Raw genomic sequence first — 576,716 nt, 5'->3', positions numbered from 1 at the left:
GGCAACTGTGGTGGTTTGCAATAATTAAGTGAATTTAAATGCTTTCTACAGAAAAGGGTGACTAAGAAATCGGCATTTGGAGATCGTGCAGCCTGTGTTCCTGCACCTTTACACCTCGCACCACAGTGTCTGCATCCGAGTGCTGCCCGGTTGCTCTTACCGACTGTTACACAAGGAAAGATGGAACCGTGCTAAGGGTTTATGGATATGGCACCCTGGCAGAAGACTGTCCGCTTTTTATTCCTGTGTAAAATCGCAAACCGTCATTAGAAATAATAAAATGGAACCATCAGCTGAGAAAGCAGCGAAACTAAATCCCCCCCCCAAAATAATATAAAATTATATCGAAGTCTGACGAAGGACGAAGCCTATGATTGGATGTCGCCTTAGCTATTGTTATGACTATCATTTTTTTCTTGCAATTTGGAAAACTAATCAATCTGTAATTGCGATCCCATAGTTTTAATGTAATCTAGTTTCAATTTTTTATACATTTATTTATATAAAACAACATTAGGCTACAAACTGAAAATAAACCAGTAGTATAATTGACAGTGAATGTTATGCAACATTGCATATCTTTTTAACAATAGAAACATAAGTTAGACTAGTTGCAATTCTATTAATAGTATATTTAACTCCCTGTAAAATTACTATCTAAAAGTAGATTCTCCTTGAAATTATAAATGTTTTGCATTAATAACTGTACTAAAAGAAAAAGCCACTGCTGTATCTAATCTTTTGTCAAAATGGATAATCGGGCCGGTAAAAACCAGATTTAACCAGGATCGACCAGTCCCACCAATTCTAGCTCCTAGTGTAAACATCTCTGGCTCTGCACACAGCCGGTTTTACTCTGTCTGTGAGTGCAGTACAGTTTGAAAAGAGTTCTCCGCTAGTCTGCAAAAAAAAAAAAAAAAGAAAAGAAAAACTGCTGATGTAGACTTTTTTTCTGGAGTTGTGTAGGATGTATAATCCACAGACAACCCCCCAGGCCACTTGCATTTGAAATTGGAACACATCCGGCCGGGCCATCTCGTTTTACACTTGTAAACCAGAGGGACAAGCAAGTGGTGGGGAGGGGAGAGATGTTGCGAGACGCCTGCAAGCTCTCGCTGCCTCTGCATAAGCAACAAGTTCTTGCTTTTCCTCTTTGCTACCATCTCAGGGCTTGATTTAGTAAAGCTTTTTTTGGGGGGGGGGAGGGGGGAGCGTTTTCCCCCATTCTGTGTCTACGGCAAAAAAAAACCCCCAACAAAGTTCAGTGGGTCAAGCTCTTAGATCGCATCTGTGTTCTCGATTGGGTGTAAGGAAAAGCGGGGTCCTGTGCGTATCTCGTGCCAGCAAAGGCCCGGACGTGCGGCGCTGCACGCGGGTTCCTTTCGCTTTTGGGGGAGGGGCTTCTGGCACGTCTGCCTTTCCAGCAGACAATTAGGTAGCGACAAGTCAGGACCCCACCCCGCCACTTCCCGGCGCGGGAGCATGGATAACAGAGCACTACAGCCTGGGTACTCGCCTGCAGTCATGGGGATTCGCCTGGGTGGAGGGAGATTTCTTTTGAGAGAAAACCAGCCATCTGATAAAGAAGTAAACACATCGATTGATTTTGCAAACTACCCAGGGCTCTTATCTATCACGTTCTGTGCATTAAATAAAACGAAATGAACGATATCGCAGGCCCCAGCTCCAGATTATGAGGAGCTGTGTTGTGCAAGTATAAAACATCCTCATTATTATTATTTATTAATTACTATTTAATATGCCGCATTTCCATTAACAAATTCATTAAAGCGGTTCACAAATGAGTAACATAAAATTCAAAACAGAGATTAATTCCTAGTTTAAAAAAAAGACAATTTAATACAACATCCAAACACATTTTAAGACAAAAAATAAAAACATAATTTAAAATCATTTTAATAAACAGAGTACAATCAGGTCCATCCTGGACACCTTCACTGTGTAATCTTTGCTATGTGCTTGTTACAATAGGCAGACTTTCAGCTTTCCAAAATTTCAAATAATTCCTCTCATTTCGAATTGATAAGGGAAGAATATTTTACAAGTAGGGAGCTGGATATTAGGGTTGTACTTTTTTTTCATGTCAATTAGTGCACACTAAAAAGAAATGAAATGAAAAAAAAAAAAACCCAGCAACTAATGAAACGAAAAAAAAGGTCTGCCTATCAATACAGCATAGCAGAAGGCAGACTGTGCAATATGTTCTAACCTTATCAAGGCTGGTGAAGGAACTGTTTGTTTTATTCTTGTGTATGTATTATTGTAATCTGCACTGAACAAGGTGGGGGATTGCGCAATATAAGATGTTATGAATAAATACATAATAAATAGATAAAGCCTTATAAAGTAAAGATATCATTCAAAATTTGATTTTGTAGAATAGTGGAAGCCAATGAAGTCTATATAAAACTGGGGTTTCCAAGGAAAACCTTATTTCTCCAAAAAGATGCCTAGCAGCGGTATTTTGCACCAGCTGAAGATGTCTCTGTAGTTTAGCTGTACAACCTAAATATAAGGTATTGCAATAATCAAGGTCAATGAATGGACCACCGTTTCCATATCTGATTTATCCAAATAAGGTCTGATTTGACAGACAGCTTTAAATAAAAAAAATGCATCTGTTACAAGATAGGAGTTTATAGTTCCTCTGGTTTTTTTTTTAATTTATGTTCTACCTTTTAGCCACCTCAAAGTGGTAGTGGGGGGTATTTTCTCCTCTCCCCAGGAGGGTGACAACCTAATAAATTTGTATTGGAGTAGTAGAGATTTGAACCTTCACCCTCTTTGGTTAGCAGCCTGCTGGTCTAACCCCTAGACTAGTCCTTTATTTAAGGTAAAGCAATCTGTTACAAGTGAGGGATTAATTCCGCCTCTGTGTACAGCACCCTCGTCGTTAGAGACAGAGCCGGTGCTTCCACGGGGCAAAGGGTCGCTTAGAGCAGCAACATTTCAGGGGGGAATGGCAAAATCCCCCCCCAGCACGAGGCCCAAAGGGGGGCTGTGCCACGGCCAATACCACCAAAGAAGTGAGTGCCGTGCCGGAGCTGCTGCCGCTGGCAGGAGGGAGCCCCGTGCTGGAGGTAAATCGGGGACGAGGGTTCACGATCAAATGTTCACTTAAGGTGCGCCGACCCTGGTTAGAGACAAGTCCTTTCCTGATTGCTTGCCTATGCAAGGCAGATTCCTTTTCCTTATTGACTGCCTGCTCAGTATTTGGCTCCGTACTCTCTTCTTTGTCAGGCCAATGCAATAATATATGTGTTAAGAAACACGCACTGGACTTCAGTGCACAATTTTAATGCACAGATTACAATTTCTTTGAATGTACATAGAGGGGCAGATTTTTAAAAGCCCTTATGCACGTAAATCCAGCTGGATTTACGTGCATAAGGGGGTTACGCGTCGCCGGGCCTATTTTGTATAGGCCCGGCGACACGGGCTTGAAAAAAGAGGTGGGGCGTGGGCGGTCCGGGGCGGGGGTGTGGCCAGAGGCCTCCATAGGGCCTCTAGGCCAGGGGATCGCGCGCCGGCACTTGGCTGGCGCACACCACCTACACCTGCCCAGCGGCAGGCGCAATTTGCATAAGAAAGGTATGGGGGGGTTTAGGTAGGGCTGGGGGGCGGGTTAGGGAGGGGAAGGGAGGGAAGGTGGTGGGGGAGCGGAAGGAAAGTTCCCTCCGAGGCCGCTCCGATTTCGGAGCGACCTCGGAGGGAACAGGGAAAGCCATCGGGGTTCCTCCAGGACTCGGCGCATGCAAGGTGCACAAGTGTGCACCCCCTTGTGCGCACCGACCCTGGATTTTATAACATGCGTGCGACTGTGCGCGCATGTTATAAAATCGGGTGTAGATTTGTGCACACCGGGCTGCACACACAAGTCTACGCCCGCTCGTAGGTACTAAAATCTGGTCCAGACTGAATGCATATTTTAACTTGGAGGTATGTGTGGAGAGTTGACAGTTGGGAGTGGAAATGGAAGTGAACCCTTTGGGCTTCTTGTTGCTTCTCCTTATTTCAGCTCCCAGACCTTGAACGCCCTGTTATGATGCTGCTCGTGGAGCCCATCCTGCAAGCAGTCTTTCACCTCTTCACTGATGCCACTTCTCGCGGCCCAACACTGCTGTGTGCGGCAGGAGGGACCGCCGCCGCCAACTTCCTCCACCTTCACGGCCTGGGACGCCGCCAACTCTGGGGCCTTGCTCTTCGCGGCGGGAGTGCCGCCACTGTAGACTCCGCCTCTGCTTCCCCCTTCGCGGCTGGGAAGCCGCCACTGATGCTCCTCTTTGCGGCCCTGGCACCGTCACCGACTTCCTCCACCTTCGAGGCAGGAATGCCGCCACCGACTGCTGCTGCCTGTCCCCGGGCCTCAGTTCAATATTTAAAGGGCTAGCAGCGGGAAAAACCCGTGGCCCCACCAGATGACCTCATCAGTCGTCGCCTTCACCAGCCCTATAAAAGGGCTCTCTTCCACTTCCTCAGGGCCTTCAAATTGGGTCTCATAGTTGTCAGTGGCTGTTCTCCGGTCAAGGTCCTCCATGGTGTCCTTGTGTCTAGATGGCTTCTCATTTGATGTTCCATATGTTCCTGATGTTCCTGATGTTCCTGATGTTCCTCAGCATTGACTCCAGGCCATAAAACATTAATTAGATGTTTATGTTATCTTTTTCACACAGTTCTTACATGAAATCTAATATTAGAAGACCATGAAAGGACTTGAGAACCACCGCGGACTGGGGATGAGACTTGGGAGTTCTAGGGCCACTGGGGGAGATGAGGACCAATAATTATAACTAATAAGGATGGAAAAAATTCCTCTCTCTCCATATCTAGGAACTTTTGATTTCCAGTCATGCTGAGCTTGTCATGGATTAGTGGGGCAGCATAAATTTTCTTCACACAGACACACACATACACACGCGCACACACATATACAACCTAGGCAGGCTCCCATTCACACACACACAAAACCCAGGCAGACTCCCATTCATGCACATACACATACACACACACGCGCACAACCCAGGGGGAGAGAGGTGGGTTGCTGGTGGGCACTATCTGTCAGCACTCAAACAGAAGCAAACCTACTTATGTAAAGGCAATGCTACAAATATTATATCAGGCCCTAAAACACCAATACACCTCCTACTAGGAAAACAATAAATCTGGCTGCTATACAATTCCTATAGGGAAACTACATACTAACAGAATACCTCACTTCAGTCACACATGCAGAACACAAACTGACCTTCACTAAATACCAAATAAAGAGATCACAACGTATAATTAGAAATATACAGACAAAAATTGAACTGGAAATCACTATAAGCCAGATTCTGCATGCAGTGCAACAATGGAAAAAAACCCAAACCTGAAGCATCATTCCTCATAAAACATACAACAAAATCAAGAAATATAAAACATCAATCATAATAGTAAAGCCATACTAATAAAAATAATAAATATTTTAAAGGAGATGGCAAACAGAACTTCCAATAATGAAAAAATCATATAAAAATTTTTAAAAAATTTCTCAAACACCAATAAAGTATTTAAAAACAACAGACACATCAAATAACATCTAATAATTAAAACTAATAAGGATTAAAAAACCACCTAGTCTCCATAACTAGGAAAGTTTGATTTCCAGATGCCCTGAGATTGTCATAGATTAGTGGGGAGGATGTAATTGGAATTGGAGGGGAGGGGAGGTACACGTTGCATACACAAAGTCTAGAGGATGTGAATGAAGAGAAGAGGCATGGGGGTGGCTTGCGGGAATGATGGCTACTACCTGGAGATAATACCTTTATTCAATAAACATACACACAGTTAATGCGACTCCAACATTGCTCTATGCTTCAACAGCAAGAGGAAATGTGGAAAATAGGATTTGCATTCACAAAAAAGCGGGGAGTAGCTTGCTTGTTATGGCGGTTCCTACCCCAAACCAAATAATGCCTGATACTTAACTTTCACTGCATATCCAACATAGCTCACTGCTTCAACGGCAGAGGGAATGAAGAAAAGATGATTTATATTCAGACAATAACCAACAAGGACTGAATTACATAGCCTGCAAAAGCAAATAAGCATGGGTGTAGCTTGCTTGTTATGGCGGTTACTACCCCAAATCAATTAAGCATTATACTTCACTTGGAATACATATCCAGCACAGCTCACTGCTTCAACGGCAGGAGGGAATGAAGTAAAGTGGAATTATATTCAGACAACCAACAAGGACTGAATTGCACAGGCTGGGTAAACAAAGAAGCGTGGGAGTAGCTTGCTTATTGCGGCAGTTAATACACCTAACCAATTAAGCTAGATACTTCACTTAGATGCAGCTCCAGCACTGCTCTCTACAGCAATGGTAGGGGTGGAAGTGAAATAGAATAAAAAAGTTACTAAGGGCTAAGAGTATCAGATAAGTATGAGAAAAAAAAAAGAAGTGTGAAAGCTTGCTGGGCAGACTGGATGGGCCGTTTGGTCTTCTTCTGCTGTCACTTCTATGTTTCTATGTTTCATGCTCTCTCACATACACACATATACTGGCTTGCTGACACACTCAAATGCTGTCTGTCACAAACACACAGGTTCTCTGTCAATCGCATGCACACACATACTCTCAGTCACATGTTCACAAACATACATGCACTCAGCACATGCAGACATATGCTCTCACACACAACATACACATGCTGTCTCACACCACACACGTGCTCTCAATATGCTCACATGCATTCTTTTGCAATAACCTCCTTCTTTAGCCCCTTCAGGCTGGGAAAAAAAGAAGCATCATAGGCTGCAGGAGCTGCCGCTCTGCATCCTGGTGCTGCGTGTGTGTATCCTGGCTCCTTCTGTTGTCATTCTCAGCCACGAGTGGGATGGGCTCCGCTCACCACCCCCAGGATATCCACGTTTCTCAGCTGTGAGCAGGATGAGCTCTGCTTGCAGCCCACTGGATATCCTCGATCCTCGGCCACGAGTGGGAGAGGCTCTTCTCGCAGCCTGCTGGGTTTCCTTGCTCCATTGCGGCTTACGTTCCCTGGGGAGAGGGGCTGGAGAGCCAGAGAGGAAGTGATAGCGTCAAAGTTGGGGGTGCATGGCACACCCCATTTCGAAATTGGTGGTGCCTGCCTGTGCACCACTGTGCACTATAGATGCCTCCCAACTCATTTAGCTCACTCGTTGCAGCCAGGGCACTAGGACCTCTCCTATAACCCTGCAATCTTAGGATCTAAATATGGTACCACTGTATAATGACTGGGACTCTTTCTTCTAGCAGCTGTAAATGTAGCTTTTGCAAGACTCCCTAATCTGGGGACTGGAAGATGACGTGACCTAGAAATCAAACCCAGGTCCTCCTCACTGAGGCTGCCCCAGCTTGTTTATTTTTTTAAACACTGCAAGGTTCTTCAAGTGCCTTGGGATCTGTCCTGGGGCTGTTTTTGTTCGATATTTCCATGTATGATATGGGAGAGGAGTTCGTGGGAAAGGTCTGTCTTTCTACAGTGGGCACTAAGATCAGCACAGACTGGACATCCCTGAGGGAGCAGGCAGAAGGAGGAGGAATCTAACAGGCTGATGCAATAAAGTGTGTTCAGCTGAACGCACAGTTTTACCCACACTTAAATGCACATTTTGTGCAGGTAAACATTACTGCCGATGCAGGAAGGAGTTTTACCTGCACAAAATGTGCATTTAAAAATGTGTACTCAGTTCAGCGTCCTCATATGGAAATTCAATGCAAATGAGGGCATTAAACAAACTGGTTAAAAGACAGGAACAGAGAATAGGATTAAATGGTTTGCTTTCACAGTGGAAAAAGGCAAACAGTGAAGTGCCTTAGAGATTTGTACTTGGACCGGTGTTTTTTAATATATTTATAAATGATCTGTAAATAGGTACGACAAGTGAAGTGATCAAATTTACAAATGACAGAAAATTATTCAGAGTAGTTAAATCACAAGCAGATTGTGATAAATTGCAGGAGGACCTTGCAAGACTGGAAGATTGGGCATCTATATGGCAGATGAAATATAATGTGGACAAGTGCAAGGTGATGTGTATAGGGAAAAATAACCCCTGCTGTAGTTACACAATGTTAGGTTCCGTATTAGGAGCTACCACCCAGGAAAAAGATCCAGGCATCATAGTTGATAGTACTTTGAAGTCAGTGTGCTGTGGTAATCAAAAAAGCAAACAATGGGGGAGCTATCTTGGAGGAGAGACGCGCTGGGAGAGCTGTAGCGCGTTTTGGAGCCGCACGGCAGAGAGGGACGCCGGACGGAGGAGCGCCGACCAGACCCCGCCTATCTGACGTCATCAAGGCTCGCTGCCTCTACTTAAACCAGAGGATAGCGGTGGCAGGCGGGAGCTATCTTGGAGGAGAGACGCGCTGGGAGAGCTGTAGCGCATTTTGGAGCCGCACGGCAGAGAGGGACGCCGGACGGAGGAGCGCCGACCAGACCCCGCCTATCTGACATCATCAAGGCCCGCTGCCTCTACTTAAACCAGAGGATAGCGGCGCGCCCCTGGGAGAATTTTTCTCCCCTTTTCCTTTTACTTGAGTGCTACTTGTTTTCTCTAACGGAGGAGGAGAATCTTGGATGGGAAAGAAGCGGAAGGCCAGGATGGCGATCTCCACACCAACTCGAGGAGATATCATTGGACCAATGGACCAGCACCTCATAAGGAGGGTAAGTCAATCCATTAGAGAAATCATCCCAGATATCTCTTTCTCCTCAGGGGCATCCGTTAGTCCCGCCACAGACCAGTCCCCTAATGTATCCTCTAGTAAAGAGGGGACCAGTAAAATCTCTGATCCCCTAAATACGGATTTAACATTGCCGGAACCCAGAGGGCAGATACCAGGAATGCAGGAAGGGACTTCTGTAATTATTGAGAGGGGAAGTATGCCGGAAGGCAATTTGCTTGAAATGAATGATGAAGCAATTCCTCCGGACAACATCACCCTGGTAGATGTATGGAGGGTAGTCACCAAAATGGAAAGGATGCTTTCCCTTTCCATGGCTCAATCCACCAATTTGGCAGTGGAAACCAGGAAAACCTTGGAGGACCATAATAAAAGAATTGTACATTTGGAAACTTCCAGTGATTCAAGTAACTCTCAAATGGCTACATTACAAGTTGTAAGTACTGCGTTTATGAAAGACTCCTTAATAATTTTCAAAAAAATTGGAGGGTTTTGAAAATATATTGAGAAAAAAATAATTTAAGGTTCTTGAACTTTCCTTGTATTAGGTTGTTATCTGCTCAAGAACTTTTTAACAAATATGTAAAAGAAATTTTGGGAATAACTAAGGAGTTGGTGGTGTCAAAGATGTATTATCTACCTGCAAAAAAAAGAGATGTACCGAACCCTGAAGGAGGGATCGATACTTTGGTACCTATTAGCCCCAATTTGACAGCTTTTCTTGAATCATCAAATGATGACATCCAAACAAGAGCTACTTTGTTAGTGATGTTTAGTTTGGAGAGCGAGAAAAATCTGGTTCTCCAAAATTATTTTAGAAATAAAGAAACTATGTTTTGTGGTCAGAAAATGCAAGTATTTCCGGACGTTTCCAAAGACACCCAACTGAGGCGGAAACAGTTTTTGAATTTGAGACAGAGAGTGTTATCCCTAGGGGCATCCTTTCATCTTAAATTCCCATGTAAGTGTTTAGTCACTTTTCAAAAAAATAAGTTTGTGTTTCTGGAACCACCTCACTTGGAATCTTTTCTTTTAGATAAAGGTGGTTAAGCATGGTAGCCTACCCTCCTAAATGAGGGAATAACTGGTAATATAATAGGCTTTCTCCTAGAATTTCATGTTAGATATGAAAATTTTCCTTTTAATTTTCTTTTTTGTAACTCCCCGTTAAGTGGGCTGGATATTGTTCTCGCATGATATTTTGGAGGTAATGTACTTATGTTTATGTTCTTGATGATGTGAATCAATATTTTCTTTTTTCTTTTTGCATTGTAAAATGATGAAGAAATTTCAATAAACTATAAAAAAAAAAAAAAAAAAAAAAGCAAACAATGTTAGGAATTATTAGTAAACGAATGGCAAACAAAATAGAGGATGACATAATACCTCTTTTTCGCTCAGTGGTTAAACCACACCTTGAATACTGTGTTCAATTCTGGATGCTGCATCTTAAAAAAGATATAGTTGCACTGGAGAAATTACAGGGAAGGGCAACTAAAATGATAAAGGGCTCCCCTTTCAGGAAGGCTAGAGGTTAGGGCTGTTCAGCTTAGAGAAGAGATGATTGAGGGGGGATATGATAGAGGTCTAAAAAATCATGAATAGATTTGAATGGGTAATTGTGAAATGGTTATTTACTCTTTCAGATAATACAAGGACTAGGCAGCACTCCATGAAGTTAGCAAGTAGCAGCACATTTAAAGAAAATTGGAGAAAATTATTTTTTCTCTCAACACACAATTAAGCTCTGGAATTTGTTGCCAAAGGATGTTGTTAAAGCAGCTAGTACAGATGGGTTTAAAAAAGATTTGGATACATTTCTGGAGGAGATGTCCATAAACTGCTATTAATCAACAGAGGATAGCTACTGCTTGTTGCTGGCATTAGTAGCATGGGATCTATTTAATATTTGGGTACTTGCCAGGTGCTTGTGACTTGGATTGGCCACTGTTGGAGACAGGATACTGGGCTTGATGGACCCTTGGTCTGACCCTGAATGGCATACCTTATGTTCTTAGGTTCCCAATGCAGAGAGGTGCTGGCTGAGTGAACATTTTCTTAATACTAGAAACTTTACTTCTTGTCAGAGTTGGAGTAAAATTTCCAATGTTGAATTTGCTGCAGGTGTTTCTCCCCCCACCACACACACACACACTCCCGTACTCGGGAGGACAAGCAGCAGAGACTCAACAGCAAGTTTATTTCTTAAATCTAACCATGGCCAGATAGCCATCTAGGAGCACCAACAACAGATATGCTCCTAAATTAGCAGCAAGCAGCACAAGAAAAGAAATGCTCCTATATGCTCTCTCTCGTTTAGCCCCTCCCCTCCTATGTTAAAATGCGTGTTCAGCCTGCACTGACCGCACATATTGACTGGGTGTACGTACATTTTAACTCCCGATGCATTAGCATAGCATTAGCTTACTGCAACAGGAGTTAAATAATTTTATTACCCGAGCGCTAAAATTGTGCACTGAAATTCAACAGGCTCTTAACGCACAGATGATTGTATTTGCCTGTAAGAGAGCTCAAGGACAGGGGAGTTATCGAGGGCTTGGCAGTAAAGTTTCCATGCAGAAAAGTGCACTGCAAGGCTATGCATTTGGGGTGCAGGCATCCAAGGAAACAGTATGAGATGAAGGGGTGATACAACGATCTGCACCAAGCAGAAAAGAGATCTCTGGAAAATCAAAATATTCAATACAGTTTAAGTTAAAGCGTCATATACAACATCATAGATCATATGGCTCGTATTCTCTGTTCGCATTCAGTGGTTCAAGCATTCCTCATGTTTCAGCTTTCATGAACCATACTCTTGTATCCAGATGCCTACTTTCTGGTACCCCCTTCTCCCACACCCAATTAATCATGTGATTAGCCAAGAGACTAAAGCATTTTTACAGTTTCTGTCATATTTATTTCACTCATTTTTTTAAAATCTCCTTTTATCTCTTTATTTTCCTGCAGTGTCCTGTCCTAGAGATTCTATTTCCACATTGTGTTAAAAAAAAATTCTCAGAGCTCTAGGGCTAATAATCAGTGAATTCCTTTTACATCAATCATTTATCCTACGCATATTAAACAGTCTTTTTTCTCTTGTTTTTTTTTGCAGTATCTTACACTTAAAGGCAGCCATGCACAAAGGCACTTCTCTTGCTTATATGACCCACAAAGTCTCAATGCTGGGGAAGTTGCAATATATCTGCATACTTTTTCCAGCTGCCTTGGTGGTTGACGACTTCGGAAGTTACCACAACCCACCTCAGGCCTCAGCTGTTTCCACCCTGCTTGAATTCAGCGCACGGTCTAACATGCAGGTTAAAACTGTTTAACTCCTGATGCAGTAAGCTAATGATATGCTAATGCATGGAGAGTTAAGATGTGTGTTCAGCACAGGCTCAGAACACAGTTTTAACTTGGGAGGGGTGGAGGGAGGCTGAATGGGAGAGGAGAGGAGAGCATAATCTTTTGTTGTGCTCCTAATTTGTCCAGCTATCCTGCCACGGTTAACCTTAAAAAAAAAAAAAGCACTCTTGAGCCACTGCTGCTTGTCCTCTCGAGTGGGGAGGGGAAGGGGGGGGGGGGGGGAGCCCTGGAGGTGGATCCAGCATTAGAAACTTTACTCCACCTCCGACCAGGAGAAAAGTTTCCAGCGTTAAGAAAATGCAGGTTCAGCCTGAACCTGCATGTAGCACATGAGACCAGTAGATTTGCTCAGGCCGATGCAATAAAGTGTGTTCTGCTGAAAGCACAGGTTTACCCGCACCTTTTGTGCAGGTAAATAGTACTCCTGGTGCAGCAAGGGGTTTTTTCCTGCACAAAATGTGCATTTAAAAATGTGCACTCAGCTCAGCGCCCTCCCATGGAAATTCCCTCCCGTTCCAGAGAGGTTACTATTTACCTGCACAAAATGTGCATTTAAGTGTGGGTAAACCTGTGCTTTCAGCAGAACACACTTTATTGCATTGGCCTGAACAAATCTACTGGTCTCATGTGCTACATTCTTTACTTCACCTGCCATTCTGTCTTCTGCTCTGTCTACTGCTATGGAGCTTCAACGTTTTCTTCCTCTCATCCAGCCATCTCCACTCTCCCTGATAGCATCTCATCCTCGTCATGGTCATCACACCTCTACACCTCTCTTCTACATATTCTCCTGTGCCTCCTCCTCCTCTCGGCTGTGGATATCATTCCCAATTCTGGTTCTACAAAGCAACTTTCACCCAATCTGTGCACATCAAACCATTACCCTTCTAATCATATCCCTCTTATTCCTCTCCTCCCTCCCTCTTCTCTTCCTTTCTCATATTCTCTGTAGAATGATCACTCTATTTCCAACAAGCTTGTCTACATTCATGACCTCTTTATCCCTCTTACTCTTCATCTTTTCAGTTGACTGAGACTTGACTTTCCCCTGAGAACTCAGTTGCTGCTCTCTGTCATGGAAGACATTTTCTCCCATACACCTCACACAGTAGACTGACGTGGTGTGATGTTGGATTATTGCTGTACCCCTCCTGTTGGTTTCAACTCCTTCCACGTTAATCTTGCTCTTCCTTTCTCACTGCTTTTGATTCCTGGCTTTTCTTCTTCCTTGATTCAACCTCCCCTCCCCTTATTCTTGAGGACTTTAACCTCCTTGCCCATGACCCCTCTGACTCTTATGACTCAAAATACCTTGCTTTAACCTTCTCATTTTACCTCCAGCTCTGCTCTACCACCCCTACTCACTAGTATGGCCACTGCCTTGACCTAATTCTTGCTTCCAACTGCTGTCTTTTTTCTCCACCTCATTTCTTCCTCTCTCAGACCATCATCTGATAACTTTCACACTAAACCATCCTCCCACCACAGTTTAATCCAGTCATCATCAACATCTTCAAGAATCTCCAGACTGTCAACCCTTGTATTCTTTCTCTCCACTACTGTCTCATTCACTACATTGTTTGAGTCAGTTGATGAGGCAGTTTCTCTTAAACACTGTACTCTCCTCTGCATTAGACACTCTTGCCCCTCTCCTTACCTGTCCTGTAAGGCAGTGTTTCCCAACCTTTTCAAGCCCAAGCTTCACCTATGATAACCAAGGAGCAAGCAATGTGGACATGGAGAGGGCTCATGTGGTCAAAAGAAGAGCTAGGCCAGCACTGAGGGCCCCATCAGGCTCTCTTCCAAATTTGAAAACAAACAGGCCGATACAGTAAAGTTCGCAGGAGAGCAGGTGAATGCCCGCTCTCCCGGCGCGCGCACAGGCCAGTGTCCTGTGCGCACAATTCAGTAAACCAAAATATTTAAATTAGGGTCCGCAGTAAAAAGAGGCACTAGGGACACTAGTGCGTCCCTAGCTTATCTTTTTGGACAGGAGTGGCGGCTGTCAGCGGGTTTGACAGCCGACGCTCAATTTTGCCAGTGTTGGTGCTTGAGCCCACTGACAGCCACGGGTTCGGAAACCAGACACCGGCAAAATTGAACGTTCGGTTTTCAACCCGCGAGCCACGGGCTTTGAATTTTTTTTTAACTTTTGGGACCTCCGACTTAATATCGCCATGATATTAAGTCGGAGGGTGCACAGAAAAGCAGTGGCTTTGGCTTCTATAATCGACCACCGGCTTCGAGATAAGGTGAAAGAACTCAAGCCTACTAAAAGACTGATTCAGAAGGAGAATCGTGCTAAACTTGCACTTTGGGTGGTTCCAGCAGCTCCTATTGCTAGTGGAGAAGAACCATTGCAACTTGGTTGCAGTCATTTGACTTCAAAAGAGAGAAGACTTCGGAAGAGGCACGGCCTATGTATGTATTGTGGCAAGCTGGTCACAACGTCCCAACATGCTCTATTCGTCCGGAAAAACGGACGGGCCTAAGTCCTGCAGGAGGACTGTTCTTAGGCCTTACTATGCCTTCTCCTCCACTCTCTCTACCAGTCTCCCCGACTTGCGGACCATCTACTATCCAAACTCTTGCCCTTGTGGATTCGGGGGCAGGAGGCAACTTTATACTTCAATGCCTGGTGAAACATTTGAGGATTCCCCTCGTTACTTTAGAAGCTCCACTACTCTTGTCTTCCATCCATGGAGAACCTTTGCCCGGTGATGTGACTTGTCGTACTGAACCAGTGACTCTTCGCACCAGAGCCCTACATACGGAGACAATCCCCTTCTTTGTGTTAGAGAAGGCCATGCACCCTACCGTTCTGGGGTTACCCTGGTTGCAGATGTATCAGCCTCAATTCGACTGGTCCTCCTTGGAACTCTCCTGCTGGGGTCCAGGTTGTCATGGCAGATGCCTCAAGGAATTCTCTCCTGTTCTCTGCATGCCTACAACTTCAATGATGGCAGGACTGCTGCCTCAGTACGCATCATTCAGTGATGTGTTTTCCAAAGAAGCTGCTGACATCCTCCCTCCACACAGATCTAACGACTGTGCCATTCGGCTGAAACCAAATACTGAACCTCCTAAAGGACATGTCTATCCTCTCTCTGCAATAGAGAACAAGGCTATGTCTGAGTACATTGAGGAGAATTTACAAAAAGGTTTCATTAGACCTTCAAAGTCGCCAGCCGGCGCAGGATTCTTCTTTGTGGGGAAGAAGGATGGAAATTTATGTCCTTGTATCGATTATTGAGGTCTGAGCAAGATTACGATTAAAGACCGCTATCCCCTGCCTCTAGTCTCAGAGCTGTTTGACCGGCTTCAAGGGGCCAAGATATTTTCGAAACTTGACCTGAAGGGGGCCTTCAACTTAGTCCGGATTCGCAGTGGCGATGAATGGAAAATGGCTTTCAACACTCGAGACGGTCATTTTGAGTACTTAGTAATGCCCTTCGGCCTGTGCAACGCACCCACTGTGTTCCAGAACATGATGAATGACATTCTGCGGGATTTGTTGTACAAGAGTGTCGTGGTGTACCTAGATGACATCCTGATATTTTCTCAGAATTTGTCTACACATCTAGAAGACGTCAAGCAAGTTCTACTAAGACTCCGAGAACACCATCTCTACGCCAAACTATCCAAGTGCGAATTCCATAAAGACTCCGTGCCTTTTCTTGGCTACATTGTGTCTAAAGATGGCTTCCAGATGGATCCCCAAAAATTAGAAAGTATCAAGAATTGGTCCCAACCTACCAGCCTGAAGGCCCTGAGATGATTTCTGGGGTTCAACAACTATTATAGAAGCTTCATAAAGAGCTACTCTTCTTTAAACGTGCCCTTGACTGCCATGACCCGGAAAGAGGCCAATGCTTCTAAATAGTCTGCAGAGGCCATTTCCGCATTCGAAGAATTAAAGACTGCCTTTTCCACTGAACCATGCCTACATCATCTGGACCCCAACAAGCCATTCATCGTAGAGGTCGACGCCTCTGACATCGGTGTGGGGGTTGTTCTGAGCCAGACTGGAGATTCTAAGTCCTTACGACCCTGCTCTTTCTTCTCACAATGTTTCTCTCCGGCAGAGAAGAATTATGGGATCGATGACAAAGCGCTCCTGGCTATTAAGTTGGCATTCGAGGAATGGCGGCCTTGGCTCGAAGGCGATCAACATCAAATTACCGTGTTTACGGACCATAAGAATCTAGAGTATCGCCACCATGCGCAACATCTTAATCACAGACAAGCTAGATTGTCCTTATTTTTCAACCGTTTTGACTTTGTGCTCAAATATCACACCGGAGACAAGAACACCAGAGCTGATGCCTTTTCACGCTCCTTTCTCTCGGAGGATATTCCAGAGAAGCCGCAGCACATAATCAACCCGAAGAAAGTCATCTTGGCAGCTACTCATTCTGTGCCCGCTGGCAAAACTATCATGCCAAAGCATCTCAGAAAGAAAGTGCTCCATTGGGCACATGATTCCAAGCTGGCTGGCCATCCTGGTCAACGCGTACTCTGCTAAAGCTACAGAAGTATTATTGGTGGCCAACTATCAAAGAAGACACTCACTCCTATGTGGCATCATGTACCAACTGTGCCAAGCACAACCCTGCTTCTGGTCAACCGTGGGGATTGCTGCAACCGCTTCCAGCTCTGGAACAGCCCTGGATGCATATCGCTACTGATTTTTAGTTGATCTTCCCCTTTCTGGAGGTATGAATACCATCTGGGTCACAGTTGACCGCTTCAGCAAGATGGCCCATTTCGTGGCACTATCTGGCTTGCCCTCAGCCTCGGAACTCGAAAAGCTCTTCATAATTCATATCTTTCGACTCCACGGCCTACCGAAGCACATAGCCTCGGATCGAGGATCACAGTTCATGGCAAGATTCTGGAAGGCCCTGTGCAAACTCTTCGATATCTCTCTAGATTATACATCTGCCTATCATCCTCTATCTAATGGCCAAACAGAACGGATGAATAGGACCCTGAAACAGTTCATTTGGGCCTATGTGAGTTATCATCAAAATAATTGGGCCGAACTGTTACCATGGGCTGAATTCGCCATTAACTCTCATCCAGCAACATCAACTGGATTAACACCATTTGAAGTGGTATATGGACGTTCTCCATCTCCGCCACTTCCACTGAAGCTCTCAGTGACGTCCCCAGCAGCTCAATCCACTGCTGAAGAAATCCATCAATTATGGACTCAGACGAAAGCAATGCTACTCAAAGCGAGTGATCAAGCCAAAAGGTTTTACGACGCTCATCATTCCAAAGCGCCTGTCTTTCAACCTGGTGACAAAGTCTGGCTATTCACTAAGCACCTTAGACTGAAGTTACCCTCCTCTTGATTTGCTCCTCGCTATGTTGGACCATTCCCTATTCTCCAACTTCTTGGCAATGTTACCTACGGTCTGAAGTTACCACCTGGATTGAACATCCATAACGCTTTTCATGTTTCACTTATGAAACCACTTATCATCAGTGAATTCTCTTCCAAATCTCAGGAACCATCTCCTATTAATGCAGAAGATGACCTAGAATGCAAGGTCGAAGCCATTCTTGATGTCCGCAAACAAGGCAAAACCTGGGAATACCTTCTCTCATGGGAAGGTTTCGGCCCCGAAGATAATTCTTCGGAGCCGCTGGCTAATATCCTTGACAAAGAGATGCTCCATCAGTTTCATCTCTCGCATCCTTGGAAACCAAAACCTGGTACCCGCAGAGGAGACCGCCCTTTGAAGGGGGGGTACTGTTGCAACCGTCCCTTTCCGACGGCTTCACTCCGCCTACCTCTCTTTCTTTGCTCCTCATGCTGCGGATGGACGCCTGGCTACCGCGGCATCTGCCTGCCGTCCTCTCCGGCGTCCCCGGACCGGCTTGGGCACTGCCTTCCGCCATGCTCCGCTTGTACCATAGGGCGCGCGTGCCGTGTAGCCCTTCTTCTTATTTCCTACTTGGCGCGAACCTCCAGGACATCCCCCCCCCCCCCCCCGTGATGACATCATGCTGCTCGGATATTTAAAGCCTACAATGTTTGCTAGCCTTTGAGTTAGCAAGGGGGAAATCCTACAGGAATCCTAGGGATGGGATTCACTCTCCGAACCCAGCTACTCTGCCTCTCCACTCTCTATTGGACTCTCTAACGCTATCAGGGTACCCGCTCCTCGGGGGCCTCACTTGCTTTCCAGGTCGCTATCAGGAAACCGGTACTCACTCCTTGAGGGCCCATGTTCCCTGACTCACTGCCTACTCCTACCTTCTCTTCTGCCTGGAAGGATTCGCTAATCTTCAACATCAGTGAGTACTACCATCTTCACCTCAGAACTGTTCCCTGGAACCAGGCACTCGGTCCTCGAGGGCCTGCCTCCGTTCCAGCCCCAGTGCTATCTCCGTGGAGCTGCTGCATGAGTACATCATCTGCAAGCCTCCCAGCTCTCAGGGTTCAGATACTCGCTCCTCGAGGGTCTGCTCTCCCTACCCTGGAGATCTCCTTACTGGGGTCTTGTATATTCTCCACTGTACTCATTCTCTCAGTTCTTTCCACAACAGCACTGCTACCGGAGGAGTCGCTGTTCCAGCACCTGAGGGATACCAGCCCTGCCGGGCTATTCCAGCTGCTCACTACTGCCACCTTTGGTGGCTTCCTTACACAGTCTAATAAAAGATCAAACTCTATGTTTGTGTGTCCTGAGCTAAGCCTGACCTGTGGCCCTTCACGGGACTTCCCCCGTGGGCGTGGTCAGCTGCCACAGTGTCCAAGGGTCCACCCAAACCTCACGGTTTACAACAGGTACACACCCAGACCATGCCCATACCCCACCCCTTTTTGAAAATTTCCGAGCTGTGCGCACTCTGGGAGATGTGCATGTATCTTGGTAGCTTTTAAAATCTGCTTGGCGCGTAGAAGCCCGACATATTCGTGCATCCCCTAAATGATGCATATGCTGGACTTTTAAAATTCACCTTTAAGTATATCACATCCAGCAGTAATCTCCAATCTAATTCTTTGGTCACCCAGTCAATGAAATTCATTAGGTTTGTTTGACATAATCTTCCATTGGTAAAAAGCAATGCCTTAGCTCCTGTAACCTACTAGATTGAAGATGTTCCACTATGCTTTAGCTTAGTAGTCATTCCATTAATTTACAAACCACCACAGAGGTCAGGAAGGCTCTGTATGTATGACAAGAGAAGCTAATGACCTTTTCAATCTCACAGGGCTGTAGCAAAACTAATCCATTAAAATTTCCAATTCTCTGTATGTTCCAGAAGATTTTGGCAGAAGAAATCTGCAGGCACTTCACAACTGAAGTCCTAGCTGATAGCAACAACATTTTAAAATTCTGTCTTTGTCAACTTTTTTTTTTGATGTTTTATAATTTAAAAACATGGTGGTAGAAGTAAAGAGAAACTCCCAGTCCCTGCAGATGCACAACAATAATTTGTTTTTCGCTTTGTTAAATGTTGCAGCCAGGCACAGATTTCTAGTGAGACAGAGCTGGCACCAGCCTAAGGGTGCTGCAGTGAAAAAGGCTCCCCCACCGCTGTCCTGGAGGCCCTCTTTCCCAGGCACTGCTCAGCCTGGGCAGTAGTATCCAATTGGCCCCACCCATTAACTGCTTTGGGGCTCATGGGCCAAAAGTATTGAAAGCACTGTAAAGTGGAGTCATCACTGGACCCCTCTGGCATCTTTAAGGGGATGGATTGTGTCAGGGTGAGTGGCACTGGGGAGAGAGGGCTGCAGGGATGGGGAGGGAGGTGCTCTTTTCACCATGGTGTATCTTAATAGGGGGTCTCCCCTACCTCCCCCAACTCACTCGGTCCCTTGCCTAGGGGCACCTACATGGTAAATCCACTTTTGATTGTGGCTCTGAGCTGAGGTTATCTGAGATGAATCAGATGGGTAGTTATCTGATTAATAGATCCCTTTGCCTTGGGGCCAGCACTTAATTATACACATGCACATGGCCCTTAATTCACAACAGCAAGCTAGAAATGCAGGGGAGCAGCTATATGTTTCCTAACCCCCCGCCATATTCTTATAATATATTTGCCTTTTTCAAGGCTGTTTTAATTGATCGCAGTGGAGAAAAACCAGACCTAGAATGCCCTTCTAAACAGCTTCTTATCAGTGCATAGCACTGGAATAGTGTTGAGACATTTCAGGCTGAGCATTATCTGCCCTTACAACACTTTTTGGGTAAGTGGATTCCTTTGTCCTTGTGCTTTGTGCAATGCTGAGCAAGGCGCATTGTGTAACCCACAGGTAAAGCACTCTCTGGCCTGTCCTTATCCTTAAGGTGATCCGAGAAGCTACATTTCATTCCACTAAGCAAGACTTTTAGTAAAGTATTCTTTTATTTTACAATTTAATGGGGCACTTCATGCTCAAGGACCATGAACAATGGGGGCCGGTACAATAGACGGCAAGGTGCACCAGGAGAGGAGTTTGAACTGGAGGTCTTCTGGGCATCTGGCAGGTTCTGCAGAGGTAAAGTGCTGCTGCCCTTGGGTGACCATGCACAGCCTGTCTACATCAATTCTTCTTCTTATTATTATTATTAAAATTAATCATTTATACAATGCATGCCAGATGTATGTAGTGCTGCACAGAGACACATAATAGACGGTGCCTACTATTTAGAGCTTACACTATAGTCAGAATGGACAGACAAGACACGCTGCAAAAAAATGAAAAGAGACTTTGAGTTATGACTGCATGGCCACAACTGAGAAGAATTAATGTAGATGGCTGTAGGTGGGATTAAATTGACAATATTAACTGGATATCATCAAATATAGGATGACTACTTCTATGCTGACGGCAGCCAAATGAACCATATATGCCAACCTCTGCTAAAAGACTAGCTGTGGTGATGTGCTCTCCTGCAGATGCAAAGTGATGTCAGAAAACAGTATGAACCCTTCCAAGGAAAAAATATATTGTTTAAATATTCTTCGTAAAGATGGTGGTGCTGTTTGTCTCTCTCCTTCCTCCGCAGCTGCACTCCTTAGAAGAACATGTACAACAGGAAGTCACAGAGAAACCAAAAATTAAGATAAAGTACACTTTTAGCATAGACATAGATATGTTTCATACATTTTGAAAAGTGCTATACATTTTGATGTGGATATCTGTCTGCCTGTCTGTCACAAAAGCTGTATAGCTCATGGTATTGAACCAGTGTTTATTGGCCACTTTTATTTAAATGCTAGTACTAATAATAGATCTAACTGGAAGGGTCATAAAACTTCACCTATACATATAATGCACTTAGCCGGATGTGCCTTCTCTGTTGCTGGGGAGTGGTAGTGAACTTGCACTCTCTTCTTCCCTTAATTTTGCTAGCATATGTGTGATTGAGTGAAGTGGTTGGCTGGTGAGGTGTACATGTGCACCTCCCCCCCCCCCCCCCAAGCCACCTGGACCCTCCCCATCGCCCCACACTGAGATCTGATTGTGGGCCACCGCTTTCTCTCCCAATGTGCTGGGCCAGGCTGGAATGTGCAGCCTTCTCCCAACCAAATACGCTTTAACAATGGACCTCCTTCAGCCACCTGGACCCCTTCCCCCAGTACCAAAATTCAATTCTGGTCCTTCCCACCAAACCAATTGCATGAAGAAACTCGCCAGAACCTCTCCTCCACCCTAGCCCTTACTCCATCATTATCTGGATCAAAGGCCCTCCAGCTGGCAAGATCCACCATCCCCAATGGCAAACCTCTGTACCAGTCCCTCACTCCCACCAAAGCAGATTGTACAAAGGATCTTGCTGGAATTCCAAAATGGCTGTCGATTAACCTGAGCTATGCACCATTATCTTTTCAGGCAGTAGTCTGCTGTACAACAAAATGGCGCCGGACTTGGGTGACCAGCAGGCATTTTGCAGTGCAGGAGCAGCCAGGCAGGAGAAACTAGGGATTGCTCCTAACCCAATAGATGCAGATCCTGATGAGTTAAGAGCTGGACTGGAGGGAGGGGTCCTGGAAGACCAGCAAGTTTCTTTGTTTAGTTTGGCTTAGAGGGAAGGGTTCTGGGGGTGGACTATGAGTTCCTTTGTTAATTGGAGTTAGGATGGGTAGAGGGACAGGGATGACTGTGTTGAGATTGTTGGGAAGCTCAGGTTGGTTGGGGTGGGGGGCAGATTGTGCTGGTATGAGTTGGGGGTGAAAGTGTGTGCTGGAGTCAGGATTGGGGGGGGCTGAGTGTTCTATGGTTGGGCTAACAAACACGGGGTTGCAGTGTATTGGTGTTGGACCAATGAGGGGGGGAAGGGAGTGCTGGGGTCTGGCTGTGGGGAGGGTGGTCAGAGTGTCATAGAGCTGGGTTGCTGAAGGGGGAAGAGATTGCTGTAGTTAAGCTAGTGAGGGGGGAAGAGCCTGGTGAGGTTCTGCTGGGGAGGAGGCTTTGAGTGAGCTAGAGTCAGGTTGTGGAGAGATGGTCGCAGAGTGCTGGGTTAAGTGTGTTCAACTGGGTTAAGTGGGGTCAAGCCAAAGATGGGGGACAGATTGTGCTGAGGTCGAGCTGGGTACGGGAGCCCAAAGACTGATGGGATTGGACAGGGGAGGAGGGAGTGGACATGACCAGACCCACTGCGACTGGGTGTGCACACCATGCACTTGCATGGGGAAGCACACCTGGGGAGACAGTGGCAGCAGGAGAGGATGTGGGACTGCCAGGCATCAGTGGCCAAAAATGAGGAAAGGCTATGGCAGTTTTCCTTCATAGCTTTCTGCCCCCCCCCCCCCCCCCCACATACACACACATTGCAAGAAGGCTGGCAGGGCTGAAGGAAAGACTAGCCCACAGGGCTGTGGTGGAGCTCTTTGTGTGTGTGTGTGTGTGTGTGAGAACCTGTGTATATGTGTCTGTGTGAGAGCTTGAATGTGTATCTGTATCAGAGCCTGTGTGCATGTGTGTATGTGTAAGTGCCTGTGTACATGTGTGTGTGTACCTGTGAGAGATTATGTGTCACCTGTAGGCTCTCACCAGGCATTCACACACACACACACACACACATAATGTGTTTGTTGGGGAGAGGGAGGGAGTGTGTGTGAGAGCATAGGAATGTATATGAGAGATGGAGTGTGTGAGAGAGTATGTGTGTATGTATGTGTGTGAAGGTAAGGTTTGTGTGGCCCTACCTCCCCCAATGCACGACAATGTCAGAGTGACTTGAAATCAAAAGTTCCCAAGTATGGAGAGCAAGAGAGTTTTTAATCCTTACTAGTTTTAATAATTGGGTGTAAGTTGATGTTTCTGCTGTTTTGAATATTTTATTGTTTTTTTGGGAAATATTATAACATGTTTTAATTGTATTTTTTTTATTCATCAAATGTTTTGAAATATTTTATTGGTGTTCGGGAAATTTTGGATATTCTATTTGTTAACTGGTTTGAAGTATCTATTTTTTGTATTACTACAATTTTACTATTATGATTGATGATTTCAGATCCAGCCCAGCACCCGAGCTCTGCTCGCAGCACCTCGCAGCAACAAGAGACATCAGCGGGGGCTCCTAAACGTGCAGGAGCTCCTTTCTGGGGGCACGTGTGATCAAGCAATGCCTCCTCTTCCTTGCTACAGCGTGAGCCCAAAGTGTGGTAATTAATGGGCAACATGCAGGGTATGAACAGGTGGGACCCGCTTTGCACAGGACACACATTGCACAGGGCACTTCCTCATCCTCCTCGTCATTGAGTCCGTCCAATCTGTCCTATCCCCAGGCCGAGTAAGACGGGAAGAGAGCGTGCGCTGTGAGCACTGGATGTGACTTATTTTGAATGTTGGGAGCCGCAGCAGTGAAGGAACTCTGGCAGCTCCAGATGGCATCAAAGGTAATTAACTGAGCCGGCTGCCTGCAGCTCACACAGCTCTTCGCTCTCTTGCCCTTGTATACAGAGGGAGCTGGTGCATTGTGGTGGAACCGCGTGTGGTTTTTCCTCCTCTCGCCCTTTGTTTTAAAATTTGGAAAAGAGACTGAAGGGGCTTTCAGTGCTTCCCTAGCCCTTCTTTTGGCCATTTGGGTCCTGTCCATGTCTGCATTGCCTGCCTCGCGGAGGTTAGTGCTCCACACAACATTGTTGTTAATGTAGCTGTGCCTCGGGAGTGAAAAGGCTGGGAAACGCTGGCCTAGACCATGCACAAAACAACTTACTTATTATAGCAAGAGACCATCATACTAAGGAGCAATGTGAAAAAGAGAAGCATTGTGTCTTAGCCTATTTTGGCATTGCAAATCACTCCATTCATAAACAGTTGTAGCTCCACTTCTTAATCCTAGGTCTCCCATTATTTTATGTTTTTCAAACCAATTTTTTTTTTTTTTTGCAGTTAAGATAATATTGGCTACTTGGCGCATTTATCAAAAGCAGGCACTTAACTTATGTAAGAAATGCTGAAGTGTCTTTCAAAACCGCCAAAACTGTCTTCTGTTTTTAGTCCCAACAAGCTCCCACACTTCTCAAGGTTTTTTGAGGGTCTGACTTCATGCTAACATCATAGACTTATCTTTATTTGCATTGCTAATTGTAATGCATTTGGTGGTGTTAGGGTAAGTTGCTGATAAATCTTTCCGTTTCATAATATCTCATTTTCTGATATATCCAGATTGTTTATGTACATGGTGTTCCTGTATTTTCTGTTATCCCTGCGATAATCTCTATTTGCAATTCTGTAAAAAGTATTACAAATTCATTTTCATATTGTGTAAGCAAGTTATTTCTCCCCCATTCTCGTCTTTATTGATGTATTTGTTGGTTCTGGGATTTACATGACCCTCTCTCTTATTTCTTTTGGCTGCATAGACCATCCTTCCGGGGAAGGTGATGGCCAAAACAGTAAAAGAAGTGAAGAAAGCCTTGAAAAACACAGAGGATCATTAAATGTGAGGCTAGATGAGTAAATCCTGAGATTGGGTAGGTTCTGAAGAGTTGTATAGGGAATCAGACCTGGTTCTATCATTAGTCAAACTAGGCGGTTGCCTAGAGCACTAAAATTTGGGGCAGAGGATAGGGTAACAAAAAATGCTACACCCAGAGCTCAACCAGCAAATGAGATAAAGGTAGGGCCAGGCTGGATACGTGTGTCTGGCAGGGTTGCCATGGCTCTGCCAGTCGAAAAATGAGGGAGGGAGCTGCTAAGTTGCTTGGAAGGTGGTGGTGGGGGGGTGGTGGGGAGAGATTGAGGCTGAGAAGGAGAAAAGGAAGCCAGGGAGAGGGAAGACTGAGGTGGAAGAGGGTTGCTGGAGACGGCAGTGAAGGAGGCGAGATGGGGGAATAATGAGGCAGGGGAGAGGAGAAATGACTGAGCATTGAGTGTGGACAGCAGGCATAGAGAGAGAGGGGGGGTGTGTGATGTTGATGTGTTGGGTGAAAGGTGGGGGGAGGATCCTGAGCAGGGAAAGAGAGAAGGTGCTGGCTATTGTTGACAAAGGGGATGCTAATGCTGGGGAGGGGGGATGCTGAAGAAGGGTATGGCGGGGGTGGGGGGGGGGGTGGTGGTGGAAAGAAAGGCGGTGTGCCAGAATCCCCAAGGAGCACTGTGCCACAGCCACTCATAGTAGGTAAGTCTGGGGGTGGGGGGAGGTAAGGCTGAAGGTTTGCCTAAGGCTCTTAATGCCCTTGCTCCGGCCTTGTCAGGAATGGGGAGGCTAGATAAGCCTTGAGGTCCTTATCTGTCAGTATCTTCCAGACTTCCATGATAGATGTAAATTATGAATATGGCACAAGCATTTGAAAAGCGGATCTTCATCAGAACTCTGTGCCAGTATCGCACTAATACACATAAAGCAAGAATACAGCAGAGGCTGATGATAAAGGAATTCAGGGAGAAAGATTTAAAAAAAAAAAAAATAAATGTAAAAAATCGATGGGTGGTCACGCTTCAAATTATGTGAAAACAAAAAGAGAGAAGTCTTCCAATTCAAAAGCGGATATCATGGAGCCAAGAAACAGGTCAATTAATATTTTGAGCAGAGTTTAGTGCTGCTTTAAGGTCTATTGCTATGAACTAGTACTTAAATTCAGGGTTAGCTGTAACTTCTCAGGAAGGAGCCGCACTGATGCATCCATCCTTGCTTTTGGGCTTCAAGCAGCAATGGCGGAGGGACTGCACTTTACCTCCAGAACAGGCTAAAGTGAAACACCAAAAAAAGAAACAGGGTAAGCCCCAATATCCTTAGAGACCTCCTGAATATTCAGTACCACCACTGAGCTGCACTCCCGTTTAAACACCAAAGGCCGCGTTCACACCTGCTACTGCCTGAAGAGGTGGGCACTGCCCCAGCGGTTTGCTGTTATGAAGAAAAAATAGGATGCCTCCTCCCTCCATATAAATTATATTCTCACCATCAGTAGCCAGCTAAATACACAGCACGGGCATGCTCACAGTGCTTGACTTTTTATTATACTTTCATTTCAACAAACAGAAGAAAAGGTAGAGGCAGATGAGCCATTGCCTTAAAATTCTCTTTGAATTAATTATATGCGTGGGCTCGCCGAGGGCGGCATTAGCACTGGGCACACAGGGCCAGCGCACCATGCCTCCGAGTCCCTTCCTTGTTGCCCCGAGTCTGGGCACATTTCCTTGCAGGGCTTTGAATTATTACACAGTGTTACTGAGCTATGCCAATTTGTTTCGGTTACAAAGAGATGACACCCGAGTTTGAATAGTTATTTCCTTAATGGTGAGTGGTAAAGGGTAGTATTCTAGTTCTCCTGTGACTCCTTTGTTGGGGGAGTTTCTGTGAACGCAGGGTATTGTAGAACTTGGGGTGCAGGATTTATATTCTCACTAGCCATTGATCATTTTATGTATATTTTAAAATTCATTTTTATTTTTGATTATTTTTATGTTTTATTTTATCCTTGTAAACCGTTTTGACAAAAATCTATTTAAAAAAAAAACGGTATATAAATGCTTTTAATTAAATAAATAAATAAAATAAATATATTGGGGTTCTGTCCTATCCTGCATGAACCCCAGACTTCACTCCCATAGAGAAGGACTTTATTGATTCAATGCTCTTGAATAATTTTAGTGGTAGCTCTACCAGATGGTTGAAACTGGCCAGAGGTTTCTTTGTTGCATACAAGGTCCTTCTGTCCAGAAATGCTGCTGACGTACATGCCCAGCACTTTGCGCCAGTGATGCAACATGCTTGTAGTGGTGCCCCCTGCTTTATGTGGGTGTGTGTGTGAGGGGGTCCTGTTCCTGTATTCACGGAGGTAAGAGATGGGTGTGGGGAGAACCAAGGGACCCCTGCCGAGATCGAACGAACAGGGTGGTTTACCTGTCATAGGTCATACAGGATGATTCCCTGATGACAGCTGCATGGGGATGTAGAATAGAGATCATTTAAAATTTAATTTTTAAAAGTGTGATGTCCAGTTTAGTGTTTTTACAGGATTGAACTGGGGAGGGGAGGAAGCTGTTGATCATGATGAATTAAAAATCAAACTCTCTACAGGAGGGAAGGGTACTGAAGGGTACTCAAAGGGTACTGAAGGAACTCAAAAATGAAATTTCTGATCTATTAGTTAAAATTTGTAACCTATCATTAAAATCATCCATTGTACCTGAAGACTGGAGGGTGGCCATTGTAACCCCAATATTTAAAAAAGGCTCCAGGGGTGATCTGTGTAATTATAGACCAGTGAGCCTGACTTCAGTGCCGGGAAAAATAGTGGAAACTATTCTAAAGATCAAAATCGTAGAGCATATAGAAAGACATGATTTAATGGGACACAGTCAACATGGATTTACCCAAGGGAAGTCTTGCCTAACAAATCTGCTTCATTTTTTTGAAGGGGTTAATAAACATGTGGATAAAGGTGAACCGGAAGATGTGGTTGTTATGAATCGCGCTGCCCGCGGGTCTCCCCATGAGCAGGCACTCACCCCATGCTGCCACTGCTTCCCCGACAAGGACGCCACGGTTGGGCCTTCTCCACGCGGCTGGAGCCGCGGACTTGTTTCACCACGCGGCCCGGAGGCCGCCCCGGATTGTCCTCTTCACCGCGGCCGGAGCCGCGGACTTTCTGCCTCTCTTCGTGGCACGGGACCGCCGCCGACATCAACTGATCTTCGTGGCATGGAGGCTGCAAGCCCCGGGCTCAAGTAGCGGCTGGAGCCGCCCCCGGGGCCTCCTGCAGCGGCTGGAGCCGCTGCCGTCATCGGGCCTACACCTCAGGCCCAGCCCTGCGTCTGCGCGTGGAGTCGTCAGTGCAGGCCGCTGTCTGCGGTCCTGCACAGCTCTTCCTGCTTCCTTAGGCACGGCGCACGCCTCTCTGCTAGATTTAAAGTGCCAGGCACAGGAAGTGTGCTGGCCCCACCTAGGGAGCGGACTTCCTGCTCAGCCCTATAAAAGGGCTGCTCCGTCATTCAGTCTTCACCTTGCATCGGAGTTGCTTCACTCTGGAGGCTCCTGCCTGCCAGAGCTCCGTCAGGTCTTCTTTGTCTTCTCCAATGAGTTCTTGTTGTTTCGTCTCGACATGTTCGTGCCTGAGGTCCCTGTCCTGGTGTCTTGCTTTGATCCTCCGTTTCCTGATGTTCCAGGTTCCTTGATGTCTTGTTCCTGTGTCTTCATCTTCAGCGCTCTTGAGCCTTTTGGAACCTGTTAGGCTGGGGGTCCCTCGGATGATGTGTGCCCGAGTGTGGACTAGCCTACAGGTGGACTGGTGTCTTGTGCTCCTGAGCCGTCATGCCCTGCCAGCCGTTGGTGGAGCTTCGGACGACATCGGCTCCGTCGTTGGAGTTCTGCTTCGACTGGATCTTTCCCTGCATTTGTCCCACTCCCAGCGTGGTCCGTGACCAGTCTCCTCAGGCTGTGTAGGGCGCGCAGTGGGACAGGGTGGTCCACGACTCAGTCCCGCGGGTGGACTGAGTAGGGCGCCCTGAGAGACAGTGCCTATGTCCTTCCGCCCAGCTTCTCGTCTCGTCTGGACTTCGTCAGTTCCTCATCTCGTCTTGGATGCCGTTGCATCACTCTTGGTATCATGTCTTGTTCCTGATGTCGTCGCATCGACCCTGGTCCGGGATGCCGTCGCATCGACCTCTGGTCCGTGATATCTTCGCATCAGCGTTGGTGTCAAGTCTTCATCCGCGATGCCGTTGCATCGATCCTGCTGTCATGTCTTCATCCGCGATACCGTTGCATCGATCCTGCTGTCATGTCTTCGTGTCAAGGCATGTCTGCCCTCGACCTCAGGCCAGGCTTGCTGCTCCATGCTGTTCCACACAGCAGGTCCGAAAGGGCTCGGAATGGTCGGAGAACCATTCACATTCCAACATCATCTGTTGTTGGCCTTGGGAGCTTGCAGGCCTGGCAAGAGGGTAAGACGTCAGCCATGGTGGAACACGCCATCAACCCTCGGTCTGGTCCTGGATCCATCTGGGGTCGGGCTGAGGCCCAAGGGCACACTAAAACACCCCCACGTAACAGAATGCAAGGCCTTTTGAGGCCCGGTCCGTAACAGAAGTGTATTTGGATTTTCAGAAGGCGTTTGACAAAGTCCCTCATGAGAGGCTTCTACGAAAACTAAAAAGTCATGGGATAGGAGGCGATGTTCTTTTGTGGATTAGAAACTGGTTAAAAGACAGGAAACAGAGAGTAGGATTAAATGGTCAATTTTCTCAGTGGAAAAGGGTAAACAGTGGAGTGCCTCAGGGATCTGTACTTGGACCAGTGCTTTTCAATATATATATAAATGATCTGGAAAGGAATACGACGAGTGAGGTTATCAAATTTGCGGATGATACAAAATTATTCAGAGTAGTTAAATCACAAGCGGATTGTGATACATTACAGGAGGACCTTGCAAGACTGGAAGATTGGGCATCCAAATTGCAGATGAAATTTAATGTGGACAAATGCAAGGTGTTGCATATAGGGAAAAATAACCCTTGCTGTAGTTACATGATGTTAGGTCCCATATTAGGAACTACCACCCAGGAAAAAGATCTAGGCATCATAGTGGATAATACTTTAAAATTGTCAGCTCAGTGTGCTGCAGCAGTCAAAAAAGCAAACAGAATGTTAGGAATTATTAGGAAGGGAATGGTTAATAAAACAGAAAATGTCATAATGCCTCTATATCGCTCCATGGTGAGACCACATCTTGAATACTGTGTACAATTCTGGTCGCCGCATTTCAAAACAGATATAGTTGCGATGGAGAAGGTACAGAGTAGGGCAACCAAAATGATAAAGGGGATAGAACAGCTCCCCTTTGAGGAAAGGCTGAAGAGGTTAGATCTGTTCAGCTTGGAGAAGAGACGGATGAGGGGAGATATGATAGAGGTCTTTAAGATCATGAGAGGTCTTGAACGAGTAGATGTGAATCAGTTATTTACACTTTCGAATAATAGAAGGACTAGGGGGAATTCCATGAAGTTAGCAAGTCGCACATTTAAGACTAATCAGAGAAAATTCTTTTTCACTCAACGCACAATAAAGCTCTGGAATTTGTTGCCAGAGGATGTGGTTAGTGCAGTTAGTGTAGCTGGGTTCAAAAAAGGTTTGGATAAGTTCTTGGAGGAGAAGTCCATTAACGGCTATTAATCAAGTTTACTTCGGGAATAGCCACAGCTATTAATTGCATCAGTAGCATGGGATCTTCTTAGTGTTTGGGTACTTGCCAGGTTCTTGTGGCCTGGTTTGGCCACTGTTGGAAACAGGATGCTGGGCTTGATGGACCCTTGGTCTGACCCAGCATGGCAATTTCTTATGTTCTTATGAAGGGGAGAGTTTATGAGCCTGTGGCCCTAGCAACTCCCCTGAGGCATACACTGGCAGCTATGTTTCTGGAACTCTCATAAGGAACAAGAACATGTCCAAACTACTATTTTCAAACTGTTATTGATTTTTCAGATAAGACCTTTAAAAGCTGAATACTTTTCGTTACCACAGAGGAGAGGAAAAGTAATAAAAATACATAATTGTTAATTTAATGTGAAGGATGCCTAGTTAAGCTTCCTGCTGTAAACGGGCTGCAATCTTATCTCAACTGATGCAATTATTTTGCTGATTAAAAAAAAAAAAAAAAAAAGCCTGAGGATTTTCTTGGTTTGAGAAAGGGGTAGTGAGTTTCATGGACGCCCTGATGCAATTTTGTCTATGGTTGCAGGCATTGCAGGAGAGGGCCGGGCGCTAAGACCCAGACGAGCGCTAGGTTCCATTCCTGCACATTACGTGCGGCACTCGCAGACTCAACCAATTCCCATAGTCAGAAGAAAATACGGTGGGAGCTTCTTGTTCCTTCCAATCGTGTCACCGAGGGATTTTCAATAGCAGACTCCTGAACGGAAAAGCTACTCCACCCCCAGCCCCTGTCCTCGCAAACAGCAATCTAGTTATTATAACTTGTTTCTGGGCAGGCAGCCTTCCTACCTTCCGGTGTAAATCTGTAATGCTTTTATTTATTTATATATTTGATTTATATTCCTCCTTTCAGGCACTTACCCATTGTGTGTAGATTTATACTTGAACAGACAAATGCATACAAGAAAAATAGGCAATAGTTTTAAATTCATGCTTACTCCTTATATAACAATGCAGCTATTGTCCTGTCATTTTGTCGTGCTTCTAGATTGCACTTCTATGGCAGGGGTATTAACTTGTTGTGTATATCAGATCAGAGATATTTGAAACAAAAGGGTTTTTACAAAGCGCTCTAGTAATTCGGCTTTTTTTTTTCATAATGAGATGGTTCGATGATATAAGCGATACTCTGAACTTATTTTTCTAACCTCGTAGAATAACAACCAAACAACTCTGGGGAGGAGGAGAGGAGTGAAGAGCTCTATATTAATTACATTTCATGCTGTTTGTACCTGCAGCTAAAATGTTTCCAACTGAACTATGTTTTGTTTTTTTTGGGGGGGGGGGGGGGGGCAGATCATCTGCAGAAGGGCATAAGCGGCAACTGAAGTCAAGTATTTCTACATCCCAGCGCTGCTGTTGTGTTGTTGTTGAAGAAAAACAAATGTGAGAACAGTGCCATTCGCGGATGAGGGGGGGCGGGTGAGGGGAGAATCAGGTTTGGCACGTCTTTGCAGTCCTGCTCGCGTGCCCGCCCTCAGCTCTGCTCCTGTAAAGCAATAAACACGCTCCCTCAACTCCTGGGCTCTTTGCATCACCCGGAGGCAGGAAGGGGGCGGGGTTCGGCGTTGTAACCAGGCAGGATAGAACGTTCCGAACGTGCTCCGGGCGCTGATTGGCAGAGCGGGGCGCGCTCCTCCCGGGGAGCGCGGCCTGGGTGAGCGATGGTTTGACGGGGCGTTCCAGGCGCGGGGCCCCAGCGGCTGGCCTATATAAGAGGACGAGGTGGGCAGGTTTTGCGTTGTGTCACTGGGTATCGGGAGATCGCCGAGAATCGAGTCCAGGATCGGCCGGGCGCTCGTGGGTGGCAGGTCCTGCACTGTAAGTACATCCTGCCGGCGGGTTTTATCTTACAGTTTAACTTGAAGATATAAAGAAAAAGAGAGATCGGAGGTTGCCGTGCTATGGGGTTGACTCTACGCACCGTTGCAAGGAATAGTGGTTCTCTTCGTGCATCTATGCGCACCGTTGCAAGGAATAGTGGTTCTCTTTGTGCAAGTAAAAATAACGATTTATTTTATAGTGAAAACAATGGGGAGACTATTGATTCGCTGATACTGGGGCAAAAAAAATATTGTCTTTCTATATTTTCCGCAGTTTACTCCTTTGCGGTTTCTCAGCGCCTCTCATCACTGTCTCTTAAGGAGCTTCTCCGTCGGTTGCGTAGCGTGTGCTGTCCGTGCTCCGGTCATGACTGACTCGGCTTTGGCTTTTCTCTTTGCAGTACTCCTCCTTGCACTTGCTCTTCAGAGGCTGCCGGCAGCCATGCAAGCCCTGTGGGGGAGCCTCGCCACGTCTCTGCCCCCTTCGCCCACTCGGGGAGATGACCCCTCGCTGCAGCACTTCTCCTTCGATGAGCGATGCCAGCACGATGGGAGCCTGCTGAGTTCCGACTGCGAGTCCCTCGGCGACTCGGACGACGGTAAGTGTGCCCGGCTAACTGAGTCACTGGGACTTCCAGCACCACTGGGCTGGCATCTTAAAAGCATCAAACTGCCTTGTTTCTTTGCCCTGTTTCCAATTCGAGTGTAGTTCCTTGTTTTTCCTTGTCTTACATTTTGGGGGGAAAAACTTGCACTTTTTGTGGCCCTCTTTACAGTTTATCAAAGGAACTCAAGTTGGGCTTACATTTGTATGTAACTTTCAAGGGGCTTGGATGAGCATTCCCCAGTGTAATTAGATTTATAACACTGATCATGGATAAACAGGAAGAATGTGTTTCAAAAACTTAAATGCGAATATTATCAGATGTTAAATAGAGCAGAATACAGCCCTTTTTTTTTTTCGTTTCCTTTCGTTAGCTTTCTCTTGTCCAGCCAGGCTCCTGGCTGTACAGGATTTGGGCTATAGCAGCATGAACCCTTCATACCTTAGTTCCCCCCCCCCCCCCCCCCAATTTGATGTTTGCATCCCCTGACTACTTAGGAGCCATAACCTCAGCTCCTTTCAGGATCTGGCTGCCATGGACCCCCCTCCCCTGCCAAGTCTGGCCATTAGGTGTTGCTTTATAGAGATGGCTCACATTAGGGACTAAGAGTCCTGCCTCTGCAGTATCTCCAGCCCAGCTGGCCTACGGGCTGATACAGTAAAAATGCGGGAGAGCAGGCAAGCGCCTGCTCTCCCAGCGCGCGCACAGGCCACTCTCCTATGCGTGCGATACAGAATTTTAATTAGTGAGCAGAAGACCTGATCATGAATAGAAGCTGGGTACAGCATTTGCCACTGGAGCCATTGGGCTGGCTCTAGAAAATAGTTTGTTTTGTTGTTTACTTTGTTGCCAATTAAATGTTCTAAATTTTTTTGACTAGTACTGATACCTCTTTTTTTAAAGTAAGCAGATCCTGTTGAAGCACTATTAGGGGTAGATTTTAAAAAAGCGCGCCTTCGCGTACTTTTGTTGGCGCATCAGGCGCCAACAAAAGTACGCTGGATTTTAGTAGATACGCGCGTATCCGCTAAAATCCTGGATCGGCGCGCGCAAGGCTGCCGATTTCGTGTAGCCGGCGCACGCCAAGCCGCGCAGCCTGCCGCCGTTCCCGGAGCGGCCTCGGAGGGAACTCGCTTTCGCCTTCCCCTCCCTTCTTCTATCTAACCCACCCCCCCGGCCCTATCTAGACCCCCCCCCTACCTTTGTCGGGGGATTTATGCCTCCCGGAGGGAGAAGTAAATCCCAGCGGGCCGCTAGCGTGCCGAGACGCGACCTGGGGGCGGTTCCGGAGGGCGCGGCCATGCCCCCGGGCCGAAACCACGCCCCTGGGCCCGCCTCCAAACCGCCGTGCCGATCCGACACGCCCCTGACACGCCCTCCCTCGAAAAACCCTGGGACTTACGCGAGTCCCGGGGCTCTGCGCGCGCTGGTAGGCTTATGGAACATAGGCGCACCAGCGCGCAAGGCCCTGCTCGCGTAAATCCGGGCGGATTTACGCGAGCAGGGCTCTTAAAATCCGCCCCTTAGGGTCTTACATGAGATGTTATAAGAGCCATTGTTGGGTGAGGGAAGAGGCTAGGTGACCTGCAACTGATTACAGATTTACCTGTTCTAGCAATCTTTAAATGTGTATCTCTTGGATAACGTTACCGACAGTTATCAAGTTAGTATGCAACTAAACTGGTCACTTCGTGAAACTTCTGTTGTAATTTGCTTAATTGATGTTCAGATAATGGTGGGCTGTCTTCTTGGCATCTAGTAACATTTTAGCATATGACATTGTAAAAGTGATCAAACCCCATCCAGGTGTGTAGGAGTAATCCTGCTTCTGTGACTCTTGCAGATACTGACCTTCTGGATAAGGTTTCTCAGACGGACTGCGACCTGTTAAGTGACCCTGAAGATGAATTGCTCTGTTCCCTCCTGCTGAAGAGGATCCGCCGCTGCCTAGCCAAAGCCAAGATCAGCTCCCTGAGGTGCTCCGGACTGCTCATCCCAGACCAGCTCCTGCAGCTTGTAGGTCAAGAACTGCTACACCTGGCCTTTAGTGAGCCCTGCGGCCTGAGGGGAGCGCTGATCCACCTCTGCGTGGCACACAGGCAGCAGTGTCACGAGGTGGGCCAGGTGACTGTGGAGCCCTCCGTGGTTCCCACCTTCCAGCTGACTTTATTGCTGAGGTTGGACTCCAGGCTGTGGCCCCGGATCCAGGGCCTCTTCAGTTCTAGGCCAGCTCTTGTGCCAGGATTCATGGTCCTCAAAAAGAAGCTGTATAGTTCAGAAGAGCTTCTGGTGGAGGAATGTTGAAAGGCTAGTCAGTATGGGAAAAAAAAAAATAAATAAAAAATAACTGACACGACACAAGTATTCATCAGACCGGAAGCTTCTCTGCTGAGACAAATGGCTATGCCACAGATTCAATATGATGAAAAATGTGCTGCTGTTAGTGAATCTCAGTGGGTCTGAACTGTAGGAGGGCATAGATAGTAAGGATTTGTGAAGTATGTGGTGCTATAGTAAAAGGGGTGTCAAAACTTTTTTGTTTTCTTAAGATGTGGCAGCTGCTACTGTTCTACTCTGGTGTAGAGCACCAGGAACCTGTGTTTTTTAAAGAACGCCATGTTACATGTCGACTGGAATCTACAGTGTTTTTAGTGAAGAGAGAAACCAGTGGGCTAAAGTGGAATGCTCACCGCGTCTTCCAAGCTTAACTCTGTTGCTGAGAGAGTGTGCTACAAATACCAAGTGATTGGTAGCTTTTTGATAACTTTTTTTTTTTTTTTCCCTCTTCCCCCTGAATGATTGCAAGGAGGTAGATCGGAGCTAGTGAGAGCAGCCGGCCTGCTGCTGGGGTGGATTGAGCTTGATCTTTTGAGCTGACAACTGCAAATTTTCTCACTTTTAGCCAGCCTCTAAAAGGGCTGGGGCACTTCTAGCAGCTTGACCAAGCCAGAGCAGCCCCAGACTATGCACACTAGCTGTCATAGCACTATTCCATGTCTAGTCTGAATGCTTGCAGAAGGGGGAAGAGCCAAAAGCACTACAGTGCACACAAGAGGCCAGTAGCCAGGGAAAATGTCTTCTAGCAGAATCGACTGCTAGTGTAAGCATTGCACAGGAGTTACTTTTGGGGAACAAGAGCTTCGTTTTGTTATAACAAAGATGCATCAAGAAACCTGCTGCCTTTTATTCATGTTTCCTGAATGATATAAAGTGCTTCCATTGATTAACACTTTACATAAAAATGCTTGATGTTCAAGTATTGCAATCCACACACTGTGGCTTTTTTATGGTTTCTAATAAAAAGATGAAACTTAAGCTATATGGTTTGACTCCTAATTTATGTCCTACTTCAAAGTATTACTTGGTTTTGCCAGGGTGTTTCTGGCTTGGTGTACCTTAAGGCCGGATCCGGTATGCCATGAAAGTCACCAATACCCCGTGCTCAGAGCAGAGCCCAGGCAATAAGTCAGCTGCGGTGGCCCACATGGAGCTGATTTCTGAGAATGTGTAATCATGCATGCCCCTTAGCTGCAGCTTGAGCCCTGGACAATGGTGAGCAGGCATAGCTCCTCCCTCTTCTGCCACCTTAAGAGCTCGTCCAACCCTGTCTTTCACTCAGGCTGAGTGAGAAAGAGAGAATGGGCATTGATCATGGGATGTGACTCACGTTTTGGGAGCAGCACAGTGGAAGAGATCTGAACCAGCTACCCATGCTACACCACCTTTTCTCCTTTCTCCTGTACTTCCATATAAACTATGTTCCATTCTGGTGGATTCATAAGTGTCTCTGCCCCCCCTCACTCCCTTCTTTAAAATTTGACAGACTGCTGGTGGGTCTTCAGTGCTTCCCTAGCTCTCTTGGCCATGTGAGTCTTCATGGTCTGCTTGGAGGAGATTAGTAGGCCACACATTTTTAGGTAATGTAGGTGAGCCTTGGGCTTCAAAAGTTTGGAAAACAGTTAACCCTCTACTTATGGGCAAGGTTTTATTGTGACTATTACAATGACAGAAAAGTACCATTCTGAGTCTTCAGCACCTACAATGGCAGGGTGTGATGGACAGTGCAGAAGGACCATATCCTAAAATGGTGTATGCTTGTGCCAGGGCTCTAGGTGAGCAGGAGCTCTACATCTCCTCTCCAGGCTTCTACTTAAGGTCTTGGCACTAAAAACTTAATTCCTATAGCAAATTATCTAACAGTGCAGTGCAACAGGATCTTTCAGATTCTATTAATGTTTCTCTTTAGAAGAGGCTTCTGTAACCTTCAGGATGTTTTGTGCTGCTGCTTCAATAAAAGCTATTGCAACCAATGTAGCTATATGCTTGATAACCTCCCCGCCATGTTTCCAAGTAATATTCCTGTCTCTAAACTTATTTAAAAAAAAATACTCACTAATTATTTGGTGACTATAAATTTGCAGTAGGAACTGCTGGGCTGATCCTCAGAGCTCCATCCAGGCCTTGCTCTCCCCTTGGGGTAGGTCTGTGCCAGGGTGTACATCAGAAATAAGACATTAGGCATCTGACAGGAGGCATGGTGTGGATGCTTCTGAGGCCATTGGAGTTGGGATTTGAATTGGTGGCCTAACAAATGAGAGGCTGTGTGACTCCTTGACCATTCTGAGCCATTTAGTCCCCATACTCTTGTATGAAAATACATCACAGACTGGGCTTGGAAGGAGATCCTTAAAATAAGATGTGGACAGAATAGAATTACATACCTCACACACAAAAAAATGGCATAAAAATGTAAGCTATACCCTGGTTGCTCTTCCTTATTGCAATAGCAAAAGAGTAAATAAACTATTTTTTTGAAAGTTATATTATACTGCTTTAGCTACCTGGGTGGTGATCAGGTGGGAGGAAGGCTAGATACTCATTTTTTTTTAATGGAAAAAAACAAATGATATTGGTGGCAGCCACTCTACCCATGCAGTCCAGGCCTGTTGGCTTTATGTGGGCAGACTCTTGTCCTCACTTTGTTCTTATGGCCAAGAATCCTTACTGCAGTCCTTTAAGGAAACTACAAGAAACAAGCAGCTCTTTCTCCTCCTTCCTCCCTGATAGAAGTAAAACAATTCTCTTTAATTTCTCTGTTGCCATGTGTGGCATCCTCCAGATATCTCAAGATTCCTGGAGTTCTGCCATCTTGAAAGAACATGCAGTAGCAGCAGCCAGTGATTGATCAAAGCCATGTAAGCACACACACACACACACACACACAGAGGAATGGGTTCTTCCCCCAGGCAGAAGGACTGATGGATGGGAGCAGGTGACCATTGGCTGGGCAGGCCACATTGTAGTCAGGTGGCTTGCACGAGGAGGGCAGCACCCCATGGTGTGTACCAGTGTCTGTATCTGGGCTGCCAATGATAATCTCTAGCGAGCAGGAAAGGAAAACCGGCAACAGCTAAGCCAGGTTCAGTTCTCACATTCTATCTCGGACTTCTTTATAATTCATACCCCAGGAACTGAAGCGGATCTCCTGCCAGGTCCCCTAGACGGGGGTTCCAGCTAATATGGTAAGAAATCTCTAAATGAAACACAAAGGCAGTGCCCATTTGTAAACCATGTGTAGCCTAACCTTCAAGGATGCAGATACGGCTATGTTTCGTACACACTGATCTGTCCTGGCCAGGCATTGTTCCGGCCAAGAATTTGGGTTCCTGGAGCAATCATTACAAGATTCCCAGAATAGGAGCCTGGGCCCCTGCGGCTGCCACTCCAAGCATCAAAACAGGAACCCGAGCCCCACCAGTAGTTATTCTAAGGAGATCCACAACTCCCATATTTCACTTGTGTAGAAATGTGAGTAAATCAGTCACTGACTGACATCATTTGTTTCTATTTCCTTTCAGTGGGTCAATGTGATCTTGAGTGAAATATTGCCAATTAGATGATTATATGTCTGTAGAAGCCAGGGCTACTGACTGCCCCCCCTCTGCTGTCTACCGCCAGCTTTCGCACCGGGAACGAGGAAGAGGGGGTGTGCAGTTTCCCTTATTCACGGGGCATAGATCAGGGCTCATCCTGCAGGTCAATGTGTCCAGTTAACAAGTCCACTAACAGATTGTTGGGCACACTGAGGTACTCAGTACAACTAGGATATGTTAGTTACACATTCTCCGTTCAATTCTCTTCTAAGAGTGCTGCTTCATCCATAAGAAAGCAGAGGAAGAATAAATACTTTGAAAGGACGCCTTACAGCTGTATATGCAGGAAGAGGTCTCCTGCTGCTTACGGCATATGATCGGGGGGAGACCTTGCTGAGGGGAACAGGCAGGAGAAGCTTGGATAGGAGACATGCGCTCGCCCCTCGCTGCTGTGAGACTGAGGAGGAAGCCGAGGCCCCAGACCGAGGAGTTAACTGTTCGTAGCTGTTAAAGCTTTGCTGCTCACTCCGCGCTCCTTGGGCCGTAAGGAGGAAAAGGCAGACCTGACCGACACCCTCGAGGGGAGTCAGCCTGTCTGCTTTTCAGGCCATCCCTCATGCATATGCAGGAGATATATTTGCATGCACTATCTCAGCTACATGCAGATCGAGCTCCTGCATATGCATGAGGGATAGCTTGAAAAAGAGACCTGCCAGTCGCTCTGGAGAATTGCTGCTGCTGCTTGATATCCCTACTTTGGAAGCTGTGCAAATCCGTTGTACCCTGGGGATTTATGCAGTAGAATTATCGACCGGGTACTTAAATAAAAATTGTCTAAACAGGCTGATCTACTCCTGCTTTTGTTACTTGGCACGTAGAGCTTTATCCTGGTTTTTTTTTCCCCCCCTTAGAGGAATCAAGTCTATGCATGCACTCAGGTAAAAACCAGGAGTGGAGCAGCCTTAAAAATAAGGGAGCCAGTTGTTAACCCTGGATTTTGGAAAGGCCAGATCATTCAATGGGATTTTCCGGCTTGGCTACCCTTGATGTGTAAATCAGTCCGGGTTGTATTTCTGCGCTGCTCCTTAATAACCTGGGGTGGAGCTCACAGCTCATTGCTCCTAGATGGCTATTTGAAACCGCCTCAATGCCAGTGAGTGCCTCCTGCTCACGGTGGCTGTGGTTTTTGTGGGCGTTACAAATGGATTGCTCTAGGGGTCTGCATCGAGGGGAACCTTTTCCCTCGCTGCCAGTGGCTCTCCTACAAGTAAGGAGGAGGGGCTGAGCCAAGTCCTGATTGATGGGTATAATACTTATCCTACCTGGCAGTAAAGATATTATAGTAGTAAAACAATAAAAATCACACACACACACACAAACAAGGTACATTGTATTTTTCTTTCAGCTATAACTGAGAAAAATATTAATTACATAAATATATGTAATAGAAATGTGTTATTTGCTTGAAATGTAATGAAGAGAAGGTAAGTTACAAAACAGGTTAGGTTGGCTTAAGTGAAGTAATTGTTTACTTAAAATAAATATTCCTATTCCCTAGTGTCTGTGCCAATGCGAACATATATTTCTAACCTATGTTGACTTGACTTGTCCAGCTGTGGTGGTGCAACGCTATCATACAAGGCTGCGTGTCATTTCAAAACCTTCTCTTTAGCTGCTCTTATGTAATGAAAGGAGAGCCTACTGCAGTGTTTACCACTGCCGGCTCCCCGTGTCAGGTGTCACATGTAGAGCAGCAGTTCAGCACCCAGACCTGAAAAGCAGACTCGAGGAAGAAGGTTTTTATGGAAAAATCTTTCTGTAGCTATTATTACACACATAACTTCTCAAAATAAGAACAGCATATGTACAATTAGTACCAGATCAGCTCAAATCAATTCGTCCTAGTCCCCTGAAAACCCATCCAAGCCCATAATCCTCCCCCACAATCCCACCCCGGCCTTCAGGAAAGGGGGAACACCTTTGTAAAATATAAGGAATAAAATGCATGAGGCGAGAAAGGAGACTTAAGAATAAGACAATCCCCAAACTGATGTTCTACAGACTCTAGTTAGCTAGGGTTGCCAGATGGCCTCAGCTCTTCGGGGACAGTCCTGACTGATGTCCAAATCCATAGCAACAGAAAAAAACTAATAGCAGTTAAAGGCCATAAGGCCTGACCAATTTGCTCGTCTCCATCTCACCTAGCACAGACCCTAATCAGTCCTCGGCATTTCAGTTCTTCTCGCCCCCAGAAATCCCCTTGCTTGTCCCACGCTTTCTTGACATCTGACACCTTTATTGTCTCCACCACCTCTAATGGGAGACCGCTCCATGGATCCACTGCCCTTTCCGTGAAAAAAAAACAAAAACACAACAACTCAGCTTGCTACTGTCTTTCCCCTTTCCTGTCATTCTCAAGCTTTCCTTCCTTTGGAAAAGTCCTGCCTCCTGTGTATTTATTCCCAATACTAGGGTTAAGGTACACAAAACAACTTTCCTTGGTAGTTTCCAGCCTCCTAAACTCTTTAGGTGATGGAATAATTAGTAATTATTGGTGTTTGATTGGGACAATAAGGATTGATTAAAAAATAGCAAGATAAGACCCTGCTACACATGTAAAAGCTTTGAATGTTAGACAAACTATTTTAAAAGTAATATGTGACGCGTGTGAATACTGGCAACCAGTGAAGCTCAGCTAAGAGTGTGGTCACATGATCATATTTATTTTTGCCCAAAATCAGTTTAGCAGAGGTATTTTGAACTAACTGTGTAACCTTTGGATGGATAGTTGTAACAATGAGGCTATTAGCTATTCTCCCCGATTAAAAAAAAAAAAGTGCACCTCATGAGCACATTTTTATTCTCAGAAATTAAAGCCTTCTCAGAGCAGGCGTTCATGTTTGAGCAGCCCAAAAAGTGTACAGAAAAGCAGAAAATATTGCTTTTCTGTACTTCCTATGACTTAATATCGTGGCAATATTAAGTCGGAGGAACAAAAAGGAGGACAACCTTTAAAAAAAATTTTTTTTTTTAAATGTGCAGGCAGTCAGGTTAGGAAAAGGAATGCTCAATTAACAAGCTGGTAAAACTGAGCATCTGTTTTCCTAAATGACTGACGGCCGACCTTCCCTGGGCACCTGCTGCTGAGGAGATGCTAGGGGCACACTATTTCCCCTACAGCCTCCTTTTTACTGCGGCAGCCGATTTAAATATCAAATCGGGCGCCCCAGAGAGGTTGATCGGCGCGCGTTGGGAGAGCGGGCGCTGCCACCTTGTCACTCTGTTTGACCACCTTTAGATCATCCGATATGATAACCCACAGATCCCTCTCTTGTTTAGTACGTTTTGTACTTTACCTTTGGGTTTCTGTTCCCCAAATGTGCCCAAATACATGAATTTGTAGTTCAGATTTACCTGGAGCCATCTGGTAACCCTCATTCAGTGCTTCCATTTTAACCTCTCATTGACAAGCCCCAGAGACTGAAAATGGTAAATGTTAATTTTGTGGATTAGCTCAATACATCGGCCTGATAACCAATATACTAGAAGAGTATCCCTCCTAAAGACAGAAAGCTGGTAAACGAGGGCAGTGAGAAGGTCCCTTAAGGATTAATTATTTGGGCAGTATGATGACTAGCAATGGCAGAGGCAGCCATGAACTGTCTCCCATCAGTGGATGTCACGGAAACCTAGACTGAAACACATATACTGACTCACTCCTGCTTCAGACAGCAGACTTCAATGAGGTGGCACATATTCTAAGGCACCTAGCACCTGAATCTAGGGTCACGCCCTTCCAGCTCTGTGCCCAGCCATGATGTCATTGAAACCTCTATAACTTGTTCTCTGAGTCACTATGAGTGCAGAGGGAGATCACACCACCCACAACCATTCCAACACATCAGCTGAAAAACAGGATACATCCGCTTAGAAAGGAGGTGGAGCTAGCTACCCTGTTCAGTCCAACACTGATGGCCTTTTTCTAAAGCAAGATGTCGTCTTACATAACAAATTGGCAGGAGGAAGTGAAGTATGTTCCTTCTCCTAATTTTTCTCTGAGGCATTTGGATAGTGGATATTCTGTTAGCGAAGATGTTTTTATGTTATTTTGTGTCTTGTTATTATTGATTGTTTTAATGTTGATTTTATGATGTTACAACTTTGTAATTTGCCTAGCACAATTTTTTTTCCACTGTAGGTAGAAAGATAAATGCATAAATAAATATGTTCCATTGTCAAATCTATAATTGTAAAATACTTTTATATATACTGACTCAGTTCTAATCCACAATATCTTTAAATCAAATGTCAACACAGTTACTCAAATAGCCATACTGAATAGCTCATGTGCAGGTGTGTTAACACTGTGATATATAACCAACCCCCTCAGTTTCTGCAGTAAGAATTAGAAAACTCAATGGCAAAGTTTCTGAAATTCTGTAGCAAATATGTGGAACACTTGCATCATTTTGTACAGTAATTAATATACATTGTATTTTACTTCATAAAAATAAAGTTGTTTTCCAACACTCATGTGTCTGTATGTTTATTTATTTATTTATTTAGGATTTTTATATACCGGCATTCGAGACCGCAGTCACATCATGCTGGTTCACATAAAACAGGAGTGCATAATAAACATAAACTAGAACAGTGGTGTGGAAAAGGCAGTTACATGTAACAGGGTGATTAGAACTTGGTGGAGAAGGAAGAGAAAGGACAGGTTATTAATTCAAACAAGGTTAACGATAGTGGAGATAGTGGAGATAGTGGAGATAATGTATGTTGAATTTTGGGATGATTTTCAAGTGGAAGGATAAGGTTCTCAGATATCAATCTATTGGGGAGAAAGATTGCTCTATGCAGGGAGGGGATCTCAGGAATGGGGAAGGGGAGGGAGAGCTAAAAAGAACTGTGAATAGGAATAGGGAGTGGGGACTAGGAAAGGGAGAAGAGGAGGGAGGATAAAAAAATACTGCATCCCATAAAACATGAAATACCAGCTGGCATTTTATGAATATGGGATTTTGGCATGCAGCTGTTTTTGGAGTGGTTTTTTGTTTACCTAGGATGATAACAGTATGAAAGGTTGTCATTTATAACCAGAACACATTTTTAGAATGACTGGGTTTTTTCCTCCTTAATTATTGTTTTATCAAAAGTTTAAAAGGCTTTCTTCTTGTTTAATTATATATAAAAATATATATTTTTTTCTAATAGTGGATCCTTCAGTTATGTTGTGCCTATCTCACCACCCCCATCACGCCGCCTCCTACCGGCTCCAGTCAAACTAGTTTGAGCTAGGATGTAGGGGTTGCTCTCCATTTCTCTCTATGCATGAATAGCCTTTTTAACTCGGTGAAGTTTAAGCATCCTGCTAATGCAAAATGTCACTACTTCCACTGACTTAGACAAGATCATATGGCACAGCATAGAAATCACCATTATCAGATAGATTGTTCCCCGATTCCAGGGATGATATTCAGATTACCGGTAGCAGCTGACCTCGTGCCGTCAAACATTTTCTCTCTGAATTTTTTAGAAGAGTATTTTATAAAGCAAACATGCAGTACTGTATGTGTACAATACTATACTGCACCCTCCCCCCTCCCCGAAGCACTACTGCCCTGAGTCGTCAGAATATTACTCTGAAGTGAACTCCATCAGTCTTTCCACGCAAAGGTCCACCTGGGCGCGTCCATGCCTGTTGGTAAATTCACTGCTTTTAGATGAAGGCATTTCTAGATTAAAGCCACTGTGACTGTGGCACACTTGGACATAAAGTCCTTGACAGGCTGCTCCCATCCTCCACCCCCCGTTCTGGGAAATTGTCATTTTTGGGGTATACTTGATATTTTGAAAAACCCAGATTTGCACCAGATTGGATATAAGTGTTCTTCTGTTAAGAGGCACAAACTGCAAGTACCTCTTAGAGGGAAGGAGGGGAGGGCAGCCAGGGAGGAGCTAGGAAGAAAAGTCAAACCTTGACACTTACATCGCTCTCCAAAATTAAAAGTCCAGAGCTTCCAATTTTGCCAAGTAATCGAGCAGCAAGTGGGGATAGAGGAGCTAGAGAGGAAAAAAAAAAGAGATCTGCCTGTGCCCATAGTGAGAAAATCCCCAACCTAATCTCTCCTGCCCTTACCCCGATGTCCAAGCACTGGGCTGGCACGCACGTGTCCAAGGGGCTTCCTGGACCACGGATACACAGTTTGACTCGAGCCGGTAGGGGGCGGCAGGACGGACGGGTTGCTCATCAGTGAAATATCCTGCCGGCAAGTGCTGAGCTGCCACTGCCGCCGCTGCCACGGCGGCGGCTGTCTCTTCTCTTTCGCTGCCGTGGCTGCTGCCCCTGGCACCCTAGGCCCCCCCGTCTAGTGCTTCCGCCGGTCCTGCTCATACCTCACCCCCAAGCTGCTATTTCACCACACGCCGGGAACAGCTATTTCTGCGCCGGGTCAGATATTCTGAATTATACCCCCCTCCTCAACTTATCAGTGACTGCTCCAGCTCAGCGCTTTCTGGTCCCTCTGGCTCTTCACCTATCCCCTTTCCTGCCACTGAGTCGGCTGTAAGCAGGAGAAAAGCAGCAATGCCTCAGACTGTATCCTGCTCCTCTTCTGCTGGGAGCCAGGTTCATGGTTTAGGCTGCACAGGACATAATAAAGATATTTGTGGTGTCTCACATGGTTCAAACCCTGAACCTGGCTCCTGGTAGCTGGGGAGGATGAAGTAGCCTGGGGCACGGCTGCTGTCCTTCTATTGATGGCCAGTTTGGCGGATGGTAAGGGGGGGAGGAGAGGGGGAGAGAGGGGATTGGCTGGGGAAGAGAAGAATAAAAGGGAGTGGGAGGGAGCGAGGTTTGTGCATGCACTCACCTGGTCAGTTTCTCGCCCTGGCCTGGTTCACATGGGACGGATCAGATTTTGCAGCTCCTGCCACAGTTGTAATCGCAGAAAACCAGGATTTCCCCCTCATCCCCTTTTCCCCGAAGCCATTCCCCATTCTCACCCTCACCCTCTCCTCCTTCCCTTACCCTCTGCCAAGATGGCCATCAATAGAAGGATAGACAGATATCTAACTGAGCATTCGGTATAAAAATGAAAACTGACAAAATAATTGAGGAAGATATTTTTGGGAAAATTTCACCCAACTTAATCTTTCCTTCCAGTACCTAGGGGAGGGACTATTCAGTTTCTTCCACGCTGTTTCTCTTCTCCTATGGCCCTTGACATGCCTCTCTCTTCCTAGTGCCAGGAGAGGGAATCCTCCAGGCCTGTACCTACTTCTCTCTCCACTTTGGTCCCAGAGAGTGCACCCTCTGGGCTTATCCAACTCTGCTATCTTATTAGACCTCAGAGAGGGGATCCCAAGCCCCACATTCACTGTCTCTCTCTTCTTGTGGCTCCAGGTTAGCTGTTTCCCTTCTTCCAGGACCCAATGAAAGGATAAGAATATAAGAAATTGCCATACTGGGTCAGACCAAAGGTCCAACAAGCCCAGCATCCTATTTCCAAAAGTGGCCAATCCAGGCTACAAGTACCTGGCAAGTACCCAAACACTAAGAAGATCCCGTGCTACTGATGCCAGTAATAGCAGTGGCTATTCTCTACGTCAACTTGATTAATAGCAGTTAATGGATTCTCCAAGAACTTATCCAAACCTTTTTTAAAACCCAGCTGTACTAACTGCAGTAACCACATCCTCTGGCAACAAATTCCAGAGCTTAATTGTGCATTGAGTGAAAAATAATTTTCTTCAATTAGTTTTAAATGTGCTACTTGCTAACTTCATGGAGTGCCCCTGGTCCTTCTATTATCCGAAAGAGTAAATAACCGATTCACATTTACCCATTCTAGACCTCTCATGATTTTAAAGACCTCTATCATATCCCCCCTCAGACATCTCTTCTCCAAGCTGAAAAGTCCTAACTTCTTTAGTCTTTCCTCATAGGGGAGCTGTTCCATTCCCTTTATCATTTTGATTGCCCTTCTCTGTACCTTCACCATTGCAACTATATCTTTTCTGAGATGCAGTAACCAGAATTGTACGCATACTCAAGGTGCGGTCTCACCATGGAGCGATACAGAGGCATTATGACATTTTCCATTTTATTCACCATTCCCTTCCTAATAATTCCTAATATTCTGTTTGCTTTTTTGACTGCTGCAGCACACTGAGCCATCTATTTCAATGTATTATCCACTATGACGCCTAGATCTTTTTCCCGGGTGGTAGCTCCTAATATGGAACCTAACATTGAGTAACTACAGCATGGATTATTTTTCCTTTTCTGCATCAACTTGCACTTGTCCACATTAAATTTCATCTGCCATTTGGATGCCCAGTCTTCCAGTCTTGCATGTCCTCCTGCAATTTATCACATCTGCTTGTGATTTAACTACTCTGAATAATTTTGTATCATCTGTAAATTTGATTACCTCACTCGTCGTATTCCTTTCCAGATCATTCATAAATATACTGAAAAGTACCAGTGCAAGTACAGATCCCTGAGGCACTCCACTGTTTACCCTTTTCCACTGAGAAAATTGACCATTTAATCCTACTCTCTGTTTCCTGTCTTTTAACCAGTTTATAATCCACGAAAGGACACCGCCTCTTATCCCATGACTTTTTAGTTTCCTTAGAAGCCTCTCATGAGGAAATTTGTGAAAATTCAAATACAGTACATCTACTGACTCACCTTTATCCACGTTTATTAATCCCTTCAAAAAAATGAAGCAGATTTGTGAGGCAAGACTTCCCTTGGGTAAATCCATGCTGACTGTGTTCGTTTAAACCATATCTTTCTATATGCTCTGTGATTTTGATCTTTAGAATAGTTTTCACTATTTTTCCCAGCTCTGAAGTTAGGCTCACTGGTCTATAGTATCTTGGATCCCCCTGGAACCCTTTTTAAATTTTGGGGTTATATTGGACACCCTCCAGTCTTCAGGTCAATGGATGATTTTAATGACAGGATACAAATTTTAACTAATAGATCTGAGATTTCATTTTTGAGTACCTTCAGAACCCTAGGATGCATACCATCCGGTCCAGGAGATTTGTTATTCTTTAGCTATCAATCAGGCCTACTACATCTTCCAGGTTCACAGTGATTTGGTTCAGTTCATCTGACTCAGGGCTGACTAGGTGACACCAGAGCCTGAATGAAGTGGCCATTTTTTTTTTTTTTTTTACAATGGCTACAGTAACATCTACCAAACAGAATTTTTTGTTTGATCATTTTTAGATTGTACATAATTTTAAAAAAGACAATAAGTTCTACTCAGAACTAAAGGAGCCTGCTTTCCAGGCTATGCAACTGCCAGCCAGTGGTGGCCTTACTGCTGGGGTAGCCTGGGAAGTTCCTGTTGCTTGCCTGGGTCTGATAAGCCCCCACCATCAACATGGCCCATTTGCCTGGAAGTTACCCCTGCCTTAAGGGTAACTGAAGCCTGGGCCTGCTGCCTCCAACCCTCTCCCCAACCACCCTAGCTGCTGAAGATGGGGTCTGCTCCCTTAGAGGCCCCAGCACCACTGCTGAAGTCACTTCCTCCACTGCTTGCTTGGGAACCTCTGCTGCCTGAGGGAGAGGGAAAGCCATGTTTATCCCTGGTTATGAGATTTTTTATTTTATTTATTTATTTTATTTGTAAATTTTTCTATACCGTCATTTGGCACTTGCTGTCACAACGGGTTACAAACACAAGTACTTTGTGACCTGGACTGGTCACCGTCAGAGGCAAGATGTTAGGCTTGATAGACCTTTGGTCTGACCCAGTATGGCATTTCTTATCTTCTTATGAGAGACAGCCACAAGGACACATTTTTTTGGTGTGGTGGGAGGTGTTTTGTTACCCATAGAAAAGCATGGCCAATATTTATGGTGGTAAGATGGAAGATGTTGTGTTGGGGCCTCATAATGCAAACTATGGTGCATTATTGAAGTGAAATATATTGTGAAAACTGTTCATTTTATTCTTGTTTAGACTAGGCTGGTTGGGAATAAAGAGAATATGGGGGCCACATCCTTGACTTTTACCGAGGACCCTAGTGGTTTGTGGATATGCATGGATCCAAGCCCAACCCACCCTGTCACACACACACACACACACACACATGCACACTGTCTCTCTCTTTCTCTCTTCAATTTCATAAACCTTCTTTCCTTTCAGAAAATAAGTTAAAAATACTTTTTTTTGCAAAACTATATCTTTTACCGTTCTGAAAGTCATGTCAACCATTTGCATGGGGCAATGGACCATGCCCTAACAGAATGTTCTGTCAGATAGGATGAGGACTGTATCTTCTACCACTATCTCTCTCCAGAGTCCCAGAGAGCCACAGCAGCGCCCCTTTGAGGACGATTGCTAGAATAGGCCTGTCCTTCTCACAGTTGCACTCCTCTTTGGCCTGAGTATTTGGCGCTTTCGGAATTTGGCTCCTTAGGCAATTGCCTCTGTTGCCTAAAATCAGGCCTGGGAGTGGATGAGAGGGAAGAAAAGAAGGTCCTGATGCTTACTCCCAGACATCCACCATCTCTCAACTTGGCTGTTGCCTACTGTAGTTCAATCCCTGCAGGGTTTGCTGGTTTCCCACCGTTCCAAAGAGATAACAAATTCTGTGCCAAGGGTCAGATTCTGCAGCTCTTGCCCCAGCTGCGGAATCACCGGAAACCAGGGGCAATGGTTATAATAGAGATCACACAAACTGAACCCCAGTCAGGGGTGCAAAGTTGTCAGAAAGAAAGCTAACAGCAGACTGAACTATAGTAACAGGAGTAAGATGCATGAAGTCATTCAACCATTCAACACAATATTGCTAAGATCATTTTTTGGAGTACTTTGTCCGGTTTTGCACCCCAAACTTCAAGTAAGATATGGAGAAACTGATGAAAGTCCAGAGAAGAGCTAAAAAAAAAAAAAAAGGATGAGGCCTGGATACCGGTAATATCATCCACTAGAGTAGGCTGAAGGGGTTGGATTTGTTTAGACTGGGAAAAAGAAAACTGGAGGAGGTCTTGATAGCAGTCTACAGCAGTGGCATAGCCAGAAATTATATTTTTTGGGGGGGGGGGGGGGCAAGGTTAACATGGGTGGGCAGTTGACATACAGGTCTAGGCCCTACTAGTTGTACTCTTATCAATAAATAATGCCTTAGGGGGTCATTTTCAAAGGAGTTACGCATGTAAATGTGACATGCTATCGTAGCAATTTTCAAAAGCTATTTACTCGAGTAAAGTGCACTTACTTGAGTAAATCCTATGGACAATTCAATGGCATATATTGTAGCAATTTTGAAAAGCCCACTTACTTGAGTAAAGTGTATTTACTCGAGCAAAAACCAGTTTTGCTCAAGTAAATGCTTTTTAAAATCTACCCCTTAGAGTGCATCTGACAAAGGATTTCTTTTTTTTTTTTTTATATATAATTTTTATTAATCTTTCCATTTTACAAAAGAAATACACAGTTTTGTATAATTAACTTGTGTATAGAAACTTACATTTAAATTTAAACAAAAACATAGTTTACATTCTGTGCATTCTAGAAAAAATAATTCACTAGTAATTGCAGAAATTGGTGGACAGAAATTTGAGCAGGCTATACCAAAGAAAAATCTCAAAGATAATGTGTCTGATCCATATCTTTCTTAATCCCCCATATTATACTAGGAGATACTATAGGACTAGGAGTCCAGGAAAGCTCGTAGCTGGTCAACCTGATTAAAAATATATCTATTGTTTTGATAGAGAACAATACATCTACAAGGGAAACGTAAGATAAACTTAGCTCCCCGCTGTGTAACTTGTTCCCTCAATACTAGAAATTCTTTTCTTCTTAATTAAGTATTTAAGGACACATCAGGAAAAATCCTAATAGGATAACCATGAAAATTTAAACTCTGATGTTTAAAATATAATCTAAGAATTATATCTCTTTGTGAAATGTCTGCAAATTGGACAACTAATGTAGCTCTTGATTTTATTTCAGTATCTGAAGACTTCTCCAAGAGTTCTGATAAATTTATATCCTCTTTCACCTCATCCTGGTTCTGTTTTCCTAAACCATAATTACTTTTAGCTTGAGTGACATAGTATATTCTGGATATCACTGGCAAAGTTATTTCAGTGTATTTCAATATATTAATTAAATAACTTTTAAACAATTCTCGGGGCGAGAGTAAATGTGTTATAGGAAAGTTTAGAACTCTTAAATTACTTCTTCTAATCTGATTTTCAATTTGTTCCAATTTTTCTATATGAATCTTCTCTGATTTAATCAAATTTAATTGTATTTTCTCCATCTCTTCAGTTTTTATACTCAGACTATTCACTGAATTTTCTACCTTCTCTACTTTTGTTTGCAGAGTTTTATTAACACTCAATCCCTCTTGTACCATTGTAGCTAAGTCACTAATTGATTTCTGCATAGAGATAATCAAGTTCCCTATCTCTTCTAATGAAAATTTTTTAAATGTAACAACAGGTATCCCAGCCATTTCTTCCCCCCGAACTCCCTCCGTTCCCTTCTCCTTAGATATCACCACGGTATTCAAGTCCTCTTTCTGATTTTTTAAGAACTGAGACCCAGAGGCTATGGGTGAGTTTATTTTATATTTATTGCAATTTATAAATACACATCATGTAAAAAGTAACAGAGGTTTAACAGAAACATCAGATCCAATTATTTAATACAACAAATATAAATGTATTCTTTTATGAATCCTATTTACAAAAAATGCAGAGAATATCATAACTACAACAAAACAGCATTAATCATAATAATCATCATAAGAACTTAAAATTTGCAACAGGTGCAGGACAGAACTAGGACCTGCAAAAAAAAATAAAATTCAAAAGCTGGTGCCACCTCAGTGCCAGCAAAACAAACCCCCTACAATGCCAAACACTTTGTGAAGTAAGACAAATCCTTACAAAAATAAAAAAAAACACCACCTATAACCTTCCCATGCATTACCATAACAGCAGAAACTCTCAGGACTCAAACAGCAGCAACCTTGTCTACAAAAAGGCAGCAAAGGCAAGAATTACACCAGGCCCTATAATACAGTACGTACTGTAGTGAGCATACAGAACAAGCCGAACTGCTACAAATCCCTACTGAAAAACTACACACCAGCCAAAATACTGCACTTCTGTCACACATGTGCAACACAGACAGAGCTTTACCTAATACTGAATAAGGAACTACAAATTAGATACAAACATGCAGACAAAACTGAAATGGAAAGCCTGAGAAACCAGCCTCAGCCCCTGGAATACTAAAGAAACAGAAAATACAAATATATAAAAAATGCACATTCCCAAAGATGGCATATTCCAATTGCTGAAAGTCAAAATAATTTTTTTTTTACCTTTGCTGTCTGATCTTATTTTTCTAATTGGTTGGTCCCAGTCTCTTTGTTCCCCTTGTTTGACTTTTGCTAATTCCTTTTTCAGGGTCTCTTTTATTCTTTCTGTTTCTTCTCTCTCCTCTTGCCTTCTTTCCTTCCTCCTTCATACATACACAGAGATTCTCTCTCACATGCACTCTCTCACACACAGGCTTTCTCTCACACAGGCTCGCAGGCTCTCTCTCACATACACACAGGCTTCCATTCACGATCCCACTCTCATATGCTCTCTCTCACATGCAGGCTCTCACTCACATGCAGGCTCTCACTAGCAGGTTCCCACTCCCACATACACTCTCTTTTACCCAGGCTTCCACTCCCACACACAAGTTCTCACTCTCACACGAAAGTTTCTTTTCCCCCCCACACACACAGGCTCTCTTACATGCTCTCTTCCACATGCAGGCTTCCACTTCCACATGCTCTCTTTCACACCAACTACCTCTCACACCCACATGCTTTCTTTCATACATACACACACAAGCTCTCCACTCCCATGCTCTCTCTCATACATACACACACAGGCTTCTCACTTCCATGCTCTCGCTCATACATACACAGACACAGGCAGGCTTCTCACTCCCATGCTCTCTTTCATACACACATAGACAGACTTCTCACTCCCATGGTCTCTTGCATACACAAGGACAGGCTTCTCACTCCCACACACTCTCTCTCACTCTCTCTCTCACACACACACACACAGAGGCTTCTCACTTCCATGCTCTCTCTCATACACACACACACATAGGCTTCTCACTCCCATCTCTCATACACACACACACACACACACACACACACGCTTCTCACTTCCATTCTCTCTCTCATACATACACAGACAGGCTTCTCACTCCCTTGTCCTCTTTCATACACACACAAGCTTCTTACTCCCATGCTTTTTCACACACACATGTATACACAGATACTTCTCACTCCCATTCTCTCTCTCTCTCTCTCTCATGCATACACAAACCCACACACACATACACTCTATCAAGGACTTTCCCTTTCTTCTGGGTTTCCTTGATACAAGACATCTTCTCTGGCCGTGTGTGCTGAGCTCTGTGATGGCACTGAGATGGTCAGGCGTCTCTTAAAGGGCTGTGCGAGATGAGCTCCATTACGGCCCTGCATTGGTCAGGCCTCTTCTTGGGCCACGCATGATGAGCTCTGCGACAGCCCTGCCATGGTCAGGCCTCTTCTCTGGCATCGGGCCACGTTGGTTGAGTTCTACAATGATCCTGCGACAGTCGGGCCTCTTTTCAGGTGTCAGGTCACACAGGATGAGCTTCACGATGGCCCTTCAATAGTCAGGCCTCTCTTCTCGGGCCACTCAGGATGAGCTCCGCGACAGCCCTAAGAAGGTCAGGTCAGGCTTCAGGCCATGTGGAATGAGTTTCGCGATGGCCCTGTATCGGGCCTTTCTTCTCAGGTGCCAAATAACTATAAGTGGGGCCCACCCATGGCTATGCCTCTGGTCTATAGATGCATAAAGTGGGAGGAGGATATGAGGATAACTATTCACTGTCCACCTCCACAGAAGAAAAATACAAGAAGTAATAGGTTAAATGCCAACAGGAGAGATTTACATTAGACATGAGGAAACGTTTTCCGACACTTAGGGCACTGGAGCATTGGACCAAGTTGGCGTGGTGGAATCCCAGAGACTGGTGTGTACTGTTTAGGAGATCAGATACATAGCTGCTAGGATGGTTTAGGTTCAGTGGATCCTGCCTTGCCACTAAGCTTGGGGACAGAAAAGCAGGGAGAAAATTTAAAACTTACATTTTGTTTTAGATGTCTACTGCATACGTGTTGAGCAAACAGTTTTCATCTTTGCGTCTGATCAGCTGCTTGCAGTAGGAAACAGAAGAACTGGTTTTTTAGCTCTCAGGGTTATATTTAACTCTGTTTATAAAGAAGGAAGCAGCTCTTCTAGGTGCCTTTGTGTTGCTGCTTTAGCTGGGCTGCACAGCAGCATCTGACTGATCAGATATCCTGAGGCACTTGGCAGTGAGGAGCTCCAGGCCCCTCATGCTCAGCTTCATGTAATGGGAACTTGGACAATCAAAGGGCAGTGGAATCTGACTGGAGTTCAGAGGTCAGTCCTGGCTTAACTCTGTCAGTCAGGGCTTAAATTAAAAAAAAACATGAATCTAATTTTTAGTGTTGCAGCACATGTGTTACAAGCCTAGTAGGAGTCATCCATAACTCTGGAGATCAGATTTATGGATGACTCAATCCTGGGAATCAGAGTTATGATTGATTGGACCCTGGGAGCAGTGTTATGGATGACTGGACCCTGGGGAGCAGTGTTATGGATGACAGGACTCTGGGGAGCAGGATTATGGATGACAGAATCCTGGGGATCAGAGTTATGGATGACAGGACTCTGGGGAGCAGGATTATGGATGACAGGATTCTGGGGATCAGAGTTATGGATGACTGGACCCTGGGGATCAGGGTTATGGATGACAGGACTCTGGGGAGCAGGATTATGGATGACAGGATCCTGGGGATCAGGATTATGGATGACTGGACCCTGGGGAGCAGGATTATGGATGACTGGACCCTGGGGATCAGGGTTATGGATGACAGGACTCTGGGGAGCAGTGTTATGGATGACAGGATCCTGGGGATCAGAGTTATGGATGACTGGACCCTGGAGAGCAGAGTTATAGATGACTGGATCCTGGGGATCAGGATTATGGATGACTGGACCCTGGGGAGCAGTGTTATGGATGACTGGACCCTGGGGAGCAGTGTTATGGATGACAGGATCCTGGGGATCAGAGTTATGGATGACTGGACCCTGGGGATCAGAGTTATGGATGACAGGATCCTGGGGAGCAGTGTTATGGATGACAGGATCCTGGGGATCAGAGTTATGGATGACTGGTGCCCGTAATAAAAGGAAAAGAATTGGGGACAGTGGGACGGAGAGGATGGGTAGTATTAACAGGATATAGGAAATGTCATGAACAAAAAAGCGTGTTGCAAGAGAAATTAGTTGAACTAGAGCGAGAGATAGACAACCTCCTCAAAGATAATGTTATGCTTAGGTGTCACTTAGAGACGTTTAAACAGAAGGCAGAACATTATCAGACGGTGGCAGAACGAGCCGCTATGTGGGTAGCACAATACAAATATAGAAAACGAAGAGGAAGTGTAAATCATTCTAAAATACGAGCATGTATTATGAAAGATGACTGGGATCCAGAGATATGGGACGGGGACATATGGGACTCTACGGACAGTGAGGAGGAGGCAGTAATACCCCCTCCCCCCGTAGAGCAAGCCTGTCCCATAGTCAGGCGTAAATTAAAGCAGACCAGTGATGGTAGAGCTATAGAACAGGAGGGTACACAAGTAATGGAGGATTTCACCCAACAAGAAGTAAGTGAGATATTGGATCACATGGGGCAAAAACCAGGAGAACCTATTGACCACTGGCTAGTGAGATTATATGAATTGGGGGCTGGAGACATTATGATTGATCAAAAAGATGTTAAAAGATTCACTATGATTTCTACCGATCCCGAGGTAAGGGCAGCTATCAGAACAGTAGTTTGGCAAGGGGACATGACGGACTTGTTTCGAGTAGTTGCCGCTGCCACTAAAACAAGGTATAGCACTGTATTAGATTGGCCCATCAGTAACAAACCATTATATAATATGCATGATATCATACAGCGTATCAAAGAAATTACCATGCAAACATGGTGTCTGAGGAATTTGCAGGGAGATTTCCTGGACTTACCCCTGCCCGGTACGGTTTGGGCAGAGATTATGCGTACTGTAATCCCGGCACACAGGTCCATTATGTTGACCTTGCTATTAAATACGGCTGGGAAGAAAATTGGAGATTTGATTCGGGCAATCAGAGAGGTCCTAGATTTAGGGATACAAGAACGCAATGATAAGACTTTCACATTTAAAGGCGAAGTATGTGACAGAGGAGAAGGTATTCGAAAGGGATACAGGGATCTCCGAAACCGAGATACGGACGCACGGGTGTCAAGAAGAGATATGTTTGCAGCATTGATAGCTGCCGGAGTGGCTAAAGAGAAAATAGATGGTATTCCAACCAAAGACATGTATAAATTGTATCTGCAAAAATGCAAGGGTAAACAAAAGAACCTATGCTCAGAACCTATGCTCATGTTTTTACTCATCAATAAGAAATTTCTCCCTCCTCCCCCCCTCCACGAACAACCTTCCTTCCCCCTCCCCCCCCATTAGCAAACCTCCCTCCCCATGCACTAGTTTCGCTCTAATAGTGCATACTGCTACTGTTCCTAGTTATGTTATGTTATGTTATATTATCCAAGTTGTTCACTCCCTTGTTCATTGTAAGACATATGTTGTCATTGTTTTCTACTTGTTATAATGTAAACCGGATTGATAAGTAATTCTGTTACCTGAACTTCGGTATAAAAAAAGTTATAAATAAATAAATAAATAAATAAATAAAAGAAAGTTTACGCGGAAAGGGAGGAAGACTGGGGAAAAGTGTTACTAACAAAGATGAACCAATTGTTGCAAGAGAAAAAAGAGCAAGAGGTAAATGCTACAAACCCCTTCATAAACGAGTCTGAGTCCGTACAACCCAGCGCCCCACCTCAGGAGGCCAATAGTACCAGACTGTATCCGGACTTATCCTGGGCACAATAGGAAACAGGCCATACCCCCCAAATCGCTGCCGTCACCGTGGATAATCGCCCCCATATTGGGGTAGAAATACAATGGCGAAATGGGGCACAGCAGGTGATGGCTTTAGTAGATACGGGGGCGGAGACCACTTTAATACTTGGAAATCCCAAGAAACATGGGGGGCAAAAGGTAGAATTAGCGGGTCTCAGAGGAAAAACTGTGATAGGAAAACAAACCATAATTTCTTTAGTCGTGGGAGGATACAAAATTCCTCAAGCTAAGGTAGTAATTGTACCCATTAAGGAATATATAATTGGGATGGATCTGTTACAGGGACTTAAGTTGAATACAACATGTGGGCAAATGGTGTTTGGAAAGGCGCCAAGTAAGCAAGTAGCATTTGAAAACAATAGACCAGTATATCTATCCAGAACAATAATAGTGGGTAGAACTGTGGGACCAGAAATAGCTTTGCCTAAAACAAGGGGTCCGGTATGCCAAAAGCAATACTGTATACCTGGAGGACATAAAGAGATAACAGAAACAATTAAGGATTTACAGGAAGCGGGGGTGCTAATTCCAATCACTAGCGTTGGAATAATCCCATCTGGCCAGTGAAGAAATCAGATGGTTCGTGGAGAATGACAGTAGATTACAGGGCTTTGAACAAAAATACGGACCCTCTGACTGCCGCGGTCCCCGATATTGTAACATTGGTAGAGCAGAAACAGCAACATTCGGGGAAGTGGTACGCCGTAATTGATTTAGCAAATGCTTTTTTCACAATTCCTATCTGTAAAGAAAACCAAGAACAATTTGCCTTCACGTGGGAAGGACGACAGTATACCTTCACCAGACTACCTCAGGGATACTTACATAGCCCTACCATATGTCACCGGAGGGTGGCAGAAGATTTAGAAAGGTATGATTGTCCAAAAGACATACAATTAACTCATTACATTGATGATATATTAGTACAAGGGGATACAGAGGAGCAAGTAGCGATAGCTCTAGCACAAGTAGTAGAAAATATGGAGACTAGAGGTTGGAAAATTAACAAGAATAAAATACAAGGACCTAGCAACATTGTGAAATTTTTGGGGATACAGTGGTCGAATGGTAAAAGAGAAATCTTACCAAAGGCAAAGGATAAGATATTGTTGTTTTCCCCGCCGCGGAATCAAAAAGAAGCCCAGAAGTTTAAAGGGCTATTTGGATTCTGGTGACAGCACATTCCACATTTGGGGCAGATATTGTCCTCATTGTATAAAGTCACTCGAAAAAAGGAAAAATTCGAATGGGGACGATTACAACAAGATGCTTTTGATCAGGCTAAGGTCGCTATCCAAACAGCATTAGACTTATGGCCTATCAGGGAGGGGCCAGTAGAATTACAAGTTTCATTTTCATCTTGTCATGTGGACTGGAGTCTGTGACAGAAACAAGATGGTAAACGAGTACCGTTAGGGTTTTGGAGCAGGAAATTACCTGATGCTGCATGGCAGTATTCAGCCTTTGAGAAGCAGTTACTAGCATGTTACTGGGCTTTGTTAGACACGGACCAATTAACTCAGAACCATGAAATCATTATGCGCCCTTTAATCCCAATTATGCAGTGGGTACACAGCACCCTGCATACCCATCAGATAGGGTATGCGCAAGAAGCTTCCATTGTAAAATGGAAATGGTATATCCAGGACAGGGCGAAATCAGGCTTGGCTGGGCACTCCATGGGCACTCCATGAACAGGTAGCGGAAATTCCTATTAATCAAGAAAAAGAACAGATAGAAACATTGGATATTCCTCCTTCTCCGGTTACTACCGGGTTACCATTCGACCAATTACCCAAAGAACAGCAGTTACATGCTTGGTTTACAGACGGTTCGGCTAGAATGAAGGGAACCGAGCGATTATGGAAGGCTGTAGTGTATAATCCCCATACAAACGAAGTAAGTCACGAGGAAGGGAAAGGCAAATCTAGCCAGTTTGCGGAACTTTATGCTATATGGATGGCTTTACAAAAAGGGGAAACGGATTGCCACATTTATACTGACAGTTGGGCAATCATAAAAGGAATGACTCAGTGGATGCCAAAATGGCATAAAGATCAATGGAAGATATATCACCGCCCGGTATGGGGTGCTGACATTTGGCAAAAAATCTGGGCTGAGTGTCACAAAAAGCATGTTTCAGTGTTCCATGTAGACGCACATGTGAAAGATGTTTCTTTATCTAATCTGTACAATTCCATTGCAGATAAACACGCAAAAATCCGAGCCAGTATCATGACCACAAACGAGCAGGAGCTATGGAAATGGGCACACGAAAAAAGTGGCCACTTGGGGGCGGAAGCTACTCACAGGTGGGCCCAAGCCAGAGGGATACCAGGATCCCTCCCTGATTTTCAAAACATACTCACACAGTGTGAATATTGTCAGTTAAAACATCCAAGGTTACCACAAGCTATTGAGCAGGGGCATATCCATCGTGGTTTAAGTCCTGCCACTATTTGGCAAATAGATTTTATAGGCCCTTTACAAAAATGTGGAGGAGATGTATATTTATGTACGGCAGTAGATACATTTAGTAGAATCATGATGGCTGTGCCTGCACCAGAGGCTAATCAGAAAGCTACGTTAAAACTTTTAAATAAAATGAGTCAGTATTATGGAATACCAAAACAAGTTCAGAGCGATAGAGGCACTCACTTTACTGGTAACTTAGTACAGCAATATGCTAGACACAACTACATTGAATGGATCTTTCACATTCCATATTATCCACAAGCTGCCGGCCTTATTGAGCGTATGAATGGGTTATTAAAAAATATGTTACGCTCTCTTACAAAATCTGCCACCATGAAGGGGTGGAAATCTGTATTGTCCACAGCTCTACAGCTGCTAAATAGTAGACCTTTAAAAAAGGACGGAAAGACTCCTTTCCAGAAGTTATATAATCAGGAACCCGCTTCTACTCAGATCCGAAATATCATTTGCTGGGCCACGGCTTCGGGAAATGTTGAATTGCCCCGCCAAAATAATTATGAAGCTGCGGGATATGATGTAACCAATCCCACCGCTATAGTGAAACCTCCCCATGAATCTTTATTGTATGATTTACAGATTGGGTGCAGCATCCCTAAGCAACATTTTGGATGGCTGTGTATTCAATCTAGTTGGGCAAAACAAGGCATAACTGTATTGGGGGGAATCATTGATTCTGACTACCGTGGTCCCATATATGTACTGTATCACAACTTGACGAATAAAGAAATTTACGTTCCTGCCCAAACCAAAATGGTACAATTGATTATTATTCCCTAAGTAACAGACCAAATGGTATGGGGAATTCCCAATTCCACTCCCCGAGGATAAGGTGCCTTTGGAAGCACCTCCAATCCAAGTAAACTACATCCAAGAGCTAAAATATGGATCTTCACACCTCATAGAGAACCTAGGAAAGGTGAAATTTTAGCTGTTGGCAAAGATGCAGTACTGACTGTACTATCAGAAGGAGATGAACATTGGATACAGGTACCCAGTATCCGATGTAAACTAAGGGAATAACTAACGATGTGTTCTCTCGCTACAGGTTGGCTTGCACCTCCCGTTTATGGCAATCAACCTCTTTGCCATCATTGGTATGGTGCACACCCTATATCAGCCTGTAGAAGTAACCTCCAGATGGGGGACTATCAAGTGGAAGAACAGCACCTCCTCTCGGACGCAGGATAATTTCACATGTACAGCATACGATGCTTGTGTGGTTTGGAACATCACCACAACTGCAAAAGTAGTGAAAGCAAAGACAACACGGGACAAACCACTAGATTAACATTATTGCAAATTGGATTCCCGACCCCGCACTAATGCAACAGTATGTGCAGAAGTATTTGCATTTAAATAATGATTTGGTTATAGAAGGGTGGAATGCCACTTGGGAAATGGGATATAATCTGACTGCATTTGTTAATTGGACACAATCCCGTATGCAAGCTTTGTATCTACAACAACAGATAGAGAAGATACAAACCAAATTATACATGAGTATTTCTCCTATTTGGAAGGAATTGTTCCAATCATATGTACCATACCAATATCCTGTAGGCTGGCTGCCACAGCCACAGTATACGATATGCGACACAAATTGGTGTACAGGCCGAATCACGTTTTATAATGCCTCCAATACATTAACAGATACTGTATGTAAACTTACATCACTTCCTTTCCCAGTCTATCTTCCTGAAAGAGGAAGTGTGCTAACACAAGTTTTGCATACTAACAATTGGATACGGACCACCAATAATCACACTATTGACAATACAATATGTACCCCTACACTAATGGGATTGGCTTGCCCTTTAATGTATTCCACATTACCCGATGATTGCTCGTTGCAGCAACCTTTGGCACACTGTAGCCTTCTAATATTACCTGATAATGTAACTGGTTTCATAATTCCATTCCTTGAAACTGTATGTGTATATAATTTGACTTTTACAGGATGTCTCTATAATGTTACTTGGTTTACTTTTGGTTTTCGACAATGTTATTTACCACCAATGGACATCGCTGATGCGCAATTGGGGGTAAAGTTGGACTTATCATTCTTTAAGACCCCATTGTTGGATCTGACTAAACTGTAAAAGGTATTGAATACCTCAGATTCATTGAAACAGACCCTGAGACATGTGGACATTGCTGTAACTGGTGCCCTGCTTCGAGCGGACTTTGCCAAGGAACGCCTACTACATTTACAACAACAATTGATAAAAGACACCTCTCATTCTTGGTGGGATGTGTTTTTCAGACTTTCCTCTACTGCCACAATGACTCTGAATTTGATTTTTCATCCTATCCTTATTGTAATGTGTGTATGACTCCTGTGCCTAGTGGGTACATGTTATCTTACCTATCGAGTGCATAAAATAGCACATTAAAATAAATATACCACTACAGTGGCTTCGTATGCAGTGGTGCCTGCATTGGAGAATGATTGATCAAGGGTGGAGTGTACGATAAACATGTTCTTATTAAACAGGTTGTGCAGCTCAGCTTTCTGGCTCCCTGTCAGGAATAAGGCGGTCTGATCAATCGCCTACATGCCAGGGACAGGATGAGTCCGACTGGGCAGTAGCAACTGTTGACACATAACATGGGGGGATAGTGATGAATCATTTCTCTCTCGCACGCACACTTGTTTACGGCACAGTATAAAAGAGCAGGACTTTCCAGTGTCCGGCGGGAGTAGGAGATATTGCCTCTATAGACATATAGAGTGCTGGACACAGAAACCCCCCTTCTCGCCTTTGCTGACCTGACGACTCCTCGATACAAGGATGATGACACGAAGGGTGCTGGATGGCATATGCAATCATGTGGTATGTAGATAACTTTCTGTAAATAACGTATATTACCATGATGTCACATTAATAAATGATGTCATAGATATTGTGTCAGAGTACCTTACTCTCTCATTCCCAACACCGCCGCACCAGAAAGTTACCTCCATGCACACTTTTCTTAATTTCCATCCTCTAGCCCAGGGGTGGGCACTTCCGGTCCTCAAGGGCTACAAACCAGTCTGGTTTTCAGGATATCCCTAATGAATATGCAAGAGAGAGATTTGCATGCACTCTGCCTCAGTTGTAAGCAAATCTATGTCATGCATATTCATTAGGATATCCTAAAACCTCGACAGGTTTGTGGCCCTCGAGGACTGGAATTGCCCACCACTGCTCTAGCCTTTAGGGATCCACAGTCCCTTTGAATTCTTTCACTATTTTCATCTTCACCACCTCCTCTAGAAGGGCATTCCAGGTATCCACCACCTCTCCATGAAGAAATATTTCCTGATGTTGGTTCTGAGTTGTCCCCTCGAAGTTTCATTTTGTAACCCCTAGTTCTACTGATTTCTTTCCAACGGAAAAGGTTTGATGTTTGTGCATCATTAAAACCTTTCAGGTATCTGAAGGGCTGTATCATATCACCCCTGCACCTCCTTTCTTCCAGAATATACATATTCAGAGCCTTCAGACTCTCCTCATAAGTCTTCCGATACTGACTCCACACCATTTTTGCTGTCCTTCTCTGGACCGCCTCCATCCTATCTCTATCCTTTTTGAAATACAGACACCAGTACTGAATGCAGATCTCCCGGTGAGGCCTCACCAAAGGGCCTGTACAAGAGCATTATCACCTCCTTTTCTTAGTGGTTATTCCTCTCTCTATGCAGCCCAGCATTCTTCTGGGTTTAGCTATCGCCTTTTCACATTGTTTCACCATCTTCAGATCGCCAGACACTATCATCCGGAGGTCCCTCTATTGGTCCGTGCACATTAGTATTTCACCCCCTCAATCACATACTGCTCTTTTGGATTACCACACCCCAGATGCATTTCTCTGCACTTCTTAGCATTGAATCCCAGCTGCCAAATCTTCGACCACTCTTCAAGTTTTCTTAAATCACTTCTCATTCTTTCTACTCCTTCAGGTGTGTGCACTCTATTGCATATCTTAGTTTCATGCACAAATAAACAAGAGCAAGACTTAAAAGAGCAATGATCAGAGGTAATCAAACAGTGACTCTAAGAATGTGATGCACCCAAAACACATGGTAAGATAATAGCATAAAACTACTCAGAGTGTGCAACACAGTGAAGGTAACATTATCATTTCAAGCAACATTATAAAATGAACAGTGCAGTATCACACGTAATATTTTATTTATTTTTAAATCTTTTGCACACCGCTTATACAGAGTGAGATCTAGGCGGTTTACATAATGTAAACATACATAGTTAAAAACGTAAATAAATACTCTGATAAAAAGTTTTCAATTACAACATAGAACCGGGTATACATTTAAAATTGATAACATAAAGAGAATATCGATTAGAGCATGATGTACTGAACGCAATGGAACACAAGTGGGTTTTTAATTTTTTTCTGAGTTCCTTGGGATTGGTTAGAAGTCTTAAGGTCACTAGAATAGAGGTCCAAAGAGATGGACCCACTACTGAAAAAGCTCGTTTTCTTGTTAGTCAAGCCTAGCTATTTCAACTGTTGGGATCTGAAGGAGATTTTTATCAGCTGAACGTAGTTGGTGCGGGGGTTGCTATAATCATAATGAGGTGCATAGCCAGATGGCAGAGGGATTATGGATTAAACTGAAAATCAACCTCAAAATTCTGTAGTGGATACGTTGACAGCAGCAGTCATATTATCTTAAAGGCACACAGCACAATAGGACCAATGTAATTAGCTGAGCATATTGAAACTGTACTGAAATTCAGCACACAATTTCTTGATGCATAAGCTAATTTTTTTTTTTTAACTTTCAATGAAGTAAGATAATGGCATGCTAAAGCATTGTGAGTTTAAAAATTGCACAAACCAGAAAAATGTGTGCAAAGAAAAGGCTTAGCCCACAGCAAAATACAATTTATGTGCATGTTTTCTATTCATAAAATACTGACTACAGAACTGTAACTCTTTCTTCTGCTCATAGACTAACACCAATGCTGGAACAAGTAAATGTTAATCAGTTGTTTACTCTTTTAAGAAGTGCAAAGACCAGGAGACACACAATGAAGTTTAAAACTAATAAGAGAAAATATTTTTTTAACTTAATGCATAATTAAACTCTGGAATTCATTGCCAGAGGATGTGGTGAAAGCTATTAGTGTAGCCGTGTTTAAAAAAAGTTTGGACAAGTTCTGGGAGAAAAAGACCATTAATCATTATTGAGGTAGAGTTGCAAAAATCCACTGCTTATTCTTGGGATCAGCAGCTTGGAATCTATCTAATCCTTGGGATCCTGCCAGGTACTTGTGACCTGGATTGGAAACAGCATACTGGGCTTGATGGACCATTGGTGTGACCCAGTATGGCAAATCTTATGTTTTTATGTACTCCATCTCTAACCAGGATTACAATTTCCAGTGCTAAAAAAAACCTGAGATAAGCCAGTGCATCTCTCTGCCTTGGGAGGTAATAGCTAATGCCTTCATTTGCATGGGATTTCCATGCAAGGGCCCTGAGTAATGCATACAGTTCTACGCAAGCTTTTTTTGTGAGCAGAACTCCATTCTACATAGGAAGTAAAGTCTGCGCACATAAAATGTGTGCAGAACTGCAGGTAAAACTGTGCCCACTGCTGAGTCCTCCTTATCACATCATAGCTCTCTGCTTCAACGGCAGGGGAGAAGAAAAACTGATACTTCACGCATATCCAGCATAGCTCTCTGTTTCAACGGCAGGGGAGAAGAAAAACTGATACTACACGCATATCCAGCATAGCTCCCTGCTTCAACGGCAGGGGAGAAGAAAAACAACCAATAAGGGCTGAATAACACAGTCTGGGTAAAACAAATAAGCATGGGTGTAGCTTGCTTATTGCGGCGGTTACTTCCCCTACTACCCATAACTAATCAAGCTTGATATTTCACTTGGTTGCAGCTCCATCACTGCTCTCTACATTAATGGTGGGGGTGGAAGGGAAATAGAACCAAAGAGCTAAGAGAAACAGATAAGTATGAGAAAAAAAATGTGAAGCTTGCTGGGCAGACTGGATGGGCCGTTTGGTCTTCTTCTGCCGTCATTTCTATGTTTCTATATATATAAGCCCAAAAACAGTAACATTAATACACTTCCTCCTTCCTCTCTTCTTTCCTCTTAACTGCTCTAGACATATGTATTTCTCCCACAAAGCCTGTTCCTCTCACACATCATCCTTACTTTACCTCCCTCCGAAAAAGAACACAAGATTCACACTAAGGGCCAGTGCATGGGTATCAGGCACCCTGGGTGAAACTTACAGCCTTATGATCCCTCTCCTTCCCAGTCGTGCCCTCCTCACACAAACAAGTACAAATTATGCATTTATAATAATAGATAATACATGAAAAAGGACATTCAGTCTTTTGAGGTAAAAAATATCACTTACAACATGTATATTATATTTACATGCACTGTTGAGGTGCCAACCAGAAAACCCTGCAAAAAAAGTAAAAAAAAAAAAAAAAGACACTTGGAACCCACTTGGAATTAGGTTTATTGTAATGCATGTTGGATGTGGGCTTGATCCTCAGAAAGCCAACAATAAACAAATTACAATTACAATATAGTAAACCTCCCATACCAAAATAACACTAACTGCCAGCACTCAAACTGCGACAACCCTACCTATGAAAAGGCAACACTGTAAATATTAAACCATGCCCTAAAACACCAATACACCTCCAATCAGGAAAACTGAAAAAAGATAGGCTGCCATAGATTCCTACACAGAAACCACACACTAGCAGAATCCCTCACCTCGGTCACACAAGCAGAACACTCTCATCAAATACAGAATAAAGAGACCATAAGGTATAAATAGAAGCACACAGAAAAAAACTGAACTGGAAACGGCAAGAAGCCAGACTCTGTGTATAGTGTAACAGTGGGAAAACTATTCCCCATAAAATTTCCAACCATGCTGCTACTTCCTGTGGTGGGGGGCACACGGTGTCTCCTCCTCTTACTTCTGACGGCCATGGCATGGCTCCTCCTTCTTCCCATGCCACACCACATCTTCTTCCGGACCACACAGGTGGGAAGAAGGAGAGGCAAGTGCCATGCTGTCCCCAGAACTGTGGTGCTCTAGATAGCCACCTAGTGCTTCCACTGGCCCTGATAAGCAGCCACCATAAACAGTATAAAAAAAACCCCAAAAATAAAAACCCGCCTTATTCTAAAGATCGCTATCCAGATTCAAATACATGTAAGCTAGGAATTTATTTAATTTTTTCTTTCCCTGCCTGGCTAAGGTTTGAAAGGAAGTAATGGCTGCTCACTTTCCTGTTAGTTACAGAGGAATGCAAATATCAAATATTCTTTGAAAGACGATGGGAAGGGCAATGAACTGTGTTTTTGTAGTGGACTGTTAAATCCTGAGAAGATTCTCGTTGATGCCCCAGACAGCCCAGCAGGGGGCCTGCTTTGACTGCTAGACCACACGGATACCAAGCAGACAATACTGTAAAAAGAAGATACAGAATGAAACTTTCCATGAAAAACTGATTTAATTCAAAAGGATCTATTATAGGCTTTTGTATCAGAGCTTGGGTGGATGATACTTACCTGGAGCCAATGAGGGGCCAGGGATTGAAAACTAATGAGCCTTTCTAATTAAGTATAAAAGGTAATGATGCCTTTGTTTAAAAACAGAGAGAGATAGGAGGGAAGAGGTCACCAGACGAGGCTGTAATTCCAGTTTTCAGCTTGCAAGCCGCTAGTAACAAAGGAAGAGGCAGTTTCAGGTGGCTGGAAGCTTTCTTGTACTCATTATTTGATGAAAAGTACTTATTAAGCAGTCCTGAGACACGGAACCTTTTGTTGTTTTGTAGGGAGGGAAAAGAAAGTGATTTTCCGATATTTCCTGATTTTTTTATTTCAGGCTGGATGAATGGGGTACAGCAGGGCTTCCCAAACCCTGGTCCTGGGGACGCCACACAGCCGGTCGGGTTCTCAGGTTACCCACGATGAATATGCATGAGATATATTTGCATAGTGATTGTGGATAACCTGAGAACCCGACCGGCTGTGGCGTCCCCAGGACCAGGGTTGGGAAGGCCACTGGTGCACAATTAGAATTTGTCCAATTAAGTGGGAAGGAAGGCTTCCGAAGAGTTGCTGTGAGTTAACTCAGGACAGAGAGAAGTTTTGTGTGGAGAGCTGGAAACAATCTCTTTCCCCACAGCAGCCGCTGCTTCATCGCTCGTCTTCTGGACTGCAAAGAAGTTTGTCTAAAGGGTCCAACCAGCACGTGAGATTAGACTAAGAATTTATGCAAAGAGTCTGGTCAGATGGTAGGTGGGAATTCTTCTTGAACTGAGCTGGAGAGCTAGAGCAGGGTTTAGTGGTTTTCTGTTACAACTTACACAAAGCTAATATTCTTAATTTTCCCATCCTGATAATTTTTTCCTTTTACTATAAGACTGGGTGCGTGGTTCTGTGTCCTTCCTATAGAGTGTAAGTTGTATAAATGGGCATGCCCTGATTCTGTTTGCATTATTTGTGTGTTTATTTTACCTTACGAATGTTGTTTTTGTTTTCTGCTTCAGCCCCTCCCCCATCCTTGGGAGAACCTTTAGTTGTAAAGGGGGGGGGGGGGAGATTCACCCGCCCTTTCTAAATGACACAGCTGAGCGGGGGAGTTATTTATGTGGCCCCCTCCCATAAATGTTTTATCACAGAACCATTACCCTTGCCATGCTCCCAGTCCTGCCTTCTTTTTGTTGAGATTTTGGCTGCACAAACATTTTGTGCAGCAAGAGTTATACAGAAAAAAAGGGGAATATATTTAAAGGGCCAAATTTTATGCAGGTAAAAACCAATTTTACCAAACAAAAATCCTTTAAATAGGGCACTGTTTCTGTGCCTCTAGATCAGTGAGGGTGAATTCCAGTCTTCAAGTGCCGCAAACAGGCCAGGTTTTCAGGATATCCACAGTGAGTACGCATGAGAGAGATGTGCATGCAGCTCCCTCTCATGCATATTCATTGTGGATATCCTGAAAACCTGGCCTGTTTGCGGCCCTCAAGGACTGGAGTTCACCATCCCTGCTCTAGATCCTAGTGTTAAACTAAGCCACAGGTGTCCAACTTTGATCCTCGTGAGCCACAGACAAGCCTGGTTTTCAGGATCTCCACAATGAATATGCATGAGGTAGATGTGCATGCACTGCTCCTGAGGGAATTCTGCGTACAAAAACAAAATTCTGCAAACTTTTTATATTGGTCAAAATAACACAATTTACATTACAGTCTAAGTAATTACATTTTAAATTAATACAGAAAAAAGTTGTTACTTAAACATGCAGAATTTTCCTAGAAATTCACTGTAAGAGTGTCCCTTCCACTCGCTCTCCCTACTCCCCTGGCTACTTTGCCATCTCAGCCCCCAACTCCTCCACCTGCCAGTATTCTCCCCTCCACCTCTAGGCTCAACCACTATTGCCAGTCCCAGGCTCCCTCTATCCCTCCCTCTCTCACACACATGCCCCCTTTCTCTAGTACACATACACACACCCTCATACAGGCTCCCTCACTCTCTCACACACACACATCCCCTCATAGAGGGCTCTCTCTCTTGCATACACACCCACACAAGCTCCCTTTCTCTCACACATACATCCTCACGCAGGCTACCTATGTCTCTCTCTTATGCACCCCTTCACACAGGCTCTGTCTCACACATACACAGGCTAGCACCCTCACATACACACGATCCTTTTTTTCATACATGAGCTCCCAATCTCTCTCACACACACACACTCCTTCACAATCTTCTCATATAGGCTCCCTCTCTGAACTCAGAGCATTCCCCCCACCCCCCTTATCTCCCATGCTCTCTCATACCCTCCTGCTCTCTCTCACCCTCCCCTCATATAGGCTCCCTCTCTGAAACCCACACACAAGCATCCCCCACCCCCTTATCTCCCATGCTCTCTCTCTCTCCCCCTCCCCTCTCTCACTGGCATGCTGCAAATGGGAGCCTTCCATCTTTGCCGCGAATGGCGTGCTCAGGCCTTCATCTTCACTGCAAACGGAGCGCATCCCGTGGCACACACAGGACATGCTCCGTTCGCGGCATGACAGGGTCTCTGCTATTTTCTGCGCAGAAAATGACAATTCTGTGCGGGGAGGGGGGGGGGAAATTCTGTGCAAATTCTGCGCTCCACAGTAGCGCAGAACTCTCCCAGGACTAATGCACTGCCTCCATTGTGTGCAGGGCCAGAGAGAGCAGGAATTAGGCCCCGTGCCAGCTAAGAAAAGTAGGCCCCTATGTAAGGTTCTGATGTGATACTTAAGAGAAACCGTTTTCTAAATTTCCCAAATGATGATTATTTATTTAAGAAGGCTTTACGAGCTTTTTTGTTAGCAAATTCTTCAATTACTATTGACATTTTTATTTATACATGTTAGAAATAGATATATTTAGCTTTTTTAAAAATTTTGCCCAATAAAAGAAGGCCCCTTGAACATTGTAGGCCCTAGCCAAATGGCCATGCTGGCACCCCCTCTCTCCTGGAGTGATTGTGTGTAGCTAGACCTCCTGCATATTCATTATAGATGAATTGAAAACCAGACCTGTTTGTGGCTCTTGAGGACCAGAGTTGGCCACCCCTGGACTAAGTGTTTGTCTTGGTTTGTTTAGCAGTGGGATGACTGCATCAAGTTTCCAAACAAAGGCACTGGGGTAACCTGCGTGGAATGACCAGAGCTACAAAACAAACTTCAGAGGGTGGTGGGGGCAGATATTTTAGACAATGGCTTTGTTAGTTTTGGTAGCTGGGTGTTTTATTAGAAAACTTGTCAATAAGACATTGAGGAGACCTAGGTGTTGGATTTAGTGCTGGTTTTGTAAGAATCAGAGAGGAAAATGACTGCTACCTCTGGACTGCAGAACACACTGATAAACAATTTATGACTTAATCCAGGACTGATAACCTAAGCCAGAGAAGTTTGTTTGCTGCTCTCCCCTTCTCACTTTGCCTTCTTGCTCTCCTTACTATTGATCAAGAATCCCAAGCTGCGCTTATCCCAAGAATCCACTGCTTTTTATTCTTGGGATAAGCAGCTGGGAGTCCATCTACCCCTTGGGATCCTGCCAGGTACTTGTGACCTGGCTTGGCCACTGCTGGAAACGGGATACTGCGCTTGATGGACCCTTGGTGTGACCCGGTTTGGCATGTTCTTATGTTCTTAATTGTTCTTGAAAGGTGATTGAACTCTGAATGTTTCAGACAGATTAGCCAATGGTACCATAGCTAAGGGTGAACCTATGATGATTGCTGTTGCTGCCCATTTCAAATTTGTGCTGACTCAAACATTTTTGGGCAATGCTTGCACCCTATGTATAGGCAGCTGTATCAGTTTTTTGCTCCAGTGTGACTCACACTAGTAGATGAAGTTACTGCTGCTTTGTTGCACCCCAGAGAGAGAGCTGCACATTCCATTACCTTTAACTGCTTTGATCTCTCATACAGATTTCACTCTCTTAACAGGCCGATGCAATAATGTGTGCTCAGGCTAGCGCATAGGTTAACTTGCGGGTGGACGCGCGTTTTGGATGTGTGTCCATAACCCTTTATGCAATAAGGGGATTAGCGTGTCCAAGCCAGCTAATAGCTCTTATATGTATGTAAATCCAATGTTGATGAGGCTATTAGCTATTACCCCCTTAAGTAAAAAATAAATATGCGCTCGACGTGCACATTTTTACACTCAAAAATTAACACCAGCCTTGGAGCTGGCATTATCTTGAGAAGCCCCAAAATTTAACAGAAAAGCAGAAAATACTGCTTTTCTGTAGTTCCTCCGACTTAATATTATGGCGATATTAAGTTGGAGGAACCTAAAAAAGGAGTAATGTAAAAAGAATTTTGTTTTTTTAAATGTCTTACTGGCGGTCAGGTTAGGAAAACAGAAGCTCAATTAACGAGAGTCAATTTTCCTAACCCATGGCTGTGCACAGGTTAGGAAAACGGATGCCCAGTCACAGCAATGGCGTCAGTCAGAGTGTAATTATAAATTCATAATTGTGTTTCTGAGAAAGGGAGATAACAAAACAATATAGTCCTGCCAAACCTGAAAGTGATTTTCTATTTTATGGTTTTGATGTGGCTTTGGCTGTCGTAGTTTCAAAAGTGAGCAATTTGAGCACTCTGCTCTCCCAGTTCTTTAAAGCTCCCACCCATACTGAAAGTAAAGCGGTTTTATCTATAAACAACTTACGGGGTTTGGAAATTAGGCTTGGGAGGTCAGTATAGCACCCAAATAACCAAACACTGGGAATAAGTGGTAGAGGCATCTGAAATAAATCACTTATATATAGGACTTTATTCGTGTCCAAAAATGAAAAATTTGGGGGCAGTCCCACATTTCCTACAAAGTGGTGATGTCTTTTTTTTACTTTTATTAGTTTTCCCTACAGTCTTTTTCTGGTAAGAGCATATGAACTATCAGTAGAGGCTGGCCTCCTGGCTCAGGTCATATGGCTGTAGCAGCAGATATGAGTTTGTCTGCTGCTGGTTAAGGCTAGGAAGGACTCATGTGCTCTATGGAAGCTAAGTCCAGCAAAGGAGAGAAGGCACTTGCTGGCCATGTGGTGTCACTGAAGGCTAGCCTCAGAGAACACTGCTCTCCAGTCTGGGCGCTGACAAAGGGACTTGAGGGACTGGGCATATCATCTGGTTTCTGATTTTCAAAGGGAAATCCATGGGAAGAATCGGAGCTACAAATTCATGCATGCAATGGAGCCGATCCAGGGCTGGATCAGCCTGTTTGGTTGACCTGGGTTGAGGTGACAATCCTCTGTGAGCACAGACCAGGTTTTTACCCTGGTGAGAGGTAGACCTGGATTTCTCAGTAGGGACCCATTATGTATGTGCCTAGGGCTGCAAACATTTAGAGGCAGCGGGTTAGCTAAGGCTTGCTGCCTTCCATCTCTGCTGAAACTAGTTTGGGAGAGAACAGCCCTCTGCTACCCTGTAACAGCCCCCTTCCAGGAGGTGGGAGTGGGGGAGGAAGCACCAAATGTGCCTAGGGGCAGAAAAATCCTAAATCTGTCCCTCAGGCACTATGGAGTCTGTGCACCAGTGCTTCCATTAGGCAAACTAGGTGGTCACAGAGAACGTCATGATTTTGGGGGCAGCAAAATCCCACCAGTATGAGGACTGGAGGGCTGCTGTACCAGAGCCAATACAGTCAAAGAAGGGAGTGTAGTCCTGGAGCCATTGCTATGGGTAAGAAGAGGGAGTGCTGGGCTGGAGCTATCGCCAATAGATAAGTAAGGGGCTGGGGAGAAGGATGAATAACCAAAGGTTTGCCTAGGGCGCCAAATAGGTTTGCAGTGGCCCTGCTGTAGGGGCCTCCTAATTCATTATTCAAAAGCAGATCACAGCAGAAACTCAAAGGCAGCAGAGCTGTGACGGGAGAGCACAGCAATCTGTACTTCAGGGTCCTAGTGCCCAGTGCTTTCCTGGTGAGTGAAGCATTGTACTCTGAGTCCAAGAGAAATCCTGAGAGCCAAGTTCAAGTCTCTGTTTCCGACTCTGCGTAACCTGAAGCAAGTCACTCTGAGGACAATTTTCCAAGAGATGTAGCTGGATAGCTGCCTTGTTACCTGCTTAACATATGCCCCACTTTGCAGCTTTTAGCCAGATTGGGAAAAAAAGGTGTTCCTAGGGAGGGGGTTAGATCAGGGCAGGGAAACAATGCGCACAGATTTGATTTTTACATCTTCGTGCGGTGTCTTGCCCATGTTCTGCCGTCCACAGGAAAAGCAGGTGCAACGTGCTGCACCTCTCCAGGTCTTGGTTGGTTTGGTTGTAATTTGGTGAGAATACCGTCAGCACCTTCCTTCTTCTGTCACCTTTTCACGCAGGCAGGAATGTGCTGACAACTTGCCCTCTCCTAAGGGGGCTGCCTGTGTATTTTTAACATCGCAGGGTGGGCTGGGACTCTGAGATGCTGTGTAAACCCAAACCATCTTCTTCCACTCAGGTTTCTGAGAATTGCAAACCAAGGCCTATAATAACACAGTTGCAGGTATCTCTCTCGCTACAGTAAGTAGTTTCCCACTGGGCTAGTTATTTGCTGCAGTGAGAGGGATGGAATTGTGGGACTGGAAGACCAATTTGTTTCTGCATTACTAGCCATCTGACCTCTTTTTCAGGCTGGCATTGTTGATGATGTGGACTTGCAGTGTGCTGTGGTGGAGGCATGTTGATGGTGTAACCCCCATCCCCGAATGCAGACTGCACTCCAATGGAGCCATAAAGATTTTAAAGTCACTTTGGGGCTGAAACCACTCTCGGCTAGCTCTTACAAACCCCAAGTTATGGATTATTTGTTAGTGGTGGAGGAAAGGTCTCCCTTTTTCAAGGCCCAGAGTGTTGGGGGTGATGTTCTCTTAACTCTACTGTCTCTTGGAGAGGGGATTCTTCTTCTTTACTTCACTGGGTTCTGTTAGTGCCAATAAATACATTGAAATAGTAGATGTGATGTCCAAAATTACAACTCTTTACTGAAGATGATTCAAGAGGGTAGATGGCACAATAACTCATTCCTTAATATCACTGTGACTTTACACTTACATTCTCTTCCCTCAGTCTGTGCTTGGGTCTCTAATATCAGAACAAGGGAGCATCCATCCTCCAGGGCTTGGGCTACTTGGAGTTCCTAGTTGGGCAGGGTATCCCGGAGTCGGGTAGGAAAACCCCTTCCAAAACTGGTAAAATCGCAGTCTCTGCACAGAGAGTCTAATCCTCTCTCTCCCCAGGGGCGTGAAGACTCCAAAATGGGTGTCCTCAATGTTCTTAAACTTTGTCCTTTCTCACTGTTCGATGGATGTCCTTCTATTCTCTTTCTCTCTTAGATGAATCCCTGATGGGAGGGATCCCTTCTGGAATAAGCAGCTCCAGCTGTTCCTGGCCCCAGGCAGGCTACGGAAGCAAAACTCTCTTCCTCCTGGGTAGCCACAAAAAGTCTCTCTCCCCAAACTCAGAATGAACTCCAGAAGATGCTGGAGTGGGTCACCACATACCGATATTTCCTGGGCATGTCACAGCAGGGCAGGTCTTCCCTACCCAGGGCCCCCCCAGAAAGAGGTTTCCCCAAGACCGCTTCTCAGGTCCTCTTTAAAAAAAAAAAAAAAAAAGTTAAAATTCCCCCAAAATGACCTGAGACCACCACCCTGCATCTAAGGAGTGGGCTGCAGGAATTAAGTCCCCGACGTTAGGTGGAGCCCAAAACTTCAGGTAGGCCAAAAAATTCTCACTCAGAAGAAATAACTCTCCAACTGCCTCCAAAACTCTGAAATTATACTGCAGCCCCAAGCTCTGAGGAGAGATCTGCTCATAAAACCTCACAAAAGGGATGGCTGATTCAGGGGCTGTCTGAATGGATCCTCCCCTGATTCTACTTTGCTAATTGCACTATCCCTAGCTCAAAGGAAATCACCCAGGGCACTACTAATAAGAACATAAGAAATTGCCATACTGGGTCAGACCAAGGGTCCATCAAGTCCAACATCCTGTTTCCAACAGAGGCCAAACCAGGGCTGCCTCTTAGAGAGTGTATCCTTTTGGGTACCTTAGTAGGGGCAGTGGTGGCCGGGGAGGGGGGGATGGGCATCTAATCCTATCCTATCCCTCGCCTCAGGCAGCAGATTTCTGCTGGCATCAGTTACCAATAAAGAAAAGCTCTGCTCCTGCTCTGGGCTTGCAACAGTCTGAACTACCTCCCACAGTCTATCATCTTCATCATCATCATCATCAAAGGCTGGCTCAATGTCACACATGTTAGCATGTCAAAGGAGATGTCTTGAGCCTGGCCTTTATTGATGATGTCAGGCTGGGGAGGCAGCTCAGAGAGTTGTCACATGGCAGCTGCACATTTTCTGATGCACCACCAACTTCAGCCGTCACCCTACGCCCCTGGTGTATTGCTGGTGTATGGTAATGTTGAGTGTTGATGCGGTAAGCTGGCATTCAGGTGTATGTTGATGGCATGGGCTGGCACTTCTGTAGCAGTTGTCCGCATAATTCATCCTTTTTTCCCCAGCTGTCTTTTGCTGATTTCTATCCAGGGGAGAGCACAGTAGGTGCTACTCTATCTTAGAATGTAAGCTGTTTTACGGCAGGGTTTCTTCTAATCTATCTAAAGTGATATTAATCCATTGTATTCCTGCATGTGTATATATACCTTGTAGAGTTCAGTGCACTCTGCCAGTACTGGATAATACATTATTATTATTATTATTAAGAGGGAAAAACATACATATTTTTACTTTATATATATATATATTTAGTGTTGGCATCTGATTCATATTAACATGTCAAAGTTAAGCTAGAAGCCACCAGGAGCAGTATGAGTCAACAGAAATAATTCTCCACTGGGAAAAATATGGTGCAAAGTATAACAAATCTTTTCACAAATATCGGTGAAGATCAATAAATCCATACTACATTTATTCAAGATGGAATCCCATTTTGAAATGAATGCTTCATGTTTCAGAAACATTTGTGGTTTTTTATTAATATGGAGTCCTCTCGGTACTCAACCAGAAAGAGCAGGTAAATCTGATCTAATAAATTTCTTATGCAGCTTTAACAAATCGCTACATGTAGATTCAGAGCCAGAATTATCAGCACATTGAAACAAAGGGGTATTCTTGGTCAATAAAGAAGATACATCAGAATCTGAATAACTAAAAACAGTATCCCAGTTGGTAGCCATTATTTCCTCAAGTTCAACTATATATATATATATATATATATATATATATATATATATATATATATATATATATATATAAATCTATAGGGAAAAGCAAATGAGGTATCCAAACACCAATAACTCAACAGAAATAATTCCCCAATGGGAAAAATATGATGCAAAGTATAACAAATCTTTTCACTAAAATATAATAAATGTTATTGTCAAATTCAATCTATGCAATATTTTATGAAAATTTACAAAATGTTTTTTTCAAAAAGCTTTTATAGAACCGCAATGACAATCAGGCTAAAATTTCACACCAACTACAAAAGGTATACACCACAACAAACTCACATTCAACCAATCACACTGCAAACCCATACAGTACATTCATCCTATACATAATGTATATAAAGTATACTTGAGGAAATATGGCTACAAACTGGGATACTGTTTTTAGTTATTCAGAGTCTAATGGAAAATGAAGCATTCATTTCAAAATGGAATTCCATCTTGAATAGATGTAGTATGGATTTAATGATCCTCATTGTTGAAACTACCTGCACTATTGCTAATGAGGTTAATTTGGAGATTTTTATAAAAATTGAAGCCTTGAAGGCATCAATGGATATTACTTCCTTTGATTCTAAGCTTGCTGAATTAAATCGCTCTGTGGAATCTTTGAGATCAGAACTAAAGCAATTTAAATTAAAGAAATTTGAAAGGAATGAAGGTGACTACACACAGGGCTATATTTACCCCCTGGATGTCGACATCTTGTCACTTGAAAACAAAAAAAAAGGTTGCTTTCTCTGATTCATCTTCCAGTGGTTCTTCCAGAGATGAAACATATTCTCATGAATCTGCACAACCCTCCCGTAGATCACATGCATGTGATTTTTTAGATTCTGTTCACAGAATGTCATGGAAGTTGAAAACACGCTCCCATTTGTCCAGAATGCACAGTCCAGTGCAGTTTCAGAATCAGCCATGGTGGATGTGATAAATTGTGGCAGTTTCGTTAATTTATCTTTTAGACCTATTTCTCATATTGAATCTAGCATTTTTAAGCAGAGGGTTGTCTGAAGTTGGCCATAGAGGCAAAAACTCATAAACACTTTTTAAAATATATCCGAAGCAAGAAACCGGTGAGTGAGTTGGTTGGACTGTTAGATGACGGAGGGGTTAAAGGGGCTCTTAGGGAAGATAAGGCCATTGCAGAAAGACTAAATTAATTCTTTGCTTCTGTGTTTACTGAGGATGTTGGGGAGCTACCAGTTCCAGAGATGGAGATGGTTTTCAAGGGTGATGAGTCAGACGAACTGAACCAAATCACTGTGAACCTGGAAGATGTAGTAGGCCAGATTGACAAACTAAAGAGTAGCAAATCACCTGGACTGGATGGTATGCATCCTAGGGTACTGAAGGAACTAAAAAATGAAATTTCTGATCTATTAGTTAAAATTTGTAACCTATCATTAAAATCATCCATTGTACCTGAAGACTGGAGAGTTGCCAATGTAACACCAATATTTAAAAAGGGTTCCAGGGGCAATCTGGGAAACTATAGACTAGTGAGCCTGATTTCAGTGCCAGGAAAAATAGTGGAAACTATTCTAAAGATCAAAATCGTAGAGCATATAGAAAGACATGGTTTAATGGAACACAGTCAACATGGATTTACTCATGAGACACCTAGCCTAACAAATCTGCTTCATTTTTTTGAAGGGGTTAATAAACATGTGGATAAAGGTGAACCAGTAGATGTAGTGCATTTGGATTTTCAAAAGGTGTTTGACAAAGCCCCTCATGAGAGGCTTCTAAGAAAACTGAAAAGTCATGGGATAGGAGGCGATGTCCTTTTGTGGATTACAAACTGGTTAAAAGACAGGAAACAGAGAGTAGGATTAAATGGTCAATTTTCTCAGTGGAAAAGGGTAAACAGTGGAGTGCCTCAAGGAGCTGTACATGGACTGGTGCTTTTCAATATATATATATAAATGTAATTTATATAAATATATAAATTATTCAGAGTAGTTAAATCAAAAGCTTCAAATAAAATAATAATAAATAAATAAGCGGATTGTGATACATTACAGGAGGACCTTGCAAGACTGGAAGACTGGGCATCCAAATGGCAGATGAAATTTAATGTGGACAAGTGCAAGGTGTTGCATATAGGGAAAAATAACCCTTGCTGTAGTTACACAAAGTTAGGTTCCATATTAGGAGCTACCACCCAGGAAAAAGATCTAGGCATCATCGTGGATAATACTTTAAAATCGTCGGCTCAGTGTGCTGCAGCAGTCAAAAAAGAAAACAGAATGTTAGGAATTGTTAGGAAGGAAAGGGTTAATAAAATGGAAAATGTCATAATGCCTTTAATTCGCTCCTTGGTGAGACCGCACCTTGAATTCTATGTATAATTCTGGTCGCCGCATCTCAAAAAAGATATAGTTGCGATGGAGACGGTACAGAAAAGGGCAACCAAAATGATAAAGGGGATGGAACAGCTCCCCTATGAAGAAAGGCTGAAGAGGTTAGGGCTGTTCAGCTTGGAGAAGAGACGGCTGAGGGGGGATATGATAGAGGTGTTTAAGATCATGAAAGGTCTTGAACGAGTAGATGTGAATCGGTTATTTACACTTTCGGATACTAGAAGGACTAGGGGGCATTCCATGAAGTTAGCAAGTAGCACATTTAAAACTAATCAGAGAAAATTCTTTTTCACTCAATGCACAATAAAGCTCTGGAATTTGTTGCCAGAGGATGTGGTTAGTGCAGTTAGTGTAGCTGGGTTCAAAAAAGGTTTGGATAAGTTCTTGGAGAAGTCCATTAACTGCTATTAATCAAGTTTTTTTTTTATTGGCAAGATGAATGAAAAAATAAATACACAAATACAATTCTGTAAGGGGGGGGGGGGGGAGGGAGGTTCTTGGACCTGAGAAGGAAAAGAGAGAGTAATGAGAGGGAGAGTTCTTGGATTTGGAGAGGAAGAGAGAAGGAGGGGAGCTTCTGGGATCTGGTGGGGTTGAAGACAGTTTGTGGAATTTGGATGGGTGAAGAAGGATATCAAGGGGGGGGGGGGGGGGGGAAGAGAGAGGTATCCCTAACCTGGCTCCAAACCAGCTCTGCCTTACCTCCCCAGCCTCTCTTTTCCACTTCCTCCTGGTCTTTTCTTTCTCTTGCTTCCATTGGCCCTTCCAGATTCCCCTCTTTCTAACCCCAACCCATCCTTTTTTTTTACCCTCTTCCCAGGCAATCCTCTCTCTCACCCTCACATCCCTTCCAACCCTCCCTCTCCCAGCTGGTTCTTTCCCCTCCCTCCCTCCCCTCACATCACATCACTCTGGGCTGACAGGAGGAAGGCAGTGGCACTTCAGGTTGCACCGTTCTTTTACGCTATCTGGGGGCCTGACTCGCATTTTGAACTGCCAGATGAGTATGGGGGATGAGTGGGCGAGGAAGGCCCATACCCGCATGCCCAGTCAGGTGCAGCTGCTGGGGCTCCTGTGATTCCAGCCCTTGCCGTGGAACTGTGGGAGAAGTCCCTCTCTACACCATCTCTCTGACCTAAGGGATTTAAGGGTCTTACGTAGCCGTGTCAGACATTTTGGCAAGAGCTGGCTACCCCTATTGAAGAGGACGGGCCTTCAAAAGTCCCAGAAGACATCGTCAGCAGGTTTACGAGAATCGGGACCGAATCAACCTGCCGTTATTAAGCTGCTCAGCCAGCCCTCCTATATTAAAAATCATAATTCAGTGCTATAGAATCACAGTGTAGATTTCCCGCCCGTTCTCCCTCGTTCCACCAAAAAAAAAAAAAAAAAAGAAGAACCCGTTGTGTAACTCGTGTAAGACACCATGCGTTACACAACTGCAGAAAAGAAACTAAAAAGTCGTTGAGCTCAGCACCAGCGCTCCTTAACCATGGCACGGGAAAAAGTACAACGTGGTCTGGGAATGGGGGGATTTGCTCAGACAGAGCTTGCGGTAGAAGCCCCCGCCCTGCCCCGCTCAGGCGTTGACCAAACGGAACCTGCAGATGGCAGTAAATACCGGGGCACACAGAGCCGAGCCGGTTAAACTGAGCCCCGATCAAAGGATTAACCCAGGGCAGACACAATCAAACGGAAGATAAAGCAAGTTTGCTTACCGTAAACGGTGTTTCCGTAGATAGCAGGATGAATTAGCCATGCTGTCATGGGATCTGTCCATCAGGCCCAGGGGGCGGAGCTTGATAAAGCAGAGGTTAGACTTTTAGTCCCTCTGCGGCTGCGCGTGGGTTCCCGCGCAGGAAGTACAGATTCTCCTCAGTCTGTGATTAAGCTAAGGTAGTCGAAGACATATGGACTGCCAGGGAGGAGGGTGGGTCAGCATGGCTAATTCATCCTGCTATCTACGGAAACACCGTTTACGGTAAGCAAACTTGCTTTTCCCGTCGATAGCAGGGCTGAATTAGCCATGCTGTCATGGGAGTCCAAAGCTCCCGATCACGGTTGATATAAGTGGTAACTGTTCGTGATCATATCATAGTGGCAGTCCTTGAGGATCAGATGATAAGGAATGGAGTACAGCCTGCCCCAGCTTTGCGTCCTGAGTGGTTTGCTGATGGAGGCAGTAATGAGCAGTGAATGTGTGGAGAGTAGTCCACGTTGCTGCTTTGCAGATATCCGTTGGTGGGACATTGTTAAGATGAGCCCATGAGGTGGACCAAGCTCTGACTTGATGAGCGTTAGGCGTGGAGGACAGGGGTATGTTGCTAGATCTATAGCAAAACTGAATGCACTGTACAATCCAACTAGAAATGGTCCGTTTAGAGACCGGCAGACCCGGTGCCTTAGGGTCAAAGGAAAGGAACAACTGTGAAGGTCTCGATACTGCTTGTGTTCTGGAGAGATAACACTGTAGTACTCGTTTGCAGTCCAGGGTATGAAGCAGCTTTTCCCTATCATTGGTATGAGATGGCGGAAAAAAGGTTGGAAGCTCAATGGTTTGGTTAAGGTGAAAGGACGAGACCACTTTTGGTAAAAAGGAGGGGTGTGTCCTGAGCACTACTTTGTGTGGGTGAGACTGAAAGTAAGGAAAGTAGTGTACCAATGCTTGTAACTCACTCACCCTTCTTGCCGATGTTACGGCTACAAGAAAGACCACCTTCCAGGTTAAGTATTTGGGATGTGCTAATTCCATTGGTTCAAATGGGGGAAGCATTAGACGTTCCAAAACCGTGTTAATGTCCCATGGTATGAGTGGTTTGGATGTAGGTGGACGTATCCGATAGAGTCCCCTGATGAAACGTGAAAGGAGTGGATGAGTGGAGATATTTGCATTGTTACACAACGTATGGTAAGCTGCTATGGCACTGAGATGTACCCGAATCGAAGAGGCAGCAAGCCCAGTGTCAAAAAGCATACATAAATAGTCCAACAGTTTGTCTGGAGGGCAATCTTTTGGATGTAACCCGTTGTTTGTACACCAAACAGCATAACGTTTCCATTTATAATTATAATTACGTCTGGTCGATAACCTCCTGGATTCTAAAAGAATGAGTTGTGCTCGTTCAGAGACGTTGTAATCGGTGAAATAGCTCCGTTCAATAGCCATGCTGTCAAATGAAGAGAGGCATGCATGGGGTGTAGCAATGTCCCTTGATCTTGAGCTAAGAGATCGGAACGTTGTGGGAGATGAATGGGAGGCTGCTGCGACAGGTGGAGTAGAAAACTGTACCACGGTTGACGAGGCCACGCTGGAGCTATTAGTATCAGAAAGGCCTTGTCCTCTATACATTTCTGAATGGTCTTGGAAATGAGAGGGATGGGCGGAAATGCGTACAGCAGACCTTGCGACCATGACAGCAGGAACGCATCCTGCGCTTCCCTGTAGTGGCTGGGCCGAAGGGAGCAAAAACGTGGAACCCGTGCATTGGTTTCCGTAGCGAAGAGGTCTATTGTGGGGGTTCCCCACTGTGTGAATACATGTTGGGCGACTTCCATATGCAGAGTCCACTCGTGAGGGTGGAATACTCGGCTCAATCTGTCGGCTCTCGTGTTGTCCACTCCCGGCAGATATGTTGCTTGTAGATGAATGCAATGGAGATGAGCATGCTGAAATATCAACAACGTTTCTCTGCAAAGGGTCCAGGATACCGTCCCTCCTTGTTTGTTGATATAAAACATGGCCACCTGATTGTCCGTATAAATCATTACTCTGTGGCCTTGTAAGTAACTCTGAAATGCTAAAAGCGCTTTCCTGATGGCTCTGAGTTCCAATAAATTGATTTGAAGTTCGCGTTCGGACGGAGTCCAGAGACCTTGTGTCTCGTATATTTTATTTATTTTTTTATTTATTTAAGGTTTTTCTATACCGGCATTCATGATAAGATCATATCATGCCGGTTTACATATAACAGGGGGTGGTATATGGTATATGTCCAGATGCGCTCCCCAACCTTTTCTTGAGGCGTCTGTAGTTAGAACTAAGTCGTGAGTGGGAGTGCGAAATAATGCCCCTTTGTTTAGAACAGTGGGTTTCATCCACCATAAAATGTCTTGTCGCATGGCTGCAGTAATTGTGATCATGCGTGTAAGTGGTTGGGCGTGTTGTTTCCATTGACGCTTCAACCCCCACTGAAGATGGCGCATGTGGAGCCTGGTGTTGGGCACCATGAAGTTGGCTGCCGCCATATGACCCAAGACTACTAACAATTGTCTCGCCGTTGCTGAACGAATCCCGCAGAGATGGAGGAGAAGAGGTCTGAAGAGAAGTTGCCTCTCCAGTGGAAGATAAGCTCTGCAACGAGTGGTGTCGAGTTGCGCCCCTATGAAAGTTAATTTCTGTGTCGGCTGGAGATGGGACTTTGAAAAATTCACTACCAGTCCGAGTTCCTGTAGAAAGGGTATTATCACTTGAAGCTGATTGAGTAAAGCGTCCTTGGATGAGGCTACTACGAGCCAGTCGTCTAGATATGGAAAGATCGTTATTCCACGTTTCTGTAGATGAGCCACCACTACCACCATGCACTTGGTGAATACTCTGGGGGCCGCTGAAAGGCCGAAGGGGAGTACTTTGTATTGATAATGTATGCTCCGATGTTCGAAACATAGGTATTTCCAGGACTCTGGATGGATTGGGATGTGAGTGTAAGCATCTTTGAGGTCGATGGAACACATCCAATCGTTGGGTTGCAGTAAGGGGAGAATGGTCTTTAAGGATACCATCTTGAACTTCTCTTTCACAAGAAATTTGTTGAGCTCTCGTAAGTCTAGAATGGGGCGATGTCCTCCCGTCTTCTTTGGCACAAGGAAATATGGGGAATAAAATCCCTGGTTGATCTGTGCTTGTGAAAGTTTGTTGATGGCTCGCATTTGAAGTAGAGAGGAGATTTCTAACTGCAGTTGAGTTTCTGAACTCGGAGACCGAGGTAGGGGAAGAACCGGGAGGTTCGGTCTGTGTTGAAATTGTAACTGATAACCAGTTTGTACTATCTGCAATACCCATTGGTCGGACGTAATGGATTGCCATTTGGGAAAGCAGGTCTGAATTCTGCCCGGAGGAGCATGGAGGGAAAGTGGTGGCTGCCAAATCAAAAAGACTGTGCAGGTTTCGTAGTTGTAGTGGAAGATTGTGGTTGAGAACGTTGGTTACGAGGGCGTCCTCGTCGTGGCTGTTGAGTTTGTTGAGACTGCTGCTGTGGCCTCTGATAGGCCGGATAGGTAGGAGGTCTATAGGGCTGGAAAGACCTATAAGGTCTGCGGTTATAGTTTGGACGGCGACTAGATGTAAAATTGCGCCTGGGGTACTGAGTTGAAGTAGAGGACTGTAGAGACTGTACCGCGAGTGCTTCATCTTTTAGCTTCCCCACCATTTCCTGGAGTTTGGTGCCAAATAGATTATCTCCAACACACGGAAGATTCGCCAATTTGTGATGGACATCTTCTCTTATGGAACTGGAACGAAGCCATGCGGTACGTCTAGCCGCTATGGAAATTGCGGACGCTCTCGAGGAAGTCTCCATGCCTTCATATATGGAGCGTAATAAATGCCTGGTGCACTCCTCCATATCATGGAGGGTCTGAGGGGTAGTAGTGGCTGAAGTGGTCAAGAGACCTTTAGTCGCCTGGATACACTCATAAAGATATTGAACCATGTAAAACTGGTGGTTCAATATCCTAGTACTCAACATTGAATTTTGAAAAAGCTTTCTTCCAACTTCATCTAGATAGCGGTTATCTTTATTTGGCAGGTAGGAAGCGTGAGATCTCATTTTCCGAAACCGCTGCATAGCGGACTCTACCACAATGGAGTCATGTGGAAGCTGTGGAAGAGCATAAGGTGGTTCTTTCTTTATACAGAATTTTAGGTCCGATTTTCTCGAAACAGATGTAATGGATTGAGGTGTTTCCCATGATTTTAACAGAACTTGGTGAAGCAGTTCATGTGGCGGTATAGCCAGAGGTTCACCGGGAGTCTCAAAAATACGAAGGAGACCAAGGGTTTCAGCCCGAGGGTCCACTTCCTTCTGCAATGGTAAGTTTAGAATCTTTCCTATCTTCTCCAAAAACCTTGGATATGTAAGATCCTCTGGTGGAGAATACGGTTCAGAAGGTACATCCAATGGGTCCGAAGGGAACCCCGTTGAAGAGGACGGTGAAAGAGATGGGGACAGCGAAGGAGAACCACGATGTGTATGGTGTCTAGACGAAGGTGATAGACTGTGACTTGAAACTGGAGACTGTAATCGCCGCTGATGTGAAGCAGTTTTCACTGGAGATGCTGATATAGCCGGTGCTGGTTCATTCTGAGCAGGCATCATAAACGCGGATTCTATGGTTTCATAGAAGCCAGTCAAAGACTGTGACAGTTGGAAAAACGCCTCTTTAGCGTGAGATGGCATTGTCGGCCTTTGATTCGCACGGTTTTTCGGTTGGCTCGGAGGCGATTTAGAAACCGGGGTAAGAGATCTGCTTCTAGAGAAAGAGTGTTGAGAAACAGAAACAGAAGTTGTTGACTTAGTAATAGACTTAGAGCGAGATGACGAAGTCGACGAAGAAAATTTCCCTTTACTGGCTCCAGATATTCTCATATCAGAAGGGGAATGATGAGTATGAGTTTCTGCACGGTGTTAATGAGTTCGAAGAACTGGACTACGACTTCTTTTCCGTGTATGAGACGAAGTTTTGGAAGGAGGATGAGAGCCAGAAGAGTTAGCGGAATGAGATGATTGACGCTTCCGTTTGCGATGGACTTTGAGAGATTTTACTCCATGTGTAGTGTCCTCGGATATGGACTTTCCGGAAAGAGAGTACCAATCCCTCCTATGGGACTTCTCTGTTACTCTTATCCTGCGGGTGGAGTCTTTTCCAGGGATATCCATCCCCTGTATTATTTTGTCAGATTCAGTTGAAATAGAAAGATCCTGCTGCGCCGTTAAGCCAACAGGATGTAACGCTGATGGCGCAGTAGATTGACAGGGCGCCATCTGCGCCGAATCTAAATGTAGCGCCGGTCGCGCCGAAGTGGAATGTGAAGAGGACTGCGCTGGAGAAGGTGTCTGTAGCGCTGTCTGCGCAGATGTTAACATAGCCTGCGCAGGAGGTTGCTGCGCAGTGTGCGCCGACTGCGCCGAATGATGCGCTGTCCTCGTTAGGTCCACAAACGGTACAGTCTGCGCAGTGAGGGACCGAGGCGCCGACCGCGCCGTAGAATGCTTATGCGCCTTTAATTTTTTCTTTTCCTGCGCCGCAGTTGCCGGCGCCGTCTTGTCCTGCGCCTTAGTATGGCGCACATTGCCATGTGCCGACTTACTTGGTCGGGTGGCGCGGTCTGCGCCATGTTTGGCATGCCTGGAAGTAGACGGTTGCGGATTTCGGATAGGTGACCGGCCTCTTTGGTTTTTTGGGCTCTGACCCTTATCCGATACATTATCACACGAAGTGGGTCTTTTCTTCTTTTGCTGGTTGGTCTTCACCGGTCCCGGTGAGGACTGAACCTCTGAAGGATCAGAGGTAGTAATTAACTCTTGAATGCGGTAAGCTCTCTGTCGTAGCGCTCGAGGCGACATTTTTGCACAAAACTCGCATTCTTTTATTTTATGGTTAATGCCGAGGCAGCGATAGCAGCGGTCATGACCGTCCGTTTTTGCCATCACTCTGCCGCATCGGCAACGTTTAAATCCCGATTTTGACGACATTTTTGTAGACAGTACAAGCTCCGCGTGCGTTCTGGCGCGCGGAAAGAACAGACTGAGGAGAATCTGTACTTCCTGCGCGGGAACCCACGCGCAGCCGCAGAGGGTCTAAAAGTCTAACCTCTGCTTTATCAAGCTCCGCCCCCTGGGCCTGATGGACAGATCCCATGACAGCATGGCTAATTCAGCCCTGCTATCGACGGGAAAGAAGTTGTACTGCCAAGTCCATGAAAGGATTAGAGGGATGGGGGGAGGGAGCCGCTCGTGCAGCTGCTCGAGAGCAGGGCTGAGCGGGAGGGAAGTCTCTGTGCAAAGGCTGAGGAGAGACCCTACCTCACAGGCTATTGTTATTCAATTCGGGCATAAGCCTTGGGGGGGGAGACTGGTTGCCCCCCGAAGATGATGTAACGGTTTTTAGTGCTTCTGTAGCCCCTGTGCCCCCCAGCTCGTGGGGCTGCTTCCAAGTGCTTTCCTGACAAAGGGGGAAAGTTACAACCTTTTAAGGCTGTTTGGAGGTCTTCTGACACCTTGCAGCAAGAATAACATGATACAGTTAAAAAAATAAATAAACCTTTAGTGGAGTACTATTGCAGATGAAGAAATTCAGTAGAGCGTGCCCTGAAGTACAGTGCAGTCCATGTACAGAAAGCAAAAAGAGAGTTGATGATCTAAAGCATGTACAGTCTTTCACTTCATGGTTTTCTTCCTTAGCTACCCACTAGATCTGAGGTACTCTTTGGAGACGGGACTCTCTCTGGCTTCTCCCCACTTTGGAACCTGCAGGATCCTTGTAGTCCAGAAGTTGAAGTGGGACACTCTCCTGAAGAGAGACCGGTTTCTGCTGCCTTCTTCCAAATAGCAGCTCTTATAGCAGATTTCCTATTCTGACTTCAGGGCCGCTTTTTGGGGTGGGTGAGCCAAGCAGTCGCCAGTGGTGCAGTCAGCTCAGGGGTACCCTGAGCACGGTGGTGATGGAAGACAGGCCCAGCCCGGCTGAGGTGGATCCCATCCTGCTGCAGCCGAAGAAAGGAATGGGGGGGGGGGGGGGGGGGGACACGTGCTTTTCGCTCAAGGTGACATTTGCCCTAAATCCAACCCTGTCTGATTCCAACTAAAACCCTCTCCATAACCCTAAAGACAAACATTTATAGAAATGCAAATCGTATAGGACTAACTCCCTTTTCGCTATTCTTCTTTTCTTTTTTTGTGCTCTCAAATCTCGAGATTCCCCTTGCACCCCGAGAAATCTCCCTCCTGGAAGCTTGGGGACTCTGACCTTGAGCCTCAGCCACCTTCCGGGGATGGAAGGCTGGATGAAAAATAAAAAGATAGCAGCTGAGATGGGCTAATCAGTTTTGTTAAACACACTCCTGCAAAGAACACCTCCCAGTGGGGATTGCCAGGGAACACTATTCACTTCTACTCTCTCTGACTTCATACATCCAGAGTCTGTAAAGACTCTGATGTGTATAGTATGGATCATTTTGGTGACCCCCTTGGATTTAGCTCATGCTTTTTCATTGGTAGCTCAAGGTGTGTTACATTCAGGCACTGTCCTCAGATGGCTTACAAGCTAAGAGCCTGATTTACAGGCCGATACAGTAAGGACGCGTAAGAAAGAGTGCGGCAGTGCCAGGCACACCCTCTTTTGCCGCGCTCACAATTTGGTTCACATACCGCCCGATACAGTATTCAAATGAGACGCAAATGCAAGCGGCGTCCAAAGCGCGTCCATGAAGTGGTAAGCGTGCGCAATCCATTTTACTGTATAGAGCGGTATACAGCGCCTATACAGTATCCTGGGTGCGATGGTACCTGTCATTTGAAATGTCATTCCACCAGGAAAGTGGATGGTTCTCCTACAGACCCCGCTGCCTTGTGCGCCCGGCTGGACGTCCAAGCCGGCAGTCCGAGGACGCAGCTTGGACATCCAGCCTGGGTGCTCAAGGCAGGGGGAAGGCCCATGAACGTCTGTCGGCATTGAAGCAAGTACCACACACTAGTTACTCACCAAAATACTCTTTCTTCATGTGCAGCACCAGCTCCTCCTCCAGTTCCAGGGACTGACCGCACAGGCTGGAGCGTGGACTGGCCTGCAGCGGGCCGGCGCCGTCAGCCTCAGGGTCGCCCGGGGCCCTGTAGCACGAGTCCGAGTAGCTGGAGCGAGGGCCGACGTGCTGCTGGTCGAAGCCCATGCCGATGCTGCTGTACTGGTTGCTGCTGGGCTTGCTGCCGCTGTCGTAGCCGGTCAGGGCGCGGCGTGCGTTCATGCACCTTCCCGCTGCCTTGAGCGCCCGCCTGGATGTTCAAGTTGGGCACTCAAAGCAGCAACTGTTTTCGTTGACACATCTTTCCCCGGCTCCATTGATGCATTTGAAAAGAGCAGGAGGCCCTGGAGGGGATTTGTTTCACTTACCTCCAGCCATTTCCAGAGCAATATTTCAGTTGAGGCTTCTGGAGCAAGGGCCAGCCGGGCGCTTAGGTCGCGGCGTGCGTTCATGCACCTTCCCGCTGCCTTGAGCGCCCGTCTGGACGTCCGAGGTCACGGCGAAGGGTGTGTAGGGATTAGGGCCTGAAACAGGAGCTCGTGCCCACTGCAAGTCAGCGGCGACAAGGAGCCCAGACCCACGAGAAGGCCAGAGGAGCCCCCGGAAACGGTGTCCGTTGTTCCCTACGGAACCGAAGTACTCTGACGTTAAGCGCGGTGGTGCCAGGTTGGGTTACTTTTTCCCCCCTTGTGCGAGAAGCATTTTTTTCTGTGGATTGGGTTGGTTTGGGACTGGGCAGCTAAGTTCTAGCAGTCCTCTTTGTTGCTGGCATGTGGTGCTTTTTTTTTTCTTTGCTGCGGGCAACTCAACCAGCAGTTAGTGATGACTCTTCGGCCGGAGCCAGCAGCCGGAGCCAGTGGTGGCATAAACTGCAGTGTGACAGAACGGATTCTGATTCAGAGTACTGCTGCTGGGCTTCAGCCGGCGCTCAAGGCTGCGGGAAGCTGACTGAACACCACACTAACGCCAGGGTCAGGTTTGCAGGTTAAAGACGCGGCAAAATAGCTGGTTAAAAAGGCGATAATCTGGGCGCACGTTACTGTATCGGAGGGAATAGCTATTCCGATCATTAACATATCATATACATGCCGCGGGCGGAAAGGGATACGCGTCGATTTCAGTAAGCGGTAAGGACGCGTAAAACCGGATACTGAATCGCGGGTTAGACATACGCGTCCAAAATGTGCGTACAAAGCGGGTTAGAAACAAGGTAACCGCGGCCGCACTTTACTGTATCGGCCTGTTAGTAAGGCTTTTCTCCCGGTCTTCTATAAATTTGCACCTGAGGGCAACAGAGCGTGACGGGACTTGTCAAGGAACATTTTGCTAATTCTTGCTTTTCACACCAATTATTCAAATGTATCCCCTTCTATCCGGGAACAAAACTTCTGAATTCAAGACTGAGAATGCTTGGGAAGAGTCACACTACAGTGGCTAGAAGTTGCTCTAACCTACTCAGAGCTGCAAGGAGTCAGTACACAGTTTGGGTGAGTTTTTTTCAATTTTATAAAAAAATGCCCGTCTATGAGACCAGGGAGAAGGGACTGGCCAGGGAGGCAGCCTTGGACTATAGAGTCCTGATCCTGGCAGTGGCTCCTGAACTGAACAGAATATCACAGTAGCAGCTGGTTTGGTGGACAACTCTGCCAACCAGTGGGCACTGAATGATGTGCTCTGCTTGCCCCCCTACCTCTCTGGATTATGGTTTGCATTGGAAGGCTTAATTATCCCTATGCCCCGTAACTCTTATTTGGGATTTGAAGGACTGAAAACAGGTTTTTGTTCTTTGTTTAAGAGCAGCTATCTCTGTACAGTGATACATGAAAGGGGACAGTTTCAAAGGGTTAAATCTGCGTGTGTAGTATAAGGAATTGAATGAGTAAATCAGTTGTATCTGTGTACATGGTTCTCAGTTGCCTGAGAGCATGCTGGTACTTTCACAATGTTCATATTTTCAGCTGCATTAAAGCCAAGCGTTCCACAGGTCTGTTTCAGGGGCCTGGGTGGAAACTGTGCACAAATGTAAGTTTAAAAACTGTAAGCGTAGCAGGCGAGCTGCTAACCTGTATGTTTGGCACTTTCATTCCACACTGCTTATTTTCAGTGGTATAACATGCGAATGTATGCAGGGACCTTGCAGTCAATATCCAGCACTTTGGTCTGGCCAAGTTCAGGACTTAGCTGGACAAACAGTGGGATTTAAAAATTCCTGTGCACTGAACGCCTCTGAGATATCTGGCTATGGGGGGGGCCTAAGATTAGCCAGATAAATTTGCCCGGCTAGCTTCCCAATAGCAGCACACCCGTTATCCAGCTAACTTACTCGCTCTTCACCCGGTTGAATGTTGACCCTCTTGTGTTTAATAATTGTCCAGGTTTGTCTGGGCTGTAAAGTGTGTGCCCTACTGACGACTTCCCCGAAGTCTCTGCAGACCTTACTGATCAGGCACTGCCAAATGGCCCTCTGTTCTGGCAGACTTTAAACCTTGCTTTGCATTTCTTGCATGAATATCACCTCTTGCTGATGTTGCCTAAACCTAATGGGATTTTGTTCTTTTGCTAGAATTATTTCTCCTCCAAGGTATAGATTTAGGACTCTTCATCAGGAATTTGCATTTTGTCTCTTGGCCACCGACCTCCCTAAGCTGTATTGTCCGGCTCACAGTGTGGAGTGCTGCCTCTGCCTGGTCGCTCCTCTGTATAAATGGAGTCTTTGCTTGCCACCTTCTGTTTGCTAGCTGCATCGTCCCACATCGTTTTTTTTCTCCTTTCAAGAAGAAATAGCAAATGTGAAAGACTTCCTCCTTTAACAATATTAAATTTTTTCCTGCTCTGTGCTGAACCTATAAATACAACTTAATACATTTAAACATTTTGGGGCAGGGCTGGTGTGATCCGATATTCCTCCCTATGTGAATAATTACTGTTCTTGCCCCCCTGTCTGCCCACTCAGTGTGGTTCAGACCACAGGAAGGCTGCAGCGTGCCTCACATTCAAAACCAAGGGTGGCAGAATCCTGCTCAGCTTGGAGAGAATGTTGGTTTGTATCGGGAAAGGCAGGGGTGGCTCAAGGCAATCTGCTGCCTGAGGTGAGGGATGAGATGGGCCCCCCTCCCCAGGGGCGGATTGGCCTATCGGGGGATCGGGCATCCCCCGGTGGGCCGGTCACACTAGTCACGTGGTCTGCCAGGCGCGGCCGTGACGGAGCCGCGCTCGGCAGACCACGTGGTATCTCCTGGGCCGGCCTGGGCAGCCAATCCCCGGGCCGGTCTTCATCGGGAATCCGCCGCTGGGCCCCCACCCCCAAGGTCAAAACAGTGAGAAGGCAAAGGGGGTGGGGGTGACCCCTTGGAGTCTGGCCCTGTTGGTAATTTGAAATGCTGGGGCAGAGGGGGAGACAGGGATCAGGGTTCCCAGAGAAGTGGCAGATAGCGTCAGCGATAATATTTCTAGGAATCTGGCAACCCAGCCACGCTCTCAGGAACCTTACCGCCTGCCTCCCCATGTTTCCCCAGCATCTGTGCACTGGGGAATGGGAGATGGGTGAATAGTGGGGGGTATGTGTGTGGCGTCCTAGGTGATCCTTACAGCCTTGTTCCCTCTTTCTCCTTCCTCCCCCCCCCCCCCTCCTCAGCCCTTCCCACACACAATTAAAAATTATACATTAATAACAGAGCTTACATGAAAAAGGACATCAAAATACGGTTTTTGAGGAAAAAATTCACTTACAAAAACTGTTTATATCTACATGCACTACTGTCAGAAAACGCTTCAAAAAGGACACTTGGAATTCCAGTGGTGTTCGGCCTACTTTAACACGTTTGGGTGTGGGCTTGACAATATAGTAAACCTCCTATACCAAAACAGCACTAATTGTCAGCCTTCAAAATGTAACAGTGATGCCTTCCCATGAAAAAGGAAACACTGCAAATATTACACCAGGCCCTAAAACACCAATTCACCTGCTATTAGGAAACGGAACAAGCCAAGCTGCTATAGACCCCTACAAAAGCAGAATATTTCAGCTTAGTCACATGTAGAATGCAGACAGATCTTCACCAAATACCTCATTATAGAGCCACTCCGAGGAGGGGGAAAGAGACCATGAAGCATAAATAGAAACTTGCAGACAAAAACTGAACAGGAAACTGCAACAAGACAGACTCTGTATGTAGTGCAACAATAGAAAATCTGAAACATTTGCATTCCTCACAAAACATTAAACAAAATCGAGAAAAAAAAATATACTAATAAAAAGAATAAATATTTTTTAATACAGGTGACAAACAGAGCATCTAATAATTAAATATTTTAAAACATTTCCCAAACATCAATAAAATATTTCAAAACTGCAAACCCATCAAATAACGCCCAATAATTAAAACTAATAAAGATTAAAAATATTCCTCACTCTCCATATTTGGGAATTTTTGGTTTCCAGTTACCCTGAGATTGTCATGGACTTGTGGGGGAAGGGGGTACCCACAAACTATCTCCTCTCTCTCAGAAGCACACATTATAACATGGACATGCTCTCTCTCACATACTTTCCGTCCCTTTCACTCTTACATGCATGCTCTCTCTTACACTCTCCCTCCCTCTCCTACTCACACACATGCTCGCTGTCTCATGCATTCTCTCTTATTCACATACATGCTCTCCCTCATACGCTACCAACTTCTCTCTCCTACTCACATGTATGGGCAGAGGCATGCTAAGTGGGGGGGGGGGGGTGCCAGCAACTGTGCAACCAATCAACCTCGTGACGTCACTTGGGAAGAAGAAACATTCCAGCCAGGAGCAGGGGGCTGGCAAGGAGCCCAAGCCCTGCCGGCTGAAGAGAATAAGAAGCATTCTCAGCCAGGAGGCACCGCAACTGCCGGGGGATCACATCCTGCCCAGCGGCCCAACTAAAGGAGGCCCCGTGTTGGCAGGGGATCAATCCTGCATGCCTGCTAGAGAGAGTATGTGTGCGTGTAAGCATGTGTGTCTGAGAGAGGAAGTGTGTGTGTGTGTGTGTGTGTGTGCAGGAGTGAGTGGGAGCCAGCATGTCTGTATGCCTGATAGAGAGGGAGCTAGTATGTGTGTGTGTGTGTGTGTGTGTGTGTGTGTATGAGAGGGTGGTAGTGAGTTTCTGGGTGTCTATATGTGTGAGAGGGTGCCTGTGTGCGGGGATGGGAGTGAGAGAAAGGAAGCATGCGTGCGTGTCTGCATGGGTGAGACAGAAATCTTGTGTGACAGATACAGAGAAAGCGTGTATGTGTGAGAGGGAGAAGGAGAAAACGTGTGTCTGTCTCTTTCACTCACACACACACACACTCACACTCTCTCTAGTTCCCTCTGTCTCTCACCAAGCATGTATGTGTGTGAGAGACAGAGGGCGCATATTTTGTTTGTGTCTCTGTGTGTGTACTCCCAGTTAACGACAATCTCAGGGTGACAGGATGGGGAGTGGGGTATTTTTAAAATCCTTATTAGTTTTAATTACTGGGTGTTATTTGATGTCTGCTGTTTTGAAATATTTTATCGATGTTTGTTTAGGAAATTTAAAAAAAATGTGTACAGGAGCTTCTAACTGAATATTATTCTAACTGAATATTCATCAGCTGTTTTAGTGATTTTCTGCTTTTCTATTGTTGCACTGCATACAGAATCTGACTTGTAGTTTCCAGTTCAGTTGTTGTCTGCATGTGTGTGAGTGTGTATGTGCGTGTGTAGATGAGAGATAGATGGAAGAAGCATATCTGTGTGTGAGAGAATTACAGAGAAAGTATGTGTGTCTCTCTCTCACACACACATGCTCCCTCTCTCTCAAAGCATGTATGTGTGTGTAGGAAAGAGAGGGAGCATAATGTGCGTGTATGTGTGCCCCCAGTCTACAACAATCTTAGGATGACAGATATGGAAAGCAGGAGATTTTTAAAATCCTCATTAGTTTTAATTATTGGGTGTTATTTGATGTCTGCTGTTTTGAAATATGTTATCAATGTTTAGGAAATTGGGGGGTGCCAAAGCACTAGCAGTATCCGCCCCAGGTGCCAAATACTCTAGGTACGCCTCTGTGTATAGGCAGTGTCTCACGCGCTCCCTCCCTCACACATACACACACTCACATCAGGGTCTCTCTCTCTCTCCCACCTTCCTTTCTGCCGCTGCCTGCTGGATGGGCTTTATTTCTTCGGCTACCAGCCCTCTCTCTCTCCCTCCTTCTTTACTTTGGCTGTGATAGCCCCACCGGGCCTCTCCCTCTCTTCCACCACTGCTGCTGTGTGCCCCCCGCCCCTCCCTGCTGGTAATGCCAGGCCTAATTCCGCCTTCCCTTCCCTACTCACCCACACCCTCTTTCCCTTTCCTTCCCCTCCCACTCAACTTCCCACACATCCAATGCTCTTCCTCTTCCTACTGCCATTCTAGGTTGTCTTTCTGCTGAGGGAGGAGATGGCCCTGCCGGCGCACAGATCTTCTTTAGGTTCCCTCCCTCATATTCATTCCCTTCCCACCTTTCCCTCTCACTCTGTCCCCTCCCTTCATTTAGGTCTCATATTCCATCCCTTCTGCCTTCTTTTCCCTTCTTCATTCACTCCACTCTCAATCTTCTCTCATTCACTCACTTCACCTTCCTTCCTTCCTTTCTCTCTCATCCGGTCCCTTCCTTCCTCCTTAACTGGGTCTTTTTTTTCTCTGGCCTGGCCTTCCTGCCCGCGGCTCTTCCTCAGGGCAGGCCTGCCACTTTTCTTTCGTCGGAGGGGCCTGGCCTGCCAGCCTGAAAGAGGCTCTTCTCCAGGCTGGGCTCGACGCTTTTCTTTCATTAGTGGGGTCTGGCTTTCCCCGTCCGTGCTGAGCGCCACTGCTGTGGGACGTACTCTTTCCGCCGGTAGGAGGTGGGAACCTTAGCAGCATGCCCATGAGTCGTGCCTCCCTTCCTTGACGGGCAGGGAAATGAGGTGGTGGCTGCAGGGTTGTTTTTGAGGGGAACACTTGCTGCCTCCTCAAAATTTTGTCACCTGAAGTGACCGCCTCACTCTGCCTCATTATAGAGCCACTCCGAGGAGAGGGAAGGAACGTGTAACCTGCCTTAAAATGGAGGAAGGAAGGGGGGGGGGGGAAGCCCAGGGGAAAGGAAGAGGGAAAGTCTGTGCAGCTGCAGCCCCCTTCCCCCCCCCACCCCAACTCAGACGCTCCCAGGTATGAGGGTCACAGGTCCGAGCTGGGGTGGAAATCAAATCACAGGAGTAAAAGGAGGTTTGACAGGGGAATCGGGAATTCACGGGGGTGGGAAATCAGAGGTCGTGGTGGCAAGTCAGAGGTCAGTGGAGGGGAGGAAGGCAAAGGGCTGGCTCTTTATGCAAAAAATTAAGTTGGTGGCCCCCTTTGCGGCAGTTCTGACATAGATGTGGCATGGCTCTGGCACAGTATATCCCTCTCTCCCACTACCCTCTACTTAAAGGGTGAGCAACTGCCTGGTTTTGAACCGAACGGTCTGGTTTTTCCCTCCGTTGCACGGTGTGAAATCCAGTCAAGGCAGGCAGCACGGCTATAACCCGGTCACCAGGCTAGGGACCAATCAAATTACCACGTGCTCCTGGCTGCCCCACCAAGCAGCTGGCTGGTCACGTGCAAGAGACAAAAAAAATGCCTGGGCAAGCTCAGGCTGTAGGGCATGTGCGTCAGAAACAGGTGATTGACAGGGGTCATGGCCCCACCTGGCCCACCAATCAGAGTGAGTGCTGCTGCAAGTAATTGACAAGGCAAGCTGCCCCGGCCCCTGCCTGCAACTTGCTCACTGGAAGTTACAGCAAGATGTAATTTCCACTGTAAGCAAGTTTGAAAACCTAGCAGTTCATGGTTGCCCTTTGTGTTTCACTTTGCCGTTGCCGCTATGTCTCACCCTTCTCATGGCCGCTGCTGCATACGTCTGCTGTTAGCTCACTCGGGTGCTGACGCAGCTGAACTGTCTCAGCTGTCAACGCTGTCATTTCTCTACCTGCTGCTGCTGGTTGTGCTGTTTGGTGGACCACAAAAAGGAGAAGCAGCCATCTTTTGGGTGCCAGTAGCACTTCATGCACATTCTACAAGAGCACAAACATCTTCCTGGGCAGAAGCATCAACATCTCTCCAGGAGAAATCTGCAGCACTGCCATATGGTCATCCCTGCACTCTTATGCTAACAATCTATAGGCTGGATATACAGGCAAAGGAGGAAATGGCCTGCAGGGTCAAGGTTCTTAAAGCAGCCTTATCTCCCTCCTATCCAGCCTAGGGGGTAGGTATTGTATCTACCAACTGTAATGGATTGATCTAGTAAGAGGAAAAGGAAGGTAAAATTGTTATCAACTGATAATTTTCTTTCCTTGAGTGCTGCTAGACCAGTCCAAGCCCCACCCAGGTATGCAGGGACCTTAAGCAGCGATACCTAAAGCAGCCGACTCTCTCTTCCCACTCCCGAGAAAGGGAATGATTTTAAAGATATATAAATTTAAAAAAAAGGGGCAGGGCCTAGGCTGGTGGCTATGGGCAAGGGCTTATGACTACTCCTTTTATAGCCCAAAGTGAGATCATGCTAAAGGAATGTGACCTCGGTCCCCAGCAGCTGAGGAACAGGGAAATCCAAGTGTAATGTACTATACTAGCAGGATGCAAGGAAAAGAAATCATCAGGTAAGAACAATTTTACTTTCTTTAAGTCTAAGGAACAAGATGGATCACTTCTGGTCCTCACTTTCCTGGTGTAAACAGGCAGAGCAGATATTAGGGAGCCATAAAAAAAACCCAGCAGATTGTATAGTACACTGTCAGTGGGGGGGGGACGGGGACTGGTGGAGAAGTGGAGGCAAGCTACAGTCCAGAAAGGAAGGGGGTGAGCTAGGAGGAAGTGAGTGTGCCATGTTGGAGGCTTCTAAGTGAAGTATCTGGGCTGAGTTCTGAGAGAAGCAGAGTCTCCTGCAGAGTTGGGGTGGCGAGAAGGCTTGGGAATGAGAAGGAGTTGCTGCAGGTTGGCAATATGCAAGAACGTTACATAATGGCACAGCAATGCTGGTGTAGGGGGACACTTACTGTTTCAGTATATGAACAGCTCCCTAACAGAAGTGTGTGTGTGTGTATATATGTAGCTGAGAGAGTATTTGTGTCAGAGAGAGAGATCCCTCCAACCACACTTTGCCTGAGCTTTGCACTCTAGATCCAGCACGATAGCCACCGCCTGAAGACAAAGGTCCTCTGACTTTGCTCAAATCAACCAGTTGTCCAGATATGGGTGAACCAGGAAACCCTTCTGCCGAAGAGCTGCTGCCACTACGACCATCATCTTTATAAAAGGTCCTTGTTGCTGTTGCCAACCCAAAAAGCAGGGTGCAAAACTGAAAATGATCTCAGAGGATCATGAACCTGAGAAACCTCGGATGAGCCAGGTGAAATGGAATGTGGAGATATACCTCAGACAAATCCAGAGAAGCCAAAAACTCCCCTTTGCGCACTGCAGCGATCACTGATCTCAATGTTTCCATTCAAAAATGAGGTACCTTGAGCGCCACATTCACCTTTTTAAAATCCAGAATCGGACAAAAAGCACATCCTTCTTTAGGACCACAAAATAAATGGAATACGTTCCTGTTCCCTGCTCCTAGACTCGTACTGGAATGATGGTTCCCAACAGACATAGATAACTGATAGTTTCTCGAACCACACGTCTTTTCAGCTCTAAGTACAAGGGGCCCTTATGAACAAATCTTTTAATGGACGTGAAAATTCTAAAGCGTAAACCATGCTCTATGACATTTAGGACCCACTGATCTGACGTGATCTTGGCCCACTCCTCAAGAAAAAGTGCTAACCGACCTTCAATTCTTGGAACAGAGGAGAAGACCAGCCTTGCTTCATTGGGAGGATTTGGAACCGGAGGCCCTCTGACCTCTACCATTTCTGGTTGGTCTCCAGCCTTGAAAGGACCGATTCCAAGACTGCTGCCTCCTGGCACCTTGTCTCTGATCTCCCGAAGGACGAGACTGCCAGGAACGTCAGTTCGACTGAAAATGAGCCCATGCCAAAAAGAAACCTCTGCTGACTTTTGGCTTGTCCTTGTGCCCTTTGGTCTCTCCAAGAAGCTTCACAAGCTCCTCCAAGGCCTCACCAAAAAGCAGCTTTCCCTTAAAAAGGGAAGCAACCCTCAGCTGAGACTTAGACCAAACATCTGCAGACGAGTTCCTTAACCACAGCAGTCTTCTAGCGGAGACCGCGGACATCATAGATAGAGAGGAAGTGCATACGAGATCATAAAAAGCATCCACACTGTAGGCTACCACTGCTTTCAGCCTCTCGGCCTGCTTTGTGTCCTCCGGGGATAGCGACCTATTGGATTGCAATTGCTGTACCCAGCGCCATCTGGCCCGGAGCATAAAACTGCTACATACAGCAATGCAAATGCCCAACGCAGACACATAAAAAAATCTTATTGAGGTGTACCTCCAACTTCCTATCCTGCATATTATTAAGCGCCACCGATCCCGCTACTGGAATTATTGTCTTCGTCACTGCTGAAAACGAAGCATCCACCTTCGGCATCCGCAAAAAATCCAAAGTGTCTTCCGGCAACGGATACAGTTTCTCCATGGCTCTGCCAACCTTCAAACCAGTATCTGGAGTCTCCCACTCCTAAAGCACTAATTCCTTCACCAACTTGTGGAAGGGGAACACCTTTGCTAGTTTCCTCAAGCCCAGTATGACTGGATACACTCCTTCATGGTCCGAATCAGCAAGAGGTTCCTCAATACCTAGTTCCTTTAGGACACATGGTATTAAGGGCCACCATTCCTCCCAGTGAAAAAGACTGATCACCTTGGGATCATCCTCCTCCACTGAGGGTGCTTGATCCCGAGCATCATCAGTATCCATGCTATCCAAATGAGGATCCACCCAGATGGATCTCCAGCCCGAGGATCATCAGTCTCTGAGCTCTCCAAGCTTTAATCTGCATTTCCTTAATGCAACTGTCACGCCAGCACCCTCTCGAACTCTGGTCACCCCACCAGATCAAGCCAAATGAGGCCTCTTGGCCGGAACTGGCTCCTGCAGGTCCACTGACTTGGGAAGGCGATGTCCAGCTACCCTTCTCGCCAAAAAAGCCTTATGCATAAGCAGAACAAAATCCGGGGAAAAATTCCCTTAGTCAACTAAATCATGCTCCAGGAGGGCTTCCTCCTCCTCCCCCAGCAGAAGATCCCAGAACCCCCAGGGCTCTGAGGGTCTTCAATCTGCCAGCGACAGCAGCATGGTCAGGGCAGCATTCTTGCAGGCCCTGTCGGACACGGCACGGCAGCAAAAGTGATGGCCATTCCCACCGAAATTGGGATCACACCTTTGGGCAGCTTGGCTCCCCCCACACTCCCCATGGAGGATGGCTGCCTTTCCAAGGCTCCCTTAGCGCTCCCCGAGCAGCATTCACCCCATGAGACGCAGCAGGAGCAAGGGCTGGCCAGAGAAAGGTATGCACTTGTCTCTCCACACGCCACGCCCTGCCCACCATGAGGCGTGGCTGTGAATTTACTTTTTTTTAAATTTTTAAATCGCCACATCAGCTCACCTGTACCCAGCACTGCAAGAACCTACCTCAAACATGCCCAACATCCCCGAAGCGGTAAGCTGCGATCCCTGGCCGAAACACCCGACCAGCACAACAAAAAGAAATTAAGGCCTGTTCCAGTTTTTTTTTTTTTTTTAAACTTTATACAAAGAACTTCCCTTTAGTGGCTGCAGGTTCTGGCTGTCCACCTGTAGGAGGAGAAGGAAGTGGCTCCACCAGTTATCTCCCCCATCAGCAGGTCAAAGATCCAGACCCAGGGTCTCCCAACCCCTCCTGCTCATCCACTAACTTTTCTGCTTTTTTTAATATCTTCTCAGACTGCAGGATTTGCACCACTTTCCCTCTGCCGGAGACAGAGAAATGCTGATGGACTGTGGGTGGCACAGCAGGTTAAGTGACAGTGTCAGTAAAACTTTCTCTGTCTCCAATCTACTGGAAGAGAGCCAAAACCAGAGTCTGGACAGATTTGGGTACGTACAGGGAATCTGAAGATTTTTGGCTGAATTCTGTCAGGCTCCAGATCACATTGTATCTCCAAAGGTTTGACATGGTATACTTTTGGGAGCTGCTGCAGCATGTGCTGCAGGGAAAGCACAAGAGGGAATCAGAGAAAGAACCTGTGGGCTGGTTTTGAAAAAAAAAATGCCTCGGGCTGATATTTTCTTGCAATCCACCCCTGGATTTTGAATTATCAGACTGTATGAAAGACTGTGAATAGCATCAGATGGGTCAACAAAGGGGGTAAAATGAGTGTGGACTACATAGGGATAACTGCATCATTAATAGAGAAAGCAAATTCTAAGCATACTATCCCTTTTCTAAAAATAAATGGGCATCACTTTGTCAGCATGCTGAAGTCATAAGACAATAGATCACTTATAAATGCAAAACATTACTCCGTTTCTTCCCAGCCTGAATGGCTATACCCTTTGGAATTTAATAGGTACTCGTAAGCCAAATTGGCCACCACCAATGAAAGGATGCTGGGCTCGATTAATCTTTTGTCTGACTCAGCATGACATAGTTTATGTTCTTACGATCCAGTGTGAAGGCTCGGGAGAAGAAGGGAGCAGAGTCTAAAGGCCCATATGGTAAGGGGAAAGCAAAAGAGTTTGCCAAGCCTGCATAAGAATGTTTGATTCATGGGATGATGTGTTCCCAATGCCAGAGAAGATGCTGTGTTGTCAGCAAACAAAATTGCAAGGGGAAATTAATGACAAATAAGATATTGATAAAAATGGATCTAGTTCAATTTTACTACTGGACAAGGGGCAATGCTTCTAAAAAAATAAGGTTGTCCATTTCAACAGGAGAGTAGCCATGCCTGATGGCTCCCCAAGAGCCATGTGAGAAGTAACAAAAGAGCTTTTGCATAGTGGCTCCCTGCTGGGAAGGAAAAACAAAGCAGACTATCGGGCCGATACAGTAAGGTGCGGTAGAAAGAGGTGCATTAGGGCCGGGCACACCCGCCTTTGCCACACGCACAGTTCGGATCACATACCACGCGATACTCTATTTAAATGGCATGCAAAGGCACGCAGCGTCTAACGCGCGTCCATGAAGCGCAATCCATTTTACTGTATAGGCACTTTATACAGCGCCTATACAGTATCCTGGGTGCGCTGGTACCTGTCATTTCAAATGACAGGTACCAGGAAGTGGATCACAACTTTAACCAAAAGAAAACCTAAAAGCCTAAAATCCCCTCCTCCCGAAGCGACTCGACATGTAAAGTATTGTGAATAAGTGTAACCAAAGTAAACTTACTTTTTCTTTCAGCTCTCTCTGCCCTCCTCCGGAGGCGCGCACCGCGGCTCCCCTGCCTCCCGGGGGCAGCCGGCGGCGAAAGCGGCTTCCAGTGGCCCCCGCCGGCGAAGACGGACGAACACACGCCCGTAGTGCATGGGCGCTCAAGCCAGCGAAAGCACATGAATGGGCATGCGTGACGTCACGGCGTACGTTCATATGCTTTTGCTGGCTTGAGCGCCCGTCAATTTATTCACAATATTTTACATGTCGAGTCGCTTTTTGCCTGCCTTGCTTCGGGAGGAGGGGATTTTAGGTTTTTAGGTTTTCTTTTGGTTAAAGTTGCTTCGGGAGGAGGGGAGAGAGGACTGGGGCTGCCCCAGAGACCGGCACCCATGGACGCGGCCAGGGCAGGTGAGCGGGGGTTGGGGGAAAGTTTGCCGTCTACCCTTACCCCTGCCTCTAACGCAGGGGTAGGGGGTAAATTAGCAGGTTAAACGCACGGCTAAACTGCAGGTTAAAAAGGTGATAGTCGGGGCGCACGTTACTGAATGGGAGGAAATAGCTAATCCGATCGTTTACATCTCATATACATGCCGCGGGCGGAAAGGGTTACCCGTTGATTTAAAGAAGTGGTAAGGATGGGTTAAAAGGGATAGTGAATCGCAGGTTGGACTAACACGGCCAAATTGTGAGTAGAAAGCGGGTTAGAAGCAGGGTAACCGCGGCTGCACTTTACTGTATTGGCCTCTATGAAAGCTCCTTAATGATAGGCAGATGGAAAGTAGTAAGACAAGGGCTATACAGGATGGCTTCCTAAAGATGGTCAGATAGGAAGCAGTAAGGTGAGAGGATGTGTACAATGGCTCCCCTAAGGAGAGAAGTCATATTATGACACACTAATGAGACCTGGATGGAGAAAAAGACAGGAGAGGTGTGCATAAGAGCGTGATAATAAAAGCTGAAGGGAGGCAGTAAGGCAAGAAGCTATGATCAGAATTGACTTGGCTTGTTTATTGTTCCTGCTTATCATTATTGTAATTTTCTTCTTCTCAGCTGTTGCTACTTCCCTTAATTGCACTGGATGGATAGTAGGGGTGTCAAACCTCTGACCCACAAAAGAAAATTATTTCTTACCTGCTAATTTTCGTTCCTGTAGTACCACAGATCAGTCCAGACCATGGGTTATGTCCCCTTCCAGCAGATGGAGTCAGAGGAAAAACAGTAAGGACTGTCCCTAATAGGTTGGAGCGCCCTCTGCGTCCCTTCAGTATTATTTATTTATCGAGTTGTATATAAATTTTCTTTTCCCTGTACGTACCCGGATCAGTCCAGACTATGGGATGTACCAAAGCTTCCCTACTTAGGGTGGGCCCCTGATAGCCCAGCTCGAATGACTTGAGCTCCGAACGAGCCGAAACCCAGAGCCTGGACATTCAAGCGATAGTGTCTGGCAAAGGTGTGCAGTGACTTCCAGGTAACCGCTCTGCAAATCTCTTGTGGAGAGACCGCCCGGCTCTCAGCCCAGGAGGTAGCTTGTGCACGAAGGGAATGAGCTTTGATTTCCAGAGGAGAACGACCAGTGCCGATGTATGCAACAGAGATCACTTCCTTCAACCAGCGGGCAATAGTGGTCCTGGAAGCCTTGCATCCCTTCTTGGGACTGCCCCAGAGAACAAAAAGGTGGTCCGTGACGCGAAATTCATTCGTTGCTTCCAAATATTGGATGAGAGCCCGCTTGACATAGTCGTCGAAGCTCCCTAGGACTGTCGTCCAGGAAGGAGGGCAGTTGCACCGACTGATTCAAATGGAAAGTGGAGACCATCTTGGGAAGGAAGGAGGGTACCATGCGTAAGGAAACCCTTGAATCCATGAAGCAGAGAAAGGGCTCCTGGCCTGAAAGATCTTGAAGTTCGGAGATCCTACGAGCCAAACAAAGAGATACCAGGAAAACAGTCTTGAGCGTGAGATCCTTAAGAGAAGCCTTGGCAAGAGGCTCGAATGGAGAACCACCTAGAATCCGGAGCAACAAATTGAGACTCCAAGAGGGTCAACAAGGAGTGAACCAGAGGCTTAACATGTTTTACACCCTGTAGAAACTGAATTATGTCTGGATGGGAGGAAAGGAGAACTCCATCGAGATGACGTACCAAGGCCCCAAGGGCCGCCATCTGAACCTTCAATGAGTTATAGGCCAAGTCTTTCTCCAACCCTCACTGCAGAAAGGAGAGAATGTGGGCAATGGAAGCAAACACAGGGGTACACCACGCTTCAAACACTTTCCAGACCCAGACATATGCAATGGATGTAGAGGTTTTTCTTGACCGCAGGAGGGTAGAAATAACTGCTTCCAGGTAACCGCATCTCCTCAATCTGCACCGTTCAAAAGCCAGGCCACAAGACAGAAGTGATCTGCCCGGTCGAAAAATACTGGTCCCTGTCATAGCAGGTTTGGCAGATTGCCCAGGCGAAGACGTCTGTTCACTGTCAGATTGACCAAGTCTGCGAACCACGGTCATCGAGGCCATTCTGGTGCGATGAGAATTACCGGACCATGGTGGAGTTCTATCCTCCGAAGAACCTTCCCTACCAGGGGCCATGGTGGGAACACGTAGAGGAGCATGTTTTGTGGCCAGGGAAGAACCAGGGCATCCACTCCTTCTGCGCCGTGTTCTCTCCTGCAACTGAAGAAGCGGTGGGCTTTCGCATTCCTGAACGTCACCATGAGGTCCAAGTGGGGGGGGGGGGGGGCCCGTCGTCATTGTTGGACGAGTAGTTCCATTGCTTCTTTGGAGAGCTCCCACTCCCCTGGGTCCAAGTGTTGACGGCTTAGGAAGTCCGCTTGAACATTGTCTACTTCAGGGAGTGGGTACAACTTGTCCATCGCTCTACTAACCCTGAGGGAGGCATCGGGAGTATCCCACTCTCTGGACAACAACTGGAGCAGCATGGGGTGGAAAGGAAAAGTCTTCACTGGGGGATGGAGTCCCGCCAAAACCGGATCCCCCTTCCTGCCTGTCATGTTGGATCCCAAGGAATCCTGTGGGGCCTCGAATTCCAGTTCTTCCAGGACATGAGAAATAAGTGGATCGAGCTCATCGCTCTGGAAGAGCCTCAAGACCCGGGGATCGTCCCCTTCCGTGTGGGGGCATGGAGCTGGGTCATCCAGGTCTGGGTCCTGAAACAGATCCTGAGGAAGGAGGGGGATTGGAGCAGGGGGGTGGGATAGTACCCATACCCTAGAGGAGCCCTGTGGATCTCCTGAAATTGGAGGGACCCTGGCTCCAGTAGTATCGAATCCTGAGCCCAGACAGGGTCCAGCTCCCACGGGGTGGGTGGAAAAATCTACAGGCCCCTCAATCCTGCTGACCTTAGGGTGAGCTGGAGCTGGGTCCTGCTGCTGTGCAAGCCATGCTATATAAGCACTATGAAGCAGCAGCACAAACTCCGGGGTCCGAATTGGCATCAGGAGGTGCAGGAGCTGAAGGCTGCAAAAACCAAAATGGCCACCATTCCCGCTTCGGAGGGGAACGGGGCCGGCCCTCCTGGAGGCGGGTGCTTGAGCGCGAACTTAAGCGTCCCGCTGGCCTCAAGGAACCCTCCCCGCCGGGGAGGCACCTCGTGCATAGGCCCTCCCTGGAGAGCCGCGACCCGGGCTCTCCACAGGCCGAGCATCGCGACGAGCGCGGCATGGAAGAGAGAAAAATATCCCGAAGACTGTCAGCAGCAGAAGAGCAGGTAAACCTGCTAGACCGAGGAATGGCGCCTCTCTGACCCTGCTGCCCTGAGGAAACAGCATCTCGGGGCAGCCTGCTGCTACTGAAGGGGGAGAGGTTGGACCACCAACATGCACCCCGACAGCACAAGACAGTAAGTATGAAAATTAAACCTGAAAGGAAAATTTACAGAGGACTTACCCCAAAGAAGCAGACAGAAAAGCAGGAGAGAAACAGTTCCTGACAAAGTTCTGTCTGCAAGCTTTAAACTTTTTTTTTTTTTTTTTAATTGATCCATAGGAAATTAGATAAAAAAGGAAGTAGAAAGTAAGAGAAGACAAAAATATTTTCTGAGGAAAAAACTACTGGGGAATTGTAGGTGCCCTGTTCATCTACTGGAGTCAGAGTAATACTGAAGGGATGCAGAGGGCGCTCCAATCTATTAGGGGCGGTCCTTACAGTTTTTGATCTGACTCAATCTGCTGGAAGGGGGACATAACCCATGGTCTGGACTGATCCAGGTACGTACAGGGAATGCCTGTTTTAGTCGCTTGTTGAATGCTGCCCAGTCACCATGATGTGGATCTTCTGTTGCAGCCAGAGTTGCCAATTCAGTCCCTCAAAAAACCAGCCACTCTTCCAAGGGCCATCTCTCTCTTCCTTATAGAGCATCTCTCCCAGGAAGTGGGGCCAATCCTGGTACTAACTGTGGCTGCAGTAGATTGCAAAGGATTGTAGGCCAGGGCCTGAGCTAATACTTATATAAGCCAGTTGTCAAAGGTGTGTAAGAGTACATAGTAACTTGGTCACCATGCTCCTTCCGAACCTGCTGCCACCAAGACCAGGACATGTCATAAGAAAGAAGGTCCACAGGCAATAACTTCAATGGGTGATGTGGTCAGATAATCACGATTAACAATAAAAATTTGAAACATCACAAATAAAGCACCATTGATAGCAGTAATAGCTAAGAGGGCTTTTAATAAGGGACTTTCACTTCCTGTCATCAGTAACTGAATAAGGCCTTACACCAGCCCCCGCTCTTCATGCATTGTGATTCCATCACTCAGAGAGACCTGGAAAGAACTGTTTAAGGTTGTGTTTCTGAAAGATGTGAGCTGCTACAATATCCTGTCCACATGCACTACACTGCAATCAGACCAGCAGATCAACAAATCCATTCTATGCAGAGAATTCAAAGGTAGTTTGTCCAATTACACAGTAAACCTGGAAAATGAAGGCGGTATGTTGTTAAATACCTCTTATTGACTGATAAAAATATTATTTAGATTTATGTAGTAACAATCATTGTGCATTTACTTTAACTTGTGAAATACTTTAAAAATAAAGTAAAAAGGCTTTATCAATCCAACATGGATAAGCCTATACTACAAACAGCAGTGCAAGGAACAGAAAGGGGGCAGAGAACAGAGCTTAGCCTATGGTACAGGCAACGGTGCAGGAAGGGGATAGGCAGGTTAGGAGCTGAGCTGGGAAAAGTCAACACTACTTCAAGTCTCAGCTCTGCTTGGATTCTTAGCATGTATTTATCTATAAATAAAAGTAAAAAAAAAAAACACAAAACCAAAAGGGAAAGCTTGAGTGCATAAAAAAACAAAACAAAAAACCAAAAACCCCAGATCCACAACCCAACCCTGCTATGCTCATATGTTCTTATGTTCTTAAGGCAAAATACTCCTCACAGAGAGCCAAATCCAGATCTTTCTGATGGAGGACATGAGAAACCAAGACTCCAATATATCTTTAAAACCTACCAAAAGTCTCTCTCCCAGAGGAAAAAAAAAAAAAAAAAAAAGGTTCAAAGTGATTCTAACTTTATTAAATAACGTTGGCTGCAAGTGTTTTAAAGATGACAGATGGGATGGTGGCGAGAAGCTGGTAGCTCCCCCACATAAGCAGAATTCACATATCACAGCTGAATCCAGGTGGAAAAGAAATCCTGCTAAATAATTTAATTCAATCCCTGCATAGTATTTAAAAGTACAACATATATATATTTATATACACACATACTGCTATAAATTAATTCTAAATAGATTTTTCCTTTTCTTTCCAATGTTTTTCCTTATATAAATTTGATTTTTAAATTTTTCTTCTAAAATCTTCTGATTTCGGTCTGTTTCGCCGAGTCCTGGAGTGGGTCGGAGAAAGCATTCCATGATTCTGTCAGTTGCTGCCAGTGTCGCTGTCTGTTGCCATGGGTTATGGGTTCCTATGCCGAGCAAAATGGAGTGTACAAATCTAGCAATGCTGGAAGGAAAGGCAGGAGGAGGCTGAGCCATCGATCGCAGCCCTAGAGCAGCTGGGCCCAGCTCACATGTCCAAATCTGGAGCCGCAGATTGGGTTTATATGTCTTTTAGTTCATATAGATAAAGTCTATCAAGACGGCTCAATGCACTGCACCAAGATTCTTCAGCTGGTCTAGGAGGGGAAAAAAAAAAGTGACATGCTTAGTTTGCTTGAAAGATATTATTATATTTGTTGGATACCCTTTACCCCAAAACTTCCTCCATAAAAATCAGAGGTCAGGTACTTAGTGACATATGAGAACGATGATAAGGGGAGGAAGCGATGAAGGCAGGCTCGTCAGGTAAGACTGGATTTGTATGAGAGAAGGTGAGGAGCAGATGGGTGCTAGAACAGAGAGCAGAAAAGGTGCAAAACAGGACAGGGTTGGATGAGGAGGGGGGGCAGGGATCCCAGTTAAGGTTGAGAGAAGCAAGGGATTACAGGTGAGGCCGAAGCCTTTAAGAGGGATACATCATAGAGGGAGAGGGGCAGAAGAAATGGCATATGGGACAGAGCAGGAGCGCTGCACAAAGGGTGAGGAGCAGAGGAGAGTAAGAGTCGGTATGGAAGGATTTCAGAACAGTTGGAACAAGGAAGAGAAGAATTGCAGGGAACTTTGTTAAAATGACAGTCCATACAGAGCTCAACTCTCTGCAAACTGTTCATAGCTGGGGGTAAGGTCTTGTTTTGTGTGATGAAGGAGAAGGCACAACAAATATCTGCAGAACCTCAACCAGTTTGGTTCCCCACATAAAAACAATATTCTTTCTGACCCACAAAAAGCAAGTCACAGCAAATAGCTCCATCCGTTGCTCTAAGAATCTGACCAAACCTGAAAACCCAATAATAGCATAGACTTTCAAGAGCTCATCCAAACACATTTTAAAACTGTTTATTGAAGTGTCTACAGCAGTCTCAGTCAAGAGGATATTCCCAGATGTAACCACACACAGTGCAAAGGAATCTTTCCCTTTGAAGGAGCTGAGACTTATTTCAATAGCAAGGGAAACAGAAACAAATGGAAGCGAAGGAAAAGGCTCACACTGCGAACTGGCTTCAATTTAGGACAGTGATTTCAGAAAACAGACCCTGGATATCATTACTGCTCGAGCTGGGCTAATGCAGTGGTCAGAGGGTGGATGCTGGGTGAGCTGTGTCACTGTGCTGCTGTATAACTGGAGGAAAGCGCAGGCTGCCATTCCTGATCACTTGCCTGACTGTCAACCAGACTCCTAACATTTTTGACATCCTTAACCTTGCTCTTGTGAGGCACATCTTATTTACCCCTTTCCTTGCCAAATTTTCCACTGTTTGTGGCTTTTCTTAAGCACATGCTGGTGGGTGGAAACAAAAAGGTACTTTTAGAATCCATGCATTTGCGGCATCCTCCGTTACAAGCAAACCAATGCTCCCCATCAGACTGGGCCTGGGACATTACTGCCCTTTCTACAGGGGAGCCAATGAGTAGTAAAAATGTTTGTCTGGATTTTTGGATGAGGTATTTTCATGATCCTTTTAGAATGCAGCGGAATAAAAGAAAATTCACTAAAACACACTGAGGTCAATATTCAGTAATCCGTCCAGCGACAAATAGCACAATATTCAGTGGGGTAAGTTTCTCACTGGCTAAAGAACCCGGATAACTTAGCCCTTGGCTGGCTTACAGAATACTTGCTTAACTAAAACATTAAAATAGTGCCCAGCAGCCCTTAACCCTTTACTCTTTCTCCCTCCCCATCAAGAAAAATTGTTGCCCACTCCCTCCCTCCCGACCCCTTCCCCCCCCCCCAAACACTAATGTACCAGGCAAGAAGCAAAGGGCTGTACCAGAATTTAATATTCATAACCACACTTTCTTCCTGTTTCTTTGAGTTTCCAGCTCAACCAGAGCCTCCATCTACTGGTTTCAGCACCATGAGCATTATTTGCAACTATTTTATTTCTACTACTTAACATTTCTATTTATGTAGCGCTGTACAAACACCCAAGGTTTCCTCTCCTTTTTAAACTCCCATAAGAGTCCTTGGCTCTAACTGGAACCCTGTACCTGTGCATATCAAGCCTGGCCACTAGGTGTTGAAGTTGCGTGATGGTTGGCACGGCCTCATTCCTCAGTGGCTGTGGAAGCTCTCTCTGCAGCTTATGTGGCATTCTTGAAAACATGGTGGCAGCACACAAAGGTTTAGAAAGCCGATTAAAAGAAAAGCCATAACCTTCTTTGGCCTGTACATATTTTCAAAAGTTCCAAAAGACCAATAGTAATGCTCACCACTAATCAAACAAACATGAGACACTCTTAGGTCACTATTTGTTGACGTCTAACTCTTTCACTACCAAGATATTTGTAACCTCTGATGCAACAGGATTTTTTTTTTAAACCATTTATTGATGTAGTTTTAACAAATAACAACATTATATTAATATTTACAAAGAAAAGAGGTGCTTAGAAAAAGTAATAATTCTACAACAGAATCATGGCAAATAGTCAATGAAACTGCGACATCTTACAAACCCTCAATAATGGAAGGAGTGGAAAGAAATATGAAGAAGCAATGCAAAAACATTAAACCAGTCTTAAAGAAAAAGGAGCCCTAGAGGGTACAATTTGAACTAGCGCTCCTCATTAACAAAAGCTAAATGGGACCAACTGTAGTACCCAAAGCAATTTTATCTTCAAGAAATATTCTCAACTGTGATGGGTCAAAAAATATAATGCTCGTTTTTTTATACTTCATGAGACATTTACAAGGAAAACGAAGAAAAAATTCACCCCGCATTTCAAGCACATCCTGCCTCATCTGCGGGAATTGTTTACATCTATCTTGAATATCAAGAGATGCACCTGGAAACACCAAATTCTTTGACCCATAAACAAGATTCTCTATATTTAAAGAAAAGCCGCTTAACAGAATTTTTATTCAACTCAAAATCAAAAGATATTAATAAGGTGGCCCATGAGGCAACCTCGTCCTGCAAATTCTTTAGAAAAGCAGACTGTTCTAAAGTGTCTATATTCAGTTGTTCCTGCACAGTTTCACCTGTGCCTCAGGAGCAATAACACGTTTTTTTTGAGAAAGGTAAAATATCTTATTTAAAGGTGGTAGTGTTTCCGGAGGGAACTTTAGAACCTCCAATAGATATTTCTTAAACAGTTCCCTTGGATTAACCAGAGAGGTCTGCAGAAAGTTCAGAATTCTCAAATTCAAAGATCGCAGTTAGTTTTCCATCACTTCCAGCTTATGTTGTAATTTTAAATTATCCTTTTGTAAGCTTTCGCTGTTAGACTGAATCAAGGTTATCCTTCTTTCACAATCAAGAACCTTCTGGAAAACGATATAACTGATTGCTCCACTCTCGCTATATTCGTTTTATTGTCTCTCATTAGAGATTAGATGCCATCAAGCCTCTTAGAAATATTAGTTCGCATGGTACTAATTGCTGCCCAGATAGATTTGAGAGAGACCTCGCCTCTCACCCCGTGCTCACTCTTCTCCAGAGACGGGGGGGAGGGGGAGGGAGACAGAGGCACTTCTGATGTTCCAGCATCTTTAAGGGGGCCTGGTGCTGTGGAAATATCAACCCCTAGCGTCACTCCAACTTCCGAATACACTACATTGATGGGGGGGATCCAGCACCAAAGGAAGCCAACAGCTCCGGTCTCGGGGGAAATCAAACGCTGCTCCGGGCTGATGGACACCTCAGACCCGGAGAGAAGCTTCTCTCCCTTCCCCCGACAACAAGAGACCCTAGTCATGGAATGGAAGCAGTAAACTCAGAGGTAAAAAAAAGGCAATTATAGATTGTTGTGAGTAAACTGCAGGGAGTTGAGTTGCCAGGGGATGAACTCCCCTCTTCCGCTTCTTCCCCCTAGTAATAAAATCACCAGAGGAGCTCAGAGTTTACGCGACTAGTCTCTAGGACGCCATCTTGGTTCCCTCAGGAATTTTCTTTTTAATAAAACTTTTAATCCACAACATATTCCTTCATTTTCACCTAGACAAACTATATCTCATTTCTTTTTTTTCCCAAGAGCTTTCTTTTGAAGCAAAACTTTTGTGGAAATCTGCTAACATCCTTCTGTTTCTATCTGCTCACAATTCCTCTGCAACCACACCAGATGTATGAAACTACAGTGGTTTTCATCAATAAAGTGCCAGTTCCAGAAAGATTGTGTGTAGCAATACAGGAGAAGAAAAAACCCAGTCCTCTATCTTTAAAAACTCTAATTTCATCTCATTTCACAGACTATCATTTGCGGCAGACTGCCTTATTGTTCAGGCAGTGATTTTCATAGAAGAAATAAGCAGAGGGTAACACAGCAACACAAGATGTGGGCAGACAAGGACCACTTGGTCCACCAAGCCTTGATGCATCCCTACTGCTCCCACTTTCTTTTGCTCTGAATTCAGTGCCTCGACAAGGAGGCATCCACACACACACCATTTTCTGAAAAAGTACAGATTTAAAAAAATTACCTGAAACATTTTTCTTCCTAATAGTTTCGTAGCTAAAATTCTTCTTCCTAATTGTTTTGGGCATTTCTTAATATTCAATAAACAAATCTGAAATAAAACCTCCCTCAAACCTGAAAGAAAGGGAAGACCATAGTATTTTTTTTTAGTAGTGATGCCCCAATTCAACAGGAGTTATGAATACAAAATCTTGGCTGGGAGAAGAACTATGACGGCTTCTTGAAAGTAATTTTTTTCTCTTCTGGGCCAGTGTGGCCATTTCTGGTTTTCCTCTGTGATGGGATTTCTGTATTGTACAATGCTAGTTTAGTTAATTTCAGTTGATTAACTGCAATTTCTGTTGCTATCAGGACCATGATAGGGGTGCCCAAATATAAGCATTCATATTTCTATGAGGTCAGAGAGACTGCTTAACCAATTTTCTTGCATGTTCAGCTGTCCTGTGATGCTAAATCGGTTAGGGTAGCTAAGTGAATCTTTGCCTACCTTAGAGCCTTACATGTCTCCTGAATCATTCCAACATATTGTGTGTTTTTCTTGGACACCTGATTGTCACTAGCTTGTTCTGAATCAGATTGTACAAAGGTAACAAGAATCGAGAAGACACTAATTTCTTTGACATTCACATGCAGGGATTTTTCCAGTGGAGACCAGATTTTGCTCAAGGGTGGCTCCACACCCAATGCGAATTGCATTTGTGTATTCTGGGGTATCCTCCAGTCTTTGCCTTTTTTCTAGTTTCGTTCTGGATATCCATCAAACCAAGAACTCCCTGATGCTGTGCCTGAGTCTGGGCCAGGCCAACTGTGTATCGGTCAGTACTGCAGTATGTGGATCTTTGCCCAGTGTGCCATCTCTATTGTAGAGACCATAATATCCAGAACCTACATGTAGGCTCTTGAACACACCACAGTGTTTGCTGAACTGTTGGGTCTCTGCTGACAATACAGATATCTTGCCCTTTGGGAGCTTGATGGTACAGAATCACACTTCCAGGTGAGTCAGGTCCTGCGATAGTTCCAAGGAGCAGGTCTTCTAGTTGATGAGCAATTCAACTTTTTATTTTATTTATTTTTTTTAAACAAGGCTGCTACCCTGTTATGATCCAGCTAGATTTTCATTCTGATGTCACACAGATATGGGAAAACAGACAGACAATTTTCTGAGCCTTGCAATGGTGAATACTTATAATGTCAAAAATGAGACCAAATGGAAGGCCTTGTTGAAAATGCTGTTCTCTCTGAGATACCTTTGAAAGCAGTTTACTACTGGCATATGCATTTAGACATCCTGGTGGTCCAGGGGACAGTGGAGGTCTCATAAACTCCATGCTGAGATGGGGCCCTTGCACAAATTGTTCAGCTTTTTCAGATCTAGAATGGGGTGATAACCCCATGATTTCTTGAAGACCAAAAAATAACAAATAGGTTTCCTCCAGAAGTGGAAAAATGACTCACATTACTTGAGTATGAAAACAGTCACTCACAAGACATAAGAACATAAGATATGCCATACTGGGTCAGATCAAGGGTCCATCAAGCCCTGTTTCCAACAGTGGCCAAGCCAAGACACAAGAACCTGGCAAGTACCCAAACATTAGATAAATCACAAGCTACTATTTCTTATTAATTAATTATAGCAGTTTATGGATTTTTCCCTCTAGGAACTTAGGCAAACCTTTTTTTAAACCCAGTTATACTAATCGCTGTAACATCATTTGGCAATGAATTCTAGAGCTTAAATATTCACTGAGTGAAAAAGAATTTTGATTTGTTTTAAATGAGCTACTTGCTACCTTCATGGAGTGCCCCCTGGTGGTCCTATTGTCAGAGAGTAAATTACTGATTTACTTTAACTTGTTCAAGTCTTTTCATGATTTTATAGACTTCTATCATATCCCCTCCTCAGTCGTCTCTTCTCCAAACTGAACAGCCCTAACTTCTTTAGTCTTTCCTCATAGGGAAGCTGTTCCATGCCCCTTATTTTGGTCTCCCTTCTCTGTATTTCTGTATTTCTCCAGTGCAGCTATATCCTTTTTGAGATGTGGTGACCAGAATTGCACACAGTATTCAAGGTGTGGTCTCACCATGGAACGATACAGAGGCATTATGACATTTTCCATTTTATTTGCCATTCCCTTCCTAATAATTCCTAACATTGTTTGCTTTTTTGATCACCACAGCACACTGAGCCGATGATTTTAATAAATTATCCACTATGATGCCTAAATCTCTTTCCTGGGTGGTAACTCCTAAGATAGAACCTAACATTATGTAGCTACAGCAAGGGTTATCTTTCCCTATATGCATCACTTTGCACTTGTCCATGTTAAATTTCATTTGCCATTTGGAAGCCCAATCTCCCAGTCTCGCAAGGTCTTCCTGCAATTCATCACAATCTGCTTGAGATTTAACTACTCTGAATAATTTGTGTCATCCGCAAATTTGATCACCTCACTTATCGTACCCCTTTCCAGATCATTTATAAATATATTTAAAAGGTCCCAGTACAGATCCCTATGGCACTCCACTGTTTACGTTTTTCCAGTGTAAAAACTGACCATTTAATCCTACTCTGTTTCCTGTCTTTTAACTAGCTTGCAATCCACAAAAGGACATCACCTCTTATCCCATGATTTTTTTAGTTTTCTTAGAAGCCTCTCATGCGGGACTTTGTCGAATGCATTCTGAAAATCCAAATATACCACATCTAGCAGTTCACATTTGTCCACATGTTTATTCACCTCTTCAAAAAAAATGTAGATTTGTGAGGCAAGACTTCACTTAGGACACAGCAAACATGAATTTATTGTGATTTTATTCTTTATAACAGTCTCCATGATTTTTCCCAGCACTGAAGTCAGGCTCAGTCTATAGTTTCCCGGATCACCCCTGGATCCCTTTTTAAATATAGGGGTTACATTGGCCATCTTCCAATCTTCAGATACATCGGATGATTTTAATGATGTTACAAATTAATTGAAATAGGTCTGAAATTTCATTTTTTAGTTCTTTCAGAACCCTGGGGTGTATACCATCCAGACCAGGTGATTTACTACTTTTCAGTTTTTCAATCAGGCCTACCATTTTCCAGGTTCACCGTGATTTGGTTCGGCTGATCTGAATCATCACCCATGAAAACTTTCTCTGGAATGGGTATATCTCCAACATCAGCAAAGAAATCATTTAATCTTTCCACGATGGCCTTATCTTCTCTAAGTACCCCTTTAACCCCTTGATGACTCCCTCGTAGGCTTTCTGCTTTGGACATATTTTAAAAAGCTTTTATTGTGAGTTTTTGCCTCTATGGCCAACTTCTTTTCAAATTATCTCTTAGCCTGTCTTATCAATGTCATATATTTAACTTGCCAGTGCTTATGCTTTATCCTATTTTCTTCTGATGGATCCTTCTTCCAATTTTTGAATATAGATCTTTTGGCTAAAATAGCCTCTTTCACCTTACCTTCTATTATGCTTTCAAGAATCCTAACACTATGAAATATTTTGAGGAAGACTTTGAAATTCTCTTAGCCATCCCTTTCAAACCACTATTTAAACTTATAGGTCTGACATGGATTGTATTCAGAGAATGTAAAAATTCTGATATTGTTCGCCTACTAGAATCTCATCAGTTTCAGTGGATCAGAAGTTGACATATTTATTGACCCTTCCCTGTCTATGTTATCTCTATCGGGGAAGCAGCTATCAGAGAAAAAGGTCTGTAGAAATGAGATCATGCTCATCAGGAGAAATGAAAATTTTGCCGTTAAGGAACTCCATCCTAGAATATCAAAAGAAGAACTGTCCTGTCCTGGAAGGATGCCTATTTATCATCTACTGCATTCTTTCCAATCTTCTGTAGCTGAGAACCAAAAAGTACATTTCTTTTAAAAGGGATACTCAGGAGATGACTCTAGGAAGAGGCATTTGGGAACCAGTATTTAAGCCAGGGAGCAAGTCGGCCATGACCTATTGAGAAGAAAGAAACTGCCTCATTCTTTAAGCTAACCAGAAACCTTGATGATAGGTTCATAGTCTGTAAGACCAGGAATAAGCCTCATTGAATTCATCTCAGCTCTTCTATCACTTGCTGGATGTTCTGTGACTTATTTAATCATTACCCTAGATACAATGCATTGTTACTGATTTCGTATGTCTTCTTTAAATTAACACTGCTTCCTTTCTTTTGCAAGTGGTATCATTTAGTGAGATGACCCTATACCAGAATGATAGTTTTCTTTGTAATCCCTGCTATCAGAGGGAAGAGGCCTGAACCTTATCTTTAGTTATTTAAAAGGATTTATTCTCGCTCTATCCAAAGTTCAAAGTGGGTTACATAAAAAGAAACACAAAGTTCCTGTACACATAAATCTAATAACAAAGCAAGCTAAAAAGGGAAAAAAACAACTCTATACCTGTATGAGGAAATGCAGACTGATTTAACAGGCTGGAAGCCTGTGATGATTGCTTGCATGTGGTTAATCGTAAATTCATTGGGAGGGAATTCCACAGGACTGGACCTCCCACTAAAAAAGCTCTCTCGTGATTCTCAGATAACACCAGGCTGAACACATTGATGGAACCTCGTGAAGCCCACAGTCAAATGACCTAGAAGTTTGCGGAGGGTTATAAAGCCACTGCATCACTGAATATAAGACAAAGTTAGCCAGATAAGCTTATCTGGCTAATTTACCAAGCTGCACAGTGGCTCTTTTGTCTAAGCAAAGTCTTTTTTTTTTTTTTTTTTTAATAATTCTGATTACCTGAATAGGCCACTGAGTTTTTTGAGCTGCATGCTCAAGAGTTTTAGACAGTCCACCTCTAGCTCCAGCATTTCCAAGCTGAGAGCAATGACACCTTCCAAATTAGAGACCTCAGCTTATGACCTGTTTCTGCTCTATGACTGAGGTTTCCAGGGACTCCTGGGGAAACCTGGCCTTTGGAACACTTCCAGCACTTGCATCTGAACTGATGTAGGTAATGCTTCTTTTCCATTTGGGATACTTTCCCTGACTTAGGGAGTCCCAAAGATCACAATATTCTCAGCCTGTCGATTCACTTCATTTCACTCTCACTCCTCCCTCATCGATTCGTCCCTTCTCTTCCCCTCACTCATTCTCACTTTGTCTATCAGGGCTGGCAGGAGTGGCAGCAGCATTTGGGGCACAACTGTTGCTTTGAAAGGTGTGGTTCAACGTGGCAAGCAGGCCCCGTCAGTAGAACATGCAGACTGAGGTACCACCTTTCACTTCCTCCTCCTGCCGGCAGAAGAGTGTGGGAAGGGGGGGGGGGGGGCAGGATTGTGTGCACCCATGGCCTTACCGGTCAGTCACCTCTGGTTTCCTACAATTCCCCAGGGTCCCGCCAATTCTGCAGCAAGGGATGGATTTTACGAGACCCTAGCAATAAGGTTTCTCCTGTTGATGATATCGACTCCTCACCTAGCTGACTAATAGCTTGGTTTTCTAATTATTTTCATTATGTAACATACTTAAGTACCACTTTATGCTTATACCTTGTAAACTGCCCAGAGCTCTAGAGGAGGTGGGATATACATTTTTGAAATTATTAAAGTAATAATTGTTTATCTTTCAGTTTATATTCTCTATTGGTGCTTATGACTGAATACTGAGATTTATTCCTGGTTTTTGTTTTTCCTTTGTTGGCCATCCTGCCTTCTCCTAGCTCATGGACTTAGACTTTTGAGTACATTTCTCTGGAAGGGAGATAAATTAAGCTCTTTGAGATCCCTATTCAGAAGCATTTAGCTGGATAACTCAAGAAATTTTCAGCTAAGTAAAGATGTGGGCACTTATCTGGCTAGAATTTAGCTGGATAAGTTAAGGGCGTTCCAGGAGTGTAACTGGGAGGAGCTGAGTTAGTTAGATAACTTATCCAGCTAGTTCTGGCTGGCTTGTAGTCCTGTCCTAAAGTAAGTTTCTCTGGCTAACTTACCAAGCTGCACAGTGGCTGAATATGGGCTTCATCATATATTTCTTTTTATCTCCATTTATGTTTAATGATTATTTTTCTTGGAAGAATTCCAAATTTGTATAACATATAAATATAACATAAAAAAACAAACAAAAGCTCTTTATTGTTTCTCCTCTTTAGCAATTCCTACTACCAGACCTGCTGTCACAAGTCCTTCCCCTAGGGAGACACCAGCATGGAACTGGGCAAGAACTGAATAGCATGAGGAGGGACAAGGTTCAGACAGGCAATGATGCTAACCAATTTCCTATTGTTACTTTTCTACCCATCCATGTCAAGAGGCAGTACTCATTAGTACTGAGTGTTAGGGACTGTAACAGAATCTGTCATATTATAAAGAGGGCAGCATGCTCTGGAAAGAAGACGCACTATAAGGTTCATGCAGGGCAGGTCTTTCCATCTGCTACTGCTGCTGCATGTAGAGGGAGTTACTGTCAGCTTACACAAACAGGCTCCAGCAGGAGAAGGGGGGTTTCACTCAGTTCTGGAAACGTACCTACATCTTCTGAGCTGCTGGCTCCAGGACACCAGCTTTCCAGCATCACACGACTATCAACATCTCTACTCAGCTTGTACTGATCTAATGCTCAGTTGTAGCTTTGGATCTCTTTAGTCAAAAAGACACACTTAGATCAGAAGGAATTAACCTTGCACTGAATTTGTGCTTTGTTACAAACACTAAATGTTCCTACTTTGAAGCTCAGAGTGCGGTGGCCATACCTAGCCATGGAGAGAGGCTTGGACTTCTGAAAGCCTATTGCAGCTGGGGGTTCCCATCCTCTGTGCTCTCTGATACAGGTCCGAATCTCCAAAATAGCGGGCTCGGTATAGCAAGCCTTCCTCTACAAATAGAAAAGAAGAAACGCAGTGAGACATCAGGAACACATATAACACTGCCTGGCCACGTAATACATGTCTTGGTGATAATAACCAACTGTTTAACTGTTTATTATTAAAAATACTTATAAACTGCTTAAATCAAATAAATCATACTAAATAGTGTACAAAATTATATATACATTATAAAACACAATAAGACCAAAACAATCAACATAAAAACAAAATGTCAAAACATACAATACTTAATCAGGCTAAAGAATAATCAAGATGTTGTATTCTCAAATGCGTTCCGAAATATTAAAACCTTTCATAAACAACTGAAAGCTTTTCTATCAGGAATAAGAAGCAGATGGCTGGGTAATGCAGTCCATAAAACAGGGCCTATTAAGGAAAATGCACTAAGTTGAAAGAAGACAACCAGAGACCCATTGAGTCCAGCATTCTTCTGAGTACTTAGCAGTTCTTTCTATGTGCATTAAACAGCAAATCAGGAGAGTGCACATACAGAAACATGATGGGGAAAAAAAAAAAAGACCATGTAGCCCACCTAGTCTGCCCATCCATTCAATTTCTGTAGCCCTTACAATTCCCATCACGCCCTCAGAGAATCGATGAGGTTGACATTCAAAAGTTATTTAGACAGATAACTGAAAAGTTATCTAAATGGCAAAACCGGCATCTTGAGAGACTTATACGGCTAAATTCTAGCTGGATAACTAGCTGCATAAGTCGGGGGCGTTCCTGGGGCAGGCGGGAGGAGCAGAGTGAGCTGAACAAGTTAAACTAGTATCCAAGTTAGCTGGTTAACACATGCACTTGATCCTATTTATTCTTCTGCATAGTCTTCCTCTGAATTTCAAATCTTTTTGTCATCCTTTGTAAGAAGAGGATAGCTTATTCCAGGGTATTTTTTATAAGGTAGCCCCATAACAAATCTATACTGCAGGACAGAGTGTAAGCCTTTTCATTTCTGATTCTCTCTTCTTGCCACGCCCAGTGCCATTCTTAGACCTCTCTGTTGTCCGTTTCCGCTCATGGATTGATGTTAGCAACCAAGTTTGGTGCTGATAACAGTTTTGTTGTATACTCTGTACATTGATCATTTTACACTATTTGCTTTGTATTTTATAATTTGGTGTAAACTGCTCAGCACAGTTTTTCTGATATAGGTGGTATAAAAAAAAAATCTGTAAATATTTATTATTTTTTAATTTAAAATATTTATATACCGTTTTACCAATACAAGATTGACCAAAGCGGTTTACAACAATAATAAACATAAAAAAAATCAAAGGCTCAAAAAAATAAAAAACACAGGTAGAATAAAAATACAATCTGTATCGTGATCAATATAAAAAATAATTTTAAAACTATATCATAGGAAGAATACTATAAATAATTAACTACTAAGCAAAAATTAGAGCAGATAGAAAAGATATACAATCATGATAATCAAGATTGTTAAAGATCCTCCTAATATTAAAATATTAAAGTTAAAATACCCACATATATAAATTAGATTAACAGCTACTGGGAGGGGTCAATCTTCCCAAATGCGTCCGTTAAAAAGTAAGTTTTTAACGCTTTCTTAAAATCATTTCTGCTTGATATTTGTCTTAAAGGATCAGGAAATGAGTTCCAGAAAATGGGGCCAGCCACTGAAAAGGCTCTTTGCCTACCGTAGTAATATTTAAAGCAGCCATTTTTACTGATGGTATTTCTAGTAGATTTTTTGCAGCAGATCTGAGTTCTCTGGTAGGCTTATATACTTGTAATGTAGAGCATAACCAAATGGAATCTGAATTATATAGTAAAGAGTGTATTATCATGGCAATTGTATACCGAATTCTAAATTTGACTGGCAGCCAATGTAGTTTTTGTAAAATTGGGGAGATGTGATGCTTCACAGGAGTAGCCGTAAGAAGCCTTGCAGCCGAATTCTGGATCAACTGAAGGGGTCTGATGACAGTTTCAGGTAGACCCAAGTATAGCCCATTACAATAATCTAAACCTGAAAAAAATCAGTGCTTGCAGCATTGATAGATAGTCGCGGAAAAACAGTAAAGGGCGAAGTAGTTTTAATACATGTAATTTAAAAAACGAGTTTTTAACTGTTTTTGATATGTGTTGGGTTAATGACAGGTTAGAATCAATCCAAACACCTAAGTTTCGTGCTAATTTAGTAATTGGAATAACATCTTTGCCTAAAGTTATATTTGCAGGGGGAGCGTTACTGGGGTTTTCTATATAGCTAAGGAATATTATTTCTGGGGTTTTTTGTGTTCAATTTTAAGCGATTATGGGCCATCCATTGTTCTATAGTTTTGATATAGAGTTGAATCAAAGAGAAAGTCTCAAACCAAGATGATTTATAGGGAACAAATAGCTGGCCACTGTTGGAAACAGGATGCTGGGCTTGATGGACCCTTGGGTCTGACTCAGTATGGCATTTTCTTATGTTCTTATGAATATCACATGTGTAGATTTTATATTGCACATTTAATGATGATAAGATTTGACAAAGAGGTAGAAGATATATATTGAATAATACGGGAATAATGACAATCTCTGGGGTTCACCTGTTGACTGAGTGAAAAATTGTGAAAAACAGGAACCGATGTTGATTTGACAGGTGCGACTGATAAGAAAACTTTCAAACCAATTTAATACTGTAGAGTGAATTCCTATGGATTGGAGATCGGAAATCAAAATTTTGTGGTCCAGCGTATCAAACGCTGCCAAAATGTCTAAGAATATTACAATGAAGTCAGTATACGAGTCGAAACCTCTTAGAAAAGTATCAAAAGAAGGGTCTCGGTGGAGTGCCCCTTTCTAAACCATGTTGGTTTGGGTTTAGTATATCATGTTCGGCTAAGTAATCTTTTAATTGGTATAAAACAACTGACTCCAAAGTTTTTGCTAGTGAGGATAATGAAGCTATTGGTCTGAGGTTAGAGAAATCCATAAATGAAGATGTTTTATTCTTTAAAATGGGCAGTACTGATGTTTGTTTGAGTAGGTCTGGGAATTTCCCTGATTTTAAAGATTGGGTAATTATCTGGCATAAATGATCAGAACAGATATCGGCAATGTTTTTAAACAGAGTGCCAGAACAGGGGTTTATTGGGAAATTTGATACCTTCTGTTACTTATAATCTTTTGAATAGCTATAGCTGTAGTAGTGTGAAATTCTGTATAAAAGTAGTCCTGATAAGTTTGGCTTTGGCATTTATAGATATATATTTGTATTGAAGAAAGGGAGCCATCTGTCCTAATACTCTATTTGCTTTAACACATCTTGTACTAATTTCTTTAACTTTCTATCTTCTATTTCGGTCACTCCAAGATATTAAAATTCATTTCTTTGCATTGTATCCTGTTTACCGTTACTTACAAAGCTTCCTTTTTCTTTCCTATTGCCATCACTTCTGTTTTATCTATACTGAGTCCCATGTTGTGTTCTTTACATCATATGTTTGACTTCTTCAGGTGGAGCGGATGTTGTTCATGTCCTGCTACGAGAGCTAAGTTGTTTGCAAAAAGTAGTTCATTAATGGTATCTTTCAAAGGATTTCCTTTTTTTTTTTTTTTTTTTTAAACAGATGTAAGGGAACCCCTGAATTTGCCTCTTTCTAAAGTAGATACCCTTGATAGTGTAGAGTCAGTGGTTTCAACAGACCCTTCCCTTGTAATGTCAGTGTAGAAAGCAGTATTTAGAGCGATTTGACACTCCAAGTGGGAGGTATCTTAGATTCAACAAAACTGCTGTGCTGAAGCGAGTGCAGGGTCGGTACCGTTTATAATGTGGAACCTTTCATCAGTAATTCTGCAGTGGTTGCACTCACTCTGTTGCTTTTCCTTCCAGCAGTTATTCCTGAGGTTAGCAATGTAATCATCTTCCACACTGCGTTCCACATTCTTGAGGTTTGTACCCGTGTATTCCTCGGAGAAGCTGTCTGCAACGTAAAATGGCACCTTCAAGTTCTCCGTCACTCTCCTGATCGTGTGTCCTACAGATCTGGAGCAGAAAGAGAATACACTTTCATTATTTCTGGCAATTACATTTTGTGCCAAGAATGAGCCAGCCTGAAAGCTCAGAGTATCTGCAATGATGCATTTGAGACAAAACAGAAGCACAGAGCTGAAGTAACTGTGCTGGTCCTGGGTAAAACTAGATTCTTTTATGGATCTAGCATAAGAACTGACCAAAGATGATGGTATGCTTAAGTTTCATGACCACAGAGGTCCTTTTCTTTAGATGTCATCTGAAGAGGTTCACATTGAAAGTTCACATACAGCATCATCTCTGCACACTTTATGTTGGAGCCATAAAGGGAAGCATGAGAGTTTGGAAAAAATATTTTTGGATTGGGTCCTTTAGATTTGGATCCAGCTTTGCCCAGGACTAGTACAGTTACTTCAATTCTGCAATTCATGGCTGAACAATTGGTATAGGAAAGAAGGTTTCAGTATACTGGGGACTGGGGATGTACCTGGGAGGATAATCTACAAATCAAATGGTTTCCATTCATCCATGAAGGGCACTATGATCATTACCCATTGGTTTTCCTTACTGGCCTTTAAACTAAGTGATGGAAGGAGGTGGCAGACTGGTCTTCCCCACAGACAAAAACAGGCAAGATTAACAAGGAAAGTCCCAAAATAATTAGACAGCATCAACAGGAACTAGCAATTAGAGGAGACATATCTGCCCACGTAGTTAATGGAAAGACAAGAAGAAAACAAAAGAAAATAAAAAGGAGGGACAAGGAACATGGTTATGGAGAACTGTATGTGTGAATGTTCAAAGTCACAGCAACAAATATCACAAATGTGGCAGAACATCATTTCAATGTGCTTATAATCACTGAGAGTCTTCTTGGTGTAATGGAAAGCAGAACGGAGATGTGAACATCCTAGGCTATATTCTCCTCAGAATAGAGAATATATATTCTCTCTCAGAATAGAGAAGATAGTAACAGCTCTCAGAGAGGACAAAAGAATGCTTCTATAAGCTACATGTTCTAAAACAGCTCAGACACCTGCTACACCTTCATGATTACCGCTCAGTCCTTCAGGCCATACTGTTCTCAAAAATGGATTACTGCAACGCTTTACTCCTCGGCCTCCCTGCCTCCACAACAAAACCATTACAGATGCTCCAAAATGCGGCTGCTAGAATCTTAACCAATTCAAGGAGAAGAGACCATATCACCCCTATCCTCAAAAACTTACACTGGCTGCCCATCAACTTTAGAATCCTGTTTAAGACCATGACCATTATCCACAAAACTATCTACCTTCAATCCAACTCAAAATTCCACTCAACCTTCACTCCTCTACAAGACAAATCAGAATGGCATATAAAGGATCTCTTCACGAACCCCCTACTAAATCTTCACTTCACCCCTCCATTCGGAAACGTGCTTTTTCCACTGCCGGACCCTCTCAATGGAATTCATTACCACCAGAGATTTGCCAGGAACAATGCCCTTTCATCTTTAGAAAGAAACTGAAAACCTGGCTTTTCAAACAAGCCTTCCCCTGACTGGCCACCCCACTAATAAGGGATTGTACATTTATTTATTTATTTAGAATTTTTATATACCGACATTCTCGATACACATATCAAATCAGGTCGGTTTCCATTGAACAAAACAGTCGCAGTTAAGGCGTTACATTAAACAGAGTTTCTGAACATAAGAACATAAATCCATAAATCCTCATCCATAATTACCAGTCAGAACTATCCTGTTCCATTAAGAACCTCTGTAACTCTGGCTGCTTTCTTGCTCCTAACCTGTAATAACGCAAGCCACCCTGTCAGTTCCTCAGCCCTCCCCCTTTCACCCACCACTCGGCCTTTTTTCTCCCTCCCCACTCTTCTCCTCCAAGTCACAACTCCATCTCCGTTCTTGCGTCACCCGGTATGGATTTAATCACCCTGAAGAACTGTTTGTTTTGAGTACCTATAAGGTCTCTCGCCAAGTTACGTTTATAAATTGCTTATTGTTCACAATATAGTAGCACTATGTTAAGCTAATTCTACCTTTCTCAGTTGTCCTGTTTTCATCTCCCTGTTTTTTGTAATTTTCTCCTATATCACTGGTTATCCCTTGTTTTGCTGTAAACCGGTACGATAAGATATTTGTCTTGAGTATCGGTATATTAAAAGATTTTAAATAAATAAATACATAAATTTATTGACTGTCTGACAACTGCTCTCCTGATTTGCACATTGCAGCTTTTAACTGTATTGTGTGGAGGTGTTCCTGGGTGGGGGGAGGGAAATAATGCACTCAGAGTGTAACAAAGCCTGTCTGACATCCAGATGCTTCAACTCTCTAGAATGAGGACCTTCAACTCCACATCCGTAAAAGCCGGAAGTTCCACCAACTGATTCAGATGAAAGGCAGAGACCATTTTTGGCAAAAAGGATGGGACCACTCGAAGCAAAACTCTGTAGTCAGAGATGCGCAGGAAAGTTTCCCTACAGGATAGGGCCTGAATCTCAGACACCCTCCTGGCCGAACAGATTGCCACCAGAAACACCATCTTCAATGTGAGGTCCTTCAAGGTGGCCCTCTTAATAGGCTTGAAAGGTGCTTCGAACAAAGCCCAGAGAACCAAGTTCAAGTTCAACCGAGGTGATGTTGCTAACGTGCCCCGGTATATAAAAAACCTTTAAATAAATAAATAAATAAATAAATAAGTTCCAGAAAGGACATAGCGGATGAGTTGGCGAATGCAGGTGCTTCACTCTGCAAAGAAAATGCGTAACGTCAGGATGAGCTGCGAGAGAAGAGCCCTGAATTTGGCCCCGCAGGCACCCCAAAGCGAGATCTGGGCTTTGAGGGAATTTCTAAAGCCCATCTTGCAGAAAAGAAAGGATATGGGGACCGAGGCCTTCTGCAGATCCACCTTCCGAGGCTCACACCAGGACTCAAAGACCTTCCAAACACCAACACAGGCTAGAGAGGTAGAAGTCTTCCGAGCCCTTGGTAGAGTGGAAATCACCTCCTCCTGATATCCCTTTTTCCACAACCTATGCCTTTCAAAAGCCAGGCTGCAAGACAAAAGCGAGCTGCCTGATCGAAAAATATGGGACAGTTGAAGAAAATTCGGGAGATGACCCAATCATAGAGGTCCCTCCACGCACAGGTTCACGAGATCTGCGAACTATGGACGGTGAGGCCACTCTGGAGCTATGAGAATGACTGGGGACCAAGATTGGAACCTCGCCGAGGCTTGTCTGTTGCCCACATTCTGAGCCCTGCTCTGACAAAAATGCCTCTGTCCCCGAAACCGACAGCGGGTGGAGAAGAAGGCTATCTGGCCTTTCGGCCTGCCCTCCAGCAGCTTGTGGACCTTATTTTTGCCCAAATTCTTGATCAGCTGCTCCAGGTCTTCTCCAAACAGGAGCTTGCCCTTAAAGGGAAGATCTCCCAACTGGGCTTTAGAAGAGACATCTGCCGGCCAATTCCACAGCCACAGAAGCCTCTGGGCTGACACCATAGTTTGCGACGACATGCGAAGGAGGTCATAAAGCGCATCCAACCCATACGCGACTGCGGCCTCCACGTGTTCTGCTTGTTTTGCTTCTGAAGGAGCAAGATCTTTGGCACTCTGCAACTGCTGTACCCAGCGCAGGCTCAGCCAGAGCATGTAGCTGCTGCAGACTGCAACACTAATGCTCAGGGCAGACACTTCAAAAATCCTCTTGAGGTAACCTTCCAATTTGCGATCCTGCAAATCCTTCAAAGCCGCTGACCCCACTACAGGAATAGTCGTCCTCTTAGTAACTGCGGAGACTGACGCATCCATGTTAGGACTCCGCAGTAGCGCCAACACGTCCTCAGGCAAGGGATACAACTTATCCATAGCCCTGCTAACCTTGAGGCCTGTCTCTGGAGAATCCCACTCCCGGAGTATCATCTGCCTTAACACAGCGTGCAAAGGGAAGGTTCAAGCAGGACCACGCAAGCTCGCGAGGACAGGGTCCACCGTGTCCGGACTTGGTTCAGCGGGAGGATCCGCAATGCCCAGTTCCGCAAGGATGTGGGGAATCAAGGGCACCATTTCAACTTTCTGAAATAAGCGGACCACCTTAGGATCGTCCCCCTCCACCGGAGGGATCTAGTCTGACAGGGCGCCAAAATCCGGGGCATCCAAGGGAGAGATGGGGACCACCAGTCCCACCCCCTGGTCCGAATCGTTGGAAGTGATCTCCCGGGCAGACCCCCGCACTCCCAGGGTCTGTAACCGACGAATCTGCATCGCCACCTGCGCTCTTCCCTTCTAGGGATCTTACACGGTGGGCTGATAGGCCCCTGTACAGGAGAGGGTCCCCTTTTGTCCCAACTACTGGCCAGGAAGGCCTGATGCATCAGTAAAATAAACTGTGGGGAAAACATCGTGGGCCATGCTGAAGTATTCATTAAAGAGTCAGGATCCACATCAGGAGAGCCCCCCCACGGCTCCTCGGGCCATCTCGGGGCTGGAATCGGCTGGGGAGAGGGCCAGAGGGAGATCCCCTTCTCCCAATGCTCTGCTTTCCGTGGTGTGAAAAGCATCCAAAATGGCCGCCGTTCCTGCGCTGAGCAGGAACGGATGAATCAGGGCCTCCGATGCAGTGAGCAGCCTCCTGGCGCTGCGCTGATGATGATCTACTGCCGCGGACCCGCCGGAACTGTCTTCCCCGCCGGGGAGACACCGGCTTCAAACCCCTGAGGTTGCTCAGCTGGAAAGCAGATCGCTGCAGCTGGAGCACCGGCTTGTGTGCGGCATGACAGAGAGAAAGAAAGGATGCCACAGGGCAGCTGCCAGCCGGCCTGGGGAGAAACAAAAAGAAACAAAGATCCCTGAGCACCCTGCTTCAGAATCGCTCCTGCCCTACCTGCTGCCGAGGGAGAGCCCAAGAACCTCCCGACGCCGATTCTCTATCACTTTTTTTTTAACTTTTTTTTTGTCACAACTTTAACAAAAAAAAAAAAAAAAAAAAAAAAGATTCCAATACTTTCCTGAAGAGGCTGGTAGAGGCAGCAGCAGAGGAGAGAAGGGGGGAGGGAGCTGGACCACTAGCTATCACCCCGCCGGCAGATACAGGGAGAAAGATCGGGGTTTCCAACCCCTATTCGTCCAAATGCCTACAATCAGGGGGGATGGTCCCACCAGGACCTCACAACCCCCTGGGAGACTCCAAGATGAGATCAAATCCTAAATCCCTTTTTGTTTTTTCTTGCTTGGATCTGAACCGCAGGTTTTGCACCACCTCCATCTGCTGGAGAAAGAGAAATACTGACGAGCAGCAGGTGGCTCACCAGGTTAAGAGAGTTTTTCTCTGTCTCCATCTGCTGGAACGGAGGCAAAACCCAGCAGTCTGGACTGATCCGGGTACTTACAGGGAATTGGAGCTCAATGATCCTGTGTGCTGAAGTGACTGCTTCCAAAAACATGGCCTTCCCGGTTAGGTATTTCACATTACAAGATCACAGTGTCTCAAAGGCAGCTTTTGTCAACTGGAATGAAACCACGTGACGTCCCAAGACATAGCTGGAGGCCTGATGGGAGGCTTCAAATGAAGCAGGCCTCACATAAACCGGACAACCAACAGCTGTAAAGAGATGGGTCTAACTTCCTCATTCTGGTGAAGTTAGTGTACTCCTTAGTGAAATTGGGTCTTACTGAGTTGGTCTAGATACCAGAATTGGACAAATGTAGAAGGTACTCAATTGTGTGTGTGTGGAGCAGAAGAAAAGATTTAAGGCCTTCTGCTCACACCAAAAGGCAAACCCTCTTTTAGTGGAATCCTTTCTTGAAGCTAATCCAAGACACAAGACAGATCAAGGGGTTGCAACCTTACTGTACCAGCAAGAGATGGACAGTCTGATTATTGCCTTTTATTATATTGTACTTTCACCTTTTATTATAAAATGCTTAGAGTTTGTATGTTATGAAGGAAGGCAGTATATACATGAAAATGTTATATTAAGATACAACATATCAGTAACCATAAAAATAAATCTCCATATCATCACTGGTTAAATCCACCAATCTGGCAGGAGGGGAAAAATGAATCAAGCAATCGTAACAAGGAAAAGAAAAAAAAACCAAAACAGGCAACTGCTTTTATTTACAGTAAGTTGGGGGGGCCATCATTCAAACTGTACTGACATGTCTAAATACTGCCGCTAATTGCCCACACTATGTAAAATTATCTGTCTGTACAAGAAAGATTTAGTTGAATGGCTGCACTTTTATGATAACTGAAAGAAATACTGAATATGTCTTTTCTTAATTTCTTATTTTTACTTTTGTTGAAAAATAAAAATAATCTGAAAAATAAGAGCTTTTATAATAACAGGGGAAAGGACAGAGAAAGAGGCTGAAGGGAAACCCATCATAATTAATTAATGACATTCATGCAAAGCCAGGCCGCAGCAGCCAAAGCTAAGAGCAGAAGCCAGACAGGAGGATATCATACTACCTCTGTGCGAGGCATCTGGCTGGCCTCACCTAAGCACAGGATTCAGTTTTAGACACCTATCCACAATCAAATATTAGGAAAGGGACAAAGAACAGCCACTAAGCCAGTGGTCTTCAAACCTTTTTTGGGCACCCAGCGAAAGAAAAACACTTTAGGTCAATATTCAAAGGGTTTGTCTGGCTAACTTTTAGAATTAGCCAGGCAAAACCGTAATGTTGAATATTTCCCCCAAGGTAGTGCTGGAGGCATCCCCATGTGCAGTTTCACTTTACCTGGCTTAGCTGGATCAAGTTAGTCGGGTAAGACTGGTCAGAAAAATACCTGTCCTAAAGTGATCCAGATAACTTTCCTGGATAAGCAAAATGCTTATCCAGGAAAGTTTTTTTGTTTTTTTTTAAATTTAAAAATCTTGTTACCTGCTCTTCTCTATTGAATATCGGGTTAAAGTTATCCAGGTAACTTTACCCAGATGATTTTCCCTCTTAAAGAGGGAGCCTCCAAAGTCCACGGATCTTTCTTACTCTTTGGCCTTTGCAGCAGTTCTCAAAGGGAAGCAGCACACAGGTATTTTTCCTTTGAACATGGAGCACAGTTGAATAGAACCAGAGTGAAGAGGAGTAATGGAAATGGAAGCAAGTCAGATTCTGCCCCTCGTCCTCATCCCTCAGTCCCAGCGTGTGTATAATGGCAGTGGTGGGGGTTACTCACGGTCGTATGCTGAGGCTATATGGGGGGCTGGAGACCATCATCTGGCTCAGAGCAGACACAATGATCAGGATCAAAATTGGCATCAGCTGCACAAAAAGACCAAGGCCACCCTAGGGGAGGAAATCAAGCACAATCAGACATCACTAACAAAGTATGGTTCAACAAAAGGGACATCACATAACAGGACCTGTCAAAATTATGCCTCAAATCCATCAATAGCAACGGTGGGCAAACTATGGCCAAACCCGGCCCAAAGGAAAATTAGTTCTTACCTGTTAATTTTCGTTCCTGTAGTACCACAGATCAGTCCAGACTGTGGGTTGAGCCTCCTTTCCAGCAGGTGGAGACAGACTAAAACTTGAAGGATATCCTATATGAGGACAGAACCTATGCTATAACCCTTCAGTATAACGAATGTCAAAGCAGAAAATAACAAAACCAGAGTAGGATCAAGCAAGCAACCATAAAGCTCAATAGAGCAACGGTAGAACAACGAACAAAACAAGTTATGCCTAACTGCTCTTGCATATACTTGGTACTTGGACCACCAAAGCTTCCGGTGTATTTGCTCAGAATTGTTGCACAAAAGGACGTCTAAAAGAACTGCAACCTGCAAGAACAAGCTTCGAGAGGACAGAAAGAGAGAGAAACAGGGAAGGGCGTCTGGACTGATCCGTGGTACTACAGGAACGAAAATTAACAGGTAAGAACTAATTTTCCTTTCCCTGTACGTACCCAGATCAGTCCAGACTGTGGGATGTACCAAAGCTCCCCTAAACCGGGTGGGATCGAGACAGTCCCACTCGAAGCACTGGTAGACCAAAAGAACCAAAGAGCGGAGCTCGCACAGCCAGGCGGTAGTGTCGATCAAAACTAGATAAGGACGTCTAAGTGGCGGCACTGCAAATCTCCTATGGAGAGAACAATTAAAGATTCACCCAGGAAGTAGCTCGAGAACGCTGTGAATGAGTCATTAGATCCTCGGGAACCGCCCGAGCATGACAAAGATAAGCCGAGAAGATCGCTGCCTTCAACCAGCGTGCTATAGCGGACTCAGAAGCCGGCTTACCCCGATTGGACCCACTTAAGAGGACAAAGGATGGACCGAAACAAGGCGGCCAGTGGTAACGAGGAGGTAGCGACGTAGTACTCGTAAGGCATTAAGGTAACAAAGAACGTCACTAGTCGCAGGGGAAACGCGGGGAGTTCCGCCAACTGGAGGACATGGAGGTTAAAAGAACCTGCACCAAGAAAGAAGGGCCCGTACGAGGGATACCCCGGAGTCGGAAGGACGTGAAGAGGTTCCCGACCGGACAGCGCTAGGATCTCCGAACTCTGACGAGCAAAGGAGATAGATACCAGAAACCAGTCTTAAGCGGAAGAGTCTACAAGGTAGTGCGACGGAGAGGTTCAAACAGTGCCACAGAGAGGGCCCGAAAAAGACCAGATGAAAACTCTATGACGGGCAAGCGGCGGAGATGTTGGACGCCCATGAAGCAGAAAATCGCAGCCGGGTGACCGCTCAGTGGCGACCTTCCACCCGACCCAGGAGAGAGCAGAGAGGGGAGACTTAAATGTGCAGAGAACGAGAGGAAAGACCCTTGGAGAAACTGTCTTGGAGAAGAAAAGACTAACGAGATCGGGGCGGAGTACGCTGAGAACCCAGACTCCGCACAAACAGCCTCAAACATGTTCCAGATACGCACGTAATCCAGAGAAGTCGACCGTTTCTGGGCCCGCAGCCAGGAGGAGAAGACCTCCTCCTAATAGCACTTGCGCTGGAGACATCGTCGCTCAAAGGCCAGGCTGCTAAACAAGCGGGATCGGCCTGGACGGAAAATACGGGTCCCTGACTAGGGAGCCGAGGAAGATGGCGAAGCCGCAGAGGTACGTCCGTCGCTAGATCGAGAAAAGAGTCCGTGAACCACGGCCCGCACGGCCACTCGGGGGCTAGCAGAAGCACGGGACCCAGATGGAATTCTATTTGCCTGAGGACTTTCCCGACCAGAGACCATACACGTAGAGAAGGAAGGCCGCCGGTCAAGGGAGAGCCAGAACCTCCACGCCCGCCGAGCCGTAGTTCCTGCAGCGGAAAAACCAAGTTGCCATGGTATTGCGAAGAGTCGCCAAGAGGCCCAGGTAGGAGGGGACCACCTGTCGATAGAAAATCCATGGCTGTATCAAAGAGTGTCCACGTCCCGGGAGCGAGCAACTGACGACTAAGAAATCAGCCTAAACACTCCCCTGCCCACGGAGTGGGAGACCGCCGGGCACTGTAGATGTCGCTCGGCCCAGGCGAAGAGAAGGCTGGAGTCCAGGGCCACCAGCAGACTGCAGGTGCCTCCTGGGCATCGGATGGAAGCCACGGCGGTGGTGTTGTCTGATAAGACTCGTATCGCCTCACCGCGGATGAAGGGAAGAAACTCCAGAATAGTGAGGAACATCGCCCGAGCCTCCAACTGCTTGATGTGCCAGGAAGACGTAGCTGCTGGCCAGATCCCCTGGGCATACTGGGAGAGACAGACCACACCCCAGCCCGAGACACAGGTGACCGCGGTTACTATCACCCACCGAAGGACTTGGAGGGGCAGTCCCGGTAGCAAATGAGGGAGGGGAAGCTACCACAGCAAAGCGGCGACGGCAGAGCCCAAACAACGGAAGGACAGAGTGAAACCGTGTCGCCACTGGCTGCCAACAGGACAGCAAAGAGGTCTGGAATGGTTGCATAGAGGAAAACCCAAGGGACTAAGTCGACGGTAAGGGCCAAGGAGCCCGAGATCTGCAGGCAGGCACAAGCCATCGGAGAAGGCAGCAAGAGCAGACTCTGAAACTGGTCGAACAACCAGAGGACCCGCGCGCAAGGCAAGAAGACCTTGCCTACCCGGGTGTCGAAGTGGGCTCCCAGGTACTCTAATTCCGGGAAGGGCTGAAGATTGCTCTTAAAGAAATTTAGTATTCACCCCAGAGACGCAAGAAGAGCTAGCATGCGATACACCGACCGCCGGCAAAGAACCTCCGCCTTGGCCCTGATGTGCCCAACATCTAGATAAGAGTAGACAAGGAGTCCTGCCCGGCGGAGAGCTGCTGCCATCAACACCCAGACATTGGTGAAGATGCAAGGTGCCGTCGCGAACCAAAGGGAAGTGCCCGGAACTCGAAGTCCCGGCAGAGGGCGCGAACGCGAAGAGACTATGGCAGCCACGAGAAAACAGAAAATGGAATATGCCACTGAAAAACGAGGGGGACGAGGAATGCCCCGGGGCAAGACGGCATCACAGGGTGCCCCTGCGGAGAAGCGGGACCTTGAGAGCCTGGTTGACTCTTGTGAGGTGTAAGATTGAACAAAGAAAATAGGATAGTGGCCTGCGGCAAGAACGCTGTCTGGAACCGGGGCCTCCGCGCCCAGACACAGAAGCTTGGCGGGGGTTTGCTCCACCGTGTGTTGCAGGGACCGACCGCACGGGGAAACAGAAAAAAATCCCGACAAACTCGAGGAAAGCAAAGACGTACCCGTCTCTGAGAACGTCGAGGACCCACTGGTCCGACAGGATCTGAACCCAGTCCGCGGAGAACAGGGAAAGGCGACTGCCCCAGAAGGGGACCGAAGAATGAGGTAAGGGAACTCCAGAGTGTGTGCAGGCAGAAGGATTGAGCGCGTGGGCTAACCCTCGCGAAAGGGATGGCGCCCACAAGAATGCTGCGACAAAAACTGCGATCAAGAAGGAACAAACCCCCTGAGGAGTCACCGTGCCCACGTGGGGTATACCGCCTCTGGCCCCAAAGCGTGGACGAGAGGGTATAAGGGACCGGGATGGGTTCGGACGGGCCACCGGGAGCCGACAGCCCTTACTTTCCCCTAAGGAATCCCTAGATTCTCAAGGTCCTGGACAAGGAACAGCTTACCTTTGAACGGCAACGTACCCCACAGGGCTGTGGACGCCGGAGCGGCCGAACAGTGGCGCAGCTAGAGGAGCCGTGTGGCGGACATTGCCGAGGCAATTGCCTTTGGCTGGAGGCGGATAAGGGTCGAATGCGCAGCCTCTGGCCACGGGAGGTCCCGGGCGCAGAGGAAGGTTGATGTTGACCCCATCTGAGACCTGCCCGCAGCAGGAAACTGCAGCAAATAGAGGAACACACCCCCGGCGCTAGAACATCAAAGTGCGCTTCACAGGAGCCTCGGCCGGGCGTACCGGGGCCGCTTGAAAGCCAGGAAAAAACCCTCCTGAAACGTGACCGCATAAGTAGCCCATGGAAGGATTATTGGGGGTTGTTTTTTTTTTTTTTTTTAACGAAGCATGCCATCAGGAGGGGGAGCTTGTTCAGGGCCCGGCCAGGCCGGGGAGCCTGCCAATGCCTCAGGCGCAACTGATTGGGCGTGGGAGGAAGGGAAAGGCGCTTGCCAAAAACCGGAATCCCGCCCGGACCGGAGCACCAGGAGTGGAAGGGAGCTTACGCGACCAGATTGGCTATAGGATCCGGGAGTACAGGATCCGCCAGGGGGTTAGGGAGGGGGGCACCACCGGGACCCCCCCGCGCCCCAAGGGACCCCGGGGGCTCCGTAGCCGACCGAACTGTCAGCGACACGGAGTGGGGAAATGTTATTTCATTTATTATTATTTATTTAAATTTTTTTTGTAATATTGTTTTGTCCCGGGTGGGGGGGGGACCTTCCACCTCCTCCTGCAGGCTCGCTAAAGGGGAATTACGCAGGAGGAGGGAAAATGCACATAAAAAAAGAGCCCAAAATATCCCGGGTGGGGGAGTGGAAGGGGGAGGCGAGGGGGTGACAAAGAACCCTTCCTGGGGGGCTGAAATCAGGGGGTTGCTGCAAACAGAATCGGCCCCCCAGCCCCAGGGAGCTCCGAAAATGGAGCAGATAAAAAATCCAAAATGGCCATCGTTCCCGGGCTTCTCGACCCTGGAACGGCCTTGGCCAAGCTTTGGGGAGTCGATCCCCAGGCTAAATTTGCCTTCCCTGCTGAGGAGGGACCTTCCCCACTCGGCAGGGAGGCATAGGAGAAGCCCCCTCGCAAAAAACTCGATGGGGGCTGGTAGAGAAGAGGCAGGCTGCCTGCTGCGGCAAAGAGAGCGCCGCTCTGAAGGAAAAAAGGCTGCAGAGAAAAAGTTTGATTGACAGCCTGGAGGCCAGGAGTGAAGCTGGGGGGAATCTTGCTGACTTCCTGCTTGTCTGGCTGCCGGTTCAAGCCTCCTGAGACCAGAAAAAGAAAAAAAAAATACTGGTCTACTGCTGCAAATAAGCTGGAGGTAGGGGAATACCTGCAACTTATAATAAAAGTGAAAATTCCTCTTCTAAATATTTATTCACTTTTTTTTTTTTAAACTGAGCGCAGCAGTCGGGTTCTGAACCCTCTCGGCAGCCGGGGGGGGGGGGGGGGGGGGGGGCGAGGACGAGACCCGGAGAGACTCTGTCCCCACACCTGGAAGCGGGACGGACTCAGGCTATGCAGCGCACAAGGGGCAAAGCCCCCCTGAGACCAGCAAAAGCCGGGAGACGGAACCGTCTCCCACAGAAGAAAAGAAAAAAATCACTAAAGAAAAAGTTCCTTTACTACGACGGAAAATAAGAATAAGTACTTGCTTGATCCTTGAGGAAAGAAGAAAGAAAGGCTGACTAGCCTAAAGCAGAGAACGAAGGGTGAGCTGCTAACACCTGCTGGAGACAGACGAATACTGAAGGGTTATAGCATAGGCTCTGTCCTCATACAGGATATCCTTCAAGTTTTAGTCTGTCTCCACCTGCTGGAAAGGAGGCTCAACCCACAGTCTGGACTGATCCAGGTACGTACAGGGAAAGACAGGCTTTTTCTTTTTCTGCCCTATTATCTCCGGCCTGCTGGCGCCTTGCAACAATGTCATCAACAATGAACTAACAACGAGCACCAAATTGCTTATGGAGGATTCCTATCAGGATTGAATAAACCAAAATTTAAACCCTCCAATCAATTTTCTAAAGCAAGTATATAGTCTTCCTGATTCCAATAATGGATAACCCAATTTAAGCAATTTACATATGAATGTGTGGAAAAAAATTTTTTTTGGAAAAGAGAGGAACGTTTCATATATCGTTGTCATAAATCCCCAAAAGGGGTAATATGATTAAAATTATATTCATGAACGGACCTCCCCCATCCGATATTTTGAAAAAGATGTAATAACACCAAGTGTGAATATTTCTAGTACTTTCTTATGAAATCTTCAATATTAATGACGGTGAACCAAATCACTCCTTCAATCATACAACAACAAGTATAAATGTCCCGGTAAAATTATGATGATCCCAGAAGGTATTTGATAATACTTAAATCACTTCTGAATGACCCCGCTAGGCATAAAGTATTTTAGAAACCGGCTTAAATGCAAAGCTCCTTCAACATCCCGACTTATCTGGTATAATCTATGGATGACCGCAGCTACGTTTCAAGTCCGTCCAGGGACCTTTCATCAGGGAATTCGTCCTCCTTCAATCCTCGGTCGGTGGGTGTTGAAATAACTGCCTGAAGGTTGACCCGGGTAGAGTCAACCTGACTCATGTTTGAGACCTCATAGAAAATCTTCAGGCAATTATTTCAACACCCACCGACCGAGGACTGAAGGAGGACGAATTCCCTGATGAAAGGTCCCTGGACGGACTTGAAACATAGCTGCGGTCATCCATAGATTATACCAGATAAGTCGGGATGTTGAAGGAGCTTTGCATTTAAGCCGGTTTCTAAAATACTTTATGCCTAGCGGGGTCGTTCAGAAGTGATTTAAGTATTATCAAATACCTTCTGGGATCATCATAATTTTACCGGGACATTTATACTTGTTGTATGATTGAAGGAGTGATTTGGTTCACAGTCATTAATATTGAAGATTTCATAAGAAAATACTAGAAATATTCACACTTGGTGTTATTACATCTTTTTCAAAATATCGGATGGGGGAGGTCCGTTCATGATTATAATTTTAATCATATTACCCCTTTTGGGGATTTATGACAACGATATATGAAACGTTCCTCTCTTTTCCAAAAAAAAATTTTTTCCACACATTCATATGTAAATTGCTTAAATTGGGTTATCCATTATTGGAATCAGGAAGACTATATACTTGCTTTAGAAAATTGATTGGAGGGTTTAAATTTTGGTTTATTCAATCAACAATGAACTGACATTGCTGGCCTTTGTTGATAACATTGACCTGGGTGTCGATGAACAGCAGCAACGTCCCCCTCAGAAGTGTAGCAGTGAAGGGGGGAGAGAGAAGAGCAGTGCGGCACCAGCATCTGCCAATTAAAATAGGTGCAGTGTGGTCAACGGGGCAGAAGAGGAGGAGCATCGCAGCCCTGCCAGAATCGGCTGCATGCTGACGGCTAACAAAGGAGGCCTGTGCGGCCACATCCCATCAGTGGCTGAAGTAATAAGAGGCTGGACATCAGAGCCACTGGGAATAAAGAATTGAGCTTGTCTCGTCATCTATGTCGACCCTGTGCTCCTGATCAGACTTGTGAATTTTTAATACCACGGGGCCTGCAGAAAGGAGCAGCAGCAGAGCAGGCTATTGCAGTATCTATCAATCGGTTCCTCCCCAACAGAAATGCAGACAGAATGTGTGTAGGAATGAATGGGACAGAGAGTGTGTGTGTGTGTGTGTGTAGGAATGAATGGGACAGAGTGTGTGTGTGTGCGTGTGTAGGAATGAATGGGACAGAGTATGTGTGTGTGTAGGAATGAATGGGACAGAGTGTGTGTGTGTGTGTGTGTGTGTGTGTGAAAGGAGCAGCTACAAAGGTAAAAAGTGTGCAAGAGGCATGGTCATTGTTAAAAAATACCATTCTAGAAGCACAGTCCAGATGTATTCCACACTAAAAAAAAGGATTGGAAGGAAGGCAAAACGATTACCGGCATAGTTAAAAGGTGAGGAGAAAGAGGCTATTTTAACCAAAAGATCTTCATTCAAAAATTGGAAGAAGGATCCAACAGAAGAAAATAAGATAAAGCATAAGCATTGGCAAGTGAAAAGTAAGGCATTGTTAAGACAGGCTTAGAGAATTTGAAAAGAAGTTGGCCGAGGAGGCGAAAACTACAGTAAAAACTTTTAAAAATATATCCAAAGCAAAAAGCCTGTGAGGGAGTCAGTTGGACCATTAGATGATCGAGGGGTTAAAGGGGCACTTAGAGAAGATAAGGCCATCACGGAAAGATTAAACGATTTCCTTGCTTCGGGTGTTTACTGAAGAGGATGTTGGGGAGATACCCGTTCTGGAGAAGGTTTTCATGAGTAATGATTCTGATTCACTGAACCAAATCACAGTGACCCTAGAAAATGTGGTAGGCCTGATTGACAAACTGAAGAGTAGTAAATCACCTGGACCAGATGGTATACACCCCAGAGTTCTGAAGGAACTAAAAAATGAAATCTCAAATCTATTAGTAAAAATTTGTAACCTATCATTAAAATCATCCATTGTAACTGAAGACTGGAGGGTGGCTAATGTAACCCCAATATTTAAAAAGGGCTCCAGGGGCAAACTGGGAAACTATAGACTAGTTAGCCTGACTTCAGTGCCAGGAAAAATAGTGGAAATTGTTCTAAAGACCAAAATCACAGAATATATAGAAAGTCATGGTTTAATGGAACAAAGTCAGCATGGCTTTAACCAAGGCAAGTCTTGCCTCACAAATCTGCTTCACTTTTTTGAAGGGGTTAATAAACATGTAGATAAAGGTGAACCGGTAGATGTAGTGTATGTGGATTTTCAGAAGGCTTTTGACAAAGTTTCTCATGAGAGGCTTCTAGGAAAAGTAAAAAGTCAAGGGATAGGTGGCGATGTTCTTTCATGGATTACAAACTGGCTAAAAGGCAGGAAACAGAGTAGGATTAAATGGACAATTTTCTCAGTGGAAGGGAGTGGGCAATGGAGTGCCTCAGGGATCTGTACTGGGACCCATGCTTTTCAATATATTTATAAATGATCTGGAAAGAAATACGACAAGTGAGGTAATCAAATCTGCAGATGATACAAAATTGTTCAGAGTAGTTAAATCACAAGCAGATTGTGATAAATTTCAGGAAGACCTTGTGAGACTGGAACATTGGGCATCAAAATGGCAGATGAAATTTAATGTGGATAAGTGCAAGGTGATGCATATAGGGAAAAATAACCTGTGCTGTAGTTACACGATGTTAGGTTCCATATTAAGAGCTACCACTCAGGAAAGAGATCTAGGCATCATGGTGGATAATACATTGAAATAGTCTGTTCACTGTGCTGTGGCAGTCAAAAAAGCAAACAGAATGTTGGGAATTATTAGAAAGGGAATGGTGAATAAAACAGAAAATGTCATAATTCCTCTGTATCGCTCCATGGTGAGACCACACACCTTGAATACTGTGTGCAATTCTGGTCGCTGCATCTCAAAAAAGATATAGTTGTGATGGAGAAAGTACAGAGAAGGGCGACCAAAATGATAAAGGGGATGGAACAGCTCCCCTATGAAGAAAGACTAGAGAGGTTAGGACTATTCAGCTTGGAGAAGAGACAGCTGAGGGGGGATATGATAGAGGTATTTAAAATCATGAGGTCTAAAACGGGTAAAAGTGAATCTGTTATTTACTCTTTTGGATAATAGAAGGACTAGGGGGCACTCCATGAAGTTAGCATGTAGCACATTTAAAACTAAATCGAAGAAAGTTCTTTTTCACTCAACGTACAATTAAACTCTGGAATTTGTTGCCATTTAGTGTAGCTGGGTTTAAAAAAGGTTTGGATAAGTTCTTGGAGGAGAAGTGTATTCCCTGCTATTAATTAAGTTGACTTAGAAAATAGCCACTGCTTTTACTAGCATCAGTAGCATGGGATAAACAGTTTTTGGATACTTGCCAGGTTCTTATGGCCTGGATTGGCCACTGTTGGAAACAGGATGGTGGGCTTGATGGACCCTTGGTCTGACCTAGTAAGGCATATTCTTATGTTCTTATATGGAGAGACAGATCATTAAGTACCAAGAGATGTAAACAGGGATCAAAAAAATGTGGCAGAAGAAAGAAATAGTCCCAATTGTCTTGGGTGAAGCTGGCCTGGTTAAAAAGACTTCCATGCACAGCTTGATATGTTGCCTGCATATTATACCCTAATGAGCACAATTCTTAATACTTCTTATGCTAATGCTCTTAATACATTTCTTAAGAGCAGTAGCAGTAAATCAGAGATTAAGATTAAACTCTACACATCCTGGATTAAGAGAGGTTCATTCCTGTCATGGTAAGCATAAATACATTTGAAGAGTCTACCCTGAGACAGGTCCAGGTATACCATCTATTAAGTACTCACATCTCCTTGATGCTCTCTCCGATCTTGTCTCTGATGGTAGGTGTAGCGCATCCTCCCGTTGCTGTACACATGGACGTTACCTGTCAGCAAAAAGACCATGTTCCATAATCAGACAGTCTGGATAATAAAGTTAGCCAGATAAATTTATCCATCTAACTTTGCAGGTTTATATAATAGTAAAGCCCCATTTCCTGGCGTGTAGCCAGATGGACTCAGAACGAATGGGATAGTATCCACGTGCTAGCAGTTGGAGACGGATCTGACGTCAGCACGGGGGTATATATATCCCCACAGGAAGCGTAGCAACTCAGTAATTTCTGTCTCCAAAGCAGTTTGGAGTGCCTGCACGCTAGTTGAGCGTGCTTTCCAAGACTACTTTAATTTTTCTCTTTTCTTATAATTCTAGATTCTACTTTCTACAAAAATATCGAGCCCCGCACTCCTGCGGTGATACCTGAAGGTCACTCCCCCAGTAGAGTTGCCCGGGGTGATTTCCGTGATCCCCCCGGAGGTGAAGTCCTCGGTCCGGCCGAAGCGCGGCGGGGACATAGCCCCCGGGCGAGGTCCGGGTGAGGCATACGAGGCACCTCGGTCCCGGCGTGGACGAGGTAGCGGGTGCATATCCTCAATCGCGGTGGTGAAGGTATTTGCCCGCTCTCCCCGCAGCCGGAGACCGCCTGCGTTCCAGCCGAGAAGCGCCGAGGTTCAGGTGAGGCGTACATCTCGTGTTTCGGGTCTCCGAAGGAACAGAGGATCGGCGGCGTGGCACGCCAAGGAGGGCGCCATTTTGTGGACCTCGTTCAGGTAGGGCGCCGGTAATAGGTGCAGGTTTATTCCTCCTTGTGCGTATATTGCCTTCTTCCTGTCAGGTATTGCCACCCGCATATTGCTGAGAACTTATTGAATGCTATTCAGACCGTGCTGCGGCCTGTATATTACTAACTGCATATTGCTGAGTGCATATGGCCTAACTATTGAGCGTGTGTTGCTAGACCGCCTACTTGCTGAGAGCATACCGAATGCCATTATTGCTACTTGCATATTGCTAAGAGCTTATTGAGCAGCAGCTTATTAAGGAGCACCTGTTATATTAAGCCCCTATTGCTGCCGCATACTATTGAGCGCCTGTTCTATTCAGCGTATATTGCTGCCGCATATTATTGAGCGCCTGTTCTATTCAGCGTATATTGCTGCCGCATATTATTGAGCGCCTGTGTATTGAGCGCCTATTGCTGCCGCATAATATTAAGCGCCTATTGTGTTAAGCGTATATTGTGGCCGCTTTTCATTCAGCGCATACTATGGATCAAAACGCCTCTGCGTCTTCAGCGGGTGTGCCGCCTGCCTCCGGCATTAAAGCCCTCGGCCTCTGCTCTGCATGCCAGCTTCGGGCCACACACAGTGAAGAGCCAGACTCCCTATGTGCCCAATGTGAAGAGGCCGTGGGACCCTCGGGCCAGGACCCGTCTCAGCCGCGATTTGCGGACAGCTCCCCAGGGGCTACCCCGGATTTAGCGGGCAGTCTCGACAAATCGGGAATCCCGGGGGATCTTGTACCCCGGCGATTAGAGGCTGCTTCAATTTCCTGGGTGGATCTTTTTAAGGGGATTCATGCTTTTGTTCAGATGCAGACGGCTTCCTGTCCAGGCCCTGTGGTTCCTGCTGTTCCAGCTGTTCCTGCGGTTTCTGCGGTTCCGACGATGGCCGCGACCGCGGCGGCTGCTCCGGCGGCGGCCCCGGCGGATCCTGTTCCTGGACCCTCACGCTCTTATCGTGAGCGGGACCTCCCGCCGCTGGACAGCCCAGATCAATCAGACCAGGAGTTTTCACCAGACGAATCCGAACTCCCGGACGAAGGGGACCTTCCCCCAGGGATTGAACCATATAGAACCATGAGGCGGTTCTTCCCTAAGGAGGATCTCTCCGACCTGGTGTCCCAGTGTCTGGCGGAGTAGGATATTACAGGTCCCAGCGCTACGGTACCCTCTGTGCAGAACCCCCTGCTGGAAGGTCTTTGTCCTACAGCCCGCCATTTTCCATTCTTGCAAGCAGCACAACAACTGATAGATTTAGAATGGGCGGCACCAGCGGCTTCCTTTAAAGGGGGCCGGGCCCTGACGGGCATGTATCCATTGGCACCGGCTATCCAGGACCTGCTGGCGTGCCCTCAGGTGGACGCCTTGATTAGCGCTGTGGTCAAGCGCACTACCATTCCAGTTGAAGGGGGGACGGCCCTCAAGGAGCCTCATGACCGGCGACTGGACGCCATTCTGAAACAGACCTGTGCTGCGGGTCGCGACCTGTGCAGCAGGTCGTGATCTGCAGCTCTATCTTTGCGGATCGCGACCTGCTGCACAGTGGTGACGCGTGCCTGTTTGTCACAGGTTAGGAACAACGCTCCAGCAGCAGACATGGAGTCCGCTCTTTCCTTCCTCACGGATGCTGCATCTGACCTGGTCCGGACAACAGCTAAAGGGATCTCCTCCTCCGTAGCCGCCAGGAGGCAGCTCTGGATCCGGAGATGGTCAGCTGATGCGCCTTCAAAGTCGCGCCTTACCAGATTGCCCTTTAAGGGCTCTTTCCTATTTGGCAGCAACCTTGATAAACTGGCCAGTACATGGGGTGCCTCTCCCGTGCCTAGACTGCCGGAAGATTGGTTCAGAAGGGGCCAGCGCGCTTTGCCAAGGCCCTCCAGGGGCGGGAGTTCCCAGCGCTTTGTTCCCTACTGGGGTCGCTACCAGGCACCATGTCCTCAGGCCAGGAATCAGTCCTTTCGGACCAAGCAGCGCAAGAGGGGAGCAGGCCGGGGCTCGGGTCCCGGCCGCGCCTCCCAATGAGAATCCGCCGATTCATCTGGGGGACGGGGCCATAGGGGGCAGGTTAACCCTCTTCTACCCCAGATGGGTCGAGATCACGTCGGACCAGTGGGTCCTCGCCATTATCCGGGAGGGATATTATCTGGACTTTCATCATCTCCCTCCGGACAAGTTTGTGGAATCGTCATGTCCCAAGCACAAGAAGGCAGCATTGGAAGCTACCTTGGCGAGGCTCCTGTCCTTGAGAGCCATCATCCCAGTACCTGCCTGGGAAGTGAATTCTGGACACTATTCCATTTATTTCATGGTACCCAAGAAAGGGGGCACCTTTCGGCCTGTGCTGGACCTCAAATCAGTCAATCGCTACTTACGGGTGCCGAGGTTTCGCATGGAGAATCTGCGCTCCGTCAAGGCTGCAGTACAGCCAGGAGAATTTCTCACGGCGCTGGACCTGTCAGAGGCATATCTGCATATCCCGATCCATCCGGATCATCAGCGCTACCTACGTTTCAAGGTTCTAGGCCGCCACTTCCAATTCCGGGCTCTGCCCTTCGGGTTGGCCACGTCCCCACGGACATTTACCAAGGTGGTCGTAGTGGTGGCAGCGGCACTCAGGCGGGAAGGAATTTTGGTCCATCCCTACCTAGACGACTGGCTGATCAGGGCGAAATCTCGAGAGGAGAGCCTTCGGACAACCGACAGAGTTATCGCCCTTCTGGAAAGCTTGGGCTGGGTAATCAATCTCAGCAAGAGCTGCCTAGAGCCGTCCCAGTCTCTGGAATACCTGGGAGTGCAATTCGACACGCAGGCAGATACAGTCAGTCTCACTGCCAAAAGAAGGTTGAAACTTCAGATGCGTATCTAGTACCTGATGGGAGCCAGTCGGCCCATAGCGTGGGATTATCTGCAAGTTCTTGGTCTCATGGCATCCACCCTGGAAGTGGTACCTTGGGCAAGGGCCCATATGAGACCCCTACAACACTCCCTGCTCTCTCGCTGGAGCCCTCGTCTACGGAACTATTCCACGCACCTACCTCTGCCTGCCAGAATCCGGACACAGTTACGGTGGTGGCTGCAGTCCGACCGCATGAGCAAGGGGTCAAGGATGTCTTGTCCCACGTGGACGCTGTTCACCACAGATGCCAGCCTGAGCGGCTGGGAAGCGCACTGCAAAGGACTCACCGCACAAGGGCGGTGGCGCGGAGAAGAGTCAGCGTGGAACATCAACCGTCTAGAGGCTCGGGCAGTCCGATTGGCATGCCTTCGATTTGCGCACAGACTGAAGAACAGAGCAGTCAGAGTGATGTCCAACAACGCCACCACGGTGACATACATCAACCGTCGGGGCGGAACCAGAAGCCGGCAGGTATCTCTGGAGATCGCCCCACTGATGGTTTGGGCAGAGGCGAATCTTCGGGACATCTCCGCCGTTCACATCACTGGGAAGGACAATACCACGGCAGACTTCCTCAGCAGAGAACGTCTAAATCCGGGAGAATGGCAGCTGTCACCCACAGCCTTCCAGATGATTGTGGATCACTGAGGGATCCCGGACATGGATTTACTGGCGGACAGGTCCAATGCTCAAGTACCCAGATACTTCGGCCGCAAGCGCGATCCGTTCTCCCACGGAATCGATGCCCTGGTTCAGCCATGGCCTCCAGGGACTCTGCTATACGCCTTTCCTCCATGGCCTCTGCTGGGCGCTATCATCCACAAGATTCAGGAGCACCGGGGCCTAGTTCTTCTAGTGGCACCAGACTGGCCAAGAAGACCCTGGTACGCAGACATGAGAAGACTACTGGCAGGGGAGCCTCTTCCCCTGCCTCCTCTCCGGGACCTTCTACGTCAAGGTCCCATCCTCCACGAGGATCCAGCTCAATTCTCTCTTACGGTCTGGCCATTGAGAGGGCTAGATTAAGAAAAGAGGTTACTCGGAGCCCGTGATTGATACACTTCTCCGAGCTCGCAAGTTTTCCACGTCCCTCACCTATGTCAGGATCTGGAGAGTGTTTGACGCATGGTGCGACTCTCATGGCACCAATCCACATGTGACCACAATCCCTATTGTGTTGGATTTCCTGCAGGATGGACTTCAGAAGGGTCTCTCCCTCAGCTCCATCAAAGTTCAGGTGGCTGCGCTGTCTTGCTATGGTCCCAGGAGGGATGGCAAGACCATCGCCAAGCACCCAGATGTTTCTCGCTTCCTGCAAGGAGTCAAGCATATTCGTCCGCCACTGAAGTGGCCTGTGCCTTTGTGGAACCTCAACCTTGTTTTGGATTTCCTCGCGGTATCCACCTTCAGACCCCTTCGGGGCCTGTCTCTCCGTTCTCTGACCTTGAAGATGGTGTTCTTGCTGGCTGTATGTTCAGCCCGCCGCATCTCAGAGCTACAAGCACTGTCCTGCCATGATCCATTTCTCAGAATCACTCTGGAGGCTATCCATCTTCGGACGGTCTCCTCCTTTCTACCGAAAGTGGTTTCACAGTTTCATCTTAACCAAACCATATCCTTGCCTACCACGGCGGGTTTGAAGAAATCTGAAGAAGGGCGTTTATTGCGCCATCTCGACATTGGCAGATTACTGCCCAGATATCTGGAAGTGACACAACAACTACGAAAGACGGACCATCTGTTCGTCCTGCACAGCGGGAAGAAGCAAGGTGAAGCGGCCTCGCGGCCCACCATCGCCCGCTGGATTAAAGAAGTTATCAGAGCAGCTTACGTAGAAGCCGGGAAGTCTCCGCCTCTACAAGTCAAGGCTCATTCTACCAGAGCACAAGCGGCATCCTGGGCCGAATCCAGGATGCTGTCGCCTGCAGAAATCTGTAAAGCGGCGACGTGGTCCTCCCTCCATACCTTCTCCAGATTCTACTGTCTGGATGTCCAGGCCAGGGAGGACTCAGCATTTGCGAGGGCGGTACTACATGGTCCTCAGGCAGCCTCCCGCCCAGGCTGGGAGTAAAGCTTTTGTACATCCCATTCGTTCTGAGTCCATCTGGCTACACGCCAGGAAATGTTGAGATTACTACCTGATAATCTCCTTTTCCTTAGTGTAGACAGATGGACTCAGCATCCCGCCCAGCTGCCTGTGTACATGGGTTTCACCGATTCAAGGTAAGCCATGTCTTCTGTTCCATAAGAGCGTACACTCTACCTGGTGTCAACGCCTTCCGGTTGTGAATGCTGGCGGTCTCCAGCTACTATCAATCGGTCAGGGGAATCCTGTTTTCACTTTTCACTGAGCGTCAGTACACACATCCATAACAGCTTTTGCAAGGAAGATTACTGAGTTGCTACGCTTCCTGTGGGGATATATATACCCCCGTGCTGACGTCAGATCCGTCTCCAACTGCTAGCACGCGGATACTATCCCATTCGTTCTGAGTCCATCTGTCTACACTAAGGAAAAGGAGATTATCAGGTAGTAATCTCAACACTATTGAATATAAACGGCTATCTTAAAATTAACTGGCTAACTATAGCTGGCTAACTTTAGGACAGCTCTTTGGCACGATCAGCTAAGTCATCTGGCTAGCTCTGAATATCAGAAATAGGTGGATAACTTAACCGGTTAAGCAAAGTTGCTTACCTGTAACAAGTGTTCTCCGAGGACAGCAGGATGTTAGTCCTCATACACGGATGACATTATCAGATGGAGCCCCAATGTGGAAAACATATGTCAAAGTTTCTAGAACTTTGACTAGGCATGCCTATACTACGCGTCCATGCTGTGTCCCTCTTCAGTCTTGTAACATAGAATTACAATTAAAAAAAAAAAAAAAATAGGAGAAACCCAACTCTGCAGGGTGGCGAGTGGGTTTCATGAGGACTAATATCCTGCTGTCTTCGGAGAACACCTGTTACAGGTAAGCAACTCTACTTTCTCAGAGGACAAGCAGGATGGTAGCCCTCACACATGGGTGAATCCCTAACTACAGGCTGCTCCCCAACACAAAAGGGGACCAACAGACATCCAACCAGATGCCAGTAGGTACAAGAACACCAGTGCTATTGGTAACAGAGGGGGAGACAGCCTGAACCCAAACAATGGGCCCTAGGCAGGAGAGTTGGGTTCTACATCTCAAACAGGTTCCAAAGGGTTGACTGACTGAACCTACTGTTTCATCGGCCATCCCTATCCAGACAGTAATGAGATGTGAATGGGTGAGAGAACTCCACATCACAACCTTGCAGATCTCCTCCATAGGAAATGCTCACAAGTGGGTCACAGATGCTGCCATGGCTCTAACAGAATGAGCCTTGACATGACTACCCTGCCTGGGCATAACAGAAGGAGATGCAATCTGCTAGCCAATTGGATATTGTCTGTTTTGTAACAGCAAAACCCAAACTATTCTTGTCAAAAGAAATAGAAAGTTGGGTGGAATGTCTATGAGCTTCTGTCCGCTCCAGATACAAGGCTAAGGCTCGCTTGCAGTCCAAACTGTGCAGTGAACGTTCACCTTGGTGCAAATGGGGCCTGGGAAAGAATATTGTCAGGATGATTTACCGGTCAAGATGGAAATCCATCACACCTTAGGCAGGAACTTAGGGTGCATGTGCAAGACCATCCTATTGTGATAAAACTTAGTATAAAGTGGATAAGTCACTAAGGCCTGGAGCTCGCTGACCCTGCACGCTGATGTGACCGCCAGCAAAAATATAACCTTCCAGGTCAGGTACTTCAGGATCACAGGTGCGCAGCAGCTCAAAATGAGCTGTCATCAGCTGAGCAGACACCACGTTGAGGTCCCAAGACACAGCAGGAGGCCTTAGGGAAGGCTTTAATTGAAGCATGACCCGCATGAAATGAACAACTATAGGCTGTACAGAGATGGGTATACCATCTACACCTTGGTGGCATGCGCCAGTTGCACTAAGATGAACTCTAACAGAGTTTGTTTTTAAACCAGCCTCCGATAGTTGTAGAAGGTAATTAAGCAGTTTTTGTGTGGGGCAGGAGAATGGATCTAGGGCCTTCTTCTCACACCACATGGGAAACCTCCTCCACTTCAGTCCAGAGGACTTTCTAGAAGCCACCAGGATCCAAGTCACATCCTCTGAAAGATCAAGCAGCTGCAGAATTAACCTCTTAACATCCAGGCTGTGAGCGACAGGGCCCAGAGGTTGGGATGCTGCAGTCTGCCCTGATCTTGAGTGATGAGATTTGGGGAAGTCCCCAGACTGATCAGTCTCCAAAATGCCAACTCCTGTAGGAGTGGAAACCAGACCTTCTCGGCCAATGAGGGGCTATAACAATCATAGACCCTTTGTCTTTGCAAAGTTTCAAGAGAGAGAGTCTTTGCCACTAAGGGAATCGGAGGATAAGTGTACAGAAGACCCTTGAACCAATGATGAGCAAGGACTTCTGAGGCTGGATTGCCATCTGATCTGTATAGGGAGCAGAACCAAAGCACCTTCCTGTTGCAGGGGGACAAACAGATCTATAACCGGGCTCTCCCAGAGGTGGAATATCCAATTCGCTACCCCCTGGATCCAGGGACCACTCGTGGGGGTCTGAAGGCTCAACTCGGCCTGTTCACTACCACGTTCTACGTCCCAGTCAGGTATATGGCCCTGAGCACCATCCTGTGGGACAGGGCCCACAACCAGATCTGGAACACTTCCTGACTCAGGAGGTACGGTCCCGTGCCTCTCTGCTTGTTGACATACCTACCTGTTGTCGGTCTGGATTAGGACAATTTTGTTCGGTAGTTGATCTCTGAAAACTCATAGTGTGTACCTGATCGTCCAAAGCTCCAGGAAGCTGTTTTGATAAGAAGGTTCCTGAGCAGACCACAAACCCTGGGTACGGAGTCCATCTATATGAGCTCTCCATCCCAGGATAGATGCATCTGTGGTTAGCAGAATTTGAGTAGGGAGACTCCGGAACAAGATCCGGATATTCCACAGATTGGAAAGTACCTGCCACCAGGACAAGGAGTCCTGGAGAGATAGGGTGACTCTGTTGCAATCCTGGAGGCTCTGCGTGGCTTGGTGCCACTGTGACTTCAGGGTCCACTGGGCTTTGTACATGTGTAAGTGTGCCAAGGGAGTGATATGGACGGTTGCAGCCATATGGCCCAACAGCCTCAATATGTACCAGGCTGAAACCTGCTGGCTCTGTTGAATCTCTGGTGCAATGATTGCCAAGGCGACGGCCCTCTGACAAGGCAGAAAGGCCTTGGCCTGAGTATGTCTAGCAGTGCTCCTATGAAGTCCAATTGAGGCGATGGGCTGAGATAGGATTTTGGGTAGTTGAGAACGAACTCCAGTGACTCTAGTACCCGAATGGTCAAGCGCATGGAACTGATGGCCCATGTCTGAGACGTGCTCTTGACCAGCCAATCATCTAGATACAGGAAGACATGCACTCCCAATTGTGGAGATGCGCCACCACATTGGCCAGGCATTTTTGAAAACCCATGGGGCAGACGCAAACCCAAATGGCAACACCTGATACTGCAAGTGCTGTTTTCCAACCACGAAATGGAGATACTTTCTATGACTGGGGAAGATCTTAATGTGGGTGTATGTATCCTTTAGGTCTAGAGAGCATAGCCAGTCCCCTTTTTGCAAAAGGTGAATCAAGGAACCCAAGGAAACTATCTTGAATGGGGCCCCTAGGTGCTCAGCCTTCATCCAGAGGTGCAGGCACTGGTAAACATGGACAAGGAACTAGAGGCCTCGATGGAGCTTCATCCTCGAAGGAACCGGCAATGGCCACCATATTGGTAAGGAGAGGCCTCGGTGCCCCACCAGGCGCCTGTGCCGTCCCGGGAACCGGGAGGCACAGAGAGGGACCCAGCAATGGAACGATACCAAAAACCACAAAAACCGCGATGAAGGTTTTCCACTAGACCAGAAACAGCCAAAGTGAGCTCACTCAGACTACGAAGCTTACAGCTCCATGGAAAAGAAGAGACTGGAGAGGGACCCCATGTAGACGTGTGGTATAAAGCATGCTAGGAATGCTCAGTGTGCCTAATCTTCTGCATCAATGCTCCATCTGATGATGTCACTCATGTGTGAGGACCACCATCCTGCTTGTCTTCGGAGAAACTCAATTCCTCCCAGTTACAACCCCAGAACACCCCTAACTTATCCAGTTAAATTCTAGCTGCCTACCTTATTAGCTGTCTAGAACTTAGCTGGATATATGCTCAAATCTTCATTTCGTCAGCTTTTTTGAGTTACCTGGCCAAATGCTTTTGAATATGGGCCTCTAAGTCAGTGCCTTCCACTGCTCCTATTCAAGCCATTCTGCTTAAAGTCCTTTAAGCAGAATGGCTTGAATAGGAGCAGCAGTGATCCTTCTCAGGACTCCACCAGAATTATACTGGCCTGCTCTTTAGTTTTACTCTAATGAAGAAATGAATATTTAAAGGAGACCTGTCACATACTGTAAACATGCAGAGTAGTAAAGGAAACCCATTCAGCCTGCTTGTACCTATCTGTATTTGATGTGTGGTGTGAGATCACAGAAGCAGCACAACACAAGGTACACCTTCCTGTGCTTAGAAACGCACGAAACAGACCAAACTGGAAGAAAAGAACAAAAATTCCTTACTGGAAGGGAAGCCACCACCAAAGAACATATTGAAAAGATCTTCAGGAGAAATGTCGGCCTCGAAGCCCCGGTGGAAATCTGCGTGGCCGTGTCCATGTCGGGCTCCTTGGACTTTCTCATCTCCATATTGGTCGTACTGCTTCCTCTTGTCTGGACTGCTCAGCACTGCATAGGCGTTCCCAATGGCTGTAAGAGTGCCAGCGTGGGATCAGTTAGTCATATAGAAACATAGAAATGACGGCAGAAAAAGACCAATCGGCCCATCCAGTCTGCCCAGCAAGCTTCCACACTTATTTTCCCATACTTATCTGTTTCACCAACCACCAAGTTCAGGGCCTTTATTGGTAACTGTTTGATTAAAATATAACAGTAACGACTCCACTCCACACAGTTCAACTCTCCTACTCAGCACCAGTCTATGTGCGCAAAACCTAGGAAACCTGAGGTTTGCAGAAGCAGAGTTTTAATCTTCTTCCTGCTACTCACCTGATTTCTGACCCATTCTAGCACTCTGTACTTTACTTAAAAGGACAAACATGATGCTCCTCTTCCCTACACAGGGGGTAATTTTCAAAACCATGTGCATGCATAAACCCAGTTTTATGTACATAAATGGCTGTTCTAAAATGGACCCAGGCTCCTTGCATGTAAATGGATGTATGGAACCTGATTTTGTATGACATCTTATGTGCGCTCCGGGGGGGGGGGGAGGAGTTGGCACTTCAGTGCATACTCTGATTTGAAAACGTACGTGTAAATCATGCCCTCTGAAGAGGAGGTGTAACTTTACACCAGTGACTGTGTGCACATACTCTGCCAATTACCTAAGGATTTTCATAGTGAATTTAAGTGTGAACGTTAGCTTTGAAAATCCTCAGTACCGTCTTCATGTAAAATGCACGGGCAGGATGTTTGACAATTACCCTCATAGTGTCCAGGCTACTTAAGGCATCAATTTAAACAACTGAAAACCTCTTTGGCTAACAGGAAGGTTCCCACAAATACTATCAGGTAGCTCCATACATTATACATATACAAGAAAAAGAAAAAAAAAGTACAAAATACTTTTTAAATCTTTCTCGCTTCCTGATAGGGCAAAGAGCATAATAGCATTTTGCTAGATTGAGGATTGGAGGGATGCTTAATGAAGAGGATAATGGTGAGAAGTGGAGAGGAAACAGGAGGTCTATATTCAGATACAGCCTGGATAGCAAAGTTACCTGGATAAACGTATCCGGCTAACTTTGGAGGTATAATAGTGCAGATACACTATTGAACATAGCCAGCTCACTTTATGTGGGAAATTTTAAGCAGTTATTTAGTTTAAGTGAAGAACTTTGTATCACGACAGAAATTAGTGGGGCAGAGAATCACTAATGTTACTTATTTGACATAAAGCCTATATATTCTGAGAATAAATATGCCATTTACAGAGGGCTAACTATGCAGATATCAGGGAAAACAGGACAGTGGCCACACCAAAGTGTTTGCTGATGTGGTATGGACAGACAGCTGGGGCCTCAAGAACATATGGGAGTAGCTCAGAAAACGAAGGATAAAGGTCAGCAGAATCAATATAAAGAGACCTAGTTCAAGCTAACGGAAATCAGAGAAAGAACAGATCAGAGGAAAAGTTTTTGAACATTACAGTGGTTAATGAAGTGCCTGTTGAACTGTTCCTGGTTTTCCAATGTTGTGCTTCTATCTTTGTATTTTTGAAAATGAGAAATAAAGAATTAAAAAAAAAAAAAAAGACTCAGATTGGAAACTGTGAGAAGTATATTTGTATATATTCATTAATGCAAACTCTAATCTTGTATGCTTTTATTGCTTATTCTTAGACTTATAAGTAAAACGTCTGTACTTATAAATAAGCGTATTGTCTATTGAATGACAAAATAATCATCAATTTTCCTACCCACTACATTTGGTAACGAGATGAGACTGGTGTTTGTTTCCTAGTTTGTTATATTACTATACAGTAAGTAAGTGGCAGTGTGAGACAAAAAGAACGTGTGTCCGTTTTCCTGTTAATATTGGGATCATGTGTAAGTTTAGCAATGCTCCTGCTGACCAGGTTTCTGATACTGTGTCTGGCTGGACCATTCACAACAAACCGAATGCTGCAGCACAGTTACTGAGCCAAACAGACAGCTGAAAAGCTGAGACAGAGTTCTGACTTGACCTCTGAAATAGTTACCTGCCTCTCCCGGTATAAGTCAGAAGGGGCAGGGACTGTTTGAAGGCATGTTTGATGCTTTTGGCTGTCTGCCGCCATTGTTTTGTCAGGATACACTTAAGAAGGGTGAGTGACACACAGCATCAAGTGGAAGAAATGCTGTGAACTCTGCTTCAGATAGGAAAATTGGTTCTTACCTGCTAATTTTTGTTCCTGTAGTACCACGGATCAGTCCAGACCATGGGTTGAGCCTCCTGTCCAGCAGATGGCGACAGACCAAAACTGAAAGTGTATCCTATATCAGGACAGAGCCTACCCTGCATCCCTTTCAGTATAAACATTATCAAAGCAGAGAACTATAAAGATAACCAGTAGAAGATCAAGCAAGCAACAAGAAACTGATAAATTGAACAATTGAAAGAACTCTATATAATTGCTCTTGTGTAGATATCCATTTTCATCTAGTAGATGCTGCCGGTGCCTTAAAACTATAATAGAAAGTCAAGGTATCAGATTACCTGCAGAGGAAGAAACTTCAAGTGGAAGGAACAGACAGTGCACAGGAGGGCGTCTAGACTGATCCCTGGTACTACAGGAACGAAAATTAGCAGGTAAGAAACAATTTTCTTTTCCCTGTACGTACACGGATCAATCCAGACCATGGGATGTACCAAAGCTTCCCTACATAGGATGGGACCGAGACAGTCCTGCTCGAAGCACCGGCTGTCCGAAGGAGCCAAAAACTGGTGCCTGCACATCGAGGCAGTAATGACGAGCAAAGTTATGCAGAGATTTCCAAGTAGCTGCCCTGCATATTTCCTGCAGAGAGACTGACTGACTCTCCACCCAAAAAGTAGCCTGAGAACGCAAGGAATGTGCCTTTAAGCCCTTGGGAACCGATCGGCCTTGACAGATATACGCTGACGCAATCGCCTCCTTCAACCAACGAGCAATCGTAGCCTTAGAAGCCTTGTTTCCCCTATTTGGTCCACTCCATAGGACAAATAGGTGATCCGAGACTCGGAAGTCGTTTGTAACCTGGAGATAACGCAGTAAAAAACTCGTTTCACATCCAGGCGCCAGAGATCACCCCCAGATGTACTCGCTATGTCTTCAGAAGAAAAATCAGGGAGCTCCACCAACTGACTGATGTGAAAGGAAGACACAACCTTCGGCAAGAAGGAGGCAAAGTCTTGAGGGAGACCCCTGAATCAGAAAACATAGGAAGGGTTCCCTGCAAGACAACGCTTGGAGCTCAAACACCCTCCTGGCGGAACAAATAGAAACCACGAAAATGGTCTTCAGCGTCAAATCCTTGAGAGTAGCCCACCGGAGAGGTTTGAAGGGCACCTCGCAGAGAGCCTGAAGCACCAAGTTAAGACTCCACGAGGGACAAGTAGACCAGACAGGCGGATTCAAATGCTTGGCCCCCTTGAGGAAACGAACGACATCCGGATGAGCTGCCACCGCGTAACCAACAATGCTGCCTAAAAGAGACCAGAGGGCGGAAACCTGCACTCGCAACGAGCTGAAAGACAACCCTTTGGAGAAGCCCTTCTGGAGGAAGCAAAGGACCTGGGATACCGGAGCCTTACGAGCCGGCACTCCCAATTCAGCACATACATTCTCGAAAACTTTCCAGACCCGGACGTAAGCGAGAGAGGTAGACTGTTTACGAGCCCGCAACAGAGTGCTATAACTTCTTCTTTATATTCCTTCTTTCTCAATCTCCGCCGTTCAAAAGCCAGGCCGCTAAACAGAAGCAAGCCGTCTGATCGAAAAATACGGGACCCTGCCTGAGAAGGCATGGAAGATGGCCGAGGCGAAGAGGGCCATCCGTCACGAGGTTTACCAGATCCACGAACCACGGTCTGCGGGGCCACTTGGGTGCCACGAGAATGACAGGTCCCCGATGAAGTTCTATTCTTCTGAGTAATTTTCCCACCAGAGGCCAACGGGGAAACACATAAAGGAGAACGTTGTGAGGCTAGGGAAGGACCAGGGCATCCACTCCTTCCGAACAGTGCTCCCTTCTGCAGCTGAAGAATCTGGGAGCTTTTGCATTGCTCAAAGTAGCCATCAGGTCCAAGTGGGGAGGACCCCACCTGCGGACGATCAGATCATCGCTCCATCTGACAACTCCCACTCGCTGGGGTCTAGACACTGAGGACTGAGGAAATCGGCTTGCACATTCTCTTTCCCCGCAACGTGGGAAGCTGCCAAGCGATCCAGATGACATTCCGCCCAGGCGAAGAGCTTGCTGGCTTCCAGGGCCACCAGACGACTTCTGGTCCCCCCCCCCCCTTGCCGATTGATATAGGCTACCGTAGTGGAGTTGTCCGAGAGCACCCACACCGTCTTGCGACGGATCAGAGGAAGAAAGACTTTGAGAGCCAGATGGCCCGCTTGGGCCTCCAGCCGATTAATGTGCCAGTGGGATTGAACTGGGGACCATTATCCCTGTGTAGCATGGGTTTGACACACCGCTCCCCATCCAGAGAGGCTGGCGCCCATCATGACAACGATCCATTGAGGAGTCTAAAGGCATCCCCTTCAGAAGGTGCGCGAGCGAGAGCCACCATTGTATGTCGACAATGGTAGAGACGGAGAGTGGGAGAGGAGTCCGAAACTGTTCCAACACCGGCTTCCAGCGGGATAGCAAGCTTTCTATAATGGTCGCATATGCGCAAAAGCCCAAGGACCAGATCGATAGTGGAAGCCATGGTCCCCAGGACCTGAAGGTAATCCCAGGCGTGGGTAGCAAGAGAGAGAAAGTTGCACATTTGATCCATAAGTTTGAGCGCCAGAGCGTCCGGCAGGAACACCTTGCCGACTTGGGTGTTGAAGCGTGCCCCCAGAAAATTCTAGTACCTGGGAGGGCTGAAGATTGCTCTTGGAAAAATTGACTATCCACCCGAGGGAGGTTAGGAGAGCTAGGACCCTGTCGACCACTATCCTGCAGAGAGTCTTCGATTTGGCATGAATGAGCCAATTGTACAGATAAGGATGGACTAGGACCCCTTCCCGGCGGAGAGCAGCCACCACTACCACGACCTTGGTAGAGGTTCGCTGTGCGGTGGCAAGGCCAAATGGGAGCGCCCGGAACTGGAAGTGTTGTCCCATGATGTTGAACCGGAGATACTTCTGATGATCGTGGTGTATCGGTATGTGCAGGTAAGCCTCCGTTAAGTAGAGCGAAGCCAGATATTCGCCTGAGCAAACCACCGCTATCACAGCCCTAAGGGTCTCATTCGAAAATCGGGAACCCTGAGGGCCCGGTTGATTCTCTTGAGATCCAAGATCAGGCAAAAGGAACTGTCCTTTTTGGGCACAACAAAGTAGATGAAATACTGGCTGGTGCCTTGCTCCTCCACTGGGACTGGGACTATGGCTCCCAGCTCCTGTAGTCTGCCAAGGGTCTGGCAGACTGCTGGCCGCTTCCGGCTTCCGCAGGGAGAGACTATGTAAAGATCCGGCAGGTCCTGAGCAAACTCTAATGTGTAACCTTTCTTTATCACCTCTAGGACCCACTGATCCGTTGTGATTTTGACCCATTCCTTGAGAAACAGGGAGAGACGTCCACCAAAGTTTGGAACGGAGGAATGGGCCGGCCGTATCTCATTGGGGAGTGGACTCTGTGGTGAAGTGTTGTGGGTTACTATCTCGGAAGGCACGACTGCCCCGAAAGGAATGAGACCAGTACTGGGATCTGGAGGAGGACCCTCTTGGGAATGTTTTTACGATGCTTATATCTTACACCATTTGCGTTTAACTATGACATGTTATTCTGTTCATTGTATTTTCCTCCTTTCACTTCAATGTAAGCCGGTATGATGTGCCTCACGAATGTCAGCAAAGAAAAGTTTATAAATAAAATAAATAAATAAGGAACCCCACGCTCTGTTATATCACCGCTGACCTCTAAAGTGGGAGTGTGAAGGAAAAAAGGACTTAGACTGTTTCGGGCGGTCCTCCAGCAGCTTATGAATCTTGTTCTCAGCCAGGGATTTGATAAGCTGTTCAAGGTCCTCACCAAAAAGCAACTTACCCTTGAAAGGAAGTGTGCCCAATTGTAACTTGGAGGAAGAATCTGCAGACCAATTGCGCAGCCAGAGGAGACGTCTGGCCGACACTGCCGAGACCATAGCCTTGGCCTGCATGCGGAGTAAATCGTAGAGGGCATCTGCCCCATACGCCACAGCACCCTCCAGCCGTTCTGCCTGCTCCGCCTCTGCAGACGGGAGGTCCTGAGTGCTGAGCAATTGTTGAACCCACCTAAGGCTTGCCCGCTGCATGAGACTGCTGCTGATTGTCGCCTGGACTCCTAAGGCCAAGACTTCAAAGATGCGTTTGAGATAAAGTTCGAGTTCGCGGTCTTGGACATCTTTCAATGCTGTGGCTCCCATCACAGGGATAGTGGTATGTTTGGTGACAGCGGAGACGGAAGAATCCACCTTAGGAATTTTAAGCATCTCTAGGCATTCATCAGGGAGGGGATAGAGCCCAGCCTCAGGAGACTCCCATTCCCGAAGGAGCAGCAGCTTGTGCATAGGCTGGAAAGGGAAGTACATGGAGGAGCCCTGAGTCCTGCCAGGACCAGGTCCACGTTAGCTGGCATAGAGGCTGTAACCGTATCCTCTGGTGGCAATACCCAGCTCCTGCAAAATAAAGGGAATGAGTGGTTCCAGCTCTTCCCTTTGAAACAAACGGAGCACTCGGGGGTCGTTACCCTCGTGGGGGACCTGGCAGCAGCAAATCAGGATCTTGGTCAGGGTCAGGTACTGTGGATGGCTGAGGGGGGAGGGGGGGCGACCCCCGGCACCACCCTGATCCTGATGGAGCCCTGCCCATCTGGCGCAACAGGGGGCTGTGGAGTGGGCATCAGAGGGATTTTTGCAGGGGGGGGGGAGACCTGGAGGGAGGTCCTCCTCTTCCTGTAGGCTTGCCAAATAAGATTTATGCATTAAAAGCACAAAGTCAGCAAAAAAACACGGCCTAGACTTCCCAGGGGGCAGGGGAGGGGATCTTCTTTGGAGGATGCTCAGGGCTTAAATTGGGGGGAGAAATATGCAAATCTGGCTCCCCTCCCTCCTGCAGCCCCAATTCTGAAGTAAAACTGACTCCCAAATGGCCGTTTCCGTGGTTTGCCGTGCAGGGAATGGCCTGGCCATGCGGTGAGAAGTCCGCCCCTGAGTCGCTGACACAGAGGGGCCCTCCCCACCTGGCAGACACCTGGAGCAAAGCCCATTGCGGGAGAGCTGCATGGCAGGCTGCCCACAGGCTAGGCAGAGATTTGAACGTGGCATGATCAAAGAAAGGAGCTGCCGCGAAGGAGAGAAACAGCTGAGCTGTGCTGCCCCAGTGAGCGAATGCAGGCGATCAAACTCTGCTCGCTACGGTCCCTGAAGTAAAACAGGGGTAAGAGTAAGGCTGCCTCGTTCCAAGTATTTAACTTTCTTTTTCTGTGGTTTTTTTTTTTTTTTTAAGAGATTGCAGGGGAATGAACTTCCCTGTCAGGACACCTGGGGAATTAGACGTACCGGGGCCAAGGTAGCCAGATAGGGAGAGTGACTGGGCCACCAGTATCGCTCCAAACACACAGGTCACCAGGAAAGGGAGCCTAGGCTGAGTAATCAAGGGGCAAGCCCCCCTAGGCCCCCAGAAGAGCAAGGAGACAGAGCTGTCTCCGTAAAATAAACAGATTCCTTTCTTTTTTTTTTTTTTTAAATAAATTTTGCAAAGATAAATAATTCTTGCTTGATCTTGCCAAAAGTATAACAGAAAATCCCCATAGGGAAATGGCAAACTAAGGAGGAAGGGGAACCGCAGGTTCAGCTGCCTGCATCTGCTGGAGACAGACAGATACTGAAGGGATGCAGGGTACGCTCTGTCCTGATATAGGATACCCTTTCAGTTTTGGTCTGTCTCCATCTGCTGGACAGGAGGCTCAATCCACAGTCTGGACTGATCCGGGTACGTACAGGGAACCAGGAAATTATTTATTTATTTAATTTATTTAAAGTTTTTATATACCGCACAATGGGCAGGGATCTATCCGACTATACTTACTGTTCATGTACATTTGCAATTGAGACCCATAGTCTTGCAGAAATGCAGAACCTGGTCACAAAGGGACAAGAAAATCTCTCTAATGAAGACATTAATAATTCTGATACCGTACAGCTGATTACCAGTGCTTTAGAACCTGAAAAGACACAGGGAACTCAAGAGTTAACCGATAAAAGGAATGAAACTAGTGAGGAAGAAGAGAAGTAGGGGATATGCAAGACTGACTGTGCCTTTCCTACACAAACTGAGGAAAAAACTGGTTTCTATAGCACAGAATTATCTTTTTTGTTTAAAAGTTATAAATAGATAGTCAAAGTTAAGAATGTAGGAATGTAAATTGACTTTTACTTCAGATTACCTGAATTTAGTGAATTTCCTATGTACTTCCAGCTCTGCCTGGACAAAAGTGAGAACTGCAATTTGTCAAAATAAGGAGGGAGATATGCCCTTCCTAATGGCTATCAGAGTTTTTACAGAAACTGTACTTTGATGAGGGCTCCTTTCTGTCAAAGACACTCTTTAGGAATTCTTTACTTGATAGTATTTTAGCCATTCAACTGTTAGCCCTTCCAAGTACTTTTATCTATCCTGTAGAATGGATACTAGAGCATATAACTGCTGCTCACTTCAAGGGATGGATTACGATTATGCTGGCTAGACCAGAATTGCCCTAAGGAATGTGAGGATCTTATCAGAAATATAGATAACAGTCTGCATTATGTATAGCTATATCTATATATGTTTTGACGACTCTTTTTGCCTATTCTCTCCTTTTTCACCTCTGCATCAGGCTGATATGCTTATTAGTCTGAATGTCTAATTAATGTAGGTATCTCACCTCAAGAAATGGGAGACAAGACTGAAAGTGCATGGTGCCGATCAACTACAGCAAATTTCTCCAGCAGCCCGGAACATCTGCTATACAAGACCCATTGTGTTCCTAAGTTTCTTCTTATTTTCTATTTCTATTACTGTTTTTTTTATTTAGTGGAGGAACCAAAGAGACACAAAAGATTGTTTTCTGTTGCCTGAGACTCAGTGCAACATCGGCATAGGATAGCTTCCCATGGTACATCAGAGTTGAGAAGAATCAATCTACAATGTTTCAGATGTCCTGAAATGTTCTATTATATATATTTTGGCTATAGCAGCTTTATATTTATAGGTCAAACACTGTATTTCTAAACATGGCACTATTGTTCCAGTTATTAATTTAGTCTTTTTTTGTTTTTATTACTTTACCATATTCTTTTGAGATGCTGTGAATCATTAGGTATTGGTGATCTTGCTCTGAAGTGGTTGCAGAATTTTATTGACAGGGAGAAAGCAATTGGTGTATTTTCACGGCAATTATTCTGCTGCAGTTGAGGTGGGTTGTGGAGTACCACAGGTTAGTCTCTCTCTCAGATTCTGTTCAATATTTGAGCAGAATTGGCAAGATTATTTGGAAGGCAGGTGTATATCTGATGTGCCATGGGAAACTATCCCCTTTCTCGCCAATTCTGCTCAGGGAGGCTGATTACAAGCAATTGGTAATTTGTTTGGAATTAGTGAAAAATTGGCTGTCTGACAGCAAACTGGTGCTGAATCCTAAGAAAACAGATATTTTGTTTTTGGGAAAAAACAAATTAGATACCCCATTTGAAGTGGATGGGGGAGGAGATTATTCCTAAGGAGAATCTCTTGGGGTTCAATTGGATTCAGCCTTAAGTTTAGAAAAACATCTCTCTCTTTTGGTGAGAAATTATCATCTGAGAATCAGGTTACTTAAACAAAGTAGACCATTTTTGGATTTTATAGTTTTGAGATCTGTAGTTTTCGCTTTAGTTTTGTCTTATATTGAATATTGCAATGCTTTATTTTTTATTTATTTAGATTTATATTCCACTTTTCACACTTTTTTCAGCACATCAAAGCAGATTACATTCAGGTACTGTAGGTATTTCCCTATCCCTAGAGGGCTTACAATCTAAGGGGGTCATTTTGTAAGCGTATCAAACGCGAAAAGTCCCTTTTTGTGTGCGATAGCTAGATCGGGGCGGATGCCGCGGAGACTTTGCTGACGACGAAAAGGTAAGAGCCCTTATCACCGCCAGTAGCGTGCCCAATAGCACCACCTTTTACGATAGTGCTATTGGGTGCGATCGCTGCCGGCATTTGCAGGCCCGCCCCTCCGCTAGCACCGCGATTCACAAACCGGTGCGAAGAAAGAAAATTCAGCCCTAACTTTGTACCTGAGGCAATGGATGGTAAAGTGACTTGCCCAAAGTCACAAGGAGCAACAGCAGGACTCGAACCCTGGTCTCCTGGTTCATAGCCCACTGCTCTAACCACTATGCTACTCCTCCACTAGTTTTGGATTACCCTTCAAAACTACTCAAAAATTGCAAATTATTCAGAATACAGCGGTTCATATTGTAACCAGAAGCTCTAGGAGAACTCCTTCTGAGCCATTATTATTGGATCTGCGTTGGCTTCCGGCAAGTTCTAGATGCAGGTTGAAGAATTTGGCTCTGGCTTTTAAAAAACTTTTGAAAGGAATTGGTTCACAGAAACTGAAAGGACAGTCTCAGTTGGTACAGATCTAGTAGAAATTTGAGATCCTCGAGAGGATATTTTTTGAGAGTCCAGGAGGTTAAAATGTTTCAACATTACATGCGGCAGAAAGGCAAGTACAAATGTTTATGCACAGAATTCTTCATTGCTAGACCGGCTAGAGGATCAAGAAAATGGGAATCGCCGTAATAATTTTAAAATAATAGGCCTTCCTGAATCTGTGCCAGACCAGGAACTGTATGATCTTATTGAAACCTGGCTGCCCAGTCAGTTGGGCTTGACTTTGAATACTGGCTGCTTGCGCTGTAAAAGAGTGTATAGAATGGGGCCGCCTAGAACCGATGCTGGTAAACCACGGCCCGTGATGGCCAGAATTCTTAACTGGTCTCACAAAATTCAGCTTATGCGAGCCTTTCGGCAGCACTCTGGAGTGGAGTACCAGGGGCACAAGCTTCTGCTTTTCCATGATTTCTCCACTGCAGTATCTGCACAATGGAAAGCCATGTCTCCTGCCTGCACAGAGTTACATAAAAGGGGGATACCGTTTGCCCTACTTTTTCCTGCTAAGTTAAGAGTTCAACGCAATGGAACTGTCCTCTTTCAGCAAAAAAGAAGATGCCAATTCATTTATCTCTTCGCTAGAGCCAGGCAATGTTACTTGAAGGACAGAGTTATACTGGCTTTGCTATGCCAGTGCCATAGTCTTTCTTCTGTTCCTCCAATGGATTACATAATTAAGAACATAAGAACATAAGAAATTGCCATGCTGGGTCAGACCAAGGGTCCATCAAGCCCAGCATCCTGTTTCCAACAGAGGCCAAACCAGGCCACAAGAACCTGGCAATTACCCAAACACCTAGAAGATCCCATGCTACTGATGCAATTAATAGCAGTGACTATTCCCTAAGTAAACTTGATTAATAGCAGTTAATGGACTTCTCTTCCAAGAACTTATCCAAACCTTTTTTGAACCCAGCTACACTAACTGCACTAACCACATCCTCTGGCAACAAATTCCAGAGATTTATTGTGCGTTGAGTGAAAAAGAATTTTCTCCGATTAGTCTTAAATGTGCTACTTGCTAACTTCATGGAATGCCCCCTAGTCCTTCTATTATTCGAAAGTGTAAATAACCGAGTCACATCTACTCGTTCAAGACCTCTCATGATCTTAAAGACCTCTATGATATCCCCCCTCAGCCGTCTCTTCTCCAAGCTGAACAGCCCTAACCTCTTCAGCCTTTCCTCATAGGGGAGCTGTTCCATCCCCTGTTTCTGGACCTATACAGAGGAATGGGCCGTTGTCTTATGATTCTGTTGGTAGTTTCACCTCCCATGTTCTCTTTAATTTGTTCTAAATACCTGACATTATAAGATCAGTGTCGGGAGGGGGGGGGGGGGGCAGAGGAAAGCCTCCAGGGCCGCTGGGTACTTTGTGCCTCTTGAGGAGCAAGGAGTTCTGGGTGTGGATGTATTTGGTGTGTGCTGGGTGTATGGGGTATGTATGGCTGTGGCTTGTGTGTGTGAGTGAGCAACTGGCTAAGTGGGTGTAGGGGAACCTCTTTCTGTTTGCAGGACGTTGTGTATTTGCGGCTGTTTCATTGTATGCCAAGCTATTTTCTAAGGCCCAGGCTGGGAGGCCTTGGAAGTCCAAATGTGAATAATGACATTTTTTTTGTGTGTCCTTCTGGATTCAAGGTATGGCGCAGATTTAAATTGTCTCACTGAATGTGGACGGGGTGCACGCCCCGATTAAGCGAAAGAAGTTACTCACAATGTTTAAGTGCATGCGGGCCCAGGTGGTATTCCTGCAGGAAACGCACCTTTCAGATAAGGAGCACGCTAAAACTACAAAGAGACTGGGTGAGTCAATGCTACTTTTCCTCCTTTAGTTCGAGGAAGCATGGGGTCGCCATTCTAATCCATAAAAATGTACCATTTCAGCTAACGCACACATACCAGGATTCAGACGGAAGATATGTGATTGCTGTAGGTACAGTCTATGATCAGAAAATGGTGTTGCGTAATATTTATGCTCCTAATGTATATTCTCCTCTATTTTTTGCTTCCTTGGTGAGTCGTCTAGCTGAGTTCCCTATCACCTGGTAGTCAGGGGGACGGGACAGACTTTAATACAGTGACTAATAAGCAGCTAGATATTATACCCCCCAAGCCTATGCAAAATTAAGACAGGAGTAAAGGTGTCAATCTCTTAAGTGATGAATTGCAATTAATGGACATCTGGCTGGTATTGCATCCCGGAGACTCTGACTTTACATTTTTTTCTAACCCACACCAGTCTTATTCCCGATTAGATTACTTGCTGGTATCAGATAGCTGTTTCCCGAGGGTGACGGAGGCCACTATTGGGACTATTTCTAATCTCTGATCACGCCCCTGTGTCGGCAACAATACAATGTGGATCCAGGGCTCGCCCTCCATTCTCCTGGCGCATGCATCCCGATTTATATCTGGACAAAGTATTCCAGACTTATTTATAAAATCAATGGCTGGAATACCTAAAACATAATGAGACCCCAGATATGAGCACCGCGACTGTGTGGGAGGCTGGTAAGGTTGTGATGCGAGGTGCAATAATAGCGTATGTGACTAGAGCAAATAAAAAATGCAATGCTGAAATTGAGGTTAACTGCTGTTCTTAAACAAGCTCAACAACAACATATGACCGCCATGACGAGGGAGTCCATGGCAGTGGCTGACCGGGCTAGGGCTGCTCTTAATGGTTTACTACACCAAAGGGCATCTAATCGCTCCATTACTATCAGTATCACTTATATAAACAAGGGAACAGCGCAGGTAGACTGATGACCCACTTTATTCAGCCTAGGGGGCAACAGGCAGCCGTAACGGGGATTAGGGATAGCCAGGGAGTCCACTTGAGTACCTCACCTGACATTTCCCGTAGATTTTGGGACTATTATATGTCTCTTTATGGCTCTAAGCCTATGGCCGCTGATGTTGCTGAGTCCCTCTTTCAGGGGATCTCATGGCCCTCGCTAACTGTAGATCAGATTACTGCACTGAATAGCCCCATCACTGAGGGGGAACATAAGAACATGCCATACTGGGTCAGACCAAGGGTCCATCAAGCCCAGCATCCCGTTTCCAACAGTGGCCAATCCAGGCCATAAGAACCTGACAAGTACCCAAAAACTAAGTCTATTCCTTGTTACCGTTGCTAATAATAGCATTGACTATTTTCTAAGTCAACTTGATTAATAGCAGGTAATGGACTTCTCCTCCAAGAACTTATCCAATCCTTTTTTAAACACAGCTACACTAACCACATCCTCTGGCAACAAATTCCAGAGTTTAATTGTGCGTTGAGTAAAAAAGAACTTTTTCCGATTCGTTTTAAATGTGCCACATGCTAACTTCATGTTGGAAATCTGTGCTGTTATTTCCAAGCTTAAATTGGGCAAGGCAGCGGGCCAGGATGGGCTAGGCTCCAAATTTTACAAGATATTGAAATTTTCAGTCTTGTCCCCATTGCAGAAATATTATGTGGACCTTTTGTTCACTGACCGCCTGGCTGAGGACTCTTATCGGTCTGTCATTGTCGTTCTCCCAAAGCCAGGAAAAGATCCCTTGGAGGTGGGTTCTTATAGACCCATTTCCTTATTAAATGTAGACGTTAAAATCCTGGCAGCTGTCCTGGCGGCCCGGCTAAATGGAATTTTGCCCCTCCTTATTCATAGAGATCAGACGGGGTTTGTTAAGGGGCGACAGGGGGTCTGCAATGTACCACTTGCTGGCGGTATTAAGCTATCAATCGATACAGGAGGTCCTGGTGTTGAGTCTGGATGCGGAAAAGGCATTTGATTCCTTATCCTGGGAATACATGTTCTGGGCTCTGCAACATTACGGCTTCTCAGGGGCCTATCTCCAATGGCTGAAGGCTCTTTATTGTAACCCTAGCGCCACTATTTTGTTTAATGGGGGATCCGCCGACCCTTTTCCTTTACACTGCGGAGTACGGCAGTGGTGTCCCCTTTCCCCATTGCTATTTGTGTTGGCATTGAAACCCCTGGCTATTCGGCTAAGAGGAGACCCGGGATTCACTGGGATTAGTGTAGATGGCCACCCTTTGAAGACTGCTTTGTTTGCAGATGACATCCTTCTGTTTGTGGGACGACCTCGCACCAGTGTGCCTAGTATTATTCATCTTTTTGATCAGTTTTGACTGGTGGCAGGTTCGAAAATCAATTACGGAAAGTCAGAGGCTTTGGCCCTAAATGCTCACCTGCCTGGATCCTGGGAAGGTCCCTTTCCTTTTCAGTGGGCCCCTGGCAAGATCAAATATCTGGGCGTCTGGATACCCCGAAAGCTGGCACAGCTTTATGAGTTAAATATTGCCCCATGTCCCCTTAAGCTTTGGGCGCAGCTGCAGCTCTGGACCCCATTGCCACTTTCCCTATTTAGTAGAAGTGCTCTTATTAAAATGGTAATGGTGCCACAGCTTCTCTATCTGCTGCACATGATACCCTGTTGGTTGAGAGCTGGGGGATCTTCGGCAATTGCGTGCTAGTTTACAAAAGTTTTCATGGAAGGGGAAACGAGCTCAATTGGCTTATGCGGTCCTGGAGCGCCCCTGGGAGCAGGGAGGGCTTAATTTACCAGATTTTAGACTCTATAATGTGGCTTGTCAGTTGCGGTATGTGGGTGAATGGATTACAGAAACTTACTCTTATTGTGATTCAGGGATGTTACATAAGATGTCTCAACCTAGCTCCCCTTTAAGTATTATTCAGATGCGCCCGGGGCTCCGGAGTACCATGGCATACCCTCGAATATTTATACAACCTTGTATCCGAGCCTGGCGCTGGTTGTGGCAACAGTGGGGCTTGAGGGGCATAGCCTCCCTTTTTTTACCTTTTCTAGGGAATGCAAGTTTTGTGCCGGGGAGGGATAGCCAGGCTGTATTCCAGGCTTGGGCTGACAATGGGGTGGTATACATATTTCATTTGTTTGAACCCAATTCCCATGTCCACCAAGATTTCGCTACTCTGACACGCACGTTTCAACTGCCTACTAAGTACTTTTATGCGTACCTGCATGCCCATCATTATATTCAATCCCTCGCATGGTCTATAGAGGAACTCACAGCGGAAATTACGTTTGCTACTAAAGTTTTTGACACTGCCTGCCTCCATAATACAATTACTGGATGGAAAAAGTTAGGGCAGTCCTTGGGCCACTCAGGCTGATTACAGCATCTTACAACTCGTTGGACTGCCTTGTTGGACTCACAGTTGGCCCCATCCTACCTGAAGCGCTGCTTTACGGCTCTCTACCAGTTATTACCAGACGAGGGGCTACGTAAGGTCCAATTCAAAATTCTTCATAATATTTTCTGTGATGATGTTCGCTGATTTCATATGAAGCTTACCCAGTCTTCTTTATGTAGCTGGTGTGGCGTTGTTGAGGGCAACTTATATCATCGTTTGTTGGCATGCCCGCATGTGGCGCTTTTTTGGAAGTTAGTCCTTGACGTGATTAATAGAAGTACTGGTATTGTCCTCCCTCATACGGGTCGTCTTTTGATGGCACATCAACAGTCCTCTCAGGTTCCTGGAACGCGTTCCAGAGCAAGATTTGAACGCCTAACGGTTATGATGGCGTGCCGTACCGTACTGGCTATCTGGACTGACCCCTTGGCGCAGCCTTCAGTTGACACGTGGTTTGGCAGGATGGCCTCTCTACTTCAGATGGAATTTATGGATTTTCGCCTTGGCAAGAGAAAACCGGATAAGATATATACTGCCTGTTGGAATGCATGTTATGCCCTGTTTTCTCTGGCTCTCCAAACTCAGCTTAATAACTGGTTACAAGGCCATATGGTCTTAATTGAGGTTCTGAGGGGGGGGCGGGGAATGCGCGGTCTGTCTGTGGTATGCATACGCTATGAATAAGGATGCTTTGGAGCTGGGTATTTGGGGTGGTAGGGTCAGGAGTGGATGGAGGATATAAAAACGGAAAACCGGGGAGTATGTTGACAGAGGATTGGTTGTTGAACCACACATTTTTGTGCAACGCTTGTATTGTATGCAGTTTTATTTTCTGTTTGCATCTGCTATTGTTATCTCAGATTTGTGTAGCGTCTTCCTATTAATAAAAATTATTTTGAAAAAAAAAAAAAAGCATGTCAAGGAGAAGGACACCCACACACACTCTCTAACACACATAGTCCATCATTGTGTTGCTGCTCATATGCTTACGCAGTGAGTGCCCCCGCTCCAGTACTGCCACATCATTATTTAAAAGGTTTTTGCTTGCTGCCAGCCCTTCTCTAGCCTGCTGCAGCCCTTTTCCTCTCCCATTCCCACCCCCACCCCTTATGGCGCCCCCACTCCAGGAGATTCACTGGTTCTACATCCAGCTGACCCTTTCAGGAGGAAAGCCCAGCCTACAGAAGGCTCCCCAACACTGTGCAGGCACTTCCTTTAGGCTCTCCCCATCCCTTTTTCTGACTGTAGATTGCTTCTACGTCACTGTACCCCCGCCACTATTCCAGTGCATTCCCATTGGCTGAGTGCTACGGAGTCTGCTGCTTTTCTGGTTGCCCAGGCTCTACACTACCTACTCCAAAGGAGAGGAGATCAGACTTATCTATGCTGTTCTTCCAGGGCTTAAAAAGAAAAATGAAGCCCTGGCCAAGACTGGAGAGAGCCTCAGGACCCAAAGCAGCACAGCTCCAGATAATATCCTGCTTTCCCATGTGGATCCAGTGCAGCCAGGGCTGGAGCAAGGATATTAGGCATCAAAGTTTACAGCCTTGTACTCCCCAGCCCCTCATTCCTCATACACAATTAAAAACTATGTATTTCAAATAGTTTAGTCCCCATTTGGCCACGCGTTTTAGACACGCTGTTATTACCCCTTTACTGTAAGGGGTAATAGCATGTGGAAAACAGGCTGCCAACACCCCCCCCCCCCCCGAAACTAATAGCGCTCATCACATGCAAATGTATGTTGATGAGCCTATTAGTTAGTCACCTGAAATACAGAAAGTAAAGCCTGCCAAAGACGCGATAGCGACCCTAGCGCCTCATTATTAGCGCTGGCCCTAATTTAAATATAGAATCACGTGCCCAGGAGAGGTGCCTGGGCGCGCATTGGGAGATCGAGCGCTCAACACGGAATGCCGGCTCTCCCTGGGGTTTTTGGTTTTTTTTTTAATTGGCCTGTTAATATGTAAAAAATAAAAAAATGTACTTACATTGGTGGTCAGGAGGGATCCAGGCAAAGCTACCAGCCTGAATGGCCCTGCTGTGGAAAGAGGTAGGTAGAAAATCCCACCCCGCTGCATCGGGCCTATTTTTTGCTGTGACCCCCAACATAAGGCGGGGGCCGTCAGCAGAAATCAGTGAGAGAGAGGCCTTCAGCCATGGTGAGGCAGTAGCAAGATGTCTGCTGGTTGCCTCCCTCAGCAGAGAGGAATGGGGTTGTGCAAGGAAGACCACGGGAGAGTTTCTTCTGCCGCAGTGGTGAGGGGAGGGGGGGGGGGAGCAGTCCTACAGAGATCAGCGACACTGCGGGGAAAGGAAAAAACCCAAAAAATACAGGCCCATAGAGCCTTGGCTGCAGTTACAGGGACAAAAAAATAAATAAATAAAAGAGAAGCATAAGCCCATGGTATCCTGGCTACAGCCACAGGAAGAGCAAAAAAAAAAAAAACAAACCCAAACAAAACACACTCCAGAAATGAGCAGTGCACCTCGGGTCAAGGCTCCTACTCTCTCAGAACAGCTGCTGTGGGGCCAGGTGTTAACTGCAGTGGCTCTGTGGGCACGGGGCCACTGCGAGCAGCACCAGTCACATGACTGAAGTCCTGATGGGAGTCAGGGGCGGATTGGCCTAAGTACTTTATCTCCCCCCGTTTCCAGTAAGGATCTAAAATAGCCCTTGTACAATACATATTAAGAGACTAGATTCTGATTTGGACCAACTGATTTTGTAACCTGATGGTCCCCCCCCCCCCCCCCAAAAAAAAAAAAAAAGGCAATAGTTTTGGAATGGAAACATCTAACTCAGGGCCCTATTTACTAAGCATTTTTTTGATAGATTCAAAATGGGAGAAAACCTTTAGTAAATGATCCCCTCGGTTAGATAAATGAATATATCATCTGCACAGATGGATAATTTACATTGAACCCATGAATTTCTTTACTTTGTCTAATAGCAGTTGCTAACGGTTAAAATGTTAAATTAAACAGAAGTGGACATGACGGACAATCCTGGTCTAGTAACTCTACCTAGAACAAAGGAATCTGAAAGATTATTATTCACCAATAACCTCACTCTAGGGGTCCTAATACAGCATACGTATCATTTGCACAGGAAATTTTCCAAACCCAAACCAGTCTAAAACCTGAAAGAAGACGTATTCCCACTCCATGTGACTGAAAGCCTATACAGCATCTAATGAAACTGCTATAGCCAGAGGCTGCACTCCCTGTCCTCACACAGGGCTTTGTAAATAAGGTACAGTTTCATAGCAGTCTTCAGATACAAGCAAGGGGTTACAAAGAAGATGGTGATCAGTTCTCCATCATTACTGGTGAGCAAATAGGAAACTGTGGGCTTAAGTAAAAGCAGGGAAAATTTAAGTTAGATATTAAAAAGAACTTTCTACATAAGCCCAGGAACAGGTTAAATAGTATGGTAGTGGTGGGTGGGGGCTGGCATGGCAGTAGCTTCACTTGCAGCCAAAAGCGATATGCTGTAGTATCCATGGGCCGGCCGTGGCCCATAGGCCACAGTTTGCCCACCTCTGGCTTAATGAGTCTAGTATGCGTGATGAACACCTGACATTAACTGTTGGTAACTGTAAACCGGTGTTTCCCAGCCCTCTCTTGGAGGCACATCTAACCAGTCTGGTTTTCAGAATATCCATCATGAATATGCATGAGAGATTTGCATACATTGGAGCTCCATTGCATGCAACTCTATAGTATGCATCTTCATTGGGGCAATCCTGAAAACCTGACTGGATAGGCATGCCTCCAGGAGAAGATTGGGAAACAGAGCTCGAGACTAATGTCATGAGCCTGTTATATGGGGCACCACTGGGGCCCAATTACAATCCCAGTGGTGCCCCATATAACAGACTTGGGATCCAAGCTCTAAGTCCTATACTTTATTAATTATAGCTTCACATTCTGCTGCAAAGAAGTCCACATTATAACAAAATTCAGTTCTCTAAATCAATATATTTTGATGACAGAGCTTTTTGCCAATAAGGGAATACTGCCGTTAGAAAAAAGAAAAAAACACAACTTCTGACAGCAGTATTCTCTTATTGGCAAATATATATTTTTAGCTACCTTTCCCACAGGACCCTCTTGCCAGACTAGTGAAGGAAAACTCCAGTCCCTGAAAGACATACACAGGACTGATTTGCAGGGTATTTACAGTGAATAGTGACCAGGTACATTTCTGTATAGTTGGTCTAAGAATGTAGATAATGTATATACACAGCTTATGGAACAAGCCACGCCTATTTGGCGCTCTCAGGGTCAGGTGTTGCCAACCCCCGTGCCAGCTGGATCTCACGAAGGCTCAAACTGACTTATATACCGCACAGTAAATTCCTCGGTGCTGTCTATGAAAGCCTGCAGACAGGCGAGAGTATGGAAGGCTTAGCCTTAGAAACAGCCTCCCCCTGGCCAGCAAGCCATCCAATGAAAGGTGTGAAGAGGATGGGAGGAAATGAGGAAGCTAGAGAAACAGGCAGCTGAGCCCCGCCCTGGTCTTACCTTTGAAGGCCTCGGTGGCACCTGGTGCATGGTTTTTGTCCGGATGGAACTTCAGTGCCAATTTGCGGTAAGCTTTTTTTAGGTCCTCCTCGGAGGCATCCCTGCTTACCCCCAGGATCTCATAGTAATCCTTGCATTGCTTTACCCTGCAAAGGAAAGAGATGAGAGGGGGAGGCTTTAAATACAACCACAAGCTCATTTCATTGCAGAGGAGGGGGGGGGAGGGAACCCCTAACTTTCCAGTTAAATTGTTTTCATTCCAATTATAGGACATAAGCAAGTTTTATTGACTATGCTGAAAGCAATGTTCTAGCACCTTGCCCTGTCTCCTTTGCTGTGACCGCTTTTAAAAATTTTGCATAATATTCTATAGCTTGGTTATGAGTGCAGGCTGCAATAATTCTTCCTCAGAAAGTTACCAGGCATACAACACTGAAACATTGGTATACAGGAGGTCCTCAGACTTAAGACATTATTGGTTTCTAAAAAAACACATCATAGAAGTGGAAATATTGGGAGCCAACGTAGCTGGTATTACAGTCTGGTGAAAGGGGAACAGGACCCTACTCTGTGCAGATCCTACAGACCCATCTCCTTAATAAATCTAGATCTCAGGATTTTGGCAAAAGTATTAGCCCGACGACTAGGTAATATGGCTCCTTTATTGATTCATGGGGACCGGTCTGGCTTTGTCCCGGGTAGATTGGCTGCTGACAATGTGCAAAGGGTTATAAATTTAATATGGTGGGTAAAACATTATTATGTTCCTGCGGTACTGTTAGCTATCAACGCTGAGAAAGCATTTGATAGGGTACACTGGCCCTTTCTATTTAAAGTGCTACAGAAGATGGGAGTAGGGGAATATTTTATTAATTGGGTCCAAGAATTATGTAAACATCCCCAGGCTAGTATTAAGGTTAATGGTGGGTACTCTGCTTTGTTTCCCGTTCAAAGGGCTACCCGGCAAGGATGCCCACTCTCACCGGAACCCTTGGCTATAAAAATTTGGTCACACCTGGATATATTTTTATTTATTGGAGTTTTATATACCGTCACTCGGATTCCATCGTAATGGTTTACAACAATAAATAATGCATATCAAGAACAATAAAATCAGCTTAATAAAAAATAAAACAGTTCTAAAAAACCTAGATTTAAAAATCTAACAAATTCATTTCATAAAATGGTCATAATACACAAACTGCTACCTACTCATCCTCCTATGTTAAAACTCTAAAAATACCTAAAACAATAAAATCAGAGCATAAATTCATAAAACAGTAAAAATAGAGCATAAAAACAGACTTTAAGACTGGCTAGGATACGCCTCCTTAAAAAGCCATGTTTTCAATACGCTCAAACTTTTTAAAATTAACCTCCACTCTGATATCTGCTGGGAGCATATTCCATAATTTCGGACCTGCCATTATCTCTCTCTCACCTGAATTAACCGAGCTGACTGAACTGAAGGTATCATGAGTAACCCTTTATTAGCGGAACGCAGGTTTCTCTGTGGAACGTGTAGTTTAATAGCTGCGTTTAGCCAGTCCACCTGGTCTCCTTAGATCAGCTTGTGTAAAACGCAAAGTGATTTAAATGTAACTCTGTATTCTATAGGTAACCAGTGTAAATAAATTAAAGTTAGTGTAATATGTTCACTTTTCTTTTTTCCATTCAAAATGCCTTCTATGTTCTGAAGAACTGGTAAAGGTCGGGTAGTGGAGGCAGGTAGACCTAATAGTAGTTACAGTAATCTAAACTACCAAATAATAATGATTGAAGGACTGTACAAAAGTCATTCTGCTCAAGCAAGGGTTTCAGTAGTCGTAAAATTAGAAGCTTTGCGTACCCTTCTTTTACTTTTGTGGTGATGTTTTTTTTAAAGCTAAATTGAGTCTAAAATGACACCCAGGTCCCTAATATTCTCTGCGAATTCTAGGATGGTGTTATTGTCTAACAAGATCTGATGTTTCTTGGGGATATTTTCCTTTCAAGAAGTATAATCTCGGTTTTCTCAATGTTCATCATCTGCGTGAGTACTTGTTTTATAACTTTCAGGTACAATGATACGAGTTTGCCAGCTTTCTCTACAGAGTCATCAATTGGAACTAGAAACTGTATGTCGTCTGCATATAAAAAATGAGTCAGTCCCAGTTGTGACATCAGATGACACAATGGCAACATGCAGATGTTAAACAGACGCCAAAAGGGAAGAACCCTGCGGCACACCGGTGTTTAATTCACATTTATCAGAACAAGTATTATTAACTTGGACTTGAAAAAAGCAGTTAGTTAAAAAAGATTCAAACCATTTAAGCACAGTTTCAGTTAAGCCAATTTCTGTTAATCTCTGTAATAAAATTTAATGATTTATGGTATCAAAAGAAGGGGTTTCTTTGGGGAAGAATGGTTATAAAATGACCTTGTTCGCTGAGGACTTATTATTTACGCTAACTAATCCTCAAACATCACTGAGAATGGTTTTAGCTATACTGCGTAGCTATGGATCTGTTTCAGGATTTAAGGTCAACGAAGATAAATCTGAGGTCTTGAATACTAACATGCCTATGGAGGAGATCTACAGATTGCAGACTCAATTGCCTTTTCGTTGGGCAAAAGACAGTGTGAAATAATTAGGGGTAAGACTGTGCTCAGATTTTGACTGTTTGCTTTAAATTATAAACCCTTATTCTCTGAGATCTCTCGAGACCTAGCAAGATGGGGACGGTTACAATTGTCATGGCTGGGGAGAATTCATTCTATTAAAATGTACTCCCGAGATTCTGTTACTTCTTTCAGACCCTGCCCATCCCAATTTCTGACTTGATATTAAAAAGCTGGGAGAAAATTTTTTTTCAGATTCATTTGGAAGAGACTCCTAGGATAGCTAGAAACGTCCTGTTCCAGTCAAAAGCCCAAGGGGGGTTAGGGGTTCCTAGACTGGCGTATTACTATACCGTTGCGCAAATGCAAGCAATCTTACCCCTCAATTCATCAAAATGCTATAATTTTGCAAGGATAATGTCCGCAATAAGAAAAAGGTGTGCATTTATGATAATTTTAGAATTACCGCACCACTAATTTGCTCGTTTACATTTAATATACATGCCGCGGGCGGAAGGGGTCACCCGGGGATTTTAAGAGGGGGTAGGGATGAGTTAAAGGGGATAGTGTATCGCGGGAAGGGCTAACGCGGCCGGAAAGTGAGTAGAAGGCGAGTTAGGAGCAGGGTAACCGCGGCCGCACTTTACTGTATCGATCTGATAGGTAGTGTATCACAGCGTGCATTAAAGTTTTTGTGCCCTGCGATATTTGTATTTCGCTACTCGCGAAGTGCCCAGACAGGGAGTAGGAGGGGGAGGGGGAGAATATAAGGCCTTCATAGTAGTCAACTATGTATATCACTGTAGGAGAGGCCAGCTAATAACTCGAGGTGAGGTGTTGGTGGTGGTTTAGGGGCCAGTTTGACATGCAGCATGAGACGTTCAAACAGCCCAGTACACCTCAGTGAAGATTTCTACAATGTTCTCTCGCCCTAGCTCGATGGACTCTATAACAGGGTACTTACTATCTGTGGGTACTCCTGAATCCCCAGGAGTCTTGTCAGTTCCCACAAGTGCATTATAGACCTTAGTCCGATACAATGTGAGAGGGAAAGCCATGTACTCTTAGTATCTCCTTTAGAAACAGCTCAGCAGCTGTCAATGGTGAGAAGAGTCCAGTGGCTGGCAACAACGCTCACTACCACCAGAACAGTGGTATGGTCCAACAATGAATTCCAATGATAATGTACTCCCAGGGTCTTCCTGATATTGGTAGCAATGCTAGACCCTGTGGTCTAGCCCAAGGTATCTTGGCTCTTGCACGTACTGCATCATTATTTTCTTTGTTAATTTGATAATGTTTTAATCGTGTTTTGTTTGCCACTGAGAGCTGATGTCTTTGAATCGGTGAGATAAACTTTTAACAATAATTCTGCAGCTTCTGCCTCATATATGCATTCAGTCCTACCTAAGGCCACGTATGCATTGAGACAGTCACAAAACTGCACCTTTCAAGCTGCTCTCACCCCAGCCCCTCCCCTATATTCAAAAACCATACTGAAACAGCATGTACCATCACTCTCTCTACAAATCTATGTTGGAAAGCTCTGCATGCATTCTCAACTTATTGAATAATGGAACATCCTCTATAATAAAAGTCAGTGTCATGTTTGTCTGTATATTCCCATAAAAGGAGTCAGACTTCAAATTCTCTTATCAGCCAATAAGTTTTTAAACTGGCTGCCAAATAACCAGACAACCATATTATCAGACAGTGGCTCAAAGTCCCAGTTTTCTGTCTGGGTTGCTGAAAGGAGTCTCAACTACACAAACATGGAAACCAAGGCTGGGGAAGGGGGAAGGGGCTGCTGAGACAGATAGGCCGATGCAATAATCTGAGCGTTAAGAAAGTGTGTGTGCTGGTTTTCAGTGCATATTCCTGATGCTCAGAATCTTTTTTTTTTTTTTTTTAAACTCAATACAGTAAGCTAATGCTATGCAAATCAATCAGGAGCTAAAAAAAAAAAAGTGCATTAACTGTAAAATGTGCGCTCGGCACAGGCCAAATGCACATTTTAACTTGGGAAGGTGGGGGAAGGCATCCTTGACACATCATGGCAATTATCCAGGTAAGCAGTGGTAGCCATCACCAATTATCCAGATGAGTACCGGTTTATCTGGCTATTGGTGTGGTTCGCCGCTAGTTTGCCAGATAAATACTTATCTGGAATAAATACTTATCCGGCTAACTACTGGTGAACCGCACCAGATAGCTGGCATTTATCCCAGTTCATAGCAGCTGCTGCTACCACGTACCTGGATAAGTCTGTACTTATCCGGCTAAGTGTTCTGGACTTTATTTTTCACTTTATTTCCACTTTTTTTTTTTAAACGGTTTTAAGTGTCAGCACAGCAGCGCTGGAAACTTACCTCCAGCTCTGGCACAGGAGGTAAGTTTCCAGCGCTGCTATGCTGACACTTAAAACCGTTTAAAAAAAAAAGAAAGTGGAAATAAAGTGAAAAATAAAGTCCAGAACACTTAGCCGGATAAGTATTTATTCCAGATAAGTATTTATCTGGCAAACTAGCGGTGAACCACACCAGTAGCCAGATAAACCGGTACTCATCTGGGTAAGTGGTGACGGGTAAGGTGTGTTCGACTGAACGCACTTTTCTGCATCAGCTTGAAAGGGAAGAAAATGAGATTGGGGGAGAAGGGTGCAGTCATCCTATTCTGCTGGGATAAAGGAATGAGCTGCTGAGGGGAGAGACTGTCACGGGGTAGGAGAGTCAAAATTAAGACTGAAGGCAGTGGGCCATGAAGGAAGGGTGGAGAAAGAGTGGAGGAGGAGAAAGAGGACTGGGGATTGAGCAGACACATAACAAAGCCACCCACACACAAGCAGGCCGATACAGAACGGTGCACTCGGCCGAGCGCATCGTTTAGCCCCCCTTTGGCTGCACATTTTTGACGCGCTATTACCCCTTATACAGTAAAGGGTAAATAGCGCGTGGAAAACGCATGGCCAACCCCCCCCGAAACTAATAGTGCTCATCACATGCAAATGCATGTTGATGAGCCTATTAGTTATTCACCCGTAATACAGAAAGTAAAATGTGTGGTCAAGTGGCACATTTTACTTTCAGAAATTAATGCCTGCCCAAAGCAGGCATTAATTTCTGCCGGCGCCAGGGAAGTGTACAGAAAAGCAGAAAAAACTGCTTTTCTGTACATCCTCAGACTTAATATCATAGCAATATTAAGTCGGACACCCCAAAAATGAAAAACACAAAAACAAAACAAAAAGAACAAACAAACCACAAAAACACAAAACACTTCTATTTAAAAAAAAAAAAAAAATCTGTCCACGGCCTGGAAAACAGATGCTCAATTTTGCCGGTGTCCGTTTTCCGAACCCGTTACTGTCAGCAGGTTCGACAACCGACGCTGGTAAAATTAAGCGTCGGTTGTCAGACCCACTGACAGCCGCCGCTTCTGCCAATAAGGAGGCGCTAGGGACACGCTAGTGTCCCTAGCGCCTCCTTATTAGCGCGGGCCCTAATTTAAATACTGAATCGCATGCCCAGGAGAGGTAACTGTAAAGCAGGGGACCCCAAGCCAGGCTGGTTCTCAAGATATCCGCAAGCAATATGCATGCAAATGTATCTCATGCATATTCATTACAGATATCCTGAAAACTAGTTGGCTGGGGGGGGGCCCCCCCCCCGAGACAGGTTTTCTTTGGAAATTGTGTGCTTCATGGAGTACACACTTCCATTGCTGGGAGAGAAAGGACTTATGACAACCATTCTTCTAATATTAACCTTGTCCAGTAGCTTCTTCTAGCTCTTTTGAGCTTCTATCTCAATGAAAAGGAAAATTAGTTTCTTACCTGATACATTTCGTGTCTGTAGTACCACGGATCAGTCCAGACTCCTGGGTTTTGCCCCCCCCCTAGCAGATGGAGACAGAAGTTTTCAAAACAAAACTCCACTTTATATAGGATGGTGTCACCTACAGTCCAGCAGTATTACTCAATGTCAAAGCAGAATGACTCTCAAAAAACCACCATAACTATGTACAATAACCCTTCAACAAGAAAAATATAACTGGTTCACTTAACCCTCCTAGGAACTGAACCTGTAGAAGCACTTGAGGACGGTCAATCCAATTTCTGCAGACCTGAAAACAAATCAATCACTGAGCGGACTCTCTCTTACTTCCATGCGTTCCCCGGGTGGGACTCTGGACTGATCCGTGGTACTACAGGAACTAAAATTATCAGGGAAGAAACTAAATTTTCCTCTCCCTGTACGTACCCAGATCAGTCCAGACTCCTGGGATGTACCAGAGCTTTCTTACCTGGGATGGGATCTGGAGAGGCCCACTCTAAGCACTGCTTCTCCAAAGCCTCCTTCACCCGGTGCCTGAACATCCAGTCCGTAGTGTCTGGCAAAGGTGTGCAAAGACTTCCAAGTCACCGCCCTGCAGATCTCCTGCGATGAGACCATTTGACACTCCGCCCAAGAAGCCGCCTGCGAACTGGTAGAATGAGCCCGAAGACCAAATGATACAGGCTTACCACGCAGCAAATATGCCGAGCCTATAGCCTCTTACAACCAGCGCAAATCATAGCTGTAGATGCCATATTTCCTCATTTTGGACTAGCCCACAGTACAAAAATATGGTCCATCACACGAAACGCATTAGTAACTTCCAGATAACGCAACAACGCCCGAACTCCAGCTTCTGTAAGTCTTTAGACATAGGATCTGACCGGTCCAAAACGGGAAGCGACGGAAGCTCCACTGACTGATTCACGTGAAAAGCAGACACCACCTTCGGAAGAAACTAAGGAACCTTCCGCAAGGACACACCAGAATCCGAAATTCTCAGAAACGGCTCCCTACAGGATAGAGCCTGGCACTCCGATACCCTGAGAGTAGATGTGATAGCGATAAGGAAAATCACCTTTAATGTGAGACCCTTTATTGTAGCCATTTCAGAGGCTCAAAGGGTGCCGTATACAGAGCTGAGAGAACCAAATTCAGATTCCAAGAAGGACAAGGGTGCCTGATCGGGGGACGTAAATGCTTTTTCCCCTTTAGGAAACGAGCCACATCGGGGTGAGCAGCCAACGCCATGCCTTGAATAGAACCGTGCAAACAACCAAGAGCTGCCACCTGAACCCTCAGGGAACTACACAATAAGCCCTTGGCGAGTCCGGATTGTAAGAAACCTAAAATATCTGACACCGAAGATAGAGTAGGAACAATCGCCCGGTCCACACACCCAGATTCAAAGATTCTCCACACTCGCACATACGCGAGGTTGGTGGATGTCTTGCGTGACCGGAAAAGTGTTGCCACCACAGTGTTCGAATACCCTTTGCTCCTCAGGCAACGCCTCTCAAAAGGCATGCCACTAGACAAAAGTGATCGACCTCTTCCAAACACACGGGCCCTTGATTGAGAAGGTCCGGGAGCAGTGGCAACCACAGGGGACCTGCCACTGCCAGATTGACCAGGTCCGCAAACCAAGGTCATCTCAGCCACTCTGGAGCCACAAGGATGATTTCTGCTGGGTGTCTCTCCACTCTCCTGAGCACTTTGCCTATCAGCGGCCAAGGAGGGAAGATATACAGCAGCACGTCGGTCAGCCAGGGCATCTACCCCTTCTGCTCCTGTTTCACTGCAGTGACCGAAGACGCATGGAGCTTTGGTGTTCTGAAATGTTGCCATGAGATCCATGCGGGGTACACGCCACGTGTCGCATATGAGCTGGAAAGCTTCGTCTGCGAGCTCCCATTCCCTGGGATCGAGGCTGTGCAGACTGAGAAAGTCCGCCTGAACGTTGTCAACGCATGCTATGTGAGACGCTGCAATACTTACTAAATGCTTCTTCGCCTAGCTGATCAGCTGCCGGGCTTCCGTGGCCACTGGCTGGCTCTTGGTTCCCCCTTGGCGACTGATATAAGCCACCATGGTGGCATTGTCGGAAAGAATTCTGACTGACTTCCCCTGGAGGAGAGGGCGGAATGCTTGCAATGCTAACCACACTGCCCTGGTTTCCAGACAATTGATCGACCACCGAGATTCTTCCTGGGACCATTGTCCCTGCACCAACTTCCTCAGGCAAACTGCTCCCCAACCGGAGAGGCTGGCGTCCGTGGTCACCACTGTCCATTCGGGCACCTCCAGGGGAACTCCTCGGGATAAGTTGTCCGAGATAAGCCCCCAATTGAAACTGGAGTGCTCCATATCCGTAAGAGGGAGAGCTAAATGAAACTGTTCGGAGACTGGATTCCAACGCGAAAGCAACACTGACTGTAAAGGACGCATATGAGCAAAGGCCCAGGGTACCAGACCAGCTCTAGGGTGGAAGTCATGGAGCCGAGAACCCACAAATAATCCCACACTCTGGGGAGACGGTTGGCCAGTAAGTCCCGCACTTGTCCTTGTAGCTTGACAATTCGGTCCAAGGTAAGGAACACTCTCCCCTGTTGAGTGCCAAATAGAGCTCCCAAAATCTCCAAAGACTGGGTGGGCACCTGTCGGCTCTTGGCTAAAGTTGATCACCCAACCCAGTGATCGCAGGAGTTGAAGCACTTTGCGAATTGCCAACTGGCCGAGCGACTCAGACTTTGCTCAAATTAGCCAGTCGTCCAGGTATGGATGCACAGGAACCCCTCTCTGTGCAGATGAGCCGCCACCACAACCATTACTTTGGTAAATGTTCTGGGCGCGGTGGCAAGACCGAAGGGCAAAGCTCGAAACTGAAAATGGCGACCCAGCACAGAAAAACTCAGAAACTTATGATGGTCAGCCCAAATGCCTGAAGATACACTTCTGGTAGGTCCAGTGACCTCAGAAACTCTCCTTTTCTTACCGAGGCAATGACTGACCATAACGTCTCCATGCGAAAACGTGAAACCCTGAGGCAGCAGTTTATGTGCTTCAAATCCAGAATGGTCGGAAGGACCCCTCTTTTTTGGGGACTACGAAGTAAGTGGAATAACGCCCTTTTCGCTGCTCCACCTGAGGAACCAGGGTGATGGCGCCGAGTTGCAGAAGGCATTGCAAGGTATCTTGTATTGCCTGTCATTTCTCTACATAACCGCATGGGGAGACCAGAAACTGCTCCAGAAGGCAGTGTGCAAAATATAAAGCATAGCCTTCATTTCTGAAAGGAAGAAGCTGGAGCTCTAGATGGACGAAATCTCCGATTCCCTCTGAATCGAGACCGTGAAGAAAAGGAGCCCCTCGACTTGGACCTATTCTCTGGTAGTCTGTGAACCTTGTTCTCCCCCAGGGATTGAATCATATTCCACTAGTCAGACGTCACCTTGACCCATTCCTTGTAAAACAGGGACAATCTGCCCCCGACAGCTGGAACAGAGGAATGAGTAGGCGTCCCTTCATTGGGAAAACTTGGCCCCAGATGCAGACTGGGTAGCCCCGGTTCTGCCAAAGCGTCGGCCACGAAAGGGCTGAGACCAGGACTGTTGGTGACTGGACACTTGCCGAAAGGAAGAAGCTGGAGCTCTGGACGGACAAAATCTCCGATTCCCTCTGAATCGAGACCGTGAAAAGGAGCCCCCCCGACTTGGACCTATCCTCTGGCAGTCGATGAACCTTGTCCTCCCCCAGGGACTGAATCATATCCTCAAGGTCCTTGCCAAAAAGAAATTTAGCCTTGAAAAGGCAACGACTCCAGCTGAGCCTTGGAGGAAATATCTGCCAACCAGTTTCTTAACCACAGGAGCCGACGAGCCGAGACTGCCGACACCATGGATCTGGCCAAAGTCCATAACAGATTATAAAGTGCATCCGCACTATAAGCGATCGAAGCTTCCAGACGCCCTGCTTGCTGGGCTTCTGGATCGGAAAGACCAGCATTAGCCTGTAAGTGCTGAACCCAGCGAAGGCCCGCTTGTAAGGCAAAATTTCTGCCTGCACTCCCAGTGCCGAGACTTCAAAAATTTTCTTGAGCTGCAGCTCCAACTTTCTATCCTGCAGGTCCTTCAGGGCTGTAGCACTCATAACCGGGATTGTGGTCTTTTTAGTGACTGCGGACACCGCCGCATCCACCTTGGGCACCCGCAGTATGTCAATTGCTTCCTCCGGAAGAGAATATAGCTTATCCATAGCCTTGCTAACTTTCAATCCCAGATCTGGGGAATCCCATTCTTTATATAGCAAGTCCTTGGCAGAAAAATGAAAAGGAAAGGAAGTAGTCTGGCCCCTCAGATCCAACAACACTGGGTCCATGGCCTCTAGCCTGGACTCCTCTGGTGGCCCATCTATGCCTAGCTCTCTGAGTATGGCAGGGATAAGCAGAGCCAACTCCTCCCTCCTAAACAGACGGACCACCTTAGGGTCATCTCCTTCCGCAATGTGAGAGCCTCGTGCTGGATCCTGTTGATGTTGATCAGGGTCTGTATCCACCCCCATTGGAGGCTTGCCCTGCGGGTCCTGGTCTCCTGGGTCCATATCCTGACCCATGGAATCAGTATCGGTCTGATGAGCCCCTGTATGCAAAGGGTGCTTAGCTTTGGAGGACCCAGAGACTCCCTTAGACTTAGATCGCTTTCGAGAAAGAGGCTTGCCAGTAGAGGAAGTTTTACCCCCAGCCTGCAGTTTCCCTTCCCTCCTGGCTTTAAAAGCCTTATGGAGAAATAAAATAAACTCCGAGAAGGAGGAAGAGGAGGAGGAGTCAGAAGCCCCCGGGGCTATCCTCCATTGCAGGTGAGAGAGGCTGTAAAGGTTCGCTCCCTCCAGGAAACCCTGGCTGAGGAGAGAGAGGAGGTGGGAGAATCCCCTCCCCCATAGGTGCACGAGTCGCTGATCTAAGAAACTCCAAAATGGCCTCCATTCCCGTGCTCAGCAGGAACGGATCTACCTCAGCTGATCTCGGTGCAGCTAACACTGAAGGAGCTTGGGCAGCCTTGCCTTTAACCATTTTCACAGCCCCGGAGGATCCCCCCCGGGAAGACATGCCGAGCACAGCCCCTCCCGAAAAAGACTGATCCGGGTACATATAGGGAACTGGCCTCTTCTGGGACCAGAGTGTCGTTTGCTTTCAATTTTTCACAACCTGGATTTTTCCCCCCTCACCTCCTGTCTAGCCCAGCTACTGCAATGCAAATCCTCGGACAGGGACCACAGACCACGACTCTTTGGAACATGGTAGAAACGCATTCGTGCTTTGACCAGTAGGCACTGCTTTTGAGTCACGGCCGAGATCCCTTTCCTCCAGGGCCTGTGAGTGCAATGTGCAGCATATTCGGCCTCAGCTGGCAGGAGAAGCTGGAGCAGGGTTTGGGAATCAGGCTGACCCTGTTTAAACTTTTCTTGCTCCTTATAGTGCTGTGTAAATAATTAAAAAGTCTCATGACAAAGTTATTATTTATAAAATTTAACACAAGCTATTAGCTTTGACTGAGGAGTTTTAGTTTCACATATTCACTGTATAACCCTGGGGGAGAAAAGGAGCTGCTGAACCCAAATATCAGCATGTGAGCAGTGATGCTTGCCAGGGACTTGGCTCCAGAGTGTACGTGGCCTCCTTCTTAAATCTTGACTGTTTGCTGCTAAAATGCATGTAAAGCTATAGAAGAGCATTACATAACAACGATCTAGAGCCGAATGTGGAGCTGAGGCTGTGCTGAAATTCTGCATCGGTGTCTGCACCGCAATAAGCCCATGGTGAAAGCTGAGATGTGCAAAATACAGTATGGTTTCAGCAGATGTTACACAAGCAGTCAAGATATGTTAATAATTGAGCTGTGCCATGTATTCTGTCAATTATAATGATGCGTAATAAAAGGATTACCATGTCCTCATGTACTTGTGCGCCACTGATAAATGTTGCTCCCTATATTGTTCCTCCTGATGCAGCCCCGGTGAAACAGTCCCATGTTGGGGAACTGTTTGTTTTCTGAACTCATCTGATTTGGAGCTTTTGTAGAATAAAACAAACCTTAATATGAACCTTTGAAACAGCTCGAAATACGTGGTTACACATTTATCATGTATACGAAAGCTGGGATGTGCCTGAGAATCTCCCATTCCTGCACAGAGGTACTGCATCAAGTATGAGCTCTGCCAGTATTCTATCACAAAACTGCGACGGAGCGCACTGTTAACCTGCCATTGGACGCGCGGTTTCCCTTACCCCTTATTCAGTAAGAGGCCGAAAACGCGCGTCCAATCCCCTGAACCTAATAGCGCCCGCAACATGCAAATGCATGTTGATGGCCCTATTAGGTATTCCCGCGCGATTCAGAAAACAAAATGTGCAGCCAAGCCGCACATTTTGCTTTCAGAAATTAGCGCCTACCCAAAAGGTAGGCGCTAATTTCTTCGGGCACCGGGAAAGTGCACAGAAAAGCAGTAAAAACTGCTTTTCTGTGCACCCTCCGAATTAATATCATGGCGCTATTAAGTCGGAGGTCCCGAAACTTTCCAAAAGTAAAAAAAATAAAAAATAAAATAAAATTTGAAGTTGGCCCGTGGCTGTTGGGTCGAAAACCGGACGCTCAATTTTGCCGGCGTCTGGTTTCCGAGCCCGTGGCTGTCAGCGGGCTCAAGAACATACGCCAGCAAAATTGAGCGTCGGCTGTCAAACCCACTGACAGCTGCCGCTCTGGTCCAAAAGGAGGCGCTAGGGACGCACTAGTGTCCCTAGCGTCTCCTTTTACCTGATTTTACCGCCGGGCCTAATTAGCATACTGAATCACACGCATAGGAGAGTGGCCTATGCGTGTGCCGGGAGAGCGGGTGTTCGCCTGCTCTCCCGTGGACTTTACTGAATCGGCCCTCAAGGAAGCACCAGTGACCTAACTCTGTCTTCCCGCTCTCATGCTTGAGGGCCGCGCCTTCAGTGTAAGAAGTGGCCTCCTAAAGAGGAAAGCCCCTGTATAAAAGCAAAACCTGTGTTGATATGTAGCTATATATTAATTACTTCTTGTTCTGTTCATGTATTGTCTTGTCTTGTTATGAATGTTTAGATGTTATCTGCTGAGATTTGTGGATCAGGGAATATACATTTTATAAATACTAAATATATGTTTGTGACTTTCAAAATCACTCTGCGCAGTGTTCTAGTTACAATCCAATATGCTGCCATAGAGGAAGTGGAGCATTAAGCTTAAGGTGTGCTCTTTGTGGAGCCAGTATCATTGGACAAAAAGTAGATGTTCACTAATTGTCCAGAGAGAAAGCATCCCAAAAGCAGCTAGCTCTGCACTGCTCCTTTCTCTGTGTGCCAGTCCTACTGGTAAGAATCCTACTCCAAAAAGATGCTGCATCCATCTTTCAAACGTAGCACCGGGACGCCCTCTGCGTAGCTGGCAGTGGAGCACAGTACTTACAGCACACAGCTTGATTTCATCCAGCCCTTCCCTTCAGCAAGCTACTGAACGTCCATGCACTCAGACTAATTGTAAACTCCTGAGGAGATGGACACTATAGCCCTGGTTCACTGATGCTGCTGTATGAAAAATAAATATGGACTTTTACCCTAAGCTTTGTATAATATTGTCTACGTGGGGCAACTGAATTTTCAAACCTTCCCCCATTCAAAAAAACCCCATCAAAACAAGGAGATGTGTGAGCATTTCATGAAGCTTACTTTCTTTATTTAGTAAAGAAATTTGCATACGGTTGGAACTACTAATTAACGGCAAAGCACCTTTCTAAATGCGCAGTACCAACCAATAGCAACTATAAACAACAAAAGAGTGTGAGCTGGGGATCACAGGGAGCTCTACTACCTGTGGCACAAATCTGAATGAACTGGATGAACAGTTCACTCGTTACTGAGGACAGACAAATACACATGATGATCTTATATGGTCACTTCCATAGAGGAAACCAGGCTAACCAGGATGATGTGAGCTAGAAGTCAGACCAGTCACACACAGGGAAGAGATTTTCAGATCAGCGCTGCCACACCATCCCCAAGCACCACAGAATGCACCATCACCACCACCCTGTACAGTATCAGGAAATCTCCTCCTCCTGCAGCCTTCCACACGACCTAGTGGTTCAGGTCACGGAGCTGCGGATGCCCTGTCCCCTCTCGCTGTACCTCTTAACTGCATCCACCTGGTCCGATGAATAACTCTTGCCACTCTCGCCGCAGGCTTCTCCATTGGCCGTAGGGGTCTCAGCACCCATTTTCCTATGGCGAGGATTTGTGGGGTCACTGCGTTCATTCTGGTCAGCGGATGGTTTTCCATTCTGAGTGAGGGATTCAATCAGTTCTAAAAAAAAAAACCAAACACACAACCAAATCTCATTATTGAGCCAATTTTGTTTCTTTAATAAATTCTCCCTTGTGTGGTCTCCCATCAAATTCTGCTCAGGCTCCTCCTCTGCTGTGACTGGCAACTGAAGTAGCACTCCTAGCCCTTGCCAGGGGTTGAAAGATCCCAGGCCAGGTCAGCTGGTTGCTGAAAATTCAGCTCCTAATGTTGCCCTGGACCCGAGCAGAAATGCTGCCTCTACAGCCAGACTGGGCTTCAGAAGACGCACAAACACGGCTGGCTTGAGCCCACGTGGGGCTGCCCCTTTTAAAGGGCCACATAGAAGTGGCAAGGCTAGGCGCAGAGGAAGTGAGTAGAGAGGCTAGAGGGAGGGGGGAGAAGGGACAAAGAAGAGCAAGCAAACAGTAAAAATAAAACCCCATACAAAACAAACACACCCCAAACAAGTAAAAAAAAGTTAAGGAAACAAGCAAAACAGACACCAAAGCCTTCCCTGGCTTCTAACAATCGGGCCGATTCAGTAAAAGTCGAAAACGCGCGTCCAAACCCGGGCTAACAGTGCGCTCCACTGGTGCACGCACAGGCCACTCTCCTGTGTGCGCGATTTAGGGGGAAGAAAATGCAAATTAGGGCCGGCGGTAAAAAGGAGGCGCTAGGGACACTAGCGCGTCCCTAGCGCCTCCTTTTTGACAGGAGCGGTGGCTGTCAGCGGGTTTGACAGCCGACGCTCAATTTTGCCGGCGTCTGTTCTCGAGCCCGCTGACAGCTACGGATTTGGAAAACAGACGCCAGCATAATTGAGCGTCCGTCTTCCGACCCGCCAGCCGATTTAAAGATTTATTTTTTTTGATTTTTTTTAAATTTTGAGGCCTCCGACTTAATACCGCCATGATATTAAGTCGGAGGGTGTACAGAAAAGCAGTTTTTTCTGCTTTTCTGTACACTTTCCCGGTACTGGCCGAAATTAAACGCCAGCCTTTGGACAGGCGTTTCTTTATGTATCGCGCGGGAATAAGGGGTAAAACTAGCTCGTCGAAAACGCGCGTCCAAACCCGGGCTAACAGTGCGCTCCACCGGAGCGCACTGTACTGCATTGTTCCCAACTGGTGCGCTACAGCTGCGGTCCTCATTTTTTCTTTTCCCTCCTGGCCTGCACAAAGTCCTGCCATCAGCAGAGGTTGGGGGGGGGGGGGGGGGTGTCTGAGAGCAGCACTTATCTACTTCCCCCCGGTTTCCCCCCCTCCCTGCTGACTTTCCCCTGCAATAGAAACTGTACGGAGGTAGTGGGTGGCCTATGGTCTTGCCAGACCCTGTGCAGTTCTGACTGCAGAGGAGGAAGAATCAGCACCAGGTAAGGGAGAGAGAAGGGACAGCTGGATTTGCCACGGGGTGTGGGAGAAGATGGGAAAGGAAGGTGATGATGTTAAATGGATGAGGGACAGGGAAGGGAAGATGAAGATACTGGGAGAGGGATGGAGAGCAAAGTTAACGATGATGCCAGGGATTGAGGGTGCGGGAAGAGGAGGAGGATGATGATGATACTAGGGGACTCGATGAGCATGATGAGGGTGGAGGGAGAGGGAAGGAAGGAAAATGTGATAGTGCCAGGGGTGGGAAAGCAAAAATAAGGTGATGATGCCAGCACGGTTAGAGAAGAGAAGAGGAAGTGGTGATGTGCCACAATAAACCCTGTGCTAGATGTGCCACGGCACAAAAAAAAAGATTGGAAACCATTAGTACAAACCGGTTTCCTCCAGTAAAGCTCTTGCAGAGTCTTTTGATCCACATTTCAACCTGGACATCCCCAATGTGTGCTTGGTGGACATGCCTCCTAGTGAGTGTGCAGCACTATGCACAGAGAAGATCTTTTAATATCAAGTGGAGGCAGGGGCGGATTGGCCTATCGAGGGATCGGGCATCCCCCGGTGGGCCGATTACTCCAGTCACATGGTCTGCCGTGCACAGCCGTGCTCGGCAGACCACGTGATGTGTCCTGGGCCGGCCTGGGCTGTGAATACCCGGGCCGGTCCGACATCGTGAATCCGCCGCTGAGTGGAGGAGTAGCAGCAGGGTGAGAAACAGGAAAGCCAGGGCTGAAATCCTGCTCCTCCTACTCATGCTCCCTGTGACCTTCCACTGCCTCAGGTACAAACTTAGGGTCTGATTTACTAAGGCTTTTCTCCCATTCTGCGTCTATGAGGAAAATACGTGATAATGGAGGCCCTTAGGGCAGGGAAATACTTATAGTACCTGAACTGCAACTACCCTTGAGCTTATGTAATGGAATTGCTTTGGCTAAGGATGTATTCAGAAGCTAGGCCTTCATGGACTCAGAGTTTTCACACTGACACACATCATGCGACTGTGAACAAGTGTGGGAAAGGAAGAGGTAAACAGCAAATGTGCAGAATCACAAGAAAAAAAACAAACAGTTTGGGGAAAACTGTAAGCAGTCTCAAAACCTTTCAGAAGTGCAGACGGAAAGGGGGGTATAACCAAGGGAGAGAAGATTTTGCAAACCTGAAGCAACAAATCTGTGCTGCTTTTCTGGGCTCTTGTGACAAGAGAGATCAAGAAGTATAGCACTGCTTTGTTAGTGTAATTACTGCCTTTGCTCTGTGTGTGTGAGTAATACCTTTGCTGCATTGCTTTCTACACTTATTCTGGAATCTACTGAGTGCAGACTCAGAGTGCAAAAGAGGATATGCGTGATTTGGGATACTGGCCTTGTGTTTAGGAGGGGTGGATCTCACCAGGGAAGTGTCCCGGGGGGGGGGGGGGGGGGGGTGTTCTGATCTTGTGTCTTGCTGCAAGCACATAGTGAACCTGTAATAGCTTGGATTTGGAAAGGTGAGTAAATGAAATCCCATAAATCCAAATTTATTTTCTCCATAATTTCGGGTCTTCCTTCTGGTTGCTCTTTAAGTGGCATTATACAATGGCTTGCAAAAGTATTTGACCCCCTAAAAAGTCAGTAGATTTGTGTGACACATACTCAGATTGTTCCAGACAGTATGTTTATTGCAAACCAGTATGCTCTTAAAGTAAAGTTTCAAAGTCACAATTTATTATTTCGCTGCATTTTTTAAAAATAAAATTAAAAATTGAAAAATGCTGCATGCATAAGTTTTCAACCCCTGTGATGTGGAAGTTCCAAGTTTACAAAGATGAAAGATATTGCCCTAACAACTGGCCTCTATCTGTGAATCATTAAAAAAAAAAAAAAAAGCCAGCTTTTCTGGATAAAAGACCTTCTAATTCTTGTATCATTGGTCAGACTGTGAATCTGAAGACCAAAGAGCATTCTAAGAAAATTAAAGATAAAGTTATAGTCATGCAGAAGATTGGAAAAGGCTACAAATAATATCCAAGTGCTTGGATATCCCAGTGAGCACTGTTGGATCAATTGTGAGGAAATGGAAGCTGTATCAGATGACCCAGACACTGCCTAGACACGGCCATTCCTCAAAATCAGCATCAGAGCAAAAGGAAGACTTGTGAGGGAAGCCACAGAGAGGCTAACAATCACTTTGAAGGAACTACAGAGTTCAGTGGCTGAGTCTGGAGTGGAGGTGCACCAGTCAGGCATATCAAGAGCTCTATATACAACTGGCCTGCATGAGAGGATGGCTAGAAAGAAGCCATTACTGAAGAAAAACCACATCAAAGCACATCTGGAGTGTGCCAGAAAGCATCAGAGTGACCCAGCTAAAATGCGGGATAAGATTTTGTGCTCAGATGAGACAAAAATGGAGCTTTTTCGCTAAAATTCAAAAGGCTATGTGTGGCGCAAACCTAACACTGCCCATTCCTCAGCAAACACCATCCCAACAGTAAAGGCAACATCAGGTTGTGGGGTATGCTTTTCCTCAGTAGGGAATGGGCATCTTGTTAAAATTGAAGGACAGATGGATGGTGCAACATACAGGGAGACACAAGATAACCTGCTTCAGTCTGCTGAAAAACTAAAACTTAGGAGAAAGTTCACCTTTCAGCAGGAGAATGATCACAAGCACAAGGCCAAAGCAACCCAGGAATGGCTGAACAACAAAAAGGTGAATATCTACAATGGCCAAGTCAAAGTCCAGATCTCAATCCAATCGAGAATCTGTAGCACCTTTTGAAAACTGCAGTCCATAAAGTGTCATCCAACCCACCTGGAGCAAAAATCACTCACAACAGTGTGCAAAGCTGGTAGAAACTTACCCCAACAGAATTTAAGACATTATTGCAGGAAAAAGTGGTTCCACCATGTGCTAATCTGAAGGGGTTGAATACTTATACAAGCAGCATTTTTCAGTCTTTAATTTTGTTTTACAAAAAATGCAGAGAAATAATGAATTATGACTTTGAAATTTTACTTTAAGAGCATACTGGTTTGCAATAAGTATATTGTATGGAACAATCTGTGAAAGTGTTATTTGTAATCCATACAAATCCCTAAAAAGTCAGCAGAATACTTTAGCAAGCCACTGTAAGCCCATAGGCACAGCCTGAGAAGGGGGCAGGACGTTTCAGAGATGCAGAAGACTTCCAGGCATTAGGATTCTGCTTTTAGTTGCTAAATTGGAAAATGCATTCATTTCTAGAGAAGGTTTTTCCTTTTAGTGAATTGCTATCTCTAGTTCTAGTTGTTGCCTATTTGAGCTGGAAAGGAAGGAATGATTGGTGTAATTTGGATGTTAACACCTCTATAGGAAAGCAGTTCATGATTGGTTATGATCTTCTATTATCCAGCCTGTTCTGGTATGAAGGAGCAGTACAACTAGGAGACAGTCAAAGAGGAGAAACAACTGAAAGGCAGAACTGAGAGTTCATTAGGTAATAATGGAGAGATTACTTACCTGATAATCTCGTTTTCCTTAGTGTAGGCAGATGGACTCATTACAAATGGGTATAGTGTGCTCGTGCTAGCAGTTGGAGACGGATCTGACGTCAGCACGTGGTACATATACCCCTGCAGGAAGTGCAGGCGCTCAGTAATCTTCCTTGCAAAAGCTTTATGGACATAAGTGTGACTGACCGATCAATTAACTGAACATGATTAACCTGACCGATTGACAGTAGCTGGAGACCGCCAGTGTTCTCAACCAGAAGGCGTCGACACCCGGCAGGGTGGATGCCCAATGTAAAGAAACATAGCTTTCCTTGAAACGGTGAACCCCTATATATCTCGGCAGCCGGGCGGGATGCTGAGTCCATCTGCCTACACTAAGGAAAACGAGATTATCAGATAAGTAATCTCTCCATTTCCTAGCGTGTAGCAGATGGACTCATTACAAATGGGATGTACAAAAGCTACTCCCGGACTGGGTGGGAGGCTGCCCGAGGTCCGTTTAGGATTGCCCTTGCAAATGCTGTGTCCTCCCTGGCCTGGACATCCAGACGGTAAAATCTGGAGAAGGTATGGAGGGAGGACCACGTTGCCGCTCTGCATATCTCTGCAGGCGACAGCATCCTAGTTTCTGCCCAGGAGGCCGCTTGCGCTCTGGTAGAGTGAGCCTTGACCTGTAGAGGTGATGGCTTGCCAGCTTCTACATAGGCCGCCTTGATTTCCTTGATCCAGCAGGCGAAGGTTGCCCGCGAGGCCGCTTCCCCTTGTCTCTTTCCGCTGTGAAGGACGAAAAGGTGGTCCGTTTTTCGTACGGGTTCGGACATTTCCATGTATCTGGATAGGAGTCTGTTGATGTTGAGGTGGCACAGACTACAGGCTTCTTCCGAATTCTTCGAGCCATCCGTCGTTGGAAGCGAGATGGTCTGGTTAAGGTGGAAGTGTGAGACCACTTTGGGGAGGAAGGAGGGAACCGTGCGTAGTTGGATGGACCCCGGGGTGAGCCTGAGAAACGGCTCACGGCAGGACAGTGCTTGTAGTTCCGATATGCGGCGGGCTGAACACACAGCCAGCAAAAACACCGTCTTTAAGGTTAAGAGGCGGAGGGACAGGCCTCAGACGGGTCTGAAGGCGGTTCCTGCTAGGAAGTCCAAAACGAGATTGAGATTCCACAGAGGTACCGGCCACTTTAGTGGTGGGCGAATGTGCTTGACTCCTTTCAGGAAGCGTGACATGTCCGGGTGAGAAGCTATGCTGTCGCCCTCACTCTTGGAGCCGTAGCATGACAATGCGGCCACCTGTACCTTGATGGAGTTGAGGGACAGACCCTTCTGTAGTCCATTCTGTAAGAATTCCAGGATCACAGGAACTTTAAATGAGCGTGGCTTGATGTTGTGGTCTTCGCACCAGGCTTCAAATACTCTCCAGATCCGTATGTACGTTAGCGATGTGGAGAACTTGCGTGCTTGGAGGAGAGTGTTGATTACCGCCCCCGAGTATCCGCTCTTTCTTAGGCGAGCCCTCTCAATGGCCAGACCGTAAGAGAGAATTGAGCTGGGTCCTCATGGAGGATCGGACCTTGTTGTAGCAGGTCCCTGTGTGGGGGCAGGGGTAGGGGGTGCCCTGCCAGCAGTCTTCTCATGTCTGCGTACCAGGTTCCCCCGAAGTTCCTGGGCCCGGGATAGCGAGCTCCGTCAGGCATTGGTTGACCAGGTCCGGGAGCTCGTCCTTTGTGAAGAAGCGTCTCATGGTTTGGTGAGGCTCTGTCCCCGGGGGGAGCTCCCCCTCTTCTAGGGGTTCGGCTTCCTCTTCAGAGATGTCCGAGTCCCCATAGGTGGGGCTTCTGGGTAGTGGAAGCTTGTGCCTAGGTCTTGAAGGGCCTGGGGCATGAGGGTCCTCCGGTGGAGCATGTGGCTGGACAGTCAGAAGTTCAGTTTGCATTTGAACAAAGGTGTGAATCCCCTTGAAGAACTCCGCCCATGAGATCGAAGCTGGGTCGAAGCTGAGGGGCACTGGGGTTCCCCGTCTGTGGGGAGGTCCCCCTGGCTAGGTCCGGGGTACCCCCTGAGGAGCTAGAGCTCGGCCCTGGGTGGGACTGGCCCTGAACTGGATCTCCCAGGGCCTTCTCGCACTGGGTCACAGGGCGTCAGCCTCCTCGCTTTGTGCGGCTCTGATGTGGCATGCTGGGCAGAGGCCTTGAGCTTTTATCTCCGATTCCGGAGGTGCCATGGCTGTCGGCACGTAAACTTCTTATGCACACCGGTGCGCTTAAGGCAAGCATGTAGTTGTGCGTGCAGCTGTGTGCCCAGCCGTAGAAATGCGCCCAGCTCTGCGCGTGTAACTTAAGCTCGCAAGACCTGATGTGCGTGTAAGGCTATGCGCACACGTGCTTTGTGCGCCTAGGTCGGAGTTGTGCGCACGGGCCAAACTGCGAATGGTGCGGCGAATAGGGCCAAAATGGCAATGGCGAGCACGCGGGCAATATGGCGACCCCCTCGGAGGTTCTCCACGTGGGTAGACCCTTGGAAATAAATGGGGCCTGGCCCTGCTAGGGCGGATCAACCCGGTGGCACTGGTCCCGGCCGGCGACCTGTGCTCCTCCTCGATCCTCAGAGACCGGTTCAAGCAGATGATTTCTACCTTACCTTGTCTTTGGCGCTTCCCGGTTGTGTCCCGGGTGGTCTCTGGCTGCGGGGGGGAGAGGGCAAATACCTTCACCGCCGCACTCAAGGATGCACCCGCTGCCCCTCAGCCATGCCCGAGGGTCGGGGGCTAGGTCCTCGCCGCGATTCGGCCACCGGACCTATCCCCCGACCACGGAAAACACCTCGAAAATCTCAACTGGGGGACCACGGAAATCACCTTGGGAATCTCAACTGGGGGAGGGACCCTAGGGTATCACCGCAGGAGAGCGGGGCTCGTCTTCAGGTAGGTTTGTTCTTTAAATTTGGATTTTCTTCTTTGAATTTGTTCGAACGCTGTGAGAGCATGCAGATAGTCCCTAACTGCTATGGAGACGGAAAATACTGAAGAGCTGCACTTCCTGCAGGGGTATATGTACTAGGGGCTGACGTCAGATTGAAATCTGATCCATCTCCAACTGCTAGCAGGAGTACACTATACCCATTAGTCCTGAGTCCATCTGCTACACGCTAGGAAAGAACTATTTACATGCATTAAATCACATTTTATGCATGTAAATGCTTTTGAAAATCATGTTTGACAAATAACAGTAAACTGCTCTCCAAAGTCCTGCTGTTGCTTGAGATACTAGGACTCTCTTCCTAAGCACTGTGCCACCACCCCAGCCCCAGGAATAACTACACGAGAAATGTCCTTACCCATAATATGATCAACAGTCAGGGCCGGGGTAAACCACTGTGCAAGCTGTGCACTTGAACAGGGCGGTGGCCTGGAGGGGGCAGCAGTCTGAGGGCTGTTACCGAGCTGAATGAGCTGCTGGCGCCACCACAAAGAGGAGGATCTGCAAGGCCCCACTATGAAGAGGAGGGAGTTGCAGGGCCGAGCAGCAGTTCCCAAACTGCCTCACAACAATGATGAAGAACTACAGGGCCGCAGCAAAGAAGAGGAGGAGCCATAAGGCCGTGTGGCAGTTCGTAACCCGCCACGCGGCCAAGATGAGTTGCAGGGCCTCGCGGCGGGTTGCAAACCGCCACGTGGCAAGGAAGAGGAGGAACTGACCCGTAGGGCCATGTGGTGGCTCGCAACCCATGTGGCAAAAATAAAGAGTTGCAGGTCACTAGCCATGCGACAGTAACCAACATGCCGCACAGCGAAGATGAGGAGGAGCTGCAGGGCTGCGCAGCCAGATGAGTTGGAGAGCTGCGCAGCCAAGATGAGGAGCTGCAGCCTGCGGGACCATATGGCTCCCAGAAGGAAAAAAGCCACGAGGCAGTTCCCAATCTGCCTCGCAGCAGAAGTGGAGGGCCGGGGATGTTGGGAGAGGCCTTGATGTAAGCATGTGTGTGTGTGTGTGTGTGTGTGTGTGTGTGTGTGTGTGTGTGTGTGTGTGAGCCCCGAGAGATGCAAGCAAAAGAAAATTATTACTTACCTGCTAATTTTCGTTCCTGTAGTACCATGGATCAGTCCAGACCGTGGGTTATGTCCCCAATCCAGCAGATGGAGTCAGACCAAAACTCTGAGGGGGCGTCACCATAAGTACTACTACCCCCTCTGCAGGAGTTCAGTATCGAGTATATCAAAGCCCGAGTAAACAGAAAACCCCTGCATTGGATCAAGTTTAAACAAGACGGCAACATGAAGCCGCTGAATTTAAATAGAGAAAAACTGTACCGTCCCACCAACGGGTGGGAGGTCACATCGCGTGTCAACCCCCAAGAAAACAGTGATAAACAATGAAACAGGGAACACGTGAAAGAAACAGCAGAAAAGACACTACCATATACCAGCTGAGCAAATACCAGCTGAGCCGAGCCGAATCAGCGCCCAAAAGAGACAGCTGAGCAGGATGAGAAAGACCCAAATGCGGTGGGCGTCTGGACTGATCCATGGTACTACAGGAACGAAAATTAGCAGGTAAGTAATAATTTTCTTTTCCCTGTACGTACCTGGATCAGTCCAGACCGTGGGATGTACCCAAGCGTCCCTAAACCGGGTGGGGTCCTGCGAGGCCCGCTCGTAGAACCTGTTCGCCAAAGTGTCCATGGACGGAAGAGGCGAGGTGTAGTCGATAGTGTCTTGAGAACGTGTGCAACGATTTCCAGGTAGCCGCTCTGCAGATTTCTTGCGAAGAGACCGAGCGGGTCTCCGCCCAAGAGGCTGACTGAGACCGTGTAGAATGCGCTACAATGCCGGGCGGAGGAGTCCGCCCCGCGCCAATGTAGGCAGCAGCAACGCCGGCCTTCAGCCATCTGGCAATGGTCGTCTTCGAGGCCTGAGATCCCTTCCGGGGACCGGACCAAAGGACGAAGAGATGGTCAGAAGTCCGGAAATCATTCGTAGCCTCCAGGTAGATACGCAGGGTGCGCTTAACATCAAGAAGACGAAGAGATCTCGGCTCAGACGAAGAGAAAGATGGAAGTTCCACCGTCTGATTCACATGGAACGCAGACACCACCTTCGGAAGGAAGGAGGGCACAGTACGGAGAGAAACTCCCGAATCGGAGAACCGGAGATAGGGTTCTCTACACGACAGAGCCTGGAGCTCCGAAATCCGCCGAGCAGAGCAGATGGCCACCAGGAACACAGTCTTGAGAGTGAGATCCTTGATCGACGCATTCCGCAGCGGTTCAAACGGTGGTCCTGACATGGACCGTAATACCAGGTTGAGACTCCAGGAGGGACAAGGATCCCGCAAAGGAGGACGCAAATGCTTGACCCCCTTGAGAAAACGGGCGATGTCCGGGTGTTGACACAGTGATCCTCCGTCGCGCAGGAGGGAGCCAAGAGCGGCCACTTGAACCCGAAGGGAGTTGTAAGCGAGCCCCTTGTCCACCCCCGCTTGTAGGAACTGGAGGATCTGCGGGACAGACGCCTCCGAGGGTCTTGTGTTCAGGCCGGTACACCACAGCTCGAACACCTTCCAGACTCGCACATAGGCCACCGACGTCGAAGTCTTCCGAGAACGCAGCAGCGTGGACACTACCGCCTCCGGGTATCCCCGTCGTCGAAGTCGACGCCTCTCAAAAGCCAGGCCGCAAGACAGAAGAGTTCTGCCTGGTCGAAAAATACCGGTCCCTGGTGGAGAAGGCGGGGCAGATGTCCCAGCCGGATGGGTCCGTCGATTACTAGGTGAAGGAGGTCCGCAAACCAAGGTCGTCTTGGCCACTCTGGCGCGACCAGGATGACAGTCCCTCGATGAGCCTCTATCCGTCGCAGTAGCCTTCCCACCAGTGGCCACGGGGGGAACGCGTATAGAAGCAGATCGGCCGGCCAAGCAAAGGAGGCAGAGAGCACAGGAAAGGAGCCACGCCTCCCCAATTAACTAATTAACTTTTTTTTTTTTTTTTGAAAGAAATACAACTTGATCCAAAGCTAACAACACAGAGAAGAAAGCCTCAAACAAGAGGAACAAAAGAAGGTTACTGGCAATCGGGAGCAAGCCCAGATTCCCCTACTCGCATCTGCTGGAGTCAGAAGATACTGAACTCCTGCAGAGGGGGTAGTAGTACTTATGGTGACGCCCCCTCAGAGTTTTGGTCTGACTCTATCTGCTGGATTGGGGACATAACCCACGGTCTGGACTGATCCAGGTACGTACAGGGAATAGGGATGATGGTTCTAGGCAACCAGAAGGAAAAAAAAGCCGCAAGGCACTTCCCAACCTGCCCCGCAGCAGAAGTGGAGGGCGGGGCTGTTGGAAAAGGCCTTGGTGTAAGCATATATGAATGTGTGTGTACAGAAGGAGAGTGCGTGTGGGTGTCTGAGCGAGAGGTGGCATGTGTGAAAGAGCATGCGTGTTTGTGTGAGGGAGCAGTGAGACAGATGCAAGCTCTAGGGATGATGGAATAAGGTCTAAATAATAGTAAGTCTTTTTTTTTGAGAAGTAAATTCTTCAGTTTATATTAGGAAAGTTTGAAGTATAGGGTGTTCTCTTCGTGTGCATGCGCGAGCCTGTATATGTGAGAAAGAGGGATCTTGTGTGAATGTATGTGTATGCAAGAGGGAACATGTGTGTGAACATGCATATGTAGGAGGGAGCATATGTGAACATGTGTGAGTGAGGGGGAGCATGTGCATGTGTATGTAAGAGCATGTGCGCATATAAGGGAGAGAGCATATGTATGTGTATGTACAGATATATATCTTGAGAGAGAGAGGAGAAAGTTTATGCATCCCTCTCATTAATCCACTACACTCTCAGAGTAACTGGAAATCAAAAGTTTCCAGGTATGGAGAACGTGAATTATTTTATCCTTATTAGTTATAATTTTTAGATGCTGTTTTGAAATATTTTATTGGTATTAAGGTTTATTGTTATTTATATACCGTTGTCTCAGCATAGCCTTCACAGCAGTTTACATTTCAATAAATATACAGTGAGGAAAATACAATCGATTATAAAAGATAAAACAGCAAAAATTAAAAGATAAGAAATAACTAAAACCTATTAGCTGTTAAAAATATATAATAGATAAATATTAAACCAATAAAAATACTAAAAACATAACTATACATTTCCAGCATTAATTATGGTTAAAATAAAGCCACCTGTAGATATTTAACGCATGTCTGTTTGAGAAATTTAAAACAAATTGTTTACGAGTTTGTAATTATTGGATCTTCTGTTCACCAGCTGTTCTGAAACATTCTATTAGTATGTTTATACTATAATTAATGCATTTATTATATTTCTTGATTTTATTGTTTAATGTCTGAGTATTGGTGGTGGTTTCTGTTTTTCCATTGTTGCGCTGCATACAGGCTGACTTGTTGCGGTTTTCCTATTCTGTTTTTGCCTGCATGTTTTTATTTATACCTTATGGTCTCTTTATTCTATATTTGGTGAGGGTCTGCCTGTGTTCTGCATGTGTGACCGAGAGGTATTCTGCTAGTATGTAGGAATCTCTAACAGCTTGGTTTTTTCTGTTTTCTTAATAGGGAGGTATATTGGTGTTTTAGGACATAATGTAATATTTGCAGTGTTGCCTTTTCATATGTAGGGTTGTTATTTTTAAGTGCTGGCAGTTAGTGCTGTTTTGGTGTGGCAGGTTTATTGTATTTTAATTGTAATTTACTCATGGCTTTTTGAGGGTCAAGCCCACAGCTAACATGCATTACAGTAGCCCTAATGCCAAATGGGTTCCAAGTGTCTTTTTTGTAGGGTTTTCTGGTTGGCACCAAAGAAATGCTTGCAAATACTTGCGATATTTTTTTTTACCTCAGAAGACTGTACTTTGAATATTCTTTTTCATGTAAAACCTGAAAAATGAATGCATAACTTTTAACTGTATACATGGAGAGAGCAAGAGGTAGGATGCAAGAGTATAAGATTTGTCTGGGCCATCTAATACTCTTGCAGCAGAAATGGGCTCCAGGGGAGGGGGTGAAGACCCGGAGGGTACAGGGGTGATAGATTTAAAGTTTAGATCCCTGGAAGGAGCTGGGCTTTTTTTTGGCAGGCCCGAGACAGAGACTGAAGAGGGGGGGGGGGGGGGGGGGGGGGGGGGGGAGCACAATAATTGTTCGCACAGGGCAGAAAAAAAGCTAGCACCGATCCTGTCAACAGTTTCTGCACTGAGCTCTCCTGATTTACAGAAGTCACCTAGCTAGCAAGTGAGAGTCCCTTGAGGAGTAGTGCAAAGAGCAGACACAGCTAAAAATACATTTGATGACGCTATAAAAAAAAGCAGGTAACAAATATACAGTGAGAGAGATACAGTGTGTAAGCATGGCAAAGTTAGAGTGGGTAATTAGTATGCAGTGAGAAAGGAAACACGCACAATAAAGCTATAACCAGGCAAATATGAACTAATATGAAGTCTGCTAGTCTGAGCTGCTTTTACAGAAAGGGAGCCCAAGGATAAACAGGATATTCACTCTGAAGGGGCCCTTAACAGGGAAGATTTTATGGCAAAACGTTGCATAGCAGTCACTGCTGCACAAAGTGAAATTTAAACATATCTGTTAATTTCCTTTCCCCAGTCCCAGCAGGGTATCCACTCCCAACAGATGTTCCCGGGAGGGCATCCCCACCATTCCCAAACCCTCCACGGGGGGTCTCCAGCCGCCGGGCAGGAGGGGAACTCAGCACCCGGTCATTGCGCGTTGCCGGCAGTTCCATCCAGATGGGGTAATCTCGCAGGGTCTCCTCTTGAAACCCCATCTATGAAAGCGTTGCCTGAGGGAGAAGCCTGGAGCGGTAGTCTAGGGTCAGGAGGGCTCAGAGATATCTCCCCAGGCAAAAACAGGGCTTATCTCACTGTTTCGTCAATGGGGCCAGAGGCCCTCAACTATGTGGTGGATGTCGCATACTCACAAATATATCATTGATCTGCAGGTAAGAATTCTGACAGTCCAGTCCAGACAAATGGGGTATGCCTTTTTACCAGCAGATGGAGACAGAGAACAACTTCTTGTTCTGACATCATGCATACCTATATATTCTGGTATAGTAGTAACCTCTTTACCCAAGCTTAGCTCCTAATCTCTGTCTAATATAAATATCATAATCCCCAAACTAAGAGCGAAGGAAAAACCACCAACACACAAAAAAAAAAGTTTTGTATACTCATCCAGATAACACGAACAGGAACCTTTGTTGTTCCTTCTCTAGAATATCCTTTCCCTTCTGCCCAGAGAGCAATAGAGGCTCTTTTCCTTTGAATGCCCACTTTCTTTTCTTTTTTAAACAGAAAGAAAAAAAAAAAAAAAAAGGGGGGGGGGGGGGGAGAGCCAAACCAAAACAAAAAGATTATTCACTTTTATATGTTTCTCTTTCTAATATTTTGTCTCCTGGGTGGGTTCTAGATTGGTCTGTCAGGACTCAAGGAAAGGAAATTAACAGACAAGTTTAAATTTCACCTTCTTCATCTTAGCAGACCAGTTCAGACAAATGGGACATGTCCAAGCAGTGCCTACCCTGGGTGGGGTATGGAAGTTACAACCTTCAAGACTCTAGCACCGAAATTGGACTCTTCTCTCACCTTCTAGAGTTTGACGCAAGAATGCAACGAAGACCAAGTTGCTGCTTTACAAACATCTTGTGAAAGACTCATCTGAATTCTGCCTATGATGAGGCCTGAGCTCTTGTCAACTGTGCTGGTAACTTGTCTTCCTTTGTCTTCAATCCACCTTGCAATGGAAGCCTTAGATGCTGCTTGACCCATCCAATGGCCCACAAAAAGCACAAGCATACCGACCAACTTCCAGAGGCTGTTCATGATCTTCAAGCATCAGAGAGCTCTGCAAATATCTTAGGATATGTAAATCCTGCTTTGAGCCAATACACTTTAGTTTCCTAAGTGCTGGCAATGAAACATCTTACTTCAGATGGAACTCTGATACCACCTTCTGTAAGAAGGAAGGGACTGGGCGGATCGTGACTCCATCCTTATGGAACGTCAAATATAGATCTCTGCATGATGATGCTTGAACTTATGATATTCTTCTGGCTGAGCATACTGCTACTATAAACACGGGTCTTAGTGTCGGGTGCTTAGCTGATATTCTCTTCAGTGGCTCAAAGGAATCCTGTGTCAGGGCTCTCAAGACCAAGTTCAGATCCCAAGCTGGCATTACCAGACGTATTAGAAGCCAGACATGGTTTGCTTCCCTTAAGGAAGTGCGCCACATCAGGGCGGGAGGCTACAGAGACCCCCCTCCACCTGGCCTTTATAACAAGTTAATGCCAGGGCTTAACCTGTTGGGGGGGGGGGGAATGTCCCGCACGCAGTTCCAGCACTTCTTTTCAGACTTAAGGGGTAGAGTAGCAAGGGGGATTCTTCTCCAGTCCTTCCTCTTCAGGCAGAGAGCAGAGAAAAGAAGGGTTAGCTGAAGGGGACAAAGCAGAGAAGAGCCACTCTGCTCCTTAATTCAGCTCCTTCCTTCTTGTTCTACAGGGAATACTGAAGCAGAAGCTGCACAGGAAAGGATAGACAAAAAGGGTTTTGAACTAGAACAAGACAAACGTCTAAGCAATAGTGCCAGTCATCAAGGTTTCAGTCCTGGCCTTGACTGACACTACAGCTCACAAGTTTTCTAATGTGTGCTAATTCAGCTCCTTTTTGTGACGGTTTCTCAGGGATTAATTTCTAGTGGAACAACCTAGAATAGCATTCCAACATCTTTTTTCCAGTATCCAAAGAGGAGAAGTAGAGTTGACAGCGTAATTCAGTTCTGGCTCCCCTGAAAAAAAAAATGGAGATGAAGTGGTAGTGTAAATCAGTTCAGACTCCCTTGCAGAAATGGAGCAAAGCTGGTGGTGTCAAGTGTCATTTCTGGCTCCCCTCCCCAGGCCTCTGAAGGAGCAAAGCAGAGGGTGTTAAGAGCTGCTTACACTGCGAAGCACCAGCCAGGTGACCTTGATTTTTGTGCAATTTCCTGCTACAATTGAGGAGGTTTTGAGAGATAATGGCCAAGATCAAAGTCAGAAGGTAAATGCCCATCAGCACACCTGCTTCTGCTACTACTGAATATGTAATCTTCCAGGCCAGTTTGCTGCTTATTGTGCCAGCTTCCTGGATTCTGCTGCCTCTGCTGCTGGTAGCCATATCATAGAAGGGAGATGGTCAGGGGAGGGGTGCAGGAGTGAAGGAAAGCAGAATTAGGCTGGGGGGAAAAGCAAGGAAGTGAATGAGATTGAAGGGAGAGGAAAGCAAGTGAGAGAAGGGATTGGTGAGGCTGTGGGCTGTGTGAATGGCTGAGTGAGGGTTTCAACATTGTGGGATGTGAGTGAGGTAAGAGTGGGGGCAGTCTGTGAATGAAGTGACTGAAGGCAGGAAAAAAGTGAATGAGAGGAGGGAAAAGGAACAGAGGGTATGGGGCGGGAGAAGAGAATAAGTGGATAGCACATGGGTGCACTTTTGAATTTCGGACCCTCCCCCACCCCATCTAAGGAGAACAGGTGGCGCATGCTAGTCTGTACCCCCCAGCAGAGGATAGCCAGCTGATTCCAGCTCAAAGAGAAGGCCTATACTTTACTGGTCAAGAGGGAGAGGACGAGAGATGCTGGAGAGGATAATTTTCCAGAAAGGGGGAATTAGTGACCATGAGGGGAGTGGGTCTCGAGAACCATTAAGGATTGGGGATGAGACTTGGGATAGAGAAGCAGGATTACCACGGCAGAGAGGAGGAGAAGGGTGGACAAAGAGGGCCCCATTCTCTCTCTCTCTCCTTACCTCATTGTCCCTCCATCCACAGCCCCCAACAGTGTTCAATCCCCAGGGCTTACTCAGCATTGATGGGAGGAGAATAGCTGGGGATGAAGGATCACAGGGATAAGGAGGAGGAAAGGTGTGAAGCGTGTATTCACATACATGTGCGCTGTGTTTTAGGAGAGAGTTCACACCTGATCCTGGACCCCTCCCTCCCTACACTGGCTTGCCTCTTACCCCACCCCGGACCTCAGTTCCATTTCCTTTTGGTCTACAAATAAAGCCTTGGTTAAATGCTGCTGCCTGCACTTTCAAGATTTCAATGCCAGACCCTTGCCTAGACTTTCCTGAATGAACTCCAGGATTCATTTTAACTGAGTCTTGAAGGGTGAAATGCCCCTTCTCCACACCAAGTAGTGAGGACTTTCCAGACTCTACCATATGCTATGAACATGGCACCTTGCTTTATCCTCAATAACATCACGATTACCGCAAGCAAATATTCTCACTTTTGTAATCTCCTCTTAATAGCCAAGTCTTAAGATAATATGGAATTGGATCCTCTATCACCAGTGGACCTTGGTCGCTGTGAGGCTAATCAGATGCTCAGCCTAAGCCTGCATGTCATGGACATTTGGGCCAGTTTGGCACTACTAAGATTACCCACCCATTATGATCCATCATTTTTTGGAGTATCTTTGGAATCATTGGCCAAAGGAACATATACGATATTTCATCCACTGGCCACGGTTTGATTAGTGTATATATTCCCCTTGAGCCTAGCTCCTGGGTCCAGTTATAGAACTTCTTGGACTTTCTGTTCCTTCAAATCTCAGTGTGGCAATTCCCACGTTGCTACTATCTGTGCAAACCCCTCCTCTGGTTAGCCTGCATAATGCATCTATAGTCAATGGTACCTTTAGCACTACACACAACATTTTCAGATCATATAATAAAGCTATTGGTCTGTTACGGTTGCATAAATGCCCAATAACTAGTATTTAAATATTAAAGAAATTCAAGGGGGAGGAAGAAATCAATCTGCCAGACTTTTATAGATACTATTTGGGAGTAATGTTCATTCTATTACCACAATGGTGTAATCCCACAGCAGATCAATACTGGATTGAGTTTGGATGAAAGGAACTGGGAAATGAAGTTCATCGGTACCCTTGGGGGGAATCTCTAAATAAAATTTATGGCCCAAGGTGTTGTATCTAGGAAGTGGTGGATCTTTGAAAAGAAATGAGTGACTGGTCATGCTTATGGAGTAATGCCAATTTTAGTTTGTTTTATGTAAATTCTGGCCACAAAATACCAGGAACAACCAACAGAAACAAACAAACAAAACTCTTGAAAAATATCTAATAGTGGACCTTTATACTTCACTACCAGAAAATATACACAACATGATTAAAAGATCAAGCCTGAAGACTTTCTCCTGACTATTTGATAAGGAGGTTTTCTGGAAATGGCTAGAGTTCCAGAAGAGTTTGGGCTGCAGGAGTTTCTGTTATTTTGTTATTTGCTTCTCTTCAGTTAAGAGATGTAGCTTTGAATGAAAGGTGGTAGCAGGCCATTTTGAAGCCCCTCACTTTGCTAGAAAAGTTAATCTTATAGGGTGAAACCCCTTGAGGTAGGATAAATAGGATTTATAAGGCTATGCAGTGGTTAGAGGACAAGAAATCTCCAAATGTTTAGAAAATCTGGAATAAAGAACTGGGTAATGAAACTGACCTGAGATTTGGGTCCAAGTGGTAGATGGCACATGGGAAAGTTCATTTCGGCGAGGATAGTAGAACAAAAGTGCTATATTAACCCCATCAGACTGAAAGCTATAAGTATTGCAAACCTGGGGACATGTTGGAGGAATTGTGGGCAAAAGAGGGACTTGTTACATATATTTTTGCCCAGCACTTAAAAATTGTTCCAGCACCAATGTGCTAAGGAAATGTTAGGGATAAATGTACCCAATGAGCCCAGGGTTTTTATGTTCTGTTATTTTCCTGAACAGTATGGAAGGGCTGGGAAAGTGAAGATAGCACAGAGGTTAGTGCTGGCAGATAGAAGGGTGGTATTAAGAAATTGCTATAACATGTGTAATATGTTGGTAATGGAAAGCCTCACAGTTAGACGAAAGGGAAACAAAGAAGTGAAGAAGGAATGGGATGAAAAGCCCAAATATTAAATACAGATGACAGAGGGTGGTTTAAATAGCTTGCATGACTGAAGCATTGACAGTTGACGGGGGGGGGGGGGGGGATTAAGGAGATTATTGTGATAAGGGGTGACAGAGGGAGATGATTAAAATGGCATGAACAAAGAAAGGGGTAGATTTTAACATGGACATGCCGATTTTATAACATGCGGGCGGCACGCGCAAGGAGGAGGGGTGAATTATGCAATTAAGGAGTGGACTGGGAGAGAACTTCCCTAAACCCCCTGCCTAATCTTCCTTCCCCTTCTCCTCTCCTCCCCACCCCCTAAAATTAATCTACCTGGCCTGAATTTTTATTTTTTATTATTACTTGCTGTTTCTCAGGAGCAGAAGTAATTTATGTGCGCCGGCTGGCTGCCAGTATGTGCTTCCCCGGGACACCGTGTAATGGCCGCTGTCCTGGCCAGTCTCCATCCCGGCCCACCCCTTTGATGAGGCCCAGCACTTGAGTGCATACCGGGAGTTTATGCGCGCGGCTGGGCCCCTTTGAAAATTCGCGCGGCGTGCACGCAAGGCCCGGCCACATGCGTAAGCCCAGGATATACATGCACAGGCCTTTTAAAATCCGCCTGAAAATTTGTTGATTTGTTTTTTTACTCTTTTGAGAGGTACTTGTTAATAATGGTGCATTTTGCTTAAGAGGGTGTATGCTTGAATGGTTTAGTATTTTGATTTGTATCATGGTTTTCTCCTTTGAACCTAGGTAATAGATTGAGAATGAAATGGGGATTGTTGTTATGGAATGCTATATTGTATGCAATAAAAACAAGTTTATAAAAAGTTATGGGATAGAAGGCAGAGTCCTATTGTGGATTGGTAACTGATTAAAAGACAGGAAACAAGAGGGTAGGGCTAAATGGTCAGCTTTCCAAATGGAGAAAAGTCATTAGTGGAGTACCAAAGGGATTGGTACCGTCACCTTTGCTGTCTAACATATTCATAAATGATTTGAAAAAGGAAACGACAAGAGGTGATCAAATTTGCAGAGGACACAAAATTATTCAGCGTTGCTAAAACAGCAGCAAATTGTGAGGAACTGCAGAAGGACCTTGTGAGACTGGGCATCTGAATGACAGATTAAACTAAGCATGGTCAACAACAAACCTTTTCTGTTGGAAAAAAAAAAATATATCAGTAGAACTAGGGGTCACGATTTGAAACTCAAGGGAGGAAGACTCAGAACCAATGTCAGGAAGTATTTATTCACCCTTCCGGAGGAAGTGGTGAAGACTAAAACTGTGAAGGATTTCAAAGGGGCATGGGATAAACACTGTGGATCCATAAAGGCTAGAGAATGGGAATGAAGAGAAGAGCCATAGGGGTGGCTTGTTGGAATGGTGGCTACTACCTGGTGATTACTCCCCTTATTCAATAAACCTTCACACAGTTAATGCAACTCCAACATTGCTCTCTGCTTCAACAGCAAGGGGAAATGTGAAAAAGAGGATTTACATTCAGACAACAACCAACAAGGACTGAACTTCAGCATCTGGGTAAACAAATAAGCGTGGGGGTAGCTTGCTTATTGCGGCAATTACTACCCTAAACCAATTAAGCCTGATACTTCACTTTGAATGCATATACAGCGATGCTCTCTGCTTCAACGGCAGGGGGAAATGTGGAAAAGAGGATTTACATTCAGACAACATCCAACAAGGCATTGATCTGTGCAGCCTGGGTAAACAAGCATCGGGGTAACTTGCTTGATGCGGTGGTTACTACCCTTAACCATTAAGCCTTATGCATCACATTTGATGCAACTCCAACATTACTCTCTGCATCAATGACAGGGGATGGCAGGAAATTCAAATCAAACAGTTACCAACAAGGGCCCTGAACTTGGTGGTCGGTGAAACGGATAAGTATGGGAAAATAAGTGTGGGAGCTTGCTGGACAGACTGAATGGGCCAATTGGTCTTTTTTCTGCAGTCATTTCTATGTTTGGAAAAAAACAAACTGATGCCACAGAGAAAAATAGAAGCAACTACAAATATATAATGCCAGATTCTGTACTGGGTGTCACCATCCAGAAAAAGGACCTTGGGAGTCCCTGTGGTCAATATACTGAAAACCTCAGCTCAGTGAGTAGCAGCAGTCAAAAAAGCAAACAAACAATGTTAGGAATGATCTGAAAAGGTAGTGGAGAATAAAATGAAATATATATTGCCTCTATCAATCCTTGCTGTAACCACATCTAAAGTATCTTATGCAGTTCTGGTTTCCCCTTCTCAAAAGATGACATTCCTGTGCATCTTTTCAAGTTCAGCTGAGTGACAACAATGATAAAGAGAATGGCCAAGAGGGGACAGGTAGAAATCTATAAAATCATGAATGGGGTGGAATGGGCAAGAAAAGGATGGTTACTTACCCTTTCAAATAATACTAAACCAAAGGGACATGCAGCAAATTTAAAAAAAAAAAAAAAAATTATAAAAGGGAACGTTTTTTACTTAATGCACCATCAAGCTTGTGGAATCTGTTGTGAGAAGATGTGATCAAAGTGGCTAGCATGTCCAAAGAGGTTTGGACAAGTTCCTAGTGGAAAAGGCCATAACAATTTAGTAGTCAGTTAAAGTAAAGAAAACTATTGCAATCCTTGGGAGTAACAGGAAATAGATCTACTTTATGGGATCTGCCAGGTACTTGTAACGGAATTGGCTATTGTTGGAGGCAGGATGCTGAGCTTGGTGGACCTTGCTCTAACCCATTTTTCTGTTGACAACTGGGATATATCCTTAGATAGGGCAATGTAGATGGGAACATGACCCAGAATGGCAAGTCAATGGAAAAAGGTAAATAGTGTAGTGCCCCAGGGAGTTCTGGGACCAGTGCTCTTTAATATATTTATAAACAACTTGGAAATGGGAACATTGAGTGAGGTGATCAAATAAGAAAATTATTCCTTACCTGCTAATTTTCGTTCCTGTAATACCATGGATCATTCCAGATGGTGGGTTATGTTCCATGTCCAGCAGATGGAGTCAGAACACAAAATTCCCAGGGGAGGACCCATATAACCACGCCTCCCCTGTAACAGCTCTCAGTAACTAGACTAACAAAGCCCAAAAGAGAGAGACTAAAAACAGAGGGATCAAGTAATCAAAAAAGGAATTGAAATAACCGCTGTCCAAATAAACAGCAACTAAATTCTGAACAGTGAACTTGCGAACAGCAGTGCGTGAACAAAAAAGACGCGCAGTATTCGAAATACAGAGTAAAAGATTGTTAAGACAGGTAGGCAGGGATGTCCCACAAGCAAACCCCCCAAACCAAGGGAGGGTGTCTGGAATGATCCATGGTATTACAGGAACGAAAATTAGCAGGTAAGGAATAATTTTCTTTTCCCTGTACATACCAGGATCATTCCAGACGGTGGGATGTACCAAAGCTTTCCCATCACGGGTGGGCCGCAGACAGCCCTGCTCGTATTACCTTGTCTCCAAGCTGACCGCCCGACGGAGCACCGACATCCAGGTGATAATGTCTCGCAAAAGTATGGATCGACTTCCAGGTGGCCGCCCTACAAATCTCCTGAGTGGAGATGGAGGAGCTCTCCGCCCAAGATGTCGCCTGGGCTCGAAGAGAATGAGCCTTGACAACCAGCGGAGGGGACTTACCTACGCCAAGGTACGCCGCTATGATTGCTCCCTTCAACCACCACGCTATAGATTGTTTGGAGGCCATGCAACCCTTCCGGGGTCCGGACCAGAGGATAAACAGATGATCGGAGAGCCGAAAATCATTAGTCACCTCCAGATAGCGTATCAGAGACCGCCGTACATCCAGTCTACGCAGGTCTCCAGACTCAGAAGAGGCAAAAGATGGTAATTCCACCGATTGGTTGAGGTGGAATGCCGAAACCACTTTAGGGAGAAAAGAAGGAACCATCCTCAGCGAAACCCCTTCAGGCGTGAAACGAAGGCATGGTTCACGACAGGATAGGGCCTGCAGCTCGGAAATACGTCTTGCCGAACTGATTGCCACGAGAAAAATGGTCTTGAGAGTGACGTCCTTGATGGTAGCCGAGCTTAGAGGTTCGAACGGCAAACCACAGAGGACTCTGAGCACCAGATTCAGATTCCACGACGGACAAGGTGGGCGAATCGGAGGCTTCAAGTGTTTCACTCCTTTAAGGAAACGGGAGACATCCGGATGCGAGGACAGAAACTCCTTATTTCCACTGCGAAGAAAAGCCCCCAAGGCCGCCACCTGAACTCGAAGAGAATTGTAAGCAAGACCCAAATCCAAACCTGCCTGCAAGAAGGAAAGGACTTGTGGCACTGAGGCCTGCATGGAAAGAATGTCATTCGCTCCACACCAATCCTCAAAGACCTTCCAGACTCGAACTTAGGTAACAGAAGTGGACATCTTACGTGCTTTCAGTAGCGTTGAAATAACCGGCTCCGGAAAACCGCGCCTCCTCAACTGACGCCTCTCAAAAGCCAGGCCACAAGACAGAAGCGATCTGCCTCCTTGAAAAATATTGGTCCCTGGCGTAGAAGACGTGGCAGCTGACCGAGACGAAGGGGACCCTCCACATTCAAATTGCGCAGATCCGCGAACCACGGTCGTCGGGGCCACTCTGGCGCCACAAGGATCACCGGCCCTTGGTGTGCCTCTATCTTGCGGATGACCTTGCCCACAAGGGGCCACGGTGGGAAAACATATAGGAGACAGTGGCGCGGCCAGGGCAGGACCAGCGCGTCCACGTCCTCGGCGCCGTGCTCCCGCCTGCGGCTGAAGAAGCGGGCGGCCTTTGCATTTCCGGCGGTTGCCATTAGGTCTACGTGCGGTGTCCCCCATCGCCATACTATTATCCGCATCGCCTGCTGCGAGAGCTCCCACTCTCCGGGATCCAAGTTTTGTCGGCTGAGAAAGTCCGCCTGTACGTTGTCCACTCCCACTATATGCGAGGCCGCTAGTCGTTGGAGGTGAAGCTCTGCCCACTCCATCAATTTGTCAGTTTCCAGAGAGACCAACCGACTTCTCGTGCCTCCCTGGCGATTGATGTACGCCACTGTAGTCGCATTGTCCGATAGCACCCCGACTGCTTGATGGCGCACTATGGGGAAGAAACCCTGTAACGCCAGATGGACCGCCCTGGTCTCCAAGCGCTTGATGGGCCACTTCGACTGTTCCTCCGTCCATCGACCCTGGATTGAGCTGTCCCGACAGACCGCTCCCCAGCCTGTGAGGCTGGCGTCCGTGGTGATAATCACCCAATCCGGGTCCTCCAGCGACACCCCCTGAGCTAGGTGCCGCGGTTCCAGCCACCAATGGAGACTGATGAAGGTTCCTCTCGGAATCAGAAGGATTGCCTGGAAATCTCTAGACACCGGCTGCCACCGGGAGAGTAGGGATCTCTGCAGAGGCCTCAGATGCGCAAATGCCCAAGGAACCAGATGATGGTCGAGGCCATGGTCCCCAGTACCTGCAGATAGTCCCAGGCAGTGGGCATCTCGAGCGCCATAAATCCTTGAATCTGCTGACGCAGAGAATGAGCTCTGTCTGGATGCAGAAAAACCCCTGGCATTCTTGGTGTCGAAGTGAGCTCCCAGAAAATCCAACGACTGGGACGGGACCAGGCTGCTCTTGGTGAAGTTGACAATCCATCCCAGAGATTGGAGAAGTTGTACCACTCTGTCGACTGCGAGGATACACTGCGCTCGTGACTTTGCACGGACGAGCCAATCATCTAGGTAAGGATGCACAAGGATGCCTTCCTTGCGCAAGGTTGCCACCACTACCACCATGATCTTCGTGAAAACCCGTGGAGCTGTGGCCAGGCCAAAGGGAAGAGCGCGAAATTGGAAGTGTTGACCCAAAATTTTGAAGCGTAGGTAACGCTGATGAGCTTGACAAATTGGTATGTGGAGATACGCCTCCGTGAGATCCAACGAAGCCAAGAATTCTCCCGGATGAACTGCCGCTAACACTGAACGGAGTGTCTCCATGCGGAAACGAGGGACTCTGAGGGACCGGTTGACCTGCTTGAGATCCAGGATAGGACGAAAAGTACCTTCCTTCTTGGGAACCACAAAGTAGATTGAATAATGCCCCTGGCCCAGTTCGGCGGCTGGCACTGGCACTATGGCCCCCAATTGAAGGAGACGATCGAGGGTCTGCCGCACGGCTCCCTGTTTGATTAAGGACCCGCAAGGGGAAAACAGGAACCGGTCCCGAGGAGCGCAAACAAAATCCAAAGCGTAACCACGTCTTAGAATATCCAGAACCCATTGATCCGACGTGATTTGGACCCACTCTTCATAGAAGAGAGCAAGGCGACCCCCCCAGTCGAGGGACCACCTCGCGGTTCCGTTTGGCATCATTGGGTAGATTTAGCGGATGTACCAGCACCCTGTGCTTCCTTACCCTGGCAGCGCCCACGAAAGGGCCGGTTCCAGGAGTGCGAACGAGAAGAGGAAGCCCGAGGTGGCTGTTGCCTCTGAGGATGCGCTCTCCGCTGGTTACGATAACGGTTTCTGGAGTAATTATATGATCTTGACGAACGGGGTCGATCTTCGGGCAACTTGTGCACCGCGTTCTCATTAAGGGACTTATTTATTTATTTATTTAGCATTTTTATATACCGACGTTCTCGATACAAATATCAAATCAGGTCGGTTTACATAAAACAAAACAATCGCGGTGAGGCGTTACAATAAACGGAGTTTCAGAACATGAGAATAATAAATATTAAATAAACAGTGACTCATCAAATGACGAGAATCTATATAGTAAATAACATGTAATAAAATAGATAATGGTGTAAATAACTAACTTGAAATAAAATAAATAATAAATAGAATAGATCCTGAGGGGTCACCCCCCGGGGGATCCCCCCTCTGCATACCAGGATTAAACTCGGAGTAAGGGTCCAAAACGGGCCTAGAAGTGGGGAACGGATTATCCATGTCCTCCTCAGAAAGCGCGGCATCAGAATCTTGCAACAAAATGGCCACCGTTCCCGCGTTGAGAGGGAACAGGGCCTGGCGCTTCCTTCCCACGCGGTCTGCAGCTCGAACGTCCTTGTTAGTAGCTGGCGCACATTCCCCCTCGGGGAAACAGCCTGAGCACAGACCCTCTTCAGAAAATAATCCAGCCCTGTCGGAGCCCTCACAAGGCGCCGCGGACTGCATCGCCGCAGGGAGAGAGAGGGGGGGAGGCTCTACAGGTGGCTCGCGCCTAAAATGAGCGCCGACCTGGCAACGGAAGCTTGCCGCGGTCCCCCACCGACCTGAAGAAGAACTGATGGGGAATTACCCTCCCGACAGCAGGCGGCCCCGGGGAATGGTGCTTCGCGGGGCCGCAGGTCGGGACGTCTGTCACTCCCCAAAAGGTAGGGGGGAAAACCTGGGTCAGGAGGGAGAGGCCGGCGCTACCGACTTTCACCTCAGAGAGCCGAACGGAGTCCAAAAAATTGCAGTCTTCTGCTGAAAAAGAAGATGAAATAAAAATACACTTACCCCAACTGAGCCCTCAGTGAGGAAAATGAGAAAAGAAAGAAAGAAAACAGGCAACAGCCTGTCAGCAAGTCACCAGGCTAGAGAGCGATGAGCCAGCACCAGCGGAGAGCTCTCCCCCTGCTGTAAGAGGAGCCTTAGCAAAGTGACCTAAACTGTAAATTTAAAACTTCCTAATTTTTTTTTTTTTTAAACTTGATCCCTCTGAGGAGGAAGCCCTAAGCTAACAAGCTGGGGACCACAAGTCCCCTGCTCACATCTGCTGGAGTCAGAACGTTACTGAGAGCTGTTACAGGGGAGGCGTGGTTATATGGGTCCTCCCCTGGGAATTTTGTGTTCTGACTCCATCTGCTGGACATGGAACATAACCCACCGTCTGGAATGATCCTGGTATGTACAGGGAACTGCTGATGACACAAAATTATTCAAAGTTGTTAAATCGCAAGAGGATTGTGAGAAATTGCAAAAATACATTGCAAAACCGGGAGACTGGGCATGCAAATGGCAAATTAAATTTAATGTAGACAAGTACAAAGTGATGCACTTAGGGAAGAGTAACCCAAATTAGGAGTCACCACTCAGGAAAAGGATCTAGGTGTCATCATTGAAAATACATTGAAATCTTCTGTTCACTGTGCAGCAGCAGCCAAGAAAGCAAACAGAATGCTAGAGATTATTAGGAAAGGAATGGAGAATAAAAGAGAGTATCATAATGCCTCTGTACTGCTCCATGGTGCAACCTAATCTTAAGTATTGTGTGCAGTTCTGGTCACCACATCTCAAAAAGATATAGCAGAATTAGAAAAGATACAGAGAAGGGCAACCAAATTGATAAAAGAGATGGAACAATTCCCCTATGAAGAGAGGCTAAAGAGGTTAGGATTCTTCAGCTTGGAGAAGAGATGGCTGAGGCAAGATATCATAGAGGTCTAAAAAATGAGTAGAAGGGAACGAGTAAACCTTAATCAGTTGTTTACTTTTCGAAAAGTACAAAGACCAGGAGACATACAATGAAGTTACTAGGTAATACTTTTAAAACTAATAAGAGAAAATATTTGTTTACTCAATGCATAATCAAGTTCTGGAATTCTTTGCCAGAGGATGTGGTGAAAGCTATTAGAGTAACTCCGTTTAAAAAATGATTTTGACAAGTTCCTGGAGGAAAAGTTTATTAACCATTATTAAGGTAGAGTTGCAGAAATCCACTGCTTATTCTTGGAATAAACCGCTTGGAATCTACCTACTCCTTGGGATTATGCCAGGTATTTGTGATCTGGCTTGGCCACTGTTGGAAACAGGATATTGGGCTTGATGGACCTTTGGGCTGACCCAATATGGCAAGTCTTAAGTAACAACTGGGCAAACTCTGTAGGTCAACTGGTTCTTCTTTCATCAAATATTTTATAAGAATGTATAAAGATTGAAAACAATTGAACATTGTGATTTGTCTGATATTATATGATTATGTACTAAACTCTTCAAAGCAGTAATAATACTCTGATTTATTTAATTAAAAAACACTTATAGCCTGCACAAGTCCAAAGGATCAAGGTGAGGAACAATAATAAAGCATGCATAAAGCAAATCACAAAGAAACACAACAACAAACAATAGAAAATGAAACATAACATTAAAAAATAAAAAACACATAATTACCTAAACAAGCTGTGTTTCTGTAAGAACAAAATCAAACACAGGCCATGCATATTTTAACAGCCTACGGAGGAAAAACCTGCTGAAATAGATATTTTTTTAAGTACAGAGTATCAGTACAAGTACCTGGCAAGTACCCAAAAACTAAGTAAATCCCACCATACTGATGCTAATAATAGCAGTGGCTATTTTCTAAGTCAACTTGATTAATTGCAGGTAATGGATTTCTCCTCCAAGAACTTATGCAAACCTTTTTTGAACCCAGCTACACTAACTGCACTAACCACATCCTCTGGCAACAAATTCCAGAGTTTAATTGTTGCCACATGCTAACTTCATGGAGTGCCCCCTTGTCCTTCTATTATCTGAAAGCGTAAATAACCGATTCACATTTACCTGTTCTAGACCTCTCATAATTGTAAAGACCTCTATCATATCCCCCCATAGCCGTCTCTTACCCAAGCTGAACAGCCCTAACCTCTTTAATCTTTCCTCATAGAGGAGCAGTTCCATCCCCTTTATCATTTTAGTCGCTATTCTCTGTACCTTCTCCGTCAGAACTATATCTTTCTTGAGATGCAGCGACCGGAACTGTGAACAGTATTCAAGGTGCAGTCTCACCATGGAGCAATACAGAGGCATTATGACATTTTCCGTTTTATTAACCATTCCCTTCCTAATAATTCCTAATATTCTGTTTGCTTTTTTGACTGCTGCAGCACACTGAGCTGACGACTTCAAAGTATTATCCACTATGACGCCTAGATCTCTTTCCTGGGTGGTAGTTCCTAATATGGAACCTAACATCATGTAACTATAGCATGGATTATTTTTCCCTATATGCATCACCTTGCACTTATCCACATTAAATTTCATCTGCCATTTAGTTGCCCAATTTTCCAGTCTCACAAGGTCATCCTGCAATTTATCACAATCAGCTTGTGATTTAACTACTCTGAATAATTTTGCATCATATGTAAATTTCATTTCCCCACTCATCATATTCCTTTCCAGATCATTTATAAATATATTGAAAAGCACAGGTCCTAGTACAGATCCCTGAGGCACTCCACTGTATACCCTTTTCCACTGAGAAAATTGTCCATTTAATGCTATTCTCTGTTTCCTGTCTTTTAACCAGTTTGTAATCCACGAAAGGACATCACCACCTATCCTATAACTTTTTTAATTTTCTTAGAAGCCTCTCATGAGGAACTTTGTCAAATGCCTCCTGAAACTCCAAATACACTACAGCCACCGGTTCACCTATATCTACATGTTTATTAACCCCTTAAAAAAAGTGAAGCAGATTTGTGAGGCAAGATTTGCCTTGAGTAAAGCCATGCTGACTTTGTTCCATTTAACCATATCTTTCTATATGTTCTGTGATTTTGATCTTCACACTTTCTACTATTTTTCCTGGCACCGAAGTCAGGCTAATTGGTCTGTAGTTTCCCGGATTTCCCTTGGATCCCTTTTTAAATATTGGAGGTACATTAGCTATCCTCCAGTCTTCAGGTACAATGGATGATTTTAATGATAGGTTACAAATTTTAACTAATAGATCTGAAATTTCATTTTTTAAATCCCTTCAGAACCCTGGGGTCTATACTATCCCATCCAGGTGATTTACTACACTTCAGTTTGTCAATCAGGCCTACCACATCTTCTAGGTTCACCGTGATTTGGTTCAGCTCATCTGAATTACCCATGAAAACCTTAGTACCTAAGAAATTGCCATGCTGGGCCAGACCAAGGGTCCATCAAGCCCAGCATCCTGTTTCCAACAGAGGCCAAACCAGGTACAAGAACCTGGCAATTATCCAAACACTAAGAAGATCCCATGCTACTAATGCAATTAATAGCAGTAGCTATTCCCTAAGTAAACTTGAATAATAGCCGTTAATGGACTTCTCCTCCAAGAACTTATTCAAACCTTTTTTTGAACCCAGCTACACTAACTGCACTAACCACATCCTCTGATAACAAATTCCAGAGCTTTATTGTGCGTTGAATGAAAGAATTTTCTCCAATTAGTCTTAAAATTTCTCTGCAACAGGTATCTCCCCAACATCCTCTTCAGTAAACACAAAAACAAAGAAATCGTTTAATATGGACTTATCTTCTCTAAGTGCCCCTTTAACTCCTCGATCATCTAACAGTCCAACTGACTCCCTCGCAGGCTTTCTGCTTCAGATATATGTGAGATTTTGCCTCTACGGCCAACTTCTTTTCAAATTCTCTTGTAGCATGTTTTACATTTAACTTGCCAGTGCTTACACTTTATCCTATTTTCTTCTGTTGGATCCTTCTTCCAATTTTTGAATGAAGATGTTTTCACTAAAATAGCCTCTTTCACCTCACCTTTTAACCATGCCGGTAATCATTTTGCCTTCCTTCCACCTTTCTTAATGTGTGGAGTACATCTGGACTGATATTCTAGGATTTTTTTTGTTTTTGTTTTTTTTTTTAAATGTCCACACCTCTTGCACACTTTTTACCTTTGTAGCTGCTCCTTTCAGTTTTTTTCTATTTTTCTCATTTTATCAAAGTTTCTCTTTGGAAACTTTAGTGCTAGAGTCGTAGATTTTTTTCTTACTGTCCCCCTTTCCTGTCATTAATTCAAAGTTGATCATATTATGACCACTATTACCTCTCTCACCAAATCCTGTGGTCCACTACGACACCGTTCCATAAAAATTGGGCCAGCAGTTGAGTCTCAGTAAGTCTGGCAAGGTGGAGGGAGGGTAATTCAAGGAATCCCTGTTGATCGGATCTTTACTACTAACCACTGGTAAAGCTGCTGTAATTGTGCCCAATAAAGTATATTCTCGCCTCATTGGGTTTAAATGGAGAAAGTAATGTGGTTGTCATGTTATTCCACTTTAATGCACAGAAATAAAAAGGTTAACAAACAGAAAAACATAAAATAAGGCAAAACCATTTTATTGGACCAAATAAGGGATTGCCGTTTTTGTTTAACTGAGCCAGCAGAACAAAAACAATGGATTAAAAGTTTCATCTTACTAGAGCACACCTTGGATATCTTATAGTAACAGTTGATGATGGGAGATACACAAGGTTTTGTGGTTTGTCAAACAGCATCACTGTGCCTGCACAGAATGCATAATGGCAAGATGGTGCTAACAGCTGATGACATCATAATGACTGTGCTGATCTCAAAGAGATTAGTGGAGGCAGCTAAACAAACATGAAAATAACAGCAATTACAAATGCCAGGGCTTGTACTGCAAGACTTAAAACACTTCCCTGATGCTTAAGGCAGGAGAACACTAATGGCATATGTCAAAATTAACATGTACGTACAATTCCTAAAATATGTGTTAATGAACCACTTCCCTCACATGATCTAATGGGCATCCAATATGCATTCATTCTTTTTTTTCTTTAATTATACATAATCAAATATGGCTTCAAACATTTTGAGATATGTACATAAATGAGGGCAGGCAAAAAATAAAGCTGCACCTTACAGAAAAGTTTGTATCTTCTGATAGAGTAATACACATTCTATTTCAGTTTCAACAGGATGTTGTAAAACTGCAGCAGCTTTTACTACAGGAGAAGCCTCCAACACATTAAGCAGAAAATCTAGGTGCAGGTGAGCACGGAAGAGATACTTTGTTGTTCAGTGAAATTCATGTTCCTAGAAGTTGTTTTTTTTTAAGTGGCAACCAAATTTCTATTTTGGGGACTAAGTAAGGAGTCTGCCTCAAAGGGCTACAAATAATTTACAGATGTTGCAAATACATACAGGTATAAGCCCACATAGGCCTTTTCTTTAGGTGTGACTCGAATTTATTTGATTTCCACTTTTCAGGCATTTTAAAGTGGATTACACTCTGGTACTCTGGGTAATTCCTTATGGTCACATGCTAAAATATCTTTGAACACTTCTTATATTAACCCAACAAAAGCAGTAACAATGTGTAAAAAGTACAGTTTAGTCCAGAATCTGCCCATCAGCTCGAATCCCGCACTGAAGCAAAGAGGATGGCTGGGAATTGCCCCATCTCTTTATTTATATCGCGGCCTGTAATTTTTTTGAGATGAGGATTGTGCATCCTCCAAAATTCATTTTAAGGAAGGAGACAGCAGCTGGGGTGCGAGGCAGCTCTGTTTTGTCCGACATAAGATCTCTCCAGGATTTGTTCAGCTTCAGTTACTGCTTATGAACAACACCCTCTGGAGGGGAGCATGTAATCGATACAAGACGCACAGGGCTTCCAGTGGGCTATACCGGCAGAGCCGGGGCTCAGGGCCTAAAGCGAGCAGAAAGTCAGGCTGCTCCACCCAGTCACCGCACGCTCTGAAGGATGGAAGGAGGGGAAAGGTCGGCCTCAGTCCATCACTGGCACATTCTGGGAGCCTATCTACCGGTACACCTAGTCCAAAGCGGCAGAGCGACCTTTACAGCTGACACCGGCACTACAAGTCCCAGAGCGCAACGCGGCGCTCCACCCACTGCACGCGCGAGGTCTATCGTAGTTCCAGAACTTCACTTCCTTCCTCAAGTCTCACAATAAACTAAGCGGGCAGCGCGCGCTCCTACCTTCCCTATGCCAGACACCAACTCTTCTCCTTCCCCTCGTCCCCGCGCACCTTCCAATTCTATCCGCCATAAACCACCCCCCTGAAAGCAAGAGCAGGGTCCAGCACAAAAACTTCAAATACCGTCACCCCCTGCGTGCTAGCAGTTCTATGCGCAAACGCAAAAACAGCAGTGAGTCCAGCTGTGAGGGCCAAACTCCAGAACCAGCCCGGACTGCCTCCTTCGTCCCGCCATTTCCCGGCCTTCGCATACTCACTCCGCGCCCGCTCTGTCGGGAATAGTTTCTGAGCCTTATCCAGGAAACGCAGCGCTTTGTCCGGATTCCGGCTCTTGATGGCGGTGACGGCAATGGCGATACAGCGCTCCGCCTCATCTCTGTTCCATTCCATGACGGAAATGGCATTCTAGAAGTCCGGCAATGCTTGATGACATCACAGCGAGGGCAGACGGCGCCGGCTTCTGACGTACTTTCCCTAGTGAGAGATTAAGCACTTTTCATACAGCTGGCACTGTGGGAATTTTTTTTTTTAACTATATCTGACATCAGGGTGCTAGACGAAGCCTCTTAAGGAGCGGCATAGCGCTGCCTGATAAGCTTTCTGACTTGCACTGAAGCAAAATATGCATATATATAACACAGATTGGTTAAACTCAATATATCCCGTCTACCTCTAGCGCTTATAAGTTTAATGATTCCACATTAAATCGAAATGAAATGTAAAATTATTTGTATTTTTTTGTAGCTAATGTCTGCATATACTTTTATGCCAAACCTCAGAAAATATATTGCACACAATGTATTACAACTCACAAGGTACTCCTTGCACCCTCTTTAAAAACCAAAGTTATTCATACCTCACTGTACATGCACCTATATTCCCAAATTCCACTAAATATAAAAATTAGTCATAAAACAACTCAGGATTACTATGTTTTATAATTATTTTTCCACAAAATGTTAAGAGCTATGTCTCCACAACATAAATCTAATTCCTAATAGAAGGTTGTGGAAGGTTCTAGAACCATCTAGAAGGTTTGACAACCATCAAGAAAGTTCTGAGGCCTATATATAGATGGCGCCACTTAACAACTCTCAGTCTGTTCAATTCTAGTCTTACAGCCAGTAAGGCAGTTTTCTAAGTTCAGACACAGATTTCAAGCTACAGTTCTATTTGTTAAGATTTTGGTAAGTTCTCGTATTAGTGAGCTTGTGCTTTGTGTTCCTGGAGCTGTGAGCCATGCTTGGTGGATGGCAAAAGCTATTTATGCCTTTAAAATATGTTTAGTTCAAGATCAATTTAAACTGATCAATAAAGAGAGTGATTCAATCAGAAGAACATGCATTTCTCTTATCAGACTATATTTACGAGCCTGGTTCCTAGCACCACTGGCTCTGAAAGCTCCGTATCTAGATTACAATTTTTTTATTGAAATTGAGTATAAGGATGTAGATCCAGAAATTAGTAGTGCTGCCGTGAAAACATTTGCAAACAATTTATGGTATCTTTTACCAGAAACTGCAGCATTTGCATTCTTTGATGATGAAGTTCCACTAGACATTAAGCAAAAATGGCTGCTATAATGATTACAGAAGACAGCGATGCAGAAAATCAATTAAAATGATACATTGTTAGTAGTGAGGACCTCAACCATTTAAAAAAAAAACACTTCTATAATTTTATTTCTGCAAAAATGAAGATGTGCTTCTCAAGATTATCAATAAACACAAATTTTCTAAAAAACTGGGCAAGGGTGCATGTGCATCCTCTTCAACGCACCGTGCTTGCACGATGTAGTCCACAGTCTCAGGTCTTTTCGATACAGCTTCAGTTACCGGTGAAGATTAGTATCCAAATGCAGTGGTGGTTGAAAGCAGATCATCTAAGGAAGGACGTTTTTCTACGAACCCTGGACTGACTGGTACTCAAGACAGATGCGAGCCTCCAGGATTGGGAAGTTCACTATCAGGAGTTGATGGCACGAGGCACTGGACTGAGAGGAATCTCTCTGGAGCATCATTCGTCTGGAAGCATGTGTTGTTTGGTTGGCATGCTTGCGGTTCATTGACTGCTGGCAGGGTCAAGCGCTCCAAGTAATGTCAGACATTGCAATGACAGTGGCTTACATCAATCACCAGGAAGGTACCAAGAACCAGCAAGTGTTGCAGGAAATAGCCCAGCTCTTGGAATGGGTGGAAGTACATCTTTAGGAAATCTCTGCCTCCAATATTGCAGGAAAAGACATTGTAACAGCCGATTTTTTTTTCAGCAGACAGAGTCTGGATCCAGGAGAATGGGAATTGTCGGATGAAGTGTTCCAGTTCATAGTGGGCCGCTGGGGCCTACCATTTATAGACTTGCTGGTGATATCGCACAATAAGAAGGTTACTTCCCTTTTTACAGTTGCAGGGGAGATCTGAAGTCCTTGGGCATCAATGCTCTTGAAGGAAGTAACCAGAAGACAAGCTTCAGTATGCGTTTTCCCCTGGCCCATGTTGGGCAGATTGATTGGAAGATCAAAGGACACATGGAGCTGGTGCTTCTGGTGGCTCCAGATTGGTCCAGGAGGCTGTGGTATGTAGAGGCTCCTGGCGGACTCTCCTTCTTGGTTACCAGTCCAGAGGACCCTGCTATGACAGGGACCTATTCTTCGTGTAGGTCCATCTTGATTTTGTCTTTCGGTATGATCCTTGAAAGGGCTTGATTGTCGAAGCGTGGATATTCCACTGCTGTGATTTCCACCTTGCTTCGAGCGCAAAAGTTCTCTCCCTCTTTAGCATACGTTCAGATTTGGAGAGTGTTTGGGGCTTGGTGTAAGGAATGAGGCGTGCTTCCTCATTCGGTTAAGATTCTGCTTATTTTTTAATTCTTACAGGATGGGTCACTTAAGGATGAGTCACTTAAATTCTTGAAGGTGCAGCTGGTAGCTCTTGCTGTTTTCAAGGGTCAGGTGAATGACTGTCCCTTGTCGGCCCATCCAGATGTAGCCTGGTTTTGCTAGGGGTGAGGCTACTTTGTCCTCTCTTGTAGTTGCCGATGCCTTCATGGAGCCTAAATCTGGAATCTAGAATTTTGGCAGATTCCACTTTTTGGCCACTGCGTAGCCTTTCCTTGACATTAAATTCTTGAAGAAAGTGTTTCTTGTGGTGAATTATTCTGCGTGTCAGGTCTAAGCTGCGGGCTCTTTCTTGCTGGGAACCGTTCATGCTGGTGATTCCGGGGGCGGTCCAGCTTTGGACTGTTCCATCCTTTTTTGGGGGAAGAGGCCTTGGATTTTCATTTGAACCAATCAATTTCCCTGCTAATGCTGGTCAGGGAGAGAGATGTGGATGGATATCATTATGTTGCGGACCTTGGGAATCAAGAGGTATCTGATGCGGTATTGGTTATTAAAACCTCTCAGGAAGACTGACCACTTGTTTGTTCTCCACGGTGGAGGTAAACAGGGTGAGTCAGCATCGCAGGCTATGTTAGACCGTTGGGTTAAGGAGGTTCTCATGGCCGCATATGTGGATGCTGAGTAGCCGTTGCCTAAACAGGTTACGGCTCATTCCACTAGAACTCAGGCAGCTTCGATTGTTGTCTCCCATTGAGATTTGCTGAGCTGCGATGTGCTCCTTACACACTTTTTTCAGGTATTACCACCTGGATGTGCAGGCCTGGGAAGATGCAGCCTCTGTGCAAGCGGTGTTGGTTGAACCGTGGGCAGCCTCCCATCCTGAACAGGAGTAGCTTTAGTACATCCCACTGGTTGTGGATTTACCTGTCTAATGCTGAGAAATGAGAAATTACTACTTACCTGATAATTGTCTATTATAAGTTAAAATCAAGTGTTGTTAGTTTGTCCACAGTTGGCTTTTTCAGAGAATACTGGTGGGCTGATGTCAGTGCAGGGGTATATATACTATGATGTCAGCTTTGCTCTGTCTCCATCTGCTGGTATAGGTGCATAACCCACTGGTCGTGGATTAACCTGTCTTCACTAGAGAAAAAAAAATTATCAGGTAAGTAGTAATTTCTCATTGCTCCTGAAAGCAGTGTTTCCCATTCCCAAATTGCAACAAAATACAGGCCATTATTCCATTTATTTTGTTGTGCCCAAGAAGGAAGGGTCGTTTTGGCCCATACTGGATCTCAAGGGCATCAACCGACATTTAAGAGTCACGCATTTCAGGGTGGAAACGATGCGCTCTGTCATAATGACAGTACAAGCAAGGGAGTACCTCAATTCTCTGGATCTGACAGAGGCGTATCTGCATATTCCCATTCATTGGGAACATCATTTGTTTTTCTGGTTTGCTGTTCTGGATCGTCATTACCAGTTTCAGCCTTGCCTTTTGGGCTAGCCATAGCGCTCAGGACCTTTTCCAAAGTCATGGTGGTGGTAGCGGTGGCCCTCTGCAAGGAGGGCATTCTAGTTTACCCCTATCTGAAACACTGGTTGATTTGAGCTAAGAACATGGAAGGGAGTCTTCGTGCTTCCTGCAGGGTGGTTTCCTTGCTACAGGAACTAGGCTGGGCAATGAATCTGGCCAAGAGCAATTTGCAGCCATCTCAGACCCTGGAGTCTTGATACAAGGCAGGGCCGATTATATCTGCTGGTGTCTCGAATCCACACGTTGATGGTGTGAGTTCAATCCCTGCAGAACTCTGTTCGTTCGACTGTGTGGTCTTATCTGCAGGTCCTAGAGTTGATGGCTGCCGCATTAGAAATTGTTCCCTGGGCAAGGGCACATATGTAGCCTCTTCAGTGCATGTTACTTTCCCGATGGAGCGCAGTCACAGAACTATGCAGTGAGGCCGCTCCTCCCATTAGAGGTAAGGTCCCAGCTGTACTGGAGATTATAGGTGGATTATCTCTGGAAGGGAATTTCCCTGAAGTAGCCTGATTGGTTGGTACGACAGATGCAAGCCTCCGGGGCTGGGGGGGCTCACTATCAGGAGTTGGTGGTACAAAGGCGCTGGAATGCAACAGATCGGCAGTGGAACATCAACTGACTGGAAGCACGTGTGGTTTGGTTAGCGTGCCTGCAGTTCACCGAGCGGCTAGAGGCTCAGGTGGTCTGAATAATGTCCGACAATGCGAGGATGGTGGCTTACATCAATTATCTGGGTGGAAACAAGAGTCAACAGTGTCGTTGGAGATAGATGTGCTCATGGTGTGGGTGGAGCAGCATCTCCTAAGCATATCTGCCTTTCACATTGCCGGAAAGGACAATATCAGAACCGATTTCTTCAACAGGAGAAACTTGGACCCAGGAGAATGGGAGATGACTGATGAGGCCTTTCAGCTCCTGGTGATCCACTGGGACCTACTGGATCTAGACCTGTTAGTGACCTTCAACAATATGAAAGTTCCACGCTTCTTTAGTCACAGGCAGGATCCAAAAGCAGTGGACATAGATGCTCTCGTTCAGGAGTGGCTCTGCAGCGCCCTGCTGTATGCGGTTTCGTCTTGGCCTTTGATAGGCAGGCTGGTCCAGAAGATTGCAAGTGAAACCAACACTGTTCTTTTAGTGGCTCCAGATTGTGCTCAAAGGCCATGGTACGCCGATCTCCAGAGACTTCTGGTAGACAGTCTCCTCAGGCTACTATCTTGGATGGATCTGGTATGTCAGGGGCCCATTCTACACGAGGATCCAGGTTGATTCTGTCAGTTTGGCCATTGAAAGAGCTCGGCTGTTGAAGCAGAGTTTTTCGCCTGCTTCAATTTCCACTCTACTTCGGGCCCGGAAATGTTCTACTTCTCTAGCCTATGTTAGAGTTTGGAGGGTTTTTGAGACCTGGTGTTCTGAATGAGGTACTCAACCTCTCAAGGTGAATATTCCTTTGAATTTGGAATCTTTACAGGATGGCTTGCTTAAGGGTTTGGTCCTTAACAACTTGAAGGTTCAAGTCGCAGCCCTGGTTTGTTATAGGGGGAGAGTCAATGGAGGGCCTTTGTCTTCCCATCCAGACATGTCCTGTTTCTTGTAGGGAGTTAAGCATCTTTGCCCCCCCCCCCCCTCCAGCTGTGGTTTCCGGTGCCTCTGTGGGACTTTAACTTGATCCTTGAGTTCTTGGTGGGTCTGACTTTTTGACCACTGCATACTCTTTTCTTGTGGTTGCTTACCTTGAAAACAGTTTTTCTGGTAGCAATCTGTTAGGCACGTCAGGTGTTTAAGCTGCAGACTCTTTCCTGCCCTCAATCCAAGACAAAGTAACTGTGAGTAGAGATCTTGTTAATACTTCATCTTCTTTGAAGTTACCACAGGAGGGAGTCGCTTTAATTTATCCGTCTCACAATACCCTGAGAGATCTACAAAAGAAGCCACAATACCTAATAAACTATTAACTAATATATGGAGTGTTGTTTCGAGGACAGATAGAGCTGTGTTTCAACTGAATCTCCAAATGCAAAAGATGTCTGAGGACATGATGTCCGTTTGATGTCAGTTGAGAAGGATATATCTGAATTAAGATCTAATTGCAGAACAAGCTTTAAAATCTGTGTCTGTAACAAATACCTTGGATACTAATCATCTTGAGAATTCGAAAATGCTCAGAGGGGGAAAAAATCTTCATTTTGTAAATTTCTCAATGACATGCTTGCTGTCTCCATATGAAATGTTCAAAAAATATTAGTGTACTGTATTGGATTATACAGATGACAATATTCCATTACTATCTCATATATATTACCTCCCTTGGAACAAGAGCATTGTGATCCTCTCCTCTCAGTGCTCCCACAATCCAGTGGGAGCACTAAGAGGAGAGGATCACCATGCTGGTGGCTGAAAGGAATCAGTAAGTTTTGCTTGGAAATTTTTCTTTTTTAAAAGTATTGGGGCGAAGTTAACTATTGTGAATATTATTTAGTGTGTTTGTGTGTTTGTGCTTTTAATAGTCAGTAAGGCAGCGCATAAACAGAAGTTAGACGGTTTGTATTAGACAGTGCTGGGGAGGAGCTGGCTGTCGTGGTACATGAGGGCACCAACGACATAGGAAAATGTGGGAGGGAGGATCTGGAAGACAAATTTAGGCTCTTAGGTAGAAAGCTTAAATCCAGAACCTCCAGGGTAGCATTCTCTGAAATGCTCCCTGTTCCTCAGGCAGGTTCCCAGAGGCAAGCAGAGCTCCGGAGCCTCAATGTGTGGATGAGACGATGGTGCAAGGAAGAGGGATTCAGTTTTGTAAAGAACTGGGGAATCTTTTGGGGAAGGGGGAGTCTCTTTCAAAGGGATGGGCTTCACATTAACCAGGGTGGAACCAGACTGCTGGCGCTAACCTTTAAAAAGGAGATAGAGCAGCTTTTAAACTAGAACAAAGGGGAAAGCCGACAGTCGCTCAGCAGCGCATGGTTCGGAGGGAGGTATCTTCAAAGGATACTAATGATGCATTAGAATTAGAGCATCCCAACAGAGAGGTTCCAATAATAAAAATAGTAGTCCAAGTGCCTGTAACTAAAAACTCACCTGAGCTAAAAAAAATTCTAACTTATCCCTATCAATTAAAAAGCAGAATGAAAATACAAACAAAAAACAAACTTTGAAATGTTTGTATGCTAATGTCAGAAGTCTAAGAAGTAAGATGGGAGAATTAGAATGTACAGCAGTGAATGATGACATAGACTTAATTGGTATATCAGGTACATGGTGGAAGGAAGATAACCAATGGGACAGTGCTATACCGGGGTACAAATTATATCGCAATGACGGAGAGGAGCACCCGGGAGGTGGTGTAGCGCTTTATGTCTGAGATGGCATAGAGTCCAACAAGATAAACATCCTGCATGAGACTAAATGCACAATCGAATCTTTATGGGTAGAAATCCCTTGTGTGTTGGGGAAGACTGTAGTGATAGGAGTATACTACCGTCCACCTGACCAAGATGGTGAGACAGACAGTGAAATGCTAAGAGAAATTAGGGAAGCTAACCAAATTGGTAATGCGGTAATAATGGGAGATTTCAATTACCCCAATATTGACTGGGTAAAAGTATCATCGGGACATGCTAGAGAGATAAAGTTCCTGGATGGAATAAATGACAGTTTTATGGAGCAATTGGTTCAGGAACCGACGAGAGAGGGAGCAATTTTAGATCTAATGTGGAGCACAGGATTTGGTAAGAGAGGTAACGGTGGTAGGGCCGCATGGCAATAGTAATCATAATATGATCAAATTTGAATTAATGACAGGAAGGGGGACAGTAAGAAAAATTCTATGGCTCTAGCACTAAACTTTCAAAAGGGAAACTTTGATAAAACGAGAAAAATAGTTAGAAAAAAACTGAAAGGAGCAGCTACAAAGGTAAAAAGTGTGCAAGAGGAGAGGTCATTGTTAAAAAATGCCATCCTAGAAGCACAGTCCAGATGTATTCCACACATTAAGAAAGTTGGAAGGAAGGCAAAACGATTTACAGCATGGTTAAAAGGTGAGGTGAAAGAAGCTATTTTAGCCAAAAGATCTTCATTCAAAAATTGGAAGAAGGATCCAACAGAAGAAAATAGGATAATGCATAAGCGTTGGCAAGTTAAATGTAAGACATTGATAAGACAGGCTAAGAGAGAATTTGAAAAGAAGTTGGCCGTAGAGGCAAAAACTCACAGTAAAAACTTTAAAAAATATATCCGAAGCAGAAAGCCTGTGAGGGAGTCAGTTGGACTGTTAGATGATTGAGGAATTAGAGAAGATAAGGCCATCATGGAAAGATTACATTATTTCTTTGCTTCAATGTTTACTGAAGAGGATGTTGGGGAGATAACCGTACCGGAGAAGGTTTTCATGGGTAATGATTCTGATGGACTGAACCTAGAAGATGTGGTAGGCCTGATTGACAAACTGAAGAGTAGTAAATCACCTGGACCGGATGGTATACACTCCAGGGTTCTGAAGAAACTAAAAAATGAAATTTCAGACCTATTAGTAAAAATTTGTAACCTATCATTAAAATCATCCATTGTACCTAAAGACTGGAAGATGGCTAATATAACCCTAATATTTAAAAAGGGCTCCAGGGGCGATCCGGGAAACTACAGATCAGTTAGCCTGACTTCAGTGCCAGGAAAAATAGTGGAAAGTGTTCTAAATATCAAAATCACAGAACATAATGAAAGACATGGTTTAATGGAACAAATTCAGCATGGCTTTACGCAAGGCAAGTCTTGCCTCAGAAATCTGCTTCACTTTTTTGAAGGAGATAATAAACATGTAGCTAAAGGTGAACCGGTAGATGTAGTGTATTTGGATTTTCAGAAGGCGTTTGACAAAATTCCTCATGAGAGACTTCTAGGAAAATTAAAAAGTTATGGGATAGGTGGCAATGTCCTTTCGTGGATGACAAACTGGCTAAAAGACAGGAAACAGAGTAGGATTAAATGGACAATTTTCTCAGTGGAAGGGAGTGGGCAGTGGAGTGCCTCAGGGATCTGAATTGGGACCTGTACTTTTCAATATATTGATAAATGATCTGGAAAGGAGTATGATGAGTGAGGTAATCAGATTTGCAGATGATACAAAATTATTCAGAGTAGTTAAGTCACAAGTGGATTGTGATAAATTGCAGGAAGACCTTGTGAGACTGGAAAATTGGGCATCCAAATGGCAGATGAAATTTAATGTGGATAAGTGCAAGGTGAAGCTTATAGGGAAAAATAATCCATGCTATAGTTACACAATGTTAGGTTCCATATTAGGAGCTACCACCCAAGAAAGAGATTTAGGCGTCATAGTAGATAACACATTGAAATTGTCGGTTCAGTGTGCTGCGGCAGTCAACAAAGCAAACAGAATGTTGGGAATTATTAGAAGAGGAATGGTGAATAAAACTGAAAATGATATAACGTCTCAGTATCGCTCCATAGTGAGACTGCACCTTGAATACTGTGTACAATTCTGGTCGCCGCATCTCAAAAAATATATAGTTGTGATGGAGAAGGTACAGAGAAGGGCAACCAAAATGATAAAGGGGATGGTACAGCTCCCCTATGAGGAAAGACTAAAGAGGTTAGGACTATTCATCTTGGAGAAGAAACAGCTGAGGGGGATATAATAGAGGTGTTTAAAATCATGAGAGGCCTAGAACAGGTAAATGTGAATCGGTTATTTACTCTTTTGGATAATAGAAGGACTAGGGGGCACTCCATGAAGTTAGCATGTGGCACATTTAAAACTAATCGGAGAAAGTTCTTTTTCACTCAACGCACCATTAAACTCTGGAATTTGTTGCCAGAGGATGTGGTTAGTGCAGTTAGTGTAGCTGGGTTTAAAAAAGGATTGGATAAGTTCTTGGAGGAGAAGTTCATTAACTGTTATTAATCAAGTTGTCTTAGAAAATAGCCACTGCTATTACTAGCATCAGTAGCATGGGATAGACTTAGTTTTTGGGTACTTGCCAGGTACTTGTAGCCTGGATTGGCCTCTGTTGGAAACAGGATGATGGGCTTGATGTCTGACCCAGTATGGCATGTTCTTATGTTCTTAATGATCAGGAAGGTGAAATGGATTGTTTAGTGATCGATTAACTTAATCTTACCACCTTTTTTTAACCTTTCTTGAATAATATTTCATTGAGAGCTACCCTGTTGGTCTCCTTTGGCTTTGAGAGGGAGAAGGAATTTGCAAGTAAGTCATTCTTGTTTTGTGGACAAAGAATCCAAATATTCCCAGATGTGTCAGCTACAACTCAGGTAAGATGGAAACAATTTTTGGTAATAAAGCAGAGGGTACTACTACCAGTATCTGTTGGTTCCACATTCTTTTCTTAAATTTCCCTGTGTTTGATTTTTTTTATCAAAAGAATGATTTTGTTTTCTCTCACCCGTCACATCTTGAAACCTTTTTGAGCGATAAGGAAGCCAGTAGGGTTGACAATACTGAAGAGTGAGGTAGGTGAGGAATTGGAACACATAAATACTTTATTGCTTTCTTCTATCTTTGATTGTATATTTTAATTTGCTTAGATTTTGTGTCCCCTTTAATGAGGGCTATAATATTGTGGATTAATATTTTCCTTTTTGTGATTTTATGGTTAAATTATGGGATAACATCACATTTTTGTTTTTGTATAGATCTTTATTATATAAGGCTTGAATTAATAAAGATTAAATTATACATATAAAAAAAGCTGCACTATCTCCTTTTTAAAGGTTAATGCCAGCAGCTTGCTTCCACTCTGGTTAAGGTGGATCCCAACTTTTGGAAAAGGCCTCCTTCCCCAAAATGATGTCCAGTTCCTAATAAACCTGAAACCCTCTTCCCTGCACCATAGTCTCATCCACACATTGACACTCTTGGAGCTCTGCTTGCCTCTGGTGTCCTGCACGTGGAATGGGGAGCACTTCTGAGAATGCTACCCTGGAGGTTCTGAATTTCAACTTTCTATCCAAAATCCTGAATTTGGCTTCTAGAACATCCCTCCTGCACTTTCTTATGTCATTGGTACCCACATGTATGGCCGGCTCCTCCCCAGCACTATCTAAAATCCTATTTATATGATGCATGTGGTCCTTAACCTTCACACCAGGCAGACAAGTTACCAAGCAATCCTCATTTCCACCAGCCATTCAGCTATCAACTTTCCTAATATTTGAATGGCCATCCTAACCCTTCCCTCCTGGAGATATGTCCCTGGAGACATATTCTTTATGTGAGAGGATACTATATCATCTTGAGGGCAGGTCCTAGCTACAGGATTTCTTCCTGCCTCACCAAGGTGATGCTCTCCATCCAGATGACCTTTCTCCTCCAAGGCAACACAGAGGCTGCCAGAATTGAGGTGGGGGCTGCTCTACTATGTCCTTGAAGGTATCCTCTGTCTCCCTTAGCTCCTCCAGGTCTGCCACTCTAGCCTCCAGAGATCGGACTCATTCTCTGAAGGCTAGGAGCTTTGTCTACTATAAACCTTACTACCTGTCCACTTGACCCTATGCCTTAAAGAAATTTGAGGTCTATAGGGAATATAGCTTCTGCTGACTTAGCAGATTTGGTAAGTATCCATTGCTGAATTCTCTAGCCTGTGGATGACGCTGTGAGCTACTTTAACTATCTTTCCAGTCCTCCAAGCCCTGTGCCCTTCACTTATCCTGTGTGGTCATCTTGTTTCCTGTATAGATTAGTATTTACACTGAGGCAAGCTCATTAGTTAGTTGCTAGAGTTTGGTCATACCTTCTGGTCTTTGTACTCTGGATCCGTTCCTGTATCCAGAAGAATTCTTTGTCTCCATATTCTACTTTTAGTGCCCTATCTGTTCTCCATCTTGGATTCCCAGTGTGCTCCAGTCCTTTGCTCTGATTCCAAGCTTCATGCTTCTTGCTGGTATCTGGAGTTTCCCCCCATTTTGTAGGCCGCACTGGTTACCAGAACCTGAAGGCTCAATCTGAAGGGAAGGTAGCCAGCAAAGGCAGAAGATGCCTAGGTTTCCTGCTTTCACTTCAACCTGGATTTGTCTCTCCAGATATTAGGCTGCTCATTCCTGGGGCAACCCACAGATGACAACTGAATGTGAGTTTGGTAGCCCAGGGTGTGCTCTAGGGAGCTAAACCAACACTTGGGAGAACTAAACCAATGCCTAGGTAAGCTTGCTGTAAGAGAACATTAATGCGCTTTCTCAAAACCCTCTCCCTGGGACTTCTGGAGGCAGAGCGTATGGATAAGGAACCTTGGGTGGAAACTAATCTGGGCTTTTCTGTGGATCCAAAAAGCTTGCAAGTGCTTTCTGAGTCAGTGCTCTATAGTCTTTACCCTGCAGGCCTCCGTTTTCCTGACCATAAGATGGATGCCTTGAACCTCTTGTGTTTACACCTGGACGCCTGTATTCGTGAACGTCAGATAAAGCTCCAGCCAGGGCTAGAAGATCTGTCCAAAAGGGGATTCAATGAAGCATTCCAATCTGCCCCCCAGCAAGATAAATGAAGTAGAATTGGAGCCCAGAACATGAAAAAAGGAAGAGAAAAAGTCCTAAGCTTGTACTTTAGGACCATACATAGCACCTTCCACAATGAAAAAATGACCATCAGTGACCTTATATGAGTTCACAGTGGTGAGGAACAAGGATCTGTGGATCAAAATATACATGCCTGTAGTCTTGGATTTATAGGAGGAGGCCACTATCTGTCCTACCCAGCCTCTCCGAAGGTTCATGTCCTCTTCCCAGGTCATGTGGGTTTCTTGTAGATAGGTGCTTGGGCAGCATGTTTTTTAAAAGAACTGCAGGATCCTAGTGCACTTAACAGGAATAGAGAGACCCCAGACATTCACAGATATAACTTTCATTAAGGGACCCATAACTCTCCACTATAAAGTAAATGTATATAGAAAAATATCTCGCAAATGAGATTTAACAATGAGAGTTCCCTACAAAAAAAACAGTGCAATCCCAGAATGTAAGGAATTCATTGTAAACTATCCATATTAAATCGTGTGTGCCTAGAATTTCAATTTTTCCCCCACCCTCACCCACTGCTACTGTGAACCAGAACCCAGAAAACAGAAACCATACATCCTAATAACTAAAAAGAATTGCAACACATAAAATCCAAACCTACCAATTATACGATATTCCTTTCCCATGTACAAAACTCCCAACAGATAATAAAATCCCCCCTGCAACCCCTCCATCCACCTGCCCACCCTATCCCAACCCCCTTAGAAAGCTAACTTGCCATGAAAATAAAATTAAAAATCACCAGGAACTCAGTATTCAAAGCGCGTTCAGCGCTCAATAGCTGGATAAGTAGGACTTATCCGGCTATCTTTTAGCTGGCCAATTTGTGGACAGGCAGTTGGCGGATCTGGGCAGCACTACGTATCCGGTTTACTTAACCAGATAAGTAGTGATATTCATTCTTATCCTGTTAAGTTAATTGGATAAGTTAGATCAGCCATAGAGCGCAAAGTAGCACCTTGACCACAGATATTCAGCAGCATAGCTGTGCCGTTGAATATCTTGCAACTTAGCCGGATAAGTGTTATCCAGTTAACAGGGTCATTCATCAAAACATGATGGGCTGTTATCGTGTGCATTATATCATAAGCGATAACGCCCTAACTCACGCAATAACTACTGCATTGCGACTTTAACATTTAAATGAGGGAAAGGGGAGGGGTTAGGGTGGAGTTAAAAAAACAAAACAAAACTGGATACCAGTACCACTGGGGGTGATAATGTTTTACACATTATCGCCGGCAGTAACACTGGAATTAACTACCCCTTTCCCATTGGCGCTATGGGGGCAATAGTGTGCAGTGTGGATGCAACCGCTGAGGGTGAAAATGTACTGCCATGATGTGGCCACCGGCTCACTATCACTCCCTCGCCCCTTTTTTTTCCGCAACTCATCATTCCACTATATTTATAGCGAAATGATGAATCCCAGGGTAAGTTACTTAGTTGGTCAAGGTTTGAATATCTACCTCCAGGATGATTTGCAGTACACTCCAGGCAAACGCACTACCAGGACAGCCACTCCCCAGAAAGTACTCCTCTGAGGAAAAGTGTTTAACAAGCTCAGAGATGATACACTAACCCAAGCAAAAAAAAAAAAAAATGGGGAAAAAAAAACCCAACATAAAATATAAACCTCAGCAGATAAAAAAAATTGTGATGGAATGTACTGTAAAGCTGCTGAGACCATCAATGCAATGTGCCAAATAAAATGATAATATACCAGGCGTGTCAAAAATTGCTCAGAAGCAATAAAACTACTTAAATGTCTGGCGGACAAAAGTAGAAAATGATAAACAAAAAAACATAATGGACAACAAGGAATAGCGAGCCCATTTTCCTTCAAAAAAAGTTATCAAATATAAGGCAGTGTGTCCACAATACCAAAAACGGACATGTCCATGAAAAAAGAAAAATTTAAGTCATTTAGTTGAAGCTCAATAATGCAAACAGACCACTCCTGATCCTCAGAAGAAGGCATGTATCCACTAAAGAAATATAAATACAGTCTTACCCACTGAAAAAAAAAAAAAAGAAAATGGCCAACCACTAAGACAGACCCGTGAGCCGTCAGGGGATCACAGCCCACATCCCACCGGTACGAATACTGTACAGTCAGTGTCCCAGACACACATCAAGCCTCCTCCTGAGCCGGAGCACCATCAGTTTTGGCCAGATATGAACTAACTTCTTCAGGAGATGCAAAAATAATTTCCTTGCCATGGCAAAATATACAAAGCTCAGCTGGGTAGAGCATAAGAGTATGACGTGCCTCCCTGCTTGAGCTGGCGCTCCACTTCCCAGAAGCTTTGGCAACGCTTTTGGTCCATTGTGAAAAGTCCTGAAAAAATAAAAATCTTTTTCCATTGGAAAAACAGTTCACCTCTTGATCTCGCCGCATCCATAATCAGTTGCTTGTCATGGAAATTATGAAGATGAGTAATGATTGCTCTAGGCCTGCTGTTTTTTGTCAGGTACTGGGGCAAGCACCCTGTATGCATGATAACTTTAATGAGGCCTTCCCTAGTTTCGAGGCTTAAGGGTTTTGGCAGCCAATTTGCCACAAAGCTGTCAGGATCGCATCCCTCGGTTCGCTCCTGCTGGCCCACAACATGCAAATTGTTTTGACGGCTGCAGTTCTCTAAGTCCTCTTGCTTTTTCTCAAGTGATTTCATTTTCTGTTCCATCTTATCAATCTTACTGCTGTGCGAGGTCATAACCTTCTCTAAATCACGTCCAGAGGTCCAAGGAATCTATTTTCTCATCTTGCTCGCGCATAGGCGAGAGAAGCTGTGCCACCTTTTCAACCATAATCTTCATTTGCGAGTTAATGTTCTTAGGCATTTTTGCAGAACAGTATCTAGGTACCTTTTGAGCAGACTGGCTGATTCAGGCAGAAAAGTAACAGAATTCCAGTCCTTGGAGGCCTGCCAGTCAGCAGGTAATTTCTCTGAATTACCCTGTGTCTTGGTGGCTTTCACTGCCCACAATTTAGTTATGGAACCCTTAGTTATTTCCTTAGGCATTTTGGAGAGAAAATTCTGGTGAGAAATATAGCAAAGAATAATAATAAAGCCGGAACCGAGAGGGGGCTCAGCAGGAACGCCGCAGCTGCTTTAGTGCATCACGTGGTCTCCCCCAGCCATGATTTTAAAAACCTCTTATCATATCCCCTCTTACTCATCTCTTCTCCACGTTGAAGAGCCCTAACTTGTGTAGCGTTTCCTTATAGGAGAGCCATTTCATTCCCTTTCTCACCCTCCTCCATACCTTTTTGTTGGGTCTGTCAGTCTCAGAAGGCTTCGACCTCTGTGTCTCACCTTTCTTCCTTCTCTCTCCACAAGTCTTGGGAAGATGGCTGCTGCTGCGTCTTCATGCCGCTCTCTCCGGCGTCCTCGGAATGGCTACGGCGACGGTGTTCGCCATGTTTCTCCTGAGGGCCTCCTAGGGTGCAAGTACGCACACCACCCACGTCTTTATCCACGTCATGGTGGGAACCTCAGGGGCGGCCCCTCCAAGTGATGTCATGTCATCTGGGTATTTAGCCTGCCATTCGTTTGCTAACAAACCAACAGGCCGATTCAGTAAAGTCCGCGGGAGAGCAGGCGAACGCCCGCTCTCCTGGCGCGCGCACAGGCCACTCGCCTGTGCGCGCGATACAGTATTCAAATGAGGCCTTTGGGTAGGTGCTAATTTCTGAAAGTAAAATGTGCGTAAACGAACCTTGTCAGCTTGTCTCACCTCCAGTTTCAGCACTGCGAGTCTACATCTGGGACGCTCTCTTCTACCCAGCGCAGACTACCATCATTGGAGTGTGGGACGGGTCTCCTCTGCCGAGGACCCCTGGACTACTCTACTGGGTTACCTCACTGCTGCCACCCTGGCAGTACCACCGAGCTGTATAATAAACACAAATTCTCTGTGTCTGCGTGTATAGAGTCTAGCCTAGTACTGTGGTTCCTCACGGGGCTCCTCCCTGTGGGAGTGGCCATCTTCACAGTACCCAAGAATCCACTCAAACACCTCGAAACCATAACACTTTTCTAGTTCTACTATATCTTTTTTGAGATGGGGTGACCAGAAAAAGCACACAGTACACAAGATACAATCTCACCATGGATCAATACAGGGGCATTATGATATTCTCCATTTTATTCTCCTTTCTTTTTCAGATGACTCTTTTTCTCACCCTGCAGCTATCTGCTATTTCTACAGATCCACCTTAAGGCACGGGGGATCCCCCTCCCCCCAGCCTGACCTCTGCTGGGGAGCATTGCGCATGCTCCAGCTGCTGCTTTCTCATCTTTTAGTGTCTGCAGAGCTACAAAGAGCAGAAAAGCCTCAAAATAAAAGCAGAAACTTTCTGCCTCCCTAGGACTGGAAAGTGGAAATCTCTGCAAGCCCTAGCCCCAGATCTGCAGAGGGGGAGGGGAGGGACCTTATCGGAGACCCTCAGGAATCTGCCCAACCTCCTCTGCTATTCATCTTTCTGAGCATCTGAACAGGGAAATCTGAAGCCTGAATTCATCCCAGCAACTGCAGAATTCAGAGGGAAATGTCTGCCCTGGTTTCTGATCCGGTAAGAAATTCTTCTCTATCCTCTTGAAAATAAGACACCAGTACTTACAGGAATATTTTTCCTTGTGTGACATTTTCAACCTTCCCTCTTCACAGCACAGTGCAAAGATCTTTACAAACTTGGGGGGCATGTGGACTGTTTCTCTGCCCCAGTGGACTTTCTCACATGACCCAAACCTGGTCTCTCTCACACACATACACTCTCCTTGTCTTTAATGCATGTGCTCTCACACAAACATGAATACAGTATCACTCAACCACATATGTGTGCACATACACACAAGTATTCAAACACTCACACATGCACCCTCATACACGTATACATCACAAACATACACAGGTGAATAAACATTCTCACACACATAAACACACTATCATACACACACACTTGCTCTCAAACATATGCACACGTTCGCACATACACATGTGCACACATTTTCTCTCAATAACATAAATACACTCACACTTTCTTGCATATCCACATTAGGGATTTGCATTAGTTTGAAACAAAAAGCGTAAAATGTGACAAAGGAGCCAGTTTTTGTTTCATTTCAAACAAACCAAAAAAATAAATTTTAAAAAAATCTATACATTTTTTGGTTTGGGGAAATAGTGCGCCCTATTTGCTAATAGGGTTTACTATTTCCTGAAAAAGAAAAAAACATGAAAAAACAACAAAAAAAATTAAAAACCCTGAAAATGAAAAATGAACACAAAAATCTCAGAAAAATGAAAAAACTAAACAATGAGAAAAAAGTTTTTGTACACATCCCTAAACTACATCCCCCCCCCCCCCCCCCCCTCAGGCCTGACCCCAGCACTCTCCACTTTCCTGCCTTCAGATATCTACCCACCAGTCTCTCCCTCCCATCTGCACAGACTGATACTGCTGCTGCCCCCTTTCAACTGCTGAATCAATTAGTGCCTAGGATTTCCAGCATTTCTCTGGAGACCAGGCAATCTCTACAGAATCCTGCAATTCTGTAATTTACTGGAGAGCTGGTTTCACTGACAAGAGGCTGTATAAAAAAATGTATTACACACACACATTATAATGAACCTGGAGGGAGAGGGGCTGAGGGTGTCCTCCTTGTTGTTCCAGGCATTAGTCACATTCTTTGATGTTGCTGCTTATTTCCTGGAAGTGGAGTGGGACATTCTGGGAGAATGGCAGAAGGAGCTGTATAAGAAAGTCATCAAGGAGATTCATAGCATCCTGATATCGCGAGGTAAATATGCCTTTTCTGTTATCTATTACCCACAGGCACATTGCAGGATGGTTGCTGCCATTTTATGAGTGTAATCCCCTTACCGTTGGATAGACTGGTTTAGTGGCCGCACACACTAACTTCCCAGACATCTTCATCTCTACACCATTCCGCTCATTAGCTCCTGGGATGCTGGGAGTCACCAGCAGGGAGGAGGTATACACCTCTTGGGCCCATGGTGCTGTAGTGGGGAACTGTATCATAGCCATTCGATCTCGCCCCAAACACAATCACCAATTAGCTTGTACTCTGGATGAAGCAAACACCCCAAAATCACAGCAAGGAGTCAGCTGTGGTGTTCAACTCATAAAGTTTACTTAAGCTTGAAAAAAAATCCAAGCTAATATGACAAAACTCATGAACAGCAATACAAAACTCATCACCCCAAAAGACACAACACAGTCTCTTTATCCATGGTGCAAGGTTTTATAGGTCCTCTGTCTTCCTCTGAATCAGTATCCAGACAAAAAAAAAAAAAAAACTCTTCCCAAGCAAGGTGGGAATATTCTCTTGACTTCTAGCACAGGGGTGGACATGGAGAGGAGGAGTAGCCCAGTGGTTAGAGCAGAGGGCTGTGAACCAGATTCAAATCCCACTGCTGCTCCTTGTGACATTGGGCAAGTCACTTCTCCCTTCATTGTCTCAAGTACAAACCTAGATTGTAAATTCTCTGAGGATAGTAGAATACCTGAAAGTAATCTGCTTTGATGTACCTGAAAGCCAGAAAATAAAATAAATAATAGACAACCTTTTTGAAGTGGTGTGCGAAGATTTAAATCAGGGGTAGGTAACTCTGGTCCTTAAGTGCCTCAAACTGTTCGTCGCCCTGATCCACTAGATTCCTTTCACACAACTAATGTTAATTTTAATTGACATTAATTTTCAGTTAAAATATTCAAGAATTGTGTAAAAATATGATTGAAACTGATGTTTTCCTCACATAAAAACAAAATTATAAAAAGGAGAAGAGAAAAATGTCTCACTTCCTCCCCCCCTCCTCGCTAACACACACTCTATTAGGAAAACAGAAGAGGCCAGGCTGCTATAGATCCCTAATAGAAACTACATGCTAGCTACCAGACTACCTCACCTCAGTCACACATACAGAACCTCACCAAATACAGAATAGAGTGACCATGAAATCGTATAAATAGAAACATGCAGACAAAAATTGAACTGGAAACTGCAACAAGCCAAACTCTGTATGCAGTGCAACAATGGAAAACAGAAACATTACCATGCCTCATAAAACATCAATCAACAAAATTAAGAAATATAAAACATCATGGAGAGACCGGATTGCTGGGCCCCGATTCAGGGCCGGACCATCAACCCTCCCCGAGCCCGGATGTGAGTGGGAGGAGCTGTGTGGCATAAGAACGCCACACCTGAGCGGAGAACGCTGAGAGACCGGATTTCTGGGCCCCGATTCAGGGCCGGACCATCAACCCTCCCTGAGCCCGGATGTGAGTGGGAGGAGCTGTGTGGCATAAGAACGCCACACCTGAGTGGAGAACGCTGAGAGACCGGATTGCTGGGCCCCGATTCAGGGCCGGACCATCAACCTTCCCCGAGCCTGGATGTGAGTGGGAGGAGCTGTGTGGCATAAGAACGCCGCACCTGAGCGGAGAATGTTGAGAGACCGGATTGCTGGGCCCCGATTCAGGGCCGGTCCATCAACCCTCCCCGAGCCCGGATGTGAGTGGGTGGAGCTGTGTGGCATAAGAACGCCACACCTGCGGCGCATCACCAAAGCCGTGCGCGCCCAAGGGGTGCGCACGGCTTTGTCCGGCTTAGTCCGGACTAGGGCGGACTGAAGGGAAAAGCCCTAATATCCTGTCTCCAAATACTGAGAATTCGACATAGAGACGCTCAAATAAACGGTCAACCCTATAATTTCCTTTTGAAATGCCACCTAAAAGAAAAGGTAAGATGAGGGTGTTTCCTCCAGAACCCTTACCTCCGCTTCTACAATTAGAGATTGACCGTTTTATGACTCAGCTAGAAAAAGAGAAAGCCGAGGAGTCCATTGGTGGCACCCAGGAAGGGGAACGGGTGGCCCCCCAGGAAGAGGCATCTCTAAGTCCTGATTCACGACCGCCTCCTGCCCAACGTGGCGCCAACGGAGCTGCAGCAGCAACTTCTACCGAAGAGGTTGAATGTTTGTTGGCTACAGGGGGAGCAAGCCCCGAACTGGATTCAGAGGATGAGGAGGAAGTATCTGCTTCTGTAGAGCAACAACAAAAATCCCTTTACCTCGAAAATCCAGAAGATGTGTGGCCTAGAAGTACAAGGCCAGAGACGGTAACTTTGGGGTCACTGTGGGATCTAGTAAATGGTTTAAGTGCTGTTGTTAACAGATTAGAGGGAAAGATTGATTCAGTTTCCTCTAATTGGCAGCAACAGATAACGGGGATACAACAACAAGCAACTGAAGTTGTAACTAGAATGGCTGAAGAAAAAATAAAATCTTTAAAAATACCACAATTATGAAAGATCAAATGATGTGTTCTAGATGTTTAGAAACATTGGAAAATAACATTAGACATTTAAATGTAAGGATGGTTAACTTTCCTAAAATAGCTGGTGAAACCCCTTTTGTCTCATTAAAAAGGTTTCTTGCAGAAACTCTTGGTTTTTCGGATAGTAATAATAATGAGCTTTCCATAAATACATGTTTCTTTGCAAAAAGAATTTCTGCTCCAGCTGTAACAATTCCAACAAATCTTACAAGCTTTTTGGAAAATTCTGCTTTACAAGTATTAAGTAGTGATACCTTGATTGTCTCCTTCATAACATTATCAGATATAAGTAAATTGATGAAGGTTTACTTCCAGAAATTCCCAATTACTTATTGTGGGTTAAATGTAAAGATTTTCCCAGATTTAGCACCAGTTACACGAGTAAAGAGGCGTGAATTTCTGGAACTGAGACAAAGGATTATATCTTTAGGATTTTCCTTTTTGCTAAAGTATCCATGCCGATGTATTATAAAGAGAGGAACCGAAATATATAGTTTTGCTCAGATAGATCAATTATGCCAATTTATTGAGTCACGAGAACCATTGACTTCATCCCCGATAGACCCCAATGTGCAGGTTTAAAAAGTAAACTAGCTATATTTTGAGCTTTTTTCTTAATAAGTAATTTTTACTTCATATTATTTCCCCTAATAGAATATGTTTTGTATTCTCAGATGTAACTTATTATTCTTGAGGATTATTGTTAAAAACTGATAGTTTTCTTTTCTCAACAAATTGTGAGTTTTTTCTCATAATGAAGGTTTCTTCTTATGGACTATTGGTAAAAATTGTTGAGAGGAAAAGGTTATGTAAATTCAATATTTTTTTGAATGTGATGATTGCTATATTCTGTAATTCTAAAAAGCATAAATAAATAATAATAAAAAAAAAAAGAAATATAAAACATCATAATAATTAGGGATCTTCATTTTTGGTTTTTATTGTTCTTTATTATTCCTGGGAATTTATCAGGGTTTATTATGACAATAATAAAAATAGGAGAAAAAAATGACTACTTTTTTCGGGGTAAATATTGGAGTTTTATTTGGTGGATGGACAATAAAACAACATTAACAGATTCTCCCACTCACCTACTTAGCAGCATCTCCATCTCTACTCCTATCCCCTGCCTAGCATGCCCCTCTGACTCTCCTCCCACCCCACCCCCACCCCTGCTCTGCAGCACTGCACTTCTGCTTTTGTGTAGGGCCAGGGAGCCTGCCAGGAAGTGCTTCTGGTGGACAGGGCCTGTTTCAAATGCATTCATGGTACCAGACAGCAGACACTTTGGCTGTTTGAGTGATGAGGAGGTGGGACTTGAAATACAGCATGGGCAGTACTAGAAGGTGTGAGTGGGATTTCAGATACAACATCGCATTTACCCACACTGGCTTCCAACAGTGGCTGAAGGTCTCGAAACAGCGCATCTGCAGCTCTGGAGCAGCTTTTTAATCGGTTTAAACTGATTGTTACCTTTGAAAAAATCCGGGAATTTATGGGTGAAAATCATTTAAACTGAAAATGAAGGACCCTAATAATAATAAATAAAACATTATAATAAAACATACCAATAAAAGGAATATATATTTCAAAACAGCTGATGAATAAAATATCCAATAATTAAAAACTCATATACAAACTTTTTAAAATTTCCAAACACCAACAAAATATTTAAAAATAGTAGACACATCAAATAACACCCAATAATTAAAATTTCTAAGGATAAAAAAACAGTTTTCCATACCTGGGAACTTTTGATTTCCAGTTACCCAGAGATTGTCATAAATTACTTGGCGTGGGAGAGGATGCACACAAACGTTCTCCTCTCTCTCTCGCATACACACACGTGCTCTCTTCCCTTACATACAATCACACTCTTTCCTTGTACGTACCCGGATCAGTCCAGGACAGCTGGGTTTTGCCTCCTCTCCAGCAGATGGAGACGGAAAAAGACTTCGCGGACTCTGTCCTATACCCTTGAGGTGCCACCTAGTATCTGCCAGTATTTTTCTGTCTCCAGCAGATGGCGGAGGTGCAAAACCTAGGGGCGGATTTTCAGAGCCCTGCTCGCCTAAATCCGCCCAAATCCGGGCGGATTTAGGCGAGCAGGGCCCTGCGCGCCGGTGAGCCTATTTTACATAGGCCTACCGGCGCGCGCAGAGCCCCGGGACTCGCGTAAGTCCCGGGGTTTTCGGAGGGGGGCGTGTCGGGGGCGGGACCGAGCGCAGCGGCGTTTTCGGGGCGTGTTGGCAGCGTTTTGGGGGCGGGTACGGGGGCGTGGCTACGGCCCGGGGCGGTCCGGGGGCGTGGCCGCGCCCTCCGTACCCGCCCCCAGGTCGCGTCCCGGCGCGCGGGGATTTACGCCTCCCTCTGGGAGGCGTAAATCCCCCGACAAATGTAAGGGGGGGGGCTTAGACAGGGCCGGGTGGGTGGGTTAGGTAGGGGAAGGGAGGGGAAGGTGAGGGGAGGGCAAAAGGAAGTTCCCAGCCTACCCCCGTTCCCTCCGAGGCCGCTCCGAAATCGGAGCGGCCTCGGAGGGAACGGGGGTAGGCTGCGCGGCTCGGCGCACGCCGGCTATACAAAATCAATAGCCTTGCGCGCGCCGATCCAGGTTTTTAGCAGATACGCGCGGCTCCGCGCGTATCTACTAAAATCCAGCTTACTTTTGCTTGCGCCTGATGCGCCAGCAAAAGTAGGCCAATTCGCGCTATTTGAAAATCTACCCCCTAGTGTCTAATAGAGGTGCTGAGTTTAGGGTTGGATTTGGTCTGACTTTAGTCTCTTAGCACTTGATTTTACAAAGGAAGCTTAGTTTAAGGATCCCTTTAAATTTAAAAAAAAAAAAAAAAAATATATATATATATATATATATATATATAACCAAAAATTTGGCAATACTATCTCCCCTAGTGCTGAGGCTTATATACCAACAAACTCCCCAACAGACTACTGTCAGGGTTAGAAGCACTATTATAATATGTAATAAAGCATTTCAAAAAATGTGGTTATTTTTGAAAATATAAAATTTATTAATGGCTTCGACCAAATCACCAATGATGTGTATGAATAAATATATTACAAACCATGAAATGTAACATACATGTATGTTACATTTCATGGTTTGTAATATATTTATTCATACACATCATTGGTGATTTTTATATTTTCAAAAATAACCACATTTTTTGAAATGCTTTATTACATATTATAATAGTGCTTCTAACCCTGACAGTAGTCTGTTGGGGAGTTTGTTGGTATATATATATATATATATATATAAAATTGTGTTTGGGCCTCTCTGGCCGTGCGTCTGCTCCGTTTTCGCCGCGTTTTCGTTGATTTTCGCCACTTTCCCAGCCTGTTTTTTGACCGGGAAATCCGTCCGTTCGTCGCAGTTCTTTTTTTGTGGAGAGCCAAAATCGAGGCCGGGGATATGCCTCGTGGTGCGGCCTGCTCAGCTTGTGGCAGTGCATGCGTGCGGATTTCCTGCGCTGGGGTCTGCACAGCCTGTTTGTCAGGTGGAGAAGGTCCATCGACCCTCCTTCCTTCCGATGCCGTTTTCGCCGTCCTTTTCAGTTCCTACGAGCTCCTGGGGGTTTGTCTTGGTTGCGCTGGTTCTTTTTTCGGGCCCCGATCCTAATTTAGCTCGGGGATCATGCCGCATGGTGCGGCCTGCAGGCCAGAGTTTGTACCAGGTGCTTGTCGGGAGGGGAAGGCTCTTCGAGGAAGCAGATTCCAGCGAAATCGCATCACAGCAGCTCTAGAGCACGCAGGGACCCTGGAAGGGCAGAATTGCTGCGGCAACCTCAGGACCCTTTTCTTCTCAGCGCAGGTACTGAAGCCTTACTGCGAACATTCAGGGAGCAGGAGAAGGCTGCCCTGGGGAAGGGGAGCTCTCCGCCACCTTTTTCGCCACGTCTTGCTGTCCCTGGGGGGGGGGGGTGACTTGTAGACAGCGCAGAGCTTGGACTTGGATGAGGCTTCTTCCTCATTCTCCGATGGATTTTATTTTGTTGCTGCAGAAAGCCTTCAAAGCATGAAAAGCAGCAAAGAGCCAGGGTACTAAGGTACCCCGTGAGGTCCCACCGTCGCTGGGGGCTGGGACAGGAGCTTCATCACTCCACAAGCGTACCAAGTCACACAGTGGCATAGAAGCCCCCAAGGCCAAAAGCCCTCTCCGGTCCTTTTCCTGTCAGGTGGTCAGTTCAGATATGGATGGGGTGGGTGAATGTGAGTCTCCTCCGCAAGCCCCTGGTGAGGCACCGGATGCAGATCAGGATCACCAGCTCCAGCCAGCCAAGCCAGTAGATGCGCCTAAGAAGGTTTCTGGCTCTTTAAAAAAAAAAAAAAAAAAAAAAAGAAAATTTACTTGAGATTGTGAAAACAGCAGCAGAAGGCACAGCAAGTTCCTTTGAGCCTCCCAGGGGGTTGGCAGGTCCTGGTGGGATCATTCCCCATGGTATCAGAGGCAAAAGAGCAGGGGGTTGAAGACCCGGGGACTGCTAGAACCAGCGGGTGAAACCGGGGAGCCCGGCTCATTCACCCTTGGCAGGCAGCTCAGCACAGCCTTCGGAGTACAGTGGGGAAAAAAGAAAAAAAAAAAGGTAAAAGTTTTTTCTGGTCGGCCGGTCCAGCGTTCTCTCCAGCTCCTCTCTGCCTGCCTTACTGCCGCGTTTCGGCTCGTGCGAAAGCCCCTGCCGCCCAGTCTATTTTTGGCGCGCTTACCTCAGCTGATCGGAGCTAAATTTAGCCCGAGGCTTTGCCTCGTGGTGCGGCCTGCTCCGCATGTGGCAGTGCACGCACCCGCCTCTCTAGAGCCGGCATCTGTGCAGATTGTGTCTTGGGAGGTGAAGGCACCTTGGGGAGGTCCGCTGAGGAGAATCTCCGTGGCAGCAGCAATTCTTCACGGCGCCCAGAGCCTGGGAGGCTTACAGCTCAGCCACAGCTGCCTGATCCGTTCCTGCTTACTGTAGGGACTGAGGCCATTTGAAAACGTTCAGGGATGCAGAGAGAGCTGTGATGGAGGCATGGAGTTCCTCGCCACCTCTCTCCCTGCGACCGGGGTCCTCATGGGTGGGCAGGTCGCAGGAGGATCGGGCTGATACTTCATATGGTGATCCTGAGGGGGCCTCGGATGGGTCTTCTTCGTTGTTCTCCTCGGACTTGGTGAAGTTTTTTCACAAAATGTTCAAGGCACGGAGAGCGTCCAAACGCAAGAGGGGCAAGGTCTCTGAGGTTCCCTCCCGTAAGTGTCCCAAATCCCAGCCGGTGGAGGGGCATACTAAGTCTAAGTGCCCTCTCAGATCCGTGGCAGGTCCAAATGATTCGTCTTCGACGCATCTATCTGATGGAGAAGACCCTTCCCCGCAAGACCTTCAGGGGGTAGACGCAGGCCAGGATGGTCAGCCCCTGGTGCCCAAGCAGGGAGGCGTTTCTGCGGTGGACGGTGATGATCCCAAGGTGGTACGCTTGTTCCGGAGAGATGAATTGGGTCCGCTTATCCCAAATATTCTGGAAGAGCTTGGAATTGAAGTCCCGCAGGAGGATTTGCATATGGGAGCGGTGGATCCCGTGATATTAGGTCTAAGAGGTCCGGCTCGCTCTTTTCCCTTTCATATGTCGGTCACTGACCTCTTGTTCCGGGAGTGGGACACTCTGGATCTAGGTTTGAATGTCAGCCGCGCTATGGATAAGTTGTAACCGCTATCGGAGGATGCGCTGGAGCTGCTCAGAGTACCCAAGGTGGATGCAGCAGTCTCTGCAGTCACTACAAAGACCACCATCCCAGTCACGGGAGCGACGGCCCTAAAAGATTTGCAAGACCGAAAGTTGGAGGTACAGCTTAAAAAGATATTTGAGACCTCCTCCCTCGGAGTGTGGGCGGCCATGTGCAGCAGTTTTGCTCTGCGTGCGAGCCTGTGTTGGGTGCATCACTTACAATCTGTGGCATCCCTTTCGGAAGTGGACGTGGCTCAGGCTGATCATTTGGAGGCGGCGGTGTCTTACAGTGAGGACGCACTATATAATCTCCTGCGTATGTCGGGAAGAACAAAGGTCTCTGCTCTTTCGGCCCACAGGCTCCTTTGGCTCAGAAATTGGTCGGCGGATGTCTCCTCGAAAGCTCAGCTAAGTTCTTTGCCTTTCAAGGGAAAGCTGCTCTTCGGCCAACAGTTGGAGGACATGATTAAGTCTCTGGGAGAGAATATGATCCACAAGCTGCCAGAGGACAGGCCCAGGAGCAGAGGCTCTTTTCCTCAGAGGTCCAGATTCCGGGGGATTTGTCATTTTCGGGCCTCACAGTCTTCTGGATCCTCCTCTCGTCAGGCTCCCAGCTGTGATGGATTTGGCACAGTCCAGTCTTCTTTGGTGGCTGTGTTCAGATTACGATGGGGTGTGGATTTGGAAATTCCCTCCTGGATAAGGGTAACCAACGATGCCAGCCTCTCCGGGAGGGGAGCAGTTTGTCGAGGAACAGCAGTGCAAGGTCAGTGGATGAGGTTGGAGTCTTCTTGGTTGATCAATTGGTTGGAGACCAGAGCGATTCGGTTGGCGCTACAGGCCCTCCTTCCCTTAGTAGAGGGGAGATCAGTGCAGATTCTCTCCGACAATGCGACGACGGTGGCTTACATCAATCGTCAGGATGGAACTCTGAGTCGTCCAGTGGCAACGGAAGCTCAACTATTAATCAGCTGGGCGGAACAGCACCTGTACAGGATAGCAGCCTCTCACATTGCAGGAGCGGACAATGTGCAGGCTGATTTTCTCAGCCGCCACCAGTTGGATCCAGGAGAGTGGGAACTCTCCAATGAAGCTTTCAGTCTCCTGTGCAACTGATGGTCCAGGCCCGCGATGGACCTGTTGGCGTCGTATCGCAATGCCAAAGCTCCTCTATTTTTCAGTTGTCGAAGAGAGCCAGGAGCGGAAGGTGTAGACACTCTGGTGCTTCCCTGGCCAAAGGACATTCTGTTGTACGTCTTTCCGCCGTGGCCGTTGGTCGGCAAGGTTCTACATCGCATCGAGGTTCATTCAGGCAAGGTGATACTCGTCGCGCCAGAGTGGCCAAGGCACCCGTGGTTTGCGGTCCTTCTCAATCTGGCGGTAAACAGCCCGCTGAGATTTCATCCGTCCCCGAGTCTGCTGTGACAAGGTCCCGTGTATTTCACAGAGGTAGATTGCTTTTGTCTAGTGACATGGCTTTTGAAAGGCGGAGATTGAGAAATAAGGGTTACTCGGAGGAGGTGATTACTACGCTTTTGCAGTCCCGTAAACCTTCTACCTCCATAGCCTACGGCAGAGTTTGGGGTATTTTCGAGGACTGGTGCCTGAACCATGTGGTGGAGCCATCCAGGGCTACTATTCTGGATATTCTGGCCTTTCTGCAGGCAGGTCTAGTAAAAGGTCTAGCCTTCAATTCCCTACGAGTTCAGATGGCAGCCCTTGGTAGTTTTCGGGAAAAGGTACAGGGCCTCGCTCTAGCGTCTCATCCGGATGTAGTTCATTTTCTGCGTGGCGTTAAACATCTTCGTCCTCCAATTCGGAACCCCTGTCCTTTGTGGAAGCTCAACCTGGTTCTCCGTGCCCTTTTGTAATGCGCCTTTCGAGCCGCTGACACGGGCGACCTTGAAAGATCTGACGTTGAAGGTCGTTCTCGTGGCTATTGTATCGGCGCGGCATGTTTTGGAGCTACAGACCTTATCTTGTCAGGAGTCCTTCTTAAGGATTTCTAACAAAGAAGTTTCTTTACGAACAGTTCACTCCTTTCTTCTGAAAGTAGTGTCCTCTTTTCATTTGAATCAGATGGTGGCGCTTCCATCCTTGGCGGGACTAGATCTTTCTACTTCCGAGTCTAGGGAGTTAAGACAGTTGGACGTCATACCTTTGCCAGACATTATCGACTGGATGTCCGGGCCCCAGAGCCCGGTTCTTTTGGAACCAGTGTACTCCAAGCGGGACTCTCAGTCCCACCTTGGTTAGGAAAGTTTGGTACAGCCCAGCTGTCCTGGACTGATCCAGGTTCGTACAGGGAAAGGAAAATTGGTTCTTACCTGCTAATTTTCGTTCCTGTAGTACCACGGATCAGTCCAGACGCCCGCCTGGGGGAAAATGGAGAGTCTGCTCGACTGGTAGCTGATCAATTTTTCTGCAAGTTTTATTGCATGCCCCCTTTTCAGGGAAAGGGTTTGGGCATGTTTTTCATTCATTCATAAGGTTTCAGGTGTTTTCATTTCCTCTGCTCTTCAGGGGGAAGTGGTTTTATGGTTGCCGTTATGGTTTTTCTAATTTCTGTTTGGGTACAGTACAATACTGGCAGACACTAGGTAGCACTTCAGGGGTATAGGACAGAGTCCGCGAAGTCTTTTTCTGTCTCCATCTGAGGCAAAACCCAGCTGTCCTGGACTGATCCGTGGTACTACAGGAACGAAAATTAGCAGGTAAGAACCAATTTTCCTTTCTTTCTCTCTCTCACATGCAGTCACACGTGTACGCACACTCTCTACCCCACATGCAATCATATAAACATGCTCTCTCTCTCTCTCCCATGTGCAATCACATGCACACTTTCTGTCTCTCCCATGTGCAATCACACACACACACACACACACAAACATACTCTCTCTCATATGTAATAAAATCCACATGCTCTCTTTCCCATATACAGGTGAACTATGTGCAGCGAGATGAGGAGGGAAGGTTTTTAATAGTGCATTTATTACTCAACAAAGAATTATACATCTTGGTTAATATCTACTGTCCCAACACTTTCCAGAGAGAGCTATTTCAGACTTTGGATAAGGTATTATTACAAAGCGCTGGTGGGAAGTTGATTATTGGTGGGGATTTTAATCTGGTATGTAATCCTGCTGTCGATTGTTCCATGGGGGGGGCATCACTCTAGAGAAGATAGAAAAGCCCTTCTCCGATTTATGCATAAATGGATCTTGATAGACGTGTGGAGAAATAGACACCTGCTGGGGAGAGATTTTTCCTTCTACTCGAGACCCCATGATACGTATACCAGAATTGACCTCTTCTTAGTAGAAAAGTCACTGGTGCTACATGCGAGGGGTACAGGAATAGGTAACATATCATGGTCAGATCACGCCCCGGTGTGGTGAGAACTAAGAGGTGGCTCTCGAGATACTGGAAGGAAGTTCTGGAAATTAAATTGACTCCCTACTAAAGGATGGTGATGCGGTATCTCACATCAATAAAGCAATCTCAGAGTATTTACATTTTAATAAGATCCCAGGTACAAACCCTGTTGTACTTTGGGATTGCCTAAAGGCTGTTGTACGAGGGAGCTTAATCTCTTTAGCCTCATATAAGAGACGAGAGAAAGAACGGCAAAGTCAATCATTGAAAGATCAACTACAGAAAGTAGAAGCGGCCCATAAAAGAAATATTTCCCACAGTTTATGGCAGGAATTAAGAGACATACACTACTAGCTACAACTACTAGAGGCTGAAGAAATAGCATTTAAAATGGCTCTTATGAGACAAACCCAATATGAACAAGGCAATAAGGCTGGCAAGCTACTGGCTCAAGTGCTAAAAAAAAAAGAATGTCCCAAGTTTAGTAATCATGTGTTTCTTATCCTGAACTTCTGTATCTGCCCTATCTGGGTATATTTGTTTGATTGTATGATGCCTCTTCATTGTGAATAAAAATACTAATTACAAAAAAAAATACACATGCTCTCTCTCCCATATGCAATATCACACACACACTCTTTCCCACATGCAGTCACACATACTCGCTCCTTGCCAGCCCTAACCTCAGCCTGTAACCGGACTCTTTCTCCGACTGCTTTTAAGGGATATTCACCTAAGTCCTGCCGGCCCCTGGAACTCAAGTGCTCAGCCTGCGGGGAATGGGGCTGGTATAGACGAAGTTCCCGTTCAGTCCCAGCATGGGCGTGTCCTCCAGGTGTCAGCATGGGCCTGGTAAGTTCGCTTACTAAGCTGCGTCAACCACGCTGCAGCCCAAGGTCTCACAACTGTGACAGTCCCAAGCCCAACAGAAGTTGCTGTGGCTCTCTGGGGCCCAATGAGAGACACTATTTTTGCGGGCTTGGCAAAAGATGCTGCTCTATGCTGTAAGATAAAACTTTTATGAGTTATATTAGAAACTTCATAAAAGACCAGCTGGAGTCTGTGTCTCTTTTCTCTACAACAAAAGCTGATACAGGGGAGGATTTACCTCTGGTTCCCAAATGAGAACCACAACATCTGTATAAAGACATAATATTTTAGCTTTGCACTAGAGACAAGTTGTACAGTATCTATCATGTTCCCTGTACGTACCAGGATCAGTCCAGACGGTGGGTTATGTCCCCCGTCCAGCAGATGGAGTCAGACAAAGCTTTGGAGGGTGCTGACATATCAACCAGTGCACCCTGCCTAGATCCTCAGTATCTTTCTGACTCCAGCGCTACACATCTAAACTTCTCAAACATGCTGTTCCCCTCTACTGTTTTGACTTTTCTTTCATCTCAAGCCTTTCTCTCTGCGCCAGTCTGGTTTTGCCCTCTATATTCCAGAGAAACACCCCTTCCCAAAGTCTGCAATGACTTGTTTATGGATAAAGCCAAAGACCTTTACTTGATCCTTCTCTTCCTTGAGCTATCTGCTGCTTTTGATCACCTCTTACTACTTGATATTCTGTCCTCAGTTGGATTTTGGGACTCTCTCCTGTCTTGGTTCTCATCTATCTCTTGTCATAGATGTGAGCCCTTGGGCTGTGGCATGGTTGATGCAACCTAGCAGGCAAACCCATTAAGCCCATGCCGACAGCTGGTGGACACACTCTTACAAAGACTAGGATTAGGGCTTCACCTATACCAGCCCCATTCCCTGCAGGTTGAACCCTTGGTTTCCAGGGGCCAGCAGATCTTGGGCAAGGGTCCTGTAAGCAGCGGTCAGAGGAAATTGAGTAGCAGGCCGAAGTCAGGGTAGGCAGTGAGGAAGTAGTGTCAAGGTCCAGGCCAAGGTCCGGGCAAGCAGCAAGCAAGTGGTGTCTAGATTTAGGCCAAGGTTGGGGCAAGCGGAGGTCAGGCACTTTCAAGGTCCGAGCAGGTGGGTCACCTCAGGTGGAGTTCCAGAAGAGTAGTCGAGGTCCAGGCTGCAGTCAAACCAAGAATCAGGCAGAGACAGACAAGACCCAGGCAGGGTACAAAGGGACCAAGATATGGCAGGGCAAGGCAAAACAGGGACACAAGGCAGGGCAAGGCAATAGGAGACAAGGAAACAGAGAGACAAGGCAACGAAGAGCAACACGCACTGCAGGATTGCAGGAAAACCTGTTGCTGAGGCGCCTGGGCTTTAAATTCCCAGCCTGCACTGACGTCATCTCCCACTGCTGCTTCAGCTTTCTCACCACGGGGCCTACAAAACCAGGGCTGGTGTGTGCACGTGCGCACTTTAGGAGGTAGTGCGGCCCAGCCGGGAAGGAGTCTGATGGTGGCGTTCCTGCCACATTGTCAGGGTTAGGGCAGGCCAGCTGTGGCGCAGGAACTGCAGTAGACCCAACATTACATCTCTCCCATAGCACTTTAATGTGTCTTCTGGTGTTCTCCTCTACCGCCTTCCCGCTATCAATTGGTGTGCCTCAGGAGCCTTTCGGGACACTCTTCTCACCTCTCTACCTTTTTGTGCTTCTTTTAAATCTTAACTGTTAAATCATGCACTCAGCCTTATTGATTTTAACTATTTTCATAATAAATTAAATTCCCAAAGTCTGTTTATGATGAGCGATGTGAGAGTGAGCCCTTGTTGCTATGGCGTAGTTGATGCAGCCTCATAGGCAAACCTATTTGGCCTATGTTAACAGCTGGCAAATGCACCCTGAAACGGGACAGACTAGAGCTTTTTCTATATCAGCCACCTCCCTGCAGGTTGAGCCCTTGGGTTCTGGTATCCCTAGGGTTGTGGAGAGAGCAAGAGTCCAGAGGCATGCTGGGGTCAGGACAGGCAGCAGACTGGAGAGACTGGGAACAGGCCAATAGTTGGGGCAGATGGCAAGCAAACGAAGACAAGGTACAATGCAAGAGGTCAGGTCCAGGTGGCAGGCAATCGAGGTCAGGTCCTAGAGATCAGGCCAAGGATGGACAAAGACACACAAGAGACACTGGATGAGACAGCTGGGCAGGGCAAGGATGGACAAGACAGGCTGGGCTGGGCAAGGCAAGGCTGGATGAGGCAGGAACAATCAGTGACAGGGGAACAATCTGCAATGCAGGAGCAGCACACATTGCTGAAGGCATAGCTGGGTCTTATATACCCAGCCGCATGATATCATCAGGAGCCGCTGGCAGCCTGGGTTCCCACCGTGGGTCCTTTAAATGACAGCATGGCACGCACGCATTCATGCATCCAGGGATAGCCCACAGAGGAGGAAAAGAAGGCATCATGCTGGTGGTGTCCTGCCACAAGAGTAGTACATGGCAACTTCCAGGCCGCACCAAGAGCTGGGGTGTCGTGGTAGTGAGTGATGCCAGTCATGGGTGGGTTTTGCGACCAAAGAACGTAACACTCTTTTGCCCTGTGTGTTTTCTTAATCAGATTGTAAGCTCAATTGTTTTTGTACAGCACTGTGTACATTGAATAACGCTATATAAATGATAAGTAGTAATAGTAGTAACATGTAGCCCCACCAGGTAGTAACCTGATGTCACATGTCAAACATTACCTTTCTCCCTCTTACTGGCCTCTAGATAAATCGAGTTATCGTAATGTCCCAGAACTTGGGTTTTCCTTCTCAAATTCTCCTCTCCAGGAGGGCACATGCTGGCAGAAAAGATGGGCATCTCTAATGCCTCCATCTAGAAGGATCATGACTAGAAATGACTGTATGAGAAATTCTTCTAGGTTTAACCTCAATCAAATGGCAGCCTGCAGCTGTCTCTTCTTACCAAGCTTTGTCACACAAATACTCACCCAAAGATGCACGCCAACACACACTGCTCCATCAGAAGAAGAAACAGATGAAACTTCCAGAGGTTCTTACAAGTACAATTGAAATGTAATTTTGCTATGTTATGTTGACAGGTTATTCAATTGCTAATCCTGATGTAATATTCAAGATTAAAAAGGAAGAGGAGAAATATTTCACTCAACACTATGAGTGGGAAGGAAAAGAAAATACGAATAACCCCACCATTAGTAAGTAAACGTTTTGAATATTTATTTATTTATTTATTTATTTAAAGATTTTTCTATACCGGGGTACGTAAATAACATCACCTCGGTTTACATTCAAACAGTAATTCAGCATTGCGCTTTACAATATAACAAGGTAACTAAACGAAAAACAATACAGTATATAACTTTATATTAATAGAATATCAGCAATATATGAGAGATTGTGGCAGTTAGGAAGAGTAGTTGAGGATTCAGATCATTGATAGTAGGCTTTTTTAAATAGCCAGGTTTTAAGGTTTTGTTTAAATTTTTTGTGACAGAGTTCCTGGCGTAATTCAGAGGGCATGGTGTTCCATATTGTTGATCCAGCAATGATGAAAGATCGATCTTTTGTACTAGAGAGTTTAGTCAGATTGGGTGCTGGGATATTTAGTTTGGCTAAATTCTGGAATCTCGTTGGGCGGGAAGACGTTTTGAATTGTAGTTCATCTGTAAACCAGAGCATTTCTCTGTTTTGAATGGCTTTGTGTATCAGCGACATAGATTTATAAATTATCCTGTAAGCCACAGGTAGCCAGTGCAAAGACTGAAGAGCTGGAGTGATGTGATCATGGCGGCTTGTGTCGGTGATAATGCGGGCAGCTGCATTTTGCAGCATTTGCAAAGGTTGAATGGTGGCTTTGGGTAGACCCAGTAACAGAGCATTGCAGTAATCAATCTTTGATAAAATAGTTGCTTGTAAAACTGTGCGGAAATCATATTGGTATAATAGAGATTTAATCCGTTTAAGCGTAAATAGCTTAAAGAAACCATTTTTTACCATATCCGCGATGAATTTTTTAAATGAGAGATTGCTGTCAATGATGATACCAAGGCTGCGTACTTGTTGTGAAATAGTGGAGTTGTTTTGAGCAATATCAGAGTTGATCAGTATTGTATTTTTTGGAGGTGAAATTATGATAAGTTCAGTTTTATTGGTATTTATAGCCAATTGGTTGTCTGTGAGGATTGTTTTAATTTCTAATAAAGCTACCTTCCAGGTATTCAGTGCATTTGTGATTGTGCTGGTTATAGGTATGAGTATTTGAACATCATCTGCGTAGATGAAGTGTTGAAGATCCAATTTAGAGAGTAGCCGGCATAGCGGTGTAAGGTAAACATTGAACAATGTGGAGGAGAGAGAAGATCCTTGGGGGACTCCTTGAGAGAGGTTTCTTGGCTTGGATTCACTTCGTCCACATCTAACGCTGTATGTTCTATTGCTCAGGAATGACTGAAACCATAGTAAAGCCGATCCCGAGATACCTATTTCAGAAAGACGGGTAATAAGAGTGTTGTGGTTTACCGTGTCGAAAGCAGCTGATATATCAAGAAGGGCGATGAGGTATGATTTGCCAGCATCTAAAGCTCTTAGTAGCACCTCAGAAAGTGATATCAAAAGTGTTTCCGTGCTGTGGTACTTTCTGAACCCATATTGAGATGGAAAGAGTATTTGATGATCATCTAAATAATCAGTTAGTTGTTTGTTGATGACTCTTTCCATAATCTTTGAGAGGAAGGGAAGGTTTGATACTGGACGAAAATTTGCTGGATCAGATGAATCTAGGTTAGATTTTTTTATCATTGGAGTAATGATAGCATGTTTAAGTATAGAAGGAACTATGCCTGTGGTGATGGATTTGTTAAGAATCTTTGCAATAGGTTTTGCTATTGTAGAACGTATTGTAAGAAGAGTCTTAGTAGGTAATATGTCGGTGGGGTGGAAAGCTGGTTTCATTTTCTTTAGAATTGACTCAACTTCAATACCAGTAGTAATCTCAAGATTAGATAGCTTTGTTTCAAATTTATCTTGAGTGGCTGATGTAGCTTGGTTGGTGTGTAAAGGAGCAGGAAATGAATTAAATCGCGTTAAAATAGAATGTATTTTGTTATAAAAGAATGTAGCTAGTTCCTCACATTTTGAATCATCATTGTTGTTTAGATTGTTGTGAGTTGGAGCAGTAACAAGGCTTTTGACATATTGGAAAAGTGCTTGAGGGTTGAATTGATATTGATGAATTCTGGAAGCATAAAAATCTTTTTTTGTTTTGTCGGTGGCTTGGCGATATTTGTGTAGTAATGATTTGAATTTTAATAAAGTCGTGGAATTTTGGTTTCTGCGCCATTCTTTTTCTGTCTTACGTAGCTCCGTTTTCATAGCTTTAAGTTCGGGAGTATACCAAGGTTTTTTCCTTATTATTTTTTCGGAATTGATTTCCTTGGATTGAATAGGACAGAGTTTCTCTGCTATGTTACTAGTAATTTTAAACCAAGAAGAGGTAGCTGTTTCAGCGTCTGTGAGATCTAAATTTTTGAGATCTTCTGATATCACATTATTAATTTCATCTGTTTGACCTTGTTTTCGGAAGTAGATGGTTTTTTTTGCTGTGAACATTAGATGGTAATTGTTTTATTGTACAGCAGGTGTCAATCCGAAAGTGGTCCGACCAAGGAATGGGAGTGCAGAGGGGAGGTTTTGTATCAATATGGGAGTTAGTAAACATGACATCAAGGGTATGACCAGCTTTATGAGCCGGGTTAGTCACAGCTTGTTGAAAGCCTAGAGCATTAAGAGAGGTCAGTAAAGTTTCACAGGCTGGGGTTAGAGGGATGCGATCAAAGTGTAGGTTCAAATCCCCCAGAATAATTGTTGGGAGGTGAATATCAAGGTTTTTGATAATAAATTCAGTTAGTAGAGATGGGTTATTCTCAAGTATGCTGGGGGGGGAGTAGATCAGGCAGATTTGAAGATCTATATATAAAGGACTTTGCATTTTTAGATCACAGGCGATAGGTCATTAACAGCAAACATCAGGCAACTTAAAATCTCTTTCTCAATATATCATCAGTAGGTCCTTGGTGAATCCTTGAAGACATGTGTTTTCTCATAACAGGCCTTCCCATTGTAACGTCTGTGTTCTCGTTGAGCATTAAACAAGAGGTGGATCCACCCTTCTTGGATCATCCTGAATCAGAGACGACTGAAGAGATTCACCCTCTTATAACAAGCAAGTATACAATTCCTCTGGTTTATCTTTATTAACGTCAGCCAGCACCAATTAAGAATTCACCACTGGAGGGCAAGAGGCCGTCATCTTGCCCCCTTATCTGTTTCCCTACTTTGGATGGGTTAGGCTGGCAGGGATATGGGACTTGGAGTGTTACAGGGGATGCCAGGGGGAGCACTCCCAGGGAGGGCAGTACGGCTTGATTAGCTAAAGAGACAGAACACAAACTGTGCAGTGTAATACAATTTTTGGTAATCTGTTTTAATGTATGTCACCTGAAGCTTGGCACCAGGCAACTAATAAATAAATAAAATTAATGAACTGACTTGTATGCTTTTTTATGCAACACAGCTCATTAACTCTTGTTTCCAGCAATTTGCATTAATTACACTTTAACATTAATGAAGACTAACGTGATAAAATGCACTAAAAGTAGTATATGTTAATATATGTTTAATGCTTATTAAAGATTGCATTAGTATTAATGCACTTTAGTACATTGACCCCCTTGTGTGTGCCCAGGAGAGTGAGTATGCCAAAAGACCAATGAGAAGGTTTAGGATATTCCATGGAATATTCTAATTTTGCTTTTTTACTAGTCCCATACTTAATGCAATACTTAGCCCCCTCCTCTGTCTTGCCACCAGGCTTGGCATTAGTCTAATAATATTATTATTAGTAGTATTATTATTAATGTACATACAAGGTCCCGAGTTCACGTTCCCTGGGCAACAGGTTCAACTTAAGATAGACACAAAGGCAGGTATTTATATAATAAGAATATTTTATATAAGATATAAGTGTGTTACAAAGTTTTTATTTCAGAGAATTGTGCAGCTGTAATACTGAAAGAGAGAGAGAAAGAGAAGGGTGGAGGTGTGATAAGAGAATCAGGTGAAAAAGGCAGGGTTCTGTGTGTGAATGTGGATGTCCCTTTTAATAGTCTGAGATGGTTCTGTGATGTAATCAAAAGAAAAAGGGATGAGGTAAAATATGTTCTCTTTCCCCCAAAAATCAAAAGTATGTTTCTTTCAAGTTAATATCTGCCTTCTTGTTTAGTGATTGTTCTTGATGGTTTTAAAATTTGTTAGACAAAGGCTGTAATTAGGTCATTTTGTGTCTCTTTGTTTCCAGTGTTAATCTTTTTGCATGTAAGTTGTTCCTTTAGAAATTGTTCAGTGTCTTATTAAACAAACTATTACCTTCCACTAAGACAGGAGCCAGTGAATCTGAGGGTTTCCATCTTGTGCAATAATTTCTAAAATCATCGTTCAGGTCTGATTAGGTCCAGTTAGGTATTAGGGATGTGCAGGGGAAAAACATGTGTTTTTGTTATTCGGTTTGTTTTCAGGAGTTTTTTTTCCCTACGAATTTTGGTTGGTGGATTGCTCGATTCGTTTCATTCGTGTGAAAAAAAAACGAATCAAGCAATAACCCTCCCCAAAAACCAAAAGTGAAGCCTCCCTGCCACCCTCCCGGAAACAATGCTGGGGCTAGGATCTCTCCCCAGCCCCCAATTACCTGGTCCAGTGGGGATCCACCGGCAAGGTCTAGACCGAACGCTCAGGCTTGCCTAGGCTGAGGCTGCGGTAGGTTGCCTCTTGTTGTGGGATCTGCTAGTGGGTTAGCAATCTGTTGGGATTTGCTATGCGGATGGGAGGAGCCAGCAGATGAGAATAGCAGTCTGATAGAATCCCCTCCCCAAAAGGGAGGAGTAGCAATCTGTAGTGAACTGCCTCCCATGGGTCTACTAAGGAATGGCAATATGTTATGATGTAGACTGCAGAGTTGGCAATTTGTACCAGCGGCATACTAGAGATGGTGCTCAGCTGGACAGAAAGTAGGTGAATCCTTGGGCCGATGGCAGATAACTGCACCCCCAGGAGGGAGTCCCGAGAGGGACCACCGGCTAGGCTGGAGTATGGAGACAGACACAGATAGTTCTTTTTATTAGATAGGTAGTATAACCACCAAAGGTGGCAGTAGTGAGCTGAAGTGCCCGGCAGGGCTGAAGTCCCTCAGATACTGGAACTGCGATTCCAAGGTTGCTGAGCTGCAAAGAGACTGTAGATAGTGAATAGACAGGGTATGCAGATATACATAGCCAGTACTAGAGGATAACTCACATAAGGTCTTAAGATAGCTCAGTAGCTGGAAAGGGTTAGGCCCTCGAGGAGCAAGTACCTGGTTCCAGGGAAAGCTCTTAGAGAGCGGTAGTCACTCACAGTAATCTGTATCTGGAATAGCTTCTAGTCAATAGAGAATCTTCAGAGTGTTCAGGAACATAGGCCCTCGAGCAAGTGCCGGTTTCTATATACCTTCTGAAATAGTAACTCACAAATGTCTGTACATGCAATAGCTTCTGGACACAGAGAATCTTCAGAGTATTCAGGTACATAGGCCCTCGAGGAGCGAGTACTGGTTCCTATCGGTAATCTGAAATAATAACTCACAATGTCCGTCTCTTGCGATCGCTTCCAGGCAATAGAGAGTCTTCAGAGGGTTTAGGAACATGGGCCCTCGAGGAGCGAGTACCAGTTCCTATCTGTAGTCTGAAATAATAACTCACAAAGGTCTGTACCTGCGGTAGCTTCTGGGCAAGGAGAATCTTCAGAGTGTTCAGGAACATAGGCCCTCGAGGAGCGAGTACCAGTTCCTATCTGTAGTCTGAAATAATAACTCACAATGTCCGTCTCTTGCGATCGCTTCCAGGCAATGGCGAGTCTTCAGAGGGTTTAGGAACATGGATCCTCAAGGAGCGATTACCGGTTCCTTTCTGTAATCTGAAATAGAGAAAGAGAATGAGGCCCCTGAGGAGCGGGTACCCCTGGTAGGTCCGGAGAGGCAATGTTGCAAGAGTGAAGCGGGTCCGAAGGAAATCCCGCAAGCGATCCTTTGGGTGCAAAGTAGTCTTGGACAGCCGAAGCTAGGCCAGTCGGAGTCCTTGCTAACTTGATCTGTTAGCAAAAGTAAAGACCTTTTATGTTGGAAGCGGATGACGTCAATACAGGGGGACATCCCTGAGGTTCGCGCCCTCGCCGGTACATACTTCGGAGCACGCACCCTACGTCATCAGGAACATGGCGGATTCGCAGCGTCGAGCCGGCCCGGGGACGCTGGGAAGAAGCGGCATGGAGACACCGCGGCATCAAGCCATCCATCAGGCATGGAGGGAGTCGCCACACAGGTAGAGAGGGTGGAGCGAGGGCGAAAGCAGGCACAAATGCAACACCTCTGCCTTGGCCTACTCAAGGCTGATGCCTTGGCCTAGGCTGGAGCCTGGACCCAGGTCTGATGCCATGGCCCAGACGCCAGGTTAGGACCTCAGCCCGGACCCAGGCCTTACACTGCGACCAGGCCCGGAGGCTGTGTCCTGATGCTGGGACCTTGGCCCAAGCCCAGACCCAAAACTGCGACCTGACCTGGAGATCTGGTCCTGTTGGCCGGGCCTCGACCCAGACCCAACACCATGACACCACTCGGAGTCCAGGTCTTGATGCCTGGACCTTGGCCTAGGCCAGAACCCAGACCTGATGCTGAGTCTCGATGCCGGAGCCTCGGCTGGAGGCTGAGTCCAGGCCTGATGCCGCGACTCGTTCCGAAGGCTGGGTTGCGATGCCAGGGCCTAGGCCTGGAACCAGACCTGACACCACAACCTGCCCGGGCCTCAACCTAGGCCGGAGCCTGAGCCCAGTCCCAGTGCCGTGATCCCATCTGGAGGCTGGCTCCCAATGCTAGAGCCTCGCCTGGACCCAGGCCCAATACCAGGGCCTTGGCCAGGAGGCTGGGTCTAAATCCCCGGGCCTCAGCCCAGGGTCAGGCCCAGGCTTCAAAGCCCAGACCTGGTAGCTCCTCATTGGGTTTTCTTTCTTTGGCTCTTTAATGCCAAATAACGGTGTCCACGGGGTCGCACTGGAATTTCCAGCACATTCACCCCAGCTGAAGAAAGAAGAGGACCCGAAGAGTAGATCCTAGGCCTGAGCTCCAAGTCCTGGGCCTGACCCTGGGCTGGGGCCCAGGCATTGAGATCTGACTTCTGGGTTGGGTTGCAGCATCGGGCCGAGGTCCCGGCGTCGAGGTTTGGCCTCTGGGTCGGGGCTCCGGCTCTGGCCTAGGCATTGGGACACTGCCTCCAGGTCGAGTTGCAGTGACAGGTCTGGGTCCAGGCCGAGGCCCCTGCATCAAGACCTGGCCTCCGGGTCAGTTCACAACATCAGTCCTGGTTCCGGGCCTAGGCCTTGGTGCTGGTTCCCGGCCTCTGGGTTGGGTCGAGCTTCGAGCCTACTCTTGGGCTTTGGCCTTGCCAAGGCCCAGGCATCAGTACCCAGCCTCCGGGTCGGGTCACGGTTTTGGGCCTGAGTCTGGGCCAAAGCTCCAGCAATGGGACCCAGCCTCTGGGTCAGGTCACGTTGTTGAGCTTTGTCTCAGGCTGTGGCCTAGGCTGAGACCCAGGCATCGGGACCTGCTTCCGGAGCGGGTCGCTGCATTGGGCCTGGTCTGGGCAGAGGCACTGGTGTCGGGACCTGGCCTCCAGGTCAGGTTGCGGCATTGGACCTGGGCTTGGGTTCTGGCCTAGGCTGAAGCCCTGGCATTGGGATCCGGCTTCGGGGTCGGGTCAGGGCCAAGGCCTCAACTTTGGGACCCAGCCTATGGTGGATACCTGATGAATTAAGCAAGCTTTTTTTTTTTTTTTTAATTTTCAGGGCTCATGCTCGGGCCTAGGCTGTGGCCCCTGCCTTGATCCTCGGCCTAGGCCCTAGGTGAGGCACCAGCATTGCACTTGGGCGTAGGCCATAGCTCCTGCTTTGGGCCTCACCTTATGCCCTATTTAAGGCCCTGGCTTCGGGCCTATGTCTAGGCCCGATGCATTAGTTTAAAACGAAACAAACGAATAAGGTTCGTTTCATTCAGGGGGCCCCAATTCAGTTTGGAGCCCCCACGAATGAAACAAATTAGCCTTATTCATCACGATTTGCACTTTCATTTTAAATGAATGCATATCCCTCCTAGGTATAATAGTATTAAATGTGGGCCAAAGTGCCTTTGCTGAAGTACATTGTGGATATGTACAATACTAACACCACCTGGTAAAGCTGTTCTCAAAAACGTTTGGCCTCTCCATCCTACTTGATATTAAGATAAAAACAATGTCTGCTTTATGCAAGTATCCTTCAGTTCTCTTGGAAGTCTGATTCAGTTGTACCGCATATGTTAGGGTTATAACCATAGTTGCTCCATGCAAGTTACCATAATTTTTTTGCAAGCTGATGCAGCTGTATCACACTCATGTTAGAGTTATAACCAAGATAGGATTTGCTACCTCTAGGGAGCAGGATTACCCCTTTAATGTTTGACCAAGCGTACCACCTCTGTCTGGCCTGCATGAGCTGGCTCTTCTGCAGCCTGCCTCCTTCCTACAAAATATTTATATTGGATTAGAAGATGAAAATACAGGAAAAGGAAAGAATAGAGGAGTCTCATGTTTACATTTTGGTCACATAAGGATGCATAAAATGTGATTTTATTGTGACATGTGGATCAGCTTTGAGTGGGGGATAATCTTCTTGACCGAAGAATTTAGGCCCCATTTCCAGCTTTCTGATCCATGGTTGTTATAGGCCTCTGGGTCCATTTCTCCCTTCTGTCCATGTGTTAGAAATAACCAGTGTTGTTAATGCCATATTAAGAGACCCACAAGATATCAGCTCACTTTATTAGGAGGAGGGGCAAGGTTTATTTATTTATTTTTATTTATGCAACTTTTATATACTGTGTTACAGAATACAAAATTCTATCTGTACGGTTTACACAATAATATACAAGAAATAATTAGAAACAGATATAAATACATTAAAAATTTCAATCAAAATAAAACACTAAGATAATTAAAATCTACTCATTAAAAAGCAAAGTTAAGAAAATAAAAGATTCCTCAAAAGACTTCTGCGTTAGCTAACACTCTTTAGGTTCAATTCCAAAAGCCTGCTGGAAACAGCATGTTTTTAAATCTTTCTTGAATTTTTTCAAATTATCCTGCACTCTAAGCTGAACTGGCAAACTGTTCCACAATTTTGGTCCCGCGATCGAAATTGCTCTGTCTCTCACTTCGCTGAGATGTGCCGATTTTACAGTGGGTACTGATAGTAAACCTTTATTTGCTAATCTTAGTTCTCGTTGAGGCACATGAAGTTTAATAGTTGAGTTCAGCCAGTCAGTTTTCTCTCCATATATAATCTTATAGATCATACATAAAGTCTTGGGCTTAATTCTAAACTCAATTGGCAGCCAATGTAATGTTTTTATGACTGGCGTAATATGATCCCTTTTTCTTGTATTTGTTAAAATTCTTGCCGCAGCATTCTGAATCACCTGTAGAGGTCGTATAACTGTTTTTGGAAGTCCTAACATAGTGGAATTGCAATAATCTGGTCCTGAAAACAATAACATCTGAAGAACATATCTAAAGTTATTTTGTGAAAGCAACGGTTTTAAACGTTTCAGCAATCTTAATTTATTAAAACCTTCTTTAACTTTACAGGATATGTGAGTTTTAAAATTTAATTCATAGCCAATAATGAGACCTAGGTTTCTAGTGGTATCTGTTAATTTATAACAGGTTAGATCATCAAGACAGATTATTTTTTTCTCCTGTCTGACATTTTTTCTGTCAAGCACCATAAAAACAGATTTATCTAAATTTAAAACCAGTTTCATTTGTACAAACAGCTGGCCAAAGATTTTTAAGTACATGTCTATCAGTTTAAAAGTAGATTCAACATTGCTTTCTATCGGAAATAAGAGTTGAATGTCATCCGCATAGATATAATAAATTAAACCTAAACCAGTTAACAAATGGCAAAGCGGTAAAAGATATATGTTAAATAACATAGCTGAAAGGGCCGAGCCCTGTGGCACCCCTGTTGTCAATTTTATCTTTTTTGACATGGTGTCTTTAATCCTAACCGTAAAAGTTTTGTGTTCTAGAAATTATCTAAACCAGTTTAGGGTCATATTAGCTAATCGTATATCTTGCAATCTCTTAAGGAGAATATCGTGATCTACCATGTCAAAGGCCGCTGAAAGATCTAACATTACCATTACAAAGCTTTGGCCTCTATCAAAACCCCTTAGAACTAAATCTAACAGGGATAGTAGTAAAGTCTCAGTACTGTACAATTTACAAAAACCGTGTTGTTACAGGCCTTAAGCTTGCTGTTGAATTTTTCTTCTTCTTTTATTGGAGTTTAGGTAAATCCTCTTTCCATTGTTGTTGTTTTGTTTTAAGAACACATGTTTACTGCAGTTTTCAGTGGGGCTTAAGTACGTATTTCGTGTTAACTTACTAGCTGACAAACTCTGTGATATTGTCAATCAGATGTATATAATGCATTTTGAATTAATCCATAAAATTATTGAGAAAAATTATTTTCACTGGGTAGCACGTCACTGCCTGGAGGCCCGTGTTTGATAGCTCGTTTTCTTTCTTACCGGCTAGTTGTTATATCAACTTGCCTGGGCTGCTCTGCTTGCCTTATAATATGCTCTCTCTTCTGGAAATGGGGAAGTTTACCTATGAACATTCTTTGCCTTTATGTGCCTTCAGGTTGGGGCCTTAGTTTTCTATGTGTTCTTTCAAATTTGTAGGCTTTACTACAGAAATGAATGGGAAGACAGTCTAGCAGCAGATTTCTTACAAAGGATACTTGTGTTCTGGCTCTCGGCTCTTTCATGGATCCTGAAGATCCTGATATTGGAGTATCTGTCCCTGTCTTCTGTGTTGGCCTTTCGAAGTTCTCTTTCTTTCTTTAGCTGTTTTATCTCTGTTTGATCATTTTTCTGCATGTCTTCCAATCTTTCTGAGTTTGGATTCAGCCTCCTCAGTCCTTGTTCTGGGTAGGAATCTATCTTTTCCTTTACCAATTTCAACCTTCTTGCTATCCCAGCTGTGTCTTTCTTTCTGTGACGGTTGTCATCTGTGGGTTGGCCTAGGAGCGAGCAGCCTAATATTTGGAGAGGTGAATCCAGGCCGATGACAGTGAACGCAGGAACCCTGGGCGACTTCCGCCTACGCTGACCACACCTTCTCCTCAAGATGAGCCCTCAGGTTCTTGTGGCCAGCGTGGCATGAGAAACAGGTGTAACACCTGATACCAGCAAGGAGTATGAAGCTTGGAATCAGAGTGAGAGACTGGAGCACACCAGGAAGGAGAATAGGTAGGAATGTTGAAGATAGTATCTGGAGACTAAAAAGTCTTCTGGACACAGAAACTGAGCCAGAATATGAGGACCGGAAGGTAGGACCAAGCTCTGGAAACCGACTAATGAGACTGCCTCAGTATAAACATTAGTCTAAAAGGAGCTAAGCCTGGAATTCCCTTAAAATGGTTGAAGCTGGCATGGGATGGGGGGATTGGCCCTTCCATAGTTGAAAGTATATAATGATGCCTGTCTGGCCAGAATCCTGAGGAATTGGTTGTTTTCTACCTCTTGTTATGCCAACACTAGGATGGAGTTAGCCGTAACGTCTCCTCTCTCTTTAATGTTATACTTTACATTAGGGGTGGTGCAAGGAGATTAGGCACCCTAGGCACTTTCTGCCTTGCACCACCCTGCCCCCGGTCGCAGTCCCGACTCCAGAGGCAGGGACCACATGCCGTCGCTCCCCCACCCCCTGTGCCGCCCACCCAAATTTCTAAATAAAATAACCCCTTCACCCTCCCGACCCTCCCTCCCCCCCCCCCCCAAGACTCACGAAAAGCCCTGGTGGTCCAGCGGGGGGCCCGGGAGCAATCTGCCACTCCCGGGCCGTTGGTTGCCTCTAACCAAAATAGCGCCGGTGGCCTTTAGCCCCTACCATGTGATACGACCCCGCTGGACTGCCAGGGGTTTTCGTGAGTCTTGGGGGGAGAGGGGGTCAGGAGGGTGTGGTAATGAGGGGGAAGGCAGGGTGAAGCAGGGGCTGGGCTCGGCTAGTGCTTCCGACGGCCCTGCTTTACATGCTGATAGAAGTAAACTGGCTAAAGAAGTTAAAGGAAATGTTCTAATAGCTCCAGCAGGTATTCTGTGGAAAAATATGGTCAAGAAATTTAAGGAAATCCAGAAGTCTCACCATTTTTGTCCATACAGGACAATAAAGATTTCCTGGCAGGAAACCAGGTTAAGAATTTCTTTAGTTGGGCTAAAGTAGGGATTACACAGATACAACACCTGTTAGGGCTCGAGAGTGGGATTTTGACATTTCAACAATTAAAGGACCCTTATGCTTTCACTCATACTGACTACTTTGCTCATTTACCACTGAGACATTACATAGTAACTCTAAAGAGGTCTCAATTCAATCCCAATCTAATCTGTAAAATTGAGCAGTTATTGTTGGTGGAAGACATGGATAGGGTCTCCATTTCAAAACTTCAAAAAGCTTTTCAGAACACAGACAAATCTAATCCTTGTAGCAATTTGGTGGTAACATGGAACAGGGAATTGCCATTCATCCTGCCGGCAGACACCTTATTGAAATGTTTTAAAGGATAAGAAGCCTTGTAGGAAATATATACTTAAGAGAGATGTTTTTCAAATTCTTGTGTAGGGCTTACAGTACTCCGATTAGGACTTACAAGGCACAACTAACAGTCACAGATACCTGCCAAAAATGTATGACAGCTCTGGGATCTTTTCTAAATGTATTTGGGAATTGTTTCCTGATAAAATCTTTTTGGAATCGGGTGGTTGGTTTTTTAAGTCAGGTTGTCGGCAATAAAGTATCCTGTGATATCAATCTTTCCTTTTTCAGGACGCTTTATCACAATTATAGTTTTATGATAAGGTAGAAAAGCCCTTTTATTAGGCAAGAAATCAGTTCTATTGGTTTGGAAAGGCTTGGACAAATCTTTCTTCTGGTACTGGCGATATCAGCTTCACCTTTTGATGTAGATAGAAAATATGGCTAGTCGTAATACATCTGTGAGACGGAAGACATTTCTATATGTGTGGCAAAAATATATTCAGGGTCTCTCACCTCGAGCTAGAAGCTGGGTTTTGAATGTCTGAGTTCCTTAGTTTAAGTGTTGAGTCTTTAGTGGTTGATGTACAAACCATTTATGGGGAAGGAGGGTGGGAAGTGGGATAATGAAGGGTTAGAAGGGTATCATTTTAGTTATGGAGGCATAAGAAACCAAATGCCCTCTATGACATTCTGATCAAATATTGGACATCATGTAGAGGTTATGTAAGTTGATACTGTGGTGAGGGGGATGAGAAGAGAAGGGTGGGGGAGGCAAGGGATAGAAACATAAAGGATGGAAAAAGATTTTCATGTTTCTGTGAATGTTCAAATTTGGCTGAACTTGTTTTATAATCTATTGTTGTTTAATAGAAACATAGAGTCAAAGGCAGAAAAGACCAAATGGTCCATCCAGTCTGCCCACTAAGATTATGGTAATATCTGCTGTACCTTGTAGGTTACCCCATGCTTATCAGTTTCCCCACCGTAAAAGTGAAGGCCCTCGTTGGTTACTGTTTGAATCCATTTCCTCATTATGCCTTACCGTTGAAGCAGAAAGCAATGTTTGAGTTGTATCAACAGTATCAAGGCTGAGGTTTCCTCAGACTGTAAAAGTCTGTGCCCTCGTTGGTCGCTGTATGAATCCAATTCCCCTTTTTCCCCCTGCTGTTGAAGCAGAGAGCAATGATGGAGTTGCATCAACAATATCAAGGTTTACTGGTTAAAGGATAGTTACTGCCGCACCAGCAAGTCACTCCATGCACTCTTTTATTCATTTCTGTCCTTTAGGGATGCACAATATTTATCCCATGCCCTTTTGAATTCTTTCACTGTTTTGGTTTTCACCACCTCTGGAGGAAGGGCATTCTAGGCATCCACCACCCTCTCTGTGAAGAAATATTATCTGACATTGGTTATGAGATGCTGAAAGATAAATACAAGTCTATACAGGAAACAAGATGGCTGCTGGAGGGGAATGAGGGGCACAGGGCTGGGAGGACTGGTTAGATAATACAAGATCCTCACAGTGCCACGTGCAGGCCGGAGGAAAATTTGTCAGTGGATCCTTACCCTTTCATTACATGGAGATTGTAGCATAATCAAGGACAGGCAGGATCTTTGGAATCTCCACGTCTCTGGTCTACATGGCTAGGTCTGTTTTGAGATACCAGGAACGTTGGAGGAGTTTGTGTCTTTGTTCCTGGTGAGTCTTTTTTTGTTTATCCTTGTAATATTCTGAAATTGATTTTGATGGTTTGGATCTTGTTGTCTTTTTCTTTATGATGTTTTGTAATTACATAGCCATGTTACATGACAAAGAAAAGGCAGGATAGACATGCAGAAATCTGATAAAAATCAATAAGAAACATAATCAAAATAGGAAAATCTTTTGTCCTCTCTAATAGCTGTAGATCACAATAAATGGAGGGGGAGGAATAGTAAGGTAAGGGAGAGCTACAAAGGAAAAATAAAAAAAAAAAAAAAAAAAACTTGCTATAACTTGCAATTATCAGATTAATTAACTAAGGATCACAGCCACTAATTACTGAGGAGAGAGATTCTTCTGATCCAGAAAGAAACGGAGCTGATCAGGAAGAAGGAAATTGTATCTATTGTCAGCATGTGTTACCACACAGCTGCATGGATATCTAAGTAAAAAAAAGTAGCGCTCAAAGAGAAAACTTCCTGACCCATTGGAAGAAAAAGTTTCTTTTTTTCCTGAGTTGGCTCAACAACATCCAAATATATCCAGATGCGACTCCCATAAAAAAAAAAAAGGTATTGGCTTTCCGAAAGTATAATTTCAAAAACGGACACCAATGGAGTCTGTCTGTCCACAACCTCTTCCATGGAAACTCTCCAAGATAGCTGAAACATCTAAAGGAGCTTGCAGTGGTATAAGCTGGCTTCTTCATGTCCCTGGTTACCAATGCATTGATTGGGTCACTGATTTTTTTTTCCAGTTCTGGGTTATATATGACCTTGGGCGAGGAGCTCTGGCAGGGTATATCTTACCTCCTAAGTTCCATGCAAGCTCAGATTTAGGCATAGGTGCCTGTCTAGAGTGCCAGATTTTGAATGTGTCGAATAACTTGGGCTAGAGAGGGGCCTGCTCATGCTTTCTTTTTAGGGCCATACTCTTGCATCCTAAACTGCCTCCCCCCACTCTCTGATCTCCAGAATAACCCCATTCCCCACTGTCCAGTCCTGCTTGTTGGAGCCAGAATCTTAAATCTATGCCTAGTTTCGTGACAGCCCCCGACAAAATTGAGAATTAACGTTACGTGCACGGAGGCTGGGCCTGATGATAACCATAGCCATTCCATCCTGTTTACACCCATTTTCTTGGAAGCCTGATGCAGTCACACTGTTGATATTAGATTTGGAGCTGCCCTTGAAACCGTAAAAAGAATACAGTGGGATTGGGGGTTGGGTTCCATGTGGGAATTTGATCTCCTTTGGATAGATGAGCATAAAATCACTGCTGGGAAAACTAGATGGGCCTTTTTGGTCTTTCTTATTATTTACTATGCAACCATGGCTTTTCCTGAAGTTTTGTATGACTGAGAGAACAGTCAAGTCTCCTCTCGTTTCTTGTAGCTCATCACCAGACTTGTTTGTGGCTGTTGAGGATTGGAGTTGTCCACCTCAGTGTTAAAATGATAAGGATACTACTAGGAAGGATTTCTGATGATAATCAGTACAGCAGTGCCCCTCTTTTTTCTTAGCTCTGCACTGATGGCTGTATCTATGACACTGCTTTATACTAAGGTTATTTGCACTGATAATATTGGTTCTGGGATAACTCTTCTAAATATATTGGGCCAGATATTCAGCGTTATCTAACTACATGGTGGCAGATGACTATTCAGATGTGCTGCGTAGCCACCACTTAACCTGATAACTGCTTATCTAAGTGGTAGATGGGACAGGGGCATCCTAAGGAGGAGCTTCTAAGTTAGTTGGATAAGTTAGTGTAAACTTGTCTGGCTAACTTTAACTTATCTGGGTATATTCAGCGGTGCTGCTGAATATCTTGTACAAGTTAGCCGGATAAGTTTATTTGGCTAGTTTTGTTCAGCCGGTTAGGTTTTGAATATCCACCTCATTGTAACCATCTTTTCCCATAACAGGCTCCCCTAAAGTCAAACCTGACATTTTAATCAGATTTAAGCAAGAAGGATGCAGGACTGAGCTCCAGAGGTCTGAGGACAGAGGAATCTTGACCATCACAGGTGATGTAGCTTGGGCTAAAACTACTGATGGGCTGATCTAGCCATTTCTTATACAGGACGCTTCCTCTGGACCAGACACAGCAAGAATGAGCCATTAAAATCAGTGCCCCCGACCTTTCTTGCGTGGATAATTTGTTTGCTCTAGTTACATTATTTCTGCTTTTCTCTTTCATGTTCACGTTTCTCTATTTTTGCCTTTCATTCCTTTCTTCTCCCTTTCCTTCTCTCATCCTCCTCCGCCATTTCACTGCAGCCTATCTCTCTTCCCGTTGGCGTCTTATATGCACCTTCCATCTGCCATCTCCTCATGTTTTCTCCCTCTCTTCCCATGTGTCTCTGTCCCTTTACCTCAGTCTTTTCACCAGCTCCTTTCTCGCATCCCTTATGAGGTTTTCATCCTTCCTTCCATCCCTCACTATTTCTGAATTCCCTCACTGCTGCCTCCCTTCTGGCAGTATGTGGTTTTTGTTTCCTTGGAGCCCTGCAGCCCTGGCAGCTGGAGGAAGGAGGCCACAATGGCCCATAGAGGCAGCAGCAGGAGGGCGAGGGTGGGATCATACATTGAGGGCCATATTCCGCAGTGGTTTTCATAGCCCGATATTATGGGGAGCTCGGTGACTTGCCTGCCGGGTTTCCAGCTATAGGGGGTTCTTTCACACCTTCCACCAGGTTATTTAACATTTTCAGAGCTCACACAATTTCCTATTATCTCCCTTTCAGCCAAATGTTACTTCTCTTGGGTCAGAGTCCATTTAAAGGCTGAAGATATTTTCCCGTTTTTCTAATAGGCGGCCGAGAATACAATCCTGACCCCACAGCAGAGACCCTGAAAATGGAAGAGCTTCATGCCAGCGACCAGCTGGAGGGAGGCGAGGAGGATACCGATAGTAAGAGTCAGGAGCAAAGGATTCCTTCCTTTGTGATAAAATATTTGCTGTGTGTCGCGGAGTATTTCAAACGTTACGGATAAAGGGTGAATCTTGTTACTGGCTTTCAGTTCGATTTTTTATTACTAAGTCATTCAGCAGCCAGATCTCAGGTTCAGGGACCCACGTTCAGACTGAAGCCCAGGTCTCCAGCAGGGCATTCCAGAGTTTTTTGTTTTTTTTGTTAATGACCATCATCAAAGTGAAAGGAATCACTGCAGAGACTGGAAGAGAGGTGGCAGGAAGGCCCAAACTGGCAGCATCAGCAGCAGGGAGAGAGAGGTGGGATTCCATGGCAAACGGCATACTCTGCAGCGGCTTTCATTATTATGTTATCCTAGGAAGCTGTGTGCTTTCCTTGTCATGGCTCCTTTTCATAGCCTCAGAAACCATCATTAACTCCTTTCCACCAGGATACTTAATTTTCAGTGCACACAGAACTTCACTTTTATCCAAGTGTTGCTTTTTTCAAGTCAGTATCCAGGACTGTTTAAAAGCTTAAGATATTTTGTCGTTTTTCTAGCAGGCAGCCGAGGTTGCATTCTTGGCCCCACATTAGAGATTCTGAAAATGGAAGATCCTCATGTCAGCAATCAACTAGAGGCAGGAGAGGAGGATACTGATACCAAGAGGGGTGAGTAAAAACGTCCTTTATAATAAACTAAGAGGTTGATCTTCAGCAAGTTTGTCTGGCTATTATTTTTATCGTTACATATTTATTCATCATATGAGATTAAATCTCAGTGCGATTTACAATACAAAAATAAAAATTATAATTCATTTAAGACATCCTAAAACTAATAACGCTCAAAAAATAATATAAAATTATAACATAAAACCCAATAATAAAATACAGATCTTAAATTGTCAAAAAAAATCAACTTCTCTATAGTGTATTTATTACCCCTGACATAGGCGAATAAGTTTTTATCCAGTTAAAAACATATCCTGCTATTACAGGGCAGGGTGCAGATGTTCCGGGGTGGGGCAGGTTATCCAATTAAAAGGGCCCTTTATCATTTCGCGTTAGGGCCTTATCGTGCTCGTTACGGCGTTATCTCGTGCGATTAACGTCATAATGCACGCGATAAATAGTGCATTGCAAATTGTGTATGCAAATTTGGAGTTAGTAGTTAAGTGGGAGGAGTATGGACGCGGTTAATGGAAATTAGGGTCTGCTAGCGCTAAGTGTGATACAGTATCGCACATTCCTGAACATACCCAGATCAGTCCAGACAAGCGGGTTTTATTCATCCCTACCAGCAGATGGAGGTAGAGTACAAAACTTTGGGCACTGCCACATATACGAGAGTGCCACCTGCAGTCCCTCAGTATTTCCCTACCTCCAGCAGATGGTAGAGGTGCTAACCCTGCAGTCCTGACTGACTGGATATTTTAAGGAAGGTTGCTCCCCGAGGTGACAGGCTCCTGCAGAAGGGTCGTCCCTCGAGTTGAACCGGTCGAACAGGGGGGTTGGATGCCCCTGGCAAGCTTCAGCCCGTGACCCCGGGACCACTGACAGCCAGTGGTCTGGTTCCCTCGGTGGGCCCGAAGCCCCTCCGCCTGCCCAGGACAGGGAAGTACCCTTACTTTTATTTTTGTGCTTTCCTTTGTGTCTGGGCCTTTAAATCTTTGTTGTAAAAAAAAAAAAGTCACTGGCAGTTGTCTGCTTTTGCAACAGCAGAAGCATGCGGCAGGCTGTGCGGCCTAGCAGACTGAAATCTATGTTTCGCGATAAGGATCGCTTCCTCAGGAGTAACTTTTGAAACAAATTCTCATGGCAGATGCTTTCTGATGGACGCAAATGTCTCTAATAGATTTCCAAACGGGACATTTGAGACATTTGCAAACGGGACATTTGCAAACGGGACATTAGAGACATTTGCGTCCATCAGAAAGCATCTGCCATGAGAATTTGTTTCAAAAGTTACTCCTGAGGAAGCGATCCTTATAGCGAAACACCGGCCGTTGTCGGGTGGCAATGTTAGACATTTTGGGGTTTTGATGCTTTTCATTAAATCACGGGACTTACAGGGCATTTCAAGCATTATCTAGCTGACCTATACAAAAAACAAAAAACAACTGATTTTACATCAAGCCGCAAATGACGAGTAGTCCGGACGGCAAGTGGGCTCACTGCCGTTGTCTGGCTTGCTGATGCGGTTACAAATTTAAAGTATAATAATTAAAAATAATTTAAAAATAATTTAAAAACAATTTAAAAATAATTTATTGTTAACAGCACAACTTAAGATAGAGGAGATATACTTGTTTTTTGGTTGCATTGAGGTACCTTGACAAAACAAGAAGTTTGGTTCTTTTTTCTTTGGCATTGTTAAAAAATGCCATCCTAGAAGCACAGTCCAGATGTATTCCACACATTAAGAAAGGTGGAAGAAAGGCAAAACGATTTACAGCATGGTTAAAAGGTGAGGTGAAAGAAGCTATTTAAGCCAGATCAGTGGATCCTGTCCGTGATAAAACAAGGCTACGCTTTAGATTTTGCACAATGGCCCCGAGATCAATTTCTCATCTCTCCCTGCGGGTATGCCGCCAAAAGAGCGGCAGTTCGGGACACATTGCAGTGGCTACTGCAGTTAAGGGCCATAGTTCTCGTTCCCCCAGAAGAGCAAGGAACAGGTCGGTACTCAATATACTTTGTAGTACCGAAGAAGGAAGGTTCTTTCCGTCCCATCCTAGACCTCAAGGAGGTCAACAAGTGTCTAAGGATTCCTCGCTTCCACATGGAGACTCTCAGGTCGGTCATTACCTCGGTAAGGCAGGGAGAGTTCCTAGCTTCACTAGATCTCATGGAGGCTTACTTCCACATAGGGATTCATCAAGATCACCAGAGGTTTCTGAGGTTCTGCATCCTGGGACAGCATTTTCAGTTTCGAGCTCTTCCCTTCGGCCTGGCGACTGCTCCACAGACTTTCACCAAAGTATTGGTGGTGGTAGCAGCTCACCTCCGGAGGAAAGGTCTCCTAGTGCATCCTTACTTGGACAACTGGCTGATTCGCGCAAAGTCAGAAGCTTTAGCCACAGATGCCATTCACAGAGTTCTGCAGTTTCTTCGATTGCTGGGCTGGGTGATCAATCTATCCAAGAGCAAACTCGTCCCATCTCAGTCCTTGGAGTATTTGGGAGCTCTCTTCGATTCCCAGAGGGGTCAAGTGTTTCTCACCATGGATTGCATCCTCAAATTAAAAGCACAAGTGCGGAGTCTGCTACTCCAGCCTTCTCCCAGGGTTCGAGAATATTTTATTTATTTATTTGTTGATTTTTATATACCGACATTATTCGGAGCATCATGTCGGTTTAATATCTGCAGGTTCTTGGGTCCATGGCATCGACCTTAGAGCTGGTGCCATGGGCTTTTGCTCATATGCGGCCCTTGCAGTATGCATTACTGTCCCGTTGGAACCCAGTATCCGAACAGTTTTTTCTTCCAGTGCCGCTTACACCAGTGGCGAGACACAGCCTAGCGTGGTGGCTAGAGACAGACAATCTTTCCAGGGGAGTTCCCCTGGAGAATCCCGAATGGACAATGGTCACCACGGATGCCAGTCTCTCCAGCTGGGGAGCAGTGTGCCAAAGGAAGTCTGCACAGGACCTCTGGTCCCCCAAGGAGTCACTATGGTCGATCAATCAGTTGGAGACCCGGGCTGTATGGTTAGCGTTACAAGCCTTTGTCCCTCTCCTTCAGGGGAGAGCAGTGCGGGTGTTATCGGACAATGCGACCACGGTGGCATACATCAACCGACAAGGGGGAACTCGGAGTCATCCTGTGGCAGAGGAAGCGGCTCAGTTGTTCAGCTGGGCAGAACATCACCTGCTCTGCATCGCGGCCTCTCATATTGCCGGAGTGGACAACATACAAGCGGATTTCCTCAGTCGACACCACCTCGATCCCAGCGAATGGGAATTGTCAGAGGACGCGTTTCACCGCATATGCCTTGTGTGGGGAACGCCCAGCATGGATCTCATGGCGACATTTCGGAACGCCAAAGCTCCACGGTTCTTCTCACGCCATCGAGAGCCAGGAGCGGAAGGGGTAGATGCTGTGGCTCAACCCTGGCCCATAGATGTTCTTCTGTATGTGTTTCCACCCTGGCCATTAATTGGTAGAGTGCTCCTTCGGATAGAGTGGCATGCAGCGCCGGTGATTTTGGTGGCACCGGAATGGCCGAGACGTCCTTGGTTTACAGACCTCCTCAACCTCGCGTCGGCGGGTCCCATTCGGTTCCCAGGAATTCCGGATTTGCTTCACCAAGGACCCATTTGTTTGGAAGAGGCCAATCGCTTCTGTCTTGCGGCATGGCTTTTGAGCGGCGCCACTTAAGTGACAAGGGTTATACTCCTGCGGTAGTGGCTACTCTTCTCCGTTCACGCAAAACTTCTACTAATCTAGCTTATGTTCGGGTTTGGAAGGTTTTTGAGGCATGGTGTCTCGATCATGACGTTTCACCAGTCCAGGCTTCTGTTTCCAATATTTTGTCTTTCCTGCAAAAAGGGCTGTCCATGGGGTTATCGTGTAGCTCCTTAAGGGTTCAGGTAGCAGCCCTTGGTTGTTTGCGTGGCAAGGTGCAGGGTGGGACCTTGGCGGCCCATCCTGACGTGGCGCGGTTTCTTCGAGCAGCTAAGCATTTACGTCCGCCGCTTCGACAGTCTTGACTGTCTTGGAGTCTGAATTTGGTACTTACGGCTCTGTGTGAGGTGCCTTTTGAGCCTCTAAGAAGGGCAACTCTGAAGGATCTTACATTGAAGGTGATTTTTCTAGTTGCTATCACTTCAGCTCATCGGGTGTCAGAGCTTCAAGCTCTTTCTTGCAGGGAACCTTTCTTGCGGTTCTCCGATTCTGGTGTTTCCATCCGCACAGTTCCTTCCTTTTTGCCGAAGGTGGTATCTTCCTTTCATGTCAATCAGTCAGTGGAGCTTCCAGCCTTTGGGGATCTGGACCGTTCAGACCCTCTGTCCCGTGAGTTGAGGAAGCTGGATGTTCGGAGAGCTCTTCTACGCTACTTGGAAGTCACCAATGATTTTCGCATGTTGGACCATCTCTTTGTCCTCTGGAATGGTCCCCGGCAGGGTCATATGGCTTCAAAAACTACTATTGCTCGGTGGATGAAAGAAGCTATCAGCTCCGCTTACTTGCTAAAGGTCCGAGTTCTTCCAGTAGGCCTCCGGGCTCATTCTACTCGGTCGCAAGCAGCATCTTGGGCGGAGTCTCACTTCGTGTCTCCACAGGAGATCTGTAGGGCGGCGACGTGGAAATCACCGCATACATTCACACGACTTTACTGGTTGGATGTGCAGGCTACTAATTCGGACGGATTTGGGGAAGGTGTGCTTCGAGCAGGCCTCTCCAGATCCCACCCCGGATAGGTATAGCTCTGGTACATCCCAGCAGTCTGGACTGATCCAGGTACGTACAGGGAAAGGAAAATTAGTTTCTTACCTGATAATTTTCATTCCTGTAGTACCACGGATCAGTCCAGAGACCCGCCCTGTGAGAGTGGTTCAAATGGGGGGAGAGTCTGCTCGCTTTCCCATTCTTTTTCTGCAGATTTTTGAATTTTCTTTTTTGACCTGCGTGGTTCTATAGGTTTTCCAATCATATTGGGGTTAAGTGACTCGGTGGTCACGTTTTTTCCTTTTCTTGTTCAGGTGTTAGTGTATATAGTTATGGTGTCTTATGGGAGACATCTTGCTTTGTCATTTCGAAATACTGGCGGTCTGTAGGTGGCACTCTCCTATATAGGCGGAGCTTTGTTTTTTAAAAATCTCTGTCTCTATCTGCTAGAGGGGGGAGGGGGGCAAAACCAGCAGTCTGGACTGATCCGTGGTACTACAGGAACAAAAATTATCAGGTAAGAAACTAATTTTTCTTTCTTTGTTCTGTTAACTTTTTCATTCCCCCCCCCACCCCCCCACACACACACTTTCTGTTTACTGCAGATATGAGGAGGGAAGGAACAAAAGAAGAGAAGTGGCTGGAGCCTGTTACTCCAGGCTCACATCCACCGACATCCAGTTCCTTGCATGCTGACTGGGAGGGGAGGGGCTGGAAAGAGAAGCAGAGAGCTAATCTCTGCTTCCTGAGATTTTGGCACTAGCCGATAGGATCACTGGCGTAGAGCCTTGTGTGCTTATGTCCATAGGTGAAAGCAGCCTTGCTGATGACCCCTCCCCCCCTTGGGCTTGACACCCAGGGAAGCCACGTCCCAGCTCTGCAGCAGATTTTCTTCTAAGCCTCTTTCCCTCCTGTTTTTCAAAGTAGTTTGTTTTATAGGGGTTTTTTTATGTTCTCCATTCACTGGCTTTGGCAGAAGGATATTGGCAATTGTCTCTACTGCACTACTTATAGCAGTAATGATGTCACTGAAAAGTATGGTTCTCTGTCTCCATCTGCTGGCAGGGTAGCATAAACCCATGCATCTGGACTGGTCTAGCAGGATTCAAGGTAAGGAAATTAACCAGTAAGCTTACATTTCTCCTTCTGAGCTATATTAGAATTCAGTTGGTTTAAGCTGACAGATCTAAAATTCAGTGACCCAGGTCCTGAGTGAATCACAGGTCTCTAGCAGGGCATTCCAGAATTTTTGGTTAGTGACTGTAATCAGAGCGGAAGGAATCGCTGTAAAGACTCCAGGTAGGGATGAAATGTACAGAGCCAGCAGGATGAAATCAGGCATGGTCTGTATCCTTCTGTTTTGTGCTATTGCCCATTAGTACCTATCCACAAGAACACCACTTCCTGTAATGTTTGATAAGGATTCATAGCCAAGCAAATGTTTTTAAATAATGATATGGAATATTTACCTATATTTGTCCTTCTCCATAACTGTAAACATTTTTAACCAACAGATGATGGATTCAGGAACAATTATGAGAGGCAGATAATGTGTGAGAAACAGCAAGACTCCAGAAAAAGCTCAGATCCTCCAGCTAACTGTGAAGGAAGTAGGGGTAGAGTAACATCACAGAAGGTGAAAGAAAAAGCCCAAAAAGGGGAGAGACCAAATACATGTACTGAACAAAAGAGAAATTCCAACTACTGCCCAAATCTTGTACAAACTCGGAGACTCCGTGAAGGAGAGAGACCATTTAAAAGTGGTGACACTTGGGAAAACTTCACCAGAAACTCACATTCTGCTGAGCACCAAAGAAAGATTGGATGTGGGAACAAATTCACTGAGAGGACAAGTCCCACATATATCCAACAATATCAAAGAAGGGAGAAAAAATGTACAGGTGCTGAAGGTGAGAAAAGAAGCCCTAAGAAAACAACACTTATAGCACATAGAAAAGTTTGCATGCAACAGAAACCTTTAAAATGTACTCAGTGTGATAAATACTTTGGCTGTAGAGCTGAACTGGAAAAGCATGTAAGAATTCACGCTGGAGAAAGACTATATCAATGTGCTGAATACGAGGAGAGGTTTACTAGGAAGTCAGGGCTGAGAGAACATAAAAAACTTGACAAACAAGATAAGCCTTTTATATGTACTGAATGTGAGAAATCTTTTAGATATAGATCATGGCTTAAAATCCATCAGAAAAGGCATGAAATGACCAAAAGGAGAGAGAAAGTATTTAAATGTTCTGAATGTGATAAATGTTTCCGTTGGAAAAGCCACTTGCACCTGCATGAAAGGTTCCATGGCAGAGAAAAACCATTCAAATGTTCTGAATGTGAAAAATGTTTCTTTCAGAAATGTGATCTGAAAAAACATGAAAGAATCCACACTGGTGAAAAACCATTTAAATGTTCAGAATGTGATAGATATTTCAGTCAGAAAGGTGTTCTAAGAGAACACGAAAGAATACATACTGGTGAGAAACCATTTAAATGTTCTGAATGTGATAAATGTTTCAGTCAGAAATTCGCTTTAAGAAAACACAAAACAATCCACACTGGTGAGAGACCATTTACATGTTCGGAATGTGATAAATGGTTTATTAAGAAATCAGAGCTAAGAAAACATGAAAGAATCCACACTGGTGAGAAACCATTTAAATGTTCAGAATGTAATAAATGTTTCAGGCTGCAATCTGTTCTAAGACAACATGAAATAATCCACACTGGTGCAAAACCATTTAAATGTTCTGAATGTGATAAATGTTTGAGTCAGAAATCTGCTCTCAGAAAACATAAAAGAATTCACACTGGTGAGAAGCCATTTAAATGTTCAAACTGTGATAAAATTTTCAGTCAGGAAGGCCACATGCGACTGCATGAAATGACCCACAGGAATGAGAAACCATTTAAATGTTCTGAATGCGATAAATTGTTCAGTCGGAAATCTGACCTTAAAAACCATGAAAGAAAACACACCGGTGAAAAACCATTTAAATGTTCTGAATGTGATAAATGTTTTAGTTGGAAATCTGATTTGAGAAACCATGAAAGAACCCACACTGGTGAGAAACCATTTACATGTTCTGAATGTGATAAATGGTTTATTAAGAGATCTGATCTAAGAAACCACGAAAGAATCCATACTGGTGAGAAACCGTTTAAATGTTCTGAATGTGATAAATGTTTCAGGCTGAAATCTGATCTTCGGAAGCATGAAAGAATCCACAGTGGTGGTTTGAGAGAATAATCAGATGGAGTTACTGGAGTCAGTGTCTCAGTCTTGCTGAGTACCTTCACATGGTGACCCTATTGCATAATATCTAAACTAAATTTCAGCCAGGTGGCTACAACTATTGAAGCATGATAGGAATCATAAAAAAAAATTTATATTGTCCGCACATCGCCCAGGATAAAAAGGTGCCCACCCTTCGTCTAAGCACTAGGGCTATAGATGGTGGTAGCAATAGTGCTGAATCTTTAGGTGACTATAAGATCTCTGGTGCAGCTATGGGCCATGTTGATGCTGTTCATGAACCTACTGCAGCAGACGATAAACCACAGAAACTAATGGAAAAATTAAGAGGATCCCTGAAGTCTTCGTGGGAGACTTACCATCTCCTCTAAAAAAAAAAAAAAAAAGGCTTTGATTAGACCTGTGCTTATGAAAATATTTGCTGATCTAAAAGTTTTCAGATTTCCTCATAGAACACTCTATTAGACCAAAATCAGTTCAGATATGTAAAGTATCATAACACTGAATCTTTATTAATGTCAACTTTGTTGCGGTCCTGGCCGCAAGCACCGCGACCAGGCCCTTACCTCCTTGTTCCCGGACCTGCTCCCGCCTCTGGAGCCCTGGCTTGCGGCCTGTTTGGCAGCATCCCCGCTGGGGCTGAGCCGCCGCGAAGGTGCCTGAGGATGCCCTGCTCCTAGGCGCATGCCTTTCTAGCCCGTTTCCCGCCAGTGGTGACTCCGCCCAGTTCCTGACGTCAGACGCCGCGGCCTTGATAAGCCGGCCGCGGTCATTCAGTCCTTACCTTGCAACGGGTTAGCTTCTCGGTTTCCTGTTGCGCCGTGCCCCAGAGTGACTCGCTTGGCTTCGTCGTTCCATGCCTGCTACAGTACCTGCTTGGTTCCTGCCTGCCAGCTACAGTACCTGCTTGGTTCCTGTTTACCTGCTACAGTTCCTGCCTGGTTCCAGTACCTGAGTCCTGCTATTGTTCCTTCCTGGTTTCAGTACCCGAGTCTTGCTACAGTTCATGCCTGGTTCCAGAACCCGAACCCAGTTACAGTATTGCTACTGTCTTAGTCTGGTTCCAGTTACCTGTCCTGATCCACGACCTGCCTAAGTCCCAGCGGCCGGGCCCCTACGGACTCCTCCCGGGGGGGCTTCGGCTTCCAAAGGTGAAGCCACCTAAGTCCCAGCGGTTGGGCTCCTCCCGGGGGAGTACCAGCTTCCAGGGTGAAGAGCATCTATGTCCCGCCTGAACATCTGCCTCCCGGCCTGCTATTCATTAGAGACATTGACCATCTATTCCCAGTCTCCAGCAGGTCGGCCCAAGGGTCCACTAAACTGAGACTCCCACAACAAACTTTAGATAAAGTACACGCTTGTACTATTCAATCTATCCTTGGTCTTTGATACTGTAAACCACAACATTCTTCTGTCTCATCTCTCTGCTTTTGGGATCTCCAGTACTGTTCTCACTGGGGTAGATTTTAAAAGAAGCGCGATCAGCCTACTTTTGCTTGCGCATCAGACTCAAGCAAAAGTACGCTGGATTTTAGTAGATACGCGCGGAGCCGCGCGTATCCACTAAAATCCTGGATCGGCGCGCGCAAGGCTATCGATTTTGTATAGCCTGCGCGCGCCGAGCCGCACTGCCTCCCCCCGTTCCCTCCAAGGCCGCTCCGAAATCGGAGCGGCCTCGGAGGGAACTTTCCTTTGCCCTCCCCTCACCTTACCCTCCCTTCCCCTACCTAACCCACCCGGCCCTGTCTACACCCCCCCTTACCTTTGTCGGGGGATTTACGCCTCCCGGAGGGAGACGTAAATCCCCGCGCGCCAGCGGGCCTGCTGCGCGCCGGGCCGCGACCTGGGGGCGGGTACAGAGGGCGCGGCCACGCCCCCGGGCCGTAGCCACGCCCCCGTACCCGCCCCCAAAACGCTGCCGACACGCCCCCGGAACGCCGCGACGACCGGGCCCGCCCCCCGACACGCCCCCCTCCGAGAACCCCGGGACTTACGCGAGTCCCGGGGCTCTGCACGCGCCGGGAAGCCTATGTAAAATAGGCTTCCCGGCGCGCAGGGCCCTGCTCGCGTAAATCCGCCCGGTTTTGGGCGGATTTACGCGAGCAGGGCTCTGAAAATCCGCCCCACTGGGTTTACATCTTTTCTTCTGCATCATACTCGACAGGTTAAAGTAAATTCAGAGCTTTCATCTTAGCACACCATCCACACAAGTATACCCCAAGGTTCAGCTCTAACAGTTCCTCTCTTTAATAAATATTTAACACTTTTTTGCTGACTGCTAGCTGACCTTGGGGTCCACTATAAATTGTACACCGACGTCATTCAGTTTCTGTTCCCAGTGAAATCCTCATGGGAACTGACAACTCAGTTCACCTCCTTATGCATGTCCTCTATCTGATGCTGGTTCTCGCACAATAATCTAACATGGAAACATAGAAATGACGGCAGAAGAAGACCGAATGGCCCATCCAGTCTGCCCAGCAAGCCTCACACATTTTTTCTCTCATTCTTATCTGTTTCTCTTAGCTCCTTGTTCTATTCCCCTTCCACCCCCACCATTAATGTAGAGAGCAGTGATGGAGCTGCATCCAAGTGAAATATCTAGCTTGATTAGTTAGGGGTAGTAGGGGCAGTAACCGCCGTGATAAGCAAGCTACACCCATGCTTATTTGTTTTACCTAGACTATGTTGTACAGCCCTTGTTGGTTTTTTTTTCTTCTCCCCTGCCGTTGAAGCAGAGAGCCATGCTGGATATGCATTGAAAGTGAAGTATCAGGCACATTTGGTTTGGGGTAGTAACCGCCGTAACAAGCCAGCTACTCCTCGCTTTGTGATTGCGAATCCTTTTTTTCTTCACCCCTGTCGTTGAAGCTGTGCAGGATATGCGTGAAGCATCAGTTTTTTGTTTTTGTTTTTGTTTTTTTCCCCTGCCGTTGAAGCAGAGAGCTATGCTGGAAATGCGTGATGTATCAGTCTTTCTCCCATGCCGATGAAGCAGAGAACCATGCTGGATATGCATGGAAAGTGAAGTATCAGGCACATTTGGTTTGGGGTAGTAACCGCCGTAACAAGCCAGCTACTCCCCGCTTTTTGAGTGCGAACCCTTTTTCTTCTCCCTTGCCGTTGTAGCAGAGAGCTCTGCTGGATGTGTGAAGTATCAGTTATTCTTCTCCCCTGTCATTGAAGCAGAGAGCTATGCTGTATATGCATTGAAAGTGAAGTATCAGGCATATTTGGTTTGGGGTAGTAACCGCCGTAACAAGCCAGCTACTCCCCTCTTTGTGAGTGCAAATCCTTTTTTCCATTACCTCTTGCTGTTGAAGCTTAGAGCGATGTAGGAGTCACAGTAAGCATGTGTATGTTTATTTAATAAGGGTATTGTGTCAATAGCCATCATTCTGGCGAGTCACCCACTCTTCATTGGCGGCCTCTTGACTTTATGGATCCGCCGTGTTTATCCCACGCCCCTTTGAAGTCTTTCACAGTTCTGGTCTTCACCACTTCCTCCGGAAGGGCATTCCAGGCATCCACCACCCTCTCCGTGAAGAAATACTTCCTGACATTGGTTCTGAATCTTCCTCCCTGGAGCCTCAAATCGTGACCCCTGGTTCTGCTGATTATTTTCCTACAGAAGAGGTTTGTCGTTGTTTTTGGATCATTAAAACCTTTCAAGTATCTGAAAGTCTGTATCATATCACCTCTGCTCCTCCTTTCCTCCAGGGTGTACATATTTAGATTCTTCAATCTCTCCTCGTACATCATCCGATGAAGATCCTCCACCTTCCTGGTCGCCCTTCTCTGTACCGCTTCCATCTTGTCTTTGTCTTTTTGTAGATATGGTCTCCAGAACTGAACACAGTACTCCAGGTGAGGCCTCACCAAGGACCTGTACAAGGGAATAATCACTTCCCTTTTCTTACTCGATATTCCTCTCTCTATGCAGCCCAGCATTCTTCTGGCTTTTGCTATCGCCTTGTCGCATTGTTTCGCTGTCTTCACATCATTAGACACTATCACCCCAAGGTCCCTCTCCTGCTCCGTGCACATCAGCCTTTCCCCCCCCCATCGAGTACAGTTCATTCGGATTTCCACTCCCCATATGCATGACTTTGCACTTCTTGGCATTGAATCTCAGCTGCCATATCTTCGACCACTCTTCCAGTTTCCTTAGATCCCGTCTCATTCTCTCCACTCCTTCCGGCGTGTCCACTCTGTTGCAGATCTTAGTGTCATCCGCAAAAAGACAAACCTTACCTTCTATCCCGTCCGCAATGTCGCTCACAAAGATATTGAACAGGACCGGTCCCAACACCGATCCTTGCGGTACACCACTTAAAACCGCTCTCTCTTCAGAGAAGGCTCCATTTACCATCACATATTGTCTTCTGTCCGTCAACCAATTTGCAATCCAGGTCACCACCTGGGCACTCACTCCCAAGCTTCTCGTTTTATTCACCAGTCTCCTGTGCGGAACCGTATCAAAAGCTTTGCTGAAATCCAAGTAGATGACATCTAGTGCTCTTCCTTGATCCAATTCCTTGGTTACCCAGTCAAAAACATCAATCAAATTTGTCTGACAGGATCTTCCCCTGGTGAATCCATGCTGCCTCTGGTCCATCAATTCTCCAGACTGTAGATAGTTCACTATTCTCTCTTTCAGCAGTGACTCCATTACTTTTCCCACCACCGAAGTGTGAGGCTAGCCGGTCTGTAGTTGCCTGCCTTTTCCCTGTTCCCACTCTTGTGAAGCGGGACCACCACCGCTCTTCTCCAATCACTCGGCACCACTCCCATTTCTAGGGATCTATTGAACAGGTCACACAGCGGACCCGCCAGAACATCTCTGAGCTCCCTCAATATCCTTGGATGAATCCCATCAGGCCTCATGGCTTTGTCCACTTTCAGGTTCTTTAGTTCTTCCCACACATTTTCTACTGTAAAAGGATTTTCATCTATTCCCCTTCCCTCCAGTTTCTTGTTGTTTAGAGATGGTCCTTCTCCAGGGTCTTCTTTAGTGAACACAGAGCTGAAGTATTCATTTAATATTTCTGCCATTTCTTTGTCTCTCTCCACACATTGATCATTACCACCTTTCAATTTCACTATACCACTTTGGACCTTTCTCTTTTCGCTGATGTATCTGAAAAATGTTTTGTCACCATTTTTTATCTCCTTGGCAATCCTCTCTTCTGCTTGACTCTTTGCCAACTTGATTAATTTCTTTGTCTCCCTCAGTTGATACAAATATTCTTCTTTGTGCTCCTCCCTTTGGGATCCTTTATATTTCTTGAATGCTGTTCTTTTAGCTTTAATTTTGTCAGCCACCTCCTTTGAGAACCAGATAGGTTTCAGTTTTCTTTTGCTTTTCTTTACATTTCTAACATATAGAGCAGTTGCCTTGGTGATTGCTCCTTTTAGATTGGTCCACTGCTGATCCACATCTCTCAAGTTCTTCCTCCAGGTAGTTCCCCATTTCCTCAAAGTCTGTGTTTTTGAACTGCAAAACTCGGGTCTTTGTGGTTCTTTTCCCTATTCTTTTAGTGATATTAAGCCATACCGTTTGATGATCACTGCTGCTGAGGTGGGCGCCCACCTGGACATCTGAGACATTATCTGCATTAGTGAGCACTAAGTCGAGTATAGCTCCTTCTCTCGTGGGTTCCAACACCATTTGTTTGAACAAAGATACTTGCATGGCATCCACTATCGCTCTACTATTTTTAGTTTCTGCAGATGGGATTTTCCAGTCTACATCTGGCATATTAAAGTCACCCACGATCACCACTTCTCCCTTCTTACCTATCTTATGGATGTCTTCAACCAGATCTCTGTCCAGCTCTTCCTTTTGATTTGGAGGCCTGTAAACCACTCCAATATAAATGGACGCTCCGTCATCTTTTTTTAGGTCGACCCATAGAGCTTCTTCAATACCCCAACTTCCTTGTAGCTCAGTTGCTTGGATGTTGTTTCTGACATAAAGAGCCACACCTCCCCCTTTTCTATCCTCTCTGTCCTTCCTTAACAAGTTGTAGCCTGGTATTGTTGTATCCCATTCATGAGATTCTGTGAACCATGTTTCTGTGATAGCAACAATGTCCAATTCTGCGTCAGCCTTTAGGGCCTGCAGATCTGGGATTTTATTTCCCAAACTATGAGCATTTGTGGTCATAGCCTTCCAGGTACTCTCTTTACGGTTATTGCATTTCCTGGACTCCTTGTGAGATATTTGTTGAGATTTGTTATTCACTTCACTATTTCTTTTTGCGGTAGTGCCACTGTTGACAGAGTTATCCATCTCAATTAGATTTTTCTTTTGCTTATGGATCTTGAAATACTGCATGCATTGTGTTTTCTCTCTCTTTTCTGGTAATACTGCAATGCTTTTCTCAAGAACTTCTTCAGTTTTTATTTTAGAGAAGGCTTGTTGTTCTTTTTGCATTTGGTACATTGTGTGTCTCCTCATCACAGGTCTAATTCTACCAGAGCCAACTGTATTCCTGGTTTTTAAAGAATTTCCTAATGACCTGTTTGAGTGGGGCGGTATACCTGTTGGCTGCTCTTCTGTCATAATTCCAACTGCAAATATACCATCAACTTTAGTATTTGATAACCAACACGTTCCTATTCTCACTGAAGTAAATGACCTGGGTGTATTTGTTGACCCAGCATTATCTATGAAATTCCACATTAAATCCATGGTCCACACCTCACATGCCAAACTATGATTTTTTACGGCACCTAAAACATTTGCTTAATATCTCCGATTTCTAAACTGTTCTGCAATCACTCGTGTTCTCAAGATTAGAATACTATAATTCCTTGTTCATTGGCTTAGCCCTGTATACCCTCAAATCCATGCAGATTGTACAGAACTCTGCCACATGATTATTGACAGGCACAAAGATTAATGAAACATAACTCCCATGTTTTCTTCACTGCATAGGTTCCCAATTTACTGGTGTATCCAGTACGAAAAGGGCATTATCATTCATAATCTCTTGTACAGTTTTTCTTCTCCTTGGATTGCCACAACACTAAATATCTTTCTCCGAGGTCAAGCAGGATGGTAGTCCTCACACATGAGTGACATCATCAGATGGAGCCCTGACAGAAAACTTATGTCAAAGTTTCTAGAACTTTGATTTGACACACTGAGCATGCCCAGCATGCCCTATACCACACGTCCATGCAGGGTCCCTCTCCAGTCTCTCTTTTTCTGCGGAGCTGCAGCATCGTAGTTGGTGAGCTCTAATCTTGGCCTATTTTGGAAAAATTTCACTTTTGCTTCATTTTACGTTTTTTTCTCAACGTTCACTGGGTCCCTCTCGGGCCATCCTTGATAGTTTTTCTAGTCAGGGTTTTTGTTGTTTATCAGTAAGTTTCCTTTTGTGGTCAAATCCTCATGGCAGCGGTGCTTCGGGGCCCATCAGCCATCAGTGTTGGGGATCCATGACGGTCTCCATCGGTCTCGATGCCACTCACCGATCCGCCTCACAGGTCCAAAGAGTATCTGGCCGCCCCACCTTCTCCCAGTCAGTGTTGGCATCGGCAACATTTGGGGAGGAACTGGAGTGGCAAGTCCAGCTGGTTGTAGAACGGGCAATGCAGGGCATCAGTTCTGTTACACCAATGGCACCGGAGCCGGTATCATTGTGCCTGGAACTGCTGCTGGAGAAGCTCAGTGCACTCGTTGGTGCGTTACTGACCCAACTGGTGTCAGTTCCTGGGATGGTGCAGCCTCCCCCTACCGATACAGTGGTTGTTGCCGGTTCCTCGGAGGGGGAAGCTCTGCCCAGGCCGGCAGAGACAGCGAGACCTGTAGCCCCCCGTCCAGCTCTGCTGGTGCCTGCATCTCTGGACAAAGGCTAAGCACCTAGGGCCCCATCCTCTGTTGCTTACAGTGAGGATGAAGGTCCCTATGACCCCTGGGGGGAGGACACCACAGAGTCCTCGCATCAGACCCTTCTTCTCCATAAGAGTGAAGGAAGTCTCCAGAGAATTTAACTTTGCAGGGTTTGTGAGGGAGATGGCGGAAGCCATCCCATTTCAGTTACTGACAGGAAGATGCCAGGCACCAAATGCTTGAGATCCTGTTATTGGAGCCTCCTAAGTACATGATATCCTTAAGGAGTTTTTGCTGAGGGTATGGAAAAACCCCCTCATAGTGCCTTCCCTAAACAAGAAGGCTGATGGGATCTACCTCGTCCAGAAGGCTGCTGGATTCAATAAGCATCAGCTACCCCACCAGTCAGTGGTGAAATCCGCTCTCATGAGAGCCAAATGTTCTTGGACCCATTCCTCGACGCCCCTGGAGAAGGACCACAAAGTGATGGATGCCCTTGGGAGAAAGGTGTTTCAGGGGCCATGCTTATTGCCCACATAGCTTCCTATCAGCTCTATATAAGCCAGTACCTGTGGGATATCTGGAAGCAGGTGCAGGAGGTGGCCAAGCAGCTGCCTCAGCAGCATCAGGACATTCTTATGTCGCTGGTGCATAAGAGCCTGGAGTGTGGAAAACGTGGAGTCTGAGTGACCTACAATTATTTTTGAGATGGCATTGCTGGTCGCTGCAGAGGGAATTGGCACCCGCAGAATGGCATGGCTGTGGATCTTGGATCTCCAAGCAGAGGTACAGGAATGACTCGCAGACGTGCCGTGTACTGGGGAGAATCTCTTTCGAGATAAGATGAGGGACGCGGTGGACCAGCACCGAGACCACCATGAAACCCTCCAACAACTCTCCACCAGCCCTCTGGATCTGTCCTCCTCCTCTAGGAAGTTGGCAAGATTGTGGCAAAGGAAGTACCATCCTCCGCCCCCTTGCTCTTGTCAATAGCATCAGGGCTCCCGAGGCCATCCCAGGCAGCAGAAAGCCCTGAAGCCTCAGCCGATGCCTCAGTCAACTCCAGGGATGGGGTTTTTGGCTGGGTCGTAGGGAATGTAGGCCAGTCGCAAGTACCCAGGATGTTGGACCTTCCAGTCGGGGGCAGGCACAGTTCTTTGCAAACCAGTGGCCCAGTGTAACCTCGGACCAGTGGGTTCTTTCGATCTTCCATCAAGGGTACCAATTGAATCTATTGGATGTCCCACCAGTTTCCCTTCCGAGCCCATTTTGGGGTCAGTAGCACATCAGGAGGTACTTCTAACAGAGCTCTCCTCCCTCTTAACGGCCAGAAGGGTCGACTTGCCCACCAAGGCAAAGAAGGCGGGGATTTTACTCCAGGTACTTTCTGATTCCAAAGAAAACAGAAGGATACCATCCTATCCTAGACCTAAGCGTCTTGAACAAATTTGTCAAAAAAGAAAAGTTCAAGATGGTTTCTCTGTGCACCTTGATTCCTCTTTTGCAAAAAGGGGACTGGCTATGCTCCCTCGATCTAGAGAATGTGTACACTTACATTGAGATCTTTCCCAGTCACCGGAAGTATATCCTGATCTGTGGTGGGAAAACAACACTTCCAATAGCGGGTGTTGCCGTTCAGGCTAGAGTCAGCCCCACGAGTCTTCACCCGCAGGCTGGGGGTGCATGTTTTTTCTTATCTGGACGATTGGCTGGTCAAGAGCACATCTCAGGCAAGAGCTGTCAGGTCCATGCATTTAACCATCCAGGTGTTGGAGACACTAGGGTATGTCATCAACTACCCAAAGCCCCATCTTGGCCCGTAAACTCAATTGGACTTCATAGAAGCCCTGGTAGATACTGCTCAGGCCAAGGTCTTCCTATTTTGTCAAAGGGCCATCACTTTGATGACCATTGCGGCAGAGATTTAGCAGAGCCAGCAGGTGTCAACCTAGCATAGTTTGAGGCTGTTGGGCCATATGGCTGCAACCGTCCATGTCATTCCCTTGGCACAATTACACATGCGCAGAGCCCAATGGACTCTGATGTCGCAGTGGTGCCAGGCCATGCAGAACCTCCAGAATTTGCATCTAAGTAACCCCGCCCCTCCGGGACTTGTCCTGGTGGTGGATACTTTCAAATCTGGAATGGGGTATCTCTTTTTTAAGTCCTCCTACCCAAATTTTCCTAACCACGGATGCATCGACCTGGGCTGGGGAGCTCATGTAGACAGGCTCAGCACCCGGGTTCCTGGACATACCCAGATCAGTCCAGACCAGTGCTTTATGCACTCCCACTAGCAGATGGAGGCAGAGAAACAAAACTTTGAGGCACTGCTATATACCAAGTGTGCCACCTGCAGCTCCTCAGTATTTCTCTGTCTCCAGCAGATGGTAGTAGTGCATATCTTCAGCTCTTGGCTGAGTTGTCTGGAGTTTTGGATTTGCTCCCTGAGGTGCCAGGTTCCATTTTTGGGCCATCCCTCGGGTTGAACCGGGTTGAGTTCGAAGCGACCCTGAAAAGTGTACAGAAAAGCAGACCCTCTGACTTAATATCCCAGCGATATTAAGTTGGAAGAACCAAAAATTAAAATTAAAAAAGTTTGAAAATGAAAGCTCAAATTTGCCGGCAACTGTTTGCAGGTAAAATTGAGCATCGGTTGTCGGACCTGCTGACAGTCATCCCTAAAGCTAATAAGGAGGCGCTAGGGACATGTTATTAGCACCTGGCCTTGTTTAAATAGAGAATCGCATGCCAACGAGAGGTGCCTGGATGCTCATCGGGAGAGCGGGTGCTCAATTCAGAGCCCCGGCTCTCCCGCACTTTTTATTGAATCGGTCTGTATGTGTTTAAAATCTCTCTCTTCTGAGAGCATTACTCTCCATCTGATAATTGTAACTGCTTGTAGAGATAAGGTATACCCTTCCTGAATCCCAGTCTCGGCACGCGGACTGTGGTTCGACGATCCATAGTAGGGTCTGCCACACAATTGAAATCCCCCACGAGAAACATTAGACAGATGTCATGAGTGGACAAGATATGGATAAGATCCGTAAAGAACTGGTGTGAATATATATTAGGTGCATAAATACTGCCTATTGTCACAGGCTTGCCAAATAGTTTCCCAGTGATAATAACATAACGACCATCACGATTCTTATAAGTGGCCATGTGCTCAAAGACTACTCCCTTGCCCAGTAGGATAGCAACTCCCCCTTTCCGATTTACCGCTGGTGAGAAGAAACTCTGGTCTATCCAGGCCCTAGTTAACTTTAAGTGTTCTTGGGCACTCAAATGCGTCTCTTGCAGACATGCAATCTGAGTTTTATGCCTTCTGAGCAAGGTCACCAATTTAGCCCTCTTCACTGGGGATCCCAGACCCGCTATATTCCAAGACAGTAGTCTTAATGTATCATCCATATTTGATCCATTCAAAAGTGTATATTGAAGCGCTCAATTGTCGTACTTCCCGATTTGCCATGATCTCTCCCCCCCCCCCCCCCCCAGCCTAGGGGACCAGCGCTATGTTTAGCAATCTACAGCCAGCTACTGCCTCCATATACCCACCAAGCTTGCCAGTTACCTTCTCCATTCACCATAGCCACCATTAAAATAGTTTCCCCCCCCCTTTGTCCCTCTCCCCCCATTCCCCAAACCCGGGTTATTACCCTCCTTCTCCCACTAATTTCCAAGGTAATTGGAGATTCCGAGACCCACCTCCATCTCCCCAAGTCTCGTTGCAGGATATTGCATATCTGAAAAGATGTATAAAACAATCATGTAATTCAAAACAGCATTATTCCGTCAATTAACCAGATAACTGCTGGCCCAGGTAGACCATGTTCTATGATTAGGTCTGCCTCATATAACAACCCTCATGAACTAGTAGGCTCTTCAGTAGGCCAATTTCTCATTGAACCAATAGAGAGGTTAGAAAGGTCCGTACGCTCACTGCCGATTCAAAGACCTTCCAGGTGCTGTTGTGCTTCACGCACAGGCATGCTGGAAATTGCAAATTAAATTTGAAGTGACGGTTATGGAGCTCAGCGCAAACTTGTGAAAAATTCCCTTCTTTTCTGGGATACAGCAGTAGAATTGTCTTAGAAAATCAAAATCTTTTTCCCTTCATATATCAGAGAAGGTTTCTTCCTCTATGCCTGAAGTATAACTATTTTATGCGCAAAGTTTAGAAATTTTGATATTACCACCTTGGTGTCATAGCCTCCTGGCTTCGTGCTCCTAGATGATGTGCACACTGCACATGGCAACTGCTCTGTAAGTGACCCAGGCCTAGTTCCAGTAATAGCCAGCCTTCCTGCAGACTATGAACCTCTTGGTCTGTACAGGATTCTGAGAAGCCCACAAATCGAAGATTATTTCTTCGGGACCTGTTTTCCAGGTCATCTACCTTTTGTTCCAGGGCTAGAACTTGCTTCTCCATGGTGGATTGTTTTTGCTGTAAGGCTTGTGCTTCCTCCTCCACCTCAGACACTCTTTTCTAAGTGTCCTCGACTTGTTTAATTGCCTGCAGCATTTCATTGCCCAAGGCAATTGTTGGGAAAGCTCTAAAAATCTCCCATCCAATGCCTGCACCACCGCCTTTGTTACTTCCTCTATGAAGCCTCCATGGCTATTATTAGTAGCTGCAGATTGTGGGCTCAGGGGGCCGTCAGCCATTTTGTTTTCTGTCGGCTTGCCGGGAGCTTTCTTCTCCCGTTGCTGTTTAGTCAACAAGTTTCCAACGCTGCGGAGCAAAAAGTCATTGATTGTTGTCTGGAAAGCAACAGGTAGGTTTTTGCAGTGGCAGAAGCCCAAAATGGAGGATATGACAGTCTTTTCTTGGAGGGAGCACCGGGAGCGAGCAGACTGCACAGCTCACTCACTCATCAGGTCATGTGGTCGATGGAAGGTTATATTTTTAATGGTGGTCACCTCAGCGAGCTCCAGGCCTTAGTGACTTATCCACCTTACACTAAATTCCTGCCTAAGGTGGTGATGGATTTCCATCTTAATCAGTCCATCATCCTGCCAACATTCTTTCCCAGGCCCCATTTGCACCAAGGCGAACGAGCACTGCACAGTTTGGACTGCAAGCGAATCTTAAGCCTTCTATGTGGAGCAGACAGAAGCCCATAGACAGTTCACCCAACTTTACGTTTCTTTTGATAGGAATAGGTTGGGCATTGACAAACAGACACTATCCAATTGGCTAGCAGATTGCATCTCCTTCTATTATGCCCAGGCGGGACTGCATCTTCGGGGTCATGTCAAGGCTCATCCTGTCAGAGTTGTGGCATCATCGGTGGCCCACTTGCGAGAGTTCCCGTGGAGGAGATCCTCAAGGCTGCGACATGGAGTTCTTGCCACACATTCACATCATAGGGATGGCTGACGAACAGTAAGTTTGGCCAGTCTGTCCTTCAGAATCTATTTGAGGTGTAGAACCCAACTCTCTCCTGCCTAGGGCCCATTGTTTGGGTTCAGGCCATTCTCCTTCTCTATTACCACCAGCACCATAGTTGTTGTGCCCATTGGCACCTGATTTGGGTGTCTGTTAGTCCCCTTTTATGTTGTGGAGCAGCCTGTAGCTAGACATTCGCCCATAATGTGGGTTTCTCCTAATTTGTTTTTATATAATTGTATAAGACTGGAGAGGGACTCCACATGGACACGTAGTATAGTGCATGCTGGGCATGCTCAGTGTGCGAAGTCAAAGTTCTAGAAACTTGACATAAGTTTTCCGTGTTGGGGCTCCTATGTGTGAGGACTAACATCCTGCTGTCCACAGAGAACACCTGGCACAGGTTAGCAACTATGCTATATCCCCACACATAGCCAAGGTCATAGCCAACATTCTCTAAAGGTCCCTTCCTTCACAATAGCACACTTAGATGAAACCAGAGAAAGGGCCTTATCAATCACAGGCCCAACGCTCTGGAATTTGCTACCTCTGATCAATAGATCTATCAGAGAACCCAGGGATTTTAAAAAAGCGTTAGAAACATTCTATTTTAAGGAGGCTTTTGCCTCATGTCTGTAGAAATTAATAATTCTAAGCACTTGCAGCTATTCTTGATAGCCTGTTTATTCTGTCATTGAATAGTTTGTTTTTATGTTGAATTATTTTATGTACGTACAAGTTTGGAACCCATCCCAAAGAATGGAGGTTGCGGGAATAAATATTTTAAATAAATAAATAAGACTAAAAATGGGGTTCCTGTTATAAACATACAGTGCATCATCTCTTTTTTAACACAGCCTACCAAAAAATGGAAGATGGATGGATAAAAATATAGCTCATTGTTTGGATAGATCATAGAACATAAATACTTAAGTGCCTACATCTTACAACAATTGAGGGATGAAGCTGAAAGAGCACCACAGTAAAGAGAGCAGAGAGCAGTGTAAAACAAGCCAGGAAGAAGAGGGAAAAGGAGAAGAATGAGACACCCAAGCAAATAAGGACCACAGGAGTAGGAGTGCCCAAGCAGTCAGAAGAGATGGGGGGAGGCAACTGGTGGAGTGTCCCTGGGGAGGGGGGTGCATTGCAGGGGAAGGTGGATGGGTTTGGACAGGTCAGGAGGCAGGATGAAGAATCAGGAGACTGAAGACCTGGCAATCAAACTCCTAGTTTTCATGGAGAGGAATAGTTATGTTGGGGTCATGGAAAGGAAAAGACTACCAAAAGTAAATTTAACAGCCAAAATTAGAAGCATGCTGCATGACATGAACAGGGCCATAATCTGTATTAAGGAGTCATCTATTGATATCACAGATATAAATCGGATACAATATTGTACAGCAAAAATGACCGCGAGTCATGCCAACAAGGCCAGAAGAACAGGAGAAAGATGACAACTCCCACTTGCAAGAAATGTATAAAAGAAAAAATGAAATTATTGCATGCAGGGGTGTCTCTGGTAGACACGTACCTTAAAGGGTCGAGGATGATGAAAGTACTGAGGAAAATCCAAAACATAAAGCTAAGGTATGCTGCCTTAGAAGAAGATCTTAAATTCATATCAATCAAAAATACATTGAAAATAACAGTGAAAGTGAAGAAAACAGAAAGGAGACACCAGAATCAAACATTTAGAGAGAACCCAAAGTGATTCTATAGGGAATTGGGGAAGAACATTAGTGCAGTTAAAATACCACCAAGGAAAGAAGAAACAGAACAATTTTGTATAAATTTATATAAAGATCCTATAGAGCATAACAGAGAAGCAAAATGGTTGCCCAGAATACAGGGGAGTAAACATCAAAACTATGAAATAGCTTGTTACAATGACTGACCTGAAAGCCAGCTTAAAACAAGTCCTAAATGGAAAGTGCCCTGGCCCCTGATGGAGTGCCCAACTTCTGGCTCAAATATTTGACCTCTGTCCACCAAGATCTGACTAACTTCAAAAAACAATTGTTCAGACAGCCAGAGTTAACCCCACAATGGCTAATAACAGGAAGAACACATCTCCTGCCAAAGGGAGAGCCATATAATGTCCCAAAAAACTATTGACCAATAACCTGCTTGCTTACATTGCAATCAACGCAGATAGAATATATCACCACATCAATTCTAATAAAATCTTTGCAATAGAAAAGAAGGGTAAAAAAAAAAAAGAGGAGCATATTGTTATGCTCAGGCTTGTGAATCCTTGGGCCGACGGGAGGATGGAATACCTTAGGAGGAAGATCCGTAGGTTCTCCCGTCGGGTGGCGAGGCAGGAACAGAAGACATGACCAGCTGACCCTCGGCACTGGAGACAGAGGAGACTGTGGAGGCAGACGAAGAGTCGTGACGTCGAGGAAAGGAACTGTGTCTTCGCCACTGGAAGCCCGCGGTCCCATCAGGAGGAGCCCGTAGGGACCCGGACCGCTGGGACTTAGGTGGACCTTTGAGAGGTCAAGAAGTCGAGCGTTCGGTGCAAGGGCTGACTGGAGCTTCACCCCTGGAAGCCCGCAGTCCCCCCGGGAGGAGCCCGTAGGGACCTGGGCCACTGGGACTTAGATGGGCCCTTGGAGACGATGGTCAAGAGGAAGTCCAAGGTCAAGTGCCAGAGGGTCATCGCTTACCAATCCGAGGTCACATACCAAGGGATCACCACTTGCCAGTCCGAAGTCACACACCAGAGAATCACCGCTTGCCAATCCGAAGTCAAACACCAGGAATCACCACTAGCCGATCCGAAGTCAGGAACCAGGAACACCAAGACAAGACAGGAACAAGGATCCGAAGTAGAAGAACTCACCGAAGCAAACAGACCTGACTAACCCAAAAGTTGCCACGTCAAGGAATGAGCAGAGGAAGCCTCCTTTTGTACTTCCTCTGCTCTGGATCATTGGCAGCAGCTGTGGATAATTAAAGGGCTTAGGTCCCTTTAATTCTGGTGAGGAGGCGCGGCCTCGCGCCTAAGATGGTGGCGGCCATCTTGAATTCTCGACTCGCGGGGGAAGCTACCCGACGCCGCGAAGAGGGAGCAGGGATGGCTCCCAGCCCGGCGAACACCTCAGGAGCCCGCGCCGCCACACGGGAACAACGCACTGGACCGGCTCTCTTCCAGGTGTTTGCCGCGGTGGGTCGCCGCCGTGATCAGGTAGGGGGCGCGCCCGCGGACGGCTGCGGGCGCAGAACACAACACATATGGAACCAATGACCAGCTGATACGGTTTAGAAAGTCTGTAAAAGCCATTTTATTCTAAGAGGTATTTGGATGATAGCTTGGATGGTACATATTATTATATGTCTGTTTGTTATTGATATTAATATTTGACTTTTGTGTTTTAAATGTTTTATTTTTGTTTTCCACTCTGAATGCTAATTGTATGGAAGTTGTGGAATACAAGATTTTAAATAAATAAATACATTCCCAGCTGTGATGGTTTACTATAAGTTGAATTAGTCTCTGCGCAAAAGTCAGGATATCAAACTATGAGGCAGGACATGTTAGGAGCAAAATAGGACTTAAAGTTAAGATGGCTGCTTTTTTGCACTACATTTCCCAGCTTGGCCCACTAAGTAGTTTCTAGGAGAATCTAAGCAGGGATGAGCTGGGACAGGGTGGAACCATTCCTGCAATAGCAATAGGCTATCAGGTGCCATAAATGGGGGAGTTTAGCAGTAGCAAGAGAGAACAGCATGGGAAGGACAGAGGAGGAGAAGGTAGCCTACCAGCTCATGGATAAGGAGAAAACCACTGAGGAGGAAGACCAGAGACTGACCTAGGAACACCCCACAGTTTAAGTTAAGTCAGATTTTAATATTATTGTATGGGAGACTTTAAGCCCCTAATTAAAGTAGGCTTTGAGAAACTGGGTTTAGGAAAGAAAATAAAGTTTGTATAGTTTCTGTGGCAGATCAAATGAGAGAAAGAAAAAAACAGAACTGAGCTGTGCTGAGCAATCCCCTTGATTTCTAGGAGCTGGACTGTTATGCCTTGTGTAGACTATGAGGTCAACATTGAAAAGTCATTTAGAGAGAGATCTCACAAGTTATCCATCCAAATGGCAAGTTTTAAGATATTCAGCAACTTATTCAGATAAATTAAAGACGGATAAGTCATTAAGTAACCTTTTTTCAAGTTCCTACCTTATGCCTTTGTTAACAATTTTATTATAAATGTTCTCTGTATTTGACAATGGAAATATTTTTTCCTGCTTTTTCTGTTTTATGTAAACCGGTATGATTTGCATTTTAATGTAAGAATGTCGGTATATAAAAATTATAAATAAATAAAATAAATAAATAAATTATCTGGCTATAATTTATCTGGACAAAAAAAGAGGCATTCTGGGGGGTGTGAAAGTTATCCAGCTAACTTAGACGATTTTCAACCCTAACCAGCTAAGGGCCTGATTCATCAAGGTATTTTCCCTTAGACACAGAATGGGAGAAAAGCCTTAGCGAATCAGGCAGTAGTGAAGTGGCTAATTGTAGACCTGCTTCAGAGCAGATCTAAGGTTATCTGGACTTGTATAGCCAGATAGCTTGCCATTTAATTGGATACCTTCAAAAGACATCTGGTTAAATGTTGATCCTGTCAAAAAAAAAAAAAAAAAGTCATCATGACATGGGCCTTCCAGCCTGATTCACACCCCACTATCACAAATATCATAACCCTCCACCCACCCAGCTGGCCAGGAACCCCCTCAAGCCTCTCTAAAAAAAAAAACAAACCACAAAACAAAAACTTTTATGCGCGTGGGCCCTCCGGCCCTCCCCAGTAAATGCTTGCAAAAATACTGCTTTCTCGCTCCCTCGCTTCTAGTGCTACTGTAGAACATACTGAGGAAAAAAATACCAGAGGCCTCAAAATGAATTAAGGCTCTGAAGAAAGAAGAAGAAGCTATGGTGAACTATGGCCTAGTTTTGCAAAGCAACATATGAACTATGGCCTAGTAACACACACATTAGCAGAATCCAGGTGAAACGTCAACAAGTGAAGTCACAGGATGAGCATGAGATAAGAAGATGACAGGTCTGAGAAAGGGTATCTGTGAAGATAACAGATCTGAAAAAGGGTATCTGTGAAGAAAGTTTGTGCATATGAAGTAAGATAAGATTAAACGGGAACAAAGAGTAGCTGCACTTAGCAGCAAGGTTAACTGAAATCTTGTGGTTTTGGAACAAATAGTAGTTATCAATTAGCTTACAGAAAATGTATATAAAAAGAGCTTGCAAAAAGAAAAAATTAAGCAAATGTTCCAGACCATAGATGTGCTATGTACATGTTGTAAGTATACCTTTGCTTCCTGCGTATACCATTGCTTATACTCAGTATAATAAATATATTATTGTGTGATTTAAGACTTAGTCAGAGTTGTTATTACAAACAATTGGTGGATTGAATGCGGGCATTCGTCACATGTTTGCGGAAGCAACTCTGATTATTTCTTGGGAAGAGTAGAAGATTTACGTTCTCTTGGTTTGATTCGCTAGGGCTCAGATTGATCAGCTGCAGCCCAATCGGTAATTAAAAGCCAAGAGTCCTGTGTAAATCGTGGTGATAGTTTTGAGAAAAGGCGCCTGAGGTTTTAACGCTGCAGCAATTGTTGTTTTTCTTGTATTTACTGTGTGGGTTGATATTAGCGTGTATATATTTTGTGTTCTTATTTTGTTTTGGTTACTATATACAGTTATATGTGCGTAGACTAAGTAAACGACAGTTTAAAATGGTTAACACACACCCAACCCCTAAAAGGGTCCCAGAAGGACAATTAGGAAAGCCTAACACGGTACGTACATTATATGTTAACAGTGATGATACATGTACGGCTGTCCAGCATGTAATTAATTTATTTCCATTTGAGAAAGACCTTATTAAGAAAACAAATGACAAATGGGGTAAATACTCTGCTAAAGATTCCTTTCTTTCCTGGCCCATGGAAGGATCTTTGAAACTTAGTCATTTATTGCCATTGTTAACATTCCTACAAGATAATAAAAAGAAAAATAGTCTAGAGAAACATCTGCATGTGTGGAATTTATTTTCAGTGACAGGTGACTTATATACAGCTGATAAAGAAATAAAAAAGAAAAACAAGGTTATAGGTGAGATAGGACCAAAAACCCTAAATCCGCCCCCATATGTGACTACATGTCCCCTGCTGGAAGACAGTGATCACGAAATTTTAATGCCTATACCAGCAGGCTATGGTCCGTTGAAAGGTCCTGTACAAAAGCCTAAACCCTTATATCCGGACTTAGAACAAGCAGCTAAATTTGAACGGGAAGCTGCTGAGCTTTTCCCTGGAACAGATAACTTTAAAATTAAGGGATTAGTGCACCTGACACCTGCCGATGGCAAGGACTGTCAGCAATTACGGGTTAATGTGTTATCAGAAACCCCACAGAGTCGGTTAACAGAAACGGCTCAAGGGTCATCCTTGACACCAGAGATGATTAAAGAAAGGATTAAAACGAATGAGGAAGGTTCATATGGGGCTCCATGGTGGACCACTGTTAAGACAGAATTAGGCAATGCAAATATAAACACTCCTTGCCACCCGGAAGGGCCAGTAACTGAAGCACAGCTTTCAGAAATAAGGGAATTAATCAACAAATATTGTACGGAGTCAGAAGATTTGGAATTTATCCAAAAAGGTCTAGACATATGGTTAAAATGTATACAAGATTTAAACGCGCCACCTTCTAAGGGAGTAAGAAACAAGAAAGATAATGTGGAATTGAAAGAATTTCCTATCTTCCTAAGAGATAATGGGCAACAGCCACCCATTGCAGCTTATAAACCATATACACCAGTAGATATTAGTACGATTATACAAAAATTGCCTAGTATACATAAAGGAGCAAGGCTCTGGCTCGAGGCAATAGATACTAATACGGCCGGAACACATTTAGCCATAGGGGATTTTAAGGCGCTATGTGCAGCTTGCGGCATTAGTTTACCACAACTCTCAGCAGTAAGCGCACGTCCAAGACTTATAACCCATATTGCTGATGGACTCCCTTTTCAAGGACAGGATAGGATAGATTTGGTAAATGCTTTAAATGTCCTGTATCCTACCAGCATAGATTTTACAGCCATCACAGCAGCCAAATGGGATGGCTTAACTGATTTTGCAATGCACTTGACAAAATGTATGGACATGTATAAGGCACAAACCGGGCAGGATGCTGATATACAGCCAAACATCCCTGTATTTTTACATTTATTCTATGCTACTTTGCCTGCAAATATGCAGACTAATTTGAATAATGTTGTGGCACTTTCAACAAAAACATGGCCAGAGGTGAGAAACACTTTAATGCATTTCGCCTCAGTGCATTGCAAAATGATAAGAACTTCTAATAAAGAGCAACAGAAAATGGCTAGCAAATTAATGACATTACAGATAGCGGACTTAGAAGAGAAAAAGAATATGAAAACACAAAGAAATCAGGATACAGTAAACCTACAAGGCAGTGATATACAGGATTGTTATGTGATACAGGGTCCTCCGCGTACCCCGTATGCAGGAATATATCAGGGAGCATATCCCTCCTATATCCCCCGAGGTCGAGGGATGAGAAGGGGAAGGGGAGGAAGAGGTTTTGCACAGGGGATAATGAATAGACCGTCCCCTGATAGAAGAGCTCATGTGCAGTGCTGGAATTGCCAGTCATTTGGACACTATGCAACTGAATGCAGGCGATCAGGAGTCCCTGATCACACACAACAAACATTACAGACACCGCCGCCGCTTAACCAAACATTGCAGACACCCCCACCGTTATCTGCACCAGATCAGTTACAGGCTGGCCAACAGCCCTCACAATTCCCTGTGTGGGGCCAAGGTAATTATTGACAGACGTCGGGGAATAAGGGAATAATGCAGGGTGATACTGTGTTTTTACAGAATTCAGAGCCGTTTATTCAACTATTAGTAGGTCCTCAGCAGGTTCCAATGCAATTTTTGATTGATACAGGCGCTACATCATCTGTTATTTGTGTTAAACCAAGCGCTGTAAAAAGATCCATTGAAACAAACACCACTATTGGCTTTGATGGCAAGCCCAGTAAAAAACATTTAACTGAATTAACCCCAGTAGTAATTAACACTACACAAGGTAAAAGAGAAGCTTCAGTTAAATTCTTAATTGCTGAACATTGCCCTGTAAATTTACTAGGACGAGACCTACTTACTCAATTTGGATTAACTCTCACCTTTAAAATCCCAACCTCTAAAAGTCTCCTTTCATTACTCACTTCAATAGGAAGTGAGGAGGAGAATGAAATCCCGGATGAATGGAAATGGGATCAACTACCTTTAGATTTGTGGAGCACTGAAGAGTCTCCTTATGGTAGGGCAAAAACAGCTCCAGCTTATCGAATTAAAACAGTACCATTTGAGCTGGGACCAAATGTGAGCCCTTATCCAGTAAAAGAAAAATTAATGGAACCTACTATGAAACATATTGCTAGATTGTTAAAACATGGTATTATTGAAGAATCACAGTCACCCTATAATACTCCTTTGTTCCCTGTGCCAAAAGGAGAAAATGATGTCAGAATTGTTCATGATTTACGTGCATTGAATGATATAGTGATTCCACAATATCCAGTATGTGCTAATCCTCTGACATTATTACAAACACAGCCCATATATAAGTTCAACTCTGTCATTGATTTATCTAATGCATTCTTTGCAATTCCTCTACATACTGCTTCTCGTGATCTAACATCTTTTGTATTAGGCACAAAGGCTTATCGGTGGGCACGGATGCCCCAAGGTTTTACAGATAGCCCGACTGTATTTTCAAAACAATTGAACAAGGATCTAGAGCAGTTCAGAAGTATTTTACCTAAATCAGTATCTTTATTTACATATGTTGATGACATATTGCTTTCTGCTGAAACTAAAATAGAATGTTGTGAATGGACATTTAAATTATTACAAAGGCTTGGTGAGGCAGGATATAAATGTAATCAACAAAAATGTGTATTAGCTAAGACTCAAGTAAATTTTCTAGGTCAAATAATATCCTCAGCTACTAAACACATAACAAAGGACCTATTGTTAGAACTACAGAAACAGGAGTTTCCCCAGAATTTAAAGCAATTACGAGGTTTATTGGGAACTTTTAATTACTGTCGACAATGGATACCAAGTTATTCAGCGCGCATTTCTCCTCTACTGAGGCATTTACAGGTACCGGCTGGTACTGGGTCTTATGCGCAAATAAAATTGACTGAAGATGACGAAATGGTAATACAAGATGTATTACAGACTTTACTACAGGCTGAACCCTTAGGTACTGTAGACCCCAGGCTGAAAGTGCATATATGGGTCCGAGACATGGGAAACACATGGGCTGCTTTTGTAAATCAAGAAGATACACCGAAACAAGCAGTGGCATTTCTATCTGGATCCTATAGTCCAGTGGAAATGGCTCTACCTGAAATTCCAAAGTTATTAACTGCTATTGTCGCCGCTATTGGTAAATGGCGAGCTATGATGCCATATAGCTCGTTAATTTTACACTGTGCTCATTCAATACATCATTTGCTAACGACTAGTCAGGCTGCATTGACAGCAACCAGATTTGGTAAATATCAAACAATATTGACTGGCCAAGATATAGTAACAGCACCTCTCACGAAAGCTCAGAATAAGTTACTAGATTGTTTTTTTCCTAGTAATGTACAGAGACAAATTGAAAGAAAAGACATCCCGGACCTTTTACTGACCCAGTTTGATCCCCTTGACAAGGGACTAATATGGTTTACAGATGGGGCACAGAAAGACCAGCAAGCAGCGTTTGCAGCATTAAGTGTTACACCCAGTTTAGATATTATTACCAAAATACAGTATCAAACAGGGAAAGGTGTAACAGCACAAGAAGCTGAACTCCTTGCTGTAATAGCAGCTTTGAAATCTTCAGGAATAAAAGAGCACTGCACGATCTATACTGATAGTTCATATGTAGTTAGTTCTCTACAATACCATTTATTGAAATGGAAAAGAAGGGGAATGATTACTGCCACGGGTCAGCCCTTACAACATATCAACAACTGGAAACAAATATTGAACTTATTATCAAAAAGGGAAGGGGTTGGTTCTAAAACTGCTATAGTATGGACGCCAGCACATACTGGACATATGAGCTTTGAGGCACAAGGAAATGACCTAGCAGATAAAGCTGCTACAGAAGTGCTTACCGTGAAACTAATGACTATGCAAACACGGTTTAGCTCAGAATTAATGCATACTCCATATCCCATGCCACTTGACATATTCCATGAACAACCTAGTGGTGAGGAATTACAGAAATGGGTGACAATTGGATGTTATAAAAAAGGGAAAGAATGGCTCCACCCTAATGGAAAAAAATGTTTGACAACATCAGAAGTGTTGCGATACTTCTTTGCATGGCATGCAACCATGCATCTGTCTGCCACTGCACTATTAGCAGGCATACAAAGTAATCATTGGAACCAGAATCTTTATGCTTTAGCTGTACAGATAATTCATAACTGTTTAGTCTGTTCTACTCATATAGCTCGTCGAGGCCCAGCTGTGAGTCCTGGGAACTTGCCTATCCCCCAGGGACCAGGTTTGGAATGGCACATTGATTACACTGATATGATTGAAGCAGTTAAAGGAAAACGGTATGTATTGGTATGGGTGGATAGCTTTTCACATTGGATAGAAGCTTTCCCATGTACAAAAGAAACAGCTCATGTAGTTATTGATACCTTTTTACATAGAATTTTACCAGCCCATGGATGTCCAATCAAAATTGTATCTGATAATGGGACACACTTTAATAATCAAATTATGAATGAATTACAAGAGATCTGTAATATTATCCATCGACGTGTGTCAGTCTATAAGCCAACCTCGAATGGTTTGGTAGAACGATATAATGGAATATTGAAAACCAAATTGAGGGTATTGCTAGCAGCATTAAATAAAAACAAAACAAACAAATTATATACCTGGTTGGATGTATTACCATTGGCCTTAATGAATATACGGAATACGCCAGGTACAATCCATGAGATCACTCCATTTCAATTACAGACAGGACGGATTATGAATCCGGTGAGAATAAGACAAACTGATACTCAAGTAGAGTATTGGAAAAAAGTTCAGCCCCTAGTAGCCATGGCAGCAGATCTAATACAGACTGAATCGAAAAAGGTTCCTAAACAATCTTTTTGCGCTTCCTTTTCAGTAGGTGATCAAGTACTACGAAAGAATTACACCCACAAGACTTGGAAGGATCCGATATACGTTGGACCTTTCACTATCACAGACCTCAGCCATACTGCTGCTAAACTATCTGAACATTCCACTTGGGTACATTTGTCGGATATACGGACATTTAATCCGATACTATAATTGGACTGTTGCATTATCTTTTCTCTCTGAAGTAGACTGACGACTGCAGGAAAAGAAAATGTTATGTTTACTAACCTGTTTATATGTACTAACGTATACATGGCCACTTGTTATTTCTTTCCCTCTCCAACAGGCCCCTGTTTCAGGTTTAACAAATTTGTGGGTACAGACAATACAAGAATTAGTAAAGACTCTTCCAGCAGATGTTACTGATTGTATCGTCTGTACTCCACATCAAAAAGCCCATTCACATGTCCCAGCCATTTCCTTTCCAGTTCCATTACACCATATTTTAGGATTTAAAGATAATGGACCACACAATATGACCATAGATCCATTAGCAGGACAAACATGGACACAATATTTGGGTAATGCCAAACCTCCCCCACTTACAGCTGATTTACCAAAAAATGGTTTTCTTTGCCTTAGTAATGTTACTTCCCCGAACCCTATTCCTTGCAACTATACTTACTCCACATACAATACAACATGGATTATTCGTAAGGGAACCATCTTACCCAGCACTCCTTTCACTGACATTGTAATAAGCTGTAATTGCACATTTTCACATATTACTGCATCTCCTCCACCAGGTTGCCTCCCATGTATAGCAAATCTGTCCAAGATTGTACATGTAGCCACCGACACCCAATATATACGCACTTTCAATTCCACATACACTGTCTGTCCACGTCTGTGTGACCTTTTCAACATAGCAGACAATAACTGTTCATCTGAAAATGACTTATCTTTGGTTCCTTGTAGTGTATTAGGAAAATATAAATCTCCTTTTGTTTATGGCCCTTATGACAATAGCAATGATACCGTAATACAAAACTTTGCAAATCTTTATGTTGGACATTATTGGTTGTGTGATGGAATAGTCTTCCTCAAACTCCCTACATACTATGAATTTTGTGTGTTAGTTACATTTAACTATTTTTCTCGAATTATTCCATTAAATCACCCTATGCATACCCGCTCCCGAAGGAGTGTTCCCTCAGCTGTCCCTGAAGATCAAGCAATCCAACTCTCATTGGATTATATTAACACAACCTACCCTTTAACTAAAACTAGATTAGACGCATTAAGCTATACCTCATGGTTACCATTTGCCCAACCTGCAGTTGCAGCTGAATTGGGAATGGCCATTCGGCGACTACAATCTGTTCTCCATGTAGTCACGCATGAATTAGAAATCGCCCTTAAAGCCCTTCAAGACACGGTAGATGAATTAACTACTGTTTCTACATATAATCGACATGGTCTGGACTATATATTGGCTGCCCAAGGCGGATTGTGTACGGTACTTAATAGCTCTGAATGTTGTACAGTAGTGGTTAATCGCTCTCATATAGTTTATAACGCAATGCAAAAGATACAAGAACTGGCTAGACTTCAAGTTAGCGATTTTGAGGGAGGAATCTCAGTAACTTGGTGGGATTCCATAACCTCCTGGTTTTCTAACTTATCTAGTCATTTGAAGGGATAGTAGGGGTTTTTCTTGGATTACTAGTTTTAGGTATAATGTTATGTTTTTGTATTCCATGTATTTGTTCAGTATTACAATATTGTCGACCAAAGATGCCAACACCAAAACCAGTAACCAATATGATAGCGTATAGCAATATAAACTTGAGAACTACTAGAATGATCCAAACCACAATCAGTACAGATGATAGCTGGGAAACGGAAAGTGAGAGCAGTTAAAAAGGGAGGTCCTAGGGAGGTGTCCACAGATACAAAGAAGAAACCCTAGTCTCTATGCTGTTCCCCTGTGTGAAGAATGAAGACACCTAATGTGAGCCAGAGTCAATCTGGCTCAAGGGAGGATTGTAGAACATACTGAGGAAAAAAATACCAGAGGCCTCAAAATGAATTAAGGCTCTGAAGAAAGAAGAAGAAGCTATGGTGAACTATGGCCTAGTTTTGCAAAGCAACATATGAACTATGGCCTAGTAACACACACATTAGCAGAATCCAGGTGAAACGTCAACAAGTGAAGTCACAGGATGAGCATGAGATAAGAAGATGACAGGTCTGAGAAAGGGTATCTGTGAAGATAACAGATCTGAAAAAGGGTATCTGTGAAGAAAGTTTGTGCATATGAAGTAAGATAAGATTAAACGGGAACAAAGAGTAGCTGCACTTAGCAGCAAGGTTAACTGAAATCTTGTGGTTTTGGAACAAATAGTAGTTATCAATTAGCTTACAGAAAATGTATATAAAAAGAGCTTGCAAAAAGAAAAAATTAAGCAAATGTTCCAGACCATAGATGTGCTATGTACATGTTGTAAGTATACCTTTGCTTCCTGCGTATACCATTGCTTATACTCAGTATAATAAATATATTATTGTGTGATTTAAGACTTAGTCAGAGTTGTTATTACAAACACTACAAAGAAAGTTAGACAGAAATGACCGGGATCACTTTAAACCACAGTCCTGTGTTTTAAAATGGGCCCAACACGCAGGTACTTGGGTGGGTGGAGGGAGGGCGATGTTGGGGGATGTGAGGGGGAGCAAAGAGGCAGTATTTTTTAGGAGAGGGAGGGAAGGAGGACTGGCGCACACAACAGCTTTTTTTTTTTAATTGAGAAGGGTTTGAGGGCCAGTGGGGGGGAGGGGGGGTGGTTGTGTTATTTGGGGTTGGAATCAGGTCAGGAGGCCCATGATCAACGTTTCAGGGGTTTTTTTTGACAGGATTGCCAATTAACTGGATATCTTTTGAAGAAATCCAGGGAAGTAGCACGTTATCTGGCCCCACAAGGCTGGATAACTTAAAAATCTAAATGGCTATATTTAAACATAGCTGGTTAGGTTCTTTTTAGTTTTCTGGCTATATGTAGCCAGATAAATTTAGGCAAGTAGGTTCAGCAAGATGTTTATCTCACTGAATATAAGAGGCAAGTTATCTGGCTAACGTTGCCCACTGAATAAGGACCTCTTTATTCCCCCTTCCCTGAGTTCAAGGAGGTTAAGCTGTGTGAGAACTAAACTACTAGCACTGGTTTAGAGACAGTGTTCTGCTTGCCAAAGAATTAAGACAGACAGGCATTGGACTTAGACTCATGCCTGTGAATATCCAAAGGATTAAAGCAAATCCATTTTGAAGTGGATGAAAACTGGAACACAAATTAAATAAAATACCAGGAATTATATATCAGATGCATCTTTCTACTGCTAAAAAATTGAGATCTTAAAGCTTATGGAAAATGTATATTTTTGCTTCTGCCTAAGAAGGGATACTAATCTAGATTAAATGGGAAGATTAGGCACTGGAGTGCCATAGGTCCAAAGCTATCATCAAGGGTCTATCACCTGTGTTTTGTTCCAATGAAAAACTGTTATGGAGGGTTCATAAACTGTGTTCCCATGTGCTAGAGAGTTGAAATTGGGATGGTTTAAATGATGAGCTACACATAGGATCCACAAAGAACTGAAGCTATTATAGTCAAATGTTTTTTATTGGACAATAAAAATCACAATAGTAACACGGATACAGTGTTGGGACTCTTCATACACCATATCGATGAAAATACATTTCAACAGATTGATACCAACAAAACAATAACTACTCCTGGTGTCAGCATGAACGAAAGCAATTTTATCAGCTCTGCTTCTTGATCCCCAAAAAACCAATCGAGTGTGCATAGATAGAAGATCATCTAGAGGCCATAAGAAGAATTGAAGTTGATCTAAACCAATTAAAATCCTTAATTGAAACTATGTTCGAGAGAGCCAGAGAATTAAAACAAATGTTAAGAATTAAGTGCCAGCTATGCTTCTAGATCCCAGGCCCCCACTCCGCTTGCCATGGACTGAGTGAAAGTCTTGTTTTCAGGCTGGATGCTACTTTTGGGGAACTAAAGTGGATATAAATTAATTAGAGACTTATAAGTTTGAACCTCAAGAAAACTGAAACTGGCAATACCTGAATGTGAGTTGGATTTTTGGTTTTCCAGAAAATGAACACATTTCCAATGTAAAAAGCTGTCTTGTTTTCTTTTGGGACTGTTATGTATTGATTGGGAAACCAGGTATTCTTCGACACAAAAAGGCATTGAAATGTCACATGTTATATGTTTTGATTCATGTAACCAGAGTGTGGCCGGATGATTTGTGAACTTTGACATTCACAATAATAAGAGAATCCCGTGGAAAGACAGAATGGCTCTAACTCGCAGTTCTTTGGTCCTGACTAGAAGTGGGTTCCAATCCCAGCCTAAGTTCTGTGTACATTTATCTTTGAAGCAGGCCAAGGAAAGAGAGTGAACAAACCTTATGACCCTGATATAGGTCTATAAATAGGAACAAGGAAAGGCGGCTATTGGTAATACATGTTGAACCAATTGTAGGAGGACAAATCCCCACTGATACTGAGAGATCTAAATGTGCCAAGCCAAAAACCCGATGGGAAGAATGGCCACGGGTAAGGTCAGGCCCTCAAGACTTCTATGATAATCCTTTACTATTTATATTACCCCAGGGTCATTCTGCACCAAAGTTCAGGTCACAACAACAGGGTGCCCTATAGACCTGTCTCCTCACCATGTCATACCAACAGATCATGGCGTACAAATGAAGATAATTTCTGTCAAGGTATGTGCAAAACAAACCCATTTGGAGAAGCTGTTCCTGTGAGAAAAAAAGATAAATGATATGAACAAGGCCATAATCAATATTAAGGAGCCATCTATTGATATCACAGACGTTATCCGGATACAATATTGTGCAGAAAAAGTTATTACTGAGAGAATCTTACCAACAAGGACACAGTGCCAGAAGAACAGGAGAAAGATAATATCTTCGCCTTGGAAAAAAGGTATAGAAGAGAAAATTAAATCACTGCGTGCAGAGGTGTCACTGATACATGCATATTTCAGTGGATCAAGGACACTGAATGTAATAAGAAAAATTCGAAACATAAAGCTAAGACATGCTGCACTAACAGAATAACTTGAATTCATATCATTCAATAATAAACTGAAAATAACAAAAGCTGTGAAGATATGAAGAAAGCAGAATGGAGAGTGACCAAAATAAAACATTCAGAGAGAACCCAAAGCAGTTCTACAGGGAATTGGGAAAGAGCATTAGTACCATTAAAACACCAGCAACTAAATAAGAAAGAAAACAGTTTTGGAAACATTTGAATGAAGATCCTGTAGAGCATAAAAGGGAGGCAGAATGGCTGCCCAGCATACAGGGGAGTATAGAACAGGCAAACATCAAAACTATGGACTGGCTCAAAGTTACAACAATTGAGTTGGAAGCCAGGTTAGAACGAGCCCCAAATTAGGAGTGCCCTGGCTCTGATGGATTGCCCAGATTTTGGCTCAAATATTTGACATCTCTGCACCAAAACCTGACTAAGGGCCTCATTTTCTAAAGTATCGCAGGCCTGCGATACTTTAGAAGATGAGGGGCGGGGGGCTGAAACGGGGGGCGGGCCTGCGCTAGTCAGCAGCGATTGCACTGTCGCGGTGCGATCACTGCCGGTTTCGCACCCAATAGCGCCACCATAGGAGGTGTAGCTATTGGGAGCGAAATAGGCAGAGAAAAGGCACTTACCTTTTCGCTGTGTGCGCCGTCGTCATGGAGTCGGCCCCGGCGACGCCCCGACTCCTCCTCTTCCGGGGCCGACTCCGCCCCCATTTTGGTATCGCACGCGAAAAGGGACATTTCGCGTGCGAAACGTCCCTTACCGCGTGCGATACGGTTGGAAAATAAGGCCCTAAGTGCAAAACCCAATTGATCAGACAGCCGGGCCTACTCCACAATTACTAATAACAAGAAGAACATTCCCTCCACACAAAGGGAGAACCAGATAACATCCCCAAACACTATCGACTAGGGGTGTGCATTCGGATTGACCGCATTAGTAAAACGCAACTCATATTTTTTTTTTACTTAAAAAATTGATTCGACATAAACGATCGGATTTCCCACATATCGAACATAGATATGTTCGATATGTGGGAAATCGCGATTGTTGAGCCAAAATAAAAATATAAACCCCCTCACCCTCCTTAATCCCCCCCCGACTTACCACAACTCCCTGGTGATGGAGCGAGGAGTGAGGACGCCATTTCTGCAATCCTTGGCGAGAAGCATGTGACGTCGGCGGCACATCGAGTGACGCCGGCGTCACGTGATTCCCGGCTCGTTCGCGCCGGACGGCTCATTCGGCCCAAAAAGAACTTTTGGCCAGCTTGGGGGGGCCTCCTGACCCCCCCAAGCTGGCCAAAAGTTCTTTTTGGGCCGAACAAGCCGTCCGGCGCGAACTCGCCGGGAATCACGTGGCGCCGCGTCACTCAGACGCGACGTCACGTGATTCCCGGCAAGTTCGCGCCGGACGGCTCGTTCGGCCCAAAAAGAACTTTTGGCCAGCTTGGGGGGTCAGGAGGCCCCCCCAAGCTGGCCAAAAGTTCTTTTTGGGCCGAACGAGCCGTCCGGCGCGAACGAGCCGGGAATCACGTGACGCCGCGTCACTCGACGTGCCACCGACGTCACATGCTTCTTGCCAAGGATTGCAGAAATGACGTCCTCACTCCTCGCTCGATCACCAGGGAGTTGTGGTAAGTCTGGGGGGGGGATTAAGGAGGGTGAGGGGGTTTAAATTTTTTTTTTGCACATATGTACATATACCCAACTCATTGGATTTTTTTTATGTCCATATTGGCCGCAAGTGGGACCCCCTTTCGGACATAAAAAATATGAACATAAAATTTTGCTCTGCACATCCCTACTATCGACCAATAACCTGCTAGCCTACGGCCTGCAAGCTGTTCTCTGCAATTGAAGCAGACAGAATATGTGATCACATTGATTCTAATAAACTCTTGGCAACAGACCAGAACGGTAGCAAAAGGGGAACATAGGGAACCAAAGAGCAGCTGATGCCGAACAAAGCCATTATGACCAGCTGTACAAAGAGCTGATACCTCAGAATAGCATGAATCAACATTAAGAAAGCCTTTGATAGCATCCCACACTCTTAGATGATAAATTGCCTTGAAGTATATATAAAGTGGACCCAGTCCATCTGAATTATGAAGATGGGCAATATGACATCTCTAACATTAAGCTCCGATAAGGAATATTTCAGGGAGATTCCCTGTTACTGCTTTTGTTTTATTTAGCATTAAATCCGCTGAGTTCTCTAATTATCTCCTTGGATTATGGAATTAACCTTAATCCCAGAGCAACCAATCCCCTACCAATTATATCTTATTTACTATTTGTAGATGTTTTAAAACTTAGATGCTCACTTAACAGAGCAACTTTGTGTAGTGAAGTTTCTTAGATGACATTAGAATGACATTTGACCTGGGCAAATGTGCTAAGGCCACTTTCCTTAAAGGAAAATTCAGCAGAACTGAATACATCTCCCTCACTGAAGATTGTAATGTAAAGGAACCAGTGCAGGACGCTGTATGCATATATCTAGGGGTAGAGGAAGGTGGAAAGATTTGGCACAAAGTATTGAGAGAAAAGATCAGTAAAGAATACTTTAAGAGAGTGAAGTTAATATTTAGGAGAACCTTAAGAGCACAAAATAAGATACAAGCTATTAATTAGCTTCCAATTCCTGCATCATCATACATTTTGGAATAGTAGATTGGCCTCATAATATCCTGAAGAACTGGATACAGAAACAAGAAAGCTCCTCCGCGCCCCTCAGGTAATCTATAAGAACCAATGTATGCCGAGATTGTACATCCCTACAGCTGAAGGCAATATGGGTCTTACTGAGACTGATTGCACATATAGAGCTACCAAATAAGTCCGCAGGCATATTCAGTGGCACCAATGGAACCAAATGCTCAAATAGTGCTGAAGTATGAAAACGAGCAAGTATCATCAGTCTCAGTCCTTAAGCTTGGTTTCCAGCAAATGGAGGGAACGAATGAAAATCCACCGGCACACAAAGGGAAAGAAGCTACAGAACTAACAAAACAAGAGAAAAAACACTTTAAAAAATCAGATCAGCAAACAAAGAAGGTATAATTGGCAGAAGCACAAATTCAGTGGAAAGTATAGAGAGCTACTCAAGAAACCCAACACAAGAACATAAGACTTGCATTACTGGGTCATTACCATTGCTACTTGCGCCCTTGATGTGAGAGAAATGATGGCTTTGATTTAAACAGATGACCAGTGTGTAGGGGCTTTTATGTTACAATATTTGTACACCCTAGTGTGGACGCACAGACAGAAGTCCAGTAAACCACTTTGATCACAAACAGAAGACAGTCAACCATTTTTTGTCCCAATGAGTGAACTGATGATACTTGCTGAGTGACTATGCACACTAAGAAAACAAGTCAAACTTATTGCTAGAGTGTCAGTGTATTGATACACAAGAATCAATAGTTCGAGATAGAGTAATCTCTATAGCAGGCCCAAGCATTTGGAACACCTTGCCAGCCGAGCTATGACTCGAAAAAGAGTTAAAAAAATTCAAGAAAGGATTGAAAACATGGCTCTTTGAGCAAGCCTATACAGATAGAATTCAAGCTTAGTTTTTATTGAGATGTAATTCTGTATGCCGATTGTATCGAACATGTGAATGTTTTAAAATGTTTTAGCACTAGCAAATCACAAAGAGCACAAAGAGCAAATAAAATGTTTTAGACCATTTTATTGTATTAGTAGTTTGTTTTTGTTGATCCACTTTATGTTTAAGGTTATTGTACACTGTTATGATGTAATTACGAATGACAGTATATAAAATCTTTTAAATAAATAAATAATCATGTAATAGTGTTCTGAGGCTTACAGAGAGAAAGCAGGAGGCTACCTCTAAGTCACATGATTCCTTCTAGGGTATTTTCCCAAAAGAAGCTAGGCCTTATGCCTAGGAATAGAGTATAAGATTTACTCCTTCCACAGAACAATGTGGGTTTCTGCCCCAAGGGAGCAAAAAACACAGTAACTGGGGTAAAATACCAGACAGAAGTCTGAGCAAAAGGAGAGATGAAAACGTTACATCTTCACAGCAAGTGTCATTTTTTATACCACTAGATGTCACCCTATGACATCACCCAGATTCAAAAGGTACAATTATCATTTGACATCATCTACCACTGTGGACTGTATTGCCCATTACCTTCCTAATTAATTAATTAAGACATTTTATACATTTTCATTCCGTGTGTAGATCCACAGTGGTTTACAAAGTGACATTCATAGTTATAAATTCAGCAAACAAATGACAAAGAATGGTAATAGAGTTGGTATTCATGTGTAGGTATTAAAATCCATCCAGGAAAAATTTCTAGTTCATATGGAATTAAACTAATACATAGGGCAATGAATATTGATATTTGCAAACAAAATGGTAGTTTTTTCATCTTGGTCTGTGGGTCATTTTGAGTATCTTGCATACACTCATTTCATTTATTCTTCATGATACAATTAATATTTTTGTCTTTCTGGTTTTTGTGGCTCTGTCTAATCTGATGTTTTTAAGTTAAATCATGCACTTTTGAATTTCTGGTAAAATACGTAATGCCTCAGGCAGAAAATTCCAGAGCTTTGGACCCACTATGGAGAATACTCGATCTCTTATTTGCGTCAGATGTGGGAATAGTCAATAGGCCTTTTATTTTGGGATCTTCGTGTTCTCAGAGGATTGTAAGGTTGTAGTGTCACTCCTTACAAGCTGGTGGTGTTGGAATGAATGATGCTGAATATTATCATTAGGACTTTATAGTAGATTCTGGATTGTACTGGTAACCAATGCAGTGCCATCAATAAGGGTGTTATTGTATTTCCTAGATTCCAATAATGGTCTTGCTGCAGCTTTCTGTAATAGTTGCAAGGGTTTTAGATGACTTGCTGGAAGACCTAGAAGTAAGGAGTTACAGTAGCCAAGGTCTGAGAAGATTAGAGTCTGCAGTACTGTATGGAAGTCCTGAAAAGTTAATAATGGTTTCAGCCGCTGTAGTATATCTATGAGTAGAGATTAAGTTTAGGCTGGGTCAGGGGTGCTCAAACCATTTCTTGGGTGCCCCCCTCCCCCCAGCCAGTCAGGTTTTCAAGATATGCATGGGAAATATTTGCATACTCATGCATATTCATTAGAGATATCCTGAAAAGCTAACTGACTGGGGGGGGGGATCGGTTTCAGTACCACTGGATTAGGTAGAAGTAAAGGGGTGAAAATATTAGTGGCACATGGAACAGAATTTGGACCTGGGCCACACTTGTGTCCTGTTTTTATGGAGTGGGGGAGAAGGGGAGCTGATCGTATAATTGCAGAAGTTAATTATCAAGCTCTTAGGGGAGGGGGGTAATGACTTATAGGCCTGGCCTATGGACCTGAGTCCCGAGTCTTTTAAGGATCTGGCAATGCCTCTGGGGAATTTCATGTTAAAACCCCCTGCGTGTGCTTTACAGCACTGTACCCGCAGGCCTGGCTGGCCCCCAGATTTTCTCTGGGTAGTTTCCCCTCTTGAAAACGGGCTTGCGGGCCTTGGTTTCCTCAGGGGCTGGGTCCCCACCTTACAGGTGCTATCCATAGTGCTTGCCTGTCAATTAACAGAGAAGCCATTGGCCCCAGACTGGCCAGGCCCAGGTGGAAGGCCTGCCACAACCTTTTTGTTTTTTGCTCTTAGAGGTGGTCCCGTGGGTGTGTTTAGGTCGGGGGGTGCAAACAGCGCAATACATTGAGATTTTTCAGTCGTACATGCGCTGTTTTACCCTTGATCATTTTCTCAAGGAAATTATTTTGTTCTTTTTGAGTTTATTTGGTTGGGGATAAAGGGATTTTAGTGATGGTGAGGGAAAGATCAAAAAGGGTGAGGTGGGAGGAAATCTGGAATGGGAATCCAGAGGAGGGATGTAAAATATTAACCATTTAAACGGTTTCCCTAAATTTTTCCATGAAGATTCTGGCATTTTAAGCGCTGATTTGACAATGTAATGTTAGGCTGGCACAAAGATCCTTTGTTGCTTTTGATTTTTTACTGGTATTTACTGATTTCAGGAAATCTTTTCAGTTTGGGGTTATTTTATTACTGTAATTTGTAATTATTTGATATTAGGTCTGTTGTGACATATTATTGTATTTCATACACATGCTTGCTTTGCTTATGTACATGCCTTTTGGCCCTGGTATTTGCTCAAGGGAGTTTTGTTTGATTTTAGTGTTCCTATACATAGATAAGAACATAAGAACATGCCATACTGGGTCAAACCAAAGGTCCATCAAGCCCAGCATCCATTTTCCAACAGTGGCCAATCCAGGTTACAAATATCTGGCATAGTACCCAAAACATTAAATAGATCCCATGCTATTAAACCTGGTAATAAGCAGAGGCTATTCCCTATGTCAACCTAATAGCAGTTTATGGACTTCTCCTCCAGGAACTTGTCCAAACCTTTTTTAAATGCAGCTACACTAACTGCCTTAACCACATCCTTTGGCAATTAATTTTAGAGTTTAATTGTGTGTTGAGTGAAAAAGATTTTTCTCTGATTTGTTTTAAATGTGCTACCAACTAACTTCATGGAGTGCCCTATAGTCCTTGTATTGTCTGAAAGAGTAAATAACCAATTCACATTTATTCGTTCAAGTCCTTTCATGATCTTAAAGACCTCTATCATATCCCTCCTCAGCCGTCTCTTCTTCAAGCTGAACAGCCCTAACCTATTATTTTTTGAGGCTTTTTTTTTTTTTTTGCTGTAACAATTTCTTTGCTGTATCTCACCTTGAGTGCTCAAAATGTGTTGGCAAGAACAGTTTTGGGCTGTTCTAGAAGACCATCAATAAAAACCGATGCTACACTGGCTTCTGATTGAAGCACTTGCACAGTTGAAAGTACTCACTTTGGCTTGTAAGGTGTTAAGAGGAGTGGCTTCAAGCTACTTATATGATAAGATAGGATAGTACCAGCCTAGCGGGAACTCACATTCTAGTCAGGGAGCTCTCCTCCTGATACCTGCAAGCATGGAGGTGCAAAAGATGTAGATAAGATCATGGGATTTTCAGTAGTGGCCCCCAATTTGTGGAACAAGTTGCTTTTGGAGGTTCGACAAGAAACAAAATATTTAAGGTTTCAAAAAAGGCTTCAGACTTGGCTCTTTCCTCAGTAGCATGTAGATTAAATGGGCTATAACATCAGTTATGACAAGGTATGTTCTGAGGTCCTGGGCTTCATAATATGCTGTGATAACAGATGATTATTTTGTATTATTTTGGTTTTTATTATTTATGATCATATATTATTTTTACTCATATTCTAGTTGGTTGTATACCATTTTGATTGTTTTTTGGACCCAAGAGTGCTAATTAAAAAATTATAAATACATAAATAAGGTGAGCATTAAATGTCTAAATTCATTTGCCAGCATGAGCTGGGGACCCACTCAAGTAAGCTTGTGGCTGACTTCTGAGTTTCCCCTTGCCAATGTGTTACTTGGCCACTATTGGTCAGCCCAGGGAGCGCACAGGCACATCAGGAGGGTCCGGGGAAATGGTGGATGTGTTATCTGAAAGCTTTAGTCGTCATTTTAGTTAGCCATTTAAATCTGAGTAATTTAAATGATTAACTTCTTAAACAATATTTAGGACCTTTAACTAGAGAAGGCAGGAAAATGATCCTCTCACTTCCTTTCCCCTCCTGGCACAGATCCCCCCCCACACACACACACACTTCCCCATTTGGCACAGATTTCTCTTCCATACCTCTGGTGTTAATACTCCCCCCCCCCCCCCCCCACACACAACCCTGATGCTAATCCTCCCCATCCCTACTCTATTGCCCCTGAGCCAATCCTCTCATTCACTCCCTACTCCCAATTGATCCCATCCTTTCTCCCCCTGCCAAATCAGTCATCCCCTGCCGATTTGCCCTCCACTCTCCCCCCTTACCAATTCACCTTATAACCCTAGTTTCATTCAGCTGATTCTCCCCTCCACTTTTTCAATTTTCACTCACTCACTGTATTGATCCTCCCCTCCTGCCATCTCTGCAGACTCTAGTGACAATTTGGGCCGGCAGGCAGGAGGAAAAGGTGAGCAGGTGTTCTCCAGAGTGTGTCCTCTTCTTCCTCCACTACTTGGGGGTCATGCTTTGAATGAGTGGCAGAGGTGGAGGTTGTGGCTAGAGGTATCATCACTCTCCACCTGCCTGCCAGCTGGGGGGAGGGGGTGGGGGAATCATCCAGACCCAGGCCCTGTTTGTCTGCAGTTTTGCCAGGATTGCATAATTCTGCATCAAGGGCTGGATTTTGCCATGGCATCAGGGAAGACACATAAATAATACAGGACAGGGATGACTTCACCGTTCAATATTCATGCCAAGTGTGTATTCCAAAGGACGATCTCCAAACTTATTTTGTTGTTCAAAGGATGCATGTAATGGTAGTGAAAGCAATGGGGGAAGAGAGAAAACCATGCTCTTTAACCACACCTTCACCCTCCTGTCCTCACCTATGTCCACGACGGAAAGAAAGCAACATCTTAGCAACTATTTGCGGCATTTCTATTATTGCTAACAATTTATTTTTCTCTTATTCATGTTTATACATCTTTCTCTCTCTCTTTCTATACATATACTGGATATATATATATATATCCAGATATAAATTTATAACAATCAGTTTATAACTTTGTGCATTGGCAAAATGACAACACTATTCCATTGATCAAAAATGGCAAAGACACAAGGAGCTGTTCAATCGCGAGACGTGAAAAGAATGTGGAGTTCAGAAGTGTGGCCACATTCCACGGCTCCCTACAACACAGGCATGCCCTGCGCACACAGACTCTCGGGATATGGCACGCAGGGCGCCTTTTAGACAGCCTGCCGAGCTGTAAATCATGCAGGCACGTTTAGCGTGTGTTGTTTATGCCAGTTTTCAATGAGAAGGCTTGCCAGTCCTTTCTCTTTGGAAATTAGCATTAAAAGATGTGCATGAAAGCCATCGTGGGTGGGCGAAGAAGGTAAAACAGAGCCTTTCCTCGTGGCGACTGGCCCTCCCCGACATCCAGGAACTCCCCTCGCAGCCTGGCTCACGGTGAGCGCGGCACGGAAGCCAGAGCGAGGGAGGGCGACTTTCATAGTGCGCTAATATATCCAGCCCAAATGGCTTTTGAAATTACCTTTTGCCATCTCTATGCTACATCCATCCATCCAGATACAGTATACAGGCATATACTGCACAGAGCGAACACACACGCACTCTCTGTCCATGGCCTGAATACTGAAAATTTCCTGAGCCAAAAGTTTTAGATATTAGGCCTGGATGCTGCAGAGTAAAAAAAAGATGCTTGGACTGGTTTGGAGATATTCAGTTCTATCCCATCAAGATTTACTCCTCTGCATAGTTTTGGCAGGTCTCTCAATTTTGTAGAACACAGGTCTACATACATCCTATATGCTCTTTATATACATATTCTATATGCAAATACATACATATGCACACTCTAAGAGTATAAGTATGCACTTGATATTTTCACATTCCTTGTATATATATATATATCCTCTCAATGTGGGATAGGTTGAATATGCATTCATCATATATCTGTTCTCTATACCATAAATGAATATTAGTGATGTGCAACTCCAGTTCTGGAGTGCTATAAGCAGGTCTGCTTTTCAGGACACCCTGGCTGTCTTTCTTGAGGGCAGGAGGGGTTCTGGAAGATCTCAATGAGGCTATTTTTTTTTTTTAAAAGAAATACAAAATACCCCAAACTTTTCAGGTATTTTTGTTTGCAGGCCATTTTCAGTTCCTTCTGAATGAAATAACTGAAAATGGCCTCATTTCTTGCATTCGTTTTTAATGAATACGCATCCCTGCACCCTATATATGCGTATACTGTATAGGTAAGGACCTTTTTTCAGTTTTTATATTATTTTTCCTGGGAATTTCAATGTTGACACAAAAAAAAATGTATGGATTGAATCCTACAGCACATGCATAAGAGTCCCCATATACACAGTGCAAGGGAGTTAGGCAGGGAAACACCAGAGGAAAGACCACAGAAAGCATAATTATGTTCTGTCCATAGACACATACACCACACAACAGACTGTTTTGGGCATATTTTAATTTGATTTGGTGTTGTTACAAATGAGGGTGGATGGAGAGCAGAAGAGAACAAAGCCCTGTAGGCAAGCTGTCTGTAGCAATGGCAATACGTCACACAGCAGCAAGTAATATTCCCAAATGCAGGTGGAAAACCAGTTTCTATGGTTCAAAACTTAAATTGTAAAAATATTGTTAATAAGGATGAAAATATAGTTACATATGTTTATAAACCTACCAGCAGTTGCTCTCAGTTGTGTTAGTGGCTTGTTTTCCTATTTGCACAATAATCCACACCCAGGCTTGAGGTGTGTGACATACACCTGGGCACGCCACACGCCTCACAACACAGCCAGGCTGCGGGTGCACACATATCTCCTATCTTATTACATGCATACCGCTTACACGTGTACCCACCCTGTGTCAGAGACAACCCTCCAGGCACGGGGTGTGCAATGCATGTGTGTATAACTCACGCTGCACAATCAGACTGGTCAACTCAAGTTTTAGTCGTGTCAGCAACTAGTGCCCACTGTCACCAGATCTCTGGTTAATCAAAATGCAAGACTCCCTTCCATAACGTTCTAGGCCACATCACTTAGCCAACTGGTTTTTCAAATTATGTTATTTTTCTAAAGATCTGACCCTCACCTTATAAGAGAAAGCAGGGAAGATTTCTCTCTGTTGTGTGACTGAATCAAACATTTCATGTACCATGAAACCATTCCTATTCACCATGTGCAAACAATCGATAAGGCACTTAGTAGTAAATATGCACCAAAGTGCTCTGATGGTTATCGTAATTCCAGGTGTAGGGGTGTAACCAAACACACACTGCCAGTTTTTAAGTCTACATCACAGGAATGTAATGGGCCTCATGTATCAAGCACTCCACATCCAAGTTTGCAGCAAGAGTCCATGGTGCGCCATTTACTAATACCCCTTAGCCCAAGCCAGCCTGTAACCTCACTATCAGCACTGGAATGGTTTCCCTGTGCAAATGGGGGCACAGTGGAATTTGTCACAGTTTTGAGAGGCTAGGCAGGAGAATCCTCTTTGCTTTGCCTCGGTCTCTCTGAATCCTTCTTGTCTATTCTTGTTGCCCTACTCCTGCACCCAGTTTTTAACTTCTGCCAATGCACCACTCCTCCACTCTACCCTTCTCCAGTCCTCCACTTCCCTGATTCGTTTCCTCACCCTTTCCCTTCAGTTTCTAGTAGATATACAAGTAGCTAAAATCAACACTGCGCTGTAATGCAGCCTATGTTCAGTAAACCCAAGTAAGAAGGCTTTCTTGACATGAGTAAAGACCAAGGTGTGACTTTGCTCTGTGATTGGGAATTTGAAATGTTGAGAGAAACATATCAAGGTGGCAGTGAGATTTCTTCTGCAGAAGAAAAAAATCTTTGGCATTTGAAATCCTCAGGCACAAAGGAAGATGTTGGCCAGTACAAGGGCCACATCTATACCAAACAGAAGCAGCTGCTCTGTTCCAACACACCGCTAAGTTCATTTGCACACATTTTAGATGCACGCACATGTTCAAAGTCCTACTGCTTCTCAACTGCTTCTTGTTTCCATGCACACAGATTTTGGATGTGATCTGCTAAATATTAATCTGCAGTTTAGAGCTCAAACTTGACTCCCACCAACTAGGTGAGGTATGCTCAGGATGTACTTTAACAGAGAACTATAATAGATGATTCACAAAATACTGTACCAGAATGAAGAAAAACATAGTAACATAACCTAATGTATGCACTGCCCCTCTCCCCCCAGTTCTAGGTTGGAGCACACAAGGAGTATTCACTATGGATTATTTTTTCCTTTAAGTCTAATTTGGGCTCCATCACCCCAGATACCAATTAAGACCTGATTATTATGGTTGGTTCTACATATTACTAGGAGATTAAAGCTCCAAATAAATGGCAGCCATAATCATATTGATGGAAAATGCTGGTCAAATTAGGTTTCTGTTGTCATCAATGGTCATCTGCCCTTTAGGTTGATGGCAGAAATCCTACTGAATTTTGATGACCACATGACTAACTACTGATCACAAAAACTGGGCCCCACTAGTTTCCAAGGTAGGTACTGGCTTTCTTGACATGAGTAAAGACCAAGCTGTGACTTTGCTCTGTGAGTGGGAATTTGAAATGTTGAGAGAAACATATCAAGGTAGCAGAGAGATTTCTTCTGCAGAGGACTGAGAAAGGCCTTCATTCCCGAAGGGGCCAGGACAAGCTGTGGTTGGCAACAGGTGTTTTTGCCTTAGAAGAGTACCCACCGCTTAGGTTTCATCTCACTGTGAACTCTGTGTTGAATTACCTCTTGAGAACACGGTCTTTGAATATTCACTGCTCTGAGTCTTTGGTCGGTGGAAAAGTCAACGATGGTGGCTCTGTTTCTCTGACTGGCAGTGGAGCATAACGTGCACACCCACCCGTGCGTAGACCTCTGCCTTTCACAAGTGCCCTCCAGCAGGATTACCAAGGACCGACCTCTCTCACCCACACACAGGCACTTTGCACAAGTGCTCCCCAAGAACCGGGCATTCCCTCATGACACATAGATTTACCAACTACCTGCACTCACCCCCAAGATTAGCCATGGGAATAACTGCCACCACAGTGAAGTAGCTTCACCCACCTTTCTTGTCTCACAACAAAAAATGATTAAAAAAAAAGAGAAACACAATTTCGTCAAAACGCCAGCTCTGAATTTCCAGAAACTATGGTGCGTCTATTGCTCAAAGCTGGTAATTCCTCAACAGCCTCAGATTTTAATTCTTGTTTGCTCTTTCTTTAGACTCTGTAGACTGGAGGTTAAAAATCCGCAATTTCTGTTTTGACTTCCCCAAATTACATTTATCCCATTGCATTTCAATGGTGGGGAAGCAGGGTCAAGATATGTCCTTTTTATAAATTTAGTTCCAAAAGGCTATTGGTGCAGCTAATACAAATGGCTGACCCAAAGCCCCGTTATGTGTGAATTGAATGGACACGCATAATGGACATTGTTTTCCTCACAGATGCTAAGCATGATGTTCTTAAATATAATTGTGTTGGTTCATTTTAAAAAGTACTAAAAATGAGCTACAAAGATGAGTACATTTAGTATCTACCCTCTTTACCTGTGCCATTAATTCCTGTTCACAAAAGGCACAAGAGTGGGAGCACACAACACATGTGAGTTATTGTGTGATCAGATCTATTTTGAAGGCACTGGAGTGCAGTTCAGCCTATCAGATCATGGCATACTGGCTGTAGGTTCCAAGCCTTCTTATTCTGAGTACAGTGCCCTCTCTTTTCAGGTGATAGAGAGATCAAACCATTATTTTAGAGTAAGGGAAGTTAGTTTCTCTCAAAAAGCCTGATTCTATAAGCTGGAAAAGCACGTCTGTATTGAAACTTATTGGGTACTTTGTATAAAGTTAATTGAGTTTCTCTTTCTTATGTTGTGATGCTTGGAGTACATTTCTGCAGGACCTACTAACTAGCAAATTCACAGCTGCAAGGCAATAAAATGCAGGAATGATAAGTACTGAAGTCTGCACACTACAGTCATGAAAGGCAAAAGAGTAGCAATCTCTTAGTAATGTGATTCCATGCAGGCTTTACACTTTTTATTGGACCCAGGGCTGGCACTGCCTGGGGCAGCAAAATCATTTGCTGTCCCTTTTCTCCCACACATTTTTGCCAGTGGTCCCCTGGCCTCTGTGCCCTACGCTATATGTCTTAAATCCCCCTTTCTTGCCCAGAATCAAATATCTGTACTGTTAGGCCCCAAGAACGAACTGCCAGCAGCCTCAGAGCCATAAGCGTGGGGACTGTGAGCCTGCACTCACTCAAGGTCCCTCTGGTGGTCCCGCCCTCTCCTGTTATGGGTCTTCTCTTAGGACAGGTAATACCTGCAGAAGGACAGGGAGAGGACGTGGTGGGGACTGTGAGCATACACCGGCTTACAGGTCCCACATTTATGGCAAGCTGCCACCACTGCTTTCCTGGGACCCCACAGAATCAGTACTTTCATAAAAGGTCAAAGGGAAATAGGAAATTGGGGTGGAGGGAGAGTAGAAGCTTGATCTGATGGGGGTCAGCATTTTGGTGCAGCAATAAACCTAATCTGGCTCTGGTTTAGGGTTCACATACACATAAGAGAGGTAACAAACGTTATCAAATCTATAACCGCAATAAAATAAAATGTCATGTATCACAAAACCTTTCCCCTCATTCACTCATACTCATCCACACGTTAAAAACAAATGTACACCAATAATAGGGCACAAATAACACTGACTTATTTAGCACACATACAGCTCCTACTATTATGTTCCTATAGCCTATACATCGTGTATAGTGTTGTAAGGGATATATATGCCACAGGGATTTAAGATATACATATGGGGGTAGATTTTTAAAAAATGCGCGTTTGCGTACTTTTGTTGGCGCACCAGTCGCAAACAAAAGTACGCTGGATTTTAGTAGATACGCGCGTAGCCGCGCGTATCTTCTAAAATCCAGGATCGGCGCGCGTAAGGCTGCCGATTTTGGGCAGCTGGCGCGCGCCGAGCCGCGCAGCCTGCCTCCGTTCCCTCAGAGGCCGCTCCGAAATCGGAGCGGCCTCGGAGGGAAATCTCTTTCGCCCTCCCCTCACCTTCCCCTCCCTTCCGCTACCTAACCCACCCCCCCTACCTTTGTCCACGGATTTACGCCTCCCAGAGGGAGAAGTAAATCCACGCGCGCCAGCGGGCCGTTGGCGCACCGAGACGCAACCCGGGGGCGGTTCCGGAGGGCGCGGCCACGCCCGCCCCCAAAACGCCGCGTCGATCGGCCCCGCCCCCGACAAAAAACCCCGGGACTTACGCGAGTCCCGGGGCTCTGCGCGCGCCGGCAGGCCTATGGAAAATAGGCGCGCCGGCGCGCAAGGCCCTGCTCGCGTAAATCCGGGCAGATTTACGCGAGCAGGGCTTTTAAAATCTGCCCCATGGTATAGTGACAAGTTGTGAATGATGTATAGGCTATAGCAGGGGTGGGCAATTCCAGTCCTCGAGGGCCACAAACCTGTCGAGGTTTTAGGATATCCTAATGAATATGCATGACATAGATTTGCATACAACTGAGGCAGAGTGCATGCAAATCTCTCTCATGCATATTCATTAGGGATAGCCTGAAAACCAGACTGGTTTGTGGCCCTCGAGGACCGGAACTGCCCACCCCTGGGCTATAGGAACATAATAGTAGGAGCTGTATGTGTGCTAAATAAATCAGTGTTATTTGTGCCCTATTATTGGTGTATATTTGTTTTAAACGTGTGGATGAGTATGAGTGAATGCGGGAAAGGTTTTGTGATACATGACATTTTATTTTATTGCGATATAGATTTGATAATAACGTTTGTTACCTCTCTTATGTATGTGAACATTACAATATTGTTGAGAGGATAGGTAATATCACCCATTGTGTATATCTGGTTTAGGGTTGCCATTTTACCCAGGTCAACTATGACAGGCTGATGTAGTTCTAAGTCTGCTCCACTGCGTGCAGGGAGCTGCAGGTCCTACTTTTCTTAGCAAAACCAGAACTACAGCTCCATGCAAATGAGGCAAAACCAGGACTGGATCAGCCTGTTTGGGTTGACCTGGGTTTGGGTAGTTATCCTACCCTGATTGGGAAAACACAAAAAATATCAAAAGATGTTATAGGATATGAACCGTTGAGACCATAAGGGCCCCATTCCTTAAATCTGTAATGATTTATTGAGCAACATTAAACAGTGTGAAAGCCCAAGACAGAAACTACAAAGCTCAAGCTACATTTCGCACTGCTTTGATCAGGGGAACACATATATTTGAATTTCTGCTTCTCCAATCCCATCCCTGTTTAATTCATCTTATTAATTAATCCTTTTTCATTCTGTTTTATCTGGCCTGATTTACTGTGCATGCTTCACTGTTGTTTTCTACTTAACTTGGCTTCATGTGCTCAAACCTAAAAGCCTTTGGGTACATCCGGTGCCTGGGCCCTCCATCCCCAACCCATGCCTCTCCCGTGGGTGAGTCTTCACTGCAGTGTTTTCATTGTATGATTGGGTGGGCAGAGCTGGAGGAGCAAGGCTTCCTGAGTCTTCTTCCTGTGAGTTTCTCTGAGGCGCAGAAATTCTCCAAGACGAATGCGCTGAAGTTCGATCAGGCTCAGCCTGATACGTCACAGTGGAAGTTTTGAACCGGACTTGTTTAAGCACCATTGTCAAACCCTTTCACAACTCAACCAAAAGGCATTATTTAATATAAAAAAAAAAGTGTTAGAATTTGGCTTCTAGGTAAATTCATGTGGGGGGGTGGAAAAGGCATCCTGGAAAACATTCATACTTTTGGTCAACTTTAAAGCCCTTGTTTCAAAATCATGAAGCAGCAAGGGGAGTAAGAATCCACCGTCGAGGCCCAAAATGAAGCCTCAAATCATAGCAAGGTTCTCAGAGTTGCTGTGGGCATGAGGCGTGGTTGCCGAGCTGCTGTCCGTCTTGCAACTCTTAGGGGTCCTGCTTGCTTTGAGGAGCACCAGGAAGGTTTCGGTCGAGATCGCCCCAAACTCAAAGGCAAAAGTCCCATAAAAGATGAGGACGATGATAATGAAGATCCACTCGCAGAGGGCTGCCACGTGCTGCAGCACCACGTTGTCCTGTATGAAAGATATTGCACCTGAGGAATCCAGAGTCAAGGAAACACACCAGAAACAGATGAAGATGATCGGACACAGGACAGCGAACAAAGCGCAGAGCACCAGGCTCACTGAGAGACCCCCGGGGCCCCAGCACATCACGTTCACTAGGGCCTTATCCCCTTCAAACCCACCATCTCAGTTTACATGCAGTAATTATGCTGGTGTCAACGCCTAACAGCATTTCTGCAACCCAGTTTAAAAATGCCATTTTGCTGCCCCCTTCCATCAAATTCCTGAAGGGAAACTCATAAGCATACTTCTTCCATTTCTTAGGTTTCAAAACTAAATTTCTTAATGTCATAGTTCAAAGGGGTTTTCTTTGTTAATATTCAGTTTGTACCTATGATACTTGCAATGACTTATTCAGTTCTGAAATCAATTTCTGCAAATACCCAGGTAACTTTATTTACAGTGTATAAAAATATTTCAATTAATTTAAAATATAAAAATAATGTTTGAGTAGCGTTCTCTCTACAAAATGATAATCGGCATCAAACAAAAAGCAGCTGCAGAATCTTGTGCCAACTTTATGATATATTTGTCATCGTTTGCCAAAAGGCATAGCCTCCAAATACATGTTTTTGCCAAATAATAGTCAGTCTGAAATTATAACTTGGGCATTAACTGGCATCTTTGATAGATCACAACACAGGGCAAAAACATATATTTGGAAGCTGTGTTTTTTGGCAAACGATGACAAATATATCAAAGTTGGCACAAGATTCTGCAGCTGCTTTTTGTTTGATGCCGATTAACATTTTGTAGAGAGAGAGCGCTATTCAAACTTTTTTTTTTAATATTTTAAATTAATTGAAATATTTTTATTTCACTTTTGTACACTAGATTTGCTTTTGTGTTAGAATTATACACTCCTGGTGACATCTTTCATTTTATTTACAGACATCCTTTGCAATTACTGTTTCACCAGATGATCTTTTTCTTTTTCTAAATATAAGCTAATTTTGGGTTTCCACTACCACTGTTATCCACTGCACGCCTCTCTCATCAGGCACACAGTGGACCAGTCATTGAATGCATGCACTGCAGAGCACAATACACAGGCCACAGCTGGCATGAAAGCGGGAGTATACCAGATACATATTTTCAATAAATACCCCTAATATACCTTTTGTGAGAAATCTGTTTAATTAATGTGGCAAGTCTTTAATTAAGCGTAATAGGGTGAACAGTTGCCTGGTTTTGGACCGGACAGCCCAGTTTTGCAGCCTGTTGTACAGTGTCCGGTGACAAGGCACTTGTTGCTACTTCCCGCTGTCCTCCTGGGAGTCGCAAAGGGAGAGGAGAGTCGAACCGAGTCCCAAAGACGGGCAGGACGAATCTGACTAGGAAAAAAAATCAAAGCTCGATTTGAAAGGGAAAGGGAGGGGGGGGGGGGGTCGGCTGTGGCCGGTGCCCCCCTCCCATCCCCCAAGTGCCCGGTCCTGCTCCATGGAAAAGTTGGCAGCCCTAAGAATAAAGCAGCACATTTTCCTAACCTTGTCCAGAACTATAGTATTTTTACTTTGCCCCAAAGGTCATTTTCATGATGTTTGTATGCTGACCTTGGGGCAGTGCTGACGACGAGACCTAATGCAGCAGCCGGGTCAGCAGAATGGCAGCGGCACTGCAGCCCACACATTTCCAACCTGTGCCATTTTAACCACCTGTCTGCGAGCAGAAAGTAGCAAAGTGAAGACGTTTTCTTGAAGTCCAAATGTTGACAAATGCCATGAAATACATGGCCGCGTTCAAACATAAAATGTGATAAAATGGAAAGTTTTCCATGTATGTTAAATATTGGCAATTCTCTCTTTGTTATAGTTTCAGTTTTTATAACAAGGAATAATCACAGAAAAGAGTGAAGCGAGAAAAGCAAAATGAACACTGATCAGCCAACAGCGCTGTAACGGAGCGAAGAGGAAAAGAAGAACTGTGTGTGTGTGTATGTGTGTGTGTGGGGGGGGGGGGGGGTTAATCAACCAGCTCCCGGTGCTTGCGAGAAGGGCTCCAAACATTAGAAAATGGATTATTTAATCAGAATAGGACACCTTTCAGCAGTCACGTGGCCCCTGAGTGTCCCGCTGATGTGGGAATGGCAGGTTGGGGGGGGGGGGCGGGAAAGGTGAATTTCTTTCCACGTCGGGGCCACAATACCTCTAGTGGCCACCTGTAGATGTCTAGTCAATGTATGCTGGGAGGAATCACTCTTTCCCTGCTGTTGTTTTCTGAACAGGTTTTACCTGGGAGCTGCCCCCCCCACACACACACCTGATTAATATTCTAGCACCTCCGACCCCCTTCATGTGTGACAATCGGCTTTTCTGCTACTATAGGAAGAGATCATCAGAGATTTGCAGGGCAAGGCCCTAGTGTAAAGCACTGCACTTTTGCCATGTAATAATCATCGGTACATTTTACTGACTCTGAACTGCAGAGCGACTACACTGATTCTAGAATAAGGATGGATATTAGGGCCTTAATTGCCCTTCAAGCCCTATAGCAATGGGGTGTCTTGTGATGTCCTCGAGCTGATGGAGATAATCTGATATATTGTCTAAGGACAAGACTTTCTGTTACATAGGCTGTGTTAAGGGTTGGGGGGAGGGCACAGGACCCTTCATCCAGCTCTCTAGTTGCCACATATCTGTGTAGATGGGTACTTTGTGTACCAAAAATATCCATCTCTGTGCTCTCAAAGGTCAAGTTTTGCATTCAAGCCAGGAGACACAGCTTTGGGCACTCTCTGCAAACAATTGATTGGCAGGGCTGCATTCTGCACAACAGGTTTGCAACACTTTCTGGACATGCTCTGTTGCTTCTCAGAAACTTAGTACAGAACGCCAGGCAAGCAGAAAACTTATTTCACCTCTGAACAGATAAAACAAAACCAGACATATCTGGCGAGGCATGCCCAGAGGTGACGGAGGGGGAGAGAAGAGGCTAGTAGCCAAGATCTCATTATGAGCTGGGAAATCATCAACCTTGAATCCCCAGATATTCTCCCCATAGTGACAGTCATGGACAGAAATGCAAACGGGCCTGTTAGCAGGAGCTGGCAGGCCATCTGCTCACATCGAGAACCATGGGAGAGAACAGAGGGCCGCACATTGAAGGAAAGAGGTGTAAACTCATTCAGAGCAAAAGGTTATTTACAGGGACAAGCTTTGGAATAGGTTATCAATTGACAGATTGCTGTCTACTTCAGTACATGCTTTTAAAATAAAGTTGGCAGAGTCCTTGTTGTAGAGGTAACATAATAAGTACATACAAAACGCTTAACTCACCAGATGGCGACTATCTGTCGGCAACTGCTAAGGTGCACATGCGTGCGTCAGCAGGCATGCACACCCCACCAACTACCGAGGAGCTTACAGGTAGAGCTTGTAACTTACATGTGCACAGAGTCTACAAGCATAAATTCCAAGTTATAAACTCTGCTGCGAGACCAGCAGACACGGAGACCTGCGGGCTGCGCTAGTGCACCCCATTCACCATGTGCTCAATGTAGCAGACACAGGGGCTGTTGGCAGGGCCACAGAAAACCAGAGAGCCACCGGTTAGAAGGAGCCACAGTGATAGCCTGGAAAAGAGGACCACGGTACCATAGAGAAGCAGACAGATGTGTAGGAGGGGGAAATTAGAAAAAGTGCTTGGATTGGGCCAGGTTGGAGCAGAGTGGGGAATTAAAAGTGCTGGAATTAGGCTAGGAGTGGGGGTTTGGGAGGGAAGACAGAGTGAATTGGGGAGGAGATAAAAAAGAGTGCTGGAGTGGACTGGGGAGGAGGGGAGTGAACAGGAGCCTCTGGGGAATTTCACCGGGCATCAGTTGGTAGTGATGCATATTCTGCTTTGGTGAGAAAGTGATTGACAGGTGCTGATCTGGGAATTTGCTGTGCTCACATGCATGGGGCTTGGATTATTCAGCATGGAAAGTCTGAGCAAGAGTGAACTTGAAGGATAATGTCCTAATTCTGGAAATACTGACTTTATAAGCAAAAATCTGTAGAGAATTTCATGAGTAAAAATGTGTTGGGCCATGGGCCTCTCTTTAGGGCAAAGCAGACACATTTATTTGGTTCAGATATGTGATATCACACTTGTTATGCCAGATTGGCACACAATACCTTGACATTTGTGAGCAAGCCAGATCCTGTACACTTTGCTTTCTGCACCTTAGAGCAGTCCACAAGAGGGCCTTTGTACCAAAGGTTTTCTCCCATTTTATGAATATGGCAGTGGTTATCAACCTTATCTGCAGGGTACACCTAGCCGGTCAGGTTTTGAGGATATCCACGACGAATATGTATGAGATAGATTTGCATGCACGGCCTCCATTGTATGCAGATTATCTCATGCATATTCACTGTGGATATTCTGAAAACCTGGCCTGTTTGTAGCTTTCAAGGACTTAAGTTGGCCAGCCCCTGGGCTAAGTATTTGTTGAAGAGCCTTCATCTTCACCCTAGGTAGTGTTGCTGTCACTGCCAACTGGGAAATGACAGTGCTCATATGAGGGCCCTTGCCTGCAAGTCTAGGATGATCTCTTCCTATGCTAGCAGAAAATTAATGGGCTGAGTTTTTATAACCTTATACAGGACACACATGCATACATTTTGTGTGCATCCTTTGCAAATCAAAGAGAAGACAAATGGGCGGTCCAGACAAGGATTAGTTTTACGGCTACAAAAAATATTGGAAAGTTAGTATCAATATTGTATATCGGACTAAATTTCCACTAATGTATCTAAACTCAGGTGCATAAAAAGATAAGAGCAAATTTTCAAAGATCAAGACACATCCAAACATTCTTCTGGAAATCTAGACTTTAGAAGCATAAATTCTTACATGCATAATTCTTAAGCCGATTTTCAAAGAGCCTGGACTGTATATGAGTGTCGTCTCGTTGACTTGCAAGGGTTTATAAAAACATCTTGTAAAGATGTCATTTTGTTAAACTGAGATCATCCACACTTTATATGGGAGCTTTATGTAGAGCTTCCAGAGATCAAAATGTAATCTGCTACCCCTGTCAATCTCACTACTCTGTTGAAGCTTTTTGTAAAATGTAGCAAATAGATCATGGGATCCAGTTGATATAACGTATTTGGCTTTTCAGAAAGTTTTTTTTTTTTTTTTGTTTTAATTTTGGCCCAGCAGTTTTGGGGCTTCCAGCTCAATAGCACAAGGGCTGGGACCTGGCACTAGGGGCCTTCATTCACAACTCTCCTATTTTCTCTCTCCTTGTAAACTCACTTAGCCCGGTCATTGCAGCGAAGCTCAATTGGCCCTGGGTCCACTCACCAGATCGCTCTCTAGACCCCTACAAAGGCAAGCCCCAAATCTGGCTATTGGCTGTTGCTGCTCTGCGATGACTGGGGCTTCCTCCTCTGGAGGCCTTGGGCACTGCCTCTATAGCTTCCCCCAGCCCGAGTGGGCCTGAGAAGCCGAGGAGCAGTACACAACGCTGCCACTAAGTCACCAGGCTGGTCCCTTTTAAAAGGTTCTGATGGGGAGGGTCTCATCTAAGCCTCTTATGCAACCTAAAATACCATAGCATCAAAAGTAAAATCCTCTCATGGATCAAATACAAAGAATAGGAATAAACGGAGGAGGTTACAGTGAGGTCCCTCGAGGATCTATGCCAGGGGCCAGTGCTGTTCAATATATTCAGAAGCAACCTGGCAAATGGGTTAAATAGGGAGGGGACAAAAGGTGCAGATGACACAAAAATATTCCAAATAATCAAAATCAAGGCTGGTGGTGAACAGCTGCAAAGGGGCAATAAAAGTGGAGATGAGTCTCTAAGACTTACACAAACTCAATGAGGTCCATATTCAAGAGGCATTTAGCTGGATAACTTGTGAATTACCTAGCTAAAGGCCCAAGTGGCCGACGTTTCAAATAACTCATTTTCTGGCTACAATGTAGCCAGATAACGAAGGGGCATTCCAGGCTGGAGCTCACTTACATTGATAACTTAGCCAATTTTCAGCCACATCCTAAGTTAGTCGGATAACCTTAGGCCTGCCTTAGAGCAGTCGTGAAGTTATTTGGCTGCATGGAGCCGGATAACTTTAGACTTAACTGAGTGTACTCAAAAGGATTCAGCTAGTTAAAGGGTGATAGACAGAGGGGGGGAAAAAAAAAGTGACAGGCGGGCCTAGCGGCCTGATTCCCATACCCCCACCCGATATGTAAAAATGGGCCCTACCATGTTGAGCCACCACTACCATACACAAACCCTCCAAAGCATTTAAAAAATACAAGTGATAGAGACCCGCTGAGTGGCCTCTCCCCCCCTACCCTACCAACACAGCCCTAACCCTCCCGAAACCTTTAAAAGCCTCTTTTGTTTCTGCTGAGACCCCAGTTCACTATTACCGTGATTGCGTCCGCATTATGCACTGCTGTAGCTGCAATACTGTAAGCGTAAGCTACCAGTGTTGCTATTCTCTCAGCAATGCTGGCAGGGAGGATTCCTGAACACCGATCAGACTGATTTAGATCTACTATTCCGGTGCCTAGGTTTGCCTGGCCAAATTAGGCAGTTAGCAGTTCTAACCACTTAACTTTCTCCTCCCAAACTAACCTCTACCTCTATTTTCTATGCAGCTAAAGCTGTGCACTGTACACATTTGGCGTTAAAGTTGGCCCATCAAACTATGCCCAGTTTTAAATAGGCAAGGCTTGTATATTTGATTTATATTCGGCCTTTCATGTACAACAAAGCAGATTACATTCAGGTACTGGAGGAATTTCCCTGTCTCCAGAAGGCTTACAATTTAATAGGGAGATTCATCAAGCCGCGTGAGGGCTATAACTCATGTTAAACAGCGTATATCCCGTGATATAGCCCTATCACGGTGATATCGCTATATTTTTGGCCAGATTCCTGCCCCTGTTTCAATGAGCTGCTTTGCATGGCATTTGCATGCATGAATTTTGAAAATTCATGCAAAGCAGCTCACGCATACCTAACCCTCTGTAAATATAATAACACGGCTCACTTGTTATTTTATCTACAGCTCTTTGAAACCCGTTAACCATGGTGGTACAGTGGGCTATCATGGGGGGGGGTTTGCCCACTATACCACCACCTTTCATTTTAATGATATGGGGGATGGGTGGTGGGATGGGTGAGAGGGCCACTACCTCTGTATTATTTTAATGGAAATGGGGGCCAAGGGGTGGGAGACTAACACTTGGATGTGTGTGTGAGAAGGACAAAGGGAGAGTGCTGTGTGCAAGAGAGAGGTAGCCTGTGTGAGGGTGAGTGATTGTGTGTACAAGAGAGGGAGGGTGTGTATTTGCAAGAGAAAGAGAGAGGGAGCCATGTGTGTGTGTTTGTGTATGTGCATGAGAGAGAAAAAGGGAGCCTGTGTGAGGCTGTGTGTGTGAGAGAGAGAGAGAGGGATAGAGGGAGCCTGTGTGAGGCTGTGTGTGTGAGAGAGAGAGGGGGCTGTATGAAAGAGGGGTCAAACTCTGGAGGGCTAGGGGGTGAAGGTAGAGTAGAAGGGGTTTTGGCATGGAGGGAAACGGGAGAGATAGTGGAGTTGGGTATGTGAGGGCAGAGTGAAAGGGGTTTGGCCAGGGGAGTAAGGAGAGAGGCAGAAGGGATACTCTTAGTGTACCTTTAGGGAAATTCTGCTCAAAATATCTAAAACTCTGCAACTTTCAGTAATAACTTTTCTGCATTTCATTTTAAATTAATTATTTTGACGAATATAAGTATGCAGAAATTTACACTTTTGTGAACAGAATTCCCCCAGGAGTAAAGAAGCGCAGAGTGGTCCATTCCTTACATTGTACCTGAGTGGAATCCCCGAATGTTGCATTTAATAACCTATGGTTGGATCTATCATCCATAAACGTGTCTAATCCTTTTCTGAACGCCTTTATACTATTTACCTCCACAGTATCCCGTTGTAGTGAGGGCCATGGGCCTCCCTCTTCTTCTGCCGTGAGCAGGATGGGATCTGCTTGCAGCCCCGCAGGTCTTTATCCAAACTCTGCACAGGAAGGAAAATCTGTGCTCTGCAGTAGTGCAGAACTCCCCCAGGAGTAGCTTCTTTTATGCACCACTATGCTCGACAGTGTCAAAAACCATCTACTCGGCTAGATGGACTTTAGCAGCTCGTATCACGGTGTGTTAGTTGGTCCTGGAGTGTCACAGACAGGTCTGGTTCTTCAGGATATCCACAATGAATGTGCATGAGAGATATTTCAATGCACTGCACTCCCACTGTATGCAAACCTCTCTCATGCACATTCATTGTGGATATCTGGAAAACCATGTGAGGACTAGAGTCCACCTCCTCTGTGAAGGCTCCGATAGTGCCAGAGGCTTTGCACATTTGCTGCGGACTCGCCCTTCACAGTGGAACTGCCTGAGGGAAGACCAAAGGAAAACCGGGGAGCCCGCACCATGCAACAACCCAATTGACTAAAGCAAAGTGACTGCTAGAAGGATACTCATGATGAAAGTAACCAAACCTAGCAAGGTAAGGAAGCAGCGGAAGTGCCCGTTCCAGTACTGCCAGCGGGCACGGGCCATGCGGTAGGTGAGCAGCGACTGCAGGCACAGGAACAGCAGGCTGGTGGGGAACGCCAGGCATGTCCCAATGTAATGCAAAACCTTGGCATGAGATACCTGAGGAAGACAAGAACAATTAGGATTAATCCCATGTCCATTTCTTGCCTGACAAGCCCCCTTTAAATTACATTTTCAAAGCCTGTTGAGTACAATAAATTTAGGAAATAAAGCCATAGGCGAAGACCGCAAATTTTCTCTGTTACACTTCTATGCTCTCTCCAGAGATTCAGCGGCCCAGATCTCGCCATAATCCTGGAGTTCAAGATCACAAAGTTTGCCATAATTGCAGACTCAGAACTCTCCTTCTCCTATAGGAAACAGAGGCAGCCCAAATGTCCTCCCTCTCTTGCAGAGATCAGGGTCCCAAAATATTTTCCTATTCCCCCTGGGGATCAAATTTTCTCTCTCTCTCTCTCTCCCCCAGAGATCATGGATCCCTAAATGTTTTACTTCTGCCCTGGGGGACGGGGGTGCCTAAGAGCTCCCCTTAGGGGTCAGGGACCCCAAGATTTCTCTTGTATTAGACAGGGATCAAGTGCCGGGGGGGGGGGGGGGTGGTCCCTGATTACAAGTTTATAACTTGAAACTCAGAAGCTAAGATTTTCCAAATCTTCCTACTATTTAAAAGATAGACAATAACAGGAAATGCTTAAATAAACTCTTGGTTGGCACCCTGGCTACATCCGCTGCATATCTCAGAACCAGAGTGGGGGTCCTGGTTACTGAGACGTCCAGCAGGGGGCTCCCTTTCCCTGCTCGCACCACCCTGATGACACGGAATCGATGCCCTCCTCAGTGTGCCCAGTGCAGATGGCAATACACGACCCACACTCCTGGCTGGATCGTTCCGTGTGGCTTAGAGAGATGGAGCTGAACTAAGACAAGAGCTTGATGTATCTTCCTTACAGATTTAGCTCCCTAAGGGCACAATACCAAAGTTAGAAACTTTTTTTTTCACGCAATGCACAATTAAACTCTGGAATTCGTTGCCTGAGGAGTGTAGCTGGGTTTAAAAAAGGTTTAGATAAGTTTCTGGAGGAGAAGTCCATAAACTGCTATTAATCAAGTTGACTTAGGGAATAGCCACCGCTATTACTGGCATTAGCAGAATGGGATCTCTTTAATGTTTGGGTACTTGCCAGGTACGTGTGACCTGGATTGGCCACTGCTGGAAACAGGATACTGGGCTTGATGGACTCTTGGTCTGACCCAGTATGGCATGTTCTTGTGTTCTTAGGTCTCAGCTGATCCCAGAGTTGCTGTCTGCCCCAGCGAGTGTCCTGGCACCTGCTCCTAATACCCACCCCTGGACACAGTTCAAGTCACTTTATGAAGAATATATATATATATATATATATATATAAAGAGAATTGTTTTTTCAGTCTAATCTGATTTTAAAGGCTCAGGGCCTTTTATTAACAGACAGATCTTCCCACCCATGTCTGGCAATGCTCAGGATGGGAATAGAAAACAGAGAGAAACTGCACCAATGTTACAGCAGAGCAATTGGAACTAAGGCATCAACTTGAAAGATACATTATGACACCCAAACATACAATTAAGTTCCTGATCATCTTAATTTTTTTTTTACCTTATCTAACTTCCCCTGCACTCCAACCCCCTCCAACACACACAGACTATTGCCTCTTCATACTGTTCCCCCCCCCCCCCACCGCTGGAGAAAGAACAGAGTGCTAGCCAGAAACAAGAGGCCAGCAGGTTCCCCCACACGGCATCCTGGCATAACCAGACAGCTCTCTGTCATCTGGCCCAGGCTCAGCCAGGCCAGGATTTGCTCCCACTGCATCCCTGCATTTGTAGCTGCTGTTTTTTGGTTTATTTTTTTATTTTGCTGAAGCTGAAACGACAAGTCCAGAGGCACATTTAGGAAAAAAATCACACTCCTCGAAGATTTTAACCACTCCAGTCTCCTGCCTGTGCTGATTCTCGTCCTGAGACTCAGTAAGTAAACAGGTTCTCTGCACAAGAAACTAAAAAGTAACTGGTAATCTGTGATATTCTGAGGGTTCCCACCTCTCCTCTTTTCAGGACTTCTGTAAACTTTTCCTCCTCTACCTTCACTCTCCCCAGATGTTCCTTACACGGATGCATTTGAAAGGGAGTGTAAACATTACCCATCCTTCACCATTCTCCACTTATTCAGACTGATCAGGGGCTGGCACTTGGGGGTCAGGCCTCCTTATTCATAAAGCTGGACGCATCCCTGCCATTTTTTTTTTTTTCCCCTTGGCAGTTACCTCTCGTTCCTTTGGGCTTCCGGCACAATCAGAACCAGCTCCAGTGCCATGAATCTTCCTTTACAAGTACAGGTGGGATTTATTTTCTTTGTGCAAGGGGCTGACTTCCACACTGCAGAGTCCTGGGAAAACTTGCTGCAACCCTGGGAAAAGATTCTTCAACTTGCTCCTAGGTTCAAGGAGATGAAGCGCTTGTAGAGAGCATTATGTGAGTGAAAGAGAGCAATGTGTGTGTGGATAAGAGGGAGTATGTGTATGTGGCTGAGGGAGAGCAGGCATATGTGTGTGTGTGGGTGAAAGAGAGCACGTGTGTGTACAACAACCCCCCTCTTCCTCTCTGCCTGCTAATCCATGACAATCTCAAGGCATCTGGAAATCAAATGTTCTCAGGTATGGAGAGCGGGGAATTTTTAAAAAATCCTTACTAATTTCAGTTATTGGGTATTATTTGTGTCTGTTTTGAAATATTTTATGGATGTTTGGAATATTTTATATGAGTTTTTAACTATTTGATGTTATTCTATTTGTTAATTGTTTTGAATTATTCTTTATATTGGTATGGTTGCTGCTTTGGTCCTCTTACTGTGCAGTATACTTGCCACCATAACTGCTCTCCCCACTCCCCGCTCTAAGGGGTGTCCGTCCCCCCCCCCCCCGCCTTAGCCCTCAGTTCCGATGAGCACCAGTAATGTGGCCCTCTTTTAAAAAATGTTTGCCCACCCCTGCTGTGAAGAGAATTTCATCCTTTCATTCTTACCAAATGCACAAAAACCTGAATTTCCCAATAGGCATAATTAGGGCCTGTGCCTAGGTGGCACAAATTGGGTGGGTGGCAAAGTTTCTGCCTCCACCTGTCCAGACCTTTAATCTCGCCATTCCTCTTCCCCCTCAGTCTAATCCAATTCCCTCCCACTGCTCCTCTGCAGAGTTCAGGGCTCCCCCTACCTCTGCTATGAGGCCAGCGTGGATCCCCAAGGCCCTGCCAGTGGAAGAAGAGAGGAAGGGGCCGAGACCAGAGCTGTGAGATCAGAGGGGTTTCCCAGGCCCTGCCAGCGGAAGGAGGAGCCAGGATGAGGTTGCGAGGCTGGAGGCATAGGTGCCAGTTCTGTGGGTGCAGTGGGTGCTTGCACACCCCACTATCGAATAAACTCCTTCCAAGGTGGGGTAACTTGTATTGAATTTGGCACCTCCAAACATTTGAAAAGTTGGCTCTTTTGGCCAGCAGGGATACCCATGCCACACTGGCAAAGTAGAGAGGAAGGGGCCAGGACTGGAGCTGCGAAGCCAGTTGGTATCCCCAGCCTTCGCCGACAAAAGAAGAGAGGAAGGGGCTGGGGCTGGAGTTGAGAGGCCAGCAGGGATCCCTAGAGCCTTGGCAGGAAAGAGGATGTTAAGAGAGACATTCAGATCACAACAAATGATCAGGCATTTAAACTAGAGGGCAGCGGTGGCAGGAAGTGGTCAATGAAATTGCCATGTCACCCTGGAGCAGTAGAGGAAGTGGGAGGAGAAAATAACAATCAATCAGCTCAAAAAAGCAGAAAAGGTGACTAGGAAGAGGAACAAACCAAGGGAGAAACGTTGGAAAGGTTTGACTGCAAATGCTTGCAGTCTGAGCAATAAAATCCCAGACCTGCAGGCCCTAATGGTGGAGGCAGCCTTGGGCATTGTTGCTGTTACAGAGGCCCATGATTGTGATACGGCCATCCCTGGCTATAACTTATTATAAGGAAGGACAGAGAGGACAGGAAAGGGGTAGGAGCAGTTCTTTATGTCAAAAACAATATCTAAGCAACTGAAATGCAAGAAAATTGGGGTAGGAAAGAAACATTATGGGCTGTCCTAACAAAAAGAAGATGGTGCTTCCATTTACATGGGTGTGGTCTACAGACCTCCGACTCAGAAAGGAGAGCTGGACAGAGATCTGGCCGAAGACATCCAAAAGCTGAGAAGGAAGGGACAAGTGTTGCTCATTGGAGATTGTAATCTGCCAGATGTGGATTGGAGTATCCCATCTGCAGAATCTACAAGAAGTAGAGAGACAATGGATGCCCTTCAAGAGTCTTTCCTCCAACAAATGGTAATGAAACCTATGAGGGAGGGTGTGATACTTGACTTAGTGCTCACAAATGTGGATAATGTCTCTAATGCCCAAATAGTTGCCCACCTGATCTGCAATGATCATCAGACAGTATGGCTTGATATCGCAAATAAGATGCAGAAAAGTCTCACAAAGATCCGAGTTTGGAATTTCAAAAATACGGGCTTTGTCAAAATGGGGATGAATCTGGAGGAAGAACCAGAAGACTGGGAGAAAATGTCTGAGGTGGAACAGTGATCCAAATTAAAAGGAGCTATTACAAAGGCAACAAATCTATATGTTAGAAAAGTAACCAAAAGTCAGAGGAAAAAGAAACCGATCTGGTTCTCAAAGGAGGTGGCTGAAAAAATAAAGGCAAAAAGAACAGCAGTCGGGAAGTATAAAGGATCCCAAAAAGAGGAACACAGGGAAGAATACCTGGTAGAACTGAGGGAGACAAAGAAAGAAATCAGGAAAGCAAAAGATCAAGTGGAAGAAAGGATTGCCAAAGAGAAAGATGGGAGGCCCAAAGTGGTAGAGTGAAAATGAAAGGTGACAAGGAGCAATGTATGGAGAGAGACGAAGAAATGGCAGAAATATTAAACAGATGCTTCAGTTTGGTATTTACAAAAGAAATCCCTGGAGAAGGACCATTCTGGTTGAAAAGACTGTAAATGGGGGTGGGGTAGACCAAACTCCGTTTACAGAAGAGAATGTATGGGAAGAGCTAGGAAAACTGAAAATGGAGAAGACTATGGGGCTGGATGAGGTTCATCCCAGGATACGGAGGGAGGTCAGAGATGTGCTGGCGGGTCTGCTAAAGGACCTGTTCAATAGATCCCTGGAAATAGAAGTGATGCCATGAGATTGGAGAAGAGCCGTGGTGGTCCTGCTCCACAAGAGTGATAGCAGAGAGGAGGCTGGAAACTACAGGCCGGTTAGCCTCACCTTGGAGGTGAGAAAATTAATGAAGACGCTGCTGAAGGAAAGGATAGTGAACTATCTACAATCCAGTGGGTTGCTGGACCACAGGCAGCATGGATTCATCAGGGGAAGGAAGGTCTTGACAGATAAATCTGATTTTTTTGATTGGGTGACTAGAGAACTGGATCAAGGAAGATCCTGCATAGGAGGCTTGTGAATAAAATGAGAAGCTTGGGACTCAGCACCAAGGTGGTGGAGTGGACTACAAACTGGTTACTGACAGGAGACAGTGTGTGATGGCAAATGAAACATGCTCTGAAGAAAGAACTGTTTTAAGTGGGGTGCCATAGGGATCACTGTTGGGACTGGTTCTGTTCAATATTTTTGTGTGGGACATTATGGAAGGGACAGAAGGAAAAGTTTGTCTATTTGCAGATGGTACTAAGATCTGCAACAGAGTGGACATGCCTGAAGGACTAGAGGGAATAAAAAGTGATTTAAGAAAGCTTGGAGAGTGGTGGAAGATTTGGCAGCTGAGATTCAAAGCTAGGAAGTGCAGAGTTGATGCATCTGGTGTGCAGAAATCCAAAAGAGCTGTATGTGATGTGGCGGTGAAAGACTGATGTGCACGGACCAAGAGAGGGATCTTGGAATGATAGTGTCTGACGATCTGAAGCTGGTGATAGCTAAAGCCAGAAAAAAAGAGGCGATAATGGCCTTGTACAGGAACTTGGTAAGCAAGGCCAGTGCTTCCGTGAGGCAAAGTAGGTGGTCACCTAGGGCACCAAATACTCTTGCACTGGCCCTGTTGATGAGGCCTCACCTGGAGTATTGTGTTCAGTTCTGGAGCCTGTATCTCAAAAAGGATAGAGATAGGATGGAGGTGGTCCAGAGAAGGGTGACCAAAATGGTGTGGGGTCTGTATCGGAAGACTTATGAGGAGAGGCTGAAGGATCTGAATATGTAGACCCTAGAAGAGAGAAGGTGCAGGGGAGATATGATACAGACCTTCAGATACCTGAATAGTTTTATTGATGCATATTACTCAAACCTTTTCCAGAGGAAAGCAAACAGTAGAACTTAGTGTAAAACTAAGAAAATTCAGTAAGGATGACTAAGAACCAATGTCGGGAAATATTTCTTCATGGAGAGGGTGGTGGATGCCTGGGATGCCCTTCCGGAAGAAGTGAAGACAAAATCAGTAAATGAATTAAAAACGGCATGGGATAAACACTGTGGATCCCTAAAGCCTAGAGATGGAAATTTAGAAAAGTGTGAATGAGGGTAACCAGCATGGAGCAGCAGCTACTACCCCTATCAGAAGGCATGGGGGTTACTACCTTTAACCTATTAGTTTACAAGACTTTGATGCAACTGCGGCATCGCTCTCTGGTTCGACGGTGGCAGGAGGGAAAAGAGGAATTGGATTTAGATGACAGCCAATGCTGGGTCCTGACTTTTACGATCCAGAGTAGGGATACGCAGACATTAGGGAAAAAGCGCAGGACGGCTTCTATGGCCAAGACCAAAAGCAAAGCACGTTCAAGCAGCAGCAGCAGCAGCAGTAACTTTGTTATGGGTCTGACAATTGTTTGGTTTTGATTTTTTAATACTACTACCCATCAGACAAGGCTTGAGGGTAACCTGCACGGAGTGGCAATTAGTAGTATCCTGAAGAGAAATGCGGGGGTAACCTGCAGGGAGTGGCAGTTACTACCATAAGGAGCTTGCTGGGCAGACTGGACGGACCATTTGGTCTTTTTTTTCTGCCATCATTACTGTGTTAATATGACCTCACTGGCGGAGGAGAGGAAGGGACTGGGATTGGAGCTAACAGTTGCTAGAGAAATGAGTTTGGGGGGTGTGTGTGTGGGGGGGGGGGGGGGGGAGAACCTGAAGGGAGGAATTGAGAGATTGAAGCCAAACGAGAGGGCAATTGCTGAGGAAGGGGGGGGGGGGGGGAGGGAATGATGACAAAGGAAGAGCCAGAAATAGGAGGGGAGAGATTGAGGATAGAGGTTGGGGGTGGGTTATAGATAGCAGACATTGAGGTTGGGGGAGAGGCAGTTCCTGAGAAAGGGTTGAGGATAAAGTTGAGAGGGAAAGACAGAATGGGAGAACTGAGGCTGAAGCCAAAGGGTGAGGGGGCAGATGCAAGGAGGGGAAAATAGAGGCAAAAGTCAGGGGGAGGGGCAGTTGCTGGGGCTGGGAATTCAGGCCAAAGAGGGAGTCAGAGGTCAGCTGGGGGAGGAGAGGGGCAGCCTGGGGCCAGCAGAAGCACAAACCTGCCCCCGAGTGCGCTGCTGAACACCAACCATTCACCTCTGCTCTGCAACAGCAGCAGCTATTTGGAAAGGGGCAGGATAGAGAGATGCAGAGGCTGAGCAGAAGGCACTAATGGTTCTCTTGCTGCCTTCTCACACCCCCCCCCCCCCCATCACAGGGACAGCCTGCCCAGCAGCAGCAAGGACAGGCAGCAGAGCCGATAAAGGGACGCTGTGCTGCTGCTCATCACTCTGAAACCTGTTTCTTTTGAAGTTTTATTTCATTATCTACTAAGATGAAAATGTTTCTTCTTAGAAATTTGTTTTTCTTAAAATTGAGTGAGTATTTAAGGCATTTTTGATATGTAATTTGCTATGATGTACGTGTTTTCATTATATTTTGTTTGTCATCTGCTTAGAGTGATGCTATATTGAAATAAGCGGAAGATCAAGATCAAATAAATAAGCAGCTGTATGATAGGCAGGACTGAAGCCAAAGCAGAGGGCAATTGCTGGGGGTGGGAGTGTTCCTCCTGTAACTGAAAGGAGGGACAGTAATAGGGAGATGGATGAGTGTTTCCATGCCCAGCAGTCCTGCCACTGCTGCACAAGGTTCCACAAATGCTGAAATATGACAGAGCGGCCACTGGACACTCGTCACTGCCAAAAAAGAAAAAAAGAAAACACCTCAGAGGCTCTGTGGAAAAACTTGCATATCCGGTTTCCAGCATCTCCACCTTTCCGGCTTCTCATCACTTTCAACTCCATCCCCTTCCCTTCTCTCTGCCTCTCCTTTCTGCTTCCCTCCCCGCCAGCCCTCTCACTATCAGCTGTTTCCCCCCCTGCCCTCTGACAGTATGAAGTCAGCAACATTAGATGCACCTGTGGCTGTCCCTCCTCCAGCCCATGTGGCATACACTTCCTGTTTAGACAGGAAGTGCACCACCAGCTGCAGCAGCACCTCCTCCATTCTTCAGTGCCTGGTAGAATATTCTCTGTACTACACGCATAGCACCTCCTCTTTTGGCCACAGTGACAGGAGCTTCTTTCCTGTTAGTGGGTGCTGTGAACCCACTTTGCTCCAATTTGTTCCAATTCCCTTCCACCCACTTTGCTCCTGTTTCATATTCCCAGCTGTGCTCTGATATATTTTTCACTCTCTATATTGGCTTCATTCCTTCTTGATAATTTTCCAATATTTAAAAAAAGTTTTCAATAAAAGAAACTTGTTTCAGTTTATAAGGTTACCCTTAGTTTTTGTGATTTTCTATTTTGACATGTGTATTATTCCCTGCTATATTCTGAAACCGGTCAAGATATGCCATCTGGCGCATGCCGAGGTGTGCTGTATTAATTATACACTGAGGTACAAGGAAGTAGGATGGGCTATGAATCTGGAGGTAAATCTTGGAGCAGAACTGAGCTGGGATGGTTATGTTCTCATTCACATGCGCACACTTATACTCTGCTAATTTCCTTCTAGATACAATCAATTAAAGCCTGTGAAAATTAGACAGTAGTTTGTTTTGGATTGTAACATTTCCTCCCACCAGATTCCTTTATGAAATATTTATTATGGATTTAAGCCTGATATGAGCAGTGAGCACGATTTCCTGACAATTGGGTTTTTGCTGCATATTAATCAAAAGGCCTTAATTCTTCCTTTCTACAGCTGGGAATGTTTTTAAAAACCTAGAAAGAGATGTCAGATATGGATCACAAAGTCCATCTAGCCTGTCCATTCTCCACGGGGAGGCTGGTTCCTGCATCCACCACTGTTTCTGTCAAGAAACATTTCCTTATGTTAATTCTGAGTCTGCCACGTATCATGAGCTCTAGTTCCTTTCCACTGGAAAACATTTACTGCTTTTGCATTATTTATATTGCTTAAACATAGAAGTGACGGCAGAAGAAGACCAGACGGCCCATCCAGTCTGCCCAGCAAGCTTTCACACCTAATTGTTTTCATACTTATCTGTTACTCTGACTGCTGAAAAGTCAGGACCCTTATTGGTTCCAATTCCCTTCCACCCCCACCATTGATGCAGAGAGCAGTGCTGGAGCTGCATCTAAGTGAAGTATCTAGCTAATTGGTTTGGGGTAGTAACCACGTGATAAGCAAGCTACTCCCACGCTTGTTTACCCAGCCTGTGCAATTCAGTCCTTGTTGGTTGCCTGAATATAAATCCTCTTTACTTCATTCTAACAGGAGGCTTGGGGGAAGCCTGCACGAAGCAGCTGTTACTACTACCCCCTCCCCCCAAAAAAGCTTGCTTGGTAGGCTTGATGCGCCATATTGGTCTTTATCTGCCTTCTCTCACTATGTTATTATACCTGTGAGGTATTTGAATGTCTCTTTTATATTCCTTGTCTCCCTTTGCCAGAGTGTAAGTTCCCAGTATGGTATCACAGTGCATTTTCCATTTTAATAGAGGTTCAAAAGTGGCTGCAGCTTTCAGACACTCCGGGCCCCGAACTATATTCCTATGTCTCCAAGTCTATTTTACCATGCCAATCTAATTGCTAAATGGCTGAAAAAACAACTAAGAAGTCACCGCCGTCTCTGTGGAGTGAGCAGACACCAAGGCTTAAGCGAACTTGTCGAAAAATGGCAGTGGAAAAAGACAGCCTGCAACGAGGAAATTGTCTCGGACAACAACAATATGGCTGACGCGGCACTTCCCGAGGACCGGACTAAAGCAGTAAGGGGGGTAATAGATCAGTTGTGGGAGAAGATCCACACAAGTTTAGATGCTAAGCTAGTCTCAGTGGTAGACAGTGTCACACAGTTGGTTTCGACAGTGGGAGAAGCATCAGCAGGGCTAGAAAACTATTATATAAGTCATTTAATTCACCCCATAAGTAACAATATGAAAACAAGAAGCCAATGTCTTAGTTATGCTCAGTAATACGAAAGTTTACCTAACTTAACTTCACCCATGTTCAGGTATATGTAAGTTATTCTATATTACTCCATAAGTCACTTATGTTCTATAAGTTCAGGTATATGTAAGTTATTCTAAATTACTCTATAAGTTATAATGTGTAAATAAACAGCCAATGTCTTAATTATGTTCAGGGAGGAGAAAAAGCCTAGTGATCAGAGCAGTGGGATACGAACCAGGAGGCCAGGATTCGTGTCCTGCTGTCTCTCCTTGTGGCCTTGGGCGGGTCACTTTACCCCCTCTGCCTTAGGTACAAACTTACAGGCTGATACAGTACAGTGCGCTCCGACGGAGCGCACTGTTAACCTGCCCTTGGACGCGCGTTTTCCCTTACCCCTTATTCAGTAAGGGGCGGAAAACGTGCGTCCAGCCCGTGGCACCTAATAGCGCCCTCAACATGCAAATGCATGTTGAGGGCGCTATTAGGTATGCCCGATACAGAAAGTAAAATGTGCAGCCAAGCCGCACATTTTACTTTTAGAAATTAGCGCCTACCCAAAGGTCCAGGGGTTAGGATTTGGGAGGTTGTGGTAATTGAAAATTGTTACTTATAAATTACTGGAGACAAAAACTGGCTTTATCAGTGTTCATATTTTGAGGAGTGGGGTAGGCGGGTTAAGACTGGTAGGGTAAATGTTTGTAGGGAGGCTAGGTAAGGGGGGGGGGGGAGTGGGAATTGGGGGGGACGGGGACCAGCATATATTTTCTTTTCATAATAATGCAGACATGGCTGCCTAATGACAGGGGTCTTGGAGAATGGCATGGTCACCATATGCTGAAGCCTGTTGGTCTAGTTTGAAGTGGAGACATAAGAACATAACATAACATAACATATGTTCTTATGACCTGTAAAGACATGAAATTGAGAGGACCTTGCCCGGAGAATGGGACGTGGGTTAGATGGTCAGAGTGGTTCTGAAGTGGGGGGGTGGGGAGTCAGGGGGAAGATAGATGGCGAGGGTGGGAGGGTTTCATTGAGTTGCTTATCAGAGGGGTGGGCAGGTTCCAGGGATGCCCACACCTGCCTGGTACTTCTCTGTTCATGGGTGGGGATAAGGGGGTGCTGTTGGGGCAAAAGTGGTGTCCTGTGGAGTTTGACGTTGTTGGCAGGCACACGCAGCCGTAACCTTCTGGGTTGGAGGTGGGGGTGGTCACTGGGAGAATTGTTTGTGGTTGTTTTGGGCAAAGAGGTTTTCCTTTAGAAAATGTACCGAATGCCTACCTGAAGCATGATGTGTCTCATTCTGTCTAGGACATGCAGTAGGTCTTTGGAAACGCGAGAGTTAATGCTGTTCTTATGCAATCAATCACGAGATATGGCCCCTCTGCCCATTAATATTATCTTCCTTAATGTATGAGGAATGGGCTTTCCTATCAAGCGTAACCATATCCTCAGCTATTTAAGAAAAAAGGCACAAATCGCTATTCTGTAGGAGATGCACCTTACTGACACGAAACATGAAACTGACACGTGATTGGGTGGGATTTGCCTCTCACACTTCTAAGAGATGCAGAGTGTGTCTTCTTATACACAAGTCACTACCCATGCAGGTCGGGAAGGTGGTCAGGAACCCCTATGTTAGATACCTCATGACAGAATGCATTATGTATGGGTACCAATTTGCAGTGGTTTGTGTATATGGTCCTAACGAAAGCCAAAAAGAGTTTTACACACGCTTACTACCGCTGGTGGAATCCTTCACATTGGCCCCGATGAGAACCTCTCTTATACAGCCCGGAGGGCAGGCTGCCTTATTTAAATTACTAATTAAGCAGCTGGGGCTACGGGATGTCTGGAGGGAACAGAATCCCTCAGGAAGGAACTATACATATTTCTCTCCCAGGCACCAAGCATTAGTCATATATACTACTTACTTTCTGTGTTCTAGCTCCCTGATGCACCGAAACGGACTTGCGGATATACTGCCTGGTTCCATATCTGGCCATAATCCAATTGTTTTCACCATTTGTCTTGTGCAAATGTTGCATATAGGTAAAAGTTGGCAATTAAATGTTTCGCTAATGTGCCGAGAGTCTTTTGTGGTTATGATCAGAGAGGCTATCAAAGTGTTTTTTGAATTCCATGATCCTAGAGAATATTCTCCATTATTGCTGTGGGAAACATTAAAAACAGTACTGCAGAGGAGAATTATAAGCTATGCCTCGCACACAAAGAAGGAAAGGTTGAAAAGGGAACAATCACTGGAACAACACATAAAAATAGTTGGAGCAGTGCCACAAACAGTCAGGCTCTTGCAGAACATATCGGGCACTCGAGAAATGTAGAGCAGACCTAAAAGGTCTACAGATGGATCGTATTGAAAGGGCTCTGTGGTATACTAAGCAAAGGGTGTATGAACACAGGAACAAAGCTAGGGCAACATTAGCAAGGCTGCTTAGGTGCCGAGTACAACAAATGCTTATTGTCGGGGTTTGGAAGGCACATGGCGGGCTTACACGTGCTTTGGGGGAGATCAGAGAAAGATTTCATTCTTATTTTGCCAAGTTGTACTCAGAGGAAGAGTAGGCAACCAGTGACTGAGTTAACCCAAGGTGCAGCTATCCTCTCTGACAGAGAGGCAAACTGATTGTTTAGCAGCTCCAATACTGATTGAGGAGTTACAGAGAGCCATACATGGGTTGCCTGGAAAGAAATGTCCTGGCCCAGAAGGCTAACCATTGGAATTCTCTAAATGTTTTAGTCCAGAACTAGAGGGACCCTTATTGCTCTTGTTCCAACATCGTCAAGACCATCCAGGGGTGACAGGGACCTTGACTGATGCGATTATAGCTCTTATTCATAAAAGAGGCGTATAGGCCTATATCCTTGTTGAATACTAACGTTAAATTATTAGCCAAAATTTTACAATTGCAGCTGGAGAGTTATATGGTTGACTTAGTCAATAAGGATCAGACTGGTTTTATGAAGAGATGATCCTCTGTTGATAATACCCAGAGATTATTCAATATCATGGCCCTGGCTAGAAGGGATAGGATTAAGGGATTGGTTATAGGGCTGGATGCGGAAAAGGCCTTCGACAGACTGCAGTGACCCTTCCTATTTGCAGTTCTGGAAACAAATGGTATCCCGCCTCAATTTATTGCCTGGATGAGGGTGCTTTATGTGCATCCTAGGGCAAGGATCCTTACGAATGGTTCTCTCTCAGAATTCTTCCCTATTCAGAAGGGTACACGACTGAGGTGCCCGCTTTCACCGCCCCTCTTTGACTTAGCAATTGAGGTGTTGGCTCAGAAAATCCAGTCAAATCCTAAGATTCAGGGCTTCTAAGTAGGAGGTAGGATGCATTCTATCTCCCTGTATGCAGATGATGTGTTTATTTATCTCAAGAATCTCAAGGAGGGGGGGGGGGGGGAATTCAATTGATCTCAACTTTAAACTCATTTGGTAAGGTGGCAGGTTACAAGGTCAACTTTCAAAAGTCAGAAAAGTTTTCTCTGTGCTTTGCAGGATGTGCCACACTGTTTTGCTCCCTTCAGGAGCGTGGCTTCCAACATTAAATATTTGGGTAATTGCGTTCTGGGTAATGAAAGAGACTTATAGAAGCTGAGTTATGCTCTGGTCTTTGATAAGATTCAGCAAGACCTGCAGGAATGGTCTGGCCACTTTATATCTTGGGTGGGTAGGGCCAATGTGATTAAAATGAATATTTTACAGCACTTGCTATACCTATCTTCCCATGTGCCCTGTTTCCTTTCAAATAGCTTTTTACGATCATTAATGGAATGCTGACTACGTTTTTCTGGGCTGATAAACCTGTGTGAGTGAAACTGAAAACTCTCTGGAGGCCCAAAGACAGGGGTGGGGGGATTACTGTTCCCAAATCTGCAGGCCTACTTCTGGGTGGCCCACTTGGCGGGGGAATTTTGTTTGGTTATTTCAGGAATCTAAGGTACCCTGGTACTTATTAGAGGTGGAATTAGCAGGAGAGACAGACCTTATATCCCTCATATCACAGTTGCAAGTGACAGCAAGGGGGGCGACAGGCGTGCTGGAGGTGCCCACGCATAGTTAGGGTATAGAAATCTATGTGTAGAGAGCTGAAGATAAGAGGGGAGTATCCTGGGGTGATATGTCCTCTATGGTGAAATCCCACCCTCACTGTGCATTCTTTTTCTGAGGAAGCTAAGCTATAGTGGGAGGAGGATCTAAGATGCTTGGGTCAAAGTAGAACTAGGGGTCATGATTTAAAATTCCATGTAGGAAGACTCAGAACCAATGTCAGGAAGTATTTCTTCACCGAGAGGATGGTGGATGCCTGGAACGCCCTTCTGGAGGAAGTGGTGAAGACAAACTGTGAAGGATTTCAAAGGGGCATGGGATAAACACTATGGATCCATAAAGGCTAGAGGATGGGAATGAAGAGTAGAGCCATGGGGGTGGCTTGCTGGAATGGTGGCTACTACCTGATGATTACTCCCCTTACTCAATAAGCCTTCACACGGTTAATGCAACTCCAACATTGCTCTCTGCTTCAATGGCAAAGGGAAATGTGGAAAAGAGGATTTGCATTCAGACAACAACCAACAAGGACTGAACTACACAGGCTGGGTAAACAAATAAGGGGGTAGCTTGCTTATTGCGGCGGTTAGTACCCTAAACCAATTAAGCCTGATACTTCACTTTGAATGCATATACAGTGTTGCTCTCTGCTTCAACAGCAGGGAGAAATGTGGAAAAGAGGATTTACATTCAGACAACATCCAACAAGGCATTGATCTGTGCAGTCTGGATAAACAAGGGGTAACTTGCTTAATGTGGCGGTTACTACCCTTAACCATTAAGCCTTATGCTTCACATCTGATGCAACTCCAACATTACTTTCTGCATCAACGGCAGGGGGTGGCAGGAAATTCGAATCAAACACTTACCAACAAGGGCCTTGAACTTGGTGGTTGGTGAAATAGATAAGTAAGGGAAAATAAGTGTGGGAGCTTGCTGGGCAGACTGGATGGGCTGAATGGTCTTTTTCTGCTGTCATTTCTATGTTTCTATGTAATGTAGAAGGAAGACTTGATCAAGCAGTTTATTGATCTCAAATTTGAATTTGACCTTCTTGACCACACTTGAACTTATTATGATCAATTGGTGCAAGTGTTGGAAAAGAAAAGAGGGGAGGATTGGATATAGGCAGAACCCACACAGCTTGAAAAGGCATTTTTGAAAGGGGGGTGGGGGGGGTGCTCTCCTGGGAGGGTCTGTTCAGTGCTTTACAAAGCTATATTGCATTCTTACCTGGCTATGGAGCCCTCTTTCCTGGTGGAGGAGGGATGGAACAGGGACCTGGGACTGCACTAGACCTAAAGGACTGGCAGAGGGTATGGCGCAATGCTCATAAGGTCTCATTCTGTGCACATAGGGCGAAACTGATGTTTAAAGTTTTGTTACGGAGTTATCGGTATCCGCTCCTTTTTCATAAAATTTCTGTGTCCTCATTCTCGCTTTGCTGGCGAGGTTGCGGGCAGGTGGTTTCCTACTTATACACTTGGTGGGAGTATCCATTGGTAGGAGCCTTCTGGCAAAGAGTTAGTAGGTTGATTAACCAAATGTTGGGTTCTGCAATAGTTTTTATGCCAGCTGTTTGTTTATTGGGTTGGTGGGAGGGTCAAGCTAGTGGATAAATACAGAATGCAGCTTACGTTGCATATGATTCATGCTGCCAGATTTTCTATTGCCACTAAGTGGAAGTCGGCGCCCACATTGGAACACTGGAGAAGTCAAATGCACTCTATAGCATTCTTTGAAAAACCAACTTTTCAATTGTAGGGTAAAGTTTTGCTGTATAATAAAGTCTGGGGTCGCTTCTGGGAGTTTTATAATTCTAAGCAGACTTGAGATATGTGAAGATGTAACACTCTTTGCAATGGAGATCTGTACACTGTGCTATAAGTAAGATGCTTATTGAGGCGTTGCGAGTTGCTCAGTACTTTAAATAAACAGTTCCAAAAAAAAAAAAAAAAGTCGCACCTACCTGTTACTTCCTTAGCCCTACCGGCTCCCCCTCCTTTCACCAGCAGTATCCTTCCCCTGCAGGCTTTTCTCCTGGCCCCCTATCCCACTTGGTTCCCCCACCTTTCCCTGGATCAAGCAGGCCAGAGTAGTGTGTGTGTGTGTGTGTGGGGGGGGGGGGGTTGCACTTAGGAGTGGAGTAGGTCAGGATGGGGTTGGGGAGAATAGAGCGGGTCAAGGTGAAGGAGTTCAGAGTGGAGCACTGTAGCATGGTGGGGTGGGGGGGGGGGGGGGGGAAAGAAGCAGAGATCAGAGCAGGCCAGGATAGGGTGAGAGTGGAGCAGACCAGGCTTGGGGGGCAAGGGCGTGCAGAGAGAGGAGAAGACCAGGACCAAGAGGGGTTTGGAACAAATAAGCAGGCCAGTTGAATATCGGCCAGTTGGTAACCCTCTTGTAGACGGAGAGGAGAAGGGAGAGAGAAAATAAATAGGTTGTGGAGGGTGATGAAGGGCAAGGAAAGGAAAAAAGCTGTAGAGGGAAGGGAAAGGAGTGAGAAGGATGGGAGGGAAGGAAGATTGATGTTATGGCCAGGGAAAGAAGAGAGATTGGTAAAAAGAAGGGGGTTGTGAAGAGAAGGTTCAAGGAGAGTAAAAACGCAGGTTGGATTGTAGAAGGGAAAGAAGAAGGACAGCATCAAGCATGAGAGGAAGAGATGACAGAAAACAGTAAAACAAAGAGCACGAGTTTCAAGAGAAGAAAGAATGACAGATTGAAAAGGGGAATAAAACACAGGCAGACAGAGAGGAGGGGCCAAACTGAGAGAGGAGAGGAAAAAAAGCCCCATTCAGGAAGGTTTGAAAAATCTTTATTTCCTCACTCTCCATTATTTTAAATTTGCTACTTAGTTTTTGGCACTAAACATTTCTTGCCCTTTGCTTTTCTAGGTTCTTCAGTCTCATTTCACAGGACTTCTGGGCCAGGCCGGGCACCATTTTGGAAGCCCTTCTCTGCAATGCCTTTCGGTCTCCAGAAGTGTACCAGAGGTGCACAACTGGCAGGAAGTCTTCCGTGACGTGACCCATGCATGCCTGGTTTCTTTCTTGCTTGTGGTGGTGCCGCTCTTCTGGAGCTGTGGAGTGGTGCCAGAAACATTAACCCCTGCTGGAAGCTGCAAGAATGGACTCGGCCAGCTGTTTCTCATTCCTTCTCTCTTTCTGGTACTATCATTTTTTGGACTTTCTTGGAAAGCTTACAGTAAGAATAAGATACGGTGGTTTGTAAAAGTATTCGACCCCCCCCCCCCCTAAAAAAAAAAGTCAGCAGATTTGTGTGGTGAATGACATTATACAGATTGTTCCAGACAATATACTTATTGCAAACCAGTATGCTCTTAAAGTAAAGTTTCAAAGTCACAATTCATCATTCCTCTGCATTTTTTGTAAAACAACATTAAAAACTGAAAATTGATGCTTGCTTAAGTATTTAACTCCTTCAGATTAGCACATGGTAGAACCACTTTTTCCTGCAATAATGTCTTAAATTCTGTTGGGGTAAGTTTCTACCAGCTTTGCACACTGTTTGTGAGTGATTTTTGCCCATTCTTCCTGGCAGGTTTGCTCCAGGTGGGTTGGATGACACTTTATGGACTGCAATTTTCAAATAGTGCCACAGATTCTCGATTGGATTGAGATCTGGACTTTGACTTGGCCATTGTACAATATTCACCTTTTTGTTGATCAGCCACTCCTAGGTTGCTTTGGCCTTCTGCTTGTGATCATTCTCCTACTGAAAGGTGAACTTTCTCCTAAGTTTTAGTTTTTCAGCAGACTGAAGCAGGTTATCTTGTATCTCCCTGTATGTTGCACCATCCATCTGTCCTTCAATTTTAACAAGATGCCCATTCCCTACTGAGGAAAAGCATACCCCACAACCTGATGTTGCCTTTACTGTTGGGATGGTGTTTGCTGAGGAATGGGCAGTGTTAGGTTTGCGCCACACATAGCCTTTTAAATTTTGGCCAGAAAGCTCCATTTTTGTCTCATCTGAGCACAAAATCTTATCCCACATTTTAGCTGGGTCACTCTGATGCTTTCTGGCACACTCCAGATGTGCTTTTTCTTCAGTAATGGCTTCTTTCTAGCCATCCTCTCATGCAGGCCAGTTGTATATAGAGCTCTTGATATGCTTGACTGGTGCACCTCCACTCCAGTCTCAGCCACCGAACTCTGTAGTTCCTTCAAAGTGATTGTTAGCCTCTCTGTGGCTTCCCTCACAAGTCTCCTTCTTGCTGAGATGCTGAGTTTTGAGGAACTGCCTTGTCCAGGCAGTGTCTGGGCAGCATGATGCAGCCTTTGTTAACTTACAATTATTCCAGCAGTGCTCACTGGGATATTCAAGCACTTGGATATTATTTTGTAGCCTTTTCCTATCTTGTGCTTGTCTATAACTTTATCTTTAATTTCCTTAGAATGCTCTTTGGTCTTCATTTGCACAGCTTTCCTTCAGATTCACAGTCTGACCAATGGTACTGGAATTAGGGGGTCTTTTATCCAGAAAAGCTGATCTTTATTAAATGATTCGCAGGTAGAGGCCAATTGTATACCAAGTAGTAGGGCAATATCTTTCATCTGTGTAAACTTGGAGCTTCCACAGCACATGGGTTGAATATTTATGCAAGCAGCATTTTTAACTTTATTTTACAAAAAATGCAGAGAAATAATGAATTGTGACTTTGAAAATTTATTTTAAGAGCATACTGGCAGGCCCAGCGCGACCAGGTGTACATTCTGTGCATGTGTACGCGGGGCAGCACACCTGGGGCGGTGGCAGGCTGACGGCAACAGGAGAGGCCACGGGGCCAATGGTGGAGCCTCAATACAATCTACTGACTATCATATGATATTTGGTTAGATTAATTTACTATACTAAGTGCTTAATGTCTTAGATCTTTAGTAAGAGGTGTAATATGTAATGTTAATTCTTGTGTATGAATACCATATCTGTAAACCGTCAATATTTGTTGATTTATAATTATGAATGTTCATTTTGTAAAACATTGTGATATTAATATGGAAAGATGGTATATAAAATGTCTAAATAAATAAATAACCTGCTGGCGGCCAAAGAAGGAGAGAGACCGCCGGTGGAATGGAAGTCAACTCACTGGCGGCTCAGTTGCTTAAAATGAGAGGTCGGTGTTCCCGTGAATGCACGCTCCACACACAAAATTACATGTGGGTGAACACAACTTCCACTCCCTGCCCCCCCCCCCCCCCCCAGCAAGCAGGAAGGCCAGTGGGCCATGGTAGAACTCATCCTACCATGGCCCGAAGAGAACAGGAGGCCCACAGGGCTGTGGTAGAGCTCACCTCACCATGGCCCAGTGTCAACAGGAGATCCGTGGGGCCATGGTGGAGCTCATCCCATCACGACCTGATGACAACAGGAGGCCATGTGTGTGAGCGAGTGAGAGCCTGTATGTGTCTGTGAGAGTGTGTTTGTTTGTGTATGTGTGTTTGTCTGTGTGAGAGTATGTGTGCCTGTGTAAGATCCTGTGTGCTTGTGTATGAGTTTGTGTATATTTGTGTGCCTATGAGAGCCTATGTGTCACATATAGGCTCTCATAGGCATGCGCGCACACACACACACACACACACACACACACAATGTATCTGTGAAGGAGAGGATGCCTGTGTATGTGAGTGAGAGGGAGTGTATGAGAGAATGAATGTGTTATTGTGCGTGTGTGTGAGAGAGACGATAAAAATTTTGCGGCCCTACCTCCCCCAATCCACGATGAACTCAGGGTGACTGGAAATGAAAAGATCCCAGGTATGGAGAGCAAGAGATTTTTTAATTCTTATTAATTTTAATTATTGGGTGTAATTTGATGTTTCTACTCTTTTGAAATATTTTATTTTTTTTTTTAGTGAATAGAATATTTTTTTAATTATTGCAATTTTTATTCATCAGATGTTTTGAAATATTTTATTGGGTGTTTGGGAAATGTTTGATATTTATTCATTAGCTAGTTTGAAATATTCTTTTTATAAATATGAGTTTAATATTATGGTTGATTTTATTTAATGTTTTATGAAGAATGGTAATGTTTCTGTTATTCCATTGTTGCTCTGCATATAGAGGCTGGGTTCTTGTGGGTTCCAGTTCAGTTCTTCTCAGCATGTTTCTGTTTAAACTTTCTGATCTCTTTATTCAGTATTTGGTCAGAGTCTCTCTGTGCTCTGCATATGTGACCAAGGTGTGGTATTTTTGCTGGCATGTAATTTCTGTGTGGCCTGATTTCCTAATAAGAGCTTTTATTGGTGCTCTAGGGCCTTGTGAAATATGTGCAGTGTTGCCTTTTCATATATAAGGCTGTTAGGGTTGTTTTGGTATAGGAGGATTACTATATTGTAATGGAAATTCTGTTTATTCATGACTTTCTGAGGGCCAAGCCCACACCCAACACCCATTACAAAAAAGTCTAATTCCATAGGAGCTTCAAGTGTCTCTTTTTGCAGGGTTATCTGGTTGGCACCACAGCAGTGCATGTAGATATAATATGCATGTTGTAAGTGATAATTTTGCCTCAGAGGACTACATTTTTTGATGTTCTTTGTCATGTAAAATTTGTTATACATGCATAATTTATTTATTTATTTTTAACTTTTATATACCGATCTTCTTGTATAGAATACAAATCAAACCTGTTTACAGTGAAACAATAACCTCGCATGAGAGCGTTACATAGAACCTTAAACACAGAATAAACTTTGATTAAATAACATTAAACAGATGGGGCATTGACTGAACCAAGGATGAACAGTTAATAAATGAGATACAAAGGACTTAATAAATGAGATACCAATGACATGGAGCTAGCCTGAAGAGCTATGTGACATTAATCAAGGTGGTTAATAAATGCATAGATATAACTTAAATACAGTATACAATACTTGCTGGGTACCATAAGACAAGCTACGGTGACTTGGTTTGGCTAACGTGACGGTTCTGGAAACGCTGATCTAAATAACCACGTTTTGAGGTTTTTTTTGAAGGGAATTGGGCAGGGGTCTGCAAAGGGTGTGGGGAGGTGGCGTGTGTGTAAGGCTGTAAGGTTTGCCTAGGGTGCCTCATGCCCTTCCCTATGCATGGGTTCTTGGGGGAGGGGGTGTCAGTTTTTAAAAAATATAGATTGCAGGAGGTTGCTGGGCTTTATTTGATGAGCCCGGGACAGAGACTGAATGAGTCAGGAGGGGGCAGCAAAAAAAGCTAGCACTGGCTCTATCTGGGGTCTAAATATAAACATCTGATCCATTTGACCATGTTATGCTCCAAAGCCATCTTTCTTACAATTGTGAAACAAAAGAAAAAGACCATTCCCCACCATCAAAAATGTTCTCTGTGTCTCAGGAAAGCAGCAGAGAGTCAGACACAGTGTTCTTAATAAATTCAATCAAGTTCACAGCTTGCCAAATCTATCCTAGGCCTGCCAGCCTCTAATGAAACCAGTTTGATCCCTATGAATCAGTAATGGGATCATCAGCTCTCCTCAGGAGGGCCAGAGTTAAGATTTCAGTGCTCATAGGCAGCGCGCCACGGTGGTGCCCCTTGAAGCTGGGCTGGCACATGCCCCTAAAGCAGGCTCCTCTTTGGATCTGAATATTTGGCGCCCCGGGCAGCTGTCTGTACTGCCCGTGCCTAAATCCGGGCCTGCCTCTAATCTATTTGCCAAAGCTTTGGCGAAAATTGGAACATTGTCCTTTAAGAGAGAAACTGGTCTGGAAGTGCTGCATTTCTTTGGACCTCTCCCCTCTTTTGGCATTACTGAGATGATAACTGCCCAGAGCTGAGAAGGGTATTCCCTGCTAAAATCCTGTTATATAAAGGTGTGAGCCCAGGGACCAGCCTATAGGGGGAAAAGTGTAAAATAGTTTAATGCGAATTCGCTCTCTGCTGGGCATTTCTAGAGCCTCGCAGCAGAGCTAGCACATGAGTCTGACAGTCAGCATCCCAATTCAATCTGATCTGCCCTGTTGGGGGTGGGGGAACCATCTGTACCAGTCCTTTCCCACCTCAGAAGTTTTTGTGAAGCAGTATACAGAGTTGGACACGTAGTATGGTGGGAAGACTCAGAAACGTAGCTAGGCAATTTCGCACCTATGGCCAAGTAAAAAAAAAAAAAAAAGCACCCTCACCCTCTACATAACACACAGCGCCGTAAGCTCCCTCCCCCATTCATTCACACTCTCTCTCTCTCACACACACACATACACACACTTCCTTCTCCTAAGGCCTGACCCCTTTCCCCTCCCTGATCCTAGGGCTCTCCACCTCCCCCCCCCCCCCCCTCCCCCTCCCCACCTCCAATTCCAAAGATCACCCCCTTTTCTCTTCCCTCGCCTTCCATCCAACTCCAGAACTCTCCCCACCAATCTCAGTGATCTCCCCCTTCCCCCAACCCCAGCGTGTTCCCCTTCCTGACCTCAATAATCTCCTCCTGGCCAGACCTCACCAGCTAACTGGTCTCTCCCAACCTCAGTCTTCTCCTCTCCCCAGCCCCTTCCGGCCTGCCCCAAACAATCTTTCTTCCTCCCAGCCCCCCCAACCCGATCCAGACACTCTCTTCTCCTCCTCCAGGCCCATTGCTACTCTAGTTTCCCTAACCCTTTAGCCTCATTCAATCACACTCGCCTCCCTTTCCTCTAGCCCCATCCAGTAGCGCTCGCTTCTCTTCTCCCTAGCCCCATCCAGTCACTCTCTCTTCCTTTCCCCCTCCAGCCCCATCCAGACGTTCTTTCTTCTCTTCCCTCCAGCCCCATCCAGGAACATTTCCCCCCTTCCCCCCCTTCTACCTCTCAGGCTGCAGGCCTCCTCCAGTCCATGTGGGCCCTTGTCCATGTCTGCTCTGCCTCCATCTTCTTCTGGCCTGTGGTGCTGGTGCAACTCCTTTGTTTGGGGAGGCAATGCTCGCCTCTCCCCTCTCCCTCCCACCCCCACCCCCCCCAAACATCCTTGTACTTAGCTGAGTGGTACTGGCACAGACTTTGCTGCAGAGCGCTGACCAGTAGCTGGAATATCTGTAGCTACTACTCATGCTGGGCTGGAGGGAAAAAGGAAGCGAGAACGACAGCCAACATTCGGGCCGATTCAGTATGGTGCGCTCAGGCCCAGCGCATCGTTAGCCCCCGTTTGGACGCACGTTTTCCACGTGCTATTATTACCCCTTATACAGTAAGGGGTAATAGCGAGTGGAAAACGCGCGTCCAACCCCCCCCAAAACTAATAGCGCCCTCACATTTTACTCTCAGAAATTAATTCCTGTCCAAAGGCAGGAGTTAATTTCGGCCGGCACCTGGAAAGTGAACAGAAAGCAGAAAAAATTGCTTTTCTGTACACCCTCCGACTTAATATCACAGCGATATTAAGTTGGAGGCCCCAAAAATAAAAAAAATCTTAAAAAAAAAAAATCTGCCCGTGGGTTGGAAAACGGACGCTCAATTTTGCGGGCGTCTGTTTTCCAAACCCGTGGCAGTCAGCGGGTTCGACAATTGACGCCGGTAAAATTAAGTGTCGGCTGTCAAACCTGCTGACGGCCGCCACTTCTGCCAATAAGGAGGCGCCAGGGACGCGCTAGTGTCCCTAGTGCCTCCTTATTAGCGCGGGCCCTCATTTGAATACTGAATCGCGCGCCCAGGAGAGTGGCCTGGGCGTGCGTCGGGAGAGCGGGCGCTCGCCTCGGAGCGTCGGCTCTCCTGCGCAGTTTACTGAATCGGCCTGATTGGGAGGGCAGGGCTGTGACCGTGAGCATGCACTTTTCCTGTAGCCCTGGCCTTCCCAAGGATAACAACTAAAAGTAGAGTTGATGGTGCAGTGGCAGCTCTGTCTCCTTTCCGGCAGTGGCACCTATAGCCTAGGCCATATAAGCATTGGGTTGCTACGGCTGTGGATGGACTTGCACTTTAATACAAACAGATGATTTTGAACGTATCTCTCAAGTACCTTTGCATTACTCTCAGAAACATCTAACTTTCCAATCCAAAGTTCTTCTCGCTGAAGTTTAGGACTTGCACACAGACACAGTGTAATTCTCTCTTGCTTTTTCTAGAGGAAAAACACTCCCTATTGAGCCTACCATGCAGCCCTCACAGTCCTGCCAGAGGACACTCATGTTCTGCAGTCAAAAGGAAGTCTCAAACACCACTGAAAATAGAATGTGTGGAAACATACAGAAAACTCCCTCAGATCACTATCGGGCCAATAGTGATCTGAGGGATGTTACCCAGGTAGAGAGTCCATCAAGCTACGTCATCAAATCTTCACAAGAGAGCACTGTGCTGTTCGTATGTCTCACTTTGAATGTCAAAGTGGCCCCTAATCCCTACACTAATACCTAAACCTCACCTCGAGTTACTAGGTGGGCCTCCCATAGAGATATAAATACCTATCTAGCACGAGGGCATTATGGCTAGGTTCTCTCTCTCTCTCTCTCTCTTCCTTCCCCCAGTGCTTGTAGGAGGGCTCTGATAGCTAGGCTGGCTCTCCAGGAGCTGAAATACAATTCTGGCCCTTTATTGAAAAGTGCGAAAAAGTTATTGCACATTGTGCTAAGATAGCGCAAATTGTGATAAACTGCCTATTACCATAAAACACACCCCTTTTCCTATCGCATGCGATATTTAGTGCATTTTGATAAATCCGGGCCTTAGCCAGATAAAGAGTATTCAGTGTTATCTGGCTAAGCTTGAGCACTGCATGAAAGCTGTACTAAAGTTAGCCAGATAAGCTGATCTGGCTATGACTTAGCTGGGTGTATATATAGTCGTGCGAGCACACTGCTGAATATCTAGTATAAGTTAGTCAGATAACTTGATCCTGCTTACTTAGCTGGATGTCCCATGGCTGAATATTGGACTCATTATTTTTATTTAATTTTGTAATTATCATGACAAATAATTTCACATAGCCAAAAGTAACCACTGATTAGGTGAGGTGTGGTGATCCACACAGCTTACTCTTTCATTGGCTACTTTAAAGATTTGTTTTCACTGATAACAATTTCATAAGGAAGCATGCAGTTGACATGAAAGTCAACAGTTGACAAACATCTCAGGACCATGGAGCACTAAAAAAAAATAAGTGCGACCCACCCGTGCAAGGATAAAATAAATCTTCAAAATGTTATTTTCCTCCTGTGATTGGACAGTTCAGATCCTACGAGTCTGATCTTTCCCTGGCATGTGCTCTATTCCCTGCAGGAGGTTAAAATCTTACCTGAGAGGGAAGTGAGAGCTCCCAGAGCACACTAATAATGCTCTGTTCCCCTTTCTTCCAGAGAAAGTCACTTTGGCTGCATTTTCCAAAGAGCTGCTGTGTGGCAATAGAGCTGGCTAAGTTTCGGCCTCATCAATCTAGCTGGCTTCAATCTAGCCGGCGATTCCACGGCCTCACAAACAGGCCGATACAGTACAGTGCGCTCCAGCGGTGCGCACTGTTAACCCGCTTTTGGATGCGCGTTTTCGAAGCGCTAGCTTTACCCCTTATTCAGTAAAGGGTAATAGCGTGTCGAAAATGCGCGTCCAACCCCCCCCAAAAGTAATAGCGCCCGCAACATGCAATGCATGCTGATGGCCCTATTAGGTATTCCCGTGCGATACAGAAAGCAAAATGTGCAGCCAAACCGCACATTTTACTTTAAGAAATTAGCGCCTACCCAAAGATAGGCGATAATTTCTGCTGGCACCGGGAAAGTGCACAGAAAAGCAGTAAAAACTGCTTTTTGTACACCCTCCGACTTAATATCATGGCGATATTAAGTCAGAAGTCCCAAAAGTTAAAAATAATAAAAAAAAAAAAAAATTAAAATCGCCCGCGGCTCGCAGGTTGAAAACTGGATGCTCAGCTTTGCCATCGTCCGGTTTCCGAACCCGTGGCTGTCAGCGGACTCGAGAACCGACGCCGGCAAAATTGAGCATCGGCTGTCAAAGCCGCTGACAGCCGCCGCTCCTGTCAAAAAAAGAGGCACTAGGGGCGCACTAGTGTCCCTAGCGCCTTTTTTTTTTTTTTTTTTACCGCGGGCCCTAATTTGAATATTTTTTTTACTGAATCGCGTGCACAGGAGAGTGGGTGCTCACCCGCTCTCCTGCGAATTTTACTGTATCGGCCTGAGGGATAGCTGTATAACTTAGCAGTCTTTCTTCCTTCACCTTCACCTCTACCCCCAACGCAACCACATCTCTCGTTTTTTGAGTGGCTAAATATAGCCACCTTGTCTAAGCGGTCACATTTATAGCCACTCCATGGGGCCGGATTCTCAGAACATCGGATGTGGTCACCCAGCTCCCTTGGAAAACCTGCTTCTTTATCTCTAAGCTGTTTTCTTTCCAGGCGGGTGTGCCCGGCAGTATCTTTGATCTATCCATCTTTAGAAGCATTTGGTGTAGCTGTCGATGCATATAACAAAAGTGAAGCACTCATCCAGCTGAGATACCTTTGCTCAGAAGAGATTACACTTTTTTCTTTTGGCAAATCTGAGTTCCAGGCACTAAAAAGTCCACCCTGAATAAACACGCCTTGCTGCGTTTCTAATATAAAGGTCCCAAGAGAGCAGCCCAGCCAGGGGTGAGCGGAAACCGCACAGGCACCAAGACGCCAGTTCCCAGAAAAAGCTGAGGGCAGTATCAGGATGTCCTGTCACAGGACTTCCCTCAGAGGTTCCACCAGGGTTATCAGGCAGCTCCAAGTCAGCAGGATCAGACCGAGCCAGGCCTGGTTTTGCACTTGTACTCCTGCTTTACTTAAGTGACACTGGAAGTAAAACAGGCAACGGTGTACAGTCCTAGCCGTAACCTGTCCATGAAGCCATGGAGCCGCCTGGTGGCCCCATGCAAAGGGCTGCACAGCATTTGATGAAGGGTGGTTTATCCTGTGACCGCAGGGAAGAAGGGAGAGAGAAATTAAGGAGAGGGTGCTGGGTAGGAGCAACAGACAGCGCAGGTGTGGGGAAGAGAAGCCCACAGAGGAGGGTGAGGAAGAGCACAAGCAGACCTAAGGGAGACAAAAAAAAAAAATATCCGGAGAGGGAAAGGACGAGGAGGAGGAGAGTGGGACTCAGCCTGGCAGCATGGGACCAGCTGAGATGTATGGCACGTGGGGAGGGGGAGGGGGGAGCAGATGAATTGGTCAAGAATAAAAACGCAAAGAAAGCACAAACAGCAGCGATCCTATAACATTTCCTTCCACTCGCCAACTTAATTCCATGCGATTATGAGTCCTGGCTTCCTGACTTGCATCCCAGGGCTGGCCGGGTGCTGTCCTGCCAAGCATGCTGTCTCGTCCTGGCCTTTGTAACCTCCCGTCTCTGAGGAACTGGGGTAAGGCCAGAGGGCTCCCATATAATCACAAATGAAACAATAAGCTGCTACTATTCGATTATAGCAAGCAAAAACTCAGACCAGCCTGAAAAAAAAAACCCAAACATGCAGAGAAAAGGTTTTAAAAGCATGGGTCGGGTTCCGTTAGTACACTTGGCAGCAGGAACGTTTGAAAAGCAATCTGCATCTGCTCTACAGTAATTCAGCACAGGCACAGCGTAAGAGGAAGACAGAGGCAGCAGAATATCTCCCTGTTAAAACTGGGCTAGGTCCCACCACATCCATTACATTGGGGGAAGAGTGGGGAAAGCGCTCACGGGTCGATTTTACAAGCGCTGCTTGTGCAAAAAATGCCCACACGCGCATGTATGTATGCGGGCCGCGCGCGAGCAATGAGGATTTTTTTTAAAAAAAAGCCGCAAAATACGTGCGCATGCACCTGTGCGTGCATGAGGAATGAGGGGGTGAAAAAGGGGCGAGGCATGGGTTGTTCAGGGGTTGGGGGCCACGTGCATAACTCCTGTATTTTAAAACTGAAAACCGCAACGCGCATCTGCTAGATATCTGCGTAACTTTCCTGCTGTTCCTGATAAGCAAAATAATTCAGCTGTGAGAGAAACTCAGTGACAAGAGCTGTCTAGCAACCGTCATATATATTGCCACAGAAACGTATTGGCTTATACAGTCAAGCCCGTGAAGCACTGGGCTTGTCTAATCATAGGTTGCTTCACGGGCTTGACTGTATAAGCCAATACGTTTCTGTGGCAATATATATGACGGTTGCTAGACAGCTCTTGTCACTGAGTTCCTCTCACAGCTGAATTATTTTTCGTTTGTGATTTATTCTTATTTTCAGCTGTCTTTTTGGGTTATATAATAGTGCTAGTTCCTGATGAGCAGCAACTCTGTATATCTGGAGTTTTAGGGCTTATAGAACAGGGTGACGGATCCGAGTGAAGGGGGTGGCGTGCAGGATAAAGAACCAGAGGGGTCTGAAAGACCTGGCTATTAACTGGACAAACTGGTGGACTAATTGGAAAACTGGGAATGTGCCTCCTGCGAGCATGTTTTAAAATCCGCTGGCGTGCATGCGTGAAAGCCGACAAAGTCCTCCGGAAGACACACGTGCTTAGCTGTGCTCGAGTAGTCTCTTAAACCTAGGAGCACACGCGCGGTTGGGTGTAATTTACAACATAAATGCAAAAGTGTGTGCCCGATTAAAAAGTCCAGCGTATCTTCCCTTGTGCGCTAATACGCGCAAGTGCACTTGTTTTAAAATGACAGTCCTAGGGTCCACGCTTTGGCATGCTCACACCACATTCTTCAGCATACCGCTGTCCCTGGGGTCTGATGTCACAATCTCCAGCACATCTGCTTCCTGGGCCCTTGACACGCCTATGTCGTGGCCTCAAACATGTGCAAGGCTTCCTGGTCTTGACACATCCATCTCCTGGGCAGCCTCGCATGCTTGCATCCTGGTTCCTGGCTCTGATGCTGTTTATCTCCTGGGCTCCAGTATGCCTGCAGCATGATTCAGGTGCACCCACAACCTGATCCCAGTGGACCTGTGTTTCTGATTCACACATTCTTAGGTCCTAGGCTCCTTAAAAACCAAAGTAGTCCTTCTTCTAGGTTGCACTATGAAGGCAGGGGGGGTCACATTCAGTCCCGGGGCTAAGTCTTCACACAGTCTCAACAGCCCTGTGGGGTGGATTCTCAAACAGATCCTCTAGGGGCCAAGGCCCGTGGAGAAAACTTTTCAGGGAGTGTGCTCTCAGTCTCTTAAGTCGTTTTCTGTACCAGTTCCAAATAACAAATCTGGATACTTAAATAGGATGTTCCAAAATAAGTTTACTGTGATACGTCTTCGGTGGTGGTAAGTTGGCACCAAACACACTTCCTCTTAATTACAGCCAGGATGAGCCCAAAATCTGAGTTCTGCTTAGTTTGTCCCTCAGTGTTGCAGGTCCCTGGACATCCTCTTCCTTCCAGGATATGAGAAGTAAGGCTCCCAGAGTGGAATGGGGTTCCCTAGCTAAAACTGGCTTTCCCTTTGCAGATGAGAAGAAATACCCGAGGTCACAAATGTTTTCTAAAGACTCCAATTCTCCCAGTCCTTCCTCTCCAAGAGGCAGAAACTCCTGAGGCGGTCTCCAGATGAACTCCTTTAACATCTCCACTCTCTCCTTAGATGTTACTTGGATCTTTCAGGCTGAAAGTCCCAAAAGCAGCACAGTGGAAGAACTCCTCTCCTTTCCCACTCCTGAGCAGGAAGGGTAGCCGAAAACGTCCTCCAAAAATTAAAAACAAATATTCAAAATCCCCACCAAAAAGGGCAGAGATACCACATTCCAATCACTGAATTGGAAATATGGGTTTCCAAGACTTTCCCAGAGCAGAATCTTCCCTCACTGAGAAGGACTAGGGGATCCAGGAAAAAATATCAAGAATAAAAAGGCCAAAATCCTTAAACAAATCCAAAAACACCAAAACACACTTACTAGCCAGGTAGTGGATTAAAAAGCTGCTATCTCATTTCATATTCTGGTTAGCCAAGAGTATAAGACCCAGCCAAACCAGAACAGGGGAACAAAGCATAAAAGATCCTCTCTCTTCAAACTCCAAACAAAAACGTTGCCCCAATCTGTTCTTGAGCAGGCAGGAGCCCACCATTGCAACACTCTCACAGGGAGTGCTGAAGCCAGATGGTATGCACCATTCTTACCTTCTCAAAAGATCCTATACCAGGCCCAATTCTAGTGGAGAACTCAACGGGGTGTCTCTACATAAGTATCAGCAATTAAGAAAAAAAGAAAAGTGGAACTTGGGTCGAACCTGAAATCAGTGGCAGTACTCTGCACCTCCATGTAGGAGATCCCAGAATGATTCCTTTGGTCCGGTGGAGGGCTGAGGTTGCTGCGGAGGAAGAGTTAGCAGCCCCTGAGAATCCCAACACCATGCACCACCACCACCCCCTGCTGGACCAGCTGCAGGGTGCTGGGTTTCAGAAGGAGCCATGGTTTGTGGCCTCTCAGTAAAGACTGTTGCTATGATTTAAAACAAATAGGAGAAAGTATTTTTTCAGTCAGCACAGCATTAAACTGTGGAATTTGTTGCTAGAGGATGTGGTGAAAGCCTGCGTTTAAAAAGAGTTTAGACAAGTTTCTGGAGGAAAAGTCCATAAACCACAAACCACTATTAGCCATGGAGACCTGGGAAAGCCACTGCTTATCCTGGTTACAAGCAAGAAGAATTGCATCTGTTCTTTGGGATCCTGCCAGGTACTTGTGATCTGGATTGGCCACAGTTTGGAGACAGGATGCTGGGCTTGAAGGACATTCAGTCTGATCGAGCATGGCATTTCTGATGTTCCTATGCGATGGTTCAGCCAGATATGAGGACAGTTAAAAATGTGGGGGGAAAAAACAGACCTGTCAGTGGGGTTCCATAGCAGCGCTGTGCACTACCAAGTTGAGGGACCTGGGTTTCATTTCTAGCTCAAACATTCCACTTCCTGGGTCAGCCAGGGGCTGGGCATGCTGTGGAAGCAGCACTCACAGACCATGCACCAGGCAGTCACAGGCATCTTGCAACAGCGACACCTAGTGGCTGGATAATGGAGCCATGGTGCATGGCCCCTGGCCAAGGACTCGCACAAAACAGAGGAGAAAATCCTTGGGTAATTGCCAGATCTCAGCCCTGGATCTGATTTGGCTGGAATCCCAGAGGAGCAGGAGGAAATTGTCAGGCTGAAAAAGTGATAATTCCATTGAAACACCAAAGCAGTACAATGGAGCATTACAGAGATCATCTCAGTAAAGGAAGTGGTGACTGCCCTGGCTGGGCGGGCCTACACTCAGACAGCTTGCATTACACCATTACCCAGCGGGTATTCTACTCACCATTCTCCATCTGCCCCCTCACTTCACCCTCATGCAAGATTCTTACCTGGAAGTTGCCAACCATGATGAGCCCAGCAGCACAGATCCAGCCAACAACCAGTGCCAGCGTGTTGAGAAGGGATGGACCATAACACTCAATGACGTGAGCGTATCTCAGCAGGCACACCAACACCTCTGCAGAGAGAGGAAGAATCGGATCACTTGCTGGTTTCTCTAAGGATATGGTCTTAAACCTGTACAGAGCTTAAGCCAATACATGAGAAGAATCTTCCTGCAAAGTCTCCTTCAATTAAACTTCATCTCAATGCCTTTGAAAATGGTTTCAAACCAATTTTAAAGGGGTTTTATAATGGCCAAAGACAGTTAATTCTGCAGCTTCAAACTTGTTTCAAAAGATTTCATAGCTTAATAGGTGCAAAAGCTGACATGTGCAAGGGCTTAACACAGAGTGATTTGGGTATCTTTCAGACAAGGTGAAACTGACAATTTTATTAGGGCAATAACGCAGAAGTTTAGGAGTTGCAGGGGAGAGTTTACCTTTAAGATTTGGAGATACAGCCTAGGATGTGATTTTTGAATATCTGGGATTTGATCTGACCTCCCGTCCCCACCAGAAGGTCAAGCTTCTACATGCTTGAAGGCAGGGCCAGAGAGTATCACAGCTGACAAACGTTTTGCTTGCAGAAGTTCCCAAACCAAGGGCTCCAGAAGAAAACAGCATGCAGCAGGGGCCCCTAGTGAAAGCCGCAGGGGCCTCAAGCGGTCTGTAGTCTGGGCCCCTGATGGGGAAGTCATGGGCAGCCTGTGCATTTGGAATGGGGTCCAGAGATCACATACAACTTGCAAATGTCTGTGCCTGGCATAAGGGCTGGTGGCCTGCACAAACTCTGTATTGCAAGCCCTGGAGCACAGGCAGTTTGTAGTACGCAGCACAGAAAAGCAGTGAGCAGGCAAGTTATCCTGCTAAAGTCATCAGGATAACCTGTCACAGACAAGTCTCCCGCTGAGTATACTCGCCTAAAGTTATCAGGGTAACACTAAATGGATAACTTTTAAACTTATCTGGTTCTGTTTGAATAGAATTGGTTAGGTTTGCAGTTATGCGGGTACGTGTACCAGGACAACTTTAGCCTTAACTGGCTACATTCAAAATATATCTGGTTACATGGGAAAAAAAACAAACAACTCCTTGTAGACCTGCAGGCCCAATCATCCTCTTCCTCCACACCCCACCACTTCTCAAGGAACTACTTTCTTATTAATTTATATTCTATATCAGATAATGAAATAGATCCTGATATTCAAGCAGTCTTAGTCGGATAAGTATTTAGCCAGATAACTCAGGGGCAGGGAATGGGCAGCTCAGGGAAGAGCTGAGTAAGCTGGATAACTCTGACTGGTCGGCCCATACACCTGTGTTAAAGTTAGTTGGATAAACTATATAACCTATACAGCAAATCTGCCATACCAAAACGACACTGGCTCCCTGGATTCAACGAAAAGGCCACAGGCCCGGGAACACAATTCAGCATCTATTGTAAAAACAAAACAAGCAGGATTGCTACAGAACCTTGTATGGAAGCTAGAAGTTAGCCCTCCACCAGAGGAGACTGAACGCAGCGTCGACGCCAGACAGCGCGGCTGGCGCTGATCTCGTCTGGCCCCCCGACACCGGCTTCCTCCTCCGGCGGAGCAAAACCGCCAGCTTCGCAGGACAAGAAATGAGGGATGCTCCCTCCTGTCCTGTGAAGAGAGAGGTGGGAGACGCTGACGCCCTCGGGGCTGCGACCGCCCACCACTGAAGGAGATTGAATGCGGCGATGGCGATGCCGTAGGTGCACACAAGAAGGAGCACAACAAAGGAGCTTGCCCCTTCATGAGCGCCTAAAGTGCTATATCAATTATGCCCTGGTAACCCTTTACAGTCATGGATCAGACACACTTCATCGAATCTATTCAAGGATGGGGCATATATGGAGAGCCAGGGAATATCCCAAGAAAGAAGCAAAGAAGGATCGCAAAGTTAGTCCTCCCTATAAGTAACAATTCTTCCGTTATCTCTTCCTGCTTTATGTTTACGCTACCTCTTATTAAATGTTCAGTCTCTATCAAAAAAAAAATCCTTCTGATAAATGACCTGTTAGAGGATTTACATCCTACTAATTTTGCATTTCTGAAACCTAGCTGAATGACAAAGATAATGTGCTCTTAAACCAAATTTCACATCCCAAATATGATGTATTTAATTTTCCTAGACCTAAACGAAAAGGTGGAGGATTTATTAATAATTAATGTAAAAGAACTTAAGCCAGAACCTTACAAGGTAGAGATTAATCCTCCCTAGGAGGTGGCAATTCTAAAATCACCTCTACTAAACATAGGAACGGTCTATTGTCCCCCAGGAATACTACAAAAAGACTGCTCACTTAAAATCAAATTATTGGATAGGGAGTGTCCATCACCAGACTCTACCATAATTGTAGGAGACTTAACCTACATGTAGACAGAGCACCTAAAACCGCAGCATGTGAAATGTTTTTAGCGACAATGGAAGCACTTGGATGGTCACAATTTGCTTCCAAAGCTACTCAGGTCATATTCTAGACCCAATATTTGCCAATAACAATAACTGTCTAATCAATACCTCCCACACTATATTGCCCTGGTCAGATCACCAATTAATAAAAACAGAAATAGCTTTCCTCAACCCCAGCTCAAAATAATGTAAATAATAATCAAACTTTTAACCTTCAGAAAAAAGTTAGAAATGGATGTACTTGCAGATTCAATCAAAACTAAGCTACTGGAATTAAATCAAGCTAATGCCTCTTCAGCATTTGATTCCTGGGTCCAGATTGTCATTGATATAGCTGAAAACCTAAGTCCAATCCAGACGAAAATTATTAAAAAAGAAAAGAACACCTCTAAAGAAAAGAAGCCATGGTACAAGGATGATTTAAGAAAGACCCTTAGAAAATTTGAGAAACAATGGCAGAAATGCCCATCTTCTGAATCCCTAGGAAAATATAAATCTCTAACAAAGCAAAAAAAAAAATTATGCTAAACAGATTAACGGGGTTATATTTAACTCTAAATTGCTCTTTGAAGTTGTTAAACACTTAATCAAGGACTCATCATCCTCCACCTCAAGAAACTATAACTTCTCAAAGGACACATGTAATGAATATGCCACTTCTTTTTTTAGTTAAAATCAGTAGGTTGAAAATGCAATTCCCCACCTGCTCGTCAACAAAAGCACCTGAGGAAACACATGGACTGGCTAAATGGAACACACTCAAAAGAGTAACCAATCTCGAAACTAGTCAAATCATTACTAAAATTAATCCTGCTATACACCCGCGTGACCCAATTCCAGCTAGTTCTTTGAAACAAGTACACAGCGTTATCACTCCAACAATAGCAACCTTAATTAATCATTCTCTCTCAGAAGGATTTGTTCCCCGTGGGGCAAAACAAGCTGTGATAAAACCAATCCTAAAAAATAAAATTGGAAGAATTGACGATTGAGACAACTACCGTCCACTATCCAATTTGTCTTTTCTTTCAAAAGTGCTTGAAAAACCAGTGTTATCTCAACTTGTAAACCATTTGGAAGACCAAGATATTCTCTAGTTGGGATTACGGAAACATCACTCAGCTGAGACTTTACTCATCTCATTAATGGACTCTGTTCTATGTGGGTTTGATGCTGATGAATCTTATTTTCTTGTGCTAATTGATTTAACAGTCGCCTTCGACATTGTGGACCAAACCCTGTTATGCCATCAGCTGAGCAACATTGGGATTGATGGCAGCATTCTCAAATGGTTCTCTTCCCTTCTATCTAATAGGATATTCCAAGTCAAATTAGGCAATCACATATCTGATACTTTCCATATTGATACAGATGTCCCTCTCGGCAACACTATTCAACATTTATATGCTCCCTCTGTGCAGATTACTGGCTGAGTCAGGAATTACCTTCTTCTTGTACGCTGATGACATACAGTTTTACATCCCATTTTCCAAATCTTTTGAAACTACAGCATCAACACTCTCAACCTATATGAAAGCAGTACGGCAAGAACTAACAATAAACACTAAAAAAACTGAAATTATTTGGTTGAGTAGAAATCCTTCTATAGTTAAACCTCTGCCTCTAGACATGGGTAATTTTACTCCCTCAGATCATGTACAGGACTTAGGTATCCAGACAGATGAAAATGCACATAAATAAAATAATTAAAGCAGGCTATGTCAAGCTGTGTATATTACATCAGTTGAAACCATTATTAACTGTCAAGGACTTCCGCTCTGTTTTACAAACTCTAATTTTCTCAAACATAGACTACTGTAACTCCTTCTTACTCAGCCTCTCAGCATGTCTCTTAAAACCATTACAGTTGCTACAAAATGCTTCAGCGAGAAATGTATTAGGAGCAAGGAAATTTGATCATATCACTCCCTCGTTGATATCACTACACTGGCTGCCAGTACAATCCCAAATCTATTATAAAGTACTAACGTTAATTTTCAAAGTCATACACTCCAGTAACACCGGTCTGATAGGCATGACACTACAAATAAACACACCCCATCGAACACTAAGATCTCAAAATAAAGGACTCTTGACTGCCAATAGTACAGAGCACACATCTGACGCAAATAAGAGAGCGTGTGTTTTCCATAGCGGGTCCACAGCTTTGGAATTCTCTACCTGAGATGTTATGTTTGATACCAGAAAGAAAGAGATTTACATGTGAGCTGAAAACCTGACTATTCAAAAATGCATACACAGGCGAATTTTCAAAGGCCATGCACGTAAAAATTGGGATTTATGTGTGTGGCTGGGCCCTGAGCGCACCACGCGCATTTTCATAAGGGTCCAGCCACACACGTAAGTCCCGATAGGCACACAAGTGTTGGGCCCTGAAAGAGGAGCAGGCCGGGGGGCGTGGTCAGGGTGGGACAGAGGCTGGCTGGGACAGTGGCCATTAGCTGCTGTTCCGGGGAAGCACACGCTGGCAACTGGCTGGCGCATGGAAATCGTTTCTTTTCCAACAGAGCAGTAAGTAAAAAACAAAAACAATGGGGATAGTTAGGGCTAGGTTAGGGGTCGGGGTGGAGAGAGGAAGAGGTAGGAAGAGTAGGGTTAGTGAAAGGAAGTTCCCTCCCAGTCCACTCCTTAATTAGAGTGGACTGGGAGGGAACTGAGGAAGGCCCAATTGCATCACCACACGTAATTTACTTAAATTCTCACCCCCTGCACATGCCGCCTGCACATACACTTGCAGATTTTAAAATCTGGCACATATGTGAGCGCGGGCAACAGATTTTATAACATGCGCGCGCAGGTTATAAAATCAGCATGTCCATGTGCACACGCCGGGAACCGTGCTCACATGGACGCACGCACAACTCCTTTTAAAATCTACCCCATAGCCTAACTTAAAAACACCAGAACGCAGAGAACTACAACAACAACAAGGACAAAAGATAATTTGTTACTCATTCGTTTATTATTAACAAGAGAATGTAAGTACCCAGGGGTGGACTGCAGGAAACTATCAGCCTGGGGGATTTTTTTCAGAACCAGCCTATGGAGGTATCTGACTTCATCATAATTTGTCCCTACAGCACGTGTTTCAACAGCTCCCAACAGCTCACCCCTTGTTGTGACCTGGAACTTGGCAAAATTGAGCCAAAAAAAATCTCTTAACATTGATTTCACATTTTTCCTAAATAATTAAGTAGTAGAGCTCATCCTAGACCAGGAGAGAACAGAGTTGCAATCTCCTTTCCATCCATGCAATTTATTTGGCTCCCCACAAGTTTGGTTACATCTCTCATATATATATATATATATATATCCTGGATTCCTGATCTGGTGTTAGTCGCTTGCCCACCAATCAGCTCTTCAATCAGTTGCCAAATATTGAGACAACCTCACTGCCAGCCAGTGGCAGGCGCACACACACACACACACACACACACACACACACTCTCTCTCTCTCTCTGAAAACAAAGACTCATGCATTACACATTCTGTTGCTCTCAGTATATGGATGTGTCTGTGTCTGAGCAACAGAGAGTGTATGTGTCAGAAAGACTCACACCCACACCCACACCCACTTTATGACACAAAGTATGAGTGTGGATGGGGAGAGCCACTGACCCAAAGCAGCACAGCTCTAGATGGACTCCTGCTTTCCCACGTGGAGCCAGTGCAGTCAGGGCTGGTGTAAGAGCATTAGGCACCATAGATGAACTTTACAGCTATACACCCCCTGCAGCCCCATGCACAATGAATATTTATGCATTTATAAATAAATTTACATGAAGAAGGACATACAAGTAAAGTCTTCAGAGGTAAAACCATCACAACATGTACATTATATTTACATGTGCTGCTGTAGTGCCAATCAGAAAACCTTGCCAAAAACACAAAACAAAACACATGGGACTCTTTTTCAATAAACTAAAAAGCCATGGGATAGGAGGTGTTGTCTTGATGTTAAAAGACAGGAAATAGAGTAGGACTAAATGGTCACTTTTTCCAATGGAGAAAAGGTGAATCGTGGTGTGCCCCAAAGATCTGTCCTGGGACCAGTGCTGTTCAACTTTTTATTAATGATGTAGAAAGGGGAGCGACAAGTGAAGGGAACAAATTTGCAGATTATACACAAATATTCAGGATAATTAAAACACAGGCAGATTGTAAGGAAATACAGAAGGACTTTGCAAGACTGGAGAATTGGGCGTCTAGGTGGCAGATGAAATTTGATATGGACAAAAGCAAAACACTGCACATAGGGAAAAATAATCCTAATTTTACATACACAGTGATGGATTCTGCATTACAAATAACCATCATTGTTACTTTCAGCAAGTATCCCCTAGTTCTAGAGTTATTTGAAAGGGTAAATAGCTGTTCCTTATTTACCTGTTCTATTCCACTCACAATTTTGTAGTACTCAATCATATCCTGCCTCAATTGTCTCTGTTTTTTTTCACTCAATGCACAATCAAGTTATGGAATTCACTGCCTGAGGATGGGATCACGACAGCTAGCATAAATGAATTTAAAGAGTTTGGACAAGTTCATGGAAGAAAAGTCCATAATTATTAACCATTTGACTCAGGGAGACCCACCATTTGTCACAGGGAGGTAGCAGCAAGAAATTGAATCTTTTAGGGCCTGGCCACTGGTGGAGACGATGCTAGGCTTGATCGACCTTTGGTCTGAGCCAGCATGGCACTTATGTTCTCATGGCAGTAGGGCCTATTTTAATGCTTGCTGGGTGTGGGCCTGGACCTCAGAAAGCCTTGGGTAAACTGAATTACAATTACAATACAGTAAACCTCCACACCAAAACAGCACTGTTATGACCGTCGGTCGCAGATCGCTGCGACCGCTATTACTTTGTGCCTCGCTTCTCTTTCGCCTCTAGGAAGACTTGTAGCTGTGGCTAGCCACCTCCGACCCTCATGGCTCTGTTTCAGGACTCTCCAGGGCAGCGAGGATGCCACTGACTGCCATGTTTCTCCCAGACCTTCCTAGGCGCGACTGCCCTTCATGGCCCTCCTGTGAGGATGCCAGGGTGGGAACCTCAGGGGCGTCTCCCCTTGATGACATCATTAGACCTGGTCTCTTAAGCACCATCGGGGCCTGACTCTAATCGGCAACAAGTTCCCTCCTTGCTGAATCCTGCTGCTCTATCTCTACAGACGGTTCCTGCTTCCTGCTTCCTGTGGCACTGATTCCTGTCACTGCTAGTCGAGAAGCTGTCTCAAAAGAATCATATGCAGCTCTGACTTCATGTTTTCCTGCCTCAAGGCCTCTTTGTACAATGGCAGTGAGGTTCTCCTGTTGTTGCTGGGGGAGAGTGTCTGCTATCCCCTGGACTTGCTTCCACAGGTTTCTCTGATATTGTGTCATATATAGTTAATAATCAGCAATGCGTGACACTAACATAGAGCCCTGAAAGATTTTTTTGACGTAGACCATCCAAAAATCTGTGGTCCTTGCCAGGGGGAGCTGAAGAATGAGGGCGCAGTCTCTTGGGCTTCTTCTGCGCAGATTCCACTACCACTGACTGGTGAGGAAGCTGTGGCTTCTGAAAACTTGGTGTATGCTGAACCAGATATGTTGCATCTGTCTTCCTATTTACTGGCGGGACAGTGCAAGGATGCTCCCATAGGCGATGTTACAGATCCAGAAGTACTTCATGGACTGGAATTGCCTTAATTTCTTTGAGGGTATCTATGAATTGAAGGACTTCTAATGTCTTGTCACGGGTGTCTTCCTCGGTGACCAAGTCGAAAGGGATGGTTTCAGACATCTCATCTATGAAATTAGCAAAGGAGAGGTCTTCTGGGGGGGACCGTCTCCTTTCTTCTGGAGGAGAAGGCTCTGATAGAAGAGTCCATGTCAACATCCTCCCATGGATTATAATGGGGCTCTGGTTGAGACCCTGAGGGAGGGAAAATGTCTAATGCTCCAGGACGTGAAGGCATCGAAGAAGGCCTCGGTGGCATCAATGGAAGATGCAATGGCACCAATGAAGATTTAGACGGCATCAATGGCATCGACCTGAAATGTGGATGCTTCGATCCCGAGAGCCCCAATGGATCTGGAACCGGTTTCAGCATTGGTGGAAGTGGGGCTGGAATGGGACTAGAGTCCATGTCCTCATTCTCCGAGGATCCCGGAATGGGTATCGGTGTTCGGAGGATCAGAAGGTCGACCCGGTACCGATGGTGCAGGTTGGGTCGGTAAGGCACCAATGATGGTGTCAAGTCTGTCGAGCAGCGGTGTGAAGATTGATGTCTCTGGTGTCGGAACCGGTATCGATGGTGGTTGCAGGTTCCGAAAGGCATCGAGGACTGCCTGGCGGATGAGTCCGTCCAGGTCCTCCCTGAAAGCCGGTGTAGATAACACAGCTACAGGGGGAGGCAGCTTAGGCACAATTGGCACCTCCACAGGAGTCTGTGGGAGCTCAGTACCCGGCACCGGTATTGGTAGGGATCACCTCAGGGTCTCGGGTACAGAGGAGGACAGGGGCTCCTTTGCTCGTGCCCTCTTCACAATCGGCTCGATAGCCATCGAGGCTGATGTGGTGTCGGCACCGGGCGTGGATTCACATCGGTGCTGGTGCAGATGTTTCCCTCGGTGCTCGGCCTGGGCCTTCTCTGGCACCGAGGAAGACGCCATCGATGACTTGGATGGTGTCGGTGAAGGACGATCACCGCTCCCTAGCTGCTCCCAGCGAGGTTTATCGATGGATGAAGAAGTTCCTGCCGGTGATGACTGTGTGGAAGCCGATGCAGTCCGTTTTATTTTGAAGAGAGACTCCATCTTATACAATCGGGCACACTTGCCCTTTGGGGTCATTGGAGCGCAGCTAGGACACAGACGTACATCGTGTGTTGAGCCGAGGCACAGCACACAAACATTATGCGGGTCAGTAATGGACATCGTGTGTGGGCACTCTGGACATTTTCTGAAGCCCATCGCCATAGCGAGAAAAGGAGGACAATGGCCTACGGGAACCGATGACCGGGTAGCAGGGTCTGACCGGAGATGGTGAAAAATGACTCACCGAGCGGCAAGGAATGGTGTCATGATGGGAGACCCCTATGAGGGAACTTTTTGTGAAGAAAACTTTGATGTATTCCGTGAGGAAAAAAAATTGAGAAAATTCTCACAGAGCTCCTAACCGCGAGGCAAACTGCAGCGCGGAAAAAAAGAGACTGAAGGGACACCCCTGTGGCTGCAGGGATTATGGCACGCTCCATGATAGGGCTCCGTTTGATGACGTCACCCACATGTGAGAACTACTGTCCTGCTTGTCCTGGCAGAATCAAATGTTCCCAGCTGTGGGAAGAAATGGAGGGGGAACCTGAAAGGGGCAGAAGATAGAGAAGGGGGATGGAACAGGATGATGATCATATACCATACCTTTTGCATCCTCCTTTTCATAAACCTGCATCTACCCATGTGTGTCATGAATGAATTCAGTTGTGGGCTGGCCCGGTAACTCAGTAGCAGCGATGTGTACTGCAAAGTGGAGGGATCTGGGTTTGATTCCCAGTTCAGCATCCCCCGATTTGGCCAGGGCTGGAGATGTTGCAGAGGCAGCATTCACAGCTCCTTGAGGGGAAGAGGGGTCATAGTCATTGATTAAGCTTGATACCTAGTGACCAGATTTAAAAGGAGCCCCAGTGCATGACGACTGTCACTGGGATGACTGGACTAAATATTGGAAGGGGATATAAAATAGGGTAAAAAAGTAGTTGTAAATGGAGACTTATGGTGCCGGATCCCAAACTTGATTCCAACTGAGCTGGAACTACAGAGGAGCAGGAGGAAACTGCCAGGGTTGCAAAAAAAATTTCAGTTTAATTTCTTTTTTCACGTATGACAAGATTGAAAGAGAGAGCAATTGTAATTCTTGTTCTTGCTTAAAAGGACATAGGACAATTCCTTTAAAAAAAAAAAAAAATAGAACTGTGCTGCATAAACAGGACATCCAGCTGCCCTAATCATTACTACTATCATGGAAAGCATGATCTCAGTCAGACGTGAAGCGGCAGGTACAGTCTGTGCGCCCCCGTTCCATACTTGTTTTCCATCCCAATCTTCTTATTGACCCCAGCAAGTGCTATTGCAACGTTGCTCTCTTTTCCTTGCTTTACTTATTCCTTATAGGTCTCTTCCATCCCTGCTTAAAAAGTGACCCAGCCTTTCCAACCTCCTCCTCTCTCACTCTCTCTCTCACACACACACACTTCTGATTAGTGTACTGTACAATGGCCAGTTGCAGTTAATGTCCTCACTTAAGGCGGATCAATTTTGTCTGGCCAATCCAGTCCTGCTTTTCTTACACCTCTTTCAGGGGCGGATTAGCCTACTGGGGGGATCGGGCTTCCCTGGTGGGCCGGTCGCTCTCATCACGTGATTTTTTTTTTTTTTTAAACTTCCCGGCCAAAGACAAGAAGAGGGTTTGCTGCATCTGCGGCCTGAAGAGAAACCTGCGGGCAGGGCCGGTGGAAGCACTAGGCCTGGGCCCGGGGGCGCTGCGAGCAGTGGTATCCCGAGGGGAGCCAATGCCCCCGGGCGCAGGGAGGCTCATGCGGCGCAGCGACAGGCAGATGGGCAGGGCCGTGGTGAGGCTCACGTCACCACGGCCCGAAGAAAAAGATCGCGTTCAAACGCGCTGATGCTCCTCCTCCTTCCTGCCTGTGCAGCCCCGGAAGTAAACGTTGCCGGAGCCGCGTGGGCAGGAAGGAGGAGGAATATCAGCGCGTGCAGAAGAGGAGCAGCGCTTACGGGCCGCCGTGAATCCCAAGTCGCAGCGGCCCGAGAAGAGGAAGAGGTGCGGTAGCAGGGCAGCCGCGGCCCGAGAAGATCAGGGCCGCTGCAGAGCCCATCCTGCGGTGACCTGCGAAGAGGAGGCCCAGAGGTGAGAGAGAGGCTGAGGGTCTGTAGAGTGTGTATGTGTGCGTGTATGAGATGAGTTGAGAGATTGTGTGTGAGAGTGAGGACCTGAATGTTTGCAGAGACAGCATGTGAGAGCCTCTGTGTGTGTGAGAGAGACAGCATGTGCCAGTGAGAGCCTGTGTGTGTGTATGAATGATTGTATGAGAGAGAGCATGTGACAGTGAGAGCCTGTATGTGTGTATGAATGATTGTATGAGAGAGAGCATGTGACAATGAGAGCCTGTGTGTGTGTATGAATGATTGTATGAGAGAGAGCATGTGACAGTGAGAGCCTGTGCTTGAGCAAGACAGCATGTGGGAGTGAGAGAGAGCCTGTGTGTGTGTGTGTGAGAGTCAGACAGCATGTGCCAGTGAGAGACTGTGTGTATGAATGATTTTATATGAGAGAGCATGTGACAGTGAGAGCCTGTGTGTGTGTGAGAGAGAGAAATGCATGTGAGAATGAGAACCTGAGTGTGTGTTTGAGGGAAGAAGATGGAGAGAAAAGAAATAGAAAAAAAAGACAATATAAAGGAATTGGCAAAAAAATAAGAAAGAGAAGGTGGAAAAAAAAAGCCTGTGACCAACCAATTAGAAAACTAATATCAGACAGCAAAGGTAAAAAAAAAATTAATTATTTTTTAGTGATTGGCACATGCAATCTTTGGGAATGTGCAAGAATAGCACTTTCTATATGCGGATCTCACAATGTACGAGATCAGCATGGAGAAAGTGGAAGCCCACAGGGCCTGCACAGAGGAGGCAGCAGCATGGGCTTCAGTGTCAGTAGCAGCAATTGGCACCTCCCCAATAGCCATGTGGCAGCAGTGACAGTGGCAGCAGAGGAATGAGAGAGGTTCCGAGGTTGCTGGCAAAAGAGAGGGGGGTCTGCCTTTAGTGTGTGCATGTGTATGAATGGGACTCTGCCTGGGGGTGTATGTGTGTGAATGCATGGGTGCCTGCCTGGGGGTCTGTGTGTGTGAGAATGAATGTGTGCCTGCCTGGGAGATGGGGAGGGAGTGGTGTGAAAATGACTGGGAGCTTGCCTGGGTGTGTGTGTTTGTGTGTATGTGAGGGAGCCAGTGAGTGTGAGAGCATGAGTGTGTATGAGAAAATCCAAGGGAGTAAGAATTTGTGTGTGGAGGGGGGAGAGAGTGTCTTAGAACCTGAGAGTGTGTCAGTGTCAGTGAGAGCGAGAGGTTATGGTGGATGTAAGAGCATGAATGTGTATGTATGTGACAGTGTATGTGTGAGAGAGAATGGACATGTGAGTATGTGTGTGAGAGAGAAGATAACCTCGTAATCCTCGACAATATCAGGGTGACTGGAAATCAAGAGCTCCCACAGAAGGGGACAGCAGGGGCTTTTTAAAATCCTTATTAGTTTTAATTATTGAATATTATTTGATGTCTGCTCTTTTTTAAATATTTTATTGATGTTATATACAAATTTTTGAAAATTTCCCTGAGTTAAATTACTGGAGGTTCTATTCATCAGCAGTTTTGAAATATATATATTTTTAGTATGATTTTCCTATTGTGATGTTTTATAGTTCTTGATTTTATTGTTTGATGTTTTATGAGGAATGATGATATTTTCTGTTTTTCCACTGCTGCATTACATACAGTCTAGCTTGTTGTGATTTCCAGTTCAGTTTGTCTGTGCATTTCTGTGTATATTTTATGATCTCTTTATTCTGTATTTGGTGACTCACCAAATTGTATGTGTAATTGGGTACCCATGGGCCAGTATGGAGAAAAATCCCCCGGGCCACTATTTTCCCACAATCCGCCCCTGACCTCTTTGCAGGATTTTTCTCTCATTTCTCTCCTGTTCCTCTTTACCTGCACCTGCAATAGGCAAGGCCAACTGACTATGACTGAAAAAGCAGGATACAGCTCCTTACATGGCTTCTCTGATGTCACTCTAAATTCGTTTGGGAGGTACAGATGTTAATGCAGTGTCAAAGTTTCACTACTGCCGGACAAGACTGACCTACACAGGAAGGAAGAACCCACGCCAGGAACTGTACAAATAGAAGCTTGGGTTTTTATGCTAAGGGATCCTGCTGGTAGCATAATGTACTATCAAGGTGCCATCGATTAGGTGTCCAAGCCAATGTTTAAAGTAAACTTAGAATGCAAAACACGTGAACTGCTTTTTTTTTTTTTTAGGGGGTTAAAGTCTTTGCTGACTGTGCACAGAGCCCCGGACACCGCGTTCTCACTTGGTACTGAAAATGGCCAAGGCCATCGTGTCTCGAGACACTGTTGGCCAAAACTCTGGATGTCTTATCAACAGACATTACCCATGAGCATGCAAAATACACACATTGCCCCATTCTGCTTCCCCAAACCATGAGCTCAGCACTATTGTAATCAGCTGCTTGTTCAGCTAGAATCTGACAGCAAGTCATCCAGCAGAATAGAGAACACAAAGGTATAAAAGAGACAAACTTGGGAAGACTGTTTATTACACTGTTTAAATTCCCTCATTCTTACATACAGAAGAAAGCTGTGTTGATTATTACCAAGAAAACTTAGGTTAACCCTAGCCATTATATTAGCAGTTGACAAACTGAAAGCTAAAGTAAACTATTAGCAGCATAGCACAGGATTCCCAGCATAATCAAATCAAATTTATTTTTTATCCATCTTTCCCAAATAGGCTGAAGGCAACATTTAAATACACAGAGACAGTATTACATATTAACATAGTAAATGATGGATGATGAAGACCAAAAATGTCCATCTAGTCTGCCCAGCAAGCTGTTCTGTGTTATAACTTCAGCTCCGTTCAGGTTACTCCTGTGCCTTCTGTTTAGGATTATAACTGCCACTCCATCAGGCCGATACAGTAAAGCGCGGCCGAGGTTACCCTGTTTCTAACCCGCTTTGTACGCACAATTTGGACACGTTTGTCTAACCCGCGATTCAGTATCCAGTTTTACGCGTCCTTACTGCTTACTGAAATCGACGCATATCCCTTTCTGCCCGCGGTATGTATATGATATGTTAACGATTGGATTAGCTATTCCCTCCGATACAGTAATGTTCGCCCCGATTATCGCCTTTTTAACCAGCTATTTTGCCGCGTCTTTAACCTGCTAATTTACTGCATACCCTTACCCTGGCGTTAGTGTGGTGTTCGGTGAGCTTCGTACCGGACAGCGCCATGGACAACATGTATATTATTGCTCTGGCGCTGTTTTTCATTCGGTTGAGAAGGAGAATGAGAAATGCTCGACTGAGAAACGCTGGAAACGCTGGAAATGCTCGCAGATTGGAGAGGTGAACAGGGGGGGGCCCGCAGCAAGGAGAACCCATCCGACCAGAGAACCCAGCAGCAAGACCGGAGGAGGTATGTGATATGTTTCGGTTTAACTGTACCATTCATCCATCCATCCCTGGGCCTCTCTGAGGCTCCACACATGGACATAGAGATCAGCGCCCGTGTCTCCGGATGCCTCTATGGGCGCCGGAGAGATGGGCGCCAGTAAAGATAGGCGTCCGTAAAGGCGGAGACAGGGACACCTCTACAGGTGCTGGAGAGATGGGCGCCCATAAAGATAGGCGTCCGTAAAGGCAGAGACAGGGACGCCTCTACGGACGCCGGAGAGATGGGCACTGTGAAGAGTAGTAAATCACCCGGACCGGATGGTATTCAGCCCAGAGTTCTGAAGGAACTGAAAAATGAAATTTCAGACCAATTAGTAAAAATTTGTAACTTATCATTAAAATCATCCATTGTACCTGAAGACTGGAGGATAGCAAATGTAACCCCAATATTTAAAAAGGGATCCAGGGGCGATCCGGGAAACTACAGACCGGTTAGCCTGACTTCAGTGCCAGGAAAAATAGTGGAAAGTGTTCTAAACATCAAAATCACAGAACATATAGAAAGACATGGTTTAATGGAACAAAGTCAGCATGGCTTTACCCAGGACAAGTCTTGCCTCACAAATCTGCTTCACTTTTTTGAAGGAGTTAATAAACATGTGGATAAAGGTGAACCGGTAGACATAGTATACTTGGATTTTCAGAAGGCGTTTGACAAGGTTCCTCATGAGAGGCTTCTAGGAAAAGTAAAAAGTCATGGGATAGGTGGCGATGTCCTTTCGTGGATTGCAAACTGGCTAAAAGACAGGAAACAGAGAGTAGGATTAAATAGACAATTTTCTCAGTGGAAGGGAGTGGACAGTGGAGTGCCTCAGGGATCTGTATTGGGACCCTTACGTTTCAATATATTTATAAATGATCTGGAAAGAAATACAACGAGTGAGATAATCAAATTTGCAGATGACACAAAATTGTTCAGAGTAGTTAAATCACAAGCAGATTGTGATAAATTGCAGGAAGACCTTGTGAGACTGGAAAATTGGGCATCCAAATGGCAGATGAAATTTAATGTGGATAAGTGCAAGGTGATGCATATAGGGAAAAATAACCCATGCTATAATTACACAATGTTGGGTTCCATATTAGGTGCTACAACCCAAGAAAGAGATCTAGGTGTCATAGTGGATAACACATTGAAATCGTCGATTCAGTGTGCTGCGGCAGTCAAAAAAGCAAACAGAATGTTGGGAATTATTAGAAAGGGAATGGTGAATAAAATGGAAAATGTCATAATGCCTCTGTATTGCTCCATGGTGAGACCGCACCTTGAATACTGTGTACAATTCTGGTCGCCGCATCTCAAAAAAGATATAATTGCGATGGAGAAGGTACAGAGAAGGGCTACCAAAATGATAAGGGGAATGGAACAACTCCCCTATGAGGAAAGACTAAAGAGGTTAGGACTTTTCAGCTTGGAGAAGAGACGACTGAGGGGGGATATGATAGAGGTGTTTAAAATCATGAGAGGTCTAGAACGGGTAGATGTGAATTGGTTATTTACTCTTTCGGATAGTAGAAAGACTAGGGGGCACTCCATGAAGTTAGCATGGGGCACATTTAAAACTAATCGGAGAAAGTTCTTTTTTACTCAACGCACAATTAAACTCTGGAATTTGTTGCCAGAGGATTTTTATTTATTTATTTAACTTCTTTTACTATACCGACACTCAAGACCAGGTCTTATCGTACCGGTTTACATTAGAACAAGGGGAAAAATCAATTAACGTATAAGTGGAAAAGAGAAGTTACATTAAAACAGGGAGAGGATGTGGTTAGTGCAGTTAGTATAGCTGTGTTTAAAAAAGGATTGGATAAGTTCTTGGAGGAGAAGTCCATTACCTGCTATTAAGTTCACTTAGAGAATAGCCACTGCCATTAGCAATGGTAACATGGAATAGACTTAGTTTTTGGGTACTTGCCAGGTTCTTATGGCCTAGATTGGCCACTGTTGGAAACAGGATGCTGGGCTTGATGGAACCTTGGTCTGACCCAGTATGGCATTTTCTTATGTTCTTATGTTCTTATGTAAAGATAGGCGCCCGTAAAGGCGGAGACAGGGATGCCTCTACGGACGCCGGAGAGATGGGCGCCCGTAAAGATAGGCGTCCGTAAAGGTGGAGACACGGATGCCTCTACGGATGCTGGAGAGATGGGCGCCCATAAAGATAGGCGTCTGTAAAGGCGGAGACAGGGACGCCTCTACGGACGCCGGAGAGATGGGCGCCGGTAAAGGCGGAGACACAGACGCTGGAGAGATGGGCACCCGCTAAGCATCCTGAGGCTCCGGTTCCTCTACGGACGCCTATACGGCTGGCTATACGGAGGGCTTACTCCTGCATCTGGAATAAGGCTATATTAGATGCTGAAATAAGAACGCATAGCTGATATAAGAATACAAACTTGAGAATAACAGTGTTGCTGATCCATGTATGTTCATCTCCCCCTAACCCATGTCCATGCTTCTTTATATCAGTTTCCATGATTTTTCCCGGAACACCCCTGGAGCCTTTTTTAAATATCGGGGTTACATTGGCCACCTTCCAGTCTTCAGGTACAATGGATGATTTTAATGATAGGTTACAAATTAATTGAAACAGGACTGAAATTTCATTTTTTAGTTCTTTCAGAACCCTGGGGTGTATACCATCTGATCCAGGTGATTTAAAAAGCCTAAGGAATATTTTAAAACCAGTGCACCTAAACTCATTAGTGCAATTTTCAAAAGTATCTCAGTGAGTAAACCAGTGCCATACTCACAGAAATGACCTGCCAAACATGTGGTTAAACTTATTCACGTACAGCCCCGTCCACCTCCGGCCCGCACACAGACCTGCTCACCTCTCTGGTTCCACAGCGGGTCCCGGGTTGGCCTCCCTAGCGGCAGCTGCAAGTACTTCCAGGCCTTGGCGTCCCATGGTGGCAGTTGCTGGGCCTTCCACTGCGCACCAGGCCTCACGTCGGAGTTTGGCGCCTTCCATGGCGCTGGCCACGCCCTTATGAGCACATGGACCGCCCAGGGGCGGGTCTTAGCTCCGCGGCGCGCCCTGGTTGCCTGCTATAAGAAAGTCCATGCCTGCACTTCCTTGCCTTGGCAATCGGGTTAGTATTGTACTATATTGTCACTGCGTTCTGAGCCTTGTTCCAGTCTCTTTCCAGGATCCTTCTGTTCCAGCCTTGTTCCTGCATCCTTCCATTCCAGTGTCCTCTTGTTCCTGTGTTCGTCTGTCGTCTCCCCAGGTAGTATCTCCAGACTGTCTTACTGGTACTGACCTTGGCTTGTTCCTTGACTACTCTGCCTGCTGCCTGCCTTCTGACTTCAGCCTGCCTGTGACTTCGTCTGACCTCCAGAACCTGACCTCTGCTTTGTTGACCACTCCACGGACTGACTCCCGGATTCTGACCTCTGCCTGTTTGACCACATCTCTTGATTCTGGCTCTGTCCCTAGCCTTGTCATCACCTACGCTTTTCTGGTCCTCCTTGCTCCATCTGACTTCCAGTCTCGAACCTGACCGCACTCCTCTCCTGTCTGTGGGTACGCCTGTCTATCATCTCTCCAGGAGATCCTGCAAGGCCCACCTAAGTCCAAGCGGCCCGGGTCCCTACGGGCTTCTCCCGGGGGGACCTCGGTCTTCCAGTGGTGAAGCTCATCCTAGCCTCTGTCTCCTCCAGTGCTCCGCCCCCTGGGGACAGGTGCTTCCTGGTCCCTACCAGGGAGTCGTTCTCCACTGCTCCAGGACAAGGGTCCAACCCAGAGCGTAACAGCCTGTTGGCGTGTAAGTTTACCTGGACTGAGCAGAGCATTCTTGGGGCAGAGTTTGGGAAGGGTTTGCATTTATGCACAGACTTGCATTTGCATGAATTTTCCTGAACATTTTCTGTGTACATAAATAGCAGGTGCAACTTGCATTAGTTGGGACCACATGCAAAAACATTTGGGAGTGCTAATGGAGACTAATCTTACATTTTGTGATCAAATTAAAGCCGTGGCTACAGCTGGGTTTTTCTAAGCTGTGATTAATTTGCAGACTAAAGCCATTATTTGACACCTCAGACTTTTGCTCTCTGGTGCAAACCCTGGTGCTGCCACGTACAAAGTATATTATTGGAGCTCCATCTACATTGTTAGGGCCAGTGGTTGCTCTACAAGCACTTCACATAAAATTCTGCCACTCGGCTGATATCAGAGCAAGGCTTAAAAACATGACATACTGGGTCAGACCAAGGGTCCATCAAGCCCAGCATCCGGTTTCCAACAGTGGCCAATCCAGGCCATAAGAACCTGGCAAGTACCCAAAAACTAAGTCTATTCCATGTTACAGTTGCTAGTAATAGCGGTGGTTATTATCTAAGTCAATTTAATTAATAGCAGGTAATGGACTTCTCCAAGAACTTATCCAATCCTTTTTTAAACACAGCTATACTAACTGCACTAACCACATCTTCTGGCAACAAATTCCAGAGTTTAATTGTGCGTTGAGTGAAAAAGAACTTTCTCTGATTAGTTTTAAATGTGCCACATGCTAACTTCATGTAATGCCCCCTAGTCTTTCTATTATCCGAAAGAGTAAAAAACATCTACCCTTTCTAGACCTCTCATGATTTTAAACACCTCTATCATATCCCTCCTCAGCCGTCTCTTCTCCAAGCTGAAAAGTCCTAACCTCTTTAGTCTTTCCTCATAGGGGAGCTGTTCCATTCCCCTTATCATTTTGGTAGCCCTTCTCTGTACCTTCTCCATCACAATCTTTTTGGAGATGTGGCGACCAGAATTGTACATAGTATTCAAGGTGCGGTCTCACCATGGAGCGATACAGAGGCATTATGACATTTTCCGTTTTATTCACCATTCCCTTTCTAATAATTCCCAACATTCTGTTTGCTTTTTTGACTGCCGCAGCACACTGAATCGACGATTTCAATGTGTTATCCAGTATGATGCCTAGATCTCTTTCTTGGGTATAAGCACCTAATATGGAGCCTAACATTGTGTAACTATAGCATGGGTTATTTTTCCCCTATGCATCACCTTGCACTTATCCACATTAAATTTCATCTGCCATTTTGATGCCCAATTTTCCAGCCTCACAAGGTCTTCCTGCAATTTATCACAATCTGCTCTTGATTTAACTACTCTGAACAGTTTTGTATCATCCGCAAATTTGATTACCTCACTTGTCGTATTTCTTTCCAGATCATTTATAAATATATTGAAAAGTAAGGGTCCCAATACAGATCCCTGAGGCACTCCACTGCCCACTCGCTTCCACTATGAAAATTGTCCATTTAATCCTACTCTCTGTTTCCTGTCTTTTAGCCAGTTTGTAATCCTCGAAAGGACATCGCCACCTATCCCATGACTTTATATTTTTCCTAGAAGCCTCTCATGAGGAACTTTATCAAATGCCTTCTGAAAATCCAAGTACACTACATCTACTGGTTCTCCTTTATCCACATGTTTATTAACTCCTTCAAAAAAGGGAAGCAGATTTGTGAGACAAGACTTGCCTTGGGTAAAGCCATGCTGACTTTGTTCCATTAAACCATGTCTTTCAATATGTTCTGTGATTTTGATGTTTACAACACTTTCCACTATTTTTCCTGGCACTGAAGTCAGGCTAACTGGTCTGTAGTTTCCCGGATGGCCCCTGGAGCCCTTTTTAAATATTGGGGTTACATTTGCTATCCTCCAGTCTTCAGGTACAATGGATGATTTTAATGATAAGTTACAAATTTTTACTAATAGGTCTGAAATTTCATTTTTTAGTTCCTTCAGAACTCTGGGGTGTATACCATCCGGTCCGGGTGATTTACTACTCTTCACAGTGCCCATCTTTCCGGCGTCCGTAGATTTACTACTCTTAAGTTTGTCAATCAGGTCTTCCACATCTTCTAGGTTCACCATGATTTGGTTCAGTCCATCTGAATCATTACCCAGGAAAACCTTCTTCCCCAACATCCTCTTCAGTAAACACTGAAGCAAAGAAATCATTTAATCTTTCCGCAATGGCCTTATCTTCTCTAAGTGCCCCTTTAACCCCTCGATTATCTAACGGTCCAACTGACTCCCTCACAGGCCTTCTGCTTTGGATATATTTAAAAATGTTTTTACTGTGAGTTTTTGCCTCTACGGCCAACTTCTTTTCAAATTCTCTCTTAGCCTGTCTTATCAATGTCTTACATTTAACTTGCCAACGTTTATGCATTATCTTATTTTCTTCTGTTGGATCCTTCTTCCAATTTTTGAATAAAGATCTTTTGGCTAAAATAGCTTCTTTCACCTCCTCTTTTAACCATGCCGGTAATCGTTTTGCCTTCTTTCCACCTTTCTTAATGTGTGGAATACATCTGGATTGTGCTTCTAGGATGGTATTTTTTAACAATGACCATGTCTCTTGCACACTTTTTACTTTTGTAGCTGCTCCTTTCAGTTTTTTTCTAACTATTTTTCTCATTTTATCAAAGGTTCCCTTTTGAAAGTTTAGCACGAGAGCTGTGGATTTGCTTACTGTCCCCCTTCCAGTCATTAAATCAAATTTGATCATATTATGATCACTATTGCCAAGCGGCCCCGCCACCGTTACCTCTCTCACCAAATCCTGTTCTCCACTGAGAATTAGATCTAAAATTGCTCCCTCTCTTGCCGATTCCTGAACCAATTGCTCCATAAAGCTATCATTTATTCCATCCAGGAACTTTATCTCTCTAGCGTTTCCCGATGATACATTTACCCAGTCAACATTGGGGTAATTGAAGTCTCCCATTATTACCGCACTACCAATTTGGTTAGCTTCCCTAATTTCTCTTTGCATTTCACTGTCCGTCTCACCATCTTGACCAGGTGGACGGTAGTATACTCCTATCACTATAGTCTTCCCTGACACACAAGGGATTTCTACCCATAAAGATTCAATTGTGCATTTAGTCTCATGCAGGATATTTATCCTGTTGGACTCTATGCCATCCCGGACATAAAGCACCACACCGCCTCCCGGGTGCTCCTCTCTATCATTGCGATATAATTTATACCACGGTATAGCACTGTCCCATTGGTTATCTTCCTTCCACCATGTCTCTGAGATGCCAATTAAGTCTATGTCATCATTCACTGCTATACATTCTAATTCTCCCATCTTACTTCTTAGACTTCTGGCATTTCAAACATTTCAAAGTTTGTTTTTTGTTTGTATTTTCATTCTGCTTTTTAATTGATAGGGATAAGTTAGAATTTTTTAGCTCAGCTGAGTTTTTAGTTACAGGCACTTGGACTACTTTTCTTATTATTGGAACCTCACTGTCAGGATGCCCTAATTCTAATGCATCATTAGTATCCTTTGAAGATACCTCTCTCCGAACCATGCACTGCTGAGTGACTGTCTAGTTTAAAAGCTGCTCTATCTCCTTTTTAAAGGTTAGAGCCAGCAGTCTGGTTCCACCCTGGTTAAGGTGGAGCCCATCCCTTCGGAAGAGACTCCCCCTTCCCCAAAAGGTTCCCCAGTTCCTAACAAAACTGAATCCCTCTTCCTTGCACCATCGTCTCATCCACGCATTGAGACTCCGGAGTTCTGCCTGTCTCTGGTGACCTGCGCGTGGAACAGGGAGCATTTCAGAGAATGCTACCCTGGAGGTTCTGGATTTAAGATTTCTACCTAAGAGCCTAAATTTGGCTTCCAGAACCTCCCTTCCCCATTTTCCTATGTCGTTGGTGCCTACATGTATCATGACAGCCGGCTCCTCCCCAGCACTATCTAAAATCCTATCTAGGTGACGCGTGAGGTCCGCCACCTTCGCACCAGGTAGGCATGTTACCAGTCTAACTTCAGTTACTCAGCCAGAGTGACTCACTGCTCTCTTGATTAACAAATGTTGGTACCTATTCAAACCAAATCACACTACCTCAACACCTTTCCAAGGTGAGTAACTGAACTGAACTTTTCAACTTACTTAGGTATACACTGCTCCTAGCTTATTTCTAGCTTCTGGCTACTTTTTTGTGGGGGTTTTTGTGTGTGTGGTTTTTTTTAAATACAAACACTCAGTTCTGCTTACTAGCTGCCTTACATACTTTTAAAAATAAACACACTACCTACTGCTTACTAGCTGCCTTACAGACTTTTAAAAATAAACATACTACCTACTGCTTACTAGCTGCCTTATTGACTATTTAAAAATATAGTCTAACTTGTTTATTCACTGCCTTACAGATTATTAAAAGCACAAACACAAAAAAACCCTAAATAATATTCCCAAATAGTTAACTTTGCCCCAATACTTTTAAAAAGACAATGTCCCAAGCAAAAACTTACTGATTCCTTTCAGCCACCAGCAAGGTGATCCTCTCCTCTCAGTGCTCCCACTGGAATGTGAGTTACTGAACTCTTCCCTTGTAATTTATAATGTGCTTCTAAGGTAAATTAGTGCAAAGCAATCCCTTTGGAGATTTACACTTCAGTTAGTTTTCCTGAGTGACTCACTGCTGTTCTGATTAACAAAAAATGGTACCTATTCAAATCAAACATACAACCTTAACACTTAGTTAGTTAGCCAGAGTGACTCACTGCTCTCTTGATTAACAAATGTTGGTATCTATCAAACCAAATCACACTACCTCAACACCTTTCCAAGGTGAGTAACTGAACTGAATTTTTCAACCTTTTTCTTAGCTACACACTGCTCCTTATGAGCTCATATAACTCCTGTTTTGCATGAGCTCCACCGGCCACCAATCGAATGGCATGTTAAATATAAAACTGCCATGTTTTCACAGAATGAGTGAAAGTTAATTTCCCTGGAAGTACTCAGTGTTGTACATCTTTAATTCTATACCTCATCGGCAGCAGAACGCCTTTTTTATTGAGGGGGTAACCAAGTTCCACTTCAGCTCCACCCCAACTCTGTTCCAAGCTTCGTTCATTCATAATAGCAAAACCATTTTAATAAAAGGAATAAATATTTCACAGCAGCCAACGAATAAAACATCCAGTAATTAAAAACTCACATAACTGATTTAATATTTCCCCCCAAAAAAACAGAAATTAAAACTAGGAAAGATTTAAAAATCAGTTACCCTGACAGTATTGTGGAATGGGAGGAGGGTGGCCATACAAATCACAAACATCATCATTTCTTTCTCTCACACTCACACCACATGTTGATTCTCTAAACCATTCTCCACATACTCTTTCACACACACACACAGATAGGCACTTATGCACACACAGGCAAGCAAAGAAGGCACTCGCACACTCATGCAGGCAAACAGGCACAAACACACACAGATATAGGCACTGTCTCACCTACACACAGGCAGATAGGAAGGCACTCTCTCACATACATACATAGGCAGGCACTGTTTCACACATAGGCAGGAACTTCTCTCTCACACACACACACAAGCACAGAGGAAGGCACTCTCTTACAAACATTGTGTGTGTGTGAGTGCCTGCCTACTTGCAGGCAGGCACTCACACACACACATGCAGTCAGGCACTCTCACACACATACATATGCACACATGCAGGCAAGCAAACATACACATACATGATAAACAAATTGCACCCAAAATAATTGTTAATGCACAAACTTCAGATGCCAATATCTAGGCAACACATGCCTTGGATAACATAGGCTAAAGCACCATCATCAGTTAAAAAACCTCAGTTTTTGTTTTTTACTTCTATGGCAAGATGCACACTTGAAATGCCTAACCATTTTCAGTTTCGCACAAGATTCCACTGGACAGAGCATTCAGACATGATAACATGATGGAGCAGAATATTTAAAGATACGTTTTGAGAAAGTGTACTTCATTCTTTGAGCACTATCAGTAGCGATTGTATGAAGTATTTTTGAACAACACCAGCAGTGGCCCACTAAGTAACCAAAGCATAAATTTATGTCGCATATAAAATTTGTTTAAATAAATTTTGGAATAAGGTTTATAAGAAGTAAAAAACAAAAGCTGAGGAGGTTTTTTAACTGATGATGGTGCTTTAACCTATGTTATGCAAGGCACATGTTGCCTAGATATTGGCATCTGAGGTTTTTCCTCTACAATAAACCACTTGTGTCAGGGCCGATGCAAGGAGATTAGGCACCTACTGCCTTGCACTCACCCCCTCTCGTTGCGCCGCCATCCTTGGTTGCACCGCCAACCCCCCATTAAGGGGCGCAAGCCATGTGGAGCCGTGAGCGGTGGTGCCGCCAGTCATGGCCCCAACATGGCTCGTGCCCCCTAATGGTCGATCTCCTAGCCTCAGGCCTAGTTCACCTAGTGCTACCGCCGGCCCTGACTTGTGCATTAACAATTATTTTGGGTGCAATTTGTTTTTCACATTTGTCAGCACGCAGTAGTCACCTTATTGTAATTGTGTACACAAACACATATACACATGCAGACACTCTCTCATGCATGCAGGCAGGCACTGAGGGCCTCATTTTCTGTGGCAGGGGACTGGATTTCTTCTTTAGCCACCTCAGCAGCCTGGGCTACTTCGGCTTCCACAAGATGGACTCCACAGCAGTCCAGCCAGACCTGGGTTTTATTTTTGGGTTTTTTTTGTTTTGTTTTTTTTTAGAGGATTGCAGCCTTGCCATGTAGGCTGCTTCCTTCTCCTCCACTGTCAGTGCCTGATGATGTCATCGTTCACGTGCTGGCAGCCGAGAAGGAAGTAGCCCGAAGCTCTGCAAGGCCGCAATCCTCCGGGAGCAGGGAGGGTAAGTGAGGGGATCAGGGTGGCGATGATGGAAAGGTCCTAATGTGTGCCATCCCATCTGCCATCAATGAGGCTTCCAGCGGACATTTGGAGGGCCCATGGTCCCTGCAATCCCCCTCGTTCTAATGCCTATGCTACACATGCACTTAGATCCTTGTAGATATTCCATCCATTCGACATGTGCACCTTGCAGAGATCCGTAGATAATTACGCAAAAAACCCACACTCCAACACAGAAATTAGAAATTCACACAGAAATCCATGCACATAGTCTCTCTCTAGCAACTGGATCATTTTACAGCTCTTCCTGTTTAGGTTAAGGGCTTTTATGCAATAGCTAAACAAAAACAAATCCAACTTTACTAGTCGGTATTAGAGACATAGAGCCTGATATTCTGTGCTACCTATAGCTGGTTAACTAGTGACTTATCCGGCTAAGTAGATAGTAGTAGCCGGTGCTTCTTAGCCAAATAAGTGCTGATATTCGGATTTATCTGGCTAAGTTAATGGATAAGTTAGACCTGCTATAGATCAGGTCTAATTTAGCCGGATAAGACTTATCTGGCTAAGTAGAATTTTTTACATAGAGAAATATCCCATGTAAGTTAGCCTGATAAGTTTTATCCAGGTAACTTTCATAAATGTTCATTTCTGAATATCTATCTCATAGAGACTGAATCCACAAGAGAAAATATCAAGATTTTAGAAGTGTTCTGACAATGTAGGATTGGAAGAAGGCAGTGCCTCTCGCAACAATAAGCACAAAACTGAGTCTACAGGCTCTCCATTGACCCAGACATAGACTATTCATGACTTACCCATGACCTCTTACCCTGCCCTAGAATTTATCTGCCTTTCTCTGACTTTCCAAGTTGATCTATTCATGCTGACACAAAAGGGAAAAAGAGGAGACGAACCAGGAAAACAAGAACTGCAGAGAAGAATCATGAATACAAAACTCAGCAAAATACATAAAGGGAAGTGAGCCATTATTAGAAAACCAATTCACAGAGGGCCGATGGAATGCACATTTTTTCCCAATGCGCGCACATCCCCCTCTCCTGGGTGCCCAATATAATAGGAAAATGAGCTGCCGTGCTAAAAAGGATGTGTTAAAGATAAATTGTGCGACCCTAGCAGGTCCATGGCATCAGGCGCCCAGGAGATGTGGCTGTGCGCCAGTTAGGAAAAAAAGACGCTCAATTAACAAGTGTCCGTTTTCATAACCCACACACAGCCACGGGTTAGGAAAACAGACGCTCGTAAACTGAGCATCCGTTTTCTTAACCTGACCACCATGAAGATTTTTTTTTTTTTCACGTTGCTTCTTGTGGTCCCTTCTACATAGCATTGGGACAATACTAAGTAGGAGGAACCAGAGAAAAGCAATATTTTTGGCTTTTTTCTGGTGGCTTGAAGTGCACGAAAACTTAACGCCAGTTCCCGGGCCGGCATTAAGTTTTGCATGTTATAATGTGTGCATTTGGTGCATGGTGATTTTTTTTTTTTTTTGCATTGGGGATCATAGCTAATAGCCTCATCTGCATGGCGTTTACATGTGATGAGCGATATTAGCTATGCACTGGTTTAGATGCGCGTTTTGAACATGCTAATACCATTACATTGGGAGTCATTCTAGCGCGATCAAAATGTTCATTCAACCACGCGGCAAGCTGTGCTCCAGGCTGAGTGCACTTTATTGCATCGGCCCCAGAGTCTCCTGAAAAGGGCTGCATTGTAATCATAGCCCTACAGTATACACATGTGCGGAGGAAATGCTTCCCAAAGCCCCAGAGGAAGCCGGGTCTGACAAGTTCAAATGTCTTTTCCAAAGGGAGTGAAAAGTTAACAGGGGCTCGACTTGTCGAAAAGCCACACAATATGGGCACATACAATGCATTAAGTCTTATTCCTTTATTTTTTATTTTCATCTTTTCCATAGGTCTAAGGGCAAGGGCAGATCTGATTATATGCAGAAACAGTAACAGCATGACTTAAACCTTCGAGGGAGAAAAACGGATTAGGGAAAAAAAAAAACCCAACTTCTACAAAATTCAAGAATCAACAATTACATCTGATCCTCAGCAAAAGAAAGAGAGCGGTGAGCGCCTTACCCAGAAAGGTGCCGAGGGAGCAGATCAGGCTGAAGAAGCAGCTCTCTGGAGGAAAGTTACCACATTTACTGCAGGGGAAAAAAGTTGTATATTCAGACTTTCAGCTTATGGTCATTTATTAAATTTATCCTAGATCCATAGAAACACAGAACAGGATAGCAGATAAAGAGCATGCGGCCCATTTACTTCTTCTGCTCAGCTTTATGGACCCTTTCTCTCCCTCAGAAATCCTCTCTGCTTGTCCCGTGTGTCTTGAATTCAGGTACAGTCCTCGTCTTCACCACCCCCAAAGCGAGGATATTCCACATGACCAACTCTCTTTCTGTAAAGAAATACAGTATTTCCCTAAATTACTCCAGAGTCTACTCTCCTTCACCTTCATCCTATGAACCTCCTTTCCATTGAAACAACCCTGCCTGCTGTGTATTTATTCCTTGGGGATATTTAAATGTCTCTATCATATCTCCCCTTTTCCTCCAGGGTATACATTTTTAAGTCTGTCCCCACACGCTTTATGATGACTGCTGACCATTTTAGTAGCTGCCCTCTAGCCCAATTCCATCCAGTTTATATTGTGTTGAAGGTCCGGTCTCCAGAATTGTACCCAGCACTCCAAATGAGGTCTCACTAATACTGGGGCAATATCACCTCCCCTTTTCTGCTGACTGTTCCTCTCCCTAAGCATCCAAGCATCCTTCTGGCTTTCTCCATGACCTTATCTAGCTGTTTGACCACCTTAAGTTCATCGGATTTGATCTCCCTAGATTGTGCTCTTGTTTTGTGCATAGAAGAGCTTCACCCTGTGTACTGTACTGCTCCCTTAGGTTTTTCTCAATCCAAATGCATGATCCTACATTTTTTTTAGCATGTTCTAAATCAAAGATGGCACCACCTAGTTCCATGCACCCCTGTGAAGCGTGCACTGCTTGTTATGTTCCTGCCAGAGTTTATGAGGACATCATGGGGAAGTGAGAGTTCTCTAGAAAAGGAAGAGAGGACGTGTTTGCCTCTAGGATATGGAGGCACCCTATGAACAATTAGGACAGTGAGCGTCACTGGTTTTCAAGCGGGGGCCACTTTGGCAAAACATATTACAAATATGAGCACTAAAATGGCCGGCAACCTGGGCAAGGGAGAAAATTCCCCTTCAATGATGTGACTGACCTGGGTGTGTATCCTGTGATGATACGGTCAGTATGGCTGCTCAGGGGCACTCAGAGTGACTCATGTAATTAAAGCAAAGTTACTTTCCCTATGCTTGTCTACCCCCACACACTCTCTGTCTATCCCCCCCCCCCCCCACACACACACACACACTGTCACCACCTCCCTTAGCCCTTCCATCTCTTCTCAGGTCTTCCCTAACATATAATCCCCTCCAACATTGTCTCCCCCCCCCCCCCCAGCTGCTCTTCCCTATACCCCACACACTCTCTTCCCCAATACACACTCTCCTCCAAACCCATCCCGATCAGTCTCAATTCCACCCCTTCTCTTACTAGCTAGTATCCACCATTCTGTCCTCACCTCCATCAATCCATCTCTCTCCCTCACCTTCTCTGGAAATAGCATGGAAAATTTAGGTAATTAACTTATGGATATGACATCTTGAATTATATAAAAACACAGAAACTAGGGGTGTGCAGAGTCAAAAAATGTATTTTGGTTCAGTCATTCGTTTATTAGGTCACAGTCATTCATCAAGTTTGCCTCATTTCATTTCTTTTTTCATTTTACATTGAAGTCTGTGGGGAAAGCAGTTCATAGGCCCCACTGACTTCAATGTAAAAGAAAAAAACAGTCTAAAGCTGAGTCCCATCACTGAGGCCTGAGCCTAGGCCCAGGCCCAAAGCCAGGGCTCATCCTGTTATGGAGGCCCAAGCACAACAACGTGATTTAGACCAAGGCCAGGTTCCATCGCCAAGACCCAGGCTCCATGCTGAGACACATCACCAAGTCCCAGGCCTATGCCTACGTTAGATATTGGAACCTACCTGAGGCTGAGTGCCATCACTGAGTGCCATCACTGAGGCCTGGGCTTAGGTGCAGGCCCAATGTCAGGTCTCTTTATCAAAGACTAGGCCCGACACCGAGGCATGGCTTGAGGGGTGGTCCCATCACTGAGGCCTGGACCTAGGCCTAAGCTTGATGTAGTGCCTGGCCCAAGGCCAGGTCCCATTCCCAAGGCCTAGGCCTAGGCCTAGAACTAAGCTGGGTCCTGTTACTAAGGCTGTGGCCTATTGCCAAGATCCGGCCTGAACCTGGGCTTAGGCCTGAGGCTGGGTCCTGTCACTGAGGCCATGCCTAGACCCAGGCTTGAAAGTTCAGAACCAGGACTTCTGCCATCTTCTCTCTTTTTCTGTTGAATAAAAAGATGCCGTCTGCCCAAAGGATGCACTCCAAACATGCCACTGTGGCACCTTTCTCCTGAGCAGATAGCGCAATTTTGACGTACAGTTGTAAATCAAAATGGTGCCATCTGTTTGGGAGAAAGGCGCTGTAATAGTGTTACTGCAGCACGTCCTTTGGGCAGATGGCGTCATTTTTCTTTGACGGAAATTTTGTTTAATATATTTAATGAATCACCTTCCTTCAAAGCAATCAAGTTGATGTACAATAATGAACGAAAGTTACACAAATTCAGTAATACCCTAACAACAGAATACTACAGAATAACACATTCAAACAATCAAAACAAAAGGCAAATTAAAACAAAAATGAGTTAAACATAAAACTACTAAAACAAATTAAGAAAGTGATAAAACTAAAATCTAGAAACATGCTATAATAACTGCTAAATAGAATAAATAATCAAATTAAATATCAAAAGCCTTATAATAAATCCATGTCTTCAGATTCTTTTCACCTCTCAGTGAGAATGGGAGAGTGTTTCAGATATCTGGATCTAAGTAGGCAAAACACATTTCCCTAGTGTTCCCAGTGGATTTTGTTGGTGGGAGGGAGCCTTAACAATTCTGACTAGGATGAACACAGCGTTCTGGAAAGATGCAAGTTTTGCCAGATATGGTGGGGTCCGCACCTGAATGCTTTAAAAGTCAAAAAGCTAATTTTAAATTGTATTCAATTGGAAATAAGCAACCAGTGAAACTCTTGCATTAGAAGAGTAACTTGGTCATATTTACCTTTCCTCAAAATGAGCTTGGTTGCAATATTTTGTACTATCTGAAATCTATGGATCGGGTTGACTCGAAGGCTATGAAACAGCAAATTACAGTAATCTAAGAGACTCAAAATCAATTAGTATGTTAATGACTGAAGATCCTGCGTCTCCAAGAATGGTTTGAGCTATCTAATTAACTGCAAATAGTAGTATGATGTCTTAACAAGGTTGGAAATTTGGCCCTCCAAGCTCAATTTTGAATCAAGCTTGACGCCCATAGTAGTAATGCTCTCATTCACCTGTATATTTACCGTATTTCCACGCATATAACCCGCGGGTAATGTGCGTTTTTACCTACCCCGCATGCCTCCGCGGGGTATAAACGTGGGCGGGTTATCCAGAAAAAATTTTACATGAAAACGACTAACAGAATACCTAACCAAAGGGAGACGTACCAGTATATCGGTAAACAAGCATGAATCAACTTTATTGTTATTGTTTAACATTATTGTTTCAGATTCTTATCTTTGTTGTTCAGAATCTGCTGCATTATTTGTAATTTTTATTTATTAAAACAAAGTTATATGGTATTTTGTTACTTTATTACTTCACTACTTTTAATACAGATTGTGAATCTTATCACTTAGCGGAAGCCCTACGGGAAGTTAATAGTAATTACGTTATATAGCGCATTTATAGGTAAAGCGTTAGTGTACAGAATGTTTGTATGAAAATTGAACAAATGGCAATATTAAAATAAAAAGAAAACATTTAATTAGAAAACATTTTCATATTATAAACGCATTCAACTCCGAACAGTAGTAATAAACAAAGTCAAAATATGAATAATTTTTAAATAAATCTCCAGTTCTTATACATCAATATAAAAGAGCCCTAAATAAGCAACCTAAATTAAACTTTATAAAATACTTGTCCTATAACTAGCAATTAATTTAAAAGACTTTAATTGTCCTCTTCTTCACTAGCTGAAGAAAACCCCTCGAAGTCATCATCGCCTGAATCATCATTAAGGGCGGCTAAAACGGTCTGCAGTCGTTCGGCCGTCACAGCATCTTCTATCAGATCGTCGTCATCTTCGTCTGCCGAGCTTAGGTCTGAAGCGTCTTCTTTTTCGTCAACAATGATGCCCGCCTTTTTAAATCCATTCTGGACAGTATCAGGAGAGATTTTGTTCCATGCATTAAGCACCCAGCTGCAGGCCTCTGCATGGGTTGCACGGCGTAAACGACCAGCCGGTGTAAAACTATGAGTCCCAGACTGCATCCATTTGTCCCATTCGGCACGAACATAGGTTTTAAACGGATGGTTTACTGCAATATCAAGTGGCTGCAGTTTAGAAGTTAAACCACCAGGGATAACAGAAACATGGGCCCCAAGTCCGTTCAATTTTTTTTTAACGTTTTCGCACTTGTGTGCTGCCATGCTGTCAAATACTACCAATGATTTCTTCGAGAAGAATCCGCCAGGTCGGGTTCGAAAACATTTATCTATCCATAACAGCATGACTTCATTGTCCATCCAACCTTTTCTGTTGCAGTGTACGAATACACCAGGTGGAAATTTTTCGCGGGGCATCGTGACTCGTTTGAATATAACCATTGGTTTAAGTTTTATACCGTTTGCGGTACATGCCAGAACCACAGTAAAGCAGGTCCGCTCATGACCGGTAGTCGATATGGCCACCGTTTTAATTCCTTTTTCAGCGACTGACCTCGTAGCAGGAATGTCAAAGGCCATCGGAACTTCATCCATATTAATTATTTCAGAAGGCAAAATTCCACGTTCTCTAATGCTCTCAATTGTGAAATCTCTAAAATTAGTGACTAGTTGCTCCCAATCATTCGGTAAATGTTGTCCAACTGTTGTGCGCATACGCACGGATAAATTGTTCCGTTTCATAAATCTGGCCACCCAGGTTAAGCCACATTTGAAATCGGGTATATTTCGTTCTACGGCAATAAGCCTAGCTTTTATTTGGATGGCCAATGTAGAAATGGCTAGGTTATTCACTCTCCTTTCTAAAACCCAGTTCTTTAGGTCTTCCTCTAAATGCGGCCATTTCGCTCCATGACCTCGTCTGGCGCGTTTTCTCGGATTCATTTTCTCTAATGCAGCCTTATCTTTTCTCCATTCTCTTATAGACTTTTCGTCAACTTCAAATTCTCGGGCAGCTGATCTGTTGTTGGTTGCTTCAGCACGTGCAACTACATTAAGTTTGAATTCGGCCGTGTATGACTTTCGCTTAGGCATGGTTCTCTAAAGAAAAAATTATTTGTAATTAGAATTTTTAAGTATTTAATAATCTTTAACATTTCTGAGAAATTTTAATTTGTCAGTAGAATTTTAAAGTCATATTGTTCATTTTTTATAATTTATTCAAGTGCAACGAAACTAAACATACCTCTTAGAATTCAGCGGCGGTGCGAAGAACTTTGTGAACTAAACTCGATCGACACATACTACACCACGCGCGCAATAGTTAAGCAACGCTATTGGGTGCAGCGTTGCAGCGTAAGCCCCTTGGCAGCCGCTATATATAGCTCACTCTGTCAATTGCAGCCGGCATACTGTTTGCTCCACTCTCTCAGCAACGTCCACTGAGCAAAAATTTCCTGATTCAGCTCTGCAGATCCAGCAATGTTGGGACGTAAGTCTGGTTAGTCTGTACGTCTGTACTTTTGCTGCGCTCTTTTTCATGATGTAATTTGATTAAAAGCATGATGCTTTTATTTGATGGACTCTACGTAAAAAAAGATCACCTAGGAAGGGGTACGCGACGACCTGAGCTTTTGCTAAAGGGTACGTATCAACGGTTCCCACTATTTTCTAAGGAAAAGCATGTGACTTTGTTAGGCCAACGGTTGGGCTTTAGGTCAAATGATGAAACAGCGCTTAAGTAATGGTTACCGATTATGAATGGGTAACCATTTGATTATGAATTCTCCCGGTTTCGATCTTTTGTTTATTTGTATGTCTTAGTTGCACACTATATCGTGATTGCTCCCAAAAAACCTTAAAGGTAAAAGGTAGCATATTTAACAAAACATATAACGACGATTGGTTATAATGGGGCGATCGGTATGGCTTCGTCGTTGAATATAACGGTAATCGGGCGTTGCGGGTTATATGAGGAGGCGGGGTATATTAAAACTTTCTTACATAAATCTTGAAAACCTGCGGGTTATGTGTGTGGGCGGGTTATATACGTGGGCGGGTTATTGTCGTGGAAATACGGTATATTCCCATTTCTGGGAAGGGACAAGTACCTGGATCCAAGTTCCTGCAGAACCAAATAGCCTTGGATTTGGATGGATTGGCTTTTAATTTCAAACAATAAAGCCAATTGGATACTTGAGACAAACATTGGTTACAATCAGTTAAGGAAAAGGAGGGCTTTGGTTTAAAACTAGCAATGATCTGAATGTCGTCAGTGTAAAAAATATGAAATGACATTTAAACTCTGAATAATCATGCCCAATGGGGTTAAGTAAAGGTTGAACAACATAGGTCACAAAACAGATCCTTGTGGAACCCAAGTAAAAAAAAAAAAGCTTGGTTTAGTTTCCCAGCCAACCTGGAAACTTCTATTTGCTGGAAAAGACTTGAACCAACTAAGCACAGAGTCACAGACCCTAATATCTTCAAGACGAGCTACTAACTAAGCTTGGGCCGGGCTTTGGCATTGGGTCTAGGCCTCAGGGATGAGACCAGGCCAAGGCCCGGTCCCACCAGAAACCCATTTTATTTTTAAATTGCACAAATATGAAAATATCCCAAAATTTTACTCATGTGTTTAAAATGAATGCACATCCTTAACAGAGACATAACTGCAGAAAAAGACCATATGGCCTATCTAATCTACCCGCTCAGTTTTATAATCTCTTCCTGTCCCTCCGAGACCCCCTGTACTTATCCCATGCTTTCTTGAATTCAGCCTCTATCTTTGTTCACAGGGAGGTGTTTCCATCACCTGTTTCAGTATATGAGCGGTTGAAGCTTGTTGTGTTGCAGAAGTCATGCTTGTATAGTGGAAACTAAATATGTAATCATTTGGGATGTTTGAGATTGGCCTATGGCATCACAGTTTGACTTAAACATGAAATTATATAAGAATGAGGCATTTCCATTATGAAAGAAGCACGTTTGAAATTTGAAAGAGGCATCTTATAAAATTATAAAAATAGTATTTTGGGGAATGGCAAGTGATGACAACATGTGGTTGTCTTTGGTATAACACCCTCAGCCAAAGCCCCATGTATGATGCTGATATAAAATTTATAAAAGATTTTCATGTATGACATAAAATTTTAAAGTTCTTGAAAACTTTGAGGATAACTTTCAACAACTACGCATAGTCCCATCTACCTATATACATAGGGGCAGGGAAATCTATGACGGTATTTTATAACCTGCGCAAATGAGATACGTGCAGATTATAAAATATGCGTAAGTCTAGCCCCATCCATAGGCACATATGTATGTTAGGCATGAATACATGCAGTGTATTGAAAGCACGCACTTTTCCTACCTATTATAAAAACATTTGTGCTTATATTTTATGCACGAAAAACAAATCACAACTTGGTTGTGTAAAAACGTTTACATGTGAAAGTCAGTGTACTTTAAAACACATGTGTATAATTGAAATCACCAGTTTGCCAAAAACCTCCATGAGTTCACCCAGTTCTTCTCCAGGTCATCGAGACCCTGCTGGTTCTTTACTCTGAACTCCTACTCCTCACCAAGACCTCCCACCCAACCAACAGTAAACGAGTCCGAAATCAATTGCGCAAGACAATTAGCTGGTGTAAAATTACACGAATAAGTTGACAAATGTACACACAAGTTTCTTACAGAATAGCAGCTTACGTGCATAGCTCTTGGCTCCTCCCCCAAATGCTCCGAGACCACCTCTTTTTCTCAATGCATAAATGTTCACATGAGACCAAAAATATGTACATACTTTTGTTGTTTTTACGATAGCATGTACGTGAGTACAAGCTATTTACATGTGTATATGCTAATTTTACACATATAACTGTTTTGAAAATTCACCTCTTCGTCTACCCACTTGGTGCTGTGGTATTATCTTAAGGAAATAATATAACCAAAAGGTAGAAAAATCTGATTTCAAAACTATATCATCTATTACATGAAGGAATCATAATAGTCATATACAATCTACTCCTTAAGTTAAATAAACAATCAATTAGAACAAACTTATTTAAAATGTATCAAATGAATTTAATATCGAAAGTACAATGAAATTGGACTAAATGCATATTGTCATCTAACACAAATCACTATGAAAACTGAGTTTTTAATATTCACATTCACACGCATACATACATACTTACAAGAACAACCTGTCTATCCAATACATTTTGTGAGAATTACATAGCGCTGTAGATCACATATATTAAACAAGTAACAAAACATTGATACAAATACAGCTGACACTGCTGTATTTATAGTCTTACCCTGATGATACACTGTAAACCTCTCACAAAAATTACAGACTTTCTCCTGCTACTAGGTAGCCCCCCAAACTACAGCTATGTGCAGTGTTAGTGAGTAGCTAACAGCACATTTTGCTTTCTCCTGTACATTAAATATTTTTCTAATCAGAACCTCTGTCTTCCCTCTCTGAGATCCAAGGGAAGGAATGACTGAGAACATAATGGTGACTGCTCAATGTTCCTAGTTTCACTTTCACAAAAAAAAAAAAAAAAAAAGAGAAATCATGACATGCAGCTGCCAGCTTATATGGATTGGTTGAAAAAATGCTTCAGCATGATTGGTCCTGTTCCTTTTTTGTCCCATTCCCACCCATCTGTGCTCTATCTATCTGGTTTGCATCCCCCTATAGACTGTAATGGAACTGAAATGAATGAGCTCAAAAGAATTCAAATTTTTCAGAAACCGTGGCCATTTAATTAGTTGATCCAAATTAAACCAAAATTTGATTCATCTGTCATGTTTTTCCATTCAGATCGAAACAAATGCACATCACTATAAAAGACTGTGGTTGGTGACAAGCTCCCTCTGTGATAATTATATTTGGTCAAATAAATTTGGTGTCCCGCACTAAAGGAAGCAACTTTTTAAAAGGAGACTGTCCAAGAAGTCAATTTCTATGCTCTGGGTAGATAAAACTGTAAAAAAACAAATAGCGGCGAAAAATGGAACAGACAAGGAGAGCCCACAGAGGAAATGGGCTCAGAGGAAGAGTGGCCTGCCCTGCGTAGTTCTAGAGGCACAGAGAACTCGCTACAGGAAATGTTTAACAGTTTCCAAAAAACGCATTGGCAGATATTACCGCAAAGTTAACGGTTGTCGTCGAAAAAGTGGCAACATTGGTATCCTCAGTTAATGAAAATGCAATGCAGATCAGGGATGGCAAGAATTTGGACTGATTCAAATGAAAGTCCGAGACTACCTTGGGCAAGAAAGCTGGAACAGTACACAGCTGTTCACCCCTGGAGTCACCCGACAGAATGACTCCCAGCAAGACAATGCCTGCAGCTCAGAAATCCGACGCACAGAACATATAGCTACCAGGAACACAGTCTTCAAAGTCAACAACCATAAGGAAAGGCTATACAGTGGTCGGAACGTAGAGCCCATCAAAAAGTCCAGCATCAAATTAAGACGCCACAATGGAATCGGGTAACCTCAAGGGAGGCCTAAGGTGCTTCACTCCCTTCAAAAAATGGGCTACATCAGGATGAGATGACAAGGAAACACCATTCACCAGGCCTCTGAAACAGGCAAGAGCCACAACCTGCACCTTCACCTTTATTCAATCCATCCTGCAAAAAATCCAGAATGAGAGGGATCTTAACTGAATGAGAAAGAACACCCAGCTCCTCACATCAGGCCTCAAAAACTCTCCAGATCTACACATAAGCCAAGGAAGTGGAGAACCTGCGAACGCGGAGTAAAGTGGCAGTCACCGCAGAGGAATAACAATGCTTTAACAGGCAAGCCTTCTCAAGGGCCAAACCATAAGATGGAATCAAGTCGGATCCTCATGAAGAACTGGTCCCTGCTGAAGCAGATCCATGTGCGGCAGAAGATGAAGGGGGGCTTCCACCAGGATCATCACAAATATGTATAACATGGGCATCTGGGCCAGTCCAGTGCCACCAGGAGTACTAGCCTCCTGTGGCCTTCAATCTTGTGAATTATACTGCCCAGCAACGGCCATGAAGGAAAGGCATAAAGCAATCTGTTTTCTGGCCAGACCTGTACGAGAGTGTCTATTCCCAGGAACCATGGATCTCTCCTGCAACTGCAGAAGCAAGGAACTTTCACATTTCAAGAAGTCACCAGGAGGTCTAGGAATGGAAGGCCCCAGCGATCCACAATGAGCTGAAATGCCTCGCTGACAACACCCACTCTCCTGGGTCCAGACTCTCCCTGCTGAGAAAGTCCACTCTTGCACTGTCTTTATCTGCAACCTGCAGGCAACCTTCCGCCTATTCTATCAGCTAGACTATTTCCTGCGACACTTGCTGGCTCTTGGTTCTTCCCTGATGACTGACATAGGTCACCATCGTCGCGTTGTCCAACATCGTGCGAACCGCTTGATTCCGCAGCCTGTGGCTGAACTGCAAGCATACTACAAATGTAATATTCCTCCTCCCCTCTAATCTCACAACAGTATCAAAAGGAAGCTAGTATTCATTAAATGGCCTTTGTACTAGGCATCATCGAACTGTGTTACCACTTTTACTTTGTCTTATATATAATCATTGGTCATTTGTACAGCTTATGTATCTGTTACTGTTTCAGTTGTTGAACAATAAATGTTTAAATATTTTTTGTTGCAAATAAAATACACAGTCTATTGCTGAGCCTTCCTTCTTATTTCATTTCCTTATATAAAGACTTATCTGTTCACTGTAGATTCATCGAGCTTCACACCACAGAGTATATGATCGCTTATGTGATCAGATGCCCACTGTTGGAAAATCATCAAGCCCAATGTCAACTGTAATCTTCCTGCCCGACACAGGACCGCGTTTTGAACTTCCCAAGTTCTTCATCAAGGGGCTAAAGAAGCGTCTACAAAAAACGATATGTTGTATTACAAAAATTTAAAATGCTTCAACAAATCTATAAGACTAGCATTTACATGTTAGTACAATCATTCTCAATATATAATGATTTTATTTTTTACCGGAAATGATGACCGGAAGGATGCCTAACGAGTCTCTTTTTGAACAAACTAAAGTGTCACTCAAACGATGTCAGGCACCGAACCCCACTCTGAATAATTAATGAAAAAATCAGAAAACTACTAAAGTAGGGAATACCACTCAATTGCATTGTTTAATCCATGAGGGTGAACAGAATTTAAATGGAAAATCCACCTCTGTTCTTTCTGGTTTAAAAGAAATTTGAACCCTGTGGGTTCAAAGGAACCTTCTCTATGATTCTCCACTTCAGATCCTTAAACTGATGTGATGATTTAATACAATGCAGCACCATGGGAGCTTGTTGCTTGGAAGTTTGAATACAACTACGATGTTCTTTTAAACGTTTCCTAATAGGACGCTTAGTTCATCCTAAATAAAGCTTATCACATGGACACCGAATTATATAAATGACGTTGGAAGTAGTATATAGTGACATTATTTGTACTGTACTCCTGTATTATCTAGCCAACAGGGGCCGATGATGACCTGATCACACATGGAACAGTTTGAAAGTCCAGTGGCCCACTGGCTGTTCATTGTCTTGTTCAGGGTACTGTATCTCAGATGAGTGTACTAGATAATCTCGAATATTCTTCCCATAGGTATAAGGCTATTAACGGTGTCGCACCAAATCAGGGTTGATCCACAATATCAGCCAATGATGATGTATAAGAGACGCAATCAATGTAGATCTAGAAGAATATCTCAATGTACAGACCATAGGAGACTTTACATCATCAGAGGAGTTGTCTAATAAAAGTCACTGCTCTTTTATAGGCTCAATTTCTTAGGTTATATGGATACCCACGATGAAGAAATTTCCTAAACAGTGTTTCAGCTTGTATTGAAAAATCTATTTTGTTAGAATGTAAACGCACTCAGGTGACTCCCTCTCTTCTAAGAAGAATGGAAAAGGATGAACTGTAACACTCAGGATCTATTTAGGACGTTCTTTACAGTTCTTCTTATTCACTGTTGTGGAATGGGTTGATTTTGGAGCCTCAGCTTAAAGATTTATTATGTTTATGTGGTGGGTGTTAGTGGATTATTGTTTTTGTACTCGAGGAGAGCTCGGTTTTTGTCCTGTATATGTTCTCTCCTCCCTCTGCATCAGCAGCACTGCTGTGGAATAAAAGCAGTTGGATCAGGGGTGGGGGTGGGGGATGGGGGTTCTTTTCTTCTTTTATATTTTCATGATGAGGTGATGCTTTGGGAGTGTGAGGGCTATGGTTGAGGGAACCATGTGTGTTAATATATTAATGTGGGGGGGGGGGGGGCTTTCGATCTCCCTGAGTATTGGTAGTTATGCAGGGGGGTAGTTCTTTTTCCAGTGGGGTCATTCCTGTATATTGATACTAGTTTTTAATGGCTACTACCAGGATTCTGTCTCTCAATGTTAAGGGATTGAATACTCCATGTAAACGGCAACTTCTCAGGTCAGAAATTCAGGATTCTGGGGCTTCTATAATGCTTTTGGAAGAAACAAATTTAAAGCACAGGTATGAATGCTTCTTAGGATGGCCTACTTTCTCTTCCTGTTTTTTCGCTCCAGCCTTTAAATCAGGGGTCGGGAACTTATGGCTCGCGAGCCAGATGTGGCTCTTTTGATGGCTGCAACTGGCTCGCAGACAAATCTTTAATAAAAAAGTAAAAATCTAACAAAACCCCCCACCATCCTGACGCCCCCCAAGACCTCCAAAATTAATTTACTACAAACCCCCACCCTCCTGACCCCCCCCCCCCCAAGACCTGCCAAAAGTCCCTGGTGGACCAGCGGGGGTCCAGGAGCGGTCCGGGAGCGATCTCCTGGACTTGGGCTGTCGGCTGCCAGTAGTCAAAATGGCGCCGACGGCCTTTTGCCCTCACTATATCACTGGGGTCGACCAATGGCGGCGGTAGCCCCTGTGACATAGTAAGGGCAAAGGGTCGTCGGCTGCCAGTAATCAAAATGGCGTCGACCGCCCCTTGCCCTTACTATGTCACAGGGGCAACCGCTGCCGTTGGTCGACCCCAGTGACATAGTGAGGGCAAAGGGCCGTTGGCACCATTTTGACTACTGGCAGCCGACAGCCCAAGTCCAGGAGATCGCTCCAGGACCCCCGCTGGACCACCAGGGACTTTTGGCAGGTCTTGGGGGGTCAGGAGGATTGTAGTAAATTAATTTTGGAGATCTTGGAGGGGCGTCAGGAGGGTGGGGGTTGTAGTAAATTAATTTTGGAGGTCTTGGGGGGCGTCAGGAGGGTGGGGGGTTTTGTTAGATTTTTACTTTTTTATTAAAGATTTGTCTGCGAGCCCTGGACCCCCGCTGGACCACCAGGGACTTTTGGCAGGTCTTGGGGGGTTCAGGATGGTGGGGGTTTGTAGTAAATTAATTTGGCAGGTCTTGGGGGGCGTCAGAGTAGGGGGTTGTAGTAAATTAATTTGGTAGGTCTTGAGGGGTTCAGGAGGGTTCAGGAGGGTGGGGGGGGGGTTGTAGTTAGCATGGCTCTCATGGAATTACATTTTAAAATATGTGGCGTTCATGGCTCTCTCAGCCAAAAAGGTTCCCGACCCCTGCTTTAAATCTACTAAATAAATATACGGGTGTTGGGATTTTATTTCTCAAAAATTTTGAATGCTCCATCAAAAAGTCCGTGGCTGACCCAAATGGTAGATTTCTTTTGGTAAAATTCGAAGCTGAGGGGAGGTTTACACTTTATACAGGAGTAGATTTTTAAACATACGCGCACTCATGGATGCGCCGATTTTATAACATGCGCATGCTGGCGCATGCATGTTATAAAATCCAGAGGCCATGAGCGCAAGAGGGGGTACTTATGCAATTTTCACACATCGATGCATCCCGGCCTTCCCCAGTTCCCTCCCAGTCCGCTCCAATTAAGAAGCGGACTGGGAGGGAACTTCCTTACTCCCCTACCTAACTTCCCTTCCCCTTCCCCTCTCCTCCCCACCCCCTAAATCTAACCTACCTTACTTTTTAAAAAATGTTTTAAGCTGCTGCTTCTCTGGAGCAGAAGCAACTTGCGCATGCTGGCCGACTACCGGTGCGCACTTCCCCGGCACAGCGGCAAATGGCTGCTTACCGGCCGCCTCCAGCCTCGCCCCGACCTGCCGCTTTCCTTCAGCCCGGCACTTCTGCTCATAACGGGAGCTACATGCGTGACCGGCCCCTTTGAAAATGCACGTGGTGCGTGCAAGGCCCGGCTACGCACATAACCCCTGTTTTTTATGCATGTGGCCAATTAAAAATTTACTCGTAAATGCATAAGTTCCTAATACGGAGCAGGGCATCTTTTTTGATACTATTAGTCAGCTAGTAGATAAGGAAGGAGAGAGATATCTTGTTGTGGCTGGAGATTTTAATTTGGCCCTTTCTCCGCAGTTATATAATTCTGGAGGTTGTGGTTTGGGTGTAATTCTTATAGAACATGCCTGAAACTATTTATGAAGCGATGGGATATTATAGACATGTGGAGATAGCATTTTCTGAATGAGAAGAATTATTCTTTTTATTCTAATCCTCTATATGGTGGTATTCCTGCCAAGCGAGCTCAGAGGCCAAAGTCCGAAACTCAATGGTATAGTCGAAGAGACTTCTTTAACCTTGATGAAGATGTAACAAGTTGGTGCTTGCCACGGCATGCCGCCCAGGTAAGCCAGAGATAGCTCCCTTAGGAGTGAGGCATCAATGTTGGCTGTGTATCGGAGGCCCGCCACCACCGACGTCATGACCGGTGACATGAAGGCCCTATAAGGATCGTCCCTCTCCCCAGGCAAGTTCTCTTACCTGCCTGCCCCACCCACCAATGCTCCACGTGGCCAGTGTAGACCCATCGGGGTCAGGAGCCGCAGGAGCTGCCCTGAGCCAACGCGACCACCCTCCTCGATGACCGCATTGGAGGCCCGCCACCACCGCGACATCACAACCGGTGACACGACGGCCCTATAAGGATCGGCCCTCTCCACAGGCAAGTCCTCTTACCTGCCTGCCCCACCCACCGACGCTTCACGTGGCCGGCATAGACCCATTGGGGTCAGGTGCCACCAGAAGCTGCCCTGAACCAACGCGACCACCCTCCTCGATGACCGCATCGGAGGCCCGCCCCCACCGCAATGACCCCACCACTCCCATCAACCTTTGCCTCCCCTGCAAGTCTTCCCCCCTAGTAGCATACACCCCACTAGCAATAACCGTCATATAAACGCACCGCCCAAACATGCCAGGACACCCAATACCCACACTCAAACACTACTACTCCAAGCACAACACATCCTTCCTTACCCACCCTATAGATCACCCCAGAACTTTGTTACCAATCATGCTTACCCCTCTTACACAATTCATTGGCCTCACTGCTTTTACCCTCATTCTTTTCAACTCACAATCCATTGTCAGAAAGACCCCCATTCTCAACGACATCCTTCTCGATGACAAACCTGACATCTTTGCCATAACCGAGACCTGGCTCAAAGAAGTGGATACAGTACTACTTAAAGTTCCTAATCACACATATGACTTCTTCTCCATACCAAGACCCAAAAAAAGAGATGGAGGTCTTCTACTTGCAGCAAAAAAAAGGCCTCAAATTGATATCCCAAACTGTTTGCACTGATCCCAAATATGAAATTGGTCTCTTTAAATCACCACAACTACAAATTTGCTTAGTTTACACCCCCCCCCCAGGTCTCCTTGACAGAAATTCATCCCCCCTCATCAAAGGTTTAGCTGAGAACATAGCTATAGACACTCCTGCTATCATTCTCGGTGATTTCAATATCCACATAGACTCCATACCTCTTTCTCCCAAATGTGATGCGCTCCTGGCCTCACTCAATGCTATGGGCTTTAACCAAATAATAACAAGCCCTACACACAAAGCAAGAACTAATCTTTATAAACTCTCAAATCCTACCTGACACTCCTTCCTGCACGCCTGTTCCCTTGTCGGACGACTACTTCATTAGAGCAAACTTTTCAATAAAAAAAAACACAGCCACCCTCACACACACAAAAAATAATACTATTCACTTCAGAAAGCCCTGCTCCAGAGATGACCTAATCTCAGCCCTTATCAATGATCTTAATAAACTCGATCTAACTGATACCGATTCTGCACTCTCATCCTGGAATCACCTTACTAGTAACATTGCCGATAAAATCTGCCCTCTTCAGTCCAAAGAACTAAACCCCACACTCAACTCAAAAAAACCATGGTACACTCCTGAATTAAAAAGATGAAGCGCAATCTTAGAAGCCAGGAAAAGAACTGGCGTAAAGCCCCCACTCCCTCACAACTTGCAAAATACAAATCCTCCCTACACAACTACCGTGAGACCATCCTTAAAACCAAGTGAGACTTCCACGCCAAGAGAATCCACAATTTACAATTCAACGCCAACGTGTTATGGAGTTTCAGTTTAGTGGACCCTTGGGATGACCTGGGGAAATTTGGAAAGGTGTTCACTGTCTCTGGTACACCACAGGCCGGGAGGCAGATGTCAGGCAGGATGTAGATGATGCTCTTCACCCTGGAAGCTGGTGCTCCCCGCGGGAGGAGCCCGTAGGGGCTCAGCGCTGGGACTTAGGCAAGTAGTGGAACTTGAGACTGTAGCGGGCAGGCTGGTGAGCTGGACTGGAAACTGGAACAAGACAAAGACAGCGGGCAAGGCTGTAGCAAGGCACGGATACTGGAACCAGGCAGAAACTGTAGCAAGACTCGGGTACTGGAACCAGGCAGGAACTGTAACAAGACTCGGGTACTGGAACCAGGCAGGAACTTGTAGCAAGCAGGCAGGATCCTAGACAGGTACTGTAGCAAGCAAGCAAAGTCCAGGCAAGTACTGTAGCAAGCGGACAGGATCCAGGCAGGTACTGTAGCAAACAGGCAGGAACGGAGCGAGTTCCAAAGGCGACCCACTCCGGGGCACGAAGCAACTGGGAACCGGAAGGTAACCCCGTTGCAAGGCAAAGACTGAATGTCCGCGGCCGGCTTATCAAGGCCGCAGCGTCTGACGTCAGGAATCGGGCGGAATCAGCAATGGCGGGAATGGGCCTAGAAAAGTGTCCAAGTGGTGCGCGCGCCTAAGGGCAGGGCGTCCATGGGAGGCTTCCTGGCGGCGTTGCCTCCACGGGGACGCCGCCAAACAGGCCACGAAGTAGGCCACCAGGAGCGGGAACGAGTCCAGGAACATGGAGGTAAGGGTCTGGGCATGGCACTCATGGCCAGAACCGTAACAGTACCCCCCCCTCTTACGCCCCCTCTTAGCAGCTCCAGGCTTACTTGGGTGATCCCGATGAAATTGCCGTAATAAGTCCTTGTCAAGGATATTACAGGCAGGTTCCCACGAGTTATCCTCGGGTCCGCAACCCTCCCAGGCAAGCAGGTATTCCCAGCGTCATTGATGGAATCGGACATCCAGAATCTCACATACTTGATAAGTGGTATCGTCTGGTACTGAAGGATCTGATGGTTCGGGAGCCCGAGAGTGATATCTGGACAGAACAAGAGGCTTCAACAATGACACGTGGAAAACGTTATGTATGTGCATGGAGGAGGGTAGGCGTAACCGGTAGGAGACTGCTCCCACTTGTTCGGCGACTCGGAATGGCCCACAGAATCTCGGGGCTAGTCTTCGAGACGGGATCCGTAACTGTAGATTCTTAGTACTAAGCCAGACGCGGTCTCCAGGCAGGAAGATAGGCGCTGGCTGACGATGTCTATCTGCCCATTTCTTGGCCAACTGGGTGGCTTTATGTAACTTCCCCTGGATAGAAGTCCATAAAGACAGGAGCTGGCGGGCTGAAAGTTGCACTGCCGGGAGTGCACTGGGATAAAGCAAAGGCAAGGGCGGTCAAAGTTGCTTCCCATAGACAACGAGGAAAGGCGAACTTCCAGTCGCGGCATGCGTATGCTTGTTGTACGAGAACTCCGCCCACGGGAGTAACTTGGCCCAATTATCTTGTCGTTCGTTTACAAAAGAACGAAGAAAGGTCTTTAAGGTCCAGTTAGTCCGTTCTGTTTGCCCATTACTCTGGGGGTGGAACGCAGACGAGAGACTAAGTTGCACACTGAAGCGTTTGCAAAGTGCCTTCCAATATCGAGCGGTAAACTGTGGACCTTGATCAGAGACTATACCCTGCGGAAGGCCGTGAAGTCTGAAGACATGTTGAGCGAAAAGATTAGCCAGGTCCGGTGCTGAAAGGCAACTTTGGCAGGGGGACAAAGTGCGCCATCTTGGAGAATTGGTCTACGGTCACCCAAATGACCGAATTCCCTTCTGAAGCTGGGAGGTCATGACAAAGTCAGTGGAGATATGTGTCCAAGGCTCCACTGGAATGGGCAATGGGTGTAACAGGCCTCTGGGTTTCCCGGTGAGTGGCTTCTGAACGGCGCAGGTGGGGCAAGAACTCACAAAGGCTTGGACATCCTGTCTCACCGTCGGCCACCAATAAAAGCGATTTAGCAGGTCTAAGGTCCCTTTACGGCCGGAATGGCCCCCTGTGAGGGAGTCATGAACCCAAGCGAGGACTGCTCTGCGGGAGCGGCGTGGGACGACAGTCTTCCCTTGGGAGGACACCATTGTTGCTGCGAGGCTCACCTTCGCGGGGTCCAAGATATACTGGGGAATGTATGGGGTCTCCTCGACCTCGGAGGAGCGCGAGAGTGCGTCAGCTCGAATGTTCTTGGAACCGGGTCGGTAACATAAGGTAAAGTTAAACCGATCAAAGAACAGTGACCACTGGGCTTGCCTTGGGTTCAGGCACTGGGCCTGCTTGAAAAATGCTAAGTTCTTGTGGTCGGTGTAGATTGTAACTGGGTGCTTGGCTCCCTCCAACCACTGTCTCCATTCTTCCAAAGCTAGTTTTACAGCTAGCAACTCTTTATCGCCAATACAGTAGTTGCTTTCTGCCGACGAGGATTTCTTCGAAAAATATGAACATGGTAGCAGTTGTCCGGAGTCAGAGTACTGGCTAAGTACAGCCCCTATGGCCACATTAGAAGCATCAACTTCCACCACAAAAGGCCGGTTAGGGTCAGGATGACGAAGGCAGGTGTCTAGCAGGAAGGTTTCTTTTAGATCCTCAAAGGCTCGGCAAGCAGAAATATGTCAATCTACCGCATTGGCTCCCTTTCGGGTAAGGGCGGTCAATGGAGCTACAATGCGGGAGTAATTGGGAATAAAATGTCGGTAGAAATTGGAAAAGCCGAGGAAGCATTGCAACGCTTTAAAACCCCTCGGCCGAGGCCAATTCTTGATTGCAGCCACTTTCTCGGGATCTATTTGGAAGCCAGCTGCAGAGACGATGTAGCCTAGGAACGGCAGGGACGTCTTCTCGAAACTGCACTTTTCCAGTTTCGCATACAGACCATGCTCCCTAAGTATCTGGAGCACTTGACAGACATGCTGACTGTGTGTAGGCAGGTCCTGGGAGTAGATTAGAACATTGTCGAGATAGACAATTATGCAGTTGTTCAGAAGGTCCCATAATACCTCATTCATAAGGAGCTGGAACACCGCCGGGGCATTACATAGGCCAAAAGGCATCACAAGATATTCGTAATGCCCGTCTCTGGTATTAAAAGCAGTTTTCCACTCGTCTCCAGGACGAATTCTGACTAAGTTGTAAGCACCTCGTAAATCCAACTTTGTGAAAATCTTCGCTCCCTGGAGCCTATCGAGGAGCTCCGGAATTAGCGGAAGTGGGTAACGGTCCCACTTGGTGATGGAGTTAAGGCCTTGATAGTCTATACACGGTTTCAGCGAGCCGTCCTTCTTGCAGACAAAGAAGCAGCCTGCCCCTGCAGGCGACTTGGACGGGCGAATAAACCCCTTGGCCAGGTTCTCAGAAATGTACTCCGACATGGCCTGGGTTTCTGGTAGTGACAAGGGATATACCCTTCCTCGAGGGGGCATAGTTCCAGGTAGCAGGTCTATAGCACAATCGTACGGGCAGTGCTGCGGAAGGATCTCCACCTTGGACTTGGAAAAAACATCCGTGAAGTCCTCATAAGGTGCCGGAGGACCTAGGGCAGAGTGGATCAACAGAAGTCCAGGAGCCCTCGGCACCTTCATACAGTTGGCGAGACAAAAGGGGCTCCACTTAACAATTTGTAGGGTATCCCACTGAATCGTGGGTGAGTGCTTCTGTAGCCACGGCAACCCTAGCACCACGGGGTGGACAGCCTTCTCCAACACCAAGAAGGCTATCTCCTCTGAATGGATCGAGTGTCCCCTGGATGGAGGTAATTCACAATGGGGCCTCGCCTCCCGTCTATGCGTAGGAATTCACAACTGGGAGACTAATTCTTGCAAGATGAAATTACCTCCCGCTCCTGAATCCAGGAATGCGATGGTCTCGATGGATCCTCCAGGGTACTCCAGGGTAACAGGCACAGTACATTGAGGAGCTGTCGCACAGCCTAGGAGGAGCTCCTCCCGACCTCCTAGGCTTTGGTGTTTTCCGCACGCTCCTGGCAGCATGCCAAGAAGTGGCCGTTCTGGCCACAATACAAGCACAATTTCAAAGAACGTCGACGTCTCTCTTCGACAGAGAGCGGGGCACATCCCAGCTGCATTGGTTCACAAGCGGGAATGTCTGGGCGAGAAATCTTCAGAGAAGACGCAGGTCTCGCAGACACTGAAACGGAATTGTGGCGGGAGGAGCGCTACTCCTTAGTCCTCTGTTGTAGGCGGTGATCAATGCGGGCAGCCATCTCTATCAAGGCGTTGAGGTCCTCCGGCAGATCTCGGGCAGCGATCTCGTCTTTAATACGGCCGGATAGGCCCTCCAGGAAGATGGCCTTAAGACTACCATCCTGCCAACCTACTTCTTGGGCTAAAGTCCGGAACTCCATGGCATAATCTGCCAAGGAGTGAGCCCCCTGACGGAGCTGTAGCAGTTCAGATGTAGCCGTAGCTACTCAGGCTGGCTCATCAAAAGCCTGTCTGAAGTTTGAGATGAACTGTTGTAAGTCCACCAGCGAGGAATCATTATGTTCCCAAAGGGGGGAGGCCCATATTAAGGCCTTCCCATCAAGCAGGGAGAGGATATAGGCTACTTTCACCACATCTGTGGGGAACTGCCGGGACAGCAGGGAGAACCGTATGAAACATTGGTTCAGGAAGCCGCGGCAGGTCCTATTATCTCCAGCATAATGAGAGGGTGCTGGTAGCTGAGTCACAGAAGAGCTGCGACCCTCGGGGGCCAGGTCAACAGCAGGCAGGAATTCCAGGTGAGCGGACAACCGTTCCACCGTAGCTGCCAGTGTATCGATGCAGCTCTGGTGCTGTAGCATCTGCTGGGTCATCCCAGGTAGGTCCGAAGAACCAGTCACATCTGCCGAGTCCATGGCCTTGCAATCTGTTATGGAGTCTCAGTTTAGTGGACCCTTGGGCCGACCTGGGGAGACTTGGAAAGGTGTTCACTGTCTCTGGTACACCACAGGCCGGGAGGCAGATGTCAGGGCAGGACGTAGATGATGCTCTTCACCCTGGAAGCTGGTGCTCCCCCAGGAGAAGCCCGTAGGAGCCCAGCCGCTGGGACTTAGGCGAGTAATGGAACTTGAGACTGTAGCGGGCAGGCTGGTGAGCTGGACTGGGAACTGGAACAAGACAAAGACAGCGGGCAAGGCTATAGCAAGGCACGGATACTGGAACCAGGCAGAAACTGTAGCAGGACTCGGGTACTGGAACCAGGCAGGAACTGTAGCAAGACTCGGGTACTGGAACCAGGCAGGGACTGTAGCAAGACTCGGGTACTGGAACCAGGCAGGAACTGTAGCAAGACTCGGGTACTGGAACCAGGCAGGAACTGTAGCAAGCAGGCAGGATCCTAGACAGGTACTGTAGCAAGCAAGCAAAGTCCAGGCAAATACTGTAGCAAGCGGACAGGATCCAGGCAGGTACTGTAGCAAGCAGGCAGGAACGGAGTGCGTTCCAAAGGCAACCCACTCCGGGGCACGAAGCAACTGGGAACTGGATGGTAACCCCGTTGCAAGGCAAAGACTGAATGTTCACGGCCGGCTTATGAAGGCCACGGCGTCTGACGTCAGGAATCGGGCGAAGTCAGCAATGGCGGGAACGGGCCTAGAAAAGCGTCCAAGTGGCGCGCGCACGTGCCTAAGGGCAGGGCATCCATGGGAGGCTTCCCGGTGGCATTGCCCCCACAGGGCCGCCGCCGAACAGGCCATGGAGTAGGCCACCAGGAGCGGGAACGAGTCCAGGAACATGGAGGTAAGGGACTGGGCGTGGCACTCGCAGCCAGAACCGTAACACAACGCCCTATTCACATACTTCGCATATCTGACCAAAACTGCCCCTACACCCATACCTGATGAAGATGCCAAAACAAGATGTGAATAACTAGCACAATTTTTCCACGACAAAATTTCTAAAATCATGACACGTTTCCCAACCACATCACTACCCACTAAAGCCCGTCCAAAAAACCCACCTGCCTCCCTAAACTCCTTTGAGACCACTGCCTTCACCGAAATAGAAACACTCCTCAAGAAAATGAAACCCTCATCACATCCATCTGATACGATTCCCACTAAATCTCTACTGACTATCCCAAACATAATATCAAAACCCCTAGCCAACATCATCAACCGCTCAATCACACTTGGAGATGTCCCAACTTCACTAAAGCAAGCTGCAGTCAAACATATTCTTAAGAAACCTAAACTTGACCCCACTGAACTAGCCAACTATCACCCAATCTCTAACCTACCCTTTCTATCTAAAAAAAAAAAAAAGTAGTAAACATCCAACTAACTGACTTTCTAGAAAACCATAATATTCTTTTCCCATCACAATTCGGCTTCCGTAAGTACTTCAGTATGGAAACCCTCCAGATTTCACTCACAAATTCCCTTCTCAAAGGATTGGACAAAGGCTACTCATATATTCTTGCATTGCTGGATATATCCGCCGCATTTGACACCATAAGCCACAACATCCTATTCGACTGGCTCAAGGAAATTGGCATCTCAGGAATCCCACTACGCTGGTTTGAATCCTACCTAAACAACATGCAATACAAAGTCAGTATAGGCAACAGTGAATCCCAAGCAATCGACCTATCACAAGGCGTTCCCCCAAGGCTCTTCCTTATCCTCTACACTTTTTAACATCTACCTACTGCCACCTCCTCTCTGACCTCGGTCTTATGCATTTCATATATGCGGACGACGTATAAATCATTATCCCTATTACTGATTCCTTATCCAATTCCCTCAAAACCTGGGAAACTGCTCTCTCTGCAATCAACACCCTCCTCACTAACCTCAACCTTGCTCTCAGCACTTCCAAAACAGAAATTATGATCATTTCACCACAACACAACAACATCACCTGCTCCCAATCTAACACCCTCCCCTCCACAATCTTCACATCACAACACGTACCGTATGAGACCTTGGCAATATTATTGACAATCAGCTAAACCTAAAAAAAATGTATCAATGCCACAATGAAAGAATGCTATTTCAAACTTCACACCCTAAAAAAAACTAAGAACCCTCCTACACTTCAACGACTTCCGCACAGTACTCCAGTCCATGATCTTCTCTAAAATTGACTACTGCAATGCCCTCCTTCTAGGCCTTCCCAAAAACACCATCTCCCCACTCCAAATGCTGCAAAATGTTGCTGCTCGGATTCTCACTAACACTCGCAAAACTGAACATATCACCCCTATACTCAAAGAATTATACTGGCTCCCTATCGCATTTCAAATCCGCTATATGACCCTATCCATCATACACAAAACCTTACACACCCATAATATGCATTGGCTCAATGACTCCCTACTTTTCCACACCTCTAATAGACCCACTAGATCACATTTCATGGCAACATTACACCCCCCCCCCCCCCATCAAGCTTACACATTTTGCAACCACAAAAGAGTGTGCCCTATCCATCGCAGGGCCTGCAATCTGGAACTCTATGCCCACCGACCTACGCCAAGAGCTCTGTTCAAAAAAATTCAAACAAAAACTGAAAACCTGGCTATTCAAACAAGCTTTTACTTGATCTTCTCTCACTCACACGCCCTCCCTGTAACAACTTCACTTCCCCCCATCCTACCACTATCCCCATCTCGTTTCCACTTTCTCCCTGCCCAGTCTCTTTCCTCTCCCCCCTCATATTGCACAATCTATTATAATTTCCCTGCAATCTCCCATTGTTTTGCTCTTCTGATCTCCATGTAAATACTTGATTAGCAATTTATATTTATAGTCATACTTAAATTTTGTTACCTTATACTTATGTACATACATTACTTACACAGTTCAACTACCATTATTTAAGCAACCTGCCCCATGTTATGTATTGATGTTAACAGTTCTTTGTAAAGCATATATGCTGCATTCCTGTTCCATGTAAACCGATGTGATGTTTCCAACGAATGTCGGTCTAAAAAAACTTTAAATAAATAAATATAGCTATGGTTAAAAAAGGATTGGATAAGTTCTTGGAAGAGAAGTCCATTACCTGCTATTAATTAAGTTGACTTAGAAAATAGCCACTGCTATTACTAGCAATGGTAATATGGAATAGACTTAGTTTTTTGGTACTTGCCAGGTTCTTATGGCCTGGATTGGCCACTGTTGGAAACAGGATGCTGGGCTTGATGGACCCTTGGTCTGACCCAGTATGGCATGTTCTTATGTTCTTATGTAAATAAATAAATCTACCTGGATGGACTTTCCTCACAGCTGAAGGATGAGCTGGCTGCAAGGGAGCTCCCTTCCTCCTTCAAGGACCTTATAGACTTGACAGGCTGAATTGATCATCATCTCCAAGAGCGTCACCGGGAGAGCCAGATGCCCAAGAAGCCCTCTCGGGTTTGATCCCGTTCGCCACCGACCACCAGCCCTGCTCAGAGTAGGGTCTCCATTGTAGCCAAGATGGAAGAGCCCATGCAGTTGGGCCATGGACGGCTGACACCAGAAGAGCACCTCCAGTGGAGACAAACCGGTCTGTGTCTGTATTGTGGAGCACCTGGCCACCATCTACAGACCTGCATGATCTGTCCGGGAAACTTCCCAGCCTAAGTTCAGTAGGGGTCCTGAACTTGAGCGCAAGTTCTCCGGCTCCTCAACTGTCAGTACTGGTCACCCTGATCTGGGACTCCCGGTCCTTTCCAGTTCTTGCTCTGGGGGATTCCATAGCAGGAGGTAATTTCATTCTCAAGGATCTCATTCAGCTCCTGGGTTTAAAGACTCGTCCTCTACAGACCTCCTTGTGCATAGTGTCTATTTATAGAGAACCGTTACCTGGTCGAATATTCCTCACCACAGAGCCAGTTCAATTGCACACTGGCGCCTTGCATACAGAAGAACTTGAACTGTTAGTATTGGAGAAATCCATCCATCCAGTAGTCCTCCGACTCCCCTGGCTCCAAAGGCACTCTCCCCAATTTGATTGGGGTTCGTTGCAACTGGTGGAGTGGGGCCCTGCCTGCCACCAGTCCTGTTTACAGAAAGTGGTACCGTCATCTGTGGTTCCTCTGGCTGCCACCTCTTCTGGTATACCCGCTCCTTATGTGGATTTTGAAGATGTATTTTGCAAGCAAAAAGCAGACTTTTCTCCCGCCTCTTCGGAGGTTTGATTGTCCCATAGACCTCCTTCCTGGGGCCATGCCTCCCCGAGGACGCACCTATCCTCTGTCTCTCCCGGAGACAAAGGCTTTGACGGAGTACATCCAAGAAAACTTTGTGAAGGGATTCATCCGCCCCTCTACTTCTCCTGCCGGGGCAGGATTCTTTTTTGTGACCAAAAAGGATGGATTGCTCAGGCCTTGTATTGACTGTCACGGCCTAAACTCCATCACCCGAAAAGACAAGTACACTCGGCCGTTGATCTCGGAACTATTTGATCGCTTACATGGAGCATCTATATTCACGAAGTTGGATTTACGCGGTGCATATAACTCGGTACGGATCCATCCCAATGACATTTGGAAGACCACCTTTAACACCTGGGACGGGTATTATGAATACCTGGTGATGCCCTTCGGTCTCTGTAATGTGCCCTCAGTTTTCCAACGAATGATGAACGAAATTTTCAGAGATTTGCTGTATACCAAGATTGTGGCATACTTGGACGATATCCTTGTCTTTTCTAAGGATTTGGCCACACACCGCACTGATGTCTGCACCGTCCTCCAACGCCTTCATGAGAATCACTTATTCGCAAAATTGGATAAGTGTTTATTCGAGAAATCCAGTCTGCCTTTCCTTGGATACATTATCTCCCAATGAGGATTTTTGATGGACCCTGCCAAGTTGAAAGCAATCCGGGATTGGCCGCAACCCATGGGTCTTAAGGCCCTCCAGCACTTCCTGGGATTTCTACATTACTATCACCATTTTATTCCACAATATTCCACTTTGGCTGCTCCTCTGACAGCATTGACTTGTAAGGGCCAAGACACTTGAAATTGGACACCGGAAGCCATCGCAGCCTTCCACTGCCTTAAAGAAGCCTTCCAGGCAGCGTCTTGTCTACATCACCCAGACCCGAATCATTCTTTTCAAGTGGAAGTAGACCCCTCTGTGATTGGGGCTGGGGCAGTTCTGAGCCAATGTACTGCTTTCGGCTCTATAGTCCCATGTTCATTCTACTCCCGCAAGTTCTCATCTGTGGAACAGAACTATAGTATTGGAGATTGTGAACTACTTGCCATAAAATTAGCCCTTGAAGAATGGCACCCATGGTTAGAGGGCGCACAACACAAGTTCATCGTATTCACTGTCCACAAGAACCTGGAACATTTGAGCCATGCCCAGCATCTCAACGCCCGTCAGGCCCTCTTCTTTTCCACGTTCAATTTTGAGCTTCGTTACCATCCAGCTGAAAAAAACCCTCCAGGCAGATGCCCTATCTTGCTCCTTCGAGCCTGAAGACACTCCGGAAGAACCCGGTCATATAATAGATCTAGCTTGTATCTGTCAATCCGCTACTCACCCAGTTCCTGCTGGGAAGACTGTCGTGCCCCGATGACTCCGAGAAAGAGTCCTCCACTGGGCGCATGATTTTAAGTTTGTTGGTCACCCAGGGCGAATACGAACCTTGGCGCTGCTCCAACAGTTCTTCTGGTGGCCTACTATGGTCTCTGACGTGAAATCATACATCGAATCCTGTAACATCTGTGCACAACAAAAGCCCCCGGTCGGTCGACCTTGGGGTTTACTGCAACCATTTCCAGCTCCCGAGGAACCATGGACCCACCTGTCTATGGATTTCATCATGGCTTTGCCTCCCTCTAAGGGTCATACCGTGATATGGGTAACCAAAAACTGATTTTCAAAAATGGCCCATTTTGTCCCTCTACCAGGCCTACCATCTGCTCCAGAACTGGCATGCCTATTCTTCCGACATATCTTCAGATTACATGGCCTACCCAAGGACATTGTCTCCGATAGAGGTCCACAATTTTTTGCTAGATATTGGCGTGCTCTTTGCCGAAAATTTGGCATCAACATCAGTCTAACAACTGCTTATCACCCCCAAGCCAATGGACAAGCCGAGCGCATGAATCGCTCTTTAAAGACCTTCCTGCGCGCTTACAACAATGACCGCCAAGACAATTGGTCTGAACTTCTCCCTTGGGTGGAGTTTTCTCACAACTCCCACATTGCAACAGCTACAGGCATGTCACCATTCTCCATCGTGTATGGAAAGCAACCACAACCACCACTGTCCTTACCTTTCTCTGTACCATCCCTTGCGGCTGCCCTCAAAGCTTTAAGGGAACAGATGAACCTTCGCTTACTTCAAGCCACTTCCCGGGCCAAGAGAACTGCTGACAGTTACCGACGCTCGGCTCCATCTCAAAATACCTTCTCAAAGGTTCGCTCCAAGGTACATCGGACCTTTTATGGTCACCCAACGCATCGGACCAGTTACATACCAGCTTCGGCTGCCTCCTACGCTGGGAATACAAAATACGTTTCACATATCGCTTCTAAAACCTGTGGTCTTGTCCTGGCCTTCCCGAAAAATGCCTGAATCACCTCCGTTGGTGGCTGAGACTGATATGGCCTACAAGGTACATGATGTCCTCGACGTCCACTGTAGGGGCCGCCAGTGGGAATACCTCCTTTCTTGGGAGGGTTATGGACCCGAAGAAATCTCATAGGAACCAGTTCAAAACATCCTGGACAAAACCCTCCTCCTGAACTTTCATCGTGCCCATCCGGGCAAACCCCGACCTCCAAGGGGGGGGGGCGTAAAGGGGGGTACTGTTACGCATACCATCCGCAGCAGACCAGCTGCACAGCCCCTTCACCTTTCTACAGTGACTCCAGCTCCTGGTTCCTCCTCACTGGTGGTGGTGGGCCGTCAGCTCCGTCCTCGGGTCTCCCCCAGTGCCTCCGGCCATGCTGCAGTCCCTGGTATTCCTTGTCCTGCCACCATGTCTCACTGGGCCTCGCCACGTGGCCCATGGAGAGACGCTGCTACTCGCGCCGCACCCCTCCTTAGGCGCGCACACCATTTATGTTTAAGTAGGGATCGCGGTGGGAACCTAGCCGTGGCCACGGATGATGATGGCAACTCAGCTACAGTATTTAAGCTCAGGCTCCGCTCCTTAGGGTTGCCTTTGCAACAGGTCTCCTCATTGGTCGAGTACCCATTGCCTCCTAGAGATCAGTCTCATCTCTGCGTTCCTGTTTCCTGTCTCCTTGTTCCTACCTTGCTTCATTCCTTGGATCAACTACACAGACTTTGACTTTGCTTCGCCTGACCACACCGTTGACTCTCTCCAAGCCCGGACCTCTGTTTCGCCTGACCACGCCATTGACTCTCTCCAAGCCCGGACCTCTGCTTCGCCTGACTATGCTATTGCCTAACTCCAGACCCAGACCTCTGCTTCGCTTGACTACGCTATTGTCTATCTCCAGACCGAGACCTCTGCTTTGCCTGACAATGCTATTGACTATCTCCGTGATCAGACCTCAGCCTTGCTTGCCACTGCCTTTGGATTGCTGCCAGCCCTGACTCAAGCCTGCTCTTCAATGCCTCTCCAGTTTACCTCCTTTACGTGGTCTACTCAGGCTTCGGCCTGCTTTTGCTCGAGCGCCCCCATCTGCCTCCATTCCATTGGCGCCCAAGTTTCCAGGACATAACCCTGTCTGGGGTAAGACTGTACCATCTCTCAACTGCTGTCTCTGGGCTGAACCGATCCTTACTTCAACTACACACAGAGGCCCACCTAAGCCTGCCGGCTCCGGCACCCAAAGGCTCAACCTGCGGGAACGAGGGCTGATATAGGTGAAGCTCCAGCGGCCTCTGTCTATCAGCCCACTCTGCCTGCCTTCTGTGTGGACCCGTAGGTCCTTACCTATGGTTTGCGTCAACCCCACCTCAGCCCAAGGGTCCACCCCTGATGCAACAGGTTGTGGAGTGAGAGGAACCTTTTTTCACTTGTAGTGGGAGTGTCCAAGAGTGGCTCAATATTGGGAGATAATATCTACACTCACTCATGAGGTAATTCTCGTGTATACAAATCTTTCCCCTGAATGTGTGTTATTAAATTTGCCCTTTGTCATTTCTGAAGAAAAGGGGCAGCTAATTCATCAAATAGAACTAGCCGCAAGATGCGAATTGGCTATACATTGGACGTCAACAGTAATCCCTTCTAAAACGGCAGTTTTACAGAGACTTGAGAAGATTTGTGATTTAAATAGGCTGACAGCATTGAAGAACCATACTCTCTCAAGCTTCCAGCGGATGTGGGGCCCCTTTATCCAATGGGTTTCTGTGCAATACTGTTTCTGGGTCCAGCATCGGGTTATCCGAGTGAAGTTATAAAATGGTATCCTGAAATTGGGATCTTATTGCTGCCCATGGGAATATTGGCTATACATGATTTTACTGGATGTTGATAGCTCTTTATTGTTATCATCTTCCCAGTTTGTCACCCTTGTATTACAATATACTACTGGGGGTGGGGGGGGGGAGGGGAGGTGTTCCTTGTAATAGAGCTAATATACAGCGTATTGCTGTTTGGGGGTATTTTTGTTAATTATGTGATAACAAAACATTAGGTGCAGTATCGCAGCATTTTTGTTATGTTTATTGTACATTGTTTTTCTTGTACATTGCTTATTTCACTTAAATCACTTCACAGACTGTTATTAACAATATACATCCTCTAATTTCAAAGAGTGTCTCACTGTCTGTATAGCTTTTGCAGAAATTATGTGAGAAACTTTCCCTGTCATACCAATTCCTGTTTTAATTTAAATAGTGACTCCTCCTTACTCAAATAAGATAAATAATGATATCAGGAACCTGCTCAAATTTTCCTCTCTCATATACTCTTTTGGTGAATTATCTCTTTGTCTCCCTTCTTCAAGCAGGCTTAAACAATAGCAGTACAGCACTGCAGGAGCACAGAGAGTTTATATGCACTGTCCCATAAAGAGTGACAAATTGTATTAAAGAATGATTGGTTTTTTACTTATTTCTCCTGCATTCAAAGACTCCTTTCAACAATTCTAACTCAGTTAAGCAAAGCAAATCTCATGATTTGACTGTATTTAAACTGTATATATCTATTCTTTTCTAACTCCTACCTGAGAGTAGAGTTCCCTCTAAGCTGAGTGCATGAGCGATTGCTTGGAGCATTGCTCACAAGTTTTACATGGTTGCTCACATAAATTTTTCATTGTGCTTGTAGTAACTCGAGCAGTAGCGGCTTGGACACAGCCAAAGGAAAGGAGACAGACTCTGGCTGTTCCTTAGGTGCTCTTTATTTACAGTGGAAAAAAGCAACTCAAAACAAACAATGTAGCTTAGCTTAGCTTCAGGTAACACAGTTCTGAACAGTCAATACAAACAAACAAAGTGGTTCACCTTAGCTTCAGGTAATACAGAGTCCTTAGACGGAACAAGCCTTAGCATATGTTATCTCTCTGCCTGTTTCCAAGGCATTCTTAACCTCTCTGGTTCCTTCCCAATTATGTTAAGCTGAAGGGATCCTCCCTAGGTCCAGAATCTTTTGCGGGGGTGATCCTTAAGGAAGACCCATCTAGGGCTCTGTGGCCAGTCCCTTAAAGTAGTTTGAGGGAGTTTCTGGTATACTCCCTCACATACCTTCCCACTCAGCTCAGCCTTGCTGGGATTAGAGTCTGCCTGTACAAGGGTCACCTCTCGTTACAGGAAATCCACATTGGCATTCTCCCTTCCTGCCCTATGACAGATCTCGTAGTTGAAGGGCTGTAGGGCCAGGAACCATCTCATCATTCTCGCATTGGACTCTTTGTTCCTTTTTATCCATAGGAGCGGTTATTGGTCCATTATAAGCGTAAACTGCTGACCCAGCAGGTAGTAGCCCAAGGCATCTAAAACCCAGTTAACTGCCAAGGTCTCCTTCTCAACTATTGTGTGGCATCAGCTTCCGGCTAATGTATGCCATAGGCTGTTCTTGGCTACCCTTCTCCTGGACTAGGATGGCTCCCAAACTGAGGTATCGGTCTATACTGTGAAGGGTTTGGTGAAGTCTGGGCTTAGCAGGACCGGTTCAGAGCATATTGCCTCCTTCAGGGCTCTGAAGGCATTTTCTGCTTCCTCTGACCACTGGACCTTTTCTGGGACTTTCTCTACCAACAGCTTTGTGAGAAGCTCCGCTTTCTCCGAGTAGTTGGGAATAAGCCTTCTGTAATATCATGTAAGGCCTAGGTCTGCTCTCACTTTTGTTTTTGTTTGCGGGACTGGTACCCTGGTGATCACCTTGACCTTCTTGATCTATAGATGGACCTTGCCCTTCCCCAGGGTGTGGCCAAGATACTGGACCTCTTACCCTCCCAGCAGGCACTTCTTAGGGTTAGCTGTTAGTCCTGCTTTCTTCAGATTGGTTAGCATGGCCTGGATTTAAATAAGATGTGTCTTCCAATTGGGCTGTGGATCAAAATGTCAACCAAGTAGGTGGCTGCATTGAAATGGTGCGGGGCTGTCATGAAGGCCAAACGGGAGTACGATGAACTGGAAAAGCCCACCAGGCATTGAGAACGCAGTCTTTTGTTTTAGCTGAGGGTATGAAGAACACCTGCCAATATCCTTTGGGAAGATCAAAGATAGAGATGAACTGGGCCGATCCCAGATGCTCAATCAGTTCAGCCACTCATGGCATCGGATAGGCATTGATCTTGTTGACCTTGAGACATTGTTGACCTTTTTAAAGTCGATACAGAACCTTATGCTCCCATCTAGCTTCGGCATCAATACTATGGGTGAGTACCAATCACTGTTAGATTCCTCTATTGCCCTGAGCTGGAGCATCTCTTTCACTTTGGTCTCAATGATGCGGTGCCTAGCCTGGGAATCTGATAGAGACACTGCTTTACTACAACTCAAAGAGACATAATGATGTCATGCTGCACCAGGTGGGTATGACCGGGCAGGTTCGAGAAGATCTCCTTGGTTTTCTCTACCAGCTGCTTTAAGATAGCTGTTTGTGTAAGGGACAACTGTTTTCTGAAAGGAAATTGCGCCCGGTCCACTTCAGGTCCAACCTCTGGGCCAAACCCCCCTTCCTGAACCATGCCACACTCCTATGCCACCCATTTCTTCAGGAGATTTATGTGGTAGATTTGAGTTTTCTTTCATTTATCTGGCTGAGCTATATTGTAATCCACAGGTCCTGTTTTCTCCAAAACCTCAGAGGGTCCTTGCCAACGAGCTAACAGCTGCTTTCTGATGAAGGAAGGGAAGACAAGAACGCCGGCTGGAATACTCGCTGGACCATGGTATGACTAAGTTCAAGCTTGAGAACGCTGAGCCTTTTCCAGGCAAAGGTGGGCTACCTTCCCAGTCTTTTTTAGGCAATCCTGCACTTGAAGGATGTAGTCCATGAGGTTCTTCCCAGGGTTTGCTTCATCTTCCCAGGTCTCAGAGCTACGTCCAAGATTCCTCTTGTCTCTTCCCATATTGTTGCGTCAGAGGTGGACCCTTGGGCAGAGGTGGGGTTGATGCAACCCGTAGGTAAGGACCTATGGGTCCCCACCTTTGGCAGGTGCAGTGGGCTGATAGACAGAGACCACTGGAGCTTCACCTACACCAGCCTTCATTCCTCCCGAGTTCAGTCTTTGGGTGCCGGGGCCGGCAGAACTTAGGTGGGCCTCTGTATATAGTTAGGCAATGCGTAGTTGGACGAAGCAGAGGTCTGGGTCTGGAGATAGGCAGTGGCATAGTCAGGCGAAGCAGAGGTCTGGGTCTGGAGATAATCAATGGCAACATTAGGCAAAGCAAAGTCAAAGTCCATGTAGTCAATCCGAAGCATAAGCAGGGTAGGAATAAAGAGACAGGAACCAGGAACAACGAGGAACAGGAACGCAGGGATGAGACAAATCTCTAGGAAGCAATGAGTATTCGACCAGTGAGGAGACCTGTTGCAAAGGCAACGCTAGAGAGCGAAGCCTGAGCTTAAATACTGTAGTTAGGTTGACATCATCCGGGGCTGTGGTTAGGTTCCCGCCGCGGTCCCTACTTAAGAGTCAATGATGCGCGCGTGCCTAGGGAGGGGTGCGGCATGAGTAGCAGCATCTCTCTGCGGGCCAAGCGGAGAGGCCCAACAAGAAGTGGAAGCAGGACTGGGAACGCCGGGGACTGTGGCAGAGCCAGAGGCACCGGGGGGGCCTGAGGACGAAGCTGATGGCCCACCGCCACCAGCAAGGAGGAACCAGAGGCTGGAGTCACTGTAGAAAGGTGAGGGGGCCGTGCCGCGGATCTGCCACGGACGGCACGCGTAACACATAAAGCAACTCAGATGGGGAAAACTCCATCAAGCTCTGTGGTACTTTACAGATTGTGAACAGCACATAGAGTAGTAATGCGTCTCAGTTCTTGCCATCTTCATCCACAAATTTCCTCAATATTTGTTTGAGCATCAGATTGAAGTGCTCAACCAGGCCATTGGTCTCTGGGTGATACACCAAAATCCACAGAGTTTTTAACTTGAGCAAGGCGCAGAGTTGTTTAATGACCTTGGCGACAAAAGCAATACCCTGATCCATTAGGATCACCTTGAGCAGCCCAAGTTGCGAAAAAATCTCCATTATGGCAGTCGCCACCATTGGGGTTTCCATGTTCCTTAGTGGTACTGCCTCCCGATATCTTGTGGCATAGTCTAGTATGACAAGATTGTACTTATTTCCTCTACTGGCCCCACAAGATCCATGCCCACTCTTTCAAAGGGAGTCTCAATTATAGGCATAGGTATGAGAGGTGCTGCCCGCATTCCGGCAGGCTTTGTGAACTGGCAGATAGGGCAGGACCGGCAATACAACCGGACCTGTTTATAAAGGCCTGGCCAAAAGAATTGTGCCAGTATCTTTTCCCGGATCTTTACCTCCCATAGATGACCCCCTAGTAGGTGACTGTGAGCCAACTGCATGACCTGTTGACGATAGGGTTTGGGAACCAGGAGTTGCTGTATCACTGTTGTGTCTTTCGGTCCTAGATGGCTTCTCCCCGTTTGCCTCACCTTGTTCACGGCTCCTCCTGTTTCCCTTGGGAAAATGGCTACCGCCGCGTCTGCAAGCTGCCCTCTCTGGCGTCCCCGGAACGGCTATGGTGCTGCCTCCCCACCATGCTCCTCCCAAGGCCCTACTAGGGTGCACATGTGCTACCCTCATCTTTATTCCAGCTATGGCGCGAACCTCGGGGGCAACCCCCTCAAGTGACATCATACCATCCGGGTATTTAGCCTGCCCTTACATGCTAACTAATCGAGTTAGCAAGGATTGGTCTCGTCCGGTCTAAGCTACTCTGCTACTTCCTGCTGCCGCTGGAAGCTCTCTCTCTCTGCCCTTTGGGGTATTGACTAACCTGGGTACCCTCTCCTCGGGGGCCCTCTGCTTTATTTCAGGTGCCTTAAAGGGATCAGGTACTCGCTCCTCGAGGGCCTGCTCTCCCTGCCTCGGTGCCAGTACCATCGACTTCAGCCTAGTGGAATCACCTACTGCTACCATCTAGTGAGTAATCTAACTCTCAGTCTGTCTCATCCACAGCATTGCCTTGCTGGGAAACCTATACCGGAATTCCCCTATACCAACGGGATGAGAAGGGTCCCCTCTGCCGAGGGTCCCGAGACTGCTACATCCAGACTACCTCACTACTGCCACCTCTGGTGGTATACATCAAGCTGTATAATAAAAGATCTAATTCTGTGTTTGTGCGTCCTGAGTCTAGCCCAGTACCGTGGCTCCCCACGGGCCTCCTCCCCGTGGGCATGGTCATCTGCCACAGTACCCAAGAATCCACCCAAACATCGCTTAACCATAACAATCACTTCCCTTTGTGACTCTGTAAAGAAAATCCCCTTTCATCACAAAATAGGGAGGAACAAAACATAGTCCTTAGACATAACAAATCTTAGCATATGGTATCTCTCTGTTTGCTTCTCAGGCCCTCTCTATCCTCTCTGGTCCCTGCCAACATATGTTAGTCTGAAGGGATCCTCCCTAGGCCCAGAATCTTTTGTTGGGATGATCCATAAGGAAGACCCAGCTAGGTATCTGTGGTTGGACCCTTAAGGTAGTTTGAGGGAGTTTCTGGTATACTCCCTCACAGTGCTGTATACAGAAATGCAATGCTAATACTGGTATTAAAAAATTGTTGGTTTAAAAAAATTGTTGCTCATACAAAAAAAAGATTGCACACACCTAGTCACTCCTTGGAGGGAGCATTGCCAGATAGGCTAGAATTAAAAGTGAGAGAAAGGGCTTTATCATTGGCTGGGCCCATACTATGGAACACGATGCCCCCTGAACTCAGATTCAGAATAATCTCAAAACTTTTAAGAAAAATTTAAAAACATGGCTCTTTAAAAAAGCCTTCACTAAAGAGTCTGGAGGGTAGAGAATGAAAGTACACGGAAACGCAGATGAGAATGATTTTATTCAATCCTACATTTAAGAAGTAATATCTCAAAGAGATAGTAACTCAATAATATACCTGGACTAGACCAACTTTGCTCAAATATTGATTTTATTTATGAAATTGTAACCGAACTTTATTGGCACCTGTTAGAATGTACGATTAACCTACATTACATACCTTAGTCTATGTGCCTATTTGTAAACCGTTGCGATGGTATATAACTTAGCGACGGTATAGAAAAGTTTTTAAATAAATAAATAAATTAAATAAATAAAACAATTTAAGTCTTTCACTCACACACTTCATATATTTCTCCTCATTCAAACACGAGTGTACTTAGATGAATTCCCTCTGTGTTTGCTGCTATTGGACACAGGGGCAGAGGAACGCCCCAACTCACCCCAAGCTCCGTGCATATTCCCACTGCCAAGTTTCTTCTCTGCATTTGCTGTTAGTTATTTTATCTTACATATATTCTTTGCTTTAATAAGAGAGTATAATTTTTCATTCCCAGACCAATTAAATGCCTGATGCTAGAAAACCAGACATAATTGTAAAGGAGAAAATGACAAAAAAAAACAGCATAACTAATAGAAATGTCGGTACTAAGTGATTATTTGTCATCTCAGACCACTCCTAACATATACACACACACACAACCCTCTAACAATGTGGGCAGAGTAGGATATTTGGCCCTACACTTCACCATAGAAAAAAATTGTGGTGCCATCTATGATACAGAAACACAAATTTCCTCTACTACCAGGCACATTGTGAAATAATACAAAGTCCTGGAGGAAAACCCCCCCAAACCTCAGCACATATGTAGTAAACCTGCCACATTACAGCAGCACTAACTCACAATACTCCAAAAGCAACAACTCTACCCTGATTAGGCAGTATTGCAAATATTACACCAGCCCCCTAGAACACCAATACACCTCCTGTTGGGAAAACAGAATGAACAAGACCACCACAGATCCCTACACAAAAACTACATGCTAGCAGAATACCTCACCTTAGTCAGACATGCAAAATGACCCTCAACAAATACAAAATAAGTATTCACAAATTTAAAACAGAAATATGCAGAAAAAAACTAGAATGATAACCTCAAAATGCAATGCAGCACTGGAGCACTAGAAAAAGACATGCATTTCCTCCTAGACTAGGAAAGCTCAGTCATTGATTTTGTGGGGAGTGAGCGCTGTTGTGAAACATAAATTTCTCCTAAGAATAATGACAAAGTCTCGGCAGCACCCACATAATATGGTATTATACTGGGGCCACTGAACCTTTGTTATTTTTCTTGTGGGAGATGGGTAGGAAGGAGAGAAAGCAACAGGAGCGGGGTGGGAGCAGGGAGACTGAAGGGAGAGGAGGGGGCGATAGGACAAGGGGTGAGAACAAGAGGGAGTGGAGATGGGGAAGAGATGTGGGGTTCTGAAGGGGGCTGGGGGGCAGTGACATACCTAAAGTATTTGGCACCTGGTGTTGATGATTCCTTTGGCACTCCCATATATAATTTTAAAATTTAAACACACATAAAAATATACTATTATGTCTGCAAGTAAATTTTTAAATGGTACACTAAGTCCAGAACTGTCAAACAAATTGGAAATAAAAATGCAGGACAATAATTCAACTACTGCACATGTAGCTAAAAATATTATACAAAAGCTTTAAAAACTACACAGGCCCCTGTTTCTGATGTCAGATCTGAGACATTCACATCTAAAGATGGGTCCTACATTGTCTCAATAGCTCATGTGCAGTATTTTTGGATAATACTTACATAGCACCAATTAAAGCTATCACAGCCTGGGCAAGCATACAGTGTACCTCAAGAGACAAATCTACTGCATCAGAACCACACAAACTCCCAGGATTCAAACAGCAACATCCCTACCCAGGAAAGAGCAGCAATGCAAATATTACAACAGGCCCTTGAAGACCAATACACCTCCTACTGAAAACAGAAATATAAAACCCTACACAGAATCCCTCATCATGGTCACACAGACAGAGCACAGAAAAGACCAACAAACAAGAAAATTAAGAAAAATAAAACATAAATCATAGTAAAACCATACAAATAAAAATAATAAATATTTCAAAACAGCTAATGAAGAGAAGATCCAATAATTAAAATCTCATGAAAATGTTTATACATTTCCCAAAGCACCAATATAATATTTCAAAACAGCAAACACATCAAATAGCATACAATAATGAAACTAATAAGGATTAAAAAATCTGCCGCTCTCCATATCTGAGATTGTCATGGATTGGGAGAAGGGGGCCATACAAACTTTATCCTCTCTCTATGATATAAATATCGCTGTACTGAAGCGCCGTCTGATGGCGCTGGGAGCAGTCCCAGTCGGCGCTTCAATACAGCGATATTTATATCATAAATTAGAGCAATTACTCACTGTATGAGATACAAATCCCTGGCTTTGAGAGTAAACAAGAATAGCCCCTGAGGCAGCGAATGCGAAACGGGATATCGCATTGGGCTGTGCCTAAATGAGGGAAGAATCTCGATTTTATTCTAAAATCAAAAATGACTAAAAAATTACTTTTTGTCTGGATAAAAAGGACCGAAGATTAAAGAAGACCCTAACGCGAAAAATTTGGGCAAATAACAAAAGTGGTCCCAATATTCGCAGAGGGTGGTAAAATGGTCCACCTAAAATATGTTTACATTTTATTTCTAATTTCCTCTCTGAGTACTAAGTTAAAACATATTGCGGCAGCATTTTTTTCTTTTTTTTTTTTTCTGTCAGCACTGACATCAGCTCTGGGACACCCCAGCCTCATTTCTCTTTACTCCTGGGCTATGATAGCCCCAACCAGAGGCTCCCCAGGGTACAGGTAAATATAACAATTATATTCCTCCCCTTCTTTAATTTTTAACCTTTGCTTACAAGAAGAAACTGCCCATTTGAGGAAGGAGTCCTGGCAGTTGCTGGTTGGAAAAAGAGTCGTGATCAAGATGGACACTCAAGATAAGTTTTGAAAGTTCTTTGCTCTCCCGCTTTGGTTGAAATTTTTGCGAAATACTCGTCCCGGGACCTTCATGTTATTTTTAAATATAAATATAAAAACACAATGTTTTTTTGTACTGTTGATAATTAAATAAAATAAAGTTGGACCAGAGGTTTATATGGCTTGCTGATATTTTCAAGTTGTATTCATGAAGGACCTACAAACTCAATAATTGAAAAGTTAAAAAATTCTACTAGGGAATTGGTGTTTTGTGATTGGTTATAGTTTCCTCAGATTTCCGAGGTTTGCTTTGGGGGCCTTGTGTTTGATTATGGAAAAAGAGTCAGCCAGAAGGTCACCAGACTGGGAGAGGCTACTGTGATACAAGAGAAGAGCTGCCTTCAAAGCAGGAGGACCCAAAGGGAGAAGGGTTCCTGTCCCAAGAGCTGACTTGTTAGTGAAGGCAGTTGTTATTGCTGTTAAAAGTGACTTTGATTTATTTTATGTGTTGTTTTGGACTTTTGCTGCTTCTGGATGCACTCGCCATGTGTGTATCACTATTTTGAATTTTGATTTCCTTACCATCATTGCCAGTAAATAACTTTTATTTGGAACAGCAGCTTTGGAGTCCATATGGTGATTTTTCTTGGGTGTTTGACTGGACTGATGAGCAGAAGAACCCCAGTGAGCCAAAACCCTAAAGGCCTTGAAAGAGAGATTTCTTCCTCGCCCTCATGCGAGAACCCAAGAGGTCATGGGGCCTGCTCCAGGTCATGAGCCTTTAAGTGAGTCTCTTGCCCAGGACCAGATCCGCACAGAGGTTATAAGGAGAATATAGGAACATTTCTTAAAAGTCAAGACTGACACGTAGAAAACAGGTCACCTGACCCCAAACATATGTGTGTCATGTGTATAGTGGCAAAGTCCACAGCTAAACCACCTCATGAGGCCAAGGCACCTAACAATATATGTGTGCTCAGCTACCACTGCGATCCAACCTCTTTACAATCATGCTGAACAATTATTTTATTAGTCATAGAGATGCCCTCCCAATTAAAAAAAAAAAATCTGAAGTTACAATTTCTATTATAAATCCTGCCCGTTATCTGCGATTGCAGATCACCCTAATAAGAACCCAGGAAATTGGTAGCATTGTCCTTTCTTATCATCATCCTCTGCAACTCAAAAAGAGTTTAAAAATCTGGCTTTACAAGCAAGCATTTTACAAAGAGAGCAGTGGATAGTGGAATGTGAATTCAGAACGCAGCACCTTTAAGATCTATAAGCGTATTTTATTAAAAAATCATACTTTACGATAGAGTTATATATATACAATTAAAACCGAGAAGCGATGAAAAGGACAAGATCTTTAACTTTTGCAAATAGTCTTTATTACGGGACTATGTCACCGGAACTTAATGGCACTTCCTATAGATTGAATTAATTTATACAACTTCCAAAGATGTATATATGTGCCTCACTGTAAACCGTTGTGATAGTATTCTACTTAACGACGGTATAGAAAAGATTTTAAATAAATAAATAAACTCTGATTCCATACATCCCACCTGCTGCTGCTGAACAACACTTGGCGTATGGGCCAAGCTGTGAATTATTTTGGTCCTTTTTTCACTAATTGAAACCAAAAGCTCCTTATCAATGTGGTCTCTTCCCCTGGAAGGCAGCCGCATACACACGCTCACAGTTACACAAGGCTGTGCTCCGATCTTACAGAGGATGTGATGTACTCATTTCACTGAACGTCTGAAAAGGGGGGGGGGGGGTGTTAAAGTGCACGCTCATCTTCACAGCTTGAACTACAAAGACTAACCCTTTACCCACTTAAAACATTCCAGTCAGAAAATAGCAAAAGCAAATGAATTCTAAATCTCCCAGAATGCAAAGGAGAGAGCCCCTGCCAACCGCTTCCCCTCCCAAGAGAAAGCCACATTCCTTACACACACACACACACAACCTCCCTGCCCAAACTAATTAACTAAATTCACCCTCAGATGCACTGCTCACACACACACAGCTGGAACACAAACTGTTGCTTTCTAAAAACAAAAATGCCAATATCTGATTCCACGTCATTTACTGCTTCTGCTGTATTTTTCCACTGAGAGGAGATGCTGAGAGAGAGAGAGAGAGAGAGAGAGAGAGAGAGATGGTGGAGGGGCGGGGAGTGGAGGGCTAAGAAGCTGGCCCAGACCCTTGCGGTTTTTCGTGAGGCAACAGATTCAAAACATTTCCAGAAAGTGAGTGGAGATTAAAAAAACAAAAATCCAGCTGTTTGTGTTTGCTTCCATTCTCCCTCCCCAGCACACGCAAGTTCCTCGCTGGCCCGAACACAATTGGAAAGAAGGGATGTTTTTAATGCTTGGCGGCGGAGGGAGCCTTGACTTTGCAAACTGTGCTGTTTGGGCAGATTCCTTGCAGCACATCACGGGCCTCCTTTCTCCATGGCAGTGTCGGGCTTCGTGGAAGGGAGCTTCACTTGCAGGATCGTTGCTTCCTGGTACTGTTAGATGTCCCTATTTGGGAGGGACAAGCTCCAGGGCAAGCCTTCCTATTTCAGGGAAAAATCAGCCTCCCTCTCACCTTTGCATCACATCCTGAGTCATTCCAGCTTGTGTGGTTAATTATGACCAAAGGAATTTTGGGGTTTTCCTGCACGCAAACCTTATTTTTACTTTTTGTGTACCCAAGGAAAACCATTTATCCTTTTTGTTGCCACAAGGGCTTTCCAGTGGTGCAAAGCTTCCCTAGATATCTGGTCAGGTTTATCTACAGTACTTCTAATAACAGCAGGGGAGAAACTGATCACCTGCATTTCTGAAACAGAGCAGGACAGCAGATAAAGATCACAAGGTCCACCCAGTTCACTGAATTCCTGTCTATGGCAATGCCACAGACCCTACTTGATTGCTTGCCTTGACCTCATTTATCCACCCCTAACAATCCTCTGTGCTAGTCCGCTTATTATTATTTCAGCAATTACAGAGTGCCCTAAACCAAGGTGCCCGGCAACAATTTTCACAGAGGTGTAGCCTCCATGTTCCAAGGTCTCTGAAACTGCTTTGTGGGTTTACAGTACATTTGGGCAAACAGCTGGCTTAGTGGACCACAGGAGGCAAAAAGGAACAAATTACACAGTCCTCAGGGCAAAACTGCGTTCATTCCTGTTATTCTCTTCTAAAAATGCAGACCACACAGTTGTGTTCCCAACTTGGCTGATTTATTAACAAAATCCCTTACAAAGGATTTAAGCAGGGTTCAGAACTATTCCAGAAACAGGAATTCCGTTCAAAGACTGTACAATATTCAGGATAGGTCATCCTTCCTCATAGGCAGGAGGTACCAGATTTCCACTTCAGGGATACTTTGCCAATAACAGCACTAGTGAATTTCTGCTGGTTCTCCTCAGGCTCTTCCCTAGACCTTGGCTTCTTCACACAACAATCCTCTCCAAGTCTGGGGATTCTTCGCCAATACCCTGATCTTTACCAGGTATACACAGGGTTCAGACAACCTCCGGCTTACTCTCATCGCAGCAGATAACCTCCACCTCCTCACCTTTGCCTCGCAGATAAGACGCACTCCTTAAAGGAGGGCACTGACTTATTTTAGTCCTGCTGCTATGGAATCAGTTAACAGCAGCTCCCTCTATGCTAACTTCTTTCACACCTTACTTCCCCGCCCCCCAGCTCCCATGAAATACTCTGAATCTTTAGTCAGACTGCCTAGCTTCAGCCTGGACCAAACCACACTGAGGTCTCAATTCAGGGATGTTCCTGTGCAACAGAACCAGGTGCTCCATTAAGTTCTGGACCCAAATAATATGGTTCTCGTGTATTTAGGATCCTGGGATACTTATGTACCTCTTAAGCCCACATAATACCCCATGACTGTGTTACAGATCCCTGGAGGTCTTACACCTCAGAGCTGCAGTTAGCTCTGCAGGAGGTAGCCGAAGAAGAACTTATGTTTCTGTGTTGGCTCCTGCCCCAGATTTGCACATTTTTAGCCATCCAGGCCACTCCTAGGCTGGGCTTGCCAAATGCCCTTAGGAGGAAGATGCAGCACACCTTGCAGGATCTCCTCCTTCCAGGATTGTATTCTGAAAATCAGCATCTGAGCACCGACAGTAATTATTCTACCAGATGGGTAATGAAGGCAAACAGGAACCTGGCAGCCTTTTCTGAACTCTTCACATTGCAACATGCTACCAGTCAACTCAGAGAAGCATTGGCTTGGCATACACCTATAGATACCCAGAGAGTGCATGCGAGTCTGAATTTTATACTGGTTCAGCCCTACCCAGAAAAGATCATTCAAAGGGGTATAATTTGGATTGTTGTTAGTGTAACATCTCTAACACTGCCACAACAATGTTGGAAAGTGTTGATTCAGGGGAGAGATGTTTAAGTGCTAGGATCCATTTTCACTTTTTTTTTTCTCAACTACTTACTGCAGTCTTCTTTGTTCTTCTCTACTATTTGTATGATCTAAGTGGGTACTTAAATGTATTTATATCCCCACATACATTCATTGCATCCCTTACAATCCTCTCTGCTTTAGTAAGTCTTACTGTCTATATATGGCTTACCTGGTTTCGTCGCACATCGTTCCTTTGCACACAGTGGATGATGGCTTCTTTTCTCTGTCAGGTTCCACAGCTAGTACATTTTTTCCTGAGTAAAATCTTAAGTTGTGCCTCTTTCGGGGAATCAAAACAACTTGCGCTTTGCTCATCTTCGGCTGGCACATTTGTGAAAGGAAGAGCAGCTTGTGAATAAAACGAGGATTCACATGCTCTTCCAAATGCCTTTCCGTCTTCGTCACTCTTAGGCACTCCCCTACTCAAGGCATGGTAAATGTCTACCTTCATGGGAGTAGAAACTTCCATAGAGAACATAGATAAAAACTGGGCTAGACCTTTTTGGCCCCTCCACCATTTGAATCTGTCTACCTTCGGTGGAGATGGAACTAAGGAGAGTTTGAGTTGGTAGGCTCCCCTTCTGCTAGTTGAGTTGCTGGTGAAGACACAGATTTTGTCACTTTCTTGGGACAACTTGTACTTCCCTTGGTGGCTCTGGATCCTGAGTCTTTTCCAACTCACAGACTCAGCTGAGTTCATCATTCAAAACTCTCCTCACCCCTTGTTGCAATCTCCCAAGAAGTAGGGGGAACCAGCATTAGCCCCACAGCAGATACCATCCATGCACTGAGTTGCTGATAACATCGAACAACTTCTCTTGCTCCTCCTTAACACCAACAAACTGCCCTTCAGCAATTTTCCCTACACTCACAATGTTTTTCTCAGCACTGTATGTATACGCTAATAACAAAAGGGTCCACTGGTGGGTTTGACCCTCAAGCATCCACCTGAGTGATTTGTGATCTATCCATAAACAAAACTTCTTTCATATACATATTATATATTGGTGAAAATGTTTAATTGTCAGCGCTTCCTTTTCCAGCTACAATCTAATATTGTTGCATTTTGCATAGTGCAAAGGGAAATGCATTTCTGTTTCAATTTCTCCAGTGCTGCACTGTATGTGCAGTTGGGCTTCTTTGGTTTCCAGTTCAGTTTTTTGGCTGCACATTTAAATTTCTAATTTGTGGTCACTTATTGTGTATTTGGTGAGGATTTATCCATGTTCTATCTGTGTGATCAAGGTGAGACATTCTGCTAGTGTGTAGTTTCTATATGGTGATCTGTAGCAGTTTGGCTTGTTCTATTTTCCAAGAGGGGGGTGTATTGGGTCAAGTGTAATATTTACAATGCTATCATTTCATAGGCTCTGTGGCCAGTTGCAGGGGGCAGGGCCATGGAGGTTGCCCCTTTCCATCCCACTTCCAAGCAGGTCCCTGAATGTGCCACCTTTTTTCCCCCCAGAAACTCTGGCTGTCACCAGTCCATAAAAGCTTCATGTGGTCTAGTTTCAGAAGATTAAGATTACAACAGGATGCATTATTGTGCAGTACTGTTTCCAGAAAGAAAAAGGCAGTGAGCTACATATCCACTCTTTCTTTCCTAGGATTATAGTGTAGGAATAAAAACATACTCATGACAGCTATATTTTCCGAAACTATGAAAAACTAGTCTTTTTTTTTTTTAACCTAGCTTAACTTGTGCTGGGATCTGGTTGCATGAGGCTTCATTCACAACAAATTCTCTTCAGCCACTAGCTGTTTAATATTCTGTGATTCATGGAATCTAGGATACCATTCTTCTCTGAATCAGTTTTTGTAAATACTGCTTCCATTACCTAAAAAGGAGAATAATGGAGGAGCATGGTTCAGGTTTTGGGTGCTGTACTTCTGCTGCTCCTGCTTTTGCTGTAGTATTATTTATTGAATGCTAAATACCAGACGAGACCAATAATCGTAAAAACTGTAAAAGAAGGAAAGGAATTAGAAGAAAAAGTACAAAAGGGTATGAAACCATTAAAGATAACTGGGTAAGTGTAATAGTTCAGCTCCCGTGGTGGGAGGAGTTAGCAATCTGTTATGCTCTACTCCTCAAGAAGGGAGGAGTTAGCAATCTCTGTTAGGAATAGGCTTCCGTGGAGGGAGGAGTTAGCAATCTGTTATGGTTCTCTGTGAGGAGTTAGCAATCTTTTATGAACTGGCTCCTGTGAAAGGAGGAGTTAGCAATCTGATATGCTCAGCTCCTTTAGAGGGAGTAGTTAACAAACTGTTAAGGTATAGACTGCGGAGAAGCAATCTGTTATGAAACTGTAGCTGAAGACTCCAGATGGGGAAGGAGTAGCTATCTATTACCAGCGGAGTGCTTGGATAGGACACTCGGCTGTAGAGGAATGTAGATAGGTGGATCCTTGGGCCGATGGCAGATGACTGCGCCCCCAGGAGGATATCCTGAGAGGGACCACCGGCTAGGCTTGGGTATGGAGACAGACACAGAGTCCTTTTATTAGACAGGATAGTAGAACCACCAGAGGTGGCAGTAGTGAGCTGATATGCCCGGCAGGGCTGAAGTCCCTCAGGTATTGGAACAGTGATCCCAGGGTTGCTGAGCTGTAGAGAAACTATAGATAGTGAGTAGACAGGGTATGCTGTGTTCATAGCCAGAACTGGATGACAACTCACATAAGGTCTTAAGGAAGCTCAGTAGCTGGAAAGGGTTAGGCTTTTGAGGAGCGAGTACCTGGTTCCAGAGAAAGCTCAGAGAGAGCGATGGTAACTCACAAATGTCTGTATCTGCGATAGCATCCAGGCAGTAGAGAATCTTCAGAGTGTTCAGGAACATGGGCCCTCGAGGAACGAGTACCAGTTTTTATCTGCAATCTGAAATAAAGAAAAGAGAGCGAGACCCCTGAGGAGCAGGTACCCCTGGTAAGTCCGAGGAGGCAGAGTAGCTTGGGAGTAAAGCCAAAGCAATCCCCAGCAATCCCCCTTGCTAACTCAATTCGTTAGCGAATACTGAGACCTTTTATATTGGAAGCGGATGACGTCATCCCAGGGGGACGCTCCCGAGGTTCGCGCCCTTGCTGGAACATCAATTGGAGCGCGCGTGCCCCTACGTCATCAGGCGACATGGCGGATCCGCAGCGTCGTGCTGGTCCGAGGACGCCGGAGGGAGATGGCAAGAAGATGCCGCAGCAGCTAACCATCCATCAGACCCGGAGGGATTCGCCACAGAGGTAAAGAGGGTGGAGTGAGGACGTCGAGCAGCAACAGATGCAACAGTACCCCCTTCAAAGGGCGATCTCCTCTTCGGGTACCAGGCTTAGGTTTCAAAGGATGCGCGAGGTGAAACTGATGAAGCATCTCTTTATCCAAGATATTGGTCTGAGGCTCCCAAGTGATCAAATCAGGGCCGAAGCCTTCCCAAATCAGAAGGTATTCAAAAGTCTTGCCTCTGTAGCGAACATCCAGAATCTCTTTGATCTTGATTTCTAGTTTGTCTTCTGCAAAGGTGACAGATGGATCTTGAGATTTGGAAGAATCTTTCAGAGTGTTATAGATGATATCAGCAGCAATGGGTAGAGCTGCTTTGGACATCACTGAGGAATTCAGTGGAAGTGGTGATGTTGAAGGAATGTCCAAAATCCACTTCTAAAGATAACTCTCCAGTAGATAATGCTGGATAAGAGATGGTAGAATAGCAGCAATAGCTAACTGCTATAGACGCCACTGAGACTTCAACGGAAGTGGCGATGTTGGGGTACGTCCAACCCCACTTCTAAAGGTAACTTCTTCAGTGAGTAACTGATGAGATGTTGAATTCAGCAGCAATAGCTCAGCTGCTATGACGTCACTGAGACATCAATGGAAGTGGCGATGTTGAGGTACGTCCAACCCCACTTCTAAGAGTAAGTTCTTCAGTAATGTAACTGGATGAGAAGTTGAATTCAGCAGCAATGGCTTAGCTGCTATGGACGTCACAGAACCTTCAACAGAAGTGGCAAAGTTGGGGTACATCCAAAACCCACTTCTGGACAACTCTTCCGTAGATGAAGCTGGAAGAGAGATGGTGGCAGCACCAGCAAATCAAACAGGCTGGTAGCTAGAGATATCTTCTTCAGATCTAATAGTGCTGTAGAACTTCAGACACAACTTCCGAGTGAAATAAGAGTAGCAGATATCTCTACGTTATAGTCTGTGAAGACGGTAAAGATGTAGAGCGCCATCTAGCCATGGCAAACATAGCAACCGCTATGAATATCAGCAGCCAGGGTGGAACTGCTATGGATGTCATTAAGATCCTCAAGAGAAGTGGCGATGTAAAGGAACGTCCAAAACCCACTTCAAGTTGTGATGCAATAATGGATCTTCTAATTTGACGAAGGGACTCCTCAGGTCTTCCACAAGATGTCTGAGAATAAGGTTGCCTCCTGCCCCTGAGTCCAACAGGGCAGGGGTCTGAACCGTTGCTGCTTCAGAGGTCACAGAGACTGAACGAGAGAGCGGAGGAGATAATGCAGTATGGCCCAAGAACAGTCCTCCCGCGGGACTTAGGCCCGACCGTTTCCCGGACAAATGGGGCATGTAGAGACATCATGACCGGGCTGACCAAGGTACATGCACAGGCCGCGTTTCTTCCGAAATCTTCTCTCCTTTGAGGTCAAGTGACCATGACCAAGTTGCATTGGTTCTTCTTTATCAACAGCAGGAATTGCTAGACCCATCCGAGGTGCAGGGGTACTGGCCTGTTTCAACCCAGTTAACACCTTAGGCAGGAGTTCCTTCACCTTGTCTCGGAGCCGTCAATCAATCCGAGTAGATAAGGCTATCAATTCTTCCAGCGAGTCAGGTGTCTGGCGAGCGCCAGCTCGTCTTTCAAGTGGGTATCCAGGCCTCTGCAGAAGAGAGTCTTGAGACATCTGGGGTGCCAACGAAGTTCTGCTGCAAGAGTCTTGAATTCTGTGGCAAATTCAGCCAATGATCTGTTGCCTTGCTTCAAGTCCACTAAAGCAAACCTGGCAACAGACATACGAGCAGGGTCATCAAAAACGGATTTAAACAAGTCCATAAATCCTTCTATGTCCTGCAAAATAGGGTCCTTGCATTCCCACAAGATAGATGCCCACGACAAGGCTCTCCCATCCAAGTATGACAGGACGTAGGTGGTCTTAGAGAGGCCGTGGGAAACAATGAAGGCTGTAAGGTGAAATGCATGCTGCACTGGTTCGAAAAGCCCCGCGTCTTCTGGAGATCTCTGGAGAAGCAAATAGGAGCAGCCAATGGGACACTAGTCTTTAAATTTACCTCCTGAAACTGACCTTCTTGGGTAGAAGCTGTGCCTTGTATCTTCTGTGTGTGAAGCTGATGGAATGCTGCAGTAAGTTTCTCCAAGGTTTCTTGCTGTTCCGAGATGCATTGAGCCAGGCCCGGTATAGCCTGCAAGGTGGAGAGGTGTGCCAGGTCCATGGGATTACTGACATCCCATACCTTAAGCTGGATTCCCAGGAGTGCTGCTTCTCCAATTTAAAGCTGGATCCACTGGAGTTAGCAATCTGTAATGGTTCGGCTCCCGTGGTGGGAGGAGTTAGCAATCTGTTATGGTTCTCCATGAGGAGTTAGCAATCTTTTATGAACTGGCTCCTGAGAAGGAGGAGTTAGCAATCTAATATGCTCAGCTCCTGTAGAGGGAGTAGTTAAACTGTTAAGGTATAGATGCGGAGAAGCAATCTGTTATGAATCTGTAGCTGAAGACTCCTGTTGGGGAAGGAGTAGCCATCTGTTACCAGCAGAGTGCTTGGTTAGGACACTCGGCTGTAGAGGAATGTAGATAGGTGGATCCTTGGGCCAATGGCAGATGACTGCGCCCCCAGGAGGATATCCTGAGAGGGACCACCGGCTAGGCTTGGGTATGGAGACAGACACAGAGTTCTTTTATTAGACAGGATAGTAGAACCACCAGAGGTGGCAGTAGTGAGCTGATATGCCCGGCAGGGCTGAAGTCCCTCAGGTACTGGAATAGCGATCCCAGGGTTGCTGAGCTGTAGAGAAACTATAGATAGTGAGTAGACAGGGTATGCTGTGTTCATAGCCAGAACTGGATGACAAATCACATAAGGTCTTAAGGAAGCTCAGTAGCTGGAAAGGGTTAAGCCCTTGAGGAGCAAGTACCCGGTTCCAGAGAAAGCTCAGAGAGAGCGATGGTAACTCACAAATGTCTGATTCTGCGATAGCTTCCAGGCAGTAGAGAATCTTCAGAGTGTTCAGGAACATGGGCCCTTGAGGAGCGAGTACCGGTTCTTATCTGCAATCTGAAATAAAGAAAAGAGAGCGAGGCCCCCGAGGAGCGGGTACCCCTGGTAAGTCCGAGGAGGCAGAGTAGCTTGGGAGTAAAGCCGAAGCAATCCCCCCTTGCTAACTCAATTTGTTAGCGAATACTGAGACCTTTTATATTGGAAGCAGATGACATCATCCCAGGGGGACGCCCCCGAGGTTCGCGCCCTTGCTGGTACATCAATCGGAGCGTGTGTATGCCCTACATCATCAGGCAACATGGTGGATCTGCAGCATTGTGCCGGTCCAGGGACGCCAGAGGGAGACGGCAAGAAGACGCCGTGGCAGCTAACCGTCCATCAGACCCGGAGGGAGTCGCCACAGATGTAAAGAGGGCAGAGTGAGAGCATTGAGCAGCGACGGACGCAACAGTAAGGTCTATGTAAAGCATCAAATTGCCAGGGCAAGATCAAGAATTGGCAAGTACCATAAGGGAATGGAATTTTGAAAGAACTTTGAAGACAGCCAGAGCACAGGATAAGCTAGTCAAAGTTACCAAGAGTAGCTTGGAACAGCAGCAGCCCTGGCGATTAAAATCACAAACAGATGCAGCAAGAAGAATGGCAGCAAAGTCCCAGATATAGTGCGAGGGCCGAGGAAGGAAGAAGAATGGCATGAAAAGGGGAAAAGCAGTATCAGGAATGGCATGAAGGGCCCAAGGATCCATGAGTACTGTAGCAACTGGGGGGGACGGGGGGGGGGGGGGGACGACACAAACAGCTACAAGAGGATAAGGCTCCAAACAGTGCGATGGCTACAATGTGGGTAACCTGGCGTCTTTTATACTAAAGTTTGTGATGCGCTACCATCTCCTTTCTTTTGTTTTTAATTTTTGCATCAATGAAGAGAACATAATTCTGATGGCACTATTTTTTTGGATTCTGCCCTACAGCAGCCAGACTTCTCATAGGCACACGGTGGAATGAGCACACAGACTGGGTTTGAAAAATGCACAGAATTAAACTTTGCCTGGTGATTGCAAGTTTTTAAACTTTGTGCACAAACAGGCGATTCTGCAAGCATACAGGAAAAACTGGGACATCATGCACAAGAGAGCTCCAATCCTAATTTTCCAGGATTACTCAATTAGATTGTCTGCACAACACAAATCGTTTTCAGCTGTAGGTGCTAAGCTTGTGGAGCATAAAAAAAAACTTTTGCGTTGTTGTTCCCTGCTAAGCTCTGCATAATTTATGCTAATAAATCCAGTATTTATGAATCTGCAGCCGCAGCTGAAAGCCCTTTGAGTACTGGGGGGGGACGGGACGACACTGAAACAGCTGACACCAGGCGGTTCTTTCAGGGCCAGCACATGTGGCAGCCAGGATTCTAGGATGGCCGCTAGTTCCCTTTCACTCCTCGACTCTAGGAAGCCTATAAAATGCAGATTGTTCCTTCTGGACCTATTTTTTAGGTCCCCCAATTTCTCTGCCTGTTTCTCATTTTCTGATTTCAAAATTTGGACCTCCGACTCCAGCTTACTCAGCGATCCTCAAGACCCGAAACTTGCATTTTAGCTTCCTGTATCCGACGACTTGAGTCAGTGAGTAAAGCAAGTACTTCATCAAATTTTGAGTATATTTTATTAAACTAGCCTGAGTCTTGTCTAGATTTTCTGTTTCAGAATTTTTGTGTGTGCACAAGGAATCAGCACACATACATAGTTTGTGAGAGACATTTTTGCACACATTATGAGTTGCTGGGTATAGCATTGTACTGTACAACTATAGTATACTACATAGGCATAATCAGCCAGTAGATAGTGTGTGCCACTGCCAAGGATTCTAACTGCTTGCTAAACAATGCTACTCTTCTTGATATGTTGCTCTACATCTACCATTTGTAATTTAAATGCCAGTGCCAATGCTCCTGCTACTTCAAGCCGCTCTTGGTACTTATGGGTGGTTCTGCCTCTGCTTCAGCTATCTTTTATGTTCTTTTTAAATTATCTTCCCTTATGGTACTTGATAACTCTTGGTCTAATACAACATATCACCCCAGTTTTGTTTAATCTACACTGGCTGCCTATTAAATACCGAATTCAGTATAAAATCCTGTCACTTATACATTCTTTACTAAACAACACAAATTCCACTTGGCTGTGTTCTTCGCTGAGAGTTTATAAACCTCAGACAGAACTTAGGTCAGCAGGACAAAACCTGCTGGAAGTCCCATCAGTAAAAAATGCTGCATTAAACGTGACCAGAAACCGAGCTCTCTCAGTTGTAGGACCCACGCTTTGGAACGCATTGCCGAACCCCTTAAGGCAAATTTCGAGCGCAAAGGAGTTTAAAAAAGCACTGAAAACTCATCTATTTCAAATAGCTTTTAAAGAGATGGAAACTCCTTAGTTTGGAGTAATAATACTAGATGGGCCCTGTTTCTTTAGTGATGCTTTATTAATGTTTAATTAATTACCTTTATATGATTTTCTGATCTTTGAATTTTTATAATGTAGTCGCCAATTTTGTTTTCCCTCACACCATCCTAAGTTATGTTATTGATAACTATTACACTGTATTTTTATTCTTACTTTACTGCATTTCTGTTTTATTTTTATTTCTGTTTATTTTTATTATTATTTTATTATACTCTTATTTTATTATTGTAAACCGCTTTGAACAGTAATATTACTGGTAAAACGGTATAGAAATGTGTTAAATAAAGAAATAAATAAATATTTTGGTTTCTTTCCATAGGAATGCTATGCTTTATTAGCTGCTGAACACAAATCTTTTTAGCTAGTCTGCAGACGATGTAATTTGTGACTGGCGTACAAGACACACTTATCATTAATCCTTTCCAATGCGAGAGTGTAAGAAAAGAACAAGGTAAACAGGGACGTGAAAGAGTTAGAGTCAGAAGGGTTTTTTTCACCAAGTATGTAGTTGTTTTTAGGTCTTCTGTTGAGTGGGGTCCCTACAGAATCTCTTGCACTCATAGTTGAGTGCTTTGTGTGGTTGGTGTTATGGATTTTAGTGGAGTCAGAAAGGGATAGGACTAGGGGGGAAGAAATTAGGATGGGTGACAAGGGGAGGGCAATTTAAAGGGAAGCTTGTTAAACTGGTTGGGAATTTTAGGTTTGTTTTTTTTAAGGTGAGAGGATCTATTTTTGCTTATCCTATGACAATGTACAATGACCTTTGAGTACTGCAGGCATTGAGATTTGTGGGCTTGGGTTTAGGCTAGGAGACCTGGATCTGGAACATGAGAATAATGTCTTAGCAGGTGATGATAGTTTCCAAGAATTGACATGATAGTTCACCAGAATATTAAGTATGCTACATGGAATGTATCGGGAATTGGGTCAGTAGTTAAGAGACATAAAATTCTACCGGCACTACAAAGGCATCATGCCCACATAGCCATGTTGGAAGAAACTTGCTTAGATAAAGTAGAACATTTAAAACTGAGGAGACAATCAGTGGGGGAAGGATTTTCTTCCAAATCTGCTGCTAACGACTATAAACTTTCATTCAGTGCTACAAGCATTGATTTTTGCAAGCACCGACTACTGCAATACCTTACTACTAGGTCTACCATACACATCACTTAGACCATTACAAATTCTACAAAACACTGCGGCAAGAATTTTGACAGGAAAAAGTAAAAAAGACCACATCACAGAAACCCTAGCCGAGTTACACTGGCTCCCAATTGAACAAAGAGTTCAATACAAAACACTTTGCCCCATACATAAATTAATACACAATGAAAAAGCAGAGTGGCTCAACACAGCCCTCCACGTTCACGTACCAAACAGAAATCTAAGATCAGCTAACAAAGCACTTCTTACAATTCCATCAATAAAAACAGCAAGACTCACACAAGTAAGAGAAAGAGCTCTATCGCTGGCAGGACCCACACTATGGAACACCATGCCTTTAGAATTAAGGTTACAAAGCGACAACAAATCCTTTCGAAAAAACCTAAAAACCTGGTTATTTAAGAAGGCCTATCAAAAAGAGTAGGTGAATAGTGAAGCTGGTGAAGTGCGAGATATGAACAAAAGCAAGACGCGTGTAGCTGTATTTTATTTATTTTTTATATTACTTTGTCTGATCATCCATCACTATAAGGCAAAGTGACACTGATAAAATTAGCATTGCTTTTAATTCCGAAAAAAAACAAAACACTGTACAGTATCTTATCAAACTACATTTATCTTATTTTAAAAAACTATGTACCGGACCGATATGGCACTTGTGTAAAGTAACGTTTCAGCATCATTATTTGTTTGTGCCTATTGTAAACAGTTGTGACGGAAACTACTAAACGACGGTATAGAAAAGACTTAAATAAATAAATAAATAAATCTGGTGCCAAAAAGACTGATGTGGCCATTTTAATTGGCAAAATTGTCCCTTTTCAAGCTTTTAAAACATTGGAAGATCCAAAGGGGTGTAATCTTTTGGTTTCTGCAACTTTATATGGTGGTCCCAATGGGTATGACCACTATTTTTTTTTACTACAGCGTTCACACAAGGTACTCTTCTAGTGGCTGGAGATTTCAATTGTGTGCACGATTCACGTTTGGATAGGTCATCCACAACCTCTGTGCAGGGGTCTCAAATGTCTAAGGGCATCACATATATGTGTAGTAGTCTGGGTTTAGTGGATGTGTGGAGAGTGCTTATCAGAAAGAGAATACACCCACATCTTGAGAGATCATAATTCACAATCTCAAATAGATTATTTGTTAATAAATAGGAATGATTTTGGTAGAATGTCTCATACTGAAATTGCCCCCCTTGCAATATCAGACCATTCACCGGTGTGGCTAGATGCAGAAGTTTGCCCAAAACATTCAGGGCACGCTTGGTGCTTTCCAAATATTTCTATCAAGACTAAAAATTTAGAGAATATTTAAACCAAGAGTTGGATGAGTTTGCTGATTTTAATAAAGAACATAAATCATCTCCTATTTTGTTTTGAGAAGCAGCTAAAGCTACTCTAAGAAAGGATATTTCTTACAACATAGCCCAGAAAAAAGCTTTGTGTAATGAAATTCTGAGAGTAGAAAAACAACTCCAATTTGCAAAAAAAAGCATATGAGCACTTGCTAACCCCTGTGGCTATAGAACAGTTTGTGGCCGCACAAGTTGAAAGACACATACAATACTATAAATGTATATAACATATAGAAAGATATGGTTTAATGAAACACAGCCAGCATGGATTTATCCAAGGAAAGTCTTGCCTCACAAATCTGCTTCATTTTTTTGAAGGGGTTAATAAACATGTGGATAAAGGTGAACTGGTAGATGTAGTGTATTTGGATTTTCAGAAGGCGTTTGACAAAGCCCCTCATGAGAGGCTTCTAAGAAAACTGAAAAGTCATGGGATAGGAGGCGATGTCCTTTTGTGGATTACAAACTGGTTAAAAGACAGGAAACAGAGAGTAGGATTAAATGGTCAATTTTCTCAGTGGAAAAGGGTAAACAGTGGAGTGCCTCAGGGATCTGTACTTGGACCTATGCTTTTCAATATATTTATAAATGATCTGGAAAGGAATACAGTGAGTAAGGGAATCAAATTTGCAGATGAAACAAAATTATTCAGAGTAGTTAAATTACATGCAGATTGTGATAAATTGCAGGAGAACCTTGCAAGACTGGAAAACTGGGTGTTAGGGAAGATGGAGACCTTGAGCATGGAAAGCTCAGAGGCCTTCGCAATCTGTTAGGGAGCGCTAGGAGAGCGGTCCCATTTCCAAGGAGATAGTGTGCCCTTGGACCTCGGCACAACCCCAGAGGACTCCAAGGCAGAACCGAGGCTGGTGAGACATGTCTGAGCCTGAGTTGAGACCAGGAAGCCAAGCCACTGCCCATCTGCACAGCCTCAGTGAGACCAACCACGCAAGATTGGTCAGACTACTCCAAGCCCTTTTGGACCTGCCGCTGGGAATGGCAAAGGCAGCAGGCCGGACAGGAGACGTGAAGACACAGATGAGAAGCTTGGGACGTGAAGACTCAGACGAGAGACTTGAGCACGAAGACTCAGGATCAAGGTTCAGGAACAAAGTCAAGTACTGGGTTGAGGCTGCAACGCAGCACACCCTTCACAGCCCACCACAGGGCGGACCCATGGGACTGGTCACGGACCACGCTTGAGTGCGAAGCAGACTCCAGACAAATACATGGAAGATGAAGCCGGAACATGGTGAAGATTCAGTAGAAGCCTGCACCAAGACGTGCCCTACACAGCCGCCCATGGCTGGTCACGAACCACGCTGGAACGGAGCAGGTTCAGTCAGAGTCTTAGGCATGGATGGAGCAGCCACAAGAACATCCGAGGGCCGAGACGAGATTCAGGATAGGGGACCAAGATGAGACTTGGCTTCAGGTACGAGACAGGGGACCAAGACAAGACTTGGCTTCAGGCGAGGATGACCCCCTGGAGGCTTGCACTGCAGATGAGAAGACAGGCTCATGCCATGAGGTGACGAAACACGACATGGCACGCCAGAAGAGATAGCAATGAGGAACCACGGGTCCAGGAAGAAGAAGCAGATACGAGGCATTAGGAAGGAACGTCAGGAAGACTACGAAACACCAGGACAAGACGAGAGATAATCCAGAAGAGAACACAAACATGAAGAATGATGAGGGATCCCACGAAGAACAGGAAATACCAGCAGGAGCGAAGACGAGAAGTCTTTGAGAGGAACTAACTCCTTGCGAAGGCAACTAAGGACTGGAAGCTGGGCCCTTAAATAGGGCTAAAGATCAGGAAACGCCCTGGAAGGAGTCCAGGTGGGGCCCGGGACATATCTGGCCGCGGGCTCTTTAAATCTATGAAGGAGGCACGGCCCGTGCCCTAGGAAGACAGGAACAGGAAGTATCAGAACCATGGTTAGCGGCCATGCTGCTGCTGAGCAATGCAGGGAAGCCGGCCGCGGAACCACCAGCTGAACGCGGCTTCCTGCCGCAGGCAATGCCGGGGACTACGGCTTCTGGGCCATGAGGAAGGTGACATTGGCGAGGGAATTAAAGGAGTGTCTATCGAGTCCACAGTTGCATCTTTGTTTAAACTAGCTGCTTTTGCAGATGATATCTTAATATACATTACTGGACCACAAACCTTTTGGCCAGTACTCTTAGATGAATTCTCTGACTATGGTGCACTTGCTGGCTTATAATTATATCTGAGTAAATCGGAGGCAATGCCTGTGTTGGATGAAGTTATGGAAGAATGTGGCCGGATTTCCCAGTGCACTGATCCAGCCTTTGAAATATTTGGGAATTAGGCTGCATAGGGACCCATGTAAACTACAAGTAGCAACTTTCAGTCTTTACCAGCATGCACTAAAAAGCTTGTACAAACATGGATAGACTTTCTTTTGACCTTACCGGGTAGGATGTCTTTTTCAAATGGTATTATTATCTAAATGGTTATCTAAGTTTGAGACTATACCCGTTTTTTTTTTTTAACAACCAGAGAACCCTTGGTGATCGAAAAATTTGTTCACCAGTTTATTTGGTGTCGTAAGAAAGCGAGAATTGCTCTCTCTGAGTTAAAGAAAAAATGGGATAAAGGTGGATTGGGTCTCTCCAATTTGAGGTTGTACAACATGACTTGTACCCTACGGCACTTAGGCGACTGACTAATGAACTCTGATTTCTATGCCCTCCTAGAGCTGGAAAGAGAATAGCTTCAGCCATGGAATCCGTGTTACATTTTACACGGGCGCAGCTCTGTTTTGCTGACCCATATTCAAAATAGCCAATTAAATTATGCCCATCTGGAAAAGTTACAAAATTCAATCTCAAAAGTACAATTTATTAAAGAGATGCATACAATAGATCCTATCTAGACATAGATTACTAACTAACACACTCATTCATCCATACCACAGTCATATCACAATTCCAATCAAACCCCCTTTATAAAAACAACAGGGTGCAATGCGGGAACTTGAGAATACCGGGTTCCAACATATACATTGATTTTGTCGCAGCGTTATTGTTATACATTGTGAAATGTTATTTAAATTAAAAAAATAAATATTGTAAGATATATTTGATATGATGTTTGATAATCAATGTTACACATTGGTGCTGGGATTTTTATAGTTCATACTTGTTGTTGTTTTTATAAAGGGGGTTTGATTGGAATTGTGATATGACTGTGGTATGGATGAACGAGTGTGTTAGTTAGTAATCTATGTCTAGATAGGATCTATTTTATGCATCTCTTTAATAAATTGTACTTTTGAGATTGAATTTTGTGAATGGGTGAGTTCTCTTTGTTGACATAATTCCTTGGTAGAAGAGTACCATAGTATAAAAATTACCCTCAGTGTAGTGTACCATCTGGAAAAGTTGGCAGTGGCTGTGTCATGTTTCGTCTCAATTATAAATCTTCTTATTTTCTGCCTGTGAGGGGTAATAGAGATTTTGCCCTGGGGCTCCACTCTTGCAGTTTTCTAGATTAGAAGGCCAAGGGTTTCCACAAGTTAGCACAACTTTATAATGAAGAGGGCATAATGTTTTCACTTCAAGATCTTTAGCAAAAATATGACTTTGAAGTTCTACGCATATTTACAATTATGACATTATGCACATTCTCTATGTTTACAAGAGTTGATTCATAGGAATTGAGAACTGCTTCCGGATATTTTTTATTTTGAAGATCCAGTCTGTGAAACGGTTTCCTTCTTCTATAGGTTTCTCACCCAAAGGGACTCAGACTACCAAGGTGTTGGAAGGTTGGAGGTGAGAATTGGGAATAGACCTTTCCCCATTGCAATTCTCAAAATATTTCTCCAAGGTACATTTGCTTTCCAATAAAGTTGGCTCAAGGGAAACATTTTAAATCCCTGTGCATTTCTGTTTCCTAGAAACAAGCTCATATTTGGAAACTCTGCTCGTCAGATAAAAGTATTAAGTGCCAAATAGATGTAAGGGGTATCTTAGGGCACCAGTTCTGGTTATTTCCTGCTATCCAAGCGTTTTGCAGTGATGTACGGAGGTACAGGTGCTCTGCTGCCACCGCAGGCAAAGATTTTTCTTTTTGATGAGTTGCAAAATATTTCCTTCCAGAACAACTATACTAGGCTGTGGGGGAGGAAAGGCTTGTTGCTGGCAAAGATGATTATTTTACGAAGCTGGCTATCTCCAGAACCACCTTCACTACTACAGTTACGAATGACTCTATATTAGCAATGTGTAATGGAGCAATATGTTGAAAAGATAGATGTGACAATTAAGCATAAAACTTTTTGAAAATATGGGACTCAACTGGAATGCTTACCGCGTAGATACTCCTGGGGGAATTCTGCGTACAAAAACTGAAAATTCTGCAAACTTTATATTTTGGTCAAAATAACACAATTTACATGACAGTCTTTAAGTAATTACATTTTAAATTAATACAGAAAAAATTTGTTAAAGATGCAGAATTTTAAATATTTTGAGCAGAATTTCCCTAGAAATTCACTATAAGAGTGTTCCTTCTACTCGCTCTCCCTTCTCCCCTGGCCACTTTGCCCTCTCAGGCCTCAACCCCTCCACCTGCCAGTATCTCTCCCCTCCTCCTCTAGGCTCAACCCCTTCCACTCTATTGCCAGTCCCAGACTTTGACCCTGTTCTCAGTACTGCCCCTCATACAGGCTCCCTCTGTCCCTACCTCTCTCTAATACACATACACACACCCTCATACAGGCTCCCTCACATACGCAATCCGTTCACACAGGCCAGCACCCTCACATACACACCAGCTCCCAATCTCTGACACACATACACACTCCTTCACAATCTCCTCATATAGGCTCCCTCTCTCTGAAACCCACACTCAAGATTCCCCCCCCCCCACTCTCTCACCCTCCCCTCCCCCACACCCCTTTCTCATATAGGCTCCCACTCTCTGAAACCCACACTCTAGCATCCCCCTCTGCTCTCTTACCTCCCATGCTCTCTCTCACCCTCCCCTCCCCTCATATAGGCTCCCTCTCTGAAATCCACAAGTATCCCCCCACTCCCCCTCTTACCAACCAAGCTGTCTCTCACCCTCCCCCCCCACACCCCCTCTCCTCTCTCACACACACATTCTTTCTCACCGGCATCCCCTTCCCCTCATATAGGCTCCCTCTCTCTGAAACCCACACTCAAGCATCCCCCCCACCCACCCTTAAGAGCTATTTCCAGTGCTGTTCTTTGCCCATCCACTAGGTGCTACCATAAGAGCATATATTTCAGTCTTGAAGGAGAATCCAGTCTGTAAAGCTTCTATATGGATCTGCTGTGCATGTACAATAACTTGAAAATACAAGTGTCCACGCCACCTCCACTGCCTTCCTTGGTGTTTTAATAGGGATTTCAAACCCCTAATACTACGCAATACACACATAAACACATAAACACTTATACATTTCCTACCTGACTAGAGGCACATGATCTAAGGTGCAGCATGAGGTGGGTCCTTCTAGTTCACAGGACTGGTTGTAAACCCTGCAGAAAGAAACACAGTTATTGTAGGTCAGACCTTATAAACAATATAGACCCCTGCCTACAAAGAAGATACATATCTTATTCCAGCTGAGGCCAAACTGCTGGCATCTCAGGCAGATGCAAGATGGAACATGTCTAAGTTATAGATTGCCGAAGCATACCTAGCAAACAAAATATTAGCTTTGCTGGCAAGTCAAACACACTTTTTTTTAAAGCAATGTACCACATAGAAATGTTATCAAAGAAGTAGTGAAAATGTCTTCACTCAATGTTGGAAGAAATTTTCTTTCATTTCTTGCCTTTGAATATCTTGTTAGAAACAAACCAATTCAGATGATTAGTTTGTCCATTTTTCGGCTCTCTCTCACTTGGGTCTGGGGCTGCCATTCTTCAGTACGACTGCCATGTCCCTAGCCCATGTGAACATATCTCAGGAATCACCAGTGGTGGGACTTGACACTTCGTGCACCTAAAGTTTAATACTGTCTAGTGCAGGTCTTCCCATTCCTGTCCTGGGGACCCTATAGCCAATCAAGTTTTCAGGATATCCACAATAAATATGCATAAGTTGGTTTCTCTAATGCATGCAGATTTATATTGCGCAGATTCATTGTAGACATCCTGAAAAGCCAACTTGCCGTGGGGTCCCTATTACAGGTTTGGGCAGCTCTGATTTAGTGAGACATTTTCATGTAGCTTGTGCAAATAGCTGTATTCCTCTTGGATATATAAATACACTGTACCCAAAGAAGAAAATAGCTTTTTTAAAAATATATATTTTTAGTCCAAAATGTTGTGGTTTTTTGTGGTTCTTCTGTGAGGGAGGTAGTGCTTGGTCTTAGGGTCTGTGCTATTAGTAATCTATTATCTGACAATGGGAACCTGCACCCATAGGGGCAGATTTTAAAAGGGTTACGCGTGTAACCCTTTTAAAACCCACCTGCGTGCGCCGAGCCTATTTTGCATAGGCTCGGCGATGCGCGCAAGCCCCGGGGCTTGAAAAAGTGGGCGGGGCAGGACCGAGGCCTCCGGCGCGCCGGCACTTGGCTGGCGGAGGCAGGCGTAAATAAAGAAATAAAGGTAAGGGGGGGATTTAGGTAGGGCTGGGGGGCAGGTTAGATAGGGGAAGGGAGGGGCGGAAGGAAAGTTCCCTCCGAACTGGCTCCCCTAGGGCTCGGCACGCGCATGTTATAAAATCGGGTGTAGATTTGTGCGCGCCGGCTTGCGCACAGAAATCTACGCCCACGCATAGATTCTCAAGTCTGGCCCATAATGCAAAGCAATGGTTCCCAAATCTGCCTTGAGTGACCCTCAGCCAGTCAAGTTTTCAGGTTATCCACAACAAATTTGCATGCAAATCTCTCTAATGCATATTTATTGCAAATATCCTAATAATCTGAGTGGCTGTCGGTGCTCCAGGATAGGCTTGAGAGCTAAAGAGGAGGGGCATACCATGGGCAAATGATAGAAGTGCATCTGCAGTCATATCTACAGCGAATTTAGCAAGCCCTTACAAAATTATTACAAGCCCCATTTTTTAAATTCTGTTCCCTAAGAGATTTTAGTGTTTAAATGGGCCAATGCAATAGCTGAGCTCAGCACGCCGCTAAACACGCGGTTGGACGCGTGTTTTGGAGGTGCTAGACATACACCCAATGCAATATTGGGATTAGCACGCCCAAATCGTGCATCCACACCAGTGCGTAGCTAATAGCGCTCCTCACATGCAAATGCCATGTTGATGAGGCTATTAACTAGTATCCCCAATGTATTAAAAAAAAATGTGTGCCCAACGCGCATATTCTAACCCTCCAAAAATGAACACCAGCCCAGAGCTAGAAAAACATTTGAGGCACTCCAAGCCACACATAGATACACAGAAATGATGGCAGAAAAAGACCAAACGGCCCATCTAGTCTGCCCAGCAAGCTCCCACACTTATTTTCCCATACTTACCTGTTTCACCGACCACCAGGTTCAGGGCCCTTGTTGGTAATTGTTTGATTCGAATTTCCTGCCACCCCTGCCATTGATGCAGAGTGTAATGTTAGACTCAGAAAAGCAAAAAATACAGCTTTTCTGTGATTCCTCCTACTTAATATCATTGCAATACTAAGCAGGAGGAACCACAGAAAACAGCAACATGAAAAAAAAAAATCTTGACAGTGGTCAGGTTAGGAAAAGGGAAGCTCAATTTACGAGCGTCCATGTTCCTAACCCATGGCTGTGCACGCGTTAGGAAAACAGACGCTCGGAAAATTGAGTATCTGTTTTCCTTACCTGCGCACAGTCAATTCTCCTGGACGCTCGATGCCATAGTGGACGCACGTTTTTTGTGCGCATGATATTGCATCGGCCCCAAGGTTTGTTAAAGCTCCTCCTTCTCAGCCTTGTTTCCACACTTAGGTGCCACAATGATGCATGTAAAGCAGGAAAGCAGTGCGAACAGCTGGAGAGTGAACTCAGAGAGGGAGATTTTTTTTTCAAAGTAGGTATAGGGCAGTATTAAAAGGCGCACCTGGTATTCCAAAACAGCAAGCTGATATTTTACACAATCCAGTTCGTGCTGCTGATTTAAAGTGCATCCTCCAAAACTGTGTTAAAATGATTTTCCTTTAAGCCTCAGAGTCGGGGACTGGAAGAATAAGTCAGATTTCCTGAACCAGAAAAGCAATCGAATCCACCCTGTGATACTCATACTCAAGAAATTACTGAATACAGCAGTAAAGCAGGATTACGAACAGGAGAAAATTTAAAATTAAAAAAAATATTTAAAAAGACGCAGCCCCTATATCCTTGAGCTTGACAGTTAGCTATGGGTCACTTCTGCTGCTTATGCCAATGCTTGCTCCAGTAATACCTGGCTTTCTTCTTGCAACAGCCGAAGAATCCAGGGTTCATTCCCTAGCACTTAATCCAGCTCCCAGTAGTAACACTGCTGAAGAACAAGATGAGTTAGCATCAAGGAACTTGGATTCACTTAGTTCAAAGTTAATAAAGCATCACAAATATCTATCCAGTATGTCATGGGCTTAAATTATTATGCACAAGTGGCATCCAGCTAAAACAGGGATCTTTCTGATATCTAGCTAGCCAAGCACAATCACCCCTGTATATTGTTTTGAGGCTGAGCCTGGTAGCAATTTGTTTTTCTGGGTTTGTTTTTTTTTTTTCTTTTTTTTATCGCGCTCCGTCTTTGAGGTGGTATCCCATGTTCCCAGAAAGCCTGCCATGGCAGTTCTCGAGAGCCCTTGCCAGCACAAGATCTGGAGGCCCGCCTCCTATATGGTGGTGCACCCCCACTGTTGCTTGTTGGCCAACAGACGCCTTTCAGTATAGCATCTTCTGTTCTTTTTCTTTTCCCAGATCTTACAAGCTCCCCTGGTCTGCGGTTTTATGAGTCACTTATGGATGGAACTTGTGCAATTTGTTAAAAATCACATTACTAATCTATTCAATTAAAAAGTGAAGGAACATCCAGGGGGATCCTAAAGCAGCAGTTATTCAGTGTTTTTTGTTTATTATATTCTCAAGTCTTTTCTTTCTTTCTCCTAAAAATCATTCCCTCTTTTTAAAAATCTCTTCTCCTGAGCTGTTAATGCTTTGTTCCTCCTTTGGGTGTATTGGGGTGAAACTATCAAAGCCTTCTGACCACAGTCAGCTGGAAATTAGTACAAATAAAAGCAGGCTGTGGCACATCAGATTCACATTCCAGTCTGATATCCATCAGGGCCCAACTGGGCCTAGAGGCACTTTATTCATGTACAGGAAAGAAGGGCACAAGGAAGACAGCCACCACCACTGCAGCGACCCCTGCTGGCTATACAGTGGTGCCTGCTTGCTCTCAGGATTGGCAGCCCTAGAAAGAGAGCAAACACAATGATGTTAATCTTTTCAGATGATTAATGTTTTTGGTCTGTCTGTGTCTGTGTAATGTATTTCTTTGATGTTTATAGGGATCAAGAGTTTGTACAATGCCTTGGTCAGTGTGCTACGAATGCAGTTAAGAAGCTAAGTTGAATAAACTCAGAGCCCTCCGGTTTGGTTTGGATTTATACTTCATTCTCTGTGATATTGGCACACCTGGGACCTGGCTGGGACTGACCTGCAGTCTCTCTTGGTTCTCAATTCAAGTTCCAGGTCCTGTGGAAGATTTCTCAGGATCCCCAGGTGAAGAGACTTTAACAAAACCAATAAGCAGCCCAGCAGAGGAGGAGATTGCTCTGGTGCATGCAGACAGCTCCTCCTCCATTCCTCTGCCTGCGGGGGAGGGGGTTCTCCTCTTCCCCCTCTGGCCCTTCACAAATGCTGCAGCCTTTTGCAAGTTTGGAGGACAGAGGGGCACAAGGGTGGAGCAGGACAGACAGACACGTAGAAAGAAGGAATAAAGGGTTACGTGGAGCAAAGAGGAAGGGCAGAGAGGCATAGGAGGGTAGACAGGGGATAAATCAAACCTTTTCACCTAAAAGATTGTGTAATAGTCCCACAGCGCTTTGTGGAAAAAGTTTTCGCTTACACAATCTTTCTATGGAATTTTTTCCCAGCCAGTAGCTGTAGAAAACTCTGTCCTTCGGCGACAGATGTGCCTCGTGCTATTCCAATACTCTGCAGACAGACTGACCACCAGGCTTTTTGTCCCTCCTTTCGCCCAATTCTTAAATCAAGTCACTGCTTATCCTTGAACGACCTCATGCAGGCATCACTCCAATACTTGTAAAGTATGAACAGCAGAGACATCTGAGGAGCAACATCAGGAAAGGGATTACAATCATGAGGTGAGGTTGGTTGTAAGGAAAGCTGCCTACCTTTTATTCCACAAAAAGTGCAAAATATGAGAAATAAACTTTATTACCACGAAAAATGACAGGAGATCTATGTATAGGACCAAAACAGAACGCAAGCATGTCAAGAAACAGGCCCACTGATGTTTTTCAGGAAATTGGCTAGTATGGCCGTTTTAATTCATAATCCCTAGAGCAATGACTAGGAGAAGCTTTGAAAAATGTATGATTAAAAAAACAAATCAGATGGAAAACACATTCTGGATTCCTTTTTAACAGCTGAAAATTATCAAAAAACGTTCTTTGGCAGTACCAGCGATTTTCATGAGATCTTCAATTTAGCTGGCTCAAACAGTCAGTGAGGTGCTCCCTGAGGGTGGACGTCCCTAAAGCATTGTGCTACAACGCTGCGGAAAACAACGTTTTTAAAAAAAAAACAAAACCCTTCTCTTCAAAATTTGCATGCCTGGAACAGCCTGTCTCCTCCCTGTGGTTGCTCTTCAAGCCCCTACTGAGTTGGTCAGTGAACTTGTGCTATCAGACCAACTTCCTGATTGGTTCAGCAGGGTGTTACAGGCCTGTCAGAACAAAGTCCCAAGTCAAAATCAATTAGCTTTCTGTGGAAAAAACCTTTTCCATGTCGGAGGGTGATTTATTAGATATTTGAGGTCTAAACACACATTCCCCTCCCATGGAACATTTCAGCTTCAAAGACTCTTGAGTTCACACAGTTGAACTGTTGCTTTAAAAGCCATCCCTCTAGTCATCTCTATGCTAAATGGAAAAGCTCTGGGGCCCCATGGAGGAAGTGCACTCACTGTGGGCCCCATCAGATTACTCGTAACCCTCGATTCTTACAACCCCATCACTGCGAACATCAACAAACCACTGATTAATGTCTAGAGAGCAAAACGGTCGTCAGTGTCAAAAATGACTCACGAGGGGCTGCTTTAGGGTAGGGCCAACATTGTCAATCATGTCTGTGAGAACTGAGGACCTTCCAAAGTCAAAGTGAAATCTAACAATCAACCTGTGCATTGAATATGATTGCCAAGTTCTGTATCTACAGGAGACACATCTTGGACCTAGCAGCAATCACCCCCTCTTGCCAGGTATGGAGATAGGCTTTGAAAGGCCTGACAATCAATATGGAAGCACCATATTTATCAAGCCTGATACCATCATTAACACATCACTCAATGAAAACAATAATGATGGAGGAGGGGCGTTCTACTGGCGTGAACCAAGATGGCCGCTTAACTTGGAAGCTCCCTTCCCTTTATCTTTTGCAACCAACACTGCAAAGCGTAATTGCTACTATTTTGCATTTTCCGTGCTGTGATCCTGAGCATTACCTTTTCGCATGGCATCTAGGAGAAAAACAACAGATTTGAAGCATTTCTCCTTCAGCAAACATGCTTTGGAGTTACCCAGCAATGACACTGACCAGGCCGCAAAAGCAGTTGAGGATATTAGTGGCGGAGACTTGGAGATCTCACCTTCTCCTGCTCAACATGAATCAGTACCACCGGACTTTTCCATCCTGTTCAGAGCTGTGAGAGTGGTTTCTTGAACTCCGTGTGGACATGTGGCATTATAAGACTGACCTACTTGCCTCCATTACAGAGGTAAGGGAAGATTTGGCTGCATTGGGGCATCAAGTGGATGATCTAGATTCCTGTGCAAGAATCATTGAGTGGTACTTAATAACCTATGTGCTCAACATAAAACCATGGCCAGTAAGCTCTTCCTATTTGCAGATAAATTGTAGGACTTGGAAAACCGTTCGAGACGCAGCAACCTCTGCATTCAAGGCATCCCTGAAGCAGAGGAGTTTACTGATTGCACCGCTACAGCACGGGCAATATGTGCCTTTATTCTCAGTAGCAAGGACAGCGTGGTGGAAGACCTTTCTACCATTGCGTATAGCATTAAAATAAAATGGGTGCATAGGACATTGCGCCCCAAGAATATTCTCAATTTGTCTCCATAGCTTCCTCCAAAAATCAAATATAATTGAGGCGGCACAAAAAAAAAAAGCAACCTGGATCTGGAAAGGACATGAGATTACCATTTACAACGACATGGCGCTGATCATGCTTCAAAAGCATTTTGAGCTTCGGGAAGTCACTGGTATGCTGTATAAGGAGGGACTTCATTACCACTGGGCTTTTCCTTTTGCCCTTCAATTTCTGCATAAAGGGGTCTCATATCGGATTCGCTCCCTCACCGAAGATGAGTCGGTATTCAAGCAAGCGGATCTGTCCATCACTTTTACATGGCCGACTGCAGCTTAGAGCACCATGGTTTCCAAGATGGCGCTGGGTGGACCAAGGTGGAAGACCATGGCGACGCCATTCTGAGGAGTGTTGTGATCCGTACTCTCAGATCAGGTTTGAGGACTTGCTTTATTATTAAGATTGTTGCGCTTTATTACTCTCTTACTGTTGCCGCTGTGATATCTTTGACTACTATTGTCTTTCACTACACTTTTATTAAATGTTTGTATTTATAAGCATCTTATTTTCTTATGCTAGTGTTGGTCAGTTTTTGCTATTGTTTCTTCTGTTGTGGAGAGGGACAGTTGGGTGTCCATCATGGTTTGCGGGTCAGCCCCCTTGAGGGAGGGGATTCGCCATTGGGGTTGGGCGGATCAAACACTGGCTAGGAAGGTATTTTGGGGTCCGGAGTTCCCTGTTTCGATTTACTTCCACCATACTGTTCCTGTTGCGCAGGTACAACTTTCCATGCTTGATATTTGGTTGTCTGGGTTCTTTTTCATAGCTATTGCTGTTGTGACTTTATTCTTGAACCTATGACAGCCTGTGTACTATCCCTTAATGTCAAGGGTCTCAATTCCTATAAGAAACGCCATTTGCTTTTACGAGAATAAATATTCCAGAAGGCATCTATTGTCTTTCTACAGGAGACTCATGTCCATAAGAGATATGAATATCTATTGACATACAAGGAATATCCGTATAAGTTCTTAGCAGCCAGTACTAAGGATGCAAAATACTCAGGTGTGGGTATACTGATCTCCTCTCAATTGGTACATGAGGTTTTATTTCAGTCCCTAGACCCCCTAGGTCGGTTTGTGTTACTACAAATTCGGTTATGGGCGGATATTTTTATGCTAGTGTCCATCTGTGCTCCCAACCAAGATTAAGAATCATTCCTTCTTTCTATCAAACACCTTCTGGATTCCTACGGGGAGGTATTTCTAATATTAGGTGGGGATTTTAATTTTACTCTTTGTCCCAACCTAGACATTTAATGCCCGGGCACTCTTCGAATTTGTTACCTCCCTCACTAAGACCACCACTACCCCCTCCCCTGAATTTGATCATAACACTAAATGCGAAAAACTTGCCTTTTATTTTCACAAAAAAAATCAAACCATCATGGCACGTTTCACCCCTTCCCCCTCATCCACTATTCACTCCACTACTAACCCCTCCTCCCCCCTCACACACTCTCCTTGCTACCACATCACACACCCCCAACATCATCCCAGTCCACCGATCCCCCAGCATCACTCAATTCATTTGAAACCACCACATGCATTAAGATAGAATCCATTCTCAAGAAAATCAAACCCGCCTTACATCCCTCAGACACCATCCCCACCAAAACCCTTCTCACCATCCCCAAACCGATTGCAGACATTATCAACTGCTCCACTCCCAATCCCTCACACCCCACTGTCTCATTTGCCCATCACGCTCGCAGCCTTGGCGTTATACTAGATAACCACCACAACCTTCAAAAATTCATTAATTCCACCCTGAAAGACGGATTCTTCAAGCTCCACACCCTAAAAAAACTGAAACCACTGCTCCACATAACTGATTTCCGTACAGTTCTCCAGGCCACTATACTATCCAAGCTTGATTATTGCAATGCGTTGCTCCTTGGCCTCCCCAAATACACCCTATGATCTCTGCAGATACTCCAAAATTCAGCAGCACGCATCCTCACCAATGCCCATCGAGGTGAGCACATCACACCAGTCCTCAAACACCTACACTGCCTGCCCATCAGTGCCAGGATCATATACAAATCCCTCACTATCATGCACAAAACTATTTACAACCCTGACATGCCCTGGTTCAAAGAACACCTACGAATCCGTACCTCTAACAGACCTATCAGAGCACAACACTGTACAATGCTACATACTCCCTCCCCTAAAATCGCAAAGCTGAAGTCTACCAAAGAACGTGCTCTATCTCTAGCTGGTCCCTCTGGAACAAGATGCCCCCCTTCCTCCGCCTGGAGCCCTGCCCAAAAAGATTAAACAAAATTTGAAGACTTGGCTCTTCAAAGACACCTATACCTAATCTTCCTCAGCCCTTCACCTCCTCCCCCCCCCCCGAAAATTGGCAACCTATTGTTAATTTCTTGTATATATTTGTAAATCTCTTGTATATATTTGCACATGTTGCCCCTCTCACTCAGTTCACCTCCCCTTATCCTGTTTCTTGTTAATTCTTTCGACAACAGTTCCCTGTGAAGCTTTTTGCTATGTTGAGTTATCTGTAAACCGAGATGATGTTCCCAACGTATCTCGGTATATAAAATGCTTAAAATAAATAAATAAACAAACAAACAAATAAATAAATAAATAAATTTCCCACCCTCCCAGTGCTTCACTGAAAGGGACGAAGAAATTACTGTCCTCTATTATGAGTGATTTGAGTCTTCTTGATGTTTGGAGGCAAAGGTATCCGACTTCTCGCTCCTACACTTTCTTCTCTGCCCCACACACAATTTACTCCTATATAGATTATTTTTTGGTTGATAAAATTTTACATTCCCGGGTATCCAATGTTGGGATTGGCTCCATCACCTGGTCAGACCATGCTCCTCTGTGGCTAGATCTGTCTCTCCGGGATATGGATGGCGGGGAGTGTTTCTGGTGTCTGAATGAACATTTACTTAAAGATTATTTATTTGTGAAAACTTTGGAGGGACATTTACAAGAATATTTTCAGTCAAACTCTCATTCCTCTGTCTCTCCAGGCATAGTGTGGGAATGCTCTAAGGCTGTGGCAAGAGGCTATTTTATATCGAAGGCGGTCTCCTGCAAGAAAGCGAAGGAAAGGAAGAGGCTGTTATTACTAACTAAAATAGAGCACCTTACCCATCAACATATGCAAAAGTAGTCTAAGGTTGCTTATCATCGACTACTTGGAGTAAAATCTGAGTTACAGCAGCTCGATGATGACCGGCTAGCATATCGATTAGATATGGCTAAGCAGACATACTATGAAGGAGGAAATAAAGCTGGTAGGCTCTTCGATTGCCAATTAAAAGCACAATTAGCTCAGAGAATGATTACTAAAATTAAAGATGCACAGGGACATATTAGTACCCCAACCACTGAGATCCAGGATTGTTTTACAGAGTTTTATTTATGGTAAGAATGCAGCCATTAGCGATTCAGATATTGACCATTATCTTCAGGCTATTTCCTTGACTTCTCTTTCATAAGAACAGCAGCAATACTTAGATAGACCTATTATTATGGCAGAAGTTGTTCATGTTATAAAGCAGCTCAAGCCTGGTAAATCCCCTGGGCTAGATGGTTTTTCCAGTGGATATTATCGCCATCTCTCTCTCATTCTGGTGGCTCACTTAACAGATATGTTTAATTTTATAAGGGGTGGTGGTTCTTTACCAACCCACTCCAGTGTAGCAGGGATTTCAGTAATAGCCAAACCGGGCAGGGACTCTTCTGTTTGTGGGTCTTATAGACCTATATCATTGATCAATCTAGATGTGAAAATCTTGGCTAGAGTTCTACCTCTTCGGTTGAATAATTTTCTGCCACCTCTTGTCCACGCTGAACAGGTGGGCTTTATTCCACAGCGCATGGCTGCAAATAATGTTCATAAAATCATAGATCTAATGTGTTGGGTCGATAGGGAACATATCCCTTCTGTTTTATTGTCCATTGATGCTAAAAAGGTGTTCAACCTAGTTCACTGGTCCTTTCTATTTAAAACTTTACAGCACATGAAATTTGGTCCTTTTTTCCTTCAATGGATAATGAAATTATACAAGTTCCCTGTGGCAAGAGTGGGAATGGGCATAGTTTTAATATTGGTCGGGGCACCAGACAGGGCTGCTTGCTCTCCCCACTGTTATTCGTGCTCTTTCTGGAACCCTTTGCCTCTAGAGTTTGAGCATCCACTGTCATTAGAGGGGTCAGCTTGGGTTCTTCTCATTCTAAGTTATCTTTATTTGCTGATGATATTATGTTTACCTGACTGATCCCTGTTTATCCTTGAGAGGTGTAGAGCATGAATTGGTTGTTTTCAGCAAGGTTTTGAGCTTTAAGGTAAATCTTGACAAGTCTGAACCTTTAAACATTAATCTAATGGATTCTGATGTGTCTACTATAAAGAGCATTTCCCATTTAGATGGGCCAAAATATCACTTAAATATTTGGGAGTGCATCTGGGTACTTGGACCGCAGAGCTATTTAATCTTAATTATATCCCATTGCTAAAAGCCATGGATAGAGACTTAGAGAGGGGCAGTTTCTCCTGGCTTGGTCCTATTGCCATAGTTAAAATGAATCTTCTACCACAATTGTTATACTCATTCATCACTCTTCCCACTTTCATTCCCACTGCTCTTCTCCGCTCTTGGCAGAAAATATTTTTTTTATTTTATTTGGAGGCGTCGTCCACTGAGGGTATCCCGTCTGGTTCTTTTCCAGCCCAAAGTGAGGGGGTCTTGGGGTCCCTAACCTGGCTTGGTTCTACGCTGCCTCACAGATTAGAGTGCTCATAGACCTTTGTAGACTTAAATATGTAAAACAATGGATGGTCACTGAGCAGGTGATGTGGCAGTGATGCCAATATTAGCTTTACCATGGCAGCCTCACTTCTCTTGGCGCCCATCGAAGTGCTTACCTCTGCCTTTTTGCACCACCTTGAGAGTTTGGGTGCTATAGAAGGCTAAATTGGTGGGCATCTATAATTATTTTTTTCAAAACTCTCTCTTCCATAATGTACATTTCCCCTCAGGTTTCCAGTCGACTCTTTTTAACACTTGGAAAGAGGCAGGGGTTACTAGTATTGAGCATTTACTTGGGCAAGGAAGCTTACTAACAATTAATGCACTTGTGTGGACATACCATCTGGGTTCTGTGGATTTTCTGACCTATGCTCATGTTAAACATTTTTAGATTCTCAGCTTAGGCTTAACACACTGAGAGGGAGTAGGCCTATGTTTGAAAATTGTTATGCTCAGGCAGATACTATATGTGGTCAAGTGTCAAAATATACATGCTTCTTAATAGTCTGATGTCGAACCCCTTTATACACACTCAGAAATGGGATATAGACCTTGGGTTGCCTCTCAGTAAAGACAATTGAGACATTACTTATTCTAATGCAAGTAAGTGCTCTATCTCGGCCCAATTGCAGGAGAATTGCTTCAAACTTTTATATCGCTGGCACATTGCCCCAGTTAAGTTGCACAGAGTATATCCGCAACAGTCAGACACCTGATGGCGGAACTGTGGTTCAGTGGGCTCTTATTTTCATATCTGACAAAATTGCTCCTTTTTGGAAAAAAATTACCGATTGGCTAACTGTCTTGTTGAAAGTACCATTCACTCCAGGGGTAGAGACTATCTTAATAAATTTACCTGTTCCTGTGTTGAATAAACACCAACAGCATTTTTGCTTATAAGTCTTCATTGCAACACATTGTGTGGTGGCTATGGGTTGGAAATAAGATAGCCCTCCCCAGGTCCTTGACCGACTGCATGCCCTTCGCTGACCAAGCGAATGAATCCATAAACGGTCCCAACGCCACCTTAAAGGATGCCATTCGGTTGTTCCGTATTGTGGCGCAGGGATCTTTTATGGAATCATTCACTTGAAAGATTGATATATACTTAGGTGACCCTTGCATTGAATATATATATTGGTTACTGTTCTATTTCTTTTCCTGTTCTTATCTTTCCTTGCCTCTTTACCCAGTTTCCAAACATTGGTCTACAGAAGTTGGATCTTGATAAAGGATCCTGTTGATTTACCTTATTGCATTGGGGATTATCAGCTGAGGTATGTTGGATGTCTGCGAACTCCGGGAGGGGATTGGGGGGTGGGGGTGGGGAAGGGGGGTTACTGGGATGCTTACCTTTATTCTGTTACCTGTATGCTTCAGAGACGTTGCTTAACGATGTGCGCTCTCTTTCTTTGACATTCTCAATAACATTTTCAATTAAAAAAAAAAAAAGAAAACAACAACGTTGAGATTCTATCAGGCAGTTTAGGTAGAACAGAGGAGAAGTGGAGTGAACAGCACACACATATAGGGGAAATAACAACAAGAAGATGTGCGGCATACAATTACTGGACAATAATAATATAACAGCCAAACAATTATTTATTTTACATTTGCACACTGAAAAATGTGCAAGGTATTCAATAGATGATTTACAGTGTTGGGGCCCTGTCGCTCTTACAACACTGTAAATCATCTATTGAATACCTTGCACATTTTTCAGTGTGCAAATGTAAAATAAATAATTGTTTGGCTGTTATATTATTATTGTCCAGTACATTGTATGCCGCACATCTTCTTGTTGTAGTTTAGGTAGAACGACAGCTACACTGGGATCTCTCTCTTTATTTCAATATTATATAACAAAACAAGGCAGCATCATTCTAATGTTACACTAATCGGGATACGGCACATATCTCGTTATTTAAACACTGGGCGGACAGCTCTCAAAAGCCATTAACCCGGGTAAAAATCAATTTACCTGGATAAAAGGGCTCGTCTGAAAATTGCCACCTTGTCCCTGGCTAAAAGTATGGGTGGGTTCCACAATGCATGCTTTTTGCTGCATTAGGAGGCGTTCCCGGGGGTTCTTTAGTTTGGGTCGGGGGGGGGGGGGGGAGAAGAGAAAAGAAATGCACTTAGATTGCATTGTCACATCTGCATGCATTATTTTCCATGCAAGAAAAGCATCAGCAGAAAAAGCTGGTGCAACTGTCTGCTACGGATGATTTGTCCTCATGACAAATGTAAAAAGTCATGGGATAGGTGGCGATGTCCTTTCGTGGATTGCAAACTGGCTAAAAGACAGGAAACAGAGAGTAGGATTAAATGGACAGTTTTCTCAGTGGAAGGGAGTGCCTCAGGGATCTGTATTGGGACCCTTACTGTTCAATATATTTATAAATGATCTGGAAAGAAATACGACGAGTGAGATAATCAAATTTGCAGATGACACAAAATTGTTCAGAGTAGTTAAATCACAAGCAGATTGTGATAAATTGCAGGAAGACCTTGTGAGACTGGAAAATTGGGCATCCAAATGGCAGATGAAATTTAATGTGGATAAGTGCAAGGTGATGCATATAGGGAAAAATAACCCATGCTATAATTACACAATGTTGGGTTCCATATTAGGTGCTACAACCCAAGAAAGAGATCTAGGTGTCATAGTGGATAACACATTGAAATCGTCGGTGCAGTGTGCTGCGGCAGTCAAAAAAGCAAACAGAATGTTGGGAATTATTAGAAAAGGAATGATGAATAAAACGGAAAATGTCATAATGCCTCTGTATCGCTCCATGGTGAGATCGCACCTTGAATACTGTGTACAATTCTGGTCGCCGCATCTCAAAAAAGATATAATTGCGATGGAGAAGGTACAGAGAAGGGCTACCAAAATGATAAGGGGAATGGAACAACTCCCCTATGAGGAAAGACTAAAGAGGTTAGGACTTTTCAGCTTGGAGAAGAGACGACTGAGGGGGGATATGATAGAGGTGTTTAAAATCATGAGAGGTCTAGAACGGGTAGATGTGAATCGGTTATTTACTCTTTCGGATAGTAGAAAGACTAGGGGGCAATCCATGAAGTAAGCATGGGGCACATTTAAAACTAACCGGAGAAAGTTCTTTTTTACTCAACGCACAATTAAACTCTGGAATTTGTTGCCAGAGAATGTGGTTCATGCAGTTAGTATAGCTGTGTTTAAAAAAGGATTGGATAAGTTCTTGGAGGAGAAGTCCATTACCTGCTATTAAGTTCACTTAGAGAATAGCCACTGCCATTAGCAATGGTTACATGGAATAGACTTAGTTTTTGGGTACTTGCCAGGTTCTTATGGCCTGGATTGGCCACTGTTGGAAACAGGATGCTGGGCTTGATGGACCCTTGGTCTGACCCAGTATGGCATTTTCTTATGTTCTTATGTTCTTATTGCTAGCAGCTTTTTTTATTATAGTGAATAGCAGAGGAGTTAATAATGGGCAGTGCTGCCTCGTTCCCCTAGTGATAGGAAACCCTTCTGGAGTAGCTGCCATTGACTTTCACACTTGCTTTGGGGGCTTCATATGGTTTACTAACCCAATTAATAATGCTTTCTCTAACCCAGCCTTTTCAGTCAGTTTCATACTAATTATCATTTTCATAGTATTACTGAATGTGTACAGTGCTATATAATGATAAGTATTCAGGTATGATAAATCCCTGAAAGTCACTGCCTGAGGCAAAGGGAGATAAAGTGACTTGCTCAAGGTGGTAATGCGTGTCAATGGGAAAAGTGAGCTACGAATCCTGGTTTCTCTTGTTTCCAGCCCATTGCTCAGACCACTAGACCATTCCTCCTTCTGCTAGCCCATTCTATCAAGAGCTTTCTTAACATCTAGTGAGAGACTCGAAGTTGGTATTTCATCTCTTATGTATTACATTCCAAACTTTCAGGATATTGTTTGGGGTCTGCCTTCCTGCCACCAAACCCTCATATTTCAAAGCTGCTAACAACTTATTCAGCCTAGCTGCTAAAATTTTGCATAAAACTTATCATCAGTGGTCAATAACGAAACAAACTTAAATGCACGGCAATCTGTAGTGTCCTTCCCAGGCATTGGGAAGGATGCTACAGTTGTCATCATTGATTCTGGCACTACTCTTTCCCCTTTCTGCAACCCATTAAAGAGATTTGCTTAGTGATCAGTCAGTTTAGTATTTTTGAGTTCTGGATTGGGAATTCAAAGCTTGACCAAAAAGCCAGGCTTTTATTTGCTTCCTAGCTGGGAGCTCTTCTGGGAGGGAGTTGCAGAGGGCAGGTGCGGCTCCTGTGAAGGTGTCTGTTCTCTTCATTTCTTTTGATGCTGAAATTGACATTGAGGATACAAGTGAGGTCTGAAGGCAGGGCCGGTGCTAGCATTCTTGCTGCCCTCTGGGAAAAACTAATGTGCTGTCTGCCCCCCCCCCCCCCCCCCGTTCTGTTTTTTGTTGGGTTTTTTTTAACACAAAAAAATGTTGTTTCCCCAATAACCAATACACAATAGAAACTGTCAGCCTCATGCTCTGTACCAAGCCTCCTTTAGCCGCCAAAAAAAAAGAGCCCTGCTCCTTCTGGCAATCAAAACTATGAAAATTAACACACTCCCCCAATACAAAACCCTCACCATCCTTCACAACTCCCTTCATAAACACAACCACACCTGGCTTGATGAAATGCCCCATTTCCGCTCCTCCGACCGCCCCATAAGAACAACCCATATAGGCACTCTCCACATCCCACCCCTCAAAGCAGCACATTCAACGCACACCAGAGGGAGAGCTTTCTCCATTGCTGGCCCTACCCTCTGGAACTCCCTCCCCACCCTCTTACGCCAAGAGACATCCTTTCACAATTTCAAGAAAGGCGTCAAGACATGGCTTTTCCGACAGGCCTATCCTGACACAAACCAAACCTAACATTTCCCTTCAGCTCCCCCTGCTCGACCTTATACCCCTGCTCCCCCCCTCTCAGTTCCCCCACTCGGCCTTCCACCTTTCACCCTCCCCTTCGCACGACTTTCCCTCCTCTCCTCCCCCTCAGCCTCTCCCTCAATTCCTCATCACCTGGCCGACTCTCTACCCTTAGCATTCCCCCTCCCCGCCACTCCTCCTTTGTACCCTTGAAAAATTTATTTCCCAGTGATTCCCCAGTGTTTACCGCCTTTCATCCTTTCCGTAATTCTACGTAGTTAAGAGCTCCTTGTATATAAACCACCTATACATAGCTTCCTCTTCTCAATTTTAATTTCTTCTTTTACTTCCCTTGAACTATGCCGCTCTCCCTTCTACACCTCACCCCCCCCTTTTTCCCCACCCCCCTCCTACCCCTACCTCCATCTCCCCTCGCCCTGCCACCCGCCTTCCTTCCCCTCCCCTCCCTCCTCTCCCTTGACTCTCTGCTCCTATGGTTCATTGCTTTATAGTTTTCTTTTTATAGATTTTATAGTCTTGTTCCTTTTATACCTTGTTGTGTTAGTATTATTATATTGTGTTAATGTTATTTGGTTTTACTGTATCTCCCACCTGAGTTCATTGTAAACCGGCATGATGTGCTTCACGAATGTTGGTAAATAAAAGTTAATAAATAAATAAATAAATAAAACCTATTTTACCCCATCCACAGGTCCAAAATTTCTAAATTGTGAATGAATGATCCCCAGGTGCTCCTTCCCCTACTACCGGTACATACATTTGGTGCTGGCTGGGTCCTGTAGCTGGCACCAGTTTGTTGTACAGAAAAACCTGCTCTGCTGCGGTGCCAACCAGAAAACCCTGGAAAAAAAGATACTTGGAATCAGGGGCGGATTCTCGCTGACGACCGGCACGGGGATTCGCCGCCCCCGGAGATACCACATGGTCTGCTGAGCATGGCTCTGTCACAGCCACGCTCGGCAGACCACGTGACTAGAGTGACCGGCCCTGCTTGGAACCCATATAGTACTAGGCCTATTGTAATGGGGTTCATATTCAGTAGGATGTTTAGTGGACAAGTTATTGATAACTTGTCCCGTATATTCAGTGGAATAAACGTCCCGCTAAATATACTTGCTCAAAGTTATCTGACTAACCTTAGCTGGATAACTTTAAAGATAACTGGATATTCTTTTTGAATGTCACCGGTTATGTATAAAGTTATCCGGCCTCGTGGGGCGCCGTATAACTTCGGACTTAATCGGATATATTCCAAAAAAGAATTTAACCGGTTAAGGTTTGTTCCCTTTAAAAAAAAAAAAAATTCCCGTCACGTCCCTCGCCTCCCTCCCACCAACTGAGCTGCCAAGGCCCTATGGGGCTGAACTAGTCCCGCCCCCTCCCCAAAACAGCCCGTTTATAGACGGTAGGAAATCTTTGACTCCGGGAGTCCCCCTGCCCCTCCCCCATCCCCTGCTCTGACTTTCCCTTCTAACTATAAAAATTCCAAATCGTGCCCTCCACACTGACCCCCCCCCCCCCCCGCCCCCGATCCATCCCACCACATATCATCGCGGTAGCCTCCTACTGCCACCCTGGATCGCCGCTTCTCGGACGCCTCCTGTCGTAGGGGCCTAACAACAGCAGAGGCGTCCCGAGAAGTGGCGATCCAGGGTGGCAGTGGGAGGCTACCGCGATCCTAAAGATAAAACTTGCAAAACAAGGTATGTGGGGAGGGGGAGGGAGAAGGGAACAGGTAGGGGTTCCCGGCGCTCGCACCATGGACGCGGCCATTTTATAACACGCACCCGTCAGCTCGCACGTTATGAAACGCGCTTCCCGCGCATGCCGGATTTTAATGTCCGCGCGCGCACCTGCGGGCGGGTGGCCTCCTTCCCGCGTGCAGGCCTAACCCTATCCTTCCTTCCTCTTTCCCTCTCCTCCCCGACCCTAAACCTGCCCTAGCTATCCCTAATTTTTTTTGTTTCTATACTTGCTGCTCCTCCAGAGCAGAGGCACTCTCTAATGGTGCTGTCCCGGCCCCGCCCAGACCACGCCCCCCTGGCCTGCCCCTTTTAGCTGGCCCGGCACCTCTGTGCGCATCGAGGGTTACGCGCAGGGCCCGGACTCGCGCACGACCCCCGAATTTTACGCGTGCGGAAGTTTTAAAATCTACTCGATAGAGAATAATCCAACCGCATAATGGATTCAGCGCCTGCACTGAGCAGGTTTCCTCTTCCCTCCCTGTGAATGCAAGTAAAAAATTCTACCCAGATATGTTTCTTGTGGATGTAATGTTTTGCCTTAGGATTAATAAATCTCCATGAACCAATTAGATCCTGTTCGTTTTACGATCACTCTCTTATCTGCTCTTCCCCCTGACTGGAAGCAGTGCAGACATGGGTGACTCACGGGGTTAAAGTCCCCAGTCAAAGTTACATCTTTCCCAGCAAATTCAGAAAACACAGGAAAGACTATCCAAAGAAAATTCTGCCCAATTCTGATTTGGAGAGATGCCAATGTATCTATTTTCCCTTGAATTTCTCCTTTTACAACTATATATCTTCCAAATTTGCTGATTTTAATCAATTCTGAATTGATATTTTCAGTTAAAATTCCCACTCCTGAAACTTTTCTTTATCAGTTTCAACTGACGATCGGAATCCCTAGGGCAGAGCTTTCCAAACTGTGTGTCGGGACACGTTAGTGTGTCGCCTGCAGTGTGCAGGTGTGTCGCGCAAGCCCGGTCAACTCTGATGCGAGTTTGGGCTTTTTTTTTTCTAGAGATTCACTTTTTTTTTTTCAGTTTATGGGTTGCTTATTATTGGGTGATTTTTGCTGTCAATCGCGTTTTTTTGGGGGGCTTGGTGGGTGGAACGAGCCCAGCCATCCTTGCATTGGCTGCTGCTGCCGATGAGGCCTGGCCATGAGGAGTACTGACTGCAAGCAGCAGTGTCTGGTGATGATGGAAGGGAGTGAAGCACTTAACTGGCAACAATCAAAAAGACGAGGTACATGAGTGTGGGGGCCAGACATGTGCTGGGGGGAGAGAGATGAGTGAGTGGGGGGCAAACATGCTGGGGGGACAGACATGTGCTTGAGGGGGAGATATATGAGTGTGTGGGGGCCAGACATGTGCTGGGGGGAGGAGAGAGATGAGTGTGTGGGGGACAGACAATTTGTTTTATTATTGTTTCTCATAAATTATAACAATAACATGAATCTTGGAATATATATTTTTAATATAAATTTAAGGTTTTCATGAGATAGGTTGTGTCGTGAAACATTTTATTTATGTATATATTTAAGGAAACATACATAAATTGTCGAAATATGTTTCGTTCGTTTAACCTTTAACCTCTGGTTTACTAGTAGACTGAATTACCGTGTCGTGAAATTATGTTTGTCTAAAAAGTGTGTCACCAACATGAAAAGTTTGGAAAGCTCTGCCCTAGGGGTTGCTTTTATATTTAAGTACTTTCCCTTTCACCTATCTTCCTTCTTTCTCTTTCTTTATGAAAAACATGCCTCAGAAAGAATTTTGTTTTATTTCTATTTGGACAGATCCTGACTTACCGAAGCCGGTGGGAATGCCCAGAGGGGCTTACAAACATATTAAGTATCCAGAAAAATACAATATCACAAACACAATTCAGTTCAACCTTTCCTGGCACACAGGAGCTCACGGGGGAAGGTCATGGGCCAGAGCAGTATCAATGCTCCTGGGTCCTTCCCACACAGGGGCAGGAAAAGAGTCAATCTGTCTGTCAGAGCCCTTAATTGATTTTTCTTACCTGCAGCTCCTATGAAACCAGTCTGGTAAAAAAAAAACCAGAAAGGCACACTTCATGCCATAGCTGTTAAAAAAAATAAAAATAAAAAATCCTTTACTGGTCACTGACTGCAGGAAAACCAAAATCCACAGCCATTAGCTGTGGATTTTGGTTTTCCTGCTCAGTGCACAATCAGTACAGAAAAAAATAAAACCCAGTGCCACAAAAATGAAACATGGTCTCAAACAGCAGCAATTTAGGCACACATGGGGAAGTAAGCTCTCTGAGTCATGCACCCCAGTCCTTCTGGGCACTTCCCCTGGGACCTGCTTCTCTGTAGGCAGCTCGCCTTATTTCTATTGCTTTTGAATTCTCTGGCTGATTCTTCCTTTCACTCAGTAACTGCCACTGTGGATCCCTAAAAGGCTAGAGGATCGGAATAAATAAAAAAGCTTAACCGGCACGGAGCGGCAGTTACTACCCTTAAGAGAAACATGGGGGTAACCGGCACGGAGCGGCAGTTACTACCCTTAAGAGAAACATGGGGGTAACCTGCACGGAGTGGCAGTTACTACCCTTAAGAGAAACATGGGGGTAACCTGCACGGAGCGGCAGTTACTACCCTTAAGAGAAACATGGGGGGGGGGGGGTAACCTGCACGGAGCGGCAGTTACTACCCTTAAGAGAAACAGGGGGGGGGGGGGGTAACCTGCACGGAGCGGCAGTTACTACCCTTAAGAGAAACAAGGGAGTAACCTGTACGGAGAGGCTGTTACTACCCTTAAGAGAAACAAGGGAGTAACCTGTACGGAGAGGCTGTTACTACCCTTAAGAGAAACATGGGGGTAACCTGCAGGGAGCGGCAGTTACTACCCTTATGAGAAACATGGGGGGGTAACCTGCACGGAGCGGCAGTTACTACCCTTAAGAGAAACATGGGGGGGTAACCTGCACGGAGCGGCAGTTACTACCCTTAAGAGAAACAAGGGAGTAACCTGTACGGAGAGGCTGTTACTACCCTTAAGAGAAACATGGGGGTAACCTGCAGGGAGCGGCAGTTACTACCCTTAAGAGAAACATGGGGGTAACCTGCAGGGAGCGGCAGTTACTACCCTTATGAGAAACATGGGGGGGTAACCTGCACGGAGCGGCAGTTACTACCCTTAAGAGAAACAAGGGAGTAACCTGTACGGAGAGGCTGTTACTACCCTTAAGAGAAACATGGGGGTAACCTGCAGGGAGCGGTAGTTACTACCCTTAAGAGAAACATGGGGGTAACCTGCAGGGAGCGGCAGTTACTACCGTTATGAGAAACATGGGAGTAACCTTCACGGAGCGGCAATTACTACCTTGGGAAGCTTGCTGGGCAAACTAAATGGACCATTTTGGTCTTTCTCTGCCATCATTACTATGTTACTATGTAAGACCTTACCCTTGTTGGTCAGTTTCCCCCCTGAACTACCACAAAGGGCAAATCCTTGTTCTATAACCTCTGAAGCAATCCTTCTGACATGGAGATCTTCAGGAAATGTCGGCTAAAACCTCTGGACTCACTCTGGGTTCCCCAAGGCCCTGGACTTTGGACCCCTGCTACATTTCCAGGACAGGAGGCAGCTCCTCTCTTAGCCAGAGCGACACCCCAAAAAAGAACCCTGAACCCCAAGGGCTCAGCAGTTTTGTTAAACTCACGACACCTCCCACTGAGGAGTGTCAAGCCTCTTCTACCACTCCTATACTCGGACATCACACTCCTCGTGCAGGGGCTGTTGAGACAGATGCCTCATGGGAATGTTTTGGACCCCCCTTACACATATAGCAAAACAATAGAATACAATTCAGTGAGCTTAATCCTTTAACATTAATGAACAATTTTTAATATTCTACACTGCAATTACTTCATTTTAAAATAATCCTTCTTATACTTCAGGAACTAGATGATCCATTTCTCATTAGCTTTTTCATTCTTTTCAATTATATAAACCCTTCCCTTGCTTTCCCACCTCAAAACCTACCCCCCTCTCTAGTGTAATATGAATGGCATTACTTAAAGGATGTTGCCAAATAACTACTAAAGCAAGTAACCATAAATATAAAACCTCCCATCTCATTTTCTTGCTTAGAATACACTTTACTAGTGTCCTTAGGCTCCTGTGATTGTGAGGCTGCCAGGAGAAATCGCATAATTAGCCAGTTGCCACATAATTTACAACCTGCCACATAATCAACATTCCTGAAGCTTCTCCACCTCTTAATTCAATCATTTGAAGAATGCTAAAGGGTGCCTGCTTTCAGTCTCAGCTATCTCTCCTGCTCCCAGGACTGGTGCTAGCTTTTTTGCTGCCCTGTACGAAAAATAACTGTGCTGCATCCTCCCCTCCCAATTCATTGTGGGATAGATTTTCAAAGGGGTACGCGCATACGTTACGCGCGTACCCCCCGAAAACCTACCCCAAACCCCCCCTGCATGCACCGAGCCTATTTTCCATAGGCTCGGCAGTGCGCGCAAGCCCCGGGATGCGCGTAAGTCCCGGGGCTTGCATGGAGGAGCGTGTCGGGGGGGCAGGCTGCGAGTGACGTGGCATTTCAGGGGCGGGCCTGGTGCCGGCCCGGGGGCGTGGTCGAGGCCTCCGGACCAGCCCCCGGGTCAGATGATGGCGCGCCAGCATCTTGCTGGCGTGCGCAGATTTACGCCTGCTTTCCGCAGGCGTAAATCTGCCAACCAAGGGGGGGGGGGTAGATAGGGCCGGGGGGGTGGGGGTTAGGTAGGGGAAGGGAGGGGAAGGTGAGGGGAGGCGGAGGGAACAGGAAGCGCCCGCTGGGCTCGGTGCATGCAGGTTGCACAGATGTGCACCCCCTTGCGCGCGCCGATCCCGGATTTTATAAGATACGCGCGTATCTTATAAAATCCAGCGTACTTTTGTTCGCGCCTGGTGCAGAAACAAAAGTACGCCCGCGTGTACATTTATAAAATCTACCCCTCAGTGTCTGTCCTGGGCCCATCAAATAAAGCCCATCTCTGTCCTGCAGTCTATATTTTTAAAAAATGGCATGCCCCCCACCCCAGAACCCATTGATAGGGAAGGATATTAGGTACCTTAAGGCAAACCTTCAGCCTTGCACACGCCATCCCCCACCCACACACTCCCATACTTTTTACAGACACACACAACAAAATTATGCATTTATAAACAATTTTACATGAAAAAGAACATTCAAAAGTAAAGTCTTCTGAGGTAATAATATTACTTACAACATGCATATTATATTTACAACCACTACTGTGGTGCCAGCCAGAAAACTCTGCAAAAAAAGACACAACTCCTATGGAATTAGACTTTTTGTAATGGGTGTGGGCTTGGCCCTCAGAAATCCCTGAATAAACAGAATTACCATTAGGATATAGTGAACTTCCCATACCAAAACAACCCTAACAATCTTATCTATGAAAAGGCAACACTGCACACATTACACCAGGCCCTAGAACACCAATAAAACTCTTACTAAGAAACTAGGCTGCTATAGATCCCTACACAGAAATTACATACCAGTAAAATACCTCACCTCAATCACATATGCAGAACACAGACAGACTCTCACCAAATACAGAATAAAGAGATCAGAAAATATAAACAGAAACGTGCTGAGAAAAACTGAACTGGAACCCACAACAAGCCAGCCTCTACATGCAGAACAACAATGGAATAACAGAGACATTATCACTCTTCTTAAAACAAATAATAAAATCAAGAAATATAAAACATAAATCATAATAGTAAAATCATATTCAAGAAAAGAATAAATATTTCAAACCAGTTAATGAATAGAATATCTAAAATTTCCCAAACACCAATAAAATATTTCAAAACATCTGATGAATAAAAAAATCAAATAATTAAAAAATGTTCTATTCTCCCTCCAAAATTAAATATTTTGAAAGAGAAGAATCATCAAATTACACCTAATAATTAAAATTAATAAGGATTAAAAAATCTTCTTCTCTCCATACCTGTGATCTTCTAATTTCCAGTCACTCTGAGATCATCGTGGATTGGGGGAGGTAGGGATGCACAAATGTTGGGATTACTACCTGATAATCCCCTTTTCCTTAGTGTAGATAGATGGACTCAGAACAAATGGGATAGTATCCGCGTGCTAGCAGTTGGAGACGGATCTGACGTCAGCACGGGGGCGTATATATCCCCACAGGAAGCGTAGCTATTCAGTAATCTTCCTTGCAAAAGCTGTTATAGATGTGTGTACTGACGCTCAGTTAAAAAGTGAAACAGGATTCCCCTGACCGATTGACAGTAGCTGGAGACCGCCAGCATTCCCAACCGGAAGGCGTGGACACCTGGTAGAGTGTACGCTCTTATGGAAACAGAGGACATGGCTTACCTTGAATCGGTGATACCCATGTACGCAGGCAGCTGGGCGGGATGCTGAGTCCATCTGTCTACACTAAGGAAAAGGGGATTATCAGGTAGTAATCCCAACATTTCCTGGCGTGTAGCCAGATGGACTCAGAACAAATGGGATGTACAAAAGCTTTACTCCCAGCCTGGGCGGGAGGCTGCCTGAGGCCCATGTAGTACCGCCCGCGCAAATGCCGAGTCCTCCCCGGCCTGAACATCCAGACGATAGAACCTGGAGAAGGTATGGAGGGAAGACCAAGTCGCCGCTTTACAGATTTCCGCAGGCGATAGCATCCTGGATTCTGCCCAAGATGCTGCTTGTGCTCTGGTAGAATGAGCCTTGACCTGTAGAGGCGGAGACTTCCCGGCCTCTACGTACGCTGCTCTGACAACTTCTTTAATCCAGCGGGCGATGGTGGGCCGCGAGGCCGCTTCACCTAGCTTCTTCCCGCTGTACAGGACGAACAGATGGTCCATCTTTCGTAGGTCTTGTGTAAGTTCCAAATATCTGGGCAGCAATCTGCCAATGTCGAGATGGCGTAACAAACGCCCTTCTTCAGATTTCTTCAGGCCCGCCGTGGTAGGCAGGGATATGGTTTGATTAAGATGAAACTGTGAAACCACCTTAGGTAGAAAGGAGGGAACCGTACGAAGATGGATAGCCTCTGGAGTGATTCTGAGAAAGGGATCACGGCAGGACCATGCTTGTAGTTCTGAGATGCGGCGGGCTGAACATACAGCCAGCAAGAATACCATCTTCAAAGTGAGGGAACGAAGAGACAGGCCCCGAAGGGGTCTGAAGGTGGATCCTGCAAGGAAATCCAAACCAAGGTTGAGGTTCCACAAAGGTACAGGCCACTTCAGTGGCGGACGAATATGCTTGACTCCCTGCAGGAAGCGAGAAACATCCTGGTGCTTGGCGATGGTCTTGCCATCCCTCCTGGGACCATAGCAAGACAGCGCAGCCACCTGAACCTTGATGGAGCTGAGGGAGAGACCCTTCTGAAGGCCATCCTGCAGGAAATCCAACACAATAGGGATTGTGGTTGCATGAGGATTGGTGCCGTGAGTGTCGCACCATGCTTCAAATACTCTCCAGATCCGGATGTATGTGAGGGATGTGGAAAACTTGCGAGCTCGGAGGAGGGTATCAATCACGGGCTCCGAGTAACCCCTCTTCTTCAATCTAGCCCTCTCAAGGGCCATACCGTAAGAGAGAATTGAGCCGGATCCTCATGAAGAATGGGACCTTGATGTAGAAGGTCCCGGAGAGGAGGCAGGGGAAAGGGCTCCCCTGCCAGTAGTCTTCTCATGTCCGCGTACCAGGGTCGTCTTGGCCAGTCTGGCGCCACAAGAAGGACTAGGCCCCGGTGTCTCTGAATCTTGCGGATGACAGCGCCTAGCAGAGACCACGGAGGAAAGGCGTACAGTAGAGTCCCTGGAGGCCACGGCTGAACCAGGGCATCGATTCCGTGGGAGCACGGGTCACGCTTGCGGCTGAAGTATCTGGGTACTTGAGCATTGGACTTGTCTGCCAGTAAATCCATGTCCGGAAACCCCCAATGATCCACAATCATCTGGAAGGCCGTGGGTGAGAGCTGCCACTCTCCCGGATTCAGGCTTTCCCTGCTGAGGAAGTCTGCTGTGGTATTGTCCTTCCCGGCGATGTGGACGGCGGAGATGTCCTGAAGATTCACCTCTGCCCAAGTCATCAGAGGGGCGATCTCCAGAGATACCTGTCGGCTTCTGGTTCCGCCCTGACGATTGATGTATGCCACCGTGGTGGCGTTGTCGGACATCACTCTGACTGCTCTGTTCTGCAGTCTGTGGGCAAATTGAAGGCATGCCAATCGGACAGCCCAGGCCTCTAGACGGTTGATGTTCCACGCCGACTCTTCTCTGTTCCACCGCCCTTGCGCGGTGAGTTCTTCGCAGTGTGCGCCCCAGCCGCTTAGGCTGGCATCTGTGGTGAGCAAAATCCACGTGGGTGAGGACATCTTCGATCCCCTGCTCATGTGGTTGGACTGCAACCACCACCGTAACTGGGTCCGCACTCGGGCTGGTAGAGGTAGGTGCGTGGAGTAGGTCCGTAGACGGGGGCTCCAGCGAGAGAGCAGGGCGTGTTGGAGAGGTCTCATATGGGCCCGCGCCCAGGGCACCACTTCCAGGGTGGATGCCATGAGACCAAGAACCTGCAGATAATCCCAGGCGGTGGGTCGACTGGCTCCCATCAAATACTGGATACGCTGCTGAAGTTTCAGCGTCCTCTTGGTGGTGAGACTGACCGTGTCTGCCCGGGTGTCGAACTGTACTCCCAGGTATTCCAGTGACTGGGAAGGCTGTAGGCAGCTCTTGCCGAGGTTGATAACCCAGCCCAGGCTTTCCAGAAGGGCTATCACTCTGTCGGTGGTCCGAAGGCTCTCCTCTCGAGACTTTGCCCTGATCAGCCAGTTGTCTAGGTAGGGATGGACCAGAATTCCTTCCCGCCTGAGCGCCGCCGCTACTACTACCTTGGTGAATGTCCGTGGCGATGTCGCCAACCCAAAGGGCAGAGCCCGAAACTGGAAAACTGCTTTGGAGACGGAAATTACTGAATAGCTACGCTTCCTGTGGGGATATATACGCCCCCGTGCTGACGTCAGATCCGTCTCCAACTGCTAGCACGCGGATACTATCCCATTTGTTCTGAGTCCATCTGGCTACACGCCAGGAAATGTTATCTTTTCTCTCACACACACGCACAATAACACATTCATTCTCTCACGCACTCCCTCTCCCTCACAGATACATATGTGTGTGCGCCTATGAGAGCCTGTGTGTGACACACGGGCTCTCACAGGCACACAAACATACACAAACACAAGCACACAGACTTCTCACACAGACACGGGAGTGGCTCAAGGCAATCTGCTGCCTAAGATAAGGGAAGAGATAGTGCCCCCCCCCCCCCACCCCCTTCCTGACCTCCGAGGCAGGGCATAGCACAGGTCAAATCACTGAGATGGCAAGGAGGTGATGTCCCCCTTGGAGTCTGGCCCTTTAGATGATTTGAAATGCTGGGGAAGTGGGCAGACAGGGGTCAGAATTTCCAGAGGTATGGCAGATAAGAATGTCCGTGATATTTTTAAGAAGCTGGCAATCCCGCCACACTCCTCAGAACCCTACCGTCTGCTTGCCACCCTTCCCCACTATTTGCACTCTGGGGAAGTGGGAGATGGGTGAATGGTGACTGTGCATGTGTGGCGCTCTCCGTCAGGGCCAGTGCAAGGGTATTAGGTAATCAGCGAACCTTACACCCTTGTTCTCCCCCATTTTCCCAGCTCTCACCATGCACAATTAAAATTATGCATGAATAACAGATGTTACATAAAAAGGACATTCAAAGTACAGTCTTTTGATGTAAAAATATATCTTACAACAATATTTACAACAGCCTAATACCATATGGACTCCAAATGTCTTTTTTGCAGGGTTTCCTCATTGGTATCACAACATTGCATGTAAAGTGCATTGGGTTTGGGCTTAGCCCTCAAAAAGCCATTAATAAACTGAATTATAATTACAATATAGTAAACCTCCAATACCAAAACTGTACTAACTGCCAGGACTCACAGTGAAAATCCTACCCGTGAAAATGCAACACTGGAAATATTACACCAGGCTCTAAAATACCAATACAACCCCAAACAGACCAAGACAGGCTGCTATAGATCCCTACACAGAAACTATATAATAGCAGAATACCTCACTTCCATTACACACCAGAACGCAGACAGATCATAAAGTATAAAAAGAAATGTGCAGACAAACATTGAACTGAAAATTGCTAATAGCCAGACTCTGTATACAGTGCAACAATGGAAAAACAGAAACATCACCAGCCTTCATAAAACAATAAAATCAGGAAATATAAAAGACATAACAGTAAAACCAAACAAATAAATAAATATATTTCAAGACAGGTGGCAAATAGAATAACATTCTAAAATTAAATTCATATAAAAATTTTCAAAGTACCAAAAACCAATAAAATCTGTAAAAATAGCAGACACATCAAATAACATCAATAATAATTAAAAGTAATAAGGGTTAAAAAAACAATTTCCAGCTTTTTATACCAGAGAACTTTTGATTTCCAGGCACTCTGAAATTGGCCTGGAGTAGTGGGGAAATGGGGGGGGGGGGGGGGGGGTATATACAAACTTTGTCCACTCTCATATACACATACTTTTTAACACACATGTTCATTCTCTCACACACACACATACATTCGCTCACACTTTCTCACATGCTTTCATACACACAAACTTTCTCACACACTCATGCTCTCTCACACACACAAGATCACTCACTCATATCCTCTCTCACATACACACATGCTAACTCTCACTCATGCTCACATTCTCACATGCTCACACACTCGCATCTCTCACACACGCATGAATACTCACTCGATCCCTCTTGTTCCCCTTTCTTCTTACTCACCACTTCGCTTTCCTTCCTTCCTTCTCTGCCCCATTTGCTTTCCTTCTCTCCCCTCTCACAATTACCTCCTCCCCCTTTACCCTCGCTCTTCTCACTCACCCCCTTTAGATTCCATTCCGTCTCTCACTTACACCCTCCTCTCCCCTCCTATTCCATTCCCTCATATTCACACCCCCACTTTCTCTTCCCTTCCTTCCACTCCACCCACCAGGTCATACGTCATACTCCAGCGCTGGCCCAAGCATTGTCTTTCTGCCTGCAGGGTGTGGAAACCCCACCGGCATGTCATCATTTCAGCTGCTGCCACTGTTGTCTTCTTCCCGCGGGGCCGGGGCCGGGGCTGGGGCTTGGGCTTGCCCCCCCCCCCCATGAGCACATCATAAACCTGTGCCGCCGCTGCCTCTGTCTTCTTGCTCGCGGGGCTGGGAGCCCCAAGAGCATTTTTTAAATTTGCACTGCCATTGCTGCTGTTTCCTTCCCACTCGCTGGGGCTGGAAGCCTTGTGAGCCTATCAGGAATTCTTGCTGTTTCCGTTTTTTTTCCTGCTCACAGGGTTGGGAGCCCTGCGAGCACATCAGAAATGGCCCACACCCCCTTTCCCCTCGAATGTGCCGCCCCGTGCAAATGCACGGTATGCACAACCAGTCCCACCGGGCCTGACTATGGTCCAACCTGACTAGACCAAAGACATAACTTTTTAAAAAATGTGTGCGCGCTACCCAGCACTACCCACTCCAATTTAGGAGCAGACTGGGAGGGAACTTTCCTACCCCCTACCCTAACCTCCCTTCCCTCTCCCTCCCCATCCTCTAAAACCCTTTATTTTAACCTTTTATTTTGCAAGTTACTTCAGGGCCTGACCTGAAGTAACTTGCGTGCGCCAGCGGCCAGCCGGCACGCGAGGCTCTGGGATAGCAAGGAATGGTGCTGTCCCAGCCCGCCCCTCCCCGCCCAGAACATGCCCCCCCGGGCCCACCCTTTGCAGAAAGGCCAGCACCTATGCGCATACCGGCCTTTACGTGCCTGGCCGGGCCTTTTTGAAAATAGGCCTGGCATACACAAGGCTCGGTCACGTATGTAAAAGCCAGATTTTATGCAGGTGGGGGCTTTAAAATCTGGCAGTAACTGTGCGCCTCTTGTATAAGAATCTGGGATGCAAAGCAGGAACTCATCTTTACGAGGAATGACTTAAAACTAGCCCAAGGAACGACTTAAAACTAGCCCACTTATTGAATTCTGTCTACTTTGATGTAACACTCAACTGACATACGAAGCACTTATTGAAAAAATTAGGTCGACGGTGAACACATAATATAATATCAGTCAGAAACAGGCTAACATTGAAAGTGGAGTAAATGCATCCATACTTAGGTCAACTATGTTGGCTTTCAGTTATTCAACAGCAGAGAATGCATAGCATGTGTCAGAGAGGTCAGCACATGCATAACAGATTGACTGACCCAGTATTAAATGACTACTGCAGTAGTGCTTAAGCCAACAATTGTAAATAGTCTCTACATCAGAGCTTTCCAAACTTTTCATGTTGGTGACACACTTTTTAGACAAACATAATTTCACGACACGGTAATTCAGTCTACTAGTAAACCAGAGGTTAAAGGTTAAACGAACGAAACATATTTCGACAATTTATGTATGTTTCCTTAAATATATACATAAATAAAATGTTTCACGACACAACCTATCTCATGAAAACCTTAAATTTATATTAAAAATATATATTCCAAGATTCATGTTATTGTTATAATTTATGAGAAACAATAATAAAACAAATTGTCTGTCCCCCACACACTCATATCTCTCCCCCTCAAGCACATGTCTGTCCCCCCAGCACGTTTGCCCCCCACTCACTCATCTCTCTCCCCCAGCACATGTCTGGCCCCCACACTCATGTACCTCGTCTTTTTGATTGTTGCCAGTTAAGTGCTTCACTCCCTTCCATCATCACCAGACACTGCTGCTTGCAGTCAGTACTCCTCATGGCCAGGCCTCATCGGCAGCAGCAGCCAATGCAAGGATGGCTGGGCTCGTTCCACCCACCAAGCCCCCCAAAAAAACGCGATTGACAGCAAAATCACCCAATAATAAGCAACCCATAAACTGAAAAAAAAAAGTGAATCTCTAGAAAAAAAAAAGCCCAAACTCGCATCAGAGTTGACCGGGCTTGCGCGACACACCTGCACACTGCAGGCGACACACTAACGTGTCCCGACACACAGTTTGGAAAGCTCTGCTCTACATCTTGGCTGCACTCAGAGACAACAGAAATGATAGCCAGTTGTGCTGAAGAACATCCCACCAGAAGGCATCTACATGCAATGAGCCAATTCAATTCACGGAAGAGTTTTATTACATAGTGGCATTGCAGATAATGGCAGAAAAATACCAGTTGGCCTGTCCAGTCAGCCCATTCTTGATCACATTGCTAAGGCTCTGTTTCAGCTGCCAGCTGTAGAAGCTTGACCACTGCCAAGTCAGTTTTTGTTGATTTCCTCTTGGGTTCTTCACCATCTGAGTAGATAACATACAAGATTACAAGAGCTTGTGGCTCCAGTAATTCAATTCCTGAGGAAGCTTGTAGAGTCAGATTGTTGTGAGTACCGGTGGGAGCAATAAAAATTCCTGTTTACCAAACTGCCTCCAGCCTCTTACTACTACTACTAATTATCACTTTTATAGCGCTGCACGCAGTCTCTTCTGCAAGTGAACTGTTGATGTCCATGACACCAATAGAGATGACTCTTCCACCAGGGCCAGATGAACTCCAGGCAATCTGGAGATGCCTAAACTATCTCTGTACAGGTGTCATCTGCTGCAGAGCAAACCTCAGAGATTACACCTTGACCGAGCCCAGGACTCAGATGACATTGGTGATGAATAGCAGACAGTGCTTCACCCGCTCCACTGCTGCTTGTTAGAGTAGGGGTGATCAAAGCAGTCCTTGTGGCACCCCTCCTGCAACCAGTCAGGTTTTCAGGCTCTAATGAATATACATGAGATTTATTTGCGTGCACTGCCTCCAACATCTGCAAATATTTCTCATCCAAATTCATTAGGGAAATCCTGAAAACCTAACTGGCTGGTAGGTAGTGGATGTGCCCGAAGACCAGTTTGAGCACCCCCGTGTTAGAGGAGCTGGGCACAGCTTTAAGCACTCTTACCATTGTGAGAGGACTTGTTCCCACAAATGGTTATCACTGACCTAAGCTAGTATTAGAGACACAAAATGATGATGACCCAAGTCAGGGAGCTACACAGCAGCAATGCATGCTGCCTAGAGGGAAGGCTGGCTCGGGCTGGCTCACTGTCTCTGGGGATTGAGGACCCGCTATTCTGTGATATCTACTGAGCTCAAGTTAAGGGCTCCTGAAGCAGCTCTGTACACTCTCAGCTTAGGAAAGGAGTTACTCCCTGGGAGCCCCCTTTTCTCATCTACATGGTCAGAGAGACACAGGGTTAAGAGGGGAAACCATTTTATAAAACTTGCAGTTTGCCTGTGAGGCACTGCTAGGTTTACTGCTTAAAAGTTGTTTTTTTTCTGTCCCCTTAGTCACTGCAACATGAAAACGGGAGAGCAAACTCAAGATGTGCTGATGTTGAAGCACAGGACAATGATTGCCTACTGATCCCTGTCTGCTGACATCAGCTGCTGAAAGAACCCACCCTGAGTTACACATTTCTGTTGTCTCTTTGCAACAATCAGGTTTGTAAAACAGAGTTTAACCAGTAAGCTTAACAAAAGTGAACTGGAAATCACAACACAGTCAACCCTGGAAGTCAGTTTTTCACAGTGATTTATCACTGAATGAACACTGTGAGCGCAACTTGTACTGTAGCCGCCATGTCATCACCATCATCCTCGGAATCAGGCAGTAGGGATCATGTGAGTAATAAAAATGCTCATTAATTATCGGTGAAGCATCTTCAGAATAAACAGTTCTAGTAAAACGGTACAGCTGTTCTGGGGTCACTCACCCCCTTCTCTGTCTGCTCCCAGTCTCTCATACTGCAGTCAATAAGGTTTAGTAACATATAACTGCAGATATCAAAACAAAGGAGGTTAGAACTGGGGCTGCGAGTATCAAGAGAAAGGCAGACAGAAAGCAGAAAAAGAAAGCGAGAGAAACTAACAAGGGCATACAAACACACTAGGAAGCGGCTCAGGGGCCGAGGGAGAAATGAGAATGTATGGGAAGAGCAGGGCCGGCGGAAGCACCAGGCGAACTAGGCCTGCACCTAGGGCACCGACCATTAGGGGGCGTGAACCATGTGGGGCTGTGAGCAGAGGCGTCTCCTGCCCGTCATGGCTTGTGCCACCTAATGGGGGTGGCGGGGTGGGAGGGGGTGCGCGACGAGGGCGTCTAATCCTCTTGCACCGGTCCTGGGGAAGAGCTAGGAAAACTGAAAGTAGACAAGGCCATGGGGCCGGATGAGGTACGTCACAGGATACTGAGGGAGCTCAGAGATGTGCTGGTGGGTCCACTGAAGGACCTGTACAATAGATCCCCTGGAAACAGGAGCGGTGCCGAGGAACTAGAGAAGAGTGGAAGCAGAGAGGAGGCTGGAAACTACAGGCTGGTTAGCCTCACCTAGGAGGTGGGAAAATTAATGGAGACGCTGCTGAAGGAAAGGATAGTGAACTATCTATAATATGATGGGTTGTTGGACCTCAGGCAGCATGGATTCACCAGGGAAAGGCTCGGTCAGACAAATCTGATGAATTTTTCAATTGGGTGACTAAAGAACTGGATCAAGGAAGAGCGCTTGATGTGATTTACATGGATTTCAGCAAAGCTTAGACCTGGGGGAATTCTGCGCTACTGCGGAGCGCAGAATTTGCGCAGAATTCCCCCCCTGCGCAGAATGTTGAGATTACTTACCTGATAATCTCCGTTTCCTTAGTGTAGACAGATGGACTCAGAACGAATGGGTATAGTATGCTCGTGCTAGCAGTTGGAGACGGATCTGACGTCAGCACGGGTATATATACCCCCACAGGAAGCGTAGCAACTCAGTAATCTTCCTTGCAAAAGCTGTTATGGATGTATGTGTACTGACGATCAAAGAATTAGTGAAACAGGATTCCCCTGACCGATTGATAGTAGCTGGAGACCGCCAGCATTCACAACCGGAAGGCGTCGACACCTGGCAAAGGGGACACTTATGTAAGAAAATGACATGGCCTACCTTGAATCGGTGAAACCCATGTATATCGGCAGCCTGGGCGGGATGCTGAGTCCATCTGTCTACACTAAGGAAAAGGAGATTATCAGGTAAGTAATCTCAACATTTCCTAGCGTGTAGCCAGATGGACTCAGAACGAATGGGATGTACAAAAGCTTTACTCCCAGCCTGGGTGGGAGGCTGCCTGAGGACCGCGTAGGACTGCCCTCGCAAATGCTGTGTCCTCCCTGGCCTGGACATTCAGACGGTAGAACCTGGAGAAGGTATGGAGAGAGGACCATGTCGCCGCTTTACATATTTCTGCAGGCGACAGCATCCTGGATTCTGCCCAAGATGCTGCTTGGGCTCTGGTAGAATGAGCCTTGACTTGTAGAGGCGGTGACTTCCCGGCCTCTACGTAAGCTGCTCTGATAACTTCTTTAATCCAGCGGGCGATGGTGGGCCGAGAGGCCGCTTCACCTTGTTTCTTTCCGCTGTGCAGGATGAACAGATGGTCCGTCTTTCGTACTTCTTGTGTCAATTCCAGATATCTGGGCAGCAATCTGCCAATGTCGAGATGGCGTAGAGTAAACGCCCTTCTTCTGATTTCTTCAAACCCGCCTTAGTAGGCAAGGATATGGTTTGGTTGAGGTGAAATTGTGAGACCACTTTAGGTAGAAAGGAGGGAACCGTGTGAAGATGGATAGCCTCTGGAGTGATTCTGTGAAAGGGATCACGGCAGGACAGTGCTTATAACTCCGAGATGCGGCGTGCTGAACACACAGCCAGCAGAAACACCATCTTCAAAGTGAGAGAACGGAGGGACAGGCCCCGAAGGGGTCTGAAGGTGGATCCCGCGAGGAAATCCAAAACTAGGTTAAGGTTCCACAGGGGCACAGGCCACTTCAGTGGCGGATGAATGTGCTTGACTCCTTTCAGGAAGCGTGAAACATCTGGATGCGTGGCAATGGTCTTGCCATCTCTCCTGGGACCGTAGCAAGACAGCGCAGCCACCTGAACCTTGATGGAGCTGAGGGAGAGGCCCTTCTGAAGCCCATCCTGTAGAAAATCCAAAACAATAGGGATTGTGGTCGCATGTGGGTTGGTGCCATGAGAGTCGCACCAGGCTTCAAATACTCTCCAGATCCTTACGTAGGTGAGGGGTGTGGAAAATTTGCGAGCTCGGAGGAGTGTATCTATCACCGGCTCCGAGTAACCTCTTTTCTTCAGTCTAGCCCTCTCAATGGCCAGACCGTAAGAGAGAATTGAGCTGGATCCTCATGGAGGATGGGACCTTGACAAAGCAGGTCCCTGAGAGGAGGCAGGGGAAGGGGCTCCCCTGCCAGTAGTCTTCTCATGTCCGCGTACTAGGGTCTTCTTGGCCAATCTGGTGCCACTAGAAGAACTAGGCCCCGGTGCTTCTGAATCTTGTGGATGATGGCGCCCAGCAGAGGCCACGGAGGAAAGGCGTATAGCAGAGTCCCTGGAGGCCATGGCTGAACCAGGGCGTCAATCCCTTGTGAGAACCGATCTCGCTTGCGGCTGAAGTATCTGGGTACTTGAGCATTGGACCTGTCCGCTAGTAAGTCCATGTCCGGAATCCCCCAGTGATCCACAATCATCTGGAAGGCTGTGGGCGACAGCTTCCATTCCCCCGGATTTAGGCTTTCTCTGCTGAGGAAGTCTACCGTGGTGTTGTCCTTCCCGGCAATGTGGATGGCGGAGATGTCCTGAAGATTCGCCTCTGCCCAAGCCATCAGCGGGGCTATCTCTAGAGATACCTGTCGGCTTCTGGTTCTGCCCTGTCGGTTGATGTATGCCACCGTGTTGGCGTTGTCGGACATCACTCTGACTGCTCGGTTCCACAGTCTGTGAGCAAACTGCAGGCAGGCTAACCGGACTGCTCGTGCCTCTAGACGGTTGATGTTCCACCCCGACTCTTCTCTGTTCCACCGCCCTTGTGCGGTGAGTTCTTCGCAGTGTGCTCCCCAGCCGCTCAGGCTGGCATCCGTGGTGAGCAGAGTCCATGTGGGGGAGGACATCTTCGACCCCCTGCTCGTGTGGTTGGACTGCAACCACCACCATAACTGGGTCCGCACTCTGGCTGGCAGAGGTAGATGCATGGAATAATTCCGGAAGCGGGGGCTCCAGCGAGAGAGCAGGGAGCGTTGTAGAGGTCTCATATGGGCCCTTGCCCAGAGCACCACTTCCAGGGTGGAGGCCATGAGGTCGAGAACCTGCAGATAATCCCAAGCTATGGGCCGGCTGGCTCCCATCAAGGACCGGAGACGCGTCTGAAGTTTTAACCTTCTCTTGGTAGTGAGACTGACTTTGTCTGCCTGGGTGTCGAACTGTACTCCCAGGTATTCCAGTGATTGGGAAGGCTGTAGGTAACTCTTGTTGAGGTTGACCACCCATCCCAGGCTTTCCAGAAGGGCGATCACTCTGTTGGTTGCCCGATGGCTCTCCTTTCGTGATTTCGCCCTGATCAGCCAATCGTCTAGGTAAGGATGGACAAGGATTCCTTCCCGTCTGAGCGCTGCTGCTACCACTACGACCACCTTGGTGAAGGTCCGCGGCGCCGTGGCTAACCCGAAGGGCAGAGCCCGGAATTGGAAGTGGCGTCCCAGAACCTTGAAGCGTAGGTAGCGCTGATGATCCGGATGGATCGGGATATGCAGGTAGGCTTCTGACAAGTCTAAGGCCGTGAGGAATTCTCCTGGCTGTACTGCGGTCTTGACTGAGCGCAGAGTTTCCATGCAAAAACTTCGGGACCCTTAAGTATCGATTGACTGACTTGAGGTCCAATACGGGCCGGAAAGTGCCCTCTTTCTTGGGTACCATGAAATAAATGGAATAGTGTCCAGAATTCATTTCCCATGCAGGTACTGGGATGATGGCTTTCAAGGACAGGAGCCTCGCCAGGGTAGCTTCCAATGCTGCCTTCTTGTGTATGGGACATGAAGATTCCACAAACTTGTCCGGAGGGAGATGATGAAAGTCCAGATAATATCCCTCTCGGATGATGGCGAGGACCCACTGGTCCGACGTAATCTCGACCCATCTGGGGTAGAAGAGGGTTAACCTGCCCCCTATGGCTCCGTCCCCTGGATGGATCGGCTGATTCTCATTGTGAGGCGCGGCTGGTACCCAAACCCGGGCAGGCTTCCCTCTTGCGCTGCTTGGTCCGAAAGGACTGGTTCCTGGCCTGAGGACGAGGCGCCTGGTAGCGATCCCTATAGAGAGACCCCCTTTGAATGAGGCTGCTGGTGCAGCCCATTCCAAATCTATCAGTTGCTGTGCTGCTTGCAAGAAGGGAAAATGGCGGGCTGTAGGAGGAAGACCTTCCAGCTTGTTCGAGACTGCCCGCTAGATCCGGGGTGGCTCCTGGGGAACTGTCAGCAAACCTCGGTTGAGACTGGTCCTGGCCCGAGGCTCCCACTGCCTCCTCACATTGGGCACAAAGGGAGTCTGGCTCCTTGCTATGCGTGGCTCTAAGCTGGCATGCTGAGCAGAGGCCGAGGGCTTTAATGCCGGAATCAGGAGGCGCCGCCCCTGAAGACGCCGAGGCGTTCTGTTCCATGAAGAATATGCGCTTAATATAATATGCGCTCAAGGATATGCGGCAGCAATATGCTCTTTAATACAACAGGCGCTCAATAATGTGCGGCAGCACTATACGCTTAATACCGCTTAATACAACAGGCGCTTAACCATATGCGGCAGCAATATGCGTTTAATACAATATGCGCTCCATAATATGCGGCAGCAATATGCGCTCAATACAACAGGCGCTTAACAATATGCGGCAGCAATATGCGCTTAATACAATAAGTGCTCAATAATATGCGGCAGCAATATGCGCTTAATACAACAGGCGCTTAACAATATGCGGCAGCAATATGCGCTTAATACAATAAGTGCTCAATAATATGCAGCAGCAATATGCGCTTAATACAACAGGCGCTCAATAATATGCGGCGGCAATATACGCTTAATACAACAGGCGCTCAATAATATGCGGCAGCAATATACGCTCAATGATATCCAATATGCGCTCCCTATGAGGAAAGACTAAAGAGATTAGGACTTTTCAGCTTGGAGAAGAGACAGCTGAGGGGGGATATGATAGAGGTGTTTAAAATCATGAGAGGTCTAGAACGGGTAGATGTGAATCGGTTATTTACTCTTTCGGATAATAGAAAGACTAGGGGGCACTCCATGAAGTTAGCATGGGGCACATTTAATACTAATCGGAGAAAGTTTTTTTTACTCAACGCACAATTAAACTCTGGAATTTGTTGCCTGAGGATGTGGTTAGTGCAGTTAGTATAGCTGTGTTTAAAAAAGGATTGGATAAGTTCTTGGAGGAGAAGTCCATTACCTGCTATTAATTAAGTTGACTTAGAAAATAGCCACTGCTATTACTAGCAACAGTAACATGGAATAGACTTAGTTTTTGGGTACTTGCCAGGTTCTTATGGCCTGGATTGGCCACTGTTGGAAACAGGATGCTGGGCTTGATGGACCCTTGGTCTGACCCAGTATGGCATTTTCTTATGTGTACTTTGAATGCCCTTTTTCATATAAAATCACTCTTTTTGGGTTGGGGAAATGGTCAATATGACTTTTTTTTGCAAAATAATTGTTATTGTTATGGCACATAATGTAAATACCACCACCCAACAAAATCATATAATATATTTGACATATACAAAAGTAATCTCAGGAGAGCACCATATAACAATTTTAAACGTTGTGTGTGTGTGTGGGGGGGGGGGGGGGGTAGTGACGCATGGTTATAAGGTTCGCCTAGGGCTCCTAATACCCTTGCATCTGCCCTGAGAAAGCGGCAGTTGGTAGGCTAACTGGGAGTGTGGTAGGTTTACCAGTTCTTTAGAAATATTACCACTGGCACTTTATCTGGCTCTCCTCTGGGAACCCTGAATCCTGCTTTCTCCCCTTCCCCAGCATTTCAAATCACTGAAAGGGCATACCCCGGGGGGGGGGGGACGACCCCTCCCCTGGCCTGCTGAGTAATTTGATCTGTGCTGTGCCTTGAGAGGGCGCCATCTCATCCCTTGCCTCCGGCAGCAGATTGTCTTGAGCTGCTCCCCCCCCCCCCCTCCCCTGAGACAGCAGCATCCTGATATACCCAAAGTACGACTGCAGCATGAACAGCTAAACCTCAGGGGGAGGAGAATCTTGAAAAAAAAAAACAGAGCACAGGGACATGACGATGTAGGCAGATTGCAAGAAAATGTGTTGTATATCTTGGGATGGGCCAAAAAAGAGAGCGTTAGGAGTACAACCAGGAGCAGAGGAGCAGCATTGCAGGAATTACTTTACTGTCTCAAGTGGAGACAGAGGAAGGCTTTTTCTCATGGTGTTACTGGAACAGAATGGATTTCGTGGCTTTCTGCCCTCACCTTCCTGAGCACTACCCGCACAGGACTGTGCCTCTGGGCCAAGCTGATCGCCAAACTGTTTGCATTTAACAGACAAACACAGCAAATGCACCCATAGTCACTCTGCGCATGTGCACAGGCCAGAGTCAGTGCAGGGATTATATCATAATAATTGACGTTATTAGATATTGACTCGGCTAAAGTATTTATCATTGCCTGCGTGGGGAGAGGTGAAGTTGGGGGCATCCTCATAGTGTAGGTCTTAGAATCTGCCAGCAAAGAGACATTACCACATAATCTCTGCTGTGTGATGGCACTAAAACGAGCCTCCAGACTTCAGACATAACTGCATTACCTCTGCTGCACATCATCCAGAAATCTCCATCACTGACACAAGACTGGGCTGCTACCACTGTGCCACAGCATACTTGCTCCGGCACAGACACTGGGGACTGCACCCAGCGGTGGCTGAAGGCAATCTGCTGCCTGAGGCGAAGGATGGTGTCACACACCACCTACTAGTACACACACTCACACACACACACACCACCCGCTCATATAGGACTCCCCCCCCCCCCCCATGGCCTGGTGCAGGTGAAATCACCGAGGGCCAGGGAGGGCAGGGGGGGAGGCAATGGAGGGTGAAGTGACTTGCCCAAGGTCACAAGGAATGGCAATAGGATATGAACCCTGGCTTCCCTTTTTTGCTGTAACCATTCAGTTTTTGGGCCTGTTATTTTTTAGTTCTCAATTTTTGGCGTCTGCACTAGAGGGCACCGGAGAAATGTTTAATGGGACAGCCTTTGGCCACCTCATCCCCTGGGTCTAGAAACAGAACTCTTCTATTCCCCATTGCCTGCCTCCCACACTTCTCCAGGATCTGCCCCCTGGGGGTATGAGAGGTTGGTGAATGGTGAGAGCCTGTTTGTGAGACACTCTCTCTCTCTTAGGGTTGATACAAGGGTATTCGATGCCCTAGACAAATCTTACAGCCTTTCATTCCCCCTTTCCTCCCTTCCCCACATAATTAAAACTTATGCATTCTTTTCCATTTTAAAATTTATTAACTTCCCCAACCTAAAACAGCAGATTGCATATGGAAAATAAACATTCAAAGTACAATCTTCTGAAGTAAAAATATCACCTAATTCCAAACAACCTAATTCCAATAAAGCGAACAAACAGCATCAATTTAAACAGCATACTAATGATCACCTTCCTTCTAGTTAACGCACAATCAGTGACAAAAAAATTTCCCATCATCACTGACCTGCTATATGACACTAAACCTAACTTTATAGCAATAACAGAATCATGGCTAAAAAAATCAGATACCAAATAAAAACTACAAGGTCTTCTCAATCCCTAGAATAAATAAAAGAGGGGGCGGACTAATATTAATCATCGAAAAGAAATTCAAAACTAAACTGCTCTCAGTAATGACGCCAGCAAATCATGAAATTGCCTTTTTTGACACCAACCATTTTCAAATCTGTCTGATCTACTGCCCGCTCAGTCTACTCGAACTAAACATCTCCCCACTAATAGAATTTTTTACAACACATCTAAACCCAGCTAAACCTACCATAATATTAGGTGACTTTAACCTTCACATGGACGTTCACCCCCTATCAAATACATGCCAAACGCTAATTGACATGATGACTGCACTAGGTTTCAAACTTATTCACAGATAAACCAACACACAAAGCAGGCCACTCATTAGACCTAACATTCATTAACAATAACCTCCTAGAAAACATAAAAACTGAATACACACAAATCCCATGGTCAGACCACTTCCTCATTAATTCTCAGATCAAACACACAGGCCCAATAAAGATTCAAAGCACAGAACCAGCTGAATTCATATATCGTCCACCCTTTAACACAGATATTCTAAAAGACAAATTACAGGAAGAACTAACACACATCAATTACACCAATAGCCACACTGCAACAGCCGACTGGATAAACAGAACCACGACTTTGGCAAATTAAATTAACCCCCCAAAAAAGGCCCACATTAAAGAACCAAAACAGAAAAACCCATGGTATAACGAACAAATCAAAGAAGTAAAACGGATCCTTAGAAAGAAAGAAAAAGAATGGAAAAAAACCAAAACAATTGAGAACTTAACAAAATAGAGAAAACATCTGGCCTATTACAAAAAAGTAATTTTAGAAACCAAAAAGAAATATTTCAGCTCAAAAATAGAAAAGTTTGCAAACAATGCTAGTACCCTATTTAACATAGTTAAAAACCTCACAGACGACAACACTAACAATCCGCAGACCTTACAAGAGAGTCAATGCAATTAAGTAGCTCAATTCTTTAAAGACAAAATTGAAAACTTAAGAACAAAAATCACTAACATAAACAAGAGATTAAAATGCCCACAAGGGTTGTCAACGCATGGTCAGAGTTTGAAGAAATATCGCAATTTGTAGTTAAGAACATAAGAACATGCCATATTGGGTCAGACCAAGGGTCCATCAAGCCCAGCATCCTGTTTCTAACAGTGGCCAATCCAGGCCATAAGAACTTGGCAAGTACCCAAAAACTAAGTCTATTCCATGTTACCGTTGCTAGTAATAGCAGTGGTTATAATATAAGTCAGCTTAACTAATAGCAGGTAATGGACTTCTTCTCCAAGAACTTATCCAATCCTTTTTTAAACAGCCTGCTAATCCACCAAACCTAGTGGGTAACAGGTGAACATAACATAATAAAGGTACCATTAAGTACTAGCCTAATACCCTAAAATCAACATAAAAGCATAAAACATTAAAGAACACAACACAGTACAGATAGTAGAGGTAAGGTTTGTACATATAGGTGTCTCAGTGTCAGTATCCTGATCCCACCCCAAAGAAGACCCAACATTATCTTCCACAGATACCATCATAGAAAGAAACACCTAAGACCAGATAGCTAGTTACTGGAAGGGAAAGCCTCAGTAAAAAGGTAGGTCCTTAAGCAATTTCTGAAAGCACAATAAATCAGATTCAGCTCTGAGCCTCTCCAGGATTTGATTCCAAATGGAAAAGGCTACAATGCTAACAATTCTGGAATGTGAGACTTCCAAATGAATTTGCTTAAACGAAGGAATTACTAATTGTCTATTGGCTGCACAGCGTAAGGCATGTAGGGGCCAATGGGAAGCTGGCCTAGGTAAGAATTGTGGGCCATGGTCATTAATCCGTTTGAAAATTAACATTAAGATTCTGAACTGAGTTTGCTGGACAACGGCCAACCAGTGGGGCTCCAGCAGAACTGGTGTAATATGGGTTTGTAATGGATTTCCGGTGAGTAAATGGGCCATGGAATTCTGAATCCACTGTAATGCCCTGGATAGTGGATTTTGGGAGACCTACCAATAGGGAATTGAAATATTCTAGCAAACTCATCACTTAGATCTGCAGTACTGATAAGTGATCTGATCGACCGTAATAGGCGACGTTTATAGAAAGGTTCCCTCACAAGGGATTGAATATGCGGACACAAAAAGAACCTAGAGCCTATGGGCCGGATTTTAAATGCCCTGCGCGCCCGCGTGACTATTTTGCATAGGCCGCCGGCGCGCGCAGAGCCCCGGGACGCGCGTAAGTCCCGGGGCTTTGTAAAAGGGGCGTGTCGGGGGGCGTGTCCTAAATGACGTGGCGTTTCAGGGGCGTGACAGCATTGCTTCGACCACGCTCGGGGGCGTGGTTGAAGCTTCCGGACCAGCCCCCGGGTTGGGTGATTGCGCGCCAGCAGGCTGCTGGTGCGTGCAGATTTACGTCTGCTTTTAGCAGGCGTAAATCGTGCAACAAAGGTAAGGGGGGGGGGTTAGATAGGGCCGGGGGGGTGGTTTGTTGCACGATTTACGCCTGCTGTGCAGCCTGCTGTGCAGCCAATAGCCTGCTGTGCAGCCAATAGACAATTAGTAATTTATAAGCTACACGCGTACCTTATAAAATCCAGCGTACTTTTGTTCGCGCCTGCTGCGCTAACAAAAGTACGCGCTCACGCAAAATTATAAAATCTACCCCTATGAGAATACCCAAATTTCTAGCCTCCGTTTTAATAGGGACTGTTATATTATTGAATAACCAGTAACTGGGGACATTATTTGTCTCTGATCAAGAAAGTAGCAGGATCTCTTTTCTTTTTAAGGTTCGATACTAAACAATTTGTGGTGAGCTGTGCGCTAATTAATGTCTTGCTAAATGGAAAGTGTGCCAGACTGAATGGGGGGTCGTGATGACATCTTTAAAAAAAATTTGAGGTTTGAAAAAGTTTTTCCTATGCTGATTCACTCTGTCTGGGCAGGGTTTATTAAGGCCCACACTTCAACACAGAATACTAGGAGATATTCAAATATTATCCATTTGATTAATAAAAATAGGGCCCAATATTCAAAATTAAATATTTATTTAAGTTAACCCAATAAAGACTTATCTGGTAAACTTAAATGGGATATCCAGCAGCACGGCTATGCTGCTTGATATCCAAGTATAAGTTTCTATGTAGCTGCATAAGTTATATCTGGCTAAGTTACACCTGCTGTATCTGATTAACTTAACTTGGTAAATCTGAATATCTGCACTTATCCTGTTAAGTTAACTGTATAAGTAGCGCTGCCCGAGGCCACTCATAAGAACATGCCATACTGGGTCAGACCAAGGGTCCATCAAGCCCAGCATCCTGTTTCCAACAGTGGCCAATCCAGGCCATAAGAACCTGGCAAGTACCCAAAAACAAAGTCTATTCCATGTTACCATTGCTAATGGTAGTGGCTATTCTCTAAGTGAACTTAATAGCAAGTAATGGACTTCTCTTCCAAGAACTTATCCAATCATTTTTTAAACACCGCTATACTAACTGCACTAACCACATCCTCTGGCAACAAATTCCAGAGTTTAATTGTGCGTTGAGTAAAAAAGAACTTTTTCCAATTCGTTTTAAATGTGCCCCATGCTAACTTCATGGAGTGCCCCCTAGTCTTTCTACTATCCGAAAGAGTAAATAACCGATTCACATCTACCCGTTCTAGACTTCTCATGATTTTAAACATCTCTATCATATCCCCCCTCAGCCGTCTCATCTCCAAGCTGAAAAGTCCTAACCTCTTTAGTCTTTCCTCATAGGGGAGCTGTTCCATTCCCCTTATCATTTTGGTCACTCTTCTCTGTACCTTCTCCATCGCAATTATATCTTTTTTGAGATGCGGCAACCAGAATTGTACACAGTATTCAAGGTGCGGTCTGACCATGGAGCGATACAGAGGCATTATGACATTTTCCATTTTATTCACCATTCCCTTTCTAATAATTCCCAACATTCTGTTTGCTTTTTTGACTGCCGCAGCACACTGAACCGACGATTTCAATGTGTTATCCACTATGACGCCTAGATCTCTTTCTTGGGTTGTAGCACCTAATATGGAACCCAACATTGTGTAAGTATAGCATGGGTTATTTTTCCCTATATGCATCACCTTGCACTTATCCACATTAAATTTCATCTGCCATTTGGATGCCCAATTTTCCAGTCTCACAAGGTCTTCCTACAATTTATCACAATCTGCTTGTGATTTAACTACTCTGAACAATTTTGTGTCATCTGCAAATTTGATTATCTCATTCGTCGTATTTCTTTCCAGATCATTTATAAATATATTGAAAAGTAAGGGTCCCAATACAGATCCCTGAGGCACTCCACTGTCCATTCCCTTCCACTGAGAAAATTGTCCATTTAATCCTACTCTCTGTTTTCTGTCTTTTAGCCAGTTTGCTGTCCACGAAAGGACATCACCACCTATCCCATGACTTTTTACTTTTCCTAGAAGCCTCTCATGAGGAACTTTGTCAAACGCCTTCTGAAAATCCAAGTATACTACATCTACCGGTTCACCTTTATCCATGTGTTTATTAACTCCTTCAAAAAAGTGAAGCAGATTTGTGAGGCAAGACTTGCCCTGGGTAAAGCCATGCTGACTTTGTTCCATTAAACCATGTCTTTCTCTATGTTCTGAGATTTTGATGTTTAGAACACTTTCCACTATTTTTCCTGGCACTGAAGTCAGGTTAACCGGTCTGTAGTTTCCCGGATCGCCCCTGGAGCCCTTTTTAAATATTGGAGTTACATTTGCTATCCTCCAGTCTTCAGGTACAATGGATGATTTTAATGATAGGTTACAAATTTTTACTAATAGATCTGAAATTTCATTTTTTAGTTCCTTCAGAACTCTGGGGTGTATACCATCCGGTCCAGGTGATTTACTACTCTTCAGTTTGTCAATCAGGCCTACCACATCTTCTAGGTTCACCGTGATTTGATTCAGTCCATCTGAATCATTACCCATGAAAACCTTCTCCATTACGGGTACCTCCCCAACATCCTCTTCAGTAAACAACGAAGCAAAGAAATCATTTAATCTTTCTGCGATGGCCTTATCTTCTCTAAGTGCCCCTTTAACCCCTCGATCATCTAACGGTCCAACTGACTCCCTCACAGGCTTTCTGCTTCGGATATATTTTAAAAAGTTTTTACTGTGAGTTTTTGCCTCTACAGCCAACTTCTTTTCAAATTCTCGCTTAGCCTGTCTTATCAATGTCTTACATGTAACTTGCCAATGTTTATGCTTTATCCTATTTTCTTCTGTTGGATCCTTCTTCCAATTTTTGAATGAAGATCTTTTGGCTAAAATATCTTCTTTCACCTCCCCTTTTAACCATGCCGGTAATCGTTTTGCCTTCTTTCCACCTTTCTTAATGTGTGGAATACATCTAGACTGTGCTTCTAGAATGGTATTTTTTAACAATGACGATGCCTCTTGGACATTTTTTACTTTTGTAGCTGCTCCTTTCAGTTTTTTTCTAACAATATTTCTCATTTTATCAAAGTTTCCCTTTTGAAAGTTTAGCACGAGAGCCTTGGATTTGCACACTGTTCCTCTTCCAGTCATTAAATCAAATTTGATCATATTATGATCACTATTGCCAAGCGGCCCCACCACCATTACCTCTCTCACCAAGTCCTGTGCTCCACTGAGAATTAGATCTAAAATTGCTCCCTCTCTCGTCGGTTCCTGAACCAATTGCTCCATAAAGCTATCATTTATTCCATCCAGGAACGTTATCTCTCTCGCGTGCCCCGATGATACATTTACCCAGTCAATATTGGGGTAATTGAAGTCTCCCATTATTACCGCACTACCAATTTGGTTAGCTTCCCTAATTTCTCTTAGCATTTCACTGTCAGTCTCACCCTTTGCCCTTACCATTTGACAGGGTATCCGTGCCAATGGCTTGACCCTGTCACATGGTAGGAGCACTGGATGTCCCGCACCATTCTTGTGCTCCTACCATGTGACAGGGGCTGACCAATGGCACCGGTAGCCCCTATGACATAGTAAGGGCAAAGGCTATCGGCACCATTTTGAATACTGGCAGCCGACGGTCCGAGTGCAGGAGGTTGCTCCCGGACCCCCACTGGACTTTTGGCAAGTCTTGTGGGGGTCAGGAGGGTCTCCCCCAAGACTTGCCAAAAGCCCCTGGTGGTCCAGCGGGGGTCCAGGAGCGATCTCCTGCACTCGGGCCATCGGCCGCCAGTAATCAAAATGGTGCCGATAGCCTTTGCCCTTACTATGTCACAGGGGCTACCGGTGCCATTGGTCAGCCCCTGTCACTTCGTAGGAGCACAAGATGGTGCGGGCCATCCAGTGCTCCTACCGTGTGACAGGGCCCGGCCAATGGCACGGATACCCTGTCAAATGGTAAGGGCAAAGGGTCATCGGCGCCATTTTGATTAGTGGCAGCCGATGGCCCGGGAGTGGGAGATCGCTCCCGGGACCCCCACTGGACCACCAGGTACCTGTAAAATGTTTTTTGGGGAGGGGGGGAAGCTAAGGTATTAGTTTTAAAGGGTCGGGTGGGTTTTTTGTTTATCGGCTCGGGCGCAGCCGATAAACAAAACCGAGATCGGGCCCGATGAAAAAAAAACCCATATGTGAATCGGAACCGGAATCCGAACCGATTCCGGTTCCGATTAACATCTCTAATAAGCGTTGGCAAGTTAAATGTAAGACATTGATAAGACAGGCTAAGAGAAAATTTGAAAAGAAGTTGGCCGTAGAGGCAAAACTCACAGTAAAAACTTTTTAAAATATATCCAAAGCAGAAAGCCTGTGAGGGAGTCAGTTGGACCGTTAGATGATCGAGGGGTTAAAGGGGCACTTAGAGAAGATAAGGTGATCACGGAAAGATTAAATGATTTCTTTGCTTTGGTGTTTACTAAAGAGTATGTTGAGGAGATACCAGTTCCGGAGAAGGTTTTCATGGGTAATGATTCAGATGGACTGAACCAAATCACAGTGAACCTAGAAGATGTGGTAGGCCTGATTGATAAATTGATAAGTAGTAAATCACCTGGACCGGATGGTATACACCCCAGGGTTCTAAAGGAACTAAAAAATGAAATTTCAGACCTATTAGTAAAATTTTGTAACCTATCATTAAAATCATCAATTGTACTGAAGACTGGAGGATAGCTAATGTAACCCCAATATTTAAAATGGACTCCAGGGGCGATCCGGGAAACTACAGACCGGTTAGCCTGACTTCAGTGCCAGGAAAAATAGTGGAAAGTGTTCTAAGCATCAAAATCACAGAGCATATAGAAAGACATGGTTTACTGGAACAAAGTGAACATGGCTTTACCCAAGGCAAGTCTTGCCTCAAAAATCTGCTTTACTTTTTTGAAGGAGTTAATAAACATGTGGATAAAGCTGAACCGGTAGATGTAGTGCACTTGGATTTTCAGTAGGTGTTTGATAAAGTTCCTCATGAGAGGCTTCTAGGAAAAGTAAAATGTCATGGTATAGGTGGCGATGTCCTTTCGTGGATTACAAACTGTCTAAAAGACAAGAAACAGAGAGTAGGATTAAAGGTAGGATTAAATGGACAGTTTTCTTAGTGGAAGGGAGTGGCAGTGGAGTGTCTCAGGGATCTGTATTGGGACCCTTACTTTTCAATATATTTATAAATGATCTGGAAAGAAATACGACGAGTGAGGTAATCAAATTTGCAGATGATACAAAATTGTTCAGAGTAGTTAAATCACAAGCATATTGTGATAAATTGCAGGAAGACCTTGTGAGACTGGAAAATTGGGCATCAAAATGGCAGATGAAATTTAATGTGGATAAGTGCAAGGTGATGCATATAGGGAAAAATAACCCATGCTATAATTACACAATGTTAGGTTCCATATTAGGTGCTACCACCCAAGAAAGAGATCTAGGCGTTGTAGTGGATAACACATTGAAATCATCAGTTCAGTGTGCTGCGGCAGTCAAAAAAGCAAACAGAATGTTGGAAATTATTAGGAAGGGAATGGTGAATAAAACGGAAAATGTCATAATGCCTCTGTATCGCTCCATGGTGAGACCCCATCTTGAATACTGTATTCAATTCTGGTCGCCGCATCTCAAAAAATATAATTGCGATGGAGAAGGTACAGAGAAGGGCAACCAAAATGATAAGGGGAATGGAACAGTTCCCCTATGAGGAAAGACTAAAGAGGTTGGGACTTTTCAGCTTGGAGAAGAGACGGCTGAGGGGGGATATGATAGAGGTGTTTAAAATCATGAGAGGTCTAGAACGGGTAGATGTGAATCGGTTATTTACTCTTTCGGATAATAGAAAGACTAGGGGGCACTCCATGAAGTTAGCATGTGGCACATTTAAAACTAATCGGAGAAAGTTCTTCTTCAGTCAATGCACAATTAAACTCTGGAATTTGTTGCCAGAGGATGTGGTTAGTTCAGTTAGTATAACTGTGTTTAAAAAAGGATTGCATAAGTTCTTGGAGGAGAAGTCCATTACCTGCTATTAATTAAGCTGACTTAGAAAACAGCCACTGCTATTACTAGCAATGGTAACATGAAATAGACTTAGTTTTGGGGTACTTGCCAGGTTCTTATGGCCTGGATTGGCCACTATTGGAAACAGGATGCTGGGCTTGATGGACCCTTGGTCTGACCCAGTATGGCATGTTCTTATGTTCTTAAGAGGAAAGCCAAACTTAGCTATATGTACTTCCCTACCAGAACTATCTAATCAGCAGGTAAAAAGATTGAAATTTGACTGGCAGCTCTGCAGCAGTCTGTCCATCAGATATTTTGATTCATGAAGGCAAATGTTTGAATTGCCTATTTCTTCTGGAAAGGTGAACCAAAAAAAATTTTGATTAAATAAATACCGTATATTTACAATTAAGGCAAACTCTACAAAGTCAAATTGACTCTGGTGGATGCTACAGAGCTTAACAGAATAGAATTGACTACACAATGGCCTCATCCGAACATCAAAGGAATCTACTATATTTATAGAAAGTTCTTACTTGTTAAATATAGTAATGAGATTTCCTCTTGCATGATTAGAAAGTGGAATGACAAATTAGATCTTAACTCTGATTCTGACAACTGGAAAAAATCTGAAAGTCGGCCCACAAAATCTGTATCTATACTAGGAGAGACAAGTTAATGATTACATTGTAGATCGGAAGTTGTACATTGCGCTGGGAGAGCGGTCCCCCTTAGAGGGAGTGTGCCCTTGGGCCCCTGGCACGATCCCAAGTGTATCAGGCCCGCGTCAAGGGTAGGTGTAGCGTGTGTCAGCGTGGGTGGCAAGAGACGGCCCGACCCCCAGCTGGACCTGCATGCCTCTGGAACCAATTATGGAATGTTGGTAATGAACAGTCCTCCGACCGTTCCCAGCCCTTTCGGACCTGCCACTGGGATGGCAAAAGGCATCCCTGTGGCAGGACTCAGGGTGTGGGCAGATGGAGGTTCAGGCACAGAAGACGAAGACTCGGGAACCATAGACTGTAGACGTAGACTTAGGAACTTGGAAGGTACAGACATTAGCACGGTCCCTCAGGGCACCCTACACAGCCAGTACCACTGGTCTGGTCATGGACCACCCTGTCCTACATCCGCGGGAGCAGAACCAGTGCAGGACGAAAACAAACGAAGGTTCAGGAACTGAAGACAAAGACTCGGGAACTGTAGACGTAGACTCAGGAACTTGGAAGGTTCAGACTTTGGCACAGTCCCTCAGGGCACCCTACACAGTCAGTACCACTGGTCTGGTCACGGACCACCCCATCATACATCCACGGGAGCGGGACCAGCGCAGGAAGGGGACGAGGTACTGCACACCAGCAGTCAGAAGCGAGGTACTGCACACCGGCAGTCAGGAGCGAGGACTGGGACAGGAACAACAGGAACCAACATCAAGGAACATAAGGAAACATCAGGAACGTGCAAGACACCGGACACCAAGCTGGAACAAAGAACAAAGGCCTGACGGAGCGCTGGAAGAGGAGACCTCCAGAGACGAGTAACTCCAATGCAAGGCAATCCATGAGTGCTGGAGAAGAGCTTTTATACCCCAGGAGCAGGCAACTGCCTGGGAGTCCAGATGGGCCACACCTCTCTGGCCCTACAAGAGTGGAGAGGAGCCGCGAGCCCGCCCTTAGGAGAAGGGCGTGGCCCACACCAGAGCATCGAGGCTGCAGTAGAGTAGGCCTCGGGTAGGTCCTGCTGACACCGAAGGCCTCCCAGGCTGTGGATTAAGATCCGAAGGATTACTCAGGCCAGGCCCTGGCTTTGGAGCGGCCTCCAGAGAAGGTGAGAGGCCTCCTGTGGCACAGCTACGGGAGGAATCGTAACAGTTACTGAGAAATTAGATATTTGGTGCTTCTATATCTTTGCTATGTAGTCACCTCTGGGGCAAAATCAGGACACAATTAAAACATCTCCAGTTCTGATAGTACTACTATCCTAAGAAAGTGGGACATGTTTAGATTTCCGGTTTGATGGGAATCTATCACACACCAGGTCCACAAACCTAGTCTGAATGGTTACTCTCCCCTTCCTCCTTGGATGCCTCAGAAGAATTTAATTTCCCCCTGAGATAAGGGTATTAGAGTGGTCCATTGAGCAGTTCTTGCCGAAGGTAGCACACAACGGTGGCATCCTCTCTGATTTCTTGCAGCTGAGTTTTTTTATGGCATCATTCACCTCTGACTGAAAGTTTGAAAGCTTTTCAGAATGTTTTGTCTCTCATCCCTCGCTGACCCCCCCTCCCTTCTTCAGTTCCATGTGGTGCCTGCTGCAGTATTTCACCTGCAACACTTGGCAAGAATTACAATGACTATAATGGTAAAAAAAATACCGAGCAAGTAATAATTAAGTACTTCAAATGTAAAAGTTGTTTACAAGACAGATGTTGGCAGACTGTGCCTTGGAAGCATGGAGAAACCTTTAGGAATGTTATTTTTAAAAACTCGCTTTTTCTCTTTTTGCCTTCTAATAGCTAAAAATTGTTCTTTTGGACAGATCTGCTGTGCTCTGTGTAATGTCTAACTTGAACTGTACACAGAGTTAGACAGGAGATGTAGCTTTGAGTCACAGGGCCCATCCCACAGCCCCTCTGCTGGCTCATTCCAGCCATTCTTTCAAAACTCCGTGACCTCCACCGCTGAGAGGGATGCTTTATTTTCACTTAACTCACCCTTCAGGGTGTGAACCAATGAAACTAAAAAAACCCTGGTCGAACATCTGCAAAAAACGTTGTCATCCACTACTACTGCTCTGCTCGATCCTGTTCACCAGGAGCCACTAAAGCTACAGAACATCTCTGCTCACCAGCTGCCCCTGGTGCTCAGCAGCCTCTCAGACATGGCCTCTGCTAAAAGAAATCCAGACTCTCTGTACTGGGCAATATTTCAAAAGAAAAACTGCATTTTTACTAAGTCATGATTTTTTTTTTTTTTAATGATTTAGGCAGCTCCCCTGCAATTTCTTGGAATCCCTTGGAGCAGCCAAGTTTGAAACCATGTCACAGATTACTTTATCTCATATGGAATGGGATTTTATAGGTTCAAGCAGCATATAAGATGTAATTTGTGATATCATAGCCAACACAGAGGAATTGGATGCAGTGATGGTGAGAACCCCATATTTTTAACTTTTTGAGTTAATCTACCCCTGTGTTTGTCACCCTTTGTCAAAGGAGAGATAGAATAAGATACTTTTACTCAGTCCATGTAATGAAATTGCTAAGGTGAGATGCAGCATTACAAGTAACAGTTTGCTTTGCTTCTGTCTTGGCTTGGCCATGAGGTTACCAGATGACGCCATAGTCAAAGGATAGGTTTTGCATGTTTTGGTTTTATCCAATTGCATGTATGAACTTGTAGTTTTGATTTTCTTATGAAAATCAAGAATGCAGTCCAAATGTACAAATGGACAAAGAGAGGACAAGCTCCTGACAGAGTTAATTGTCATGCTGTTGCATTAAAAGTAGACAAATGGTTTAATAAAGTAGTTGACCAGCCTTGGAATGCATGGTCCATCCTTGAGGCAAGGAGAAGTCGTAAGGTCTCCAAATGTGGTGAGCCAGACTCTAAAATATAAAAGTATGGACTACAAATCCAAAGTAAGACATGCTGAGAACAGTCACCTCGAATGGGTAACAAGGCAGTACTCGTTTATACACCATTATAATGCATGTTGGGAGTGTGAATGGCAGGAATGAATAGTAGAAGAGAATAAGTATATTTAATCTTGTTCCTAATAAACTAACATAGGCAAGGATTTCAGGATAACTGTGTACATGCAAAAGCTTCAAATGTTTATGCAGTAGAATCATATTGGTCTCAGATATATGTATGATGGATGAAAACTGTTTCATTTGCAGCCCAGCTGGGCCAGCGTTGAACATCATTTATTTCAACTAAGAAATTAAAGCCCTAATAGCAAGTCTGAGTGGGGAGGACTGGACCTGTCTGTCTGTAATCCTCATAGTATGAGACACTTAGTGACTCCATCCATTCTCATCACGCTTAGTCCTTTCTTCTGATCCAACTTTTTGGATAACGGTCAGCAAAAGTGGTGGCAGTGTGGGGGAGCAAGAGATCACATAGATCTAACACACCAGATGTTTACCATACACCATTCTGAAAACCTAAACGCACACATTCTCAAGGAGAGTGACACATCTGCTGCCTTCAGCCCAAGGCTCTTAGAGGTTAGTATGTACATGATGACCCCAAGTTGTCCTGATTTGACCCTCTCTTACATGATGATTTTAAACTTGCTTGCTACCTTTTCTCCAATAACGTCTTCAGTAATTACTTTCTCCTGTAACAGTAATTACTTTCTCCTGTAACAGGGTGAGTCAGGTTTCAACATGCGAATGCTTATCAAGTTTGGTCTTGGTGTAAAAGGTTTTCTGCATCTTTATTTCTCTGTAATTCCTTTCCCGTAGCAATCTGCACACTTGCGTGCATTCAGAGTCTGCACTATATCTTCAAAATCAGCAGAAACTGTTTCTTTTCCTTTTTATTTCTTTAGTTTGATTAGACACTTCTTCTCATCTTCAGCTTCTCTGTCTTCCACCTGAACGCAATAAAGATTGAATGGAAAAAGTCATTTTTCAAAAGGGCCTGTGCCTTCTTCCCTCTGCAGATATTGAAAGGCCTACTGAAGGCTCCTTTAGCGAGAAATATATATGTGGAGACCTACATCTGTGGTATGGAACTTGAAAGTCACATCTTTGCCTTTTCTCTTTGCATTACCTGCATTATAGTTTGCGCCCTTATAATGAGACTGTCTCCCTCCTGGAAGGACAGTGGAATATGTGTTCTGAACACTGCAAACTGCTTTTTTCCCCTCCATTCCCAAAGATGGGCACCTTTGCTGGGCTGACTTTTCAATGCTTCTTTAGAGTCGGGAGTAGTTAAGGAGGACTGGAGAGAGGTGGCTAGAGTTCCTATTTACAAAAGTGGAAGTAAGGAGGAAGCTGGGAGCTACAAGTTGGTTTGTCTGACCTCTGTGGTGAGTAAATTAATGGAATAGCTGCTAAAACAGAGATCGTGCAGTTTCTGGAATCCAATGGCTTACAGCATGGTTTTACCAGAGGTAGGTCTTGTCTGTCCAATTTCTTTGATTGGGTGACCAGAGAGTTGGATCAGAGAAGATCGATATATGTAGTGTGCTTAGATTTCAGCAAGGCCTTTGACATGGTTCAGTGGTGGTTCTCTATAGGCCACCTTATTTATAAGTTTCTCTCCCTCCCTTTAGTATTGGCCCTAAATTGACTTTGGGTATTAGAAACTGGTTGACTGGGAGGTAACAAAGAGTAGTGATAAATGGAGTTCTCTCTGAGATGAGGAGCGTTACTAGCAGAATGCCACAGGGATTATTCCTTAGACCGGTTCTTTTCAACATTTTCGTGAACGACACTGTGGAAGGATTATCAGGAAAGGTTTGTCTTTTTGCCGATGATACCAAAATCTGCAACAGGGTAGACGGTCAGAAAAGTCTGGAAAACATGAGGAGGGATCTGAGTGAAGCTCGAGCAATTGTCTAGGGTCTGGCAGCTAAGCTTTAACCCTAAAAAAATGCAGAGTTATGCATTTAGGCTTCAAAAACCTAATGGAGAGGTACAGTTTAGGGGTAAAATTCTTCTAAGCACAAAAGAAGAGCAGGATCATATCTGATCATCTTAAGAAAGTCAAATAGTTGGATAAGGCATGGCAAAAGCCAGAAAGATGCTTGGGTGTCTAGGGAGAGGAATGGTCAGCAGAAAAAACAATATTGCCCCTGATGACCTCATTTGGAATACTGTGCACAACTCTGGAGACCACATCTTCAAAAGGATATAAACGGATTAGAGTCAGTTCAGAGGGTGGCTACTAAAATGGTCAGGGGTCTTTGTTCTAAAGCATATGGGCACAGACCTAAACATGTATATGCTAGAGGAAAGGTAGGATAGACACATTTAATTAGTTCCAAATTTTCCATGCAAAGGAGGTAGGCTTGTTTCAAAGAAAAGGAGGCTCTAGAACAAGGGGTTCCAGAGGGTGAAAGAGGTAGGGTCAAGAGTAATTGAAGGTTATATGTCTTGACAGAAAGGGTAGTGGATGCATGAGACAAGGATAGTATCTGAATTTAAGAAAGCATGGAATAAACAGAGGATCTCTGAGGGAGTTGAAGGGATTGTAAAGATGAATCATTGGTGTGGATGGGCAGATTAGATAGGCCAAAAGCAACTGAATTTATACACAGGAGATCCAAGATCAGTCCTGAGCAAGAACCACTACCCTGACTGTTTTCTAATATGTTAGTGCGATTTAAAAAGAGCCAAGCCAAATCAGGAGTGATTAAAGAATTCTATTGGGAGTCTCAGTTTCATGGTGGCACTACTGTGGTTTTGGAGGGGAAAGAGGGAAAGGACAACTGGCTAGAGTTTATTTATTTAGAAGTCACCTCATTTGCACTTCTTCCCTGTATTGCTACACTTAAATCATGCATAGACACATACACATGCACAAAAATGTCTGTGCAGCCATGCACATCTGGTAAGTCTGTAATAAACCTCTCACCTATTAATGTCCTTAGGAGACTGGTGTATCTCCAGGAAGATGAAGAGGCTTTGCGTCAGGCCTTCTTCACACATCTCACAGCTCTGAAATCACAGAGCAAGTTAAACTTTTATTCCGAAGGTCTGGAAATGTTTGTTTTCTGTCCCTGTGGGAGCTCTGGGTTTATCACAGCAGAGAAGATACAGCATGTACTGGCACGAGCCACAGACAATAGAGCTATTCACCAAGGCAAAGCACAGAGCAGCAGCTGGAGGACACAGATGTGGGGACTTGAATGAGTTTTGTGGTACAGTGACCAAGAGCTGAGTGACAAGCACCACACAGCAAGAGCCACATCATTGTACTTCAAACCCCACTCGTGCTTTCCAGCTGTGGGATCCCGTAGGCGCTTTAAGCACTGGAATGCACACACACAGACCCTTTTAAGTGGTGGGGTGCACCCATGGGACCCTTTATTACAGTCCAGTTGCAGGAAACAATTTGCTGCTAGCTTGTTTGTAGTGCATTGGTGGATTATGTCAAAGGCCTCGTCTCTTTATAGACCATGGAGCTCAGTGCAGTGGGCAAGGCATGATAGGGAAATTGATGGCTGTATGATATGTTGTCAGATTAATTTCTGTTTTCTTTTAGATTGTCACACGCACTGTGTGCTAGCCCTTCCTGTATTTGGTTCCTCGGCCATCTTCTTCACTCCTTTCTAGCTCAGCCTTGCCGAAACTCAAAGTAATTTAGAGTTGCCACTCACCGTGGGATATATTGCATCATTGGACCTTAGAAAGTGAGACTGAGCTGCGATTGGATGGAGCCAGGTCTCTGTCATCACAAAAGGGCCCATTAATTCTGCTATCGCTAGATCTTCCCAGAAACCCTCTGCCAGTGAATTTCCTGAATAATGCCAGGTATTTATCTTAGAAAGGACGCGAATCTCACCTCTTTTCTTTCAGAAGAATACTCAGCCCCCGGGTTAAGTCCTTGCATGGTCCCAGCAGCCCCGGGATGTGGATTCTCCAAAAGGGGGAAAGAGAGATCTTCAGGGCTCAAGGTGCAGGGGGCAAGCCTCTTCTTTAGATGTATATGCAGCCTCCTGGGTGAAATTCTGTCCCTGTGCCAATAATTTAACCATGCTGGACAATTGTGGAGGGTGCTCCAAAGGTAAAGTTCACTGTAGAATATCTTCAGAGATGATTAACTGGCATAAAACACACTTCCTCTTATCTATAGCCACGCTTACTCCCCAGATCTCAATTCTGCTCTCTCCGTGTAAGGTTTCCTCAGGGTGGCAGGCACCAGTATAACCTTCCTTCCCGGGTTTCTCAAGTATGGCTCCCCCTATGGGATCGTAGCTGGCCATGCTTCTCCCTTCCCAGACGCTCTTACAGAATCTAGTTCTCACAGATTTTTCTGTTCCAGGGGTAGAGACTCCGGTGGGGGTCTCCGGACGAAGTCCTTGTCACTCCCAACTCTCTTCTCAGATGTCGACGATCATTCTGGCTCAAAGTCCCAAAATTGTCACAGAGGGGCAAGAACTCTCTTCCTGCTCCTGGGCAGGAAGGGTGGGCAGAAACGTCCTCCCAAAACCAAAAAAGGCAAAACACTCAAAAATACTGAACACAGTTTTCACCGGCACAGAGTCCCCACTGCCCAACCACCGAGTGTGAGTTGGAAGCAGATCTTCTCTCTCCCTTTCCTTTGCAGGACCCGTGGTGATGGAGGGGTGGGGGCATGTTTCCCTCCCTGGGTCAGGATTAGGGTTCCAGAAACATCTCAAGAAATACAAAGTCCAAAAATCCTTAAGCAATTAAAAACACTCGGAGACACCTTACTAGCCAGCTAGGTTTTGGAGTAGAGAGCTATAGTCTCACTTCCTATTCTGTACAGCCAGGGGTGCAAGGCCCAGCCACACTTAAACAGGGAAATAATGCAGAAGAACCCGTTCCTTCAAAAGCTGAAATGAAATGCCACCCAGATCCCTACGCCCACGTGCTCTTGAGCAGGCAGGAGCCCACCACTGCAGCTACCACACAGGGGGGTGCTGTAGTCAAATGGAATGTTCCAACTCCTCCATTCTCCCTGACCTCAGGGACGGACTGGGTCCAACTAGTGGAGATCCCAAGGGGTCCTCTATGCTAAGGTCATCCAATAGCAGGATGGTGAAGAGAAGCCCAGCCCACAGAGGCCGGCACAGAGATGTAAATAAGGGAAGGGAGAAGGCTGTGCAACAGGGAGCTCCATCAAACAGTTTTCTTCATGCAGTCCACACAGAGTTCAGTAAAATGTACAAGTGTGTCCACCAAACTAATCATTTTCTTATTTGTGTCATTCTGCAGCTGGTCTGAAACATTTCCAAATTTATAATCCATTTTCCTGACTCACTTTTGTTTTCCCTTATCCTCTAGCTTGAAAGACGAAATTAAATGTTTATTCCCCTCTGTGGTGACTTTGGGAGGCAGAGGGCTTGGCAATTCTTCCTACTCTATTTTGGCATCCAGCTCATTCAGAACCAGCCACTATGGGCTATAGAGCCTTAAGCTTTCATTTGTAACTACTATGGATTCCCCTCCATTTTGTATCCTCTCCTAATTTACTTAACTCAGTCACTACAGCAAGACATCTTGACCAGGAGCCATATACTAGAGGTCCATCAGAAACTGTCACTAGATGTCACTGTTGTATGATGAGTGGGACTCCCTCGCCTCCTAGGGACAGTGAATATTGCCTCCGCAGTCTCCCAAATTTCCAGGCCCTGGCCAGACCAGGGAGCAGAAAACCTGACCCGGAAATCCAACTCATTTCCTCTTCATAGCACTGCAGCTGAGCCACTGGGCCAGCCTAACAGACTATAAGTTGACTTTGTCAACATATAATAGAAAATGGTTACCCCTTAAGGTGAAGGTGCAATCTTCAGAGGACAGTCCTTTAGCCTTTGGGAATTATAGCCCTGTCAGCCTCAACTTCACTTCTTGGAAGAATAATTTCCCATTATAGCCATCCAGTTCAATTATTATCTACTATTGTAGCTACCCAGAAAGCAGCAGGCCCAGATGTATCAGCATCTATAGTTTTAACAGGCAACCAAAAAGTTGCTGGGAAGTTTTCTTGCAGCATCAGGGGTGTGGCATCTGGACTCCAATGCTCTGTTCCAGCTGCACTTTCATGCACATGATACACATGTGCATGAAAGTGCACATGTGTATCATGTGCACTTTCATGCACATGTGTATCAACCATGTGATTGAAAGAAAAGGAAAAAGGGACAAAGATTCTACATAGTCCTGAAAACTAGATCTGCATTATTGACTCCTGGAACCCAATGCCACTGACTGCCAAGCATAGTCTTAAAAATAAAATAATCTCCATGAGGATGCAAAGTAGGGCACTGCAGTACACGTGTTTCCATTTTAGATTCTTCAGAGGTTAAAAGTTTTGTGTCCGTTTTTTCCAGTAGGCCCTGCATTATCTGCGATGTCCCACGGGTGCTTTCACTACAAGTAATTTTAGCTGATTTTCAAACAGACATTATGCCAGTAAATAGGCGCACGGGCGCACATGTGCGCGCGTTCCTCGGCCTGTGCCTGCGTACCCGCACGCTTGTTACAAAATGGACTGACTGCACACATGTGCGCACAATTTTAGGTGGACGCGCGCCTATGCGTGCAAATGCCGCTTCTGCCGCATAGGGGGGGGGGGGGATCTTAGTCGACATGCGCGCTGACGCCATTTCCAGTTTTCCCAGTTCGTTCCCAGTTCGCCCAGGTAAAGGGGATAGGACTTCCAAACCCCCTAGTGTAATAGCCACCCTTCTCCCCTGTTAGCCCCGGCCTTTAAACCCCACTGATCTGCCTATTTGTTTTACTACTTACCCATCATCCATAGCAGAAGTAAAGTTACTCAGTAGGGGACTCCAGTGCGCGCCGTGTGTGTATTTACGTGCAAATTTGAAGGTGAAATCCAGGAACGCCCATGCCCTGCCTGGACCACTCCCATGCCTCACCTCTTTTTTCGCAACTTTTCATCTGTGCGTGTAGCAGCAAGTACACGGGCGCCTTTTAAAATCTGATTGGCATGCACCAGCCCAACATATTCACATATCTCCCGGTTTTGGCGTGCGCCGGGCTTTTAAAATTCACCTTTAATTTCAAGTTAAACTCCAGGGATGCCCATTCCCTGCCAAGACCATGCCCAAGCCCCGCCCCTTTTGTGAACTTTTCTTTTGTGCGCATTGCGGCAAGTACACGCCTATCCAGGTGGCTTTCAAAATCTGCTCGGCGCACGCTGGCTTAACTTGTGTGTGGATCTCCTGGATTTGGCGTGCGCTGGGCTTTTAAAATTCACCTCTCTGCGAGCAATTTCTCATTGAAAGTTACCTACATACAGTAAGAGCACTGCAAGTGCCTGCATGCTGTTTGAGGCCGAGCAGGGGCACAATAGCGAGGTGTACATTTGAAAACAGAGAGGGAGATTTCCAAAGGGTCTTAATCTGCAGGCAAAACAGTGAGGAAGTGACCATCTGATAAAGATGCAGATAAACTTACACATTTGTCAGCTATGAGCAGGCATTCATCCAGGTAGAGTGAAGGCAGACTTGAGGAGGGGTAAGAGCATAAGCACATAAGATATTGCCATACAGGGTCAGACCAAAGGTCCTTAAAGCCCAGCATCCTGTTTGCAACAGTGGCCAATCCAGGTCACAAGTATCTGCAGCATCCCAGGGAGGGTAGATAAATTCCATGCTACTTATCCCAGGAATAAGCAGTGGATTTCTGCAACTCCACCTTAATAATGGTTTATGGACTTTTCTCCAGGAACTTGTCCAAACGTTTTCTAAACCCAGCTACATTTACAGCTTTTACCACATCCTCTGGCAACTAATTCCAGAGTTTAATTATGCGTACAGTAAAAAAAATATTTTCTCCTATTTGTCTTAAATGTATCACCTAGTAACTTCATTGAATGTCCCCTAATCTTTGTATGTTTTGAAAAGTTAACAACTGATTTACATTTACCTATTCCACACTGCTAATTATTTTATCGACCTCTATCATATCTCCCTCAGCTGTCACTTCTCCAAGCTGAAGAGCCCTAACCTCTTTAGCCTTTCTTCATAGGGGAATTGTTCATCCCCTTTATCATTTTGGTCGCCCTTCTCTGTTCCTTTTCTAATTCTTTTTTGAGATGCAGGGACCAGAACTGAACTCAAGGTGCAATCTCACCATGGAGCGATACAAAGGCATTAAGATTTTCTCTGTTTTATTCTCCATTCTTTTTCTAATAATTCCTAGCATTTTATTTGCTTCTTGGCTGCCGCCACATCCTGAGCAGAGGATTTTAACATATTATCCATGACGACACCTAGATCTTTTTCCCGGGTAATGACTCCCAATGTGGACCCTTGCATTGTGCAGCTATAATTTGGGTTGCTCTTCCCTACGTGTATCACCCTGCACTTGTCCACATTCAATGTCATCTGCCATTTGGATGCCCAGTCTTGCAAGGTCCTCTCACGATTTAAGAACGTTGAAAGATTTTGTATTTGACCACCTGGCTCGCTGTTCCCTTTCTCCACTGAGAAAATTGACCATTTAGCCCTATTCTCTGTTTTCTATCTTTAGGGACCTTCATTTTCAGTTGTTTATTTTTCTCTTGAGAATTTATCAGGATTTATTACAAGAACAAAACCAGGAGAAAATCAGTGGAAAAAATGTGACTCAATTTTCCAAGAAAATATTGGAGTTTATTTTGCTGGACAGAAGCCAGGCCAACAAAATAAAATTAAGCAGATTCTCCCACTCACCCATTCAGCAGCCTCCCCTATCTCTACTCCCATCCCCTTGCCTAGCACGTCCCTTTCCCTCCCTGCACTCCCGAGAATCTCTCTCTCTTCCCCTCCTCATCGCAACAACGTTCAGCCTTAATGGTGGTGCTTCTCGGCTTCTCCTTTCCCCTTTTGGCAGCAGGCTTAGCGAAGATCCCGCAGTCTGCAGCACTGCACTTCTGCTTTTGTGCGGGGCGTCAGGAAGTGCTTCTGGTGGGCAATGCTCACTTCAAATCGTGCACAAAGCTGCGGGCACCTTGGCTGCCTGGGGGGAAGGGGAGGCGTGACTTGAAAAGCCACATCAGTGGCACTGGAGGGAGATCTTTCTTGCTGGTGGGATAGGACTTGAAATGCTGCAGGTGCTTTGGTCCGCACTGGCTGGAGGCCTTGAGACACTGCTCAAGCTGCTCTTTAAATCAGCTTCAAATTAGGGTGAAAATCAGTTTAAACTGATAAGTTACTTTTGAAAAATCCAGGAATTTGTGAGTGAAAAATCGATTTAAACTGAAAACGAAGGACCCTATTTATCTTTTAACTGGGTTTCAATCCACAATGAAACACTTGCCCCCATCCCGTGACTTTTTAATTTCCTCAAGAGTCTCTCATGAGGGACTTTGTCAAACGCTTTCTGAAAATCCAGATACAACTCTATCAACTGGCTCACCTTAATCCACGTTTATTCACACCTTCAAAAAAAGTGTAGGGACTCATACACAAGCTTTTGAAAATTCAAACGTATGCGCCCTAAATTTTCTCAAGAGTTTAACTTGCACCAAACATGTGTGCGTGTGTAGATTTTCACAGCGTTAGACTGCTTTAAAAACTGGTGAGGCTTCTGCGCCTATTTGCCACAGAATTTAGGTGCGAGGCTCCAAAATAACCCCCGCGTGCACACGTGCTGCTTTAGGTCCTCAAACCAGGACTGTTTATTCCTAACCCAGCTAAGGTGCTGTGAAAGCCCCATGTTGACTTTACATAGGGCAGAGGAAGGCAATTGCCAGATGAGCAAATGTACCCGGGTAATTAATTAATGGCTTTGAAAACTCTCCCTCAAGAACAGCGAAGAGAGGGTCAAGGAGGAAGCCGAACGTTTGCAGTGCGTGGCCTCTCAGCTGTGTGCATCTCACTTTGGTAAGAGTTCGGTGGCAGTTTCTCACTCCGCTCTCTTCTAAGGCAGCTGCTTCTCAGTGAGGGAGGCTCTCTATATCATGGCTAGCTTTTTGTTTTTTTGAAGTATTTTATTTTAAAGCATGTGTGTACAAAAACACACATGTCATTGAAAAATTACACATGGCAGCTTGGAACAATCCAATACCCAAGAAGTCTTGCATGATCATAGGGAATAAGATAAAAAAAGAAAATCACTTTCCCGGTATTCCCAAGAAATAAACGACAATAAAACAAAACAAATATGAGATGATGGCTTTTTATTGGACTGACTTAATGCATTCCTTGACTAACTTTCAGGAGTTAATATTCCCTTCCTCTGCTCCAGGGCTTACTTTGTGGGGGAAATGGCCTGTAGTGCAGTTTTGCTCAGCCTGCAGGGAAGAGGAGAGGGGAGGGTGAAACCGGAGCAAACAGAGCTGAGAACAGCCACTCTACGCCTTATCCCAGCCCTTTCCCGCCTGTTTCCCCCCTCTCCTCTTTTTCTACGAGGAGCAGGTGCGGTACTGAGGCAGAAGCTGCAAAGCAAAAGCAGCCATAAAAAGGAGGTTGAATTAGCCCAAGTTTGAAGTGTTATGTGCAGCGGTGTCAGTTGTCAAGGCTTTCACTGTTGGTCTTGGGAAGCACCGCAGCTCACACGTTTCAAACTTGGGCTAATTCAACCAGTTTTTCCTCTACGGACTTAACATCCGGCAGATCAACCAGCATGGCATTCTGCCACCTTTCTTTTCCCCCCAGGACACCAGCAGGGGAGAGGGCAGAGCTGGTGGTGTAAACCGGTTCCAGCTGCCTGCAGAAGCGGAGCAGGGCCGAGGACGGCAGGCTCGTTTCTGGCCCACCAGGCCGCAGAGAAAGCAGAGCAGGGAGTGCTGGCGAGGAGCGTGGCCACATGGCCTAGATTTCTGTGCAGGTTCCTGGCACAGTAGAAAGACAGTATCAAATCCAAAAGGAGTGCAAAGAAGTTATTGGTCCAGAATTTTAATCATTAAACAAGATAAAGTTTATTGAAACTTCAATATGGCAACTCCATTGCTCCAAGACGATAAATGCAAATTATTCTTTCAGGGTCTCCCTTCGCCCGAAGGGGGACCCTGCTGAGGAATTCATACAGCTAATCCGGCAAGGAGCTGTATGAATTCCTCAGCAAGTTTAAAGTTTTTGCAAATTAATTTTGTCCCTCCCGACGCAGCCTTCGGGCGAAGGGGGACCCTGAAAGAATACTTTGCATTTATCGTCTTGGAGCAATGGAGTTGCCCATATTGTGGTTTCAATAAACTTTACCTTGTTTGATGATTAAAATTCTGGACCGATAACTTCTTTGCACTCCTTTTGGATTTGATATTGTGTTTACTGGAGTGCTATTATCGCTCCTTTTCCTGTGTATTTGGATATCTACAGTAGAAAGACAGGCCATGAGAGAGGATGGGAAAGGGCAAAGAGACATGAGGTGACTGCCTGCCTGCCCCACTGCTTCCGGCTGCTGGTGGCTGTGTTTGCATGCATCAGTGTGTGCGTACGGCAGAGAGTTCACACCCGACCACAGCCCCAGGCCCCCGCTACCTCCCACTTCGCCTCCCCCCCCCACCCCCCACTCTACTGTTCCACTTTCTTTTTGTCTACAAATTAAGCCCTGTTCAGGTCCAAACAGAATGGAGCGGCACAGAAATCCCTCTACTGGTATACATGTCAAATAAAACGTCAGTTCCTGCAGAGTATCGTCCTAATGTTATGTAAACACTTCAAGACTTTTTTTTTTTTAAATGATAAGTATTTATATCATATCCATTCAAATTTCAGCTCATCACCTTCAACGTGGGCTGCTTCCTAAGGCTGTCTAGGACTCTAGGCCAATGTTCACCACAGATGTACAAGGGTACCCACCCCGCTACAATCTCTCCAGGACAGAACTGGGAGTATCTGTACTGAGACGTGAGACGTAAGGCGGCCAGGTACAAGACAGAAGAGAACCAGTCACTCCTCTTTCCAAGGATTGCTTGGAAATAAGGTCACTAAAGCACACATGAATCTCCATTGCAAGACCCAAATTTTGGAATACCCTTCCCCCTCCAATTACAGCTACAATCTGACACGAAGAAATTTAAAGCCGATGTAAAAACATGGCTTTTTACCTGTGCCTACGTTGATAATGAGTAACAAATAGTAGAATTTTATCTTATGTTTTATCCTATTCATGCATTCTGTGCTTCCACTTTCTTTAGTAGACTGTTTATTGCTGTTTTATTGTTGTATTCTATGACTTTTACGCTTTTAGACTATATTTTAATTATTTTGCTTTGTAATTTTAGCTGTTACGTGCTTTTATTGCTATCGATTGTATTTCCTCTATTTTAATTTTGTACACCATTGTGATGGTTTTACTGATATGACGGTTTAAAAAAACCTTAATAAACCATAAACCATAATCCTATCACCATGCCATCTCTTTTAAACACCTCAGGTCACTCAGAGGGTGTTAGAATTCAAGAAAGCATGGGACAAACACAGGGGATCCCTGAAGGAGTGGGAGGGATAGCAAAGCTGCACAGTCGGTGTGATTGGGCAGGACTAAGTAGGCCATATGGTCTTTTTCTGATGTCACATTTCTGTGTTTCCATAATGAGGACATTGATAGTAAAGCTTAGTGGGGGACCAAGCAGGCATGAACAGACTGCGAAGGAGGACTAATGCTAACGCGAGAAAGAGAAGAGGGCAAAGATGGAGGAGTGACGGGGAAAGGAAGGGCGGAAGGGAAGAGAAGCCAGAGGGCAGACAGCGGAGGAGGAAAGGGGTTTAGAGAAGAAGAAAGGGATTCATTTTGTTAAATGTTTTTCTATTTCAGCAAATGTAAAGGTTTTATTAATCACTTTAAATTCATAGCTTTCAGTGAATTGAAAGGAAAAGAAAAATCATAACCATTAGCACACTATAAATCCCTCCTTGGTTTCCAATAATAAGTTGAGAATGGACCTAGGCCAAGATCATTCAGCCCTAACTGCCAGCCAACCTGGATTTTTATTACCTTAAGCTTGCCAATTATAAATCTTTGCTTGACAATGCAAAAAAAAAATAAATAATAATAATAATAATAAAGCGAGACAATTATGCTACTCAAATTCAGACACTGAAAAACCGACCCCATGAATAATTTCATGTGGTAAAAACTTTGACAGCACAGCCTTACTTAGGAAAAGGTGGAATATGACCTGTTTATAAATCAATAAATTAACATTTAGTACAAATATTTGCTGCTACTGAGAAAATCTGTGAGCAATTTGTTGAGGGTTCTCAGGAAAGGATTTCCAATTTTGGGTTGTTTTTTTTTTGTTTTTTTGCCTGTTGTTCCTGAACCTTAGTTATTTGTCCTATCTAGGTAGAATGGTAGTTAGTGTCCAAGCTCTGAAGTTTGTTGGGTTATTCGAAATATAAATACAACCTTCTGACCGTTCAGTTTGTGGTCTAATATTGTCATGAACGTTTGGTATGAAGATATTTTCCACATTTATCACTAAGCTGATGAATGCTTCTCTTACTGATCGTTTGTTTTTTTTTTTACCCAGTAAATTGAAAGCAGCTTCAGCCAGACCTGCATTAAAAGAGCCACCTTGGAGCTGCCTGATTTTTTAAATTATCAGCCTCTCTCATCACTCCCTTTTTTAAGCCACTTTTATAGAGAATACTGTTTGGAAGCAAGTGCACGCTTTTTAAAATGAGCACAACATACTTGGCATGCTCATAATAACTGAAACACTTCTGTCTGGTTTTCTAGCATGGGTTTGATTCAGGTCAGAAGCTGTTCCTGCCCTACTGGATATTTCTCCTGCTTCTGACACATTCGACCCTATGGTTTTATTAGCAAGGCTTGAACGTTTGGGGATGGCGTCAGCTGTTTACAAGTGGTTTGCATCTTTACTTGCAGGCTGTTTTCGAAAGGTGGTATTGGGACAGGCTACTTCTTCTCCATCTTCTTTGAGCGCCAGCATCCTTCAGGGTTCGGTACTGTCAGCCACTCTATTTAATATTCACATCCATCTGATTTGCACGTTGCTTGCTGAATTAGGGGCTGATTATCGACTTTAAACCAATGAGATAAAAGTTTAATGTGCCAGCTGAGACATTTATTGAAGACGCTCTTTTGCCCATAGTCAAGTGTTTATCAGTTTTTAAGCAATGGATGACAGAAAAATCAGCTGGCTTTAAATTTTAAAAAACTGATTATTTTAGTGAGATCTTTACCTACTTATTATCCATCGTCTGTGCAGTTTGACAATTTGACTATTCCTGTATCATAGCAAGTCCGGAATTTAGAGGTTTTGGTTGATTCGCATTATCTTTATATCCACATATTAAGGGGGTCATTTATCAAAATGCTATATGGCGTTTTCACATGCGTTAAGGCGTTTTCGCATGAAAAAAATTCCATTAACTTATGCGAAAACGCTATTAATGCATGCGAAAGCAGCATAACGTTTGGTGCAATGCAAATGAGAAAAAGGGGAGGATATTGGGGCGGGAATTTTGGCCAAGTGGGCTGGGCTCACAGTTTTGCGAAGCCGTATCGCACGGCTTTAACGCAAATTTTAACTACACCTTTTTCATTTGCATAAAGCCATGCGATAGGGCTTTCTACCTGGGTAACATCAAGCTAGGTTGAGAGAACATTGAACAAATCTCATCTTTGGGTGAGTTTCCTCACGCCGAAGGTCATCAAATCTTCACAAGAGAGCACTGCTCTGTTCGTACATCTCACTTTGAATGTCAAAGTGGCCCCTAATCCCTACACTAATACCTAAACCTCATCTCGAGTTACTAGGTGGGCCTCCCATAGAGATATAAATACCTATCTAGTGTGAGGGCATTATGGCTAGGCTTGCTCTCTCTCTCTGCACTTAAATTGTGATAAACTGCCTATTACCATAAAACACACCCCTTTTCCTATAGCATGCAATATTTAGTGCATTTTGATAAATCCAGGCCTAAGCCGGTTGTGAAGAATGCTTTTCTAAAGTTGTGAACTTTACACAAATTAAAACCATTTTTGTCAGAACGTGACCTTAGGACAGTTATGCAGGCTCTTATTATTCCCACCCTTGACTACTGCAACATTTTATACTTGGGGTTGCCAAATGGCATTGATTAAGGCATTCTATAGCATTCAAAATGCAGCAGCCCATATCATCACCAGTGCTCACATAGACGATAATATTTCCCCTATTTTATGCTGGCTGCACTAGTTGCCAGTTCAATGGCGGATCAAGTTGAAAGTTCTTATGCTAATTTTGAGAGCTCTTATTAGAGATGCTCCAGTGTGTTTGAATTCTGTCTTAAAGATATGTAGGCCAACTTGAAGTTTAAGATCTGCCAGTTGCTTTCTTTTAAAAGTTCCTTTGGTCAGATTGGTAAGGCTTGGTGAATTGCACTCAGGGATGTTTTCTGTAACTGGAGCCCTCCTCCGGAACTCTCTACCAGAGGATCTAAAAACGGAATCATTACTTGGCTGATTCAAATAGCAACTTAAGTCTTTACTCTCAATCATTTGAGTCAATCTTGCAAGATCTATGACAATGAGAGGAGAGGTGAGCGAGTAGTTAATTCTGCTCCACCGTTTATTGCATTTGCATAAAAAGGTATGGTAAGTTTATGATTTTTTTTGTTTGTTTTATGAATATTTGTGCTGCATATATTTTAAATTGTTAATTTGAATGTGTTGTATGTTTTATTATTATTATGTATGATTGTTACCTGCTTAGAATGGGTGATTCAGCGTGATACAAACTTTTCAAATAAATAACTGAGTCAGAGCTCTTGGTCCTTACCAGTTTGTTACAGAGCAGATGTGGTTGTTGGAGAGAGCCATTGCATACCTGGAGACCAAAGAAGAAAAACCATCAGCCTTTGTTATACAAGGCGAGTTTATCCCTGCTGCTTTCTGACTGTCTGCTCCACCCTCACCAAAACACCAGTGTCCACTCAGTTCCCTGACTGTCAATCAGCTATCTCAGATGCTCGCCCTTTTGGAGAGGAATATTTCATTTCTGCTACATGCAGCCTAGTCTTTTTTCACTATTTTTTTTTTTAGAAGAACCTCATATTTCCAAATCAGACAATCTATTCTCAGAGCGCTGCAAATTCCAGCTTCCTGCTTCCTAATCCTCACTTGACTGCATGCAATACAACTACTGCTACTATTAATAATTTATGTAGCACAACAAGATCTACACAAGCAGACTCCCCCTCCTCTCCACCTTTCTCCGACTCTTCATACACTCAAAGAAACTTCCGTTCCCCACCTCACCCAAAAGTCCTACTCTCTACTCTTCCCCTACTTCTGCAAACTCCACAGCTAAATTATGAGCCCAACTTTAAAAAAAAAATGCCTGCAATATCCCACTTGCTCACATAAGTGGGCCCACTGAGGCTTATGCTAGTATTTTATAAACTATGTGGCAAAAGCTGCACATTTTATAAAGTACCATGTTTTTCTGCCCCAAAAGTAAGCACGTAGGAGGTAATTTTCAAAGGAGTTGCACACGTAAATATGACATACTATTGCAGCAATTTTCAAAGCCCATTTATGTGCTTAGGGAGGTAATTTTCAAAAGGATTAAATTTAATTACTATTGTAGCAATTTTCAAAAGCCATTTATTCACATAAAATGAACTGATGCAGGTAAATCCTATTGACAATTCAATAGCATATATTGTAGCAATTTTCAAAAGCCTGCTTACTTGAGTAAAGTTCATTTACACGTTATACCTCATTTTTAAGCGTGTAAGTGCTTGTGAAAATGACCCCCATATGTTTTAATGTGCATATATACTTGTAATGCAGAACATGTGCACTGTCTACCCATTTATTTATTTACACGATTTGTAACCCACCTGTACCAAGGCTCTAGGCGGTGAACAAAAAAACATACATCATAAAATTAGACAAATATACAATCAAAACTGTAAAACACAAGACCACACAATAGCAGAAACCACCTCTATCAAATGAAAAATGCCAGTCTTCTTATATAAATGCTTGCTTAAATATGAAGGTTTTCAACCAACACTTAAAGATTTTACCACAATCCATCTGCCACAATTCTTGCAAGAGTGAATTCCAAAGAGTGGGAGCTGCCACTGAAAATGATCTCCCCCTTGTCTCGACTAAGCGAGCATGCTGGGTGGAAGGGATGTCTAAAAGTCTCTTTTGAGATGACCGGAGAGCCTTGGTTGGATTATAAATCTTCAACATTGCATTTTCCCAAGGAGACAACTTATAATTATTATGCACACAAAATATAACAATGCATGGGTAATAGCCCAAAATTAAATGCGGAGGCTAGTAATTTATAAAATACACATATACTCTGTTTCTTAAAATACTTGTGCATGTACTTTGAATTACCAGTTTGCCAGACCTTCACCAGTTCACCTACACCTTCCAGAGCACAAGCAGAGGCTGGTTACAGAGCACAAGCTGGGGCTAGATCTGAGGCAAAGGACAAGGGCAAGGCCAGGGCAGGAGTAGACAAGGATAGGATTGGATTAAATAGGCAACAAGAAAGCCAGAGACTGAGCAAGGTAATCCTAGTAGGCTCGGAGGCCATAAGGTAAGACAGAAAAAGCCCAAGAGAGCAAAGAGCAAGGTAGAGAGGCCTGAGAGGCTGCACAGCAAGGCCAGAAAGCCTGGAAGGGCCCAGAGCAAGGCAAGAGGCCAAGAGAGGCCACAGAGCAAGAAGAGTTGCCAAGAGAGGCCACAAGGCAAAACAAGAAGCCCGGATAGGCCGCAAGGCAAGGCAGAGGGCCTGGATAGGCCACAAGACAAGGCAGGAGGCATGGAAGCCACAAAGCTAGGCAAGGTAGAATAGCAATGTAAGTATGGCCAGTTCAGAGAGCTGAGGTGGCTCAATGAAGAGGCATTGAGCAGGCTGGGTTAAACAGGGCTGAGACTTGGACGTAGTATGATCAGTGAGGAGGTAATTGGAAGAACTGTGAGGAAGATTCACTGAGGACCCTGGTGGAAAGAAGTTTGTGCAGCAGGTGGAACCTTGGCACAGGAAGTGCAGGTGAAACCATGACAGTATGCCCTAAACTGCCTCCTTTTTATCTTTTAACATTTACATGTGATACTGCTAGTACACGAGTTCTTCAGGCTTTTACAAAATAGTATTCACATGTGTACATGCTACTTACATATGTCATTTCCAATTTTACCTTTTGAAAATTCACCCCATATGCAAAGAGTGTGTGTGTGTGTGTGTGTGTGTGTGTGTGTGTGTGTGTGTGTGTGTGAGTGTGTGTGACCCCCCCTGACCATCTGGGGTTACCTTCTCAACTTTGGGGAGCCTGGGATAACTCAGCCCATGAGCCAGCTGAGACAATCAGTCTCAGCTGGCTCATGGGCTGCAGGGCCAAACTGAGTCAAGGACATCTCCATGGATTTACTGTTCACTATAGACAGTGTGCTCCAACAAGAAAATAATTTATTTAAACTGTTAATTCAGTCCAGAAAAATTGTAGAAATCACACTTCCAAAAAGAATCCAGAATATGACTCTCAATCCCTTTCAAAGAGTTCAGAACAAAGTCAAATCACATTTTTATGTACAAATCTCTCTTTGGCCTTGAACTAGGCCCGACTTCCTTAGTATCCACAACAGGATGGCTGAGATGGAATGCAGCTCCCCAACCCTGCTCAGAGGCTCCAGTCAGGCACAGGTTCCTTTCTGGTCCTGAAGGCCCATCTTAATTTCCTTAATTCATTTTGTAATCTCCCAGATTAACTTCTTTAGATAACCTCTTCACATTTCTCCAGCTTCCTGAGACACCTGCGGGGAATCTCTGTCCCTGTAAGCCTGGGAGAGGGTCACAATTGACTCCTTCTCCTGGCTTGATGACTATGAGGTGGCCCAGCCCACATCCTAACCAGGGTAATCTACCCTTCAACTAACTCTGCCCAAAGGAGCTGAGCTAGACAGTCTGCCAAGGATTTTCAGCAACACCCCATGACCAACAGATAACCTTTTATTAACCAGGACCTTCCTGCTCCTCTGCTCACTCTAGTATTTCCCATAGGTGGAAAATCACAATACACTCTTTCTATAGCACACAGATGTTACATATCTCTCTCTCTCTCTTTCTATATATATATATATATATATATATATGTGTGTGTGTGTGTGTGTGTATGTAGAATAGTCCTATGAGGCGCTCACATACATTATAATTTATAGATATTTCTTATAATCGTATCCTCTCTCAATCTACAAAGAATCCAACTGTAATATATAATAAGGGATGCCTTTAGGTTCAAGAGATAGTGAATTGTTTCTATCATCACCAAAACCTGCTACATAGCCATATTTTTCCACATTATCGATTTCCTGTCTTTTATTCTCCATTAGCTTGGCGGGTGGGAACAATGCCATATCCTGCTCACTGGTATCTCTCTACTGACATACAGTACAATCAGACAGGCAAATATGTATATGATTGAAAAATAAAAGAGTCCCTTCATCCTTTCTTGACTAAGGGGACTGATTAACTCCAGGTATGTTGTCCTAGCTGTATACGATATCCTGCACAGCAATAGTGGATCTGCACCAATCAAACACTTTGGCTGAAGAGTCCATTTAAGCCTTGGGACAGAATTTGCTCAAGTAGTGAGAGGGTAACTGGCTGTTAGGGTTACCTGACTCCAGCTCCTAAGAAGCTGGTCAGTGAGGCCTGTCTTTTTTTTTTTTTATCAACTGTGTTTCAAAGTATTTTGGGAGATGCTTAGAAACAGTCTCAGCTGGTCCTTATCACCTGGTTACCAGATGGCTCCAGGTCACAAGAGACACAAGTAAGCCAGTCCTGGTTTTATAATTGTGGTTTCCACCAGAAAAGAACTAGGAAATCCTCAAAGCAATGAGACTGGGAGTGCCTCAGTCTACTCCCATGACCTGGAGTCACCTGGTAATCTTACAGGCTGTCCCTCTACCCCAGGGCTTCCCCAACTTGCCATACCATGGAGACTCGCGAGTAAACTTTTAATCACCGGCGCGCGTAAAGCGCATTTCAGAAACAGCCCGGCCACGCACGTATCTGCCCGAACGCGCAGAAGTGCCGGCAGAGCCAAAAGGGGCAGGCCGGGGGTGGGATCTGGGTGGCCGGGTGGGGGCCAGCCAGGATAACGCCTTAGACGCTGTCCCGGGGAAGTGTGAGCCAGCAACCGGCCAGAGGGCAGAACTTACTTTTCCTCCAAAGAGGAAGTAAGTACTGCAAAAAAAAAAAAAAAAAGGATAGGTAGGGTAGGTTTAGGGGTTGGGGAGGAGAAGGAGGAGAGGGAAAAAGAGAGGCAGAGTAGGTAGGGTGATAGGGAGCTGGGAATGGGCCGATCACGTCACCGTGCATATTTTTTAAGTTACCCCCCATGTGCACAAGTCGCGACCCACGTGCCCATGCATGCACCGATATAAAATCGAGCACGCACGTGCGCCCAGGTATCATAGTTTATAACATGTGCATGGTGACGAGCGCAGGTTATAAAATCGGCACGTCCACGTGCTCGCCCCGGGAACCGTGTGCGCCTTCTAAAACCTAGCTTTCAATATATGCAGATTTATCTAATTCATATTCATTATGGATATCCTGAAAACCCAACTGGCTGTGGGATCCCCGGGCAAGGATTGGGAAGCCCAGCTGTACCCTCCAGGATGGGCTTTTTATTGATCTGTGCAGGCCAGAAGGAAACATCTTGGTGTGAGGTCTTTACGGTATGGATGTAATATTCCCACCGTAGCTGTTTACTTTTAAATCTTTTTATTTATATTTTCAAAAGCTCATACATTCTAAGAGCAAGAATATGAGATCCCTGTAGTTAAGCAGCATAAGTTAGGTTAAAAAAAAAAAAAAAAAAAAAAGCCCAAAAACGGCTCAGCTCATCTTTGGGACATTGTTTAGCCAATACATGGGTAGAATACCCTGCAAGGCTTTGCAAAGTTAAGTTGGAAATTTGCTCAAGGGTTAGCCAGATGAATTATTGAGCTGAAAGTGCCAAAGATCCCAATAAAATGCCTCTAATAGCCATGATTAAGGAGATGACGTTTGCCATGTCCGTCCTGGAAGAGACTTAATGTCAGAGTGGAATCATGGGGACTGCTCTGAGAAAAGAGGGCACTTGTTTTTTTTCAGAGAGTAACATATGTTTTGTTTTTTTTCTATCTGTTGAACAAAGCTCCCTCAGGGTCCTCAGTGCCACAGGACCAGCTCATAAGGCTGCAAAACTGGAAACAACTCTACTGGCTAATCAGCTTGGCTGGTTTGGCCATCTCTGGTGAGTAACAGCGAGATGAGCATGCAGTTAATCTAACTCAGACTCCTGGTACTGAATTATAATAGGTCAACATATATTTTACGATACAACTTTTCACTGAGATTTTCACAGACTTCTTCAAAAGGAACAACATTTCGGATCTCTTCAGTTATTATCTAGACTTCCCCCCCCCCCCCCCCCCCAGTACTGCTGTTTTAAATCTTCTCTGCTCGTACATCTGATTGATGGGATACCTTATCATTTCAACCATCTACTTGTAACATATTATAAGCCTGGCTTTTGTGGGACAAATGTATTATTTATTTATGTTAAAAACATTTCTACTCCACTATTTCTCAGCAATCATTGTCCAATGCAGATCACATTTAAAAATATAAAACAATATATATAACTTCACAGAGAAAATAAGACAAAATAAAATCAAAGGTAAAACAAATGCACTGATTCGGCACATCAGACTTTAGACTCCTGCCCTTCTCATCATATCTCTGGCATCTCACAGCTATCAATATCAAGATAAGCTTCTCTGAATAACAATATCTTTACCCCCTTATGGAATTTCAATAAATCCTTTTCAAGCCTGAATTGAGTTGGTAAGTTATTCCAAAGCACTGGTCTATTTACTGAAAAGGTCCTGACTCCAGTGCTGTGTAGCTGACAACTTTTGACTGATGGTACTGCTAACATTTCTTGATCCTTTGAACGTAGCATCCTAGTTGGAACATAGGAGACCACTAACTCAAATAGGTATCCCAGGCTGGTATCCTGAAGTGTCTTAAACATTAAGTCTAATAGCAATGGGCAACCAGTGGAGCCGCACCAATGTAGGCACAATGTGCCCCTTCAGTGGTAGTCCTACTATCAGCCTTGCAGCTGTATTTTGTACTATCCACAGTACCTGTAAGTACTTCTTTGGAAGCCCCATATAAATTGCATTTCTAGGACCAAATCTTACACTAGTACTGCCAGAAAATCATTTTAACATATCAAAAACCTAAGCCATTTTACCATCCTTGGGATTAAAAATGCAAGCTTTAAGCCTCTCTTATCTGGGGTTTGAATGACAGTTTAGTTGCTAACATAATCTTAAGGACCCTAACTTCTGAATGCAGTGGGAGAATCTTCCCCTCAATTCGAAGTGGCATCAAACTATCTAGGGAGGTATTCCGACTCACCCACAACACTTCAGTCTTAGTTCAAAAACCATCTCAAGTTTCATATACAAAAGCATTTAGCCAGCTAACTCAGAAGTTAGCCGGCTCAATGAATATTTGGGCCCAAATGCTGCTAAATTCTAGCCAGCTAATAAGTTAGGGAGCTTAAATTTAGCCAGATAAGTTAGGGTCATTCTGGGGGTGTAACTGAGAGAAGCTGAGTTAACTGGCTAACTCCAATATTCAGAGTATGTCGGATGACTTGGCTGGCTAGGTCTTGTCAGGCCAAAGAGCTGTCCTAAAATTAGCTGGCTGTAGTTAGCTGGCTAACTATAAGATAGCCGGATATATTGAATAGTGCAGCTGCACTATTTATGGCCCGGATTTTAAAAGGCCCGGCCATGCGTGTATGTCCCGGGGCTTCGAAAAAGGGCAGGGTTGGGGTGGGACGGTGTCTGAGGCTCCCGGCACAGCGGCCAGAGGCAGACGCAAAAGGTTAGATAAAGGTCGTGGGGGGTTAGAATAGGGCTAGGGGAAGGGTAGGTTAGGGGAAGGGGTAGGAAGGGTAGATTAGGGGGTTGGGACGTTCCCTCCAAGGCCGCTACGAAATTGGAGCGGCCTGGGAGGGAATTGGGGAAGGCCGCGTACATCAGCGCGCGCAAGTTGCACTAATGTGCACCCCCTTGCGCGTGCCAACCCCTGATTTTATAGCATGCGCGCATGGTATAAAATCGGCCATCCATGTGTGCGCATCGGGTAGCGCGCGCACATGGACACCCGTGCGTATCTTTTAAAATCTATCCCTAAGCCTCTAAAATTATCCGGATAAGTTTATCCGGCTAATTTTGTTATCCGGACTGTGTCTGAATATTGACCTCCTTGTTACTAGGCATCCATTGTTTCTCTTTACTCATGCATTCAGTCATATGTAGCATGACCTGTGCTATTTACTGGAAAGATGAGCTGGATATCAGCATAAAATTTAAGTTTTTTCTCCGGCTCCCTTAGCAGTTGCCCCAAGGGTGCTAGGTGCATGTTGAAAAGTAAGGCAGATAAGGCCAATTCTCGAGGGAACCCAGCATTCAATAGCTTATTCTCAGAAACTATGTTTACTTTTACATGAAAAGTTCATCCTGTAAAATGGGGCATAAACCATTTATGAACTATACCTCCTATCCCAATGGCTGATAGCCTAGATAACAGGATCTCAAGGGATATAGTATCAAAGGCAGACGAGACATCTAAAAATATTACTATTATAGATTCATCTGTGTCAAACTCTTTCAGTAGGGTGTCTTGTCTCTCACTGATATTAGTAAGGATCCTGTCCCATGATGAACCCAAACTCCACTTTGATCAAAGTCTAGTACTTTCTAAGTAATACACATTTCTCAATACTTTTTGTCAAGCTTGATATGTCAGATATTGATCTGTAATTAACCAACTCCGTAATATCAGATCCTATTTTTTTTTTTTTAACATGGCCCTCCACTTTGACCACTTTCAATACTTTTGGTACCTCCCCTTCACTAAAATGAGTTAATAATATTGAATGGCTTAGCAAATATGAATTTAAGCACTCGAATCAGCCAAAATGGGAATGGGTCAAGGACTCACAAAGATGACAGAATTGGCAAGGCATCTTTCTCTGCCAGTGATCTGAAGGATGTCCACACCATGTGCCCTCCTACCTCCTAACTAGGTTCCACTTTCTGCACTTCATCACCATCCTTAATTGCGTAAACAGAGCTCTGTAAAGTTCTTAAACTCTGAACGAAATGATGTGTGCTAAGAGAGCGGTTCCACTTTCCAGGGGATTGTGTGTTCTTGGACCACGGCTCGACCCCAGAGGAACTCTGAAGAGGTGCCGAGGCAGGCGAGGCATGGCCGAGCATGGGCTGGATAGGAGCGAGAGTGGACTGAAGACAAACGATGGAATCCGGAGCAGGAGCAAGGCTGGAAAGAAGACAAGGATGACTCAAGGTACTGACCCTCCACCGGACCTGCACGCTTCGGGAAGACCAACAATGCAATGGTGGTCTTTGAATGGTCCTCTGACCATTCCAAACCCTTTCGGACCTGCTACTGGATAACGGTAAGAAGCGGCAGGCCGGATGGAGGCCAGGGGCAATGAAGGCCTTGGAACATGGAAGGCTCAGATGAAGACTCAGGCGAAGATGTGGTTACTTGGACGAAAACTCAGGAACAAGGTACTGAAGACGAGGACTCAGGATCAAGGTACTAGGCTGAGGCTGCAACGCAGTGTGCCCTACACAGCCTGCCACGGGACTGGTCGCGGACCACGCTGGACTTGAAGCAGATTCTAGGTGAGATAATGGAAAATGAGACTGGAGCATGGCGAAGATTCCGTAGAGGCCTGCACCGGGACACGCCCTACACAGCCGCCTGTGGCTGGTCGTGGACCACGCTGACATGGAGCAGGTTCCAGCAGAGTCTTGAGCATGAACGGAGCAGACACAAAGGGACTCCGTAGATCGGGAACAAGAGATTCAAGGTTCAGGAACAAGGCTTAACGACAGAGTCTCCTGGAGGCTTGTGCTTGCAGAGAGAAGGCAGGCCTTGTGCCATGAGGCACTCTACACAGCCCACCCGTGGGGTTGGTCGCGGACCACGAGATGGCACGCCAGGAAAGGTGGCGACGAGGACCCAAGGGTTCAAGACATCAAGGCTGAATCATGGAACATCAGGAACATCAAAACTGAACTGGAACTGGAAGACAGACATCAAGACTGACCATGGACATCAGGAACGGAAGACGGACATCAGGACTGGATCACGGAACATCAGGAACGGATCACGGAACATCAAGATTGGATCACGGAACATCAAGACTGACCATGGACATCAGGAACGGAAGACGGACATCTGGACTGGATCACGGACATCTGAATGAGACATGGAGCTCCAACGAAGAACAAGGAACACAGGACCTTGAAGAAGCAATGGGTCACAGGAGACTCCTGGAGCGAAGGACAGGAACATCCAGGAGCAACTAACTCCTTGCGAAGGCAAAGCTGGACTGACATAGGGCTGAAGCATGGCAGGGTAATGACATCACTGATGAGGGCCATGGGACCTTTTCCCGCCACTGGCCCTTTAAATGCAGAGGAGAGGTGTGCGCCCACGCCTAAGGAGAGCGGAGGAAGAGAGCAGGGTTGTTGGTGGCGTCCCTACTACGTGGAGGGCCCAGGACAGAGCGGCTCCCTACCGTGAAGATGGAAGGAAGAGCAGGCAGGCTGCAGGCACCAGCAGGGATGGCTTCCCTGCCGTCTGAAGACCCCGGCAACAGAAAGAAGCAGCAGGAGCGGCTGCGGCAGCCTCAGCCGTGAAGGGAGGCTCCCAGCAGGGGTCAGCCCTGCCGCGCAAGGCAGGAGACGGCCATGGAGGAGCCCGGAGACAGCGGCACGGCCTGCCGTGGGGGAATGCCGTCAGCGGCCTGTCTGGCCGCGAAGATAGGTTCACAACAATGTGCAGCAATATGGGCATCTAGGTCAGCAAATACTCTTAATCATGAGGGTTAACTCAAACTTTTACCCTTCTGATATAGGTAAAGTGAGTACCAGTTGGACCTGGCTTGATGATAATAATTGTGCAGTCTTTCTGAATAGTGCTTTGAATGAGGCGCCCTAAGGATAAAGCAAAGGAGAGAAAGGTGCATTGGCAAGCTCTAGGTTTGCTTTTCTCCTTCAGTGACATGGACCCTTATTCAGGTCGAGACCACTTCACACAAACTGTGCTTCTCCACTTCTTCAACCAACTTTACCTATCCACTGCCTTCCACCAATCAATTACCCTTATTCTCCTTGACCTATCTGCTGCTTTGATATAATATTGCTCTGTAAAGGGGGACGCCAAAGTGGTCCCTTACTAATGACTTCAGTGCCTCAAAAGATGATAGCTGATGAGTTTAGGAGTAATAGTTGTGTATCTGACTCTCCTCAGTGGGAGGTGTCATTCTGCTGTGAGTGGTTTAACAAAAGTCATGAGCCCACATGACTCTGAGTTCTTCAGATTTCTCTTGCTAAGGAACAGGTTCTTTGGGGGTGGTTACTCCGAGGCAGAAGGCTGCCTGCCTGTCTCCTGTCCTGAGAAGATGGCTGAGGCCCACAGTCGAGGTGCCCAGGCCTTCAGAAATTGGGATAGTTTCCCTCTTAGGGTCCAAGAGTGGATTCCTGAATAATCCAGAAGATCCAAGGGAGAGGGCTCTAAAAAGAGGGAAGTTAAGCTCATATTCCTGTTCTCTAGGAAAGAGATTTCTTCTGAGGTTGAGGAAAGAAGATTTTCTTTGTGGACAGTCAGAGGGAAGACTGCCTTGCAAGGAGAGGGTCCCACAAAGCTGCTTCCTATAGGGAGATATCAGCATTGGCATTCCTGAAGGGTATCAGCAGGTGTTCTAGTTCCTAACTGAGGAGTCTGTATCCAAGTTTGCAAGTAACACTGGGAAATTTCCCCCGGAACGTGCCTTAAGAGAAGTACCTAGTGCTAGGATATGCAGATTTAATAGTAACCGAGATTACTATTTTTTTTCTGGATTTTCTTTTCTGTATTGATGTCATTAAGCAATAGTGTACCACTTGCTATTTATAACTGCAGTCAAGTTCCAGTAAAAGGATTTTTTTTTTTCAAAAACAGCCACTCTGTGCTGTTTTGTGCTGAATTATTGAAAAAGACTTCCAGACAAAACATATGAACCATACAAAACTATGCCTTTGCTCTCATGCGCAGGGAGAGGCTGAGAGCTCCCCCATGAACCTCTGCCACTGATGAAGAGTTGGGGCAGAGGCTATGCTTCTATTTATTGTCAAACCTCTTGGCTTCTCTGATGCAACCCTACTTATCCACCCATTTGATCAGTGTCCTTGTAGATAACTTTTTCTTATTCAGTGCTCCCTTTTCAGGACCTTACTCTGCTCTGCCTACATTCTCACTTCCTGGAGGTACTAATTTCTTTCTTTGACCGCTTCTTGCACTTCTGTGCCGATGACACATGCATTTTTCTCTCCTTCACCAGCCTCTCTCTCCTGATCTCTCAACCTGCCTCTCTGCAATATTAGCTTGGATCTTTGCTCACTTCCATATGTTAAATGCCTGCCTTCACGCTTTCTTTTTTTCTTCCCATTAGACTTTTCTAACAGCACAAGATATATTGCAGGGGAAGTGCTCAGTCACCATCATTTCAGCGGGAGCACTGAGAGAAGATCATCTTGCTGGTGACTGAAGAGGATCAGTAAGAATAGCTTTGGGAGATGAGTGTGTGTGTCGGTGAACTTTAAACCATGCTCGCGTGAGGCACATTCCCAGTTTTCCCAATTAGTCCACCAGTTTGTCCAGGTTGGCAAGACCCCTCTGGTTCTTCATGCTGCACCCTGCCCAGTTGGCCTGGACCCCTCACCCTGTCCTATAAGACCAAGACCTGAGATCTGCAGACTTGCTCCTCATCAGGAGCAGCAGTAAAGTTACGCGGGTATCTGCTGAGGGCTTTGTTTTTTAAATTCGGAGTTACCCTTGTAAGTCTTGGCCCCGCACCGGGATGCCCATGCCCTGCCACTTTTCAGCCCCCTTATGTTTGTTGTGTGTACTTCATGGCTTTTTAAAATCCATGTTGCTCATGTGCGGCCCATTTTTGCATGAGCAATATGCTTAAAATCGACCTGTCAGGACTTTAAAAAGGTTCGAGGTGAAATAGTGGGGTATATTCTTTAGTGTGTGTATGCCTGAGATAAAAAGCAAGCCAGAAGGAGTTAATACAGTTGTGCACATAAGTTTACCTACCCCTGGCAGATTTTGTAAGGTATGTAGCATTTTAAGAAAACATGAGTGATCAGACAAAATACGTCTATTATTTTTAATGAGTTTCAAATTAAACTATTATGCATCACAGAATAGCACAATCATTAAACAAACCATAGCAATAAGAGAAATAATAAAATGGTCCTGTTTAAAAGTTTGCATACCCTTAGTTCTTAATATTGTGTATTGCAGTCTTTTGTGATAGTTGTGAATGAGGCTCTTTATTTTCTCATGTGGTAAAGCTGCCCATTCCTCTTGGCAAAAATCCTCCAGGTCCTGTAAATTCTTTGGTTGTCGAGCATGAACTGCATGTTTGAGTTCCCCCAAAATGGCTCAGTGATGAGGTCGGGAGACTGTGATGGCCGCTCTAGAGCCTTCACTTTCTTCTGCTGCAGCCACCGAAGTCCTTATGTTTCGGATTAAGTGCGCTCCATGCCAATAGTTTCTGATAAGATGCTGCATTCATCCTGCCATCAATTTTGACTAAATTCCCTGTGCCACTCTGGTTCACACACCCCCAAAACAGCAGAGATCCACTTCCATGGGATGGTGCGCTTCTCTTCATATGTTTATGGTTGTGACCATAAAGTTCAGTTTGGTTTCATCACTCCAACTTACTTTGTTGCAGAAGATTTGAGGCTTCTCTAGGTGCTGTTTGCTGTATTGTAAGTGGGCTGTTTTGTGGTGTTGGTGCAGCATGGCTTTTCTTCTGGCAACTCTACCATGCAGCCCATTTTTCTTCAATATCTGAATATGTACCTGATATGTTCCATGTAATCTGATATGTTCCATGTAAACCGATATGATGTGCAAATGAATGTTGGTATATAAAAGCTTTAAATAAATAAATAAGTAAAATATCTCCTTATTGTGCATGTTGAAAAACCCACACTACTTTGTTTCAGAGCAGCCTGTTTTTCAGTAGAAGTTGCTTGTGGGATTTTCTTTGCATCCCAACAAAGTTTCTTGGCAGTTGTGTCAGAAATCTTTCTTGGTCTACCTTGGATTTAACAGAACCCATAATTTTCCACTTTTTGATCAGAGTTTGTATAGTACTGATTGGCATTTTCAAATCTTTGGATTTTTTTTATATCCTTTTCCTGATTTATAAAGTTGAACCTCTTTTGCTTGCAGATCCTTTGACAGTTCTTTTGCTTTCCCCATGCTTCAGTACCCACCAAAGTCAGTGCAGCCCTGGATGAAATGCACAAGGGTTTCTCAAGAACTAAGAAGCTCATTGTAATTAGTGTCTGTGTATAAATAAACAAGACCCAGGTGTGGATACCTATCCAATATTGCCATCTCAACCTGTGTGTGTCAACTTGAGTGTACATTATCAGCTTAAACATTCAAGAGTATGCAAATTTTTTAACAGGACTTTATTATTTCCTTTATTGCTATGTTTGTTTAATGATTGTGCTTTTCTGTGATGCATAATAGTTTTAATTTGAAACACATTAAAAATAACAAATTTGTTTTCTCTGATCACTCATATTTTCTTACAATGCTATATATCTTAGAAATTTTGCCAGGGGTATAAGCACAACTGTAGTTAAAGTTTGTGGGTGTCTCAGATAAAAAGCAAGCCAGAGAGAGTTAATTCTAGTGTCTGTCTTTCCCCCTCTCCATCTCACCCCAAGCTCATCCTTTGATTTATAGGCAAGAGACACTTTCTCATTAAAAATCAATTAGGTTCTTATCTAAATCTCACTATTGCACCAGCCCTTGAGAGTTTAATTATCCCCTTTTAAGTCACTACCAGATTAATTGTGAATATACCAATACATTTAAAAGACTCTAATTATACACATTCTTACTCCCATAGCAATCTAAACTTAACAAAGAACTCAACAAAATTAGGATTAAAGAAGCAGTCCAGCAACAAGAAAGGGGCCTTCCAGTCTTTTGCATTGAGTGTCACATGTATGATTTTATACCCTCTGGTGAGAGTTTGCATGTGTGCACCCAGTGCAAAGAGCTCCTGACTCTCAGAGAACGAGTTTGATATCTGGAAGCTAGAGTGGCAGACCTGGAGGAGCTGAGGCAGGCAGAGATTTATATAGCTGAGACCTTTAGGGATATAGTAGCCAAGTCCCAACCACTAGCAGCCCTGGTGCTGCTTTGGATCAGGAAGATCTCCTGGTAAGAAAGCAACACCCTGGTGTATCAGGAAGTGATCCTGTAATAAAGATCTGCTCTCCAGGTGATACGTTGACCTCTCGCAACAAGGACGAGTCTCCTAGCGCTACTGCCCAAGAGGGAAGGGTTAGGTTGGCCGTCATAGTTGTTAATTCAATTATTAGGAATGTTGATAGCTGGGGGTCTGGTGGACATGAGGACCCCCTGGTAACTTGCCTGCCTGGTGTGAAGGTGGTGGGACCTCATGTGTAACCTAAATAGTATTTTAGACCATGCTGGGAAGGAGCCGGCTGTCATTGTACATGTGGGCTATGTACATAGGAAAATGTGGGAGGGAGGTTCTGGAAGACAAATTTAAGATTTTAGGTAGAAAGCTGAAATCCAGAACCTCCAGGGTAGCATTCTCTGAAATGCTCCCTATTCCACGCGCAGAGCTCCAGAGCCTCAATGTGTGGATGAGACGATGCTGCAAGGAAGAGGGATTCAGTTTTGTAAGGAACTGGACAACCTTTTGGGGAAGGGGGAGTCTTTTTCAAAAGGATGGGCTCCACCTTCACCAGGGTGGAGCCAGGCTGCTGGCGCTAACCTTTAAAAAGGAAATAGAGCAGCTTTTAAACTATAACAAAGGGGAAAGCTGACAGTTTTTCAGCAGCGCATGGTTCTTCAGAGGGAGGTATCTTTGAAAGATATTAAAATAACAGAAGAGTTAGGGCATCCTGATAGAGAGGTTCAATAAAAGCCAAAGTAATCCATGTTCCTATAAGAAAAGAATCACCTAAGCTAAAGGACTCCAAATTAACCCTATCAACTGAAAAGCAGGTTAATGTTGTGATTCGCTGCCCGCGGGCTCCCCGCGAGAGCAAACTCTCACTCACCTCATGCTTTTCCCGACGCGGCATGGTGGCCGCTGTCACCCCTGCCCACACGGCTGGAGCCGCAGACTTCCCTGCTTCATTGCGGCCCGGAGGCCGTCCCTGGGTCCTGCCTTCGCTGCGGTTGGAGCCGCAGACCTTCTGCCATCCCCTGCGTGGCCTGGACTGCCGCCGTCATCTTGCCTTCGCGGTGCGTGGGCCGCATCCCCGGGTTCGGGTAGCGGCTGGAGCTGCCCCAGGGGCCTCCTGCAGCAGTCAGAGCTGCTGTCATCATTGAGGCCTGCTTCCCAGGCCCAGCCTGCCTTTTGCGTGCACAAGTTCCTGCTTCCTTCCTTAGGCGCTGGCGTGCGTCTCTCTTCTGTATTTAAAGGGCCAGACACAGGAAGTGTGCTGGTTCCACTTAAGATTGGACTTCCTGCTTCAGCCCTATAAGAGGGCTGCTCCGTCAGTACGCCTTCGCCTTGCATCAGAGTGACATCCTTCTGGAGGCTCCTGCCTGCCAGAACCTTGTAAGGTTTCCTGTTCTTCGTGGAGCTCCGTGTCTCGTCCGCCTTCGTACCACGTCTCGTGTCTTGATGTCTTGCCTGAGGTCCCTGACCAGGTATCCTGTTGTTCCCATCTTGATCTTCCATGCCCAGATGTCCCGCCAAGGCCCTCCACTTCCTGATGTTCCTGCCTTTCCGGATGTTCTTCCCTGCGTCTTCGTCTGTGCTCCTGAGCCTTCTGACCTGCTGGGCCGTGGAGTGGCCTGCAGGAGGGATTTGTCCCTGTGCTCCTGAGCTTCCGTTCCTGCCAGCCGTTGGAGCTTCGGATGTCAGACTTCTGGAAGATCCAGAAGTCTGATCCAGGCGAGGAGGAACTCCTCGCCTGGATCTTCCCTGCGCATGTCCCGCTCTCCTTGTGGTCCGTGACTAGCCTCCGGGTTGTGTAGGGTGCGCAGTGGGACAGGGTGGTCCGCGACTCAGTCCCTCGGGTGGGCTGAGTAGGGCGCCCTGAGAGACAGTGCAATTGTCCTTCCTTCCAGTTGCCCGACCCAAGTGCCTTCGCCTGTGATGCCGTTGCATCATCCCAAGCGTCTTCGTCTGTGATGCCGTTGCATCATCCCAAGCGTCTTTGTCTGTGATGCCGTTGCGTCATCCCAAGCGTCTTTGTCTGTGATGCCGTTGCGTCATCCCAAGCGTCTTTGTCTGTGATGCCGTTGCGTCATCCCAAGCGTCTTTGTCTGTGATGCCGTTGCGTCATCCCAAGTGTCTTCGTCTGTGATGCCGTTGCATCAACTTTTGTCCTGTCTACATGTCAAGGCCTCCGTCTGCCCTCAACCTCAGGCCAGGCCTGCTGCTCCATGCTGTTCCTCGCAGCAGGTCCGAAAGGGCTCGGAATGGTCAGAGGACCATTCAACTTCCAACATCTCCTTGTTGTTGGCCATGGGAGGCTGCAGGGCTGGTGGAGGGTAAGACCGCCAGCCGTGCTGTATACGCCGTCAACCCTCGGCTCGGCCCTGGAAGCTCTGGGGGTCGGGTTGACGCCCAAGGGCACACTAAACACCCCGAGTGGGGTTCGCCGTAGCACCCCACTCACAACAGGTTAATACAAACAAAAAATACACTTTGAAGTGTCTGTATGCCAATGCCAGAAGTCTAAGAAGTAAGATGGGAGAGTTAGAGTGTATAGCAGCAAATGATGAGATAGACATAATTGACATCTCAGAGACCTGGTAGAAGGAGGATAACCAATGGGACAAATTATATTGCAATCATAGGGAGGATCAACTTGGTGGGAGGTGGCACTTTATGTTCAGGAGGGTAGAGGGTCCAATAGGATAAAGATCATACAAGAGACTAAATGCTCAGTAGAATCTTTATGGGTAGAAATCCCATGTGTGTTAAGTAAGAGTTTAGTGATAGGAGTATGCTACCATTGACCTGACCAAAATGATGAGACGGATGGTGAAATACTAAGAGAGATCAGGGAAGCTAACCAATTTGGCAGTGCAGCAATTGGTTAGTGCAGAATAATGGGTAAGTGATTATGAGATGGAAGGTATTTTGAAATTTTAATGTTTGTTTTTAGTGTGTTTTTATAAATTGCATAATGGATTTTATGAATGTATTACTATTCACTGCTTAGAAATTATGATTTGCGGTTTATAAATTTCTAAATAAATAATGGGAGATTTCAATTACCCCAATATTGAGTGGGTAAATGTAACATCAGGTCCCGCAAGAGAGATAAACTTCCTGGATGGCATAAATGACTGCTTCATAGAGCAATTGGTTCAGCAACTGATGAGAGATGGAGTTATTTTAGATCTTATTGGAAAGCAGGATTTGGTGAGAAAGGCAATGGTGGTGGGGCCATTTAGCAATAGTTATCATAACATGATAACATTTGAACTAATGACTGGAAGGGGAACAATATGAAAATCTACAACTGTAACACTAAACTTTCAAAAGGGAAACTGATAAAATGAGGAAAATAGAAAAAACTGAAAGGTTCACCTGCAAATGTTAAGAGTGTACAACAGACATGTTACGATCCTGCTCGCAGCTTGGGCACAGCCTCTCACCTCTCTGCTGCCTGCCTTCCAGCGCTCTGCGGTGGTCAGAGCCACCATTTGGCCTGTGCGGCTGGAGGCCGCCGACACCGTTGCTCTTCTCGCGGCAGTCAGTGCCGCCATTCCGCCTATGCAGCTTGGAGGCCGCCGATGTCACCTTTTCTCCCCTGCTTGGAGAGCCTCCACTGTCAGCATTCCTCCTCCGTGGCATGGAGCCGCCCCCAGCCTCCTTCTGCAGCCTGGAAGCTGCCGCTAGCGCTGGGACCTAGGTTTGTGGCCTAGTGCCGCTCCTGTTCTTCATTGCGGCATGGACGCCGCTCTCCAGGGTCCTGCCCTAGGCACGAGGCTGCGCCTCTCTCCAGTTCTTAAAGGGCTCATGCTGGGAGTAGTCCTGCGGCTCCTCCTGTTGATGTCATCCGGGTCAGCCCTATAAAAAGGGTCCTTCGCCAGTTCTTCGAGGCCTTTGCAAGGAGCCAGTCCACTCCTGGACTTATCATCTAAGCTGCTCCTAGGCACTCTGTTCTTCGTGGGAATTCCTTGTCTTCGTCGATGGTTCCATGTCCTAGTCTCTTGTCTGATCCTGTGTGTCCGTCTCGTCGCTTCCTGATGTTGTTGCCTTGATGTTCCAGATGTCCTGTTTCTCCAGATGTCCTGATGCCCATTTGTTCCATATCTCGACACCTCCTTGATGCTCTTGATTGAGTGTCCTGGGCGTTTGAAGTCTGATGTTCCAGACGTCCCCTGATGTCCTTGTATCCAGATATCCTGTTCCTCGGCAGCGCAAGCCTCTGGAAGACCCTTACTTTTAAAGTTCCAAGTTCCGAGTCTTGAATCCTGAGTCTTGTATCCTGTTCCCTGTCTTCGGAGTACCTTGTGCCTGCTTCTGTCCTTGACCTAGATCCTGAGTCCTTGTCCTTGTCTGAGTATCCGAAGTCCATGCCTGACTTTCTTGAGTCCACATCTGAACATCCTGCATCCGAGTTCCAAGCATCCTCGTCTCGTCTAAAGTTCCAAGTGTCTTCATCTCATCTTGTGTTCCAAGTTCCAGTACCATTGCCTGTCCTCGACCTCTGTCCGTCCTGTCGCATATGCTGTTCCCATGCAGCAGGTCCGAAAGGGCTATCGAGTGGCCGGAGGGCTACCCCAGAAGCAAACATTGCGTTGTTGGGTCTCTTTGATGCGTTCAGGTTCAGCAGAGGTCAGGGCTCCTGGTCTTTAGCCTGTCCGTCCGTGCTTGCACACGTCTCGCCTGCCTTGGAGCTTCCCTGGAGCGCTCCCGTAATAATATGGACATTGTTTAAAAATTCCATCTTAGAAGTGCAGTCCAGATGTATACCATGCCTTAAGAAAAGTGGAAGAAAGGCCAAACAATTACCAGCATGGTTAAAAGGCGAGGTGAAATAAGCTATTTTAGCCAAAAAACCTTCCTTCAAAAATTAGAAGGATCCATGTGAAGAAAATAGGAAAAGGCATAAGCATTGTAAAGTTAAACACTGATAAGACAAACTAAGAGAGAAATGAAGTTGGCCATAGAGGCAAAAACTCATAATAAAACCTTTTAAAAATATATCTGAAACAGGAAACCTGCGAGGGAGTCGGTTGTACCATTAGATGATTAAAGGGTTAAAGGGGCTTGGGTTAAAGGGGCTCTTAGGGATGATAAAGCCATTGCAGAAAGACTAAATTAATTCTTTGCTTCCATGTTTACTAATGAGGATATTGGGGAGATATCAATTCTAGAGACAGTTCTCAAGGGTGATGATTCGAATGAACTGAATCATATGACGGTGAGCCTGGAAGATGTAGTAGGCCAGATTTACAAACAGAAGAGTAGTAAGTCACCTGGACCGGATGGTATACACCCTGGGGTTCTAAAAGAACTAAAAAATGAAATTTTATACCTATTAGTAAAAATTTGTAACCTATCATTAAAATTGTCTATCGTACCTGAAGACTGGAGGGTGGGCAACATTTAAAAAGGAATGCAGGGGAGATCCAAGAAACTAATAACCAGTGATCCTGACTCCAGTACTGGAAAAACAGTGGAAATTATTCTAAAGAAAAAAATCACAGAACATGTAGAAAGACATGGTTTTTATGGGACACAGCCAGCATGGACAGCCAAGGAAAGTCTTGCCTTACAAATCTGCTACTTTTTTTTTTTTTTAAGGGGTTAATAAACTTGTGGATAAAGGTAAACTGGTAGAGTGCATTTGGATTTTCAGAAGGCATTTGACAAAGTGCCTAAGCTTCTAAAAACTAAAAAGTCATGGGAAAGGAAGAGATGGTAAAAAGTCAAGAAAGAGTAGGATTAAATGGTCAATTTTCTCAGTGGAAAAGGTATACCGTGGAGTGCCTCAGGGAGCTGTACTTGGATTGGTGCTTTTATTTATTTATTGTTATTTGCATTTATAGTCCACTAATGCCTTAGCCCAAAGCAGATTACAACTTGACACACAGTCCAACATAAAACGATAAAACAAACCAAAAAACAAACCACAAAACAATATATTATAATAAAATATAATATCGGTAAAAATCTTAGTTGCTGAAAAGATTAAAAAGTTAAAACAAAACCATAAAACTTCATGCTAAAGATATAATCCAAATTTATAAATCATCTGGAAAAGGATATGATGAGTGAGGTGATCAAATTTGCAGATGATACAAAATTAATCAGAGTAATTAAATCACATGTGGATTGTGATAAATTGGAGAAGGACCTTGCAAGACTGGAAGATTGGGCATTTACATGGCAGATGAAATTGAATGTGGTCAAGTGCAGCGAGATGCATATAGGGAAAAATAGCCTTTGCTGTGGTTACACGATGTTAGGTTCCATATTAGGAGTTACCACCCAGGAAAAAGATCTAGGCACCATAATGGATAATCCATTGAAATCCAGCAGCCAAAAAAAGCAAACAAAGTTAGGATTAGTAGGAAGGGAATAGTGAATAAAACAGAGAATGTCACAATGCTTCTGTATCACTCCATGGTGAGACCTCACTTTGAGTACTGTGTGCAATTCTGATTGCCGCATCTCAAGAAAAATATAGTTGTACAGAGAAAAGTGACCAAAATGATAAAAAGAATGAAATGGCTCCCCTATGAGGAAATGTAAACAGGTTAGGGCTGTTCAGCTTGGAGAAGAGACGGCTGAGGGGGGATATGACAGAGGTCTACACACAATCATGAGAGGACTAGAACAGGTAAATGTGAATTGGTTATTTACTCTTTTAGATAATAGAAATACTAAGAGGCACTCCATGAAGTTAGTAAGTAGCACATTTAAAACAAATCTGGAAATTCTTATTCACTCAATGCACAATTAAGTTCTGGAATTTGTTGCCACAGGATGTGGTTAGGGCAGCTAGTGTAGCTGGATTTAAAAAATGTTTTGGATAAGTTCCTGGAAGAGAAGTCCATAAAATGCTATTAATCAAGTTGAATTAGGGAATAGTCACTGTTCTTACTGGCATTAATAGCATGGGATCTATTTAATGTTTGAATATTTGCCAAGTTACTGTAACCTGGATTAGCCACTGTTGGAAACAGGATGCTGGGCTTGATGGGCACTTGGTGTGACCCAGTATGGCAACTTATGTTCTCTCTGCCCGCCGCAGCTCTTACAAAACTCAACAGCTCATATACTGCCCCCCTCGCTACTCTCACTGCACTCCCTTATTCCATGGTCTTCACTGACATCCCATTAAATACTAGGCAATACTGCTATAACCTTTGCCTGAAAGTACATTCCTGGACTCACACCCAACTGTCTCTCATCTAGACTCTTCCCTTATCAACAGTCATGGACCCATCTGTGCTCCCTGCACTTCTGCTTCTCTGCCTTCTCACTATCAAGCCCCAGCTTGTAGAACAAGCACTTTTGGATGCACTCTCATCTGTTGCTGACTGACTAGAGGCATTTTGATCTGAAAGGTGCCCTGCTCAGAGCACTATATAAAAACTAAAATAATGGTTACCATAAGCCCATGTTTGTCCCCATTTCTCTGTTGCTTTGAGATACTGTATTTCAAGTTGCTCCCAGTGCAGTGGTGAAAAGAAAGCTTAGCTTTTGTTAATCACCTGTTCCCTACATCGAATGAGACATCAGAGTGCCCATAATCACCTCCTACTCCTAGGTGTCTGCAGCAGTTGTATCTGAGACATGATGCCCTGGCAATTCCAAATACAACTTAAATATTTAACCTGCCAATCAGCACTAGAAAACCCTGGACAACTGGCTCTGCTATCCCATGGGCACCTCCGGGCCTGCCAGCCTCCTAAGCAGGCTGTAGTGCAGATTGCACTCTGAGGCAGATCAGGACAGCCAAAGGAAATCAAGTGCACATGAAAATATATACAATACAATACGTTTCCTACTTCAACCCTAGAAAAAACCCCACTGAAAAACAAAACCATGCCCAGATGTTCAGTCAGCCAAGAGGTTACTCAAACAAACCCAACCCTAGCGTCCATTAAAAATGCGGAAATTGAAAGAGAAGCAGAGAGAGCACAAGAAGCCATTCAGCGCTGGCTGGAGTCCTGCACCCGCTGCCTGCTCGCCGTCCCTGGAGACAGGGAGTACAGGCCAGCTCAGTGCAGCCTCCCTCTTATCATAAATTGTTAACACTCTCCAACCAAGGGAAGCAGGAGGTCAGGAGCAGGCTAAAGACTGCTGACTGAGGTCTTGGAAAAAGGAGAAACACCGTGTATAAAACAAGCCAAACCCATCTCCCGATTCTTAAGCTCCGGGAGAAGGAGCACAAAGGACCCGCTATGCCAGCTTTCTCCATTTTGCAAAGCTGCTCATTGCTAGCACAGACGACCTGCGGAAACCTCGCAAAATCTAATTTTTGCTCATCTATTTGTACAGCACTTGCCTAAGGGCTGGTTAGACAGGGCACCCAAGGGGGGCATGCAGACAGATTGTTTCTTTATTGAAGCCAAGGGCAGAAGGCCTCAGCCCCTTCCTTTCGGCATGGTGTACAGATGATCTGCTGATCAGAACTAAAAATAAGTGCGGTCACTTCTGAAACCTTTTCATATAGATGCTGTGTTGCTTGGGCAGCAGAGAGAGGCTGCCCTGGAGACCAAAACCGTGGAAATCAAAATGCCTTGGGACAATTTCTTCTAGTCCACGTATTTCCCCTGAGGAGAGTGGCAGGGAGCAGTTCTGCTGGGCCTCAGGGCATCTCTGGCTCCCTTCCTCCCTGAGGGTCGCTCTCCCTTTGATCTCCTGCAGCTCTCCCAACACTGTCGTTCATGTCTGTATTCTATTCAGACACGTTAGCCAAGTCCAAGTAGCCACTGGCATCAGGTTAGTCTTGGGCTTTCAACCCCCTTTCCCCCATGGCGAAGAATTTGGCCATTTGTCATTGTCCTCCTCCTCCTTTCCATGTTGACAAACAGAATACAAATCCCAGAATCCCGAGGAGCAAGTCGTCGAAAACCAAGAGAGGCTCACAAACCCTGATGGTATGGAGTGAGTTGGTGGTTCTCTGTGTACCTTATTGCTCTTTTATTTTATTCCAGGCCCTGCTATTTGGACCCTCATTCTGTTAGAAGTCAAGTGCTATAGGGGACACTTGTTTTGGGCTTTCCATAGAAAAACGATGGCAGAAAAAGATTATAGTGCCCATCCAGTCTGCCCATCCGTCGATTAATTTATTATAATTCTCATCACTTCCTTCGAGATCCCCTGCATTTATCTCATGCTTTCTTGAATTCAGGTACTGCTTTTGTCCCCTCTGCTTCCACTGGAAGGCCGTACCACACATCCACCACCCTTCTCTGTAAGGAAATATTTACTAAGATTACTACTGACCCCCCACCCACCCCCCTCGTTCTAGACCCAGCTTTGTCCTTCATATCACTATGCTAGAAGCTGGAGTTGTGGAAGCCTCTACACCCCTTCGGGCAGCTGAATACCAGCCTATCCCTTCCCTCAGTGACTGGTGCGCCCAGCAATGTTCCCCTGGCAGGGTGAGGCCCGGATAGTGCCTAGGCGAGGAAAGACCCGGAAGGTTCGACCTGCAGAAAGATATGACAAACCTCTGCAGTGATCTGCCATGAAAAAGGTCCCAGGCGCTCACCCAACCTATCCTACCCAGAGATGGGGAAATCGAGCACCGGGAAAGCAGCAGGCGCTTAGTGCAGAAATGTTAATCTCCAGCCTCTCAGAGTCTCAAACATGCTCTAGTTTTCAGGCTCTTTGAGTACAATGGTTAGTCTGCACGTTTGGTTACTGGATCTTTGTCTCGGTATAAGAAAGCACGCCTGAGAATAAACCATAGAGTGGGACAGGGGTGGCCAACTCCACCCTTGCACTGGGGTTTTCACAATTTACCTATTTATTTTATTTATAATTAGGATATGTAACTGTGCTGGTAGGATGTATTGGTTTATTTATTTTATCAATGTGAACCTTTGTGAGCCATGAACAGGCAGCACGTAAATAAATTAACTTTCTTCCAAGAAACTTTCAGTGCTAAATCATATTTTTGCTTCCCAGTTTTTCTTTTTCACACTTGTTAGACATCCTTCTGTGATTCACCTACCTAGACATATATCTTCTTTTAACCTGCTCCATTTTCGATCCATCAGCAAATATTTGGAGAGCGTTGGCATTATATTTGCTGGTTATCATCATAGAGAGACCTTCCAGGTTGTGTATCAGTCATTTGTCATTTCTTGACTGTACTTCAAACCAAGAAGATGGTTTAATCCCTGCATCACAGTCTAGACAAGGTAAAAAGATTTCCCCGCTTCTGTCCAGACTGACTTAGCCTGTCCCTGCTGAGGAAAACGCAGCATTCTCTATTGATGCTAACACATTATCTTACTCTTGTACACTCTTAGTCTGTTTAGCGGAGGCTGCCATTTGGTGTCATAATAGCATGAAACTAACAAAAAAATCAAAGAAGATCAACTGACCAGTAGTAGATCTCTCTAACAGGAGTTAAACACATTCCCGCTGTATGTGGCCACTGTTGCTGGAGTCACTTGACCTTCGGTCTTCTGTCCCTCCTTCCATGTGACCTTTGTTGCATTGACCAGCGACTGTACGAATACTTCCCAGTAGTTTGCTTTAGAGCAACAATTCCTGTCAGATTCCTCCAAACATCATCAACTGTCTGTTTTTTGGCTCTATTTCTTCCTCTGAGTCTTATTCCAAGGTCTCCTTTCTTTCCAAGACTAGTGTATTTTCTTACGTTGTCATACTTTTTTTTTTCTGAACAAAAGGTTTGCCTCTTTTATCATGACCACATTGTCTGGTTTTATAAATGTTCCATTTGGAGTCCACTCTTCAGAATGGCACCTCTTTACACATATTTATAATGGTGGGAAAGTGGCTAAGAGGAAATAGAATTGCCGCCTTCCTTCGGGCAACCTGAAAAGACGGATCCAATCCTTTTTCTTGCCCCAGTGCATGCATGGGAGAGGTAGTCCTATTTTTCTTAGAGAGATCAGAACTACAATTCCATGCATTCAATGGGGGCAAAACCAGAACTGGATCAATCTTTCTGGGTTGTCCTGGGAAAGGCAGCAACAAGGGAGAGAAACTATAAAAAAAATGTTAAACACTAATATTGCCTTAGGAACAAAATATACATCAGAGCTGCCAACTGAATTATCTAAAAAATATATATATATATTTCCCAGTATTCTTGTTTAATGCTGTATTGCATCACACAAACTGAATAGCTGAGAGAAAGAGCATTCAAGGAGAAGCCGAGGAGGAGCACTGCCAGAAGATCTGGTCCCAAACTGGGCTAGTAGTTTTTTTTTTTTTATCTATTTATTATTTTCTTTATACAATTAATGATTTTATATCAAGACAGTCTTGAAAAGAAAATATGTATGGTACAAACTTTAAATCAAAATTAAACAATTCCCCATAAGAAAAATGATATCGAGCCTACTGCTTGAGACATGATTTGATTCCATTTTCATCTGCTGCACCATTTAACTGAACTAAATTATTCTCATCGATGACCTCCATCCGCCTGAATGCTGAGAGGTCTTTCCATGGTTCTATTTTCTGGGCTATCTTGTTCAGCACAGTATGGCACACACCAGACACTTGAGGGAAAAGGAGATGGAGAAATGAGAGGACCATATTACGAGCTGTACATCTAGGTTTTTATTAGGAAGTCTTGTGTTACCTAAGTTATGTAAAACCTCTAAGTCTAATATCTGGCCTTTTACATTGTTTAAGTGTATCAACCCACTGAACAAATCCCAAGGCCAGAAGAAAAGAGAAAAAAAAAATCAGATCTTCCCAAAGACCTCTCCGATAACATGTAAATTAAAATCTCCTAAAATCGTCACTGGAGAAATTCATGCAGACTTCAGAAACCATCTGAAGTAATTAAATAAATCAAATACTGTGTTCTTATTTCATGGTGCACAATCAGCTAAAAGGCTAGCCAGATTTACAATATCCTGTGCCTTTAGCAGAAGGCATTCTGTTCTGCTTACTGAAGAACAATAAACCATACCACCTCCGTAGCCCTGTTTCTAGGTGTTGCGTTCGTGCCTGTTCTCGCCCTCGCTCCACCCTCTCTACTTTTGTGGTGACTCCCTTTGGGTCTGACGGACAGATGCTGCCGCGGCTTCTCCTCGCCGTACTTCCTGGAATCCCCGGGCTGGCCTGACGCTGTGGATCCGCCATGTTCCTGATGAGGTAAGGGCACGCGCTCCAGAGATGTACCGGCAAGGGCGCGAACCTCGGGGGCGTCTCCCCGTAGTGATGTCATCCGTGTCCAAGGTCTTTGTTTGCTACTACGAATCGAGTTAGCAAGGGGAAATCTTTCTCTGCTGCTCTGCCTCCACAAACTTACCAAGGGGTACCCGCTCCTTGGGGGCCCTGCTCTCTCTTCTTGATTTCAGATTGCTAAGACGGGATCCGGTACTCGCTCCTCGAGGGCCTACGTCCCTGAATGCTCAGAAGACTCCTTAATGCCTGGAAGCGATCGCAGACGTGAACACTGTGAGTTCTATTACAGATAGGAATCGGTAATCGCTCCACAAGGTGCTGTGTTTCTAATCTCTGAAGACTCCCTTCTGTCTAAGACGTTATCGCAAGTACGGAGATCGTGAGTTGTCATTGCAGATAGGAACTGGTACTCGCTACACGAGGGCCTATGTTCCTAAAACCCTTCACAGACTCTCTTCTATCTCAGAAGCTATCATATACCTATATCTGGTACATTACTATTTCATATTGCAGATAGGAACCGGTACTCGCTCCACAAGGGCCCATGTTCCTAGAACCCTTCACAGACTCTCTTCTATCTCAGAAGCTATCGCATACCTATATCTTGTGAAGTACTATTACAGATTGCAGATAGGAACCAGTACTTGCTCCACGAGGGCCTATGTTCCTAAAACCTTTCAATGACTCTCTTCTATTACAGAAGCCACCTCATACACAGATATTGTGAGTTCTTATTTCAGAGTGCAGATAGGAACCAGTACTCTCCTACGGCTCCTGTTCCTGAATATACTGAAGACTCTCTGTTGCACTGAAGCCATTACAAGATATCTACAATTGTGAGTGTATCATCTACTACTGGTTATGTATCCAGCATACCCTGTCTACTCACTACCTATAGCAGGGGTCGGGAACCCATGGCTCGCGAGCCAGATATGGCTCTTTTGAGGGCTGTATCTGGCTCGCAGACAAGTGTCGCCATACTTCGCGGTTCCCCGCTGACCCAGCTGCTCCCCGGTCCTCCGCCGCCCGGGCTTAAAATGCTGTCAGCCCGGGCGGAACGCGGCAGGGCAGCTGGAGTCAGCGGCACCGGCGTGCTCTCTTCTCCCCCCCCCCCCCCCCCCCCCCGCGGCCGGAAGAGGAAGTGGAGAGCATCGGGTGCCTGCGCGGGAAGAAGAGACCACACTAGCGTGGTCTCTTCTTCCGCGCAGGCACCCGATGCTCACCACTTCCTCTTCCGGGCCGCGGGGGGGGGGGGGGGGAGAAGAGAGCACGCCGACTGGAGTCATCCGGGTGCCTGCGCGGGAGTCATCGGGTGTCAGCCGGGTGCCAGCGCTGGAGTCATCGGGTGCCTGCGCGGGTCTTCCCGCGCAGGCACCCGATGCTCTCCACTTCCTCTTCCGGGCCGCGGGAAGAAGAGAGCACCGGCGTGCTCTCTTCTTCCCGCGGCCCGGAAGAGGAAGTGGAGAGCATCGGGTGCCTGCGCGGGAAGACCCGCGCAGGCACGCTAGTGTCCGACGGGAAGAAGATTGCAGGGCGGCTCGGAGGAAAATGAAAATCTTCAACCGCGGCCGATGGGACTCCGCCTTCGCCTCCGCGAGGGCTGAAAATGAAGGAGGTTAGCGTTGGGAGGTGGCTGCTGCTGCCGCGAGTTCCCGGGGGGGGAAGGGGGAGAGAGAGAGTGAATGAATGAGCAAGCAAGCATGTGTGTTTGAGATCCTGTGTGTGTGAGTGAGAGATTGCATGTATGTGAATGATTGAGAGCCTGTATATGTGAAAGAGAGTATGTCTGTGATTGAGATCCTGCCTGTGAGAGAGAGAGCATGAATGTAAGTTTACCATTGGGAACCTGTATGTGTAAGTTTGTAATTGAAAACCTGTTTGTTTGAAAGAGTATGTGTGTATGATTGAGATCCTTTGTGTGTGAGAGAGATCATGTGTATGTATGATTAAGAGCCTGTGTGTATAAGTAAGAGAGAGATCATGTGTGTCTGTGTCTGATTGACAGCTGGTTTAGGTGATGGAGCATGTGAGTATGTGATTGAGAGCCTGTGTTTAAATGAGAGAGAGAGACCATGTGTGTCTGTGTGATTGAGAGCTGATTTAGGTGAGGGAGCATGTGAGTATGTGATTGAGAGCCTGTGTTTAAATGAGAGAGAGAGACCATGTGTGTATGTGTGTGATTGAGAGCTGATTTAGGTGAGGGAGCATGTGAGTATGTGATTGAGAGCCTGTGTGTAAATGAGAGAAAGAGAGGACATGTTTGTAAGCATGTGAATGAGAGTCTGTGTGTGAGAGAAAAAGACAGCATGTATTTATGTGATTGAAAGCCTGTGTGTGTGTAAGCGTGAAAAGATAGACAGCATGTGTGTAAATGTGTAATTAAGAGCCTATATAAGTGAGAGAGAAAAAACATTTGTATATGTGAGTGACTGAGAGCATGTGTGTATAGGTGTGTCATTGAGAGCCAGTGTGAGAGAGAGCGCTGGTATGTGACTGAGAGAGGAGAAAGTTCCAAGCAAACCACCCCACCTCCTGCTAATTCAGAACAATCTCAGGACACCTGGATATCAAACGTTCCCAGGTATGCAGAGCAAAAAAATTTTTGTATCCTTATTATTTTTCATTACTGGATCTTTGTGTCTGCTATTTTGAAATATTTTGTTGGTATCTGGAAATGTTTTATATGAGTTTTTAATTATTGGATATTCCACTCATCAGCTGTTTCGAAATATGTTCTTTTTGTTAGTACAGTTTTACTGCTGATGATTTTATATTTCTTGATTTGTTTTATAAGGATGTGTGATGTTTCTTTTTTCCTTTGTTACACTGCATACAGAGACTCTGGCTTGTTGCAGTTTCCAATTCAGTTTTTGTCTGCATGCTTCTTGTTATGCGTTTTGGTCTCTTTATTCTATGTTAGGTGAGGGACAGCACGTGATTCAGGTGAGGTTTTCTGCTGGCGTGTAGTTTCTGTGTAGGACTCTATAGCAGCCTGACTTGGTCCGTTTTCCTAATAGGAGATGTATTGGTGTCTTAAGTCCTGGTGTAATATTTTCAGAGACTTATTGTACTTTAAAAGTGTGATCTTACATAAAATGCACACATTTACTTGTATTTAGTTTTAAACATATTGTATGGCTCTCATGGAATTACATTTTAAAATATGTGGCGTTTATGGCTCTCTCAGCCAAAAAGGTTCCTGACCCCTGACCTATAGCCTCTCTCTACAGCTCAGCAACCTAGAGATCACAGTTCCAGTATCTGAGGGACTTCAGCCCTGCCGGGCACATCAGCTCACTACTGCCACCTCTGGTGGTCTACTTCCTGTCTAATAAAGAACTATCTGTGTTTATCTCCATACTCCAGCCTAGCCGGTGGTCCCTCTCAGGATATCCTCCTGGGGGCGCTGTCATCTGCCATCGGCCCAAGGATTCACAAATTTCCATTTAGTGTTTATTTCTTACACTACCAGAGAGGTATCATACAGATTGCCACTCTGTGGGAGCCAACCCACAAAAAGATCATCAACTCCATCTACGGAGTACATCACTCTGCTGACTACTCCCCTCTGGGGAAGCAGATCCGTATCAGATTGCTAACTTCGCCTCCCTGGCGGGGTGATCTACATCAGATTGCCAGCTCCTCCCCTCTGGGGGAGCTGATCAATAATAGATTACTAACTCCGTCCCCCTTGGCGGGGTGAGCGCTAACAGATTGCTAAACTCCTCCTCCTGCAGGAGCCACAGCATAACACTAGGACAGGAGAACACATTACAATCCAAGGGAGAAGCTTATAACAGTGCGATGGAGTCAATAGCATTTAGCTATGACTGTCACACAAAATTCAGATACTGTCCTTATCTCTACCATCTCCTTGTCACACCCCTTCTCCACTTGGAATGAAGGAGAGGCTACTGGTTAGAGCAGCAGGCTGAGAACTAAGGTGCAAATCCCTGTGATCTAGGGCAAGTCATTTCGCCCACCATTGCCTTGGGCACACATTTAGACTGCAAGCCTTCTGGGGACAGGAAAATACCTTACAGTATTATGGTAATCCACTGTGAAGGTGCTGACCAGTCACAAAAGGCAGAATATCAAAAAAATTAATTAGACCTCAAAATGAAGGGACAGATATATAATAGGAAAAAGCAGTGAAAAACATCAAATCATCACGTAATTCAACAATCACATAGCGGTCTCAAGGCGTTCTACAAAACCAACTTGACTGGAACTACTGAGGTGATAAATCGTTGGTCTTGGCCCTATCTTGAAGAAAACTATTAACTCGTCTGGTTAATAAAAATCATATTTACTATTCTCCAACTTAATTTTACAGTTACAAGGCAATAAGAGCATAAAATTGTCCCTCCCCCCCCCAAAGAAACCATTTTCTTGTTTCCTACTCAGCAGTTTGTTTGTTTTTTTAACGCACAGTGGCGGTGGAAGGGCTGGCGTGGTTTCGCAGGCCCTGCCAGCGAGAGAAGAGCGAATCGGTCCCGCCCGAATTAAGAGAGCCACTGGTGAGAGAGCCAGGCCCCTCCAACAGGAAGAGAGCCCGCTGGACCTGTGCCAGTGAAGAGAGCACCTGGTGGGGAGGGCCAGGCCCTGCCAGCAGAAAATGGAGGAGGGGAGAGTGAGAAAGAAGGAGAGGAGAACAGTGAATAAGAAGGATGAGTGAGAGTGAAGTGAAGTCTGGGAACTGAATGAAAGGGAAGAGAGGGGAGAGGGATTAGTAAATCGAAGAAAGGGGAGCGAGTGAGGAGAAGGGAAAGCACCACATACGCACCCTACCAACTCAGGGAGCAGATGAAGGAGGGGGGACAGGATTCCCGGGGGTAGTGGAGGGTCCTGAAAGAACCTGGAGCCATTATTGCTGGCTCTCTGTCTGCCACAGCCCTTCCTTTCCCAGCAGGTCAAATAATCAAAATGGCCAGACAGGTCCCTCGCCCCTGTGCCACCCCCCACCAGCCCTCTTGGGAATTTAAAATGCCCTGTGCGGCCCTGGGGACTCCTGAGCTAGGATCTCACTCTGGTTTGGGAGCTGTAACTGTTTTACAATTCTGACTTTGAACTTGTATGGGTGGTGGGCATTAGAGTACAGCAGGGCTGACACACAGAAGTACAGGACTTGGGTTTGGTTTTTTTTCTTTTTTACATACAATTTAATCGTCCTGGTTTGGTCAGGGTCCAAACCTTTTTTTTTTTTAATGTTCCCAGTGGGGTCAAGTGGCAGAACACGAACTTCCTCTCGTACCCATATTGTTTACGTTTCCAATCTCATCCGAGAAGTTCAAAAAGGACTGTCCTTAGTTCACGGCTCAGACTTCACATTTAATTATAGTCAAAAAGGGCAAGATGTTGTTGAAAATTGTGAGAGAGAAGGAAGCTGCCTCTCGGACAGGAGAGAGGAGAGCAAGGCAAGTTGGGGGTCATCTCGCTCATCAATCCTTCGAGGGCGATGGGCCCAGGGAGAACATTTTCGCCAGCTCTTCTGACGTTTTATTCCACGGCATTCACTAGGACGGTCTTGGATGCTGATCTTACGACACTCTTCTGGGGTACAGTTTCCACCAGCACCTCTGTGTGTTTAACTTTTCTCCCTGCTATGGTCTGTAAACATGTCTCCTATTTATACCCCCAGGGCTGGAAATAAACACTCCATTTTCTAGCCGCCCCACCAATCCATGCTCTGGCCTTTGATATAAACAAGGCCTTTCCAGTTTTTAAACCAAATCTAATTACTCAGCTTTCAGTGATGTTTCACCCTACTTCTGTCACATGCAATATGCAGGATTCAGATTTTGCCTCACAGAATCCACCTGCACACCCCAGGACAAGCCCTGGTCCTTGTTTTTTGTCCCACCCCTGGCACTTTAGCTACAACAGGAGGAGAGGCTGAGAAGCACTTTGTATGTCCGACCATCAAAACAAGTCCTGATGTTTAACCCCCCCCCCCCCCAAAAAAAAAAAAAGAGGAGTCATTCTTTGCTTTATTGTAATGAACACTGATAAATTCCCAGGAAAATAAATATAAAAACTGGAAGTGAAAAGCCCGAGATATAAACTACTATATACTCTACCGTCCTCCCCTACACAGATCCGGGAGTCTGAATTTGTAATCCTTCTTCTTCTCACCCTCCTGCCTATATGGAAAAAAAAAAAAAAAAGGACTGGCCAAAGAGATAAAGCAGCAGCTTTTGCAGCTGAGAGAGTCCCCCCCTACTGCTTGTTCCCTTTCCTTCCCCTTCCAAATCAAAAGACATCAAACCAGCACCCGCCACAGCCCTGGCACTGCCCCGCTGGCCAGAGACTCAAGGCACCTGGCTTCACTTAGCAGGATCCCTTGAAACGGAGTGGCCAAGTGACCCCGGGGGAGGAGACACTGGATCAGTCCTGAGATTTTGGTACTCGGCGCCTGCAGTGCTGCCAATTTCAAATGGAAGCTGGAAAAATACAGAAGCATCAAAGGGCTGATTTATGGAGAAAGCCATGGGGTGCAGGGAGTGGTGGGGGGACAGGGCTGGGGCTTTCACTCAGATGTCAGCCTTAGTTCCTGCTCCTGGCAGAGGACCGGGGGGGGGGGGGGGGGGGGGGGGGAACAGTCTTCAGATTGGCAGGAGATTCTGTCCTCTGCATTTTTATCCTCTCCTTGAAAGAAAATTAAGCCAAAAAGGTTTTAATCCCACATGCAACTATACGAAGGACCCTAGTAATAGATGCACAGGATGGACAATCCTGGGAAAAGCAGAACTTGGAAATAACCTCACAGAGGAAGTAACGCTCGTTGCAATATTTAGTTTTTTGTTGGTTTTTTTTTTTCTTAATAAAATAAAACAGCCAGATCATGGCCAATTACTCCCCAATCATTAAATCTAATGCGGTCGTTATTGGAGGAAACATTTGGAGAACCTTCTCAACTTCTTTCTTTTGCTACCTCGGCTCTCCACAATGGAGCAGCCCAGAGCATGCAAAACACTGACAACGCCGAAACGGCTCCGCCCCGGTTTTACCACTTTACTTCACCGCCACTATAAGGCTCGCTGGGCATCACCTCACAGCCCAGAAAGCTGCAAGCTCTGCACCCTGTGTACACTGCCTTGGGCGCTTGCTGCCCTGCACCTCAAGATGATTCGCTGCCACCAGGGCCGTGCAGGAGCAGCCAGTCCTAGCTCCAGCAAAGGTTTTCACACTGACAGGCTCCTGGGGCGGGTTCTCGAGTCCTGTCCTGCAGGGCCACACACAGGTCTGGTTTTCTGGGGACATAAGCTATGCAAGTTAGCCATGTTCTTAGACCAAGAGGGGAGGGGGCTGAGTGGGGGAAGGATTTCCTGAAAATCAGGCTCGATGGATGATCCTTGAAGGATGAGGTCAAGAACCCACCGTCCGAGCCTGCTTTGACACACAGCAAGACCAACTCATCTTTTTAAGACCCAGATTTGCTGTCACCGCATTGACATCATATATTTGCACTGCTAAACAATGTTGCAACTGAGCTAAGTCCACCCAGGCAAGCCTCATTCCATTTTTTCACACGGAAAATCACAGAATGCGCAGTGTGGTGGGAAAACTAGGACTGGGTCAGCCTGTCCAGCGAGATCTGGATCAGGAACGGAGGCTTTTATTTCCCCCCTGGCGCAGGTGTCCATCAAAAAATGACAGGAAAAAAGGCATTTAAACAACACAAGTCTCCTCACAGAAAGCAAAAGTAAATGTCCACAGGTACTTTGTGTCTGAAGCAAGTATCAAGGTGAAGGGATGTGGGGGCTTTTGATTTGAAAATTGGTGAAAAGTCCTAATCCTTATCACAAAATGTGCCCACAGCCTCTGTTCTAGTGCAGTTTGGATGGTGATTTTCAGCTTCCCTGCAGAGCTTGCAGGCCCACAGACACTGGATAGCCATGGGCTGGCAAGTTCTTTTCCAAAGGGAAACTCGCCATGGAATTTTCCTATGTGTGTCTGACAAAACGTACCTGCAGACTGTGGATCTACTCTTTGTGCTGGTTGGATCTGCAGGGAAAAGTACAGGTGGAGATTGTCAAATCAAGTCTCCATGCATGCATAGACTCCCCTGCTCCCCAGGAGTGTCCCCTTTCCTGGGGTTTACGACTGGTGCCAGATATTCAGGACAGGCTGATCCAGTCCTGGTTTTGCCTGTATGGACTGATGCAGTGGTTCCCAGGACAGGTTTGGAAACCTTTGGGCTGGTGTCCCTAAGAAAAGCAACACTACAAGTCCATGCATGCAATGGGGGCAAAACCAGAACTGGATTAACCTGTCCTGAAAATCTGGAGCCAGTTGGCAACTCTACTCTTTTTTCCAGTGCATAAAGTAAACGTGTTGTGAGCAACCATATACTGTTAGATGCACAGAGGCAGGGAAATGTTCAAAACCCATTTTACATAGGTAAAACATTCTTGTAAAATGCTTACAAAAATGTCATATGTGTGTGTCCCATGACCAAATTATTTCAATCATATTTTGTGTTCAAATAAGGTTGTTATGGGACAATTTAAGGGAATAACAAAAGCAGATCCTAAAAAAACAAAATTAATCTGTAAATGTCCCAAAAAACCAACACAAGCATGGCATTTGTAGCATGACTAACAGTGACCAATACATAAATGGAACAAAATATATATAGATAGGCTGGCACAATGGAAACATCCTTGATAAATCACATCCTTAAACGTTACCAGCGAGTGATTTTGGTGTATCCCAAGAATTGCAGAAGTGTGCAACGTTTTAAAATTTTGGAATCAATGTTAAAATTTTAATTTGGTACATTCTACTGGGGGAAAAAAAGGCACACGCTGCATTACCAGCAAAAGATGATACACATTCCACTTCCCTCATCTGTTTATCAGCTAAGCACTCCAGTCCAAAACAAGTTCCATGCAGAACTAATGGATCCTACTTTCTGGGCTGCACAACCGAACATATCTTTCAAGATGCCCCTCCCACTCACTGACAATTTGGTGTGAATCGCACACAGAATATACAAGTTGTGAGGGGACAGAATGGAGGCTAGAAAAAGTGACCCGTCAGAAGGGAAGCTCTGTGCGCACCAGTCCACCAAATTACCGAGGGCAGGGACTTATAGCTGTGGACACTACCTCTAATAAAGCTTTGGGGTTTCTTGCATTAGTGTTTTATTTTACCCGATCTTTTTTTCCACACACGAGCTTCCCAGCCCGAGCGAGGATTTAGGTGTAAGGCGTACTACAGACCCAGAAAAACCCTGCTCCTTCCTCTTTGCCCGGGCACTGCCTTTCCCTGAGGCCACAGCTCCTCTTATGCTCTCCAGTGGGCACAATTCACAGCGCATCTGGCCAGATGAAAGAACACAGGAAAGCAGAGTCCAGTTTATGGAGGGAGACTTTGGCTCATTCCTGGGTTTTGAACATTTATCCTGATGCACTAGGGGTATTTGTCTTTCTTTTGAACTCAGCAGGGCAGCTGATAGAAGACTTCAGGAAGGGGAGTCAGAAAGGCCTGGACTTCTCCAAAGTCTGCCAGCAGAAAGTGTCTCACTTGGCAGCTCTGATATTCCAACTTTTCACCACAACAGTAAAGTAAAAGAAGGATCATGTGAACTAATTTACATTTAAAAAAAAAGCCCAATATTTATTTTAGTGCTGACATTTACTACAAACCCTCTCCACAATCACTAGCACTAAACTAGCCCATGACTAGGACAGGAGCCCTGGTCGGAGTCATTCCTGGCATTCTGAGACAAGCGCCCCTTCCCTCTCCACCCTTGGCCAATGGTCCAGTTAAAAAGTCTCTCTTCCAGTCTCTGCCCCGATGAAGGAGATCTGAACTTACACTATGCACATGCCCGTGATGGAGAAAACTGGCAGAACCACGGGCAGAATGACCCAGGCAGGCATCCTGGCCATAGAGCGAAATCCCGGGAGAACGGTGCCCCCCAGCCGCCTCTGCCCAGAATGGGCGCCAGGTTTGTGGATCAGAACCGGCCCCCCAGTCTGGCTCTCCCGTCTTCCAGCCGTCCTGAGCTCACAACCCGCTGCTCCCTGGAAACGGCTCCCAGCTCACTTGGGGAATAAAAAAAAAGTTTTCGCTTAGCATCAGGAGTAGGATTCCTCCCCCGGTGCAGCCCAGTAAGCGCGCGCTTCAGCACCGAGCCGAGAGCTCTGCGCCGCCGGCAGCGAGGCGTCTGCCTCCCGTCCCGCCGGCCCACCTCCCCCTGCCAGCTATTGGCTGGCTAAGGGAATCCCTGACCAATGGGCTGCCAGGGGAGGCGGGCACAGCAGCGGCGCTCTAAAAAGGGAGGAACGGTAGGCAAGAGAAGGGAGAGGGCGGGGGTGCAGGAAGAAGAGCAGAGGAGGCGAGGGGGCAAGTGAAAGGGGATCACAGAGAGACATATGGAAAGAACAGGAATGGGAGAAAGACAGGAAAAGGAGTATTAAAAGAGAAGAAATGTGGAGACAGAGGGGAAAATTGAGAAGACCAAGAACGAGGGCGGACATGAAACTATAGGCACGGTAAAGATTTCTGTGTTAGCAGGGCTGGGTCAAGGTTGAGGGAACAGGGCTTTCCTTAGAGATGGATGAACCAAAAGAGATCTTCCCCTGCTGGCAGATAACCAGTGAGAAGTGGGATAAATCAGAGCAGACAGGTCTAGCATCACTAGATAACATCCAGAGAGAAAGGGGATAAACCAGCTCCTGCCAGCAGATAACACTCAAAGAGAAGGGGGATAGACAGACTAGATCCTGCTGGCAGATTACTAGGGAAGTGAGGGCCATACAAGGTTGAACACAGAAGACAAACAAATTTGGCAATTTCCCATAAGAAATTAGCTTGTTAAAGCACGGGCCAGGCCCACCACAAGCGCAGTACTTCAACATATGAACATAACATTTACCATACTGGGTCTGACCAAAGGTCCAACAAGCGCAGTATCCTGGTTCCAGTATTTATGTATTTATTTTAAATCTTTTCTATACCGTCATTAAGATGGATACCGTCACAACAGTTTACAGTAAGGCACATAAAATAGTGATGCTAAAATATATCATTTTACACAGGTGCCATAATGGTTCGGTACATAGTTTTTATACAATAATAATTGGTTTGTGATAAATAATGTCCAAATCTTTGTATCAGTTTTGAATACAATACTAGCTTTATAATTGAAACTTTATCCTATAGTGATGAACGAAAAAAAATAAAAATAAAAATACAACTACACATATTGATTACGGTGGTGTGTGTGGGTGTTCAGTTGTTCGTACCTTGCACTTCGCCGGGTTTTATTCCCCCTACTCTATTTGATAAGCTTGTTTAAAGAGCCAGGTTTTTAAACTTTTTCTAAAGGTTTTGCTGTCTCTTTGTAATCTTAACTCCAAGGGCATGGTGTTCCACAGTATGGGTCCTGACAAGGATAGCGCCCTTTCTCTTACTTGTGTTAGTCTTGTTGTTTTGATGGAATAGTAAGGAGTGCTTTGTTTGCTGATCTCAGGTTTCTGTTAGGGACATGTACGCAAAGGGCTGTGTTTAGCCATTCCTCTTTTTTGTTATGTATTAATTTATGTATGGTGCATAGTGTTTTGTACTGTATTCTTTGCTCAATTGGTAGCCAGTGTAACTCAGCTAGGATTTCGGTGATGTGGTCTCTTTTACTTCTACCGGTCAAAATTCTTGCAGCTGTGTTTTGTAAAATTTGTAGTGGTCTGAGTGATGTGTATGGTAGATCTAGTAGAAGGGCATTACAATAATCAGTGCTTGCAAAAATCAACGTTTGTAGTACCGATCGAAAGTTGGTAGTTATTAGAAGTGGTTTGAGTCTTCTGAGAACCATGAGTTTGGTGTATCCTTCTTTAACTTTTAAAGATACATGTTGTTTTAAGCTTAGTTCTATGTCAATTATTACTCCTAGGTTCCGTACTTTCTCTGCTAGTTCTGTTTTTTGGTTGTTTTTGAGTGTGATTGAGCTTTGAATGATCTCAATATTTTTGTGTTCCAAATGTAGGAATTCTGTTTTCTCTAAATTAATTACTAACTCCATTTGGTTTAGTAGTAGTTTGATGATATCAAGATACGTTAGCTATGTTTAATGTTTTTTCAATTGTGTCATCAATGGGTAGTATTAATTGAATATCGTCAGCATATATATGTGAGATGCCCAGACCAGCAAGTAGGTGGCATAATGGTAAAAGGTATATGTTGAAGAGTGTAGCAGATAGGGCTGATCCCTGTGGTACTCCTGTTTGAAGGTGTATTTTTTCTGACATTACATCTTTGATTTGAACTTGGAAATATCTGTTACTTAGATATGATCTAAACCATTTGATAGTTTTGTTACTTAATCCTATGTCTTCTAATCTATTTAAAAGTATGTCATGATTTATGGTATCAAAGGCTGCTGACAGGTCTAGCATCACTAGAATATAATGTTTACTACTATCGAAACCTCTCATGATGTTGTCTGTTAGTGCAAGCAGTAGTGTCTCTGTGCTATAGTGTTTTCTAAAGCCATGTTGTGATGGATACAGGATATTATTGTTATCCAAGTGTTCTGCTAGTTGCTTTTGTATAGTTGTTTCAATTAATTTTGCAATTAGGGATAGATTTGATACTGGTCTGTAATTGCTCAGATTAAGCGGGTCGCTGTTTTTCTTCTTTAAAATTGGTGCAGTGCCCAATCCAGGTCACAGGTACCTGGAAGGATCCTAAAGGTTGATAGATTCCATGCTGCAGTGGATTTTCCCAAGTCCATCTTAATAATGTTCAGAGGGATAGCTGTGTTAGCCTGGACTCTGTCCTCGAAAGTTCATGCTTTAATAAATTGGTGAGTCTATAAGGTGCCACTTGAATCCTGTCATTTTTGCTACACATTAATAATGGTTTATGGACTTTTCTTCCAGAAAATAGATGTCGGTACAGGAGTGGGGGCCCACAGGAGTCATGGCTCTGCTCCCCCCCCCCCCCCCAATTTTTTGCTGACACCAGAAGAAACCTCATTATTGCAGTGGGAGAGCACATTATTCCATTTCCACTGCTCATCGCTGCAGTGTTGCTGCCATCCCCTCACTGACCCTCCATGAGCCTGAAGAACCAAAGGATCACAACTTTACAGCACAAGCTGCTTCCTCGCTCCTGGCTGCCAGCGCCTGAATGACATCATCAGGTGCAGACAGCCACAGAGGAAGAAGCAGCACGCGCTGCAAGGCTGCAATCCTCTGAATGTTTGAAGCATGGAGAGCAAGTGAGGAGGTTGCGGCAGTGCCAGCAGAAAGGAAATAATGCACTAGGCACCTGTGGTGAGTGAAGGGATTGTGGATGAGAAGGTATGGGGGGAACAAGACTGCTGGAGACTGGGGAACAATTTCTGGGAAGTAGGAAGTCTGGGAAAGTGCAGGGTAGGGAAAGGCAGCTGGGGAGCAAGACTGCTGGGATGTGGGGTTTGGGAGGGGAAGGGGCTGTTGAGCAAGACTGCTGGAGAGTGGGTGTCTGGGAGGGGTGAGAGGGCTTGGGAAAAAAAAGTGCTGGTAAGTTGGGGGTTTGGGAAAGGGGGCTAGGGAACAAGACTTCTGGGACTGATAAGCAAGACTGCAGGGGATGAATGCATGAGAGCCAGAGAGCCTGTGTCTATATGTGCATGTGTGTGAGAGCGAGAGAGCCTTGTATGTTTGAGGAAGAGAGAGGTTATGTGTGTGAGACAGAGCCTGTGTGTATATGTGTGTGTGAAAGAGAGGGTATGTATGAGAGTGTGTGTGTAAGGCTGGGTGTGAGCATGTGTGTGTGTGAGAGAGAGAAAGAGAAGGAAGGGTGTGCGTGTGTGAGTGTGAAAGGGAGAGAGGCTAAAGTTTGTTCGGCCACCTTCTCCCAACCCATGATAGTCTTAGTGTGACTAGAAATATTAATAATAAAAAAACAACCCAGTTATGGAGAGTGGCCGATTTTTTAAAATCCTTATTAGTTGCATTATTGGATGTTATTTGATGTGTCTGCTGTTTTAAAATATTATATTGGTGTTTTGGGAAATTTATAAACATTTTCCTGATATTTTAATTAATTATTGGATGTTCTCTTCATTAGCTGTTTTGAAATATTTATTTTTATTATTAGTATGGCTTTACTATGATTCATGTTTTATTTCTCTTGATTTTGTTTGTTGGTCTTTCTGTGTGACCAAGATGAGGGATTCTGTGTAGGGTTCTATATTTCTGTTTTCAGTAGGAGGTGTATTGGTCTTCTAAGGCCTGTTGTAATATTTGCAATGCTGCTCTTTCCTGGGTAGGCTTGTTGCTGTTTGAGACTTGGGAGTTAGTATGGTTTTGATACAGCAGATTTGTCTCAGAGTAAACTGTATGCTTTTATTGGAGCTTTGTAAGTATTATCCAAAAATACCATATGTGAGCGTTTGAGACAATTTAGGACCCATCTTTAGATGTGAATGTCTCTGATCGGACATCTGAATAAGGTACCTATATAGTTTTTAAAGCTTTTGTACAATATTTTTATCTATTTGAGCAGTAATACCTGTTAATTGAATTATTGTCCTGCATTTTTATTTCCAATTCATTTATAACAGTACTGTACTTAGTGTACTTTTTAAAATTCTACTTGACATTTTTCTGTATTTAAATTTTAGAGTCATATATGGGGGTGATAAAGAAAACATCCACCCTGTATGCTAAATACTTTAGGTATGTCACTGCCCCCCAGCCCCCTTCAGAACCCCACATCCCTCCCCCATCTCCACTCCTTCTTGCTCTCACCCCTTGTCCTATCGCCCCCTCCTTTCTCTTCGGTTTCCCTGCTCTCACCCTTCTCCTATTGCTCTCTCTCCCATTTACCTATCTCCCACAAGAAAAATGACAAAGGCTCAGAGGCCCCAGTATAATACCATATTTTGTGGGTGCTGCCAAGACTGTCATTTTTCTTGTGATGGGATTCATGTTACATAAAAGTCCTCACAAAAAGAACAATTGGGCTCTCCTTAGTCTAGGAGAAAATGCCTGTCTTTTTCTAGTGCTCCAGTGCTGCACTGCATGCAGAGCCTGGCTTCTTGAGGTTATCATTCTAGCTTTTGGTCTGCATATTTCTGTTTTTAATTTGTGCTCATTTACAGGCCGATACAGAAAACCCCGCGGGAGAGCCGGCGAGTGCCCACTCTCCTGGGTGCGCAATTCAGAAAAAAAATATTCAAATGAGGGCCCGTGGTAAACGGAGGCGCTAGGGACACTGGCGCATCCCTAGCGCCTCTTTTTGACAGAAGCGGCAGCTGTCAGTGCGTTTGACAGCTGATGCTCAATTTTACTGAGCATCAGCCGGCGTCGGAAAACGGACGCCGGCAAAATTGAGCATCCATCTTCCAATCCGAGGGCTGCGGGCAGATTTTAAATTTTTTTATTTTATTTAAAAATTTTTTTTTTTTACTTTTGGGGCCTCCAACTTAATATCACCATGATATTAAGTCGGAGGGTGTATAGAAAAGCAGTTTTTTCTGCTTTTCTGTACACTTTCCCGGTGCTGGCTGAAATTAACGCCTGCCTTTGGCAGGCGTTAATTTCTGAAAGTAAAATGTGCGGCTTGGCTGCACATTTTACTTTCTGTATCACGCGGGAATAACTAATAGCGCCCGCAACATGCATTTGCATGTTGCGGGCGCTATTAGTTTCAGGGGGGTTGGATGTGCGTTTTCTAAGCCTCCAATAGTCCTGAAGTAATGAAAGCATTTTCTTCAGATGATCATGCTAAAGGCGTAAAGAACTTGGACCTGAGAGTGGACTTACCTCCCCTCCAACGAAGCCTTGGGCTAAATTGGGATCCAAAGAGGGACGTCTTCACGTTCCAAGTCCCAACCCAAGATAAACCGTACACTCGCCGAAGTGTCCTGTCCACAGTCAACAGCCTGCACGATCCACTGGGGCGCTTCCTTGTACGATACAAGAAAGAGCCTTGTTAAGAGAACCTTCATCAAGTGCTACAGAGTGGGACTGTTCTGTCCCCAGCAGTGGGTACATGTTTGTGTCTGTATATACTGTGCTTAGTGCTGCAACACTTTTTTGTAACCCATGATAAAAACCGGTGAGCCTTGCCTTTAAGGGAGCATGCCCTTAAGAGAAGTTCCCTTCATCCTTTGCTTCTCCCACTTAGGAAGGGTCTGTATGCCCTCTCAATCTAACTTGAGTCTTCTTAAGTGCCTTATTGGCTCAAGGAACTGCCCTTCATGTCCCCCCTGTGTCACATGGATCCTAGGCTCGCTACCATTGGATCTTGCCCTCTAGCCCCAGCTTGTGGGGTTGTTTCCTATAATCACTCTCCAAGATTGTTAGTCAGTCTCAGCCATGCTGCCTCAAAGCTAGAGGTGCTTGCAACCTCTGTGATACAATTAGCTTTTTTTACATTCTTTCTTATCGCTTTAATTCTAAAGATTAAATTAGCTTCAGAACCCCTTTGTCTTCTCACCCTGCATCCCAAGAAACTCCGTTCTCCTTTCTCCTGCCTATTTCCAGCTACAAAGGTCCTGGCCTGGGGCTATACGTTTGGAAGCAACAATTGTAAGTAATGGAAAATTATCTGTACAATAAATAATTTCAAACTTAAGAGATCTTTGTCCGAAGACTGATTGGGAAGGAAAGTTAGCTGTCTGGATGAGGGAAAATCCGATGTTTTCTATTGAGCCAGCACAGGGACACCCACTACCTCAAGCAATGAAGCCAGAATGGGATAAGTGGAAGAGCTCCCTAAAAGTGCTTGAACAGTTCCACATACCACACACCCATGTTCCAGTACCACTCAATACAGCCAGCCGCAAAGAGATCTGCATCTTCTGGGATGCATCCGTGAAAGCCATAGCCTCGGTAGCTTTTTTGAGAGCGACAGAAGCAGAAGGAACAGTGTGTAGGGGCTTTATCTTGGGCAAAGCCAAGCTAGCACCACTGCCTAACCACACCATACCGCATCTGGAATTATGTGGAGCAGTGCTAGCAGTGGAAACAGTGGAGTTAACAACAGCCGAGATGGACATTCGAGCTGATTCTGTCCATCTTCACATGGACAGCAAAGTAGCACTGAGCTACATCTACAACCAGACAAGAAGGTTCCATGTATATGCTCAGCTCTGGGGTTCAGCCACTCAGACCCACTCTGACTGTGGAACAGACTTCGTTGACGGCAGGGAGCTTTACAGGCATCGATCGAAACAAGTCCAACAGCCTGCCAACTCCCTTTGGAGTCGTTGGAAGAAAGAATACTTGCCGACACTCCAGTATCGAAGCAAGTGGCAATCCAACAAACCCAACATCCAAGAAGGTGACCTCGTCCTTCTTGAAAACAGCCAAACCCAACGCAAAAGCTGGCCCCTGGGACTCGTCGTCAAGGCTTACTCCGGAAACGATGGACGTGTTCGTAAGACTGAAGTAAACACTGTGAACCAAGGTACAGCCAAGGTCTTCTACAGGCCCATCAATGAGGTGGTACTCCTCATGCCGCATGAAAAGACTTGAACTTCGTGGACTATTGTCCACTCCAGAGACTCTCTCTCTCTTTGTGTTGTGTGTCTTTTGTTTCAGCTTGGTGAAACCCTTTGAAGGAGACATCGCCTATTGCCTGGACGACTGGATGAACAAGATGATCGTGAACTTCCCTGAACATCAAAAAATCCAGCCATAATGAACTTTGCACTGTTGCATAATGATATAAAGACTGATATAGTGGTATCTTGTGATACCAGATGGGGAGTGTTCTGTCCCAAGCAGTGGGTACGTTTGTATCTGTATATACTGTAGCTTAACTGTGTTTACTGCAGCCCCTCCCTTCCGGGAACTCTTGATATTGAAACACTTTTTGTAACCCATGATAAAAGTCTGGGAGCCCTGCCTTTAAGGGGAGCTTTGCCCTTAAGAGAAACTCCCTCCCCCTTGCTTCTCTCATTTGGGAAGAGTCTGCATGCCCTCTCAATCTAACTTGAGTCTTCTTAAGTGCCTTATTGGCTCAAGGGACTGCCCTTCATGCTCCCCCTGTGTCACATGGGTCCTAGGCTCACTGCCATTGGACCTTGCCCCCTGTCCCCAGCTTGTGGAGACGTTTTCTGTAATAACTCTCTAGGACTGTTTCAGTCTTGACCATGCGGTTTCAAAGTCAGGAGCACTTGTAAAGCTCAGTGATACGATCAGCTTTTTACATTCCTTCTTATCGCTTTGTTTCTAAAGATTAAATCAGCTTCAGAACCCTTTTGTCTTCTCACCTTGAATCCCAAGAAACTCCGTTCTCCCCTCTCCTACCTATTTCCAGCTACAAAGATCTTTGCCTGGGGCTATACATTTGGAAGCAACAATTGTAAGTAATTAAAAACTACTTGTGGAGGAGAACTGGGAGGATTTTCCAGACCGGGGGTTTAGCAGCAGCCGGCCCTGACGGTAAATTTCCTTGAATTTCGAACTGTTTTCTCAATTGCCTTGCTGAAGGTGACGTCATTTCCTGTACCGTGAAGGTATTTAAATTGCCTTCCTGTGGCGTACCCTTTGAGGAGAACTGGGAGGATTTTCCAGACCGGGGGTTTAGCAGCAGCCGGCCCAGATGGTAAATTTCCTACTGTTTTCTCAATTGCCTTGCTGAAGGTGACATCATTTCCTGTACCGGGAAGGTATTTAAATTGCCTTCCTGCGGCGTACCCTTTGAGGAGAACTGGGAGGACTTACCAGACCGGGGGTTTAGCAGCAGCCGGCCCCGACGGTAAATTTCCTTGAATTTCAAACTGTTTTCTCAATTGCCTTGCTGAAGGTGACGTCATTTCCTGTACCGGGAAGGTATTTAAATTGCCTTCCTGTGGCGCATAGTCGACGCCGGCGCGCTGACAAAGGCGCACGGCTTTGTCTGTTTGGCTTCGTCTGGTTGGATTCGATATAAATGAATGCCGAATAAGAACTTTCCCTATTCTCCTTTACTGGTGCCAAACTGTGAGTAATAGAGTTAAGAAGAAACCATTAAGTGTACTACTTTTTTTTCCTTTTGATTAAATGCCACATACAAAGCGCAAAGGAAGAGTGCGAGTAGAGACTCCGGCTACTCTAGTAACAGCTACTTTGCAATCCACCTTAACTGGTTTCTTCTCTCCATCGAACACTTCGACTCTGAGTAGGCAGTCCACTACATTGACTGGCGCAGAGCACACGCCATCTATGTTGGACGCTCATACATCATTAAGCCCCGGAGCTCCAGTGACCCCCTCTAATCCAAGTGGTTACCAACATCTAATACCTGAGATAGTCGGTCCTCCAAAGTTGATGGCTGAGACATCCTCCTCCGGTGTGGGGAAAGATGGAGAAGGGCCTTCTAATATGCTTTCTGAAGATTCTGGAAGTAAAACCCACCCGCAGAAGCAGATTTCTGCTGCAGCTGGTGGAGGAAATCCAGATCCAGTTCAAAAGGCATTGACAACTCTGGATAGTGGAGACCTGAATATGGATGGACATATTCAATCAGGCAGGATGGGGTTCCAATCTTTGGGATTGCAAAAGGTTACAAAAAAGGAAATTACTTTAGAATTAGTATGGAAGGCATTAACATCTTTAGAATCTTCCATTACTACATTAGCGGATATAATGTCAGAAACCAAGAATCATATATGTCAATTAGAACCAGTAGTTAAAGAAAATGTAAATAAAATGAGTGATATAGAAAAACAGGTAACTCAGATTCAAGAGATACAAAAAAATATGATTCAAGGGGAAACATCAAATGCAAGAAAGATAGAAATCCTTGAGAACAAAATTAGGTATAAGAATTTAAGGTTGGTGAATTTCCCATGTGTGAAATTAATTTTACCCCTAGAAATCTTCAAGAAATATGTTACAGAGATTTTACTATTCCCAAGTGAAGCGATTCCACCAATAGCTAAAATATATTTTTTGAATGAAGGGAAAAAAGATTTCAAGAAATCACTAGGAAACAGTAACCAGATACAAAATGTGGAAGAGAATATTACAGAATTTTTAGAACAATCTATGGAGACACAAGTAGAATTCAGAGGGACATTATTAGTTTCATTCTTATTTACCTCAGATAGAGATTCTATTTTAAAACATTTCTTCTGAAATAGATCAAAAACTTTTCTGGGAGGCAAAGTCTGGGTTTACCCAGACATTGCCAGGGAAACCCAGCTACATAGAAAGAAATTTCTTGCAATGTATCAGGAAGTCAGAGACCTTGGTGCAGATTTCATAGTAAGATATCCAAGTAAATGTGTGGTTAGATTAAACAATAACAGATACATTTTCTTTGATCCGGTTCAATTAAGATCCTTTATTAATGCAAGAGTTCCCTTAGAAATGGGCACCCTCCCCAAAACTGGAGAATTAAATATTAGTTCGTGAATTACCTTGAAATACTGCAAATAATATTGTGCTTAATAAGAAGTGAGGCACCAGACTTTTCTTTTTATAGATCAGACAGATTAGGTATTTTGTTTATGAAATTGATATGTATAGTGAAAAAATGTTGTTTATAATTCTGTTCTGATTGGTTCATTGATAATGGAAATTGTCTATGTATTAAGAAAACATGTATATGTTACGAGCGGGCGCGGTCGTCTCGAGCTGGTGGTGAGCCCTTGGGCCACGGCAGGACTCAAGGAGAAGCCCCAAGCCACACCGTGGTAGGTGAGCTGGGCAGGCATGGTGAGCCAGGCGGGTACAGAAGCAGGGAGTCCGACCCTCAGCCGGACCTGCATGCCCACGGTAGCCAACACTGGGAAGTTGACTGATGAACGGTCCTCCGACTGTTCCCGGCCCTTTCGGACCTGCCGCTGGGAACGGCAATGGGCAGCAGGCCGGACAGAGGTGAGGGCAGACAGAGTCCTTACAAAGAAGACGTCAGACGGGGGCTGAAGCAGACATCTAAGACAGGCTGAAGCAAGACGTTGAAGACATCAGGGCAAGGACTGAAGCGAGACATTGTAGAAGAGGGCAGGAAAGGTCCAGGCGAGCAGGAACTCCGATGCTGGGATACTGACATCCGAAGCCCCTTCGGCTGGCAGGAACAGAAGCTCAAGAGCCCGGGGGACGAATCCCTCCTGTTGGCCACTCCAGGGCCCAACAGGACAGAAGGCTCAGGAACCAGACGAAGACACAGGGCAGAACAACCGGAACTGGAACAGGAACAGGATCAGGCAGCTTCAGGAACAGACATCAAGGCAAGGTCAGGAACAGACATCAAGGCAAGGTCAGGAACAGACATCAAGGCAAGGTCAGGAACAGACATCAAGGCAAGGTCAGGACAAGGAGCCATCAATACATGGAGGACCTGGATCGGCAAGGTTACAGGCAACTGTAATGCTCAATCTGCAGGCCCGTTGCAAAAGACAAGGAAGTCCTTATATACTGGAGGTAGAAGGCAACTCCCTAGGAGGAGCTTGCCAGGACCGCCCACCGCTGGCCCTATAAGTGGTGTAGAGAGCTGCGGGCCGGCCCCTAGGAGAAGGGCGTCGCCAAACAGGAAGTCCAAACACAGAGGCATGCAAGCCACAGGCAGGCCACAGGAACAGCTAGGCCTCTCAGGCCCTGGAGCAAGTCCCGGATGGTGCACAGGAGAGGCCCTGGCTTCGAAGCGGCCTCCGGGAGGAAGGTAAGAGACCACCTGTAGCGCAGCAACAGGGGGGATCGCAACAGTATAAATAAACAATAATTAAAAAAAACTACTTGTACAATAAATAATTTCAAACTTAAAGGATCTTTGTCCGAGGGCTGATAGGGAAGGAAAGTTAGCTGCCTGGATGAGAGAAACTCGGATGTTTCTTATTGAGCCAGCACAATGATAATTGGAATTACAGTATATTGAGTGAATAAATAATATAAATAATGCTGATTTTGTCATTTTCTCCTTTACAATTATGTCTGATTTTCTAGCATCAGGCATTTAATTGGTCTGGGAATGAATAATTCTACTCTGTGATTAATGCAAAGAATATATGCAAGATAGAATAACAGCAAATGAAATGAAAAAATTAGGCAGTATGAATGTGGGCAGAGCTTGGGGTGGAGTTAGGGGCAGAGCTTGGTTGCCCCCCCAACCAAAAAAGCATTCCACTACCCCTGCTTCCAGTAATTTGTCTTAACCTTTTTTTAAACCCATTTATACTAACAGCTTTCACTACAGCCTCAGGCAACGAATTCCAGAGTTTAATTATGTATTGAGTAAAAAAAATATTTTCTCCTATTTGTTGTAAGTGTATCACCTAGTAACTTCATTGTATGTCCCTTAGTCTTTGTATTTTTTGAAAGAATAAACAACAGATTTGCATTTACCAGTTCCAATTCACTCATTATTTTACCGACTTCTGTCGTATCTCCCTTCAGCCATTTCTTCTCCAAGCTGAAGAGTCCAAACATCTTTAGCCTTTCCTCATAGGGGACTCATTCCATTCCCTTTATCATTTTGGTCATTTTTCTTTGTACCTTTTCTAATTCTGCACACAATACTCAAGGTATGGTTGCACCATGGAGCAAAAAAGAGGTGGTGTGATATTTTCTGTTTTGCTTTCCATTCTTTTCCTAATAATGCCTAGCATTCCATTTGCTTTCTTGGTTGCCACTGCACACTGAGCAGAGAGTTCTAACATATTATCCATGACGAAGCCTAGATCCTTTTTCTGGGTGGACACTCCAATGTGGAACCTTGCATTGCGTAGCTATAACTTGAGGTGCTCTTCCCTACATGCATCACTTTGTACTTGTCCACATTAAATATAATTTGCTAATTGGATACTGTCTTCCAGTCTTGCAAGGTCTTCTTGCAATTTCTCACAATCCTCTTGTGATTTAACAACTTTGAATAATTTTGTATCAGCAAATTTGATCACCTCACTCGTTCCCATCTCTAGGTCATTTATGAATCTGTTAAATGAAGCAGTGGTCCCAGAATAGATCCCTGGGGCACTCCACTATTCACCTTTCTCCATTGGGAAAATTTACCATCTAGCCTTACTCTGTTTTCTATCTTTTAACCAAGTCTCAATCAACAACAGAATATTGCCTCCTATCCCTTGACTTTTTAATTTCCTCAAGAGTCTCTCATGAGAGATTTTGTCAAATGCTTTCTGAAAATCCAGATACACTATATCACCTTAATCCATGTTTATTCATGCCTTCAAAAGAAAAATGTAGCAGATTGGTGAGGTGAGACTTCCCTTGGCTAAATCCATGTTGACTTTGTACCATTATACTATGTCTATCTATATGTTCCGTAATTTTGTTCTTTACAATAATTTGAAGCATTTTTGCCAGTACCGATGTGAGGCTCATCGGTCTTCTGCCAGGTCCTATGTGTCTGCCCCATGTGGTCCTTTTTGTTTTTACAGCTGCCAGATTCATCTGGATAACTTTATCTAGATAGAACTAACCCACTAAAGTTAATCCTAACTCCCAAATGCCTCTTCACTGCCTTTTTATCTGGGCTTAATTTTGTGTGGGTAATGAATTACTGGGGCAGAATGAAAACAGAGTGGGAGAAAAGTTTTGAGACAAAATTTGTCCAAGTAACTCAGAGTTTCTTGGACAAATCTTTTGAATATAGACCTCTATATACTAATAATATATAATATATATAATATAGACCTCTATATACTAATAAATAATTATTTTATATAGACCTCTATATACTAATAATATAATATAGACCTCTATATACTAATAATATATAATATAATATAATATAGACCTCTATATACTAATAATAAACAATTATTTTTATTTATATTCTACTTTTCATGAACTTCAAAGTGGATTACATTCAGTTTCTATAGGTATTTCTTATCCCCAGACGACTCACAATCTAAGGGGAGCTTATTCAGTAAGCTGGCGAGTGGACAAGTTATCCGGCTAAAGTTAGATGGATAACTTGTCCCACTGAACATACGCGCCCAACATTATCCAGCCACACGTAGCTGGATAACTTGAAAACCTAACTGCCTATATGTGAATATAATTGGTTAGGTTTAAAAGTTATCAGGCTGTGTGTGGCTGGATAACTTAAAGCTTATTCTGCTATATTCAAAAGAATATAGCCAGCTAAAAAAAATAAAAATAAAAAAGTGTACTGCGGGCCTGTAGTCCAATAATGCCCTGTCACAGCTAGCCCTGCCAGTCTGAGCACCCAAACCTTCAAACCCCTGCATAGAGCTAAACAAATACATTTTTCTGGGTCCATCCCCATTTTTAAATTTTATTTCTTAAAGAGGCTCCCTCCTGCCCATCCACAACCTCTTAGGCACTGCCCCCAACCACCCCCCTTCTCCTGGATCTGGATAACCCCAGCAATGCTGGAAGCTCTGGCAGCAGGTAAGAGAAATCATCACTTCTGGCTGGCGCTGTTCCCCTATCCCAGATTCCTCATCCTCCCCACTTTTTCCATCTTCCACCTCTCTATCCTCAGTCTTCTCTCCTCCTCCTCCTCTTTTCAATCCCCAGTCCACCCTCTCCCCTCCCCGACTGGAAGCCTCATCACTCCATAACAACAAAACAAATTGTACAGACACAAGCAAAGTTGGAAAACTATTTTTTACAATATAATATAAAAGATGGAAATTTGTCCGTGTGCCGCAAAATCTACCCCCCAAGCTGTCACAGGAAACCACGGGGCTGTGCCTTAAGCCTTCTACCCTTTCCTCCCTTCCTATGGGGAAAGTTGACAGATCTGTCGCTGCTCTCTCAAATATCCAATTTCCTGTAAATCCGTTCACTGACTTCTATGAGGTGAATATTCAGCAAGACTGTAAGTGGGAAAGGTACCCGAGTAACTTTAGGACAGGCACGTTTCCAACCAGATTTAGCTAGGCAGCGCTCCACGTCAGTGCTTACCAGCTAAAGTGTAACCATGTTCCCGGATCGCCTCCAGCACTGAGGCTTTTTATCCAGCTAAATTTTGTGTGGAGAATGCATTACCTGGACACAATTTAGCTGGACAGTGGGGAGAAATATCCAGCTCTCAGGTTTTGTCCAGGCTACTTGAAAAGTTTTCAGGACAAACCTTTTGAATATTAACCTGTCTGCAGATAGAGGTGACGACGGATGGACGGCACAACCTGCTCATATAAAGGCATTCTCGTTTTTGTAAGGAACACTTAAACATGGAGAACTGAAACACAGTGAAAAAGAAAGAAACAAAAATATCAGCGTACACAAGAAAGGTTAGAAAAGTAGCCTTCATTCTTCAGAGAAAAATATTTATAGTCTTTTAAGAAATGTAAAGTAAATTCAAATGTGCCACAAATTCATTTCAGAAGTTTCTGTCCTTTGTCATAGAAAACTGAGGCCTTAAGTCTCAGAGGGGATGATGTGATAAGATCCATGGCAGAACAGGCGCTAGTTATGAGAGCGGGTTTTGATCACCGCACGCGGCTGAAGCTGCCGCTTCCGTAGGATGTAAAAAACAAATTATGCAAATGATTTGCATGCAGAAATCCACGCACGTACGGAAAAATGCATATACCTAAGCGCGGTAAGGTCCTATGTAATAAGTGTCCACATCTGCGTTCAAAACCCGCACCGATAATCCGCACATAAAAGCGAGTGAGTGAACGGGTCTCCCTATTAAGTGAAAGTATGACTCTGGAAAGTAATTTTAATATTTCATTTAACTGTGCTGCAGAAAACATGGCAAATATTTTTGTGTGCTAATTCACACTGGCATAGCAGTGAGATAGGTGCTCAGTTGGGATGTGAATTAACAATCTTGCCGCTCTTCTAGCCGTGTAACTGTCCATCCAGGGAAGCGCCTACCTAAGCTGGCCGTTCTGACTCCCAGAAAAGCACCTAGCTAAACTGGCCACTCGGAGCCAAGATAGGCGCTCAGCTAGGTGGTTTTCAGGATGCTCGGATGCCGACATAGGCCCCCCGAGACAGCACTGACACTTAATTCGTGCCCTGACCATGGCAGTAAAAAACCTGCATTAGCATAGTTTCCTGAATTGCCTACGATTAGCTAATCGCCTCCTTTGCATGCCGTTAGCATGGATTCACATAGGAACATCCACGGGTCTGCCAGCGCATTCATATACACTTTATCCTGTGCCCAAAACCTTTATTACATCCCTGTACAGGGCTTTGCACGGGAAAACGCGTGTACAGGCGCGTACAAACCCGCGGCAGCTTCAGTGCACCTTATTACATAAGCCCCAGAGAAAGGTTGCAGCCCTGACTGTGGTGTTGAAGATAAATATGACAACAATTCCCTTTTTTCCTCTTTCCTCTCATGAATTTGATAATTAGCATGCAAACCGCTTTGAGTCTGTGTGTGGGGGGTGGGGGAAAAGGCAGTCTTCTGAGTACCTGAGAGCCTGTTAGGTTTCACTGGAGGAAAGGGGAGTTCCTAAGAAAGCAGGACTGACATCAGGGTCCATCTGCCACAGGGTGGGTCAAAGAGTGCTAAACTATAACAAGGAGGACCCAAGGAAAGCAGCCAGCTCTGGATCCATCACCCACACCTGTGTAATTGCAAAATATATTTTTTTGCTGAACAGCACAACACAAATGTGCATTCAGTTCACAGTGTGTTTAGCACTGTGCTGACAGTCTGTTCTCTCTCTCTCTGAAGTGAGTGTAACAGTCTGTGTACACAGAGGCTGGACAAATGGTGAGGGGCAAGTTCATCACACACTAATGAACCCTCTTTCAAACAAATCTTGTTTATAAAAAATAAAAAAAAAAGAGTTTTTA

At 45.1% G+C, this 576,716-nt stretch overlaps 5 protein-coding genes and 1 pseudogene across 8 annotated transcripts; 4 read left to right on the top strand and 2 right to left on the bottom strand.

Annotated features, from left to right (window-relative positions):
- Nucleotides 1-32,277: 32,277 nt before the first annotated feature.
- On the top strand, nt 32,278-36,463 carry DDIT4 (DNA damage inducible transcript 4). The gene is made up of 3 exons (XM_029609027.1): nt 32,278-32,541; nt 32,945-33,142; nt 34,992-36,463. Exons 2-3 carry the CDS (start codon nt 32,986-32,988, stop codon nt 35,450-35,452), a joined length of 618 nt encoding a protein of 205 aa, XP_029464887.1. The 5' UTR covers nt 32,278-32,541; nt 32,945-32,985; the 3' UTR covers nt 35,453-36,463.
- A 19,172-nt stretch (nt 36,464-55,635) lies between these two features.
- Nucleotides 55,636-60,925, top strand: LOC115096174 (annotated as a pseudogene).
- Nucleotides 60,926-107,572: 46,647 nt separating this feature from the next.
- DNAJB12 (DnaJ heat shock protein family (Hsp40) member B12) lies at nt 107,573-219,567 on the bottom strand. Its single transcript, XM_029609026.1, has 9 exons — nt 219,354-219,567; nt 186,387-186,561; nt 171,750-171,895; nt 151,168-151,353; nt 140,778-140,857; nt 130,442-130,551; nt 123,093-123,265; nt 119,128-119,249; nt 107,573-108,074 (listed from the first exon to the last, which is right to left on the bottom strand). The coding sequence occupies exons 1-8, from the start codon at nt 219,484-219,486 to the stop codon at nt 119,128-119,130; spliced, it is 1,125 nt and encodes a 374-aa protein (XP_029464886.1). The 5' UTR covers nt 219,487-219,567; the 3' UTR covers nt 107,573-108,074.
- Nucleotides 219,568-236,349: 16,782 nt separating this feature from the next.
- LOC115096173 (protein ZNF783-like) lies at nt 236,350-256,609 on the top strand. The gene is made up of 4 exons (XM_029610686.1): nt 236,350-236,598; nt 237,700-237,826; nt 253,435-253,548; nt 256,461-256,609. The coding sequence occupies exons 1-4, from the start codon at nt 236,575-236,577 to the stop codon at nt 256,607-256,609; spliced, it is 414 nt and encodes a 137-aa protein (XP_029466546.1). The 5' UTR covers nt 236,350-236,574.
- A 13,013-nt stretch (nt 256,610-269,622) lies between these two features.
- On the top strand, nt 269,623-279,589 carry LOC115095410 (gastrula zinc finger protein XlCGF26.1-like). Its single transcript, XM_029609025.1, has 4 exons — nt 269,623-269,810; nt 270,599-270,697; nt 271,260-271,370; nt 277,604-279,589. The coding sequence occupies exons 2-4, from the start codon at nt 270,643-270,645 to the stop codon at nt 279,343-279,345; spliced, it is 1,908 nt and encodes a 635-aa protein (XP_029464885.1). The 5' UTR covers nt 269,623-269,810; nt 270,599-270,642; the 3' UTR covers nt 279,346-279,589.
- Nucleotides 279,590-324,820: 45,231 nt separating this feature from the next.
- On the bottom strand, nt 324,821-560,176 carry LOC115095409 (transmembrane protein 150A-like). 4 transcript variants are annotated; one of them, XM_029609023.1, is made up of 8 exons: nt 559,858-559,936; nt 523,290-523,337; nt 457,132-457,209; nt 454,200-454,271; nt 393,817-393,884; nt 366,156-366,283; nt 334,276-334,453; nt 324,821-325,781 (listed from the first exon to the last, which is right to left on the bottom strand). In XM_029609023.1, exons 3-8 carry the CDS (start codon nt 457,170-457,172, stop codon nt 325,537-325,539), a joined length of 732 nt encoding a protein of 243 aa, XP_029464883.1. In that variant the 5' UTR covers nt 457,173-457,209; nt 523,290-523,337; nt 559,858-559,936; the 3' UTR covers nt 324,821-325,536. The 4 variants fall into 4 exon arrangements, with proteins under 4 accessions (XP_029464883.1, XP_029464881.1, XP_029464884.1 ...); XM_029609021.1 differs by lacking the exon at nt 457,132-457,209 and having other exon boundaries at nt 559,858-560,176; XM_029609024.1 differs by lacking the exons at nt 457,132-457,209; nt 559,858-559,936 and adding an exon at nt 404,857-405,028 and having other exon boundaries at nt 393,817-393,881.
- Between the last annotated feature and the right edge of the window lie 16,540 nt (nt 560,177-576,716).

The sequence above is a fragment of the Rhinatrema bivittatum genome, chromosome 7 (assembly GCF_901001135.1).
Source record: "Rhinatrema bivittatum chromosome 7, aRhiBiv1.1, whole genome shotgun sequence".
In the NCBI taxonomy this organism is placed as follows: Eukaryota; Metazoa; Chordata; class Amphibia; order Gymnophiona; family Rhinatrematidae; genus Rhinatrema; species Rhinatrema bivittatum.
The sequence above is the reverse complement of the archived record's forward strand: the minus strand, read 5'-3'. Positions and strand labels throughout refer to the sequence as shown.

Excerpts from the sequence above, each read along its gene's own strand:
- DDIT4 (XM_029609027.1), top strand. The coding sequence starts at position 32,986 with ATGCAAGCCCTGTGGGGGAGCCTCGCCACGTCTCTGCCCCCTTCGCCC. Across the intron at positions 33,143-34,991 it reads CCTCGGCGACTCGGACGACG|ATACTGACCTTCTGGATAAG; the intron begins GTAAGTGTGCCC and ends TGACTCTTGCAG.
- DNAJB12 (XM_029609026.1), bottom strand. The coding sequence starts at position 219,486 with ATGGAATGGAACAGAGATGAGGCGGAGCGCTGTATCGCCATTGCCGTC. Across the intron at positions 130,552-140,777 it reads GGAGAGAGCATCAAGGAGAT|GGTGGCCTTGGTCTTTTTGT; the intron begins GTGAGTACTTAA and ends TTCCTCCCCTAG. Across the intron at positions 119,250-123,092 it reads CTGGAAGGAAAAGCAACAGA|AGGAAGGCTTGCTATACCGA; the intron begins GTGAGTGCAACC and ends TTCTATTTGTAG.
- LOC115096173 (XM_029610686.1), top strand. The coding sequence starts at position 236,575 with ATGTCTGCCCTGGTTTCTGATCCG. Across the intron at positions 237,827-253,434 it reads TAGCATCCTGATATCGCGAG|GTTATTCAATTGCTAATCCT; the intron begins GTAAATATGCCT and ends TTATGTTGACAG. Across the intron at positions 253,549-256,460 it reads TACGAATAACCCCACCATTA|GCCTTCCCATTGTAACGTCT; the intron begins GTAAGTAAACGT and ends TTCTCATAACAG.
- LOC115095410 (XM_029609025.1), top strand. The coding sequence starts at position 270,643 with ATGGAAGAGCTTCATGCCAGCGACCAGCTGGAGGGAGGCGAGGAGGAT. Across the intron at positions 270,698-271,259 it reads AGGCGAGGAGGATACCGATA|CAGGCAGCCGAGGTTGCATT; the intron begins GTAAGAGTCAGG and ends TCGTTTTTCTAG. Across the intron at positions 271,371-277,603 it reads GGATACTGATACCAAGAGGG|ATGATGGATTCAGGAACAAT; the intron begins GTGAGTAAAAAC and ends TTTAACCAACAG.
- LOC115095409 (XM_029609021.1), bottom strand. The coding sequence starts at position 559,931 with ATGGCCAGGATGCCTGCCTGGGTCATTCTGCCCGTGGTTCTGCCAGTT. Across the intron at positions 454,272-523,289 it reads ATCTGCTCTGTAACAAACTG|GGTTTACAACCAGTCCTGTG; the intron begins GTAAGGACCAAG and ends TTCTTTCTGCAG. Across the intron at positions 325,782-334,275 it reads TTTGGTTACTTTCATCATGA|GTGCAATATCTTTCATACAG; the intron begins GTATCCTTCTAG and ends TGGATTCCTCAG.